General features: G+C 49.3%; 16 protein-coding genes, 1 non-coding gene and 2 pseudogenes across 24 annotated transcripts; 9 read left to right on the top strand and 10 right to left on the bottom strand.

Annotated features, from left to right (window-relative positions):
- Nucleotides 1–116,397: 116,397 nt before the first annotated feature.
- Nucleotides 116,398–125,954, bottom strand: AIPL1 (aryl hydrocarbon receptor interacting protein like 1). The gene is made up of 6 exons (XM_068978667.1): nt 125,859–125,954; nt 124,942–125,121; nt 119,669–119,857; nt 118,469–118,645; nt 118,227–118,368; nt 116,398–116,600 (listed from the first exon to the last, which is right to left on the bottom strand). Exons 1-6 carry the CDS (start codon nt 125,952–125,954, stop codon nt 116,398–116,400), a joined length of 987 nt encoding a protein of 328 aa, XP_068834768.1.
- Nucleotides 125,955–132,156: 6,202 nt separating this feature from the next.
- Nucleotides 132,157–135,820, top strand: PIMREG (PICALM interacting mitotic regulator). Its single transcript, XM_068978941.1, has 5 exons — nt 132,157–132,478; nt 133,582–133,877; nt 134,371–134,466; nt 135,087–135,136; nt 135,504–135,820. Exons 1-4 carry the CDS (start codon nt 132,185–132,187, stop codon nt 135,118–135,120), a joined length of 720 nt encoding a protein of 239 aa, XP_068835042.1. The 5' UTR covers nt 132,157–132,184; the 3' UTR covers nt 135,121–135,136; nt 135,504–135,820.
- A 4,408-nt stretch (nt 135,821–140,228) lies between these two features.
- Nucleotides 140,229–232,111, bottom strand: PITPNM3 (PITPNM family member 3). The gene is made up of 22 exons (XM_068977443.1): nt 232,003–232,111; nt 230,494–231,091; nt 229,686–229,822; nt 212,656–212,751; nt 202,819–202,926; nt 180,255–180,302; nt 163,435–163,511; nt 162,624–162,859; nt 159,433–159,622; nt 158,909–159,031; nt 158,096–158,280; nt 154,567–154,739; nt 153,172–153,342; nt 151,221–151,412; nt 150,517–150,665; nt 148,510–148,626; nt 145,689–145,805; nt 145,238–145,386; nt 144,805–144,954; nt 142,730–142,913; nt 142,171–142,299; nt 140,229–140,531 (listed from the first exon to the last, which is right to left on the bottom strand). Exons 1-22 carry the CDS (start codon nt 232,109–232,111, stop codon nt 140,229–140,231), a joined length of 3,741 nt encoding a protein of 1,246 aa, XP_068833544.1.
- On the bottom strand, nt 151,671–151,743 carry TRNAK-UUU (transfer RNA lysine (anticodon UUU)). Its single transcript has one exon. It is a non-coding gene; the product is annotated as a tRNA-Lys (tRNA).
- A 15,791-nt stretch (nt 232,112–247,902) lies between the features above and the next one.
- Nucleotides 247,903–305,019, bottom strand: KIAA0753 (KIAA0753 ortholog). Of its 2 annotated transcripts, XM_068976372.1 has the most exons (17): nt 304,551–305,019; nt 296,294–296,918; nt 294,377–294,483; nt 292,269–292,331; nt 291,643–291,858; nt 289,443–289,653; nt 281,193–281,428; nt 279,822–279,988; nt 278,047–278,166; nt 276,889–276,978; nt 273,664–273,742; nt 272,528–272,611; nt 266,944–267,129; nt 265,100–265,181; nt 260,053–260,173; nt 259,339–259,563; nt 247,903–249,305 (listed from the first exon to the last, which is right to left on the bottom strand). In XM_068976372.1, the coding sequence occupies exons 1-17, from the start codon at nt 304,641–304,643 to the stop codon at nt 249,188–249,190; spliced, it is 2,823 nt and encodes a 940-aa protein (XP_068832473.1). In that variant the 5' UTR covers nt 304,644–305,019; the 3' UTR covers nt 247,903–249,187. The 2 variants fall into 2 exon arrangements, with proteins under 2 accessions (XP_068832473.1, XP_068832474.1); XM_068976373.1 differs by lacking the exon at nt 247,903–249,305 and having other exon boundaries at nt 259,434–259,563; nt 260,046–260,173.
- Nucleotides 252,860–253,630, bottom strand: LOC138082756 (small ribosomal subunit protein eS1-like; annotated as a pseudogene).
- A 1,367-nt stretch (nt 305,020–306,386) lies between the features above and the next one.
- Nucleotides 306,387–309,743, bottom strand: LOC138083606 (collagen alpha-2(I) chain). Its single transcript, XM_068977442.1, has one exon. The coding sequence runs from the start codon at nt 309,741–309,743 to the stop codon at nt 306,387–306,389; it is 3,357 nt and encodes a 1,118-aa protein (XP_068833543.1).
- A 267-nt stretch (nt 309,744–310,010) lies between these two features.
- Nucleotides 310,011–312,915, top strand: TXNDC17 (thioredoxin domain containing 17). Its single transcript, XM_068976382.1, has 5 exons — nt 310,011–310,319; nt 310,443–310,633; nt 311,480–311,561; nt 311,987–312,062; nt 312,696–312,915. Exons 1-5 carry the CDS (start codon nt 310,234–310,236, stop codon nt 312,762–312,764), a joined length of 504 nt encoding a protein of 167 aa, XP_068832483.1. The 5' UTR covers nt 310,011–310,233; the 3' UTR covers nt 312,765–312,915.
- Nucleotides 311,735–320,535, bottom strand: MED31 (mediator complex subunit 31). Its single transcript, XM_068976383.1, has 4 exons — nt 320,421–320,535; nt 319,487–319,564; nt 318,923–319,019; nt 311,735–314,536 (listed from the first exon to the last, which is right to left on the bottom strand). The coding sequence occupies exons 1-4, from the start codon at nt 320,446–320,448 to the stop codon at nt 314,344–314,346; spliced, it is 396 nt and encodes a 131-aa protein (XP_068832484.1). The 5' UTR covers nt 320,449–320,535; the 3' UTR covers nt 311,735–314,343.
- Nucleotides 320,536–320,899: 364 nt separating this feature from the next.
- On the top strand, nt 320,900–389,254 carry C8H17orf100 (chromosome 8 C17orf100 homolog). Its single transcript, XM_068977441.1, has 3 exons — nt 320,900–321,598; nt 323,640–323,798; nt 389,199–389,254. The coding sequence occupies exon 1, from the start codon at nt 320,900–320,902 to the stop codon at nt 321,275–321,277; it is 378 nt and encodes a 125-aa protein (XP_068833542.1). The 3' UTR covers nt 321,278–321,598; nt 323,640–323,798; nt 389,199–389,254.
- On the bottom strand, nt 339,511–369,535 carry SLC13A5 (solute carrier family 13 member 5). Of its 5 annotated transcripts, XR_011145214.1 has the most exons (13): nt 369,417–369,535; nt 363,579–363,707; nt 363,179–363,315; nt 360,655–360,842; nt 359,492–359,657; nt 357,790–357,912; nt 353,957–354,166; nt 352,879–352,979; nt 351,724–351,842; nt 349,565–349,726; nt 346,385–346,522; nt 344,385–345,256; nt 339,511–342,090 (listed from the first exon to the last, which is right to left on the bottom strand). XR_011145214.1 is itself a non-coding variant. In XM_068978963.1 (12 exons), the coding sequence occupies exons 1-12, from the start codon at nt 369,516–369,518 to the stop codon at nt 345,131–345,133; spliced, it is 1,701 nt and encodes a 566-aa protein (XP_068835064.1). In that variant the 5' UTR covers nt 369,519–369,535; the 3' UTR covers nt 339,511–345,130. The 5 variants fall into 5 exon arrangements, 4 of the variants coding, with proteins under 4 accessions (XP_068835064.1, XP_068835065.1, XP_068835067.1 ...); XM_068978963.1 differs by having other exon boundaries at nt 339,511–345,256; XM_068978964.1 differs by having other exon boundaries at nt 339,511–345,256; nt 360,655–360,791.
- LOC138083604 (selenoprotein W-like) lies at nt 383,288–383,563 on the bottom strand (annotated as a pseudogene).
- An 8,197-nt stretch (nt 389,255–397,451) lies between the features above and the next one.
- On the top strand, nt 397,452–410,444 carry XAF1 (XIAP associated factor 1). Its single transcript, XM_068977627.1, has 9 exons — nt 397,452–397,522; nt 397,765–397,887; nt 399,917–400,052; nt 400,797–400,853; nt 401,216–401,411; nt 403,617–403,702; nt 406,679–407,020; nt 410,126–410,193; nt 410,329–410,444. Exons 2-8 carry the CDS (start codon nt 397,856–397,858, stop codon nt 410,180–410,182), a joined length of 906 nt encoding a protein of 301 aa, XP_068833728.1. The 5' UTR covers nt 397,452–397,522; nt 397,765–397,855; the 3' UTR covers nt 410,183–410,193; nt 410,329–410,444.
- Nucleotides 410,445–415,897: 5,453 nt separating this feature from the next.
- On the top strand, nt 415,898–419,217 carry FBXO39 (F-box protein 39). The gene is made up of 3 exons (XM_068975858.1): nt 415,898–416,923; nt 418,576–418,752; nt 419,089–419,217. The coding sequence occupies exons 1-3, from the start codon at nt 415,898–415,900 to the stop codon at nt 419,215–419,217; spliced, it is 1,332 nt and encodes a 443-aa protein (XP_068831959.1).
- Nucleotides 419,218–445,655: 26,438 nt separating this feature from the next.
- Nucleotides 445,656–467,003, top strand: SMTNL2 (smoothelin like 2). Of its 2 annotated transcripts, XM_068978651.1 has the most exons (8): nt 445,656–446,045; nt 453,931–454,021; nt 454,538–454,780; nt 455,425–455,500; nt 456,399–456,578; nt 457,581–457,698; nt 457,979–458,130; nt 466,314–467,003. In XM_068978651.1, the coding sequence occupies exons 1-8, from the start codon at nt 445,656–445,658 to the stop codon at nt 466,438–466,440; spliced, it is 1,377 nt and encodes a 458-aa protein (XP_068834752.1). In that variant the 3' UTR covers nt 466,441–467,003. The 2 variants fall into 2 exon arrangements, with proteins under 2 accessions (XP_068834752.1, XP_068834753.1); XM_068978652.1 differs by lacking the exon at nt 454,538–454,780.
- A 23,748-nt stretch (nt 467,004–490,751) lies between these two features.
- Nucleotides 490,752–503,856, top strand: TEKT1 (tektin 1). Its single transcript, XM_068979106.1, has 7 exons — nt 490,752–490,941; nt 492,457–492,622; nt 494,936–495,064; nt 495,601–495,744; nt 498,035–498,257; nt 502,659–502,855; nt 503,649–503,856. Exons 1-7 carry the CDS (start codon nt 490,752–490,754, stop codon nt 503,854–503,856), a joined length of 1,257 nt encoding a protein of 418 aa, XP_068835207.1.
- An 8,821-nt stretch (nt 503,857–512,677) lies between these two features.
- GGT6 (gamma-glutamyltransferase 6) lies at nt 512,678–515,123 on the top strand. Its single transcript, XM_068978994.1, has 4 exons — nt 512,678–512,811; nt 513,391–513,593; nt 513,683–513,796; nt 514,102–515,123. Exons 1-4 carry the CDS (start codon nt 512,678–512,680, stop codon nt 515,121–515,123), a joined length of 1,473 nt encoding a protein of 490 aa, XP_068835095.1.
- Nucleotides 515,124–517,075: 1,952 nt separating this feature from the next.
- MYBBP1A (MYB binding protein 1a) lies at nt 517,076–532,310 on the top strand. The gene is made up of 26 exons (XM_068977440.1): nt 517,076–517,282; nt 517,460–517,558; nt 518,271–518,354; nt 518,444–518,518; nt 518,619–518,726; nt 519,688–519,863; nt 520,016–520,183; nt 520,276–520,393; nt 521,414–521,709; nt 521,942–522,052; nt 522,587–522,712; nt 522,920–523,087; nt 523,212–523,311; nt 525,327–525,423; nt 525,606–525,757; nt 526,086–526,172; nt 526,251–526,406; nt 526,540–526,716; nt 526,972–527,132; nt 528,059–528,311; nt 528,540–528,665; nt 528,740–528,808; nt 529,350–529,463; nt 529,667–529,768; nt 530,885–531,033; nt 531,196–532,310. Exons 1-26 carry the CDS (start codon nt 517,076–517,078, stop codon nt 531,764–531,766), a joined length of 4,050 nt encoding a protein of 1,349 aa, XP_068833541.1. The 3' UTR covers nt 531,767–532,310.
- Nucleotides 532,208–569,784, bottom strand: SPNS2 (SPNS lysolipid transporter 2, sphingosine-1-phosphate). Of its 2 annotated transcripts, XM_068978799.1 has the most exons (13): nt 569,400–569,784; nt 554,206–554,271; nt 544,215–544,351; nt 540,064–540,215; nt 539,761–539,827; nt 538,093–538,235; nt 537,642–537,794; nt 537,323–537,512; nt 536,950–537,015; nt 535,024–535,122; nt 534,765–534,928; nt 534,291–534,337; nt 532,208–533,756 (listed from the first exon to the last, which is right to left on the bottom strand). In XM_068978799.1, the coding sequence occupies exons 1-12, from the start codon at nt 569,767–569,769 to the stop codon at nt 534,295–534,297; spliced, it is 1,650 nt and encodes a 549-aa protein (XP_068834900.1). In that variant the 5' UTR covers nt 569,770–569,784; the 3' UTR covers nt 532,208–533,756; nt 534,291–534,294. The 2 variants fall into 2 exon arrangements, with proteins under 2 accessions (XP_068834900.1, XP_068834898.1); XM_068978797.1 differs by lacking the exons at nt 532,208–533,756; nt 534,291–534,337 and adding an exon at nt 534,345–534,451 and having other exon boundaries at nt 569,400–569,422.
- Nucleotides 569,785–570,448: the final 664 nt, after the last annotated feature.

The raw sequence follows: 570,448 nt of genomic DNA, 5'->3' as shown, positions 1-570,448 counted from the left end.
AAACAAATACATTGCAAATGTGATGAGGAATATAACAATGACATAATTTCAAAATAGCATCCAGCAAAGCACTTACTTATTACAAAGAGGAAAAGAATAACTTTATAATGGAGAAGCCCGACAGACACCATCTTAATTAAGTCATCGAAATGATCACCTCCAGAAATGGGACAAATCGAAATCACACGCCACCCAGATAGGATGCAAGTCTAAGACTGCAGTGTCACTTCTGTGCTATTCTTGCCAACGACGCATAAACTGAATTTAATCATGAGAAAGCTCAGACAGACCCAAAATAACTGTCCTGTAATCTGCAAGACGTGTCAAGGTCTTGAAAGTCAGGGAAAAACTGAGGCCCTATTCCAGACTCAAGGGATGTAAGAACTAAATGCAGCACATGATTCTGAAATAGATCTTTCCACTTTGAAATACATTATTGGAGAAATTTGAATGGGCTTTCAGGATTAGATGTACCCAGTATCATTGCTCATCTCCTGATTTTGAAGGCTGCATTGTGACTGTGTGAAAGAGTGCCCTTATTTATAGAAAATACACGTTAAAGTTTTGAGGGTGATGGGGCAGCAGGTCAAGTTTGCTTTCAAGTGGTTCAAGAAAATGGCAACTTTGATGCTGTACTTTCAGCTTTTCTGTAAGTGTGATTAGTTGCTGCAAGGGGAAAAAAAAATAAGGTTTATCAAAAGCAGATTCCTGGACTCTGCCCCGAGGGGTTCTGTTTGAGCAGGTTTGGGATGGGATCAGGGCATTTGCATATTAACCATTTCTCAGGTGATGCTGATTCTACTGGTCCATGAAACTGCACTGGCCTTCTTCTGTTCCTGGAGTCACCAGCTCATCATCATTATTATCACAGGTCCTTCACTCCATACCTTTTACCTGCAAAGATTTTGTCTCAGCTCCTTCATGTCATTCAGGTCTGAATTTCAATGCCATGTTTTTGGGGGGTAAGGGGGTGGCTTTTCTTCTGGAAGCTCTAGGAGATTTTGTTTCCTTGTCCTTTCCAGATTCTAGAGGCTGTGAAATCTCCCCTGTGCATATCCCTTGGCTCATAGCCCCTTCCCTCTATCTTCAAAGCCGTCAATGATGCATCTCTGTGTGCTGATCTACACACCATCCTCTAACGGACCTTTCTACCTCCCTCCTCTTCTTTTAAGGATCCTCGTGGTTACATTGGGCCTGCTCAGCTATCCAGGATAATCACATATCTTCAGGCTAACTGATTAAGAACTTTAATTCCATCTGTAACCTTAAATCTCCCTTGATATGTAATCTATTATGTTCACAGATTCTGGGAATTATGATGTGGACATCTTTGCTGCTGCTAAGTCACTTCACTCGTGTCTGACTCTGTGCGACCCCATAGACGGCAGCTCACCAAGGTCCCCTGTGCCTGGGATTCTCCAGGCAAGAATACTGGAGTGGGTTGCCACTTCCTTCTCCAATGCATGAAAGTGAAAAGTGAAAGTGAAGTCACTAAGTCGTGTCCGACTCTTAGCAACCCCATGGACTGCAGCCTTCCAGGCTCCTCCATCCATGGGATTTTTCCAGGCAAGAGTACTGGAGTGGGGTGCCATTGGCTTCTCCGTGGACATCTTTAGAGGGCCCATTATTCTACCTACCATGCCATCTAAAGACCTATTACCACCTGAAACTATTACTTGCTGAAATTCTCTTAATCTGCTTACCTTTATGCTCACTTATCAAACAAGTCTCTAGATGAACTATCAAGTATCCCCATTCCCTGGGTTCAAATCCAGGCTTTCATGTAGGCCAAGGGTGTCATGTTGGATAGTCACCTGAGTCATCACTGAGGCTCAGCTTTCTCATTTATAGAATGAGAATAGTAATTATATCTTTCTTGTAGGGTTTCCTTGAGGAGTAAAGGAAAGAGTGTGTCTTTAGCAAAAGCTGGCTTAAAACTCAACATTCAAAAAAAAACTAAGATCATGGCATCTGGCCCCATCAGTTCATGGTAAATAGATGGGGAAAAAGTGGAAACAGTAACAGATTTTATTTCCTTGGGCTCCAAAATCATTGCAGACAGTGACTGCAGCCACAAAACTAAAAAACGCTTGCTCCTAGGAAGAAAAGTTATGACAAACCTAGACAGCGTATTAAAAAGCAGAGACATCACTTTACTGGCAAACGTCAGTATAATAAAAACTATGATTTTTCAAGTAGTCCTGTATTGATGTGAGAGTTGGACCATAAAGAATGTTGAGCACCAAAGAACTGATGCTTTTGAATTGTGATGCTGGAGAAGGCTCTTGAGACTCCCTTGGACAGCAAGGAGATCAAACCCATCAATCCTAAAGGAAATCATCCCTGACTATTCTTTGGAAGGACTGATGCTGAAGCTCCAATACTTTGGTCACCTTATGCAAATAGCTGACTCATTCGAAAAGTCTGACCTGAACACACACATGTGTTAGTCATATAGTCACGTCTGACTGTTTCCCCATGGACTGGGGCCCACCAGGCTCCTCTGTCCATGGAATTCTCCAGGCAAGAATACTGTAGTGGGTTGCCATTTCCTTCTCCAGGGGATATTACTGATCCAGGGATCAAACCTGGGTCTCCCGCATTGTAGGCATATTCTTTATTCTTTGAGCCACCAGGGAAATGCAAGCCAGGAACAATTCTAGGTTCTGGGCATAACAGCAGTTAATGTAAACAGTCTTTCCCCTCATATGGCTCACCGTGGAGCCTACCTCTTTGGCTTTTAAGGGGTAAAGTAGGGCAGGCTTATGCGTAGCAACTTTTGCCAGGGATGACTGAGTTCTCTCTGTTCTCCTCTCTCTATCCTGTAGCTCTTAGCTCATTTGGAAGAGTCTTAGGACTTTATAAGCCTCTGAAGGAAGTTATGCGCTTGCTCTTTTGAACAATGAACATGCACACTCACCCTTACACACACACACACACACACACACACACACACACACACACATTTGCAAATAATGTCAGAGCATCAAGGACCTATTGAAACCTCCTCATGAATCTCAGGTCAGAAACCTCTTTTCTCCACCAGTTCTATTCAACCCAGGCAAAACCCTAGCCCCTTCAAACCAGTCTCACTTTCCCAGAAGTCACTGGATTGATGACTTAAATAGTTTAGAGATTGCTGAATAATGGTTTAACTTCACACCCAGCCCTGTGGATGCCCACAGATGAAAAGGAAAATGACAAATGCTAACTCTGGCAGCCCAAGGGGAAAGAATGCCTCTTCGGATCTGCCAGAGAAAGAAGGGTCATAAAGCAAAGTCTATTGGAAATGGCTATTATTTCTACTTCATGTAAAAAAAAAAATTAATGTTCAAATGAATTGCAATCTCAGTGAGTTGAGAATTTTCAATTGTACTTTCTGACTTTTAGACTGTAATGAGCAACTTCCTTTTGTGAGGCCCCAAGCTCCAAGCTGAGACCAAGGACTCTGGCCTCTGAGTTGGTGCATATACCCAAAATGATAATTAAAGCACATCATGGAAGAGAACATTTTCATCCTATGATACAATAGGGGCCCAAGTTTTGGCTCTTCTGTGCTTCAGAAATAATGATGTCTTTACATTCAGGAACAAATGCCTGCTAATACCACCTAATTTTGAATCCCAGAGTCAACTTCTTAACAGCACCCTCATGCGCTAATCCGTGAATAATTGAACATGCACACGCACTTCATTATAACCAGATTCTGAACGTCAACTCTCCAGTCACTTTCCACTTTCTAGCCCTAAGTGCCTTGGAATCTCTGCTGCTGCTAAGTCACTTCAGTCGTGCCCGACTCTGTGTGACCCCACTGATGGCAGCCCACCAGGCTCCACCGTCCCTGGGATTCTCCAGGCAGAACACTGGAGTGGGTTGCCATTTCCTTCTCCAATGCATGAAACTGAAAAGTGAAATTGAAGTCGCTCAGTTGTGTCTGACTCTTAGCAACCCCATAGACTGCAGCCCACCAGGCTCCTCCATCCATGGGATTTGCCAGGCAAGAGTACTGGAGTGGGGTGCCATTGCCTTCTCCAGCCTTGGAATCTCAGTTCAGTTCAGTTCAGTCACTCAGTCATGTCCGACTCTTTGTGACCCATGGATCGCAGCACGCCAGACCTCCCTGCCCATCACCATCTCCCAGACTTCACTCAGACTCACATCCATCGAGTCAGTGATGCCATCCAGCCATCTCATCCTCGGTCGTCCCCTTCTCCTCTTGCCTCCAATCCCTCCCAGCATCACAGTCGTTTCCAATGAGTCAACTCTTCTCATGAGGTAACCAAAGTACTGGAGTTTCAGCTTTAGCATCATTCCTTCCAAAGAAATCCCAGGGCTGATCTCCTTCAGAATGGACTGGTTGGATCTCCTTGCAGTCCAAGGGACTCTCAAGAGTCTTCTCCAACACCACAGTTCAAAAGCATCAATTCTTTGGTGCTCAGCCTTCTTCACAGTCCAACTCTCACATCCATACATGACCACAGGAAAAACCATAGCCTTGACTAGACGGACCTTAGTCGGCAAAGTAATGTCTCTGCTTTTGAATATGCTGTCTAGGTTGGTCATAACTTTTCTCCCAAGGAGTAAGTGTCTTTTAATTTCATGGCTGCAATCACCATCTGCAGTGATTTTGGAGCCCCCAAAAATAAAGTCTGACACTGTTTCCACTGTTTCCCCATCTATTTCCCATGAAGTGATGGGACCAGATGCCATGATCTTCGTTTTCTGAATGTTGAGCTTTAAGCCAACTTTTTCACTCTCCTCTTTCACTTTCATCAAGAGGCTTTTTAGCTCCTCTTCACTTTCTGCCATAAGGGTGGTGTCATCTGCATATCTGAGGTTACTGATATTTCTCCTGGCAATCTTGATTCCAGCTTGTGCTTCTTCCAGTCAAGCGTTTCTCATGATGTACTCTGCATAGAAGTTAAATAAGTAGGGTGACAATATACAGCCTTGATGTACTCCTTTTCCTATTTGGAACCAGTCTGTTGTTCCATGTCCAGTCCTAACTGTTGCTTCCTGGCCTACATACAGATTTCTCAAGAGGCAGGTTAGGTGGTCTGGTATTCCCATCTCTTTCAGAATTTTCCACAGTTTATTGTGATCCACACAGTCAAAGGCTTTGGCATAGTCAATAAAGCAGAAATAGATGTTTTTCTGGAACTCTCTTGCTTTTTCCATGATCCAGCAGATGTTGGCAATTTGATCTCTGGTTCCTCTGCCTTTTCTAAAACCAGCTTGAACATCAGGGAGTTCACGGTTCACGTATTGCTAAAGCCTGGCTTGGAGAATTTTGAGCATTACTTTACTAGCATGTGAGATGAGTGCAATTGTGCGGTAGTTTGAGCATTCTTTTGCATTGCCTTTCTTTGGACTTGGAATAAAAACTGACCTTTTCCAGTCCTGTGGCCACTGCTCTCAGGCAACTCTAAACCAGAGAATCCGCCGGCTGCTGGCCATGGTGCTGAAATGAGACCTTTCTTCAGGGTTCCCAGTCTGCTTTTCTCACTTCCGAGTCTCCTTCACAGAATAACACTAGGTTGCACAAGGTGACTTATTCCCTGAAGGCAGATGTTTCCTAGAATACTCCTGTGGACACCTGATTTACCCAGGCCTCTTCTAACTCTCCAATCCCTTTTCTAGCCACTCTCCAACAAGAATCTTATGTTCCAGCCACACTGCACAACTTGTAGTTTCTCTCACACATCAAGCTATCTCATTAGTTCTCAGCCTCCACATATGCTATTTCTTTAAATATTATAAAAACACACACACTCCCTTCACTTTTCATAACTCCTACAGATTATTGATTTTACAAGACTCTGCCTAAGTGTAACCTTTAGGAAGACTTCACTGATTACCCATGAATTGAGTTTTTTACCTGCAAAATTCTTACCCTTTGGGAACTTCCCTGGTGGCCCAGTGGTTAAGAATTAACCTAGCAGTGCAGGGGGACACGGGTTGAATCCGTGCTCCAGGCACTAAGATCTCCCATGCCTCAGAGCAACTAAACCTGTGTGCCATAAGTACTGAGCCTGCACGCCATAACTAGAGAGTCTTTGCCTTAAAATGAAAGATCCCACATGACAAATCCCATGTACTGCAACTAAGACCCATGCAGACAAATAAATAAATAAATAAGAAAATCCTTACCCTCTACTACTTTAAATGAAATGAATCATCCTCAACTCTACATCCCAACAGTGTCCTGTGCTTCCCTCTATTATACTGTGTACCACTTTCAATTATGATTTTATTTTTCCACATTACTTTCTCCACTAGCCCCTGATTCTCTTGAAGTCATGAATCCTGTTGATATGGCTTCCACACAAGGGCAATGTCTGTCACATATCAAGAACTTAACTTCTTGAGAAAAGTGTGGGATAACTCTGTATCTCTCCCTAGAATTACAGAAATGAAAGCCTCTGAGTATAATTCTTCCAAGGCTATACATTATTTTCAGTAAGGATAGGAAGGAGGGGGAAGCAAAAGGATAAAATATTTGAGGGAAAGGAGATACATTTAAAAACATTTTTTAATTGAAAGCCTGAGTTGGAAATGGGGAGTGTTTGCTCAGATAAGGTAGAAAATAAAAGATGCTTAAAGAGCATAAATCCAAGATATTTACAGTTACAGGGTAAACTGTCTCCTGATTGCTAGGTAGAGGGTCTTGCTCTAAATGCACTCGGCCTCTTGAAAGTCCTAACTCTGCTCCTATGAAGGTAGAGGGAACTGTCTGGTGCCAGTATTCATGTTGCACTGTTTTTATTAAATAAATCAATTATGTTGAAGGAGGTTTAACTCCCTTTTCTCTTTGGTCCTCAATCCACACTAGCAGGGGATGGTCACTTGGTCTGAGGATTAGATTATTTTCTCTCAGTTGAGCAGTCCCAAGTTTGAAACTGAAAGTAAGGACTAAAGCCCCCTTGACTTTGCTAAGTTATAATCCTCTGCTGCTGCTGCTGCTGCGTCACTTTAGTCATGTCCGACTGGCCATTTTTAGTGATGAGTTGATTGTTCCAACCCTGTCCCTTCTCTTTTGGTTCTGAACTAAGCTGAGGGAGAGAGGTAATATTCAGCAGATGTACTCTCAAAAACTACCTGATACCAACAAGTTTAGCCATTCACCCCATGAATATGTATTGAGCATCTCTGTGCCAGGAACAGTGTTAAGCCCTGGACTGAGAGCGCCAGAATAAGACGTGATATGTTCACAGTCCCCAAGGAACCAGCAGACCAGTAAGAGACACAGAATAAAGGGCAAAATCCTGAAACCTGATGTGAAAATGTTATAATTCAGGATGAGCAAGGTATTATGAAAACACAGAGATGAGATGGATTTGATTCTACCTAGAGGAGTACAAGGCAGCTTTGACTGAGAGGGAATGTTTGTGTCAGGTCTTGAAGAATAATTAGGGAGTTTCCGTACAAATGAAAGCCTGGGGGCTATTCCAAACAGTGCAAAAGTTCAACTGTCTTAAAGTGCACAGCATTTTGAAAGCATAGCCAATATTTTGTGCAACTTCCTGGAATGTGGGGGAAAGGGAGAAATGGTTTGAGATAAACACAGACAAGAGGTTGTGACCTGATGAAAGGAATTTTCAGTGCCAGAGTAAGAGAGCTGGGATTTATCTTAACATCTACATGCAAAATGGGCAAAGCCCAGGGGCAAGGAAGTCACTGCAATGTATGAAGATGCTACCTTCTCAGCATCTGACCCACTGGTCCAGCACTCAACTCCTGCGGTCTCCCTGAGCTCCGCCTGTCACATAAAAGAAAGGGGTGGTGGGGAGAAAGGGCTGAGAAGGCTAATGACCTTGTACAATTATCCTTTTGACAGTGATTTTCTCAGAAGTGTTCCTTTAGCTATGGCATGATTAATCTTTCTGCAATCTTTCTGCAATTTCATCAAAGCTCAGATGGAGTGACAAGGGCCATGTACACCTCCTGGATCATAGGAACATGCTTAGGATGTTGAATACAGTCCCATTAGATTTGGAGAAGATAGCATAGAAATGAGAGAAAAGATAATCTAACTGGCTAGAGAATATAGTCTCTAAGTTATTAATTCATGCAGCTAAAACTCAAGTCCTTCCAACTCAAATGATCTGAAAGATGTATTGTCTGTGAGGTGCAGATACATAATCCTGGCCCCATCTTTTGGTGCTGGCATCAAGGCAGAGAGGATGATAAAGAGAAGGAACAAAGGGGTGCCCCAGGCATCACTCTGACCCCCTTCTTTATGTCCACAGGACCCAGGACCCCCTCCCAGAGCTAGTGCCCAGCAGGAAATGTCAGCACTAGACAAAGAATCACCTTCCCTTGACTTCAGTGAGGGCTGCCTGGGCTTGACCAAGATCACCCTCTCCATCAGTCATCCAAGTTCCCACATCCTTGAAGATAAAGTATACAGTGTGCCCTACATCAGGACCAGCTGTCAGAGGAAAGTCAGGGCAAAACTCCAAGCCCAGTCTCGGGGAATTAAGAACAGACATGAAGAGGTCATGGTGTTAAAGTACAATTAGCCTATAAGTGCTCAGGGTCAGAAGACAGAGCTCTTATCCCCAGGGAGCTCAGTCTAGGTGGTTAGGAAGGCTCAAAGGTGAGCCAATGAGCACAGGACTTCTTCTATTGGAGAGGGAGAGAACCACAGCAGACTTGCCTGCACCATGTAGCCAGTGGGAGTTGTTAAATGCCAGGGAGGAAAGCTGTTTGTTTAATTTTGTTATCTACTTTTCATTCCAAGAAACTGAAACTGGATACGCACAGTAGGAAGATATTTTTAAATATTCAGATCGAACAGTGGCATTTGAATGAAAACTTTCCCTTGGAGAATTTACCAATTCCATCTTGTGCCAAAAGAGACACATGAGTTTTATTTTTTCTTTAGCTGCTTTTATTCTTTAACTGCTGATTGGTTTGGATACCCCAAAAGTATTTGAGCTAGTCCTTTGGGCACCAGGAAGACCACTGTATGCACTTGCAGACACATCCCCAGGTCATTATCTCATTGTCATCATCACCATCATCCTTGAGGTCATTATCAACATCATCACCATCATCCTTGAGGTCATCATCACCATCAAGATCCACCACTTACCTAGGACTTCTGCAGGCCAGGCATTGTGATGGGTGACCTCTAACTTAACTAGGTTACCTCTAATTCCTACAACATCTCTACAGTCTAAGTATTGGCATCTCCATTTTGCAGGGGAGAACATGGGATCTGGGATATTCAATGACTTGCCCAGAGTCACATAGCTTGTAAGTGGTAACATTTGGGTTTGAATGACTGCTTCTCTGTATGACATGCATTGAGGACAATGCTGGTCTGCTTCACAGGGACCAGGCTTGTTTCGGGTGGGCTATTCTTCCTCCTCACCCCACCTCCTGACTTCTGATCATCGCCTTGAATTGCCATCTGGTACCCATCATTGCCTCAGCCTCCATTCCTGTGGTGGCTCAGCTCCAGTAATGATGTGTGATGGTGGCATGACCAATTGGAGCTTAAATTCCATGAAATTTCAGATGAGGCTTCTGTGAAGGAAAAAATGTCCCTTTGCCCCAAAATTTCAAGAGAAGAGGAAGTCTGTGCTACTTCCCTGGTCTTGCCGCCAAACTGTCCTGCTCATCCTCTCTCCCCCTCCATCCTCAAGTTCTGATTTCATGCCCTACATTGTTTCTTATTGCTGTTGTAACAAATTACCACTCTCAGTGGCTTAAAATGACACAAACTCATTTTTTTACAATTCTGGAAGCCAAAAGCCCTAAAACCAAGGAGTCAGCAGGGCTGAATTTCTTCCAGAGGCTGGAGGGGAAAATCCATGTTCTTGCCTTTCCAACGTCTGAAGGCCACTTGCATTCCTTGGCTCGCAGCCCCTTCCTCCATTTTCGAGCCCAGCAGCACAATATCTCCAAATCTCTGTCTCTGTCTTTCTTTCTCTCTCTCAAATACACACACACACACACACACACACACACACACACACACACACACACACACACACACAATCACTCACCTCTGCTTCCTTTGTCCCATCTCCCATTCTGACTTGGACCTCCTGCTCCCTCCCTCTTATAAGGACCCTTGTGATTACCTGGGGCCCATCTATATAATCCAGGGTTTCCCAGGTGGCATTATTGATAAAGAACCTGCCTGCCAATGTAGGAGATGCAGGTGACACGGGCTTGATCCCTGGGTCAGGAAGATCCCCTGGAGGAGGGCATGGCAACCCACTCCTGTATTCTTGCCTGGAGAATCCCATGGACAGAAGAGCCTGGTGGGCTATGGTCCATAGAGTCGCAAAGAGTCAGACATGTGAGCACACTCACACACATCTACATAATCCAGGAAAATCCCTATTTACTAAGATTTTTAGCTTTCCTGGTGGCTCAGATGGTAAAGAATCTGCCTGCAATGCAGGAGACCTGGTTTCAGTCCCTGGGTTGGGAAGATCCCCGGGAGAAGGGAACAGCTATCCACTCTAGTATTCTGGCTTGGAGAATTCCGTGGACAGAGGAGCCTGGCAGGCTATAGTCCAAGGAGTCACCCAGAGTAGAACATGACTGAGGGACTTAATTATATCTGCCAAGTCCCTTTTGCCATATGAGGTAACTTATTCACAGCTTTAGGGCATAAAGATATGGACATCTCTGGGAGGGCCATGATTCTGCCTACCCCATGCTCCAACCAGCACCTCAGAAGGGGGTTGCTCTTGAAGTCTCTTATGATGAGGTCTGTTTCTGGGCCTTGACATCCAGCCCTTTGCCCCTTAGAGTCCAAGCAGAGGTTCTCAGTTACTGGACCTCACACGTGTAAGGACAGGGCCCTAGAAGAGACCACAATCGTGGGGGTCATCAGCGCCTTCTGTGACCCTGAGCAGTTCGCTGCCCCCCTCTGGCCCTCAGTCTCCCGTTTGTTTCAGGAGGGTCATGAACTTTGGTGGTCTCAGGGACACGTCCAGTTCAGACCCCCTACCTCATAAGATCATTTAGCCAACAGGCCGACAAAGGAGGGTCCAGCCAGCCCCTCCTCTGTCAGTGGTGAGAACAGCACACGGATTCCAGAGACAGGTCGTGTGCCTGGGACCCAGCAGCTGGAACGATTAAGAAATCCCTCAGCTTCCTTCTTCTAATTAAATCAACACAAATTTAATTTGGATGTAATTTTTAAAACATGACCCATAAAAATATCCTCAAGTACTGCTCTACTGGACCTCCTGGAAGGAAAGACACCCTTGGGGGCAAAGAAGAAGCCCGTTTTGTGGTTTATCAGTAGGCTCTACCCGGAGACAACTGAAGGGCTTGCAGTGATATACATAGCTCAAGGAAGACTTTAGAAAGGTCATAGGGTAAGGCAAAGTTGTGAAAATGCCTTGCTTTCCTCCTTGACATTTCAAGGCAAAAGAAGGAAGAAGATCACAGTGGGAAAGGTCAGCCTGAAGTGGGCAAGGATGACAATTCAAGGGGCCAGAGGATCAAGAGGAAGTTGAGGGGCAGGGTGTCAAAGGAGCCAATTGTGTAGGGCAAGTCTCTCTCTTTATTTTAAGAGATAAATTGAAGCATAGTTCTTTTTGATCGATTGATTGAGTTTTGGTTGCCCTGGGTCTTTGTTGCTATGCTCGGGCTCTCTCTAGTTGCAGCGAGCAGGGGCTACTCTCCTTGTGGTGTGTGGGCTTCTCATTGCTGTGGCTTCTCTCATGGAGCACAGGTGCTAGGCACACAGGCTCAGTAGTTGTGGCTTGTGAGCTTAGTTGTTCAGAGGCATGAGGCATCTTTCCAGACTTGGGATCGAACACGTGTCCCCTGCTTTGGCAGGCAGATCCCTATCCACTGTACCACCAGGGAGGTCTTAGGGTAAACCCACGTAAGCCTCAGTTTTCTTGTCCCTAGAATGGGAATTTGGACACCAGCCTCACACACTCACAGAGCAGTTCTATAACGAGGTTGGATAAAAGACCACTTCACAGGTGAGACAGCATCAGGGCATCATCAGCCCTTTACTGGAGGGTCTTTTTTAAAGAGGGCATCATTCTGCCAGAAGCAGCCTCCTGCAGTGGTTCAGGGTTGACCTGGGGTGGAGACTGCTTGGGTCTAAAGCCTGGCTCTGCTGCTTACCAGCAGAGGGGCTAGAGGCTAGCTGCTTAACTTTGCTTTGCCTCAGTTCCCTCATCTGTAAACGGAGATGATAGAAATAATACCCGCCTCCTCGGGGTGTTGGGAGGACTTTACAGAGTGGCAGTGTAAAGCCCTGAGCTCTGTGCCTCACAGAGTGCCTGCGGCACGAGTGACGGCCACGGTCGTCCCTGAGCCCTGAGCCTCACAGAGCGCCTGTGAAACGAGTGATGGCCACGGTCAGCCCTGAGCCCTGAGCCCCACAGAGCGCCTACAACACACGTGACGGCCACTGTCATCCCTGAGCCCTGAGCCCCACAGAGCGCCTGTGAAACGAGTGATGGCTGCAGTCGTCCCTGAGCCCTGAGCCCCACAGAGCGCCTGCAACACAGGTGACGGCCACAGTCATCCCTGAGCCCTGAGCCTCGCAGAGCACCTGCGGCACAAGCGATGGCCACGGTCGTCCCTGAGCCCTGAGCCCCACAGAGCGCCTGTGAAACGAGTGATGGCCACGGTCGTCCCTGAGCCCTGAGCCCCACAGAGCGCCTGTGAAACGAGTGATGGCCACGGTCGTCCCTGAGCCCTGAGCCTCACAGAGCGCCTGTGGCACAAATGATGGCCACGGTTGTCCCTGAGCCCTGAGCCCCACAGAGCGCCTGTGAAACGAGTGATGGCTGTGGTCGTCCCTGAGCCCTGAGCCCCACAGAGCGCCTGCGGCACGAGTGTTGGCCACGGTCGCCATTGTTTCTGCTCGTGAGTTCTTTTCCTCTCTCCTGCTGGCACTGCCCCAGTTCAGGTGTGCTACACCCACAGATGCTCGTCTGGGCAAGAGCGACCTGCCCTGCTCCTCAGGCCTCCCCTCCAGCCTGTCTTCCCCTCCAGCTAAAAGGGGAATGCTTCTAAAGCCATCTGCTGCTCCCCTGGCCCCCAGCATGGATCCCACACTGGTGGGCGTGGCACTCACAGCCCTTTAATAATCCAGCCCATGCATGCATCTCCAACCTCCTTTCCTCTCCTGCCCATTCCACTTTCCAGGCACACCGAGCTTTCTCCTCCCTAAGCAGCATGATCTGCATACCCCAAGGCCCACAACTCCTGATGTCTCTCTCCATTGCCCTGAAAACCCCAGTGGGATCCTCCAAACTTGATTCCTCCAACTGCCACCTCGTTCTCCCATTGAGCTGCCCAAGCCTCATTTTCCTGCTTTCCACCGACCCTTCCTCTCCTGCTTGTGGATTATATCCTGGCAACACCAGCTGCTCACAGGTCTCCATGGCTTGGATAGATGGGCCAGAGCTGCTGGGTGTGGAGCTTCCAGGGGAGGAAAGAGACATGGACCCCTCAGTTCACCCCCCTCTTCAGCCCTAGAGACCTGGCAAATTGGAACCAAAAAATACTGAATTATCTTTTCCCTACCAAAGAGCCCTTCTTGGTTATTTCCACGCATAGGTTTTTAAAATTTTTTTGAAAAAAATTTAGAGATGCACGAAAAACATATAGCCAGTACGCACATACACTTACTTATCTGTCCATCACCAAGAACTGACAATTTGTTAATGTTACTTGCCTTGTCTCCCTTTATTTAAAAAACAGATATATTTACCTCTATCGCATACCTATGTGACAGTGTAGTTATGACGCGTCTCTCATTCCCAACTCTGCTTTCTTTCCTCCTGCTGTGGCAGCCACTATGAGGAACTGATGTGCCCCTTTCCAGCTCAATGGTTAATGTTTTGTGTAGACATAGGAATCCATGGGGATGTGTAGCATCACCGTGTGTGTGTTGATTTGCTTCAGGGGTAGAATATTCCACTTAACCATTCTTCAGTTATTTCTGCAGCTCACTTCTCATTCCATACGATGATCTTGAGATTTCCCCACACGGCTGCATGAATGTAGTTCATTGCTTTTAATTGCTTTTAATCTCGTTGTATGACTATATCATGCTGTACTCACTCTTTCCTCTCCTACTCTGAAAGCGAGGTTGTTTCCAATCATTTGTCATGACAGTTGATGCTGCGGTAGGTAAACAGCCTTGCATACACACACTTGGTGGCTCAGATGGTAAAGAATCTGCCTGCAATGCAGGAGTCCTGGGTTTGATCCCTGGATCAGGAAGATCCCCTGGAGAAGAGAATGGCAATCCACTCCAGTAATCTTGCCTGGAGATTCCCGTGGATAGAGGAGTCTGGGGGGGCCGGAGGGTGGGGGCTAGAAGCCATTGGGTTGCAAAGAATGGGACACCACTGAGCCACTAACACTTTCACTATCTCACACACACACACACACACACACACACACAAGGCTTTTCCCAGGTAGAAAGCACCAAGTGGAACTGCTGGTTCTGGTTAGGATGCACTTTCAGTTCTGTTGGATGTCACCAAGTTAGATGCTCTCCAAAATGGTCATTCTCACCATCACCAGCAATGTCTGGTTGTGCCCATTTCTGGGAGGGCTTCATTTCACAGGTAATGAAACTGAGACCCAAACCAGAAATGGAATGTCCAAGGCCCTGCCTTCAATTGTTGTTGTTTAATCACTAAGTCATGTCCGACTCTTTGCGACCCCACGGACGATAGCCTGCCAGGCTCCTCTGTCTATGGGATTTCCCAGGCAAGAATACTGGAGTGGGTTGCCATTTCCTTCTCCAGTGCTGGAGCTGAAATTAGGATTCAGGCTCTGGACACGCACCCATGTCCCTGGTGACCACACTAAGGAATGCACCCCCAGGAGTCCCCTGGCTTTGCTCAGCCAGGGACCAACTCTAGTGACAAATTTCCCCTTGACCTCTGTCTGATCAGTCTTTCCCCAGCTTTGAAAAACACTCATTGGTTTCTACTTTGCTAGGGGAAAAAAAATCCTTCATAATAAAAGTTACTGGCTAATAACGAGTGTCTTGTATCATGGAAATTTTGCATACATTTTTCAACAATAAAAATGAACACATGTTTTTCTTCACTAAGAGGATTTCTGTTCTACTGCACTTATCACCCCTGGGAAGAAAATCTGATGTACCTTGACTCAGTTTTATGGCCATCCTGGAGAACTGAGATGTTGTCAACAGAAGCATGAAGAAACGATAGGGATAAAAATTAGACAGAGATAGAGACAGTGATATTCAAATAAATGTTATTATTCGAAATTGGATTTTGTGGCACCAGCGAGAGCAGGCATCACTGAGAGTATGAAGGTCAGACCTTCAGATATTGAGGGTACATCAAGCCTGGTGCCAGAAAATTCAGCTTCCAAAGACCTAATCCTGCCCAGATCCTCCTCAAGGATGCTTTTATCTAATAATAGATCTGCCTATACATGTGCACCCTAGGACCCCCGGAGATTTGGAAGGTGGGAGAGGAAGGACAGGAAGTGCAGGGGAGTGGGGAGGGGAGGGGAGCAGGGGGGCGTGGGTCTTGCCTGGCTCTCCCCATGTCTCAGGCTGAAGAAATGATGTCAGGGGAGGAGGGCTAGGGCTTCTCAGCAACTCAACACTACTGATTACTGTTTATTGAGCACCTGCTATATTCCCTCGGTCCAAGACTCTGGGAATGAGTCTTTTTTGAAGATGATTTCTGAGCCCCCAGTCCCGACAGAGTGTCAAGTGGGGGTGGTGGGAATCCAGCAGGCTCCCCTAGTCATGATGCTGGAACCAGTGAAGAGATCTCCCTCTGGCCAGAGCTGGCAGGTCTGGGAAGGTTGCTGGTTGCTGACCAGAAGCCATGACTTCTCCCTGCCCTCAACAGCTCTGTTGGTCCAGCAAGCTGATCACTTTTGCAAGAGTCTATCACCTCAGGAATCAGCCAAAGTTTTCCCAGGAGCACCTTTTCTGTTCCTCTCTGCCGAGATTTTTCTAGCCCTGCCTCCTGCCTAGGAGAGGCTTTGAACAGCTGAGGATCTGAGGAAAGATGACTTCCTTGAGCAAAGACTCACACCCCATGCAGCGCAGAACGATGAAGCTGTTGCCAGCCTGCTGCTGCTGCTTTGAAGCCCTGACACCGAGGGGCTCCTCCCAGGGCCAGGTCTGGCAGCTGGTGGCCCCAGGTCAGAAGGTTCCCAGCTCACTCAGTCGCCACCCCCAGACAAGCAATCCTACCCACACAGCTTGTGAACTTGAACACAGTTCTCTCCTGATACTCAAGGCCCGCCCTCGTCACTCCACTGTTCGCTGCCTCACTAAGCTGACTGTCACTCTACAGGGGACAGGTCTGACCAGGGTGGCTTTATCTACAATCTCTGCATTTGTCCAGGGGCTGCACTCAGAAGGGGTGTACTTAATTGAACATCATCTCAAAAGTCTTAATAATCTGGGGGCACTTGTGTTTGTGGAAGGGAAGGGAAGAAAGTGGGGCTGGATGGGGCGGGGGGGGGAGAGTGGCAGAGCCAGCCTCAACAATGGCCTCAGTCAACCCCATAGCTAGGCAACCATTTACAGCTATGTCAAACTGGGGACAGAAGCCCAGGTCTTTTCACCCTGTGTTGATCACTGGGTGTGCACTGTTCTAGAAAGGGACATATAAGACATGGTAACAACCTAAATGTCCATCAGCAGATAAATGGATAAGAAGATGTGATATATACATATATGGATATATATATATCCATTGTGTATATATATATATATATATATATATACACACACATATATACACACACACATATATACACACATATATATACACTAGTCAACCATCAGAAAGAACAAAACAGTGCTATTTGTAGCGACACGGATAAAACTAGAGATTACCATGCTATATATATACCTACTGTGTATATATATATATATATATACACACACACACACATATATACACACACACATATATATACACTAGTCAACCATCAAAAGGAACAAAATAATGCTATTTGTAGCAACATGGATAAAACTAGAGATTATCATGCTAAGTGAAGTAAGTCAGAAAGAGAAAGACAAATATCATATGATATCATTTATATGTGGGATCTAAAATATGGCACAAATGAACATGTCTCTGAAGCAAAAACAGACTTTCAGACATAGAGATCAGACTTGCGGTTGCCGCAGGGGAGGGGAGGAGGGAGAGGGATGGACTGGAAGTTTGGGGTTGGTAGTTGCAGACTATTACATACAGAACGGATGAGCAACAAGGATCTACTGTATGGTTCAAGGAGCTATATCCACTCTCCTGGGATAAACCATAATGGAAAAGAATATTTTAAAAAGAATGTATATATGTATAAAACTGAGTCACTTTGCTGTAGAGCAGAAATTGACACAACATTGTAAATCAACTATACTTCAATTAAAAAAATGTTTAAATAATAAAAGTTTTAAAATTAACACAATATTTAAAACACAGAGGACTTCCCTAGTGCTACAGTAGATAGGAACCCACTTGCCAGTGCAGAGGACACAGCGTTGATCCCTGGTCTGGGAAGATTCCACATGCCTCAGAGCAACTAAGCGGGTGCATCATGACTACTGAGTCCGAGTACTGCAGTTACTGAAGCCCGTGTGCCTAGAGCCCTTGCTCTATGATGAGAAGAGCCACCGCAGTGAGAAGCCCGGGCAATGCAACGAAGAGTGACCCTCGCTTGCTGCTGCTAGAGAAAGCCCGTGCACAGCAGCAACCCCCCAAATAATTAATTAATCAGCCAAACATTAAATAAATAATTTATTTTAAAATAGGAAGTAAAATTAAAAAAAAAATTTTTTAACAGAAAGGGGCATAATCTTGGGTATAGTGTCTCTCTGCAGCTGTATAATCTCTGAATGCCAGGTCAGAGTTCTCGGCCTCAGAGGCTTTCAGCAGCCAGGACCTCTTCTTTCTTTTTTTTTTTTTTTCAATTTATTTATTTTTTATTGAAGGATAATTGCTTTGCAGAATTTTGCTGTTTTCTGTCAAACCTCAAAAATGAATCAGCCATAGGTATACATATATCCCCTCCCTCTTGAAACTCCCTCCCATCTCCCTCCCCATCCCATCCCTCTAGGTTGATACAGAGCCCCTGTTTAAGTTTCCTGAGCCATACAGCAAATTCCCGTTGGCTATCTATTTTACATATGGTAATGTAAGTTTCCATGTTACTCCTTCCATACATCTCACCCTCCCCTGCCTCTCCCCATGTCCATAAGTCTATTCTCTGTGTCTGTTTCTCCACTGTTTCCCTGTAAATAAATTCTTCAGTACCACTTTTCTAGATTCCGTATATATGTGTTGCTGCTGCTGCTAAGTCGCTTCAGTCATGTCCGACTGTGCAACCCCAGAGACAGCAGCCCACCAGGCTCCCCTGTCCCTGGGATTCTCCAGGCAAGAACACTGGAGTGGGTTGCCATTTCCTTCTCCAATGCATGAAAATGAAAAGTGAAAGTGAAGTCGCTCAGTCATGTCTAACTTCGTGACCCCATGGACTGCAGCCTACCAGGCTCCTACGTCCATGGGATTTTCCAGGCAAGAATACTGGAGTGGGGTGCCATTGCCTTATCCAATATATGTGTTAGAATACAGTATTTATCTTTCTCTTTCTGGCTCACTTCACTCTGTATAATAGGTTCTAGATTCATCCACCTCATTAGAACTGACTCAAATGTGTTCCTTCTTATGGCTGAGTAATATTCCATTGTGTATATATACCACAACTTCTTTATCCATTTCATCTATCAGCGGACATCTTCCTTCATTTCTGAAGGGAGCTCTGGGCAATGTGTCTCACACCCACCACAGGGCCCAGGAGAAGGCTGGGGGGTTGGTAGCAGTGGGAGATTTTAATCTTCCTAAGCTGTTCTTGGAGTATCTAGAGGGGCTGGAGGAGACCCCTGGGGGATCTCTCCCAACACCTCATTGTGGAAGAAGTGATACATACTGCATGTATAGTAACAACCACAGGAAAAGGTTTTGAACACACCCAAAGCAAAGCTATTCTAAGTAGTTATGACTGGTCAGTGACATTTCTAGACAGAAAGGTTCTAACCCACCTCTTGTCCAAACCATAAATCATTCCCAGGCTGGGGTGATATCAGTGACCCCACCAGTCATCTGACAGTGGCTCTGAGCTCAGCAGCCTTGGGGCACAGGACTCAAACAGACACTGCAAAGTGTCTCTCGGTCCACGAGAGGTTCGTGGGCTTTGAAGCCACAGTCTCAACTTTAAGTCCTGGCTCCACCGCTTGCTAGCTGTGTGATGTTGGGTAAGTTACTTGACCTCTACAAATTTCAATTTCCTCCCCCTGTAAAATGAGGGTCATAGTACCTGCTCATAGGACTGTTGGGAGGGTTAAATGAGATGTGCTTGGCCCGGGATGGGTACTCAGGCCATGTTAGTTGTCCTGCTGTTACATTTCATAACAAGGGTTAACTGTGGTTAGTTGAAAAGGATACATGCACACACACTTTCTCGCTCTCTTTCCTCTCATTTTGTTACGGTGTTTGCTGATGCTTACGGTATTCCTAGCCTGATCCTAATAGCTCTCCTGGGAAGCGAAGAGGGATGAGAATATTGAATCTCTCCTCAAAGAGCTTTCAGTGTAGTCAGTATAAAATCATAACCTGGTGAAATATAAATATAAATTTATATAATTTTTATAAATTTAAATAATTTTTTAAATTTAAATAATAACCTGGTGTCTCTGACCTCAAACTCTGTGACTTTCTCAGGGGATCGGGGGATACTGAAGCTCCTGGGCTTGTCAATTACCACTGAGTTCTCCTTGCAGAGTGAAGCTGTCATTGCCAAGAAAGAAACCTGAGTGGGTGAAGGAGGCAGATAGGGTAATCAGGGGCAGCTGCCTGAAGGAGGAACCAGCTCGGCTGAAGAAAGGAGGAGCCAAGGAGTGATCTATGGGAGCTGGGCACCGGCAAACTTGTGGGTGGCCTTGGATGGCATCCTTGCCATCCTCTGAGCCTGGGCATCCCCCTTCTACAGCAAGAAGATAGGAATAAGCCATGCTGGAGGCTCCTTCTGCTTTTCTGGGCTTCTGGGGTTCTGAAGGACCTCTGCTCTGAGAAGAGGGGTTCCCGAGCTCTCTTTGGGGTTGGCTGAGGAAGAGGGTACTGCAGCCATCTCTCTGCCTGGTCCTGCCTCCTTATCCTCCCTTCCCTAGACATAAATTCCCCCAAACTCTTTTTCTGGTTAACAGTGTGCATGCTCCATCCCCTTCCTGGGAAACTCAGCCTGCAACAGCCCCTCCCAGAAGCACCGTGTATTGCTGGAGCTGTCCCCTGAAGCAAACAGATGTCCCGCCTGCCGGGTAGCACCTGCCTGAGCTCAACTCTTGGCTCCCTGAAGCTGAGAAATGAGCACTGGGTTGGAGGCAGCTGCTCCGGCCTCCCCCACTCGCCAGTTGTGAGGCCCAGGCCAGTCGACACCCACCTTGCCTTGCCTATACTACAGCACCCTCCCTGCCTGCCTCCCAGGGCTCTCTCGCCAAGATCTACAGAGAAAGGCAACAGAACACCTTGCAGGCTGGAAAAGGCTGAGCCAACAGGAAAGCCTGTTAGAATGAATTAGCACTAGCTCTGCCGCCAAGCCAGTCCTGCACTTCCTCCTTTGCCTCCAATTTCTTTCCCCACCTTGTTGCCAAAAGCCCTGCATGCCTATTTCCCCCTCAAAACACCAGCTGCCTGGCAGAGCCCTATTCCTGACTGCAGGGGAAGTGGCCAGGATTCTCAAATGCAGCAAAAGTTTGGTTCCAGGTAGCCTGTGACTTGCGCTTCCCTGGTAGCTCAGCTGGTAAAGAATCCACCTGCAATGCAGGAGACCCTGGTTCAATTCCTGGGTCAGGAAGATCCCCTGCAGGAGGGCATGGCAACCCACTCCAGTATTCTTGGAGAATCCTCATGGACAGAGGAGCTTGGGGGGTTACAGTCCATGGGATCACAAAGAGTCGGACACAACTGAGGGACTAAACAGAGCACAGCACAGCCTGTGACTTAATGCTGGGCTCAGCTGACTCAGCAGAGCCTGCTCACCACCACCCCAGCTGCCCTGCACATTGTGACCCACAAGCCAGCTCCCCATCATTTCCAACAGACTCTGCCAATGGTCTGTCCCATAGAGACACGGCCCAGACTTGAGTTCTTATCTGGTGGCTGGAAAGCTCAGGTCTTAGATGCTGCAATTGGTTCTTGTAACAGATGACCACAAACTTGGTGGTTTAAAACTGGAAATATACTTTCTCATAACTCAAGTCTAAAACCAAGGCATCATCACTGCCACACTCTCTCTGTGGACTCTAGAAGCTGAACTGTTCCGGCCTCTTCCAATTTCCACTGGCTTCCCTGGCATTTCCGGGTCTGTGGCTACATTACTCCAATCTCTGCCTCCATCTTCACATCACCTTCTCTGCGTGTCTGGATAACATCTCTTTTTGCTAGGGACTTCCCTGGTGGTCCAGCGGCTAAGACTCTGCTCCCAGTGCAGGGTACCCAGGTCTGATCGCTGGTCAGGGAACTAGATCCCTCATGTTGCAACAAAGACCAAAGATCCCATGTTCTGTAAATAAGACCCAGCACAGCCAAATAAATAAATATTTTTTTAAAAATAAAATCTTTCTCTGCATCTCTTTTATACGCATCTTTGTGATGACATTTAGGGTTTCCCTAGTGGCTCAGCTGGGAAAGAATCTGCCTACAGTGTGGGAGACCTGGGTTTGATCTCCAGGTGGGAAGAGCCCCTGGAGAAGGGAAAAACTACCCACTGCAGTAATCTGGCCTGGAGAATTCCATGGACTGTATAGTCCACAGGGTCACAAAGAGTCAGACACGACTGAGTGACTTTCACTCATCTGTGATGGCATTTAGGGTCCTCCAGATTCCCAGGTGGCACTAGTGGTAAGGAACCCATCTGCCAATGCAGGAAACGAAAGAGATGCAGGTCTTATCCCTAGGTTGGGAAGATTCCCTGGAGGAGGGCATTGCAACCCATTCCAGTATTCTTGCCTGGACAATCCCATGGATAGAGGAGACTGGTGGGCTATAGTCCATAGAGTCGCAAAGAGTCGGACATGACTGAAGCGACTTAGCACACAGATAATGCAAGGTAAATTCCTCCTTTCAAGACCTTTAATTTTGCCTCATCAGGTGACATTCACAGATTCTTGGCATTAGGACACGGCTAGTCTCCTGCGGGGAGGGGCAACCATTCCATCTACTGCAGGTGCTGTTAGCAGATCCTGGAGGACTGAAAGGGAGAAGTCATGCAGGCAGCCGCTCTTTTAGGGAGGACTGTGGTCTGCCCTCTGTTCTGAGATCTGTAGATGGTTGGTTAGCAGCCCATGGAGATCACTGCACAGCAAGGGAGCAAGATACAGGATTAACCAACAGAAAGCTGCTGTATTTCTTTACACTAACCAGGAACTAACAGACAGGCAAAGTTAAAAAAAAAAAAAGTCCCTTTTAAAGTCACATTAAAAAAATAAAATACTTAGACACAAACCTGATCAAGGAGGTGAAAGACTTATATGCTGAGAACTATAAAATCCTGATAATGAAGATGATTCAAAGAAATGGAAAGATAGCCCATGCTCTTGGGTTGGAAGAATTAATATTATTTAAATGCCCATACTGGGACTTTCCTGGTGGTCCAGTGGTTAAGAATCTGCCTTCCAATGCAGGGGATGAGGGTTCAATCCTTGTTAGGGGAACTAAGATCCCACATGCTGCAGGGCAACGAAGCCTGGGTGCTGTGACTAGAGAAGCCTGCACGCCACAACAAAGAACCCATGCACTTAAACAAAAGATCTCTCAAGCCACAACTAAGACTCAATAAATACGTTTTAAAGGGCCATACTACCCAAAGCAATCTACAAATTCAATGCTATCTCTGTCAATTAATTGCCCATGACATTTTCCACAGAATTAGCACAAATAATCTTAAAATTTATATGGTACTATAAAAAGACACAGAATTGCTAAAGCAATCCTGAGGGAAAACAACAGAAACCGAAGCCATAACTCTCCCAGACTTCAGACAATATTGCAAAGCTACAGTAACCAAAACAACATGGTCGGGCTTCCCTGGTGGCTCAGTGATAAAGAATCCACCTGCCAATGCAGGAAACACAGATTCGATCCCTGATCCAGGAAGATCCCACATGCTGCGGAGCAACTAAGCCCACGTGCCACAACTATTGAGCCTGCGCTCGAGAACTCAGAAGCCACAACTACTGAGCCCACATGCTGCAGCTACTGAAGCCTGTGCACCCTAGAGCCCACGCCCTGCAACAAGAGAAACCCCCACAATGAGAAGCCTGTGCACTGCAAGTAGAGAGGGTCCCAGCTTGCCACAACTAGAGAAAAGCCTGCACAGCAATGAAGACTCAGCACAGCTGAAAATAAATAAATAAAAATTTAAAAGAGACAACACAATGGAATTGGCACAAAAACAGACACAGATCAATGGAACAGAAAAGAGAGCCCCAAATAAACCCACACACCTACTGTCTAATCTTTGACAAAGAAGGCAAGAATATGCAATGGAGAAATGACAGCCTCTTCAACAAATGGTGTTGGGAAAGCTGGACAATCGCATGTAAATCAATGAAGTTGGAATACTCCCTCACACTATACACAAAAATAAACTCAAAATGGTTTAAAGACTTAAATATAAGACACGACACTGTAAAACTCCTAGAAGAAACACAGGCAAAACATTCTTTGACATAAATCACACCAATGTTTTCTTAGGTCACTCTCCTAAGGCAATAGAAATTATAGCAAAAATAAACAATTGTGATCTAATCAAACTTATAAGCTTTTGCACAACAAAGGAAACCATAAATAAAATGAAAAGACAACCTAAGGACTGGAGAAAATATTTGCAAACTATGAGACCAACAAGGGTTTAATTTCCAAAATACACAAACAATTCAACGAAAAAATCCCCAAACAACCCAATCGAAAAATGAACAGAAGATCTAAATAAACACTTTCTCCTGTATGTTTTTTAGTGTTTGTCTTATTTGTAATCAAACACACATATGTATAATCATGTATAATTAAGCATATGACTTCCTCACTAGACTCTGAGGCTGATGAAGGCAGAGAGCATCCCCGTCTTATTCACCACTTTATCCTGAATAAATAAATAAAAGATGGTCTTCTTATATCTGCTTAAATCCTCCTAGGAATGAAGAACTCATTACCTCCTGGAAAAGCCCATCCATCTGTGCTCAACTCTGACTGTGGAGGTCACCCCAATTCCATTTTTCTAAGTTGTCCTAGTTTGACCATAGTCCCATCCTTCATCTGTATGTCTGAAATAGAACCAGATACTACCAGGAGCCCTCATGTGGCCTGGAGAATGATCTAGAAGACGCATCCAATCTTCTCCAAGCTGTTTGACCTTCTCGAAGGTCATCACCTTCTGTTTTTACGTGCAATTCCAACTCAAGTCGTCCACAAAGACAATGCATCAATGCAAAGACAATAGAGCACAATTGAAGACTAAAGGAAAAGCTCATTAGTTTTCAGGGAAGTGCAAATGAAAACAAAAATGTGATCCTATTTCTCAGCCTCCAAATTTACAAAGATTGATAACATCTAATGCTGGCAAGAATGTGAGGGAAGAGGCACTCATAAACTCTGTTGGAATTGTAAATTGTTTCAACCATTTTAGGAAGTAATCTAGCAGGATTTATTAAAGTTAAAGATATGGAGTCTCTCTGACCCAAGAGCAATGTGCTTCTGGGAATCTCTCCAACCGACAGAGAAGCACCCTTCCAAACACTGTATGAGCAAGAATATTTATTGTAGAATTGGTCATCATAGAAAAAGAGAACTGGAAACTTCATATTCTATGGAATACTACACAGCTATTACAAAGAATGAAGCAAGTCTCTGTGCATCGACTTGCAAAGAGATATACAAAATATTAAACGGGGAAAAACAATATAGAAAATAACATGTATAGTATGTTTCTGTCTTATTTTTAAAACACAATTATAAATGGAGCCACTAAGTCTGGCCGTCTCTGGAGGCAAGAGTAAGGCCAGGACCTTAGCACATCAGCACAAATTGGTTTTGTGGTACATAAGTGTATTAATCACTCAGTCATGTCCAACTCTTTGCGACCCTATGAACTGTAGCCCACTAGGCTCCTCTGTCCATGGGATTCTCCAGGCAAGTATACTGGAGTGGGTTGCCATTTCCTTCTCCAAGGGATCTTTTCGACCCAGGGATCTAACCTGGGTCACCTGAATTGCAGGCATATTCTTTACCATCTAAGCCACCGGGGAAACCCTTGTGGTACATAGTTGAGAGCTAGTCACAGAAAAGATTGACACTCACTGCTACCTGTGGGCAGGACTCACCCCTCTTAGCCTCCTATTAAGGCACATTCCACATTGGCTGAATTCAAAGCTCATCCCCCTCCCAAGAGCTCCCCCCAAAGGCATGGAGGTCTCTCTGCAGGGCAAGCTATTATTCTCTAGATTAAGGTGTTTAACCACCACAAAGATCAGAAAAACAAAAATAGTATATTAACATATATATGGAATCTAGAAAACGGTATTTATAAACCTATTTGCAGGGAAGGAATGGAGACATAGATGTAGGGAGTGGACTTGTGGACACAGTAGGGGAGGGAGAGAGTGGGACAAATATAGAAAATAGCATTAACATATAGATACTATCAGGTGTCAGATGGACAGCTGCTGAGAAGTTGCTGTGTAGCACAGGGAACCCAGTCTGGTGCTCTGTGATGACCAGGAGGGATGGGATGGGGTGAGGGGAGGGAGGTGTAAGAGGGAGGGGATGTATGTATAATTATGGCTGATTCACGTTGTTGTATGGCAGAAACCAACACAACATTGTAAAAAAAAATAATTAATAGGATAAAAAAAAAAAAAAAACCACAAGATCATTCCAGATTCTGTGGACGTGGGCCTTGGGCACCATCTTGGTTGAAAGCCAGTTTCAGTCCAAGAGAAACTGTTCTTTTCCAAAATTCTACCCCAGTTAATTGTGCCAGTACACACACACACACACACACACACACACACACACACACACACACACACACACACTCACTCACCAAAAACCTAAGTCAGCCAGTCACAGATCATGAGCAGGTAAAATGAGGTGAATTGACAGAATTTCTTTAGCAAACTGTGCAAGAGCCTGAGGCCAGGATGAAAAGATTTGAAGCTTAAAGAATTAACATGCAAATACAATTTCAAGCCTAATGGTTTGTAACTCACAATCAATGTCTTTGTGAAAGGGAATGTGACAGGCACTTCCTGGTGCCTCCCCTCAGCCCCGAGCCTTTGTCACTTGGGTCCCTAACAGCCCAGAAGCTCTAGGCTCACATCTGCATAGAACTGTAGAGACCAATCAGCAGCTTTCAAGTCTAAATTCAGGGTCAACTTAGTCTTCTAGTTTTTAAATCTTTGGGATTCCCAACTTTTTAAATGGAATTGTCATTCCCAAGCTGTTAATAGTTGTTGCCTCTGAGACACAGAAGCAGAGAAAATACTTCATATTCTGCATACTTTTGGGTCCATTGAATGTTTATAATAAGCATGTATTACTTGCATAATTTTAAAAATTATGAAAAGACTAGATGTTCTCTGGATGTGATAATTTGGGTGGCTTTTGTTTTACTGTATCTTGATTTTTAAAGAATCACAAACTAGTGAAAACAGGGAGCGGATGTAAAAACTCATCTGGCCTCATTTTGTAACCAAACAGGATCCTATGGGGGCTTCCCTGGTAACTCAGCAATAAAGAATCTGCCTGCAATTCAGGAGACGCAGGAGACGTGGATTTGGTCCCTGGGTCAGGAAGATCCCTTGGAGGAGGAAATGGCAACCCACTCCAGTATTATTGCCTGGAAAATTCTGTGGACAGAGGAGCCTGGTGGGCTACAGTCCATGGGGTCACAAAGAGTTGGACACAACTAAGTGTATGCAGGACTCCAGGGGGCCTTCCTAGGACAGGCCCTCCCCAATATCCTCTGCTTTAGCTTTTTTCTGTAGTACCTAGCTAATAGTATTTGATGCACTTTTCCTGAGTTGTTTTGCAGATGTAAAACCTCCCACCCTCTCCAACAAATTGAAGATGCTAACTACTTGATTTGACGACCATGAGCACATACCCCTAGGCTTCCTGGAGCCCAAGGACTGATAATGTTCCCCCCTGTGATACCATCCTGCTACCTCATCAGCTAAGCAGAGAACTGTGCAGAGCTGATCACAGACCCTGCAACTCCTCTCCCTCACCTGGCTTTTAAAAGTGCTTTGCCAAAACCCTTGTAGAAAATCAAGGCTTTTAAGGGCAGGAGCCACCTGACTCCTTAATGGCCCTACAATAAATCTTTTTCTGCTCCAGACTCTGATGTTTCAGTTTGGTCTCTCTGTGTGTTGAGCACATAGACTTGTGTTAACAATTTCCTCACAGTTCAAGGAAAGCCCAGGCATGGGAGAGCTGGGACGAAAGCAGTTTTGACAGTCTAAAAGCAAGTTACTATTAGCACCAGGGCTAACTGCCCTGATCTCCTGATACCCAGACACTGCTCTTTCCCTACAAAAACTGCAGGCCCTAGCTCTGGCTCTCTCAGCCACTGGCTCCTCTGCACATCTAGGAAATGTGGAAGGACCAATCCCAGCATGTATCATCCTGAAGATCAGCTCTGGTTCAGAAACTTGACCTACATCTCAACCACCTGTGCCTTTCAACCACCTGTGCCTTCCAGCCACCACCTAGACTCCTGTTATTATCCAGACACACCCTGACTTCTCTAGGACAAGAGTAATAATTACAGTGAGTGAGTTATTGTCACTCTCTCATCAGCTGTTCCCCGAGATATAGAAAAGATGTAGGATATAGGCCTCCCTGGTGGTCCAGTGGTTGAGAGTCCACCTGCCAGTGCAGAGGACACTGGATTGATCCCTGGTCCAGGAGGATACTATAAGCTGTGAGGCAACTGGGCCTATGCTTTCAAGCCCAAGAGCCGCAACTATTCAAGCCTAGAGTTTTAATAGTGTGCCCTAGAGCCTGAGCTCCACCAAAGAAGCCACGGCACTGAGAAGCCTGTGCAATGCAACTAGAGAGCAGCCACTACTCAAAATAACTAGAGATAGCCCGTGCACAGGAACAAAGACCCAGCACAGCCAAAAATGAATTTTAAAAACTTTTTTAAGAAATAAATTTAAAATATGTCTCTGGGTCTTGTTGCCTTAAAAAAAAAGATGTGGGATACAGAAGGATACCCTTTTGGAAACCATTGTAGCTGGGTCTGCAGAGTGCCAGCCCCACCATGACATGACCAGTGCCACTAGCATCAGCACTCACCCCTCCTTGCTTTGCACCCAGCATTTTAGACACAAGGCATAGCTAACAGAACAAACATCCATCCCATGGTACTAGCACAGTGCTTCTCAACTGGAATTTTTTGAAAATACCAAGGGTCTGAGCTCAGCCACCTGCATGTTTTAAACCTCCTCAACTGGCTCCGATGGGCATTTCATGCCTATGCATTCATTATGTGGATGTTGGGATTCTGCATTTGCCTGAACTATCTGATTTTCCTCAAACTATGATTCTTGAGGAGAACCTTGCCTGTAATTGACAACAGTGAATCATACTCAGGTGAAATTGTGTCAGATTGAGTTGCTCCAAGGTGGCTGGCTTGGGGATGGTGTGGGGGCTTCTGCTTCCTTTTGGCATCCTCCATAGTCTGGAGTTGGCTTGCCCAGACTAGTGTCCCAGGTGGTGCTAGTGGTAAAGTACCCTCTTGCCAATGCAGGAGACATAAGAGTCACGGGTTCAGTCCCTGAGTTGGGAAGATCCCATGGATGAGGGCATGACAACCCACTCCAGTATTTTTGTCTGGAGGATCCCCATGGACAGAGGAGCCTGACAGGCTACAGTACATAGGGTCAAAAAGAATTGGGTACAACTGAAGTCAGCAGTGGCCACTGGACTGGAAAAGGTCAGTTTTCATTCCAATCCCAAAGAAAGGCAATGCCAAAGAATACTCAAACTACCACACAATTGCACTCATCTCACATGCTAGTAAAGTAATGCTCAAAATTCTCCAAGCCAGGCTTCAGCAATACATGAACCGTGAACTTCCTGATGTCCAAGCTGGTTGTAGAAAAGGCAGAGGAACCAGAGATTAAATTGCCAACATGGATCATGGAAAAAGCAAGAGAGTTCCAGAAAAACATCTATTTCTGCTTTATTGACTATGCCAAAGCCTTTGACTGTGTGGATCACAATAAACTGTGGAAAATTCTGAAAGAGATGGGAATACCAGACCACCTGACCTGCCTCTTGAGAAACCTATATGCAGGTCAGGAAGCAACAGTTAGAACTGGACATGGAACAACAGACTGGTTCCAAATAGGAAAAGGAGTACATCAAGGCTGTATATTGTCACCCTGCTTATTTAACTTCTGTGCAGAGTACATCATGAGAAACACTGGGCTGGAAGAAGCACAAGCTGGAATCAGAATTGCCAGGAGAAATATCAATAACCTCAGATATGCAGATGACACCACCCTTATGGCAGAAAGTGAAGAGGAACTAAAAAGCCTCTTGATGAAAGTGAAAGAGGAGAGTGAAAAAGTTGGCTTAAAGCTCAACATTCAGAAAATGAAGATCATGGCATCTGGTCCCATCACTTCATGGCAAATAGATGGGGAAACAGTGGAAACTGCCGGGGTCCGGATCCAGGGTAATTCGAAGAGGAGACGGAGTAGGCATCCTGGGAAATAACTTGTTTAATTACAGATATAAAGAGAGATTAGAAAAGGATAGTGTAGTAGGAAATATTAGTGGAGAAAAAGATGCTGAATAACTTGGTTTACGTGGAATACCAATAAAACTCCAAGACAAGGAATTTGCACCATCTACGTAGCCCACCTGCCTGGAGAATCCCAGGGATGGGGGAGCCTGGTGGGCTGCCATCTATGGGGGCACACAGAGTCGGACACGACTGAAGTGACTTAGCAGCAGCAGCAGCACATAGGCCACCGGCACCCACTTGAATAGCAGAGGGTGCCCCGCCCTGGGCTCCCTCTCGCGTGCGTCTTAGAAGCCAGGGCAAGTAAATAGAGCATCCACGCTTCAGATGGGAATTCAGCCAGAAGAGGAAAGAAAGGACAACACGGGGGAATCAGTCTTTCCAGAAACTGATCCGTTTTCTTTATTTTCAGGTTTGCTTATATACTTTTTGTTATACATAGGGATGAATACAGAGTCACGCGGGGTCAGCAGACCTGACCTTTATCAAAATCAGGTGCTTCATATGAAAGTATACAAAGGTCTTAGGGGCTTTACATTATCTTATGGCCATGAGGCCTGCTGACATTTTATGGCGCTTTCTGATAATGGTCAGTCAACCAGAAAACTTATTTTTTCCAGGGGTGATTTTTTTTTAAACCAGGCGCCACCCTCTGAAGGTACCAGATAAATTGCATTCCTATAGGGTGAGGGTGTAGGGGGTTATAATCAAGAAAAAGAATTTACTTAGCCTAAGGTTTAACATGATTAATATCAAAGGTTAATACTTATTTCTCCCACATGCTAGTTATATTCATTATAAGGGCAGAGAATATGGAGATTTAGCAGCAAATATTGGCTCAACAAATGAAAAACCCTTCACCAATATAATTTCTAATCAACCCACTATACTATACTAATAATTTTCTAACTTCTCAAAAGAATCTGTATTTAAAAAGTTTACAGCATCTCAAGCCTCTCACAGTTGGGAGGCTGAAAACAATCACATGTGGCCGGATGAACCTGCTCAGGCAGGCTAGAGAACCTCCAGAGGAGTTTGTAAATTGAAACACTCTTGTCACACCCAGGAATTTTTATTGATTGGAGCTGCACGTTAACTCCTTCTTTGAGAGAGGTGATGGGGGGCAGCCCCCCGTAAAGTCAGAGGTGTAGGTGAGAGCATAAAACAGTAAAGTAGGCAGACTCTGGATTTGGGGGTAGATGCTCAGGAACAGGGGGTCTCCTGAGGCTCAATCCCACCTTTGTGTAATGCCAAGTCTCCTTCCTCATGACCTTTGCCATGGATGGAGTTCCTCACACTGGCTCCCGGCAGGAGACAGTGTCAGACTTTATTTTGGGGGGCTCCAAAATCACTGCAGATGGTGATTGCAGCCATGAAATTAAAAGACAGTTACTCCTTGGAAGGAAAGTTATGACCAACCTAGATAGCATATTCAAAAGCAGAGACATTACCTTGCCAACAAAGGTCCATCTAGTCAAGGCTATGGTTTTTCCAGTGGTCATGTATGGATGTGAGAGTTGGACTGTAAAGAAAGCTGAGTGCCGAAGAATTGATGCTTTTGAACTGTGGTGTTGGAGAAGACTCTTGAGAGTCCCTTGGACTGGAAGGAGATCCAACTAGTCCATTCTAAAGGAGATCAGTCTTGAGTGTTCATTGGAAGGACTGATGCTAAAGCTGAAACTCCAATACTTTGGCCACCTGATGCAAAGAGTTTACTCATTGGAAAAGACTCTGAGGCTGGGAGGGATTGGGGGCAGGAGGACAGGGGACGACAGAGGATGAGTTGGCTGGGTGGCATCACTGACTAGATGTACATGAGTTTGAGTGAACTCCAGGAGTTGGTGATGGACAGGGAAGCCTGGTGTGCTGCAATTCATGGGGTTGCAAAGAGTCGGACATGACTGAGTGACTGAACTGAACTGAACTGAAGTGACTTAGCACACATGCACGCATAGTCTTGGGTGAGAAGGCCCTGGTCTGCACTGGATGTAGAAGTGGGCTATGGGTTTTTGGCAGAAGGAACACACCACACATTGATTCAACTAAGTCACTCAAACCAACAGCTAATTCCAATTGTAAGCAGCTGACATTGCAAAATGATTGAAGGCAAGAAGTTCAAACTCTTTAACATTTCTCTGAGAATGTCAACTGGCCACATTCCAAAAGCCAGGCCACTCTGACCAGCCAGTTCCCCTTCTCTAGGCTGATCTCTAGTCTTTCCCATTCTGTTCTTTTCCTCTATTTCTTTGCATTGATCACCAAAGAAGGCTTTCTTATCTCTTCTTGCTAATCTCTGGAACTCTGCATTCAGATGCTTATATCTTTCCTTTTCTCCTTTGCTTTTCGCTTCTCTTCTTTTCACAGCTATTTGTAAGGCCTCCCCAGACAGCCATTTTGCTTTTTTGCATTTCTTTTCCATGGGGATGGTCTTGATCCCTGTCTCCTGTACAATGTCATGAACCTCATTCCATAGTTCATCAGGCACTCTATCTATCAGATCTAGGCCCTTAAATCTATTTCTCACTTCCACTGTATAATCATAAGGGATTTGACTTAGGTCATACCTGAATGGTCTAGCAGTTTTCCCTACTTTCCTCAATTTAAGTCTGAATTTGGTAATAAGGAGTTCATTATCTTAGCCACAGTCAGCTCCTGGTCTTGTTTTTGTTGACTGTATAGAGCTTCTCCATCTTTGGCTGCAAAGAATGTAATCAATCTGATTTCGGTGTTGACCTTCTGGTGATGTCCATGTGTAGAGTCTTCTCTTGTGTTATTGGAAGAGGGTGCTTGCTATGACCAGTGCATTTTCTTGGCAAAACTCTATTAGTCTTTGCCCTGCTTTATTCCGCATTCCAAGGCCAAATTTGCCTGTTACTCCAGGTGTTTCTTGACTTCCTACTTTTGCATTCCAGTCCCCTATAATGAAAAGGACATCTTTTTTAGGTGTTAGTTCTAAATTAGAGATACCAAGGGAACATTTCATGCAAACATTGGCTCAATAAAGGACAGAAATGGTATGGACCTAACAGAAGCAGAAGATATTAAGAAGAGGTGGCAAGAATACACAGAAGAACTGTACAAAAAAATTCTTCATGACCCAGATAATCACGATAGTGTGATCACTCATCTAGAGCGAGACATCCTGGAATGTGAAGTCAAGTGGGCCTTAGAAAGCATCACTGCAAACATAACTAGTGGAGGTGATGGAATTCCAGTTGAGCTATTTCAAATCCTGAAAGATGATGCTGTGAAAGTGCTGCACTCAATATGCCAGCACATTTGGAAAACTCAGCAGTGGCCACAGGACTGGAAAAGGTCAGTTTTCATCCCAATCCCAAAGAAAGGCAATGCCAAAGAAGGCTCAAACTACCACACAATTGCACTCATCTCACACGCTAGTAAAGTAATGCTCAAAATTCTCCAAGCCAGACTTCAGCAATACATGAACCGTGAACTTCCTGATGTCCAAGCTGGTTGTAGAAAAGGCAGAGGAACCAGAGATTAAATTGCCAACATCTGCTAGATCATGGAAAAAGCAAGAGAGTTCCAGAAAAACATCTATTTCTGCTCTATTGACTATGCCAAAGCCTTTGACTGTGTGGATCACAATAAACTGTGGAAAATTCTGAAAGAGATGGGAATACCAGACCACCTGACCTGCCTCTTGAGAAACCTATATGCAGGTCAGGAAGCAACAGTTAGAACTGGACATGGAACAACAGACTGGATCCAAATAGGAAAAGGAGTACATCAAGGCTGTATATTGTCACCCTGCTTATTTAACTTCTATGCAGAGCACATCATGAGAAACGCTTGACTGGAAGAAACACAAGCTGGAATCAAGATGGCTGGGAGAAATATCAATAACCTCAGATATGCAGATGACACCACCCTTATGGCAGAAAGTGAAGAGGAACTAAAAAGCCTCTTGATGAAAGTGAAAGAGGAGAGTGAAAAAGTTGGCTTAAAGCTCAACATTCAGAAAACGAAGATCATGGCATCTGGTCCTATCACTTCATGGGAAATCAATGGGGAAACAGTGGAAACAGTGTCAGACTTTATTTTTGCGGGGCTCCAAAATCACTGCAGATGGTGACTGTAGCCATGAAATTAATTACTACTTGGAAGAAAAGTTATGACCAACCTAGATAGCATATTCAAAAGCAGAGACATTACTCTGCCTACTAAGGTCCATCTAGTAAAGGCTATGGTTTTTCCAGTAGTCATGTATGGATGTGAGAGTTGGACCGTGAAGAAAGCTGAGTGCCGAAGAATTGATGCTTTTGAACTGTAGTGTTGGAGAAGACTCTTGAGAGTCCCTTGGACTGCAAGGAGATCCAACCAGTCCATTCTGAAGGAGATCAGCCCTGGGATTTCTTTGGAAGGAATGATGCTAAAGCTGAAACTCCAATACTTTGGCCACCTCATGTGAAGAGTTGCCTCATTGGAAAAGACTTTGATGCTGGGAGGGATTGGGGGAAGGAGGAAAAGGGGAGGACAGAGGATGAGATGGCTGGATGGCATCACTGACTCGATGAACGTGAATATGAGTGAACTCCGGGAGTTGGTAATGGACAGGGAGGCCTGGCGTGCTGCGATTCATGGGGTCGCAAAGAGTCAGACACGACTGAGCGACTGAACTTAACTGAGGCTGCTGGAATGGCTCCTCCCAGGTAAACCTTTAGTCAGAGTTCATAGTGAATTGAAACTTGGTCACAGTTGACTTTTCAGCACCCTGGACAGCGTCTAGCACTAGGTTTCCGTTGCTCAACGCGGTTTGCTGTGAGGTGGGACGACTTAGTTTTAGCACCTTTCAGCAATAGGGAGCTCAACCTTTGGCTTTTCCAGCTGCACACGGGAGAGCCACTAAACTTACCCAAACCCCAGAAACCAGGTCCAGGAATTGTGGAAGGAGATTCCTTTGGAACCACTTTTGGCCTTGGACATTTGTTTAGACTAGGGTGCTGTGCAGGAAGGGCCCTTAGTAATCAAAGTTGGCTCAAGTCAGTTTCCTCCAGACAGAATGGCCCCTCAATAGAGAACAGCATAAAATGAATATAGACCGACTTATGCTATGATGTCCCCATTGCCTGCAGATACAGGTAGCCAGATTCAAAATTAACACATTTTTCATACTATTCTTATCTACTGTATTGAATTTTCAAAGAAAAAAAAAATAAGGTACGCTAAAATCAAACCCTAAAGAAGTATAGAAAGAAAAAGCAAATATCCCTCCCTACCCCAAGAACACCTCCACAGCCAACATCATCATCCTTCAAGATGATCATCAACAACTTGATGTATATCCTTCACACCCTTCTCTAAACACAGAGACACAGATAAACATGTACACACATATGTGTTTCACACACATATGTAATCATGTACTTAGTAAAATTTGTTTCTAAATGAATATTTTTTCCACATCAAAATACACAGTTCTGAATTATTCTTTTTAAGAGTTGAATATTATTCCACTTGGATGAACCATACATTACTAAAACAGCCTCCTATGCATATGTGTTTTAGTCAGGATTCTTCAGAGAAACAGAGCCAACAGGATGTGTGTACGAATACATACATATACAGAGAGAGTGTGTGAAATTTATTTTAAGAAATAGGTATGTGCAACTGTGGAGGCTGGTGAGTCCAAAATCTGATAGGTTAGGTCAGCAAGTAGAAGACCCAGGAAAAGTTTAAGTCCAAAAGCAGTCTGTTAGCAGAATTCCTTCTTCTTCTGGGAAGGTCAGTTTTCTGGTCTGCTAAGGCCTTCAACTGATTGGATGAGGCCAACCCTCATCATGGAAGGTGATCAATCCATTTTACTTTAAGTCTATTAAATGTCAATATCTTCTACAAATTCCTTCACAGAAACATCTAGAACAATGTTTGACCAAATATCTGGGTGCCATGGCCAAGGTGACACATAAAATTAACCATCAATAGGTACTCAAAAAGCACTGAATCATTTCTAAATGGCAAACTCTAAACTGGTAGACTTGTTCACATACCATTTAATCTTCACAATCATCCTGTGAGGTACGTAGAATTACCCTACTTGACTCAGAATTCAGGGTTGCTGCTGTTCAGGTGCTCAGTCGTGTCCGACTCAGAGACCCCATGGACTGCAGCAAGCCAGGCTTCCCTGTCCTTCACCATCCTCAGAGCTTGCTCAAATTCATGTCCATTGAGTCGGTGATGCCATCCAACTATCTTGTCCTCTGTCGTCCCCTTCTGCTCCTGCCTTCAATCTTTCCCAGCATCAGGGTCTTTTCTAATAAGTCAGCTCTTCCCATCAAGTGGCCAAATATTGGAGCTTCAGCTTCAGCATCAGTCCTCCCAATGAATATTCAAGGTTGATTTCCTTTAGGATTGACTGGTTTGATACCTTGAATTCAGTGTTGGCTATCTATAAGCCTTGAGAGCTGACTTACTCTTACCAGCTATGTGAGGCTAAGCCACTTAGTTTACCTCTGCCCTTAGCATTCCCCTCTATAAAACGGGCTTAATAAGAGCAACTATGTACAAGGTTGTTAGAAAATTGAACAGGAATGCAGGGTAAAGCACCTGAGAGTGCATGGCACCTGGTGGATTATAAATATTCAATAAAGACATATTGCTACCATCATTCTAGGGACCCCCTCACACAGGGTGCAGGAGCATTCCCACAGCACGTGGACACAGCAGGTGCCCAAACTATTTACAAACCACTCCTGCCACCCACAAACTGGGGAGGCTCCTTAATTAAGAAGTAGCCTGTCCCACCACCTGGCGGTGTGTTTCCATTTCCTGGCCTGAGCTACAGTGTTGCCACAGTTGGCGCTTCACAGAGGAGATCTGAGAAACATTAGCACTCTCTAAAGCCTACGCTCCAGACCCACTGGGAAGTCCACCTCTCCATCTGTCACGGGCCCCAAACTGAGTATGCCCCGTGCATGAGCAATTAAGAGCTGTGTTTAGAACATGCTTTCAGTGACTGAGGTGAGGCTGTTCAGCTCCAAGCAGAGTGTATTCCCTGTGAACACCTCTTGGTTAGGGCCCCAGGCCTTCTGGGCAGCAGGATAGAGTCTTCACGGCAGACTGTGTGGTGGCCACTCCGACCCTGCTCTCCTTATGGCTAGACTCACCTCCGGGACCCAGGATGTTGGAAAGCCACAGCCATCTGTTCAAATCTGTTACTTGCAAGCCACCAAGGGCTGCAGGATGATGTCTGTGGAATAAGAGCCTGGCACATCAAATAGGACATACTGTCCTGGTGTCCTCCACCCCACATGCACACAGCATTGTAGATCAACTATACTCCCAATATAAAATAAAGATTAAATTAAAACAACAAAATATTGGGACTTCCCTGGTGGTCCAGTGGCTAAGATTCCATGCTCCCAATGGAGGGGGCCCCGGGTTCAATTCCTGGTTAGAGAACTAGATCTTGCATGCCGCAGCTAAGACCCAATGGAGCCAACTAAATAAATAAAACAATAAAATATTACTTTCCCCCTTTTTTAAAAAAAATTGCTGCTTTGCAGATGGAATAGGGAAGAAGCCAACAAAAACCACCGGAAGCTGGAAAAGACAAGGAACAGATTGTCCTCTGGAGCCTCCAGAAGCAACAAAGCTCTGCCGATCAACACCTGGATTTCAGCCCTTGAGACTCCTGCTCTCCAGGACTGAATGATAAATGGATGTTCTTATAATCCACTAGGTTTGTGGTCACTTTTTTGTAACTAGCAGCAATAGAAAACTGATCCGTCATGTTCACGGCAGTCTCTGATGGAGGTAAAGCCAATGGCTACACTTGTCCCCCTCTCTCCAACTATTCTCCTTTCCAAATGAAATACTGTTTTTTAACCAGCTCTCACAAGACATGACTTCTTGGCTTTTTCTGTCCTTGTCATTCTGCTCTGCAAGCTTTCCATATCTAGTATGTGTCTTTACATGGTGGCCCCAAGCAATGCATATATGACTCCCTCCATGTGAGACCAGCTCAAGTGCAGAAAGGACAAGGATTCCAGCCTCCCTGGACCTGCATCATTTGTCTCTCCATGACATCCAAGCGTCGACGGCTTTGTCATGCCAACGAGCAAAACCCTGAGTCTTCTTCATGTGAAATGCTTCAAACCTGTTCATCCTCATTATATGTATGCAGTTGAGTTTTAAGACTTAAGTCTTTCTTGCGCTTACCCCTTGAACTTCTACTTTTCCTCCTTAATTTCAACCCATTGTTCCCACTCATCTAAGTCATCTTGGAATCTAACTTGTAGTTGTTGTTGTTTAGCTGCTGAGTCATGAGGGACTCTTTGTGACGCCATGGACTATAGCTCACCAGGCTTTTCTGTCCATGGGATTTCCCAGGCAAGAATACTGGAGTGGGTTGCCATTTCCTCCTCCAAGGGATCGTTCCGACCCAGAGACGGAACCCATGTCTCCCACATTGGCAGGAGGGTTCTTTACCACTGAGCCACCAGAGAAGCCCGACTCCTAGTACAGGAGCCAGCACACAGCCCCCTGCAATAGCCCCACCCTGCTCCTTTCTTTCAGGCTCTTCCTCTGTCTGATGCAGCTGGAGAACCAGCCTTGACAGCCACCTCTTTTCTTGATATCCCCAAAGACAGGCATGGGTCCTTTGCATTTTTAAGAGTTTTACTAGTGATCACTGAGCAGAAACAGACAGGGAGAGAGAAAGCAATGAATATGGGAAAGTTAAAGTGCCTCCAGAATCCTATAAAGTCCTTCATCTTCTCAGAATTGTATTGAAATGACCAAAGAAAGAGAAAAATTAGAGTCTGTCTGAGCTCAGGGTGCTAAAACTAAAATACCATATATGGGGTGGCTAATAAACAGCAAGAATTTATTTCTCACAATTCTGGTGGCTGAGAAGTCCAAGATCAAGGCAGTGGCAGATTCGGAGTCTGATGAGAGCCTGCTTCCTGGTTCACTGTCAGCTGCTTTTTGTTGTGCCCTCACATGGCAGAAGGTTTGAGGGAGCACTTTGGGGTCTCTAAGGGCACTGATGCCATTCATGATGGCACTACCCTCATGACCTAAGCACCCCGCAAAGACCCCATCTCCAAATACTATCCCATTGATTAGATTTCAACAAGTGGATTGGTGAGGGGGGTGGGGTGGGGCAGACATAACACTCAGGCTTGAGCAGAGCTCTGCAACAGCCAGCAATGCCAGCTAGAGACAGAACAGTGGAAGAACGCCTGGGAGGCTGGAGCCTCTCCTTGGAATGGATGGAGGGAAAATGGTTAGTAAAAGAGTAATTCATGATCCCGATAAGAAAAAGATGGGCCCCTTTGAGAAGCAGGAGCCTAGGAAAATCTCTAAACTCAAGGCAACAGAGGCCTAGAGCAAGGAAGTGGTATGAGTGGTAGGTGACATACCAGCTGGGCAGCCAGGACAGTGCATGTATGAGCTGCAAGAAGAACAGGTGACCCGGGTTTTTCCAACAATCTCTTGACATGGTCTGAATTGGGTAGGAAGAGAGGAGGGCTTACTGAAAGAGGATGCTGGTGTGGCAATAAGAGTAGATAGTGGAGGACTGATTGTAGGTCAGCTCCCTGAGTGTGATCTCAAAAGTTAGAGCCCCAAACCTTTAGCCCAGTACCACAAGCATCAATTCACTGGATTCCAATTATTTTTATAAAAACCCAAAGTAAAAACAATATTTTCACAGCATGACCCAGCATATGCATATATGCATGTTTCATTTTTAAAAATTCTTATTCTTGGGACTTTCCTGTGGGCACAGTGGAGAAGAATCCACCTGCCAATGCAGGGGACATGGGTTCAGTCCCTGGTCCAGGAAGATGTCACATGTCAAGGAACAACTAAGCCTGTGTGAGCCACAACTACTGATAGAGCCTGTGTGCTACAGCTACTGAAGCCTGCACACTTAGAGTCTGTGCTCCACAACAAGAGAAGCCACGACAATGAGAAGCCTGCAACTGCAAAGAATAGCCCTCACTCGCCACAACTACAGAAGCCAGTGAGCAGCCACGAAGACCCAGCACAGCCAAAAATAAAGAAATAAACTTTTTTTTTTAATTCTTAAATGCTTGTTCTTATGACTTGTGTTACATTCTGATATTTTCTAATCTAGTCTAGTCTGCTTTATTTAAATTAAAAAAAAAAAAAAGATGCAGGCCACAATCCACTAATGTGATTTAATGTAGCTTAGGTCTCCATGGTAACTCCACCACTCTCCACACACAGATACCCCTAAGATCCTAAGATATCCCTAAGAGGCTAGAAGAGGCGGGTAGAGGCAGGGAAGAGTCAGAAAGAAGAAAATGTACAGGCTTCAGGGACTCTTCCAAGAAACAAGAATTCCCAGCAGCCCACAGTTGAGGATCCATGCCAAAGACATGGGGCTTTGTCTCGTACCTGCTGAAAGGGAGGCCCCTACATGATCTGGTCCCAGCAGATGTGTAAAGAGATTTGTGCAAATCAAAAAGAAAAACACAGGGACTTCCCTGGCAGTCCAGTGGTTAGGACTCAGAACTTCTACTGAAGGAGGAACAGGTTTCATCCCTGGTTGGGATCCTGCACACCATGTGATGCAGGCAAAAAATAACTTTAAAAAATCTTTTAAGAAAAACACAAATGCCACAATAGGAGAAAGATCCAGAGGCATGAACTAGCAATTTACAATAGAAGTGAAATGCGTATGACAAGGACACAGCTTATTAAGTTAAAGAATGTTCCCCCACCCCCAGCCCTCGAGAACCACTTCTGTCTGCAGGGGTGATAGAAGTGGAGAGGAAAGGGAATAGCTTTTGAGAAGAGTCCTTTTAAGCTATGAATTAGAGCCCCTTTAATGTTCTCTGAGAGATATCAGTAAAGCCTGATTCCCTTTTAATTACTTTGGGCTACTTGTCTGTGCTTCTTTGATGAAGCTCCCTCCTGCTGGGCCACAAGACCTTGGCCTTCACACAGGTTTCACAGATGAAGTGATGTTTAGGCTCCCCTGAGATCAAAGGGATGCAGAATAACATGGCATCGCCAAGCTGTCTGAAGCCACCAGATGGAAAAGGTTTATCATTATGCCAGGATTGGTGGTGTTGTAAACGGCACCAACTTTTCCCAAGTCTGACCTGTTGCTATACATCAAACTTTAAATTGCACATGTTCCCTGACTCAGCAGCTCCATGCATACAAATCTATTGAGGGAAATAGTTGGAAAAGTGTGAACATGTATTTACCAGAAGGTGGAAAGCTGAAAACCAGCTAAATGGCCACTCCTATCATTTGCCTGGGCTTCCCTCGTGGCTCAGTGATCAAGAATCTGCCTGTCAGATTCAGAGACTCAGGTTCAGTTCCTGGGTCAGGAAGATCTTCTGGGGAAGCAGATGACAACCCACTCCAGTTTTCTCACCTGGGAAATCCCATGGACAGAGGAGCCTGCCAGGTTACAGTCCATGAGGTCGCAAAGAGTCGGACACGACTTAGAGACTAAACAACAATACCAAGTACCAGACACCAACAGATCACTTAAGGCTTCATTTTAGTTCATCCTGGTCAGCTCCATAGGATATATGCTGTTACTGACATTGCAGAGCTGAAAAAAATTAAGACTCAAGGGAGTTTAAGCAACATGTCCAAACTCACAGCAAGACTACTGGACAAGCTTGCTTTTGTTACAGAGTATAACCCTACAATGGCATACTATAGAGATGTTTTAAAGCACTTATTTAAGCAACAAGTCTTTGTTGAGTTCCTACTATGTTCCAGGTGCTATTGTAGATGCTGATGACACAGATGGAAATCCTTGCCCTCAAGTTACTTCCATTCATCTAGGAAGATGACTACAAAACCATGATATATGGGAAAGCAGGTTATGCAGTAGCACTATTGTGCATACTATGACCTATTTATTCTTTCATTCAACCATTAATTTCTGAGCAGCTCCTCTTGCCCAGGCACTTGCTGGGCCCTTCTCTGGACCGTAAGACCCTGACAGCCAGGCGCTGGTTCTTTCAGTCTCCCTATTCATAATTGAGCCCAGGGCAGATGCAAAGTAAATGCATCGGTAATATTTGTTGATTGAATGAGTGAGTGAAAAATAAGGGACACAAAAGACACCAGGCTTTGGAACAAGATACACTGCTTTTGGAACAAGATACTTTACCTTCCCAAATGGAAGTATACTTTTAATTTTTATTACAAAAGCAACATTCTTGAGAGGAAAAACTGAAACAATTTAGGACTATAGAGAGTGAAACTCCCCTACTAAATAACCCCACTCCTCAGAACTAATTCTCAATCCTTTCATGCACAATTTTTAGACACCCAACCTCGCTTCCCCAAAAGGTTTCTCTCATTTTACTCAGTCACAGCACCCTATCTACTCATGTTATACACCCGTCAAATGGCACAATTTTTTTTTATTGGATTACTTGTTCACTGTCTGTATCACACCACACAAAAAATACATGAGAACAAAGAAATATAACCTTCACACTGAAACTAAAGAACAAAGAAAATGAGCTTTACTCCATAGAGTTAACGACTAAGTTTGGAGACTGAGCTATAGATTTTTTTCAACTAAGGAGTAACAAAAGATATTTCTAGTTCCATCCTTCTTCCCCCCTCTCCCAAGTCTGCTCCTTAGAAATCTCTGGATCTTTTGTGTCCTTGTTTTTTTTTAAGTTCTAGTCCAGGAAACGCCATTTTTATAAATATCTCAAGAGTCCATGGATCAGATTTCCTGTCCCTAGAATTGTAGAGGTGGGCTGAACATTAGCAAAAGGATTAATCAAAGGCTGGGGTCTTTGCCCTGCAGCATTCCTAAGACATTCCCCATAGTGCCAGTGTTGCAGATAATAGGTAACTGTGATTCTGGAAGATGAGAGGATATGTGTTTGCTAAAGATGTGAGAGCAAAAGCAATTAAAAAGGCATTAGTTGTGCTTGTGTGTCAACTTAGGTTCTTAAAACTAATTATTTCTTCATTCAGATTCCTGGTCTTCATCAAGGGTTTTGTCACACAGAAGTAGCTGACAAACTTGACTTGTGGGTATGAAATGAAAGGTTTAGCAGAGGCAAACTATGCTTTGGTTTCTGCGGTAACCAGGGCCAACCCTCTCATTGAGACCTGTAAACTCTGGGGTTAGAAAGGAAAACATACAAAATGTTTGTGATGTGAAAATCAGCCAGGAGTCTTATTATCTTGATTTTTGCATGAATCTTCTTCATATGCTTCCAATTTTAGACATTATACTATTCTATCAAGGTGGCACCAAAACTTGTAGATTAATCACAATCATTCATTTCTGTCTCACCTGAGATCCCATTAAAATCCATATCCATAAGGACAGTAGGAGACGAGCACATAAATAAATTTCTGGAAGCTGGAAAGTGGGCACATGTGGGTAACTTCACTGTGTGAAGCAGCGTGGAGGACCCCATACAGGGTGTACGTGAAAAAGGGCAGAGCCCAGGAAACAATCTGCCCTCCAGAACCCGGTAGTTGGGACTCAGAAATTTTGCATATAAATGAAAATGAGATATGGACCCAAAGTAGCATGGATTAGCTAACTATCTATATAGAGAACATCTGAACTCACTCCTGAAACAAAACTTACCAGCCAGGTACATATATCTAGGCAAAACACTAAAGAGTCAATCTCAAGGAAAAATGATGGCCACATATTGGTTGGCCACATAACTATTGTTGCATAACAAACTGCCCCAAAGTTTAGCCACTTACACCCACAAATATTTAATTACCTTTCGGCTTCTTCAGATTGGGAATTTAAGAGTAGCTTAGCAGTTCTGGCTTGGGGTATCTCATAAGGTTACAACTGAGGTGATACCAGGACTTACAGTCTATCTCAAGCCTTGACTCGGGCTGAAGGATCAGCTTTCAAGATGGCTCACTCCACTAGGCATTGGTTGGCCTCAGTTCCTCACCACCTGGACCTCTCTACCAGCTGCCTGAGTGTCCTCTTGACATAGCAGCCGGTTTCCTCCAACAGAGAGATCAAAGAGGAAACAGAAACGCCTGTTATGACCTAACATTAGAAGTCACAAGTAGTCATTTTGCCATATTCTGTTCATTAGAAACAATTCACTAAGCCCAACCTTCACTCAAAAAGAGCAGAATTAAGTTTGACTTCTTGAAGGATGGCATGCCAAAAAATCTGTGGATGTATTATAAAGCCACTACACTCTAGAAAAACAGACCTCCACATCTGGCAGTTAGGGATCAAGCAAATTCCACAATTCGACATGCCTTCCTCATATTTATAAAGCACCTGAACAACTGTATATAGTTTATTCTAAATATAAATTATCTAATTATAAATCTAAATTGTCAACAACAACACTAGATATTTTTTAAAAATTTGTATAAGAGAAGGAATCAACAATATTAAAGAGAAAACCCTATCCTTAGGGATCAAAAATAATTCAAGGGATAGAAGATAAATTAAAAAACAAAACTCTAGTACATTTGAGGATAATCCAGAAGATATTGCATCTTTTATAAAAATAAAATGCTTCTTCAAAATTTGAAAAATCAGAGAACAATAAGGAACACTTTGAAATTAAAAATATATTTCCAAAAGTATCTTTTAAATATATAAAAGGATTGTTCTTAAAAGTCAAATCCAATAGCCCAGAATGTACACCAAAAAAAAAAGAGAGAGAGAGAATAAAATAAGAAGCATACTAAAGAAATCTCAGAGAAGGCAACGGCACCCCACTCCAGTACTCTTGCCTGGAAAATCCCATGGACGAAGGAGCCTGGTAGGCTGCAGTCCACAGGGTTGCTAGGAGTTGGACACAACTGAGCAACTTCACTTTCATTTTTCACTTTCATGCATTGGAGAAGGAAATGGCAACCCACTCCAGTGTTCTTGCCTGGAGAATCCCAGGGACGGGGGAGCCTGGTGGGCTGCCGTCTGTGGGGTCGCACAGAGACGGACACGACTGAAGTGACTTAGCAGCAGCAATAGCAGCAAAGAAATCTAGTAGGTCCAATGGATATTGGATAATTAACAGAACTCCTAGAAAATGGAGAGAGAAATATGTTTTTTTAATAAAGCAAGAAAATTTATCAGTTTTGAAGGATATGAGTATCAGAACTGTTTACCAGGTGGTCAAGTATAATCAATGAAAAAAGAACAATCTATAGATAATTCATTAGGAAATTTCAAAATGTCAAGGATAAAAGGCATACTCTTCTAAAGCAGAAGTCAGCAAGCTACAGTTCATGTACCAAATGTGGCCTGCCATTTGTTTTTGTAAATAAAGTTTTATTGGAACATAACCATGCCCAGTCATTTGTATATTATCTTTGGCTACTTTTACAGTACAACAGTAGAACCGTTCTGCAGTGGCAGCGGAAACCATACAGCCCACAAAGTCTAAAATATTTACTATCTGGCCCTTAACAGAATTAAAAAAAAAAAATGCTGACCTTTGTTCCAGAAAAAGAGAGAGAAAGAAACAAAAGTTCACTCACAAAAGAACAAAATCAACCTGGCATCAAAAACTTTTTATCAGCATCATCAAATGCCAGAAGACAATGGGGGAAATGCCATCAAGGTGCTGGAGGGAAATAATTTTTATCCTAAAGTTCTACACTCAGCTAAAGCATCTATCAGATGCCAGAAGAGTGTAAAGGCCTCTTAAGATATTCAAGGACTCAGAAGATTTACCTCCCATGTATCCTTTCTTAGGAAGTTATTTGAGGATGTGCTTGGGGTAAATGAAAAAATAAATCATGAAACAGGAAGAGATCCAGGAGACAGTTCTCAGATGGCTGCTGTGCAGTATGCCTAGAAAGCATTTAGTCAAAGTTGGGGCAAGAAGCTGGAAATATAGGGAGGGAGACGAATTTGAGGGATTTTATTCTATCCTTGAGAATTTGGGAAAAAATTAAGGAGGTGATGTGATGGGGGATGGAGGTGGAAAAGGCAGAGGCAACTGACCCTAAATTTGTTTGCTGATGAGGGGACTTGAGAGCCCTTGAGTTATGAACCAAAGAATAAGTTCACTTCCCCAAGAGAGAAGACTCCTGAAAGAGACCGGAACGTCCTTTTACCAGGGTGATTTGGTGGTCCATCCACCAAAGGGACTCGCCTCTTGGCTGAAGTTCCACTAAAGGCGCTAGACTTGGCCTGTCTAAGGGCTGGAAGCTTGCCAAGGACTGTGGAGCTCACACTCAAGGCTTCTGTCTTTCTGGCAAAAGCCCAACCCAGAGTCCCCCTGCCTCTGCTTTTGAGAGAAAAGGACGTGCAAATATCATGAGAGCTACTGACCTGTAGGTTCTGGTTTTCTGAGTTCTGTGAGAGCAGCATTAGAAAAAGAAACCAGAAAAAGCTCTGCAGAAACCCCAGCTTGCCCCATCTTCTGTAGCGCCTCTCCTTGCTCCCATGAAGAGCATCCTCTCCCCTAAGCCCAGGCCTTCTAGAAACACTAATATCCTTAGCTCATGAAACAAGACAAAGCAATTCTCCTTCTCTTGGTCTGTGAATGTCCAGTCATATCATCAAGCCTATGTTTTCAAATCCTATGACTTCATCAACATCTACTTTTCCTAGAGACAAATTTCACAACCAGCAAGAGTGATTCTATGGCAGTTGCTGAAACAGCAATTTTTTTCTCTTTACCAAATTTCCATTTTCCAGACAAGGAAGCTGAAATCAGAGCGGTTAAGTCACACGCTCAAGTTCACGAGATCAGACCCAGGAGTCAGAGCCAGGATTCAAACCTAGAAATGTCTGGCTACAAAGCCTGCCTCCAGGTTTTCTCTTTTCCTCTTTTTATTCCTAAAAGGAGGAGCCTATCACTGGACTGTCCTCACCAAGTGCCATTCAAGTTCAAGGGCTCCTAATTTCTGAATACCTTGTTTCACAAGTACCAGTTTCTGGTAGAGAGAATCTGATTGGTCAGATCAATTGTGCCTTCTTGCACCAACCAACTCTGTCCAGGATTAGCAAAGGCTGCCAGCAACCACTGAGTCAGGAGGACAGCTTCTAGGGAATATGAAAGATGTGGGAGTTGGAAAGTCATCCCAATAGAAGCCCACTGCTGCTGCCGCTGCTGCTGCTGCTAAGTCCACTACTGATTAGCAAATTTTATTAGGCAGAACCGGTTGCTTTCATATCGCTGTGGATACTAACATCAATAGCCATATAGAATTGTCATAACTTTTCACCAAATGCACTCTGCTTCCCCACCCTGAACAAGCCCCCCTCTGGCTCAATAGCAGAAAATAGAAACACATTTCCTGTTTCCCTGGGCTCCAGCGTGGGGTGATTACTTGGCAAATAGCCCCGTCACTTTTGGTCATCTTGGACATTTTTCCTGCCCAGCAGCTCCCCTTCCCAAACAGACCCAGAGATACATTTCTCAAAATGTTCTGCTCAAACAAGCATGTGACAAAACAGCTTGTCAGTTTGTCTCTTTCTTGCCAAAATGAGACCACGATGTCAAAACCCAGTCCTTTATTCATTTAGAAACAATCAGATAATGGAGCCCTGGTTTAATTTCCCGGGGAAAATAAGATGCTTCTTGACTAGTAAAGCTCCCTCTAACCCTGGAAAGAGGCGTAATTATCTTCTTCAGAGTCAATCCCTTGTGGGTCTCCTAATTAATCGTAGAATATAGATGAAGGTTGTTCAGAAAGTAAGTTTACAGGATTAATTACGGGTGTATTACGCATGGTACGATCACTGTGTTAGCTGGACAATTTTGTTGGGCACATCTAATAGAATAACTGATGACAGTTTCCAAGTCCCTCCTCTGTCAAGTGCATGATTTGAGAGGAATGACTGGAAATTCCCTCTGCTTTTGACAGATGAGTTTTCGAGGTACATGGGCCTCTACACAGAAATTCAGCCCCTCTCTGGGGTCCTGCAGGCCCTTGGCTGAAAATGACTAATGATGTACTCCTATACCTACAAGGTCATGCACACACACACGATCACACCTGTGAGCACACAGGGCAAGTGTCTGTATACATACACATGTGCACTGACACAGACACACTTATGCACTCTGTCGTGTGCACACGCATGCATGCATGTGCATCACATACCCACACAGACACAAGAAGATGGTATGCAGAGAACAAAGCATTCAAGTCCGGAGAACAGTCCTGAATCTCTGACCTCATGCCTGGGGCATCTTCCTACTTGGAGATGGAGCCACCTGAGGACATTTTGCTTATTTACAGCCTCCTACTGGGGTCAGGAACATTAATACGAGCAGAGCTTAGATCCTTCATTGTTAATCTTTGTGGCAAAGACATACACACATATTTGGAAGTTGTCTTGTCTTCATGTGGGAGGAATGCATGTGGGGACATACAAGGATAGAGTCACTATTAACAGTCAGATGTTTTATTTCTAAAAATGCTGGGAGCCTATCAGAACACAAGAGCACTACATGAGATTCCAAAAGAAAATCTTACTTTTCTTTCCTTTCCTGATAAAGAGTCTAATGGTTTGGTGAGGAATGGGGGTTACTATGGGGATGAGCTGGGCTTCCCTGGTGGCTCAGACAGTAAAGAATCTGCCTGCAATGCAGGAGACCTGGGTTTGATCCCTGTGTTGGGAAGATCCCCTGGAGGAGGGCATGGCAACCCATTCCAGTATTCTTGCCTAGAGAATCATCATGGACAGAGGTGCCTGGCGAGCTACAGTCCATGGGGTTGCAAAGAGTTGGACACAACTGAGCCACTAAGCATAGCACATGTGGATGAGCTATAATCAAATCAGGTGGATAAAGGCAGCTCAGGAGAAAGGGGGAAAGCTTGTTTCTTGGCTTGGGCTTGAACTGTTAGGCTGGGCTTTCCTAGTGGCTCAGTGGTAAAGAACTCACTTGCCAATGCCGGAGATACAGGTTCAATCCCTGGGTTGGGAAGATCCCCTGGAGAAGGAAATGGCAGCCCACTCCAGTACTCTCGCTGGTCAAAACCCATGGACAGAGGGGCCTGGCAGGCCACAGTCTATGGAGCCATGAGTTAGACACGACTTCGCGACTAAACATTTGTTGCTCAGTCGCCAAGTCACTAAACAACATTAGACTACTGCAAAAAAGGAGGGACATTTTCACCTCTTTCCCCCAAATTCATGCCTCTGCATGCCCACTTCCTAGTCCATCCCAAGCATGCAGATATTGGCCTGGCTGATCAGAGCCCACGATTCACTAGCTGGCAGGGCTGCTGCACCTTAAGAGTAGAACAGAAAGCTCTCTGATCCCTCTTCCCCTTCCTGTCTCTGACTCTGGAATGAACAGCTGGACAACTACACCCCAAAGGGCGTGTCTGAACCACTGGGTATGGACTGGAGTCCATGAGAAGAACACAGGCGAGAGAGCCTGTGCCTCTGTCCATGGTGGTCCAGAAGGGCTCAGGTGGAGGACACACTCGAGCTGCTTCTTAAAAGAAGAGCTGCTATCCCAGAAAAAGAGAAAGTTGCAGACAGATCAGACCATGAGCAGATGTGGAAGCTTTAAAGACAGGGCATGTGGGGGACTGCTGAGTTATTTGACACTGCTGGGCAGCATTGGGGCAGGACAGGTATGAAGGAATTGAAGTGCCAAGGTGAAGAATCTGGATGTTATCCTGTAGGCAATGGGAGGTTTGAGAGCAGAGGAGCGACACAACTTGTGCTGTGGGTATTTCAGACCAGTCACAAGTGTGGGGTAAGACCAGGGCAGAGCATTCTACACAGAGACTGAGGCAGCAATCGCCGGTGGTGGTATCCTGTCTAAGGCAGTGACAGCGAGGGTAAAGAACGGGGGGTGTCGCAGGGAAAAGGAATGAGAGACAGAAATACTCCAGGGCTCCTTGGGAACTGACTGTTCACGAAAAGAGATGAAGAGAAAAGAAAGGTTGAGATGGCTCTGGGTTCAACTAGTGAGTTCTGGGTGCATAGTGATGCTTCCACAGGGGGGGACAAAGATAGGAGTGTGCAAGGGTGCATGCTCACACACACACACAGAGATGTACATACTCTTCAGCTAACGGTTATCAGACCCTCATTCTCCAGAATTCTCTTCCCTTACACCTGCCATCTATGACTTAACTAACAAAGTAATGAAAATATTAAGTAGGGTCACACATTATTTGTAAATAGCACTCTACACTTGATAAGAATGTCAATACCTAAACAGTTCCATGAGGTAGGCCAATGGAGGCTCAGAGAGGGCAAGCCACTAGCCTAATGTCACCCAGTCATAAAATGAGAAAGTGCAGTCTTAACCTCTGACTTGCGGTCTCACTTTCCTGTTATGGCCAGGTGAGGCTGGAAAGAAATTTGGAGATCAGCTTGTACAGCCTTCTCATTACCCTTCTTTATGACACTTCGTGCTGTAGTGAGGAAACTCCTTTTAATCGTTCTTTTTGCTGCCACCGTCCTATTTCTTTCCTCCAGAAAGGAGCATAGTCAGAGAGATTATTTTGACATATTTCCTGAAGACGCTGTTTCTAGAGCGCTTGCCTGATAAAAATGATATATTTATTTGGGCCCGCCAAGAGCTTGCTGAAATGAGGAATTTATCTGCATAGCTTTTGTTATTAAAGTGATTCTTCTTGTTTATTTCCTTCTAAGCTACTGATTCCATCTATAATACATGAGTTTCAGGTAATAGAAATTTTTCATGCAAGTAAATATTTTAATAACAACATTATGGTCTTGATTTGGAGTGTTCCAGGCAATTGTCTGGCGTATTGAACAGCCATTCCACTGGGAGCCCAGGGACCTGGGTTCTTGTCTCTGCTCGGCGCCTGCGACTTAGGATAAAATCCAGCCCTCTCTGGACCTCAGTCTCCCGATCTGCAAAAGGTGGTGCCTATCAGGTGCCCTCCCTGACTCATGGGGGCTACTGTTCAGATCAGATGAGAGGACTGCTCTGAAGATTCTTTGGGGGAAGGGATGCTGCCAGCTTCACCATACACTAACAGTGGAAACATGGGGTACTCCCTAGGGTACAGACTTGTCACCATAACAAAGACATTCAGCAATGCGATGTCTTAAATAACTTATTTCTCTCACAAAGGCAAGTGGGAGTCTAGAAAGGATAAATGGCTCCTCCCTCCAAGGTCATTTAGGAACTTAGGGTGTTCAGTGCCAGCGTCCTTGACAAGGGGCTTCCATCTCTACATCCAAGGTGTCTGCTGCCACTGTTGTCATTGGGGAATCCAAAGACAAAAGAGAATCTAGGTCACCTGGCTCTACCTTTAAGGCACGAGCTAGATGGTGTACCCTTCCACTCACCTCTAACTGGCCCAAATTTGTCACATGGGTCACTTGGCTTTCCCAGCCATAAGGAAGTCTGGGAAATGTAGTTTCTAGCTTGGTGGCTGTGTGCCCAGCTACTGCTTGGAAGGAGAGAATGGATGCTAGTGGACACTCAGCATTATGGAGCCTGTGACTACTTGGGATAATGAAAGAGCCCACAGGATCTTCAGGAAAAGCAAACAAATAAACAGGGCATGACAGATCTGCCTCATACATTCATATATGCGTATACTCACACATGCACGCCTGCAATCAGAGACAGGCTTAGCTAGGCAAAAGAATGAATGAAACTCAGCATATCTCCTGGCTTTCAAGATTGTGGTGATCCAAGAGAGAGGTCATGTAGTCACAGGTAAGGCAATGTGGTTGGAGACAGGTGATGAGTTCAATATCAGTTTTGCCTTCCCCACCCTGGAAGAGGAAGACCATGTTGAGGACTGTCTGAGGCTCACAAAGCAGGAGAACTCTAGTATCTTAGACTTGGGAGGGTCACAGTCTTGAGGACAGACCTCATATCAAACACAGTGCAGGTTTTTCCTGCTCCATCAAGCTGGCAGTCCTGCACTGGTCTTTCCCCAAACAAGGCTGTCTTCCCTTCCTTGACCCCCACCAACATATGCTAACACGTTCTTTGCCTGAAGCCTACACCCTCCAGCCATATGCATTCTGTCTGGGCTATGACTGATGTCCCAAACGAGCTGATCTTTGGTCCAGACTAAATCCCAAGCTCTGTCCCCAGCCCCAAGGTCTCCCAAATATTCTCTAGGCTCTCTGCTATGAACCCAAGTGCACACACATCACACGCTTGCCCTAGCCCCAGGCCCAGCTCCCAGCCCATGGCAGAGTCAGAAGACTCATCAGAGTAACAAGAAATGTCAAGACGGAAGTGATCACAGCAGGGAGAGTTCATGAGTGTGAGTGTCACAGTAGACCAGACAGGCTGAGCCTTCGACAGACAGGAGACACTCAGAAGAGCCTTCAGAGTTCCCTGTTTACCCTTCACATACTCCTCAATTTACAGCTTCTGTGTACTCCGACCAGTTCATTCATAATTATTTGTCAAAACCACTTTTCCCCTCATTATTTCCTGCTGAGAGTGTGAGATTATACAAATTTATGTTGTAGCTGTCACAGAACCTAACAGCACCACAAAGGAAGAGAAATTAACACCCTTATTAGAGAATTATTATCACTTATTAGAGAATTTTTAGTTTGACTCTCCAAGAGAAAGTAATTTATTAGATTAATTTTTTGAAGTTGCTTGAAGACATTGGTCTTGTGACACCAGAGTGGCATTATCTGCTGTTTTACTACAAAAGAGAGAATCTTTTTTCCAAGAGTTTCAGCAAAAATCCCAGAGAAGGATTTCAATTGCCAAGCTTAGTTCACATGGTCATGTCTGAACCAATCATTGGGGTACAGGACATGAAACACTCTGGTTGGCCAGCTTGGGTCACATGCTCGGTCTTGGATCTCAGGTAATGGCGTCAGTCAAACCATAAGGTCACCCAAAGCATTTACTGGAGGGGGTAGCTATTCCCTTCTCCAGTGGATCTTCCCAACCCAGGGGTTTAACCCAGGTCTCCCCAACTGCAGGGGGATTCTTTACCAGCTGAGCCACCAGAGAAGTCCAAGAATACTGGAGTGGGTAGCCTATCCCTTCTCTAGCGGATCTTCCCAACCCAGGAATCGAACCAGGGTCTCCTGCATTGCACGTGGATTCTTTACCAGCTGAGCTTCTAGGGAAGCCCTAGAGCAATGTTGAGCAGTCAAAAATCATGTATGTGTTTGGGACATCAATCCACTAGGAAGCACTATGTTGTACTACCTGGAAACATCAGCTTTATGGAGCCCTGAAGTAGGTATCTTAGACTTGACATTGTCAAGTTTTCTCTCTTTTTTCTTTCTTTCTTTCTTTCTTTTTTTTTTTTTTTGTGGCCCCAGGGCATATGGGCTATTAGTTACCCAACCAGGGATCAAACCCACACGTCCTGCAGTGGAAGCACAGAGTTTCAACCACTGCAACACCAGGGAAGTCCCTGTTGTCACTGTTTCTATGTGGCCATGAACAAGGCATTTTCCTTCACAGATCCCCAGATTTCTCAAGTGTGATAGGAGGATAAAGAGCCCTGCCAGACCCCAGAGAGTACTGTGGGGATGGAATGAGATCATGAAGGGTCTCACGCCAGAGAGGGTAAAGGTGTCCATCACTGAGGAGAAAACGGGAGCAGGCTTTCCATCTTTCTGAACCACATCTCCAAACTCCCACTGGATCTGTGCTGGAGTAAGGGTTTCTTTCCCACTTATCACTCAATGAAAAACAACTTCATTTCCCTTTAATTTGGCCTTTGGATGCTGCCTCTCAATCTCCCACCACCTCCACCCCATAGCCGAGAGGCACATTCTCTCAGCCCAAAGGAGGGGCGATTCATCACTCCCATACAGAGTTCATACCATGCAGCCGTGACCTGAACAACACAACCACAATTAGCTAATGTGGATCATTTTCAGCAGAAAATGAAGCATGAAATATGCAAAAATAATGAGCCCTTCACTGAAATTCCAGTAGCTGCTACAGGGGTAACCAATTTGAATAGCAGTTGCAATTCCTAGGGAGAAAACCCATTAATAAGGACAATGTTGAAATCATTATGTATGGACCCTGGAACTCACTTGATAATTAATTCAGTCAATAAACATGGTATTAATCCTCAATCCTCCCACAGTGTAACTTAAATGAGGCTTTCATTGAAATATTGGGTCCAGTTTGAGACTTTGAAGCTAAAGAAAGTGGGGACATTTGGTAAGTAACAAAAGAGTCAAAATAAATGGCAAGACAGAAGAAAGAGCCTGCCTTATGACCCAGAGAAGACGCCATATCAACAGGGATTTCAACAAGAGCCCCAGTATCAGACACTGGCTCGGATGGTCATGCCAAGCATGTGCCAAGCTTCCAGGTGGTTCTCCTTACAGATTACGGGCTAACTCATGACCTTCTCAAACTTCTCTGTGGGTGATGCCACCTACGCTTTCAGAGGCTCCTCTGTACTTTCCTTCCAGCTTGACTTAGACCTCCTAAAGGATGAGGCTCTTCCTCATTCTTTCATCATTGATGGAAAGCATCAGTCTTTGCAGTCAGACCCAGGTCCAAGTCTAGGCTCAGCCACTTACCAGCTCTTTGACTTTCAAATTATGGAGGTTCCTTTCCTAGACTGTAAATCATAAAAGTGCCTACCTTTTAGGGTTTTTGTGAAGAATAAAACATAATGGGTTATAGACATAAGAATTTATAAGAACAAATAACAGAGTGTGTCAGGATGTTAAGTACTCAACCATGTGTCTAGTTCAGGATAAGAGCTCACTAAATGGGACTTCTTAACGGTTTCTTCTATCAAGGATGGACCCCTTGGTTCTCAGAGACATGCCACCTGTACTGGTAACCAGTTGCTCTGCAGAGAAGTCAGTTTCACATGCACTTTTCAGCATTGAGGCTGGGATTTACTTCTGATACCAGGGGCCCCCTGGATCCCAGGAATTATTAAGCCTCCTGAGACCCCACACCCACTGCATTCAGGTTATACTTAAAGATCCATCTTATGAGATACTGCCCATGCATTGACTACCATTGAAGGGGAGTGATATGTACCTAGGGGTTTGTTCTATCATTCTCTCTAGTTTTGCATATGTTTTCATTGGTTTGGGTTGTTTTTTTTTTTTTTTTTTAAGACCTGCCTTAAATGGGTTGAACTGTACTTCTAAATTCCATGGCTAACAGCGATATTGTCAGGCTCACAAACTGGTATTCCTCTTTCCTTCTGCTGGGGAGACCACTTATCTTCTGGTTTAAGGCACCATAAAGAAGGCTGAGCACTGAAGAATTCATGCTTTCAAACTGTGGTGCGGGAGAAGACTCGAGTCCCTTGGACAGTAGGAGATCCAACCAGCCAATCCTAAGAGAAATCAACCTTAAATATTCATCGGAAGGACTGATGCTGAAGCTGAAGCTCCAATACTTTGGCCACTTGATGCAAAAACTGACTCATCGGAAAAGACCCTGAAGCTGGGAAAGATTGAGGGCAGGAGGAGAAGGGGGCAACAGAGGATGAGATGGTTGGCTGGCATCACTGACTCCATGGACATGAGTCTGAGCGAGCTCCAGAAGATAGTGAAGGAAGCGTAGGGAAACCTGGCGTGCTGTAGTCATGGGGTTGCTAAAAGTCAGACATAACTTAGCGACTGAACAATAAAAAGGTACCAAGACACTCTTGGTGAACCCTAGGTCCCTGTTGTGACTAGTAATAAGATAAAGGAGACTCAAGCACCCTTAATTTTTTAGTAGCACCAAGAATCATAAATAACCCAAGCAGAGCTCCTTAAATGAAAGAAACAAATTATTAACTATGACAGCTGAAATATAATAAGATTCTAATTGACACATTTCCTAATGGTTCCTTGCCCCAGATCATAGGCAGAGTAAGTGATATAATTAAGAATAGAACTCAAGTTTTCTTCTTCTAAATTTGGTACTTTTTCTATTAAAAGCACACATGACATCAGTAAAAACAATTACTGCAGCAAAAGAATAGTAGCTAATATTTATTAGGGGTCCCTTTCTGCCATGACTTCTACTAAGCTCTCTAATCTTTTGTAATTTGGAATTTGTAGCCTCATACACGTCAGTTTTTGTGAATATTTAATGTTTCATATGTGCTTGAAAATAATATCTATTCACTGACTAGAACTTCATATGTACGCATATATCCATGTACAAATATATATATGATCAGCTAATAGCCATGTTAATATAAGCTTCTATACACTTACTTATTTTTATCACCTTGATCTGTCGATTTCAGAGATAAAGAGCTCCATGCTGATTACAGATGTATCAGCTTGGTCCTGCATCTTCACCCATCAGTTTTTGTTTACTATATTCTGAAGCCATGGTGCTAGGCAACAGAAGGTTCATGATTGCTCTATCTTCTTCAGTTGATTGGACTTTCTATCAATACCGGCCACCCCGCTTTATCCTTTTAGTACCTTTTATCTTGAATTATGCGTTATCTAATGTCAACATAGAAACGTCTGCTTTTTGTTGTTGTTAGGGTTTTGCCAGTGTAGCTCTTCATAGCTCTTTATTTTCCACATCCCTGTGTCGTTTTTCTTCTGCATGTGCCTCTTGGAAATAGCATAGAGCTAAATTTTGGAACCCAACCTGATATTTCTCTCAGTGGGTATATCTGTGTCACTCACACATTTTCTTTTCTTTTCTTTTTTTCTTTTTGGCTGTGCTGTGTCTTCACTGGGGTGCTCGAGCTTCTCTAGTTGCAACTCTCAGGCTTATTTGCCCTGCAGCTTGTGGGATCTTAGTTCCCTGACCAGGGATCGAACTGATGTCCCCTAAACTGCAGGACAGATTCTTAAGCACGGGACCACAAGGGAAGTTCTGATGCTGGTCATTTTATTTTGTGTTTTCTATTTACTCTGTTTTCTTCTTCCTTCACCCACACCCGACCTCCTACCTGTTATCAAAGGAACCAAGTATCTCCCCTGTCCCTGCCTAAAGTGTATTATTTCCCTTTCTAACATTTTTTCCTACTCATCCATATTTAAACATACTATCTGTCAATGTCCAGAAGGAATGTCTCTTACACCTTCCCCTTAAACAGAAAAAAAACTGAGTATTCTTGCTTCCTTCTACCCTCTCCCTACCCTTCCTTATCCTTCTACCCTACCCTCCCTTCCCCTACCCTTCTCCTGTCTCTTCCCACATTTATACGCTCTGGGATTCTAATGTTAGATCGCCATTGTTTTTCACAATCAAAGATTATTTATCTTCCACTCTAAATCTCACTAGCTTTCTACCCGCCATTGCATCTTTCATCCCAACATCATCTTCACCTCGCCTTTCATTTCTCAATTAATGTTTTCAGGTGTATTATGAAAGGTACTCTTTCTGGACCCTCGCCTAACTGAAAATAGCTTTACCTTCTCGGGCATTTTATGCACGGTATGTCATTCTGCCTTTATTTTCTCCTGGGACTCGGAATGCGCGACTCTGTGTCCTCTTCTCTCCAGGTGGTCCATCCTTGTTATTTCAGAGACTCAGTTTCTCTCCTGATATTTTGTTCTTTCTGAAAGGGTTTATGATATTTTTCTCTTATCCTTGGTGTTAAGAAAATGTTTTATGCTTGTCTAGAGTTTTAAGCCTCTTTCATTCAACATCTTGGCCCTTTAACATCTTTCAATAATGATAAGAACAATTATAGTGTTAATAGCTGGCATGGAGGTTTACCATGTGGCTGACCTGGTAATACTTTCCACGACACTGTCCTAGATAGTATTGTTATACCCATTTTACAGAAGAGGAAACTGAGCCCCCACCACCACCACCACCACCACCACCACCACCACCCCCACACACACACACACAAAACTTTTCTCCAGCCCTGGAAATTATTTTACTATTACTTCTTTTAGAAGTTCCTCCATTTCATTCTCTTTGCCAGCTCTTGTTTGTCAGGTATTGGGGTCTGAAATCAACCTCAATGTCTGATTCTTTGTCCTGGGCACCATGTTTGAGGAGATTTCCTCAGCTTGATTGCTGGCCTCAGTGAACCCCCTTTTTGTGGTGCCCCTTCTGAGACTGAGCTCATCTATGGAGGCATCACCTCCCAAGTCCAAAGAACCTCAGCATCACTCTCCACCTGGAGACTGCTGATCAAGAAGGGCCACAGACTTCCCTGGTGATATCGTGGTAAAGAATCCACCTCCCAGTGCGGTGTACATGGGTTCAATCCCTGGTCCAGGAAGATTCCACATGCTTCAGATCAACTAAGCCCACGCACCACAACTACTGAGCTTGTACTCTAGAGCCCAGGAGCTGCAACCACTGAGCCCATGTGCTGCGATTACTGAAGCCCTCCTGCCTAGAGCCCATGCTCTGCGACAAGAGGAACCACTGCAATGAGAAGCCCATGCACGGCAATGAGGAGTAGCCCATGCTCACTGCACCTAGAGAAAGCCCGTGCAAAGCAGTAAAGACCTAGCATAGCCAAAAAGAGAGAGAGAAAGAAGGGGCCTCCCCACCTCCCCACTCCACACTCAATATTTACACTGAAGGTTGCCCCGCCCTCAGCTCTCTCCTGGCCCCCCACCCCCAGCCCTCTCTGAGCTTGACACACCCCTAGACACCACACTGCCTCTTTTTTTTTTTTTTTTGAGCAGTAGTGCTTGCTGTTAATTCTTTCCCATTTGCCTTCCATCTTCTAAAGACTTTTTAAAATAACGTCTGGCCCACCAAGGGGCATACTTCTTGTTGTCCAGTGCTATCATGAACTGTTTATTCCAATGACATGCAGGAACTTGGAGCAGAAAGATGTACACGTGCTTGGTTTACCATTTGACCCAGCCTCCTTCTCTGGGATGCAAAGAGCAGAGACTCCAGTCACCTTGAGAAATGAGGACTCGCTGAAGAGCATGTGTAGCCATGAGGTAGATAAGTGTCTCTGACTTGTGTTCAGGCTTCTCAGGATAATGGGCATCATGCCTGGCTGCATCCCTAAGGGTCTGAAAAGCTCTTTAAGAACTGGAAAGCCATTGAGGAATCAAGTTCCCCATCAAGCTTCAGCTGCAGAAACTGGAGGATGACAGCTCTGAGGCTTCACCATTCACTCGCTCTCTGCCTCTACTCCTGCTACCAAGCAATACGCCCCTTTGCATCTTGACCTTAAATTTCTCAGAGAAAAGATATGATTGATCTAGACAGTCACTGCTTTTTTGTAAGGCTTGTTTATTTATTTTTGGCTCTGCTGGGTCTTTGTCTTTGTTGCTGTGTGCGGGCTTTTTCTAGTTGCGGAGCAGGGGCTACTTTCTAGTTGCAATGCTCGGGTTTCTCATTGCAGTGGCTTCTCCTGTTGGGGAACACGGGCTCTACATGCACAAACTTCAGTAGCTGTGATGCTCGGGCTCAGAAATTGCGGCTCTCAGGCTCTAGGGTCCTGGCTCAGTACCTGTGGCACCCAGGCGAGTCGCCACATGGCACGTGGGATCTCCCTGGATCAGCAATCGATCCTCTGCACTGGCAAGAAGATTCTTAACCACCGGACGACCAGGGGAGTCCCAGACAGCCACTAGTATTCCTGTTGCTAGAATACCTCAGTGGAGAAGGCAATGGCACCCCACTCCAGTACCCTTGCCTGGAAAATCCATGGGCGGAGGAGCCTGGTGGGCTGCAGTCCATGGGGTCGCTAAGAGTCAGACACGACTGAGCGACTTCACTTTCTCTTTTCACCTTCACGCACTGGAGAAGGAAATGGCAACCCACTCCAGTGTTCTTGCCTGGAGAATCCCAGGGACGAGGGAGCCTGATGGGCTGCCATCTATGGGGTCGCAGAGTCGGACACGACTGAAGCAACTTAGCAGCAGCAGCAGCAGCAGAATACCTCAGTAATCATAACCAACCCACAGGCTGACCACTCTGGTCCAACCACATGGTCCACACACGGAATCCCTTGATGTGGACCACAGTTGATGCCAGCAACTCTGAGACCCATGATGTCTCCCGAAGGATGGTTCCAGATCTAAAGGCTTGGGGCCTGTGGGAGTGTCTGCATGCTTGTCAATAAGACCAACACTCTTTATATGAACCACCCAACTAGAAAGAAAAACACTCCTGCCTCCCATTGGATCCACATTCCCCAGAGAAAGCAGCTGGTCTACCAGCCTAGGCATCCTTCTCCATGGGGAGGAATGAGAGGATGAGAGGGAAGATTTAGGGTCAGAAATACCAGAGGAATCGCGCCAGGAAGGATATTATACTGCTTCTGAAAATACACACACATGGGGTGGCTCCCTGGTTCATAATGGTGCCCCCTTCTCTGGGAATTACCCCAGTACATGGTAGTGGGGTCCCCTTGGGCACAGATGGTCGACTGATAGAGGGCTGGGCACCTGACCCAAGCTGAACTAATCAAATTCACTCTCCCCTCCTGGGAATTTGAAACTGAAAAGAAAACCCGTAACCAACCCAGACCTGGCCGTGGACTAAGCCCTGATCTGGTCAGAGACTGCTCTGCATGAAAATCTAACCAGACACCACTGGTCAGAACCTCCTAAAAAAGACCTGATGGAGACTTCCCATGGTTAAGAATCCACCACATAATGTAGAGGACTGTGGTTCAATCCCTGGTCAGGGAACAAAGGTTCCCTGCACACCGAAACTACTGAGCCCGTGTGCCACAACTAGAGAATCCATGCACAGCAACGAAGGATCCCACATGATACAGCCAAGATCCCACGCGCCACAACTAAGACCCAACGCAGGCAAATAAAGAAATATTCCTGCTTATGACCCACCCCTTCCTGCTTATGACTCATCTGTGGCTTCCCATAACCCCCAGATAAGGCCCACCCACCTGACATGGTGTTCCAGGCCCTACCTGATCTCGCCTCAGACCATTTCCAGTCCCCTCATTGCACCAGGCTTCCCCAATGAAGAAAGAGAATTTCTTTCTCATGGAGCTGATTTCTCCCAAGTTCTCTTGGGCCTCCATTTAAACCCTTCTGTAGGGGAAATGATAGCTTTATTTCTTCAGAGTCTGTCATTTCATACAGTGGGGGGGGAGGGGGGGTTATAATTACATATTGCAAATTGAAGCTGTTATTAATCAAAGCATCCCTGAAAATATAAAAAAAATGTGTGACATCTCAGCGCTCCTCTCCCGCTGGCCCCCGTGAGCATCCAAAAGGAAGCTGACCTTTTTCGCCGCCGAATTATAAATGTCAGAATTGCATGGCGCCATCCCTCAATTACTGTCACCTTGAAAGGGAAGAACGCTGGAGGCCTCACACTTAAGTATTTTCAATCACAGATATATTTCAAACACTCTGTCTCCTTAGAGAGAAGTGCTGGGTTCTGAAAAGCTGGTGTCACCCCCACTGTGGTTTCTACACCATGTGCAGTGACCCAGAAAGTCAGCAACTTAAAAGATAATTTGGGGATTGATCAGAACTGCATATCTGATCTCCTCCTGTTCCAACAAACTAAAGATTTAATTTTTCTTCAAATGCTATTTCCGGAAGGACAAAGATGCCTATCTCCTAAAGGCAGATAATTGTAGTTTGTGTTTCTTTTTACTTAAATCATGTTTTATTCTGCAGCTTTAAATAAGAAATTGAAAAAAAAAAAAACTCTTTCTGATCATGTATCTATTCTTCATTCAAGGTCTCCATCCAATCAGAAGATGGAAAGGCCTGAGTCCAATAAGTAGAGAAGAGCAATTCCATGTTCTAGGCTGATGCGATGCTACAGTATTTATAGTACAAAATGTTGAATTAGCATCTTTACATATTACGATATAATTTCTTCCTCTGTTTCCTGTAACCTGTATTTACAGTGGGGAATTTTTTTCCTTCTGCACTAAATTAACTAGGTATATTATTGGATTTCAGTTATTACAAAACATGGGCCATCAATATCATTCTCTCTCTTTTTTTCACTGAACACCCTGGGTCTGATTCAAGTAGGGAAGTCTGGCCCCATCACAAATATGAGAGTTATGAATTCAGTGTGCTTTGCCAGGGAGCTTTGCTTCACTGAGTCTGTTCTCTGCAGACATCCTGTCTGCTTCCAGGTTCAATGGTGCCTTGTGGTCATTAGGGTGGTCAGAGCCAAGGACAGCCTGTCCCACGAGCCTCACCAGCTGGTGGCTGGCCTATATACTGGTCCATATACTGGCCCGTTACACTCAAACATGTGGCAGAACTTGTCCCCTCCTTGGGAACCCAGTGCCTCTGATTCTTCAGCCCCATGCCAGAAAGTGGAACACAGGTGTAGCTGGAGGGGAGGATTGTTTTTTAGGTGAAGCAGTCACTGATCCTAAACCAACATTTCAAAGGTAGTATGAAGGCACCAATTGTCCAGAGTGCAATGAAAAGACATGCTTGACAGGAAACAAGACTGTGAGGTGGGCAGAAGGTCGGGTGACCAACCATCCTGGTTTACCTAGGACTGGGGAATTTCTCAGGACTAAAACCAGGACTCTCCCAGGTGAACCAGGATGGTCAGTCACCTCAGCAGATGATGCCCTTTCTACGCACCTCTCTTTAGTCCCACTCACCTAGATGTTAGAACCTGGCCAAGCCTTTGAGTGGGGAGGCCAGCAGAATGCCCAGGACCTGCTGTGGGCACATCAGCGGCACCCCTGGGAAGACAGGTTTCTATGGGACACCCACATTGCCCCAAGAGGGGCTTTAGGATAGGATCACTAGGCACATTGTGCCTATAGAGGTTTCACCAGAGTCTGCTCCAAAACTCAGCTAGAAGCCAAGCCTGGGTCAGGCTCAGAGACCAGCAAAGCCAGAATTTGGAAGGCAGGGCTGGTTCTTGTGTCTCTTCTGGGGCTTGGCCCCAACATATGGCCTTGACTGTAACTGGCGGTTACTTTCATCCTCGCCCAACTCCGTGTGACTCTGGATCCCCAACTCTCTTTCTGATTATTCCACTATTTCACTCTTGTGCTCTAAAGCCCTCCAGCAGCTCCCTGTCTCTCTCTTAAAAAAAAAAAATTATTGGCTGCACCGGGCCTTAGTTGCAGCATGAAGTATCTTTAGTTGTAGCAAGTGAACTCTTAGTTGTGACATGTGGGATCTTGTTTCCCGACCAGGGATCTAACCTGGGCTGCTGCATAGGGAATGTGGAGTCCGATCCACTGGACCACCAGGGAAGTCCCTCCCCATCTCCCTTAGAATAGAAGCCAAGGTTCTCGTGGTACCTGTAGGGCCCAACTGCCTCTCCAGCCTCATCTTCCTCACTCCCTCTGTTGTAGACCAGCTGGCCTCCTGGTTCCTTGAGCATGCTGCACACCTGTCTAAGGACCTCTGCAGGTGCTATGCCCCCTCCATAATGGTCTCCCAGGTCCCCCCACAACCGGTTCCCTCACCAGCTCAGGCCTTCCTTATTTTAAATCACATTGCCTCCCACCCACCCCAGTATTCCCCACCCCATCCCCTGCTTTATTTATCTTTAAGGCATTCATTATCTTCACCATCTAATACTAGATACAGGTTTCCTCCTTCCACTCAACTGCAAACTCGGCTAGGGCAGAGATGACTTCAAACTTTTTGGTTTTCATGTTTAACTCATTTCTATTTTATTTTTCTGACATTTCAGTATGGAAATTTTCAGACAAGGCAAGTTGAAAAAAATCGCACAATAAGCTCTCATATACCCACCACCCAGATTTACAGCCGTTAACATTTTGCAACATTTGCTTTAGCACATGTCTAACCATCACTCCATCTTTCTCTTTATCCATCCATCATGCCATCTTGTTTTTTGTTTCACTTTAAAGTAACTTGGAGATGTTAGTACCCTTCACCCCTAAACATTCAGAATGCATGTCAGCAACCAGAATTCAGTATTTATGTGCAATCCTTTTGTATTTTTGGTAGCAAAGTTTACATAGAGTGACATGCATAAATGTCAAGGGTATCATTCAACAAGATTTTACAAACACATGTACCTCTATAACCCAAACTTTTACCAAGATACAGAATATTACCTCCCCCTAGAAAGTTCTCTCATGACCCTTTTTTTTTTTTTTCTCTGCTGATCTCCAGAGAGCAGGGGTTTTTGATCAGTTCTGTTCACTTGCTGTGGGTCCCTGGTCCTTAGAAAGGTCTCCGGCACATAACAGGTGCTCAATAAATATTCACAGGAAGAATAAATGAATGCAGGGGTGAGAGCCATAGGAACTGAGCTCTTGTTCCCTAAGTCCAGACAGGGAATGAAAAGTTGGTTTCACATGAGTTTAAAGAAAATTCCTGAAGGACTACCCAGCTCTGAGTATAGAAGCCAGATGAGACTGCATCTTTGGATGGCTCTGCAGGAACCTCCCCCTCCCCACCCACCCCCATGTGCCTGGGCAGCAGTTCAGCTTCCCAAGCAGCCCATTTCAGGGAATCTACAAATGCTGGAGCACATGACACACCCAACACGGTGTAAAGATGAGAAGGCATCTTTGGAGGGGGATTACCACCGTCTCCAGTGACCATCAGCCCTACCATCCACCGAAAATATACACCACCATCATTTTCATATTTTTGAGGTGGATAGATGATATTTTCTCAGTCTTACACAAAGTGTGAATTTAAAACATTTGAAAAATTATTTTTAATGATCTCAATTATATACTAATTATTTTAAGCATGTCTGTTCTGCAAAGAAACCCATAAGATCAGTTCCAGCATGACCTTCCCATCAAAGAGGCAGGAGGCACCACCAACAGCAGTGAACAGGATGTGGGTGAACAGCAAACATTCTTCCTCTACACACACACACACACACACACACACACACACACACACATGTTGCTCCCCTAGAAGAGTGAATTCACTGTGCTAAACAGGAGGAAACCGTGTCACATGTCTATGGATTCAATGAGAAACTGGAGGAGGACAAAGTCCCTTCGATCATAGCTGAAATCCAGGTCAGACAAACTCAGACCCAGAACAGAATCGAGGGATGTGCAGGCAGAGGCAGCGCAGACCGCTAAGGACCAGGAAAGTGAAGAGAAGCGGTCCAGGGGTAAAATGGGCAGCAGGGACTTTGCAAAGGGGAGGGCTTGAAAGGCAGAAGGACACCCCTGGGCTGCCCTGATGAAAGCAGAGATGCTGAACAGTGGAAACACAGTCGATGCAAACTGTGCCTGGAGCCTGAACTTGAAACCATCACTGACATACTAAGACTTTCAATTCAGTTCAATTCAGCAGACATTGATGGGGCATATACTCCATGCCAGGTGCTGGGGGCATCCCAGCAAGATAGAAATGACTGTCTCCAGCCTCCAGCAGCTCCTGGAGTGCAGTGGGGCTGGGCTCAGATGCACGCAGTACACAGGGGTGCCTGCTGCCTTCCCAGGGCAGCCTGGAGTGGGGCACGGGGAAGAGGATTAGCAAACCCGGTGGTACCTAGGTGCCTGTCATGGGACTGAAGAGCCCCCTTTCTCAGGAAGGTGTTCTCCTGACCCCTTAGTGACCATGGCAGACGTCATGCTCTATGACTTGTAGCCAAATCTATGGAAGAGGGATGCTAACTGTCAGGTAAACTGCTTCCTGGTGTGGATCTGGTGCTTCCATCCATCTCTAGTCACGCTTTTGTCCTCCAGGTCAGTGTCAGGCTGGGTGGGCAGGGTGGGCCCTTGAGACAGTAGGCTGCCGGACTGGGACAGGGAGCAGGTAGAACGTATCAGAATTTCTTGGAGGGAGGAGATATGATTAGGGTGGCAAAGAGTGACTGTAACAGGTATCCTTCAAGACCCCTCTCTTTGAAACCTCTTCGCAGGAGCAAGGTGAGGGGCATCTCCAGCCCCTGAGACCAGTGGAGGAAGTTCTTCTGCGTGCGTTCAAATCTGTGGACCAGCAACAAACAGGGGATGGGAAGCCATGGGTTGCAGTCCCCTCGTGTCCTTTCTGTCCACGCAGGGCTGCCCCCTTGGCCCACAGCCTTATCTCCTCTCTTAGACGGCAGTCCTCACCTCCTGCCCCTTCTCCTGCTGCCAGCTCACTGATCAGATGGGGTCAGTCCAGACCTGGAAATCAGAAGGGCTCTGCCTTGTTTGTCGGAGACACTCCCAGTCCCTCTGTTTGGCCATCACTGTCCTCCGTGGCACAACTCCACTACCAGTTCTAACGCTCCCGTGCCCTTCCACGCCTGGCCTTTCTCTCCTAAGCCAGACTCCAGCCCCTATGTTCTCAGGATTTCTTGCAGCCACCCCATCTAGACTCTCCTCTCTCATTTCCACCTTTCCAGATTCTACCCAGCCCTCAGAGGCCACCTTCTCTTAGAAGCCGGCCTAGATTCTGTCTCTATGCAAGCGGGACTAACTTCCCTCCTTCTTGCCAAGGACTCATCACGTTTTCCTCTTGTACTGCAGTGGTCTGTTCACAGGATTTCTCTTTCTCGTTGGATCCTTGATATTGCTCCACATTCAATACCTCATACAGGGACTTGGTACGTAAACGCTTGCTGTTTAAGTAAACCTTTATTGTCGTTGTTGTTGTTTGGGCTGATGCTACTGATGCTGGCTGAATTCTCCTGGCTTAATCTTCCTGGAGGAGCGACCTGGTCTGAAAGCCGCCCCATTGAGTGTCAGGGGAAGGACGCAGGGGTGAATGAAAGCAGCAGGCAGGAGTCCCACAGGGCAGACCACCTCTACCCCTGCAGGCAGCATCCTGGCCAAAGCCCCCACGGAAGGTGCCTCCTCCTGGACAGAGCCAGAGCCGGAGTTCCCCACCCCAGTGACACAGAGTCTACACCCCACAACACCGCCGCAGCCAGCTCTGTCCTCAGAGTCCCCACTGTTGGCTCCCTGATCGTCCGTGTCTATCTGACCTCTCCTTCTCAGGCACTTTGGTGCTGGGGCCCAGATCACATCACATGGTTGGCAGTTCTGTGTGGCTGATGCTTCCATGAGTAAGTCTGGTTTTCTCCACTGGCTCCATTAAGCCAGGATCAGTCTGTTTCTTAGTGTTCTTGAGTTCCTCCTGAGTGCTGAGGACAGGAGACGGGGCTTAAAAATAATTTTCCATCTTTTAGGTACCACGTTAGATTTTATTTTTGCTAATAGACAGCAGGCTAAGAAGAAAAGGGCAGAGGTGTGCATGCTCTGTGGATGATGCATTTGGGCCAAGGCAAGACCAAAGACATCCCTTCCATGGAGTTATAACTGAAGGGGGTGGAAAATAGCTCCTGCAAGCCTGCCAGGCTCTCGAGGGCTGCACCGCTCACTCAGCCCCTGCTCATGGGCAGCGTGGTGATTTAGGTTTGAGAAAATGACATCCCATTAAATTAATGCTGTTAATTTGAATTTTATTGATTTTGTAGTTTGCCATTCTATAATTTGTCCATTTGTTTTGCTTTTATAGTCATATGAGAGCCATAAGCAGAAGGCTTTTACTCTAGCCTTCATGTCGGTACGTACTTAAGTAACATTATAATAGAAATTACTTGACTCAACAAAAGTGGGGGAAGGGTTCTTTGAAAATATTTCCATTTTAAAAGAGGATTCAAGCATCGCTTGAATTTGAGAAATATTTTATTTGATGTCTCTAAATCCCTCCCAACTCCAGCAACTTCTTCATGTGAAATCTGGGGCGGGGGCAGATTTTCTCAAGAGGCACCTCTACGCCCACGTGCAAATTCAGAGATTACAAAAGAGCCTGTAGTGGGTTGTGGGAGGCAGGGAATGCTGCTGTCTGAATCCTCCAACCAGAAACATCCAGGCCCCAGCTTCTGCCCAGTGACAAATGGTTGGCACAACATCATCTGGAAACTTGAGAGAGAGAAACATTTTGAGGCCATCTTTGTGTCCAGCACTCTGGGAAAAGATGAGACATAAAATTTCACAGATAGACCCCTTCCTGCAGAGAAGTCGCCCCTAAAGGATTGATCCTGGAGGGGGCCCGATAGTAACAAAGGCAACCATGCCAAGAGATGGTTTTTTTCTTTCTTTCCCCCCCGCCATAAGATATGGAGACACTGTGAGGTTGTTAAATCTCTAAGCAGAGCAGCCAGTTCACAAGCAAATAGCCACATCTCTTTTATGTACACTTTGCTATATTTTTATATTCTAATTGGCATATAGGGCAGAGTGCAAAGCCAACAGGAAAATCACAGCAAATTATAAACACTATTGTAAGCTGCAAGCCTAGAAAGTCAGGTGAGGTCGAGTTACAAAGCCCACCCAAGAATCTGGTTCCCACACAGCCTCATCTCTGGCTGCTCCCAACTCACACCTGACATTCCCGCTCCAGTGTCTCGCTCACTGTGGGGCTTTTTTGCTGCTGCCTTTTAGGTGCAACACTTTTCCCCATGCCCTTTGGACTGGATGGATTGTTTGTTCTCTTGTACCCAGCTAAGATGTTGCCTCCTCCAGGAAGCCTTCCCTGATCCACCAAAACAGGGGTTAATTAACACGCCTTCTCCATGCCTTACTTCATCCTGCATGTGCCCCTACCCAGCAGCCACCACACAATGGCGCCATATGGTCTGAATATCTGCCTCCCCTCTAGACTGCAGGCTCCTGGGGGCAGGCCTCAGGCCCTTGATATTGCCAGGGCTGAGCAAAATGTCAGTCCACGGAAGTACTCCATTCAGGGTTTTGAATGGGGGGATGAATGAGGTATCAGAGGAAACCCTCTATCACTAGAGAAGGAGAGCAGCCATGACCCCGTGATGGCCACTGTCCCCTCCCTTCCCCACCTTGTCTCCCTGACTCCTGACTGCTGGGCCCTCTCAGCTTCCTGCTGTGGGTTTTGGTTCCTCATTCCATGAGCAAGCGGGAACCTCAGGCATCAGGCAGTAAAGCAGGTTCACTCTTCTGACCTGTTCAGATCTCCTGTCACAGACACCAGAGCCTCCCCATCAAAATAAGCCAAGATCCAGAGCCAACCACTGAGCCCCCACCTCCACCATGGGCTCTTGGTGGACCTGAATGGCAGCTGGAAGGGGGAAAGGAGGAGGCTCTGGGGCCCGAGTCCACTGCCATGTGCCTGTTTGTAGAGGTGGTCTTCTTGGATCCTTCTCTGATCACTACCCATTTATAACCCAGCTTCTCGGGGCCTAAACATGGTTTTGTCAGCCCCAGCTTTTCCAGGACCCCTCCTGAAGAACCTGGCAGATCTAGACAGGGTCAGCTGGGATGGCTGTACCCTGATACTACATCACCTCCCTACTCCACCTGCCACCTCCAGCATCTTGGAATCTTACCTGGTGAGATAATAAATTCCTCCATCCCTCTGTTACCAGGCCCTATGAGGCTAGCTGAACCCCAAAGATCAATCCTTAAGGCTATTGGTCAACAAAGCCCATTCCACCCAGGGGTCAGGTAGAAGGCAGATCCCTCTCCTCCCTGGTGTCATTCTGTGTGTGCCCAGTCCTGTTTCCCAGGTCCCAATCTATGACAGTGTAGCTAACCTTCAATTCAAACCATAAAAGTTGGTTTTTCTCTGCCTCTGCCATTCTACTAGAAAATGAACCATAATTTGAAACACACAGTAAAATGTAATCTTTCCTTTTCAGCACTCGAGCTCCTTCATTTTCAAAGAAAGCCAATGGCTGGCGGCGGATCGGATTTTGTTTTTTGCCAGTTATACATTTTGCCTCAAAAGCTGCCTAGAGTACAGAAAAGAAGTGAGGGCATTCACACTCTGAAGATGAATCATCTTCAAAGCTGGCAACAGAACAACCCCCTCCATGTTCATAACCCCAGTCTTGAGACAAACACTCTAGTCATTAACTGAGAGCGTATACGACAGGCTAAAGTTATGACTAGCGTTTGTTCACTGCAGTAAAGAATGTCCTCTATTAATGACAACAGCTGTCGGTTTAATAACCCCAGAAAAGATCATTAAATTCCTTCACATTTCCCAGAAACAGATGGAAGAATTTCAGAAAGGTTCAAACATATGGGAAAACATATTGGATTGCAGCAGCTCCAAAGAGTGGCCAGAAATCCGATATTCTGATGGGCTGTTCCGCACACAATCGCCTGTGGGCACCCAATGGGAGCAGGCGCACTCCATGTTTTGCAAACGACATGGGAACATGGTGAGGACTGCTGTCGAAACAGGCAAGCCATTGGGTGTGCTAGGCTGGACTGGAAAGATGGATGCCTGAGTTGGCAGGTTCCTATTGAAGCCGAAGAGGGTAGCTAGAGTCTGCAGCCCTTGACCCCACTTTGCAGCTTCAGTGATTGCTAGAAGTACCATCCACTGGCAGAGTATGACACATTCAGCCTCCCATCCATGCCCCCTCTGATCACTGCACACTTGCTCCAAAGTACACAGGTATATTTGGGTCAACAAGAGTCAGGCTAACGCACTTGCAGGTGAACTCCTGATACCTTGCATCAACAAACTGACTCTGTTGGGGGGGAGGGACTGCCCACATCAGAGCCCATCAGCTTGGTCTCAAAGCCATTCTCTGAGTTCAGGGTCAATACCTGTGCACCTTTTGTATATCTAGGTGCAGGAGTCATTTTTAGAGCTCTGAGTCTGGTGTTCTAATGACTCAGCTCTGAATATGTCTGCTTTGAGAAGGAGAAGGAGAAGGAGCCATGTAGGGATTGTAGAGCGGTCAAAATATTATCTGCCCAAAAAAGGCCAGAGGGTCTGGTGGTTTTACTGGTGAAGTCTTTCAGACTTTCCTGAAAGCATTAATTCCCATTCTATATAAACTATTCTCACCATGTAGACAAATATGGAAAACAAAGTTTTCTATGGAGGAAGCATGGTCTCGATAACACTTCACATAGCATAAAAAGGAGGAAAACTAAAGACTGAGCTTGCTTAGGAAGGTAGATATAAATTCCTATGAAAATAGTGGCAAGACAAATTTAAAATTATACCCATGAATATATAGGGATAAACTAGGTTTGCAAGGATGATTTGATGTTACAAAAATAATTAACATAGAACACATATATAATCTTGGATGGAAATAGTCAATGTTGAAAAGATATCTATTTCTAGTCTATTTGATGCTCCCTAGTGGTTGAGTGGTTAGATTTGGCACTCTCTATTTCTACTCTATTCAACTGGTACTCATCCCAAATTTATTTATTTATGTTATGGGTTGAATCGTATCCTGCCTAAAAAGATATGGTGACGTCTTAACTTCAGAACCTCAGAATATGACCTTATTTGGAAATAGGGATGTTGAAGATATAATCAGTCAAGATGAGGTTACACTGGAGTAAGGCGGGTTCCTAATCCAATAAGACTAGTGTCCTTATAAGAAGACAGCCCTGTGCAAACAGAGACACAATGGACGGACGCCACGTGACAACAGAGGCAGAGGCTGGAGTCCCGCAGCTGCAAGCTAAGAACACCAGAGATCGCCAGCAAACCACCCGGAGCCACGAAGAGGCAAAGAAGGACGGGTTCCCGTGCAGGTTTCAGAGGGAGCACAGCCCTGCTGATACACTGACTTCAGACTTCTAACATCTAGAACAGTAGGACAATAAATTTCTGTTGGTTTAAGCCACCCAGTTCCTGGTACTTTGTTACAGCAGCCCTAGAAAGACCATTCAATTGGTTTAAATTAGGACTCAGCAAACTACAGCTTGCAGGCCAAATCCAGCCCACAGCTTGTTTTTCTACAGCCCTTAAACTGTGGTTTTTATATTTTACATCTGTGAAAAAATGTAGAAAATAATAAAAAGGAGGAGGAAGAACTACAGACTACATGTAGCCCACAAAAACCTAAAATATTTTGTATTTGGCCCATTACCAAAAAGAAAAAAAAAAAAATGCTGACTCCTAGCTTAACACAACCCTAATAAAATTTCCCAATGAATAAATTTAAGCTTATCTGGAAGAAGAAACCAGTGAAATTCTTAGCTAAGAAAATTTTGGGTGAAAAAGAGGAAGGAGAGATTGCACTCGGATATTTAAATACGTAAAGTATATAAATCTGGGACTTCCCTGGGGGTCCAGTGGCTAAGACTCTGCATTCCCAATGCAGGCAGCCCAGGTTCCACCTCTGGTCAGGGAACTAGATCCTGCATCCCACAGCTAAAGACCCTACATGCCTCAACTAAGACCCAATGCAGCCAAATAAATAAATAACAAGTTAAATATATATTTTAAAAGCATGTAAGTCTATAATAACTAAAATAGGGAAAATACTGGCATACAGATTAGTGAAATAGGATATATAAACCTTAAATGGGCCTAATTGGTAACAAGAAGAGATTAATATATACTCTGGGAAATATGAGAAGCTTATTTACAGGAATACATACAATTTTTAAATATTGGGGATAACTGGGATATGGGAGAAATTATTAGATCATCATATCACACTAACCAACAGAATAAGTCCAAGACTAATTTTTAAAATGAGATATAAAAAAAGAAACTGACAAAGAATAAAAGTCTGGAAGAGAATATTCATAAATATTTAACCGATTACTGAACAGGGAAGAATTTTCCAAGCATAAAGCAATGGGGAAAACAGTAAAAGAAGAGAGCTTTAGATTTCATGACAACATTTCAAACTTCTGTACCTCAAAAGAATCATAAACAAAACTGAAAAGCAAATGACAAGCTGAGAAAAATATTTGACAACATCATGACAGAAAAAGGATTAATAACCTTCATATATAAAGAAAGATCAATAAGAAAAATACAAACACTCTGATAGAAAAACAGGCATCAGACAGGCCCTCACAATTCACAGAGGACATGTAATTGGCTAGGGAACACGTGAAAATAGTCCGTTTCTCCAGTAATTAAAAAATGCACATTTTAAAATGAGATTCCAAGTCTAATCTATCAAATTGGCAAAAACGTAAAAAGGTCCAAATACTCAGTGTTGTATAGACTACAATTAAGGACTTTTCCACACTAACAGTGGATGTCAATTGTGCAGCCTTTCTGGGCTGCAATTTCACAATCTAGACTGTTAGCTTCAGCCTATGCTTCTGTAATGAGAATGAGGTCAGAGGCAACTGGCAGAAAAAGTAAGGATGTGAATAGAAGCCAGAGGTTGCATTGATTCATATGCAGTTCCTCCCAAAAGGTTATGTTTTAAGCCACCAAGAACCAGCAGCTGAACCCAAAAGGATGCTCTCACAGCTGAGCTCAGGAAGCCCTAGTGGGATGCAGTTCATGGCCACTCAGCCGTGCTCTTCCTCATGGCTGGATCTGGCTGCTTGTTGTGCTTTGAAAATGCTTATTACATGGTGATTCTGCGTCTTTATACATTTTGTCCTTGTCACGGCAATTTATCATCCCCTATCCTTCCTTACACCCCTTTCCAGCCAGCAACTTTTCGAGCAATGCCATTGTAGCTCTATTTATTGGATACTTAATTAATTTTTAAATAGCATTTTTATTAGGATTGTTATTGTTTATTAGTGTTCCAGTTACAACGTAGCATAAATCTTGAGTGATCTGCCTTAACCACGGTTTTCCCAGAAGTCATGTCATTTTTAGTGCACAATTCTGCAGAACACAGTATTGCTTGGCATTTGATGTGACGTATGTACATATAAATATATATCATATGATTGTAGAACAACATTGTGTGATTATCAAAAGTCTCAAAAAAATTAAGTGGTAACTCCACTCACAGCAATATATGCACAGGGACAAAAATCAGAGCTACACGTAAAAATTTATGTACAAGGGGGCCCCTCAAGGAATTATTTGCAAGGCTGAAAAATTTAGAAAGCATTCAAATGCAGAATATTTGATTAATACCTGATATTCCATCTACACAAAGGAACCATTCGAAATACACATTCCATTTACACATGGGCCGTTCGAAATAATCTTTTCAAAGAACACTTGGAGAGATGCAATATTTCATAATAGATCAAGTGGGAAAAAAATAGTCTAAAATAATGCCATAGACTATCATCCAATTTTATAACATAAATTTAAATTTTACAATAGAAATTATTAAACTATGTATATATTATTTATATGTGGTAAGGATATAAATATATACAGCAAAATATAAATAATAGTTATAAATAATAGTTGCGGTAAACAGTAATTACTTCCTTGTACTTTTCTACATTTTCTAAGTCTTCTATAACGAGTGTATATCACTTTTATAAAAAAAAAGAAAAATGAGCATTGTTTTTAAGTAAGTAAAAACTTGATGTTTTAAGCTAAAGGAAGGTAGCAAGGGAAGGACAGAGAGAAAGGGAGAGAAGGAATGGGGATGGGGAGAATGAGACCACCCAAAGTTTGAATCCTGAGTCCACCTTCAAAGAGACCCAGAGAAGGATAGAAGGACCCTCCTCCCCTAGTCTATGAAGATCCTCAGTTACTGCAGGGTCTGCTGTGCTCACTTTCTGAACCAGCAACACCTGATGCTTCAGAACACGCCCCCTCCATTGCCCCAGGCCACAGGCTGGACTCTCTGACCCCCAGACTCACTCACTCACCAGGTTCCTGGGCCCTTACATCAAGCCCTAAGCTCCCAAAGCTTCAGCTCAGCTGCAGGCCCACAGCCAAGACTGTCCTCGTCCCTGCCATTCCCTAGAATCCTGGTGATCAGGGCCAGGCTCTGTATGAGTCACTAGACAAGGACCCCCAAACTGAACTCCTACTGTCCACCCTCTGCCCGGTGGGAACGAGTGCTTCTCTGTGACTGGCCCTGGTGGGGTGCTGATGCACCCCCTAAAGAAATACAACACTACGGACAAGAGTCACCAGACCTGAAACTGCCTTGTGACCTGAGGGATGGCTCCATGGCCATTCAGGTGGACTCTGTTCCCCTATGGAAAGGAGATCGGGACCAGGTATCCCCACCCCACACTCATGCATTGGCACTACCGAGCCCCTCCCTTCACCAAAGAGGGGGAAGAAATAGGACACCTGGATTGACAAAGCTCATGGTAGCTTCCCAAATGGCCCTGGTGGTAAACAATCTGCCTGCTGAAGCAGCAGACGCAAGAGACACGAGTTCAATCCCTGGGTCGGGAAGATCCTGGAGAAGGAAACAGCAACTCACTCCAGTATTCTTGCCTGGAAAATTCCAGGGACAGGAGCCTGGAGGGAATAGTTCCACGGGGTTGCAAATAGTCAGACAGGACTCACTGGGGGCACACACACACACACACACACACACACACGCACGCAGTGGTTTTAATCAGAAATTAACTTGAGTTGATAACGAATAACCTGATGGGTTTTTTCCAATGTCAGCACCGATCTGATTTCCATGAAGGACTCTCCCCAGTAGAAACTACTAAATGGCTGGATAAATTTTTTTTAATCTACTTAAACGCATTACTGAGCTGGCACAAAAGTAAGAAATCTACAAAGCCCTAAAACAAAGGGAAATAAGAAGTCTGGAAAGAAAATGAGTGTTAAAGTCGGCTTTCTCCCTGAGGGTTTCTGCTAAACCCCAGAGACTTTGAAGTTCTTCACTGAAGACCACAGGAGGTTGGAGGGCACGGGAGATAAAACCCAAGCACAGCCCAAGGCAGGAGTTCTGATTTGAAATCCCTACTTAAAGCTGAGATCCCAAAGGGCTACATACTCAGAAAGTGAATAAGAAATAAGGCAGGATTTCCACAAAGAGACAACAAGGAAACTCATCTCTCTTGACCCTGGCACTGGTTAAAGGGAAAAATTTTCTTGTAAACACAAGTTACCTCTTTCACAACTTTGAGATCCAAACATACACCACCTAAAAAATTAAAAAAAATTATACTACCTGTGAGGTCTCAAAAACCTCAAGGAATGATTTTAGGCACTGTCAAAGCAAATAGATAGCCTCTCTGGAGAAACTTATCAAATGAAGACTCAAGAATCCTCACAAATAAATGTTGATGGACAGTTGGTGTCCACTTGGATAGGACCTTTGCCTTGTGGAGCTCACGTTGTATCAGGGACCCCTGACATAGATATTAAACCTATATACAAAAAAATTACATTCAAGAACTGGAGAGTGTGGTAAGCACCAAAAAGGAACTAAATATTGGACAGAAAAATGTGGAGATCCAATTAGAGAAGGTGATATGGGAAGTCACATATAAACTCAAACTCTAAAAGAGAGACCCTACTGCCCCCAGTACCAGAGCAAATTCCACAGAAGTAAGGTGGCCAGACTTTTTTAAATTACAGAATGCCCAATGAATGAACTTCATATCAACAATAATCAGTTTTCTAGGATAAATGTGCCCCACGCACTATTAGTGACATACTTATTTTACAAGAATTATTTGTTTTTCGTGTGAAATTCAAAGTTCACTGGGCATCCTGTATTTTATCTGACCATCCCATATAGGAGAAATCTGATTGGTCCTGCTAGAGTCACATGCCCTCCCTCTGAACCAATCCCTGTGGGCGGAGTTGTACAGGAAACACTGGGATTGACAGTTCCACGAGAACTAAGCGGGAAGGAGGAAGAGAGTTCCCCAGAGAGGATAAGTCTCAGGCAAATTAAAAACAAGGCACACCTACTCCACTAAAGGATGATGGTAGTAGTGGGGGTGGCGTTATACATTTATCATGATTTTATTTGCCTCCCTCTTTTTCTGTCAGATTCCTCCCAGATACCTGGTGGTCCTGGTCATGGTAAGTCCATCCAGTACGACAAGTCTGAGAACGACACAAACAGGTGAGGTGTTGGTACCTAATAACCAGTATCTTTGATTGTGATTATCCACAGGTTTCTCATTTCCCAAGGCCCAGGTGTAGCCCACCCCCTCCAGGAAGCATTCCTTGACCATCCAGCCCAGCACATGGACTTCTCCCTCTCTTGGCTCTGACAGCCCTTGCTGTCCTTTCCCACCAATCTAACACCAAACTCCTTCACTCTCTCTTGAGGATACTGATTCCTCTCCGTGAGCTGCTACTGTCTCTGTTCATGCCCAGGAAATTCTCTGAGAGCAGAGGTACCTCCCCGCCTTCTCCTACCTCCCCTACAGAGCAGGGCTGGGCACACGGAAGGTGCTCCAGGAAGGCAGATACGATGGAGTCATCACTAAGAGCTGGAAGTTTGGCTTTTACGGCAAAGACAGTAGGGAGCCAGTGAAGGTTCCAGAGGAAGGGAGATGATAGAAAGCGTCATTGGGGTGAGGCACTGAGCAGCAGACCCACAATATTCCTGGTCTGTTTCCTTCCTTCTTTCCCAACTGAGGCCACTGGCAGAGTGATGAATGCGCCAGAAGCTGCACATTATTAATCACCTTAAAAGCAAACATTCATCTTGGTGCAGGATTTTAACTTTTCTCCTCTAATAACGGATTAAAGCACCCGGATATTAATGGGCCAGATAATTTACGTTTTGCTTAAGCAGAAAAAACAAACCATCAGGCCCTCGTGGCAACACCACTTTCCAACAGATTGAGAGATAGGATGAATAAATTGCTGTAACTAAACATGCACGTATGCACGCTCACCACCGATACATGACAGCTTGCAAACATGTTGTAACAAGCGCAATATGAGTTCTGTACACAAACAATTACCCGTTCCCCCAAAGGGTTTCCTGCTCATCCTCGCCTCCTCAATCACTCAGGGCAATTAAGCCACAAATCTCTGGGCAGCACTCCCCTCTGCTCCCATTCCCAAACTGTGACGTCAGCCCTGAATAAACCAGTCCCAAAAGGAAACAATTCATGGGGGTTCCAGCACAGCCAAGAGACAGCAAGAGTACCATAGCCATTCCCTTCTCCTCCGACCTGCTCTTCTCACAGGGATGTTGGGAAAAAAAGAGAGAAGGTTTCCTGAAATAAGAAGCCAAAGGAAAACTGCATCTGGATCCTCTCTGTTTAAATACCCTTAAGAAGTCAGCCATGGTGGACTCTCTCAGGTTCCAGCCCATGGCTGAAATAGTGTCATAGGCCATGCCCGGGAGAGGACACAAGAGACCCGAATACTTACTCCTGCACTGGCACCGATTTATGGTATGGCCTTCACCAACTCCCTGTCCTTCTGTGGTCTTCGGGTCCCCCATCTGAACCATGAATGCTTGGTGCTGATAATGCTAAACTCTGCCACTTTATGGCAACAGAATTTTAACAACTCCTAGACTCCAGCAATCACACAGAACATCAACTATTAGAGGTGAACAGATCACTGCCCACTGAGCATGCTCAGTCCCCAGGTGAACTGCCCACTGAGCATGCCCAGTGCCAAGGTAATCAAGTCCCTCATCTAAGCCGCTGGGGTGGACCCTGCCTCACTGAGCATGCTCAGCTCTAAAGGAAATGGGAGCTGCGCTTGCTTAATCACAGGGCAATAGGACAATACCTTGCCTCCTGATGAAAGCTTACCCTCTCTCCTTGAGCTCCCCTGAGATAGGATAGACATACAGTGGGTCTGTAGCAAGTAGGTGAATTAAACAAACCAAGCAATCTTAGCCAAGGCTCACTCTGTTCATCTGCTGGTTTAGATCAACTCTTATTGTGACATGTATGAATCTTGAATAAGAGTGTTTACACCAAAACTCAGTTCCCTGCAAATAAATCATCAGCGAATCCCACCAAAACAGAGCATGTCCTAATCTATCCTCGCACTTATCATACATGTAAGAATACAGATTTGATCAATACTATCCACTAACTTGAGGCTTCCCCAGTGGCTCAGTAGTAAAGAATCTACTGCAATGCAGGAAACCCCAGTTCAATTCCTAGGTCGGGAAGATCCCCTGGAGAAGAGATAAGATACCCACTCCAGTATTCTTGGGCTTCCTGGTGGCTCAGTCAGTAAAGAATCTGATTGCAATGAGGGAGACCTGGGTTCAATCCCTGGGTTGGGAAGATCCCCTGGAGGAAGGCATGGCAGCCACTCCAGTATTTTTGCCTGCAGAATCCCCAGGGACAGAGGATCCTGGCGGGCTATAGTCCATAGGGTCGCAAAGAGTCAGACACGACTGAGTGACTAAGTATAGCACAGCATCCACCAACTTGGGGCTTCCTCGGTGGCTCAGTGGTAGAGAATCCACCCGCAATGCAGGAGATGCAGAAGACACGGGTTGGATCCCTGGGTTGAGAAGATCACCTGAAAGAGGGTATGGCAAGCCCCTCCAGTATTCTTGCCTGGAAAATCCCATGGACAGAGGAGCTCAGCGGGCTACAGTCCGTGGAGTCACAAAGAATCAGACATGCCTGAAGTGACTGAGCACGCACGCACACATCCACCAACTTGACCTCACTGACTTTAGAGATCACTCTGTCTAACAAGAGAATTCACATTCTTTTCAAGTATACAAGAAATATCCATTGAGACAGGCCACATACGTGGTCATAAAGCACGTCTCAAATATTTTTTTTGAGATTGAAAGCCTAAGCTTATTCTCTGATGTGATGGAATTGAATTTAAAAGTAATAACAGTAAGCCATCTAGAAAATCACCAAATGTAAATTAAACAAAACACTTTTAAATAACCCAAAGGTCAATGAAAAAATAACAAGGGAAATTGGAAAATATTTTAAACTGAATGATAATGAAAGCGAAACTCATCAGAATTAGGGGGACAGAGTGAAAGCAGAGGTTAAAAGAAAAGTCAGACCTTTAAATGCCTATCCTAATAAAGAAAAAAGGCATAAAATCAATGATCTCAGCTTCTGTAGATGCAAGAAAAGAAGACCAAATGAAACTCAATGTAAGCGGAAAACAGGAAATAATAATAAGAAAGAAAACCAATTATATAAAAATTGGGCAAAACAATAGTAAAAATAAGCAGAGCCAAAGTTGTTTCTTGGAAAAGGTTAATAAAATTTATAGCCTCCCAGAGAAGACTAATAAAAAAAAAAAAAGAGGAGAGAAAACACATATTAACAATATCAAGAATTAAAGAAAGGACACAGAATCACCACAGATTCTATATGTATTAAAAGAGCAATAGGGAATATTATGAACAACATTCTGCCAATAAATTGGCAGGTGAAATAGACAAACTTCTTGAAAAATATACTCACCAAAAACTAACACAATATGAAAGCATAAGTCTACAAAACCTTTTACATACTAAATAAAGTTTGCTATATAAATAAAGTTTAAAATAAAATAAAGTTATAAATAAAGTATAACATATCAAAAGCTTTCCCACAAAGAAATTTCAAGTCCAAATTGATTTACCAATGAATTTTATCAAACATTTAAGAAAGAAATAATAACAATATTGAGCAAATTCCCAAAGCCAGAATAGTTCTAACACCAAAAATTGGCAAAGGTATTATTTTAAAAAAGAATTTCTACAGATTTCTATAGATCACCAAACATGAAAAATACTTTTTATGACTGGGAAGAATAAAATCCTTATAAAAATATTAAATATACTGGTAAAATATATATTATGTATAAAATATAAAAATACATAACAACCAAGTAGTGTTTATCATAGGAATGCCAGGTTAATTAACATTTGGAAAATATCTGGGGAAAAAAATCAAGTTAAAAATTTTGAAAAAAGTCAATGAAATTAATGAAAAAATCAACGAAATTCACAAAATTAACAGAATAAAGGAAAAAATGTAATTCACAATATTGATCATATACAAGGAAATCACATGCTATATGATTCACAAAGAGCATTAGACAAAATTCAACACCCATTATGTTTTCTAAAAGGAAATAATGAAAGAATGTCTTCAAGAAATTCCTTAATGACTTAAGATTAAATTTCCTTAAGCCTTAAGAAAGGCATTTTTTTTAATACCTAAGGATAACAACATTGTACCTAATAGCGAAGCATTGAATGTTTTTCCTAGAAGATCAATAGCAAAATTATTAGACAATTATCTTCAACATTGTACTGGAAACTTTAGATGCTGTAATAGGAAAGGAAAATAAATAAAAATAATAAATATTGAAAATTAAGAGGGAAAACTGACATTATTCAGAAAAACTGTGTTTATACATAGAATCTACCAAAAAAAAATAGTAGAATAACTGAGCTTCTTGGCTTTGCAGCATATAATATCACTATATAAGAAGTCAATTATTGTTATATGTACTAGCAACAAAAAATGGAAAATGAAAACTTTTACAATATCATTTGCAATAGAATTAATAGAAGCAAATACCTAGGAATGAATCTAATGATCAAGGTGCAACCACTACACAGAAAACCACAAAAGACTGCTGAGAGAAATTAAAAGTGAAAGTTGCTCAGTCATGTCCGACTCTTTGCAACCCCACGGACTTCTGCTCGGACTTCTCCAGGCCAGAATACTGGAGTGGGTAGCTGTTCTCTTCTCCAGGGGATCTTCGCAACCTAGGGATCGAACCCAGGTCTTGCACGTTGCAGGTGGATTCTTTACCAGCTGAGCCACCAGGGAGAGAAATTAAGGATCTAAATAAATGTAAAAATATACAGTGTTCATGGATTGGACAATTTGACGTTATTAAGATGTCAGCTCTCTGTAAATCGATCTATAGCTCACAATCCTAAATTCCAAGAGGAGTTTTGAAGAAACTGAAGAGTTGATTGTAAAACTTATATGACAATTCAAGATACCTAGCAGAACCAAAATAGTACTGAAAAAGAACAAAGTTGGGAGCTATAGACTAATTTCAAGACTTTCTATTAAGCAACAGTAATCAATTCAGTATGGTTTGGGTACAAGAATAAACTAATAGGTGAATAGAGCAAAACAGGACATTCAAAAAAAATAAACCCACATGTATGGTCAATTAATTTTTGAACAAGTCAATTCCATAGGAGAAAGTCTGAATATCCATATGAAAAAGAAAAGAATTCAACTCCTACCTCACTGTATATGACATCTTTGAGACTTGGGTAGACAAAATGTGAGACAATAAAAAATATACACTTATAAGTGTCTGCTTCCTGCTCAGAGTTCCTATATTCCTTGGAATTTCGTGGGCCATAGGAATGTCTTTTGTTCTAATGAGGTGACTCTTGGTGGACTGCTGGATGGGGGCTGGTCGCCCAAAAGACCAAGCCATGATCAGAAGCATAGAGCTTTCGGTCCAACCTGCATTCTCCAGAGAGGGTCTGGAAATTGAGTTAATGATTGGTCATGCCTACTTGATGAAACCTTTATAAGAATCCCCAAGGTACAAGACCCTGGGAGTTTTCTGGGTTGATGAACATTCAGAGGAGCTAGAGGAGTGATGCTGGAGGGAACATGGAAGCTTGCGCCCCTTCCCACATATCTTGCTCTGTGTATCTCTTCCATCTGGCTGTTCCTGAGTCGTATTTTTTTCATAACAAACCTGTAATCTAGTAAGTAAACTGTTTTCCTGAGCAGCTCTAGCAAATTAATTCATTAAAATTAATTAACAAAGGAGGTCATGGAAACTTCCAGCTGATAGAGTCATCAGAAGCACAGGGGACAACCTGGACTTCCGACTGGCATCTGAAGTTGGGCAGGGAAGTCCTGGAGTACTGAACTCTTACTCTGTAGGACCTGGCATTATGTCCAGGTAGACAGTGTCAGAACTGAGTTAAATTATAGGACACCAACTGATGTCACAGAGAATTACTTGGTGGGGGTGGGGGTGGGAGGTGGCTCACACGTTTGTTAACCAGAAGTGTCAGAAGTACAGCTTTCGCTGTGAGCATCATAAGAGAAAAATTAACAAGTCAAACGAACCAAAATTTCTGCTTATCAGAATATGCTATTAACCAAAGGAATAAACAGGTTACAAACTAAGAAAAATATTCATGATACATATCTCTAACCAGGGGCTCATGTGCAGAATCTATAAGGAATCCTACTAATCAATAACAAAAAGACAAGTAATGCAACTTTAAAAATGGGCCAAAGACTTGAAAAGACATTGCACAAAAGAAGACAGATGAATAGTCACTGACATGAAAAATGCTCAATATCAATATTCATTAGGAAATGCAAATTAAAACCACAATGAGATATATTTCATACCCACTAGAGTGTATTCTTTTTTAATGACAGCAAAAGGGCCCTAAGATTCTTTTTTGGAGGGAAGTATTCTAAAACGAGAGTGGTGATGGCTGCACAACTTTACAAATTTCCCCAAAAATCACTGAACCATACCATCACAAGAGGTGGATTTTAGGATATGTAAATTATTCCTCATTAAGCTCATACATTACTGATGAAAGTGTTAGCCATATATTACAATTTAAAGACACAAGCTGGGCTTTGCTGGCAGTCCAGTGGTTGATATTCCGCCTTCCAAAGCAGGGAGCACAGGTTCAATCCCTGGCCAAGCAACTAAGGTCCCACATGCTGTGAGGTGCAGCCAAAAATTATTTAAAATAAAGACACAAGTATGTGGAGAAATTGTAAACAAATGCTGGAGAATGATAAACATAAAGTTCAGGATAGTTATCACACCTAGGAGGGCAGGGAGAGGGATGGGAAGTGATAAGGGCAAAGAGGGAACTTCAAAGGTATTTGTAATCTTTTTTCCCTATATTGGGTGATGATACACAGTGTTCATTGTATCAGTAATTTTTATAGCTTACATATAGTCTATAGATTGTTATTTTGCTTCTGTCCTATAGTTAATAAATACAACTTCAAATGAATAAAGTAAAACATAGAAGAAGCTAAAGCAGACCTGATAAGAACACTTGGTACAATAACGCCCTATCCAATGGGGAGGAAGACTTGACCCAACCTAAAAGACTTGATAACAGCACAGAAGGCAGAGTTGGAAGACAGTCCCCAGAGATTAAAGGCAATGGGCATTCACAGAGACTCAGACGGCAAACCGATGGGAATGGGGGACCAGATAGTGAGGAAGAGGATAACAGGTTGACTGAAGGTCATAACTTCTCTACTTTGGGTTCACAAGGGGTTGGGGGAACACAGCACCCCATTTGTCCTCACCTCACTCAGCTCAGTGCAATTTAGGTACCACACCTTAACACTTCAGTGAAGATGTGTGCAAATCTTCCTCTGAGTTCACCGTCTGCTCTCTTTGGAGAAGGTCAATGGGGACATTTAGGAACAGAGAGGAGTGGTTAGTGGCGGTGGTCCTTTCATCATTGGCAGTAACTCTGTTGGGGATTACTAGGCTAAGAACTCTATCTGCACAACTGGAGAGATATAAGTTCCAGGCAGGCTGACCTACCATAACAAACAGACCCACAATGTTAGTGGTGTAAACACAGCAGGCATTCCTTTCTGCCTTCTGTGACCAGTCCCAGGAAGGTGGTCTTTCCTGGCTGGGGACTCTCCTTCATGCAGTGAATAGATCCCCAGCTGCTTTCATCTTACAGCCTCTCCATCCCCTTAGGTCCTTGTTTTTATCTGCTTCCAGCCAAAGGAAAAGGAAGAAGGAGGGAGGAAAGATACATCTATTTTTTTAGTTTTTCATCCAGTGACTTGGGACAAAGATTTCTTAAGCAAGATACTGAAAGAGCAAATCATCAAAAAATTGACAAATCAATTAATTGGTCTGCATTAAAATGAAAATTTTCTCCTTTCAAAAGATACTATTAACAAAATGAAAAGACAAGCCACAGAGAGATCATTTTTGTAATCCGTATATCTGATAAAGGGTTTGCATCCAGACTATATAAAGACCTTCTAGAACTCAATCACAAGAAGACAGTTTTAAATGAGGAAATGTTTTTAAAGCATTCACAAAAGGAGATATACAAACAACCAAGAAGGACATCAAAAGGATGCTTGATAGCTTTAGTCATCAAGGAAATGCAAATTAAAACTACTATGACACACCTGCCAGAATGCTTACAATTAATGGGACTGTGGCAGATTCATATAATGGAATCCTACTCAGCAAAAAGATAAAACAAAACAAAACAAAAAAAACTACTGCTACATACAACAACATAGATGGATTTCAAAACATTTTCTTAAGCAAAAGTAGCCGGCCAGATATTTCATGCTGTGTGATTTGCATTTATATGACATCTTAAACTATGCAAACCAGTCTAGGGTTGGTTGACATCATATAAATGGCACCTAAGATCTAAGAAAGCAGATCTGTGATATCTGTGTTTGGGGTGGGAGGAAGCTCTACTGCAAAGGCTCACGAGAAAACCCTTGGGATGATGGAACTGTCCTATAACTTGATTGTGGTGGTGGTGGTGGTCTACATCCGTCTGGTAGTGGGGACATCCCCCCGTCAAATGGCACACTTGTAAAGGGTGCATTTCACACTTGTAAAGGGTGTACATAAATTATACCTTTATAACATTAATTAAGAAAAGAAAGTCTTGGGACTTCCCAGATGGTCCCATGTTTAGGACTCAACACTCTCACTGCCAAGGACTTGGATTCAATCCATGGTCAGAGAACTCACCCCACAAGCCATGTGGTGTGGCCAAAAAGAAGAAAAGAAAGAAACGGAAAAAAAGAAAAAAACAATCTTAGTCCAGAAAGTGCAAGGGTATCTGCTGTCACATTCCAGTGGTTAGAACAATCAATCATAAGGGCAATGCCACTGCAAAGGAAGCTGGGGAATGTAGTCCATCTGTGTGGCCAGGAGAAAGAGGAAAGTGAGTTTGGGTGAACAGCACGGGAACCTGGCAGGCTACGGTCCAGGGTCGCAAAGAATCGGACATGACTGGCGCGACTTAGCACACAGGCACGCACAAAGAGCAGCACATCCCACTGTCTGTGGCCCAAAAGGTTCCTAGAGAGCTCTTCCCAGATAAGGCAGGACTGGCCAAAATTCAAACAAGACAGGAGATAAGGCCTGAGACAGAGGGCTGAGCGTGGAGTTATAGCGGCAAAGAGAAAAAGGATGTCTTGCCAGGGAAGGGGGCATGGTCAACAGCGGGATCCCGGACGAAAAAAGCAGGAGGGAAAGGGACAATCAGCACAGGGACAGGAAAGCAGGTGATGGAGAAGCGGTGAGAAGTTCTGCGCCCCTGGGCACAGAGTGCGGGGTGGTAGGGACTCCTGGGTCTGCGGTGAGGGGGTGAGCAGTGAGGGTGGCATCCTGCATACCCCCAAAAGCCAGGAAGGGTGTGTTCCCACCCTTCATCCCAGGGCTGCTGTGCTCAGAGTCCTCTCCCACAGACCCAGCACCTAGGAGGGGGAGGCAGGTCCCATGACAGGCTGGAGGAGGCGGGAGAAGTTCCAGCAGTGACTCAGGCTGCTTGCCTTGAATCAGGAGCCAGCATCACAGGCAGGAAGTCCTGGGGGGCTGGAGCCCACTCACAAAGCCCACATCCATCTGAGTCACAGCACAGAGCAGGCACCTGTTGCTCAGGCAACGGAGGCCCCAGTTTGGGGCTCAGATTCCAGCCTGATTAACCCCTCACCTGCCAAGTAGGAGGAATCTGGCCCCCCAGGTTCTGTATGCCAAAGTTCTAGACTCACCTGGATTGGCTCTACCTGCTATCCAGCCTATTCTCAAAAGGGCATCCTGGAACAGGGGATGCAGTGTCTGCTTCACTCTGCTCCTCAAAGACCCACCGAGGAAAAGAAGGCTCAGAAGGGGCCAGGCCCTCCTCCCCAAGGTGACTGGCTAACAAGGGGCAGAACTGAGAAGAGGTCATCTTATCCACTAGGTGTGACAGGGGAGAGCCTAGAGCCTGTGAAAATCCTTGAGGTCTGGAAAAGAATATTGGTTCCAAAACATGAAAAGAAAACTGAAAACACTAATTGAATGCTTGAAGTTTATAGGACAGAACTTGGAGATTGACTTCATTAATGGCTACATTTAGTATGTATAAAAGGAGGGACTTCCCTGGGGGGGTCCAGTGGCTAAAACTCCACGCTCCCAAAGAAGGGGGCCTGAGTTCAATCCCTGGTCAAGGAACTAGGTCCCACATGCTGCAACTAAGAGCTCATATGCCAAAACTAAAAGATCTGGCATGCCGAAAATAAATAAATAAATTTTTTGATGTGTAAAAGGTTTCCTTACATTTGAACACAACATGTAGATTAGTTTCAGTCACCTTGCAAGAATGCCCAGTATTCAGGAGAATGTCTGAGAAAGTTAGTGCACGCGTGCTCAGTTGCTTCAGTCCCATGGATCGTAGCCCACCAGGCTCCTCTGTCCATGGGATTTTTCCATAATCAATACTAAATTAGTTACTTGTGACCCAATCATTTCAAAAGCAAAATTGTAAATGTCCTTTAAAGTTATTTACAGTAAGAAAAAATCCACATTTAATATGCAATATAAATTATTTACGATGAGAGACACTTCCAGAAGTAGAGACAAAAGCCCAGTGGAATCTCTATATGGCTGAGTGTCCCCCCTTGCCTTCCTAAGGCTACAAGTGGGGAACAAATTGGGCCCAGCCTGGGGGGTTGCTGCTCCCTCCCTCACCTCCAGGGAGTGAACTAGGCTGGGAAGATGCCCTGCCTCAGTGTGAAACAGACCTGGAGGATTTTCCCCTTCTGAACAGCAAAGCTTCTCCTCTGCTGATAGGATTGGCAGCTAGCTGAGCCGCAGCCACGGTAACAGCATCCTCCCATCCACGCTGAGCGTTCACACCACAGTTCCCCACACCCCACTGACCTGACTGATCCTATTAGTGATAAGGTGCCAGAGAGAAGCCTTGATGTTCTCTTCCTAGCAGGTTATGCTGATGGAAACAAGACAAAGGCTGCGTGCTGGGTTCTTAGTTGTACTGGGAGTCCTGGGGAATGCTTTTCTCCAGTCAATGGTAGCACGTTGTTTGCTCTCTAGGTATTAAGTGAGTAACAGTCCGGCAGTCTCTCTTATGAGGATCCAAAGATGATTCTAGAGTGCCTGGCCAGGAGGTCAGCCCTCCCAGGAAGACCTGGAGAGGCTTAGGGAAGTAGCGTGGGGAAGAGAGCAGAGTTCAGGACCTGAAGACAAGGGTTCAAATCTTGAACACAGTTACTACCTAGCCAATCCTTCACAGAAAAGTGGTTCATCATTCCTGGCCTCAGGTTCTCCATCTGTAAGATGTAAGGAAGGGAGATTTTCATCTCAAAGTTTCCCTTTAGCTCTAAAAGTTCAAGAGTTTTAGCTCTTCTCTGTGCTCATGCAGAGAAAAGCTCATGCAGTCTTTTCATCTTAGTGACCCCAAATGTCTACCCTAAGCCCAAAGAACACCTCGGTCCTGAGCAGAACATTTGCTCTAGGGGCTTTCTGGCCCCCTGCCCTCGCTTCCATCTCCCCCTAGAGATGGGGCTGCCTGCCCTGTGCTTGTCCCCATCACTCAGACTGGGACACCAGCAAACCTGAGGTACCCAAAATATTTTTCAGTGTAAGCACCTTACAACAATAAAATTATATTTACCCGTCTCTTGCACCATTTTCATTTTTTTTCCATTTTCGCACATTACAAACCCCATGATATAATGCTAAACTTTTCCCTTGAAGCAGTCACTTGTCTTTTAAAAACAACAAAAAAGGAAAAAGTATTGCCTTTTTGTATTTACTGACATTTCGCCATCATCAGTGCTCTTCATCCTTTGTTTTGCATCTGAGTTTCCATCTGGTGCCATTTCCCTTCATTTGAAAACCTTCCTTTAACATCTTGTGAAGAGCAGGTCTGCTCGTGTGTGGTTTAGCTGAAAATGACTTTCTGTTGGCTTCATTTTTTTTTTTTTACATGAATAGGGTATTTTTCACTGAATCAAGAATTTCGAGTTGACTTTAAAGATGCATTCCATCGTCATATGCTCCCCATTGTTTTTGATGAGAAGTCTGCTCTCATTTGTATCATTGTTCCCCAGGATGTACAGAAGTTTTTGTCTCTGATTTCCAGTTTTTTTCCTTTCTTTGGTTCTCAGTAGTTTGACGATAATGTGCGTAGGTAGCAGTTTTCTTTATATTTATCCAGCTGTGGGGTTAGCTAAGTTTCCTGGATCTGTAAGTTTATGTTTCCACAAAATTTCCAACATTGTTTTTTCCATACATTTTTTTCCTGACTGATCTTCTCTCTTTCCTCCTTCTAGGACTCTAATTACACCTACAATAGGCCATTTGATATTGTCTCATAGGTCACTGAGATCATGTTCAATTTTATTTCAATTAATTTTTTTTCTATGTTCTTCAAATTGGGTAATTTCTTTTGATCCACCTTCTGTTTCACTCACTCTTTCTTCTGGCATCTCCAGTTTGTTATTAAACCCATGAATAAATTTTTCATTTCAGATATTTTAATTTTCAATTCTGGAATTTCCTTTTTTTTTTAACCTCCTTTCTCCTATCTGTTCATTATGATTAAATCTTTGTATATTTTCATAGTTTCTTTTCTAAAGACCTGTCAACTACTTCCAACATCGGGGTCATCTTGAAGTCTGTTTCTATTAACTGTTTTTTCTTTTGACTATTGGTCACATTTTATGTGTCTTTGCATCCAGCAAGTTTTAACTGTCTGCCGGTCATGGCATACTATGTTGTAGAGACTCTGGATTCTGAATTGTTTTCCATGACGGCTTTGTTCATCTCTGGCAGTTGTAGTAGCTGTCAGCTAGTGCACCTCAGTTGATACTGTGGAAAGCCACACCTGGCCTAGGGGTCTCTGGATGGTATTCCAAGAGGCTGACACCAGACAATGCAAAGCAACTTAAGATCTAGCCTTGCAAGTTATATAATATCCCTTCTACATAATCTGTTGATCCAAGCCAGTCTCAGGGCCACCCCAGATTCCAGAAGACGAGGAAACAGACTTCCTCTGTGAACTGGCAGAGTGGCAGAGTCCCACTGCAAAGGACATGCATACTTGGATGCAGGATTATGTGGCCATAAACTGTCTACCCATTACTATCTTTAGAATGAAAACAGATAAAACAGAACCACCCTCAAATTTTTTAAAACTCAAAATAATTCAGTACCCATAGTATTCTGGATGTGTGTGAAAGGAAATAAATTATAATAAAGCAATACGCATTTTGATATGTAACTGCTGGGCATAATTGCCCTAGAAGACATAATGAAGTAAGCAGCCTCGTATGTTTCCATGCACATATACACATGCAGAGGCACACAGGAGTGTTACATTGGTGACTCGGATATTATGAGCATCGTTACCATCAGTAATGATTTCCAAAATGATGAACAAAATTTCCAAAATGGTGACTGTTGGTAATGTTCATTACCAAAACAAGAAACAAAATTCCCTTATTTGACATTACAGTTGTATTCCTGGGCTATTCACTGCAGATTAAAAGTTCAGCAAAAAAGTCCTCATGTTCTAGATTCAGATACATGTGAACAAGTCTGGCACCTTCAGGAATGCCCAGCTGGAACTTGAAGTCCAACAGGACAGGAGACAATTACTGACAACATTGCAGGACAACTCTCTACCTCCTTCATCTTTTATCCAACCAAAACTGCACTCTAGACTTTGATGTGTCCCCTGGAGACTGTACAGCTGGTTGAGAACCATCAGACTGAGGGCTATCACAACAGGGCTATGGACCAGAAATGCACTCTATGGAGAGGCTCCTGGTGCATTGTCAGAGGCAAAGCAACACCCAGGAGGACCACTAGTGAGGTTCTGGAGAGAAAGGAAGAAAACAGAAAAGGTGCCTAAGATGAGGTGATCAAAGCAGGTGCAGCTTCCAGCAGATCTTGATGTAAATGTTTCTGTGTTTTCTGCCTACATCAGAATCAGGAAAGACCCAGGGATGCAGCCTCTTTGGGAGAAGGCAGTTGAGCAGCTCCTATACTCATGTGGCTTGTACCCGCCTTCCTGAGGGCTGGAAGGTGATGGACCAGCAGTTGATTGCCCAGATCCAATATCTAGAGCTGATACTGTGGAACTTACTTCTATTGGACTCCAAAGTGAAGTCGTTCAGTCATGTCCGAATCTTTGCAACCCCATGGACTGTAGCCTGCCAGGTTCCTCTGTCCATGGGATTTTCCAGGGAAGAAAACTGGAGTGGTTGCCATTTCCTTCTCCAGGGGATCTTCCCAACCCAGGGATCAAACCCGGGTCTCCTGCATTGTAGGCAGATGCTTTTATCATCTGAGCCACCAGGGAAATATCATATTGGACTCTAAGGGGGAACAATTTTGGTGCCTCAGGGGAGAGGGTCTGCAAGAAGGGGATAGTGCAAGATTTCATGTTCAAGGTTGGTCCCCCCATGCTGCCAAGGTTTCTCCTGAGAAACAAGGGAAGATCACAGCTTGATTTGATAGTGGTGGGTGACGTGACTGGGTCCCCAGAGGCAAGGGAGCCAGCCTAGAGCTTCCATGTGTCTGCATATAGCACATGCATTGAGAATGTGATCTATGGGTTATGGAGTCATTTCTGTTAATTAAACTCCTTAATGTAATTTTGAGGTAGGAGTGCTTGGCCTGTATTTCTGACAGCCGCTGGAGGACCAGGAAAGTGGGAGAATATGCCATCTGGCAAAGCACCATGAAACTTAATCACTGGGGGGAATTTGTGGGAAACTGTACTGCTGGGGCAGGGAGACAAAGATGGACAAATTGATACACAGAATCTGTACTCACTTTCCCAATGGTAAACGCTGACAAACCACCCCCATGCTTCTGTTCCCCACCCCCATGACCAACCCAGCCACTTGCCCAGCCTCCAGTAATCTCTGAATCCCCCAGAGATCAGCCTGCCCCCCTCCTCTGATGCCCAGTGATGGTGTTCTCACTCCAGTGTCATAACAGGCCCTCCCCTCCCCACCCCAGAGTCAAGATACTCTGACTTCCCCCCAAAATCAAACCCCTTTGCTCCTCAGATCATGTTTATGTAGGACGACAAAACTGCCGCGTTAACTCAAGGCCATTGCATCTTTGGAAGGAAATCAATACATAATTATGTGTTCTGTCTGGACAGCGTGGCCCAGAGCCAGGCTTACTGGGAATTAGATAAAGTAGAAACAGACTGGTCAAGGCTAGCCAGGCTGACCAGGGACGCACACTGGCCAGGAAGGACCTGGGCCTGGAAGTTATGGCCACCTCTCAGGCCTCATAGACTTTTCTCTTGAAAAAAAGCCACCATATCCTGGGATGTGTTCAGACTTGAAGGCGGGGGAGCTGGATCCCTGGCCCCTCCCTCAGGATTCGATGCTGCCTCTACAGAAGCCAGGACTCTGGGGCATCCTCCCAGCTTCCACACTCTCCCTCTCAAATCCACCCCACATGAGTGTCTGCAGCCCAGATGAGCTTCCAAACTGTAGATATGACTGCATCATTTCTCTTCTTGGGAAGCAGTGTGGGGATTAAATCATCCTCTGTAAAATCAGAAAGGCCTAAGTTTGCATCTTTCCTGGGCCACCATGAGTCACTGAACTCCTCTGTCAGACAAACAAGAGCATGGACCCTACAGAGTTGTTTGTATGAGTTCTATGAAATCACATCAGCAAAACAGGTAAACCAGTGCCTGGCATATAGTGAGTACTGGCCTTCATCACTATCATCATCAACATCACTTTTTTATGGCTCAGAAGCAGCGCCTGATGAACTAAGCCAAAAACAAAGAGCTTGCAGCCAAGAAGGGGTGAGGGAGTGATCTTAGTCTGCCATTTGGGTGGCTGTAACAAAAATGCCATAGAGACCAGTGGCTGAAATAACAAACATTTATTCCTCATGGCTCTGGAGGTTGGGAGGTCCCAAATCCAGGTGCCTATAGATTTTGTCTGGTAAGAGTCCTCTTCCTGGTTTGCAGATGGCTACTTATTTGCTGTGTACTCATGTGGTGATAGGAGAGAGAGCTCTGGTGTCTCTTCCTCCTCCTAGAATGGCACTAATCCCATCCTGGGGGGGGCCTACCCTTATGACCTCATCTAACTCTAATCACCTATAAAAGGTCCCACCTCCCAGGACTTCCCTGGTGGTCCAGTGGCTAGGACTCCACACCCCCGATGCAGGGGGTCCAGGTTCAAACCCTAAGAAGGGAACTAGATCGTGCATGCCACACCTAAGAGTTCATATGCCACAACTAGAGACCTCACATGCTGCAACAAGGACCCAGTATAGACAAATGAATAAATATTTTAAAGTACTAAAGTAAAGTCATTCAGTCATGTCCGACTCTTTGCAACCCCATGGACTGTAGCCTGTCAGGCTCCTCAGTCCATGGGATTTTCCAGGCAAGAGTGCTGGAGTGGATTGCCATTTCCTTCTCCAGGGGATCTTCCCAACCCAGGAATCAAACCCGGGTCTCCCAGATTGCAGGCAGACGCTTTACCATCTGAGCTACCAGGCAAGCCCATTTAAAAGTACTACTCTTTAAAAAAAAAAGAGGTTCCACCTCCAATATACATCACACTGGGGAGGAGAATTTCAACATCTGAATTTGGGGGGATACACATATTAGGCTCACAGCAAAGGGGAGGTTAGAGGAGGGTGGGCCATCTTCAAAGGGACAGTTGCTGGGCAAGTGGCAGTTCCAGCTGGTGTTTGGTAAAATGCTCACCTTCTTCATCTTCTCCAGGCCTCCTCTCATATGTTTGAGCCACAGCACGTATGCTTTGAAAGAGCTTCAATCATCTTTTCTCCACCTGTGAAACGTTCTGAGCCTTGTGAGTGCAAGACATGGACTCATGTCCTGACGGACTTCCCTGTGATGTCGGTGCATGCGTGTGATGATGGAGGGGCCAGGATTGGCTGCCACTGGCTCACAGCACTGACTGCACAAAGATCCAAGCCATTCTGGGACTAGTGTTCAGACCTCAGTCTTGGGCTGGTGCCAGAGCTCACTCTGGAATTGCGGTCAGAACTCAGCCCAGGGCTGGGATCAGCCCTCAGCCTGTAGCCAGAATCAGGGCTCACGCTGAACTACACTGGAGACTCAGCCTGAGGACAAGGAACAGAATTTCCTGCTGTGAAATTTAAAGATTTCTATGAACATAACCCATGGCCAAAGCTTTGTGGGCATCAGGTTCTAACCATGCCACGGATGCTCCGGGGGACTGAAATGCATCATTTCCGTCCATGGCTTTAATGCATCTTCCAGTCCCCATGCAACACTACTGCAGACAGTTTTAAAAACAAGAATATCAACATGAGTGATTTATCTTCTGCAGCCAGTACACCTGCCATAACCATTCTGCAGCTTGGCACAAAAAAGGACCCTCAACAGACATAGCCCTGGCACTCACGACTCCGAACAGGCAGAAGAAAAGCAAAAGTAAACCTCCCTTGAATATTTCCAAAGACCCATCTTCAAGTCCTCTGTAGCCAAAAACCCTTCCTGTGGCAAGAAGGGAGCCACTGGGCCAGAAGGACAGTGTGTGTGATGCTTGAGGTCGTGGTACACAGGTTCGAAAGCATCCACCAGGAGAAGAGTGGGAGTTGGATGGATGTGAACCAGAGAGCAGAGAAGAGGAGTCTGGGAACCCTGAGTGGGAACTGGCCTGAGGATGAGGTGATGGGAAGGAGCTCAGCAGGGTGGGAGGCAGTACCTGTGCCAAGAATTCCACACCGCTCTTCATCAACAACAGAGCACCTCAGGGGAGCCGGTCCCCTCTCCCTCAAGATAAGAAGCACGTGCTGCAGCACCCATGGTGCCCTCTCCATGTGGCCCCAGATGCCACGGTCTCCCTCCAGGCTCTTTCCTCCTGAGGACAGCACACCTGCCCACGTCCAGCCTTCTCCGTATCTCACCCTCCCTAGCCTTGACCCTCCCCAGTCCTCTGCAGACTCAGATCTCTATTTCAGCCCTCAATTCCTCAACCGAGATGGTTCCATAAGGCAAATTCTTTCCACAGCATTAAAAGACAGTTTATAGAAATAATGTTCCTTTAATTAAAAAAGAAAAAAGAAAGCCTAGAATGATACAGTTTTTATAGCACATGACAGAATAAGAAAGGTCCAAGCTCTCAGAGAAAAAGGAATCTCTCCCTCTGCAGTATATTCCATGTGATACAACCTCTTCGGGTGAATATAATATATTGACTTGGAAAGTTTAACTTGTAAGGTAATTGGGCCAAGCCAGCCACTCATTCTACTCCAGAGCCCTCCAAAGACAAGCTCTTTCGGCCCAACTCATAAATATGAAGACAGGAGGAGCGAACTCGCTTCTGCTGCTTCTTCGTCTCTTTCTTTTTTTAATATAATTAAACACTTAGTGGCTAAATTGCATTGTAATTGATTGCAAAATTGCTTTTTTAATGAGATTTAGATACTAGGAAATAGCTTTTTTTTTTTTTTTTCTTCAATATGCCCAAAGTGAACTTGGTCATTTGGACAACAAATTGTCTCCCTGACTGTCTCCTCAGCTTGTGGGACCCTGAGTCTTAGCAGAGAAGAAGGTACTGGGCCAGGCCAGCTGACCCTCTCGCCTCCAAGAGCGTGGTACTTCAGCAACACCCTCCCCCCAGGACCCCTGAAGTAATTTCATCCCCTTCCCAGCTCCACCCAAGGTACCTGGAATGTCAGAGCTGGGTCCGTAGATTATCCAGCCTGTCCTCCTCTTTTTCCAGTGCCCTTTTTTTTTCATGCTGCAAGTGGAAGGAACAGCATGTGCAAGGTCCCTGGGGAAGTTTAGGGGCGAGGTTACAGCAATCCCACAGAACTGAGGGGATTAGGAGGAGGAAGGCCGAGACCCAGAGTGAGGCAGAGCCGCTCTGGAAAGAAGCTTTGTCTCCATCAGGAAAGAGGTAAGAGTAATGTGAACAGGTCTGTGCCTGGGAAAGACTTCACTGTGGTTTTTGGTGTTTTGTTTGTTTCTTTGCTCATTTAGTTTGTTTTTGATGTGGACCACTTTTTTAAAGTCTTGCTAAATTTGTTACAATATTGCTTTTTTAATGGGTTTTCTGTTTGGGTTTTTGTGGGGGTTTTGCCTCAGGGCATGTGGGATCTTAGCTGCCCGACCAGGGATTAAACCTGCACTCCCTGCATTGGAAAGCAAAGTCTTACCCACTGGACCACCAGGGAAGCCCCCTCATTCTGGGTTTTGCCGAGAGAAGACATCTGAGGGAGGCCACAGGATGTCGTGAAGACAGGCAAGAAGGCTCACAGAGCACCCGGCAGGAAGGACAAGGTGGAGGTGAGGGAGGCAGGAGAGACAGACAGATTTAAGAGGCATTTGGGGGGCAAAATGGACAGGATGTGACGTGACTGGATCAGGCAGGTGGTGAACAGGAGGGAGTGCGGATAGTCCTGCCACGGGATGCTGGAGGAGCTGCGGCACCACTAGCCTGGGCAGTGATTCCCACCCCTCAACCCTGGGCTCCGTGTCTCCTTTGTGCAACCAGCACCCCACCTCCAAATTAGCCCTCCAACCAAGGTCCTTAGCAGTGGAAGTCATTTATTCCTCATAACAACTCCAGAAGGTAGGTCTGTTATTACCCCCATTTTAGAGATGGGGATACAGACTCAGAGGAAATGACGGAACTTACCTGAGATCACCCAGCAAGTGGCAGGTGTGGGGTTCAAACCCAGGCTGCCTGAGTCCACAGCCCACATTGTCACCCGCCTCACACAGGTCCTAGGTGCAGCTCCAAGTCCCAGGAGGCCTTGCTCTTCTGCCCTTCTTGTCCCCGAGTTGCTGTGTGACCCTCATCTCTCTCATGCCCTTGGGCATCCTCTCAATGGCCCTCCCCACAACACTGGAGGCAAGTTAGTTTTCTCTCTGTCCCTTGCCCCCTGTGGCTGAGACAGTGACTTTGGGAAACCCATTCTGCACAGATTCAAATAAAAATTCATCATGAAGTCTGGAGGCAGTTGCCCACCCACCACTCAACAGTATAAAGCCCCTGCATACTTCCTACATGGCATGGGGATCAGTTACGGTAATGCTACTTGCTGCTGGATAACACCAAGAATTTAAGGGCCTAACACAATGAAAGATCATCTCTCACTCACCTAAGAGTCCAGTGTGAGTGGGTGTTCCTGGCTGGCAGACAAATTTCCTCCACTTAAGGATTCAAGGATCCCAGCTCCCTCCATCTTGTGTCCCCACCATCCTACAGGGCAAGGTTCTGAAAAGATATTCTGTAAAGGGCCAGAAGGTAAATATTTTAGACTTTATGGGCAAGACTGCATCTGTTACAACTACTGAACTCTGCCATTGTAGGGAGAAAGTGGGTAATGAATAGATATGGCCATGTTCTAATAAAACTTTATTTATAAAACACATATACAAATGAGAATAACCATGTTTCAGTAAAACTTTATTTATAAGAACATGCAGCAGGGCATATTTGGCCCATGGGCTATAATTTGATTCCTACATCCAACTGGCAAAAGGGATAAGGAGCCAATAACGGAATGCCTACTTCCTAAGCTCTCTCAGCTAGAAATGTCACATATCAGTTCCATGTACATTCATGTGTCTGTGTGTGTGTGTGTGTGTGTGTGTGCTCAGTAGCTCAGCTGTGTCCAACTCTTTATGATCCCATGAACTATAGCCAGGATCCTCAGTCCATGGAAGTTTCCAGGCAAGAATATTGGAATGGGTTGCCATTTCCTCCTCCAGGGGATCTTCCTGACCCAGAGACCAAACCCACCTTTCTTTTATCTCCTGCATTGGCAGGCAGACTCTTTACCACTGAGCCACCTGGGAAACCCATTCATGTGTCCCTGCCTAGATGGAACTGTAGTCCCTGGCTGGGCAATCACTTCCCAGCAACAATGCTGCACTGTGGAAGGGAAAGCATGGGTCTTTGGCAATTGACTAGACAGCCATCTCTGGGAATTTAGTTACGTTCAACAAATACCAAGCCTCTACTATGTGACAGGTTCTGTGCTCCATCTGGGAACACAAGGGGCCATAAGACACTGCTCCCGCCCTGGAAGATTCAGAGTCTAGTTTAAATGGAAAATGCATCTGTTTTTAAGATAAGATTTCAGCTCTTTTTCTGAGGCTTCAAACAGGTGCTCCAAATGCCAGGCTGAAAACCATGGTCCTACCAGGGAGCTGATGGGAGAGGCAGAGAGCAAGTGGAGGCCTCACAAAGCAGGGACCATTGTATACATTTAGCACTGAATCCTGGAGCTCAGCACAGGGCCTGGCACACAGAGGAGCCCCAGTACTTATTGAATTAATGAATGATGAACCCCTGGCTCCTTTCTAGAGCTAGACCCTGCAAGTTTGGGTGGAGGGAACAGGCTACTTCTCATACCTCACTGGTTTATCATCTACACCAGAAAATCTTAGATTAGTGTAATGTCAAAACATCAAAGAAGAAATTTTCATCCAAATGAAAAAACTAAAAACTTAAATCCATCATGTAGACATTTGGTCTAGGAGAGAAATTCTAGTCTTGCTGAAACCAGCAACTCTAAGACTCTGTGACAATAACAGCCAGAATTCAGTACAATTCTTTACACCTGATAAAATGCATCTGTATCCATGAAGCCCTGGGAAACCTCATAAATGATGTGAGGTTGACAAGGCAAGCTCCATTCTCCCCATTTTACAGAAGATACAGAGGACCCAAGAGGTGAAGCAGACCCTCCAAGTTCACATAGCTAGAAGATCCCCAAGACCAGGTCTGGAGGCCAAGGCTGAGTTTGAAATCAATGAGGATCTATCCCATCCCCTTGCCTGTGGCTCTGGTTTGAGAACATAATATCAACAAAGTACCAATTTCCAGAATTAAACTCATTTTTTTTAAAAATGGTATTCCAACTTGTATCTGACCTAAGGAAAGTGGTCTTGAATATGTATGTATTTCAAATACAAAATAGTTTTAATTTAGGAAAGTTTATAGAATATAGTGCCCTGGGGCATGCCTCCCAAATGAGACTGGACTTACACAAAACCAAGAGACAGGAGCAGGGAGGCACTCTTTTACTATGTGACCTCTGGCAAGTCACTCCCTTGCTCAGGAGTTTGATCTCAGTTGTCCCAAGGGGGGCAGGATCAGATGCTCTCTGGAGTCTTTCCCTACTCAAAGAAAAGTGCTATAATCAATTCTCTTCAGGCCTTAGGCCAACACCTTCACATTCTCCTGATAATCCATTCTATAAGCACAGGAGAGAGACAGAGGCGTTGGGCACTCACTTGAAGGAGGCTGGAGTGATATCCCTTCAGGCAGCCTTTGGATCTGAGCATCCAGCCAGAGTCTGGAGGGTTGGGGGCAGCTAGTCTCCACGGGCACCCATGAGCCAGGACATGTCATAAACCTCTCAGGTGCTGGTGCAGGCAACCTGCTCTTCCTCACCCATCACTCTGCAAGGACTCTGACCCTGGATAGCATCCGTCTCTGTCTTCATCTTCAGAAAGTGGTAAGTAAGGTGATTATGAGCCATTGACATAATAATAACGAGCTTGGAATGGAGTGCCACCGGCAGCAGTGAGGGAAGCCGAGTGGCCAATTCCTCACCCAGACTCCTCCGGGCAGTGGCGGCTGGTCCCCTGCACACATCCTCTGCAGAGCCACCTGGCTGAGCAGGGCGGAAAGAAAGCAGGCCAGGAGCTGGGCTGCTGGGTATTTTCAAACCAGAGCCTGTGCTCCGGTGAAGGAAGCATTTGACAGAACTTCTCAGGGGTTTGCTCTGAATAGTAATGAGTGGCATGCTGAAGTCAGGATTTGTATTTCTTATTTTTCAAAAGCTGTATTGATGGGAGCGAGCTCACAATACAAACAGTGGTGATTGCAATCACTTGCCGTTCCCATGGCAACAGACAAGATTAAAAGGGCAAACAACGGAGCTGGAACTCTCTTCAGATTAAACTCTCCCGATTTTAATTGCCAGGCAGCACGCTAACACATGGAGTCCCTGGCTCACTGTTTAACAGAATGAAAACCTCCCCTCAGGAACTGACTGGGGACCCTCCAGGCCCATCACCCTGGCCCTCGCTGCTTCCAGCCAGGGCATAAAGCCCAACAGAAGCCAGCTGGTAGCTTTTGGATTACCTCCAGTGACGGGGAGCTCGTTCCACCACTAGCTGGATATGCCCTCCATTAGGCACTTTGCGTGCATGTGTGTGTGCTAAGTCACTTCAGTCATGTCTGACTCTTCGTGACCCTATGGACTGTAGCCCGCCAAGCTCCTCTGTCCATGAGATTCTCCAGGCAAGAATACTGGAGTGGGTTGCTATTTGCTCTTCCAGGGGATCTTCCTGATCCAGGGATTAAACCCGCATCTTCTGCAGCTCCTGCACTGTAGGCGGATTCTTTACTGCCAACCCACCGAGGAAGCCCCATTAGGCACCCTCATAGCAGCCAAAGCCCTGGGCTCAGGCTGCTGAAACAAGTATGAAGAAAACAGTTGACAACAGCGTCAATTTTAATCAAAGCTAACATTACACACTGCGCTAATCATGGTGTTATCTGTGACCTTCTCTAATCCTCACAACAGTCTGCAACAAGCATTATGATTCTTACTTTGAAGGTACGGAGACTGTGGCTTGGGGAGATGAAGGCCAGGGTCACACAACCAGAAGTAGCAAAGCCCAAACTGAAGCTCAGACACACCGGATCTCAGAGCCCATGCCTCTGCCCCTACTTCAGCGGAAGGAATCAGGTGGATTAGGAGATAGTCGCCTGCAGGGGCGGGCAGGAGTGAAGCTGTGAGGATCTGGGGACAGCTGGGATAAAGGCACCGGCCCCACCTGCACCATGGTCTCTGAGCCCTGCGCCTCCTGAGAGGGGAACGCAGTCCTGCCCTGTCTCTGGCTGTGCCGTCGTGTCTGCTGAGTCTTTGGGGTCTGGTCTGTGGTTTCCAGGGCTTCCCAGGTGGCACTAGTGGTAAAGAGCTGGCCTGCCGATGCAGGAGACATAAGAGAGGTGGGTTCAGTCCCTGGGTCGGGAAGATCCCCTGGAGGATGGCATGGCAACCCACGCTAAAATTTTTGCGGGCTACAGTTCATGGGGTCGCACAGGGTCAGACGTGGCAGAAGCAACTTAGCATGCACTCTGCGGTTTCCAGGGCCCCAGGCACAGCCTGCCTCCAGCCTCCCTCTCCTCTGAGGCTGTGTTTCCTCCTCATGCAGCTGCCCAGCATTTGATCAGCCTGGTTCAAAGCAATCTCCACGGGCCCTGGGAGAAGCAGATCTTTAGAAAAATAACACTGAAATAAAACAATCATGAATTCACAAAGAAAATGACAATTAAATATGCTGCCCCGGGGCATGTGGCCTTGAGCCACAGATATAAAAGGTCTGTTCCCAGACTCAGTCCTTCCATCATTGATTCACCTCTCAGTTATTTATTGTGCACCTACTATGTGCCAGGCACTGCTCAAAGCATTGGAGATTCAAAAAGGGTGTGACTTGGATCATCCAGAGTGAGGTCGGGGTGGGGAGAGCTGGCAGATGTGGCCACAAACCATGCAGAACAAGGTAAAAAGGGACAAAGGCTGCAAGAATGGCCTGGGTCTTGGCCACTGATGCTGAAAGAGGAAGAGGGAAGGTTTCTTGGAGGAAAGGGCCTTTTCAGTCATTCATTCACTCCCCCATTGAGCCATGTTTTCAGAGTCCCCACAGACTCTCTGCTAGGGGCTGGGGATAAGAGGACGGGCAGAAGACCCATCCCAGAAGATGGAATCATAGGCTAGTGGAGAAGATGGCCGTAAATGATTAAATGCACCAAAAGTGCCCCCAAAGAATAAAAAGAGGGTTCTACGAAAGAGTAGAATATTACACTGACCTTGTCTTGGTTATTCACATGAAGCCTCCTACAGGGAGTGACACTGTGGGGGAGACCAGAATGGTGAAGAGGTACTAGAAGGATTGGGAGCGGGGAGGGGAGGCTGGTCAGTGGGGTCTCAACTGCAAACACACAGTTCTCTCATGGGACAATGGAGGAGCCTGTGATGAGGGCCATTTACGAAGCGTGGGCAGGGTGAAGGGAAATGAAGAGGCAGATCGTGGTACCCAGGGCTGGTGACAGCAAGAGGCTCGGACCATCTTTGGACCTGAAGCGGGGAAAATGGTCACCAGGATCTGGAGAGAGGAAGTGCAGGGAGGCCTTCACGATGGGGGCTGTTACTTTCAGCCAAGACACAACCAACCCAAGGTCCCCCGACCTCACTCTTTTGCCACAATTTGAACTCCTGCCAAGGCCTCCCACTGGTCAAACCCAACAGAACCCAGGAAGCAAGGGATCCTCTTGACTTGGCCCCTGTGGTCAACCTCCCGGGGCATGAAGAGAAATAGACCAGAGCCAGGGTGGACCCAGAGGGACAATGGGAACATCTTATCTTCTAAGAGAATCACTCAAGGGCTTCCCCGCTGATGCAGTGGTAAAGAATCCGCCTGCCAAGGCAGGAGACACAGGTTCGACCCCTGGTCCCGGAAGATCCCACATGCCCCAGAGCAACTAAGCCCGTGTGCCACAACTACTGAGCGTGTGTGCTAGAGCCCCAGAGCCACAGCTACTGGACCCCACACGCCCTGGAGCCCATGCTCCGCAACAAGAGAAGCTTCTGCAATGAGAAGCCCACGGGCCACAATGAAGAGTAGCCCCCACTCGCCACAACCAGAGGAAAGCCCGTGCAGCAACGGAGACCCAGAACAGTCAAAAATAAACAAATAAATAAAACTTTAAAGCACAGATTTAAGAAATAAAAATAAAGGAACCACTCCAACTGCTGTGTTGAAATAGGCCATCAGAGAACAAGGGCAGAGTAGAGAGACCAATTATGAGACACACTGTAAAAATCCAAGTGGGAGGAGCTAATGATGGCCCAGACCAGGACGGTGGCAGAAGGGGTAAGGAGAAACAGATTCTCGGTGTATTTTGCAGGTACAGGTAACAGAATTTGCTGAGGCTGGATGTGGAGTATCCAGAGAAGGAAGAACATCAGAAGGACTCCAAAATTCTTAGCTGATAGCTTGGCTGTAGCTACCTTAGCTGTAGCTATCAGAAGGATGGGGTGGCTGCTCACCAAGCTAGGGAGGAATACAAGTGACTGTGGGGTGGAGGGGAGGGCAGAAGGTCAGAGAAGGGGTTGTGTTTTAGACACATTAGGACTGAGAGCTTATTGGATGTCCAAGTGGAGATGTTAAGAAGGTGACTGGATATGGAGGTCTAAAGTTCAAGGTGGAGGACAGGGCTAGAGACAGGAAGGCGACAGTCATCAGGATAGACCTGATGGCCAACGCTATGGAGACCAGGTGAGATTCCACGCTATACAGTGAAAGCAAAAAGTCAAACAAGGATGTGGAGGGAAGCAGCATTGTGTCACACCCCTGGCTTGGCAGTGACAACATTTATACAGTCACAATAACGCAAACACAAAATACTGATTTAGCTAAAACTATGATTGAACTGTGTTAAGAAGATGGACAAAGTATGGAAAGAGCCGGCAAGCGAGATCTACAAGTGCTTAAACCCAGGATCCCCAATAGGACAAAGATGACATTTGAAACCTAGAATGGCAGACTTGGTCATAAAAGATATTCCTGGTTCAGAGTAATCTGGAAGTTGCCCTAAGAGAAAGTGCCATTTTCCTTCCCCACAGCAGCCCTGTTCAGTCCCTTGTTTGGTCAGATCCCAGGAAAGGAAGGGCAGGAGAGTTCCAATTTAATAAGTGGCACATTTCTGGGAATGTGACTGTGTGTGCCCAGCAATCACTCAGCAAATGCAGCTTCAGCACCCATGTCAAGATGCTGTGTTTGTTCAATAGCCTGATATCACAGTTGGACACATAGCTTAAGTAATTAAACTGCAATGAATGTTTGAATATGTGTTCTAAAGAATACTTTTAATTTAAACATGCTCTTTCTTCCATTACATGCTGACTTCCAGGAAGTTCACTCTGGAAAGAAGCATGGTTTCTCCCCCCACCCCACTCCACCAGTAATTCTGTGCTTCTTCAAGGCTACAGTGCTTCAGCTAACAATTCTACAAGGGGAAGAAAAAAACTTCAGAACTGTCCGATACAAAATGCTGTTATGAATTGGACTCTCATTAAGATGAAAGTGGGATGTGTTATTTCAGGTTTTATTATCTTAAACCATTTGTTAAATGGATTCTTTTTTCCCTTGGAAGACATAAAGCTGTGACCCAGTGAGCCCACGGTGATAACGAACAGGCAACAGATAACTCGATTCTTTCACATCTGCTTTCCAGCGTCATGTGTCTCTTTAGACAGTTTGTGTTTTATTTAGTAATTTCACCTTTTCTTTACTCAAAACCGGGGTGGGTGTTTTCTTCCCCGAGAAGATTTTAATGCAGCGGCTGAGGGTTGAGGAGGAAAAAAAAAAAAACCCACTGGTGAAAGACGCTCCATTAAAGTAAGAGTGAAGCCAAAATTGAAAATTGAGAGCTAATCTTTTCATATCTTTGGAATGGAAGTATTTTTAAATTGGCAATTTAAAAAAGAATAAAATGGGCTGGAATAATACAGTGCACGTTGGGCAGTAGCATTACAATTCTAATTAGATGCATTCCCCTGTTTGAGATTTACTTACAGAACAATCTCAGTTTTAGCGGGAAGAAATTCTTATTGATGAATTTGATGACGACTATGGAATTGTACTTGCCTTGTGGTGGGCTCCAAGGGCAAGCCCTGTAAAATGTGGACTTGGAGATGAAGGCATAGCCCTTCTTCCTTGGTAGCAACCTGAACTCTTATGCCCAGAATGTAGTGGAATTTACTGAGAGATACTAAGTATCTGTGCTTCTGTTTCTTTATTTCAAAGATAACCAAGAGTTCATTTGTCACAATATTGAGGGACTATCTGAATTTTCCACTGGAGGCAATGTTGCCAGATCTCCCACAACTTCATCCTCATCCTAGGAGGATGCGTCCTCCATTAGGGACGTTACCAGCTCTGCTGATCTGATTCTTGGCAGTGTGGGTAGGTATATATGGATTCCCCAGAAAGTGTCAGTATATTGAATGGCTTGAAATTCAGGAATCTCATACATAATAGGTAAAAGTATTTTACAGGAGACAAGTAAGAAGTGAAAGGCCAAGGATAAAAATAAGAGGAAGGATGCAATGAAAAGACAAAAAGAGATGGCAAGTGGACTGAAGCATCCTGGTTACATGGTTCACGGAGTAAGTGGCTTCAGGGATACTTGGACATCATCATTCGGCAGACAGGAAGGTGACCGGGAGAGAGTTTTAGCGGCAAGCCCAGGGGCAGGGCACACTAACTCCACCCCCATTCCGCTGCCCAGGGCTCAGGCACCTGAGCCCATCTGACTGCAGGCGGAACTGGGATGCAGGCCAGCTATGTGCCCAGAGATAAAAGACTTTGGTGACCAGCCATCTGGTCCATCCCAAGGCTCCTTCTACCATAGTTCTAGGCTCCCAACCCGCTTCTAACTCTCCCCAGAAATAACCAAGTTACTCATCATGCCTGATGGGGGCTCCTCATGGAGGAGAGAAAGCATTGAAGTGGCACACTCTGACAATCACCAGCTCTAAATCCCCAGCTAACCTGCCCATCCTATGCCAGCAGCCTTCCTAGGAAGCTGGCTTCTGCACACCGCCAGAAATCAGTTCCCATCGAGGGCAGCTGTTCTTAAATTAACCAAAACAAGGCAGAGAGGGGAAGGAGCATTTGGAGAGACAGCTGATGGCTTCATTGAATCAGAGGAAGCCTCTTTGCTCCTGCTACCCTGCTGCCAAGCCTCTCCTCTTGGTGGGCAAAAGGATGTCTTTCAAGTTCCTTCTTCAGATCTGAACTCAGGGCTGTTCACCCAGAGATGGGGGCTTCTGATGCCAGCTCCAGGATCTGACAAGACAGCTTTGAGGGGCCAGCCGGAGATGCAAAGTACCAGGAAAAGAAAAGGCACTTCTAAAGAGATACAGGCAAAATTGTCAGCAGGATGAATACAAAGTTTTAAGATCAGTGTCGCTTTTCTTGCTAAGAATTCCCCCAAGGAGTCCTGAAAAGCAGCTGCAAAAGAACTGAAGATTCGGTGTTGGCCGTCTGCAACATTTATTACAAAAAAGATGTCCGGGCAAGGTCACACCATTCACGTTGGCACAAAATATGCAGCAGGCTCCCTGAGGCCACGAATCCCTCACTTCCACACTGACAGGAGCTGCCAGGACTACAGGACGGCTGTGAAAATTCACGCTCACCTAGAGCCAGGCAAGGGGAGGTGCTTCTGCCAGAATACAGGGCTTTCCAAAGGCAAACAGAAGGCTGAGGCTGCTGGGGTGTGGCCAGAGGGTGTGCCGCAGTGACCCTGAGGTGGCAGCATGGGTAATAATCAAAATAAGAAAAGCAGCCAGCGGCGTTGCTCACCGTCATGGCCAGGCTTTCTAAGCACTTCAGAACGTGTATTTACAAACGCGCTCCACCAACTACCTCAAAAGGCAGCAACAATCGTAACCTCCATTGTACAAATGAGGAAAGCGGCTCAGAGAGGTTAAGTAACTTGCCCAACATCACACAGCTGCTAAGTGGTCAAACTGGGTTAGGAATCCAAGCCTGTCCAGTTCCAGAGCCGTTGTTCTTGACCTTCATCCTACGCTGACCTCTACTGTGGCCCTAGAGGTAGCAGGAGGGATGATCACTAAGATGACCTCTGAAGGACCCCAGGAATGATTTTGGCCAATGGACAACACTCATAGTCAGCTCTAACTGGCCAACCAGACTGCCAGCAGCAATGTCCCAGTGTCACATACAAGAGGACTCCAAGGGACTTCCCCAGTGGTCCAGTGGGTAAGAATCCACCTGCCAGTGCAGGGCACACAGGTTCGATCCCTGGTCTGGGAACTAAGACCCCACGTGCCGCAGAGCAACAAAGCCGGAGTGCTACTGAGCCCAAGCGCCCTAGAGCCGGTGTTCCACAACAAGAAAAATCACCGCAGTGAGAAGCCCGTGCACCGCAACTACAGAGTAGCCGCGCTCACAGCAACTCGAGATAGCTCAGGGGCAGCAACGACCACCCGGAGCAGCCAAAAATAATACACATTTTAAAAAGAGGACAGCCAAGACGGCCGCTGAGGAGCAGTCCCCTGTGTTTTACGAAAATCACTACAATGCCACCATCCAGACAGTGAATGCCGAATGGATGGAAAAATTCCAGGCCAGGCTACAGGAGGCAGTAACTGCAGGCAGGAGAATTCTGCCCTGAGATCAGAGCTAGTTCTGGTTCAAACCCCAGCTCTTCCATGACCTCGCCAGGCAACCCTGGACAAGTTAGATAACCACTCCATCTCTCAAATTCCTCAAAGATAAAACGGGCATGGGCGGGGAAGGGAAGAGAGAAGAATCTACCTCAAAGATGGCTGAAAAGATTACATTAACTGAGCAGGTGTGTCAGTTAGGGTTTATCAGGGATACAATAGTGCCCTCGATTTGGGTAATTTGAGGAACGTTTATAAAGGGGACTTTATAAAAGTGAGGGCAGAATGTAGTGAAACCACATGTAACAATGCAGTATCCTAGACCAGTAACAGCCTCAGGCCATTCCTGCTCTGGGCTTCCCTGGTGACTCAATCAGTAAAGAATCCACCTGCAATGCGAGAGACCTGGGCTTGATCCCTGGGTTGGGAAGATCCCCTGGAGGTAGGCATGGAAACCCGCTCCAGCATTCTTGCCTGGAGATCCCATGGACAGAGAAGCCTGGTGGGCTGCAGTCCGTGGGGTCGCAAAGAGTCAGACACAACTGAGCGACTAAGCAAACTCCTGCTCTAGAAAGTGGGGGAGGATGTGATAGCTGGAACTCTGAGAAAAGTACGGTCCCCAAAAGACGTCCAGGTCCTAGTAAATCCCGAAACCTGTGAATGGATCGCCACGCGTGGAAAGGGGGACTTTTTGCAAATGTGATCTTGAGGTGGGGAAATATTGCAGAATTGTTGGGGCGGACCCAGTGTAATCACAAAAATCCTGGGATTTCCTGGTGGTCCAGTGGCTAAGACTCCACCTTCCCAATGCAGGGGGGCCTGGGTTCAATCCCTGGTCAGGAAACTAGATCCCATGTGCAGCAACTAAAGAGTTCGAATGCCACAATTAAAGATCCCATGTGCCGCAACGAAGACCAGGTGCAACCAAATAAATAAATAAAAATAAATATTTTTGTAAAAAGGTCCTTATAAGAGGGAGACAGAGAATCGAAGAAGATATTATAACACAAGCTGGGGTGGAGTCATGTGGAGCCACAAGCCAAGGAATGCAGGCAGCCTCTGAAGCTGGAACAGGGAAGGATGGAATTCTGCCCCAGACCCTTCGGAAGGAACACAACCCTGCCGATCCCTTGACTTTAGTTCCCTGAGACTCCGTTCAGGCTTCTGACTTCCAGAACTGTAAGATGGTACATTTGTGTAGTTTTAAGCCACCAACTGTACAGCAATTTCTTAAAGCAGCCATGGGCAACTGATCCAATTGGGGTTGGATGCAAGAGGGCTGCCCTGAAGAAGGTGCGGCCTTCAATCAGTCAGGCCAAGAAATTCCCCCAAGAAAGAAAGCGGAGGAAATAAAACTCTGATCTCTCTCCTCTGAAGAAGCTGGGAAGAAGTCAACTGAAGCCAGAGGGGGCTGTGTCCAAACAGATCAGCCTCTGGGGTTGAGCGCAGAGAATGAAGGTGGGGACCCATCTGATGAGATGAAGAGGTTCTCTAGCACCGCAGGGAGACATGGAGAAACTCCACATGGGCTCCTGAAAAAGAGCAGGGTGTCTGCACTCCAGCTGGTAAACAGACCCACCCAGAACAGAACCCCAGCAACACAGACTCAGAGCTGAGTTGTGGAGCATGGAACTTCTTCCAGAGCTTCCAAGGGGGTGGCAGGGAGCGGGGAATACCTTCTATCATCTAATAGGAGGCAGTCTGTAGGGGCAGTCAGTTCAGAGCCCACCCCCCCTACTCCCACCTTAACCACCCATCCCGGCCCTGGCTACCCCTCCCTCATGCTACACCTTTCAAGGGTGAGATTCTGCGGGATGGAGAGGAAAGCCCAGGATCCCAGGTACAGGCGGTCCCTCCTAGCCTGGCCCTGGCCAACTGCTACTGCCCACAGTACCAGCTGCAGACATCGTTAGGCCCTACCCTGGGAAACCAACATTTACGGGGCAGCTTAGCTGAAATATGCAGCCTGGCACTAGCCAATAAGGCAACTGTGCAGATGAGACACTTTACCGCCATCTTCTGGGATCTGTAATAACTGCATATATCCAAGAGGGCAATGAAGTAAATAGCCACCCCACTCCCCCACCCCCAAATTGTGCAGCATACAGCATGCACAATGGTAAGTGCTGGCCCTGTAGATTTTGATAGAGCTCTCAACACAACTGGATGACAGTGATTGTGGCCTTCTTCTGATTTGTTGTCTGTCCCCCCCCACAACCCCCACCAAAACTATCATTGTTGCTGTCCAGCAAAAACCTCCTAGAGCATCCCTCTAGATGAACACACTGGTCTATGCACTGTCGCAGTGAGAGAACACAGGGGAGAATATACTGTGGGTCATGTTTCTACAAGGCTTCTCAGGTGTCTCAACGGCAAAAACCTGCCTGCCAATGCAGGGCACACAGAAAATGCAGGTTCAATCCCTGGGTCAGGAAGATCCCCTGGAGATGGGAATGGCAACCCACTCCAGTATTCTTGCCTGGAAATCCCATGGACAGAGGAGCCTGGCAGGCTGCAGATTATGGAGTTGCAAAGAGTCAGACCCGACTGAGTGACTGAGCATGCATGTTTCTACCAAGCTCAAGAATGAGTAAAATTAATTTACAAGGTCCGGGGTCTGGACAGGAAGGCGGGTATATTCACTGTCAATACAGTAGCCGCTAGGGACTTCCCTGGCACTTCAGTGGCTAAGACTTCCCCTTCCAATGCAGGGTTGCAGGTTTGATCCCTGGTTAGAGAGCTAAGATCTAACATGTCTCACGGCCAAAGAACCAAACCATAAAACAGAAGCAATACTGTAACAAATTCAACTGAGACTCTATAAATGGCCCACATCAAAAAAAAAAAAGAATCTTAAAAACCAGTAGCCCTCACCCATGTAATGACTGAGCGCCTGGAGCTCAGCTGATCTGAACTGGGATGTGCTAGAAGCATCAAATATATGCTTCAAAGACTTAGTGAGAACCAGAGCGCAACGCATCTCATGAACGAGAATCTGAAAACATTCTTGACAGATTGGGTTAAGATGTTGCTGCTCAGTCGAGTCTGACTCTTTGCGACCCCATGGACTGCAGTTTCCTCTTTTATACTTTTAAGGCGGCTACTAGAAAGCCATAAGCTACCTTGGTGACCTGTACTATCTTTTGTTGTACCAAGCCCCTCTCAGCCCTTCATGCCTGTGCCTCAGACCTGGGCTGAAGGTCACTCCGCAGCAGATCTTTGTCAACTGGCATCTGCCTGCTGGCTGATCCCCTCCCGCCCTTTCTTCAGGAGGGTCTAGTGAGGCATTTTGAAGCATCTGCAGAAGGTCTGACATTATCAGGACACACGGGTGTCGCACACGGGGAATCAGATCTTAACAATTCTCTCTTCTTTCTTCTCCTTCTCTCTTCCTCTCCCTGTTATCGTCCTACTCTTCCTCACTCCCTCTCTCGCCTCCCTACACATCTTTCTCATTCCTCTCTCCCTTACCAACTTTCTTCCCTATTTCTCACGCCACCAAGTGGGAGACAAGCTGCCAACTCTACCCAGTGATGCTGCTCACCTGTCACCACCGGGACAGCGATCCCTCTGCCTCTGTTTCTGGGGGTCTCTCTCCCAACTCATCAAGGAGCTAGCAGCCTGGCTGTGGTCATGTCCTGCCCTGGGCAACCAGCCCTGCAGAACACAAGACTCCTTTCTTCCTTCCTAACACAGACTGAAAAGGTGAGACTCACTGGCAGCCCCAACTGGGGGGCAGGGAAGCTGAGCCCATCAGAGAGGAAGCAGGCAAAGCAGGGGCCTCGTAAGAAACTTGGGAGAACAGCAGAGTATGGGTGGCAGTTTAAAAAGAGAGGGGAATCCTAACATGCCACCCAAGAGTAGAGGGAAAAAATTAGTGAGGCAGAAAGAAAAATGTTGGGATGCAAATAAAGCTGCAAATTGTAAGCGGGCTGGTGGAAAAGAGGCTGCTTGCAAGTTGACACATTTCCTCCCAGCCCTGGGTCTGTCATAGACTCACTGTTGTGACCTTGGATGTGCCCCTTCTCATCTCTGGCCCTCAGTTTCTCCATCTGCCAAATAAGCTGTTCAATGATTTCGGAGGGTCCCTCCACATCCAAGAAGGGAGTTGTGTTTTTCCTAAGGAAATGGTATTTCTGAGCCAGTGGTACAGGGCAGGTGTTATTCTAACTACTGGGGCTGCAGCGTAGAACAAAGCAGACGAAATTCGCTGCCCTCCAGAAATTGTCACACTCAGTAAAAACTGCCAGCCTCAAGACTGCTGAGGAGAGACAAATGCTCCACTACATCTTCAGATGATATTTTTATTGGTGGCAGGAGGAAAGGCGAGATTCTTTGTTCATCAGATTCTCGCGCTAATGAGAATACCTGGAGTAATGGAGCAATTGTAATCAGGCCAGGAACTCTGCACACGCACGACGGCCATAAATAAGAGCGGGGCTGTGCCTAACCTTTCCTTGAAAGTCCTGGGAAATGGAAGGATGTGGGGGGAGAGGCTGAGCAGGGGGGCAGCCTCCCCCAAAACAACAGGTACTTGGAGGCGGTCAAGGTGATCCCTCATTCACAGGCTGATTGACCAACATGAAATTCAAGGCTGAGTCTCCAGTAGGAGACGTGGGAAGCCCAGGGAGGAAGAGTGAGAGTGGTTGTCAGAGGACTCAAACCCGGGCTGCCAGGCTGTCATCACATGGACAGCGGGCATGGGTGAACCCAGGGCTCTGGCACTTTCTATGAAGAGTCTATTATTTGAGGGGAATCAGGAGTCAGGGGAGGCCCTGGTGGCCTCTCACTTCCCAGCTCTCTCCACCCTCACCTGCTCCTGGACCCCATAGGAGCGCTCCTTGCAGGAAATCAAAAGAAATGTCAGCTCCGCTATTGAGTTTGGGTCAGCCTCACCAATGCCACTTACTGTGACCAGCTGCGAGGCCGGACAAGCCGAATCTCCCCATCCCCATGCCGCCGCCCGACCCTGAGCTGAGGTTCCTCAGCCAAGTGGCACCAATACTGTCCACCATGAAGCAGGGAAAAAGCACTCAGATAGGAGCACTGATTCATCTCCAGGGCTCATGCCACGCCTCCAGCACAGCCCACACTGTTGAAGGCTGAACTCTTGGCTAAATGCATATGACTCAGGGTGCCTAGACGAGGAGGTGGCTTGGCCTGTGACAAGCAGTAACTGGGCATGTGTTATAGCCCTTTGCCAGGCCATCAGCTTCAGGACACACAGCAAACCCTTAGATGCTCCTTTTAGCTGAGCCCATCTCATGGCAGAGGTTCTGCCACTGGAGGGGTCTTCACTCCTAAAAGGGGGCATGCCCAATGGGGCAGGAAAATGCTGCCTCTAGTCTCCATTCATCTGGGCTTGAATTCAAATTCCACCTTTGACTAGCTGGATCGTGGTGCACCTATTTCCCTACCTCTCAGCTTTCCTTCCCTCCCTCCAGTCTGGAGGAGACTTGATGCCCCATCAGCAGCATCTTGGCAGAAAACAGGGGGTCCAGTTGAAGGCACAGCCACAGAGAGTTAAATAAAGGTGCAGGTGGGATGAGGAAATCAGCAAAGAATGAGGGGCACCCAGGGAACAGCAGGGGAAGGACCAAGGGCGGCGCTGCTGCTCTGAGAAGTGGTGGGAGCTGTGGCCCAGAAGGGCTCCTGACCCCAACTGTGACCATAGGGTAAAAGGCACAGATGCTGCTAAACCACAGTCAAGCAGGGAGGGGTGGGAGAAACCAAGACCCAGCCTGACTCTCCTCCCACCACATCTCTTGCTGGTGCCTCCTGTTTGCCAAATCCAACCAGAGGCTGGAAGGCCAGGGTGCTGGGACACACCAGCATGGTGAGCTTCTCAAGGGACAGAGCAGACCAGAGAACAGGTGTGGGGACAAAAAGAGACCAGCTGACTGTGGAAGGCTCTATAACGACCCCCAAAGATGTCCACATCCTCATCTCCAGAACCAGTGAATAGGTTATCCTCATTGAAGAAAGATAAGTTATCTTAACATGCGATTAAGTTAAGCATCTGAAGGTGAGGAAATGACCTTGGATTATCCATTGTCATTGTTCACTCACTCAGTCATGTCCGACTCTTTGAGACCCCATGGACTGCAGCACACCAGGCTTCTTGTCCTTCACCATTGCCCAGAACTTGCTCCAACTGAGCCCAATGCATTCACAAGGGTGCTTGTAAGAGGGTATGTGATAATGGAAGTAGAGGGACATCGAGAGAGAGAAAGTAAAAGATGCTCACTGCTGGCTTTGGAGGCGGAGGGTGGGGCCACAAGCCAAGGCATACGGGGGGGCTCTAGAAGCTAGGAAACAGATTCTCCCCTGGAGCCTCCAGAAAGAAAACAACCCTGCTGACCCATTTTAGGACTTCTGACCTCCAGAACTGTAATAGAATAAATCTGTGCTGTTTTAGGTCATTGTTTGTGGTGATTAGCTACAGCAGCAATAGAAGCCTACTATACCTGCACAATACCCAAGGGTCCCTCTGCCCAGCCTGCAGCCCTCTGCCACCCTCTCGGATCACTCTCTGGTCTTGGATCCATGTCAACCCCAGGTAGACAGAGGTCAGGAGGGTGGTGCATGCCTGGGAGAGAATGCCTTGGTTAAGCAGTAATGATTCTCAGAGGGAGGGAGCAGCTCAGAGCGGGTGTAATAGAGAACAAATTTGACTCCACAATTGCTCCCAAACTACGCCTGAAGACATGCTCTGGGTTGCTCTGTAATAGAAGTGTCATATTTTTCTCCTTTCATTAAAAAAAAAAAAAATCAAACCCTCATATGGACTGTCTGGTGAGAAAAACAACATGATATAGAACAAAAAGGCCCAGCCCAGAGGCCGGGAAACTTGGATGCTAATCCCAAGTCTTCCCCAGCTTTGAAGTTGAATCTACGAAGGTTTCTGGCCTTCCCTGAGCTTCAGTTTCCCCATCAGTACAAGGGAGTGAGACTGAGGCCCGAGTCTATGGTTCTAGACACCTATTCCCTGTCGCCAGCCAGCCTGACCCTGTAGGAGTTGGGGTGGTCAGGGTCGGCAGAGAGCTGCCACCTCCAGAGCTCTAAACTTTCTCTGCAAAGTCCACTTGTTGGACCAGAAATTACAGTGTGTTCTCTGCTGCCCCCTGCTGGCTGCTCAAGAACAAAGCTTTCCAGGGAGATCCCTTAGAAACTGTCAAAAGGGACCCTCAGGAGATGCCCCTGCAATCTCCTGCATCCACTCCTACACTTGTCCACCTAGACCTGGCCAGCCAAGACCTCCTTGGAGGCACAAGGAAGCCAGTGCAAGGACCAAAGGCCTGGATGGGGAGGCTGCTTGCTGTGGGGCACAGAGTCAGTTCTCCCCATCTCTGCATTCCACCTCTCCAGCACTAGTAAGCTGAAGTATGAGATGCTGTGGATTCTGGAAAGTGGTAATGTTTTCCCATGTGCTGCCTTTGGATGATAGTAACAAGAAGATAATGTGTCCCTGTTCCTTCCCCCCACCACACACACACACACAAACACACACACACAAACACACACACACACACACACACACACACGTATTCACCCAAAAAAAGCATGCAAATAAGTGTGCTTTACAAGGTAGAAATTAGCAACAGGAAGTCTACTGAGCAGGTGCCAAGAGGGCTGGACCAGGAAAGAAGAGAGAGACAGTGCAAAAACCACAGTTAAGAGGCTGAGTAAACCAGAAGGTATGTCAAAGGCTGATTATGATTCGTGCCCCCAGTTTAAAAAGAGGCTGAGTGCAGATGAAGCTGGACAAAAACTGGCTTTGAAACTCATGAACCAAAATGTGGCCTGATTTTAATCCATTAGATGGCGTGTGAGAAGGAATTGCCTGGGCTTTTGTAACAGAAATGTCCCTAACAGCTGCTCCAGTCTTTCAGGCAGGGACTGGGGTCCCCAGTTGTTTGAGTTCAACACTCCCTCAAGTACTAATGCCAAGGTGTCTCCTACCACACTTCCTGGGGGTCCTATGCCTACGACTTTTTCTTGGACTTGCAAATGTCCTGGAGCATCAGGAGGGGAGACTTCCACCCAGGATGCTTCGGACCAGACCACACAAGGTCCTGCGACACATCCAGGCATCAGTCCAGCTGGGAGGACCATAGATGAATTGAGACCCTCACTGTCCCCAGGAAAAGGGGCCGCAATGGGGGCACTGCACACAGAAGATAGACAAGACAGGAGGCTAGGAAGCCTGCAGGCCACTGTGTGTCCTCAAATAATGCCTCTGCCAGGCTCTTCATCTGTTCTGAGCCCCCTCTGAGACTCTGCCCAGATCCCACCCAAGCCTTTCTTCCAGTGCAGTCCGGAGCTGCTGAAGGTCCCTTCTGCTCCCATCTCCCAGCCTCCACTCTACTCCTCCTTCTCTAGCCAGAGCCTTCTTTCCAGCCTAGGACGCTCCTTCCTTTCAGCTTCTGCAGGTCATAATGTCCCCTTCCTCTGACCGCCTCTAAAATCTCCACCTGGTTTTTGGACAGTATACCTGGCACCCCGTCAGACACTGAGCCTGAATCAACCAAAAATTGGTTGACCTTTTTCCTCCACAGTGGGAGGACTTAAACCTCAAATCTTCCCAGAGCCGCAAAAGGGCAGAAAAGGAAAAATTTTCCCATCATGTTAAAATAGACGCTGCCACCCCTGAAACCAGGAATATCCTCGTTTTACTGTCTGAGCCACCTGGGAAGCCCTCTGGTGGTCCAGGGGTCCTGAATTCAGAACCACAGAAAAACACAATCACACTGCACAGCCATATTCATGTACTTGATGTCTGTTGATTTTCAAAGTTTAGAGTCAACCAGTGGACAAAGCACAGAAGACTTAATTTGGTGACAAAACGGTGTTAACAGCCAAGATGATGGGAGAGTAAAAGGTACGTCAGATCGGTGAGGGAAGAAGTGGGGGATGGGAGCGGAGGTTGCAGCTCTGCCACCCTCATCCTACACACGGGAGAATCCCTGCAGCCCCGCAGAGAGCTCTAGACGAAGTGTACCAAGCTGCAAAAGCAACCAAAGAACCAGCAATATACTCCCCAAAATTAGAAGGGGAAGGAAAGAAGGGATCCAAGAGCATCAAAGCATTCAATTCTCACTTTTCACTAACATGGGGTAAAAAGGACATGTGGGGAAGCTGATTTCCACATATTATTTGGAGACAGAGAAAACTACCAAAATAGTAAAAACAAAAACAAAAAACAGGGTCCATTAAAACTGCTGGCTCTAGGGGATGGGGGCAGTTTGGGCAGGAAATTTCACTTTTATTCATAAGCTTTGGGTTTTTCTTTTTTGACCCAGGTCATGTGTCAGTAAAAAATGTTGTTTGCCATATCAGTCCACACAGGATGTTGCAGCCAGCAGACACTACAGCTACCTGAACAGTGAGCCCTGAGGAACTAAAGATGGAGACAAACAGACTGCTGGCTGCCAAGCCCTCAGCACTGCAGCCGACCCCAGTGTGCACCCACAGGGGATTCAGGATGGAGAAAAGCAGGATACTGCGCCGATGAATTAAGGTGCATCTCGAACGAATGATTTTAATGAGTCCAGACTCTTGCATCTTCCTATACATAGAAAAGCGCTAAACTTGTTAACTTGGGATATCTGGCTTTCTTTCGTTAACATCAGTCTTTGGAAATTCCCAGAACCTGGTCTTTGTTGCAGACGCTCATGTATCTTGGTTCCTCCTTTACCTCTTAGGAGCAGTCCCTCGAGCTGAGAGGCTGTCTTCTGGCGCCTGAGTCCTTAGAAAGTCCGCTGAACATAATTCTCACCTTCTAGGTTGTATATTTTTTTGTCCATTACTTTGATTTTATAAATTAATGTAAAAAGTTGAAAAACTGACACCAAAATCCTGACCAACTGCACCAGAAATACTCAGTACCCTGCTGTTGGAGTGCAGGGAGACAGTGAGATGGCGGGATGGGCAGGTTGGAGGGAGAGGCGGGTGGAGGTGTGGGGGACGGGTGGAGGTGGGGGGTGGGGGGCGGAGGCAGGAAGCTTGGCGCCTGCGCACTAGCCCAGCATGTTCCGGCAGCGCTCTCGCTCCTCCTCGCGTTTCTCCTCCAGGCGGTTTTCCAGCAGCCTCAGCTCCCTCTGCACCGCCTTCCGCATGGACGGCTCCAGCTCCAGCACTTTCTCCAGGTCCGCCTTGGCCTCCGCCTCATTCCACACCTCGGCGTGAGCCCGGGCCCGCACATAGTAGGCCTTCACGATGCCTGTGGGGAAGATCCTGCTGTATCCGCCGCCTGGCCCGGGAGGCAGCCCTCACCCGACAAGCGGCTGGGCTTCTCTAGCTAGCGCAACCTTTAACCTTGGCCATGATGACCCTTAACCTCTCTGTACCTCCGGAGCCCGGCCCCTCCACTATAAAATACGGATGACGATAATAATCGCAGTACCCACTCCCCTCCCGAGGACCCTTCCGAGATCCGATAACTAATCTTACATTCACAACTTTTTAAGTCTTTTGTTATAGAGGCTCCCCAAATGATGCAAGCTCCAGGTCCTATCCCTAAACCCGTCTCTCATGGTCATTACGAGAATTAAATGAAAGAAATGCAGAGAAGTGTATGGCGCAAGGTAAGTGATTCTGTAACGTTCTTCAAACATCGTCTTCACAAATATTGCCATATCCCCCCACCACAGATACTCAATTCAGTTCAGTTCAGTCGCTCAGTCACGTCTGACTCTTTGCAACCCCATGGACTGCAGCACCCAGGCTTCCCTGTCCATCACCAACTGCTGTAGTTTACTCAAACTCATGTCCATTAAGTCGATGTCATCCAACCATCTCATCCTCTGTCATTCCCTTCTCCTCCTGCCGTAAACCTTTACCAGCTTCAGGGTCTTTTCAAATGAGTCAGCTCTTCGCATCAGGTAGCCAAAGTATTGGAGTTTCAGCTTCAGCATTGTTAGGTGAAAGACCAGGACACCAGAAGAGTGTGTTACAGGCTTTTTAATGGCGAAGCGCTCCCGGGTGGGGTTCCCAGACCCGAATGAGGCAGGTCGAGGAAGTCTGCGCCCTGACCGTGTTGGGGCTGGTTTTTATATGTTCGTTGGGAGGGATGGTCAGGCTAGATGGATGGGGGTTCGGATAGGACGCCAGGCCAAGGCGTCGCGGGCTGACAGGTCCTTCTACGTGGCTGGGGCGGGGCGGCTTTAGCTGGTGAAGTGTGCTGTCATTGGTCCCCGGGATCTGGGAGGCTCCTTCCGTTAGGGACTTCCCCCGCCGGCGGGAGGGAGAGGAGGGGCGGCCCATCATGGCCCCCGGGGTCCGGCGTTACAAACATCAGTCCTTCCGATAAACAATCAGGACTGATTTCCTTTAGGATAGACAGGTTGGATCTCCTTGCAGTCCAAGGGACTCTCAAGAGTCTTCTCCAACACCACAGTTCAAAAGCATCAATTCTTTGGAGCTCATTCAGTTCAGTTCATTTCAGTCGCTCAGTCGTGTCCGACTCTGCGACCCCGTGAACCGCAGCACGCCAGGCCTCTCTGTCCATCACCAACTCCTGGAGTTTACTAGGATGTACTTAATATTGTTCTCTATACTGATTGTCTCCCCTTTTAAAACCCATTGACTGCTCCACACAGGTTTGGTGACTTTTATTTGTCCTAATTCACCGTAAAATAAAATAACTTCCCACAACACCACAAAGCACCGTTCATTCATCACCTGTGATACCGTTATAGGGAAACCCTGCTGGGTGGAAGATCTGATGTCCTGACCAGGTCAGGAGAGATAGCTACGAAGGTCTGTGCATGTGACTTCGGACCCGTGGGCGGGATTGGACCCCTGCCCCGCCCACGCTGCCCCGCCCATCTCACGCCGCCCCGCCCACCTGGGTGGTGCCGGAGGATGTCGCTAGTGTGTTCCAGCACCTCGTAGTACTCCTCCTTCTTCAGCAGACACTGGCAGTAGTTCAGGATCAGGGTGTTGATCATCTTCTCCAGCTTCAGCCACTGCACCTCCCAGGGTTTCTCCTGTCCGGTGGAGAAAGCTCTGCTTCTGCCGCGCCCCCGCCCTTCCCCAGCACGGCCACGGCACCCCACTTCCCATCCCCCCTGGCAGGCAGCCTCCCACCTTGGTCTGCAGGTTCCTCAGGCAGACGATGGCTTCCTGGTACTTGTTGGAGGCCTCCTCGTAGCGGCCCAGCTTGAAGAGCCGGTTTCCTTCTCCATGGAGGATGGGCACCGCCTGCATCTTCTCATGGTTATTCAGGTTCCAGGTCTCCCTCTGGTACTGGCTCGGGGCCTCGACCTGCTCCAAGAGCTGCAGGTCAGTGACGCAGGGACCCTGGGTGCCCGCAGCCCAGTAGGGCAGGCCCTTTCCCCTGCAAGGGACCAGAGACAGTGGACCCAGAACATCTGGCTAAAGTCAGCTTTGCATTTTCCACAGTGAGGATTGGTGGGCAGAACCATGCTTGCTAGCCAAACACAGGCAAACAGGGAAAGGAAGCGAGTGCCCCTCCCCACCGCCATGGCTTTACCCTAAATCAGAGCCTTTGTGCAAAGTAAGAAAAGGTAATTTGTCAACACACTTCACTGATAATATTCAGAAAATTGCCATGACACTCATTTTGTTAGAACAAGACACTTCATTGCCATCTACTGGGAAATTATCATTATAAAATCACAAGTATATATTGTCTCTAATGAGCACCTTGGAGGCGATGCTCTTGTGCTGTGCACAAGCTGTGCAACTGTTCAAGCAGACCCTGAAAAGGCCCCTTGTTGATGCAATTCTCTTATTAATTTGTACTCACCCATGTAACCCTCAGGCTGAACCTCAACCTTGGCCATTAGCTGAGTCCTGCTCTGGTCTGATGCTCTCCCACCACCCCACAGACAGGGACCATCAGTCACGCTGAGGTCCGAGGGAGACGCTATGGACGGTTCCATGCAGTTCTCCCGCTGTTGGAGAACCAGATCGGAACCCACAAACCACAGGGACTGGGACTGAGAATATAATTCTAAACTTTTGAGGGGAAAAGGAAGTAGATAACCAATAGAAATAAAATGCCTCCAAAAAGAAAAAGAACATTTTTTAAATGGGTCTCAAAGGGGCTTTTCCTTTGGAAAAGGCAAAGGATGTTTTTTTGGTGGAGTAGGAGGGTCCAATTCCAGTTCTCCCGTGGTTTAGGAACCCTTTCTGGTTTTCTAAATAGGATCTGGGTGATGTCCAGGGACCCGTGGGACTGGGCTCCCTTGATGCCCACTGGCCCCAGTTGTTCTCTGATGCAGGGACCATCCCTACCCCACCTCCCACACCCCAGGGTCACACCTGCAGCAACTCGATTATGAAGATCAGTGGCTGAGGCTCCTTCTGCAGCTCATCCAGATCCTCGTAGCCCAGCGTGTGGTAAGCAAACATGTTGGCCAAGCCACACGTGTGCACGTGCCACTCCGTGGGGTCCTTACCCTCCGCCATCTGCCGCAGGCTCCGGGACAGGATGGGGTAGACCCCTGTGTGCTGTGGGGAAAGGTGGGCAGATGGTATCAGGCTGTCTGCTCAGAGCCAGCTGGGCCACAAAGAGCCCCACTCTGGGCCCCTCCCAGAGCAGGACCTCTACCCCCCCACACACACTTGTCCCATGGCTGTTACTACTCATCTAATTACTGCAGCTACCTGTATGCAGAGTGCTCTACACCTGCCAGTACTTTTAATCCTTAAGATGACCCTATGAGAGGGGCACTATTATTCCCCCTGTTTTATAGATGTGGGAACTGGAGCCCAGAGAGTGTAGGTGATTTGTTTAAGGTCACACAGCTAGCAAATGACAGAGTCAGGATGGAAACCCAGCTCTGGGGTCCACGCTGTAGCCACAATGCTAGGCTGCCTCTTCCCAGCCCTTGTGGTCGACTCTAACAGGTTTCTCTCCCAAGAAGACCCTGAGTCCATGGAGCCTATGACTCACAGGGAGGGGAGCATGGAAAGTAGTGGAAGGACCAGGGTTCCAAGTTCTTGAGGGCCAGGTTGGTGTCCTGATGGCACTACTGATTGGCAGCGAGCCTGGATCACTGCAGCCCCCTGAGTTCCTGCCCCCTGGGTTGCACCAGTCCGGTAGTGGGGCTGTTGCAGGGGTTAAATGAGATGGTGCTGAGGTAAGGCCAGTTCATTACAACCTCACCCAGCACAGGAACTGGGGTGGCCACCCTCGGGGAGTGGAGATGGGCTAGGAAGATCAGCTGCTTGTCCTCAGTGAGCTAGGATGCCCCACAGACGAGCTCCAAGAACTTTTCTCCTGGGAACGGGTCCTCAGATGGCCCATCTCAGCCTCCTGCACGGCAACTCCAGGAAAGAGACATCCCAAAAGTGAAGGGGCAGGAATGGTTCAGCTTGGTCTCCAAGTCACCAGTAAGAAGATGAAGGTCACCCTGCCCTGCCCCCATCAGCCAGGATTAGCCCAGAGTAGCTTTGGCGTCCTCATGAGCAAGATGAACAGATGGCAGTTAAGCCTGTTGAGATTAAGCCTGGATGAAGGGAGTGTGGGGCCCCCAGGGAACAGCTTGCTGCAGGGAGAGCTCACTCCTGGCCCACACACAGAAGCTGGCAGTTCCCCAGTCAGAAAATCAATGGTTAGTGCCAACCCCGCAGCTATGCGGCTGGTTGGAATGACCTCAGACCAAGGCCCGGACCGCAGACCAGTACCACTCTAGCACTACCAGGATGCTAGTCAGCACACTCGGCTGTGGAATGCCACCAGGAGTGGGCAGAGATCCCAGGAAAAAGTATAGAGGCCAGAACTCCATGGCTCCACACCCATCTCCATAGCACCTCCACTGAGATTGTTCTGGGGACCCCAGGACCATGCCCCTCTCTGAGACTTCAAGGCCAGAACCTGGTCCTGTCTGATGGGCTCTATCTATTACTATCTGGAGATTACAAACTGGCACTCGGGAGGCCACATTCAACTCCCAGATTGATTTCGTTTCATCATTCATGTGGTGGAGGTTTTGTGTTAATGAGTCGTCAACACTTAAGCATTGAAAGAGTTCACAGACTAATGAAAATATCTGGTTTGTGTCCAAAACTCAGACTATCCGGCCACACCAGACCTGCCCCTTTCACACAGCAGCCATCCAGTTGGAGATAAGGAGAATCTGCCCCTGTGAATGGAGCAGATAACCTTCAGTCACCCAGGGTCCCTGGCCCCTGTGGAATTTGCATTTGTAACCCCTGGCCTTGGGTTTCCCAGGCAGCTCAGTGGTAAAAAATGTGCCTGCCAATGCAGGAGCCTCAAGAGACGTTAGTTCAAACCCTGGGTCAGGAAGATCTCCTGGAGTAGGGAATGGCAATGCTCCTGTATTCTTGCCTGGAAAATTCCATGGACAGAGGAGCCTGGTGGGTTACAGTCCATAGGGGTGCAAAGAGTTGGACACGACTGAGCAACTGAGTGCACACACGTGCACACACACACACACACACACACACACACACACACAACCTCTGGCCTCACTGGACTGGGCACCAGCAGAAAATTCAGCATAGAGACCAGTGTGCTCCCTGGGTGGAGGCAGAGGCACCACCATTCAGGGCAGAAGCTCCCAGAGCCCCTGACCGCCCCTGCCTCTTCATACTTCCTGGCCTGGATGCTACCTCACTCCCCACTTCTAAGCCTGGTGAACTCCTATTCATCCCTCAACACCCAGATAATGTCATTTTCTTAGAGAAGTTCCTGCTATGATCCTCAAGCAGTTAGTCACTCCCCTCCCATGGCTCTAAGTCCCTCTGTCCTCATTTATATTGTGGTGCCACCTCCCCTGCATTGTAATTACCAGGGTGTCTGCTCCTTGTCCAGAATTCAAGTTCCTTGAGAGATGGGGACTTTGCCTGTTTCATTCCTAACACCTAGCACAGGCCAAACCTGGTGCCCACTGAATGTTTTCAGATAGATAGGCATACAGATAGATGATGGCTGGATGCTTAGTGATGAAAGAATGGATTATGAATAACTGGTAGAAGGGAAGAATGGATGAATTGATGCCTGAATGAGTGAATGGATAGAAAAGTGGATAAAAGATGAATATGTAGGTGAGTACATAACTCTGGGCTGCCCCAGTGGCTCAGTGGTATGGAGAATCCACCTGCCAATGCAGGAGACACAGGTTCAATCCCCGGGTCGGGAAGATCTCCTGGAGAGGGAAATGGCAACCCACTCCAGGATTCTTGCCTGGGAAATCCCGTAGACAGAGGAGCCTGGAGGGCTACAGTCCACGGGGTCACAAAAGAGTCAGACACTTCCTAGTGAGTAAATAACAGTTACAACAAAATAGCTCTGGGAAGTGTGTGTGTGCACGTGCATGTGGACGTGCGAAATCATAGTGGCTGTGAACTGGGAAGAGAAGGGGGGCGGGGCTATTGGAAAAACCAGTAATCTTTGTGGCGTGAAAATGACCAGCCTGTGAGATAGGCAGGGCACTCATGTGCATGGTGTAGCCAAAAGAACACAGGCCCCACGGGGAATCAAGAACCAAGCCCACATTACAGGAATAACCGCAGTTTGTGGTTCTGCAAACAACAGATCAATCAACCAATCAAGAATTTATTGACAGCTCTCTGCACTCTACACTCCTACATTAGCAAACATGCATTCTATGGAGAAGGGGCCCTTGTTGGTGACCAAGCTTGTCTAACACATGGCCTAAATGACAAGCACATATGGGTCTAAAAAAAAGTACAGGAGCTTTGTAAGCAAAGTCAATAGATACCATTTTAAACTAACTGAAACCACAAAAATAGCCAATTTTCTGAAGACTTGTTAAAAATAAGCCATCTTTTAAAAATTAAAACATCAGGATAAAGATGTGAAAGTGAAAGTGTTAGTTGCTCAGTCCTGTCTGACTCTTCAGGCTCCTCTGTCCATGGGATTCTCCAGGCAAGAATACTGGAATGGGTTGCCATTTCCTCCTGCAAGGGATCTTCCCAACCCAGGGATCAAATCTGGGTCTCCTGTATCTCCTGAATTGGCAGGTGGTTTCTTATACCATCTGAGACCTGGAGTATTTGCTAATTGATGAAGTGAATAATTCCTTGGTTGGGACCTCTAGTGGTAGAGAACGGCATTGCAGCCTGTCTAATAACCATAGTAGCCAAAAAGAGATACTGTACAAAGAGGGAACCAGGGATCCATCCCTGATCCTGTTTCCGAGATGGTTTGACCCAGAGCAAGCTACTTTCCTTCTCTGAGTCTTATACTTCCTCATCAGTGAAACAAGGGAGTTAGTCTCTAAAATGCTTCTTAGTGAAAATAATAGCTCCCACTTCTCAATTGCCCTATACCGTTATTTGCCCTGCTGCTGCTGCTGCTGCTAAGTCGCTTCAGTCATGTCCAACTCTGTGCAACCCCATAGACGGCCTCCTACCAGGCTCCTCTGTCCCTGGGATTCTCCAGGCAAGAACACTGGAGTGGGTTGCCATTTCCTTCTCCAAATTTGCCCAAGTATACATAATATCATGTAATCCTTACAACCGCCCCCTAAAATGAGGATTTGTTCATTTCTACATGAGGAAATAGAGTGCTAGCAGGGCAAAGGGACTTTCCCAGGGTCACACAGTGTCTCTTGCATTGAAGGCGAATTCTTTACCATCTAAGCCACCAGAAAGCCCAAAATGTGAAGTTACTGGATATTAGATATCATTAAGAAATTGTTGAATTTTAAAAAAAATATGATAAGGATATTGAAGTTATATTTGTAATATCTTTCTTTTTAGAGAAGGATACAGATTATAGTATTTACAGATGAAACAATACGGTGTCTGAAATGTGCTCTAACCGTATGGGATAAGGAAGGAAAGTGGGTGGGCTTAGATGAAATAAGACTGGCCATGGATTGATGGTGCCCAGCATAGGATGATGCGTATTTGGAATCTGATTATACTTTTTGTCGACTTTAGTATAAGTTTGAAAGTTGCCACAAGAAATGTTTGTTTAAAGGTCAATCAGCTCTGCCATTTCCATTTGGGTCACAGGCCAAGAAGACTGCCTTCTCCAGGTGATTGTTGAGAGTGCCTACATGAGAAAATAAGTTTGTAATGTCAGTAGGAATGGAGACGAGGGCAGAAAAGTGACCTGTGGCCAAAAGTCTCCGGTATCCAATAATCCTGCACAAAAGTGAGGGCTGTGAGGCGGGCGCTGCTCCCATATCCTACCAGCCAGCCTTGACAGCGATTGTCATTTTAGCATCGCCTGTTCTTATGGGGAATCCATCTCCACCGCTGGACTTCCCTCGTGGCTCAGTGCTGAAGAACCCACCTGCCAATGCAGGAGACACGGGTTTGATCCCTGGGTCAAGAAGATCCCCTGGAGAAGGAAATGGCAACCCACACCAGTATTCTTGCCTGGAAATTCCATGGACAGAGGAGCCTGGCGGGCTCATGGAGTTCACAGGGCTGCAAAAGAGTCGGACACAACTGAGCAGCTAAACAACCTTCATCCTTACAGTGGCTGAGAAGGAGGAGGCAGAGGTCTCCCCGAAGAGCTTCATTTTACCCTCACTTTCCTGAAACACAGCCGGCATGCCAGAGCAGATGGCAAATGGGTGGGGCCTACTTACGATGGTGTCGCACCAGAACTCGGCCACCTCGCTGACCCGCATGGACGTCAGCAAGATCTCCCAGACCTCCAGCTTGAACATGTTCCCAATGATGATGTGCATGGGGTGGCCCACCTGCTTGCTGTCGTCTATCACCGTCCGCTCCTCGTCACATTTCATGGTTCGGAAATGAAAGGTCACCTGGTCACCAAGAGAGTGGACCCTGATCAAGACCCACCTCCCAAGACACCCCAGAAGTCGCCCATGTCTCCGACTCCCTGGGCCGTCCTCGCTCAACTCCCACCAGCACCCCCACCCAGCCAGTGCTCCCCCTCCTAAAGGACCCCATCCCACTCTAGACAGCTCTGCAGTTCAGCTCTGCTCTTCCTTCAATACACCCTAGATCTGAGGCCACTGACCCAGACACTCCATCATCCAGGAAGCCCACCAGAGACTCCCAGACAAACACCCTGACCCTGCTTGCCCTTCCTTCTCATTCAACATTTGGGACTTCAGAAAATTCCCAAAGCCCCACCCTCACTCCACACTGAAGTTTAATTTGAAAAATGTCAAAAATACCTGGGGGACTTCCCTAGCAGTCCTGGCTAAGACTCCACCCTCCCAGTGCAGGGAGCCTGGGTTCAATACCTGGTCAGAGAATTAGATCCCACATGCAAAAACTAAGACTTCACATGCTTCAACTAAGACCCAGTGCTGCCAAATAGATAAATAAACACACACACACACACACACACCCCAGGGAATGGGCATCAAGCCAGAGCTACAGAGATGCCCAGGGTGAGGATGGGGCTGATAATTCTAGGAAGGACCTCCTGGCCATTTGTTGGCAAAGCAGAAGAAGGGTGTTTGCAGTGCCCTGTGACCCAGCTAGAATGCAGAAGGATTTTTGTCTGGCCAAGGGGGTGGGCCCCACTCACTCGCGCTCCAGTAATGAAGTTGGGGAGATCCCCTGTGCCCCCGTGCAGAATGGTTTTCTTGATCCCTTCCACATTCAGGAGCAGAGTGGCGTCCATGGCTCCAGGTGCAGGGAGATGTCCAGCCTGGCCGAGATAATCTGCCAGCGGGAGGTACTTAGGGCCGAGAGGTGGGGATTTGCCCTGCTGGGCGGGGTGTGAACAAGAGCCTGGGTTCTGCCCCAGCCTCTGCTTCTAGCAGTGAGGCAGGGATCCTGCCTGACATCCACCAGTACCACCTCAGCTTCTGTTCTGTCCCCCCACCCCAAGAAGGAGGGAAGACAGCTGGAGCTTTCTTAAAGAAGACAGGGGGTCAAGAATGAGCAGGAGAGAGGCCACAGGCCAGGAGGAAAGGACAGGGGACCAGAAACCCCCTTTTCCCTGTCTGAACTTGGGACCCTGTCTCAGACTCTTGGTCGCTTTGGAGCCCAGGCCGGGGCCTTGCAGCCTTTACAGTCCTACTCCCCCTTTCCTACCACCCTCTCCTCCCCGAGATCTGCCCACCAGAGGATGGAACACAGTGGCCAGAGGGCAGGGCAGGCAGGCTTCTGGCTGGTGTGCTGTTCTTAGTAGCTCAGTCGTGTCTGACTCTTTGCAACCCTCTGGACTATAGCCCGCCAGGCTCCTCTGTCCATGGGGATTCTCCAGGCAAGAATACTGAAGTAGACTGCCATTTCCTCCTCCAGGGGATCTTCCCAACCCAGGAATCAAACCCAGGTCTCCCACATGGCAAGCAGATTCTTTACCTTCTGAGCCACCAGGATTGGGAGAGCCCTGAGAGAAGGGGGCCAGGTTTGGAGGAAGTTGAGGCACCCCCACCAGCCCTGCTCCTGTCCCCCCTACAAGGTCTGGCTGGAGGCAGTGGGCGCTCTCGTTCTCTTAGGAGGGTCTCAGCCTTGTGCCCTGGAACCCAGACAGAGCTTATTCCGAGAATTTAGGGTTTAAAAGTGAGAAAGGATGTGAAGATATGGTGTTTGGCGCCACCTTGTGGTCAACTTAGGTTCTCATGCCATGGCTCCCCCAGGCCTTGAGGGTGAGAGGACCCGGAGCAGCAAAAAGCTTTCTCTTCTTGACCAGGGCCTGACAGGCTACAGGAAGAAGAGACACGGGATCCTGCCACAGGGAGAGATGAGAACATGGCATTAGGAGCCCCAGAGCTGCGTTCAGAGGGTTGATCCCCCCTCTTATTCTCTGACCACGTGGCCTTGGGTATCATCCATCCTGTCTCCTTTTTTTCCCAAATGGAAAAATCAACCTCTCTATGAAATTGAGAAGCCTCCCCCTAGAGAGTGAGTGGGACCCCAAAAACCCGGCACCCCTAAAAGTTTTGACTGCCATGAGAAACCACTGGCATACAGGAGGCCAAACCTGGGCCAACTGGTCTGGGCCATGAACCCAGCCTGGGGCAGCCCAATCACCCCTCCAGGACCCATCCCTCAGTGCTCAGAGCCTCCCCCTCCTCTCGTGGGCCCAGCTTCATCCTTCTCTAGGGGCAGGAGTTAAGGTGGAGGGGGGTAAGGCAGTGGCCCTTCTTTTCCATTCCATCCTTTCTGCAGCTACACAGCAACCTAAAAGCGGTCCACCTGCAAAGGAGGTAAGATGGGTATTTAGATGGTAAAACTACAAAAGAAAATCAAAGAGATTTCCGTAAAAGCCAAGGGAGGGAGGCCAGAGAGCAGGGGCAGAGGTTGCTTCTGGGGCCTCAGCAGCGTTGTTTCCTCACCCAGCTGATGGCTACATGGGGGTGGGGTTCGTAAGTATTCGTGCTACTAGGCTTTACATTTTAGGCATTTTCTGTCCCTGATATCATTCACAGCAGAAGAAAAAGTTTTAACTGGGTCTTGCACTGCTCGCTCTCTTCCTCTGCTTCAGCTGTTTTGCAGAGAGTTGAAAGGCACACATGAGGATTTTCCCATTGTCCAGCGGTGGGAACTCTGCGCTTCCACTTCAGGGGACACAAAGTTTTATCCCTTGAGAAACTAAGAGCATGCATACCAAGCAACACAGTTGGGGGAAAAAAGCACACACACCTAGTGGTCCAACTCACAGATTTGGCCCATGGTTGGTCAGACTTGGGGATGCAAGGGGAAGGGGCTGTTGAAGCTGATGCCAGAGGTTTCCGTTTCACTGCTGAGAAGAAAGAGGTGCTCAGGCCATAGTCTCTAGATGGACCCCAGTCACTTCTTGGCCCCCAAACTAACCTCCAAATGGGCTTCATAAAAACAGAACTCTAATAATCCCAGTTCCCTCTGAAAATTCAGCAAAGGCTTCCTACTGCCATCAGGATAAATTCTAAGCTCCTTCCCCAGCCTATGGGATCCTGCCAGCCCTGCCTCCTGCCACCTAGCCCCTAGCCTCTCCATCTTGCTTGGCCTTCCTCTGCTCCTGGAACTTGGTGGTACTCTGGCCTCCCAAAATAGCCCCCTCTGTTGGAAAACCTCTTCTGTTTTGCCCCCTAACTCCTCAGCTAAAACACCGTATGCTAAGGGAAACCTGCTCTGACCCCCAGTTCCTTTTATACCCTCTCATCATCCCCTAACGTCTCACATTCATGACACTTCGCACAGTTTAACATCTGCTTCTTCCAACACACTGGCAGTTCTAGGAGGTCAAGTTTACTGGAGAAAGTTTTCTGTTGGACAGGGAGCCCTCAGGGCAGGGCAAGGCTGGACCTCCTTCTCTTCCTTCAACCTCCTCCCCAAGAGTCATAGATGGAGCTGGAGCTAGAAAACCTCAGCCTCAGACCACGGACTGGTTTTTACTTCCTGCAAGGAGGACCAAGATCCCCTGCACCCACCACTCCTTCCCTGGGAGCCTGCTCCCCTCCGTACATCCTCCTTCCCAGTCCTACACTCCACCCTCCTCGAAAGGCAATGAGAGAGGCTCCTCATTCAGAGGAAAATGTTTCTTCCTTCTGTCGTTGCCATGGAGACTGCTCTCCTTCACCTGCCCTGTCAGTCACGGAGCTGAGGGAGGGGGACCAAAAGCTCCAAGCAGGAAGGGCCTCTGGGGCATCACCGCCTCCATCCTGACCCTTGATGAGGCCATGGAATCCAAGGTTAGGAATTCAGGTTTCAGAGTCAAATCTCCAGGATTTAAGTTGCAGCTCCACTCTCTGTTCCATCTTGGGCGAGACACCTCACCTGTCTGAATCTCAATTTTGTCATGTGTAATGGGAATAAAAATAGCTCTGACTTCATAGTGTTGCTGTGAGGATTAAGGAAGATTAAGAAAAGGAAATGCACTTAGCACACACATGTAAGGGCTCGACATATATAAGCTATTGTATCAAGGCCTGTGATGTACGTGCCAGGCACTGGGACAGGCAGACAAGCGTGGATGGACGATGGTGAAAGACAATCCAATTTGAGAGGCTTTGTTTCCAAGTGCGTCATCTTCCCTGAGTCTTTCACACACGTTCAACTTAGTTTCCAGAAAAATAATAACCCTTTCTTTTCCCCTTCATCTTTCACTGGAAGAGAGCAATGAATGAAATTCCCTAATTACAATAACAAATGCAACAAGCATACCAGAAGTGTGGGAACAAACACTTCAGATGCTTAGGAAACAGCTCAGCTGGGGAAGAAGTTGGACATGTAAAACAGAGCAGGGTTTTTCAAACCACAGCTCAGAACTCTTAGTGAACCACTGGAAAACGTACGCAGCAAGTTGTCACCAGCATTTTCAAAAAATGAAGTACTGAACAGAAATTATGTCAAAGCACCCCACACATTGTCAAGTATTGTTTCAAGAAGATTTCGTTTCAGTTACACATACGTATGTGTGCTGGGGGGAGGGGGTGGTCTCACCTGGGTCCTGGGTCCCCCAAACATGATGTTCTTTGTGGAAGAAGATCCCCACCCCCAAATACACACATACACACACACACACGTTCTTTGCTTGGTGAACTCATTCTGTAGGTCTCAGCTTTAAGTGACATAATTTTTGAGTCATAATTCTCTTTGATGAATTGAGGACTTGTTATTTGACTCATCCATGTCCATCTCTCCCCCACACACCAGGTTTGAGCTAGTTCACCGTTAGTTCACCTGTTTGGTTCACCTTTGTGGATCATTGTCAGCACAGAGCTTCATCTATCAGACACAAGTAAATAATTGGAAGGATAGGTGAGGGGAATGAGGAAGGAGAAAAGGGGGGTTGAGAGACACCAGCGTGACCTTGTTGGAGCATGTTGGTTTAAGGTACCCACAGCACCCAGGAGGAGAAGGGGATCCAGGTGCTGGTTGAGTACAACTGTGGGGAGAGGTGCAGGCTGAGGAGAGGCCGTGTGCTATGCTGGAGAGGCTCATGGACCCTGGTCCCAGGGTGACAGAGTTTGAATCCTTGCTGCATATAAGCTGGAAAATTGAGGTCCCTCCCCACCTCCATTTCCTCATCTAGTCCTAGGCTGCAGCGAGGGGCTCTTGAGTCCCTCCTATAAAGTGCTTGGAAATTAGTACCTGGTGCATAGTGCATGCATGCGTGTGCTCAGCTGTGTCCAACTCTGTGCTGTGCTTAGCCGCTCAGTCGTGTCCCATAGACTTGCGACCCCATAGACTATAGCCTGCGAGGCTCTTCTGTCCATGGGATTCTCCAGGCAAGAACACTGGAGTGCATTGCCATTCCCTTCTCCAGGGGATCTTCCCAACCCAGAGATCGAACCCATGTCTCCCTCCTCTCCTGCATTGACAGGCAGATTCTTTAATCACTGCACCACGGCCAGGTGCCTAGTAAGTGACTCGTCTGAATCGGTCTCCTCCCATGGGGAGAGTCCCTTTACCAGGGTGTGGGGGAGATGACCCAGAGGTGAAGAACAGAGTTAATGACTGACCTTCAAGGGACCCATAAGTTGAAACTCGGGAATGGTGGGGGGGGGGGGGGTGCATGGGAGGAGGGGAGGTTCCAGGTGAGCAGGGCGGTGAGGAAACGGAGTAGGGACTGCTCTGAGGGCGAAGGGGAGGGGGCTTTCTAAATGGTGAATTTTTTAGCTTGGATGCTAAAGGGAAGGGGGAGGCACTCAGCTGCATAGAGGGGATGGTCAATGGGACAGGGTGAGGGGTCGTACTTGGAGTGGGGGTAGGGGGCTGGGGGAAGCACTCAATCTGTCCCCTCTCCCAAGATGGGTTTTCCTGGGGATCCGTGCGGGTGGCAAGTTTGGGGAACTGAAGGGCAGTCTCAGGAAGGCAGAGGGTCACGAGGGAAGTTTGAAACAAAGTTTCCACAGCAACCCAAGGCTCCGAGTTCCCAGCCCAGGCTCTTTCTGACAAAACCACTGAGACCTTCAGGCAGGATGGGAGGGACCCTTAGGAGCCGGGCACCCCGCCTAGCCCCGCCCAGTCAGGCCAGCCAGAACCCTTTATAAGTTAAGGATGGGGTCCAGTGGCCCGAGACCGAGGGTCAGTAGGTGGCGCCGGGGCTGAGCCGGCGCGGGCTACGGATTCTGCAGGAAACTCGGGCGGGACCCGTAGATACAAAGAGTCCTCTACGCCCGGCTCCCTGCCCAGCGGGCCTCCAGAGGATGAATGGGGATGGCTGGGCCAATCCGAGAGCAGGATTCACAGCCGCTGGCGCAGGGGCCAATCGGATCCCTGGCGTGGCCGCGAGGCGGGGACAGAGCCAATCAGCTGTGAGGACAGGACCAGGGGGGCGGATCCGCGCGGTGTTTCAAATCGACTGGACGGGCGAGGAGCAGCTATGTTCGTCGTCTGGTCAGCCTCGGGAGCTGTTGGGTGAGTGCGGGCCGGGGCGTGGTGGGGTTCTGTTCAGAAGGGACGGGAGCAGGTGGGGTGGGGGACCCCTAGTTAGGACGGGCACGGCATGTGGGGCTTCTGGGTATAGCCGGATGGAATCGGGGTGTCTGGTCAGCCCACCTCCGCGCATTGGGTCAGGGCGAGCTCGGGAAAGAGTCCCTAGCCCAGCCTTGGGCCAAGTGCTGAGGCTCAGCGACGGCCGGCGGGTCCTGACTGCCTCCCTCCCAGCCTGAGGCAGATAACGGAAAGTAGCCTGGGATGAAAAGACAGTTGATTCAGACACTCACAGCAAGGGACGCCTTGCTGGCCGGCCTTGTCCAGACTCTGCCCTCTCCCGGGCCTCACTGACCTCACTTCTAGGAAGAATTCCTCCCCACGGTTGACAAGCGCCCCACCCCATGGGCCCCAGGACGGGAATCTCTTCCTCTGGTACCCGGTGTCTCACTGGATCCTGGGAGTGGGGTGGGGGATACCCTGCTGATCTCCCATTGATCTCCTCCCCAGGGTCTGTGGGAACAGAACAGACTCTTGAACAGTCAGATGGCTTCTCGGTGGCCAGCTGTGGGGGCTTCCCTGCGTCGGAGGTCTCTCCAGAACCAGGAGCGGTTGGAGGAGAGCGAGGCCCTGCAGCCTGTAGCCGGCCACCTGGACACCTCCAGCGGGACCCTGGGCTCCCTGCGCAGACAGTTCCAGAGGCGACTGCCCCTGAGAGCAGTCAGCCTCAACCTCGGGGTGGGCCCCTCCTGGAAACGCCTGGAAACCCCAGAGCCAGGGCAGCAGGGCCTCCAGGCTGCAGCTCGCTCAGCTAAGAGCACCTTGGGTGCCATGTCCCAGGTAATGCCAACCATGTCCAAGTATGGATGTAGGGCTTCCTTGATGCTGAAAAATGGCTGCCCCCAAAGATCTCCCAAGAATATAGACTCTGTGAAGACAAGGTCCTTGATTTATTACTGTGTCCCCAGCTCTCCAAACAATTCCTGGTACACAGTAATGCGTGCATGCTAAGTCGCTTCAGTCATGTCTGACTCTTTGTTACCCTATGGACTGTAGGAGCCAGGCTCCTCTGACCATGGGATTCTCTAGGCAAGAATACCGGAGTGGGTTGCCATGCCCTCCTCCAGGGGACCTTCCCAATCCAGGGATCGAGCCCATGTCTCTTATCTCTTCTGCATTGGCAGGCGGTTTCTTTACCACTAGCGCCATCTGGGAAGCCCGTGGCACCCAGTAGATGCTCAACAAATAGCTGAATGAGTGAATGAAAACAGGGTTGTGGAGGAAAGAGAACATCATGAGACAAGATGAAAGAGCTACACTGCGATAGGAAGTTGCATGCAAAGGGCTAACGGTGGGGGAACACGAAAAACAAGCTTAGTCAGTGAAGGTGACTGGAGGAGGGGACTCCATGGAATTCGCCCAGGAAAGGGGAGGGATGAGGAGGTATGAGGAGTGTACAAGACAGGTGAACTAGTCCAGACCCAGGGTTAAAGGAGAGCAAGACGCTGAAGAGAACTGGCAGGAACTTAGTCTGGGTATGGCTGGAGGACAGAGAGCAAGGCAGGGCGTGAGAAGGTAGGGCATGTGCCAAACATGTTTAGAATTACTTCACTGTCTCCTGGGGGTAGGTGTGGTCTCCCCCAGGCCTCCCCTTTGAGTCTGGGTCAATCTGTCCAGAAAGAGGGTTTGGATTTAGACCAATGCAGGCTCCATGAGCCAGAGAGGTTATGCTGCCGCCCATGCACTTATCCCTGCGGGCCTGAGCTGGGTCCCTGCTATGGACCTGTGGCCTCATGGACTCATCTGCATCCCTCACCCTGAGCCTAAAGGCTTCCTGGGTCTGTAGGACCAGCTGGTGGGCCGAGGGGTTGGGGGATGCCCTGAGAAATCGGGTAGCTCACTCCTGGCTTGTCCACGCTGACTTTTCCATGCACCGGTCACAGAGGGTCCAGGAGTCCTGCCAAAGTGGCACCAAGTGGCTGGTGGAAACCCAGGTGAAAGCCAGGAGGAGGAAGAGAGGGGCCCAGAAGGGCAGTAGCCCCCCAGCTCGCAGCCTGAGCCAGAGGAGCACCCGGCTATCTGTGGCCGCCCCTGCCCACTCAACCCTGGACCCCCGGGAGAAAGAGTACCACCGCCTGTCTGTCCAGATGGGCCCCCATGCCCACCCTTGGCAACGGTCCAGAAGGGAGGCTGCCTTCCGGAGCCCCTACTCGTCGGCAGAACCCCTCTGCTCCCCTAGGTAAGTGGGGTAGTGCCTGCCCCTCAAATGCTAACTGGGCCCTGGGGGCTACTGAGCACCTTCAGGACACCCTGAGCTGAGCCACATCCATGGTCTGGCTCAGCTCTGCGCCCCACTATGGGGGACCTGGGGAGGTCCTTTTGGGCCTGAGTTTCCCCACCTGCCAAAGGAAGAGGCGAGCTTAACTCTAAGAGTATCACAGTCACCCAAGCTCCACCAAAAGTTTTTGAAGCCACCTGGCGGGGTCGGGGGGTGGAGGCTCACCTGTCTGTAGGATCATCTATCCTTGACAATGGCCTCCAGCTGTTCTCTGCCATCTGCTCCGAGCCTCTCTGACGACACTTCCTAGAATCGGGGTCTGGGATGACCAGTTCCCAGCCCACACTGGTCATCTCTGGGGCCTGTACACCAGGTCCCAGTGCTGGGTTAGAATAGGCTCCTGCCACAGGTTTCCAGCTAGTGACTGATATGCATGGCTTTTCCTTCTGTCCAGTGAGTCCGACAGTGACCTGGAGCCCGTGGGGGCAGGAATCCGGCATCTCCAAAAGGTGTCCCAAGAGCTAGATGAGGCCATCATAGCGGAGGACAGGTGAGCCAGCTTACCGTGCTTCGAAGGACATGGCCAGGAGAGTCCCCTATGAGCCAGGCCACTTTTTCAGGCAGGTCTCTTGTTCAGACTCTGCTGTGTGAATCTAACCATCTCTCTCCCTCTCTGAGCCTCTGCAACATGCCTTGGTCTCCTCCTTGATCAAATACTTAGGTTGGGGTGGTAGTTAAGGACACACCTGGATGGATGTGGCCCCCTGGGCCTTGGGCCCCAAAATGTGTCCATCACACGTGACCGGGTACCTGGTTCCTGAAAGATCCACCCTTCTCCCACCACTCACTCTCCATGGTTCCTCTCCACCGTGCCCACCCTGGAACTGGAGAAAGCCGCGTGGCTGCTGTGAAATGCCTGGCCTGTCTGCTTAGGACCCTGTCCTGGAGCAGCACCTGGGCCTGGAGCTGCCCTAACTGAGGTCATACGTACGTGGCTGTGATAGGCTCTGAGGCGGGGCCCCGCTAGCTCTGACTACATGCCAAGTGGGGCATGTACCCACCACACTGCCAGTTCTGGTCTTGTCTAGCCTGGGTGGGGAGGGTCCCTCAGAGCCTGCAGCACGCAGGACAGATCAGCAGCACCTGTCCCCACTGCTCTCCCATCTCTAGTGGCGACATGACTGTTTCTCTCATCCGAGACTGAGGACAGCGCCCTTCAGGTAATGCCCTCCTTCCAAGCCTCTTTCTCAGAGCTTTCTTCTCCCTCCCCCTCCTCCTCCTTCTCCTCTTCCTCCATGAGTTCGTAGGCATATCTGGAACTGAGTCTTTGCTGGAAAAAGATGTAGAGTTGATGGGCCCCACAGAGCCGAAAGCATGCAAATCCTCGGCAGCCAGGACTGTGGCTAACCTCACTGAGCCCATCACTGATGGAGCACACGTGGGGCACCCCCAACAGGCACAACCACTTTCCAGAACCTCATTTGGAGGTGGGGGGCAGTCTCTGGTGTTTCCACTTCCCCTGGGGTGTGAAGGAGCTCTGTCTTGCAGGAAGCAAGCCATAGCTGACCATCATGTCCTCACACTCAGGATGCACACCTCCCGGGAGTTCCTGGAGGACCCAGGAGCTGGCGATGCCCCTGAGCTGCCACAAACAAGGACCTGACTCACAAAGCCCCAGGTGGGGACTACTTGGGGTCCTCTGCTTTCCTGCTTCAGCCACCTCCCAGCCTGCCAGGGACCACCCACCACAGCCTGCAAGTGACTCAAGGAGATCTCAGAGGGGTGGGGGGAACCATTCATTCTACTTCAGTTTGGGGCTTAGGAACTCAACCCACGTATGAGCTTTACAGTTGCTTCGTTTGTAACATGAAGTGCAGATGGCAGGTGATATTTGAGAGCTCGAGCTATGTATCCAGGAGTGGGGTCTACAAAGAGTCAGACCATATTATCACCAGTATGGGGGCTCTTGAGAACCCAGATCTAGCCCTGCTTCCCACACAAGAACCCCAGAAGGAGGGGTGGGAGAGGTTTCCAGGCCCCAAGATCCTGGGTCCACAGGGACCTATTCTCATTCTCAGCACAGGGCACTGTGGGCATAGAGGGCACACACTATTCAGCAGTGATTTCTGCCCTTTGTAAATTATTTAAGAAATCTGCTTTGTTATTTTATTAGAAAGAAGCCAGTGTGTGACTTTCCTGGATAACACCGGTTTTTCATAATAAAGACTCTTTCTGTAGCTGGCATCTGTTTGTTGTCCTCGCTACCCCCACACCGCTCTGGGCAATAGGTTCTGGGACCTGACCCATCACCCACCCCAACTCTGAGCCAGCCTGCCCCCAGATCAGGGGGAACACGAGCAATGGGAAAGGTCTCTCGGCTTAGTTCAGAGCAAAGTACGTTTTAAAGGCAAATAAGGTTTTTATTTAAGTGACAACATTTGAGAGTTAAAAACCAGCTCACATCAAAATCAAGACCAGTTGTAAAAATCTTTTTAACTTCATAGTGCTGTTTTTGTCTTGTTAGAAATCTCATATTTTACATTTTCTTTTCTAACGGATTTTGTACAAGGCAGCCATGAGAAATAGAAGAAACCTTTTTCACCACAGAACCATCCACCACAAATAATACTGCGAGTTACACACTTAGGAACAGTCAGACAGACAAGATCAGACGGGCTGCCATCACCGAGTAAACAAACAGAAAAGGACAGTGGGGTCCAAGGGTAGGAGTCCCCACCAGCCAGCTGCCCTACTGTCCCACCCCTCCTTGATGTCACCTGCCTCTCCTTCTGTGCATGAGGGTGGGGGACAAACTCTTGAAATTTTTTTTTTTTCCCCCAATCATCCTGTTGGTTTCTCAGCCAGGAGTCAAGGACCCAGGCCATGCCTCACCGCTTAGACTGAACCCTACCTGGGATTTTTAAGAAAGTTCCCCCATGCCCGGGGTCGGGGGAAGGGGAGGGGACGTTTCTTTTGGCTAAGCCAAAAGAGAACAGGTTTCCAGAGCACTTGGCACCCCAACCCCCCGGGGATTCGGCAGGAAGGTTGGTCATTTAAGGCGGGGTCAAGTTGAGGCTCCGCAGGCAAAGCACCCCTCCCGGGCGGAGCTGCACCTGGGCTGGGTGGGTGAGTGTCCCCGCAAAACCGGCACCACCTCGGGACCCATTTCCACATGCCTCAGGGTCCAGCTTCCATTGAAACATTGGCGCCATGTTTTGTCTGCAGGGCACTTTCAGGGCGTGGGTCTGGGCTCCAAAGTGGTAAAAGTACAGTTTAAAAACCATGAGATCCAGCCTCCCCTCTTCCCTAGAGCCCACCCCCAGTAATGTCTGGAATACTGGGATTCAAAATTGTTTATTTTCTGTGGCCCCGCACCCAGACTGGAGGGCCATTTATCCAAATGCATGAAAGAGTCCGACTTTTCTTTTTTTTCTCCAGTGTATCTGTTGCGGAGCCTAAGAGAGGAGTTGAGATCTTTAGCAAAATGCCATGAGGCTGGAAGAGCAGGCCCTGGCTACAGATGCACCCTGAACCCCCAACAGGGCAAAGGTAGGGGAAGGGAGCAGGCAGGCCATCTATCAGGATAGCCCCCCGGACTCGGAAGAACAAACATGCCACGCAAGAAACAAGGAGCTTTGGTCAGGCGGGAAGATCTGTTTCCCAGCCCCTGGGAGCAGGCACACCAGGAGCTGGAAGGATTCTCTAGAAAACAGCCAGACTGGGGGTCACAGAACTACTCTGGGAGAGGCAGCGGCAACCCCTCCAGAGAACACAAGTTGGTTCTTTGTTTTTCTCCAGCTCAACTGGATGGACAAAAATCAAACAAACCACTAGCAGAGAAAGTGCATGTTGGTTACAGAGTTGCCATAAAAGCAGTACTGAAACAAGTCTGATCACGATACAGAACCCCACGTACACACATTTACACACACCAACTGCAGCTCCCAAAACACTGTGTTCAGAACACCCCATTCTACACCTTCCATATCAAGGTGCACGTCATCAGAGCCCCAAACCGGAGCTCTGGAAAGGAAGGGGTGTGGGCCCTCTGCTGGGGCTCACATCCCAGCTCTGACCCCCACAACCACAGAACCCTGCTCCCCTACACTCCATATTCTTCAGGGTCCCAGCCTCTCTTGCTCCCAGGCTGGGGTTCTCAGAAAAAAAGGGGTAGAGGTACTCTAGCTGGGGAAGAAGTATCTCACACTAATTATTTCATCACTTGAGAGTAATACATCAGTGGCTTTTGCAAAAAGAAGACGGAGTTCAGAGAAGCAGACTATGTCTGCCTGAGTTTAATTCAGGGTCTGTTTTGGAAAGGAGGGGAGAGATTGGCTTTGGGGTGACTGTGCCATAGGAGCTGGTGCCCAATGGAGACCCAAGAAGGATGAAATGTTAAAGGAGGGATGGGCCCGTCGTTAACCACCAGAAGGCAGGACCAGAGAAGAAGCTGGGGGAGGTCACCCTTCCCCGACAGACTTGCCAGCAGCTCTGGGTTTGGGTGCAGATGCAGCGCTGGAAGTGGAGCTGGAGAAGACACAGTTCTCGTAGAGCAGGGGTGGGAGCTGGGAGCCCGGCCCCCTCCAGCCCCAGAGGGGCGTCGAGTGTGCCGCGTGATTCACAACAGCAGGGCCAGTGGCCCCCACCAGCAGCCGCCACTGGGGAGGACCCTGGCCACGTGGGAGCTGCGAGAGGTAGACAGCAGAAGCAACACTGAGCCAAACAGGTGCCTGCTGAGCATACAGACGTCTGGGCCCTGGGGCAGCCCAGCCCCTGACACAGAGCCCGGCTGAGAGAGCTGGACTAGCCGAGCCTGGAAGGACTCAGAGGCGGCCCGGACAGCACCCCACACGGGCAGGCGTGGGTCTGGGCCAGGAAGCAGGAGAAGTGCAGGAGACCAATGCCCTGGCCAGGGGCTCAGCAGCAGGAAGGCCTGGGCAGAATTTGAGGGAACCCCAGGAGAGCCAAGCCCTGCCAACCTCAAGGGACGACCCAAGAGGAGATTATAGGCATCAAACCAAGCTGAGTGGCCGGGGGAAGGGCAGAGAACACAACAGTTTGAGCCAAAATTACATGAACCCCCGGAGCTCTGGGACCTCAGCTGTCTGCCTTCCAGGAGCCAAAGGGAGAAATCACTCTGAGCCGAGCTGGGGAGCAAGAGCCAGGCCAGGGCCTGCTGGGAGATGTCTCTGTTCCTGGGACGCCAGGTTTGGGCATCAGCACAAAGCAAACATCTCCGTGGAGCAGGGACCCCCCCTTCCCAGCAACCCCGGCAGAGGGGCTTCCTTGGAAGTGGTGGGGCAATGGGCCCCCAGAGCCCCTCTCTCAGTCTGCAGGGAGGGTATAGATCACCGGGCACTCTGAAGGGCTCTTAGGCCTGAAAAGCCACAGAGGGCAGAAGTGCAGGACAGCCTAGGAGTCAAAAACGCCCCATGATCTCAGCTGGGGAGACCCCTCCAATTTCAGAAGGAAGGCAGGGCCCAGCGAGGGCAAGCAACAGGCTCAAGGGTTCCCAGCCAGCCCAGCTAGGCCAGAGCCCAGGGCCGCAGCCTCACGGCGGAGGGCACCAGGGCAGGACTCCGGGAAGAGGCAGGACTGTCCTCCAGGGCCCCGGGAGAAAGGCGAGGATACGGAGGGCAAGAAAGGGGGGACAATAGACAGCGGCAGGAGGACAGACCGTCAGCACCAGACCCTGCCCCCAACCGTGTGTGGACAGACAACTCCAACACAGGATGAACCTACCGGACATCCTCTCACTCCCAGAAAGTGGCCACCTGGCCACAGGCGAGCCAGGCCCAGGATGGTGACCTGGGACATTGCCAGGGGGCGGGCACAAATGCCGCTTGCGCCCCCCTCCCCTCACCCCAGCGGGCAACCAAGAAGCTGCACTTGCCAGCGGCTGTTGGTCCCTGATTGGGGGGCGCCTCCCTTTAGGGCCTGCCAATCATCACTGACGAAGCCTCCGGAGCTCAGAGAGATGGTCGACTTTGTCAAACACTTGGGCTCCAGGCAAGCCTGCCCCCGGGGGTTACACAGACATCCACCCTGACTGGGGCTTGCCTTGCAGGCGTAGGGGAGCAGCAGCGACTGCATTGAGACCCCTGGATCTCACCCCTTTGCCGCCCAGGGAGCCTCCCCGCCAAGGCCAGGCAGGGTCCCTCCCGCCTCGCTGGTTGGACGCTTTGCTGGACAGACACGGGAGGGAAAAAGCAGGAAACAGCCTGTGTCTGCCGGGGACAAGGCAGCCCCTCCCGTCCCCGCAGGCAGCCCTGGTGGGCCCCCCATCCCCTGCTCTGCTGCACCGCCCGGCCCTCAGGGCACCGACTCGAACTTGGGGGGCCCACGCGCCCAGCTGAGCGCGGGCAGGGGCCGCTCGTGGTCCTTGTCGGACTCGGGCTGGCTCTGGGCCCGCTCGGGCTTGGGGTTGGCGGGCGGGTCGGGCTGCTGAACCGACATGGTCCGGCGCAGGTGGTTGCGCTTCCGCAGGAACTCGGGCTGCGCGTGGAGGCCGAAGCTGCCCTTGCGTAGGATCATGCGCGAGCTGTTCTTTTTCGGGCGCGAGCGGTGGCCGGCCTCCAGCGCTGCCAAGTGCGCCGCGTAGCCCTCGCTCAGGAACTGCAGAGGGGGCAGGAGTCAGGTCAGCCGGGGCGGGCGGTCTCCTCCCCCCGCCCCCACCAGCCCCAATATCGTCCCTTCCCTGGAGCATCCAGCTTCTCCCCAACCCGGGTTGCTCATTACTCTTCGAGGCTCCCTGCCTGGCTTGGCACAACTGAGTGCTTCGGTCTGACCCAAGGGTCACACCTGGGATTTCCTGGGTTCCTGAAGCTCTCTCATCCTTGTCAGTTTCACTAAGGTCCCCCAAAGGTAAGTCTCTTCCCTCCTCCAGCTTCTATCCCAGAGAACTTCATTGATGTTTTCCTGGGCCTGCAGAACCTTGCTACTCAAAGTGTGGGCCATGGACCACCAGCATCAGCAGGAGCTGGACCCTTGACAGGCAGACTGTCAGGCCCCTCCCCAGGCCTAGGAATCTGAATCTGCATTTAAACAAGCTCCCTCGGTCATCTGTGTGCAGGTTAGAGTTAAGAAGCCCTGCTCTAACGGTCCCCACTCTGAGGTCCCACCATCTCTGCCCTTCTGCCTGATGCTCACTCTCAAGCACCTCCACTCAACATGGTGCAAAGAGATCATTATCACCTTCCCATCAATCACCTGCTTCTCAATCCCAGTAATGGTACTACCTGCCTGGTTGCCCAGGGCTTCCCAGGTGGTGCTAGTGGTAAAGAACCTGCCTGCCAGTGCAGGAGATGTAAGAGACGGGGGTTCGATCCCTGGGTTGGGAAGATTCCCCTGGAGCAGGGCATAGCAACCCACTCCAGTATTCTTGGCTGGAGAATCCCATGAACAGAGGAGCCTGGCGGGCTACAGTCCATGGGGTTGCAAAGAGTCGGACACGACTGAAGCAACTTGGCACACGCGCACCTGGTCGCCCAGGTCAGAAACCAAGGGCCATCCTTAACATTCTGTTTCTCCCATCCTGAGAATCTGATCCCTTCGTTACCAAATTCAACCCATCCTGCTTTAGAAGTGCCTCTCAACCCATAGGCCTTCACTGCCCTGCTGCCACCCTGCCGTTGCTTCCCTCCCCTCTCCCCTTCCTCTGATGCGCCCTCCAACCACAGCCTGAGGGATCTCTCTGAATCATGAACCCACTCCAGAACCATTGAGTCCCAGCTTTGGCAAGACACACAGGCCTTCCGCCATGCGCCGCTCCAAGCCCTGCTCCGGCTCCCTCCCGCATCACCCTCAGCCAAGCCGAGTCACTTGCAGTCAGTTCCCAGAATTTACACTTGCTCTGCCACCTCCTGACCCTTCCTTTTGCTGCTGCCTCCGTCATAAAGGCTCGTCCAAGCTCAGGCCCTTCACGGACAACTTCCAACTTTCAAAAAATCAGCCTTGTCCCTGAGTCAGGCTTGGCTGCTCCTCTTTAGGGCCCACAGTCCTCTGCGCTCCCCTGTCATTCATTATGGCTGTTGCCGCACTGCACTGGCATTGTCGGCCAGTCTCTCCATCTCCCCGTCTAGACTAGATGACGGGCCATCCGAGTCCACCTGCACCCCGCACAGGCACCCAGTTGTGTGTGTTGAATGAATGAATGAGCAAATGAACGAACAGATGATGGACTGAACAAACAACGGAATAAACCGCCTTCTCCCCTCTCTGCTTTTACTGGCCCCACACCCCCACTTCCACCCACCTGGCACTGGGTTTGGTACTTCTTGGTGGGCCGGCCCACAATGAAGATCTGGGAGGGCGGCAGGCCCAGCACGCTGTAGACGGAGATGTCCTTCGTGGAGCCGTAGGCTGCGCTGATTTTGATGAAACACTGAAACACAGGGCAGCTGATGGGGGCGGGGCCAGTGCATCCGCCACGAAGGATTCCCAGATGTCCCCCCGGGGAGCACTGGTGGGGGACCCTTTTTCTGCACACAGACAGACTCCAGGTCACGGGTCCACCTTGCCTCAGGGGCCACCCCCTGCAGTGGCCTCCCCTTCCTAAACCTCACCGTTCTCATCCATCAGTGGAGACGGAGGAGATACACACCTCGCTGGGCAGTAAAAGGACCGATGAGATGCACATGAATGTGCTTTGCCAACTGGGCATCCGCTTGGACAATCAGAGCATGTGGGGTAAAGGAGGGGCTCCCCCCAGCTTGAGGGAGGAGGCGGGGCCGAGGAGGAGGGCGGCCGAGGACTCACCCCTCCCCGGTGGAAGCCCCTCCCCGGTGGAAGCCCCTCCCCTGCCGGACGCTCACCTCCTGCATCAGGTTGCGCAGGAAAATGGCCTTCTGCCGCAGCGGGTCGTGCACCAGCCCGTCGGAGAAGAAGATCATGCCCTGTGGGAAGTTGTGCTGAGACAGCCACGACACCACCCGCTGCTTCTGCATGTCCGGCCGCCCCGTGATGTAGAGGATCATGTATCCCAGGTCCTGCCAGTGCCTGGCGAGAGGATATTGCAGGGTCCAGCCCCCACCCCGTGCAAGCCACCCACTGCCCAGCAGCCCACACCCCCTGCGTTCCCCCCCTACCTGCAAGAAGCTGGAGGAGCTGTTCCAGGGCATGGTAGGGAAAAACAAGGGGGACCCAGAAATTCACACCCCGAGTTGAGCCCTGTGAGCCCTAGCCATCCCCCCCAGATGGCCACAAGTGCCAACCGCATGCCCACAGCCCAGCTGGTCCCCCTACCCCTGCCCTCTCTGCTTGGGTCCCCTCCTCCCTGATGCCACTGTCATCACTCAAGTGTCTGGAGCCAGAGACAGCCACTTGGATGTCTCCCTTTCCCTCCATCTCCCCGCCAGTCAACGAGCCTTTGATTCTACCAGGCAGCATCTTCACTCCACCCTCTCATGTTAACTCCACTCCTAAGCCTCAGCTCAGGAGTTCTGGTCCCCAAGAGCTCCCAGGACCGCTATCGGTCCACTTTTGGCATGCTGATGATTCCGAGTCCTGGAGGACAGTTTCTTGTGCCCATGATTTATTTTCTTCCGCTGGACCATGAGTTTCCTCCAACTAGGAGCTCTCTCTGCATCAGTACCAGAGCATAGAGCCTGGCCCAGAACCAGCCTCAGAAGCCTGGAGGGAGGCAGACAGGAAGGGAGGAACTCAAGTGGTACCTCTCTTGTTTTTCTCTTGGCAAAATCCTTTCGCACCTCTCTCCGCAGTTCAGCAGCCCTGGGAGGTTGTTTCCAGCCACACTTCCCACCCTGTCCTGAACTGGCCTCCAACACCCAATGGCCATGAACTTATCCCTACACATGATCTGTTCTTCTCTGTCCTTCTCACCTTCTCAGCCTATCAAACTCAGTCCTGTATTTTCTTCCTTTTGCCTTTCTGTTTGTGTTCATCTTTGTACAGTGGCATGGATTGAAATATATAGGCACCTGTCCTTCAAGGGCTGACTCAAATGCCACCTCTCCCAGGAAGCCTGCTCTGCTTTCTCCAATCAGCTATAAAAAGTCCAGTCTCTTGATTGGCACTGTGTGTAAGCTAGACTCGAAAGAAGGGCCCCCCAGTGAGCCACGTGTCCCAGTAGTCACACCTTTATGTGCTCCCTTCCTCTTCGAAACTGGGCTGATCCTGGGATTAGCTTGGAACTAATAGAACAAGTGTAGTGGAAAAGACTCTGAATCCCAAGGCTGGGTACTAAGAAGGCTTGTAGCTTCCAGCTGGGTATCTGGGAACCATAGTAGGCCAGTTACCAGCAGGGAAGCCCGTCACCAGGCACCAAGTCTGGCTAGTCTGAGACCACCCAGGCTGGCCACCTGGAGCAGCCACACGGAGAGAGAAAAAGACAGACCCCAGCCAAGGAACAAGATACATCAGCCATCTTGAACATCTTGAACAACCAGCCCTGAGATGACCCCCAGCCCAGACCACAATCTGACTGCCATTTCTGGAGAGGCCCCCTCTGAGGACCTCCCAGCAGAAACCAATCAATCCACGGAATGATGTCAAAGAATAATAAACTACTACCATAAGTCACTAACAATGGAGCCATTTGCTCCATGGCGATTGGTAATCAGCACATAACAATTTTATCCTGATTGAGATCTGAATGCAAATGACCCGTCCTGATTCACTGCCCAGAATGCTCTGACCGTGTTAGGATAAACGGAGAGAGGGAGGCGGGGAGGAACAGAAGGCTGGAAGGTGGTGGAGGTTCTCAAGAACCCTCAGTAAATTACTCCTGCAGGTGAAGCTAGGACTCCTGGCTCCCAACCCAGAGACTAGTGGAATTCCTAGAGGAAACTAGAAAAACACAGCCCACCTCCCACACAGCCACTGGTTCCTTCCCCAGAGGATATGTCCCCTGCAGGAAGGAAGCACTCACCGGACAACGTCCACTGCCCCCGGCCGGACCTTGGGGTCGCTTCCCATGATGGACACGCTGGCCGCAAAGGAGCCGTCGATGCTGAAGACCACGCACTCCATGCCCCGGGGCAGCACTGTGAGGTAGCTCATCGCGCAGGTCTGGTCGCCCCTGAAAGGTGCCCACCTGGGGGTTAGCTGTACACTCAGGGTCAGGTGTCAGCCTGAGGCCAACATCAGCCCTTGGCCAGGGTCAGAGCTCAATCGGGGCCAGGATGAGAGAGAAGCCGGGTGGCACCTCCTGATGCTAAAGCTGTGACCGCATCCATTTTCCTCTCTCCCAGCAGACAGGGATGGGGCCCAAGACAGCATCCCCAGGACCCCATCTTCTGGACAGACCTGAAAGGGCCGTGGAATTGGGTGAAACCACCGTGAGAATGTCCCCTGGGTCTGACCTGACGACCATCTTCACGGGGTAGACGCCGACCCCCAGGCGCCGGGGCCGTGGCACGCTGTACGTGATGCGCCCACTGCTGTTGGTGATCTCTGTGTCCAGGTGCACCCAGCGGCCGGAGGACGGCTCTGCCATCACCAGGATGTCCACCTGCAGGAGGCGAGGCGGCCAGGGGGCTCGCTGAAAGCCGGGGAGGGGGCTGGACTTGGGAGCTCTCTGCCAAGACCACAGGGCTCGGGGTCCCTGCTTGACGCTAGTTCCTGGCTCCCACCGTCCCTTCTCTTTCCACTGCAGCCACACCGGCTTCTCCAAAGCGCCCAGTCCACCCCTCGCTGCCACTCGCCCTCCCTGACCTGGGTGAGCATCTCCCACCTCGTCCAGCCGGCCCCTCCCCGCAGCCCTCGGCCCAGGTGCCGTGTGGTACCCAGGAAGGGAGGGCCCAGCTTCTGTACCTTCTCGCCGGTCAGGGCCACCATGTCGAGGGGCCCGTACATGAACCTCCCCACCAGGACCTGGGGGCCATCTTCGGCAGCAATCACGTCATTGGCCCGGTGGTTGGCAGTGACATTCTGGAAGGACAGAAACCAGCTCAACTTCTGCAAGGGGACTTGACCTTGCTTTTTATTTGCATTGTCCTCAGGATGGGTTGGAGGGATGGTCCCCTGTGAAATCTTGCCTTTCTTCCTTATTAACCCCATTAAAGTTTCCAAGACATGTGGAACAGGGGTTCTGTGGGGACAGAACCCCTGAAGAAAACAGACCCTTAAAACTTCACATCATCTCCAAGGAGTGCGGCTGCTGCTGCTAAGTCGCTTCAGTCGTGTCCGACTCTGTGCGACCCCATAGACGGCAGCCCACCAGGCTCCCCCGTCCCTGGGATTCTCCAGGCAAGAACACTGGAGTGGGTTGCCATTTCCTTCTCTAGACTCCCACAAATGAGCATCCTCTGCTCTTAACACTCCCCATAGCCTGGAGGTAACAGCCAGTCCTCGGAGCCTGGCATCCTTCTAGAAGGCCAGGCTGGAAACTTCGGGTCACCGTCGCTTCTTCCTTCCACATTACGGCTCATATCCAGCAGCCATTTACCGTCCGTCTTCGCTTAGTGGGCGATTTAAATGTGAAGAGTAGAGAGAACAGTGTAGGAAGCCTCGTGCGGCTGGAAACCAGTCACAGCCCTTCTGGCTCCCTTCTTCCTTTGCAGGATCCTCCACCCCACCCCTGCCCCACTCCAGATTATTCTGGAGCAATTCTGGACATCACATCATTTGTTTGTAACGATATCCCAGCATCCCCATCCTTCTTCATGTCTGGTTTCAATTCATTCCGCAGCTCCCAGCCATGACCACCTACCACTCCCCCCTTCAAGACCCCAGACCACTGAAGTTTTACAAAACTGCCTACATCAGTGTTTCCGCCCACACCCCAGGTACCTCTCACGTGGACTCTGCTAGTAGCATCTTAAAGGAGCCCCTTATTCAAAACACAGCCCCCATGGCAGATTCATCGTCTTTACAAAGCACAGAACTTTTAAGCTCCTGGCTCCAAATCCTGAGCCTGGCATCAGAACTTTGCTGGGAAACCGTTTCAGTCCCCTCTCGCACTGCTGCCCTTTGAAGCCCAGCTGGTTCTTTCAGGTCAGGCTCTGCAGAGAGGCCTCAGGGCCTTCGCTCACATTGATTCCCCATCCCCCCACCCCTTGACTCTCCACAGCATCCCTGGTCTTCTGTCTCCACATTCCAGCCCATCCGCTATGACCTGACTCAACTTCGTCCTCTCTAAGAAGCACTCAGGGACTCCCCAGACAGTCGGGGACTCTCCAGCAGGTGTCTCTGCTGCTGCTGCTAAGTCGCTTCAGTTGTGTCCGACCCTTCACAACACGAAGTCATGGACTGCAGCCTACCAGGCGCCTCCATCCATGGGATTTTCCAGGCAAGAGTACTGGAGTGGGCTGCCATTGCCTTGTCTGGACACAGTCTCTACCTTATCTCAATTCCCACAATATTTTAATTCAATAGTTCAATGAATATCTGCGGGTACCTCATCCCCGCTGGTCCCTGGGCTGGGCTCTGGGTATGTAGAGAGGGACCAGTCATGGACCCTGACCTGGAGACACTTAGTCAGGTGAGGAATGCAGGCTCCCTAACAAGAATTCTGATGACAGAAGATTCCATTCATGGAAATAAACACATGGAAAGATGCCATAAAACGAAATTAAGTACTGACACAAGCCACAATGTGAATGAACCTTGAAAACATTATGCTCACTGAAAGTAGCCAGACATAAAGGACCACATATTGTATGATTGCATTACGTGAAATGTCCAGAATAAGTAAACCTATAGACACAGAAAGTAGATTACTGGTTGCTCAGGGTTAGGGTGGGAGTAAGGGGCTGCGGAGGGGAACAGTGGCTAAAGGGTAAGGGGTTTCTTTTGGAGGTGATGAAAATGTTCTAAAAGTAACTGTGATAATAGTTGCACACAGTTGTGAATATACTAAGACACATTGAATTGCATACTTTAAGTGGGTGAATTGTGTAAACTGTGGTTATAGCTCAATAAAAATGTTTACAAAAGAAGAGCTGATTTATGGATCACCTTCTACCATTTAACACTATTCTTGGGGTTCATGTCTGAGATTCCCACAAGACTATAAGTGCCCACCATAGCAGTGGCTGTGTCTGTTTATTCTTGTGCCCCACTGCCTTGCAGAAGGCCAGGGACAAAGTGAATACGGATGATTGTTTGCTGAGTAAATGAATGTATGTGGACCAAACTCCTACTCATACTTCAATACCTTGCAGAGGTGACACTTCTTCAGGGAAGCCCTGCACAGCTTACCCTGACAATCCTTCTCTCCATCTTCTTCCTAATCCAGGCCTCCCTCTATGTCCTGGCAAATGCCACCCCAGGCTGTGAGCCCCATGGTTGTGGGGAGAACCCTTTCTGACTCACGTGCACATCTACAGAGGCCTGGCATACAGCTCTATATTTGGCATCTCATCTCCATCTTCAGTGCCCTGGACCTGCACCCAAGGTGCTCCTGGGGAGCCAGGCCCCAGGGAACCAGCTCCCCCGTCTCATCTGCTCCACACCCCTACCCCACCTCTACAGAAATCCTGGGGGCCTCGTCTAAGCATGAATCCCAGCATGTATCAGCATGGAGCTCTAACCCAAGCCCTTTCTGGCCACGTGGATGCCCCGTCCCCTGGGGACAGCCCCACCTCCCTGATGCCACAGCCCCAACCCACAGGCACCTCCAACAAGCGCATACCCGCAGCTTGACCTGGGTCCTCTTACGAAGCCACTTCTCGCGGGGGTTGGCGGGGCTCAGTGCCGCGGCGTCCAGACCAGCACTCTCCTTGACGTTCACACTCTCATAGCGCATCACCTGATCAACAGCCCAGCAGGACTCCGGGTTAGGCCGTCTAGACACCCCCACCTCCTCCCCCTGGTGTCAGGGCCCTCCAGCGTACAGCCAGGCCCTGCTCCAAGCCTCCCCGCCTCCCAGCCTGGGTCCCTCAGGGCAGCCTTTCTGCCCACCTGTCCTGACAGCTGGGGCAGACCACTGTCTCTCAAATGCTCTGCCCTGGGAGCAGCCCCTGCTCTCGACACCCCAGCCTAGGAACCACCTGGGTCTGTACCCATTCTCTGCCTTCCCCCCGCCCCCATCATCGTGGGTGACCATTATCGAAGGCCAGCTGGAGCCCTGGTCCCAGCTCCACCCACCTGCTCAAGAACATGATGGAGCAAGCTCCCCTGTTAATCCTGCATCACTGGTTAGCCCCTCACTACTGGCTCATTCTCCTTAGCATCTAAATTAGCATCCCGACTCCTTAGCATCTCATAGAGACTTTGCTGGCAGTCCACCGGTTAAGGTTCTGCACTTCCAATGTAGGGGCTGTGAGTTCGACCCCCAGTCAGGGACCTAACATCCCTCATGCCACACGGCCTGATCAAAAAAATAAAGAAACCAAGTAGTTTTTTGGTTTTTTGTTTTTTTGTTTTTTCAAAAATCTAATAAATAAATAGTCAACATGTGTTCTGGTGCCTCTTTCTAGGATCCCTCTGCAACAACCATCACATGTCCCTGATCTCCCTACACTATCATCTCCCCCTCCTCACTGCTGCCTCTCCTCCCCCAGCTCCAGGCAGGCTTCTGACCCCGTGGCTCACTGACGCTATTCCTGCCAAGGCCCGGTGACCTCCATCCTGCGCAGCTCAGAGGCCCCTCCTGTCTGTCCAGTCTGACCCACCTCTGACCTCTAGGGGTGCCCTCCTCTATTTCTTTCAGTGGCTCCTTCTGTCTCCCCAGAGGGGCTCCATGACTCCTCCCTGAACTTCCCTATCCACAGCAACTCTCTCAATCTGTGATATTGTGATTTATAATAAGAAGTAAGTGTTTCGTCTTTGCCCAGCTTCAGGCACAAAGCTCCGAAAATCCTTGGAATTTCCTAAGCGAGAGGTACAAAGGTGTCTTTTGTTATGTTAGTGAGGTGAGCGGCACCACGTCTTAGGATGGGGCTGGTTGCCAGGAGAACCCATGGCCATGATTTAATCAACTGAATCTACGTAACGAAGGCTTCATAACAACCCAAAAGGATGGGGTTCAGAGAGCTTCCAGGTTGGTAAGCCGTGGAGCTCTGGGGACAGTGGTGCCCTCTGAGAGGGCATGGCAAACCCAACTCCTTTCCCCATACCCTGTCCTTTGCATCCCTTCCATGTAGCTGTTCCTGAGTTAAATCTTTTATGTGCCCAGTCACTTCAGTCATGTCTGACTCTGCAGCCCCACAGACTATAGCCTGCCAGACTCCTCTGTCCATGGGACTCTCTGGGCGAGAAGAACACTGAAGTGGATCACCATGCCCTCCTCCAAGGGATCTTCCCAACCCCAGGGATCGAGCCCGCATCTCTTGTGTCTCCACCTCCTTGGCCGTGGAGGGTGCATGCAATCCAGCCCCCACCTCCCAGGCTCTCTCTCAGTCACTGGCCTCTCTGCTCCACCTATTTTACAGATGAGGACACTGAGACCCACAGGAGAACAGGCGTGATGACTCCAATCTCCAAGTTGAACATGGGCACGTTCTCCTACATGGCATCTATTTAATTTTCTAGAAAGTGCCATGACATTGACCAGAAGTCATATTCCTTATGCAAACGGTTGTCTGTCCAGGTCACTTCCCCCTCCACTTGCCATGCTCCAGTGTCCAATGTGACTGGCAAGGCAAGCCCAGCCTCCTTCTCCCTGGAGGCTGGGCCCTCCCAGGCAGGGGCGGTATACCTGTCTCAGGATGAAGGCCACCACGTCCGTGGACTCCCAGTAGCTGGCGTGGAAGAGGTGGGGCAGGGCCACGGTGGGGAAGGCTGTGAGGACGTCAGGGCAGTACAGGGCGTAGTCGATGCGCTTGGAGCCCCACCACTTGGCTGTGACTGTGGATCCAAGAGGGAGATGAGGACTGAGTGCCCTGCCCCAGGACCTTGACCCAGGAGGCAGTGTGTGTGGGACGCCCAGGGTGCAGATCCAGTGATGGACACGCCACTAGGGACATGAACTTGGAGCCAGAGCACTCAGCTCAAAATGAGCCCTAGGAAATGTGCCAGTCTTCCCCCAGCTTCAATGACCCCCCAGCCTCCTCGCCCACCCAACCAGCCTCCAGGTCACACGCTGCAAACTGATCCCCAGAAAGGGGGCCGGATCCACAGACATATAGAGTCTCACCCCAGGGCTGCTGGTCAGAGGGACTCCTGTGGGGAAACTGAACGATGGGATTAGGGCTCTGGCTGAGGTCAGAGCTCAGACCACCGTCAGAGGTCAGGACCCCTGTCCAGGTCAGAGGTCACAATTCTCTCTGAGATTAGAGCTCAGTCTAGACATCCTGTTCCCCTCCTCCGCCGTCCTCAACAGCCCTGGCAGGGAACCAGTGCCCACCTGGAGGAAGCCCCTCTCCCGCAAATCCAGGCGGGGCCCAGGAGACCCTCACTCACTGCGGGAGACACCCACGGGGGCCAAGCTGTCCGAGGACTCCGAGCTCTCACTGGAGCTGCCCTGGCTGATCCTCCGGGCCCGGCGCTGGGATCTCAGGGCCTGAGGGGGTGAGGCAGGGGCATCCAGAAGCGGCGGGCTGCCCCGGGAGCTGCCCTCCAGGAAGAGGGCACTGTGGGTGTGCAGGGCATCAGCTGGAGGGGGAATTTCACAGTCAAGTCCGCGTGGCGGTGGTTTAGTCGCTAAGTCGTGTCCAACTCTTGCGACTCCATGGACTGTAGCCTGCCAGGCTCCTCTATCCATGGGATTCTCTAGGCACGAATACTGGAGTGGGTTGCCATTTCCTTCTCCAGGGGATCTTCCCAGCCCAGGGATCGAACCCTGGTCTCCTGCATTGCAAACAGATTCTTTACCAACTGAGCTATGAGGGAAGCCCAAAACAGAGGACAGCACGCCTGAACAGGGACTTGAACCCTGGACCCTCAGATTAAAAGTCTAATGCTCTACCAACTGAGCTATTTAGCCCCGCCTCAAGGCCAAGTGGTGGGTCTCAAATGGAGCTGCCTGGGCAGTGCCAGCCCCATGCTGGGTGGGAGCCTGGGCACCTGGGGAGGAGCCCGCACCTCTCATCCTGGGGCCTGACCAGGACCCCTTCACCAGGCACCCGTTGGTTTCACATCCTCCAAGCCATGGGTTATGCAGGCACAAGTCAGGGTCCCAACCGTCACTCCAACTCCAACAGAGCTGCCGAGGGCGCCCCTCGGGGACTGCATCCAAAGGCCCAGCTGAGGCCACAGGTGACAACCACGCGCTTTGTAGCACACTCCTCTCTGAGCCTCGGAGGACTGTGGCTAAGCCTGGACATAAATGAGCCTGGGGGCAAGTGCGCCCTCTGGGGGCAGGAGACGTCACAGTTTAGGGTGCCCTTCTCCCTGGCGGCTCAGAAGGTAAAGAATCTGCCTGCAACGCGGGAGACCTGGGTTTGACCCCTGGATTGGGAAGATCCCCTGGAGAAGGGAATGGCTGCCTACTCCAGTATTCTTGCCTGGAGAATTCCATGGACAGAGGAGCCTGGCAGGGTACAGTCCACGGGGTCGCAAAGTTGGACACGACTGAGTGACTTTCATTTTTCTATCTATAGAACCCCTCTATCAATAAAAACTCCTGCCAAAACAGGACTTTGGAAATTAAGTTTCCTTTGAGATGGGGCAGGAAGGGGTAAGCTGGGTTTAAATCCTGAATGAGACACATGCAGGGCAGCACACCCCACCCCACCCCTGCCCCCCAACTCCAATCTGGCCCAAATCTCTGAACAGGGACGGGCTAAACTTTCAAGGCTCTGATCTCCAAGCCCTGACTGTCCATCCCAGGCCTCCCCTTGGCCTCACCCCAGTCCATGCACAGCTCACCCCATGTGAGCCCCGCAGGCCACTGGCCCTCCCCCAACCCACCTCCCTTGCTCCTGCTGTTCCTCCACCCAGAAGATCCCTCAAACCCCACCCTCTAGCTCTTCTCCACCTATACAAATGCCTTGGTTGAAGACCCCCTCTTCCAAGAAGACCACCAGGGTGACCCACTCCCTGACCTGCACTTCTAGAGTCCAGGCACTGGGAATAACCCTCAGGGTGGATCCCAGACTTGCAATCAGGTCTGACATCTCAGCATTACGCTGGCCCCAGACACAGGAGCTAATCAGGGGGCAGAGCCCAAAGATGCCTCGTGCAGAGCAGGAGCTCACACAGGTGGGCTGCTCCAAAGGCAAGTGAGTCAGCGGTCTTCCTGTCCACGCCATCCCCCACTCCCTCAAAAGTACACAGACTTTGTTCAGGTGAGTCTAGCCACTCTGACATCTGACAGCTTGGAGGGGCTGGACCAGAGAAGGTGGCCCTAGGGCGCCACCTGCAGGGAGCCCAGCCTCCAGCTCAGCACACTCTGACACCCCTGAGAGCCTACCAAGGAGGAGGGGCTGTCCGTCGCCCAGTGGGAACCTCTGATAGCGGGGCACGCTGACAGGTGGCACCAGGTGGAACTTGGGCTCCAGCAGTGGTTCAAGCCGGGAGGCGGAGGGGTCTGCGCAGTGGAAGAAGCTGTAGACCTGACTGCAGGCAGGACGTACCTGGAAACCTTGGGAGGTGGGGGGAGGACACAGGAAGCCCTTTGAACACCTGCTGCCTTGGTCCTAGGAGGCTCCCTCGACTGCAGATTTGAGAAACCTACTCCTCTGCTCAAGAACCTGCCATGGCTCCCTGCTACTGACAGGATCAAAGCCACTTGGTTCAGCTTAACCCTCAAGGCCTTGCCAACCTGCCCCACTCGGAAGCACCACTGTAGGCACCCAGCACTGGGGCCATGATGGACAGCTGCTTTCCCTTCTCTGTGGCTTTGCTCAAGCTCCCCCTGCTCTTAGCAGGACGTCCTCCACTATTTCCATTGATCAAACTCCTTTCAATTCTGGCTGTCACTTAGTTGCTACCTGATCTGTGAAGCAGACCTAGGGTCCTTCACTCAGGATCAGCCGCCTCTTCCTTCGGCCCAGCTCAATTCCCAGACCTGGGGTGGTAAGTAAACTGTCAGAGCCGGCCGAATACTTCTCCCATTGACCAGCAGGTGTCTCCACTGAGGCCGCATCGCATCATTTCGCCGCCCTGTCCGTCTCAGGGCACTGGACCGTCCAGCATCCCGGGAACCCTAGGTTTCCTTAGCAACGTTAAGCACAGCTGTGGGATTCTGCCTGTTTCCATTACTTCTATCAGAGCACCTCCACCCCCGACTTTGTATCTGCGATCAACAGTCGTAGTGCAATTTGTTGGTAAGCTTTGGGACAAAAGAATTTGGAGGATCCCTGATCCATTGTGCTCCCAGGGGCCTCCTCTTATATCCTCAGAGCCATTGTAAACCACCTTCTGGTGCAACTCACCTCTGGAAGTATTTCAGAGGAATAGGGGAAGGCATTCAAGGCTGTGGGGACCTTGCAAGCAGAGGCACTGAGGTGGAGGGGGGCTGATCTGCAGGGGGCAGTAAGACCGATCGGGCTGCAGGGGACCAACCCGGGCATTGGGGAAGGAGCGGGTGGGCACAGTACGGTTTCTCTTCCCAGAAAGCATGATAACCAGGCAATGGGGCCTCTGGTAGGGAGTGAAATCCACCTGGGGCTGCCTCGCCTTGGCCCCGTCAGGGAAGTTGCCCCACTCTCCCTCCTGCCCCCGCGCCTTTCTCCTTCCTCGCCTCTCTCTCCATCTACCCCTAATTCTCTGGTCCTCCCCACCCCTACTCTCCCCAGTTCCAGGCCCTGACACAGGGGCCCAGTGACTCAAAGGCATCTCAGGCCCCAGCCAGCATCACACCCACCGTCCAGTCCGGGCAGCACCGTCCTCCGCATGGCCAGGACCAGGCCCAGGGGCGAGCCGAAGAGGAAGAAGTCGGACACCTCAAAATCCAAGCGGCCCAGGCTGACCTCGGGGACCTGGGGGCCCCCGGCCGCCGGGGACTCGGCTTCATCCTTCAGCACGCCGGAGTGGATGCTGGCCCAGGGAGGAAGACAGGGGAGTGCAGGTTAGGGGGACGACTGAGCATACAGAGGGCTGAGAGCCGAAGAATCGATGCTTTCGAACTGCGGTGCTGGGGAAGGCTCTTGAGAGTTCCTTGGGCAGCAAGGAGATCAAACCAGTCAGTCCTAAAGGAAGTCAACCCTGAATATTCATTGGAAGGACTGAGGCTGACGCTCCAATACTTTGGGTACCTGATGTGGAAAAGACCCTGATGCTGGGCAAGACTGAGGGCAGGAGAAGGGGGTGAGAGGGTGAGATGGTTGGATGGCATTACCGACTCAATGGACATGAGTTTGAACAAACTCTGGGAGATGGTGAAGGACAGGGAAGCCTGGTGTGCTGCAGTCCATGGGGTCGCCAAGAGTCGGACTTGACTGAGTGACTGAACAACAACAAGCACGAAGGAGTGAGCACCGAGCAGGCAGCCTGAAGTCTGAGTTGCAGCACCCAGTGCTCGATCTCTGCGGCAGGGCTCGGCCTGGGACCGACTTGCCTGATCACCAGCACAAATTGGTGACCATCTCAGCATCTGCCACCAAGGCCTGGCCAACATTTGGCTAAGGCAGGAGTCAGCCAACTTTTCCTATAAAGGGCCAGATGGTAAATATTTCAGACTTTGGGGCCCATATCACCTCCATCACATCTACTTCACACTGCTACATGGCACGCGGGTGACACGTGAATAAACCCGTGTGACTGTGATCTAATAAAACTGTCTTCCTTAAAACGGACTGAGCACCTGAAACCTAAGCCTCCTGCCCCATCGTGCTGGTCTTGTGATGGCCACACTGTGAGTTCCTGCCCAACAGAGAAGCCCAGCCTGGCTGGACAGCTGGGCGACATCGGTCCTGCCAGGATGAGGGCTTTCGTGGTAACTCGTGTTCCAGGCAACCCGCAGACACAGATGCAAACAGCTTGGTCTCTCCTCCCCTCTAGCTCACAGAGGAAACCAAGCTTAAAGAGCAAAACCTGAGCCACACAGAATTCCAATGGTTCCCATCCCAGGCACCCATTGCCTCAAAGAGCTCAAGTTGATGTGCATATCCAGAGCAGGCTGCCAAAAATAGGCAGGAAAACTGGGCACCTCCCGAAACTTTCAGCTGCATTTAGGTACCGCTCAGGGTTTCAGAAAACCCAGTGGCATAAGATCTATGAATACATTTTTGTTATTGTAGTCACTAAGTCCCAGCTAACTCTTCTGCGACCCCGTGGACTGTAGCCCACCAGGCTGCTCTGTCCATGGGATTTCCCAGGCAAGAATACTGGAGTGGCTTGCCATTTCCTTCTCCAGAGGATCTTCCCAAATCAGAGACTGAACCTGCGTCTCCTGTATTGCAGGGGGATCCTTTACCACTGAGCCACCTGGGAAGCCCCATGAATCCACTAATGGAATGCAAATTCCACCAAAATACACAAGTTGGAGGGAAAAGGGAATTTTAGAAATAATCTTCGAAATGTGTGCCAGTCCCCCATCGCCTCTGGGCGAGGGTCTGGGCAGTTGAATCTGAATCCCCACACACCCTCTGCCTCTTGCAATGGGAGCATCTTGCAGTGAGAATGACGACCCTGCTGTTTAACAATTCATATTTCACGTACAGCATGGTCCCTAAACACATACCAACTACTTAATTGCCAGAGAAACAGCCATCTGTCCCTACACCAGAGGGAAGAGCTGGCTGCACTGGACCAGCCACTGACAGCCTCCAACTTCACATCACTCTCCAAATGTGGGGCTTTCTTAAAGGATTTTTCAAGGATGAACCAGAAATGTTATGATTTTACCCTGCAACCTGACTTGAAATGTAGCTTCTTCTCTCAAAAATAATCTTTCAGAGGGCTTTTGAATAGTCGGAGATTTAAATATGCAGAGCCTTTGACCTAATAATTCCTCCTCCAGGAACCCATCTGAATAAAATAGCCCTAATACATACCTAAACATTTATGCACAAAGATGTTTCCGGACTGTGTTTCTAATCATAAAGAATTGGAAAAAAGACAAAGTGTCCAGTTGCTGGGACTGTGCAAGATATCATCCATTCACTTAATAAAACATTATTAAGAATATTTATCAGAATATTTATATTAAGAATATTTTTCATTATATGGTGAAAGACCATAATATAAGAGTTTTTTTTTTTCTCTAGGTAAACCTACAGGCAAATCTTCCTTGGTGGCTCAGACAGTAAAGAAATTGCTGGGAGTGCAGGAGACCTGGGTTCAATCCCTGGGTCAGGAAAATCCCCTGCAGAAGGAAATGGCAACCCACCCCAATATTCTTGCCTGGAGAATCCCATGGACAGAGAAGCCTGGCAGGCTACAGTCCATGGGATCACAAACACATGACTGAGCGACTAACACTTTCACTTTCACAAGCAAAGCATGTAAAAAATGTACTGAAAGGAATTAATAACGCCAAAGTGTTAGCCCTGGTGAGAGGATACATTTTCCAAATGTTGTGATGACCTGGTGCTACTTATCATTTGGATAGAAAAGGAGGATGGGAGGAGAGAACTGAGGAGAAAGGGGAGAAGAAAAGAGGCATTTCTTCTCACTTGTACTTATATGTTCAATACTCATATGAATCCTGAATGAATGGTTGGATGGCATCACTCAATGGACATGAGTTTGGGCAAACTCCAGGAGATGATGAAAGACAGGGAAGCTTAGCACGCTGCACAGTCCTTAGGGTCAGAAAGAGCTGGAAAGACTGAACAGCAACAGGTTCATTTAACCAGTGTCCATTAACATGCTCCTTCTAGAAAGTTAGAGGGTGGGCAGTTCCACGGAGGGACCTGGCTGGTCTTTGAATAAAAGTGCATTGCTTACGGCAGAATGTAACACAACATTGTAAAGCAACTATACCTCAATTAAAAAAAAAGAGTACTGGTGCCAGGCGCTGGGAGACCCCGGCTCTTCAGTAACTGGTTGTGTGATCCATGGAAAGTTCCGGACCTACCTGGCCTTTGCTGGCCCATTTGAGAAATATCAAGAACACAATACTAAGAAATGCTAAGAAATGCAAAACCCACCTACTTCTGTTCTTTCACCAGATTCTTAAAACCATCAGTGAAGTAGGCTGGGCAGCATCTACCCTCTTGGTGAAACCAACTGTCCCATCTCTCTGCAAGTTGAGCGGGTGGGGTTGGCAGGCTCAGCATGCAGAGTCCCAGGCCTCTGTGCAGGGTCCATGGGGAGTGGCCTCAGTCTCAGCATTTCAGTGCTGGTCCCTTGGCCCCCCATAGCAGGCCTCCCAGATGACGCTGGGCTGAGGCTCTGTTCCCCTGGACGCTCTGCTGGAAGGCGGCGGGGCAGGCACAAGGAGCGGCTACCTTGATAGGAAGGCGTGATGCTGGGTGACGGCCTCGCAGTCATAGGTGGATGAGTCGCTCTGCTTCCGAGGCAACGGCCGCTTGGGCTCTTCATCCTCCAAGGTGCTGGAGACGTCGATGCTGCTCTTGCTGAGCCGCTTGCTGCCCGCAAGGCTGCACTCCTCCTCCACCACCACCGGGGCGTCCTTGGGGGCCGAGCAGAGGATAGGAGGGCACTGCGGTCACTCTGGGGCCCCAGGACAAATGAACCCCCTTCTCCTAAGATGCGAGAGGCAGTACTTCTTCCAAAAGGAGCATGGGAGCCGCAACACAAGCAAAAAAAACGACAGGATTTTAGGCACCGGGGTGTCCCCTAAGTCCAAAGGGCTCACTGGAGGAACTTCCCTGACCTTCCAGTGGTTAAGACTCTGCGCTTCCACTGCAGGGAGCACCGGTTCGATCCCTGGTTAGGGAACTAAGATCCTACTGCCACACAGCCAAAAAAAACCCAGCAAATTTCTTGAACTGAATTTTAAAAATGAAAATACAAAATATCAACTTTTTAAAATTATATTTTAAAAAAAAAAGGTCTCAGCGATCCAGCGGGACTCTGGAGAGCTCTCTGGGGACCTGCTGCTAAAAGAGCCTTCTCTGAGCTCCAGTTTCCTCACCTGTGATAGTAATCTCCCACCACTCTTGCAGGATTGTGAACACTTTGCAACCTGGATGTCACAGCACCAACCAGGGCTAACACTGCTCCCCCACAAGAGGCCCTGCTCCCCGGGGGGGCCTCCCAAGGACATCCCCTCTGCCACCCCACCATCTGGCCCGCACCTGGGTGCTGCTGAAGCTCCCCTTCCGGCTGCCGCTGCCAGGGCTGTCACCCGTAGGCCCCGCGCTGTAGCAGATGGCATCGAAGGCCAGGAGGCCCCCTACGCAGTCCCCGATGAGACTCACCTGCAGAAGGCAGAGCTGGGGCTGCAGGCCTGTCCGCCGCCAGCCCCTTGCCCCATGCCCAGCCAGGGTGCCGGCAGCCGGTCCACAGGGGAACAAGGAGCCTGTCCCGGGGAGGCACTGAGAGTCCAAACATGGGGATGGGAGGGTCCGCTTGAGGATGGGAACCAGGCTACAGTCAGGGTCAGACTTGGGTCACAGATCAGCATGGGCTGATAATCAGAGCTCAGGTGTTGGCCTCAGTTTTCCTATCTGTAAAGTGAGGACAGACCCAAAGATCTCAAAAGCCTCTTAGGATGTCAGAAGCTAGGGCTGCACAGCAGCCTGATCTAGATCCTTCCGGCAGGTCCCAGCATCTCTCCAGGCAGGGACCAGGTCAGGGAAGTGAGGGCAGGCTGTCCTACCTGCCCACTGAAGCCAATCCCATCGGGGGATTTGAGGAACTCCGCATACACCTGGTTGGCTCGCTCGATGACAGTGGCAACCGCATCCTGGTACTGTGGGGAGGAGATGGCCAACAGGGGCAGGGCGGCCAGAGGGACATGGTCCTGGCTGTTGCTGAGACAGCCCACGTCGTGGCTGAATGGGTTCAGGCTGCAGACAGGAGGCCAAGGTAAGTCCACCTGGGACCAGGCAGGAGGGTGGGTTTGGAGTTGTGGACGGGGCGAAAGAGAGCACACACTGACCAGAAATTGGGCCCTGGGGTCAGGGGCTGTTGAGGAGGACCCAGGCAGGAGACGAAGCACCAGCAATGTATCCCAGGGTGGGGGGAGTGGCTAGCCTGTGAGGACTCCCCTGTGTGTCCATCCCATGCCAGCCATCATGTGGCCCCTGGAGTCTCCACGACAGCAGGGCTCTCTGCCCTTTTCTTTGCAACCTCAAAAGACACACCAGTTATGGAGGAGGCCACTGGTGTGGGTCAGAATACGGGTATGTCAGGACTTCCCCAGTGGTCCATTGGTTAAGACTTCATGCTTCCACTGCAGAGTTTAATCCCAGATGGGGAACTAAGATCCCATATCCATGCATGCTAAGCTGGTTCAGTCGTGTCCGACTCTTTGCGACCCTATGGTCTGTAGCCTGCCAGGCTTCTCTGTCCATGGGATTCTCTGGGCAAGAATACTGGAGTGGGTTGCCATGCCCTCCTCTAGGGGATCTTCCCCAACGAGGAATCAAACCCACATCTCTTGTGTCTCCTGCATTGGCAGATGGGTTCTTTACCACTAGTGCCACTTGGCAGCCGAAAGGGGGTGGGAACATGTCATCATGGCAGACTTCCTGGAGGAGGTGAGGTTTGATCTAGACTCAAGAAAGTCTTCAAGGAAGCTAGAAAGAGGAGAGAGGGTGTGCCAGGCATAGGGCTCACACACCAGCCATGCGGCTGCATGTATGGTATCATGTCTGTCTTTCTGAGGAGGGGATCCAGAGCCTTCATGGGCTTTGCAGAAAGGTCTGTGACCTCAGAAAAGACTGAGAGAAACTGTCCTGCAGCATCCCCCAACAAGTGGACTGACTGTCGGCCCCTGCATGGGCTCCCTCACTTCTCTGCCCCCCTCTCTCTGAGCAGCTCAGCTTCCTCTGGGACCAGCTCCCAGTGGCCCGTGCCTGCCTGCACCCTCACCCATCCTGCCTCTGTCCCCAGGGGCATTGGGCCCAGTTGGCTGGGAGGTTCAGCAGAGGGGGGAACTGTACACCCCCTCCCCAGAGCCTGCCCTTCCCCCAGAGTCCAAGCTCAGGCTGACCCAGGACCCAACACTGATCCCAGTGGGAATCTGACGGAAACGGCGGAAGGTGACAGGGCTCAGGGCACCCTGGGCAGGTGACAGAGATCCCCTGCTGCACAAGGCCAGCCTGACAGCCATTCCTCATCTCCAAAAAAACACAAATTAGAGGAAACAGCCCTCAATTGCAGCCGGAGAGATTTTAATTATCTGAGAAAGAGCTCCCTCCCAGCAGTGATTAGGGCTGATTGATGGCCCAGGCAAGATGCTGCCTGGGGGAGCGCTGGGCTCCCACTTGCTGGCCCCTCCAGTGTCCATGGGCCATTTGTCTTCCTGGGGATCGAGCCTGGACTGGGTGACCCAGCTCTGGAGGTCAGATATCCTGAGGGCGAGGGGGTGGCTGGGGGACTGAGATCGGTTGTGAAGGAACACAATTAACTCCGACTGTTGGCGTGTGACAGACAGAGCCTTCATTCAGCTCAGCTTCCCAAACCCGCGGCCGAGCCAAAGCCCAGAGGGAGTCAGGATGCAGATTCCAGGGCTCCTCCCCTCCGGATTCAGCCGCCCCAGGGGGAGGCCTACCGCCTAGCAGTTTAACAAAAATCACACCCGGGATCTGGGCCATTAACCACGTTGGGGAAATACATTTTCCTTCCTGGGCTAATCTCCTTCCTTCCAGCTCTGATAGAGATCTGCCCAGCCCGTGTTCTGGGAACACAGATGAATCTCGAAGGCAGAGGAGACTTTCCTTTCTCTCTCAGAGGGGACATATGAGACCCCTGCACGTCCTCCCCGTGCTCCCACTCGCCAACCAGAGGAGCTGAGCCCCTCTCCTTACAGCCACACTTGACGCAGAGCCTCTTCTCCATCTCCCTAGGGAGACGGCACCAGGCTGGGGGGCCCTTTCTACCCTCCTCAAAGGGGCTCCTCTTTGCAGAGGCTGTGAAAGGAGGTAAAGGGCCCCCGGTTTCTCAGTCTGTCCTGCAGAGTTTCCAGGGCAGGTTTGGATGAGGGGCCTAGGCCCTGAGAGTACACTGCCTCACTTCCAGCCGGTGGGCTTCCCTTCTCCCGCCCCGGCCCACTGTCCACCAATGGACAGCACTCCAACGAGGATGGTGACGCAAGTCACAGCCAATCCCTGTGCCCTGCCATGTGCTTCACACATATCAGCACACAGAATTCTCACGAAAACTCCAAGACGTGGTTGATATACTGTGATCAACCCCACTTTACAGATGAGGAAACGGACAGGGAGAGGTTGAAAAACTTCCTGCCCTTCCCATCCCACTCCCCACCCCACCCCCAACCCCGGTCTCACAGCTGGAACTCAAGCTCAGGATGACTGAAGAGCCCATGCCCTCACCAGGTTACGCTACTCTCAAAGCACACTCAAAAATCACCTCCTCCAGGAAGCCTCCCTGGCCTTCTCTCTGAGTGTCCACAACGCCATGTGCCACCTCCGTCAGGGCATACATCTCTACTGGCTCTGACTGTGTGGCTCAAGAGTGGGGCTGTCCGGCTTTGACTCCTGGGTCCCTGTGTAACCCTGGAGGAAACTGCTTAACTTCTCAATGCCTCAGCTTCATTATCTGGGCCAACAAGACCAGGGCCTGCTGAGCACAGCAAGGGAGTCTGAGCTATCTATCGTGGGGCACCAGCGCCACCCAGCCCCAGGCAGAAGAGAATTCGGTGCGTGGTAATCCCATTAGATTCTTGCTGATCACTCTCCTCCAGTGATGCTAGTGGTCAGTCAGGATCTGACATCCCAGGGAGGCCTTGGCAGGCACCCACCTGCCCATGTGGCTGGGGCAGCCCCTCTGCTTAGGCACCCCCCACCCGGCCCAGCCAGCCAGAACAAGCAGAAAGGAACTCACTTGGAGACAAGCGAGAAAGCCTCCGAGCAGATGGCGGGACAGGGGACGAACTTGACGAGGATGTGGCCCAGGGCTGCGGGGAAGTGGGCGCGCGTGACCTTCTCCAGCACGGAGCTGAAGGTATGGATGTCAGCCACCTTGCAGGATGGGTCCCCCAAGCCCGTGTCCAGGACATTCCCCCCGTGCAGCACCAGCAGGAGGACGTGCGTCTTGCAGGAGCGCTGCGGGCAGCCTTCCTGAGGGGGACATCAATCAGGATAGAGAGAGAGACAGGCGGTGGGGTGGGGTGGGGTGGGGAGAGAAGGCAGGGGGCACACAGAGAATCACACACACAGGGGACTCTGATGGCACCTCCTGTGTGTTCAGAGAGAGGGGCATGGGCTGCCAGGAGGGCAAGCCCCTCCACGTCAGAGTGGGATGACTCCCAAAAAGCTCTTATACGTATGGGGGCTGGAGGCCCAAAGAAGCACAGTGTGTGTTTGGTCACTCAATCGTATCCGACTCTTTTGCGACCCCATGGACTGTACCCACCAGACTCCTCTGTCCATGGGATTCTCCAGGCAAGAATACTGACATGGATTGCCATTTCCTTCTCCAGGGGATCTTCCCAACCCAGAGATCAAAAACCTTTCTCCTGCACTGGCAGGTGGCTTCTTTACCAGGGAAGCCCAGAGAGGGACAGAGACCAGCACCAGGTCACACAGAAAGTCCAGTGAGGGGCTGGGTGAAGACCGGCTGGCCCGTCTACCGGCTAGGGACTCTTCCTAGCTTTCTGACCCCAGAGGCGGCCCAGACATCCCCAGAAACCCACCTCATTGTCTTCATGGATCTCAATGCTTCCTTGGGCTGGGAACCTCTGTCTTCTCAAGGAAACTCGGTACAATTCTCCTGTAGGGCGGGGAATGGAGGACTCAGCATCTCCAGGCCCCCCTCACAGAGCCTGGACACTCCCCTGGGCCCTGGCTGGCCCATGGCCTGGGCTCCCAGGAGAACTGGAATGATAGCATCCAGAGCTTGGGAGGGCCACGCCACCCAGTCCCCACTTCCTACATCAAAACAAGCTAAAACCTCTCTCCTTCTCGGAAAGGGAGGCCGGCAAGGAGGCAGGACATGATGAGGTCCCTGAGGCCAGGAGGGCTGTCCCAGAAGGGAATTCTCCCACTCTTTCTTCCTCCCCAGTAACTTCAGCAGCAGGATGAGTGTCATCTCGTGACTCCCAGATACGGATGGAAACTTGGACCAAGCATTGTCTGAAAATAACTGGGGATGCTAGATAAAATACTTTTTAAAAATCTGGTTGAAGCTCTCAAAGTGACTGCAAAGCCTTAAATGATGGGACCCTGGTCCCGGGGAGGTGGAGCCTCCGAGAGGCAAAGCCAGCGTCTAGGACCACACGAGCTGTCACCCACGAGCTTCGGGGCCACCACTGCCAAGAATCTTTCCTTGCTTCTCTCAGCAGCCACCTCCTCCTCCAGGAAGCACTTCTGAGCATCCAGCACTGCCTGAGCTCCTGTTCCTCTACGTACATGCAGGATTCTTTACACAAAAGCTGTGGACCAAATCTGGCCCACCGTCTGTTTTTGTAAATAAAGTTTTATTGGGACACAGCCAGCTCTTTCATTTATGTATTGTCTGTGGCTGCCTGTGCCACAGTGGCAGAGTTAACTGATCATCACAGAGTCCTTACAGTTGGCAGAGGATTATCTGACCCCTTACGGAACAGTTTGTCTGACCTAACACTCACATTTCTGAAAGCCACTGCCCTGGACGTTAAGGTATAGAGAGGCCTTTAATACATCCAATGGCCCCCTCACGGCCCACCCAGTGATGCCAGCCATGGAGAAATCCACACCACCTCTCCTTTCTCCCCATGAGAAGGGTACTGTTTCCTCTGTGTGGTTGAACCACACGGTTGGACTGTGAGCCACTTGTTTGCCTGCAATGACTGGGAACTCACTCACCGCTAAAGCAGCGGGTTTTAGACCGGATGGCCCTCTCTCCTTCCCACTCCACCCCCCCCCCCCGTTGTGAGACTTCAGCACCCACTAGGAGTCATGTCTGGAGAGCAGCCTTCCCAGGGGCTTTGCGGGCAACCCTCTGGTGGGTGGGGGTGAGAGCCCTGGCCAACACATTTCTGAGTCAACAACAGCTCAGCCGCTTCTGGCCCCAGGGGAGGGCGTTCTGCAAAGAATTCCAAGTGAGAAGTTTTGCTTAATCGGGAAGTGCATTTCTGAAATATTGTGTCCTCAAGGACACAACTCTGGTCTAAGGGTAACTGCTTTATGAGCTTGGAGCTGCTGCCCAAACAGACAGGAAATCGTTTCCCCGATGATGGAGGGGGTTGCCTTGAAGGAGGAAGGAAAAAAACTTGTTTTGAGGCTGGACTCTGCCCAGCACTTACTCAGGCTCCTTCAGTGGCTCAGGCTCTTCTGCCTTATTTCTAACATCCTGTAGACCTTGCCCTGGGCTTGGCTAAAAGAGGCCTGCACCCCGTCTTCAGGACAGGATCATAATAAAAGAAACCAGTACAGGGTGCATTTTTACTGAGCACTTATTATGTTCCAGGCATTATGAGCTTTACAGGTACCATCTCATATAGCCTCCACAGTTAGCCTCTGAGCTGTGGTCCTCTTCTTATTAGCCCCATTTTACAGATAAGAAGACTGAGGCTCCACCAACCAAGATCACTGGCCCCAAACCACACAACTAATTAAGACAGAGAGCTGCCCCACACTTAGTGGAAGACAATGCTTGACAAAGTGGTTCCCTTCTCATCCCCCTGACCTCCACAGGAACTTCCCAAGAGGCAGTATGACAATCTCCTTTCTCCAGGAGAAAAAAACAGGAGCACAAAATGATAAGTGACACCTTGAAGACCGATGTCCCCAAGACCTCTTCCCCCTGCACTTGAAACAGTCTGCTAGTGGGAAACCCCAAGAAGGGACGCTGACTGTCACTTCCCCGGGATGAAGCGACCATGCTTCGTAGTCCAGGCATCCTCGTGTGTGCAGCTCTGGGGCAGCTGGACCAGGAGGAATGAGCCTGACAGAGCTGAGGTCATGGGCGGGAAGCCTGGGAGACCCCTCACTTCTGGGGCTGGGAGAGACCTAGTTGGGACCGTGGACTTTGGAGCCAGAATGCCTGAATACTAATGTAGGCTCTTTTTTTTTTTTTCAATTTATTTATTTTTTTGGCTGCACCAGATCTTTGATGCAGCATGCAGGCCTCTCTTATGACATGTGGGCTCTGGAGCTCACAGGTTCAATAGTTGTTGTACTGGGGCCAAGTTGCCCCACAGTACATAGGATCTGGGTTCCTTGACCAGCGATTGAACCCATGTCCCAGTCATTGGAAGGTGGATTCTTAACCGTCGGACCACAAGGGAAGTCCCCAAATGTAGATTCTTACCAGGTGTGAGTTCTGTGCCTCAGTTTCCTCATCTGGAATATGGGCATAATAATAGAAGCTACCTTATAGAGTGGATGATGAGGATAAAGGAACCCGTATATACAAAGTGCCCAGGACAGGGCCTGGGACATGGTAAGAGCTATAAAAGTGTTAGTAGTTGTTTACTGTTATTATTACTGTGATCCAGGGTGCATCGGGGTGGGCAGGTGGGGCAAAGAGCCAGGGCCACAGCTGACACAATGTGGCCAGAAGCTGATGGGGACATCACCACCTCCACACTCCTGCCCTGCCCCCAAGTCCCTCCCTGAGACCTGGCAGGCTCCCCAGCCTCACTGGGCTGGATGCCTGCTTGCAGTGTGATTACAGAATTAAATACTGTGATTGCCACAAATTACCATGGCGAGGCTATAAATAAGTTGCAGGGAAGACGTGAGGGTCCTGCCATCTCCTGGGCACCATGCCCTGCGTTAGGTGGGGACCTCACCCTCTACCCTCACTGCTTACACAGACTCAGAGGACCTGCATCCTTGATCTTCCTGTGGTCAGCTCCCTTGGGGCCCACATGATGCTCTGGGTATTAAACCATGCTGAGTCCTGGATGCTAACAATGCTGAGGCAGTTCCTGGCTCAGAGGAGACAAGAGACCAGCAGGGTTGCCCTCACCATCCCTCAGCCCTTCTGTAGCTGAGGGGAAGAGTCTGACCCCCCAAGCTGTTCGAAGACAGAGACTTGCTTCCTTTTAATGCACAAAAGTCAGAGATACTTTGCTCTAGGAGAGGGGAGGAGGGTAGACTTCACCTGCCAGATCTGAATTTTGGCCCCTTGAGAGCTGACTAACAGAAGCAGAGTTTCCCCATCTCCAGTCTTAGAAGAGGCGTCTGTAGACAAATTGAAAGGCAGCTTAGTACCCGTCTGCTGGTATCTTGCCCACAAGGGTTCTGCTCCTCTAAGAACCAGACATTCCTACTATAATGAGTGAGGCCACTGGCTCTGAATCACCCAAAGACACAGCTCTCACTCTTCCATGCCTTTGCTCACCCTGAACCCTCTGCCTGGTAAGGCCTTCCTCCTCTGCAGACCAGCAAACTCCTACCTAACCTTCAAGACCCCACTCAATTGTCACCACCTCTGGAAAGCTTTCTGAGAGCTACTTACAGAGGGTTATCTCACAGTGTGCCTGGTGGGGCCTGGCTTGTTGCTGTGAGCTTATTTGTCTATTGCCTCATGAGACTGTGGACCACTTGAGAGCAGGGCTTATCAGTGGTCAGGACCTAGCATAGCATTTTTGTGAAAACGTATTGCAAGTGAAGATCCCAGGGTGCACATGACCTAGGAGACATCTCTATGCTATCAGCCCCCGAGGAGAAATCAGGATCAAAGGAGCACCATCCACTGGGAGGTACATTCCTTGGAAGTCCCCAGAGGATGCTGTCAGGGAACTTCTGGGAATTCTAGAGCAGTCTGGCCTGGGCCTTATCACTCAGCCCCTAATGGCTGCCCCAGAGCCTCCGGTGACAAGAGCTGGTGGCAGGGGTTCCTGGGTGGTGGGAAGCCACATGCCAGGGGCCCCAGGACTTCACTGTCAGGCTGCCTGTTTCTTCCTACTTCCTGTTCATTTCTGTTTGCAAGGCCTTACTCAGGCTGGGTCCCTGCCGTGCCCAGATTAGGGGCGGGGTGAGCCCACAGCTGTTTTTGTGACAACGCTTTGGGATGAGCTCTGAGGCAAGCCAGCTACTGCCATGCCTGTGCTCGGCACCCCTGCCAGCACTGGCACCCGGACCAGAGGCCCACCCAGCTCACCATGGCTCCTCCTCCCAGTTGAAGAATAGAGGCTATTTTTGCTTTAATCACAACCTTGGAAAGGCACAAATCGTGATCATCCCTTCTAATTACCAATGTGCCGCACTGCTCTCGAGACAAAAGCCAAGGTCATCACCCACACGCTCGGCACCCTAAGCAGAGTGTCACCCGGGTTGGCCGAAGACTCTGTCTCCATCTCTCTTGCCATCTGCCACTGGGGACCCACAAGGAGTAGATGCTGGCAGTGCCCCCAGGCTAAAGCTGATCATTGAATTTTACCCTCCTTCTACCAGTGACAGTCTCCCTATCTCCCTCTTAAGTCACGCCCCAGGGTCAATTGAACAGAACTAGACCCAGCTTGAGACCACATGGCACGTTATGAGACATGTCTGCAGAAACACCTAATCCTTTAGAGCACGTTGAAGCACACGCATGGGCAAACACACACACACACACGTTTTTCTGGATGAGCCCAATGGCTTGGCTGTCCCACTCTGATGTGGGAGATAGCAGCTAGATCCAGAAATGTCTGGGAATATCTAGAGCTTCATTCAGCAGCAAGCAGGGGGTTCAGACCAGAGCCCCAACCCGCCCTGCCCCCACCACAGAGAGACCCACATGGAGAAGGGCAAACACACAGGATATGGACACAGAGTTCTAGGATGGGAAATGTACGCCCTAGTCAGAGAGTGATCTTGACCACTCTCCCCACCATTGCCAAAGGAGAGGGTAGACAACATTCCCTCTTTTTTTTAAAGCTTTTTTTTTGTAATGTGGACCATTTAAAAAATCTTTATTGAATTTGTTACAATATTGCTTCTATTTTATGTTTTGGTTTTTGGCACATGAGGCATGTGGAGTCTCAGCTCCCCGAGCAAGGATCAAACCCACACCACCTGCACTGGAAGTGAAGTCTTAACCACTGGACCACCAGGGAAGTCCCCTGTGTTCCCTCCTAAGAGTCATGCAGTCGGAGATTCCATGAATCCAAGCGTGCTGTGTGAGCTCAAGCATCCATGCCCAGCAGAATAATACCCTTGGACCCTAATGGGACCTGCAGGCAGGATGGGTGAGTTGCTTTGAGGGGCCTCAGAGGAAGGAAGAGGAACCAGAACATGGCAGGTGGCAGATGTCACCTGGATTTTCAAAGTGGTTGATTGCACCTAGGGAGTGTCATGTCAAATTCCAGACAAGATCTATTGCAAATTAAAAAAAAAACAAGTGTTTGGGGGGCCATTAGAAAAGGAAGCAATGGCCCCCAGAGTGCTGATAGGCTCACTTGGACCTCCCTGGCCAACCCCATCTCATTGCTTGTTGGGTGGGGTCACTGGACTGGGAACCCAAGCAAGCACCAAGGGCTTAGGGCATCTTGGGGAGGAGGGACTCTGACAGATGACAAAGGTCGGAACCTTCAGCTCTCAAAGCAGCTCAAGGAGTGTGGGTTTGTGAACGGGGGCAGGACACGGATGGGACAACGTGAAGCAGGGAAAAGCAGGAGACTTTGTAGGATAGTTGTAAAGTTTTTTGAAACAGTGAAATCTTTTGTCCAGTGCAATTTTCTTTAGGAGCCCAGTTTGTAGAACATGTGAAAGTAGGCAGCTCTGGCTGAAGCAGGTTGGGGGGCCCAGAGCCCCACTTCCTTACTCCCCTCACCCTTGCCTTAGGCAACAACTGAGGGCTCCAGAGAACAATTAAAAAGCCACTGACCTTGTTCACCAGACAGACTTCAGACCACCCTCCTCCTTGGTGCCCCAGTCCTGGGCTTTATGCAAAATAGCAATCTAGGTGGAGGGGTGGGATGAAGGGTTAGAGGCCTGATAGTGGAAGAAAACAAAGAGTGTTTATAAGTGGTTTTCTGTGGATGGTGGGACAACGTGTGATTTTTTTTAACTTTCTACTTTTCTCTGTTTTCCAATTTTCCTCTAGCTAACTCAGTTCTTTTAGTTGAAAACTATTTATGAATACATCGAATGACTGCAGTACAAGTATGTGTCATATTTACAATAAGAACATTTTCAACACACTATCATACAACTCCTGATGCTACTAAATGCAAATACTACAGACAAAACAAAGTGAAGTGCTCTGCCCCCTGGAAGCTGAGAGTAAATGAGAGAACGCAAAAAAGGAAAAGAAATGTTATGGAAGGAAAGAACAAATGGGAAACCCGATGAGTGAGTCACCATCCTGCATTTGAGTTAAAAATTCAACTTGACATCAGTTGCCAATTCCTCTTCCATTGGTTATTGCCCAAACCTGTGTCAGGGCTGAAAGCACCAAGATGAATCAGATACACAGCAGGTGACTATGAGGGTCTCTTAGTACTTGAGGGTCACATGATCAAGGTCAGGTCACACAACAAAGATCTATGTCATGTGACCAAGCCCAGTCACATGATCAAAGGCTGCAAACAGTTGGAGCCAGGGTAATGGGACCCCCCAAAGATAGTCAGCCTCTGAGGCTGCACACACTAGAGACTTTGGAATGAGGAGGGGTCATCCCTGTTTTGTCCCTGCAGCTCAGGCCACTCTGAGGACATGTCTGGAACCCAATAACTGGGAAGGAAAGTTAAGGAATGAAGCCCGGCCTGGGGAAGAACAGGCTCCATAGGACACAGTCGCAGCCTGCAAATCCCAGCTGAGCTGCATTTGGGTCATGGAAGCAAAGGTGTGGGATGAATGGGGGTGGGGATAGTTTCTGGAGAGTTCCAAATCAGCACAACTAAGGACATGTTTAACAGTTCAAGAGTGACCCGTGCTGGCCCAAGGGCAGGATGCTCTCTGCTCTTCAGGAGGTTGTACAAGTAAGGGTGTAAGTGGTCACTCAGCAGGGGTGCTGGCAAGGACTGTTCATCTAGGAGTGGGGATCTAGAGGCTGGGTTCCCTCCTGTGACTCCTCAACCCTTTCAGGGTCAGAAACCCATCAAGTCAGCCTGGATTCATCTGGAGAATGAGGCCAAACCTCCAGGGATACTGGTCTCCACTAAGGCCTGACCCTCGCTAGGGTCTGGGTCCCAGATCCTAACTCTTGAAAACACACTTTTGGCCGAGGAGCTGCTCCCCTGGGGGAAACCAGTGTGGCCATCTTGAATCAGGCCCAGGGAAGGTTTCAGACATACAATCTAAGAACGCTTCCTGCCACTACACAGTGATGCTAGAAGGGCTTGGCATCTTCTCTCCTGGGGACTCTCCTATAACAAACACAGTCTTCTTCAAATGTGTCTTAAGTTTCTAGTCCTCATTCAGGCAAACTTCACATTCAGCCTGAGGTGTTCTGCCCATTTTACAGGTGAGAAAACTGAGGTTCGGAGAGGTTAAGTGAAAGGGTACGGATATGAACTCAGGTCACCCAGCAAGGGCTCTTTCATCCTCTTGAATCACCACCCCCAAAGGTGAGGGTAAGAAAGGGGTGTGCTTGTCAGTCTTTTCAGTGCCTCCACATGGACTTCCCTGGTTGGTGCAGTGGATAGGAATTCACCTGCCAGTGACGGGGACACAGGTACAATCCCCAATCCAGGAAGATTCCATATGCTGCTGAGCAATTAAGCCTGAAAGCCACAATTACTGAGCCTGTGCTCTAGAGCCCATGCTGCACGACAAGAGAAGCCATCATAAAGAGACACCTGTGCATCGCAATGAAGAATAGCCCCAGGACTTCCCTGCTGACCCAGCAGCTAAGACTCCATGCTCCCAATGCAGGAAGCCTGAGTTTGATCCCTGGTCAGGGGACTAGATCCCACATGCCGCAGCTAAAATTGGAACAGCCAAATAAATATATAAAAGAAGAGCCCTTGCTCACCACTACTAGAGAAAGCCCACATGCAGCAATGAAGACCCAGCACAATCAAAAATAATAAAAATAAATAAAATGCTTAAATGCCTCCACACCACAGCCTGCCTGCAGAGCAATCCCTGGGAGGGAGGGAAAGAGGAGTGAGGCTGTGATTAGGAGCAGAAGCCTGCCTGAACTTTGGGGTCCTACTCTCTAAGGGACCTCCGTCAAGCTAGCCCTGGCCCTGCTTGAAAGTCAGCACACAAAGGAACCCAACAGCACACTCCTCCACGGTAATCCCTGAATATAGAGTGAAGTCAGAAAGAGAAAAACCAATATCATTCATTAATGCCTATATGTGGAGTCTAGAAAAAATGGTGCAGATGAGATTATTTACAAAACAGAATAGAGACGCAGAAGTAGAGAACAAACATATGTATACCAAGGAGGGAAAGAAAGGGGCGGGATGAGTTATGAGATTGGGGTTGACATATACACACTATGGTGCATGCACGCGTGTTCAGTTGCTTCAGTCGTGTCTGACTCTTTGCGAAGCTGTGGACTGTAGCCCGTCAGGCTCCTCTGTTCATGGGGTTCTCCAGGCAAAAATACTGCACTGGGTAGCCATGCGCTCCTCCAAGGGATCTTCCTGACCCAGGGATCGAAACCATATCCCTTGCAACTCCTGCATTGCAGGCAGATTCTTTACCACTGAGCCACGGGGGAAGCCCCACACACTATTGGTTTATGTATAAAATAGATAACTGATGAGAGCCAACTGCATCACTCAGGGACCTCTACTCAGTTCTCTGTAGTTCCAAATGGGAAGGAAACCCAAAAGAGGATATATGTACGTAGAGCTGATTCACTTTGTTGCACAACAGAAACTAACACAACGTTGCAGAGCAACTGTACTCCAGTAAAAATTAATTTAAAAAGAACAGAAATTGCTCTAAAATGCCTCTTTCTCACTTCTCAGATGAACAGTTATCAACACCCAGCCACCCACCAGGGTGTGGTAAATCAGTCCCTCCTCATTCATTGCTGGTGAAATCGAAAACCAGATCAACCTCTGTGGAGGTCAGTGTGGCAAGATCATTCCAGACACAGAATGCCCTTGATCCAGCAATTCCAAGTCCATGTGCAAGATGACGTGAGTACAACACTAACCATCATCACAGTCTTTATGGTACGGACAAGAGACAGGAAGCAACCTCTGTGGAAATTCCCCGATGGTCCAGTAGGTTAGGGCTCCACACTTCCATTGCAGGGGGCGTGAGTTAAATCCCTAATCGGGAAACTAAGATCACACAAGCCACGTAGCTCAGCCAAAAAAAAAAAAAAAAAAAAAAGGAGAAACAAGAAAAGAAGGAAAGCAACCTGTGTGCCACCAACAGGGGCCTGGTTCAATAAAGCCGGCCACAGTGAAATATGCACCCTTTGCAAAGAAGGATGCTCCCTCGATGTATTCAGTAGTCAAATACTCCCAATACGTTATCATTTGAGAAAAGTAAGGTGCAGACTGGAAAGCACCGGATGCTACCATCTGTGTGGGGTATATATAAGGATATATATAAATGAATATTCATGGAGATGCCCATGTATGCAGAGAATATCTCTGGAATGTTCTAGAAGAACCTAGTCACAATCGTGGCTTCTGGAAAAAGGGAACCACCCTCATTACCTTCGTTCCTTTAGAATTTTCTATTTTATACCATGTCCGTGTGCTATCTACTCTAGAGACATATTAAAAATAAGAATTTTTTCAAAGGGCATGGAGCAGGGTATTTTTGTTTGTTTTTTTTATTCTGAGATACCAATTTGTATGTCCTCCCCATTTCAGCTCCTTTGCCTCTGGGGAGCTTTGTGGCAGAGCTTCCCGGCTCTTGTTTCCAAAAGCCCTTTTGTTCTCAGAAGAAAGGGATTTGAGGAGACAGAGGTTCCTCGAGACTAAAAAGAGGTCGCCAACCCCTGCCCCAGGCTGAGGGGAGAATGCAGACCTAGCAGGGGCGCCCCCCAACTCGGGGACTGTTGCAAGTCCAGGAAGGTAGAAGATGATCTGAGGGAGGTCTGACTGCCCTGTGCCCCAAGCAGCCTGGCCCCTAAGCCAGGAGCCACAGACCAGGACAGAGGGGGCTGGGGCTTGGAGCCCCCGGAGGCCGTGAGTGTGGACAGAGAGCTCCCGGCACACACGCGTGTGCCCACACAGTGTTCCCCTACTAGGGTGGTGGGTAAGAGCCCCGGGGGCCTTGGAACCAGGGCAGGAAGAGGAGGAAAAGGGAAACCCCTGGAATCACAGAGTAGGGCTGTCTCACCAGTCCAGCTGGGTGGGTCTGCAGAGTCAAAATTACAAAGTGGCTTCTAGAAAAAGAAAGAAACATCCCTGTCCCGATACTGAAACAGCTTTTTGAAAAAATAAAGGAAGGGGTGGTTCTTTCACAAGTAAGTCAGTGGACGGTGCAGTATGGGCTCCAAGTTCCCCTCCAGCTTCCCGCTCCCCACTCCCCATGAGGCTCCCTCCCGCCAGATCACCACAGGCCATCCCTCCACGGCCCCTCTCCTCAAGGCCAGGCTCTGCGGGGTTGGGGGTGAAGACTCTCCACACAGTGACCTTCAGGGCTGGGAGAGGCCCAGGGCATCGTCCTCTGCCCCGTGGGTTTCCTCAACCAGAGAATGAAGTCCCGCCCACTAGACTCTCCTCCAGTCACGCTGCTTGAGAGCCTTCCTTTTCCTGCTGGAAATCCCCAACAGAATCATGACTAGACTAGCTGCCCTACAGAAATCTTGTCGCGTCAGCCCCCACTGTCCTCTCCTGGCTTCCCCCGTCCTGACCATAGCCTGTGTGGTCCCCCTGCAGGCCCCAATCTCCACCCACCTCTCCGCCACTCATCTCAGCCTCTCTGAGCTCAACCAAGGCAGCCTTTTGACTGTTTTCGAGCATCTCCTGCCCCTCTCACCACAGGGCCTTTGCACATCCTGTTCTCTGTGTCTGGACTCGACTTCTCACCCTCTATGCCTAGATAACCCCTACAGAAACCTCAGTGTTCCCTCCTCCTAGGTGTCTTTCCTTCTCACTCTCTTCCTCCCAAAAGCACCACGGCTTTCTGTTTCCTGGGACTAATCCTTATACTTTCAGTTTTGTGGTTATTTCACTTGTCTTTCCCTCCTCCAACACCCAGCAGACTGTAAGGTCCTTCAAGGCTGGAACTGGGTTTGTTTCTGTGCCATTTTATCCCCAGAGACTATTAAGGTCCTGGCATATAAAAGAGGCTCATTAAATATTTTTCAAACAAGCAGATGAATGAACTAATCATTTGTTCCCGTTTTGTGCCCCTCTGTGTGTCAGAGGCTGCACACGTCCAGGCAAAGCAGACGCAGCACACGGACACTCGCGTAAATGACTGCACTGATGCTTTGACACACACAGTGGTGCACACTCACAAATGCACAGGCACACATTTCCCTGCGTGTGCACACACACACACACACAGAGGAATGGACCATGCCAAGCATCGGCTTACGCACACGCACGCAAGTGCTCCCAAGGCGGACGTCTGCCACCCTGAGCTCATTAAAGCTGGCTAAATATAGCCCGTCTGCAGCTGTGCTCAGCAAGCTGCCCACACAGGCCAGGAAAAGATACCAGTTACCAGGCAGAGAGTGGGGAGGCCAGCCGTGGGCCTGGGGCTTCATGCCCCACACCTATGTGGGGCTTCTGGGGGTGCCAAGGGGATGAGGGTACACAGGATGGGTAGCCCTTTGGTGACTGGTCTGGACATTCAGAGCTGCTCCTTTAGTCCCTGATCCCAGGCAGTGGGAGGTGAAGTCAAACCACATCCCCATGACAGTATGGTCATCTTCCCCCTCTCTCTTTCTGGGATAACCTATGGGCTCTTCTGACAGTTATTGGGGTCAAGAAGTCAAGGTCAGCCCAGAATCTGGGACTGGAGCCAGGACACCACCTGGGAGACACTGGGACTTTGTCGGTGCCTTGGGTAGAGGCTTGGTCAGGATGAAGATCAAGGGATGGTCTGGGACCAGGACTGGGACTCGGTCTGGGACCAGGACTGGGTCTCAGTCTGGACCACTGTTGCGGTCCACTGAGTTCAGAGGCCCACTACTCACCTCGCTCTGACAAGCAGGCATGGCCATGGGCAGACCCACCCCACGCCCTGGGCACTGCCTGCTGCGCTACCCTGGCCCCGGGAAAGCCATCTGACGACCACAAGTGCAGGTCACATGAGCAGGTCACACTGTATTCCACACAGACTGGGTCCAGCTCCAAGGGCACAGTAGGAGGTCCTCCTGTCCGCCTGGCCCCTCCTCCCACCCCCCACAGGTGCAGATGAGAGAGAGGAAGTCCCTCCAACTTGCGCTTTTCTGTGCATGTCCTGGACTGCAGTTTTGGGGGAACTGGCTCTTGGAGAGGGTGCCTGTGTGACACAGGGGACAGTGGGGCACTTCTCCCAGTACCTGGGGTGACCGGAAAGGGGAAAAATAGGAACACGGGAGCCCAGACCAGACATGAGACTAAGCTCTGGAGAGAGAGGAGTGAAGAGATCTGGGTTTGAGAACCTTCGGGGGAAGGTTGTCTACCCCTGAGCCTGGCAGGCTACAGTTCATAGGGTCACAAAGAGTTGGACACAGCTAAAGGGACTTAGCATGCATGCATTCCTCTTCTCAGTGTGACACAGTTGTGATGACTGCAGCCCTTCCCAGCATGCAGGTGTTCATGAAGATCCATGTAGAGTGCCCAGTGCCTTGTGAAGCTGCTGAGAGGGCAAGGGAGTGGGGATGGAGAGAGGGACGCGGCCATGGGTCTCCTGGGAGTCACACTCCCCCCTGGAGTGGGACCAGGTGGGCAGGGCAAGGAGAGTTACTACACCCACCAAACCAATAGCTGCACCCCCAGCCTCCTCTGTGGTGATGGTAGGTTCCGGCAGCAAGTGGGTAGACCCGCTCCCTGATCCAAACAGCTGTGAATGGAGTAGAAGGCAGAGGCCAAGAGGACTGGGTCCTGAGGGAATCACTCTGGAAGCCCAAGTCCTTCCTAGCATCTCTTGCTAGCATCTGCTACCACCCTCTCCAGGGGGCTGGATGCACTGCTCCAGCTTTCCTTCTAGCTTAAGAGAAAACTGTGCTTGGAGCTCCTTTTAGAAGTCAGTGTGGAAAGGAAGGGGAAAGCAATGTGGGAAAGGTGGGCAGCTAGGTCATGCCAAGGAAAGTCTCATCCTTTACTGGAGAGGAATCATGAAAGGGCGTCGGGGTATGAGGACAAGTCTGCCACCTGTGAAGGTCTCTCTGACACTCTGGAGGAAGAATCAAAGTGGGAGAGACCAGAGGCAGGGAGGCCAGCATGGGGGGCTGGATTTGTCCAGGAGAGAGATGACGGTGGCTTCAACTGGAGAAGGGATGGGGAGCAGAGCAGGCCCATTCCCCAAACTCCTCCCAGTCTCTATGGCCAGCTCAGGAGGGCTCCCTGGGGACTCAGACTGTGACAGTGACAGCGGCGCCGGCCACGGGACCAGTAGGGCATGGAAAACACCAAACTCCAAAAGAGGCTAAGATGCAGCTCCTACACCTGCACCAGGTGTCGTAACCTCATCCAAAAGCCAATAATAAGTGAGAAGCAGGAAACGCTCCCTATGTGTGGGGTGCAGACCCTGACAACCACGTGTATGACCGCTATGCCCGCGGTGACTCTAGAAGTAAAGTAGACATTATGATCACCTTTCCACAGCTGAGTAAACCGAGGCCCAGAAATGTTAGGTAACTTGCCCAAAGCAGCACAGAGAGCAAATGAAGCAACTGGGCTTCAAACCCACGTCTGATACCTTTAAAGCTCTGTCGCACGAGTCCCAGGATTTTCTGGGCAATTTGCACCACCTCCCACCTTGTTTTTAGTGACGTTTTGAAAAACCAAATGTAAAACTTAAATAAGATAATATACACAGAAGTATAACATAAATGATCAAGCGCGTTATAAACATCAGGCATCGCCACTGTTCTGTTTTTATTCAGGGTCACAGACATTTATTCTGCTGCAAATCACCATCAACCACCACCACTATTTCATAAAAGAAAAGGTGTCTGAAAGCCACAATGTGCAGACAGGATAAAATCATGGAATAAAAATCCTGTTCTCTCAACTGAATGGGTTCAACATCACAATAAACACATTACAGAACTGTCATTTTGTCTCATTGTCAAAAATGTTAGGTTTGTGCTTGGGAATTACTGCCCTCAATGACCATTTCAGCTCTGAAATTCTTCCATGCATCTATAGTTATTCTTTACTAAACAAGAATATGCTTTAGGAGCAGACGTGGATGACAACCTTCAGCAATATCATTCTGACTAAAATCTATAACTATGGTATAAAAAAAAAATGGCTTTGCTTCTCCTTAAATATACATTTTTCCAACCAAGTCCAGAAGACAGCAAACGTCTGATCAGTGTATTTGTGTCTGTGCAGAACAGAGCTGTGGTTGGCATCATGGAGACAGTCCCACGGCAGGTGGCCGTGTTTTTTCCCTTTGAGGATGCTGTGGTTTCTTCCTCCCAGAGGCCCAGAAGGAGTGATCTGGGCTCGGTTTCTCTCTCACATTCCTGATGAACATGATTAATCCTTTGCTTTTATTTTATGATATTTTGACATCTCCAGGGGAGTCTAGCTGGCCAAGGGGAGACTGCCCCACCTGGGCCATGCTAATTCCTAGAGATAATAAACAACTCACCCTAGAATGTGCCCTTCTATGCAAACCAACCAATTGTGGGTCCTTACTGCCAATCAACTCCTTTATCTAACGCCCACCCACCAGGCCAATATCCAACCCCCTGCCCAGGAGCCCTAGAACTAGAGACTGTCCTGTAGCCCAGAGCTTGCAACATTATTCAAACCAACCAGTCCGCAGCTGTTTCCTCTGCCCTGCCATGCCTTTCCTGTGGAGAACACAATCTGGGCTCTGGGCCATGTATTCCCCACGCTCCTTCTGCCTCCTGACCGACCTGGTGCTTCCCCCATGGTCCCTCCCCTGGAGAAGTGTAAATAACAAATCTTTCTGTCAAAAGCACTCATCTCTCTGGTCTTCACTCAGTCACCTCTATAAATCAAAATTCCATGGGTAAGGACTTCCCTGGCAGTCCAGTGGCTAAGAACCCCATGTTTCCACTGCAGGAGGCACAAGTTTGATCCCCGATCAGGGAACTAAGATCCCATATGCTGTATGGCGTGGTCAATAAAATAATAAGTGTACATATCGTAAAAAAGAAAAAAAAACAATCTTGGGGGGCTTCCCTGGTGGTACAGTGGATAAAAATCCTCCTGCCAATGCAGGGGATACAGGTTCGATCCCTGGTCCAGGAAGATCCCACATGCCATATGCCACAACCACTGATTCTGCACTCTACAGCCCGTGCTCCCCAAAATCAAAAGAAGCCACTGTAATGAGAATCCCGTGTACTGCAATAAAGAGTAGCCCCCACCCGCCACAACTAGGGAAAAGCCTATGGAGCAACAAAGACCCAGTGCAGCCACAAGTAAATAAATAAAGGAAGCTGTCTAAAAAAAAATCCTGTGGGTACATTTTAACAGAGATCCCCTCATACAGGGCTTGGTTCCTCACATCCTGTAAGGACACGAGAGAGAGAGAGAGAGAGAGAGAGAACTGCCCACTCTCTGCGCTGCCCCTCCCCTTGCCCCGTGAACTTTTTGGCCTGAGCCTTGGTGGGGTGGGGAGGGGGCGCCCCTCTCAGAGATACCCAAGCCTCCCAACCCCTGAGTGGCTTCATCTATGAACTGCCACTGGATGTTAGGTGCACAGAAACCTTCTCAGAGACCTATGCCCCTACTCGGGGCAGGCCGTGGGAAGCTGGTGCGTGTAGGTACCACGACCTGGAAGAACTGGGAGGAAGAAAGACTTCAGCCTGGGGGACGGGGTGGGCAGAATGGGCTGGGCCCCACAAAGCTGCAATCACAGGTCAAAGGGGAGCAGGAGAGAGAAGGAAGGGGAGTTCTGAGCCCAGACTCTTCCAGACACACACATACCCCCTCCTTGTGTAAAACTCAATACTGTCAACAGGAAAGACATCTGCCAGTCCACTCCAAACCTCCAAGAAAGATGCCCTGAGGTTGCGGTGTCAGAAACAGACATCTTTACCAAATCTCTCCTGGGTCTAACCTTGTGCTCGGCCTCTTGAGAAAACACAGGCAGAAGGAAACTTGGAGAAGCCTGCATCATTGGAAGGACCACAAGCACCTGGGCAGCCCCACTCTGCAGACACGGCCTCCGAGTGATGGGACCTAAGGGTCCTGAGCCCTGGCACAGCCTTGGTTACTGTGTCACCCACTGTGGTTCCTGGAAGTTGAGTCATCCAAAAGAATCGATCTCAAAGGTTCAGAGGGTGTGCTCCCCATTCCTGTTCCCCCACCCTCTCTGCCCACAAGCAGACCCCACACGAGGCTTCCCGTGGTTCCACCTGCTCTGCTGGCCTCCGTCTCCTGGCACCCCCAGCCTCAGGCCCCGGAGGCAGACAGTGGCCCCAGCCCTCTGGTCCCATGCAGTGGTGAAGACCCTACCACCCAAGTGGGTGAGGGAGTTTGGACCCTTCCAACAAAAAGAGACACCTGGGGGGTAGTGGGGGGCCACTCACGCTGTTTCTCCTGGAGGAGGCTGGAAGTGCACGGCGTGCTCCCTTCTCCTGCAGAAGAAGAACAGACAGGTGAGTGGACACCCCGTCACTGTTGGCCGGGCACAGGAGGCCACAGTGGCCAACTCAGCACCCCCGTCTGGCTGCTCCCTCCCCGAGCAGGGGGTGGGCGGAGGGATTCCCCCACCCCCTCATGCCCTGCTCCACCCCTGCCACTCCCAGATCTGAGTTCTTTATACCTTTATACACGACGAAGCAGAAGCCCTGATGCCACTGCCTGGGGAGGTGTGTCCTGGACACCTTTTCACCTTTGCCTGCTCACCTTCATAAAGCGGATGCTCACGTGGGTTTCTCTCTGCTCTTACTCTCCCATGAGGGTCACCACGGCACTGCAGACACCCGGAAAGCTCTGCCTCTAGTCCAGCCTCTCGGCTAAGTCCTGGATCCACATCACCTCCCGGACATCTGTTCAGCAGATTGCCCACATGCACCACGACCACAGAGTGGGTCCTGGAACTGCCCCTCTTCCCAAGTCTCCACGAAGGCACCGCCTTCTCACCACGCCTGGGAACCACCCATGACCCCCCCCACCCCGTCCCATCCCCACATTCAGTCAGTCACAGAATGCTGGGGGGTCAGGCTCCTTCTCTCCTCCTTGCCCTCTCCTAGTTCACCAGATTGGCACTCCCCAGTGGAAGGTGCTTCTGTACTGTGCCCTGGAGTGTCCCTGGGCCTAGAACTCTGTGTCTCAGTCAGCGTTCGTGGAATGACTAAATGAATGAAGCACACACGCGTGCGCGCGCGCGCACACACACACACACACACACTCCCTAAATATAGAAATCCATCCTGTCTCCTTAAGCTATTGCAATAGCTCCTGTCTTTTGATGAGAAGCTTTTTTCTATAATTATGAAAGTAATACAAGCTCCTTATGGAACATTTGGAAAACCCCAACCAACATAGAAAAGGGAAAAACTCCTTATAATCCCACAACTGAGGAAAAACTGGTTCCATTCTATGTCATTCTTTCCAGGCTTTTTTCCATACACATTTTTTGGGGCCAACTGAGATCAAACCAGCCCTCTGTGGGCAGGGATTATGTCATTTATCTCTGTATTCCCTACAAATAGATGAATGGTGGTTGGCTCTGAAAGGTATCATAGATAATAAAGAAGCACAAAACACACTTCGTGTACTTCAAGTGGAAGCATGAATAAATACATAAAGCTATGCTGCTGCTGCTTCAGTCGTGTCTGACTCTGTGCGACCCCAGAGATGACAGCCCCCCAGGCTCCCCCGTCCCTGGGATTCTCCAGGCAAGAACACTGGAGTGGGTTGCCACTTCCTTCTCCGATGCATGAAAGTGAAAAGTGAAAGTGAAGTCGCTCAGTTGTGTCCGACTCTTCGCGACCCCATGGACTGCAGCCCACCAGGCTCCTCTGTCCATGGGATTTTCCAGGCAAGAGTACTGGAGTGGGGTGCCATCGCCTTCTCCGATAAAGCTATGAAGCCTCTATGAATATCACTCCAGTGGCTTTGGAATCTCCTGTTGAGAGCCGACATCATTGTTGTTGCTGTTGAGTTGCTCAGTCGTGTCCGACCCTTTTGCGACCGTCCTCAGCATTGACAGGCAGATTCTTTGCCACTGAACCACTCGGGAAGCCCAAACTACATCATGGTTGCCTTTAAAATTATCCTGTTAGCAATCCATCATACCTTTCCTATGCAAATGGCACAATACCATTCCTTTTTTAAGTCTGGGTAATATTCCATTGTATAAATGTGCCGCACCTCCTTTTTCCATTCTTCTGCTGATGCTTCCATGTCCTGGCTATTGTAAATAGTGCTACAATAAATACTGGGCTGCACGGATCTTTTGGAATTACGGTTTTCTCCAGGTGAACGGGGAGATTGGGATTGACTTGTATACACTACTATGTACATGTGTGTGAAAGTCACTCAGTCATGTCCGACTCTTTGTGGCCCCTATACAGTTCATGGAATTCTCCTGGCCAGAATACTGGAGTGGGTAGCCTGTCCCTTCTCCAGCGGGTCTTCCTGACCCAGGAATTGAACCAGGGCCTTCTGCATTGCAGGCGGATTCTTTACAAGCTGAGCTACCAGGGAATCCCTATTGTAAATGTACAAAATAGATAACCAATGAGAACCTACTCTATAGCTCAGGGAACTACTCATTGCTCTGTGGTGACCCAAATGGGAAAGAAATCCAAAAAGTGAGGAGATACAGGTATACCTATGGCTGATTCACCTTGCAGAAAATAAAACAACATTGTAAAGCAACTATACCCCCAATAAAAATTTTAATTAAAAATAAAAATAAAAGTATCCTATTGGCAGAAACTTTCAGAATCTCACCATTATAATTACTGCTGTGAAGGACATCTTTGTGATTGAAGCTCTTTCTGCATGTTTTATGATTTCCTTAAAATACAGCCAAAGGAGGACAATTCTGGGTCAAAGGGCAGGGGCCTTTTTCAGACTCCTGAGGTTTATTGCCTCATTTCTCTCCAGAGAGGTGTATGTACGGATTCACACACCCAGGCGCAGCGGATGTAAGGGCGACTGTTAACAGACACTCACCTCTCTGGTATTTATATTGGTCTGTTGGATTTCTCTGCCTCTGACTTCACCAGATTAATCTTTTGAAATCTAGCCTTCCCAAGCCACTCTCTTGCCCTCCCATCACCGAACTCTGAGCCTGGCAAGAAAGCCTCTCCTTAAAGTGGCCGCCGCCCACATCGCCAACCTTTGCACGTCCTTTCCTGCTTTACCCCCACCAGCCAAGTAAGTCACTGGTACATCATTACGGTTCTTCCATCTTTCTCTTTCAAACCCTCTGTATCTTACCAGCTAGGTTGAAAATCAATCCCGGGGCCACGTCTTCCACGAAGGCTTTGATCTACATTACCTGCCCCTCAAAGGCTTCAATTCTCAGGACCTCTGTTCTCAAAGGTCATCTCTGCATCCCAAGGGCCTCACAGGGTCAGGTTCAGCAATGGTCAAATCCCTTCCTTCTGAAATGTCTACCTGGAGCCCACCCCACTTGACTGGAGGGCTCAGAAAGGGACCTGAGCTGAACCCCCAGGATCTAGAAAAACCCCTGTAGCCAGAGCAAGGCTGGACTCTGAGGAATGGAGTCCCAGGTCTTCAGCCTCAGCCCACAGGGAGACCCCACCCCACCCCCAAGGATCTTTAGCCAGGAGGAGCCCCTTGGCGTCAGGAGTCCTGGCCCTGGTTCTCTGGCACCACATTTTGGGGGCTCAATTATACACATCTGTCCAATGGAAGGCCTCACTCTGCCCTGCTGAAGGGTCCCCCAGCTCTGCCAGGACAAGGGTCCATGACCTGGGGGGCAGCACAGAAGTGGTCAGACTGGCATGTAGGGAGCGGGGCAGGCAACACAGAGGTCACACCTCCAGCTTGAAATCTCTAGCTAGAGGCAGAATCCTGCTGTCCAGGTAGGACCCTCTTTTCCGACCTTGATGGCAGAACCTACAGACACCAGGTCTGGTATCCCCAGCTTCCTGAGCAGGTCTGAGTTAGTTCTCTGAAAAAAAAAAAAATGTGTCCACAGCTTCCCCTAAAGACTCCAATTATCCAAGGAAGATTCTGGGACACAGAGAGAAGCTGCCTCCAGGCCTCTACTGGGGATCCTTCAAGCCCTTCCCCGGGGAAAGTTGCGGGTCCCTTCCCTGCAGACTCAAGGGTGGCTCCCATATAGGAACCTCTGCCACCTCCCCACCAATAATCCAGGAGCTGATGGGCGACTCCCTTCCACCATCCCAGCTGCGACGCACCAGAATCCATCACCCTGTTTCTGCAGCCCTCTGTCTGCCAGGGCTGCCTTCTCAGTTCATGTCACCTGAATCCCAATCTGTCTCCTTCCTCCATGGGATCAGAGCCCCTGGGTGCTCTCAAAGGCAGGAGTGGAGAGCGGAAAGAGCATAGAGGTGGAGTCAGGAGGTTGAGATTCCCTTCCAGGCTCCCATGGACTCACTGTGTGAACTGAGGCAAGTCCCTCTCCCTCACTGAGCCTCATTCCCACAATCTAGTGTGGGTCCTTTCCATACTGTTAATGCGGTTCTCAAGGCAAGAATTCTGAAGCGGTTTGCCATTCCCTTCACCAGTGGACCAGGTTTTGAATGCCGAAGAATTGATGCTTTTGAACAGTGGTGTTGAAGACTCTTGAGAGTCCCTTGAACTGCAAGGAAACCAAACCAGTCAATCCTAAAGGAAATCAGTCCTGAACATTCTTTGAAAGGACTGATGTTGAAGCTGAAGCTCCAATACTTCGGCCACCTGATGAGAAGAACTGACTCATTGGAAAAGAGCCTGATGCTGGGAAAGATTGAAGGCAGGAGGAGAAGGGGACGGCAGAGGATGAGATGGTTGGATGGCATCACCAACTCGACAGACATGGGTTTGAGCAAGCTCAGGGAGTTGGTGATGGACAGGGAAGCCTGGCGTGCTGCAGTCCATGGGGTCACAAAGAATCGGACACGACTGAGCAACTGAACTGACTGGCTGACTGAGTGTGGGCCAAGCGGTCTCTGAGGAGCGTACGAGTACTGAAAGCCCTTGGGTTGTACTGCATTATGGTTAAACACCTGGATTCAAATCCTGGACACGTACCCTTGGACAAGTTCACCTCTGCAAGCCTCAGTCTTCTAATCTATGAAATAGAGATAGTGGTGCTCCTACCTAGAGAGTTATTGTGAAGATCAAATGATTAATGACTGTAAAGTCCTTAGCACACAGCCTGGCACACAGCAGCCATTCAAGATGTGAAAGTAAAAGTATTAATCGCATCAGTCCTGTCTGAGACTTTGGTCTGTAGCCTGCCATGGATTGTAGCCCACCAGGCTCCTCTGTCCATGGAATTCTCCAGGCAAGAATACTGGAGTGGGTTCCCATTCCCTTCTCCAGGGGATCCTCCCAACCCAGGGATTGAACCAAGGTCTCCTGCATCTCAGGCAGATTCTTTACCATCTGAGCCACCAGGATCGGGCTTATTGTTGGTTCATTTGCTTATTTATCAACACTTTTAACAACTGGTTCCAGGCAGTGTCTCTTCTGTCACCGGCACGACTCCAGATGGAGTGGGGTGGAGAGAATCAGCGGTTAGTGCTGGGTGCCAGCTCACGGTGCTCCCCAGGCCAGGGGTCATGTGCTCTAGAGAGGAGACCCAGGTGGAAAAGAGGCCTGGGCACCCTCTCAGAGTAGCCCCCACCACCAGCATGATGAGGTGACTGCAGACCCCGCATCTGATGTCAGATGTATGGGTCAGAGCTGAACACGAGCATGCGGTCTGAGAACTAGCTGAGTCCACAGGGCAAGTCGGCTCCCTCCACCCAGCAGGACAGAAGCCTCACATGGAGATGAAGACACTCACTTACAAAACCCCGTCTATTCATCTCTCTGCCGAGCACTGTGCCGGGAGCCGTGGGGGATGTGGAGATGAGAAAGTCAAGGTGAGATGACCAAGAAGGAGGCAGAGACTCACTCTGACCCAGGGACCCCAGGGAGGGTGTGGCAGGCTCTCACAACTTGGGAGCCTCGGGGCAAAGAGAGCTTTGACAGGGAGAGAAAATAGGACTGTGTCTGCTGTACACTGAGCCCAAGGAAAGGCAGGAGTGGGGGAGCAGGCACGCAGCAGAGAAGAAAACTGTGCCTGGATAGGCAGAGGGAGTTGCTAACTCTTCCAAACTTGAGTCTCCTGACATTTCTACTGTGCCCCAAACCACCTACATCATTAGCAGGGCCCAGTGCAAAATGAAAATGCAGGGGCCCTCGTTCAGAAAGAAAGAAAAATGGAATTTCCTGGTGGTCCAGTGGTTAGAATTCCATGATTTCACTGCCAAGGGCGCTGGTTCAATCCCTGGTTGGGGAACTAAGATCCCATAAGCCCCGTGATGTGGCGAAAAAAAAAAAGAAAAAGAAAAAAGATTAAAAGGCACTAAAAAATACAGTTTTTCCTTTTGTCCTCTCTTGACCTGTCTGGGTGGCTTTTATTTGCTGTTTAATGTTATGCTCTCTCATGCACAGGGATACTCAAGAGGTGAGCGTAGACACTCACAGGTGCCTGGGGGCCCCACTCCTCAACTTGGCCCCCAAACCCAGCAGCCACATGCTACTAGCTTCCCCCTCCCACCAGCTGCCAGACCTGGGCACTGTGCCATGACTGAGAGCAAGAACGCTGGGCGCCATGCATCCGCCCTTCCCACTGCCTGCTGTCCCAACCCCCTGGGCAGGCAGGCGACTCCCAAGAGTACTGCAGCCTCCGCATCAAAATGCCTTAGGTCCCTGGATGGGTGGGTGAGAGGTCTGCTTGTCTGAGTCACCCACCGAATGCACTACAGCCCTGCCAGCCCCTGGCGGGGACACTTGCTCTGCCCTGAGACACTGGGATCTATGCCTCTGACCTCAACTCTCCCGGCACCCAGGCCCCTGCTTGGGGGAAGAGAGTAGCTCCCCGTGGGCACGTACACGTACAGGGAGGAGGAAGCTGGGTGGGGCCAGGGAGCCAGAGGGCAGGAGAGCGGAGGCCAAGAGCCCATCCTGGAAGGGAGGGAAAGGGAGCTTTCTAGGGCAGAGGCTTCCAGCGATGGCTCAGGCCATGTGGACAGCACCACGCGTAAACCAAGCTCCCAGGCCCCGGCACGTGCTCCACTGTCCATCAGGCGGCACTTACAAAGCACAGACACGAAGATGAAATCATTCAGAATTGAGATCATTCATCCCAAATCCAGGGACTGGTGCTAAAGATGAAGCTCCAATACTTTGGCCACCTGATGTAAACAGCCGACTGATTGGAAAAGACCCTGAGGCTGGGAAAGATTAACGGCGAAAGAAGAGGACAGCAGAGGATGAGATGGTTGGATAGCATCACTGTCTCAATGGACATGAACTTGGGCAAACTCCGGGAGGTAGTGAGGGACAGGGAGATCAGGTGTGCTGCAGTCCATGGGGTCACAAAGAGTTGGACACGATTTAGCAACTGAACACCACCACCACCACCCCAAACCCGGGGCTTTTCAGAGCACAGGTCGCAGCCCTGACCACAGCACATAGACCTCCAGTGTTTCTCCAGGACCTACTCTCCCTCTGCCAGACCGTAGGGAATGGGGAGGTGTCCAGCCGAGGGATGAGCTAGGTCTGGTCCACCACCTCCCTGTTCTCATGCCAGGCCCTGGAAGCGACTCACCTGGATGGTTTAAAAGATGCTGATATCAAGCAATATTTCATTACCAGAAAGGAAATAGGATTTGTAGCCTGGGCAAGATTTCAGTGGGCATAATGCCTGGTGGGGGAGTGGAGCTGGGGCATTAAGACTAGGGGCAGGGGTGGTGGAGCAGGGGTGCAGAGGTGGAAAGAAGCCAGGAGGGAGTGTCACTGAGATGCTGGTACAGATTCACACTGGTGTCACCTGGGCAGAAGGAAGACTGTTAGAAAGGGAGGTCAGAGCTCCCCTCACCATGTGGGCTCAGTGGTGGAAACCAGAAAGGCTGCCTCTGGGCTGCAGGGGCTTTGTGGTCTGCCCAGTGCTGACCCAATTGCTAGGTCACTGAGATCTCACACCTGGGCAGAAAAGGCCACCTTCACAGATAAAGAGACAGGCTCAGAAGGAGAAAGTCACTAACCCGATTTCAGATCTGGTCCCTTTCAATGCCCCACACCTAATGGAGGCTCTCCCATGACCTCTGCCTCCTACTGGGGGCAGGGGGGCTTTCTATTTTTTTTTAAATTTACTTATTTATTTGGCCGCATCAGGTCTTTGTTGCAGCAGGCACGATCTTTTTTTCTCTCTCTCCCTTAGTTGTGGCCTGCATTGGAAAAGATCCTGATGATGGGAAAGATTGAAGGCTGGAGGTGAAAGGGACGATGGAGGATGAGATGGTTGGATGGCATCACCGACTCAATGGACTTGAGCTTGAGCAAGCTCTGGGAGATGGTGATGGACAGGGAAGCCTGGCATGCTGCAGCCCATGGGACCGCAAAGAGTCAGACACAACTGAGCGACTGAACAACAACAAATGCAGGATCTTTAGTTGTGGCAGGTGAGATCTGGCTCCCCAACCAAGGATGGAACTCAGGTCCCCTGCACTGGGAGCGTGAAATCTTAGCTACTGGACCACCGGGGAAGTCCCAGAAAGGGGCTTTCTAGAGCAGAGGCTTCCGGCAATGCCTCAGGCCATGAGGACAGTGCTTCCTGAAGTGGGGTGTCAGGGGTTGAAGAGGGGGGAGCAGGGGGGCATGGAGAAGGGGCTGTCGGTAAGGAGCGCTGGGGAGAAGCACCCAGAAGCTGGAGCCGACCTTCAGGGTTACTGAAGCTTGCATGCCTGAGCCCGGTGTCTGAGGGGCCTGGTAAGGCCACGAACCTGGACAAGAAGGAGCTTGCTGTGTGACAAGGGAGGTGTGGAGCCCGAGCAGCGGGAAGCTGGCCTTCCCTGCCCAGCCGCTGACTCTTGGCTCGGCTCTGTCTTCCCTTGCAGCCGCCAGCAGGTGTGCAGAGGAGTTGGAGGCGGTGAAGCCGGCTTCCTGATTAGCGGGCTCCCAGGATGAGGGTGATTAACCAGATGTGCAGCTGTCTCTGCCACTGTCTAAATGAGACCCCACTTGGCCTAAGCTTTCCAGGGCCCCTGGGCCCAACAGCCTCGCCTTGGCTAGAGTTTTCTTCAAATGCAGAAGCTGCCAGTAACCCCTACGAACATGACAGGCTACACAGGGAGGGCTGGGTACCGGGAGGGCTGGTCCTCTGTCACCCACGAGCCCTGCCTGTCCCAACCTCACACACGCATCTCAGCTCTGTCATCTCCTCCAAGAAGATGCTGCTACAGGGTATTCTGCTCATGATTCCCGAGTGATTTTATATTTCCTCTTTCCAATCCCCCTCCATCAAACTGTGCGTTCCCCAAGAGCGAGAGGAGCAAAGTGGGCGGGCAAGAAAAGACACGCAATCACCAAATACCTGAATTGGGAGGATGGCTGCTGGGGAAGCCATTCAGGCAGATGGGCCTTGGGGAAGAAGAAATCAGGAATTCAGCTTCTGACATGTCAGAAAAGTATCTGGGAAGACCCCATGGAGCAGGAATATGAGCAGCTGAAGACCCGTGATCTGCCAAGACTTGGGGGTCTGAACTAGGTTCTGGCCAGCCTGGTAACTCAACTCATGAAGTAGGGCTGAGAAGGAAAGAAACCACACACCTCCCTCCCTGCTCAGGGTGCTCCCCAGACGCTGAGCCTCTGCTGAGCTGCAAGGTCAAGATTCGCCCTCCAGACTTCCCTGGTGGGCCAGTGGCTAAGAATCCACCTGCCAATTCAGGGGACACAGGTTCAATCCGGGTCCAGGAAGATCCTAGAGCAAGTAAGCCTGTGCACCGCACAGCCGCGGAGCCCACGTGCAGCAACTCCCGAAGCCCGCGATCCCTAGAACCTGTGCTCCACAACAAAAGAAGTCACCAAAATGAGAAGCCTACGCACCGCAGCTGGAGAGCAGGCCCTGCTCCCTGCAGCTGGAGAAAGCCCACCTGCAGCAGTGGAGACCCAGCGTAGCCAAAAAGAAATGTTTTTAAAGAAAAGATTCACTCTCATTACCTCTCATCTGGTCCATCACAATGCCCTCTACTCTCATTCCTGGTCCCTCCTGTTATCCTCTACACTACCTTTCTAAAATATGGCTTGTCACTCCCACTTAAACTACTCCATGGGTCCCCAGGGATACTCTTGAGAGGGCTGCAACTCCTCACCCTGATGTTCAGGGTTTCATCTTCAACATCCCCACGCCTACCTCTTCTCTCAGACCGCTTGACTCCTTTGGCCACCACTCAGCCCAGTATTTGGAGAAGGCAATGGCCCCTCACTCCAGTACTCTTGCCTGGAAAATCCCATGGACAGAGGAGCCTGGTGGGCTGCAGTCCATGGGGTTGCAAAGAGTCAGACACGACTGAGCGACTTCACTTTCACTTTTCACTTCCATGCATTGGAGAAGGAAGTGGCAACCCACTCTGGTGTTCTTACCTGGAGAATCCCAGGGACGGGGGAGCCTGGTGGGCTGCCATCTGTGGGGTCGCACAGAGTCGGACACGACTGAAGCGACTTAGCAGCAGCAGCCCAATATCTAGCATCCCAACTTTCATCAAGGTGAACTCTGTGCAGCTCCCCGAACTTCCCTGCCTTCTCGTGCCTCCCGCCGCATCTTCACACCTGCCGTCCCCTCCTCCTGCTGCAGCCTTATGGGTCTGTCCAGAGTCCCGAGAGGCCTCCTTCATGCCTCACGTCTCAGCTCTGGCTCTGTCCTTCTCTGATCCCTCTGGACCTTGTTCTCACTCTTGTTAGGGTAATTAGCTCACTGGCCTGTAACCGCCCCACCCCCAAGTCTGGGAGCCAGTCAATTCTGAGTCTATTTCTGAGTCATCACTGTGTCCCCAGCATTGACCGGCACAGGGTCCGACACAGAGTAAGTCACAGTACATGTGTTCTGAATGCATAAATGATGGAAGGAGGGCATGAATGCGTGATGAGGCCCTCACTGCTTCAGGTGCAGAAAGGCAGGCAGAGTACCCACCCAGAAAGGCACACAGGTCAGTACTACACGGGTGGCCCAAGCAAGCTATGCTGGGCAACTGGGAGGTGGTCTGGGAGAGACTGGACCATCAGGGAGGTTCACTGGGGAAGGGCACAGAATTACAAGAGCTGGAGAGGAAACGGGGGGAAAAACAGACAAGCTCAAGTGGGCTTGAGAGTCAGCAAGCAGCCGCTGGGCATTTGGCTGGAACTCAGTGTGAACAGAAGAGGGAGGTATGGCCTGGAAGTCATGGATACAAGAGTAGAGATGACCTTGAGATTGCCAGATCTAGCCATGACCTGACAGTCCCAGTGTATTCATGACATCCTTCATGATAGCCATTGCAGGGCTGTCTGACTCCAGCAGGGATCATGACAATAGACAACGATAATTGTTAGAAGAAAGGGTAGAATCAGGATGGGCTTACATGCCAGGCTGGGGGGACTTATACTTCCTTCTGTCTATTTTAGAAGCATCACAGTAGGATTGGCTAAAGTTGGTCAACTGGCAAACTGATCTAGCCTTTTTCTCCTGTCCCAAACCCCCAGAAAATGACATTAACCATTTTATGTGAGTTAATCTTTAGTAGCATCCCTAGCGGTTCAGATGGTAAAGAATCTGACTGCAGTGAAGGAGATCCAGGTTCCCTGGGTTGGGAAGATCCCCTGGAGAAGGGAATGGATACCCACTCCATTATTCTTGCCTGAAGAATTCCATGAACAGAGGAGTCTGGCAGGCTACAGTCCATAGGAGTTGCAAAGAGTCAGACATGACTGAGTGACTAACACTTTGACTTTTTCATTTTTCACAGCACTGTAAAATAGGAAAGGATGTCCTGGCACATCAGAGACTGTGAGGCACCCCCAAAAGGCAGGACATAGAGGGATTGGATGGAGGGCAGCAGAGCTAGCTACAGAATTTGCAAGACCCAGGCCAAATGAACATACAGGGTTTTTGTTTAAAATGATTAAGAATTTCAAGATGGCAACAGCAGAGCATAAACTCTAGTGTGAGACCCTTTTCTGTGTAGAGCCTTTGTGTGACTGTGAAGGTCAAATGTCCATAAAACCAAGCCATGTGAAAGGAAACCATAATCTCAATCCTGCAAAGGAAAGTCTGGAGCCAAAGGTGGAGGCAGCTCAGAGGGACTGGCAGGGTCACAGGTGGAAAACACAGAAGCAAAAGGAGGTTTTGCCACTGTCTGGGCTTCCATGGGAGAGAAGCCAGGTGATTGGAATGCCCCCTCACCCCATTCACCAGCCCCTGCTTTCATACGCAGAGGCATCTATGCCCAGGTGTGAGAAGGGCCGAGTTTGAGGGACAGGACAGCTTGGGAGGCTGAAAATACCCAAGAGGAGCAAAATACCCAGAAACTAATGGTTCAACTCACCCAGAAGCAGCTCCGACCCTCCCCAATAATAAGATGGTGGAAGCTTGCAGTAAACAGACATATCACACCACTCAGAGAGAGGCTAAGGGGGAACTGCAAACACAAAGCAGAGTATGTATCCAAATATGAACAAATATTAGAGGAAAACCAACAGTGTAGAAGAAAGATAGCAAACTCAATGACTGAAGGAAGTAGAGTACAGGAAAATGAATCTGTGGGTTCCTTCAACCAGCTTAATATCATCATCATAAATGGCTCTCAAATTTAGCAAGCACCAGAATCTCCCAAAGGGCTAGCAAACTGATTCTGAGCCCTACTGATCCTGATTCAATAAGTCCAAAGTTCATATTTCTGACAGCTTCCAAGTGATGCTAATTTCATGGGTCCAGGGACCACTCTTTAAGAACTACATATCTAGAAATAAGGTTATAAACTAGAGTCAGAAGGTAAGTAGTAGGGGAAAAAAATAGCTCTCTGGAAAGCTGGAGGCAGAGAAATTGATCAAGGACACCTAAACAACGACTGCTCCCTTTGTCTCAATGAGAATGTGGCCTTGATGACACTAAGTTTGTTTCAAAATAAGAAGGGCCCTGATTGTAAAGAGTCTCTTGAGTAACAGTTCATAGACTATTAGTATAAATTAATCTGGAAGAGATTTGTAAACCCTGAACATAAAAGATTAGTGACATGGCAAGATCCAAGTGGAATTTATCCCAGGAATGAAACATTGTTCAATATATGAAAATCAATCAATGTAATACACTGAAGGACAAAATATTGTATTATAATCATTATAATATAATAAAGAACAAAAACCACATGATCACTTCAATAGATGCAGAAAAAGCATTTGGCAAAATCTAACATCCTTTACAAAACCACTCAAGAAACCAGTAATTGGAGGGAATTTCTTCAACATAAAAGACTACTACTACAAAAAAAAACCCACAGCTAACATCATATTTAATGATGAAAGAATTAAAAGTTTTCCCCTATGATCAGAAACAAGGTAAGATGTTGGCGCTCATCACTTTATTTATTTTTGTTTCTGATTGTTGCTGGGTCTTTGTTGCTGCATGAGCTTTTCTCTAGTTGCTGCGAGAGGGGGCTACTCGCTAGTTGGTGCACAAGCTTCTTATTGTGGTGTCTTCTGTTGTTGCTATCAGCTCTAGGGCACTCGGGCCTCAGTAGTTGAAGCTGGTGGGCTCAGTAGTTGTGGTTCCCAGGCTCTAGGGCTTGGGGTCAGGAGATGTGGCACATGGGCTTTGTTGCTCCTTGGTATGTGGAATCTTCCCAGATCAGGGATAGAACCTATGTCTCCTGCATTGGCAGGCAGCTTCTTTACCACTGAGCCCATGAGAGAAGCCTGGTTCTTATTTATCATTTCTATTCAGTATTATACTGGAGAATCTAGTCAGGAAAATGAGACAAGGAAAGGGAATAAAAAGCATCCAGATTGGATAAGAAGAAGTGAAACTACCTCTATTTGGAGGCAGAATAAATAGAAAATCCTAAGGAATCCCCCCAAAATAAAACCAATAAATGAGTTCAGCAAAGAGGAAGGATACAATACCAGTTTACAAAAATAAATCATATGTCTATACACTTGCAATAAATAATCTATTTTGATTATAATAGCATCAAAAAGAATAAAACATTTAGGAATAAATTTAATAAATGTAAGACTTGTACACTGAAAACTATATGTAAAACATAATTAAAATAAATTAAAGAAGACCTAAATAAATGGAAAGACTTTCCACATTCATGCATTAAAGACTAATATTGTTAATCTAGCAATACTTCCAAAATTGATCTACAAGATTCAACAACAATCCCTATCAAAATTGCAGGTATATTTTTTGCAGAAATTGGTTCTAAAATTCATATGGAAATGTGAGGAACACAGAAGAACCAAACAAACTTGCAAGAAAAGAACTTGCAAAATAAAAAAAGTTGCTGGACTCCCACTATCTGATTTCAAACTTACTATAAGTGTGCAGTAATCAAGACTCTGTGATACTGGCATAAAGATAGACATATATATCAGTGGAATAGAAGTGAAAGTCAAAAATTAAATCCGTATGTTTATGATCAATTGATTTTTGACAAGGGTACCAAGATAATTAAATGGAGAAAAGAATAAATTTTTTTCAGTACTACCAGTACCACTACTGGTACTACCAGTGCTAGTACCACTGGTTACCCACATGCAAAAGAATGAAGTTGAATCCCTACCTCACACCATACACAAAAATTAACTCAAAGTGGATCAAAGGCCTAAATATAAAAGTTGAAACCATGAAACTCTTAAGAGAAAACATGGAATAAATTTTTCAGGATCTTGCATTAGCCAATAGCTTTTTAAATATGGCAACAAAAGCACAAACAATAAAATAAAAAATAAATAAATTGGACTTCCTAAAAATTTTAAAATTTGTGCTCCAAAGGACATTAACAAGAAAGTGAAAATACAATCCACAGAATGAGAAATATATGTAAATTATATAACTCATAAGGGTATAGCATCCAGAATATATAAAGAACTCTTACAGCTCTACAATAAAAAGACAACCCAATGTTTTTTCGGCCACACTGCACAGCATGTGAGATCTTAGTTCCTAAACCAGGGATCAAGCTGGTTTCCTCTGCAATGGAAAGATGATGCCCTAACCACTCAACTGCCAGGGATTTCTCAAGACAATCAAATTTTTAAATAAGCAAAAGATTTGAATATATATTTCTTTAAAGAAGATGAATAATGACCAATAAGCACATGAAAAGAAGCTCAACATCATTAGTTGTTAGGGAGATGCAAATCAAAACCACAAGTATGTGCCACTTCCCCCAACTAGGATGACGGTAACCCAAAAGACAGACAGTAACGAGTGTTGGCAAGAATGTAGAGAAATTCGAACTCTTGGTAGGAATGTGAAGTAGTGCAGCCACTTTGGAAAAGAGTTTGTCAGTTCTCCCAAAAGTTAAACAGTTACCACACGATACAGCAACTCTACTCATATATATATATATACTCAAAAGAAAATATGTTTGCACAAAAAGTTGTACACAAAAAATTTTACAGCATTATTTATAATAGCCAAGAAGTGGAAACAACCCAACATCCATTGACTGATGAATGGATAACCAATATGTGATATACCCACGTGTGTGTTAGCCGCTCAGTCATGTCTGACACTTTGCGACCCCATGGACTGTAGCCCACCAGGCTCCTCTGTCCATGGGATTTTCCAGGCAAGAATACTGGAGTGGGTTGCCATTTCCTTCTCCAGGGCATCTTCCTGACCAAGGAATTGAACTCAGGTCTCCGGCAGTGCAGGCAGGTGCTTTACTCTCTGAGCCACCGGGGAAGCCACCTGATATACCCATACTATAGAATATTATTCACCCTCAAAGTGGAATGAAGTACTGATTCAATGTACAACATGGAAGGATCTTAAAAACATTATGCTAGATAAGACATCAGACACACACAAAAACACATTGTCTGACTGCATGTATACGAAATTCCAGGGCCCTGGGGGTAGAAAAGTGGGGAGTGACTGCTCATGGATATGGCGTTTTTTTGTGGGAGAGGGAAGGGGGGTGACAAAAATATTCTGGAACCAGATAATAGTGATAATTGCATACCTTCAATACTATATTAAAAACCATAAAATTGTGCACTTTAAAGGGATGAATTTTATGATATGTGAATTGTGTCTCAGTTAAAAAAAGAACTTGGCAAGACTGCTTTACTTGGACAATGTTAATGACAGCTGTGTGCTTCCTTAGACAATTAGAACCAAACTCGCTCCTGCTCTGTGTTATAATCTCACTTATGGATCTTTGGCTAATTAATCCAGTCTGACGTGTGAGTGGTTTATTTCTATCCTCCTCTGACCTACCAGAAAACTCTGAAACTGAGAAGGACAAGGAGATAGATGCTCTAAACAGCACAGAATGAGTCCAAGGCATTCATATCAGATTATTATGAAAGAGAATCAACCAGAGTGCATGAAAATGAAAAGATGATTGCTTTAAAACACACACACACACACACACACACTACATAGAAGAGTTAATCAGAAGATAGGAAATAGCCAAAGAAGAGAAAAATTCGTGCACTGTTGGTTAGCTGGAACCAGACTGCTCCAGAACCCAGCAAAGACCAGAAAATAAGAATAGACAGGGAAAGTGGAGACATGGTTCCAGCATCTACCTAATAGAAGTTTTGGAAGGAAAAAATACAGAGACAGAAAGAGTTGAAGAGATAATCGAAAGAAGATGTCACAGTAATGAAAAAAGAGGACACCAAGTTCAGACACGGCAAAGAACAAAACCTCATCTGCAAACTTGGTTGTGAGTTTAGAATGCAAAGAATGAAGCTTTTAAAAACTGAGTTTCAACAAGAAGGAAAAACAGATTACTCACAAATTTGCCTCAGACGTCTCACCAACAACACTAAATTCAAGAAGGCCATGAGGAATGTCTTCAAAATAGTTTGGAATATGATTATGGATGCAGGCAAACTTGCCAAATGAATGCACGCTGAGAAATGCAAAGACTTAGAAAATGATTGTCAGCAGTTCCTACTTGAAAGAATGTCTTGAGATGTTTCAGTTAACAGATGAAGTAAATCCAAAAGGAAGTCGTGGAATTTAGGAAGCAGAAGTAAAAACTATACACTAAAAAGGATGAATTTACCTAATGTAAATCATCCCTCAGTACACTTAGCTGAGAAGAATGAGGAGGAAGGGGGAGGGAAAAGGATGAGAAGAGAAGAGGGGAGATCAAAGCCCGGATCACTCTCGCCACTCAGCATCTATCTGAAGATCCTGTGCAATGCAACTGAATAAGAAAAATAAGTAAGCTGGCTAAATATTGGCAAGGATATAACTGCTGAGATTTGTAAACAATCTGACACTCTCCCTAAAAAAAAAAAAAAAAAACCCGAGAGTCAACTGACAAATTATTAGAGCTAATATGAAAATTCAGCCAAGTGGCAGGAATTTAAGAGACAAATATTTCAAATCTATAGCAGATGAATTATTTATATTCATACAATAGGTAAAGAATTCCTAGAAACCAATAACCTGGGTTTAGTCCCTGGGTTGGGAAGATCCCCTGGAGAAAGGAATGGCTACCCACTGTAATATTCTGGCCTGGAGAATTGAATGGACTGTATAGTCCATGGGGTTGCAAAGAGCTGGACATCACTGAGCAACTTTCGCTTTCACTTTTAATAATAAAAAGACAATTCAATAGGAGATGAACAAAAGCCGTAATTAAGAAACAGAAAAAAGAAAATAGTCAACACACCTATGAAAAAATGACCACTCTCACTAGCCATCAGGTTAGGTCAGGTCAGTCGCTCAGTCGTGTCCGACTCTTTGCGTCCCCATGAATCGCAGCACACCAGGCCTCCCTGTTCATCACCATCTCCTGGAGTTCACTCAGACTCACATCCATCGAGTCCGTGATGCCATCCAGCCATCTCATCCTGGGTCATCCCCTTCTCCTCCTGCCCCCATCAGGTAAGTACAAATCAGAACAAGAAAATGTCTTCACCTGTCAATCAGGTACAATCTTAATGTTTGATAAGATTAAGTCTGGTGAGCTTGTGGGAGAAGTGGTTCACCTGATCCACAGTTGGAATGGATATACATTAACATGGCTCTTTTAGAAAACTGTTTAGCAGTATCTATTACAAGTTTCAGCTGCTTATACTCCACGCATGGATCATTGTTTTAATGGTGAAAAATCCCAATGTCTATCACTGCACAGTGGTTAAATAAATTATGGTACATCTACTGTAGAGAATACTATAATGTGGGTAAAAATAACAAGTCCCCCAAAAGAGTCAGTCTCAAAGACAGAAAGAACAACAAGGTCCTACTTTATAGCGCAGGAAACCATCTTCAGTATCCTGTGACAAGCCATAATGCGAAAGAATATATATATATACATAACTGAGTCACCTTTCTGAACAGAAGAAATTAACACATTTTAAATCAACTATACTTCAATAATTTTTTTAAAAAAAAAGCAAAATTCCTCTGGGGAAGCAGAAAAAAAAAAAAAAGGCCATCCACAGACAGTGGGAGAAAACACTCATACATGAGTAATTAAAACTCTAAGCCCTTGCTACCTATGAGTGTAGGGTCTAAATTTACACCACTCATGTAGAATGGAAACAAACCTGTAAATTCAGCATATAAATGTCCAAGATCAGTGAGACCCTCAGGTGCAGCAGAAACACAAGATCAATCTCTAGAAGGACATTTTCAAAAGCTGGGGGACACAAGAGTCCCATACAAAAGAAAAGGGTGGGGCGCTGAACAGGATGAGTTCACAGTCAAAAACGAAGAAGCAAAACTCATGGGAGACAGATAGCATGCATGCAGATACACACACACACACACACACACACACACACATACATGCACACACATGCACCAGAATTAGCACCCTCAAGAACTGGAGATAGCAGAGGAGTCTGAACGTGTCTATGCAACACAGGCTCTAAATGACTGAGAAGATCAAAGACGAGCTATAGAACATAATTAAGGTTCAGAAGGAAGAAGGTCCAAATTCCAAATTCCATTTGGAATTTGCAGTGCGAAGTGGTTTCGGGACATCCAGGTGGAGCAAGTAGGGGGCTCTTGAAAGTATGAGTCTGGAGCCCAAGGGGGAGGTCTTGACTGGAGATGGATTTGGGGGCTATCATCAAGGGTAGCTGTGATTGGCCAGGATGTGAACCATGAGCAGGGGGGTATCTCTGGAGTGAGTCCTGCGTTGAAGGGCAGCAACATTGAAGGAGGCAGGGTGAGAGCTTGATCTATACTACCACATTTTTTTTAAATTAGAGGATCATTACAATATTGTGATGGCTTTGCCATACGTCAGTGTGAATTGGCATTAGGTATGCATATGTTCCCTCCCTCTTGAACCTCCCTCCCACTTCCCTCACCATCCCACCCCTCCTGGTTGTCACAGACCGCTGCGTCATATATCGAACTCCCACTGGCTATCTATTTTGCATATGGTAATGGATATGTTTCAACACTATTCTCTCACATCATCCCACCCTCTCCTTCCCCCACTGTGTCCAAAATGTCTAAGTCTCCTTTGCTGCCCTGCAAGGAAGGATCATCAGTGCTATCTTTCTTGATTCCATATGTATGCGTTAATATGCGATATTTGTCTTTCTCTTTCCAACTTACTTCTTTCTGTATAGCAGGCTCTAGCTTCATCCACCTCATTAGAACTGACTCAGATTGGTTCCTTTTTATAGCTGAGTAATATTTCATTGTGTATATGTACCACAACTTCCTTATGCATTCATCTGTCGATGGACATCTAGGTTGCTTCCATGTCCTAGCTGTTGTAAACAGTGCTGCAATTAACACAGGGGTGCATGTGTCTTTTAAAATTCTGGTTACCTCAGGTGTACCACCAATTTTGACTGCAGCCTTTTCCAGAAACTTCCTCTCCCCAAAACAGTCTCCTGAGGCTCTCTCCTCAGGCCCCAGGCTCAGCCTGTCTTACTACACTGTTGCCTTGACCATGACCCTCCTCTGCTGTGAGCTCCTACAAGGACCACCAGCCTGCTTGTCTTTATTTCCCCACCATCCTATGTTGAGCCCATGTCTCAGCTCCAAAAGTGACTGTTGCAATGAATGAAATGGGTGTGTGTGCTCTGCCATGTTGTGGGAATTCACATTGTGAGTCCACAGAAGGATGGGACTCAGAAGGAATGAAACAGGTTTGGTTTCCTCTTCCTCATCCCCTCCTTCTCCCTCTCTCCTTCTTGCTCCCCGTTTCATACTGAGAGGAAACAGCATCAGTTCTCAGACTCAGGCAAACAACGGCCCTGAATGCAATCTCTCATGAGCTCCACAAAATGTTTGCTAGAACTATATTTGTGCAAGACCTTTCACTCTTCTTCCCCATCCCACATTATAATGACCTGTCACTGAACGCACTTTGCAAGTATCAGCTCATTTAATGCGTACAACTTGTGTGCCAGCCCCATTCTGCAGATAGAGAAACCGAGGCTCGGAGAGATGATGTGACTTTCCTGGCCACAAAGTCATGGAGCGGCAGGCAGGGCCAAGGTTCAAACCCAGACCTCTCAGCTTCCAGAGCTTCAGTTTCAGCCTCTCCCATCGACCTCCCTCGGCTTCCTCCTCCCGTGCCCTCCCAGCTCACACTGCTTCTCACTCACCACCTCCTTAGCTCACACTGCGTCTGAGTCACACATTCTTTGGCAGACAAGTACGGGCTGGGATGGGAGGGGATGGCCAGATGGGTGGTGAGTACAAGTCTGGGTTTGTCTTTTCATTGCTCCCAAACACCGTCCTGGGGAAGCACTTGGAGTCCATGACCCCTTCTGGGCTCCTGCCAGGTTGTGGGAATGGAGGAAAGAGCAGACCCAGTGTCTGTCTGCACATGTGTGGCTGGAGAGACAGGGAAATCATCTCTGGACTGGCCTTGGAGACCAGACTCAGAGCCCATCCTTTCTGGAAAGGTGACAGTGGTCCAGGAGAGCCCTGCCTTTAAGACTCTGGGTTGCTTGGACCTGACTTTGCAGGAACTCAGACCTGCCTTGTTGCTGTTGTTCAGTCAGTAAGTCATGTCCTGCTCTTTGCGATCTCATGAACTGCAGCATGCCAGGCTCCCCTGTCCTTCACTATCTCCCAGAGTTTGCTCAAACTCGTGTCCATTGAGTCGATGATGCCATCCAATCATCTCATCCTCTGTAGTCCCCTTCTTCTCCTGTCCTCAATCTTTCCCAGCATCAAGGTCTTTTCCAATGAGTCCGTTCTTTGCACCAGGTGACCAAAGTATTGGAGCTTCAGCTTCAGCACCAGCCCTTCCAATGAATAATCAGGGTTGATCTCCTTTAGGATTGACTGGTTCAATCTCCTTGCTCTCTAAGAACTGCCCAGCTTGGTCCAATTTGGGAGGTGAAGCCCTGGTCTTGGAATCAGGAGACTAGCAATCTGAGGGTGATGCTGCTACTAGCTTTGAAGGACCTTGGGCAAGATTCAGCTTCTCTGAGCCTTGGGTGCTTCATTTGTAAAATGGAACAGTTACACCAGGCCTGTGCATTTCTCAGGATGGGCCACCTGCTTTGGGGAGGGCTCTGAATGGGGGAAGCATGGACGAGGGGGTGGGTAAGAAAATGAACAGATGCTGGGGCAAGATGGCCAGCACCAAGATGGTCATCCTCCTGGGCTGAAGCAGGACCATTTCACTGAATACCTCCTGATTGGTAGCCCGGCGCAGACCATGACTGAGAAATAATGGGGTCAAGAGAGAAAGGAAAAGAGGAGATGGGGACGAGAGGAGTAGAAGGAGTGATAGACGGGGGTGCTGGAGGGATAGGAAAAGCTAACAGAAGCAGAGGCACCCTGGATCCCCGATAGGGCTCTAGCCCCAGCCCTGCTATTCACTGCTGTGTGACCATAATCAACTACAGCACCTCTCTGAGCCTCAGGTTCTCCTAAGTCATCCAAGATTTTATGAACTTCTTGGTTCCATCCTTCACTTGCCTTTCAAAGCCTGGCTCCATAGGTTCAGTGTCAAGAACACTTCCTTGAGCTTCCTCTCCTGCCTCCTTCTAAAATTCCACCTCTCCCCTCTGACCCAATAACCCTCAGATTAAGGGTTGACCCCCGCCCCCACGTTCTGACTTACATTGCATCACATATCACAACACAGAAGCCTCCGTTAAATCACCTTTGGTCCCTCCTGCATGTATGTGTGCTAAGTCGCTTCAGTCATGGCTGACTGCGCAACCCTATAGACTATAGCCCGCCAGGCTCCTCCGTCCATGGGATTCTCCAGGCAAGAATACTGGAGTGGGTTGCCATGCCCAGGGGATCTTCCCGACCCAGGGATCAAACCCATGTCTTTTATGTCTCCTGCACTGGCAGGCAGGCTCTTTACCACCTGGGAAGCCCTTGGTCCTTTCTACCAAGCACATATGCATGGTAGTTGCTCAACAAATATTCTGCTCATGGTGCTAAATAGTCAAATGGACAGGAGGGGTGGGTGCCTGGAAAGATATGCCTGCCTTGCCTGCTGATTAAGCTCCTGGTCAAAACTCCCCTCCATAAAAAGGCTCTGGACTTATCCTCAGCCCCCTCCTTCTTCAACAATTCAACCAAAGGAAGCGACAACTGCAACTGCTGCTCTTCTCCCGTGCCCATTCTCAAAGGCTCCTCCAGTGGTTACCCTACCTTACTGGAAGATTCCAACAACATAGGCCTGGCAGTCCTAGGAGCTGGGACCCCACCACCTGCCCTTAACTACCCACCCTCCTGAATGATCATTCGATGAACAAAGGAAGCCCTGTTGAAGTATCCTAGAGCTTTTCTGCCACAGAAAATCCTGCAGAAGTCCCCATGAGCATTCCTGCAGGTCACAGATTTCAAAGGTTGTAGGTGAAGTCCCAAGAGAGACAGATGACTCTTAACAGAAAACCCAGGTTCTAGCCCCAAATTGCCATCACTTCGACCCCCCACCACCACTCTCCAAAACACACATAGGTATACACCCAGACCTCAGAGGAGCAGAATCTCACCTTGATGCTCCTCCAGTTTCCCCATGGTCTCCATCTGCTCCACCAGGTCGTTTGAATTCCACTGGCTCATCCCGATAAGGATGGCATTCTTCCCTTCGGCCACCTCCTCTGTGGAAAGAAGCAGAGAGGGGCATGAACAGGCAAGGCTGTGTAGAGGCAGCCCTAACAAAAGCTTATATCTCAAAGGAGTGTTTATTTCTTCCTATGAGTTGAAGTAGATTTCAACTATTGAAGGTGTCTGTACTTACAGACAGGTATAAGACATGCAGAAATTTTTCCTTCCAAGAATGCATTGCTGTATCCTACAGGACCTCCATGTTACAGTCAAAGAAAGTAACAAAGAAACAGTCATGAGAGAGACTGAAAACTCACAGAAGGCTGCATTCCTAGCCCTAAGAGTGGTATTTCTTGAAAAGTAGTGTGTTTGGGAAGTAAAAGCAAAGCCCTGGAATTCCCCTGGTAGTCCAGGGGTTAAGAATCTGCCTTTCCATGCAGGGGACTCAGGTTTGATCCCTGGTCAGGGAACTAAGATCCCTCATGCTGAGGAGCAACTAAACCCATGCACCAAAACTACAGAGCCCACATGCTCTGGAGCCTGTATGCCACAGCCAGAGAGAAGACACTGTGCCACAATGAAGACCCCACACTGTGGAATGAAAGACCCTATGTGCCACAGGTAAGGCCCAATGCGGTAAAAAATAAATACGTCAATTTTTAAAAAGAAAAAGCAAAGCCTTGCCACTGGGTAGCAGTTTTTCTTTCAGTGAGTTACTTGACTTCTCTGAGCCTCAGTTTTCCCGTCAGTAAAATGGGACTGGCAACATCTAATCATAGAGTTGTTGTGAGGATTAAAGGAGATAATGAATATAAAGGTCTTGGTGCATAGGGGGCTGTTTATACATGGGAGATGTTAAGGACATTTCTTCACACAAGGAGGGAGTTGCCATCAGTATTTGAACATACCAAGATTTGGCTGAGGTCAGAGCAGCTTTGGAATACCTGGGAAAGCAGAGGACTTCGGCCTCTAAGCCGTGAGCTATATGGAAACTTTAACCCACATCTCAACTTTAAGAACCTCTTAATGTTTCCAGCCTCCCTTTAGTTTTTTCCTCAACCCTGTCTCCACTCTTGTCCTTTCTTGGTCTGAAAGGACAGGAATTGGTGAATTAGAAGTGATCAGGGGAATTGGTGAGGTCATATTCCCTGATCACACTGAACACCAGCCCCTGGGTCCTACACATCAACTACACACATCTGGCGCTGTCCCTCATCTCAAAAAGGGGCATTTCCTCAAGAATAAACTGCAGGAATGACCCCACCCTCTCTTTGAAAAGTCAAGCCTTCCTGGTAAAGAGCTTTGCGCTTTTTCTCATAGAACAGACATTAAAGGGTACTGGGAAGAATCCTCAAGCTCATCATAACCGAGAAAAAATGGGCCTGAGCCGACCCATTTCACTGCCAAAGAACTCCACAGAGCAGATGGAACCAATATGGTGGATCTGAAGCTTGGGGAGCTGTCCAGAGTTCTGAATCCATAATCGAGACCCCATTTCAGGCTAGAACACTCCCCCTTCCTGTCTTACTTGACATGTTTATTTGATCTATTTAATGACATTGATCAAATGTATTGAGATTGTTATGTGCTTTACAAATATTAATTCATTTCATTCTTATAACAATGCTAAAAGATAAAATTCTTATCATCTCCATTTTATAGACAAGGAGCATGCAATAGCTCAGTAACTTGCTGAAGATCACTGGCTAGAGCCAGGATTTAAACCCAGATATACTATTTCGAGAGTCCTGAAATCCTGCCTTCCTGATGGCTTGCCCTGGACATCCTGTATTGGCAGCCCAAGTGCCACACGCACCCAGACAATTTCCTGAGCCTGGGGTGTTCCATCTGGGCATGGTTTACACCTGTGGGCTGCATTGTGTTCTGGGCAGAACTCTGACTGAGTTTCAGTCCTGAGTTACTCCAAATGAACCTGTGCCTTTACAGATGGCCCTCAACTCTTTCTGTTTTCTTATCTCTTATGTGGGAATAACACCTTGGTTCCACAACTCTGTCTAGCAAGCTTTCATGAGAACAAATGACATAGTAAACTTGAAAAGCCTACACAAGTCAAAATGCTGTGAACAAATAGCAGGTAGCATTACTGTTGGAGAAGCAGGATCACTGGGGGTTTAAGAGTTCTGTTCTGGTGTTAGCGTGACTCTTTCCAGTCCTGGTTGCACCATCTGCTAGCGATCTGACCTTGGACGGTAACCTAGGCTTCATGAGCCTCATCCATAAAATGATATCATGGTAATGCCCACGTCATAGGATTGCTGTGAGGACTAAATGAGACAATGAAGCTAAAGAGTCAGTAAGCATCAGTAGCACACAGTAGGAGCACAGATGTGGATAAAAGCACAGGAGGATGAGGTTCCACCCTTCTCGCCACCAGAGCATGTGATGCTCTCCCCTAACACTTGTTCTGCTGCCGTCTGCCCCTATGTCGTTCTGCCCCAGTTCCACAGTGGAGACATCAGGGTCAGCCTGTAACCCACCTTGAGTGCCTATGTCTCCTGGCTCAGTGACCCAATCACGCAGCTCTCTGCTTGTTCATTTAATATTCATCCGACAATGAATGGATTCTTGAGCAGTGTTATATGCCATGTGAGACATGACCTCCATCCTGGAGGAAATCAATTTAGTGAAAAAAAAACCACACGTGGGAAATTGACCGTCAGATGAGCGAGCTGGGGCTCCTGGCCTAGTGCTGGGTATACAGCAGGTGCTAACACATCCTAGCTTCCAGTTCTTCTGCTGTGCATGATCCCTATCTCAGGCTGTCTGTGATGCTATCAGAACCCCGAGAGCTCCCAGCTTCTGAGGCTGAGCATGCACCATCCTTGGCATCTTTCCCCCTCTTCCTATTTTATCTACCTGACCCGCCTCCATCTTTCCCGCATGGTCTTCTGTCTGTCTTTCTAGGAAATGCATCTCCTTTCAAACTCTCCCCATGGTCCCCTCTGCTTGATGTCTGGCCCTTCCCCTGATCTCTGTCCCTCTGGGTCCTCATGTTTCTCTGTCTCAGGCTCTCTGTCACGTGTGTCCCTCCCTTTAGGCCTCCATCATGATGACTCTTGACACCTGATCTGTCTTTATCCCAGAACCTCTCTCCTCTCTCTGAGTGGCTGTGTCTCTCTCTTGTCCTTTCTCCCTCTCTGGGTTTCTCTTTCTCTCTCTGGGTGCCTGCCCCTCAGGATCTTTCTGGCTCTGCAGGTCTCTGACCTCACTCTCTCCTTCTGGGTCACTGTCTCTCTTTCAGCTCTCTCCTGTCCTCTCTTGGTGTGTCTGTTTGTGTATCTGTGTTCGTGTGTGTGTGTGTATGTGTGTGTGTGCGTGCGTGTGTGTCCTCTCCCATCCTGACTGAGTGTTGCTCTCTCTCCCTCTCTGCTTTCTCATATTTTCCCTGGCTCCCTTGCACTCTCTGCACGCTCCCCCCGCAACCCATCCCTGTCTCTCCAGCTGCTCCCCCAGCTTGCAGACAAGCTTTCTCTCCCTCTCTAGGCCAATCCTCTGCCCCTGCTCTCAATACTCAGCCTTAGATCTTCAGTCTAGCAACAATGGGCTTGTCCCCTGAGTGGAAGCAAGAAACACATACACACACACCAACACACACACCAGCACACACACACACACACACACACACACATGGAAAGAGCAGCAAAGAAAGCTCCTTTTACAGTCATTTAGACAAACCAGCGAGCCATGTGCCTCAGCCCTGAGCCTCCACTCTATTTCTCTTCATTGTAGTACAAGCCTCCCAACAGAGGCCATGAGGCCACAAAGGGCTTGTTCAGACAAAATCCTGGTTATTGATTTCGCTTTTCGACTACTGATGACTGCTCCTGGCATGCCAGTTCCCAGCCCCAGTGACCTCTTGTGTGGACACAGGTTTTGCATGTACTTCACCCCTAGTGAGCCCCAGCTCCTGCCCAGTCCAGGTGCCAGGCTCAGCTCAGCCCCCAGCACCATGACCCTGGCCTTGACCCCAGAATGACTCCTCCCCTGGCCAGAGCCTGGATACAGCAGAAGCCTTTCTTCCCACCCTGGGGTTTCTGTGTCTGCTGGACCCTCAGGATTTCAGAGCGGGGAATCTCCTTGCCCTGTGCCAGGCAGGCTTCACCTTCAGCTCATGGAGCCCAGGGCTCGGTCACCTCCCACCATCGGCTGGTCCAGTTCCCTCTGTCACTCCTTGCCACAGACCCACATTCCAGTCTTTCCAAGGACCTAGACACGCCCTGCTCTGAGGCCTCTGGGATACATGATCACTAACCTCCCCGACTGTTGAATGTTTGCCCCATTCCCCCACCTGCACCCATACCATCACCCTCTCTTCATCACATGGGGGTCCCCACTCAGCCCATTTCCAGAAGCCGTTGGGGCAGCTCCTTGGCATCTGCTTCTCTACTTCCACTCCTCCAAAGAAAGGGAGGGTCAGGGGTCAGCGACACACCTATGCTTTACATCTCCAGGGGCTCCTTGTCCAGCTTCCAACAGCAACATCCTCCACTCCACCCATGAGACAAACCCTGTACCCTTGCCGTGCTCCAGAGGAGGGACCTGGAGCCCCAAGACTCAAGACATGCCGGAGGTCAGACAGTGGCCAGTCAGTGCCCCAACCCTGGGGAGAACTTGGATGCTCTGAACCCAGACAACCTGTACCGCTTTCCTCTGCTCCCAGAGACTCTGAGTTCTGAGTCCCCCTCCTGGACCGGGAGCAGGGGTGCCCAAGGCCACCCCAGGAGCATATCCGGAAGGTAGCGGGCCAGTCTGTCCTCACACAGAGCACTAAGCCGGGCCCCCTTGCTGCACCCACCCTCCTACTCACCACTCCGGGGAGAGCCTTGCACTGTTGCTCCCCCTGGCCAGAACGCGGTCCCAGATGCCCACATGGCTCACTTCTTGTTATTCCGCTCTCAGCTCAAGGCTACATCCTCTGGGGACCTCCTACTCACTAGTCACTCTATCCCAGCCCCATATGTTATACTGGGGGGGTGCCTCCGTGTTTCTAACAGCATTTGACACTCAATAAAACACTCATATTTAAAATGTACAATCTGAGAATTCCCTGGCGGTCCAGTGGTTAGGACTTGGAGCTTTCACTGCCAAGGGCCCAGGTTTAATCCTTGGTCAGGGAACTAAGATCCTGTAAGTGGCACAGAATAACCAAAAAAAAAAAAAAAAAAGTACAATTTGACAAGTTTTGACATTTGTGCACAACCAAGAAGCCATCACCCCAATCAAGAGAGTGGGCATATATCCATCACGCTCAGAAGCTGTCTCCTATCCCTTTTGACCCCTCCTCCCCACCCCCAGGAGACCACAGATCCGCTCCTAATGCCATAGACTTGTTTCCATTTTTCTAGAGTTTTCTATAAATAGAACCACAGTATGCACTCTTTCTCGGCCTGACTCTTTTGCCTCCCCATGATTACTTTGAGATTCATCCACATCACTGGGTGTATCAGCTCGTTCCTTTCTTATTGCTGATACCAAATACATGGGTGTATTGCCATTTGTTTATTTGAACACCCATTGCTGTACATTTGGGTTGTTTTTACTTTGAGGCCATCATAAAGCTGCTATGAACATTCAGGGACACATCTTTAGGTGGGCATACGTTTGCTTTCCTTTTGGCTAAAAACCTAGGGGAGGAAAGGTAGTTAATGATGATCGACTTTTTAAGAAGCTGCAATCTGTTTTCTGAAATGGCTGTCCCATTGTACATCCCCCCCAGCAGAGTCTGAATGTCCCAATTCTCCACATTCTGGTCGGTTGTCATAATTAGCCATTTTAACAGGTATGAGGCAGTATCTCATTGTGGCTTTAGTTTGTATTTTCCTAATAACTAACGATGGTGAACATATTTTAATTTTTTCGCCTTTTGTTTTTCATTCATCTACCTTCTTTGCTGATATGTCTGTTCCTTTGTATTGTTTTATTTCTGGGACTTATCCATAGAACTCACTTGTATGTTGTCTTCCCAGCCATCATCACTAAACTGTACAGTCCAGGGAGCTTCTCTGGAGGCCTGTGGACTCCGTACTCCCTATGCAGAGGGCATGGGTTGGATCCTTGGTTGGGAAACTTATATCCTGTGTGTCATATAGCATGACCAAAATAAATCAATAAATCCATGGGGGTCAGGATGGGGTCTACTTGCCCTGTGTCCCATACAGGGAATACTTCCTGGCACTTGATGGACAGATGCTCAATAATTACTTGAGAGAGGGAATGAGTGACTCTGAATTCTAGCCCCTGCTCTGCCTGACTCTTTGTGTGACCCTGACCAAGTTTCCCAGTTCTCTGGCCTCAGTTTTCCAGCCTGTAAAATGGAGTGGGGGTGTTGAACTCAAAGACCTTGAGGACCCCCAGCCCTGACATGATCTGGGTTTGAGGCATGTCCCTTCTTGGCCACCGTGGGTTTCCCCTCACTCTGCACTCCAGCCTTGCCATGGCTCCCCAGCTCTGTTTGGACTCTATCAACAGGATGGGGTATGGAGCCTCTTAGGTCAGAGCACCTGGACCCCATCACCCACCCTGTAGCGTCCAGTGAGAGGTACCAGCCACCCTGAGGCCCCACACCTGTTGCCATAGACCAGGGAGTCAGCATCGTGCCCAGGGGTTGCTATAGACCCAGAGAGCTCCATAGTCCTGAGTGCCCCTCCCAGTCCCTACTCTTCCTTACATACACAACCAGAGTCCCCCAGAGCCTAAGAGTCTCTCTGTTACCAGACCATGATCCATGAGGATCTCCCGTCCCCCATGGTAAACCCTAGTGCTGGATCAATGGGCTGGAGCTTGAGGGAGAAAGGGAGGGAGGAGGGCGCCATCTTCATTAATAAGTCAAAGGAAAAAGGCCTGGCCTGGACACTAAGCCCCTGGCTCCAGCCCCTCTGTCCCACCATGATGTGTGATCTAGATGGACAGGCCCCTTCCATGCTCTGGCCTCTGTTCCTGACAGTGTGGCTCCACTTCAGGGGGAGGCGGAACCACGGAGGCAGGAGGATACAGGTGGGGACGGAGACCACGACCAGGTCAGGTCAGGCCTCAGCCCTGGACTGAGGAAAGAGGCAGGGAGGCGACCCTTCAGAGCACACCCAGAAAGCCGGCTGGACCCTTGCTGCTGAGAGAGCTGCCAGGTTGGCCTGAGTCAGCTCCTGGGAATGGAGAAGGAGGTTGGCTTTGCCTTTTACTGCCCCAAGCCAAGGAAACATGCAGAGGCCTGCCCGGGGACACCTCAGGGAACAGACAGGAGGCGGGGAGTTGGCAACTCAGAACTGAAGAAGGTTCCAGCAGCCTGTGGGCGGACCATGCAACTGAGAGCTCTGGATGCTCTGGGAGAGGTGACCTAGGAAGGGGCGAGCGGAGGCGTGAGGTTCAGAGTCTGGTAGGCAGTGCTGAGAGGTGGAAGTCAGGGAAAGAGGCAGGACAGTCTGCAATCTTGGGATGGTGGAGGGACAGAAAGATGGAGGAAGTGAGGACAGTGGGGAGGAGATGAGATGAAGGAAGAGGTGGGACCACTCATAAGAGAGGCTTTAGAAATGAGGCCAACTTGGGAACTGCAGACAGAGCAGTGAGATGATGGGAGCGGAGGACAGACTGCTGAGGGTCCACAGGGGAGGGCAGCAGGAGGGAGCCACAGCTGCTCAAAGGGAAGACAGGCGTGCGGGCCATTGGGATGGAGGTGGAGCTGACCGGCGCCTCCCGCAGACGCCTCCCGCCGTGAGCCATCCTCGTCATCTGGGAGTGCCGAGCCCTGATGAACTGCAAAAATATTTTAAATGAAAGTGTTCTAAGCATCAAAATATTGAAGCCGTTGTTGTCACACTGTGGGTTAGTTGCTATGGAGAAAGTCAGCCCCGGCTGCCACTCCAAGCAGACACCAATGGGAGACAGGCAAGAAGCCCAAAATGGGCTGGTGTGGGGCTGGCATCAGGAAGGGGACTTGGCACCCAGAGTCAAAAATGGGAGAGCCTCAGCTGGGACAGCATCCCACCGCCAACCCCACTGTGATTCCTCCCCAAATCATCTGAACTGGATATAGTCTCCATTTCTGGAGGCACAGAGCTGATAGGGAAACTGAGGCCCAGAGCAGATGACAGACTTGCCCGACATCACAGAACAAGTCAATGGCATGTTCTCTGATGCCAAGTTCCAACGGTCTGAGACCATGTTCCAACTGTCCTGCTCTGAGCCCAGAGGTCTTCCCAGCACATGCTCCATTTCTCTTTTCAAGACCCCGTTCAGCCAGGCATTTCAAAGCTGGTTCTATCTCAGGAGTAAGTTAATCTCCCAAATACGGTGACTACCCAGAGGGGAGCTGAGCCAGCCAAGCAAGACTTGAGGACCCTCCTAGACTGGAGACCCTCCTGGGCTTGTGGGTCTCACCCACCCCTGCACAGTTCAGGCGCATGGCTGGGAGGGTCCTCTCTCCTGAAGTCCAGGCAGACTCTGCCTCCCACTGGTCCCCACACCTGCCCTGCCCATCTCCATCTCTGAGACTGTGCTCAGGTCAATCTCTTAGTCTGAAATGCCCACCCCATTTAGTGCCCTTTTATCCAATCCTTATAAGGCTTTTTTACAAAGAGCTTTGTTGGAGGTAGACCTTTTTTTTTTTTTTTAAGTCTTGGTTGAATTCGTTACAGTATTGCTTCTGTTTTATGTTTCGGACTTTTTGCCAAGGCATGTGGGATCTTAGCTCCCTGACCAGGGATCAAACCTGCATGCCCTGCATTGGAAGGCAAAGTCTTAACCACTGGATCACCAGGAATGTCCCCTTTATAATGCTTCTTGTTTTTCCGTCCTCACTTACATAGTGCCCCTTGCTACATCTGGTGTACTGCCCAAGCACCCGGCACCGAAATGCAGAGCTGATCTATCCTCCCCTCCGTTGTCTCTCCCCTGAACGTCTGCTATGATCTAACTGGTCTCCATCTCCACTCCAGCTCCCCCTCCCATCTGTAAGCTGATCTTGCATGTTACCTACCAGGTCACACACAGTCTCATCTCTCCTCTCCCAGAGCACACAGGCTTCCTTCACTTCCTGGAAGGCCCCATCATTCCTGCTTCAGCACTGTCATACCTGCTATGTCCTCTGCCTAAGGCTCTTTCCTCTCGCTTTTCACCTAGCCAACTCCTACCCTTGGTTCTACAGAGAGGATGTTAAGGACCTCCACCCGAAATTAGATATCCCTATCATCACTCTATTAACATTTGATTCTTCTTATTCAGAGGTATTTTTCCCCACTTGGGGTTTTTGTTAGTATGTACATGTTTATTTGGTTTTTCCGGGTCTTAGTTGCAGCAGGCAAAATCTTCGATCTTTGTTGCCGCATGCAGGATCTTTGGTTGTGGCGTGTGGAATCAGGTTCTCTGACCAGGGATTGAACCCGAGCCCCCAGCATTGGCGGCACCAAGTCTGAGCCACTGCACCATCAGGGAAGTCCCTTATTCTCCATTTGTGATTGTATTTTCCTTCATGTCATTGTCTGACGTTTGCCTCTCCCACTAGACTAAGCTTGACCAGGGCAGTGACCATGTCTGTTGGTTTACTGCAGTACCGTGAGCACCTGAAATAGTTGAGCAACTCAGTAAATATCTCAAAGAATGCGTGACGGGGTGCTGAGCCTCAGCCCTGGGGGAACGTACAGATTGGGTGATTATGAAGCAAGGAACTGCAGAGTCTGAGTGGGGAGAGAGATCAGCTCCCAATAGCGCCCCTTCTTGGAGCTTCTAAAAAAAGTCACCCAGCTATTGATGGGAGGATGGGATTCACTCACCTCTAGCATCAAAGAATTCATCATCAGAGCTCTCCACTGAGTCACTGAGGACATTTCGAAGGTGCCAGGGGGCACCACCGCCCGGGGGAGGGCCACCTGCCAAAGAAAACACACCTGTTAACCAAGCTTGTGACTGTGTCTTGGCATGAAGGAGGTAGACACAGACCACCCCGGCCCAAGGTTTGGTCAGCATTCTGCACATCCCTGCCCTCTTGACTTCAAGTGCCCTGCCCCTCACAGAGCCATCCCACTGCTATGCTTTCATTTAAGCCCCAAACACTTCTCTGAGATGGCTCGGCTGGGCAGGAACAAGGGTGCCCATTTTGCACACACCCAAACCAAGACCAGAGGCGGTTAGAGACATTGCCAAGGTGACACATGTATCAGGAAGCATCAAGTAAGTTTCGCTGAGTTAATAAAAGATCTTAAAACAATAACAGGTTCTTCCCTGATGGTCCCATGGTTAAGAATCCACCTTCCAGTGCAGGGGACTCAGGTTGGATCCCTGGTTGGGGAACTAAGATTCCACCTGCCGTGGGGCAGCTAAGCCCACGTGCTACAACTACTAAGCCCAGGAACCCACGTGCCACAACTAGAGAGAAGCCCTCACACTTCAATGAAAGACCTAGCCAAAAAGAAATGAATGCGTAATTAAATATTAAAACAATATAGTTCATTTCTCACTCACACACAGGTAGGAAGGGGACTCTGGCCACGGCAGTCACTCATAGCTGCCACCATATGATGCCAGCATCTCAAAAAGGAACTTCAAGGCTTTCAGAAGCAGGGGAGGAGAGCACAGAAAGTCATGCCCAGTCATAAACACGTCTTCTCACATCGACACACTTCTGCGCAGGTGTCATTGGCCAAAGCAAGTCACGTGGTCATGGCCAGCTTCAAGAGGGTGGAGGAGAGGAGAAGCTGACATCCTCATGGACTAGAAGTGAGGTCTGCTGCACACGTGTGCAAGCCAGGCTGGGACTGCAGCCTCCCCTGGGGAAAAAAAGCCCCAAACTAAGAGAAGGGGGACCAGAGCTTGCGTTCTGCCCGTCTCTGCTACTTACAACCTGGCAGCCATTCCCACTCCATACTGCAGCCTCAGTTTCTCAGTCTATAAAATATCAGCAACAATCAATCCCGAGCAGGAAGGATCAGAAATAACGCATGCTCAGCACCAATATCTCGGGAGGCTCAGTGATGATGTCTGCCATTATTATTAATACCTGCAGAGGCCAAGACGTAGGCTGGGGGGTATTCCAGAGCAGACAGGAACAAGTGCCTGCAGAGAATGTGGCCCCAACCCACCTCCCGCCCCAGGACTAGGGGGAGGAAGGCCAGAGATACAGATGGGTCAGGAGCCTCTCTCTTCCACCCCACATTTTCAGAGCCTCTTTACTTGGCACTTTGGGACTCTCAGGAAGCCAGCTGATATCAGGCACATTCAGGAAGCCCTCCGATGGCTCCCAAGACACGTGAAATCCTGGATATTGTGGATGAATTCCAGTCTAATTGTAAACACTAAAACCATAAAAGTGTTAGGAGAAAATTGACCTGGTAATTTTCCTGAGGAAGTAATCAGAGAAGTAGACAAAGATGGCAATACACAGTTGATCAACTCAGTGTTCTGGTGATACCCACCAACCGGAAGAAATCCCAGTGTCCACCCACAGAGGACCAGATGCATATGCACAGTCAGCAAGGGAATTCTTTGCAGTTGGTAGAAAAATAAAGTAGCTCCTTCTGTATTAACATGGAAAGATACCCACAGAGTATGGTTAAGAGGGAAAAAAATGCACATGGGTCCCAGAACCATGTTTCTTTTGATTCCATTTTTGAAAAATATACTCCTGCTTGTACACTGAGGATGTGTACAGCATGTTAGTTAGGAACTCAGGGTCTGAGGTTGGAAGAGCCCTAGATTCAAGCTCAGGCCCTCACCTCTTAGAGGCTGTATGATGTCAGGTGAGTCCTGTCACCTGTCTGTGCCTCAGTTTCGCCAGCTATGAAGTGAGGAAAGTTCACACCTGCCCCCACGAGCGGGTTGGAAGAATGAAATAAAATACACTGAAGTACTTAGCACGGGGCCTAGCATATAGCAAGTGCTCACAACAATAATTATTATACAATTATACTTACAAATGCTCTAAAATGTCTGGAAGGACAAGCACTTTGGTGGGGATCCCACATCAATAGGGATTACCTCTACAGAGCAAAATTTAATAAGGAGAGGCTGGGAAAACTCCAGGTTTACAGTGCACATATAACTTCATATGACCATTAATTTTATAAATTCATCTTATCAGTGCTAAGATGTACATTTTTTCCCACACTTCAACAGCTTTAAAACTGGGGTGCATCTTATGTGGTGGCATGTCCTAATTTCGTTGGCATTGTTTATTCTTTCTTGAGGTATAGAAAATAGTGATGCATCTTACAATTCATTGCATCGTAATTCAGTGGAAAACAGTAAAACCACCCTGCACACAGGGTTTATCTTCCTCTGTTCAGCCCTGGCCATCTAGTACACATGGCTTCTTGCATCAGCAATGCCCCTACTTTGGTTCCCGCATCCGTGCAATAAGTAACCCAAAAGAGACTTTCCCCTGAAACTTTTCAACCCCGACTGATGCTTGAGGAGCTGATCTGGCAATAGTAGATGTAAATGAACCAGCAAGAGGTGGGCATTCCCCCAGCCTTGGCTAGAACACACCTCATGACGCATTCCCCAGAAAACCTGCTGCAGCCTCAGCTCACTGCACCCAGCTACGCTGCAGGATGCTGGCACAGTTTCCTGCCCTGAGCCCAGATCCCAGAACATAAACTGCTCCTGAAGGGAGAGGCCAGCACAAGTCAGCCCAGGGCCCCAGCCCTCCTGCCTATCCCTCCTGCCCCACCCACCACAAACTCCCAAACACACACCCAACTTGAGAAAGGAAAAATAAAACTGCTTTTATTCTCAGATGGCATGATTGTTTATCTAGAAAACAATAAGTCTACAAAATCTACCAAAAAAAAGAAACCAAAAACCCTACTGGAACTAATTATTGAGGATAGCAAGATGACAGGATAGAAAATCAAAATACAAAAGTCAGTTGCACTCCTGTATGTCAGAAATGAACAAGTGGAATTTGAAATTTGAAAAATAATACCATTTATAATAGCACCAAAATACAAAAAAAATAAAGAAGTGCATAGGTATACATTAAATGTATGCGAAGATTTCTGTGGTTCAAAAAATACAATCACTTAAAATCCTTCCTGATTTTACATTAATTTTATATGTTTTCTCAATCAACAGATATCAAGGATATAAAAACTATCAGACATATGATATGAATGTGCAAATATCCCTTGCTGTCCAAATCTATTCCATTTCTAAGAAAGCAAGAATCTGGACAGTCAGGACAGTCATATTAACCTCATCTATTTGGTCCCTGAGTTTTGTATGATGAGCAGCAAGAGTTTAATTAGTGGTGGGTTCATCTAAAGATATATCTGTGTCGACTTGTCTCCTGAATTTAAATAGTGAAATTTCAGTGAGAAGGGACTGGCTATGGTGGGTCTCCTACCCACACAGCGTATACTTCACTCACGAACAAAGAAGGGCAACTGCATTCCTGTCAACCTCCCCCTCCTAAAGAAAGCTTGTGTTAGAGCCTGAGGAAAAGAGGAGAGCTCTGGAATTTGTCCCTCCCTCGCCTCCCCCACCGCATCCATCCTTGCAGGCCACCATCACCTTAGGTCATCGCAACACCCGCACCATGTGATGGGCTGGACTTGGTGGGAGTCCCAGTGGGGAGAGCCCGGCAGCAGGGAAGCCTGCAAGGAGCCTGCTTCAGCTCCATTTGAAGGAGATGCTCTTCCAGCTAGAGATGGGCAGAAAGGGAGTGGGGCTTTGGGGGTGTCAAAGGGAGCTGCCCATCCTGCAAAGCACTGTATTAGGTGCTGGGGACATCGTGGTGAACAAGAGGGACAGAGTGGGGCCCTCCCAAAGCTTACACTCTACAGGAGGACCGAGGAGGCAGTCCTAAACCAAGGAAGCAGCAATAATCCTTTCAGCAGCAGCAAGTACTAGGAAGAATGTAAAACCGTCCCTTCCCACCTCCACAATGCCCTTTCTCCTCAAGTGTCTCTTACAGTGTCATCATAGCCTGGAGAACAGACAGGCGTGAACGCGTGGATCTCTACATCCACTGAGGGATGATGACAAGGGCATTTGGCTCCATCGTCAAAAGAACTCTGTCACCCGGTGAGTTATAAACACTGGACCAGTGCTGTTTCTCCTTCCACATGAACCCTTCACCTGAGTGTCGAGTCTCCTTTGTGGTCAGTATCTACAGTTGATTTTCTCTTTAAAAGCATCTTTTATCTGGTTTAGTGCCATCCTCTTTATTTTCAAAATGCATACCTTCACTGGTTTTTAAATGCACACTCTACGTTTGTTTAAACCTGCCACTGTCCTTCCCTCTTTGCAGACAGGCTGCTCAAAACAGCTTCTGGAAAGGTAGGTATTCAATACATAGGAGGATCTCAGTTATCTACCCTGGTGCAAAAAAGAACTTATAAGAATGGATCATGTGGGCTTCCCTGGTGGCTCGGTGGTAAAGAATCCGCCTGCCAATGCAGGAGACACAGGTTCAATCCCTGGTCTGGGAAGATCCCACATTGCCATGGTACAATCGAGCCCGTGTGCCACACCTACTGAGTCTGTGCTCTGGAGCCCAGGAACTGCAACTACTGAGCCCACGCGCCATAACTACTGAACCCCTGGGGCCCCTAAAGCCCATGCTCCGCAACAAGAGAAGCCACTGAAATGAGATGGACACGCATCGCAACTGGAGAGTAGCCCCCAATCTCCACAACTAGAGAAAAGCTTGGGCAGCAACAAAGACCCAGAGCAGCAAAATATAAAACAAATAAATAAAATTATTAAAAAAAAAAAAGGACAGATCATGTAAAGAAGCAGCCATCACCTGGTGTTTGGAGGAAGATGTTCCCTTCATCTCTTCCTCCGGCATGCAGGGTTTTTTTTTTTTTAGCAAACGGCAAAGGTCATATTTCAAAAAAGGAAAACACTGATATAGACTCTTGGGAGGGCATGAGAGGAAGACTTTTCTGAAAATGTGGAGGGTCAGTGGAGACTTGAATGGTGAGAAAGAGCCAGACATCCTAAGCGCTGGTATGTACATCCATGTGTGTCCATGCACGTTCCTGGCACACACGTGTGGCATGGACAGGCAGAGGATGAGAGTAAGCGCCTTCCTGGATGAAGGAAGTGCAGAGGCAAAGTTACCCACAAGGGGCAGAAAGAAACCCACGTGGCCGGAGCCAGTGAAAGAGGGGGAGACGGGTATAAGAAGAGGTGAGAGAGGAAATGGAGCCTGAACAGGTAGGGCTCACCTGCCTGTCATAGATGGGAGCTCAGGACAGGTGGGTTTTAAGGTTCTCACCTCTATCCAGAGTCTATCACCTGCTTACTTCCAGAAGAGTGGACCCAGATGCCCAAGAGGTTCAGAAATCTCCCAAGGGGTAGAGGGTCTCAGGTCAGGTCACTAAGGCCACATGTGGTCTTGAGAGTCAGAGAAGGTGGGTGCCTAGATCCCAGATCAGTGAGGGCAAAGGCCCAGAAGCACAACCTCCTTGAGGTAGGTCCCTGCCCTTCACCTCTCTGCATTCTGTGTCCAGTACAGGGGCCCAGGCGGAAGAGAGCCAAGAGGTGTTTGTTAAACAAGCAAATGAATAAAAAATGATCTGCTGGCAGCTTCACAGGTATTATCTAAACTCATCCTAACCAAGTCCCATGGAGCAGGTGTCATGAATTCCCATCTTACAGTTTAGGAAAAAAAGTTCAGAGGTGTGAGGTCATTCAACTGAAGTCATAACGCTCATAGGGGATGAAGCAAGATCCGAACCCAGGTCCATCTGACTCCAGGGCCTGTGCTCAGGACCACCAGACAGGGTGTGCTCTGCCGAAGAGCTCAGGGCAGGAGCCCGGGTCTCTTCCTCGCTTCTCTCCCCCAGGCTGCAGGGTCTCCAGGGCTCAGCCTACATCCTCCAACAGACTCTTCTGTCCCACCTTCTCCGTCACACCTATTCAAAACTTTAAATCAAGGGACTTCCCTGGCAGTCCAATGGTTCCAATGTAGGCGGGGTGTGTTCGATCCCTGGTTAGGGGACTAAGATCCCACAAGCCATCCAGCACAGACCAAAAAAAAAAAAAAAAAACACATTCTAAATCAGGATAAAAGAGAAAAGGGAATATCCCAATCCTTCCCTGGCAATCCAGAGAAATAAACGATCCTTCACACCCCCATGGTGCACTGGTTCCCCAGCAGAGCTCAGAGAAGCGGGGTGCAGGGGGAGCGGCTGTGGGGAGCCATTCCTGCCCCTCTCCTGGTCCATCTGCCCACCCCCATCAGGCCCAGTGCAGTCTCCCTGACCTCGTCACAGGCTTGGGTCTCCCCAGCATGAGTGCAGCCAGCAGTCACCCACTTCCTCACCTTAGCCCTGGTTCCCATGGACACAGGAATTGGAAGATGGACAGACAGACAGGAGCCAACAGTGGGTGCTCTGCCCCCTACCAGGGACTCCAGAGCAGCCCTGGCCTGAAGGTCAGCGCTCCCCACCCCAGAAGGGAGACACCACCCTGCTCTCGGGAGCCCAGTCTGAGGGGAAAGAGAGTCCACAGCGAGGAAAGCCCTGGCCCAGTAAAGTGAGGGAGGTAGGAGGCATTGGCCAACTCCTCCTGGGCCAGACCTTGAACCAGATGCTGTCTAGGAGGTATGAGCTCTGACAAAGCTGAATGGGCTCAATCCCTGGCCTCAGTGCCAGCCTCGGGGCCCAGCCTACGTGGCCCGGCATATGGCAAGGGACAAAGGAGGGGTGGGCAGCCTGGCCCCTGCATGAAATACATCAACCGAGCCCAGAGAGGTGTAGACAGCGCCTCCCAGAGGCAGGCAACCTGGAGGCCTTCCTGGAGGAGGAGGCAGAACTGAGCCTTACAGGAAGTCGGGGCAGAGTTGGCCAGGCTGGGGAATGGGAGAGGTAGGAGAGACAGGGGTCAAAGCAATCTCTTAGGCAATTTCCAAGAGATGCTCGACCCAGAAATTTCTCCTCACCTATAAGAGCGAGGGAGGGAACATGGGCGTCTGCTCTGACCGCCGTGGCCCTGCAGGGGTTCAAGTGACAATGTCCAGGCCTCCAGGGAGTCACAGCACCTCTGAGCTGGCCAAGATAGGTGCCCAGCACTGAGCCTGCCGCCTGTGACCGTGGCCACAGCTTCTGTGCCCGGTCCTGCCTGGGGATACATCTGAAACTGAGAGCTGGCCAGCCGGCTGGATCCCGGCAATCTGCGCCTTGGAAGAAAAAGGCTCAGGCAGGGCCCTTGTCTCCAGTCTCTGCCTCCTGTGTCCACATACACTCACACGGGCACGAGAATGGCAGGTTCTACAAGCACAAGCATCTGGGTCTAACTGCTGATCATCGATGCTGCTAAATCATCAGGCTGCCCTGAGGACAGTGGGAGCCCCGTGGACACAGATATGCAGGGAGCATGCACGCATGCTCAGTCACTTCAGTCGTGTCCAATTCTTTGTGACCCTGTAAACTGTAGCCTGCCAGGCCCCTCTGTCCATGGCTTTCTCCAGGCAAGACTACTGAAATGATTTGCCATGCCCTCCTCCAGGGGATCTTCCTGGCCCAGGGATCAAACCTATATCTCCTGCAGGTCTTGCATTGCAGGCAGATTCTTTACCACTGAGCCACCTGGGAAGTCAGGACATGTAGAGTCCAGAGCCCAAATGTGGCCCACACAGGCACACACACACACAGACACACACACACACAGAATCACACTTACTGCTTCTCAGCTCTGACCTGAGGTCCCAGGGGTCCTTCTACACGCTGGATACAGTGAGAGACGCACAGAATCTGGGAAAGGCTCCTGCAGACAGGCAAGGGTGCGAAGAAGGGGGACTAGGAGGGGTGGGAGTGGGAGGGAGGGATGTGCCCCACCTCCTCTCTGCCCCTCCTCCCAGACCCCTGCCTTCCTGATTCTCATTGTCCCCTCATGCTCCCAGTAGTGAAAAGACAGGCTCTTCTGTCCATGGAATCTTCCAGGCAAGAATACTGGAGTGGGTTGCCATTCCCTTCTCCAGCGGATCTTCTCGACCCAGGGACTGAACCTGGGTCTCCTGCATTGCAGGCAGATTCTTTACCGTCAGAACCACCAGGGAAGGGCTGGTTCATATCCCAGCTCTGCCACTTCTCATGTAAGTGATCTTAATAAATGTCACTACAGCACGCTGTGCCTCAGTCTCCTCCTCTGTAAAATGGGGATTATAACAGTCTTCCCCTAGAGCTGCTAGAAGGATCACATGAATGGATATTTGAAAAAGGTTTGGCATAGTGCCTGGCACTCAGACAGTGCTATAAAAGGGTTTGTTAAATAAAATAAATAAATCATGATATGCACAGGGCTTTCTTTGACCCTTTCACAGTGGACGCTCCCAAGGATGGGCCCCTCTCCTTCTCCAGCCCCTGGAACGGGAGCCCCGAGGGCAGGGCAGGAACTGCTCGCCTCACCCAGAGGCTAGAATAGCCTGAGCCCTGACACTCTTGGGGCTGCTTCTGTTGCATGGCTGGCCTCTCTCCTCTCTGCCAGCGCAGCTCCCTGGGGCTGTGTCTTGTTGGCCCCCCTCCCCCAGATCTTGAGCTGCCCAAAGCCAGGAACTGCAATCTCTCCGAGCCCCACCACCCATCATCAGTCTGGGTTCCAGTAACACGCCACCACTGGGAAGCACCCCCACTCCACCATGCCATGTTCTTTCCCTCCAAGACTTTGCTCCTGAAGCTCCTGGTACCTGAAATACCCTCCATCCCCAGCCCCCAGCCCCCAGCTGAAAGCCTTCCTTGACCCCCACGCTAGTCTGGGCACCTGCCTCTTCTTTGTTTCATAATATCCTCTACCAGAGCCCATCAGAGTGCCTGTCTGTAGAATAGGTCCAGGCCTGCCTGCTACAGTGGGCTGTGGGTTCCTCCAGGAAAACACCCAGTAGGTATCCTCCCCAGGCCTGTAGCCTCTCCTAGCCCAGGACCAGAGAAAGTTCTTGTTATGCTCAGCACGGCCCAGCACCAGGTAGATCTCAGGAGAGTCCTCTCTCACTGAAGTATCCCTTAGGGAATGTCCTCAGGCCCCCTCTCTGGGTCAGGATGAGCCTGACAAGATCAATCAGGGCCAACCAGCCCATGCTCAGCCTTCAAGGTGCTATGGGGCCACCAAGGGAGAAACAAGAGGCCAGGAGAAGCTGCTTCCAGAAAAAGGCATTATTGAAGGAAACCAGTGCTGGTTGGGGGTTGGTTGCTATAGAAACAGGTCCTAACTATCTCCCAAACTGCTATATGCACCACTGATGAGCTCGTGTGCTGGGCTATTTCAGGGGACATGCCAGGCACCCCAGAAGTGCCTGCATGCTGGGGTTCCCAGCACCTGAAGCCCAGATCTTGTAGGATCTGGAAGGAATACAGTCTCCAGGGCACCCAGGTAGCTCCATCAGTCCAGGGGTGGACTAAAGGATTGAGGCTGAGACTCCAGGCTGCAGAATTTTCCTCAGACTAACCACAGCCCATCCTTGACCTCAACCACAGCCTAACCTCAAGCTGCCCATAGATCAAGTCACAACCCCAATCACAGAATAACTGGGACCCCATCTCAAGCAGGCCATGAAGCTGACCACAGGCCACGCCACAAACTAAGCTTGACCCAACCACACATTCAGCAAGGACTCAAAAAAAAAAGCAATGCCTCTAGCCACCGACTGCGGCCTGACCCTGGCCATAAACAGCATTGGGCACCATCAAGGGGCTGTAGCATACAACTTCAAGGCTATTTTTGCAGCTAACATAAATTCTGTGCAGCATTTTCCACCACTGCCAGGGGTTTGCAGGCACTTCCTACGGTCCCCAGGGCAGCCCAGTGAGGTCAGTTCAGAGGAGCTCTGCTCCCCGTTTGTGATGACAAAGGGAGAAGCTCAGATGGGGTCACACTCCCTGCCCGGGGGTGTGGGTGGGGAGGTTGGCTGGCCTGAGGGTGGGATGACAACCCCAGTCTCCCAAGCAGGACACAGTTGGCCCAACTAGTTGCTCTGGGGGGGAAAAAATGTGGTTTTCGAAGACCTGCTGGTGTCTCATAAATATGCCACTTAAATACCCATTAATTACTTTATTTAGGAGATAATTAGTGATTAATAGCTTTGGCTATCTATTGTACTTTCGTTTTGCTCTGCCAATTCGGCTCCCAACAGTTTTGAGTTATTTGGAACAATTTTTTCCAGCCCCAGATGTCCCCCTCTGTCCCACCAGACTCTTGCTCCATACGGGAGAGGTTTTCTCCTGCCTCTAATGGGAGCTTCCAGTGCGCCTGCCAATTCACCGCTGATGGCTCTGCCACCTGCAGGCTCCTCAGAAGGGCGGGGGAGGGGGGAGGGGAGGCCCAAAAACCAGGATAGAGGGGCCCCTTCCAATCACCCCAGGACCTGCAGTGTGGACCAGGGAACAGAGACCAGGAGGGACTCAGGCATCCAACCAGGGCTTGGGGAGGCCAGATTCGGGGGTGGAGGTTGTCATAGACTCAACAAAGGATGCTGGGGGCTCCTTTAAAGCCCCCCCCCAACCTCAGTGACCTGGCCAGCTTCTCAGTAAGGTCACCAAAGGCTAGCATCAGTTTGAATGGGGCAGCAGCAGGGGAGTGGCCCCCACCAGCCAAGGCCGAGGTGACTCCACAGGAGCCTTGGTGACCCTGCTACTCTGGGATGACTATGGCACAGGGAGGGGGCCCAAGGTGGCCTCGGCCCCACTAGGCTTTGCATCTGGTGCCAAATCACAGCACCAGGGAATTGCCAGCCGGGACCCCGCAGGTGGGGCTGTGGAATGCTCTCCACACCGCTCCAGCTTACACTGTTCAAGAAGGAAACAAAACGGCAAGGGATAAACACCCCCCCCCCCCCACTGGGCAGTAATGGGAAGGCTGAAAATAGCTCTTTTTACCACAAGGGATGATTCCAGAGTCGGTCAGCTGAGACCAGCTTCACGGGAGGTGGGAAGTCGGGGGATGAGAAAGGAATGGGAGGCCAAAAGGAGCTCTGATCCAGACAGCAGTGAACTGAACCACTCGGGAGCCGTCCAGGGAAGGCCAGAGGTGTCTGAGGGATGGATGGGTGGCCACAGCCACTCCAAACCCCCTGAAGACAGGCTCACGGAAGAGCTGCAGCCCCTGGAGCCCGAGCCCAGAGCCCGCACACCTAGGTGCATCCCCGAGGAGGTCAGGAGCGCAGGAGTGACGTGCTCTGCAAACACTGAGCCAAGCAAACACAGCATCAGCGGCAGACGGCGCGGAAGAGGCCTCTCGGATCCACCAGAACTCGGTGCCCCTCCCAGACACAGAGCCCGACGTGTTTCTATTTTTGCTTTCAACCCTTGTTTAGCATCCCCGGCTAACAGAGGGCCACTTCCCTCCCTCCAGAATAACAGGTCATCTGGGAAGGGGGAACACCTCCTCCCTGGCCTCCCCAGCCCTAGGTCTGCAAATTAACAGGCTGACAATCCAAAAGGAAGACGATACTCCAGACAAGCACACACACCATGCCCCTGCCAGGATACCTGGAGAGAAGAGCTTAATGCCCCGGAACTCTGGTTTCCAGAGTCAGATTCATTACCACCTGCCCCCCCAACCAGCCCCCCACCTGCGGGGCCCCTGGCAGCCCCACAGCCACAAAACCTTCCCTGAAGGTCCTGAATTCACCCCACGGACAGGTCACAGCCCAAGGCCCTGCAGCCCCTCCCCTAGTCTCCAACCGAGCCCTGATGTGGCCACACCTGCATTCTGCCTGGCCCCAGTTTGAGCCGTGGTCCCACCCACAACTGAACCTCATAAAACGCCACCCTGGCGAGAGCCTGGAGGAGGCAGGGTCAGGGCTCCACTGCAGGCACCCAGTTCCCACCCCAAAGCCTCTGCCAGGCAGGGGGCACCCCACACGTGTACCCCCATGGGGGCTGTGCAGGCCTCCGCAGGCAGGCAGACGTGGGGCCCTGGGGGTGGCATTTACCTCCTGCGTGACTCACTAAGGCGCCCATTCGTTTGCAAAAGGGGTGCCGGGTAGCATTTTCCTTCTCTTCAGAAAACAAGAATTTTAAAAGAAGGAGTATAAAGAGGTTTGAGGGAGTGGGTGGGGAGCTCAGATCCTATTTGATTTCCAAGCTCATTTGTTATGCATTCTCTCCTCCCCACTCCCACCCCCAGCCCTTTCCCTGGGGGCCCTGGCCACCCTCTTCTACAAAGCCCCTAGCTGCAGATGTGGTGGTAGGCTGGGGTCCTGGGACCCCCAGAAGGCAGGTGCTCTCCAAATGCCTATCCTCAGTTCCCCATCTGTCCTCCCATCCCCACCAGCCTCTGGGAGGGTCCCCATGAGGAGGGAGATGGGAGGAGGTGAGGGCCAAAAGGCACAGTAAAGCCATGGGGAGAGAGGCTGAAGAGGAAGAGAGCAGTGTTTGAGCTAGAGCAAACTCAGAGCTGTCCTGTCCCCCCCAACTCTTTCCTTCTCATTCCCCTTTTACAGGTGAGAAAACTGAGGCCCAGAGGGGCAGTTCAAGAGCAACCAGTGACAGGGCCAGGTCTATTCTTTGTTACACAGTCAAATTCCTAGGAATGCTGAATCCAAGAGAAGAAGAGACCTAAGTTCTAATTCCAGCTCTGCTTCTAACTTCATGTGTGACCCTGGAATCAGATACTTAACCATTCTGGGCCTCAGTTTTCTCATCCATGAAATGGGAATGACATCAGCCCTACTTCAAAGAGACGTTGGCATGTTGTTGGATAGGAAAGCATGTTGACTGCTACCCAAAATGAGCCAGATTGTTCCTGGAATGCTAATCACTGACCCTCTCCCAGCCTGGAATCCCAGGGAATTTCTAGGAGGCACCCAGATTGAAAAGAAGCCCCCAGTCCTCAAGTCCTCACTGGTCTTGGGAGTTCACACCCTCTGTTCTTGAAGACACCAGAGCTCAGAGAAAAACCTTTTGCCTTTCTGGCCTTGGTCTTCCACCTGTGTAATTAACCGGTAGGACCGGAAGATCTCCAAAACTCTTCTAGCCACAAACTGTCACAGTCCACTAAGATATATATGAGAAAGCATCACACATTCTGGCCAGTCTGACACAGACAGGGCCCCAGAGAAGGGGGTCTAGCCATGTGTCCAGACTCTCTGTGCCACCACTGGACTCCCAAACACCAGCCAAGACTGCCACCAGGGTTCATGGGCCCAGGATCATGTGCTCGCTGTGGGACTGTTTTACGAACTGTGCTGTGTTGACTCACCGCCCCACACCTCATCACAGGCAGGGCTAAGAGGCACCAAAGGGTCTCAAGCTGAAGCCTGCTGGGGCCTGCCAGGTTGACTGCTATGACAGGTAACTGCAGAAGAACCAGAGACAGGCCCAAGCTCCAGCGCTTCTATGACTGCACAGAAGGCCGCTAAGGCTTCCTGGAGGCAGAGCTTTAGAAGGGCTTTGAGTTGGGGTGCTGGTGTCTGATTTGGCCCTAGCCATCTCCTTAGGGGCTTCCCAGGTGGCCTTAGTGTTAAAGAACCCACCTGCCAAAGCAGGAGATGTAAGAGAAATGGGATCGATCCCTGGGTCGGGAAGATCCCCTGGAGTAGAAAATGGCACCCCACTCCAGTATTCTCGCCTGGAGAATCGCACGGACAGTGGAGCCTGGAGGGCTACAGTCCATGGGGTCGCAGAGAGCCGGACATGACTGAAGTGACTGAGCATGTGCACATGGCTCCCTAGGAACCTGCAAAGGTGTGTTTGCCGTCGCCACATAGAATCATGAGGCCCTTCGGCAGATACACAGCAAAGCCATCCTGGTACCCCAGGCTCGGGAGTTTCTGAGTCGTGCCTCAAATCTCCTGGCTCTTCCCCAAAGTCCTGAGAATCTCAGAGCTGGTCCCTTTCCCAAGTTCCGAAACATTCTGTCCTCTGAGGGATCCAGCCACTTCCCTCACCCCCATCCCCCTGCCATACACACCACCCGGGGACCACGAAGCAGAGGCCCAGGAGGAGGTCTGACTTTGGGATGGTGAGAGGGCCGCTGACCCAGCAGAACCAGGTTCAAACCAAATCTCTGGAGACACAGGTTCTGGGCCCAATTCTGCCATCACCTTTTTCCACTGGGCCCCCCTCCCCAGGGCTCAGTGTCAGCTCCTGGCAAATGGTTTGAACATAAGTTTCTGAAGGCGTGCCCCCAGCTCTGCTCCTAAAGGATCAGTATTTTACTGACTCAAATTACTGGGTTTGATACACTCCAGCCTGCTGGCTCCTCCCCAACACCTGGGAGCAAATAAACTGGTTCCTCCAGCCTGGAAGAAGGCCCAGCCCTATAGCCCCCTCCCAGCCTCTCCAGACAGCGGTTCTGGCCCAGCCAGAGAGGTTCAAAAACTGTCCTGGCTTCTGCCTCGGCTCCTGCCCGGCAGGGCCTTCCACTTGTCCTGCCCCCAGGGTTGACCTGCCTGCCAACCTGCTGAGGCCAGAGGGGCGTAGGGAGGAAGGGAGGAGCCCAGTGGCTGGCAGGGACCAGCGCAAACCCTTCCCTACTGAGCCCTGCCCGGCTGGCCTCTCTCTCTACCCTCCTAGGAGGAATCTGTCAAAACACCCACACCTTAGGCGTCCCTCCCATCTTCCATATTCTCCAGAGTTTCTCGCAGCCCTCTGCACCCCTCCAGGAACCTTCTCCCCAGCCAGCCAACTTTCTCCACCCTTGGGCACCTCTCCCCACCCACCCCCTCTACAGGCACATTTTTCCCATTCCCAAGACTAGGAGGTCTTATCTGCACCTTTCTGTCCAAATTCTGCCACCCTTTAAAGGCCCAGCTTCTAGAGGAATTCAGCCTTCACTGTTTCAAGCCCCCATTGGCCTCCTCCCTGTCTGCAACACACTTGAGGCCTGCCACCCAGATAGCTCTGTATTGTAAGAGGTCATTTCCCAGACCCTCCCCACCATCCCCCTCTCCTCCCTCCTACAGACTTTCATCCCATAGGTAGTATCTCTCCTCCTTTGTCCAGTAGATCGAGCGCTCCCTCAGGCCAAGACCAAGGGCTCTCCTTGCCTAGCCTTTTCTGTCAAGACTGGACACAGGGCACCATAACCATCCTGGTCTGTGTGACTGAAACCTTCCCATTTGGGATCCACCCCCTGCCATTTACCCAATCCTTTCTAAGACTTGATTACATTTTCTCTTGTACCTGGGTTCTCCTGGCAACATGGAAGCTCCTTTCACTGCCTCCCTTCAGCTCCTGTGTGACTCTGTTGACACAGCCATGGCTGGTTGCTTAGGGTGTGCACTGCACAAGTCTGGGCTGCTCTCACAGGACTACAATGCAATGACCTTGGAGTCAGGCACTAGGGTGGCTCTGAGACCCAAACCTCTATCTCTAGTTAATGGCCCCCTTGGCCAGATTTAGACAGAACACCTCATAGGCCACAGAGCAGACTCTTTCATTCACAGGCCAGATTCTCACAGCCTTCACCCTTCCTCAGTTCTAATGTCACCCCCAGGGTGAAGGCCTGATCATTTCTGTCAGTCTGTCCATCCACAGTAGATGGTCCTGAATAGCCCCCCCTGTCTGTGTTACATCCCCTCCTTGGGTCTCAGTTTCTCTAGCTGTAAAGAGAAGGACCTGGGCCCCTGTCTCCAAGGACTCCCTCTGTTGTAAAGCTCCCCAGTCCATCCTCACAGACTTCGATCTCCATGCACACATTACTGCCTGCTGTCTTCAAGTCAGCAAGCTTAGAAGGCTTAGGAAGAGAAGAGACTTTTACAAAATGCAAAGGAGCCTGGAAGAGCTCAGAAGAGGAGGAGTAATCCGATCTTGCTAGGGTCGATCCCAAAGGCTCCTTGGGGTGGCAGCTGAGCGTGGGAGGGAGAAGCTTGGGCTGTTGGACCCACGGAGGAGAAAGGCGGGGGGCGGGGGGGGGGGGGTCCATGCTGCCCTGAGGGAAAGGGCTAAGCATGAAATTGCAGCAGGAAAGACAAGATGTTAGAATAGCACGAGGCACCGATGCTCAGGGCAGAGCAGTTCTTCACCTGTCACAGGAACAAATTCCCACGGACTCTCGGTCTAGAGACTAAACGACGCACGGACCAAGGTGGAAGGGCTGGAACCTCTGAGGGTAACAATGGAGAAAATCCATCGTTAGAAGTCCTTACAGTCTGGCCCGACATCCAGGCTCTGCCCAGACCCTCTGGGCCACCTGGATGGAGGTATTTCTTTGAGTTTCGGTTTGCAGATGTTTTCAAAAGGGAAGAGTAACACTTCCTGCCTCCCGGGATGGTGGTGCACATTGCCTGGTGCCTAGTAAAAGCAGCAATTGTTCATTGCTGTTGTGTTGACGGTGTTCGGGTAGGTGATGTGTGCAAGGGGTGTGCATGAACTTGCACACGCATGCACACAAGGAGCGAGGACAGTGTGGGGGACACACACCTGCCATGTGCTCTTGTGTGAGGAATGGGGGTGGGCAAGGACCCAAGGAGACCGCCTTTTCCAGCCCCATGGGTGTCATCTGGTGCCTCCCTTTGGAGAGGAAAAGGGAGGGAAGTGAGAAAGGGAGTGTTTAGATGTGTTCCTCACTGGCTGTGTCGCACACAACCAGCCCCACCCAGACAGGACTCCAGGGGACAGAATAGGAGTATATTCTCAGGCACCCAAAGCACACACCCAGCATATGTATAGGAGCATCGGGACCCGGTCCAAGATCAGGGCAGCATCCAAGGGGTGGCAGTGGCTTTACACACACACAGCCCAGCAGAATCCACTCCAAGTGTGTGCAGAAGTGAACTCACACTCATTCCATCTCTGCCACCACTGACGGAGAGAGGGTGGGGTTCGTGCCAAACCATTGCTGAGTCCGAGGGGGTGCCATGGCACCTGCCAACGTCACAGGCTGGGTGTGAGTTCACAGGAGATTTACACATGCCAGCCTCGAAAGCCGGCCCTGCTGCGACCAGGCTTGCTGCCACCCTCGTTGCAGCGCCCTCCCAAGTCACCCTCGGGCCCAGAGAGTGCGAACAGGGGCAGCGTCTGGTCCACCTCCTCATCCCAGTGCCCAGCTCTGGCCCTGGCACAAAGCAGATGTTGGTGAATGAACGTCTGGCTGAATGAATGAACAAATGACTAACGCCCACTCCCTCACACCCCGGACTACACGGCCTGGGTCTGGGGGAGGGCAGAGCCCTGGGGACCGCAGAAGAGCACCCCCCACCCTTCAGACTTCGGGCCCTGAGGCTCTGCTTCCCAGGGTCCGGGAGGGGGAGGGGGCGGGACGGCTCACAAGCCGGTGCGGAGCGGAGCACCCCTCCTTCCCCAGAAGAAATCTGGGTCTCCTGCCTGAGCTGGGGGCGGGGAGGCGGGGGGTAGTTGGTTGTCGCGCCCTGGATAGCGAGAGCGGCAGGACAAGGGGGCGCGTCCTGGTTGGCGCTGGGGCTGGGGCGGGGGGCGTGGGATAGAGCGGCAGCCGCGGGACCTCGCCTTCGTTCCCCGCGTCCGGGTCTGGCCAGGGTCTCGGGAGGGTGGCGATCGTTCCCCTCCGCCGGGCCGGGCAGGGGCGCCGCGGACCTAGCCCTTTCCAGAGGGGCGGTGGCGAGGGGACGCGGTGTCCCACGAGGTGACCGGGGGCGCAGGAAGGACGCGGGGCGCGCGGAGCCCCCTCTCCACGCTCCCATGGGGCCGGCCGCGCAGCCGCCCGCTCGGCCCGCCCAGAACCTCCGCCCACCTGCGCCGGGGGCTCACCTGGACCGGCGGCCCCCCCACCTCGAGCCGCGCGAGTCCCTCCCCCCGCTGGCGGCCCGGCCCTCCCGGCGCCCGCCCTCACCTGCACGGCCCGCCTTGGCCATGGCCCGGGCGGCGGGCTCCGGCGGCGCTGCGCGCGCTCCTCGCGGCTCCCAGCCCAGTCCCGGCCGCCCAGCCGCCTCCGGCCGCGAGCGGACTCCGAGCGCCGCGCCCCGCGCCCCCGCCCCGCTCGCCGCGGCCGCCGCCACCGCAGCCGCCGCCGCCTCGCCGCTCCCTCCCGCTCCCTTAAAGGCGCCGAGCGGCGGCCGCGCCGGCCCCCCCGCGCTGCCGGGGAGGGACTGACGGAGGAAGGCGCCCAACGCCGCCCCCGCGGGCCCGCACTCCCGCCCGGGGCCGCGGCCGCCGCTCCAACACGCTCCGCTCCGAGCCCCGGACGGGCGCGGAGACGCGGAGACACTGCGGTCCGGGCGGAGGTGGGCACGCGGACCGGGAGTCGGGGGCGAGAGCCACGGACACTGGGCACTAGAGACACCTCTGGGGCCGAAACCCCGACGGGAGAGGAGGAGAGAAATTCGGAGCAGACTCGCTTCCCTGGCACCTGGAGAGTGACGGAGCGCAGAGAGGAGAGACAGAGAGGAAGAAGGGAGCTGGGGAGGGCTCCCGGGAAGCCAAGAGGGAGGTGGCTCCAGGGATCGGAGGCGAGATGGACCCTCCATCAGCCCCCAGTCCATGGAATCGTTTTCTAGGATCCAGAACCTGGGTGTAAACTAGTCTCAGAGGGGAAGGGATTTCTGTGCCCTTAGCTCTAAAAGAAGCTGTAAAAACACATGCAGAGCCCCCCTGGGATTCCAGGCTGGAGCAGTTTGGGGAGGCCAGGAGCCTAGCGGTGAGCAATAGCCCACTTTCGCTTCCCAAACCTAGGGGGCAGACATCCTGGTGAACAGGCCCAGCAGAGGCTAGGAAGGTTGGTGTTGTGGCTTCTGCCTGGTGGTGGCCAGGGATTCACGGTCCAGCCCCAAAAGGGGATGAGAGAAGGCCAGTTGTCTCACTGGCACTTGGGGGGGTAGCCAGATGGGAGGCTCAGGGGAGAGAGCAGTCTTATCCCTAGCCCAGGGCTGGGCCAGATCCATGGGCCCAACAGATGGCTGACCAAGCTCTGGCAGCTCCCAACACCCCCATAGCTGGCTGCCTGGCTGTCTGCTGCTGGAGAGGGCTAGGGGGTATCTGTTCTCAGGTGACTTTTCAACCTCCCCCAAGCTAAGCTCCCTTGGGAAGATGCTCTCTGCTTCCTTCTGAGGAACTGGAAAGGGCTAAAACCCAGTTGCAACCTGTAGCCAAGCTCTCCACCCACCCTGTCCCACTCCGGCTGTTCAGGGAAAAGAATAATTCCATGCTCAGGCTAGCCACGGTCCCAGCTCCAGGGTCCCATTAACCTGTCTATAGAAACAGGGCACACATGGGGCTAAACGGGTCCTCAGTGGGCATTTGGCCCAGCATTGACCCCCTCACTCTGGGACTTTGTCTCCATCCACAGGATCCCCCTCAAGTGGCCCTTCGGCTGCTGGTTTATTGCATCCAAGGACCAGGAGCTCAGTATCTCAAACAAGAGTTTTTCCATCTTTGGACACTGCTGATCGTGGGAATGTTTCCCCTTGTTTTAGCTGAACTCTGCACACTGTATGACCCCACCCCCAGTGGGTCCTTCTGGGACCTCACTCAACCAAACCAAGGACAATCTGTCCAAATCCCCTAGTGTGGCTTCACCGAGAAGGACCAACCAGCCTGATTTGCCAGAGACCCCTGGTTTTAGCACTGAAAGTCACATATCCCAAGAAGTCTCTCAGACCCCAGAGTGCTGGTTCTTGGAACCAGACAGCAGTGCGGACCAATAGACAGAATTTCAGCAGCTCTGAGGTTGTAGCCAGAGCTCTTGGCCAGCATGCGCCATCCGTCAGCAGCTGAGAGCACGTGAGTGAATCCCTGCAGCCTTTCCCCATTACTCAGGCGTAGTGGGGGTAGACTTAGCCATGAGTGGGCAGGTGGTATGCTCAGGGCTTTACACATATATCATGTCATTTAACCCTCAGGCACTCCCTATATAATATCCTCGGATGTCTTGTATTATGCCCAGTTTACACATAAGGAAGGGCTTCCCTGGTGGCTCAGTGGTGAAGCATCTACCTGCAATACAGGAGACGTGGGTTTGATCCCCGGGTTGGGAAGATCCCCTGGAGAAGGAAATGGCAACCCACTCCAGTATTCTTGCTGGGAAAATGCCATGGGCAGGGGAGCCTGGAGGGCTACAGTCTATGAGGTCTCAAAGAGTCAGACACCACTTAGGGACTGAGCACGTAACACACACAAGGAAAGGGAGGCCGAGAAATTTCGGTGCCTGTGTTCCGTCCATTGGGCTTGACTGTCTTCACCCTTCCCTGCAGGTGGGGCACAGTCAGAAACCTGACTGCTCGGACCTGACTGCTCCAGGTTTGGCCACCTGCTCTGTGGGTGTGAGTTGTCACAGCGGAACAATAAAGTGGCCTCAGAGCGGACACACCTGGGCCCGAGCACCTCCCTGAGCCCCTGGCTAACAGCAGCAGCAGTGACCGCAGCCTGGCAGGGACCCAGCTTCCAGGCAGCACTTCACATGTGTGTGCGTGCGTGTGCATGTGTGTGTGTGTGTGTGTGTGTGTGTGTGTGTGAATGCATAGGCAAAGACATCATGCTTCCTGAGGTGGGCACTAAGACCCCTCCCACCAGTCCATGCAGTCACCACAAACTCTTGCAGAGGAGTGTGGTGGGTAAGGGGATGCGGCCAGTTGATGGGAATGACAGAAATCATCCAGCCAGACCCTCCTCCGTGTCCCCATTTCTCAGAGGGGAAGGCAGTAGACCAGAGGTGAAGGAGACTTGCCACATGACAACACACTTCCAGGCTCCATCCATGGCTTCCCCACTTCCAACCTCCGCCACAGTCCCAGCCCCCACGTGAAGATCAGTGTCGCTGTGTGGCTCTGGAGTCCAACAGGGAATGTGGGGCCCTGGCCCCCCGAATGTGCTGGCTGTGACCTGCTGGCCCTGCCTTCAGACAGCAAACACACCAGGACACAAGGCCATTAGATTAACTGGTGGGAGTTAACTTCCTGCGTCAGAAGAAGCGTCCTTAATTGAAGAAAGGAGCAACTAGCAATTTAGAGACGCTGACCTCGGCTGCCTGCAGGAGAGAGGAGCCAGAGTCAGCCAGGGCTCCCAGCTCTGCGACCAAGAGACGGTGTCAGAGTTCCAGACAGGATCCTTCCTCTGGGACCTGCTGCCCAGGCCCTTTCCCCTGCCCACCATCTGGTCAGCTGGGGCCTCTGGACTGCCAGGTGACCCCAGGCTCAGCCAAGCTTGCCAGCCCAGAGAATTAGGGGAAAGGTGCAGAGGCCAGTGCTGCCTGTCCCCAGGAGAACATGAACACAGATACGGACAGAGCAGAGGGCTTCAGGCGGGTGGGGAGTGGGAGATGGCTGGGGAGACTCCTCTACACTATAGACGGAAGACCTGGGTGTCCATCCTGGGGAGGGGTTGCCAAGGCACTTGGACAGGTAAGTGACCATCAACAACAGCCAGTGTGGCCCTATGGAGAGGTAGCCACACCAGGTTATAATTATTTCCTTTTTGGACACATGGCAGCTGGTGGACTTCAGTATTGCCATGCCTGCTGGGCCTGGCACGGCCACTGCCCAACTTTCTGATGGTGACTTGTGGACAGTATGGGGGTCAGCAGCAGGACAATGGGCTGCTTAAGTGACTTACTCCCGTCCACTGCCAATGGATGCCTGCAGAAGGAAGCTTGGAGCAGGACTAGGGCCAGTTCAAGCCCGGCAGCAACGGTGCCCACCACACTGAGTTCCCCAGCCTCTACCAGTTTCACGTGATCCTCTCTCAATGGAACCGCTGGAAATACCTTCCAGCTCTGTCTCCTGGCCTGGCTTTCCCCTTCTTGGCCCCCTCCTCACTGGTTCCATGCTTTTTTTCTTTTTAATTCAAAGTCTTTATTGAATTTGTTACAATATTGCTTCTGTTTAATGTTCTGACTTTTTGGCCAGGAGGCATGTGGGATCTTATCTCCCTGGCCAGGGACTGAAGCCGCAGCCCCTGCTTCGGAAGGCGAAATCTTAACTACTGGGCTGCTAGGGAAGTCCCTGGTTCCCACACTTTAAAGAACCTAAGTGGTTGTTCACTGCCATGAGGATCACCTCCAATCACAAAAGCAACCTTAGGAACAGATGCTCTTCTTTGGAACCTTCTAGAACAGCTGGGAGGGGCTGGTTTGTCCTCACTATTGCATTCTCTCACCTGGCTGCCCCCAATTCATCCAGGACACTGGAGAGAATATGCTTTTGTATCCAGAACTCTCCTTGCTGGGAGCTGTGGCTTATCTAGTCCGTGCTTCCTCCTCCAATCTCAGAAAGCATTAGGACTCTGCCTGTCCCCTTTCCTGCTACATCAGGAACTGCAGCCTCATGTTCACAGCAAATGCTGTAAAGGAAGCATTGGATCACCAAGGGTCTCATCTGCCTCTCCCTGCAGAGGCACAGAGGCAGGGAGATTCCCTTAAGATCAACACAAATGACCTTTTAGGTGAGTGCCAGACCCCAGGTATAAGAGCCTCTGGCTGGGACAGAACCTCAGCCAGTAGACCAAGGCAAATGCTCTTCCTTTACAGAGACCACGGTCCACCCCAGGCCCACAAGAGGGCAGGGGGCTGCAAAATTTAGATGACATTCACATTCCTGAGTCCTCACAGGCTTTGAGAGATGCTTGGAGACATCTTGCAGAACCTGTTGAACTGATACCTCACCTGATTTTTTGAGTGCTGAGATGAACTGAGGCTCCAGTCTAGATTTTATCTCATCAATTGCTGTTTCGCTGGCACCTCTCTTCTTCTGAGTGGGGCATGCTGGTAGATGGGATTTTGGAGAGAGTATCTGGAGAGGCTGAGGGTAGGTGTTTTAAGAAAAGAGGTAAGCTGTTTGGAGGCAGAAAGAGGTGGCTGCTGCTGTAAGGATTGAGCTGATTTAAGAGGCTGCCCAATAGGTTAGCAGCGATTTATCTCTGAGTCTCCCGTTTGCAGTTGGAGCTGCATTTTGTGTTTGTTTGATGTCAAGTCTGTTGAGATTGGCCCCAAGCAAACCCAGTTGTCTTCAAGTTATATTTAGACCAAATACAAATGAAGAACTGGGTGAAAATCGAAAACACACTGCAAGAGTGGTCCTTGGAGTCTGCGCTCCTACAAATATCCATCAGTACCTGGGCCTGAAACAAGCTCTTACTGATTCGCCCACCTCAGCCCTGTTGCTCTCCTGCCCTGGCCCTGCACGTGACACTGTTTATATATGACAGATTCCAGTACGCAGAGAACCAAACACAGGTATAGATGATAAGGCCCTAAGGGTGTTCTTTCCTGGAGAATCCCAGGGACGGGGGAGCCTGGTGGGCTGCTGTCTATGGGGTCGCACAGAGTCGGACACGACTGAAGTGACTTAGCAGCAGCAAGGAGACAATAGATCAGCCTGTGGGTCCTGATTACTAATGTAACTGTATTGACAAGACAGGAAATCGCAACCAGATTATGTAAATAGATTATGTAATAGACAGTGGCTTTATCCGCACCTAGGAGAAGGCAATGGTACCCCACTCTAGTACTCTTGCCTGGAAAATCCCATGGACAGAGGAGCCTGGTGGGCTGCAGTCCATGGAGTCGCTAAGAGTCAGACACAACTGAGCAACTTCACTTTCACTTTTCACTTTCATGCATTGGAGAAGGAAATGGCAACCCACTCCAGTGCTCTTGCCTGGAGAATCCCAGGGTCGGCGGAGCCTGGTGGGCTGCCATCTATGGGGTCGCACAGAGTCGGACCCGACTGAAGTGACAGCAGCAGCAGCAGCAGCATACCTCAGATATGACTTTCCTCTGGCTCCAGTACTCCATGAGGTCCTTGCTCTGAACTTCTACAAGGTCCTAGCTCTGGCCATGCTGATCGAGTACCTGGACGGCAGTGCTGGGAGGTCCTGAGGGAATCGTCTTGACCTGAACCATCTTTATCTGTTTTGTTTTCACCCAAGAGGCACCTAGTAGGTTATAATAAGATTGGTGTTTACGAGCTCATGGCATCTCCTAGCAGTCTGGGCAAAGTCTTTTTCTTTTTTGGTCTCTTTTTGTCTTCATTCCCAGTCCATTCCTCTCCTCCAAATGCTTATGTTTTTCCAGTCTAGCTTTAGAAGCTCTTTCTCCTGTCTGTTTAGCCTGAGCGTTCTATACCTGCATGTGTGCACGCTCAGGTGCTTCAGTCATGTCTGACTCTTTGCCACGCTATGGACTGTAGCCCACCAGGTCCTCTGTCCCTGGGATTCTCCAGGCAAGAATACTGGAGCGGGTTGCCATGCCCTCCTCCCGGGGACCTTCCCAGCCCAGGGATCAAACCCTCGGGCTTCTTGCGTCTCCTGCATTGGCAGGTGGGTTCTTTACCACTAGTGCCACCTGGGAAGCCCTATATACCTGCGTGGATGTATTTAAAACTTTCCATAAGGGCACCATGGCTAGCTGGTTCTACTTCTTACTCCCCCCCTTAACAGTGTTTTCAGATCTGTTCACACTGATATTGGTAGGTTTGGCCGGTTCCTTTCGATGCTAGTGTTTCATAGTGTGGTAAGACCTCACCTTGTATTCCCTCATCCCCTCTTGGGCCTTTAGTTTTCACATCTCCTCGCTGTTACAAATACTGCTCCAGCAAACATCCCCTTGCGCTTCTTGGGTTTCCACGTTGGAGATTCTCTGGGGCACATGCACAGCGCAGGAGCCATAGGGCCACTGGGGACACGTAGATTCCCCAAGTCATCGCAACAGCAAGCTACCCTGAGAGAGTGTGTTCTGTCAGTGCCCCATCCGATGATAGTAAAAGGGAGGCCAGAACAGGGAAAAGGACTTGTCCTAATTTAGAACCGGAGGCTCCATCCGCTCAGAACACTCCACAGAGCCAGCAGGACGGCCGCAGCCTCACTGAGCCGGAAGCTCAGCCTGTGATACCAGTTTTCTCACTCTCCTCCAGATCCAAGCAGGGTGGTACCCACCACACACCTCCCCAGGAGGTGATGGAGAAGGAGGTGGGTGGTCTGAGCTGAAGTCAGCACAGAAAGGCCTCCTGTTCAACAGGAATAAACGCTGGCAGCCCCTGTGGCCCGCGTGTGATTAAAGCTCCCACTGCAGACCACACCTCCCACCACTCTCTCTGCAGAGGCATCATCGGTATTTGTTGATACAGATATCAAAGTGTATTAGTCTTAACTCTCCAGAGAGGACCCCACACCACCAAGGCTCAGATAACTGCTGGATAGAAGCCAAGACACAGTCATTGTAGAGACTCGGAGAGAACTGCTAAGAAGGGGTCAATCTGTCCATCCTTCTGTCTCCAGACTTTGCTAAAACCTTCAGACCTCTCTGTTAGGCCAGCTGGAAGAAGGCTCTTTACATCCGCTCTGTTTCTCTCCAACAGTACAATAACAACAAGAGATACTTGCTGAGTGACTACTGTGTACCTGGAAGTATTTTAAGTCCTTTTCACGTGGCGCCTCATTTACTCCTTCCAGCAATATAATGAGGCAGGCATTATTATCAGTTCAGTTCAGTCACTCAGTCGTGTCCAACTCTTTGTGACCGCATGGACTGTAGCACGCCAGGCTTCCCTGTCCATCACCAACTCCTGGAGCTTGCTCAAACTCATGTCCATCAAGTCGGTGATGTCATTATTATAACCGTTCCCATTTCACAGATAAGGAACAGGCTCAGAGAGGCTAGGTATCTTTCTTTAGGTCACACAGCTAGTAAGTGGTGGGCCAAGTATTCCAAACCAAGCCCTCTGATGTCTACAATTCTCCCCCTTAACCTCTACAGAGAAGAAGATGAGAAATAAATAAGACAAAAGCAAGACACAGGAAGCTGAGAAGCTGAAATTCTGCCACTAAACTCCAGGTGCAGCCTCGGGCACCGTCCTTCTGTCTATGCTAGGTTCTTACCCAGCATCTTTGCCGCTGGGCCCTGACTCTGTGGTTTTCCAAAGCCCACACTGGAGATGCTCTGGCAGGTGGAAAAGCTGAGTCAGCAGGACTCTCCAGGGCACTGATGCTGCAGGCTTGGCCAGGGCAGAAGCCTACTGGGGCTATCAGTGCCTCCCTCCCCTGAGCTGCTGGCCTCACATCCCAGGGCAGATCTGTGGGTGGGCACTGCTGCAGCTATCTATTCCTATTGGCATCTGAATGCTTCTGGTCAGAATGACTCAAAGGCTGAATCTTACAAGGGCTCCAAAAGTGAATTGACTCCACTTATTAAAGATATACTAGATTACTTGCCTGGGTGAAAAGATGCTCGGGGGACTCTAGGCCTTTCTCGAAGACAGAAACATCCCTTTCAGAGCTAAATCGCTCCCCCTGCCCTTGTAAACCACGGGGGGAGATATTACACGGGGCAGGTGCCAATTAAATTACCGGCTGAAGGATCGCAGTCCATCAAGGAAACATTCAGGCCCAGAAGGACTTCGGGTGAATAAAGAGGCAGTTGTAGAAATTCCCTCTGGTTATTTTATGCAAATCCATTTCTAGAGGCAGGAAGGCAAATACGGCAAGGAAAGGATTCACGGGAATCCTTGACTTTCAGTCATGAAATGTGTAAGGAAGAGAGGGGGGGATGAGGGCACGTGGGATCCCAACTCCCCAACTAAGGATGGAACCTATATCCCCTACAGCGGAAGCACAGGGTCTTAACCACTGGACCGCCAGGGAAGTCCCCCCAATCACTGAGGAATTGGGGGCTGTGTCAGTTCACGGATGACATAAACTTTGCTGCTGCTGCTGTTTAATCACTTTACTCATGTCCAACTCTTTGCAACCCCGTGGACTGTAGCCCACCAGGCACCTCTGTCCATGGGGATTCTTTAGGTAAGAATACTGGAGTGGGTTGCCATACCCTCCTCCAGGGGATCTTCCCCACCCAGGAATTGAACCTGAGTCTCCTGCATCTCCTGCATTGCGGGAAGATTGTTTACTGCTGAGCCACCAGGGAAGACTGACAGAGCCCCTGCCACCCCACAAAAGCTCAGTCCTGAAGACTTGCTGAGGTTAAGGGTGCCAGAACCTTCAGGAGAGCACTGCTTCTGCTGCCTAGAGCCACCTGGGACTGGCGTCCTCAGAACACGAGAGTCCTGGCGCGTCCCCTGCAGGAAACTGCAGGGAAGGGGCCAGATGACCTCACAAACACAGGAACAGGCTGTCAGTCCTTCCATTGTGCTTCTTAGTCCAGGCTGCTGCAGGCTGTAACAGGATTTCAAATTTTTCAATGTTAAGATATTTCATACTTAGAAAAAAAGAACAACTATGATTTCCAGAGTTCATGTTATACTTCAGGCTCTAGAAAGTAAAATTTAGCCACCTGGCCTGAGATTTGGTGAACCTCAACTTAGAGAGGTAGATTTCTGCTCCCCTCCCTACCGTGAGTTATTAGAGATTCCTGGGGTGGGGAAATGAGATCTTTTCCCCCATGCATCGAAAGGAACACAGGGACGTCCCTGGCAGTCCAGCGGTTAAGATTTCGCCTTCCTCTGCAAGGTGTGCGGGTTCAATCCCTGGTCAGGGAGCTAAGATCCTGCATGTCTCCTGACAAACAGAAGCAATATTGTAACATATTCAATAAAGACTTTAAAAATGGTCCACATTAAAAAAAAAAAATCTTTTCAAAAAAGGAGGCATAGTCTTAAAAAGTTAGAGGAAACAGTAGTGGAGGTAAAGAGACCCAATTCCACTCCTGATTTTCTATAAGATCTGTGGTTCAGATGGTAAAGAATCCACTTGCAATGCGGGAGACCTGGATTCGATTCCTTGGTTAGGAAGATCCCCTGGAGGAGGGCATGGACAGAGGAGCCTGGCGGGCTACAGTCCATGAGGTTGCAAAGAGTCAGACACGACCGAGTGACTAAGCACAAAGGGGGTGATAAACCTCCTGTGTCTACCTCAGAGTAAGAGGTTAGGAAAAGCTTTGTGATGGGGACACTGCTTGTACACAGACAGCTTCAGGAGGATGGCAGGAGAGGTCAGACCTGACAATCATTCAATTCAGGGTTCAGGCCCCATCCGAGCCTGCCTGGATCCCCCTGACATGACACCATAGGTGTGTGTATGTGTGCATATATATTCAATATATGTATATATATGTATGTGTATGTGTGCATATGATATATATGTGTGTGTGTGTGTGTGTGTGTGTGTGTGTATGTACTTGTGTTTGTATGTGTGTTTTTTGAGGCAAGAGTCCGTGATTTTTTCCAGATTTTTGAATGGACTCTGACTCTTCAAAACAGCCAGAACTCCTATTTCAGTCAAGCCCTTTGTGCGGCTGAGAAAAGAGGCCCCCCGAGTTAGTGTGGAGAGACCAGGGTGTGTTGGTGTCTAAAGCTGTGAACGATTATATGAGTTAATTAAAAGCTTTGGCAGAGCTGAGCCAGCGTCCCTGTGCCCTCCCGCAGCAAGGTGGCCTTCTGCCATGCCCGCCACAGACAGGTCACAGGGCTGCAGCAGTGCCCGACCATGCATGCGTCTCAGGGCCCAGCATGGAGTGAGGAGCTGGGCCACCCAGCCGCCCTGCCTTCCCCAGGCAAGGACCACAGAATCAGCACCAACGGGAAAGCTACATCCCAGGGCCCGGCCCCGATTGTCCTCGAAAAGCCCCCACGGCTCAGCGGGCCCCGCATCTGTTCCAAACATGCCTGGGATTTCTTTTTGACACAAAAGTAAATGTTGGCTGGAGAGCCACCTCCGTGCCTGACGAGGCTGCCGGCTTCTCATTGGAGGGCCTAGAGGAGACTCTGCAGGTCTTGGGATTGCCAAGACGCCTCCGTCACACTGAGCAGATATAAAATCCATTACCAGGAGCTAATAAGGGCGAGGAGGCCAGGCGGAGGACGTGCTGAGGGCACAGCGGGGGCTCTGGGGGGGTGGGGCTCCCTGGGCGACTGCTTAGGCGTCAGCATTTGCCCCTCTTGCAGCATGTCCATCGGATCCCCATTGTTCCCGATTCAGTGGTTTGGGTAGCTGCTCTGTCTCTCATTCACTACAGAAGCCCGTCCCTGCAGACCTCTCGGCACATTTATTGCAAGGCTGGAATTTATGACGGATTGGATTTCAGAGGAGGGATTGATTAAATACAGATGGAGCGCTTGGCAGGGGCCTGGGGTTCCCAGTAGACTCCCCCATTTAGAAACAGAGTACAGATTAGTCGGCTTGAGCAGGGGCAATCTGGGGCAAACGCTGCTTTCAAGGGAAGGGAAGGTGAGGGAAACAGTTTGTTTCCGTTCAAGGCATCTTCTCGAAGCCGGACAAAAATTCCTTGTTGAGAGGAGTCATGAGCTGCCAAGGTCACTCCCCACTGGCTCACATGCACTCAGTCCCAGGTCACACAGGCTCTCCATGCAGGCATCTCGGCTCTGGCTAAACCCCTCTAGCACCTTACCCTAATCGCATTATATTCACCCATGCCCTCCCCCTTTGAGAGTTCAATCCTTGCCCTGCTGTTCCCTCTGCCTGGAGGATCCTTCCCCACTTCTATAATTACTAGAGTTTCAGTTATCTTTCAAGGGCGAATGCAAATACCAGCTCCTCCATGAAGACCACCAGGATCGCAACTGTCAATCAGTAAAAATGAATCACTCCTTTCAGTATATACTCTGTTACTTGCTGTTTCACCTTGGTTTTCATTCTGCCTTACGAGGGTCTGTGCTTTAACTATCTGAATTTCGGTACATGTAGTGAACTTTGAATGAATATTAATGCAAACGAAAATGACTCTTGTGATCTAGTCTTAAGACATATTTTTTTTTCTTTTTTGCCACACCATTTAGCTTGTGGGATCTTTGTTCCCTGACCAGCATTTGAACCAAGGTCCTTGGCAGTGAGAGTGTGGATGCCAGGGCCCAGGGAGAGCAATTGCGGTATGCTGGGAATAGCCCAAATTTGTCATCAGACCTGGAACCACTTTCTAGTTGGGAATATCTCCATCTCACTGGGCTTCAGTTTCCTCTGTAAAAGGGATTAATAATCTCTATTTCAGTTTAGTGTCAGTCGCTCAGTCCTGTCCGACTCTTTGTGACCCCATGGGCTGTAGCCCGCCTAACTCCTCTGTCCATGGAATTCTCCAGGCAAGAATAATGGAGTAGATTACCATTCCCTTCTCCAGGGGATCTTCCTGACCCAGGGATCAAACCCTGGTCTCTTGCAATGTGGGCAGATGCTTGAACACCTGAGCCACCAGGAAACCCATGAGAATCAAATGAGATCATGTAAATAAAGCCCCTAGTACCTGGTCAGCACTCAGTGGATTATTATCAAGGCTCTGTGGGTGGGGTTCTGGGCGGCTGGTTCAGGGCCCAGCTGGAGGGCAGGGAATGAGAGACACAGATGACGAAAACTGAGGCAACAGCTCAACTCGGAGCAGTGGTGCTGCTGTGCTGGGCTCTGTCAGGAGGGTGGGAAATACATCTTAATCATCTTTGTATGCCCAGAGCAAACTGAGTGCCTGGCAGAGAGCAGGACCATAACAAGTATTTTAAAATGGAGATTTCACTTACAATTATATCTACCAAGATTTTCTAGACTGTCTGAGAAACATCTGCTGGAGAGAAAGACCAAATGGTATCACAGGATGGAAAGGTTACTAGATTTGAAGTCGAAAGAGGCAGACTGAGTTCTGGTTCCGTCACTGGGCGCCCAGAAGACATCATCATTTCTGTAGACCTCAGTTTTTTCATCTGTGAAACAAGGCTGTTGAGACTTCCCTGGCAGTCCAGTGGTTAAGATTCCACGCTCCCAATGCAGGGGGTTGTGAGTTCAATCCCTGGTCGGGGAATAAAGATCCTGCATGCTGCCTGGTGCAGCCAAATAAAAGGAAAAAGAGGATAAAACAAGGCTATTCATACTTTATCTGCCTGCCCCATAAGGGTGTGGTCTCTTTCAGAAGGTTTTGGGATCCCTAGAGCAAGCGTGCAGGATCACTGTCCACGGTAATACAGTTAGTCCCATGGCCAAAGGGGACAACTCTCTGAGGGGACTAGGGGACCAGCTGGAGAGGAAACTAGATGTGGTTCAGGGCAGCCGTAGGCATGGCGAAGTGTTGCCGAGTGTTCAGCTTCGAGGGCAAGAAGAGACACAGAGCTGTGAGTAGGAAGAACAACAGGGGCAAGGAGGCAAAGAAAGTACTTCAGAAAAAAGGCCAGAAGTTCCCAACTTGTGATAAACCTGCGAGTGAACATTTGTTGAGCATTTACTATCTGCCGGGTGCTCTTTTCAATACTCTGCGTGGATTATTTCCCTTAACCTGCGTAGTAACCCTGGGTGGGCGCTACTCTTATCCCCATTTCACAGATTGGGAAACTAAGGCATGGAGGTCCCGGGAGATTTTAACTCATGGCTCACATTCTTAAGTATTCTGTGTTACCGGTGTTACACAAAGCAGGATGGCTGCAGTGACTGAAAGAGAACAGATGTACTGAAAGGCATTTTATGACTTGCAAAGTGCTGAGGAGATGTGGGATGGGGTCAAACCCCAGGTATTGACCTCTTGGGTCAGGTGTGTTGCACAGTCGTGGTTAAGGAGAACCACTGTTTCCTCCTGACCCTGGCCCTGGCCCTGGCCCTGGCCCTGGAGATTGGTCTTTAGGGGCTGTAAAGGCACGGGGTCTGGTAGCCAGCCTCATCTCCCCAGCTCTCTGGACTCCCAGCTTCCCAGGCCATCTTGAGGAATTGTCTGCTGGGGGCCTCCTAGAACTCAGCCCAGACTCAGGGAACCCTGGGGTTCACGGGATAGATGGCAGAGCTCAGGTGTCCAGGATCTGGTCACAGTGTGTTAGAGAAGGGCACTGCTGCAATTCTCCCATTCCCAAACGGGCTGCCAGGCAGGGACAGAGACAGAGCCGAGGTCTTCAGGGCCCCACCCAGTGAGTGCAGAAGTGTTGAAGGGGCTTCTCAGCACAGGCGTGTGACAAGTGGGAGGCCTTGGGCTGACCTCACCCACACCCAAGCGAAGACAGAGGAATGGTGTGTAGGTGGAAGATTCCAGGCAGCCAAGCAGAGCAGAAGGGCGAGGTCCCGGGAGGAGGCAGTGAGGAAGGCTGGGGATAGGGGAGGGCAGGGAATGAGCAAGGTGAGAAGGTACCCCCAGAGCGGGCGTGGAAGGCCCTGGGGGAGGGTTGCAATGGAAGCCAAAGTGCCTGGGAAGGCAAAGGCTGTGACAGAAGGGGCTCTGGGGGAGGGTGACTTCTGAATCCAGAGTGTAATGAGAGGGGAGGAGCCCCTCCAGCAGCTCCCAGGAGAACCAGGGCTCAGGGAAGGGTAGCGGGTGCAGGTGTGGTACCCATTTCATGGCAGTGGGACATGGAGGGGACTGGCCACACCCACTAGGGCATTGCTGGTGGGGGTGCCAGCAGGTTCATGGCAGGAATGCATGGATTCAGCCACAGGAAGAAGTTCAGTTGGGTGGATGGTAAGTCAGTCAGAAAAGTTGGTGAGAAGCAAGAGATTTGGTTAAAGAATAATTGATCAGGGTTACTAAGCAGATGGACCCAGAAACAGCTAAGAGGACCCCAGGAAGAAGAGCAGATATAGGGGGGTTATCAGAGAAGGTGGGGGCAATTTAGGGGCTCCCTGCTCCAGGCTGAGGGTCTGAGGCCACACTTGAGGTCCTGGGAAGACCGGCCAGGCCAGAGCAGGCCCAGTGTTACAGAACAGGGCCCCCGGAAGGCTGGCGAGCGGGACTGAGAGCTGGAGCCACAGCGCAAGGTGGGGCCTGGCCACAGAGCCAGCCAGCCTAGGGCCATTAGCAGAGCTACGCACCAGGGCGGGGTGAGACCTGCCCTGATGGACCAGTTGATAGAGATCTCTTGGGGTCAGGCCGCAGCCCAAACTGGGATTTCCTGGGAAGACTATAGGAAACCCTTGAAATGCCTGGCAGCAGCCCTTCCAGGCCAGCCTGCATTAGGGTCAATCAACTAATAAACCGTGTAGTCAAAGCTATGGTTTTTCCAGTTGTCATGTCTGGATGTGAGAGTTGGACCACAAAGCAGGCTGATGCTGAAAAACTGATGCTTTCGAACTGTGGTGCTGGAGAAGACTCTTGAGAGTCCCTTGGAAAGCAAGGAGATCAAACCAGTCCATCCTAAAGGAAATCAACCCTGAATATTCATTGGAAGGACTGAGGCTGAAGCTGAAGCTTCAATGCTTTGCTCACCTGATGCAAAGAGCTGACTCATGGGAAAAGATCCTGATCCTGGGAAAGACTGAGGACATAAGAAGCAGAGGATGAGATGGCTGAATGGCATCACCAACTCAATGGACTTGAGTTTGAGCAAACTCCTAGAGATAGTGAAGGACAGGGAATCCTGGCATGCTGTAGTCCATGGGGTCACAGACTCAGACACAACTGAAGCGACTTAGCACACACGCGGCACACTGCGCCAGAGAGGAAACTAGATTTCCCACCCGGCTTAGAGCTCCTTCCTCTCCTCTGGGCCCTGGAGGCTTCGCTCAGACCCTCACCCCTGCCTTCAGACCCACTGGTGCCCAGTTCATAGCTCCTCCAGGCCCTGCCTCCAGCTGCCCACTCCTTGTACACACACACACGGTCCCCACCCCTCAGTTTCAGGGAAGCAGGAACTGTGAGTGGAGGGAGGGAGGGGAGGCAGAGGGGGAAGGGACCCCAGCACCGAAGTAGTCATTTCTGCAGTTCCCATCCACTCCTCTGCCCTCTCCCCACGCCCATTCCACAGCAGTTCTGGAAGTTCTGAGTTGGAATCCCCAATGCCTCGGTGCCTCAGAAACGGAATCTACAGTTCCTCACAGGCAGCATCCTACAGCAGGTCACCAAGAGTTAACAGATTTTCCTGGACACTGCAGATATGTGATAGAGCCCCCATCCCAAACCAAAACCTATCTGAGGAAAAAGTATGCCTTGTTCTTTAACTCAAAACAATTTACAGAGCACTACCTACCTGTCCCCAGGCTTCCTTGGAGGTTCCGAGGTAAAGAATCCACCTGCCAATGCAGCTGACGTGGGTTTGATCCCTGGGTTGAGAGGATCTCCTGGAGAAGGAAATGGCAACCCACTCCAGCCTTCTTGCCTGGGAAATCCAGAGGAAACGGACAGAGGAGCCTGGCAAGAGTCGGACACGACTTAGTGACAACTACGTGGCTAGGCGGAGGCCTTGCCCTCAAGGAGCTGAACCGACAACAGGCAAACACGTTAACAGGTGGCCCCCAGTGGCCAGGGCTGAGAAGCTGGACAGATCAGGGCGAGGAACACAGGGATTTCAGCACGTCTGTCCATTGGGACAGCCTATGTAACACAGGACTACTACACACATGCATCTCTCTGTTTCTGAAAAGAACACCTGGATAGGTCAGGAGAAAACTGGAGGGGATTAGAGAATGACCTATACAGGACCAGCCTTTGCTCATGAACAAATGCTAGAGGTCTGGGATAACTGCAAGGCTGTACAAAGGAAAATTTATATTTGAAGGATTCAACTTCCATTTTCAGATGGAAGTTTTAATTTCTTGTGGTTATTTTTGCATCTTCAAAGAATAAGCTTTGGCTGAGGAGGTTCGCTGTGGGCCAGGGCGGCGGAGTGGTGAGCGGACCCAGAAGCAGGTGTAAGCCTCACCCCCAGGCAACAGAGACAGGGAGTAGGAGAGATGCTGGAAAGATCTGCAAACAAAGCAAAGGAGTCTGGACTTGACTCTGTAGCAGACAGGACTTAGCAAAGGACTGCTCCAGACCACAGCGTCTGGAGGGGTGGCGTCACACGCTGAGCGCAGACAGGAAGAGACAGGAGGATGCATTCCAGTGAACTCTTGAAACTTCGACAACTATCTTTATGGAGTAAGTAAATGAACCCATGCCCACGGCATTGCTGAACATAGGCTTGATCGATCAGATTATCTCCCCATCCTGGGCCTCATCTGATTCATCTATAAAATGGGAATAATAATGGTATCCACCTCACATGGATATTAGGATTAAATAAATTAATACAGGGAAAGCATTTAGACCTATGGCTGGTACATAGTATGTGCTCAATAAATGTTAGCTTTCATTATCATGTATTTCTTTCTGGGGGAGGATGAGAGGTGGCAAATAATCCACTATACTCATATTAAATATAAACGTATTCTCAGTGGGTCCTGTAAAACCCATTTCACTTTGCCTGAGAGGAAAAAGGATATGTAAATTATTTTAAAGCAACATGTAGATACTTTAAAATATCAACTTTATTTAAAAAATCAACAATAAAAACCACCACTCAAATTATCAATAACAGACGCTTCTATCAATTCAAGTGTACATTATGTAATTCCTCAAATTAAAGACCTATAATTTCCCTTGAGGCCTTTTAAATTCTGAGGTTATATAAAATTAAGCAGGAAAACATTAACATTAAATGAAAATCAATTTTGCACAAGTACGTGTGATCAAGCAGCTTAAATTATCACCTGAAATACTTGTACTTCAGAGGCAAATCCCAGATGACAACACTGTATGTGCTATAAAAAGATTCACATTATTCCGTGGGGTGTGTCTCACGTCACTCGTTCTCTACATTTCTTTCACCAAGGCCTCAGGCAAAAAAAAAAGTGAGGGGAACTTTTTCCAGGCAGTGGCCTTATTTTAGACACGTTCCTTTTCTTTTTCTGAACTCAGTTTCTGTAAGCACAAGAGGCTTTCCTCCTGGTAAAACAGGACTTATAAGACGTTCGAGGACTAAGCTGTTGTGGTTCTTAAGTTTATTCCTGTCTTGGGGGAGACCCTGTCATCTTCACACCATCCGGATCTATTCTGTCCTCCCACTCAGGCTCCCTTCCGGTGCGGAGACATAAGACACTCGTGACCTCAGCAGAGAGGAGACTGAGCTCGTACCTCCGCCCAAACCCCAGAGAAGGCCAGCCTCTCCTGAGGTCCATAAACTTCCTCTGAATTCAGAGTTCTGTGTATCAGAATACGTCAGCTCACAGCAACAGAAGACTTGAGGAACTAAAAATGTGAAGAAGCACCTAGCAACTGAGAATGAGAGGAGCGTGTGTTTGCTGTTACACGCGGATAACTGCTGGGTTCCTATTTTAATAAGAGAGCAGGGCTGGGCAGCATAACCAAGTCCTGTGCTGGACAAAAGTCTATAACCCAGCAGGACAGGTGTCCTGGTAGGAACTCTCAGAGCAGGGAACATGAGCCAGGTGATGGGACCAGAGAGTAACTGCTCTTGTGCGGGCATCAGGGCAGGTCAACAGCAACTTGAATCCCTGTGTGAAGCAGACTTAATCTATTACCTTTCAGAACCTTCTGATCACCAAATTGAGCCAGTGGAATGACCATGGTATTTCAATGGGAAAACTACACATTCAGAAAATATTATACTGTCATTGATTCATGTTTCCTGGGCACTCATAAATAGGACACATCCCGTCATAAGCTATCAGAACCATTCGCTCTGACAATGAGAGGATCAGAGTGAGGCGCGTCCTTCGTCCCAGTGGGCAGCTCTTCTGGGCCTGGAGGGACAGCTGAGGACAAAGCCTTCCTGTGGCTAAAACCAAGCGGGGGTGCCGCCCCTTGGCCAGTGAGCCGTCACGTAGCAGGTTCCAAGAACTCTGAGGTGAACACGGCTTCTGCATAATCTTCACACATGTCCTGCAGTTCAGCAGCCACAGCCCCCAGGGCTTCGTCAACCAGCTCTTCTGAAAAGCTGGAAGACAAACAACACAGCTAAAGGTACATACAGCCAAGTATGGGAGCCGTTCTGTTACTCAGTTGAGGGACTTACCGAGTCACTTTTAAGATTTAAACGGAAATTCAAAGGGCCAAGAATGGCTAAAGTATTTTGGAAGAAGAAAAACAAGGTGAGAGGTCTTGCTTCCTTAGACAGTAAGAAGGTAGTGCTTAGACTCCAAAGTCAGGCTTGAGGTAGGGGCCTGTAACACCTACTGGAGGGACCTCACCCTCGAGACAGCTGAAGCCAGAGATGGCCAGACACTAAATGGCTTGACAGAGGTGGCTGGACGCTAAGTAACTGGCCCAGCCCACTTCCCACGGCTTACCAACTGCCTGACAGAACAAAGGATGGGGGCCTTCTTTATGGGACGGGGGGCAGGAAATTGCAAGTTTCTCTACACACACACAAACACATGCAGTACTTCTGGATACATATCCTGAAAACAAAACATTCTCTTAAATAAGCCTGATACAATTATAAAAATCTTAACACTGACACTCACATAATACTACTATCTTGGAGAAGGAAATGGCAACCCACTCCAGTGTTCTTGCCTGGAGAATCCCACGGGCAGAAAAGCATGGCGGGCTACTGCTGATGGGGTCACAGAGAGCTGGACATGACTAAGTGACTAGGCACAAGCACAACACTGCTATCCAGTCTCACCGACAGACCTGTTCAATTTTTCTGCCAACTGTCCAAAAGAAGTCCTTTGAAAGAAAAGATTCTGTAGACTGTCCAGGACTCACTGGAGGACCGCGTGTGGCAGCCAATGGTCAGTCACACGTCTTCAGTTTCGTCTAGAATGGTTCTTCAGTCTTTGTGTGTTATGATCTTAACATTTTTTGAAGAGTAGAAGCTTTGTTTTTAAGACTGTCTCTCAGTGTGGATTTGTCTGACGCTTCCTCATGGTCAGGTTCACATTCTATGTTTTGGGAACAAATGCCCAGAAGGGATGCTGTGTCCCTTCAGTGCATTATTTGTCTCATTACGATGAGCGTTAATTTTTGTCACTTGGTCATGCTGATGTCTGCCAAGTCTCTAGCCTGTAGTTACTACCTCCCCTTTGAAATTAATACATATGTTGCAGGGAGATACTTTGAGACTGTGTAAATATTCTGCTTCTCATCGAACTTGCAGAATCAATTATTACAAGGTTGCCAACACCGATTTTCTAATTTCATCATTCCTTCTCTGTTCAATAGTTGGCATGCTACTGTACGGAAGAGCTTTCCCTTCTCTATTATTTATGAATTTATGTATCCATTCATTCATTCATATCAGCTTGGTCTTATGGATTCTTATTCAACAGTTTGCAATCTGTTTCTATTATTACTTATTTTGATATTCAGTGTCCCCCCGAATGGCCGGCAGGAGTCCCTTCAAGTCAGCTCCTACGTCCTCTTGACATGCCCCCGTCATTCTTTGAACACTTCCATTCTGGCACAAAGTGAAGTTTCAGGTTCATCTTACATTTTCCCAGCCCCAGTCTTGGAACTGGCCAATTCTCCAAGGAGCCCTGGTGCCTTGTCATGGAGAAGAGTATTTTAGAAACCACAATCTGGGTACCAAGTGTGCTCGTTGCTGCTAAGTGTGTCACGGCTTCCAGGCCCTCTCAGCAGACAGGCTCAGACAGAGAGGTGCAAGGATGCACCGCCCGCGTCTATCTCTGTACCTATCAAAAACCATGTCATAATACCTCCAAGCTCACTTCAAAACAGAGGATTCATTCTAGCTTCCCCCCGAAACCTGACTGTCATTATTCACAATATACTTATTCAATCAGTACTAAAATACAGAGAAAGTATTTTAGAATTGTTAACCCATGCTGCTGGGTAAAAGAAACTTACTTATTAGAATCTAACATGTGTTTACAGTCTTTGTCTTTAGCCAGAGGATAGTCAAAATACTACATTCAAAAGTGACTTAGACAAGTTCTTATCTGTGTGTATCCCTTTAGTGTGGCTATTTGTTAGATATACAGTCAGTTTCTTCCTGTATTCCAATTTAGGGTTGCTCAACATCCTTCAAACCTTGTTGATTTGGAGGGTTGTATAGGAAACATTAACAATTCTGAAGTATACAAGAGACGAAATGAAGCTAAGTGTCCCTCCCCTTTTCCTATCCCTTCTACCCCATTCCTGTTCCAGCTGTTTTGTGGTTTTGTTTTTTTTGAGGGGGGGGCAGCTGATCTGACCATCTTTAGTCTTCTAATGGGTGTGTAAAGTGCTCTTTCATTAATGTAATTGTGATACAGCTGACCTTCTGCTACTAAAATACTAAGTATTTTCTTTATGTCTATTTGTTCTCTCTTCTTTCTTAACTTTTTTAGGGTTCTGTGATTGTTTAAATTACTTTTTCACTTTTAATTTGGGTATTATACACTATTTTACTATTCTTTTAGGGGCCAACTCTAAATTACAATAAGCATCCTTGACTTAAATTATAACATTAATTGATATTCTTATCAGTTTCCCAGACAATGCAAGAACCTTAGGACACTAACTCTGTTTATCCTCTTCCCAATTTCTATGCTACTGTTATCATGTACTTCAGTATATATTCATACACCCCCATAAGATATCAGTTTATTGTTTTATACAGTCAATATTCACTTGCCGACTATTGATTTTTTCTTAATCCATGCCTTCTTGTATTTCTGACTTTTCATCTGTGACTGTTTTTGCTCTGCCTGAAAAATACCCTTTCGCTATTTCCTATAGTGACAGTCTACTGGTAATAAATTTTTGTGGCTCTGTTTAGAACCTTTCCTGCCTTCCTTCTTGAGGTACATTTCACTGGGCTTACATCCAGACTGGCAGCTTTCTCTTTTGGAGCTTTACACCAGGGCATCCAGCCTCCACTGTTTTTGTTTCTCCATCTTCCTTCTTCTGGCTGATTTTTAAGATTTTCTTCTCCTGGTCTTTCATTTTCCAACAATACTGTGATATATGCTACGTATGGATTTCTTCTGTTTTTCTTGCTTGGGACTTAGAGCTTCTTGAATCTGTGGCTTGATGTCTAGTGTTACTTTGGGGAAGTTATCGGCCATGATCTCTTTGGATGTCCTTCTGACCCATTCCCTCTCCTTCCTCTCCTGCGACCCCAGCCACATGTGTATTAGACCTTGACCTTTATCCTCCATGCCCCTCATCCTCTCTCTTCATTTTCATCTTTTTGTGTGTCTCCATGTATCACTCATGACTTCCCAGGTGGCACTAGTGGTAAAGAACCCACCTGCGAATGCAGGAGGCTTAAGAGACCCAGGTTTGAGCCCTCGGTAGGGAAGGTGCCCTGGAGAAGGAAATGGCAACCCACTCCACATTCTTGCCTGGAGAATCCCACGGACAGAGGAGCCTGGCAGGCTACAACATAGGGTTGCAGAGTTGGACACGACTGCGACAACTTAGCACAGCACATGCTTCACTCTAGACATTTTCTTCTATCCTATGTCCAAGTCTCTAACTTTTTTCTCCCCCCACCCCCAAACAAGATATATTTTATTTGTCACCATTGAAGTCTGAGTTTTAAGCAGATTCATGGACTGGTGGCTCGTATCCATCAGTTTGTCCAACTTTAGCACCTGTCTCCTCCCCAGTAGCTTTTCCAGAATGACTACCTTCACGTGCAGCTCCATGAGTTTTCCCCATTCAAACTTAGGCTTCCTCAGCATTTTTACTTTTCTAACAATAACATCATGGAGCAGATAAACAGATTGGCAAGCTTCTCTGCCTTTTCCAGTGCTGTCTGGAATCAGTTTACTGACTGCCTCTTTCATGTCACCTGTCTGCAGCTCTCAGGTCATGATTTCCACCATCTTGTGGATTTGGTGAAACTGATGGTGCTGGGCATAAGAGGTCTTCCAAATCTTTTTGTTGCCTTTTTTTAGTAAAACCCACACAGAACAGAGGAAACAAATAACTGTTGGTGGTCTTGACACCAACGCAAGCTTCAGTCATGGTCTGCCATTGTTTGACCATGGAGCACATTTTGTCAGATCACATCATGGAAATTAATCAGGCAGCGTTTGCCCTGAGCATCCCCAGTAATTAGCTTGAATTTTCTAAATGCAACTGTATCAGTCACAGATCAGCAAGGCTCACTTCAAAAACATGACCCTTGAGGCCATCATATGTGATTTGAGTTCTTGTGACTAGTGTTTTCCCAATATTTCTTATATTGAACATAGTTGGTCCTTTCACTTCATACCAATGTTTCTTAGAAAATAGGTCAACCACTTTCTTCTTGGCTCCCTTTTCACCTCCTTTCATAAGATGCTTACTCATGCTAACCACCATGGTGCTACGCAGAGAGCCAAAAGGCTCTAATTTTTTCTTTTCATGTGTCTAATTTGTTATTAAGCCCATTTGATGAGTCGCTTATCCCATGGATGGAGGAGCATGGTAGGTTATAGTCCATGGGATCGGTCAGACACGACTGAGTGACTTCACTTTCACTTTTCACTTTCATTTCAGAAATTGTACTTTTCAGTTCTTGAATGTCCACATGGATTTAGTTTTACTCCCAGTTCTCTGCCAAAATTCTACCTCTATGTACACAGTATGCACAGTTATTTTAATATCTGTATCTGATGGCTCTAATATGTGGAGCTGCCGTGGGTCTGTTCTTGTTATTGTCATGTCTCTCTGCTGCCAGGCTTTTTTACCATTTATCAGACACTAAGTTTGAAAACTGCAGGAATAATTTAAATCCTAAGATGGTGTTATAAATCTTCAGAAAAAAGTTAAGTTTGCTTCTGCTCAGTGGCTGTCAGGCAACAATCTAGAATGACTTCAGTTCAGTCTCAGGAAGTGAGACGAAGTGGAGCTGAGTGGAGTCCTGGGAGGGCCTGCTGGCATCCAGGTCACCCTTATTCCAGAGTGCCACCCTTCAGGGTCCCCATCAGAAGTGAGCAAAGTTCATCAGGTCAGCCCTCGGCAAGCCCTTAATCCCCTCCGCTATCCTCTGATCTGAAAAGACCACTGAAAGTGCCATTCACCTTCCCCCAGAACCGACAGTCCAGGGTCAGTCTTCTCCAGGATCCTGGCCCAGTTATTCCTTATTACCTAGTTAACTTCCTGGGGCCTTCAAGCATATATGTTTTATTTTGGATCTAGCTTTTCTATTAACAGTGATCCTCAGTAGGAGAGGCGGTCCAAATTACCAAGTACATCCTTACTAGAAGCAGAAGTGGTTACTTGTGCATTTTTTTGTTTTGTTTTGTTTTTATGCTTGCTTTGCTTTGCTTTCTATATTCCTATCACTAATTCATCCCCAAACTATGAGAGAAACACAAATACATGCAATGTGTGCTCCCAATACAAGCTCCAAAGCACATTAGGTAACGTGTTTGTTTTCTTCTTTTTTAACCTTTCTTACCCTGCCTTCCCTGTCTGGAAACTACTCCTCCTAGAGCCCTCTGTCCTCCTATTCTAGAGGACACTGAATTTATGCTCACTGAAAAATTCTCTTGGAGGGACTTCCTTGGTAGTCTTGGTTAAGACTCTGCACCTCCTCTGTAGGGGGCTCAGTTTCGATCCTTGGGTGGGGAACTAAAGATCCCACATGCTGCGTGGTGCAAAAAAAAATTCTCTTGAAAATAGCTTTTGCCATTTTCCTGGAAGTTCCATGCTCAGTTCAGTTCAATTCAGTCACTCAGTCGTGTCCGACTCTCTGCGACCCCATGAATCGCAGCACGCCAGGCCTCCCTGTGCATCACCAACTCCCGGAGTTCACTCAGGCTCATGTCCATCGAGTCCATAATGCCATCCAGCCATCTCATCCTCGGTTGTCCCCTTCTCCTCCTGCCCCCAATCCCTCCCACCATCAGAGTCTTTTCCAATGAGTCAACTCTTCGCGTGAGGTGGCCAAAGTATTGGAGTTTCAACTTTAGCATCATTCCTTCCAAAGAACACCCTCTAGAATGGACTGGTTGGATCTCCTTGCAGTCCAAGGGACTCTCAAGAGTCTTCTCCAACACCACAGTTCAAAAGCATCAATTCTTTGGCGATCAGCTTTCTTCACAGTCCAACTCTCACATCCATACATGACCACTGGAAAAACCATAGCCTTGACTAGATGGACCTTTGTTGGCAAAGTAATGTCTCTGCTTTTGAATATGCTATCTAGGTTGGTCATAACTTTTCTTCCAAGGAGTAAGCGTCTTTTAATTTCATGGCTGCAGTCACCATCTGCAGTGATTTTGGAGCCCCAAAATAAAATCTGACACTGTTTCCACTGTTTCCCCATCTATTTCCCATGAAGTGATAGGACCAGATGCCATGATCTTTGTTTTCTGAATGTTGAGCTTTAAACCAACTTTTTCACTCTCCTCTTTCACTTTCATCAAGAGGCTTTTTAGTTCCTCTTCACTTTCTGCTATAAGGGTGGTGTCATCTGCATATCTGAGGTTATTGATATTTCTCCTGGCAATCTTGATTCCAGCTTGTGCTTCTTCCAGTCCAGCATTTCTCATGAGGTACTCTGCATAGAAGTTAAATAAGCAGGGTGACAATATACAGCCTTGACCTACTCCTTTTCCTATTTGGAGCCAGTCTGTTGTTCCATGTCCAGTTCTAACAGTTGCTTCCTGACCTGCATATAGGTTTCTCAAGAGGCAGGTCAGGTGGTCTGGTATTCCCATCTCTTTCAGAATTTTCCACAGTTTATTGTGATCCACACAGTCAAAGGCTTTGGCATAGTCAATAAAGCAGAAATAGATGTTCTTCTGGAACTCTCTTACTTTTCTCCATGATCCAGCAGATGTTGACAATTTGATCTCTGGTTGCTCTGCCTTTTCTAAAACCAGCTTGAATATCTGGAAGTTCACGTGTTAGAGTTCCCAAATTTCCTAAATCCTGTCTTCCTCTTTCTCATGTTGATGGTAAACACCCTCTAGAAGCTTACTGAGAAACTACATTTTTCGATACTTTGCATACTTTAAACTGTCTTTATTCCATCCTTTTATTTGATAATTTAGCTGGGCACAGAATTCCAGGGTGAACTTTGGAAGCATGCTCTTATATCCTGTAGCAGGCTGCTACTGACAACACACCCTTCTCATTTCTGACTATTTGAATGTGCCCGGTTCTAACTCTGGAGCCTTGCATCATCTTCTCCTTACACGAGGATGCTCGCATTTCCTGTGCACAACATGTCATGATGTGTTCAGTTTCATTTATTCATGCATTTATTCACCCACGCACTCGCAGTGAACTGGTGAATCCTTTCAATCTAGAGACTAATGACCTTCTGGAGAGTCTTATAGAATTTCCTCGTTAGTTTTCCATTCCTCCTTTTACCCTCTTCTCACGTTCTGTAAATCTTGTTAGTTCAATGTTTTCTCTTATACTAGCCTCTGTAGCTTTCACGGTTTCCAGAAATGTTGGGATCTCTTAGTGATCCGCTCTATTCAAGAATGAGAATTTCAATTAAACCTCCTATGCTCTGACTCCCTTGCACCCATGCATCCCCAGTGCTTCTCCTTCCTGAGTCTTACCAAGATTCTTCTGCACAAATTAGCTTGATTCTTGGCTCCACCCTCATCAGGTTCTTGGCTCTCTCTGGTCTGGTAAGTCATTGCCTATTTGTCTAACTGCTCATGGCTTCCAAAATTTTCCTGCTGGTTCTTATTTGCTGTCATTTATGCTTTCATGCCTTTTATTCAGCCTTTCAGTGACATACAGTGAGATAGGGCTACAGGGAGTAGAGATAAATCGTATGTTCAGTCTGCTCTTTTCAACCAGAAGTCTCCTGATTTGTTTTTCCAACCAGGAATCCTTAAGAGTTTGCTTTCATTAAAAGCATCACGACCTTAAACCTTTCCTTTCAGAATCATGCTTTTATTTACATCCAGTTTATACTATCTGCCCCTTCTGATCACTGGAATAGTCCTTTTCTCCAGGTGAAGGAAGGAATGGAGACAGTAAAATAAAGAGGAAAAACTCAGCTGATTTCTCCCTCACCCAAGAGGCTATCAGATGAAGCCAACTATCCTTGGATATTTCTTCAAGATTAGATCAATACACTTCTCATCTTTGGGACACCCAAATAAGAACCAAGAGAGATCAAAAACAGAGCTAGAATATTTAGATATGCTGCCACTTGAGGGTCCAGGACAAGAGAGGAGATCATCTGTGAAGTTCAGGCATATTTTAACAACTCTAACCTCTATATCTTACCCTATTTGTCCTCACAGGAGGAGAGAGAGATTCCCCCTACATCTACAGAACTGTAACAAAATGTATCATTAATCACGTGTTAAGAATGTAATACCGGGAACAGTCTATCTTCTTTAGCTTATTTTAAATTTCCCAAGATGCCAGTTAGTCTAATCAATCCAGACAAGCTCTGTGCAAACCAGTGGGCATGCTACAGGGCTGCAGGTTAATGCATGGAAGCAAGTCAAGTTTACTCTACTCTCCTCCCCAGGAAATATATGTGGCATCTCAACCAGAACAAAGGGTCTTCATATGCTTCAAAGGGTATGTATATTATGAGAAGTCTTAGGACTTCAGGTTTGACTTAAGGGAGTGGACATGTGATTATCTCTGATCCCACCCAAATCCCCACTATAATAAAAGGAGATAAACGAACATATGAAACTACATGGAGAAGAAGACAAAAGTAGATGAGACAGGTAATCAAAACGACTCAGCAGTTCAGAGGAAATGCAGAGGAAGCAGAAACCTTAGGGTGTATAGCGGAAGACACCAAGGAAAAGCAAGCTGATCGGTCTCACCGAACATTACAAAGTCTCTGGAAGTAAGAGAACCAGGAACCATGAAAGTGGAAACAAGTATTGGGTAGGAGATGAGAACGCAGACTGAGACTGCAGGATGAGCTGGTAGACTGATGGGTCTCTACCCCTGCTCGTGGCAGCTACGTGACTAGCCCTCCTTCACCCCCACAAAGGAAGGGACGCATATTCTTTGGGAAAAATAAGCCAGGAATTTAAAACTCAACCAAATCATCAGTCAAATATGAAGATAAGACACTTTCAAACGTATAAGTCTCAGGAACTGTCCTGTGATACACAGAGCAGTATAGGCTCCATCAAAGTAAGGGAGTAAACCAGGAAGGAGAAAGACACGTGGGAACAGAACACAAGGACCCTAACGTGGGAGGGAGAACCTCATGCCCAGGGTGGTGATGAAGACATATGCCAGGACAAGAGCCACACCGCACATCTAGAAAGTGGTTGGGCCAGGCTGGGGTAGAAGGAAAGAGAGTCTCAGGAGAAAGAGTTGGGGTGGAGGTGAGATTAACCAACACATCAAATCATGAGGAAAATTATGTTGAGAGGTGTTGGCTAGAATGTGAAGAACTTGAATAATATATTAAAAAAATAAGCAACTTAAAAAGAGGCAATTATTAACTCCTGGAACATGTTTGAAACCTGTTAAAGAAAGATGTCATAACAGTATACTCTAGGTTCACTGATGAAAATTATCTGCTCGTATATAATAAAATGATACTCGTAAGGAATTTAAATTTGAGCATTATTTCTAAAGAATGAATTTGCACACATCTTTCAAATGAATATTTACATGAAAGAAGGCTACCCATTCTTCAAATATCTAGCAGCAGTGGGACTGCCAGAAGGAGAAGGTTAAGTGTAGTGAGGTCTATAGACCTGCTGTCCTGTTGCAAGTCTGACGTGACCATGAAGATTTCAAGATCGTAACTGCTTCCTGCCCGGTCATAATTCACGTTCTCTGATGACGCTGACCTCACTAACACCAACAGGAAGTCTGCCCTGAACAAAGTTTCTACTTCTGGTGGAAGGCTGCAGCATGCTCCTCGGGATGGCATCAGCCATGCTGTTTTCCCATCTCCTCTCCCTGAAGAAAGGCACTTGGCAGAGAAAGCCTGTTCCCCAGCCCCGGAGCAGCCACTGGAATTCCAGGGCCCAAAAGCTTGGCCTGAGACCTTGGCCAGGCCTTTCTGCAGTCAAGTTAACACATGGCACCCTGTTCCTCAACAGAGCGCAAGCCCTCCTCCTGACCTTTCAGCTATGAGCCATGGGTTGAAGGAGCCCACGGCCTCGTGCGCAATCACCCGCAGGTAGTGCTCGAAACGGCGGCAGTAGTCAACGATGCTACGACGCATGGCCAGCGGGACAAAGAGGGCAGCTCGGCCTTCTGTCTGTTGAGCATCTTCTGAAAGGGAAGGAAGGGGAGCTTCTCTTTTCTCCGATCTCTCCTCTGTTCCCACACTTTCATCCAGAGAACTGAGAGCAAATAAAAATGATGAGAGCATTCAAAATCATCTACAAGTGAGAGTAAACCGTTAATGCATCCTGATGGTTGGACAACCAAAGGCTGACCTTCATTTTCCTTCCTCACGCTGCATCAAACCCAACATCACCACTCACTGTTTCTCCTTTACATGAACCAACCATCCTCATGGGAGCAACATCTGGACAAAAGAATTCTTAAAGCAAATCTTGCCGTAATGACTTGCAAAAGTCACTGTGCCACTGTGCCACTGTGATGCTTTCAATCGTAAAAATCAGCTGTTACTAAAGGCTCCTTAAGATGCAACACACTCAATGCCCATCTTATAAACACACTGTTTGCTGGGCCATCTTGGAGTTTGGCAAGATCTTGGTCAAGAGAAGAATCTCTCTCTGTCTTGTGGTTATTGGAGGAATGCAAAATCCAACAAGGTCAAAGGTAACCAACTACAAATGAAATCAGACAGGCTCATTACCACTTACGCGCCATTGCAGGGCCCTTCTAACACGATGTTCACATCTGGGTCTTTTCGAGCTGCAGTCTTTGTGATCCTGATTGGATGAGGAGAAAGAGGCCTTTCACTTACTGCTGGAAATTTCTGGTCTAGAAAAGAAGAGGCATAAAATGACTATATGTAAAGAAATGCTGGAGTAGACATCACTGGAGTGGCCAGTAACCTGTGAGGAAGTTCACAGGCATGTCTCTTAAGCATAAGGGTTGAGCTGGCAGTGCAAAAGGCAGACAATGCCTCTGTTCTACCTGAAAAGGTGAATGTAAAAGTTATCAAGAAACAAACCAATGAGGAGTTAGTTTTAAGAAATAAGGAACTTGTTTCAAAGCTTCTGTCAGCTCTGAGGTAGACTCCCTGAAGAGGCCTGTGCAAAGCCAGGTTCCATTAGGATCCACCCCTCATTCAAGGAGTCTCGAGCAGTTGGGTTTGTTTTTAACCTTTAAATTATCTGATTACTGGAGAAGGGAAAAAAAAGAACACTCAACACCTGAACACCTGACTAGCTGACAATTTGTGTCTGAGCTTCGCTGGGAAAATCTGCATGATGACAGTCAAAACATTAACGTATTAACTATACATTGCGGCAGGCTTGACAGCTCCTTGGAGCTTTGGATTATTTATCATTTGAAACACATCTCAGATATAAAAAGAAAATTGCCCTTCTCTTAGGTAAAGAGCAAGTATAAGTCAAACACCTTTCTCTGACTCATGTATTTCTTTGTTTATGATTTTTTACGCACAGGAATACTGTATAGGTCCTTCCCTGGTGATCCAGAGGTTAAGACTCCACACTTCCAATGCAGGGGGTATGGGTTCAATCCCTGGTTGAGAAACTAAGATCCCACATGACATGCAACAGTGGCCAAAAATTTTTTTTTAATTTTCAAAAACTTTAAAAATATATTAATAAAAAGAAATACTGCATAAGTCAGTTTTTATAAAAATATTACTGAAAGTACAATCAATTTTCAATTGACTTCAGAAAAGAGAAAATAAGAGATACAGATTCGACACTGCACAATTCACAGATCACCTTAAATTTGGTTTTTGTGATGCAACTAAACATACAATCAGAATAATTAGAGACAGAGGGTTCTTATGAGGATTTCATGGTTCTGGATTTAAAGTATCCACAAATTCATTTCAGTTCTTGGTGTTCTTCAAAGCTCCTTTGAAATGCATACCTAGACTCCAGCAGAGTCAGAGATAGGGACTACTAATTTAAATTGCCCTTGAAAAAGAGAACACTGAGTCCTTGGTAAGGCTATCTTTTGCACGATGCAACCTGACTGTGGCCAATGGCCAAACCAACAGTGAAACAGTTGCCCTTCAGCACTCCCCTTTCCTCTGCTTCCAAACCGAAAGATGCCCACTGATTCACTAGGCGGTGATGAGAAGGCTCATCCCCGGGTCATGACCCTGCTAGATGCAGCTGGGATACTACTTAATATGATAAACCTCTCTGGCTTATTTGGGAGACATAAAGGACCCTCCCGGAGGCAATGGCAACCCACTCCAGTACTCTTGCCTGGGAAATCCCATGGGTGGAGGAGCCTGGTGGGCTGCAGTCCATGGGGTCGCTAAGAGTCAGACACGACTGAGCGACTTCACTTTCTCTTTTCACCTTCATGCACTGGAGAAGGAAATGGCAACCCACTCCAGTGTTCTTGCCTGGAGGGTCCCAGGGACAGGGGAGCCTGGTGGGTTGCCGTCTATGGGGTCGCACAGAGTCAGACACAACTGACGCAACTTAGCAGCAGCAGCAGCAAAGACCCTCCAGAAACATCTCTAACAGGGTAGGACATGGCAGAAGTCTATGGGAGTTCACAGGAAGGAGCAAACATAAGGTGGGCCTGGAAGAATGGTTCATCTGTCAAGTGAGGACAAACACAGAAGCCGGAGTAGGGCTAGGGGAGAGAGAGAGAATGAGAGGAACAAAGAACGGTGCGTGAAAAATTACCAGAACTGGGGCTTCCCTGGTGGCTCAGTGGTAAAGGATCCGCCTGCCAATGTAGGAGACACAGGTTCGGTCCCTGATCCAGAAGATTCCACATGCCGCAGAGCAACTAAGCCGGTACGCCACAACTATTGAGCCTGCACTCTAGAGTCTGAGAACCTCCACCACTGAGGCCACATGCTGCAACTCCTGAAGCAGGCATGCCCTGGAGCCCCGCGCTTTGCATCTACAGAAGTCACCACAATGAGAGAAGTTTACCCACAACCAGAGAGCAGCCCCTGCTTGCCACCCACACAGCATCGAAGACCCAGCACAGCCATAAATAAATAAATAACACTATGAATGGTACACTTAAAAAACAATTACCCAAACTGAAAGGAATGAATCTCAATTGTGTTTAGATGGCTCATTTTTCAGTCAAAATGTGACACAGAGAACACTTTTCCTAAGACAATACCCCAAACTCATACTCTTTTAAAGAAGTATATGTACATATACTGCTATTATAAATCTTCTATAGCCACAACTTCCTTTCCTTCTCTTAATACTCACAGTACCAAAAATCCTTTAGAGGTAATGTTTAACCACATTTTATTTTCCTTCTTTCATTGAGTAAAGTAGTAACTGATAAGCATAAGTCAAAGAGAACTTGAGCAACACACCCCAGCCCATTGCGACACTGGCCTAGCAACTGCAGCCAAAAGGCATACATATGAATTTTTAAAAGTGGAAGAGAAAAGAAAGTCTTTTCAACAAATGGTGTAAGAACAAATGAATATCCATTAGCAGAAGGAAAAAATGAACCTCAACCTCTACCTCAAACCAGAGCCAAGTTTTATTCAAGATGGATCACAGGCCTACACATACAAACTGAAACCATAAAGCTTCTAGAAGAAAACGAGAGCTTCTCTTCCCAACGTGGGAATAGGCAAAGGTTTATGAGATCAAAGAAAGCAAAATCTATACAAGAAACATTGGATAGCTTAGACTTTATCAAAATTTAAAATGTTTCCTCATAACAAAACACATTTGAGAAAATACATACGTGAGCTACAGATGGGAGAAAATATTTGCAAACACTCACCTGAGTAGATTAGTGGCTGCTGGGAAGAGATGGGGGAGAATGAGAAGTGATTGCTAATGGAAGCTGGGATTCTTGTTAGGGTGATGAAAATGTTCTGGAATTAGACAGCAATGACATTTGCAACATTCTGTAAATATACTAAAAACGACTCAACTTTAAAAGGATGAATTTTAGGGTACGTGAATTAGATCTCAATAGAACTGTTTTGAAAATAGTATATATATGGCAAAGAATTCACATCCAAATGCATGAAGAATTCCTATAACTCAAACATAAAAAGACAATCCAATTCAAGACTTGGACACTTCATAAAGAAAGATATACAAATGACTAATAATTACCTGAAAATGTTCTAAACATCATTATTACCAAGGAAATGAAATTAAAGCCACAAAGACATATTGCTACGGGTGTACCAGAATGGTTATAATGAAAAAGACTTTGACAATTCAAACGTCGGCAAGGATCTCTAGCAGTAGGAACTCACAATGCAGGGAGTGTAAAATGGTACAGTCACTTTGGGGAAATGTTTGACAGTTTTTATAAAGTTAGACATGTGCCTAGCCCATAATCTGGCAAATCTACTCAGGTTTTTAATCCAAGAGAAATGAAAACCTATGTCCATAAAAAGATTACACATGAATACACTCAGCAGATTTCTAATAGACCCAAATTAGAAACAATCAAATGCACATCTCCAGGCAAATGGCTCAACTAGATGTGGTGCCTGTGTACAATGGAATACTACTCAGCAATAAAAAGGAATGGACACTGACACCAAGTGTGGCAGGCTGAACAGTGGCTCCCCAAGATGTCCAGATTCTGACCCCTGAAACCTGTGAATGTCTCTTCTATAGCAGGAGGGACTTTAAGGATCTTGAGACGGGGAAAGTAACCTGGATCACTGGGATGGGCCCTAAAGGTAACCAACAAGTCACTGTAATAGGCAAGCAGAGGAAGATGTGACTCGGGAGGAGAAGGCAATGCGAAGGCAGAAGCAGTCTGGAGTAATACAGCCACAAGCCTGAGAACGCAGGCAGCCTCAGAAGCTGAAAGAAGGAACCAGCCCTGCCCATCTCTTGCTTTTTTAGCCCTTTGAGACAGTCAGACTTCGGACCTCCAGGAATTCATTTGAGAATAAATTTATTTTAAACCACTACATTTGTGCTATAACTTGTTACTAACTTAAGCTTGTTACCCTAGCAACAGGAAATGAGTAATAGATAAATTATAAGACATCTTGCAAAATGAAAGACAAAAGGTTAAATACATGTATGATTCCACTTATATGAAATTCCAGAATAGGAAAAATTAATCTAAAGTTAAAAATAACAGCACAGTGGTTGGCTGGGTAGGGGGGCACTGCCTGGGAAGGAGCACAGGGTGACGGAAGGAGTGTGGGTAACAAAGATGCACCCGTTTGTCAAAACTCATCAAATAATACAGTTAAGATCTGCGTATTTCATTGATGTAAATTTTATCTCAAAAGGAAAAAGAACTCTAAGTAAATATGAAGCTCCAGTTGCTGATACACAGGTTGAAATGTTTCGGGTAAGATGTACCAATGTCTGCAACTTACTCTAAAATGCATCCAAAAGTAACATGAATTGATGGGTGCTCATGTGTGCTCTTTGTGACCCCAGGGACTGTAGCCCACCTGGCTCCTCTATCCATGGGATTTCCCAGGGAAGAATACTGAATGGGTTCCATGCCCTCCTCCAGGGGATCTTCCCAACCCAGGGTTCAAACCTGCGTCTCTTGTGTCTCCTGCATTGGCACGCGGATTCTTTACCACTGAGCCACCTGGGAAGCCTAAGAGGCTAAGGAGATATATGATAAAGCAAATATAGCAAGATTTTAATTGTAGAATCTAGAAGAAGTATATATGAGTATCCACTGTACAACTTTTTTCAACTTTTCTGTATGTGTGAAATTTTTCACAGTACAATGTAGAGGGAAAAGTGGGGGAACACTCACCATTTTTTTCTTCCTGCATCCAAAAATGAGGGTCGGTATATACAATTTTATTATATCTTTGACGAACTGTCTCCTGGTATTTCTTTAAAAAAATAAAAAAAGATTAATTTATGCAGAAAAAAATTAGTTTCATTACAAACCAGGGACTAGGAAGGTTATAACAGTCCAGCAGACATTTGATAGACACTTCGCCAGAAAACAGGCACCTCCCAGGCCAGGAAGCGGTTAGCTCATGAGGGGAAGTGTAAAATAAAATGAGGCAATTAAACTATACTAACTAATGTAATCTGGACCAGCACTGCCCACTAGAATCTGAATTGATGATGGAAATGTTCTATTTTTCCCCTGTCCAATGTACTAGCCACTAACTACTGACCACTGGTAATGCAGTGATGTATTTAATTTTAACTGGTTTACATTAAATGGCCATGTGTGTAAATGGCAGTGTATGTAAATGGCCATGTGTGTGGCTATAGACTACCATTTGGTAGTTACCCCCAAGAAGGGGAAATCAGTTACAAGACCAGGATAAACTACACATTTTTAAATTGTCAAAAACCAACTAAATGTTGTCTTGCCTATGTTTTTGGTTTAGCAGCAAAGCCAAAATGAGATTTCATCCAGGTGGAGTTAAAATGAAAATTCTGAGCTAGGAGTCAGGGACCTGGATTCTCAGCCCAGCTCTGGTGGGAACTTTTGGGTAGCCTTGGCCATGTCACTCATTCCCTTACTGTGTCTCAATTTCCTCCTCAGAACCATCCAGGGCTTGGTTTGCATAATGTCTGAGGTCTAGAATTTTCTAAGAGTATTCTAAAGCAGTGTCACAGGAATTAAGAAAGATAAAGTTATCTGTGTTTTGCCAGGATCCAAAGGGAGGAGAGCAGAAGAGGCAACTGGGCAGCATTTACAAGCTGAGGAATGAAGACGTTGTTGGTCCCATTTGTAGGACTGGGCTCTGGCCCAGCGTTTTTGGTATCACATATCGATGATGAGTTGTGTGTCAGGTAGTATACAGACACTTCATACCTCATTTTGTCCTTAAAAACACCCTCACTTAATTAAAAAAGACACATGTACTCCAGTGTTCATTGCAGCACTATTTACAATAGCCAAGACATGGAAGCAACCTAGATGTCCATCGACAGATGAACGGATAAAGAAATTGTGGTGTGTATACACACACACACACACACACAATGGAATATCACTCAGCCATAAAAAGGAATGAATTTAAGTCAGTTTTAGTGAGAGGGATGAACCTAAAGCCTGTTATACAGAGTGAAGTCAGTCAGAAAGTGAAAAACAAATATCATATTAACACACATCTATATATATATAGGGAATCTAGAAAAACGGTGCTGACAGGAATGGGCACAGCGGGGGAAGGAGAGGGTGGGACGACTTGAGAGAGCGGTACTAACATATATACACTACCAACTATAAAAGAGACAGCTAGTGGGAAGCTGCTGCACAACACGGGAGCTCAACCCAGTGCTCTGTGATGACCGAGAGGGGTGGGATGGGATGGGGGGGCAGGGAGGTTCAAGAGGGAGAGGACATATGTATACTTATGATTCACTTTGTTGTATGGCAGAAACCAACACAACACTGTAAACCAATTATCCTCCAATTAAAAAACATATTAAAAAACAAGCAAAACCATCCCACTTATCAGAAAGGGTAAGTGACTTTATGAAAGCTGCACACGTGGCTGACAGTCGAGCTGGGATTTAAACTGAGGACCAGGTAACTCTGATGCTTAAAGCTACAAAACCATGAGGAGGAGCTGTGCTCAACAGAAGCCAGCCTCCAGCAGCCAACCGGAACTGGCACCTGCGACCTACTTCCATTTCCTCCATTCGGAGCATCATCGTCTCCAGGTACAGGCTGTCCTTGCTGTCCCCTAAGGTGGATAAGGCATCAGACTCCCAGATCTTAGAGTGAGTCACGGGCCAGTACTCGTGAGTGGTATTTTCCAAAGAACCATCCAGCTGATGAATGTTACTGGATTCGCCATCAACAGCTGTAGCCTGCAAAACAAGCGAAGGGGATGGAAAGGCAACATGAAGACTGCGTGAGACTTAAATATGAACATTGCTCATACACACCAACCGTGCGATGGTACAACAGGCAGTTGCTACACTGAATCCAGCCTCTCCTAAGTCAGTGAGCACTGACAGCAGGACATCAGGACAGTCAGGACAGTTTCTACCAGACATTTAAATAGTTGCGTCAACTGAGTAACACGATTAATATCCATGAAAATTATTGTTACTACCTGTTCTGCCAGCTGGTAAAGCAAGTTTCAGACTCAAATTGAAGAAAGCAGTGAAAACTGCTAGACCGCTAGACCATTCAGGTATGACCTAAATCAAATCCCTTATGATTATGCAGTGGAAGTGAGAAATAGATTTAAGGGCCTAGATCTGATAGATAGAGTGCCTGATGAACTATGGAATGAGGTTCGTGACATTGTACAGGAGACAGGGATCAAGACCATCCCCATGGAAAAGAAATGCAAAAAAGCAAAATGGCTGTCTGGGGAGGCCTTACAAATAGCTGTGAAAAGAAGAGAGGCGAAAAGCAAAGGAGAAAAGGAAAGATATAAGCATCTGAATGCAGAGTTCCAAAGAACAGCAAGAAGACATAAGAAAGCCTTCTTCAGTGATCAATGCAAAGAAATAGAGGAAAACAACAGAATGGGAAAGACTAGAGATCTCTTCAGGAAAATTAGAGATACCAAGGGAACATTTCATGCAAAGATGGGCTCGATAAAGGACAGAAATGGTATGGACCTAACAGAAGCAGAAGATATTAAGAAGAGGTGGCAAGAATACACGGAAGAACGGTACAAAAAAGATCTTCATGACCCAGACAATCATGATGGTGTGATCACTAATCTAGAGCCAGACATCCTGGAATGTGAAGTCAAGTGGGCCTTAGAAAGCATCACTATGAACAAAGCTAGTGGAGGTGATGGAATTCCAGTTGAGCTGTTTCAAATCCTGAAAGATGATGCTGTGAAAGTGCTACACTCAACAGGCCAGCAAATTTGGAAAACTCAGCAGTGGCCACAGGACTGGAAAAGGTCAGTTTTCATCCCAATCCCAAAGAAAGGCAATGCAAAAGAATGCTCAAACTACCGCACAATTGCACTCATCTCACATGCTAGTAAAGAAATGCTCAAAATTCTCCAAGCCAGGCTTCAGCAATATGTGAACCGTGAATTTCCTGATGTTCAAGCCAGTTTTAGAAAAGGCAGAAGAACCAGAGATCAAATGGCCAACATCCGCTGGATCATGGAAAAAGCAAGAGAGTTCCAGAAAAACATCTATTTCTGCTTGATTGACTATGCCAAAGCCTTTGACTGTGTGGATCACAATAAACTGTGGAAAATTCTGAGAGAGATGGGAATACCAGACCACGTGACCTGCCTCTTGAGAAATCTGTATGCAGGTCAAGAAGCAACAGTTAGAACTGGACATGGAACAACAGACTGGCTCCAAAGAGGAAAAGGAGTATGTCAAGGCTACGTGTATACTGTCACCCTGCTTATTTAACTTCTATGCAGAGTATCTCATGAGAAACGCTGGACTGGAAGAAGCACAAGCTGGAATCAAGACTGCCAGGAGAAATATCAATAACCTCAGATATGCAGATGACACCACCCTTATAGCAGAAAGTGTAGAGGAACTCAAAAGCCTCTTGATGAAAGTGAAAGAGGAGAGCGAAAAGTTGGTTTAAAGCTCAACATTCAGAAAACGAAGATCATGGCATCCGGTCCCATCACTCCATGGGAAATAGATGCGGAAACAGTGGAAACAGTGTCAGACTTTATTTTTGGGGCCTCCAAAATCACTGCAGATGGTGACTGCAGCCATGAAATTAAAACACGCTTACTCCTTTGAAGAAAAGTTATGACCAACCTAGATAGTATATTCAAAAGTAGAGATATTACTTTGCCGACTAAGATCCGTCTAGTCAAGGCTATGGTTTTTCCTGTGGTCATGTATGGATGTGAGAGTTGGACTGTGAAGAAAGCTGAGCGCCAAAGAATTGATGCTTTTGAACTGCGGTGTTGGAGAAGACTCTTGAGAGTCCATTGGACTGCAAGGAGATCCAACCAGTCCGTTCTAGAGGTGATCAGCCCTGGGTGTTCTTTGGAAGGAATGATGCTAAAGCTGAAACTCCAGTACTTTGGCCACCTCATGCAAAGAGTTGACTCATTGGAAAAGACTCTGATGCTGGGAGAGATTGGGGACAGGAGGAGAAGGGGACGACAGAGGATGAGATGGCTGGATGGCATCACGGACTTGATGAACGTGAGTCTGAGTGAACTCTGGGAGATGGTGATGGACAGGGAGGCCTGGCGTGCTGCGATTCATGGGGTCGCAAAGAGTCAGACACGACTGAGCAACTGAACTGAACTGAAAGTATCTGCTTTGTGCTAGACTCAGAAGAATGTTCAATACTGCACATGTCATGGGGCTTCCCTGGTAGCTCAGTTGGTAAAGAATCCACCTGCAACTCAGGAGACCCCGGTTCAATTCCTGGGTCGGGGAGATCTCCTAGAGGGCATAGCAACCCACTCCAGTATCTTTGCCTGGAGAATCCCCATGGACACAGGAGCCTGGCAGGCTATAGTCCATGGGGTTGCAAAGAGTCAGACACAACTGAGCAGCTAAGCATACAGCATATGTCATATTCTCCAGAGGACATACCTACACTATTCTCTTTCAGTTCAGTAAAACATCCGTTTGTAAAAACATCTGTTCACAACATCACAGTTGATGATTCTTGTCTCTGTTTGAGACTTTCTACCACTAACCTGGGGGCTTCTCTGGTTGCTCAGACAATAAAGAATCCGCCTGTAATGCGGGAGGCCTGGGTTCAATCCCTGGGTTGGGAAGATCCCCTGAAGGAGGGCATGGCCACCCACTCCAGTATTCTTGCCTGGAGAATCCCCACGGACAGAGGAGCCTGGTGGACTACAGCCCATGGGGTCACAAAGAGTCGGACATGACTGAGCGACTAAGCACAGCACAGCACCCCTAACCTGGAAGAGTTTCACCAGCCTTTCTTGACTTTGTATCCTTTACGTTGAAAAAGCACTTTACAGCTTGCAAAACATTTTTATATGTGTTGTATTTCTGTTGATTCTAATATGTGTCTATAATCTGCTCTAAAAGAGGCTTTTTAACATAGAATGTCTGCTGGGGAAATGATATCAGGCTCTGGAAGGAGACATTTCTGGGACCCAATCCTGGTTCTGCCACTGATATGCCTCAAAGTGGGGGCAAGTATGCTTAACCTCTCTGGGCCTCAATCCTCTGGTCTGTAATATAGAAACAATAACCCTACATTTCAGAGTTACAAGGATTATATGAGCACTTGTACACTGGAACACTTAAAAAATAGTGATTGGCACGAAGAACGGTTACTGCCATAGTAATTTTTAAAACCTTTTAACGGTTTACAGAAGAAAATACATTAATGACCAAGAAAGAAATGTTCAACCTTGACCAAAGTTAAAGAAATAAAAATCAGCTGAATAGCCAATACAATAAAATTACCAAGAAATCTAGAGCTAACTAAACCAGTAATGCAGGTCTAGTTAGTTAAGATGTGTGTATCTGTTATTTTCATTCTTAATGTTTGAAGAATCAAATATGAAGAATCCTGTGAGATAAGGAAGGACCCAATGAGCTGATATGAAAAAGACCACCAAAATATAAAGAAGCTGGATACAGATGAGCATACAGTACCCATTGGTGGGGAGATTTTACTTTTTACATGATACTTTTCCTGAATTGTTTGCCTTTTTATCCAGGTACAGCTTTTAATTAAGGGAAAAGCTTACACACTTTGGAAAAATGTATTTCATGCGCAAGTTCAGTTAATGACAATAGTAGCAGCAGGAGACAAATATGCCATGATGGCACCCTCCCAAAATCTATTTCCTGACACCAGAGATCATCCTGTCTGCAAGCAAATCTACTGAGAGCTATAGCTGATTTGCAAAGTGCAGCAAACGTCTCCTCCCTTTGAGAGATGAGAATTCTGGGTATCTGGGATCAAGGTCCCACAGCTCTTTTATAAGTGAACACAGCAAAATATCTCTTCTTTAACTTCATCATGCCAACTTCAACAAGTTTGCTTCTATTCAGTTATTTATAAACACTGACCCTCAATGGTGCTGCCTAGGAAATTCTTGTGTGGTGATGCTGAAGTTTAACAGCAGCTGAGAATGGTAAATACTGGACAGAATTACTTTTCCTTTTTAAGAAATTGTATTAAAGCCCATTTAATGCCTACAGCATGGTTCTCATGTACAAAGCATATTCAAACAGTCTACTGCACTGACAGCATATATGACCACTTCACTTCTCTTTCCTATGAAAATACCGCATGAATTGCCTCCCTAGATGAGAGGTGAATCTCGTTACTTTTCTGTACAAAAGACACAGCCATCACGCACTTGGTCTGTAAGAGCCAGATGCAGGGTTTCAGCTTCCAGTCTCAGATGCCTCACCTCGCATGAGATTCTGTCATAAAATACTGGTACAATAAAATTACAACTGTAAAAATTACAAAAATATGCTAAAGCTAAACGACTGCTTAATAATTAGAACTGGGATACATCCTTGGAATCTACCATCTTCCTGTTCCTCAGGTCGTTGGGCTGGTGGAGCAGCATTCCAATTTCCTTCTCACTCTGAGACCGTCACCCTTGCTCGGCCCTTCACTTGCTCTGAACACAGAAAGCAGTTAACTTCTCTCCGCCCTCCACGAACAGCCGCCGGAGGCAGCCTGCACCTTCTTGTTCCTTTGCAGAGGTGGAAGGGCAGGGAGGGCAACATCCCCACTAATGGTGAACACACGTCCAGAGGAAGAGCACAGGGGCGGACAACCACATGCTATGCTTTCATTTTTCTCAAACGTTATCATTTGTTCCTGGGCCACCTTTTGCCTCTGCCAGGCCAGATACTGGTCATTACTAGGCACTCAAAACATGCTTGCCTAACAATACTTATTAGGCCCTCAGTATAAAGGAAATTAGGCCAGTAATGAGCAAAACTAGGCTGAACAAGAGGAAATGAGGGCAGTCATTGTTCTGCCGTGGGCCATCAACATTCAGGCTCATGCAGCTACCCACACTCTGTCACTGGGAGGAAAGGAAAGAGCCGCTGACAAAAACCTGTGGCTCAAGAGCTTTCTGTGAGCTGTTCACAAGGCTCATCGATGTCATAATGCTAAAGATACACTGTAAGCATTAACATGCCAGATGTGAAAAACGACCTCCACCCTCTGGAGTAGGACAGTCTAGTGTCTGTAGGGTCATCTATGTATCATTTCTCCTTATACTCGAGGACATCATCATGTAATAATCCCAGTGTCAGTCCAGAACGCCAGCCCCACCACACGCACCTCCTCTGCAGGCTGGGCTGTTGTTGCGATTTCTGATGGCTGATCCTTCAAATGAGTATCTACTTCCAGAGAAGAATTGACTCTCTATTAAAACAGACAAGCACACTCATGAATTATGAAAATTTACAACCCATATTAGTACAAATGAATTCTACTCCCAGAATAACTTCTGTGTGGAACTGTTCATCAGTTTTAGCTATATTGGGCTTTCGGTGGAAATTTAAGCACTCTGTCTTCATGAAAATAAATGCCACGTGCTAGTCTTGGCTTTCTTCCCCTTTCCTTCCCTCAATTTTGAAAATGTTACCAGAGTAGCTATGTGTTTTTGTGCAATTACTCAACTTCTCTGTTCCAGTTTCCCCACTGATAAAATAAGGAGGTTGCATGGTTTGGCCTCTATGAACCCTCCCAGTTCTAGACTCCTGAGATTTTCATTGACTCTATAAATGATTTAACATGTCTCAGACCAAGAGATAGAGAAGTTCAGTGCCCTATTCAGAGACCCAGAATGTTGTTCACTCCATTTAAGATTCTAGCGCTCTTCCATGGCTTCATCTAGTCACACAAACAAGAGCGTTCCTATTTACAGGATGGATTTACAGGGTCTGGCCATAGCATTCAGCTCACTGCTCAGAAGAGGATGGCAAAACCTACTGGTGATGTGCTATACAATTTCATCTCGAAAAAAACACTAATTTGTGCACAGAAGCTGTCCTAACATTTCCCTCTTCTGGAAAAAACACAGCAAATCATTCCGGGCACTGAGTGAAAGAGCACAAAATTAAGAGTGGAAGCAGTGAGCTGAACACTAACGCCACCAGTAGTTTCATTTGATTAGGAACATAAATTGCAATAGAAACTCACTCCCCAAACAAAAATCTCACCTTTTACAAAAGTGATACTTTCTCTCTCCTCCCCCATCTTGACCCCTCACCCATAAAGGAAGACGCATCAGTAGTGTGGGTGCCCAAAAGGGGCCCTGGCAGCACTGTGCCCACACCATGAAGCACAAGAGCAATGCAGCTGCTGGCTGCCAGACAGACACACAGCCCTGCAAAGGGTCAGTGTGACCTCTGGGGCAACACTTTTTATTTGAGAGCTTCCAAAAGGCAAGCATATGGGATGAACTAGATTACCTGGGCCTTGGCCAGGAGAGGCTTCAAACGCTCCAGAACTGCCTTCTCTACCTTGTCTGCTAACTGGGTGGTGGAAACACTATTTAGAAATAAAACTGAAAATTAAAATCAAAAGCAATAAAATATCTTATTGTGCATATTTATTTACCACCCCAAGCGAAGGAAAATCGAATGATTATAAAACCACAGTGCTGTTCTAATTTTCATACAAGATCCCAGGGGATCTTGTTAAACGTAGATTCTGATGTGGCTGGCCTGAGGGAGGCCTGAGAGGAGCTTGTTTCTAACAAGCTCTCAGGTGATGTGATACTGCTGGTCCTGACCCCAACTTTGAGGACAAAGGCTGAGATAACATCTGAAGAAGTACATTAGGCTCTGAGTCCATTTTGAAAGAATAATGGCTGCTTTGAAACGACTAAAGAGGGCACAAGACTCAACAAATGAAACTAATTTTGTTCCCTCCCAAAGCCCACAATAACAGAATCAGACATAAACTCACAATGACAAGACACGGGAAATGGTGCTAGAAACTCAAGGACCAAAGTGGTAAGCAACGTACCAACCTGAGAAGGCTGGATTCTAGGGTTGTAATGGGGAAAGCCAACGACTCACACAATTTGCACTGCTGACTTAAGAGGCTCAAGACTTGGAGCACCAGGTACCCCGAGGCCTAGGGGTAACCTGGGAGGAGGTGGCTTAACTATAAAAGACAAGAGTCAGATGATGTTTGAGAAGTTAGGGTCATAGGTCTCTTCCCTCCTTCACACACTGGACCATGGCCTCTCAGCAACTCTGAGGGAAGATGGGTTGGTTGCTCATTCTCGGGAGGGGCCTCCTGACTCCTCAGGGAATGCCAACTGCATTGAGACTGTAGATGCCCTACTGAAAAGAGGGATGCATGGATGCAAGCTGAATGCCGAGGGGTAAGACTCACAGCCTCCTGACCACCTCAGCTCCAAGGACACACACGTCCTCACTCTCTAGGCAGCAGATCAAAAGACTCATCTCTGGAGAGCGTGGCACACCCCAAAGGAAAGACCTAAAGACCTGCATGATGGTCCTTAACCAACAGTTCACCCAGATGACCCTAGTGTAAAGCTCAAGGTCAATAATCCTTTCATCGGATGGTGCTTAGACTAGCCAGATATCCACAAGGAAAACAATCAATCCTGATAAGCATTTCATCTCACACACAGAAATTAATTAAAAATGGGATCACAGATATGAAAAATAAAACTGAAACTAAAAAGCATTTTAGAAGAAAATACAGAATATCCTTGAAACTTCAGCACTGGTCATGATTACTTAGTTCATAAAAAAGATTTAACTGTAAAATGAAAAAACTGCTAAGCTGATCTTAATCAAAATTTGAAACTTCTCGTATTCAAAAGATCCCATTAAGAAAATATATAGGCAAGCCACAGGACTGGGAGAAAATATTTGCTGCACATATTCTCAAAGAGGCCTCAAATCCAGAACATATTTTTTGAAACTCTTAAAAATCAGTAATTATAAAAACAATAAAAAATGGACAAAAAACTTGAATAAACACATCACAATAAGCACTACCAAGTGATCATCATTAGACTTCAAGGAAATGCAAAGTAAAATCCCAGCGAGATACCACCACGCTCTCACCAAAATAACTGAAATTTTAAAAATCGGACATTACCACATGTCAGGTGGGATACAGAAAAACTAGAAGGGAACTCCTATACTAACTAACAATGGAAAGCAACCCAGAGGTTAATTCACAAGAGGATGGATAAACAGACTGTGGATGTGTGTATGTGAACGGTCATACTATGGAATACTACTTGGTAACAAAATGGAAAGCTACACAAGGCAGCCCACTGTCCCCCTGACCAGGCCTCTTCCAGAGGTCCACTGCACCTCGTTCATCTCCAGATGCCCCAAATGTGGTAAGCCCTACATTTGCCAGGACTCATTCATGATCTATAAACTTTCCGGACGGGCACCTAAAAACTCCCAGGAAGTTTAGGAAGGACCCTGCACAGCCTACTTTCCCCGGGAATCCTCATCTAATCCCAGCAGCACTGCCTTTCCAGGTTTGGGCCTGCTTCTCAGCTGCCCGGATGAAATAATATGCTGTTAGGGACACACACAGGGTAACAGATTTATGAATACAAGAAATGAAAAGATGAAGACAGGAATCAGGACAGTGGTGAGCTGTGGGAAGAAAGAAAGAGATACAACTGAGGAGGGACCCACAGGGAATTTGAGAGTAGGGGTGCTGACCTATCTCTTGGTTTGGGGGTGGTAGTGGTTCATGACACTCACCCTCTAACAAAAGGGCCACAGCCCTTTTAACCTGGGAGTGGATGCTCTCTCATGACTGGTGATAGAATGCACAGCTGTGTCAATGAGGATTCTGTTCACGTGACTTCAGGGTGACTCATTATGAGAGCAAGACAGATGAGCCAACTGCAGCAGTAACAACTAAGCCCACTCATGAACTTCTTCGTGCCTGGATTTAGGTGGTGACACTCTTGGGGGCAAATGGGAAAAGCAACCTCACTCGAAAACCTTAGGCTGTGCTCAAGCTAACCTGTGAAGCCGAAGTATCCTAGCAGACTGCACACATACGCCCCACCTGGCCAGGAGACAAGCATCTCCAGCGGAAACACAAACAGACATAACACTGATCTTTCAGATAAAACTCCCCCTAAACTGTAGATATCATTCAAACTGCACACAAAAGAAATACTTCCTAGAAAAAATACTGTGCAAAATACATGCAGGCATGCAGACACTCATTCATTCATTCATTTGGTGAGGTCAGGCCCACACAGTCCAGGATGGTGGTGAAACTGTCCGGACCAATTTAAGAATAGGCAAGCATGCACCATCCTTCAGAAGCTAACACATATCTCAGTTTCTGACAACTATCCCTTTCTTCAGTTTTCAGCTCATTCAATTCCTTTGTTCTTCTGGAAGTTTCAGCATCAAGCTAATGGAGCCTAAAGGATACTATCACAGAGTCACCCCAACTCTCCCCAAACCAGCCAGGACTCCCAGGGGCTCCCGTCTGAGCTCCGTTGTTGGCTTCTTAGGTGACTTCAAAGAACTTTAAACAGTCTGACAGACAAGAGACATGAAAAGTGTGACTACACCAAAAAGCAATCCCAACAAGTTGTAAAAATAGCTAGATGATATAAAATAGGTCTGCTGTGTTTTTCTCTACCTCAGAAAACAGACAGTTACCTCTGTTTTTGCATTTTGTCCATTTGTTCGGCTTTTAATTCTTCTAATTCCTTCAGTCTTTTGGAAGTTTCAGCATCTAGCCAAGCGAGTCTAGCAGAGAATACAAAAGTCAGGCCAATTCTGCCTCAACCTGCAGGTGTCATTACCGCATAAACAGACCAGGAGTCAGGACCCCACAGAGCACCCATCTCGGCTCCACCAAAGACTCAGGAGGTAACTCAGGCTCTGGGCCAGTGGAGCTCTCGGTGTAATGTTCCATGTAAAAAGACATTTACCCGCAAGAGCATTCCTGGTTAGCGTGCAGTGCCACAAAAACCTGGCCACAAATATTCTCGAGAAAACCAGCCTTCGCTGCAATTAGAACTTCTTGCTCAACTGTAAAACAAAGCTGCTGCTCTATCTTCCAGCTCAGACAAAGAAATGGGCTCCCAGGAGAGCCCTCAAGGCAGAGTGAAGTCAAATAAACAAAGAAAGGAAAAGCTAACTCAGAACAACCTTATTGTATGTGTTAGGGCTTGATGCTTTCAGCCCAGGATAGTGAACAGTATCAAATTATCTAATGGTCCACTTTCACTCTGGCTTCCCCATAATTGCAAGAACAATTCCAGCCAAATGAATGCAGGCAACCTGTTTTCACTGCTCTCCTGTCATGGAATGGCCTCACCTCATCACTCCCTATTTAAAGCCTATTCTTCAAGTCCTAATTGATTTTCCATCTCCCTCCAGGAAGCCCAGATGTCTGCAGAGGTGTCCTGTCCCCCTTTTGAACTCTCTCAGCATTTAACACTTCAGGTCTCAGGGGACATACATCTTTCTATCTTATAGTCAGTAACATGTCCTCCCTGTTGACTATAAATAAGCAGGGGCTGGGAGTCTGTCTTTTTTGCCCACTCCCTTGCCCTCTGCAAAGATCTCCAAAGAGCTCACAACTGTACCAAAACAAGCAACTGGTAGACAACTGAAACGCATATAATTTTTGAATGAATTAGGCAAGGAATAAAAGAGGGGCTCACTGTCTAAGCTGCATAATTTGACAGGAAAGTTTAGTAATTTCCATTTTAAACAGCCAATGTTATACATGGGCAAGAGGAGAGCTCGCTTTAGAATTCCATTTGAAAGGGGGCTCATTTCAAAGACCTGACAAACGCCAGCACAAACCTCACTGCTTCGTGTTCAATAGCACCTCTCAACCGACTGTCCTCTTGCATATCTTCCTGCTGGAGAGACTGTTCTTTGATGGTATCTTTGGGGCTGGATTTCGCCTTGAGCCAGGCGGCACTGCAAAACAAGGAAAACTTACACCTTTGTAACCATTCCCTCCACACCCGATGACTCATAAAAGGTGCCAGCTCAGAAAAGACAAGAGTGTCACAGTACTGGTGGTCTAGGGGGGTGGGGGGTGGGGTGGGGTGGGGCTCTACATTGGAAGCTGAATGTGAAGCAGAGTGAGAGTATTCAGGATTCAGGTTCAGTGTCAAAGAGAAGGTCCTTTTTGCTTCACAGAAGCAATCACTATTTTAAATGAAAAACAATTGTCAATTACAGAATAATGGGTGAAATTCAACAAAACCCTGCTCTAATATACAGATTTGGGTCACAAATTATATTTCACATTACACAGCAACTCTGTGCCTTTTATCAGGTCTAATACAGCACTTTGAACCCAAAAGCCTTCCCCCTTACCTCCCCTATCTACCACATGTACACTCTACAAGACACTGCATTATATACTTGGTTTGCAATATAAACTCCAACCAACTTGTTTTCATGAGCTTACCAAGTGAATTCACATCTCTACACTAGTACATACATAAAAACAGAGAACTAAGAGCACAGAAATAAAGCAAAGAACCACATATATTATGAAATCAGAAGACCTGATTTTAGTCTCAGCTCTGCTACATAAGAAAGGCATTAGATTCTCTGGACAGTTTCTTCACCTTTAAAGTGAAAGCTGATGAATAAGCATAACCATCCACTGAGAATCACTCAGCCTTCAGGGGACCCCATCCCACCAAGCTTCTCATCACATCTCCTGCCAGCCTCTTAGAGGTGGGACCCTTCACGTCACCTGCCTTCTCACTCGCTCTCCTCCTCATGCGACTGCTTGTGCCTGCCTTCCTGTCACTGTCCTAGCTCCTGGTCCTTTCCACTGTGCTTCTGAGACCACTCTCCATGGTATACAAGCTCCCGTTTTTAACCACTTCCCTGAAGACTGTAATTTCTGCCTCACTGGACTCTGTGCCCTGAAGGACAATGCCTTCTCCCCAGCTCTGCAGAAGACTGGGCCCTCATTCTCTACATGCTGTGAGTAAGGGTGCTGCTGCTGAGGCTAAGCTGCTTCACAACCCCATGGACTGCAGCCTACCAGGCTCCTCTGTCCATGGGATATTCCAGACGAGGGTACTGGAGTGGGCTGCCATTGCCTTCTCCTGAATAAGGGTGACAAGGCAGTAATGTCAGCTCTATCCTAACTGTCCTCTGCGTCAGGACAGCATCTATGAGGTTTGTACGGTTTTATAATTCATGTTGTCATGACTTGGACTAGAAATTATTTTTAAGCATTCATTCAGCAAAGATTCACTAAATGCCTACTAAGACTGACTACATCAGGCACTGTGCATTCAGATATAAGGCACAGTTCCCGGCCTCAAGTCACCAGGATCTACTGGGCGTAGAGGCGAGTGAAGGGCAGCCCTCAAAGTCCACAGGGTCCTGGAGTGACCTGCGGGAGTTACTCTGCCCACAGTCAGGTAGGAAAAAGGAGCCAGTGGGCCTCCAGTCAAAAGCATTTCATGTATTACCCATCCAAATAAGCTTTTTTCCTTAAAGGGGGCTAAAGCCACTGCTTCACTTGCTCTAAGCAATAGGTCACCTTTGATCTGCGGAGGAAAAGTAAAATCACATACCTGAATGCTTGAATTTTCACATACCATTTAGGAGATGCTGGTGGGGATGTGGGGTTTGGAGGTATCCAAGGAGCCCTACTGTCCTTCACAGGCTGTTGGTTCATTTTTAATCTGGAGGAGACTGTTGTCCTTTGCAACCTGCTTTTGCTGTAAGAGGGGGTTGGTCTACTTTTTTCAGCTTTGTGGAGTCCCTGCAAGAGATAAATATGAATTATAAAGCCAAATGGATAGCAAAGAAACTGGTTTTAACCTCGGGCTTACTGAAGGTTCAAATGTCCCTATGCTGTTCATGTATTCATTCAGCAAAAACTTAAGTGGAAAGCACTGTGGCAGAAATTTGGGGAGGGCACAGATTACACTAAAACCACCCTGGCTGTGGGGAGAGGGGTACACGTGTAAAGGAATCCCTGGCTTGGCCATCTTTATATATATAATATATATATATTTCTTCCTAACTAAGCAAAAGAGGTTAAACTGTAAAACATTCTTGGTTAAAATACACCTCTCAGTCTTGTGGTTTCCTATCTGTAAAATGGGAGGTAATGTCTTCACAAATTTCTAGAAGATTAAAAGAACTAATAGAGGAAGAGTATGATGAAGGCAGGAAGGCATATGCCACCTAAACAGAACAACTACCATAAAATGCTAAGGAGAACAAGGCTGTTTCGGAGAAATAATCCAGGCTGAATTTGTACAAGCTCAACCCTGACTTCCCAACGACCTCCCTTGAGAGTCTGTTTGAAAAGGAATAGACTTGATCTTAATCCATGATTTATGAGCAACAGGTGATTATGTTACAGAAGCCTATGGAGAAGCCATCAAATTGGAGTAACCACGTTAAGCATATTCAGACTAGGAGGTGGTCTGCCAGCCAGTTCTCCACTGGTAGGGCCTGAAGTTAAACTTTAGATAGAAGCTTAAGAATATAATGTACTTTGAAGCCAGCTGACTCCCAAAGCCATGTTAGAAAGTACTCACCCTCAGATACCTTTCAATATCAAATGATATATTATGCATCAATATTTAGCAGGAAATCTTCATCTTAACCCCTCAAATTTCATACTTCCAAATCAGAAGCAGAAAAAAACTGTATTTTAAAATAGCCTGTCCAATGAAGACCATGGTATCAAATCAGAAAGGCTCTTACTAAACCTGGACAAGAAAGAATGCCCTGTCCTTAGTAACAATACTAAAACTTGTTTTTTGTTTAAAAAAAACAAAAATTGCGAAAACAACCTGGAGCCAAGCTATGTCAGCTTAGACAGCTGGGCTCAAGGGCTCTGGCATTCAAATGCCCAAGAACTCAAATCCTGGCTCCACCACTTACCAGCCTCTGTGACGCTGGACAATGTCAGATTAACACAAATGGGCCAAAAGAAAGGAGTGATTCCATACTTGCTGTGGTCTTGCTGGTGCCAGAGTATCTTTCTTCCTGGACGGTGGCACATTCTCAGTCACAAGCTTCTTTCTCCCTGCTTTTATTTTTGCCAGGGCTAATGCCTCTTCTTCGAAGCCTGCATTTTGGTCGAGGATAGATGGAGCATCTTCCTGAAGGATATCCGCCTCTAATCCGTCAAGCTCATTTTCCAGCCTCTGGGTCACTGGAAGCTCTGTGTCGGGTTGATACTTATCTACATGGAGATTTCAGAAGGAAAAGCGGAAGGAAATGCTATTCAAATCAAGTGAGAATGATTATCCAGAGGCAGATAAGCTCACAACACCCTCTTAAAAACTGAAGTGTCTTGCTGTCAAGAGTTGCTTCTGATCCTACGATTCCTACTGCAGTTCTATAGCAGGAACCTAAGTATCATGGCTGACTCCTAAATCTTACCTCCCACATGTACTTACTCACCCGGTCCCTCAAATCCTAATTCTATCAGTAAGATACCTCTTGCCCTTTTCTTCCCTCCTGCCACTCCCTAAGGTCAGGCGTGCAGTATCTTGTGACTGTAACAACAGCATCCTCTAACAGACCCCTTCTTTATCTTCAATCACACCTTCTCCTGACTACCATAATTATGTTTTTAATGTAAATATTTAAGTATCACTTCTCAAAACCTTCAATGGCTCCAAATTTGATACAGAATAAAGTCTGAACTCCATACATGACATACAACCTGCAATGGGAAAAAAAGTAAAACTGTATTTGAAGATGAGATATTTTGTAGATAGAAACAATCCAAAGAGAATCTACAGATAGGCAATTACAACTAAGAATAGAGTTCAGCAATGTTTCTGGATAGAAGAAGAAAATAAACAAAATTCAGTATCATTTGCACATACCAAAATAACTAATGAGAGAAAATATAAGAGAAAAGGTAGCCCATTAACAATAACAACTAAACTCTAAGGCACTAAGGAAGAAATCTTAGGAAACACGTATAAGACTTTTTACCAAACAAAAAAGTTCAAAGGTATTTCTGAAGGACAAGAAAGAAAGTCTGGATCAATTCTTTTCATGAATGAAAAAAATACTGTAAAGCGTCAGTTCTCCCCATGTTGCTGCTGCTGCTGCTAAGCTGCGTCAGTCGTGTCCAACTCTGTGCGACCCCATAGACGGCAGCCCATCAGGAGTTCTTCAGGCAAGAACACTGGAGTGGGTTGCCATTTCCATCTCCAATGCATGAAAGTGAAAAGTGAAAGTGAAGTCGCTCAGTCGTATCCAACTCTTTGCGACCCCATGGACTGCAGCCTACCAGGCTCCTCCGTCCATGGGATTTCCCAGGTAAGAGTACTGGAGTGGGGTGCCATTGCCTTCTCCAAATTCTCCCCATAGTGAGCCTCAATTTCGAATGCAAGTTCAATTAAAATCTCAACAGATTTCTTTTTTGTGGATATAAAATTTTAATGCTAAAATTTTTACGAGGTGTAAAATCCCAAGACAGCCCAAATAATCCTGAAGAACAACAAAGTGAGGAGTAGGGCAGGGGTGGGAGTCTTATCTCCCCAGAGACAGTGTTTGTGATAAAGCTGTAATCATTAAGGCAGTGTGGGAGTGATACAGGAACAGGCAGAAACCAATGAAGCAGGACGGGTATGACAAAGGCAGTATGACGAATCAGTGAGTATGAACTGGATCACTCAATAATATCCATAGGTAACTAAAGAAAAGTCCAAGTGTTCAGTGTGCGAATCCTCACGCTCACACTGAACACTTACATTCTAAATGTAAAGAAGACCTAAATGCAAAAGGAAAACTTTAAAGCTTTTAGAAGAAAATATGAGAACATGATTATGACATCAGGGCAGAAAATGCTTTCTTAAAGCTAAATATAATGTTAACATATGTAAACTTAATTACACTGAACTGCATCTTGCTTTTGACAAAGACACCAAAAAAGTCACACACAAGCCAGAGTCTGAAAGTAGATTTCTGTAAGGTATATAATTAATATAGGCTTAATATCCAGAATATATAGAGAACAACTATGAATCTATAAGAAAACAAACAATGCAATAGGGAAACAGGCAAAGGACAGAAAATGGCAGAGAGAAAACCTAAATTGTCAATAAAAACATGAAAAGATGAGCACTAGCAATCAGAAAAATTGAAATTAAAGCAATGAGGTACTGTTTCAAATTCATCAGATTGGGAGGAAAATGTTTAATGTGACAATACCAAGTATAAACAAAGATGCAGAAAAACAAGTACTCTCACAGCTATCAGTGCAGGAGTGAACTGGCACAGCTACCAGAAGATTCGCCCACACTGTCACCCAGAAGTTTCACTCCTAGGAACATACTCAGTCTTGAGGGACCCTCAAGCGTACACAGGAAGACATGAGCACACTTCATCAACGTTTATAATGGCAAAAAATCAGACACAACCCAAAGGTCCATCAGTTTTACTACATTTAGACTACTTTTAACAGCAGTGAGCGAAAGGCCAGATCCCCCTTGCATCACTTTTTTAATCTGGTACTTTTCAAGGCCATGGAGGTTACGCAGTAAGGATACATAAACTGAAAGGAAAGAATGCTTAGACAAACCCTAGTCTAAAATTTAATCATTAACCCTCAGGTTTACATACAGCAAGGTAACTCTGACCTCTAGGTCCCGATGCCTTTCCAGTAACGATCTGTATAAACCAACTGCAAATGTAGCACAAGCTCCAGGGGCAGCTGAGTTTGAGGACATTGCTGGTGGTGGGGAGGGACTGTCTTTACGTCTGATGAGTTGTACTAATGCAATCCACCACTTCAAGAACATTCCAGCAGCTGCTAAAGAAATGCATCAGTTACAGAAATCACAAGACCAAATCAGACTCACACATTTATTTCAAATGAAAATGGCAAAGATGTGATTTCCCAACTAACTGGCTCCCTATGACTTTTAGGGGCAGGAGGTCAGAATGGAGGAATTCTGTCGGTAGACCGACATCTAAAACAGAAACAGACACCAAAACCTTCTGAAATCCAGTTCATAAAGACAAGAAAAAACAAACGAATAAATAAAAACAAGAGGACCACCACAACCATCGCCATAAGCAACTGTACCAAATTTGCCAAGTGGCTAAGCATAATCACACCTCAAATTGTAATGATGATACCAATGATTTATCATCATCTCTTAGTACATTTCTTCCGTTTCTAACATCCTTCACATTCACATTTGAGGCTCAACGTGACACAGAGCAGGCGGGGCAATGATTAACTTTTCAAATGAGGAAATGACAGTCAAGTGTTTTACTCAAGGTCAAGGACAGCAAGCAGCAGAGTCACATCTTCTGACTCCCAGTCCAGGTGAGGCCCATTCACTCTGCCCTATCAGGAACTGCAGCGCTGTTCCAGACAACTGAAGCTTACATACTTCTGGATGAAATACCTAATTTGCTACTTTAAACAACTCAGTCAGTCACATAGGATAAGGACCACCAGCATACCTGAGAGAGACTGAAGGTCTGATTCCAGACCACCATAATAAAGCAAATATCATGATAAAGTGAGTCACACAAGTGTTTTGGTTTCCCAGTGCATACAAAAGTTATGCTTATATAATATGTAGTCTAGTAAGTGTGCAATAGTGCTATGTCTTGAAAAAATGTACACACCTTAATTAAAAAATACTTTATCACTAAAAAATGCTAACCATCACCTGACAACACAGGGTTGCCGCAAACCTTCAACTTGTAAAAACCACAGTATCTGCAAAGTGCAATAAAGTGAAGCACAATAATGTAAAGCATGTCTGTATTATCCGCATTCACAAATAGAAAATGAAGTTTCGGAGAGATGAAATCATCCACCCAGGACCACAAGCGGGCAGAGCTGGGACTAGCTGCTGCTGCTGCTGCTAAGTCGCTTCAGTCGTGTCCGACTCTGAGCGACCCCATAGACGGCAGCCCAACAGGCTCCCCCGTCCCTGGGATTCTCCAGGCAAGAACACTAGAGTGGGTTGCCATTTCCTTCTCCAATGCATGAAAGTGAAAAGTCAAAGTGAAGTCGCTCAGTCGTGTCCGACTCTTCCGCAACCCCATGGACTGCGGCCTACCAGGCTCCTCTGTCCGTGGGATTTTCCAGGCAAGAGTACTGGAGTGGGGTGCCATCGCCTTCTCCGAGCTGGGACTAGAGGGAGGTCTTTTTGGTCCTCGTTTTCCTCACAGTGGTCTGTCTTCCTGCTTTCCCTCACTGGTACCTGTGGTGAGTTTTAAATGAACAGGCTTCCCAACTTTTCTCTCTGAAGCTCGTCCCCACCTGTTAGTGCACTACACAGTTACAGGTCCCTCTCATCTTTTAACTCATTTGGGAAACACTTCTCTGTGGGCAGGCCTGGAAAGTTCTCTACATTTCCTCCAGAGCATCGTAAACGAGCCCCTAACACCCAGACCTGAAGTTACCATGATCTGTTGCTCAAAGGCCTCTCCTTGCTCTACTACACCCTCTTCACAGCTGGTTGTGTAAGCGCCTAATTACTGCCGGGCCCTGGGCTCCCACAGAGGATACGTCATCCAATAAGCACCACACTCATACTGAGCGGAAGGCGGCCCCTGGGTAGAAGGAAGGTGGCAGCATTGGTTCTACCTGCCTACCAATGCAGGGAACAGAATGCCACGGCACAGCAAGTAAATATCTAACAGTGACTAAGGACGTTAGGTTTTGTTACATTCATGATACAGGCAGGGCAGTACACGATGGAGGTGCCCAATAATTAGTGACAGATTGAGAAACTGAACTGATTTATAACTTCAGATCAGTAGAAGAAACAAAATGAAACAAGAACTCGATTAACATAGTAAATTACAACAAAGAAAAAGAAGTGGCAGATCAAAAATAAAAAGGGAGAAAGAAGTCCAAATGTGCCGTTAATCTCAGCAAATGTCAGTAGGTTAAATATAGAACTCTACAACAGGGTTAGAAACACTGACAATGAAGTATTTACAACAGGCATTCTCAAAACAGCAAAGTCGGACCGTACATACAGGGATGTGAAATGTTATTCTCGGTAAATGCCAAATGAGTTGGGTAGATGAAACAATATTTGTATCAAACAAAACAGAACCCAAAGTGAATAACATTAGCGAAACAAATATTTAATAATAATATATAAAATCCACCAAAAAAGATTTATCAGTAAGGAACGCTTATGCATCTAACAGCACGACTTCAAAATGCACTAAACAAAAATGAATACAAATACAATGAGAAATTTCAAAAGTCTTCAAGTCTTTACCATGCCTTTATATCAGTAGTCTAGCGGTCAAGTAAATAAAACCAGAAAACTATAGGAAAAACTATAAGAGAAATAAAGATTGGGAAGGAGAACATAAACCAATGGTTCTATTCATAGATGACATGACTGTATACATTGAAAAACACAAATAATCTGCAGATAATTTACAGAAATAAATTAGCAAGGTTGCTAGATACAAGATCAACACATAAAATCAACTGTGTGTATACCCATAATATATGCTAGAAATTAAATTTTTAAAAAGACATCCTTCACAAGAGCGCTGGAAATAGCAATACCAAAGAATAATTATAACTAAAGACGAACACACACACACATTGTAAGTTACTAAGAGTATTTAAAGACAACTTAAATGAATAGAGGGACATATATCCTGCCTGTGGACTGGGAAATATAATTCTGTAAAGATACCAATTCCCCACCAAAATTTCAATAGGTTGTTTGTTGGGAGTGTTGAGAGAGAGAGGGCAGCGCCGCAACAAATTCTGATCCTAAAATTTCTAAGGAAATACTGAGGGTCACTGCTGACAAAAGCTGACTTAGAGTAACTAAGATAGTATACACTAGCCTAAGAACCTACGATCAGATCAGTGGAAGAGAACAGAGGACCCAGGAAGTGACCCCGACACATGTGGACCCTTAACTTTTAACAAAAGTGACATCGCCACTGTGGGAAAAAGGACAATATTTTCAACGAAGAGTGCTACCTCAAATAGATATCCACCTGGAAGAAAATGAACCTTTTCTAGAAAATAATATACGGCAAAGGGAAAAGCTTTTTTTTTTTCTATTAAGTAATTCTTTATTTTTTTCCCCTGACCAGGGCATTATTGTTGTTCACTCGCTAAATCATGTCTGACTCTTTGTGACCCCATGGATTGTAGCCTGCCAGGCTCCTCTGTCCATGGGATTTCCTAGGCAAGAATACTGGAGTGGGCTGCTATTTCCTTTTCCAGGAAAAGCCTCTTAAACAAGACCCCAAAACAATCTTGAAAAAAAAAAAAAAAACCCTATATAGGAAAAGATTGCTACGTTGGAATTCAGTGAAATTAAGAATTCTGTCCATCAAAAGACACTACAGCAACATTTAAAAGCAAGCCACATCTTATTTCCAAAAGAATATTTACAACACAGGTAATTGGGAAAGGGCCCATATGCAGCATACTCCTACAAAGAACTCAACAAATCAATAAAGAAAAGTGAAAGGAAAAAAGGAACAGAAAATAAGAAAGAGAGAGGGGGAGGCAGAGGGAGGACTAGGAAAGAGACCCGAACTGGACTTCACAAAAGACATGTAGATGGCCAATAAATGTAGGAAATAGTACTCACCATAAATCATCCAGAAAATGTACACTAAGACCACAATGACAGCCTTACACACCAACCAGGTGGCTAGAATTTCTAAAACTAATAACAAGTGCTGACAAGGATGTACAGCAACCATTCTCACAGGCAACTGGTTGGAATATAAAAGATAAAACTACTTTGAAAAAAATCCGTTGAACAAATACATACCCTGATGACCTAATAATAATACTGCTGGGAATAAACCCAACAGAAATAGACACACACATGTACCAAGAGACATATAAAAACAATCACAGTAGTTCTCCTTATAACCACTCCAAACTGGAAAAAACCCAATGACTGTACAGTCCACTTCATTTTATAAAAGGAAAACTGTTGTTGCTTAGTTGCTCTGCTGTGTCCAACTCTTGGCAAACCTTTGGGATTTTTCAGGCAAGAATACTGGGCTGGGTTGCCATTTCCTCCTCGAGGGGATCTTCCCAAACCAAGGATCAAACCCCATCTCCTGTGTTTCCTGCATTACAGGCAGGCTCTTTACCCAATGAGCCATCATATATTCTACTTCAACTAAAATAAGGGAAACCAGCTGATATAATGGCACATTAAAATTTTCAACATTAAAATTTTAAAACTACTCTAAAGTCCTATCAGTATAGATGTGTCAGTTTAACTATGAAGAAAAAAAGAGGACAAGAAAATCTCTCAGCAAAACAGGAACAGAAGAAAATTTCCTTAACTTCATATGCAGATTTGCCAAAACTCAAGAGTCAGCATCATGTGTCAAAATGCATTCCCTTTATACTGGGAAAGGGGGGCGGGGCTGCAAAAGTTAAGCACCTTAAAAGAAAATATTTATGATGTATGTAAAACAGAAAAGGATGAAGATCCAAAATACATAAAGAACTTCTGAAGCAAAGACAGGACCCAGTAGGGAGATGGCAAAGGATATGAACAGACAAATCACAGAAGAGGAAGAAATAAACAAGGCCAAGGAACATGTGAAAGAAAAATCTTCCTCACCAGGAATCAGGGAAATATAAAACAATAAGATATTCAATAACATTTTCCACCAAGAGGCTGGAAATTTTTTATATTTCATTACATACGGTACTTGGTAAGGATATGGGGAAATATATACTGATGGTCAGTGCTAGTTGAAAACATAACTGTACACCCATTTTCAAGGGCAAGTTGGCAGTGTCTGTTTTAAATGAGCAAACCATTTAAGCTTATAATTCTACTTACCAGAATAACAAGAATTTATTTTTTACCTATGTAAAAAAAATCCATTCATATCAACCAAGTATGTGTTTGTGTGTATATGTATACACAGCTATCATTAAAATGTAAATAAACAAACTCAGAAGAGAAAGTTGGCTTTAACTGCCAGCTCTGTAGGAATTTACTTTGGTTAGCCCAGATGCAGGAAAAGGGCATCTTACGTTCTTCCCTCTGCCTCCTCTATGGAAATACTCCAGCCTCCAGCCGAAAGCGGCATCTTGGTTGCTGTTCACTTATCTTAGTTCCAGGGCACTTATTGTTGACCAGACTGAGAAATCCTGACTTCTCCCTCAATGTGGTAACTGTTACAGCCCAGACAATGTCAAGGAATAAAGTATCTTGCAGTAAACACTTTAGGACACATACCAGCGAGGAGCTTCTTTGCCACTGAAGGTCGTCTTGTTTCCTGTGGAAATATCTCCTTTGCTACAAAGGGCTTCCTCTCACTCTTTGGGGATGTGTTTCGCCATCTCTCTAAGGCCCTTCGGCTACCAATGGGAAATCTGCTCCGAATTTCACCAAAACATTTCTTTGCCTTTTTTGGAGACAGTTTCTTTTCCAGGAGAGATTCCAAAGCCTGCCATGAAACAGTCAATCATTCTTAGTTTGTCTCACAGAAGTCTGACTGTTGATCACAAAGCGGAAAATGGGGACCCTGGAAAAATGTGTTGTTAAATGGCCATCTCCAGTTGTTACTGAACCATCACTTACTTTTAAAACTTGGTTATTTAGGACATCCAGTTAATAAAAGGAATTTTGCATGTTCTTTTACATGTTTAGCTCGTGAAAACCAACGATCAAAAAGTAAAAAATATCGCTACTATTAAAGGTATTCAAATTCTAAAATTAAGGATCCCCGTTTAAAAACTAACCACAGTCTTCAGAATATAATCCAATATAATTTACTTCATTAATTTTCAATGAAAACCTCATAAACTTAGACAATCTTTTAAGTGGGCACACAAACTGTAACACACATCTTCATAAACTAAAGGAAACAGCACGTTAATGGCTCTGATCACTCGTCCACCACAGTGCGGGAGATCTGTCCCCGCCAGCCCCCTTTCCTGAGAGAGGCATGTGCTCTAACAAGCACCCACTCACTCATCACCAGGCAGCAAGGGCCCAGTCTCCCATGGTCAGTACATGTTAATGAAAACGGAACACAGCCAGGGACATTTAGTTCAGATGACAGTCAGGAATAAGAACATAAACTGTGGGATAGTGTAGTACACATCAATAAGAGTAAATTTCTTGTGCTACTGAATAGTTTCAAATGTAGGGGAGATGAAGGGTATGTTTAAGAAACATTATGTTAAGGTACTCTTGCCCAAACTTTGGGATAGACACTATATCTCTTGAGATCCTTTCTAGAATGATCAAGCTATGTTCTTCAAATAAAATTGCATTCCTGGGAGGTGGGAGGGGGGGTTCAGGATTGGGAACTCATGTACACCCGTGGCAGATTCATGTCAATGTATGGCAAAGCCAATACAGTATTGTAAAGCAAAATAAAGTAAAAATAAAAGTTAAAAAAAAAAATCAGGAAACAGGAAAAAAAAAATTGCATTCCTGATAGTGATTCCCTATATATAAATGTAAGCAATGTAAATCACAAATATATTTGCTGGATAATGATCAAGGTAGAAAGGGTCTTAAAGATCACCAAGGGGTAGCTAATGGTAGAAATGGTCTGTCACTTGGTCTAGAATTCTTCCCACTACAGCATGCCTGCCTATAGCTAAGTTTACCATTATATATCTCACACCAATATAAAGGCTTCTTTTTCTTTAATCTGTGGGTGAAAATGTGTGGTACAGTGGAAATGACAATGGCATGGGAGTTCGAAGACAGGTGTTTGATTCCCAGCCTTCAAGGGAAGTGTCTGTGTCATGTCCCTGAGCTTTGCTTTTTTTCATATGTAAAATAGTAATAAAACCAACTGCAAATCACAGCAATACAGTAAGGATGAATGGTAGCATTCTCTAAACTTCAGAGAACTATCAAGATTTAAGGACAGACTGTTTTTGCTGTCTTCATCACCAATAAGAACTAAGAACACTATCCATTCCTGACTAGTACACACCAGTTGGGATCTCCAGAAGTCTCTAGCCATAGCACAAGACTTTAGGCTTGCTTCCATATATTTCTGTGCTTCTTTTCAAAAATCTATCTAGATTGCACACTGATATGCTAACCTAACTACTAAACAGTTTTACTGTTTTCCTTTTATATGCTAATACATTCTTTATTAAATGGCATGGTCATGGAATGGAATATTCTGCTTAATTAATGGCCTGGTTATGAGCTGTTTTATGTTCTAGACTTAAGACACCATTTCTCAAAGAAGTAAGATACAATATTGACTAGACTGTAAAAACAATGAAATTAAAATGAAGTGCTCCTTCTGCTCTCTGCAAAGCTTGAATTTACTAGGTACCAGATGAGTCTTGTGTTCTCCATGAACCTCAATGAAATCAGGCAGTGGTGAACATAACCTCCCTGCACATAACCTCCCTGCTTAGAAATAATGCACTTTAAATACAAATCATGGTCAATTTCATACCTCGATCTGTTGCAGGATATCTATCACCACATCAGGGACAGAAGACTCGGCCTCCAGCTTGGCAGAACAGAGAGAGAGCTGGCGGATAAGACTGCCCAGCTCCTTGCACCAAGTAGGAACCGGGTACTCCCCTCCAGCAGTGAACTGAGCGACAAACGTCTGTAAGGCCCGAATTGCTCCTCGATGGGCAGCAGCCAGCCTGGACGCTGCCCATGACTGGCAGTAAACGAGATGCAAGAGTTACTTCAATACTCGGAACGTCTAAATGTTAACCTAACCCTTAACAAACATTTACAGTCAATCTTCCATGTAAGAACGACTTCCATTGTGAAAACTTTTCATAGTAAAGGGAACTATAAAATTTAAAGGTTTCCTAATAACAAAGTGTTTTCCCTCTCATGCTCAACTTCTTATACCAGCTGCAACAACAAACAATCTATTTTCAGAACCTGTTTCTTGGAAGGAGACCCTAGAAGTCAGGATATTTAAGACGCTCACTCCCTAACAAGTTTCTACAAGTGTTGATGATAAGTATCGGTGCAGAGAACCCACACGTGATACCATCAAAGCACTGGACGTGTAGTTTATAAATAATAAGAGTTAAGCATAATTAAATTGCATCCTACCTTCTTAGTGTGTTTAATCTTATGTGGACTCAATTTATCCAATTCTTCCTGGATTTCTTTAACCTGGTTCATAAAGGGGGGGAAAAAATGAAAATCTTTGTACCTTTCCACTGATCTTTTCTGTAGAAAAGGAGGCATCTTATCTTGTCCAAATATAACCATTATTGATTCGAGTCACTTGAAGATGAGAACAGACTCCTCATTCAAGCGCTCCCACAACAGCTACTGGTTCCCAGTCTGAGATGGTGGCTACAGCACAGGCTTCCCTTCCATCCCTTGATTCCCACTGTAAGAGGAATTTAACATAAAGGAAGTGACTCGGGAAAGGTAGGAGGCCACGTAAGGGAGTTTTCAGTGCCGTGCTGCCACAGAATTCAGCTGTTGGACTTTCCTGATGGTCCAGAGGTTGAGAATCCACCTGCTGATGCAGGGTTCGAGCCCTGGTCCTGGAAGATCCCACATGCTGTGGGGCAACAAAGCCCGTGCACCACAACTAGTGACCCTGTGCTCCAGGAGTCCGGGAGCTGCAACTACTGAAGCCCACGCGCCCTGGAGCCCATGCTCCGCAGCACGAGAAGTCACGGCACGAAGAAGCCTGTGCGCTTAGTGTACTCTCTCAGGGCCTAGAGAGCAGGCCCTGCTCACCGCATGGAGAAGCCTGTGTGCAGCAACGAAAAGCCAGCACAACCAAAAAGAAAATAATTAATCAATTATAAAGAAAGAAGTCAGCTTTCACCCTCTTAGTTACAGACAGCCAACCACACCTTTCAAGCAGAGCTCTGACAGGCTAAGATTCGTGTTTCACAACAATCCCTATGACAGCAGTGTAGAGTAAGGACCAAAACAGAAGCCAACAAGAATAAGAACAAAATCTCACTCAGGCATTATCTTTCAATCAAAGAGCCCAGTTTGGGGTTCAAGCAAGAAAGCTAAAATGTGACCTAAGTGACCAGAAATAAGTTTAATGCTTACTAACAAGTAAGACATTAAAATTGAAAAAGTGACGTCACGTAGTCATGTCCGACTCTGCAACCCCATGGACAGCTCCTCTGTCCACAGGATTTTCCAGGCAAGGATACTGGAATGGTTGCCATTTCCTTCTCCAATTAAAGCTGAAACAAACATTTTTAAAAATCTACCTATAATGTAAATAATATAAATGCCTATTCATCAGCCACTACATGTAGCCTGGACAGAGGAGATTGGCATGCTGCAGTCCACGGGGTCGCAAAGAGTTGGACACGACTGAGCAACTGAACAATGACAAAACGCATCCTGAGTGACATTTAACATATTCTTCATTCTTTACTATTTAGTAAAGACAACCAAACTACCTGCTATGTGGTGGTGGTGGTTTAGTTGCTAAGTCGTGTCCGACTCTTGCGACCCCATGGACTGTAGTCTACCAGGCTCCTCTGTCCATGGAATTTTCCAGGCAAGAATACTGGAGTAGATTGCTATTTCCTTCTCCAGGGGATCTTCCCAACCCAGGAATCAAACCCGGGTCTCCTGCATTGCAGGAAGATTCTTTGCCGACTAAGCTATGAGGGAAGCCCTTCTCCAGGGGATCTTCCCAACCCAGGGACTGAACCCAGGTCTCCCACACTGCAAGTAGATTCTTGACCAGCTGAGCCACCAGGGAAGCCCGTCTACTATGTACTAAGCTTCTAATATACAACAAACATGCAATGGATGGGAAACTAACAAAGTCTCTTTCCTCTAAGACTACAAGGTGCGTTACTGGGGACCAAGGATTTCAGGGTAACTGATCCACTTAAACTTGTCTACAAAAATATGTGCTGTATAATAGCACTTTTTTCCTGGGGAAAGGACACTTAGGTTTCAGTAGATCCTCAAGCGTCTGTGACCCCCGAAAAGCAGAAAAAAACAAACAAAACAGTATTTAAAGAGTTTGGCTGTACACACACAGACACATAAAGACGGAGGGCAGAAAGAGGAAGAATTGTTTGTCCACACATTCAGGAAACTTAGACGCACAAACATATCAGAATCCATGTAGGATACGCTGATGCTGATACTTCTGGCACAAAAGGAAAGCACGAATTCCCTGGGAAGGCCACCCCACCCTCATCCCTGGGCCTCCGCACCTGTTGCTGGAGGACATAGAGCATACGGGCAGAACGGACCGCCTGTTCCTGTCTCCTGACCCGGATCCTCCGCTCCTCATCAGGATCCAAAGCTTCTTCCACGCGATCTGAAAATATTTTTCCCCCCAAAGTGGATTATAAACCATACATAAAAGCTGATTAAAAACTTCAATGGCTCACAGAATAATGAGGTTAAAGATCTTTAGTTTTACTAAGAAAAAAAAAATGAGGTTGTCCTAACAAAAAATTTGTTTTCATCAGCCAAGAAACGAGCAAGGGGGCCTGTGTACTTGACTCCGAGATGGAAGAGACAGGAAGGTGTTAATCAAATCCGAATGCTCCGGACAGCCTAGCCCACTGTCATGCAGTTGTTGTTTTTAAGCTATTTATATTGAACCCAAATCTATAATGCTTTCCATTAAAAAAAATAATTTATTGACCTATTTTTATATATAGCAAGATTTCTTTTATACTTTCTTATCCTGAACCCAGAAGAGGAAACCTTTCTCAAACATATTAAGATAGCAAGGGCTAAAATTATTTGCCAAAGCCTTCATCTATTTGTCAGGAAGCAGACCCTTGTACACAATGCTGCTCCGTATTTTCAAACAATTAGTTCAAAGAAATTGTTTCTGGAAGACTACCTGAGCAGCTCTGCTCTAAGGCCCCCTATACAAGGCCCCCTCAGTAGGGTGGCATGCCTCATGGCTTTGCTTCCCCCCATCTCACCCCAGGAGCACGGTTTCTACCACACTGTTCCATGGGGTCATGCTACAGACCACCACTGAGCAAAGTCAGGAGAAATGAGCCAAAACACTTCCGTTACTGTGATGTAGGAATGTTTTTGACTTGTTCATATTACACAACATATTCTTTATGAAGACCCACCAGAGAAATCTTCCAACCTCTATACCTGGCATAATTTTCTCCTTGTGCAATTTTTTGTTTCTTTGTAAATTCTCTAACTGATCACATTTTCCTCTTTAGCAGACTCTGTGGAAGCTTAGAAACGAATCTTTTCCCCATTCCTAATAAGTCTTATTTTGTACTTTCCTTTTTTTTCCCCATGCCAAAATACCTTCATTTACATAGTTTTGTTCTATTTTGTTCAATCTGTTTCTGTACCGTACCTTAAAATTCATTATGTAACGTGCATATGCATACATTACTTGACTTTAAAACGCAAAAGATCATCATAGACTCTACTATCCTGGCACAGTAGCTCCTTTTGATGCCAACTCCCTATGCCTTGCAGTCTGAAAGCTAGGCTTGACTCCCCTGCTTCTCAGCTATGGTAACCCCAAATTTTCCATGTGCAACCAATCTTCTACTCTCCAGGAAAATGCAAGGGCGTAGAGAACAGTGAAAGATTGTAGAAAACAATATGAGAGAATTCTATACCTTCCTTTCTACCCTGCGGTCAGATATCTCATACATACATCTGTAGCTCCCTACCACTGCGGCATACTCATCTAAACATTGCCCAACTTAGAACTGTTTTTATCTAGAATATACATGTTTTATATAATGTTCTTTTCTGAACAAATTAAAAATAACTTTTCCAGAAGGACTTCTGGATTCAGAAGCAAAACATTATAGGATAATTGGCACTCAGGCGCCAGAAGACAGCAGGTACTATGATTACTAGGTGGGACCCTCAGTCATTCAACTCACCTAGCACAGCCTAAGGAAAAGGAGCTGTTCTAGGTGCCTCGGCTGGAAAGAGATGCTAGGGCAAACTCTTCAGAAAAAAAGACACTGGTCAAACTCAAAATTCATCTGTCTTGTCATGAATGCTCATTCCAGCGACAGAAGGACAGAAAGGGAAGTGATGAGGGGCAGGGGTCCTGAAGAATGTATTTGGCCTCTACCCTCTTGGAGCATTTTTTTCAAAGTCAAGAGTCCAATTTGTCTCACCTCTTTTAGCTACTTCTTCAATTTTACGGACACAACTGCTCAATTCTTTCTGGAGTCGCTGAACTTCCAGCAGGCATTTGTGTTCACATAGGCTTTTGTGGTCATCTATCCTGGAATGTGGCTGAAGCCCGGGATCATGCGTGGGTGGAGAATTTGGCGCAGGAAGACCTGATTGTCCTGGATGAGATGTGTACAGGTATACCTTGGCGCCTGAGCTGGAAATCTCTACTTTGGACGGCTGGTGGCTGCCATGACAGGCTTCCCGACTCCTTGATTCCTCTCTTTCCACCCCAAGGTCAGGCGTTTTATGCTGAGAGCGTCCACAGTTCCGAAAGACACGGGGTTGACTTCTGAGGTGATGCTCTTTTCTGTGTTCCTCTAACTGTCTTCGTTTTACATCTCTTTTGGCCAGATGAACTGCATAGCTAAGTCTCTCTTCTGATACAACAGAAAATGAAACAGAGCTGCTCAGGCCGGGACCATCTCTAAAACCCAAATCTCTACAGTGGTAAGACTCATTGTATGAGTGCTTCAGTTTCTCAATTTTAATTCCATGTGGGCAAGAGTATTGGGTTGCCAAGTTGCTTGAATGTGTAGGAACATTCCTATTAAACTGCAGCTGGTTCTTTAAAAAATAAATAAAGAAAAGCAAACACATGTTAGAAAAATACCATATTGCATAGCTGACATATGTCTACAATCAAGTTTCTAACATTTCACCCACACTATTATTAGTGCTTACGAGGTATTTATTTTCCTGTTGCACTGAAAGAACTGGCCACTCTCACACCCTTGAATTGATCACATACGCCTGGTTTTATCCTACAGTCATCTGCTGCTGCTGCTGCTAAGTCGCTTCAGTCGTGTCCAACTCTGTGCGACCCCATGGACTACAGCCCACCAGGCTCCTCTGTCCACGTGATTCTCCAGGAAAGAATACCACAGTAGGTTGCCATTTCCTACTCCAGCACATCTTCCCTACCCAGGGATCAAACCTGCACTTCCTACACCTACACCACCGTTCAAAAGAGGAGAAAGTTCATGAGAAAGTACAAATGCACCTGATCATCTGTGCAAAAAGAAACACAAGGAAGAAAAATCAAAGATCCCAACCCAAGGATCAAACCCGTGTCCCTTCTGTCTCCTGCACTGGCAGGTGGGTTCTTTACCACTGGTGCCACCTGGGAAGCTCTCAGAAATCACTGAGTCCCTTCTGGTTACTAGTAGCATACTATGATCCTCCTCACAAAGTCAACCCAGAAAGCTTCAAGCAAAACCAGTAAGTTCCTCAACTGCCCAGTGGTGGACTTCTGCCCTGTGTCAAAATGTCAGGTTCCAGTAAGTGAACAACACAGTTCATCACAAGTGTTCCTGAAAATTGTTCCACAGATGTACCACCCAGAATCTAAGCCAATGACAATACTTCTTCAGGTCTTCCTGAGACTTTTTATCTGGTGGTTGGACCACATCTTTTATCCTGCACCTAAGTGCATCTTGCTCTAAATAGTCCACTTACACCTTTCCATGCAGGTTTAAGATTTTGTAGGTTATTATCATGATAGATGGGGCTTCCCTGGTGGCTCAGTGGTAAAGAATCCACCTGCCACTGCAGGAGATGCAGGTTCAGTCCTTGGGTCAGGAAGATCCCCTGGAGAAGGAAAAGGCAGCCTACTCCACTATTCTTACCTGGGAAATCCATGCAGAGGAGCCTGGCAGGCTATAGTCCATGGGGTCGCAAAAGAGTCAGACACAGCTTAGCGACTAAACATCATCATCATCATCATAGACACAGGTTTTGTTTTTCACTTAATAAACATAGGCATGCTTCCATCCTCCCACAAGTTTTATTATTTTTCATAGTTGCATTTTTCAAAATCCAATGAATGGCCTTTTCATGCTTATCCTAACTATAATCTTATTATTAAAGATTGAGATTGTTTCAGGTTTTCCAATAATAGAAATATTAGTTCAATTAATATTCCCATGCATTTAGTTTTTTCCTCTTTGCAAAATATTTCCCGAGGATAAATTATCTGTTCTGGGATTACTATGTCAAAGGGAGCAAATCATTCTGTGGCTTTCGACCTGTCCATGTCTGTGGCAGGTCACCAGCCTTGGAAGATTCTGCCAGCAGGCTTGGCAAAGCCTGTATGAAGATGTCTTATTCGTGGAGATGGCCTCCCCAACTCTCACAGTACACACGATAATGTGTGTTTATATAATCATGTACATGAAGAGTCAGTTTAAAATAAACCCAGTGCAAGAAAACTGAAGGAAAGAATTTTAGGGAAAAGAAGTAGAGATTATGAGAGGGGGAAAAAAAAAGTTACCATCTGGAAAGTGCACAGAATGAGGAACAGCACTTGGAACTTGTGGGCTTATTAGAGAAATCCTTCCCCCCAGAGTAAAAAATGACCTAAAATACCTAGGGGATTTGATATATATACTAAAGTAAATAAACAAAGAGTGAATTGCTATTTAACCTGGGGGTAGAGAAAGGCTTTCCAACTATAACTCAAAATCTATGTGTAATGAAACAGTGATAAATTTTATTACTTCAAGTAAAAATTTTAAAAACAACTTGTTTTTTACGGTTAAAAAAGAACACCATCTGGAAAGAACTGGAAAAATATCTGCAAATACAAAGGGCTCCCATTTATAAAGAAATCTTAAAAACTGAGGTGAAAAAAAAGATCAAAACTCAGTAGAAAATGGTAAAAACACATGAACAATTAACAACAAAAAAAAAAGATAGAAATATGACCCTTAAATGCATGAAATGTTGGTCAGGCTCATAAAAATACTAAGTGAAAACACACTGAGACAGCAACAGAGCAGCAAAATCAAGAGACACAACACAAGCTGCTGGCAGGGCTGTGGGAAGACAGGCCTGCTCACAGGGTCCCCGTGGGAGTACAGGTCCCAGGGACGGGACTCTGGCAACAGTGAATAAAACCACACGTGCATTTGCCTTCTGACCTCGCAGTCTCACTTCCAGAAATATATTCTGAAGATATATCCCCAACAATACATACGCACAGGGTATACATGTGTTGTTTTCAACTGCAAAGCACTGAAACCGATCTAAATGCCCACGTAAAAGCATGTCTCAGTCTATGGTACACCCATGCAGAGAAGTACCATGAAGATGTAAAGAAGAATGAGGAAGATGTGCAAGAACCCATGGGTAGGGATTTCTCAGGCATGCTAGTCAGTGCAAAAAAGAGTATCTGTAATATGTGCGTGCATGTGTGCTCAGTCGTGTCCAGCTGCTTGCAACCCCATGGACTGTAGTGCACCAGGCTCCTCTGTCCATGGGATTCTCCAGGTAAGAACACTGGAGTGCGTTGCAATTTCCTTCTCCAGGGGATCTTCCTGACCCAGGGATCGAACCCATGCCTCCTGAACCTCTTGCATTGGCAGGCCACCCTTCAAAAGAGGGGAGAGATAGTTCATGAGAAAGTACACATGCAGCTGATTATTTGTGCAAAAGGAAACATAGGGAAGAAGAATCAAATAACAATAAGATAAAGTATCTACAGGGTATGGGGAGGAATTGGGTGGAAAGGACAGAGGGAATGGTTGGGGATGGGGGGGTAATATTTCACTGAATGTTCTTTTCTGCATAGATTTGTTTGGAATCACGTTAATGTTTCACATACACTGGAGAGAAAGGAAGGAAAAGAGAGGGGAGAAAGGGAAAGAGATAATAAACAAAATTCAAAAGGATGAAGGAAAACACTAAAAATGAATACTAACAGAAACCAATGAAGCAAATTGAAGTTCAAAAGACTAACACAACCACACTAAAAAGTGAGGGTTAAAAAAAAAAAAATCAACCCAATCAACTTTGGAACATAGCATTTGGACTATCTGCCCTCAGGCTAAAGACAACAAGTTCTCTAAACAAATACTGAACTCTAATCTGTAGTGTTATTTTCCTTTGCAGAGGCATGGGTCGAATTTTCAAACAGTTTTGTACATTCTAGGATTAAGCAAATGAGTACACACACTGTGGGTAACTGGGAACTGGTTTTATACTCTTGAATATGGGAGTTACATATGGGAAATGTTGGACTGGATTGGCGATACCTATGTGCATTCAGAGGGTTTTAATATAGACAGATAGGCAGACAGACAGGCAGGCAGACACAGAGAAAGGAGGGAAAGAAGGGAGTAAGAGAGAGGAGAGGGGAAGGAAGGAGGGGAGGATGCAGATATGAGTGCAGAGCTGCATATGAATTGTGTTCAGGCACACGAGTGTACACAGCTATTTCCCACCTCTGTCCTAGGGGACAGCACAGGACGAAACACTGACATCCAAGAACCAACGCGCATACCCAGTACCTAGACACTGACTCCTAAAACTCATTCACCACCAAAGGGATGAAGGCTCCCTTCAAGAGTGGCTGGGAAGGGGCAAAATACTCTGAGCCTGGCATTATCTCTTTATACCAAAAAGTGGTCAAAGGCTGACGGCAACGTGAAAAGGACACTGGAATCAACTTGAAGTGACTCTCACTTCACTGACCAAATCAGAGACCGTTTGAATATCATATTGAATTAAGTAAAATGCTAAAAGTATCCTCTGATATAAGTAAATCACCACTTGTCAATTGTCATAATAAAAAACTGATTCAGGCAAAAGTCATCAATGAATGCTAAAAGCAAATGAACTCTGGGAAGTAAATGGATATTAACATGGTCTCAAAGACAGAAACTTCCAATTACAAAAGGTAAAAGAATAACTTTACAATGGAAAACTTGGCAGACACCACCTTAATTAAACAATAAAAGGGAACATGGTCAGTAATGGGAATGAGTCGACCTATGTACCTCCTGAGGTGATGCACTAAGAAGAACTCAGCATCACTTCGGTGGTTTTCCCACCACGGGTGCACAACCTGAATGTAACTATGAGAAAATTTCAGACAAACCCAAATTGAGGGGAAATCCTCAAATAACAGGTCTGCATTTTTCAAAAATGTCAATGTCATGAAATACAGACTCAGAAATCATTCAGATTAAAGAAAACTAAAGCAATGTAACAAAAGTCATGATTTTGGATTTTCTTTCACTATTAAGGACATTATTGAAACAACTAACAAAATCTCAGTGAGATCTGTAGATGACACGATAGCATCATTTTAACGATAATTTCCTGATTTTGATCACTATACCATGAGCTATTTCAAATCCTGAAACATGATGCTGTGAAAGTGCTGCACTCAATAGGCCAGCAAATTTGGAAAACTCAGCAGTGGCCACAGGACTGGAAAAGGTCAGTTTTCATTCCAATCCCAAAGAAAGGCAATGCCAAAGAATGCTCAAACTACCACACAATTGCACTCATCTCACATGCTAGTAAAGTAATCCTCAAAATTCTCCAAGCCAGGCTTCAGCAATGTGAACTGGGAACTTCCTGATGTTAAAGCTGGCTTTAGAAAAGGCAGAGGAACCAGAGATCAAATTGCCAACATCTGCTGGATCATCGAAAAAGCAAGAGAGTTCCAGAAAAACATCTATTTCTGCTTTATTGACTATGCCAAACCCTTTGACTGTGTAGATCACAATAAACTGTGGAAAATTCTTCAAGAGACGGGAATTCCAGACCACCTGACCTGCCTCTTGAGAAACCTATATGCAGGTCAGGAGGGAACAGTTAGAACTGGACAAGAAACAACAGACTGGTTCCAAATAGGAAAAGGAGTACGTCAAGGCTGTATACTGTCACCCTGCTTATTTAACTTCTGTGCAGAGTACATCATGAGAAACACTGGGCTAGAAGAAGCACAAGCTGGAATCAAGACTGCCAGGAGAAATATCAATAACCTCAGATATGCAGATGACACCACCCTTATGGCATAAAGTGAAGAGGAACTGAAAAGCCTCTTGATGAAAGCGAAAGAGGAAAGTGAAAAAGTTGGCTTAAAGCTCAACATTCAGAAAATGAAGATCATGGCATCTGGTCCCATCACTTCATGGGAAATAGAAGGGGAAACAATGGAAACAGTGTCAGACTTTATTTTGGGGGGCTCCAAAATCACTGCAGATGGTGACTGCAGCCATGAAATTGAAAGATGCTTACTCCTTGGAAGGAAAGTTATGACCAACCTAGATAGCATATTCAAAAGCAGAGACATTACTTTGCCGACTAAGGTCCATCTAGTCAAGGCTATGGTTTTTCCAGTGGTCATGTATGGGTGTGAGAGTTGAACTGTGAAGAAAGTTGAGCGCCAAAGAATTGATACTTTTCAACTGTGGTGTTGGAGAAGACTCTTGAGAGTTTCTTGGATTGCAAGGAGATCCAACCAGTCCATTCTAAAGGAGATCAGCCCTGGGATTTCTTTGGAAGGAATGATGCTAAAGCTGAAGCTCCAGTACTTTGGCCACCTCATGCGAAGAGTTGACTCATTGGAAAAGACTCTGATGGTGGGAGGGATTGGGGGCAGGAGGAAAAGGGGACGACCGAGGATGAGATGGCTGGATGGCATCACTGACTCAATGGATGTGAGTCTGAGTGAACCCTAGGAGTTGGTGATGGACAGGGAGGCCTGGCGTGCTGCAATTCATGGGGTCACAAAGAGACATGACTGAGCGACTGAACTGAACCATGATTATACAAGCACAAGTACTTAGGGGCAAAAGGGTATCATGTCCTTAAATTAATCAGTTCAGAAAACAATTTGCATGTGTGTGTGTGTGCACGCACGCAGAAAACAACTGTATGCATTTGTGTATGTGTGTGTGTGTAAAGCTTCTGCTGCTGCTGCTAAGTCGCTTCAGTCATGTCTGACCCTGTGCAACCCCAGAGATGGCAGCCCACCATGCTTCGCCATCCCTGGGATTCTCCAGGCAAGAACACTGGAGTGGGTTGCCATTTCCTTCTCCAGTGCAGGAAAGTGAAAAGTGAAAGAAGTCACTCAACTGTGTCGGACTCTTTGCAACCCCATGGACTACAGCCTACCAGGCTCCTCTGTCCATGGGATTTTCCAGGCAAGAGTACTGGAGTGGGGTGCCATTGAAAGAAAAGAAAAAGGAAGGAGGGAGGGAGAAAGGGAGAGGGGACATGTAACAAAAAGTTAACATCTGGGAAATCTGGGAGAAGGGTATCCAGGAACACTGTGTAGCATTCTTACAACTTTTCGGTCAGTCTGAAATTAAGTCAAAATTTTATCTGACATATTACTACACACCCACGAAAATAGTTACAATTTTAAAACACCACCAAATGCTGGCAAAGATGTGGAGCAGCTGGAGCTCTCATTCATTACTGGTAGGAACATAAAATGATACAGACTGCTTTGGGAAAGTCTGTTGGTTTGCTAAAAAACTAAACAGACACCTACTCTATGAGCCAGTAATTTTACTCCCAGGTATTTACCCAAGAGAAATGAAAACATGTTTGCAAAAAGATTTGTATAAGAATGTAGCAGCTTCACTCACAATGGCTTAAAATAGAAATACCCCAGGTGTCCATCAATTAGGGAATGAGTAAACAGTGGTATGGAACAGGACTCAGTATTAAAAAAGTAACTACTGATACACGAAACAAAGTGGATCCAGCTCAGAAACATTAAACCCACGCTGAAGAGTACATAGTATATGATTCTGTGTACATGAAGTTCTAGAACACAGAAACTAATCTGTGGTGAAAAAAAATCAGAATAGTGGTGCCTGTTAAGGGTGGGCAGCACCACTGACTAGGAAGGGGCACAAGAGAACATTCTGAGGTAATGGAAATGATCAGTATCTGAGATATGACTTACACATGTGTGTACACACTGGTCAAAACTTAGCAAATATGACAAAATGTATACATTTCAATGTAGTTGCTGAAGATGCAAAATATACATCAAAAGAAACCAGTATACAAAGAAAGAATTCTAGTGTATGATATGCATGCACAAGGACTTAGGGTACACACATCTGCAATTTATTTTGATATGCATCCAAAAGTAAGATGGATTGATGAATGGATTCTGGAGGCATGGACTGAAGGACAGATATATTCACTGTAAAATGCAGCTTGCTGTATGTGTGAGGATTTTCATTAATACAAAAAGACATTTAGAGGACAAGTGGGTGAAGCTGAAAGAAGACATTATTAGAGAATATGAGGGAACTACTTTTTTCCATTTTCTTAGGTGTGATAATGCTTAAATCTAAGAGGTGACTTAAAATGTGTTCATTGTCCTTTTCTCTGTCTGAAAAGTTTCATAACAAAAACTGAAAGAGAGAAATGAAACGAAACTACCTGGGTCTGAAGTTTACTGGGGTCACTCCTCCCATCGAGTTGGACACCAGATGCCAGATGAACACACGCGGAGGCTGGTCTGCCTGGTCCCATGGAGTCAGACAGTGTAGACGGATAGTGAGAGCTCAGTCATTGGCCAAGTTTTCCCCTAAAATCACTGCCTGACATAAAAGAAAGCGCTTTTAGACCAACCTTTTCAAAGCGAAAGAATAAGTAAAACACAATGCTATGCTCATGTAAGAGTATTCTAGTAGTCCACGGCAACCTCACACTACAGAGCGAATGCTTGCGTTGATGGTTTCTTTCATATACTAAAGCAACTACACTGTTGAAAGTCTACGTTCCACGAGTACAGAGGACACACCAGCCTAATGACATGGGCATTCCTCGTGGCTCAGTGGTAAAGAATCTGCCTGCCAATGCAGAAGACGCAGGAACTGTACTTCAATTCCTGAGTCGAGAAGATCCAATGGAGAAGGAAATGGCAACCTACTCAGGTATTCTTGCCTGGGAAATCCCCACCAACAGAGGGACCTGGCAGGCTACAATCCACAGGGTCGCAGAGTCCCAGACATGACTGAGCAACTAAACAACAACTAGCCTAATGACTACTTCTTGAGTCCTTCTCATTCCAAATTTCACATCTCAGGGGTTGCCAATAAGATGTTATTCCAAAAACAGAGCTCTTCTATGGTAACAAGCACTTTCCAGCAGGAAGTTTTATGGATATACAGCCTACGTTAATAAATTCTAATCAAAAAGCAGTACACTTCACTCTTCTAGGTAGCTCAAAAGGATCTAACTCTGAATGACTCTAAATAAACCAGTGGCATCAGAATACCTAGACGGATGCCAGAAACGGCCAGGAACTAGCGGAATGACCTCTATACTTCTTCAGGTTCACCCTAACTCCCCCCCACCCTACAGCTGTCTAAAGATAGGAAAGTGTTTTGTAAGCCACATGGGAGGGGCTCTCCCTGTTCTGAATGCCTCCTTATAGACACCACGCCCCCTGTACTCACCCACTTGCTTGTGTTGTTATTTACCTATTTCACACGTATCTGTCTCAGCTTCCCAGCTAGACAAGGTTCTTTGAGGGGAAGGACCTTGTCATGTGCTTCTCTGAGATTTCCCCCAACACAGGTTTTGAGCACAGTAGACAATTCAACTCAACATTTGTCGAATTAAGCAGGTTTTCCATAAGTTGACCAGTGTTAAAGGTATGAGGAGAGCCTGTCCTCTTAAAGAATTCAATAAGAACTGGAAAACTCGGGATTTCCCAAACTTATGAATAAAGCCAAGGACTGCAGACTAGACTTGCTTAGAGCTGATACACGAGTAGGAATATAGAGATTCCTTGTTTCTAAGGCTGTAGAGATACGATCAAAAGCGAAGACGGGAGGAGGAACACGAGTGAGGCCATCCCAATGGCCTGACGTCAACACAGTTCAGGGGCTGGAGCCGCAGAAGGAAGGAGCCTGCAGAGGCGGGCTCTCGGCAGCTGGGACTTTTACGATGTCAATACTCCCTGGCTGGATGCCAAAGGCCTATGGGTCCATTCTCCAACAGGAAAAAACTAGGTGATCCCACAGTTCCAGAATACCTCAAGTGGTGCTACACATACACACAAACACATACACACACAAAGTCCAGGGACACCGACCCCAAGCCTCCCTTTCCCATGCGGGAAACCTCCCCATTTGCCATCCCATATGTGGTGAGGTGTCTCCACAAAGCCTCTCTCCTCCATCCCGAGACATCCCTACACCCCAGGACAAATCTTTCCCCAACCTGATCCCTCCCCAAGAGCCCCAGGATCCCCCAACGCCACCCTTACTAGTGGAACGCCCCCCTCAATCTGTCCTCCCCCTCAAAACTGTCTCCCAAATTGCCTTCCCCCACCCTGACGGCAGACTCTCCTCCAGCCTGTCTCCTCCCACCCTGCCGTGCGAGATCTCTGATGAAGCCGCTGCCTGTCTCCTCCTGTGAAATTGGGGGCACCTCCTCAGCTTCGTTCTCCCCCCCAGTCGCACCTGTTCTGGACACTCCTGGCATGTTCTCATAGTCCAGTTCTTCCCCCGCTGACAGGCACCTCCATAACCTGGTCCCGTGCCCACAGGTGTAAGACACCCCCACTGGCTGGCTCCTCCTGGCCAGCCCCAGGACATTTCTACCTCCGATCTCCCCTGTGGGGGGAGCCCTGGGGCCCTCTGTGAACTGTCTCCTCACCCCCGGGAGGTCAGAAACAGCTGCCCTGGGTTCTTCTCCTGCAGGCCCAGTCACCCACACCACCGCAGGCCTGGGCCCTGCCATGGGAACTCCTACAGCTGCAAGCACCCCCAAAGACAGAGGCACCCTCGCAGCCTCACGGACGGCTCCGTCAGGTCTCCTCCATGGGTCTGCAATGCCTTCAGAGCCAGTCTCCCCATCCACAAGTCCTGCAGCCCTGGCAGCCACAGGCACCTCAGTCAAGGGTCTCCTTCCCCATTCACCTGAGCCATCCCCAGAGATAACATCGCCCACTAGCGGTCCAGGGGCCCTGGCAGCTGTGGGCACCCCCACCGTCAGGGAAATGCTGGCAGCTGCCACCGGCACCTCAGCAGTCTGTCTACTTCCTGATAAGCTTGAGAAATGCCCAGAGAGCATCTCCTCCCCCACAGGCCCTGGCATCCCCATGGCTGTGTGCAGCCCCATGGCCACACATGCTCCCCGAGACTGTCTCCCTCCCGCCAAGCCTGAGATGCCCCCAGGCCCCATCTCTTCATTCATGGGCCCAGGCACTCTGGCAGTGGTGGGCATCCCCATTCTGGTGGGATCCACAGCAGCCATAGGTCCCCACATTGTCTCTCTCTCCCCGCACAAGCCTGGGACACCTCCAGAACCAGCTAACTCCTGCACAGGCCGAGGCGCCCTGAGGGCCACGGGCACTCCCGCATCTGCAAACACCCCTGCAGCCAGAGAGACTCCTGCCGTCTGTCTCCTCCCTGGCAAGTGCGAGAAATCTCCAGGGCCAGTCTCCACCCCCAGGGAACCACACACCCCAGGAGCCCGGGGCACCTCAGCAGCCATGGGCACCCTGGCACTCTGTCTCCTTCCCCACGAGCCAGCATCCTCCCCCGCCAACCACAGCTCCTGGGGAGCCATGGGTACCCCTGAAGCCGTGGGTCTCCCGGCAGGATGAACCCCTGCCCACAGGTTCCAGTCCTCCCTGGAGCTGCCTTCCTGACCCACAGAGTCAGACACCCACACAGCGGCAGGCACCCTGGCAGCTTCACTCCCGGAACTTGGAGCACACGGAGCTAGGGCACACCTGTAGCTGGACACCCCAGCTGTCTCTGGTACCCTCACAAGCTCAGACAGCCCTACAGCCTGTCTCCTCAGGCAGAGACAGGAAGAGTCCCCACAGCCAGTCTCCTGACACACAGATCCAGGACCCCCTACAGCGGCGGGCACTACAGCCTCCTGCTCCCCTAGAGCCTGCCTCCTTTCCAGGAGACCCAAGACATTCCCACCATAGGTCTCCTCTCTGACCACGGCCGGCACTGCCTCAGCCAGAGGCACCCCCAGAGCCTGCTGTCTAGCCCACAGGCCCAGGACACAGCAGCAGGGGGTCTGCACTCCTCTGGCCCCCGATAATCCCACAGCCTGGGACACCCCCAATGGCTGCTGTGTTCCCCACAGACCCAGGACACACCCACACCCTGTCTCTGTCCCGGGAGCCCAAGGTAGCCCTGTAGCCTGTCCTATACCCCAGTGGCCTGGAACACTGCCAGGGCCTGCCTCCTGCTCCTCGGGACCACACATTGCCCAGCCCGCAGTCTGGGCAGCTTCCCAGGACCCTGAGTTGCCCCCAGAACCTGTCTCTGCCCACCCGGCCGGTCCCCTTTCCCTGCAGCATGGGTCACCCCCACATCTCACTCCCTCTTCAATCGCACAAGGCACCTCTACAGGCTGTCTGGTGCCCCACAGGCCAGGAAGTGTCCCGGGGCCTGTCTCCCCAACAGCTCGTCTCCTCCACCACACAGCTGGGGCATCCACAGAGGGGGTGTCCCCTTGGGCCGCTCTGTGCACAGCTGCGGTCTGCCCTCTCCCCCAGAAGCCTGGCGTGTGCCCACAGATCACCTCCTGTGCCACAGCCCCGGGCACCTGTGCTGCCCGCTGTCTCCCCCAAGGATCCGCAGCCCCTCCACAGCAGAGCTCTCTCGCCACAGCTCTGGGTACCTCCACAGCCTCAGGCCACCCCGTGGCCCCGGGCACCCCCACAGTCAGTCCTTTCACTGAAGAGCTGGGGGCAACCCCATAGCCAATCCCCTCCAAGGGCCCAGGCACCCCCACAGCTTGTCCCCTCCCAGGCAGGTGTGGGGCAATCCCGGAACTTGCCTCCAGAGTTCCAGGCACAGCCACAGGTGGCATCCTCACAGCCTGGCCCTGCCCACAGCAGCCCATGGCCCTCTCACAGCCTGCCCCTGCGCCCGGAGGGATGGATAGTCCCCGGCCCCGGGGGGCTGCCCCAGCCTGTCCTTTCACCCAGGGTCCAGTGAGACCTTCACGGCTGGTCTCTACCCACGAAGCTCGGCCAGGAACCCCTCTTTCAACCGGCCCCTCTCCTGCGGGCACAGGATGAAGCTCGACTCTGCTTCGTTGCCCACCTCCTGAAGCTGCCCTCATGGCCTGCACCTTCAACCACAGTTCCAGAATGCTCCCATGCCCCATGGATCCCGGACGACCTTTTCTCTCACAGCCCGGGGGACTCCTGTAAACCGTCTCCTCCTCCCCAGTGCCAGTCACCCATACAGAGCCGACAGGCCCCACCACCTGCGGTTCCCCCACAGCCCCGTTTACCCACACGGTCCCACGGTCTCGTGCAGCCTCCATCGAGACTGCAGAGCCAGGTGTTCCCGCAGCCTCGTTTTCCCCCGAGGCCTGGGCTCTTCCCGCTGCTTGTCTTCTCCCCCATGGCCGCCGACGGTTCGGCAGCCTGTCCGCACTCACGCAGCGCGTCTCCCGCACGGAACACCTCGCCCGGCGCCTAGTTCCACGGCCTCGGAACAACCCTGCACCCCATCTCTTCCCCCAAGGCCGCCGGACTCCGCGTCCGGACCGGCTGGGTCCCACGCATAGGCCCGGTCTCTCTGCCGCGAGCTCACGCACGCTCGACCCGGGCAAGGCCCCTTGGCCAGCCGCCCCACTCATCGCTCCAGAATGACTCCCGCCTTCCCAACACAGCCCCGGGGCACTTTCTGTCTCAGCACCAGCTCCGAGGGCGGCTCCACACACGCTCTCACACACTCAGCTCTGGCCCTCGAAGCCTTCTTCCCTCCCAGCCCCCTACTCCCGCCCAGTCCCGGACGCCCGCCCCCAACTAACGTCTCGGCAGAAGAAAAGGTAACTAGTGCCGACAAGCGGCAGGATCCGCCCCGGGTCAAAGTCTCCTCTCCCTCAGATCCCTGACTCCTAACGCAGCTTCCCAGAATCCCCCCAGCTCCAGCTGGAGCCCACCTGGCCTGGGGAGCGTCGCGGCTACCATGAAGCCGGCAGGGGGTGGGTCGCGACTAGGCCCCGCTTCCGGCCGCTGGCCCAGTCGCCATGGCAACAGACCCAGGGCAACTTGGGAGCCGTTAAAGCTCCGGAGCCACCAAGGGGCTCAGGGACCGCGCCGCGGCAGGTTTTGCAGCCACTGCATATGGGGCTGGAACCGGGCCCAGACTGGGGCAGAAGCCGGGGTTTCGGGGTGCCACCGGCGCAGAAAGATCTGACAAACCAGAGCAGATAAGACTGTGCGGAGGCGTTTTGGCCCTCAGAGGCTCCTATAGCACCGCAGAGCCGGGCGGGCTCCCCCAGGCCCCGCCCCACGCCCCGCCCATTCAGAAGCTGCTTCGCCCCGCCCCGCAGTGGCGGAACCCGAGACATCGCTTGTGTTCCGAGGCACGCTTTCCCGATGGCCAGCTACGAAGAGGTGAGCGTGTCCGGCTACGAGGAGTTCATGCAGGTGGTGGAACAGCACAGTGGCAAGACCATTTTCGCCTACTTTTCTGGTTCTAAGGACGCCGAAGGGAAAAGCTGGTGCCCAGACTGCGTGCAGGGTGAGGCCAGGATTCGGGAGGCAGCAGCCCAGAGGAAGTGGCTGGAAGGCCGAGGTTATAGCCAGATAGCCGGGTGGAGAGGAAGCGGAGGGTCTTGCTCCCGGAGTCCCGCAGGGCGATTTGAGCTTTCCTCTTGCCTTTTCCTATCCTGTTGCGACTCTCCTCAATGTATTAAGACCTTCCCGCCCCACCAAAAGTGCTCTTCTAATCCTTCGATCCAAGTAATCTTGGAATCTAGACCTTTAGACGGAGAAGGCAAAGGCACCCCATTCCAGTACTCTTGCCTGGAAAATCCCATGGACGGAGAAGCCTGGAAGGCTACAGTCCATGGGGTCGCTGAGGGTCGGACACGACTGAGCGACTTCACTTTCACTTTTCACTTTCATGCATTGGAGAAGGACATGGCAACCCACTCCAGTGTTCTTGCCTGGAGAATCCCAGGGACGGGGGAGCCTGGTGGGCTGCCGTCTATGGGGTCGCACAGAGTTGGACACGACTGAAGCGACTTAGCAGCAGCAGTCCTTTAGAACTTTGTGTCTTGCAGGACACGTGAGGTGGTCTCCTTTCCGTAATTCAACAAAGATGTATGTCTTTCATTGTGCTGGGCGCTGTGGCCTGGGGACAAATCAGGACTGAGAGCCGGACCTTACCCTTAAAGGATTTCTGATTTCTCAAATCAGAAAAAAAAAAAAAAAAAACCCACCTAACTTGTGTTAATCTCAGTTAACTGCACGGTAGTCTAAGTACTTACCAAGACTGAGGGGAAAGGAGAGGGACGCCGTTTGTCAGCGCCTGATTGTAGAGTTGGTGTGTAATTACTTTCATTTTTATCAACTTTTTAAAAAGCTGAACCAGTCGTACGAGAGGGGCTGAAGCATGTTGGTGAAGGATGTGTGTTCATCTACTGCCAAGTAGGAGAAAAATCTTAGTAAGTGGCAATGGGTACTCTATTTCTCAGATATGCACTAGACTTTTGCAGACAGGCAAGAAGGGCCTTTGTGATTCAGCTTCTGAGTTCTAAGGTTCAATCATGGATAAGTCAAGCAAGTAAAAGATATTAAATACAAATTAAAATTTTGAATGTTCAGCCATTTGTATTAGGTAAGGGCAGTTCAATAATTTGGCCTGATATTAGTTCAGAACTTAATTGTCTTTACATTTATTTTATATCTTAGTATATATTCACTTAAATGAAATTTTGCACAGGAGAATAGGTCATAGACCTCAAGGTTTTTTAAATGTTTACAACAAAAATGATTACTAAAGGCTAAAAGTGGGCATGTATCAAATATCAAGCAGACTTTAAGAAACCAAGTAAATCTTTTTCATGATCACTTTCTCTTTTTGAAATAGTTGGAAAGATCCAAATAATGACTTCAGGAAAAACCTGAAATTAACTGCAGTGCCTACACTACTTAAGTATGGAACAGTGAGTATCCATTTTAACTGTTTTGGAGATGCAATTCACCCTATCAAAACTCTTCACTTGTTCTGGATTCAAATTTGAAAAGATCTTGACATTTCATCCCAAACATCATACTGCTCTCCACAATGCATTCAAAACAGACAACTTGGCCGTTCATCCCTATGGCCAATCCCAATAACGTACTAATAATGCAAATACTGGGGGGGTTTTCGTGCCTTTTAAAAGCCACTCTTATTTTAAAATTCTGTAAGCACTGCTGAAGAAAGCTGATTCACATATAATTCCTTAAAAGAGCGGCATCAATAGTTGTTTTCAACTTAATTCATAATCCTGGAGGAAATGAAAGGGTACCTCCTCTAGTCATGGCCCTGGGATTCTCAATTAGAGTTAAGGGGAAGGGGTAAAATTGGGCTTGCTGTCTCCTGTTTTTGTCCACAGAACCAAGTATTTTAATGATTCACCTTAAGGTAAATATCTTTAACTATTTCATAAAACTTGTTACAACTAGTTGATAGTTTCTGTATGGCCTAATTTCTCTGTTCCAAGACTTGTGTCATTCAAAGCATAACAACTTATTCCCTTCCTAATAACATTTTTGTAACTGTGGGTTAAGATATGACTGTTCTTCTCTTACAGCCTCAAAAACTGGTAGAATCTGAGTGTCTTCAGGCCAACCTTGTGGAGATGTTGTTTTCTGAAGATTAAGATGTGCTGATGGCAAATTGTGTCTATTTCCTGATTTGCTCTACTATAAAAGAAACTGCATACCTGCTTTGAATTCATGTTAACAAGTAAATTAATAAAGGATGATGTAAAAGAAATCGGTATATATCTAAACAATAGAGCACTATTAAAATACTCATGAACCCTCAAGTTTGCTTTAACCTAAGGGTATTTTGGGGCTTCTCCATTGGCTTAGAGGTAAAGAATCTGCCTGCAATGCAGGGGATGTTATGGATTCTATCCCTGGGATGGGAAGATCCCCTGGAGGAGGAAATGGCAACCCACTCCAGTGTTCCTGCCTGGAAAATTCCATGGACAGAGGAGCCTGGCAGGCTACAATCCACGTGGTCGCAAAGAGACGGACACGACTTAGTAACTAAACAACAAGGGTACTTTTAAGCTACTGTAGATAAAACGTAGTCTTTTAGGAGTGGCAGTAGTAGCACAAAGGTATTAGTGGAGATGACAAATACCTAAAAGACCCTAATAGTCCAGTAGACAGCTTCCAAATCTTAAAGGAATTAGGATCTTTTACCTTAAATTACATGAATTTAAAAAGAATCATCATTCCTAAAACACCTTTGGCTTTACAATGTAGAACTTAACCTAACCACTGAAGGAAAGTCCAGCGCCATCTGCTCCAGCGTCTGCCTAATGCTGGCAGTGTTGTTACAGCTCTCTGGATGTGCTTCACTGGGATGAGGTGGGTGGCCGAGAGATCAGAGACTATATAACCTGGTGGTGGGAAGGACTCCATTCTGTGAGTCAGTCTCACTGATTATGACTAACTGTAAACCTAGGCAAGTTATTTAACCCGTCTAAACCTGTTTCCTCCTTTATGAACATGGATCATTCTGAGGATAAAATGAGAATGCAGCTAAGCCTAGGGCCTGGGTTTGTGCTATCTACCAAATAAATGTCAGCTTTCTCAAATGAGTGCAAGTATCTGAGGCCCCTCACCTTTTCTAGTCCAAGGTCAAGAGTCCAATTAGTAGTTAACCACCAGTTTTCTCCCTGCCGTTACTAGGTCAGTGACATACCAATGATTCTTCCTTAGAGCTCTCTTGCAAAGCAACCCGCGACACAGGTATGTCTCCAGCCTGTAGAATTTAAGAATCTTAATGCAGTTCCTGGTGTCTGATGTCAAGAGGTCACTGACTATCACTCGGCAGAGGACAGGTCGGGTAGCTGATATGAGGGACAGCAAGGCTCCAGAAGACAGACCTGTCCCAGGCCCCACTGTACATGAGGAGCAGGGTTTGGCTTGGTGGCCCTCCCCTTACCTCATGCCCCACTGCCTTAAATAGGTCTGCAGTACCTAACATTTCTGTTCTTCAGACATTTCTGTGTTAAATACTTATAAAAGCTTACAAATCCACAGGAAAATCAAAACAATTCTGGTTTAACAGAAATAATCTAGTAACAATAAAAGTTCAATTAAATAAGCACACTAACAGTTCTGGCTGCTACCATAATAAAGGTACATAGGAACAGTTTTTTTGTCTTCACTGTACAAAAGCAATATATACATGTCTTAGGAGCCTGGTCAGGGTCCAGCTTTTTATTTTCCTGATGTGTTATTCTGCTGTTGCTGCTCCGCCAGGGCTTGCTGAAGGCGCATCCGCTTCCGGGAATAGTGCTGCCAGTGCAGAATTTGCTGCTCATCAATAAATTTCGCACACTGAGCATTCACCAGCTCCTTGCGGAAGTGTTCGTACTGGAGCAGTTCTAACATGTGTAAACACTGAGGGTACCTGGGGTTAAGTTTATAAGTTTAATGATTGACATAATAATACCACGCTCTAGTTAACTCACTTAAACATGCTTTTGCACTCTATCATCTCTGTAACATTAACTTGGTATACTTTGGTAATATTTTTTTTTTCCTGCATATACAGAAAAGCTAATCATCAAAAGTCAGCAAAATTTTCAAATGTGAGAAAATGTAAACTTAGAAAGATTAAATAATTTACCTAAGACCACACAGTAACTGGTAAACAGCGTTACTGTCAACTGGTAACACAATAACTGGTCAACATCTGGGCACAAATCACACTATTCTCTTCTGGTGATTTCCACGGTAAGGGATAGGAACACTTTATTTTCATAATTATGTGTTTAATACCTATTGGTTTTCCATAAACTATGATAAGACAGCTTTTAAAAGTGAGTCAACTTCAGAAAAAACTATGCAGATATTGTATTCCTGTTTTCCACAGGGATATAACAATTCTGAAATTATGTACATATACTCAGAGGTTGAGCACATACACTGTAAACAGAAAGCCAAACCTCTGGCTCTCAGAAAAGTGGTTTCAGATTAAGGAAGGGGGAAGGCTAGAATGAATCCTGTTATTAAGTTGGAACTGAAAACAGGATGAACTCATGGCTTTATACACGTGCGCACACACACAGATATAGAAATAGATACGCACAGACCCATTTCCAGCTTTATGTGTTGAGAGAGCCTAGAATCAATGACACTACAGGACCAATGAGCACACCGAGTACCCAGATCATGGGTTTTAAATAGTATTATCCAGGGTTGGTTGGAGACGTGGCTGATGCCTACGGCTAACACAGGGAAAGCAAAAGATGAGCCTGGACTATTACATAGTGGCAGAAAGAAAAATGCTCAAAAAATATAGGGATTTGTTGAAAGTACACAGGAGCCAGTTTGAAGGTGCTCCCATTGGCTGTATCCAGGATCACTAGTTCAAGAAGATACATAATTATAACCCACAAGATAAAGAATCCAGGAGTCCATACTGATGTAACTTTATAAAATGAATAAATAAATTAGGAACAAGGAAATATTCTGTCCTTACAACTGAATTTCAACTAACAAATGAATAAAGAATTATGGAATAAGAAAATCACAGAAAAAGCTTTCAAGCAAGTATTTTCCATAGATTGCCAAAGTTAGGTAAAAGACTGAAATATGAAACACTATATTTACCGTCTCAAAGCATTCCCCCACAAGATAGGTATTAAATACAAAGCGAAGAACAAGTAACTTGATACAGAGAAAACTAGCAGCCACCAGCTGAACCAGGTCATCAATCTGGGGTGGAGCCTGAGCTCTGCATTCAACACTGCTGGTTTGAGGACCACAGTAGGCCCCAACACAATGTTTCCTTATTGAACATTTGCTTCCTATACTCCAGAGATACATAGTTGCTTGTAATTGGCAGCAGCTTTGGCCACCTCACAGGAAGAGTTGACTCAATGGAAAAGACTCTGATGCTGAGAGGGATTGGGGGCAGGAGGAGAAGGGGACGATAGAGGATGAGATAGCTGGATGCCATCACTGACTTGATGGACGTGAGTCTGAGTGAACTCCAGGAGTTGGTGATGGACAGAGAGGCCTGGTGTGCTGCGATCCATGGGGTCACAAAGAGTCGGACACGACTGAGCGACTGAACTGAACTGAAGCCTGGAAAGCCCTACTCACACCTACTCGAGCTATTTCCTTCTCATGAGGATGTTCTATCAACAAAGACCTAGGTTTGAAACCAGCTCTGCCCATTCTACAGCTGGGTGTCCTTGAACAGGATACTTAACCTTTCTTAAGGATTAGTTTCTTCCTCCGTAAAATAAATTAATGTGATAACCAAGAGGACTGTCTTCAAGTAACAAATGCTACTTCTCAGTAACTGGAACTTAGACATACAGTGATCACTTATAAGACCTGGAGAAGACCATGCTCAAAATAAGGGACTATAAATATTTTAATAGGCTACAATTATAGCATCAACCAACAAGACGACATAGAGGAGATACAAAAGCAAAGTTTGCATTTATATTTTTTTTAAAAAACAAATGAGAAATAAATGGAGAACTCAACTAACAGCACTGATGAAAATGAGAACTGAAGGATTTTAGCTGACATAAGTGAAAGTGAAGTCGCTCAGTCGTGTCCAACTCTTTGCGATCCCATGGACTGTAGCCTACCAGGCTCCTCTGTCCATGGGATTTTCCAGGCAAGAGTACTGGAGTGGATTGCCATTTCCTTCTCTAGGGGATCTTCCCAACCCAGGGACTGAACCCGGGTCTCCCGCATTGTAGACAGATGCTTTACAGTCTGCTGCTATTGCTAAGTCACTTCAGTTGTGTCCGACTCTGTGCAATCCCGTAGATGGTAGCCCACCAGGCTCCCCTGTCCCTGGGATTCTCCAGGCAGGAACACTGGAGTGGGTTGCCATTTCCTTCTCCAATGCATGAAAGTGAAAAGTAAAAGTGAAGTCGCTCAGTCGTGTCCGACTCTTCGCGACCCCATGGACTGCAGCCTACCAGGCTCCTCCGCCCATGGGATTTCCCAGGCTGGAGTACTAGAGTGGGGTGCCATTGCTTTACAGTCTGAGCCACCAGCAAATCAACACTGTGAATCCTTGAATGTAAGAGATAAATTACAGCTGCAGGTCGTGGCTATTAGTGAAATGGTGGAGGACATTGTCTAGAAGAGGTAGCTGCTGCTCTGCTCTAGCCAATGACTGACCTGGGAGAACAAAGACCTGGGGTTATCAGATCTTCCAGAATTTTAAAGAGAAGCTTAGAAATCAGAATCAAAATATGAAACTCTCCAATCTTTAAATGTTGGCAACTAGTAAACAAAAACCTTGTGTAGAAATGAAATGGGAGTTAATTTGCACCCTCTCTTAAAAATTTAAATATCTGAATGGTTATTCTTCAAGAAGGCATAGATTCATTCTGGATTAATTCAGGGTCAAAACTCAGAACATGAGTTAAAGTTACATAGAGGTATATCATGTTATAGGACTTCCCTAGTGGCTCAGACGGTAAAGCATCTGTCTACAATGTGGGAGACCTGGGTTTAAGCCCTGGGTTGGGAAGATCCCCTGGAGAAGGAAATGGCAATCGATTCCAGTACTATTGCCTGGAAAATCCCATGGACAGAGGAGCCCGGTAGGCTACAATCTATGGGGTTGCAAAGAGTCGGACACAATAATACAAGGAGGAACTTTCTGGAATCTAGCTAACGACGGAATTGGCTGCCCCTGAATGAGTAGTATGTGTTCACTAGAAACTTCCAGCCAGTATACAGATGACCATCTCAGCAATGTTGTGGGTAAAATTGAACCTGACGGTGTCTAGGGCTCAGTGTCCAACACTGAGTCTCTAAGTCTATAATACATACATATAACATGTTGCAATCTAGTAAAGAAAAAAATATATATTTTCTCTGGATTATTAAATGAATAAGTGGTTCTTTTATAAAGGGCCAGTAAGGGTGGAAAGGGTCCCACAGGCAAAAGGAGGATGTGGACTTCATAAATCAGCTGTTATTAGACAGAGAAAAGTGGCTTGGCCAAAGTACAAGTCTGAAACATTCTCCTCTCAAACTTGCGTCTGTTTAGGGGAAAAAAAACGCTAGACGTTTCACCACTGCTTTTTGACTACCTATTTAAGACAAAGCAGAGGTGGGAGTTCAAGGCTTATTTTTTATCATTAAAAAGAAATGTTTGTGATTACAATATGCTCCTTGCATTTCAGTAAGCCTTAAAATGAGAGTATCTATTGCACAACCTGAATGATAAATTCATGTATTTATTATGTAAGATATATAAAATAAGAAAGCAGCTATTAAGACTCGGGTATGGTTACCTTCTCCAGAAACCCTTGCTTACAAGTAAGTACCCCTTTCTATGTTCTTTCATTTTCAGGCTATGGCTGTCATTGCATATATAGACTGTGGGTTCCTTGAGGTCAGAAACTCAGTGAGATGCAGGGAGTGGTACAAGATAAGGTCAGAGAAGACAGGGACAGATCACACAGGGCTAAGAGATGAGATTTTCTTCTGCATGCAATGGGAAGCGACCAAAGGGTTCTAATGGAATGTAATTTCTATTTTTAAGAGACCAAGTTGGCTTCTGTGTAGAAAATGGTTCTTCTTTGTTTGGCAGGGCAGGGAGAAAGGAGGAATACCAATGAGTAGATACTGCAGGAATCCCAGTTAAGTTAGAGATGATGTGTCTCGTATTAAAACGGAGGCAACTGAAAGGAGAGCAGAGATTCAACAGGTATTTTTTCCAACGTGAAAGTAAGAAGTCTATTAAATATCAGTGCTTTGGAGTATAATAAAGTACACACATGTTTAGGACTATAAAAATTAAACTTACTTTAGATACTTGGCATATTCTGGTTCTTTCCAGTAAAGCAAGTACTTAAGATAATTAACAAAAGCTTTATCTTTGAAGTAACCTCTTTGGGCAAGAACTGAAAGGCATAAAAAAAAAAAATACATCTGTAGAGCACACCAGTCCTTGGACTACTGATCTGTGACTAACATAATCGTAAAGAATTTACTTACATAACATTCCCACCACCAACACACACTGAATTCAAAACAGAAGTCCCAGTTTGCTCAATTATATATACCAGTATAAGTGCAACAGTCATTCCACTCAGTTAAGAATGTACAAAACTAGATACTAAAGTCATCTCTCAGAATCCACAGGGAGTTGGTTCTAAGAGACCCCGCAGACACGAGAATCCACAGGTGCTCCAATCTCCTGTACAAAACAACATAGTGCCATGACAGTATTGTCACCCTCAGGATGGGCAGATTCCACCAACTGAGGTTGCATCCAAGGATACAAAGGGCCGACAGTACTATGAATTTTGACTCTTCTATCAGAAATCGTAACTAGCTACTCACTTCAATGAGGTGCTCAACAACTTACAGTTAAGGTAATTTGGGTTGGCTAAACACTGTACAAATTCCAACTCCAACTGAAACCGCAGTCGATTTCCAGCATCATCTAGGAGAGAAGATAGCAAAATCATCCAAAATAAATGTCACTGTATATAGTACTGATTTTTAGACAGAAAACAGCAGTACAGACATCTGACTAATGCTGAGTTACATAAAGAAGAGCATGCAAAGGTTTTCCTAAACTGGGTGTAGGAGGAGAAAAACCTTCCTTAGAAGTCTAAGGAAAGCAAAGCCCTGATTAAACAAAAAAAAAAAAAAAAAAGGTTTATCTAAAGTTAAATTATCAAAGAAAACAAGATCATACATGGAGCAGAACATTAATCACTCGTGAGCCACTATGTTGGGACTTCACAGTGATCACCAGGATAAGCTGCAGCAATGTGCCTTGCCTTATTTTGATAACGCGTTACAAGCTGTTAAGTGATCAAGCTTAGCAAAAACAAAGTAAATGCTAAATCCATCAAGAGACGTTCAGAATGCAAGATGAAAGAGACCCTGGTGAGTATCAAGAAACGCGTGCTTACGTGAGACCCGTCAGTGGCACAGTAATACAAGAGTTCGCTGTCGATATTTTAAACTTAGGCAAGCTCATCTGAGATGCAAAAAAACAACTCGAGGAAGCGGTTTATGATCCAAAATCTCTCCTTTAGTCTTGCCAGAAGCCGGTGGGGCCAGTGTTTGAATAACTAACGGGGAGAAAGGATCGGCCAACAAAACAAACTCTGAAAAGGCCAAATTACCTTCGCCCTTCCAGTCGCTAAAAAAAAACCCTGGTCCCTCCCACTCCGATCACTGACTCTGCCGGGAGTTGAGCCTGGATTCTCAAAAAATCCCGGGAAGCAGGTGTCTGGGCCCGGGACTGTTTCTATTTGACAAAACGCGAGGCTCAGAGCGCTACTCACCTGTCTCCATAGCGACGGCCGCGGCCATCACCAGCAGACACTCTTAAGTCCCCAGCAGCCCCACACAGCCAGGATCGGAGAAACGGGGAAGGTCCGGAAGTCGCAGCGTCCCCTTCCTGCCGCGGGGCAGTGTGGGATGCGGGGGTGGGCACAGCTTCGCAAGGGGCCGGGTGGCTCCGCCCATCCAGGGCCCGCCCCGCCCCAACCCCGCCTCCACCCGGACAGGTTCTTGACAGGCTAAGGGGCGATGCGGGGGCAGACGGCGCTCTCGAGGGGATGAACCCAGCGTTCCCAAGGAATCTTAGGCCTCCCCGCCCCAAGATCACGGTGCCTCCACGTGGTTCGCGGGACCCTCGACCACCGCTCTGCCTGCATCACAATGGCATGTGACGTCGCTCCTCACCGTATAAAATAATCCTTCGGGGATTGTGGGGCTGTGGGGCCTCCAAAGGTCAGCTTGGCCCTGTTACCCCCGTAAGATGGCCTCACCCCTTCGGGGAAAGCCCTCTCCGGCCCGGGCGGAATCCATCCGCTCCGAGGAGACGGCGACGGTCAGCGTGGAGACCTCGTCCCACCGCGTGGAGACATCCTACCGTCACGTGAGGACATCTTCCCGGCAGGTGGAGACCACCCAGCGCAGCAGCGAGGGACCCTCCGTCTCCTCCTCTGGGAAGCGACTCCCTCGAGTCCTCGAGGTGTCCTCCCAGCACGTGGAAACCGCCTCGCAGCTCACAGAGACGGCTTCCCGCCACGTCAGGGCCTCGTCCCTGCGGGTAGAGACGTCTGTGCACCGCGTGGAGAGCACGCCGCGGCGGGAGAAGCCAGCCGCCCGCCATAACATCCAAAAGGCCCGATGAAATGCTGCCTTCCTCGGGGCCACGAGGGGGCCATGGCCCTTGGCCAGGGCAGAATCGCCTCCAGTTCGCAGCCTGCCTGCTGCCAGGTGGACCGATCATCTTTGGTTTCCTGGAAACAGTCCACAAATCAATTTAAGAAAGAGCCAAGCTGCGGTTTCGGGATTTAGCCAACATTCATTGACCCTCCTGCATCTTGGACCAAAGGCAAGCCTTTGACCCAGTGAACTATTTTAATTTGAAGCCAGCATAAAAAGTTTTTAGGCTCTAGATACTGTATGTGTTAAGCTGATGGAAAAGAGACTGTTTGAGCCTCCAAGGCAGGTGAGTTTTGAATTTGGGGCCCTTTAAATGACCTTGGCTGCTTCAAACCTGGAGAAGGAAATGGCAACCCACTCCAGTATTCTTGCCTGGAGAATTCCATGGACAGAGGAGCCTGGCAGGCTACAATCCATGGGGTCACAGAGACCTCGACACAACTCAGCAACTATCACTCACTCACTGAATGACCTTGGCTGCTTCAAACTTAGGGACAAGGAGCAAACAAATCATAATCAGTGGAATTATATGCCAGCTGCAAACCTGAGTTGCAAGCAACAGACTTTCCTTAATTAATTAGTTGGCCTGTGTTTATGTTTCAATATATTTCTCTTTATGCCAAGTCTTTGTGCCTGGTAGCCATACACCCAGGTTTTAGTAGAGGTCACATGTAGTTCAAAGGGAAAAGTGAAGGTCAACGTCAACAATCAAGAATAATCTTGGAAAGGAAACCTGACCTGTGATTTGAGGAGGTGCAGGGGAGGAATATTTATTGAGCATCTACTCTGTGCCGGGCGTGCATTTGGGCTATAGCAGTGAACAAGGCAAACAAGGTCCTAGCCCTCGGGGAGCTTACACTCTAGTGAAAAGGCAGACAACAGATGACAAACCAAGAGTTTTCTGTTGTGATGAGCACTTTGAAGGAAACAAACAGGTGATGTGATAGAGAATATGCTGACCAGTACCTAGTTTTTCTAAGTTAACCTGGTTAGCAGCAACTGAAGGCAGGTCAGGGCTACCCCCTAGATCAGCAAATCTTAACAGGTTAGTAAGTGGAGCCATTCAAGGCGGCCTTGGCTGGGAATGAAGGGACATCCCTGCTTTCAACAATATGTGCTATTTATCCCATTTAGCAGGATGTAAAGACCTGGATTCTATGGGACCTCATTGGGAGATAGAGTACTTGCTGTTGGCAGGCACTGTGATTCATTACTCACATTAATTCATTTAATTACAGGGTAGTGCACCAGAATAGGATTCAGGCCAGTGGAATGTCATAAAACCCCAGAGGCACCCCTGATGCTTCTGCTTCATCAAACGTCTGCTATAGATTAATATTTAGACTTTGGAATTTTAGTTTTTGGTGAACTTACTCTTTTTAATGTAACAGACCATGTGCATTAGATACACCCTCTTAATCAGTGTTTTTAAATGAGCAAAGTGGTTGCTTTTCTTTAACTGTTCTTTATTAATGTTTTCATTAAAAAAGTGATAATGTGCTTAATATAACAAGTGAAACAATTCAAGATGTGTAAAGAATCTGTCATCATTGCTTTCCATTTTCCTCCTCTGGTAATAATTCGTGTCAGTAACTTGGTGTATACCCTTCTAGACCTTTCTGCAATAAATGCTCCTGATCTGCTTATTAGTCGTACGTGGAAAACTGGTTGAAAGGTTACTGTGAAGAAGCCAAGAACTTGATTTCTAGATGATTGACTCTCTTGGAATCTAATCCCTTTGTTTTACTTAATAAGGAGACTGAAGCACAGAGTGGGAGCACCTTACCAGTCACATGGCACTTAGCCTACCTGCAGCACCACTGCCCCCACTGGACTCGCAGAACAGCAAAGATTTCACCACTGGAAACTCATCCATTTAGTTGTCAGTGGCCTGTCCACATTACCTGTTAAAGATACCAGGAGAAAGGGCTAGAATAATTAAATCGTTCTTTAGTGTGTCTCTGATGAGATTCTTTACCAGTCCCAGGGCCACTTTATCCATTAGGCATGGCAGGCTGTAATCCTAGGACCTGCCAAAAATTGTTGAAGCTTCAAAAATCCATTGGCTTCAAAATACAAGTAGAAGAAAATAGCAAAATTGAAATTAATAAGGGTCAGTGGGCACACCTTGTAATATATGTGATATGATATGGATCAGGACCTCCAAAGATAAGAATATCTAAGATCCAGGCTTAAAATGGCTCTGCCAAGGTAGCTCCACACTGATATCTGGGCTCCAATGAGATGACAGGGTAGGGCCTCTCTCCAAAAATGTTAAGACTGATAACACTGATTCCTTTATTTTCTCTTTTCTCTCCCCTGACCAGACTGACCTTCCCACTGACTGAGAAACTAGACCTCCAATAAATGAATTCATCCCTCTGGGCCTCACTGCCCCCACTGAAAATGAGATGTTTGGACCAATCTTTGAATATGTGATTCCCAAAGTGAGGAATGCAGACCCTGCTTCAGGATGATTTTAGGAGGTATGAGAACATTTTTTATTTTGATAATTAAATATTTATTTCAGTGTTTTTCTTTTGTTCAGTCACTAAATTGTGTCTCTTTGCAACCTCATGGACTGCAGCCCGCCAGGCTTCCTTGTCCTTCACCATCTCCCAGAGCTTGCTCAAACTCCATTGACTCGGTGATGCTATATAACCATCTCATCCTCTGTCGCTCCCTCTCCTCCTGCTCTCAGTCTTTCTCAGCATCAGGGTCTTTTCCAATGAGTTGGCTCTTTGCATCAGGTGGTCAAAGTATTGGAGCTTCAGCTTCAGCATCAGTCCTTCCAATGAATATTTAGGATTGATTTCCTTTAGGATTGACTGGTTTGATCTCCATGCTGTCCAAGGGACTCTCAAGAGTCTTCTCCAACACCACAGTTCAAAAGCATCAATTCTTTGGCGCTCAGCCTTCTTTATGGTCCAACTCTCACATCCATACACGACTACTGGAAAAGCCAGCTGGACCTTTGTCGGCAAAGTGATGTTTCTGCTTTTTAATGCTCTGTCTATGTTTGTCATAGCTTTTCTTCCAAAGAGCAAGTGTCTTTTAATTTTGTGGCTGCAGTTGCTATCCACAGAGATTTTGGAGCCCAACAAAATAAAATCTGTCACTGTTTCTACTCTTTTCCCCATCCATTTGCCATGAAATGATAGGACCAGATGCCATGATCTTCATTTTTTGAATGTTGAATTTTAATAGTGAATTATATATAATATAAATGTATTATATACATATATATAATATGTATATAACTAACATTCATACTTGTTATTTCACCAATATTTTACTTCAGCTATAGTGGGCATTTTTAAATGTTTAAATGAATTGATTTAAAGAAAAAATAGATTCCATAAAAAGTCGGCCTTCAGTGTGGCCAAAAATTTGAAAGTGATATGGAACACACTGATTAATGTTTGGGAAATGAGGCACTAATTTAGTTCCCTAAGTGAATGGTTTTTTAGATGCATGAGAAAGCCTGGGACTGTGAGGTCTATTTATTGTATTGTAATCAGCATTTTTCTTACTCATGAAATAAAAAATAGAAAATATAGAATATATTAGAGTGTTCACACATAGTAAAGGTAAGAATTGCTTTGTGAAATTTTTCTGTATTGTCACAGTGTGCTAAGTTTCCTCAGTCGTGTCCAACTCTTTGCAACCCTATGGACTCTGTCCATGGGATTCTCCAGGCAAGAACACTGGAGTGGGTTGCCACGTCCTTCTCCAGGGAGTCTTCCCAACCCAGGGATTGAACCCGGATCTCTCAACATCTCCTGCATTGGCAGGAGCATTCTTTACCACTAGCACCGCCTGGGAAGCCCTGTCACAGTGTAAAATATGTTAATATTGGGAGTCACTATCCAGAAAGCTGAAAAAAGAAAATGCATCCTCTGAGTCCATGACAGTGTCTGAGTTTGTGCCATGACAGACCGTGGACAGCAGAGGTCAGACCATCCCCACACAGCACGGCAGCAAAGGCTGATTCTTAGCTGAGCAGAAATCTCAGGGGCATGCCAGGCAGCAGAGAGGCCTGAGGCCAGGCCTGAGGTGACAGAAAATCACAGTTGTTAACAGACAATCCAGCTTGTTTGCCTGCGGCAGTGACCACTTCTGAGAGGGACCAGAGCACCAGGAGCTCCCTGGCCCTCCCCAGGAGCACTCCAGGCGGCACTGCCGCAGCCACTCCCAACCTCCACCCACAAGCTGGATTCTCATCTCTGAACTTTTCCCAACACCCTGGGGATGCTTCCATGTCTGGTGCTTCTCAGTCTAAGGCCCCGTGATTGAGGATTAGGCCCAGCCACATTCATCTTGAAAATCAAAGCATCTTCGTGTGATGCGCCCACACTGATTTAAGGGAGGACATTTGTGTTCCATTCCAAAAGGAGCCTTGAGTAGAGACCAGCCAGCGCATGGTGAGGACTCACTCTCCCCCAGGCACTGTTCAGAGCACCCCTGTATCCTTCACACCAGCATGAGGTGGATCAGAACACGGGAGCCCAGAGACATTAAGGCCGCTACCCTGAGTGACCAGCCAAGAAGAGGGGCTGAGACCCAAGCTGACTCCAGAGCTTGTGCTCTTTAACTGCTAGCTTCTGCTGACACGAGAGGCTGGAGAGCCTGAGAGCCTTCCCATGTCTCTTTCTTTTTTTCCTTAATTTCTTTTTTTTTTTTTCCAAGTCTCTTTCTGCTAGTCCCAGTGTCACGTCCAGCAGCCTCTTCGGTCCACATCCTCTCTGATGCTCCTGTAGCATTTGACCTCCTGTAGCATCCCCTCCTCGAAATGTTCTCCTCCATTGGTTTCCATGGAGGAGAAAATCCTGCTTGTCCTCAAAGCCCTGCTCGATTTCCACCCCCACCAAGGAGGCTGGTCTTCCACCCGACCCGGAGCCCACTTCCCGAATCTTCTCACTCCCCACTGCTGCTCCCTCTGTTTATAGCACCCATGTGATTGCTCTTTAAATTACTCCTCGTTGTTTACTCCTGTCTCTCCCATGAGACTGAAAGCACATCAAGGGCAGGGACTATCACAAAGCCTCTTTGTGCCCAGTAACTATGCCCGGGGCCGAATGAACAAGGTTTGGTTTGTCTGGACACAGGCATGGTCACTGAACGTTCTCAGCCCCCCTGTAAGGCAAGGGCATCCCCTGGCAGTAAGCAGGGAAAGCACAGAGGGTGTAGCTTCTCCAGAGCACAGTTAAGGACACATTTGCAAAGCCGGACGGGCTTTGAATAAAGACAGAATTGTTCAATGACACATGCTCACTCATACTACATGGTCTTTTTCCCTTCATTTTATTCACCCACAATTTACTGAATTCCTGCTCAGTGCCAACTTCTGAGATGGTCGCCAGGAGCTAGGGGAAGAGGGAAACTGGATGATTCAAGTCCAGAAGCACATCTGTGACTACTGTTGGGGTAAGCCAGGAAAGGTGACCCCATGAGCCCTCCTTCCCTTTGTCTTCTGTTATAAGTTGCCTTCACCTCATGATGCTTCAGCTGGGAGTCCAGACTACAGCTGGCTTAAACAGATTGCTGTGCTTGAAAATAGCAAGACACTTCAGAGCCTGCAAAATCAAACTTTATCCCTTTTCTTAAATAAGTATGCAACTCCAGTGTGTCAATTTGGGCTTGACTTCTTGGGGTATGACCTTGGAGTGACTCAGCGGGCATTACCCAGATTCTCTGGGGCCACCCAAGTGAGCTGGCCAGGTGGGCAGCCTCAGCTGAGACTGTCTCCCCACCAGTCTGAGGTCTGCGGATCAGGCTTCATGGTTGGAGAGCTCCAGACAGGGAGTGGCAGGGCAGGTCCCTTGGGAAGACAGGAGTGTGTGAGGAGCCAAGGACCACTGTTCCCCAGCAAGGGTGGGGCCGCCCAAACATCCAGATGGTGGGATCATGTATGTATTATTTTTTATGTACTGATAGTTTTATTTTCTGTTTATTTGCACATACCACGGTCTTCATATTCTCTATTTGTGTAAATATTTATAGCAGCCTTCCTATAGCGGGTGCGTGTTGGACAGAATGGAGAACACTGCACTCGTCATCTTTTTATGACTGTTATTTTTCTGTTGAATTATTTCCTCGCAACCCACTCCCAGGAGTTTAATTACCACAGGCAAGGGGATGAACATTTTAATAGCTCAAGAGCTGTATTGCCTAATTCCTTCCCTAGAAGACTGTGCTAATTTGCAGGGCCCCTAACAGTGTGTTTAAGCTGGCTTTACCACAGCCTCAGAGCATGAGATGTTATCATTTCCCTAATGAGTGCTAATTTAGTAGGTGTGGAGTGGCACATTCAGCTACTTTAACGTGCGTTTCCCCGACTACATAGAGGATGAGCATGTTGTAGGTACTGGTCCCTTCTTTCGATGGCCTTCCTGCTGCATTGTAGGCCCTATGTGTCTATCTCTCTCCGCCTCTCACTGACTGCGTGTTGGCCTCTCTCTTTCTAAGCCGGTCTCCATATTCCCACCTGTGAATCCTGTTTTTCTCTGGTTTCTAACTGGGCAGACACATGGCTGATTCGTGATGGTCCTGGACAAGCCCTGACAAGCTGCTGGCTGGACCCAGACACTGGGCCCTCCCCAGTGAACTCAGATGAGGTTCTTTCTTCCAGCGGGGGCTCCTCTGGGCTGACCTCCCAAGAAATGGCTGGGAATGGCCAGGCTGTCCCTCTTCAATGAGCCCCTCTAATGATTTGTTCCAGGCTCTCCATCCTCAGGACAACGCACCAAACAGACCTGCATGTCCTGGCAGTTGGGAATGTGGGGTCTGACAGAGCCAGTGAGCAGGGTCCCAAAGTCCAAATGGGTGACAGCAGAGGGGCCCACAGAGGCGAACGGCTCCAGCGAGCCCTTTACCCAAAGTGGCAGAAAGAGCTCGCTTCTCAGGCAGAAAAGCCCCTTGGCCCCAGGTAGATGGAGAGCACGCCGTACTCCATAGTGTGGCAGGAATGGGGGGGCTGGCACACTGCTCCACTTCCAATGGCCTTGAAGGTTCTTGGGCACTTGGGAAGATTCCAGAAAGACTTCAGAAAAGCAGCTGACCTCAAGGGGAACTCTGCACGTACACTCGGTGAACCCCCGTGCTTGGCGAGTTGCTGACTCCAGGCACCAGACCTGCCTGCCGCCACATGTCACTGAAGGTAGACGGGCCTTGGGGGGGTCTGGGCCTCTACAGTCACCTCTCAGACTCCATGGATGGTCCTAGAACATTAGAATCAGAGAGATTGTTAAAAGCCAGACAGGCACTCTAACATCAAGTGTTCTGCCCTTTCATTTAATGTTTCCAACATAACTCAGCTCTTTCTAAAACGATTATTATATAACAAATGCATGAAAAAAGTGAAAGTGTTAGTTGCTCACTTGCGTCTGACTCTTTGTGACCCCATGGACTATAGCCCACCAGGATTCTCTGTCCATGGAATTCTCCAGGCAAGAATACTGGAGTAGATAGCCATTCCCTTCTCCAGGGAATCGTCCTAACCCGGGGATCGAACCCGTGTCTCCGTAATTGCAGGCAGAATTCTTTACCAACTGAGCCACCAAGGAAGCCCATAAAAATGCATGCCCATTCTTAAATGTTTGGGAAATACAGAAAACAACAGAGAAGGGAATACAATACCATAGGTTCACCAAAGATAATTTTAATTATAAATAAAAATAATATTTTCATTATCACCAAGATCATACAATATACATTATACAATTTTATATGTACTTTATTCACTTTAAATTATACATGATAAGCATTTTCAGCATAGTGAAATATTCTTCATAAACACTTTTAATTCCTACATACAAGTTTTGAGTGAGACACACAAATAAATAGATACTAAGTTAGCCAAAAAGTTAATTTGTTCAGGGTTTACTATGGAAAACCCTGGATGAACTTTTTGGCTAACCCAATACTTACTGTTATCCCAATGTTTGTCATTATGTTTTTTTGTTTTTCAAGGATGTAAAAACACACCGGGGTGGCGGGGAAACACTGAGGTAAAAATCTTTTAAATATAAATCCTTGTCCACAATTTGAATTTTCCCTTAGATTATTCACACTGATAGGGTATAAACATGTTTTTAGTCTTTCGACTTTGCTTGCCAGAAAGGTTGAGCTAACAACATGTATTTGTCTCACCACATACAACTACGTGAAGAAATATCACTTTAAAAACATTTACTGATCCGAAAAGCAATGATTCTATTGCCTCCTTTTAATAGGTAATTTGAGACTCGGTGAGGAAAAGGGACATGCCTGCGGTTATCCCAGGAATGTGTTATCTCATGCCATCCTCTCAACAACCTACAGTATCAGGGAGCTAAAGCACGTGGATGGGATAACCTGTTCAGACTCTCACTCAGCTCATGAGACATGGAGCCTTTGAGTTTAATCCCACGTAGTCAGGAACCCCAGCCCCTTCACCTCAGTTCTATGGCTGCTTGTTGTTACCAGACATGATGCTGAAAGGTGGTTTGGGGCCGAGACCTGAAAGAACTAGGAGTTTGGATGGATTTATCCTATAGACAGAGGGGCGCCATTAATGGGTCTTAAGCCTCAAGACTGTGTTTTACCAAGTTATTTCTGGTGGACTAGCTGGGGGAGGCTGGAGGCAGGGAGGCTGGTGGGGGAGATGCCAGGCACAGATAACGTGGACGACAGAGGCCTGCGCGGACCTATGTGCACGTGTGCTTGTGGGTTACGGGCCGTGGGCAGTCAGGAACATTAGGGGTCTGGGGAGGCCTCCTGCCATGCCCTTTTCACTGGGTAAGGGCCATTTTTATCTGCTACACGTCAGGCAGAACCTGTGCCAACTGCCCAAGACTGCACCTCAAATCTAGCAAATAAGAGAGAGGACGGTGTGGATTACGTTATATTTAAAACAAGCCCACACAATGCCTGTAATTTTTTATTCTGACTCCGTAATTATAGCCCAAGACCGGTCAGATCATAGTTATCCCCACACCGACCCACTGTTGAGACACATTGAATTAAAGGCTTTGCTGCTCCTTCAGATTCTATTTTGGACGCCAAGCACTGGCAGGTAACTGGCCTTTCACGAGACCCGTCTCAATGGAGCCCCTCCCAGAGCAGCCTGCACGAAGGCCAGGTCAGCACTGGGCCCTTGAGAAGACCCCTGATGCTGTCATGCTCTGCCCGGCCTGAGCCTTGGGCTGGAGCCAGGGCCTGGAGAGCTATGGAGGTGCCATCCTTGGAGCAGGCCTGCCTCCCACTGTCAGACCCATCTTGGAGCTTCTGCACTCTGAAAGATTCCTGCCCCAGACCTTGACCAGGGTCCCACGGTCAGATAGGCCAAGCCCTGGCCGTCAGGCAGTTGTCACAGATAGGCTGGCATTGCCAAAAGGGGCCTGGTTTAGAAAAGAGGCGAGAAAAAGCACAAAGGGCACAAGCCAGCCAGGCTCACACAGGCAGCCCCTGTGACTAACCCAGTCTGGGATCCACCAAAGAACACCACCTCTCAGCCCCTGAGAGAGCAAGAGTGGGCTTGTCCCTGCCCACAGACCTGGAACCCCACTGCCCTTCCTCCCTGTGCCCCCTGCCCCCACACACAGGCCTGCCTCCAGGGGACCCTGGCAGGGAGATCAGCTAGCTCCCACTTTACATAAACTGCACGTCTGGGCTCTGTCGGAGGCCCTTCACTTGTATCATCCCATTTACTCATGTCACCCCTGCCAAGAAGATGTGACTAGTGTTATCTCAATCTCCAATTTAGGCTTGAGGACGTGGAGCTGAGCGGTCAAGCGTGGGGCTTCAGGCCACTAGTTCATGTGTGAAGGAGTGGGAACCAGAGTCCAGTGGTCAAACTTCTCCCCAGATCTCATGGCTCGTCCACAGGCAGCTGGCCTGAAACCACCAGGCTTGCACCCAGCTGCTGGATGGTAGTCTGACACCCCCCAGCAACTCGCTTAGTACTTGGGCCCAAAAAAGTCCAGTCGCAGTACCTGAGCACAGCTCTCCTGCTACACACGGCTTCTTGCCTCAGCCAGCTCCCTGCTCCGACCCTTGTTCTCACGTCCCGCTATAGAACGGACAGTTCCTTCCTCTGGCCTTTGATGCATCTTGCACACACTTCTGCACTTCTGTTTTTACGTCTAGGACATTATTGTCACTATTCACATGACCCTCCTACCAGACTTCTCAAAGGGAAGGGCCTGTGTCCTATCTCTCAGTTACTATTTTGACACCTGCGACATAGTGGCTGCCTACTCTTTGTTGTAAGAAAAAAGGAGAGTCTGAAAAACTATTCATCCTTCAAAACTATGGCTAGTTCAGTTCAGTTCAGTTCAGTCGCTCAGTCATGTCCAACTCTTTGCAACCTCATGAACCACAGCACGCCAGGCCTCCCTGTCCATCACCAACTCCTGGAGTCCACCCAAACCCATGTCCATCAAGTCAGTGATGCTATCCAACCATCTCATCCTCTGTCATGCCCTTCTCCTCCAGCCCTCAATCTTTCCCAGGATCAGAGTCTTTTCAAATGAGTCAGCTCTTCTCATCAGGTGGCCAAAGTATTGGAGTTTCAACTTCAACATCAGTCCTTCCAATGAACACCCAGGACTGATCTCCTTTAGGATGGACTGGTTGGATCTCCTTGCAGTCCAAGGGACTCTCAAAAGTCTTCTCCAATACCACAGTTCAAAAGCATCAATTCTTCAGAGCTCAGCTTTCTTTATTGTCCAACTCTCACATCCATACATGACCAGTGGAAAAACCATAGCCTTGACTAGACGGACTGAAATATGAACTCCCCAGGTCGGTAGGTGCCCAATATGCTACTGGAGATCAGTGGAGAAATAACTCCAGAAAGAATGAAGGGATGGAGCCAAAGCAAAGCCAACACCCAGTTTTGAATGGGACTGGTGATGGAAGCAGGGTCCAATGCTGTAAAGAGCACTATTGCACAGGAACCTGGAATGTTAGGTCCATAAATCAAGGCAAATCGGAAGTGGTCAAACAGGAGATGACAAGAGTGAACTATGGCTAGATGGGACCTAAATTAACTTAAAAGCTTTTGCATAGCAAAGGAAACCATAAACGAAAAGAAAAGACAGTCCTCAGAATGGGAGAAGATATTTGCAAAAGAAGCAGCTAAAAAAGGACTCATCTCCAAAATACACAAACAGCTCATGCAGCTCAGTACCAAGTAAACAAAGAACCCAATCAAAAGATGGTCTTCAAAAAATGGCAGAAGACCTAAATAGACATTTCTCCTAAGAAGACGTACAGATGGTCAACAAACACACGAAGAGATGCTCAGTATCACTAATTACTAAGAGAAGTGCAGATCAAAACTGTAGTTAGTTATCACCTCACACCAGTCAGAATGACCACCGTCAAAAAAATCTACAAATAATAAATGCTGGAGAGAGTGTGCAGAAAAGGGAATCCTCCTACTCTGTTGGCAGGAATGTCAATTGGTGCAGTCACCATGGAGAAGAGCATGCTGCTGCTGCTGCTGCTGCTGCTGCTAAGTCGCTTCAGTAGTGTCCGACTCTGTGCGACCCCATAGACGGCAGCCCACCAGGCTCCCCCGTCCCTGGGATTCTCCAGGCAAGAACACTGGAGTGGGTTGCCATGTCCTTCTCCAATGCATGAAAGTGAAAAGTGAAAGTCAAGTCGCTCAGTCGTGTCCCACTCCTCGCGACCCCATGGACTGCAGCTTACCAGGCTCCTCCGCCCATGGGATTTCCCAGGCAAGAGTACTGGAATGGGGTGCCATTGCAGCATGGAGGTTCCCTAAAAGACTAAGAATAGAACTGCCATATTATTCCACTCCTGGGCATGTACTCCAAGAAAACTGTAATTCAAAAAGATACATGCTCCCCAATGTTCATTGCAACACCCTTTACAATAGCCAGTACATGGAAGCAACTTGCATGTCCATCAACAGAGGAATGGATAAAGACGATGTGGTGCGTATATACGATGGAATATTACTCAGCCAGAAAGAGGAACGGAATTGTGCCATTTGTGGAGACGTGGATGGACCTAGAGACTGTCATACACAATGAAGTCAAAGGTGAAAAACAAATACCGTCTATTAACGCGTATGTGTGGAATCTAGAAAAAGTGGTATAGAGGAACATACTTGAAAAGCAGAAATAGAGACACAGATGAAGAACAAATGGACAGCTACCAAGGAGGGAAGGGGGTGGTGGATAGCATGATTTGGGAGATTGGGATTGCCGTATTTACACCACTATGTATACAATAGATAACTAATGAACACCTACTCTACAGCCTACAGAAATCTGCTCAGTGCTCTGTGGTGACCTAAATGGGAGAAGAGAAAGTGGGAGAAAAGAAAGGATATGTTTATAGGTATAGTTAATCCACTTTGCTATACAATAGAAAGCAACACAACATTGTAAAGCAACTATCCTCCAAGAAAAATAGTCAAATAATTTAAAAAAAAAACAATTATGCCTGGGGATAGATGCTGGGAATCCTTCCCTGATTCTGGCTGAACGTGTCTGCTCCAGTTCAACCAGGAGGAGGATTGTTTACCTGGGTATACCTTTGGGGGCCGAGGCAGAACCCCAGTATTCCCTGTGACCCCATCTCTCAGCGCAGAGCAGGCATCTCACAGGGGTCAGTGAACGTAGGACTGAATTGCTCTTTGCTTCAGAGACCCAGATCAAGGGCACCGTGACCCGAACCAGCCAGCTGCCCAAGTCACCAGGCTGAAACCAACGAGAACTGGCGCGCCAAGGATGTTTGCTGAGGAAGGGAACACAGAAATAAAACCTGACTTTGAAAAAGAAACATGCCCCATAGGTATTCTATTTATACGAAAATCAGCTGGGATTTTAGTAACTGCCCTCCTGCCTCACCTCTCCAAGGTGTGCCCTGCCTTCCCACAGGACGCCTCTGCACCCCACACACCCAGTAATCATGGCCCTACCTGCCCCATCCCCTCCTCTGTTTGCTCTCTGGGGTTTCCCTCGATCGCAGGGTGAGAGATTCCAGATGCCCCAGAGGCCTGTCCCCTGCCTGGCCCCAGACTCCCTCTCTCCCTCCCTGACCTGCCCTCGTCAGGGCCCACGGCCCGTGGGGTGGCAGAGGGGCAGGGCAGGGAGTCGGCCCCTTAACTGAGCCAGAGCAGGGCTCCAGAAGCCAGGCCCTGCTCCTCCCAAGTCTCTGTTGAGCCACAGGACCCTACTCCCTAGTTCAGACCAAACTCAAGGTCTGCATGGCACGGTAATAGGAATGGGGCTTTGGGGTCAGGCCTGGGGTCCTGTATCTCCTCCTGGGCTGCCAGCATCTAGCCAGCTCACCTACCTCCCACCCTCTCCCAGCCTCAGACCCCTCCCTAGCCAAACGGAGGCACACCTGCTGCACCAGTCTACTGAGGGCCACGCCACGAGGCACGGAAAGCACAGGGCTGGCCATTCTAGCACCGGAGCCGTGTGTGAAACCTGGCAGGGTGAGAAATTCCAACTGGAGAGCAGCCACTCCATGCTTCCTGTGCACCCATCAGGAATCAAGCTCCAGGCACTTCCCTGGGGGTCCAGTGGTTAAGACTGCACTCCCAATGCAGGGGCGTGGATTCGACTCCTGGGCAAGGAACTAAGATCCATCATGCCGCATGGTGTGGCCTAAAAAAAAGAATGAAAAATAACACATAATCTTTTTTAAAAGTTGTCTTTAAAAAAGAAGAGAGATTATGGGGAGGGAGGTGGGAGGGTGGGGTTCATGTTTGGGAACACATGTAAGAATTAAAGATTTTAAAAAAATAAATAAATAAAATTAAATTAAGTTAAAAAGGAGAGAAAATCAAGCCCAGGGCACCCCCGCCCTGGTTCTGTGAGCCTCTTCCTCTAGTCTCACCCTCCCCTCCTCCATCAGCTCCCTCATCCCAGAGTCCCATTGGGTCCTTAGGGAGCACCCCACTCTCCAGCAAGGTTCCTGCTCCTCACGGAGGGCCAACTGGGTGAGGGGTACCAGAGGGCCCTCGGTATCATGGCAGGTCCCTCCTGCTTCCAGCCATATTCTAAGAGAGACCAGGGCAAGCCTGAGGCAGGGGGCTGGGGCTGAGGCTCACCGTCCTGGGAAACTTCTGAGCCTCCCTCACAGCTCAGCACCCAGGCAGGCACCCAACAACCCACAGCTGCGGTTTCCAGAGAGCCCGGCCTCCCACCGCAGGGACAGTAAGCTGAGAAGCACTGGAGCTATAAATGTGAAGTGGTGAGCCACAGGACACTGCCGCAGCCCCACAGCGGCCAGGAGCCGGCCTCTCCCCTTCTCCCTGCCTCCCCGCCCCCTGCTAGCTCCAGGGCCCCCCGCCAAGCCTCTGAGACAGCCCAGGCCTGTCCACCAGCTCGGCTCCGGACTCCGAGCAGCTTTGCTGCCGCACCCCCACGTTGGGAGGTCCCAGGCCTGGCTGGCGGCAGGGCAGACAGGACAGCAAACAGCACTTTGTACTGTCAGGGCCTCTGGCCTCGCCCCCCCAAACATCATCTTATTTCATGTTGACTTACACAAGAGGAGAGAGAGAGAGAGAGAGAGTGTGTGTGTGTGTGTGTGTGTGTGTTCAGTCACATCCAACTCTGTGACCTGATGGACCATAGCCCACCAGGCTCCTCAGTCCATCGGATTCTCCAGGCGAGAATACTGGAGTGGGTTGCCATGCCCCCCTCCAGGGGATCTTCCCAACCCAGGAATCGAACCCTCGTCTCCTGCATTGCAGGCCTAGTCTTTATTGCTGATCTACCAGGGAAGCCCCACAGTAGAGGAGAAGGGACCATAATGTGTTGGAGCTTACTACTTCTAAAGGTCTTCCTCCAGCTGGGGTGGTACCCAGTCACAGCTTCAGATCCATCTGGAGGCCACCTTGACCTTGGGCTGGACCTGAGGCTCCTGTGGTCCTGACAGGCATTCTTATAGCCCCTGTCAGAAAGGAGACTCCAAGAGCATGGCTGATGATATAAGAGCACCCCCTTCACCAAGTGCCCGCTCCCCCGTGTGCCCAGCCCAGAGCTCTCAGACTGAGGGAGGGCCATTGTTCCACAGGCAAGAGACCACACCCAGAGGGGAGGTCCAGACCTCCGCTGTGCCTTGGGTCTCCCCGCTACTCCCACACTTCAGGCCTGGCCAGGAGTGCAGTGCGAGGTGGAGAGCAGGGCCCCATCTGGAAGGGTCTCAGGAAACAGAGAAAGGGGAGAGAGGCCCCTTAAGGCCCCTCTTTCCTTAAGGCCCCTCTTTCTCTCCTCTCAGACAGAGCCTGCCAAGGACAGGTCAACACCCAACACCCCTGCTCTGCTGGACAGTCTGTCCATTAGCGCAGGCCCCTCCTGTCAGGCTGACCAGGAAAGGTAAGGTCACCCTCTGTCACCTGCCCCACACGAGAGCTCAGAGACGAGCACTTGGGTCTCCGGGGAGGCTGCAGAAGTAGGATTTTCCTGAGCCACTATCTCTTCAGTGTCCCTTAGCTGTCCCCCTTTCAGGAAGGAGGACAGAGATTGATACCTAGGAAGTGCCACTATCCAAGGTGGAGGCCCCACCAGGTGCCTGTGAAGAAGCTCTCTGGTCTGGGTGATGGGGAAAATGGACAGCAAGGGGCCTCTAGACATGACCACAGGCCCAAGGGTCACCGACAAAGGAAATCTCCAGGCCTAGTTCCCAGCTGACAGCCTGTCCTCCCTCCCTGTGAGCCAAGGAGTTTAGCTTCCTAAGTACACAAATAGGGAAAAACAGCCTGGGCAAATGTTTAGTGCAAAAAGCATTTAGTATTTCTTATTTTTAAGTATCTCTTATTTATTTCTGGTCACACCTTGAGGCATGTGGGATCTTAATTCCCCGATCAGGGATCAAACCCTGTATACCCTGCAGTGGGAGCTCAGAGTCTTAACCACTGGACCGCCAGGGAAGTCCCTTATTTGTAACAAATTTTAAAACTTTACAGGGGGACAAAAAGTTGTAATGTGTGGGAAAATACCATTTTGTTGTATAGGATGGGTCAACATGGTGAAGATGGCATTTCTCATCTAACCTAATATATAAACCTGCTGTGATTCATTTATTCATCTAATATGTATGGAGTCATTACTGCGTATTCGGTGTGTTCTAGGCACAGGGGAACATAGGAACGAACAAAACAAAAATTCTTGCCTTTGTGCCGCTTACATTTTTAAAGATGGGAGAGAGAGAGACAAAGAGATGGAGAAGTAAATTATATAGTGTGTTAAATGAGAAATGCAAGAGAGAAAAATCAAGGACAGTATAGAGAGCGTGGGGTGGATGGGGAGTTGTCATTTAGAATAGGCTGAGTACTAGTAACACTTGAGCAGAGATTTGGGTTGGGGGGCACTGCCGTCGGATCTTAGTTGCATCGTTTGTTGTGGTGCACAGACTCCAGTTGTGGCTCTCAGGCCTAGTTGCTTCCTGGCATGTGGCATCTTAGTTCCCTCACCAGGGATCAAACCCATGTCCCCTGCATTGCAAGGCAGATTCTTAACCGCTGGACCACCAGGGAAGTTCCTTGAGCAGACATTTAAAGGAGGTGATGAGGCAGCCACGTACTTGGCGTGCTGTAGGAGCAGCAAGGAGGCCTGTGTAGCTAGATCAGAGCGTGTCAGTGGTTCTCAGATATTGGGGATGCCTGGAGGCATTTTTCATGGACACAACTTGGGGTGAGAGGTGTGGGTTGCTGCCGGCATCGGGTTAATAGATGCCAGGTTGCTGTTAAACACCCTGCAGTGCACAGACAGCTTCCTACAACAAAGATTTGTGTAGGAATCCCAGTCATGACAAGGTCAAGAAACCCTGGAGAGTGAGACAAAGTTGGAGAAGAGATAGCCAGAGAGGTAACTATGAACCAGGTTTTTGTTTTGTTTTGTTTGAGCTAGAAAAGCTGATTCAGAAATTCTTACGGAAAAATGTGTGAGAATAGCTGGAGGGGGCAGGAAGTGGGAAGGATTAAAAAGAAGAAATTTTTTTTACCAGATTATAACATACACTATAAATATTTGGGGGCTTCCCTGGTAGTTCAGCTTGTAAAGAGTATTTGGGGGCTTCCCTGGTAGTTCAGCTTGTAAAGAGTCCACTTGCAATGCAGGAGACCCCGGTTTGATTCCTGGGTTGGGAAGCTCCACTGGAGAAGGGATAGGCCACCCTCTCCAGTATCCTTGCCTGGAGAATCCCCATGGACAGAGGAGGCTGGCGGGCTTCAGTCCATGGGGTCACAAAGAGTCAGATGCAACTAAGCACAGCACATAAATACTTTTATGACAAATGACTAACTTCCTTAATATATAAAGAGGTGCTATATGTGAATAAGAAAAGGCCTTTTAAAAAAAATCTCTTAGAAAATAAGAAAAAGGGAGTTTACAAAAAAAAAAAGGATACACAAATGGATAATAAATATGTGAAAAAATAATAAGTGTTACTTGCAATTTAAATAAATAGGAGTGAAAATCATGAGAGCATTTTGCAACTATCAGAGTAGCAATGATTGAGAAATTTGATTACTTAGGATATGTGAGAATATGGCTTCTTGCACAGTTCTTGAAAATATAAATTGACAAACCCTTTCTAGAAAGCAAGTTGGCAATATGTGTCCCAGATTTTTTTTTTTCTTTTTTCTGAGGCTTGTGGGATCTTACTTCTCCAACCAGGGATGAAACCCTGGCCTTTGGCAATGAAAGCAGAGAGTCCTAATCGCTAGACCACCAGGAATTCCCCTCTGTTCCAGATTTAAAGGCATATACCTTTTCATCCAGCATGCCATTCTCAAAAAATATTCTACTTACATAGGTTTACAAAGGTTTAACTACAGCCATTTTCACTATAGTCTTAGCAAAAGATTGGAAATGACCCAAATGCCCAGCAACTGGGGTCTTGTTTATTATACAATATACAGGTGGCTTTGTGGTAAAGAATCCACCTGCCAATGTTTGATCCCTGGGTTGGAAAGATCCCCCAGAGTAGGAAATGGCAATCCACTCCAGTATTCTTGCCTGGAAAATCCCATGGACAGAGGAGCCTGATGGGCTACAGTCCATGGGGTTGCAAAGAGTCGGACACGACTTAGCAACTAAACACATACACACACTTACAATGGAATACTACGCAGCTTTTAAAAAGGCTGAGGCTTACTCCTAGGCACACAGCCAAGAGAAGTGAAAACACATGTCCCCAAAAAGATTTGTGCAGAGAATTTTACAACAGCTTTATTCAGATAGTCTTCAATTGGAGCAACACTAATGTCCATCAGAGAAAAATAAACAAATCGTGGCATAGTCATACAATGAGAAACCACTTGGCACAACAAAGAAAGGAAGGAATGCATACACACAACAGGAGTGAATTTCTAAAGTGGTGTTGCGCAAAATAACTCACACCAGAGTGTGTACTGTATGATTCCATTGATGTGAATTTCAACAGGCAGAACCACCCCAAGGTGATAGAAATCATACCAACGATTGCCTCAGGAAGGTGTGGATTCCTAGAAGGGGCAAGAGAAACTTCAGGGCATTAGGAAATGGGAATAAGGTACTGCTTACATGTTGTATACAGTGTGTACAATCACTGAATCGTACACTTCAGATCTATGCAATTCACATCTCATTTTACCTCGCTTTAACAAAACCGGGAATTCCCTGGTGGTCTAGTGGTTAGGACTCCGTGCTTTCTCTGCCAGGGTTCTGGATTTGATCCCTGGTCAGGGAACTAGGATTCCACAAGCTGCAAGGAGCGGCCAAATGATAATAATTTCAAAAAATAAAAGCAAAATTAACTATTGAATGAAGGAGGGGGACTCTAACTTCATACGTGCCGAATGGAATGATCTCCAAATAAATTAATGGGGAGGAATGGCATCAAGGACAGAAAATGTATATAGTATGCTCCCAGATGTAATAAGGAAGACAACCACCATGCCGGATCTTGAACATGGAGGGCTGACTGGACTAGGCCATTTAATATAAGGCACTTGGGCATCCACAGATTTTGGTACCCAGGGGATCCTGGAGCCAACCTTCGAGAGCTAACTATGTATGTAACATGTCTGGAAGGACATGTAAGAAACTGCTGGACAAGTGTTGCCTTTCTGAAAGGGCCAGGAGGCCCCAAGGTCTGAAGGGGAGGGGCATGTCTCAGTGCTTTTTTCACCTGTTGGAATTTCTTTCACTGTGTTCATGTTAACTTTTTAGATATAAAAACTAGTTAAAATTTCCTGATTGGATAACAGGCTCTCCGGAGGTTGGGCTGTCATATTTCTCTGCCCTTGGTAGCTGAAAAAGCATGTGTGTGTTAGTCGCTCAGTCATGTCCAGGTCTTTGCCAAGTCTAGGACTGCAGCCTGCCAGGCTCCTCTGTCCATGGGATTCTCCAGGCAAGAATATTGTAGTGGGTTGCCATGACCTCCTCCATGGGATCTTCTTGATCCAAGGATTGAACCCGGGTCTCCTGCATTACAGGCAGATTCTTCACCTCTGAGCCACCAGGGAAGCTTTCTCTGGTAGCTGGAAGCAGAAACAAGCCTGCTGCTCTAATACTGCCAGCAGTGGGAGGCCTGTGTCTCTGAGAATGGAAGTTGGCATGTGCACAAGCCTATCAGAGAAGCTCCTGGAAGGCATGCCCAGGGCAGGGAAGTGAGAACCTGAATCCTGGGTCAAGACACCACGGTAAATAAACCAAGTATCTATCTATCTGGGCACAAGGATTTCAGCCATAAATGGTAAGCTTTCTGTTGAAGAACATAAAAACCCATCCCATGACATGGAAGATTTATTGTGATGAAATTTTTTTTTTAATGTGAAAAAATGCTTCATTGGTGGAAAGAAAACAAGGCTTTTAAGTTGATATTGGACCAAGAGAGAGAGTACCATAGAAGGAGTTCTGAGCTAAGAATAGGACTGCCAGGTGTAGTTTTTAAACAGACAATCCAGTGTTTGACCTTTATTTCCACAGACAAGAATATGCCATCAAGGGTCCTACCTGGGAATATCTGTACTCTTTTTGAGAACTGGACTCTGTGCCAGTGTGCTGACTCCCTTCAGGGCAACAGCTTCATTATCCATGATTTTTTTGCATTAGCAATGGTAGGGAGGAGACTTCACCTGCCAGGGAGATGGCTCACTTTGCCAGAGGAGGCCCTAAGGAAGTTCTCAGCTCAGAGGGACAGGGAAGGATCCCAATTCCAGGATCCAATAAGGAACCCTGGAATGCACAGGATTCTTGTGGAGTCCTAAGTTCTTGGCAGAACAGTTCAGAGAGCAACACATATGGTCAGGATATGTGTTCGGCTCACCTTGGGCCCATATGTCTGATGTATGCTGAGAGAAATCAAGCGTCTTGGGTTGAACTTCTTGACAAGATGGAAGAGACAAAATATCAATGGGGAAAAGCTCTCAGAATTTTCAGCAAATGGCTGAGAGCCAGATGGGGGCAGGGAATGGGCCATGTAATAGACTTTAAGCTGAGACACCATGGAGCTGCACCTGGCCCAAGCAAGTGAAGGGTCAGTGGGCTAAGGGTTGAAATGACTCTGGGGAAAGGCCCTGACAGATGCTCTAGTCCAGCCCCTCCCTGATGGAAACTGAGGCCCAGAGGGTGGGCTTACTTCTTCACTGTCAGACATCAGGACTGAGCTTGGTCCACGACTCAGACTCTGGCCTCCTGAACCAGTGGTTCTCCTGGAAGTGGAGGCAGAGCTGAAACTCTTGACCAAACATGTACGGAATGTCTTTCTGCTGAATTCCATGGAAAGGGAGCCACTCAAGTAGCCTGGAGTGAAGGCAGCCCTCTGAAAGAGTCAAAATACCAGACCCTGGTTCATCACCTACCCGAGGGCTCCCAGCCTTTTTTTTTTTTTCCCTCCTGCCAGACTCATATTTCATAGTAGGTGGATATCTCTTGATTTCAGGAAACATAGGCCAATTTCCCAAGCCCAAAAGATGCATCCTAATTGGTCTCATGGTATTCCAGTTCTCCTTTGTCAGTGATTGGCCTCAGTGTGGGCATATGATTTAGTTCTGGCCCACAAGACATAAAAGGAGGATTGTAGGGGCTTTCTGAGAAAACTTTTGCTCTCCTACTAAAAGCAGAAAATGCAGTAGGCACCATCAGCCCCCATCCCGTACACCTGCCTTCAATGCAAGTGTATATAGTGTGAGAGTCAAGCCTGACAGTAAAGCCGCAGTATCCTTAAGATGGCAGAGTGGATGGTCAAGCCTGAGTCTTTGGTGGTCCAAGTGAGCTGCTGGTCCCATGCCAGCAACTGTCTAGCTCCAGACTTCTTGTTAAGTAGACATTAAATGCCCTTAATAGGATGGCATCATTGACTCAATGGACATGAGTTTGAGCAAACTCCAGGAGATGGTAAAAGACAGGGAGGCCTGGTACACTGCAGTCCACGGGGTCACAAAGAGTTGGACACGACTGAGCGACTGAACTACAAATGCCACTCTTATAATTTAAGTCACTGCTAGCTAGGGTTCCTCTTACTTGCAGCTGAAAGCAGTCCAGATCAGCACTGGCCACAAGTGTTAGTGCAACTCCAGCCAAGTTTAAGAGAAGCTGTTTAAAAACAGCCTTTGGTCAGCCTCCTCGACCTTGGAATCTGCTCTCCTGAAGCACCACCCAGCTTTCTTATCATTCCTCAATCAGATGGAATCTCCCCACCCTTTCCCCCACGCCACCACATCCTCCCCCATCAGCTCGGCCAGTCTTACTCATCCTTCACTGCCCACCTTGGATGACCTTCACTGGCCTTGCTCACTTACCACCAGGCATGCATCCAATTGACCATACTGATCATTTATTTACTAACCACACTTGCGGTGGCCTGCTGTAGTGGCGGCACTGGACCCAGCAGGCTGTGCAAGTCCTCGGAGCCCTCACTGCGGGGGCTGGGGGGAGGGCAGACATGTCAGCAGCAGCAGTGTAGGGAGTAGTGATAAAAGGGGTGGTGCGGTTTCACCTTGGTGGGAGAGCAGGTGGCCCATTCCACGCTGCTCTCTCCAACCAAAGGCTTTGTTTCTTCTAGGGCAAAGACCAGCCCTATCTGTTCCAGGACAGCTCTGAGCCCATCTCAGAGGAGGCAGCAGCAAGGGGCTCTTGTTGATGATCCCTGAGCAGGCAGGGCCTTGGGTAGACCTGCTCTTGGTCACCCACCTTTCCCTACAGGCCCTACAAGGCCAAGGCCCTTAATGGCTAGAGGAAGCAGCAGTGGACGTGGCGGTGGCAGGTCTGAATCAGAACCTCAGCCGCCACTAACTGGATGTGTGACTACTGGACACGATGTGGCCTCTCCGAGCCCCAGTACTAATGAAAGACAGAGGAGGCTACTAACACCTGCCTATCTCACAGGCTGCAGCAAAGGTTGAATGAGCTCATTAGCAGGGTGCAGGGAGGCCTGGCACACTGGAAGTGGGCAGTGTGTAAGTGTTCATTCATCCGCCTGCCTCTCACGGCAGAAAGCCAGAGGCAGCCTGCTGTACCTTCCACTGGAGACAGGACAGTCAGGACTCACCCCACTGCAAGGAACCAGCTGGTATACGCTTGGTCCCCGAGTAGAGACAGTGGGGGTCTTTAGGTTCCCAGACTTTCTCCTGCTCTGAAAAATACCATCAGTGGCGCAGCACGGGATGGAAAGAAAATTGGGTTGGTGGGCAAGAGGACAGGACTCTCTCACGCATCTCTCCCCGAGGTTCCGAGGGTTCTCAGGCCACTTTGGAGTCTTGGTCCCATAACTTCAGGTAGATTCACGCATGGGCAGGGGCTGTCTGCTCGGGAACCACTGGGTGCTGCTGGTTCTCAGCGATGCTCTGTCAGTACCAAGCTTGGCTGCCGAGGCCAATCAGCAAAGGGAGCTTTCCCCAGAGGAGCCCAAACTCTGGCCTGACAGACAGACTCTGAAGGAAACCTACTCTTGGTGGTTAACAGCTATCCATCCCCCTGTGCCTGCAGGTGAGGGTGGACCTAGGGCTCCAGCTATGGGCCCAAAGGAGCCTGTATGTAGTGCGACCACTGCCCATATATACTGTGACCCCAGCTGTCATGGGGCAAGAAAGCATCTTCTGGAAGAGACAAACTAACCTGCCGGGGAGGATCCCAATAAATGTCAGCCAGACCGTGAAGGGGTCTGAGGAGGTGTCCTGGAGAGCTGGGGAGGGGGTCCAAATCGTCAGTTACAGTCGAGCAGATTACAAGTGGGGTGCAGCAGGCGGTGTCATCCGGAAGTTAGCAACTCAAGTTCCTCATCCTTAAGTATGGTGGTGGCACCATACTCCCAGTGGTCCCAGGAGGCTCTCGTTCCCACTCTCACTCTAGCAGTGCGGAGCTGCCCAGGACCAGACGCTCCATCCCTCGGCTGTGGATTGACCCCTCCCAGTGCCAGGAGGAATCCAAGGCAGCCTAAGGGAAGCTGGGAGAGGCACGGGGCCTGGAAGGTGGTTTTCTCACCTCCCAAGCTGGGATCTGATTCCCATGTGGATGACAAGTGAACCCCAGAGCCCAGCCCCGGGGGGCCAGCTCGTGGCTGAGTAGGGATGGGACCCTGACCGTCTCAGAGGTGATGGCAGGCCCCCAGCAAAGATGGACACCAGCAGACTCACGGCAGGCTCCCTTCACTTTGGAGCCTGCCCTCTCAAAGCCCATCCCCAGCTGAGACCCCAGGTCTGGAGGAAGAGTTGGCCTGTTGGCTGGGTCTCCATAGGGTGTGGGCATCATGGGGTCACTCTGGGACATGAACCCAAAGGTCTGTGGCAAGTCATACTGGAAAGTTCAAGAGTCCTTGGGGGGGGTGGGGGCCGTGGGCGTGGTCTTGCAGCTCTTCCAAAGACTCAATGTGCTGTCACATTAGCCCAGTCCGGGAATTGGTCCAAGTCAAATATGACCCGTCCCCAGGTGTTGATGGCCAGAAATACACAGGTGATTCCAATGACGTTCATTATTAGTCCTGTTTTCATCTGCAAAAGAACAAGGTCAAAGTTAGCACCCTTGGGTCTGCCAGGCTGTCAGAACAAAGGTGAGTGGGACACGGGAGTCCGTGCTCTGGAGAAGGGAACCAAAGCTGTTGGTTGGGCCTCCCGTCCCCAGGCCAGGCTCTGTCCTCAATCCACCCCCAGGCAGAGTAACTTCACGTCCAGAACAAGTCATCACTGCTCAAAGCAGCCTGGGAAACAGGCAGGACAGGCAGACTCTCCAGGCCCACTGGGACGCCTGGAAAACTGGACCTCAGGGAGGCAAGCGAGTTACTGAGGAGCCCTGGTCCATGGCTCACCCCAGTGCCTTCGCCCTCCTGCAAATGCACACCAGCCTTTCCAGAGCCTGAGCTGCCTTCTTTGTGTAGTCACTAATCCCTGCCCTCAAACCCTGTGGCAGATTTTTCACTGGGAATCAGAATTGAGCCTGCAGTCCCTGGTTTCTGGGACTGCCCTCTGTGTGAGAATGCCCCATGGAGTCCCAAAGATACCCAGGGGTGGTGCTGAGAAGACTTGTCCCTCTTCACTGGCCGCCCCTGTTTGCACACTGGCCTCTGCCCATTCTGCAGCTGCAGACCTGCCCTCCTTCTGCCAGAAGAGTCCCTCCTTTGGCTACATTTGTTTCTAGGGCAGTATCTGCTCCTCCCAGGCAGTGGTGTCCCATCCCCAAGCCCCACCCCCTACCCACCCGTCGCCACCGCCTCCACCACCTCCATCTATAGCCTCTATCAGTCTCTTTGGCTGCCATTCGTCTTTCCCCTATTCTCAGCCTCGCCCCTCCTGACTCTCCTCTTGGGTTCTTGCTAATTTGTCAAGTCTACTTTGGCCATATGGGACCCCCACCCTCACCCCCTCCAAGTCCTCAGTCAAGGTTCCCCTGATAGCTGCTCGAGCACCTCCAAATGGGAGATTCTGTAACCCACCTCTCAGCTTTGGGAGACAGAACAGTCTATGAGATAAGAGATGGTGTTAGAAAAGAAGAAAAAGTTGCCTATAAGTGCAAAGAAGGAGTTAGGTCTGGACATTTGGTCCCAAACTGTTTAACATCACAGGGCATCCCTCAGGACCAAAGGGTCATAGCTGATGGGAGTGAACAAAAGCAGGTGGCGTTACCATGTCGGAAACCTTGAGGTGTCCATAGGAAAACACGATGGCATTAGGCGGGGTGGCCACGGGCAACATGAAGGCAAAGGATGAACTCAGCGTACAGGGGATCATGATGTACAGCGGGTTGAGGCCAATGGAACGTGACTGGGGAAAAACACAGCACCGCAGTGTCACAGAAGCAGAAAACAGAGCTCCCGGGACCATCAGTCTGAAAAGCATTTCCCTAACATACTAAGTGCGTTCCCACCTCTGTGCCTTTGTCCTGCTGGGTCCTCTGCCCTTTGCCATACGTGGATAGTAACTCTGCTGGACCCTGTAGGCTAAACTCCCCAGCACGCCTTTTTGAACCCCCTTGATTCATTCAACATGTATTTCTTAGGCACCTACTATATGCCAGAGGCTGTGCTGGATGCTCCTGCCGCCCGTGTGTGCACATCTGTCTGTCCTGATACAGACAGAGCGAGCCTGGAGGGCAGGGACCACGTCTCTCACCTGTGTGTGTGCCTCAGTATGTATGTGTTTCTATACACATTTGGGTTCATTTTGCATATGGAATTTGGTATCCATCTTTTTTACTCTAAAGCTTAAAATTCAGCCACACCTACTCTGTCTAGCACAGGGTAGAGAGATGCGCATAAATATTTGTTGAATAAATCAGTGATACAATTTGTAATGTCTGTCAATATCTACCAAAACGAGTAATCCTTCATGTGGATCCATATGCACTTGAGGGCAGACACACACGCAGCTGTTGGGTGCAACACTGTAGCAGCAAAACACACAGGAAGTGGTCTCAACAGCCATCAATAGCAGGATGGTCAAATAACATACATATACACAAACAATGGAATCGTTTGCAGCTGTAAAGAATTGAGTAGGCTTTACACTTTAACAATGGAATGATCTCTAACATGTATGATAAGATTTAATATATTAAGGTACAGAACAGGACTATGAAATGCCATTTTTTAAAAAGAGACTGTGTGTGCATGTGTGTGCATGCTTGCATGTATGTGTGTGTGCTACACATCCAGAAAGATATCTAAGAAATTAACAATAGGAGTTATCTCTAGGAAGGAGGCTAGAGAGTAAGGGTCTGTATGCTCTTTGTATTATTAGACATTTTCCAACCATGTGTATGTACACATTTGAAAAATTACATGTCCCCATTTTATGATGTATCCTTCAAGACTATGATTTTTTAATGACTTGATAGTATTCCATTGTATGAATATATAACTTATTTCACCAATCCCCTACTACTATGGAAGTATTTTCTATCACAGTTCTGTGATGTGCATCTTTATGGTATAAACTTGTAAGCATCTCTAATAATTTTCCTAAGATAAACTCCTGAACATAAAATTCCCAGAGTCAAGGGGTGTGAGAGAATTTCAGGTTACAGTTTCTATGAGTAAACAGGTCTCGAAAAAGGCCGTGCCAGTTTCATCCCTCTAGGATAACTAAGAGGAGTCAGTTTCCTTCCTGGTTTCCCTCATGATGTATGCACCCCACATGTCTCTGGACCCAGCTGGGAAGTCACCACCTTCCCCTTGCCCACATGTGGTGCTGAGCCAGGATTGTGAGGCTTGTGGGGAATCTAACTCAGGGCTCCTGATTCTAGAAAAGCTTGTTTCCAAAAGGCCTGACCACCCACTCCGATGAAGACCCTCATTTATCTGACTGGTCTGGGAGTGAAAGCCAGGCCTCTGTGAGTGGAGGGAGTCCTCACTACTGCATGATCGACATCAGAAGGGGCTCCTTGGCATCTTTACATTCTGGGCCACCTGCTGAGGGGTGGGGGAGATGGGCTCTTCCTAACTCTTCCATCTTCACTTGGAAAGAAAGGAGAAAGTCACTTGAGTTTACTTTGTACGCACATGGACACCCTGGCAACTGAATGAAAATTTACCAACTTCAGTCCTGTGCTGAGGCCTTTGTAAGTCTGTCCTCTGAACTCCAGAACATCAAAGGGTAGTGAGCCCCAGCTTCTCCCAGGCTCATTTCCCATCTACAGAGGGTTTTCACAGCCCTCACCCTACTTGACCCTCAGCACTCACATAGCATAGGAGAAAGAACTTGAGTGATGTGTTTGGAAGATCCTGAACTTGAACTCAGGTCTTCTGACTCGAAACCTAGGCCTTTTTCTGTGCCCCCTTGAGTTGGTACTGCCATGTGATGAGTGACAGAAGGAAATGCAAGAAAAAATGGCAGTCGAGCTGCCTATACACTCTGCTTTCTTCTCAGGCCCAACTCAAAACTACGCCCAGAGAACACAGTTCTGTAGCCTGACCCTCAGCACCCTCATTCACAAGCTCTCTAGGCTCAGTGCACACTGCTCCATGATACCTGAGCTTGCCAAGCAGGGCTTCTGGGAGTTTTCAGTCACGCAACCGTTTCCTTTTCATGGGCTCTGTCCAGCAGGGTCCTCTGTGCCTTTGTCCTGCTGGGTCCACTATCCTTTGCCACTACCTAGGCCTACCTTGGAGAAGGAGATGGCACCCCACTCCAGTACTCTTGCCTGGAAAATCTCATGGACGGAGGAGCCTGGTAGGCTGCAGTCCATGGGGTCACTAAGAGTCGGACACGTCTAAGCGACTTCACTTTCACTTTCATGCATTGGAGAAGGAAATGGCAACTCACTCCAGTGTTCTTGCCTGGAGAATCCCAGGGACGGGGGAGCCTGATGGGCTGCCATCTGTGGGGTCACACAGAGTCAGACACGACTGAAGCGACTTAGCAGCAGCAGCAGGCCTACCTAAGACGCCACTACTCCATCTTCGCAGAACGTCCTCTCCCCTCCCACCATCCCCAGGCCCCTGTTCCCCCAAGATCTCTTCCTGGTGAGTTCCAGCCAGTGGTGTCCCCTGTCCTGTAGGCCTCCTGCTCACCTGTGCTACATTCTGAGAGACACTCTATCATTCCCCCATGGTATCCTTGGTGCCAGCCCTGCCTCTCGAGCTTGAGAAATAATCAATTACATTTATAAACAAATTTAGAGCACTTGGTTCTTGCTGAGCACTTTGGGTCAGCATAGAGGATACCAAGAAGAACCAGCAAAGCACTGAGGGCAGGACCAGGGCCAGCAAGGGCTCAGGGACCTGGGTCTCCAAAGCCTAGCTAGGAGACCTCTCACCCAGTCAGCTTCCCATGAAGTGATGACTCTCCCCCAGCCGAGTTTCTTACCATGGAGGCGAAGATGGGCAGGAACAGGGTGGTGGTGGCCACGTTGCTTGTGCACTCAGTGAGCACAGCAATGAGTGAGGACATGATCAAGGTGATGGCTGTCGGGGACACAGTGTGCAAGGGCTCCATCTGCTTCCCCATCCATTCTGACAGCCCTGAAGCCTGGGAAGCACAGGGAGGGCGGTCACCCCAGGGCTACTGGCTCACAGTTCCTCCAGAGCCCGGAGGGACCTTCATCTCTCTCCGAGGAGCTCCAACCAGACTTCACTTCCAATTCTCTTTCTCTGAATACCTACTGCACCATAGGTGCTGTCATCCATGCCCGCAGTTTCAATCTCCAACCTCACTCTGCTGTCTCTGAAATCTGTATCTCCATCCCAGCTGGTCTACTGTCTGGATTTTCACCCAGATGTCCCAGGAGCATGTCAGGCTCAACACGACCCAACCTGAATTCACCCTCTCTAGCCCAGAATCTGCTCCCCCTGGGCTCCCCAGCTCAGTGACTAGACTCACCTAACCTAGAAGCCTGTCCAACCTAGAAGGCTAAGGAGTCATCTTGGGGTCTCTCTCCCCCTTATTCTTTATGCCTGGTGACCATGTCACCCAAAACATCTCAAGTCCATCATCTCCTCTCAGTCTCCCACAGTTCTTGAAGCTCAACAGAATGATTTGAGCCAGAAACTGGGGAATTTATATTTGGGGCTTTAGGCTGAGAATAGATTGTCCAGGGAGAGAATGAAAAGTGAACAGATAAGAGGCTAAAGATAGAACCTTCGGGAACACTCATATTTATCAGAGAATAGAGGAAAAGTCAGCGTAGCAGGCAGAGCAGGAACAGCTAGAGTTAAAAGTAGGAGAGAATGATGTCTTGGGGACGAAAAGAGGAAAGAGTTTCAAAGAGGAGAGAGTGGTCCATGGAGTCCAGTGTTCTGAGCCTGTGTTAGATGAAGGCTATACAGCATCTGCTGGGTCTCCCACAAGCCCCGCCCTTCTTAGGCCTCCATTCCAGACATCCCAAGAGATTTTTCCTAAGTGTAGATCTGACCAAGTCACTCTCTGGCTTCAACCCTTCAGTAGCTGCCACCACTTTCAGAATAAAGTCCACACTCCTTATCTTGATCCTCAGTGAAGCCGTTTCTGGAGGTAACACCAGCCTTATTATCTTCTGCTGTTCTTCAGCTAGATTATTTCACACTTACTTCTTTACTCGTGTGTCACTTCTTTCTGAAATGCTCTTCCAGATATGCCCCCCACCTAGGATGGGAAATCCTCAAAAACAGAGACTGCATCTCAGTCTCCTCTGTAATTCCTGTGCCTGACCTAGCATAGACTTAGTTAGAAGGTTTGATGACGAATGAATGAGAGATAAATAGATGGATGGATGAGTGGACGGAGAAGTGACTAAATGGATGGATATGTTCATAAAAAAAAAAAAAAAGAAACAGTTATGAACCCACTACTTGCCAGGCTGTCCTAGACACTGAGCAAACAGCAATAGTAAGATAGACCAAGTTTATCTATAACATTCTATTCCCAGATGGATGGACAGATGGATGAAGGACAGCAGCACCAAGGCAGCTCGTCCCCTCCCCCTCTAGCTCATTTCTCCCCTATTAGGGAAGGAGAGAGGGAAGAAAGTTGCATTTTGGAAGGTATTTTCTTCCAACTGCTGTTCTTTCCTCCCAATGTCACTCCATACCTAGCTAGAGAAAAAATTTCTAAATGGCAACTGTATCAACAAAAGAGGTCAGCAGGTAGATGAAGCAAAGGAAATGGTGAAACTATTCACAACGAGTTGAAAGAAAGATTTGCCTTGAATAAATCAAAGCAGAGATCATTATTCCCACAGCCCCCCAGGAGACTTCCCAGCGTCCCCCGCCTCTCTTGGCTAACCACGATTGTTCACTCATCTCTGAAATCAATCAGAGAGCACTCTCTCTGTTCCAGGTACTACGCATGATGCAGGGTTTGCAGATGACAAGACAGAGGCACTGTCCTCCTGAAATGTGCAATTACGCGGAGGAGACAAAGAAACACAGAGGCAGAGCCCTGGGTTGCTGGGAAGGAGGGGTGCAGAGGCTCTCAGCTGCCCTCCCGGTGAAGGAAGAGGCCCTAGGCAGCCCCCCACCCTGTCCCCGCCCCGGCAGTGGAGAAGTTACCTCGCATCCTTTAGCCACAGCGAAGCCGCCCCCCAGGAGAAGCACGATCCCCCAGGGCACTTTCTCCTGGGCCACCTTCCAATTCAGCAGTGGGGGTGGATAGAATGGAGTTTTCCTTTCTGAGAAGAGACAATAAAAACACACACATACATTAGGAATTCCAGTGGTGGTCCAGTGGTCAGGACCCTGCGCTTTCACTGCTGATGGCCATAGGTTCAATCCCTGGTCGGGAAACTAAGATTCCACAAGCCACATGGCACAGCCAAAAAAAAAAAAATCACACACAACCCAGAGCAGCATTAGCAAGCAAAAGAGATAAAAGTGATCTCATCAAGGGGGCATAAAAGCCGACAAGGACAATGAGTACCATCTCATAGCTGTAAATCAGCTAAAATTTACAGTAATCACTACATCGACTGCTGGTAAAGACATGATATATTAAAGCTATGCTCTGGTAGCGTTATAAATTGGTACAGCCTGTTTGAAAAGCAGTCTCCCAATACATTTTAAAAGCCTTTAAGACATATATACTCTTTTACCCCAGCAACATCACTGCTAGAAATTTTTCCTAAAGAAGAAACACCCTCAAAGAAAAAGCTATATATACAAAAGCATTCATTTATAATAATGAAACATTCAAAATAGCCAGAATGCTCCATAACAGGGGAATGGTTACAGCCCCCTGATACAATATAATGCCATAATTAAGAAAATAAATTTGAAGACTGCAACAGTAACAGGAAATGTTTATAGAATAACTACAAACAAAAACATGAAAACAAAATCCAACAGAGAAAAGAGATTGAAGTATGTTTTGATTATAGCTATATAATATCTATATGCATATTAACAAAGACTGGGAGGGAGAGAGAAACCCCCCAAATACTGATGGCATCATGGGAAATCCCTTTCTGTTCCTCTTATAAAATAAACAAGATTTCAAATGCTTAAAAAGCAAAAGAAGAGGTCTTGCACTAAACAATATCCAGGGAAGTCTTGGAAAACACCCCCCCGCCACCCCCAGACTCTGTAATCTAGCCAGGCCTTTGCTACAGGGTGAGGTTTTCTCCCTCCTGGGCCCAGAGAACCTCATGGAGACCCTTTGCTGCCAGGGCCCCAGCCCTGATGAGTGGGAGGCCAGGACAGGAGCCTTACCTTCCTCAGTCTGGCTGCAGAAGTTGAACTTGGGCCTCTGTGAAGGCATGACGAATAGCAAGATGGCCACAAAGATGGCCACAGTGGCATCGGAGGCGTACCTGGGCAGGGACAAGCACATAGGATTAGCCCAGCTTGGCTGGAGTACCAGTCACAGAGCGAAACTGCTCTGTGTCTGAATGTTCCTACGTGAGGAAGCTGGCTCCTCTGAGAAAGAAAACTGATACTTCGGGACTTTGCTGGTGGTCCAGTGGCTAAGACTCTGTGCTCCCAATGCAGGGGGCCTGGGTTCAATCCCTGGTTGGGGAACTAGATCCCACATGCTGCAACTAAAGCCAAATAAATAAATAATAAAAATGAGAAGAAAGAAGAAAGGAAAGAAAGAAAATTGATACTGCAAAGGCCAAGATCAGGGGTGCTGAGATAGACTGAATCCAGGCTGGAAACCAAGATGCCTACATTCTTGGCCTGGCTCTGCCACCATCTTTGAGTGACCCTGAGCAACTCATGTCCCTCTCAGCCTGTGTTGCTCTGTAGGTGAACTTTGTGCGCTCTTCTCAACCAGATTTTCTGGATTCTGGGGTCACCAGGGTGACCACAAGGACTCGGGCTACCCCAAGCAGACCTTCAGAATGAAATAAGGCACTAATAGGTGGCTATCTCTCAGACATCTTCCGCCTTTTCTAGGATATGCATGGTCTCAACTTTTCTTCCTTTCTGACCACATGACTTAGCCAGAAGAGAAACTCCATATCTCCCTCTTGCCAAGTCTCTTTCTAAAGAAGCTCCTGGACCCTGGATGTGTGTCTTCAGAGGGACTCATCCGAATCTGGAGAAAGATAAGAAAGGAAAGACGGCAGAACAGAGACTGGGAAACCGGAGCAATGGGAGCCCCAGCCCTCGCCCAGTGAACTTCTATCACAGCCTGGCTGCTCTGAGGGACCACAAGAACACATCTGTGAGCTTGTCGGGAAGACTGGTGAGACAAAAGCAAGTCTGGAAACCAACAGAGCATTCAAGAACTGGACGGCGGAAAAGGAGGAGAGCCACGGAAGGTGCTGCGGGAGGAGCCACTTACCTTGTCTTTCCCTCTGCCCAGGCGATCGACACCCAGCCGGGCATGAAGCCAGGGTCCCGGGTGAACCAGAGGCCAACCAGCAGAAAGAAGCAGAGCAGGACGTTGATCTCAGCGAAGGAAAGGGGCCCCAGCTTCCTGTACTCTGCCCACAGCACCTCGTGGGCAGACTTCTCCTCGTTCTTCTTTTCCAGGCTGCAGCCCCAGGACAGACTAGAGGAGGCAAAGATGACAGGGCGGGGGAGCGTGTTGGTTGGCCCGGGACCGTCACCAGGGGGCCCTGAGCAAGTCCCTCCCCACTCCACATCTCTGTCATCTGCCCACTCGACTTCACAGGACGTAGTGGCAAAGTCTGTTTTGTGTGCCCAGCATATGCCCCAGGATGCCCCCAGAACTGGAGGGTCCCTCCAGAGGAAGCCTGAGAAGGCACAAGTCGGATGGCCAGTCTAGATGGAGACTCAGGAAGAGAGGATGGCCAGGAGGGTGGGAGACTGAGCGAAATGAAGTGGGGATGGACAGGAGCAGAGGGGGCAGAAACAAGCAGAGTTGAAGCCACCACTGGCAAGGGCGTCCTGGCCGGTACCAGTCGCCTAGAGGCCAGCTGCTGCCATTATCTAGGGGACGCTGAGAAATATGGAACCAGCTCGCGGTGGAGCCAAGGCACCCTCACAAGCTCCCTGTCTTCCTTCTCCCACCGCGGCCTGGAGCTGCTTTCAATGGTACTGGCATGCCAGTCCTCATCATCAGGTGGCTCTGGAGGACACAAGGAACAAGGACAGGTCCCAGCAGCCTGGGTCAGGCAGGAGTAAGGTGGGTGCTTACATTCCAAGGAGCTGAGGCGTAGGATTAGGGACCCAGCAGACTCTGGGGGCTGGAAGTGAGTGTGACTAAGGCAGGGGGAGAAACCAGCCAGGTCCTGCTCTTGGATGGGCTCCCAAGGGACAAGGGCCCATTGGCTAACACACCTGCCCAGGGCACCCTGCAGCACATCTCCCTGGGGAGGATACCTAGCCTTGGGGAGAGCTGACTCACTGGAACAGACCCTGACGCTGGGAAATATTGAGGGCAGGAGGAGAAGGGGGCAGTAGAGGGTAAGATGGTTGGATGGCATCACTGACTCAATGGACATGAGTCTGAGCAAACTCCGGGAGATGGTGAAGGACGGGAAGCCTGGCGTGCTGCAGTCCATGGGGTCACAAAGAGTTAGATGCGCCTGAGCGACCAGCAACAGAAGTCTTGGGGAGGGACTGGCTGGGGCCCCTGGCACACAGAATGCCGACCCTGAGGAATCCATCAGCCTGAAGGTGGTGGCAAGGCCAAGCTGATTGTCCCTAGAGAGACGTCCCTTCTGGGAGTCCTTCCTGGACCCTGAGTCAGGCTTGCAGGGAGCACAGGAGTTGCGGGACAGGTGCCGAGGCGCCGAATCCTGGAGCCAGGGGAGAACGCAAACCGCCTTCAGGAGGGTGCGAGCCAGCCCGGGGATGCGGCGTGGCCTGGAGCAGGGGCCCAGGGATGTCTGGGCACATCCTCCTGGTGCTCAGGGGTAGGAAAGGGCACGACGAGGGCGGGGCTGGGAACCCAGGTCTATACAGCCCGCCAGGACCTCTGCTTTGGACAAGAGGCCAGGCCGTTTGTCCCCAGGGTCACCCACCAGGGACACCTTCTAGATCATCCAGCAGGGGGATGGCTCCGCTGGGGTGGGAGGGGGCCTCTCTGTCCTCGCCCCCGTGGCATGAGAGTCTGTGTTCTACCTGCCACCAGTCTATCGCCTCCTGTAGTTCCCAAGACTCTGGGGCAGGGCCGGAAGCTGCAGGCTTCCAGAACAGGAAAAGGGGGGACTCTGGTAGCTGCCCAGCTCTTTTCTGATGCTGGCGACACATCCTGACAACACAGCGGCTGCAGACTCTGGGGCAGCATCGTATATTCAGTTGTCCAGTGCTGGCCCTGCCATAGAGGTGCCGCCAGGCCTTCAGGTCCCTCTGAGGCTAAGCATTCCACGCTTATCTTTGGATTAATCCACCTGGTGACCTCTGGGCTGGCGTGAGAGAAAGGTGGATCCAGCCTTCCTGTGGGATTCCTGGGGGCTGGGTAGGTGCACAGTATTCTTCTGCAGTAGAATGGCCTTCCTCGAGATGCTGATGAACGGGGTAGACAGGCTGATGAAGAGGCCAAGGGGCCCCGAGCCCTGGAAGGGGTCCGGAGAACCCTCCTCCCTGACTCAGAGTTTAGCCTGATGAGGAGGGCTGGGTGTAAGCCAGCAATAATATCCCACGAGTCCTGAGGGGTCCTGGGGTGGACCTCCTTGGCTGGACGTGGCCTAGGAAGCTGCCCATAAACTCTGGAAGATCCATTTTATCTGAATCAGGCTGGAGGGAATGACCCCAACATTGCTCTCCATGACCAACCAGATAAGGATTCAAGCTGGGCAGCCAGGCGCCTAAGGGAGCAGCTTCCCTTTCACGAGGGGGTCGGAACACGGGGTGGGGTGGGGATGTGACGGAGGCCTGAGTGTACCTTTATCTTTTTATTACAGCTGCTCTGATTATGGATAGAATTTTTGTTTTGCTCTAATTTTCAAGACAATTCCTCCTTTGGAAGAAAACTTAACCAAAATGCCCCCCTTTCCCCATTAACTCACAGGTTTTCGTGGGCATCTTTGCCTTTCATCTCTGAAGTCTCCACTCTCCTGCCACAGAGGCCTGTTTTTCATCGGAGCTCAAGCTCCCTGTGAATCAAGGCACAGAGCACGCGGCTCACGGAGATAAGCCCGTGCCTTTAAAAATGACAGCAACAGGGACTTCCCTGGTGGTCCAGGGGCTGAGACTCTGCGCTCTCGATGCAGGGGGCCCTGGTTTCACCCCTGGTCAGGGAACTAGATTGCGCACACCCCTATGAAGATCCCATATGCCGCAGCAGAGATCGAACAATCCCAAGTGCCGTAACTAACACCGGGGGCAGTCAAATAAATAAAAATAAATTTTTAAAAAATTAAAAATGACAACAACATTTTGAGGTGTTTGTGAGCCATGCGTCATGGTTTCTGTGCACAGCCTGGCTGCTGTCAAGGTTGACCTTGGTGAACCATGCCTGTGTGCTGGGAACCAGAAGGTAAACTTTGCAGAAGTGCCGTGCTTCTGGGAACATTGTGAGCGTTCAGTAAATCTGGGCTTGGATTGATTGGGACACTCTCAGGCCGTCTGCCGTGACCTGTCCTAAAAGACACTTGCGGCCAAGTGGAAGTCCGTCCAGTTCTACACCAAGAACAAGCGCTCGTTAATTGCTTTGACTTGCTTTCAATGGCATACCTGTTCCTTCTCCCTGGGCTGGGCACTGGGCGGGTGCGGGGGTCAGAGAGGACTTACCCGCAGGCCACAGAGGAGCTTGCGGTGGGGGGAGGCACTGGAGCATGACTGCAGGTGCCAGGGGTTGGGGCAGAGCCTAGAGTGTCCAGGGAGGCCTGGAGCAGCGAGCAAGCTAGCAATCATCAGAATCGGAATGGCAGGGGGCAGGGTGGGGGGAAGCTGGGAAAGGAGTTGCCGAGGAAGAAAGGAGTTGCCGAGGAAGAAACGTTCTAACTGGCCTTGAAGATAGAGGAGGTTGGAAGGGAGGAAGGCAGGGAATGGCATTCCGGGGAGAGGGAACAGCACGTGCGAAGGCATGGGGAGCCACAGGAGTGGCAGGAAATGGAGGGCAAGCCAGCAGGAGATGGGGCTGCTGAGAAATGGTCAGAACCGGACAGGAAGCGCTCTCCAGACTCAGCTGCCGAGCCAGAGGGGTTTCCTGCAGGACCCAGCACACTACACAGACCCACTACGGTGTCACCATCTCAGACTTACTCGAATCTCATGTACATGAAGCGGAGCCACAACCAGGAGAGCAGGAGCATGATCAGCATGTTGGGGAAGGCGAATCCGAACCAGGAGGCGAAGTTCACGACGTCTTTGCTGTCCGGAAACAACCTGATGGGAGCAGCGCCAGTCCCATGGCCAGTCTCCACCAGATGCTGGCCCGGGAGAGTGGGCAGGCCGGGCCCTCTGGACAGAGGCTGAGCTACAGCTGGGCCCCGAGAGGTGGCCTGAAGCAGGGGCCCCAGAACATAGCCACGCACAAGACAAGCCTGAGGTGTGACCAACCGGCCCTCCTAGGGGTCCACACCTGGCTGAGAAGCGCGTGAAAAGCAAGGTCCTTCAGTCCAGAAGAATACACCTTTGTATACACATAACTGGCCAATAGCTCCAGGGGGTCCACAGATTCCTCAGAATCACCTAGTGGGTGTGGGCTTTCACAAGAGAAGGGTCCCCTTAAAAGATCAGATCTCAAAAGCTTCCCAGGGTGGAATCAGACAATGTTTCCTGGGGGCTGGAAGAGGGTCACTTCCACCCCCAGCCCCAGGCACTGATCCATTTAGCCCAAGAGTGAAGTGGCATAGAGCTTCCCTGCTGGCTCAGCAGTAAAGAATCCACCTGCCAATGCAGGAGGCATGGGTTCGATCCCTGGGTCAGGGAGATCCCCTGTAGGAGGAAATGGCAACCCACTCCAGTATTCTTGCCTGGGAAATCCTATGGCCTAAGGAGCCTGGTGGGCTACAGTCCATGGGGTTGCAAAGAGTCGGACACGACTGGTCAACTAAACAACAACATAGCCACAGAGTTTTTCTCACTCAGCGCAGACAGGCAGCTTTGCCCAGAGGAGCTCTGGGGAGAAGCATAAGGCTGTCATTACAGAAAACACTTGCAGAAGCAAAGCGGTCTGCTTGTTCCATCTCAAGTGTCCACCCTGCCAGGCTTCAGGCCTGCCCTTCCCACCTCCAAGCCGCCCTCCCCACCCCTGTCCAGGGTGCTTGTCTGCACAGGATGGGCACCACCATACTTCTGTTCCTTCTCTCTGACCCTACTGTGATTTGTACTTAAATTCATTAACACATTTACATGACCCATCAGAACTCTCCAGGCATCTGCTACCCTCAGTTGCCCTCGAGTATCCCACTGGCAGGCCCCAGGACCCTCTCACTTCTGTGACCCCAGCCTCACAAGACCAGGCACAGAACTGAGTGAGTGAGTGAGCCGGTGAGGCACCAGCTGACCTAACTGCTAACCTCCCCCAACGTCATAGGACCATCATCATTAAACAGCAAGGTCGTGAACCAGCTTTGAGGGGAGTATCTTTAGAGGTGTCTGTTTTCTCTAAGTTTTAACCAAGGACCCTGCTTGTTGGACTATGTTGTCGTTTCCCATGACTGGCTCTGGGTTCAATCCACATTCCCCTTCTGAGCAAGAATCCTGAGCCCGGGAAAGAAAGGTGGGACTTGGCCCAGAGCGAAAAGCAACCCTGTCTGTGGACATCAGCTCCCCCGCTGTGGGGTCCTGAGCGTGTGCAGGGAGGCTGGGCCACAGAGGCTGAAGGCAGCCCATCCTCCCTGCTCTGACATGTCCCCCAAGCCCCGGGGCCCAGCTGAAGCAGAGGCAGCGGTGGGTGGGCCCCTCCAGCCCCGTCCCTCTCACCCTGTTACTGTCCCCAGAGTCATGGCCGGCGACTCACTCTTGCATCTGGCCCAGGAGCACCACGTTGGGTCCCGTCCCAGTCAGGGTGGCGGTGCCTCCGATGCTGGCCGAGTAACATATGCACAGGGTCATGGCCTTGCACACGTTCTTCCTGTTGACCTCCTGCTGCTTCACAGAGGGACCTTCCAAAGTCGCTTGGTTGCCTGCGGTGGGCACACCGCCATGAGCTGAGCCAGCCCAGCTCCAGCTCCAGCTCCCGACCCAGCTGCTGACTTGAGGCTCTGGGCACACCAGCTCTGCTGGCTCTTCCCCCAGGTTTTCCTTCCTCAGCCTCAAGCCCCAGGCTGTGGTCTGACCCCACCTGCCACCCACGGTCACGTCCCACGGCTCCTCAATGACTTGTGCAAAAACTCAGCAGCTTCAGACACACTCCTTTCTTTCCTGCCTCCTTGCTCTCACTCAAGATGTTCCCTTCATCTGGAGGGAGTAGGGGCAGGGGGTAGTCCCAATCCATCTCAGATGTCCTCTCCTCCTAGCAAGGCCTCTCCCTTTTTGGCACTTCCTCCGTGTCTGGTTTATGGCATTCTGGGGCCTCTCTCAAGTCAGATGAACTGACCGAGGGGCCTCTTGAGCCCACCCCACCAGGCTCTGTGAATCCGTAGTACGAGGGTGTCTGCTTCATCTCTGCAGGCCAGGACCTGCCCCAGGGTCTGGCCATCAGCACAGGCCCTGAGAGGCCATGTGGGGCCTAGGGATGAACGATGCAGAGGAAAGACACTGGCACTCTGACTTCCTTGAGCTCAGTGTCCAGCAGGGAAGCCAAGGTGTGACTACCAACCCCAAAACCTGTGGGAATAGAGTGGCAGAGGGACTTGGCTCGTTCAGAGGAGGCCTCCCTAAGGATGAGTAGGGGTAGAAAGGATTCCAGGGCATCCAGTAGGTGCTCAAAAGTTACCCAAATGAATAATCACATCAACATGTATTGACTTCTGTGATGGAAGGAACAGATGTGGGGGGAACTTGCTGTAAGCTCCATGAAAAGATGGAACTTTTATACACTAATCACATTCCTAAAAGTTAGGAAAAAGGCATTTCAAAGTATTTCTCTATGTGCTTGTGAAAAAAGAGGGCTCCAGGAAGCAGGGAGGTGGCTCAAGTTTTTGGAAACAGAGGAGAGGACTGCCCTGGCCAGGGGCTCACCTGGCAGCTTGCCGGCCTTGCCCTTTTCTGCCAGCTCCAGGGTCCCCAGGCTGGCCTCGGTGGCTGCACTCGTGGCCTCCATCTGCTGCAGCACGGCCTCCACGATGGGCACCATCATGGCCGTGGTGGCCGTGTTGCTGATCCACATGGAGAGAAAGGCCGTGGCGCCCATAAAGCCCAGCATCAGCCTGCAGAGGAGGGGCAGAGAGGAAAGCCAAAGAATTCCCCACCCCCAGCCACCCCCAACCCCTAGGGAACTAGGTCCTGCCCCCTGCAGAGACTCCAGGGCCCAGCACCAGGGTGCAGAGGCCTGTTTGGGACTGGATAGTCTAGGAGTGATGCTGTGTTAATACCTCCCTCCCGACCTCCCTCCCTCTGCCACTCTCCACAAACATTACTGACGTCCACTCTGCTGGCTACTGGGTCACCACGGGGCCTCAGCTCCCATCGTGGCTCTAGGAAGCTCACGCTCCAGCAAGGGAAGCACAGGCATGCAGTTGGCGCCAGCACAGTGTGGAGTTGGCCCCAGCACAACCTAGGGGCGCACAAGGAACAGTCCCAGCTTCCCATTTCTACCTGGAGGATTCCCAGCCCCCCAGATCCTGCTCCTCCTGAGTTCAGAAGGCCTACATGGAGTCAGGCTTCCAGGAGGGGGAGAGCCACGAGGGGCCTGGGGAAACGGGACCTCCCTCATGGCTAACCCCTGCCCACCTTTCCACTCACACACTGTGCCCCCCTCCACTCTGCCGTGGATCAGAGCCCCAGAGAGTACTCAAAAAACATATTTCCTCCCCGTATGGCACCCCACTTTCCACCTCTGTCCCTGCTGAGTCATCTGCCTGGAAAACTCCCCTCATGGCCCTTCAGAGCCTTCAGGCAGCACCCCTTCTCTGTCGCCTCCCCACCAGTGCACACGGGGTAGGGCTGACCACACCCTCCTCCGTCTTCTCTAGGACGCTCCTCCCTGGCTGGAGCCGGAGCTGTGTCCACGTCTGCCCCATGAGCACAGAAGGTCTGATTCTTCTCCATGGGTCCCACACACTTGGCACTAGGCCAGGAGCAGAAGGCGTTCCGGGGTTGGGAAGCAGGAGGGGGTTGGCTGAATGGAACTCAACTTCTTGGTCCCCACACCCTTCTGCAGTCAGGCCCCTCCCCAGGGCCACTCATTTATTTGCCTGAAGAAGGGTCTGGGGGCTGCCCTGCACTGTGGTTTAGCCAATGTCCCTGCAGGTAGACCTCATGGCCTCATAAGTACAAAGGTTGGAAGCCAGGCTTAGAGGAGGGAGCAGTGACCGGGGGGAGCAGAGAAGCGTGAATGAACATCCTGGATGTGGTTTGGGAGCAAGACACTCCAGCACACTCCAGAATAAGGTCCCCCGCTGATGGAGAAAAGCCTCCCACTCAAAGGAGCCTCGGAACAAGAATTCGGGAGCCTGCAAGGCCTTATGTTTCTAGGCAATCAGTTCTGATGTGACCCTGAAAACCAATCACTGGAAGAGCTCGATGTCAAGAAGGGTCACAGGTCAAAGAATCACAAGCCCTTACTCAAGAGAGCTGGGGTGCCAAGGGTGCTCAGACACTGGCCTCCTGGAGGGCGGGCAGGTCTCTGCTTTCAGGGCCCAGCACTGTCCTTGACACAAGGACATTGAAGGACAGACTCACTGTGAACTAACCCACCCGCCTTCCCAGGGCTGGGCTGGGTCATGGCAGCATTTAGAAAGATGCATCCTGAGTTCCGGATTAGAGGGGACAGGGCGCCATCAGACAGGCCAGGTCCAATCCCCATGTGAAGTCAGCAGACCATTTAACCCCTCTCTGCCTCAAATTCCTCATCTACAGAACAGAACACGGGTAATGAGAATAAACCCCAACTCTCAGAAGTGTGGGAAGAGTTAGAAGCGGTGATGAATAAGTCCCTGGTATCATGCCCTGAGTACTACAGGCACCACAGGGTGTCTGCAAGATCAGCTCCATGACTTGGCGGGAATGGCCTGTGACTGGTGGGGAGACCTTGGAGAGGGGTGAGACAACTGAGTGGTGGGGGGAAGGTGAGGTGGGCAGCAGCTTTGCAGAGGGAACAGATGTGCCAGCTTTGGAGAGATGACTTTTCTACTTCCCCCTGAGCTAGGTAGTTCAGCCATCTCTTTCCTGCTTTCCCCACACAACTCCTAGGGGCATCAGGTACAGCTTGATCCAGCCTCCACCCACCTTGTCCCCTGGATCCTGCAGCCTTTCCCCCAAGGAAGTCTTCTGAACATGCAGGGACCCTTGATGAGCAGTCTCCTCTAGATTCAGAGAAACTTTACCCACTGCTGCTTACCATACACCTCCCCCCAGTTGCTCCCCTACGCCCACCATCCTTGCATCTGGCCTCCCTAGCTAAGATTGTAACATGACCCACCCAAGGGTCTGCCTGGCTGCCCTGCCCAGGTAAGACCATGGTCAGCCCTTGCCTGTGAGTCTGTGGCACACATTCCCCTCCCCAGCCCTGGGCCTAACTGCGAGAGAGAGGAGGCATAATTACTGTGCAGGCTTGGTCCCCACCCAGAGGAGCGTGCGCAGGGCAATCCTCTTGTGCAGCTTCCAGTGCTCCACGGCCACAGCCACGATGAGGCCGCCAAGGAACAGCATGTTGGTATCCTTCATGTACTGGATGCTCACCTGCAGGTGGGCACAGAGGCCGCATCAGACCCGCCCCCTGGCCACACACTACTTGGGCTCAGGGCCACCCAAGTCCCCAGAGACGGGCGAGCAGAACAGATGCTGACTTCAGGGCAGCTTGGAGTGGGGATGGAGGGTCAAGCGTACGTCCCTCTGCCAGAGGGAGCCCACAAACAGGGTATGATCTGGTCCCCCGGATCCTACACAGCTGAGAGCTGAGCTCAGAGGATGAGTCATAAGGAGAGATGCTCTGGGGCGCTCACCTGCTTAGAGTCCAAAATCTTGAAGAGTGGGAAAAGCAAGGCAGGCAGGAGGGCAGTGACAGCCAGAGGGATGACTTCTGTGCACCAGTAAACGGCCATGACGATGATGATGTAGGCACACCTGACAAACTGAAGAGACAGCCCTGAGCTCCTGCAAACTGCTGCCACCTCGCTCCCCGGCCCAGAGCACTCAGCGTGGCAGCGGGCACGCATGCCTGCGTGCTCACTCAGCATGGCAGCGGGCACACGCGCCTGCGTGCTCACTCAGCGTGGCAGCGGGCACACACGCCTGTGTGCACACTCAGCGTGGCAGCGGGCATGCGTGCCTGCATGCTCACTCAGCGTGGCAGCAGGCACACACGCCTGCGTGCTCAGTCACTCAGTCGTGTCTGACTCTTTGCAACCCCATGGACTGTAGCCCACCAGGCTCCTCCGCCCATGGGATTCTCCAGGCAAGAACACTGGAATGAGTTGCCATGTCATCTGATGTGAAAAGCCAGCTCATTGGAAAAGACCCTGAGGCTGGGAAAGATTGAGGGTAGGAGAAGAAGGCGATGACAGAGGATGAAATGGCTGGATGGTATCATCAACTCAGTGGACATGAGTTTAAGCAAGCTCTGGGAAATGGTGAAGGATAGAGAAGCCTGGCGTGCTGCAGTCCATGGGGTCATGGAGTTGGACAACCTCCAGGGGATCTTCCTGATCAAGGGATCTAACACGGGTCTCTTATGTCTCCTGCACTGGCAGCTGGGTTATTTACCACTAGCGCCACCCAGGTGCACAGCACAGCTATCTTCTAATTCGATCTTTCTACTGGCATCACTCCACACTGCTGCTTCCTTTCTTTTTTTGCAAATCAGATCGTATCACTCCTTTGTTTAAAAGCCTTTCTTTGCCTTCAGGACAGAAGCTAAATGCTCTAGCACTCTTTGGAGAACTTCTGCCCTGGAGCCGGCCCCTCCAGCCACATCTCCTTATGCCCACTTTGAGCTCCACGACCCCAGAACCATGGTGAGAACTGAGGCCGATGCCCCACCTCCTGTGGCTGCAAGACGCCCCCTTGGCCTGGAGACAGAGCTCAGGGCTCAGCTCACTGCTTCTCCTTGGGCATCTCCCCCTTCCTGCCCCTAGCCTGGGTCTGCGCCCTTCCTCTGTGCCCCTGCCTCCACCCCCAGCAAGCAGCACACTGAGTTGGCATTATTTGTTTCACCAGCACCACTCCTGACCCACCCACCCCCTCCCCCGAAGAGTGGAGTCAGCAGTGGAGGGCAAAATCCGTGTCACTCAGCATCCAACACAAGCCTGACACCCCAGGGACACTCAGCAAGTGCTGATTGGAGGAACGACTGGCACAGCATGGGCTGTGACAAACACACCTGCGCACAATCATGGTTTATCATCACCCGAGATAACGTGTGATATGCATGGAACATCGCACAAAGAGACATTCTCTGTCTGGATTGTCTTATCAGGGATAAAATACCCCAGGACACCAGCACCCCAGGACACCTCCCTACTCTGAGGCAGGGTTTCTCAACCTCAGCACTATCGATGTTTTGGGTTAGACGGTTCTCTGTTGAGGGGGAGAGGCCTGTCCTGTGCACGGCAGGGTGTGTGGGAGCACCCCAGCCTTCATCTCACTAGATGCCAGTGGCACTCTCCAGTTGTAACAACCACAAAAGGTCTCTAAACTTTGCCAGATATCCCCAAGTTGAGAAGGAGAGGGGAGTCAATGCTGGTGACACCACTGGGCTGAAGGCAGGACAACAATGTGGTTAGAAGCCCAGCCTATGACACCAGGCAGGCCTGATCAGTGATCAGTATCTGCCATTGTGTGGCCTACCTTGTCTTTGAGGTCGAGAAAGAGAGGTAGGAATGATCTGCTGCAGGGGTGGGCAGTGAGGAAGGGGTGGGCAGTGAGGGAGTGTGCTGTAAAGATTTCAAACACATTTGCTGAGTCACTAAGTCTTTTGCAACCCCGTGGTTGCAAAACCCCACCAGGCTCCTCTGCCCATGGGATTTTCCAGGCAAGAATACTGGAGTGGGTTGCCATTTCCTCCTCCAGGGATCTTCCAGACCCAGGGATCGAGCCCTTGTCGCCTGCATTGGCAGGCAGATTCTTTACCACTGAGCCACCAGGGAAGCCTCTTAAGCACAGTAATACTGTCTAAAACTCAGTCTCCTTCTTATCATCTGCTGCTGCTGCTAAGTCGCTTCAGTCGTGTCCGACTCTATGCGACCCCATAGACGGCAGCCCACCAGGCTTCCCCGTCCCTGGGATTCTCCAGGCAAGAACACTGGAGTGGGTTGCCATTTCCTTCTCCAGTGCATGAAAGTAAAAAGTGAAAGTGAAGTCGCTCAGTCGTGTCTGACTCTTAGCGACCCCACGGACTGCAGCCCACCAGGCTCCTCCGTCCATGGGATTTTCCAGGCAAGAGTGCTGGAGTGGGGTGCCATTGCCTTCTCCATACTGTTTCTCTACCTTTTTGTAAACCTACTGTTAACCTTATTATTTTACAACTCAAAATCTCTGCATAAAACCCACATGTGAAATGTCTTTTGCAATTTGGTGGGAGGAAAAGCTTTGTCTCCTACAGAGACTAATATGCTTCCTCTTTTTGAAAAGAAGAATTATGCAACTTATCCTGTGTTCTTTTTTGTCTTGGCTGCCAGGAAGCTCCGAGTCAAACTGTGTGCTCCATCATATGATAGCAATTCTCAATGTCTTTGATAAAATACTCCTCCCACTCCCAACCCTGGCCCCTCTCCCTGCTTGTTTCATGTCCTCACTTACAAATCAAGGCTTGAAGAGCACCCATTCTAAACATATGCCACATAGAAAGTGATGTTTTCATTATCTAAACGGCAGGTGACATGTGTAAGCAATTTTCCCAGACAGTTCCTGGAGGCTCCAAACGTAGCCAATAGAAAGCACACAAGACTAACTACCCACTCTTCTTCATGCTTTTATCAGAAGGCTCAGGAGATGCCCCTGAATAACGTGCTAAGTCACTTCAGTCTTCTCCGACGCTTTGTGACCCCCATGGACTGTAGCCCGCCAGGCTCCTCTGTCCATGGAATTCTCCAGGCAAGAATACTGGAGTGGGTTGCCATGCCCTCCCACAAAGTTGACCCTCCCTCTTCTAGAATGCTCCAGAGGGTAGTTGGAAGATCAGGAAAGGACAGGTGACCTTTGAGAAGCCTGAAGAGAGGCTGGCAACCGTGCAGAATGAGATGGGTTCTAATTGCAGATGGGAGCCTGAACCCCAGTGAGCTCAGAGGCTTCTCTGCAGCAGAGAGTATGACCAGAGGAGTACTTCAAGCTGAGCTCACCGTGGACAATGGGATTTAAAGGTCAGCACCCAGCACAGTACTGAGCACAAAGGGTAGCTCAATAAAAATGTTAAATGCACAACTGAAGAAAACTGTGGCTTATCATTAACCTAATTATTAAGAAGGGCATCCACGACATATTGTTTAATGGGAAAAGTATAGCTAAAAGAACATACTGTGTGTACGTTATGGGATTTGAATATATTTTCATTTTCACTTTATACTTTCCAGACATTAAAAAATTTTAATAACAATGAATGTATTGTTTATTTAATAAAAAGCAATTCAAAGAAAAAGAAAGAACCCAGAGAATGGGTAGAAAAGTGGAGGAGAGATGATGACTGGAAGGAAGCAAGGTGTAGGAGAATAAAAGAAGGAAGCCTGCAGCAGAGAGAGTTCAGGGCACCGATGGAGGGGGACTCACCCTAGGAGTCGCTACCGTCCCCTTGGATGGTGCTGCCCAGGCTGCTGAGCTCTCACAGCCTTCCCTGCCACTCTGCCCCTGACCCTGGGCTTCCTTGCAAACTTTGTGGCCCTGAGGGTGGGGGCAGGGAGCTCTTCCATGGTGACCAAAACAGAAGCTCAAAGGGAGAAAACAAGGAGACAGGGCTCCAGGCTCCCAGGCACCTGCCCCACCACCAGGCAAGAGAACGCAGGAAGACAGCCTTTGGAATGACTGTCACTGATGGCTCCCTTTCCCTTGCCTGATCCTCCCTCCCATCGTAACACACAGACACAGACACAACCTGAGCTGGGGGTCCTAGCTCAGGGTCTCCACTGTATGCTGGCGGGGTAGGGGGCGGGTGGTCTTGGTCACACTCTCCTGGAGCAGGAGGGTCAGCAAAGTGACTGTAATTAGTCCGGGGAACATTACTCGCACCAGCAGGACTCAAATCACAGCTGTCCTGCCTGATTCCCTCCCACAGCCAGTAACAGCCCCAAATCTCTTTCTGCAGAGGAAATACTGTGGATCACAGTTGATGTGGCAACTGAAGAGCCACCCTTGTTGGGCCTGCTGTCCTCAGCCCATCCAGGGTCTGTGATCAGCCTACCCAAGGGCTCCTCCCCCACCTAGGAACCAGCATGATCTCTTTTGGCCCCTACGGCCATAAAATGTCAAAACCAAGCCTCCTTGCTCCGTTGTACAGTTGAGAACATCAAGGCCCAGAGAACACAGGGGCTTGGCTAAAATCACAAGGATGGGTGAAAGGTAGAAGTCCAGTTCTCTTGAAGCCTGGCTTCCTGATACCCAGTACAATCCCACTCCTCCAGGACTGCCTTCAGAACGCCACCCAAAGAGATCCTCTGTTGCCCAAACCTGCCTGGGTTGTGGGGGGTAGGGGGAGCAGAGATTTCCTGTCTGGGCTGAGAGTGAAAGGCTGAAAGAGGGAATAAGTAAGGAGCAGCCAGCAGCCACAAAAGGTTTCAAAGGGCTCGGGCCTCTGCCAAACGGGCCTCTCACTGCCCAGCGGGGCCTGGGCCAGCGCTCCCGGCACCGCCCCCACCCTGCGGCCAAGGCCATTCATTCTCTGCTTCCTTCCCGGGAGCCCTCAGAGGCCAGGGCTCAGAACGCAGCTTCCCCGCAACCCTGGGTCGTGCCACCCAAGGCGTGAGTTCTGGGAACATGTTCTGCCTCCTGCCGCAGCCACAGCGGGCAGTGAGCAAAAGCAGGCCAACCTGACCTGCCTTTTCAGCTGGGAGCGGCAGCAGGACTCTGATTCAGCTGTGGCTTCCTAGGCTTCAGAGCTGGAAAGAAATGTGCATCATAGATAGGAAAACTGAGGCTCGAAGGAGGGCCAGAAGGGGACAAAGATAGGACTCAGGAGCCCCTGGTGGCTCCGACGGTAAAGAATCCGCCTGCAATACAGAAGACCTGGGTTCGATCCCTGGGTTGGGAAGATCCCCTGGAGGAGGGCATGACAACCTGCTCCAGTATGTTTGCCTGGAGAATCCCTATGGACCGGGGAGCCTGGCGGGCTACAGTCCAAAGGGTCACAAAGAATCGGACACGACTGAGCAACTAAGCACAGCACGGGGTCCACCAAGGTCGAGACTTTGTCCTGTCTGTCCCTGAGTGGCCTCAGAAGCCACCTACAGCTGGGAAGTCCCTAAGTGAAGAGACAGGATGCGAGAAGGAAAAGCCAAGTGCCCAAGCTCCCTGTTGGCACAGGTGGCATTTAGGGACCCTGGGGACCGGGTCATGCACCTGGGAAATTCTGAGCCTGTGGATGGGCTGTGTGGCCAAGATCTGTGCTATTTTCTAGGTTTGTGTGCTTTCCAAGACGGTTCTTGTTTCCAGGGATCTGTGAATCCCAAGATCCATGCCCCTCAGAATTCCTCGCAGGGCACCTCCCACAGCACCCGGAGCTCCAGAAGGTGCGTGCCCCCGGGGAAGTCGTGCCCGCCCGGGTATCCGTGCGCTCCACCTAATGGTCCCGGGTTTGGTGCCCCATAAGGGGCACCCGGCTCCCAGCAGCCACCATGCTGCCCAGAGACACAACTGACCTTGGCGGGCATCAGAATGATGAGTGGCAGCAGCAGGATCGGGGTGAGGAACAAGATCACGAAGGACTTGAACTTGGAGACATAGCTCAGTGCCGAGGCCATCGCGGAGAGGGAACCTGGCGGGAGAAGCGAGAGAAGGGCAGCCAGCCGTTGCACGGGCTTAAGAAGGGGCCGCGGTCCAGGGTGGGTTGGAGGGGGCGGCGGCAACTCCGCCTCCCACGACGGAGCCTCCCCTCGGCCCCGGGGGCGGGGCCATCCCCGCAAGGTCGGTGGGACAAGCCTGCCCCCAACTCTGCCTCCGGGCGGGGCCTGCGGGCTCCAGCGCTACGGGCAGGCTCTCCAGGAGGGGTCGGGTGCCCGGCACCTCCTGACTCTCCAAGCCTTTCCTGCAGTGCCTTAGACAGGCGTGCCCGAGGGCGTCCAAGCGGGAGGGATCTGTCATTCAGTCGGGGCTTAGACGTTCGGGTGGCCCCCCGACCCCCCTCTGCATCTTCGTCTGCCTTTCCTGGGCGCCGTCTGGGTCCCAGGTGAAGGTTCCCAGCGGTTTCTGAGTCTTTCAGATCCATCTCCCCAACCTCTCCCTCCTTTTCACCTGGTCACCTCTGCTCCTCACACGCCGGAGGGGTCTCCCGCAACGGCAATGACCCCCCGAGCAGCCAGCGCGGTCTGCTCCGGGGGCCTCTTCTCCTCGCCTCCCACCAACCCCACCACCCTCGTCCGGGTCACGCTCGGTTTCCCTGCCGGGAATGCGCTGCTCTGAGCACAGGACCCGTCCCCCGCGCCCACGCCCTCTCCCACCCAGCGCATCCCGGGCACTCTCCAGCGATCGCGCAGGAGGTGAGGCCCCTGTCCTCTGCTGTCCCAGCGGCTTTCGCCCTCCAGCGGATACCCGCTCAGCGGGTCCGACGCCCAGCTGGCGCTGCGTCCGCGGAAAGCCGACTGAGCCCGCCTGACCGAGCAGCTACTGTCCTTCTACAGGGAAAAGAGGGTCCAGAGAGGAAGTGACTTAACCAAGGCTGCAACGAGAATGTCGTTCATTCCCTCAGCCGCCGCCGCCTGCAGGGTACTGAGCAGCTCTTATGTTCTGAGCCCTGTTTTGTGTGCTGGAGGTACAAGGATGCAGACGCTGCCACCACCCCCAACTAGCACTTTTCTTCCTTCTCTGCCTCCCTGTCTTCTCATTCTTCAGTTCTCTTTGGAGGAGTCCTACCCCTGTTTGTGGTTTAACCATAGCCTGCTCCATAGAGATTACTATCCTCTGTCTTTAGAGGATAAGATGTCTGAAGAGGACAGAGAATGAGATGGTTGGATGGCATCACCGACTCAATGGACATAAGTTTGATCAAACTCTGGGAGACAGTGAAGAACAGGGAAGTCTAGTGTGCTGCAGCCAATGGGGTCGCAAAGACCTGGACACACTGATCCGCTGAAGAAGAGCAATCCTTGGTCTTCCACCTAGCTCTGAGGCCAGAGTCCCAGATTCTCCATACTCCCAACGTCTTCCAGTCTGGATGTGTCTCAAGCCCCTAAACTCATCACATCTTAATTCAGGTTCTCAAATCTCCTGCTGTGACCTCCACCTAAGGACAGGTATTCCCCCAAGTCCCTCCTGCCTCTATCTGCTTCTCATATACCTTCTGCTTTGTCACTCTCATTCATCTAACCCTGGCTTTCCTCCCACCCCACCCCCTGCCCCGTGCCAAGGCACTTAGCACTATTTGCACCTATTTATCTATTGGTGTGATTTTTTATTTGACGTCTATTTTATTCATCCACATATGTCCAACCAGCACCTTTCACAGTACCTGATGCAATGTGTGTTCGCAAAACTTTTTCTCTGGGATGTGTGAATGAGTCTAAGTTGTCAACAAAAAATGTCAATAGTCAACCTAAGAAAACAATGAAATTTTTATTCCAGCCAGCTGGAGGATTATGATTCAAGAAGGTCATTCAGAAAACTCTGAGCACTGCTCCATTAGAGGTCAAGTCACTTGAGTTTTTGAGACAAAGTATATTACATCAAAGTAACATGTTGATGGTTTATATAGTCCAACAAAGTAAGCTGGTTACTGTGACCACTTCCAGGATTGAAAGAGAAATGTTATCTCCTAAGGAATTATCTTGCTGGCGCCAGGAGAAAATCTCCCTCCTTCTCTTTTTTTTTGAAAGTAGGCCTTCCTCTGTCTTCTAGGGGATCTAGTTAACGTATAACAGGCTTCCCCAGTGGCTCAGTGGTAAAGAATCCACCTGCACTGGAGGAGAGGCAGATTTGATTCCTGGGTTGGGAAGATCCTCTGAAGGAGGAAATGGCAACTCACTCCAGTATTCTTGCCTGGGAAATCCCATGGACTGAGGAGTCTCGTGAGCTACAGTCCATGGGATGGCAAAACAAAAACAGTTAACGTATAATGCAGGTGTACAATGCACACTACAGGGAAGAAAGCAGTGGTTCAAATGGGCAGAGAGAGAATTTTATGTTCAAATTTTTTCCTGCCTTAAAAATAATTTTATTTCATCCAAGTAAACCACTTCCTTTCAGTGATACAACTGCTTTTGTTACCCAGCTGAACTTGAGTCCATTTGGCCAACTCTATTCTGGCCTGGAGAATTCCATGGGCTGTCTAGTCCATGGGGCTGCAAAGAGTCAGACATGACTGAGCGACCTTCACTTTTCACTTTCACCAAAGCCAATCTACTGACATTAGGTTGTGGGGAATTGTGATGTTTATTGCAGGTGCCAAGCAAGGTGATCAGGCAGCTCATGCTCAAAAAAATTCAAACTCTCCAATGACTTTCAGGGAAGAGCTTTTCAGGGCAACATTCGGGGTGAGAGTTGCAGGGGACATGACTTTCTTCTCATTGGTCGGTAATGGTGAGGCTACAGGGTGGTGTTTGGGACTCTTAATCATCAACCTTCTGGTTGTCTGTTCTAGCTGTCAGTTTTTAAAAAATGCACATTGTGAGAGTTGCAGGTTAAGTTTTATTGGGGGCAAAATGAAGACTGCAGCCTGGGGAGACAGCACCTCAAATAGCTCTGAGAAACTGCTCCAAAGAGCCAAGGGGGCAAGGTGAGTGTATATGTGGTTTTTGGTGAAGGGGAAATACATGCAGTCAAGCACATATTTTTCCAGAGAGTTTCTACTAGGCTCATGAAACCTTTGCTAGTCACAAGGAACAGTTGTCACCATGAAGGATTTTAGTGCTTTTCCAGATATGGGAAGATACAAGAATTGGGCTCATAAAATCAGTTCCTGAAAATATCTTTCTATCTGAAAATCTATCTTGCCAGTTTTGCCCCCAAGCACAGAGTGCCTCATTCTGGTCTCCACCCTCAACTCCTTTCAGGGAGTACTGAAGGCCAGCAGCTCCAGCAGCATACGACTTAATCCTTGTAGTGGTAGATAGGTAGACGGCAAGTGCCAATTTGTAGTTGACACAAACTAGACTGGGGTCTATGCTTGTGGTCAACATATATGCCCATCCTTCACCTGGTAAGAAGGGTCTTATTTCTTGCAGAACAATTCGAAGGTTTGTGTCGGACTGTATGTATATCCCTTGAAGAGGTACTAGTACTCCAGTGTTCTTGCCTGGAGCATCCCAGGGGCGGGGGAGCCTGGTGGGCTGCTGTCTACGGGGTCGCACAGAGTCGGACACGATTGAAGTGACTTAGCAGCAGCAGCAGCACTCTGTTTTGCTGCTGAGCTATTGTTTCTTGACCACTTTTCTTTTGTTTCATGTTCCCTCACTTTCCTCATTAGTATCTGCTCGAGTCTGCTCTGCGGAATTCAGGGAAGATCTAGGAGGCCAAAGCCTTTTTCTACAAATAAGAAATGGACACAAGGGGTGTGTGCGTGTGTGTGTGTGTTTTTAACCCAGGAGGGCCCCACTGGATCTTGTTTGGTTTCAATTCCCCTTTTCTTTGATTCTCCTCATATATCATGCTAAATGCCTGGCTGGATGACTCACAAACTGGAATCAAGATTGCTGGGAGAAATATTAATAACCACAGATATGCCACCCTATGCCACAGGGTGCCACAGATGATGCCATCCTAATGGCAGAAAGCAAAGATGGCCTAAAGAGCCTCTTGATGAAGGTGAAAGAAGAGAGTGAAAAAGTTGGTTTAAAACTCAGCATTCAAAATACTGAGATCGTGGCATCCAGTTCCATCACTTCATGGCAAATAGATCAGGAAAAAATGGAAACAGTGACAGATTTTTTTTTCTTGAGCTCCAAAATCGCTGTGGACACTGACTGCAGCCATAAAATTAAAAAACACTTGCTCTTTGGAAGAAAAGCTATGATAAACCTAGACAGCGCATTAAAAAGCAGAGACATCACTTTGCTGACAAAGGTCCATATATTCAAAGCTGTGGTTTTTTCAGTAGTCATGTAGGATGTGAGAGTTGGCTGAGCACCAAAGAATTGATGCTTTCCAACTGTGGTGCGGAGAAGACTCTTGAGAGTCCCTTGGACAGCAAGGAGATCAAACCAGTCAATCCTAAAGGAAATCTACCCTAAATATTCATTGGAAGGACTGATGCTGAAGCTGAAGCTCCAATATTTTGGCCACCTGAGGTGAACAGCCGACTCACTGGAAAAGACCTTGATGCTGGGAAAAATTGAAGGCAGGAGGAAAAGATGACAGAGGATGACATGGTTGTATGGCATCACTGATTCAATGGACATGAGCTTGAGCAAACTCTGGGAGATGGTTAAGCACAGGGAAGCTTAGCATGCTGGAGTCCATAGGGTCATAAAGAGTTGGACATTATTGGCAATGAAACAACGAAAGGGGATAGGAGCAGGACAAGAAAGAGAGCAAAGTTAATGATAGAGAGGTTAATCACAAACTCAGCAAGGGAACTTGGTTTTAGGGAGATTAGATTTTACTTTAAAGAGGGTATATGTGGTTGGGGCTCAGTGGTAAAGAATCTGCCTGCAATGCTGGAGACTTGGGTTCCATCCCTTGGTAGGGAAGATTCCCTGGGGAAGAAAATGGCAACCCACTCCAGAATTCTTGCCTGGAAAATCCCATGGACAGAAGAGCCTGGCAGGCTACAATCCATGGAGCCCCAAGAGCCAGACGTGACTTAGCAACTAAACAGCAACAAAGTGCAACTACAGCAACAACAACAAAGCTAATAAATGGAAAGATTATACCAAGTTCATGGATAGGAAGACTAAACATCATAAAGATAGTCATGCCTCTCAAATTAATCTATAAATTCATTTCAATCCCAATCAAAATCCCAATTGAATTTTTATTTGACAAGTTACATCTAAAGTTCTAATTTTTGCAAGAGTCAATTAAAAAAAAAATTGCACAGCACGAAAGTTGCAAGTTAAGTTTTATTGGGGGCAAAATAAGAACTGCAGACCAGGAGACAGCACCTGAGATAGCTCTGAGAAACTGTGCCAAAGGGCAGAGGGGAAGATAAATATACATGTGATTTTGGTGAAGGGGGCGTACATACAATCAAGCACATTATTCTTTCCAGAAAATCTCTGCTAGTCTCATGAAACTTTCCACAAGTCACGAGAAACAGTCGACACCATGAAGGATTTTAGTGCTTTTCTAGATATGAGGAGATACAAGAATTGGGCTCATAAAATAAGCTTCTGAAAATACCTAACTATCTGAAAACCTGTCTTGCCAGTTTTTTCCTGAGCACAGAGGGCCTCATGTCTGCCCTCCACCCTGAACTCCTTTCAGGGCGTGTTAGAAATCAACAATTGCATCAGCACAGATTTAATGCTTGCGGAGCTAGACGGCGAGACCCCGTGGCCAGTGCCAATTTGTGATTGACACAAGAAGCCAAGAATAGTTAAAACAGTTCTGGAGAAGAGGAGGGAAATTGCCTATCAGAATTCAAGACTCATGAAGTGATAGTGATTGATGCAAGCATTAGCTATTGACATGAAGATATTTGGGTTGGCCAACAAGGTCATTCGTGGTCAAGAGGCTGTGCTGCTCTACCCAAGCAGTAAAATTCTGTTGTTGTTTAGTCACTAAGTCATGTCTGACTCTTTTGTGACCCCATAGGCTATAGTCTGTCAGGCTCCTCTATCCATGGCATAGAGGATACAGGCAAGCATACTGGAGTGGGTTTCCATTTCCTTCTCCAGGGGATCGTCCCAACCCTGGGATCGAACTTGGGTCTTCCACACTGGCAGGCACATTCTTTTGCCACTTTCCTGGGAAGCCCAGTAAAATACAACTCAGTGGTTAAAAAACCAGAAAGAACATACCTGGATGGATCTTAAGGGCATTATGCTGAGTGTAAAAAGCCAGTCACAAAAGGTTACAGGGGGTATGATTCCATTTATATAACATTCTGCAAGTGAAAAATTAGAGGGGAGTGGAAAAGACCAGGAGTTGCCAGTGGTTAGGACTGGGGGAGAATGCGACTGTAACACTGTATCACTACAGTAGTGATAGACATACCAATGTAGAACTACACACACACACACACACACCACAACTAGGCATGTTGTTGTTCAGTCACTAAGTCGTGTCTGACTCTGAGACGCCTTGGACTGTCAAGCTCCTCTGTCCTCTGCTATCTCCCAGAGTTTGATCAGATTTGTGTCTGTGGAATCAGTGATGCTATCTAACCACCTTAGCCTCTGCCGCCCCTCACTCCTTTACTCTTCAATCTTTCGCAGCATCAGTGTCTTTTCCAAAGAGTCAGCTCTTCCCATCGGGTGGCCAAAGTACTGGAGCTTCAGCAACAGTCCTTCCAATAAATATTCAGCATTGATTTCCTTTAGGATTGACTGGTTTGATCTCCTTGCTGTCCAAGGGACTCTCAAGAGTCTTCTCCAGCCCCAGTTCAAAAGCATCTATTCTTCAGTGTTCAGCTTTCCTTATGGTCCAATTCTCAATTCATACATGACTACTGGGAATACCAGATCTTTGAATATATGGATCTTTGTCAGCAAAGTAATGTCTCTGTACGAATGTCAATTTTCTGCTTTTACTAGCACGGCCATGTGGAATGCTGTGTGGGGGCAATCTGGAGAATGGTATATAGGAATGATCTCTACTATTTTTGCAGCTCATAAGTCAAATTATGTTGAAGTTTAAAAACTCTTTTTAAATTGCAGGGCATTGACTAATGAATCCAATCGCCCCTTTTATACTTATTTGGCTGATATTGTAGCTAATGGTATTACTGATGAGATGATGACAGGCATAAGACACACCTAGGAATGCGGCTGGTAAATAGTTTTACTTAAGATACTTTACTTCAGATACTTTTATTTGAGACTATTTGCGAGTATTTGGGCAGGGTGTGTAAGTATTTCTATGGATTAGGGTTGCTGCAAGAACCGGTCACTGTAACTAAAAGCAGCCATGGTTTATTTCCAGGCTTTAACTTGGGAGCAGTGTTTTATTTGTAAACAAGTTTTGGTTGCTAAAAATTCAGAGCTTTATTTGCTCAGAATATAGGATGCTGCCATTAAAAGAAAGCATTGGTCAGCTTTCGCTAGGTTCGACTTGCAACAACAAATATTTACTCCAGAGCCGCAAATCGGCTGGGAGTCTGCGGTTTTCCAACTCTGCTCCCCTCTGTGGGTAGGTTGTGGGCAGCTCTATGCTCTCCTCATTCTGAACTGTGGGTCTGTTCGACTTGCTTTCTCATTCCGAGACCTAGACCGAGGCAGCGGGCACTCTCAGGACAGCACTGTTCTCCAGGTGGAGAGCAGGAGCAAGAGGGCTGGTGGGAAGCTTGCGGCACCTCTAGAGTCTCTGCTTAGATACAGCAGACTTCATCTCTCCCCTTCCACCAGCCAAGCAAGTGCCACGGCCAAGTCCAAAGTCAATGAGGTGGGGAATTGTACTGTCTGCGGGGCAGGATTGCAAAGCTGGGAAGGGAATGAATAACTGTGCACAAATAATACGACCTACCACACAGGATACATATTATTAGGTTCAGGGCATTACACTTACATTTTTTATAAGTGGTGTATGTGGAAACAGAATCAACTTATATGAGTTATATGAGCTCAGTTACTTGGGCCGCTCAGGTGGTGCTAGTGGTAAAGAACCCACCTGCCAATGCAGGAGATGTAAGAGACTTGGGTTTGATCCCTGGGTCAGGAAGATTCCCTGGAGGAGAGCGTGGCAACCCACTCCAGCATTCTTGCCTGGAGAACCCCATAGACCAAGGAGTCTGATGGGCTACAGTCCGGAGGATCGCAAAGAGTTGGACACGACAGAAATGACTTAACAAGGCCCTTGAGTTACAAGAATACAGAAGTGAGACGGTTGTTATGGGATATAAATTAACATAGCTCTTCAGATTGGAAAGTGAAATCCTGCTTTTTTTTTTTCCTCAGAAAGTAAGTCTAATTTGTATGATTGTGTGTGCTTAGACTCTCAGTCGCGTCCAACTCTTGGTGACCCCAAGGACTGTAGCATGTGAGACTCCTCTGTCTATGGGATTTTTCTGGGCAAGAATATTGGAGTGGGTTGCCATGCCCTCCTCCAGGGGATCTTCCCGACCCAGGGATCGAACCCAAGTCTCCTGCATTGGCAGGTGAAACACCAGGGAAGCCTAATTTGGATGATTACTTTGACAATAAATACTGATTTTGCCAATGAGGTTATACAGAGATGTATCCCATAAGCCAACTGAGCTAAATTTGTAGTATTAATATTTTGACACACCTATAGGTAAATCACATAACAGAAAATAACTTTCCTTTCTAAAAGGTGTATTTATATAGTAAAGCAACATAAACATTTTAAAATAAATAAAATAGAAACATAAGAAATTGAAAAAAATAAATTGTCAAATGTACTGAAATCAATAATATTTTCATTTTCCCATGTCTTTCTGAGTATATGAGTCTTAAAAGATGCTTCTACATGAAAGATATTTAGTTTTCATTTGAAAATTCTAATACAGAGTTTTTGGTGTAATTCTTGAAAGGTGAACAAGAAAATGGCACTTCAGGCTTGAGCAACAAATGTGTTTCTGAGCCAGGTAATTTCCAGTTCTTTTACCATCAGCAAAATTGAGTGAGAATCAAATCAGGCTGCCAACTGATACGACATTCAAAACAGTTTCCTAGGATGGCTCTTTGTGCAATTTTTGGTGAATTTGGTGAAACTTGGGAAAGTTCACAGAATTAAGAAACTCTGCTCTTAAAAATCCTTTATTCCTGTCTATTTACAGGAGCAAAGTTGCTCAGAGCCCACATCTATAACAGAAAATAAGGACAGAGTTGATGCTGAATCTTGCCTCTGCCAAGTAACATGTAACATTCATCCATGGCAAACGGATAACAAATTAAGCCCCATCAACCTTATGCAGCTGCCTTTACAATCAAATTTCACTTTTCAAAATTAATAATTATTTATTTTAAAATCTGTTATAATTATGTTGCTTTGCTTAAATGTATACTAATAATTGTTGCTGTAACTCAAAGCAGAAGAAAATTTGAACTCTTAGAGCCTTACTTTCATAAGAAATTTTAAAGCATGAGTATTTCAATCTATATACATATTTTTAGTGTGGAAAAATATCATCAGGAGAGCATTAGAAGACTTCAAATATATGTTAAGAGAAATTTTATTAACTAAATGGAATGGAAATATAAGATAAATGAGAAAAATAGCTATGTAAAATTTTGGACTGTCAAGGAAGAGTTTGAGTATTTTTAAAGTGGATAATAGCAAGTATCAGATTACTGTGATGTTTAGATTTCATTGGATACATGTTGAAAAGTGGAATAACAATTTTAGTTTTAAATGATATTTATATTAATAAGGCATGACATTCTTTGCAGCTATCAGTCTGAACTAAATGAAATTAATATTCAATCACTTTCAACAAACAAATATAGCAGATTCACATAGCTCACACTAGTATTTAAACTCATGACATAATAGCTTAAATGGGAAAAAACTTGAAAAAGGATAGATACATGCATATATATATATAACTGAGTCACTTTGCTGTACATCCGAAGCTAATGCAACATTGTTAATTAACTATACTCCAACATAAATTTTTTAATAAATATAAACTTATGATTTAAAAATTTATATGACAACTTAAAATTTGGAAAGAGATACATAATAATTTCAAAATTATCTTGGGGAGAACACGAGCCAAGTTCAAAGACCGTTGTCCTAGGGAAAAACTCCCGCATGTGTGTACAGGAGACACATACAGGAAAGATAAGGTAGCAGCGCTTGCAAGAAGGAAAAAATTTGAAAAATCCAACAGCGAGCAAATGAATAAATAAATTGGGGCATTTTCATGCTAGATTTTTATATAGCAGGAAAAATGAAGGAATTAGAGATATGCACATAAATATGAATGAAGCTTACAAGGATTTGGTGAAAGCTTTATAATATTTGGTGAAAGAATTAAGTTACGGAAGAACACTTACAGGATGATAACGCTTATAAAATTTTAAATATGCAATATAAGACTATATTTTGCTTAAGGATACAAACAAATAGCTAAAGTATAAAGAATAGAGGCATAAATAAACACCATATGCTGTCTGGTTTTAAGCTGATGGGGAGGAGGCCTGTGATTAGGTAGGAGAGCTCTAACCATAACTGAAATGTTTTATCATTTGAACTGGGTATAAATACAGATATGTTTATCATTTTTTCCTTTATAAAACAAAATAGATTAAAAACATATTTTAAATGTCGTAAAATAAATGCTTATAACATTTTTAAAGGGGCCTGTTTGGAGAAGGCAGTGGCACCCCACTCCAATACTCTTGCCTGGAAAATCCCATGGACGGAGGAGCCTGGTGGGCTGCAGTTCATGGGGTTGCTAAAAGTCAGATACGACTGAGCGGCTTCACTTTCACTTTTCACTTTCATGCATTGGAGAAGGAAATGGCAACCCACTCCAGTGTTCTTGCCTGGAAAATCCCAGGGACAGGGGAGCCTGGTGGGCTGCCGTCTATGGGGTCGCACAGAGTCAGACGCGACTGAAGTGACTTAGCAGTAGCAGCAGTGCATATATTTGACACTAGAAAAACATTCATGAGGTTCCAGGTATAAGATAAAGGGGGAAAAAATATTTCAGACAAAATAAGAACAGCTAATGTCCCACTTGCTGAAAATTTAGTTTCCAAAGGTAGGTCATCTTTGATGGGGGATGGAGGGTCATAGTCAGAGAGAGGAGCACAGGGATGAAAAAAGATGGCGTTTTTAAGTTAAGGATCTTTTTATCACTAAGTTATAAATGACATCTGAATGAAAATGTGAACTTTGATCCCTTCTCAAATGACATCTGGATGAAAATGTGAACTTTGCTCCCTTCTCCCCAAATTGATGCTGGGTCCAAAGTTTTTGTGCCCTGAAATAGTAATTCTGGCCTTGACTGATAAACATGAAAGCACAGCCTCTCTTTCAGATACGTCTATCAATAGAAAAGACAAAAATATTTGCTGGGGGAGGGCCTTCCCTTTACTAAAACGTGTACTTTTTTTTTTTAGATTTATTTATTTATTTATTTTTATTTTATTTTTATTTTATTTTTTTTTTAATTTTAAAATCTTTAATTTTTACATGTGTTCCCAAACATGAACCCCCCTCCCACCTCCCTCCCCATAACATCTCAGTGAGTCATCCCCATGCACCAACCCCAAGCATGCTGTATCCTGCGTCAGACATAGACTGGCAATTCAATTCTTACATGATAGTATACATGATAGAATGCCATTCTCCAAAATCATCCCACCCTCTCCCTCTCCCTCTGAGTCCAAAAGTCCGTTATACACAGCTGTGTCTTTTTTCCTGTCTTGCATACAGGGTCGTCATTGCCATCTTTCTAAATTCCATATATATGTGTTAGTATACTGTATTGGTGTTTTTCTTTCTGGCTTACTTCACTCTGTATAATCGGCTCCAGTTTCATCCATCTCAACAGAACTGATTCAAATGTATTCTTTTTAATGGCTGAGTAATACTCCATTGTGTATATGTACCACAGCTTTCTTATCCATTCATCTGCTGATGGACATCTAGGTTGTTTCCATGTCCTGGCTATTATAAACAGTGCTGCGATGAACATTGGGGTACATGTGTCTCTTTCAATTCTGGTTTCCTCGGTGTGTATGCCCAGCAGTGGGATTGCTGGGTCATAAGGTAGTTCTATTTGCAATTTTTTAAGGAATCTCCACACTGTTCTCCATAGTGGCTGTACTAGTTTGCATTCCCACCAACAGTGTAGGAGGGTTCCCTTTTCTCCACACCCTCTCCAGCATTTATTGCTTGCAGATTTTTGGATCGCAGCCATTCTGACTGGTGTGAAGTGGTACCTCATTGTGGTTTTGATTTGCATTTCTCTGATAATGAGTGATGTTGAGCATCTTTTCATGTGTTTGTTAGCCATCTGTATGTCTTCTTTGGAGAAATGTCTATTTAGTTCTTTGGCCCATTTTTTGATTGGGTCGTTTATTTTTCTGGAATTGAGCTGCATAAGTTGCTTGTATATTTTTGAGATTAGTTGTTTGTCAGTTGCTTCATTTGCTATTATTTTCTCCCATTCAGAAGGCTGTCTTTTCACCTTGCTTATAGTTTCCTTTGTTGTGCAGAAGCTTTTAATTTTAATTAGATCCCATTTGTTTATTTTTGCTTTTATTTCCAGAATTCTGGGAGGTGGATCATAGAGGATCCTGCTGTGATGTATGTCTGAGAGTGTTTTGCCTATGTTCTCCTCTAGGAGTTTTATAGTTTCTGGTCTTACATTTAGATCTTTAATCCATTTTGAGTTTATTTTTGTGTGCGGTGTTAGAAAGTGATCTAGTTTCATTCTTTTACAAGTGGTTGACCAGTTTTCCCAGCACCACTTGTTAAAGAGATTGTCTTTACTCCATTGTATATTCTTGCCTCCTTAGATTTATTTATTTATTTTAGGCTCCACTGGGATTTCATTGCTGCCCGCGGGCTTTCTCAGGTTGCGGCGAGCGGGAGCTACTCTGTAGTCGCTGTGCTCGGGCTTCTCATTGTGGTGGCTTCTCTTGTTGCGGAGCATGGGCTCTAGGGCTGGTGGGCTCAGTTGTTGTGACTCTCAGGTTTGGTTGCTCCGAGGCAGGTGGATCTTCCCAGACCAGAGATCAAACTCATATCCCCCGCATTGTCAGGGGGATTAAGGATAACCACTGGACCACCAGGGACGCCCAAAATGTGTACATTTTATGGCACGTTCCATTTTGTTGTTAAAGACGCCAGACAGAGTTCTATTCCTCTGAATTAAAATGAAGAAAGTGAAAGTCATTCAGTCGTGTCCGACTCTTCACGACCCCATGGACTACACAGTCCATGGAATTCTCCAGGCCAGAATACTGGAGGGGGTAGCCTTTCCCTTCTGCAGGGGATTTTCCCAACCCAGAGATCGAACCCAGGTATCTCACGTTGCAGGCGGATTCTTTACCAGCTGAGCCACAAAGGAAGCTATCTGAATTAAGTTATATAATTTGTTGTTGTTGTTGTTAACCTCATCACCATTTATTGAGCTGTGAACTGTTGCTATCGCTGCTGAAATCTGAGACTCACTCATCCTGATCCTGCTCTCTGCTTCCCCTTGAAAACGAAGCCTGGAGCAGGACCACCCCAAACACCAGAGGGTAGAAGGAAGACATGGCGGCAGGGAGATGCAGGGAGACAAGGGATAGGGGAGGGGAGCAGGACCAGTGAGCAACATTAGGCTTCTGGGGACACACACACACAGGCAAAGACCAGGGTGTCCATCCTGCTTCAACTGGCGGCCATGGGAACATCAGGGAAGGACCAGGCGTCTAAGAGACATTTCAGTCCTTCCTGTCATGAAGCGTCTGCTGAGAGGGGCTGGGCCAAGGTCCCTGGTCTCCATCTTTAGGGCACATCAAGCCAAAGCAGCTTTGATGGTGGCCACCAGCTTCAGAAACTTGCTCTCTGTGTCCACGTAGCCATCGCCTCCCTTCTTGGAGTCAATCAGCTTTCCTGCTACAAACACTTCAAAGAAACCAGTGACCTGGGGAGTCCCCTCGCGGCAGATGTCCAGGCAGCCAGGGCACTCTTCTCCTAACTTCTTCCTGAGCTGAAGATACTTGGGCTTGTAGCCTCGAGCGCCACAATAAACCACTCAGACAACAACCGCTATCGTTCCGGACTGCAGCATCCGCTACAGTGCGGACTCGCAATCTGAACCCAGGCGAGGAAAAGCGAGGTCTGCCAAGTTATATACTTTTTTTTAATAAAGTTGTTCAGAATCCCCACAGTGCAAATTGCCTGGTGGCTGAGGACTGGACAACACAGTCTTTGTAGATGGGGTGGGGTTCAGCGGAGACAGAAACCAGGCTGAAGTAAGGAAGAGAGAATGAGAGCTGACTCGTGGAAACAAGCAAGATGAGACTTCTCTTTACAGAAGTTCAGTTGTGAGAGAGAAAAAAAAGAGGTATACTGGAAAAGGCCAGAGGATCAAAGGAGTTCTTAATTTGTTTATTTGCATTATTATATACATTTTTCTTTGTATTAATTTAACTGCACCGGGTCTTCTTTGCAGCATGTAGGATCTAGTTCCCTGACCAGAGATCGAGCCCAGGTCCCCTGCATTGGGAGCTCAATGTCTTACCCATTGGACCCCCAGGGAAGTCTCTATTATATAAGTTTAACTCCATTTATTCGTGACATTGTACAGGAGACAGGGATCAAGACCATCCCCATGGAAAAGAAATGCAAAAACGCAAAATGGCTGTCTGGGGAGGCCTTACAAATAGCTGTGAAAAGAAGAGAGGTGAAAAGCAAAGGAGAAAAGGAAAGATATAAGCATCTGAATGCAGAGTTCCAAAGAATAGCAAGAAGAGATAAGAAAGCCTTCTTCAGCGATCAATGCAAAGAAATAGAGGAAAACAACAGAATGGGAAAGACTAGAGATCTCTTCAAGAAAATTAGAGATACCAAGGGAACATTTCATGCAAAGATGAGCTCGATAAAGAACAGAAATGGTATGGACCTAACAGAAGCAGAAGATATTAAGAAGAGGTGGCAAGAATACACGGAAGAACGGTACAAAAAAGATCTTCATGACCCAGACAATCATGATGATGTAATCACTAATCTAGAGCCAGACATCCTGGAATGTGAAGTCAAGTGGGCCTTAGAAAGCATCACCAAGAACAAAGCTAGTGGAGGTGATGGAATTCCAGTTGAGCTGTTTCAAATCCTGAAAGATGATGCTGTGAAAGTGCTGCACTCAATAGGCCAGCAATTTTGGAAAACTCAGCAGTGGCCACAGGACTGGAAAAGGTCACTTTTCATCCCAATCCCAAAGAAAGGCAATGCAAAAGAATGCTCAAACTACCGCACAATTGCACTCATCTCACATGCTAGTAAAGTAATGCTCAAAATTCTCCAAGCCAGGCTTCAGCAATATGTGAACTGTGAACTCCCTGATGTTCAAGCGGGTTTTAGAAAAGGCAGAGGAACCAGAGATCAAATTGCCAACATCTGCTGGATCATGGAAAAAGCAAGAGAGTTCCAGGAAAACATCTATTTCTGCTTTATTGACTATGCCAAAGCCTTTGACTGTGTGGATCACAATAAACTGTGGAAAATTCTTCAAGAGATGGGAATACCAGACCACCTGACCTGCCTCTTGAGAAATCTGTATGCAGGTCAGGAAGCAACAGTGAGAACTGGACATGGAACAACAGACTGGCTCCAAAGAGGAAAAGGAGTATGTCAAGACTGTATATTGTCACCCTGCTTATTTAACTTATATGCACAGTACATCATGAGAAACGCTGGACTGGAAGAAACACAAGTTGGAATCAAGATTGCTGGGAGAAATATCAATAACCTCAGATATGCAGATGACACCACTCTTATGGCAGAAAGTGAAGAGGAGCTAAAAAGCCTCTTGATGAAAGTGAAAGAGGAGAGTGAAAAGTTGGCTTAAAGCTCAACATTCAGAAAACAAAGATCATGGCATCCGGTCCTATCACTTCATGGGAAATAGATGGGGAAATAGTGGAAACAGTGTCAGACTTTATTTTTGGGGGCTCCAAAATCACTGCAGATGGTGACTGCAGCCATGAAATTAAAAGACGCTTACTCCTTGGAAGAAAAGTTATGACCAACCTAGATAATATATTCAAAAGCAGAGACATTACTTTGCCGAATAAGGTCCATCTAGTCAAGGCTATGGCTTTTCCTGTGGTCATGTATGGATGTGAGAGTTGGACTGTGAAGAAGGCTGAGTGCCGAAGAATTGATGCTCTTGACCTGTGGTGTTGGAGAAGACTCTTGAGAGTCCCTTGGACTGCAAGGAGATCCAACCAGTCCATTCTGAAGGAGATCAACCCTGGGATTTCTTTGGAAGGACTGATGCTAAAGCTGAAACTCCAGTACTTTGGCCACCTCATGCGAAGAGCTGACTCATTGGAAAAGACTCTGATGCTGGGAGGGATTGGGGGCAGGAGGAGAAGGGGACGACCGAGGATGAGATGGCTGGATGGCATCACGGTCTCGATGGACATGAGTCTGAGTGAACTCCGGGAGTTGGTGATGAACCGGGAGGCCTGGCGTGCTGCGATATATGGGGTCGCAAAAAGTCGGACAGGACTGAGCGACTGAACTGAACTGATACAAGGTTTAACAATATGCAGGGACTCGCCTGGTGGTCTAGGGTTAAGACTCCATGCTTCTATTGCAAGGGGCGCAGATTCCATCCTTAGTTGGGGTACAAAGATCCAGTAAGCCATGCAGTTTGGCCAAAAAAAAAAAAAAATCGATGTCATAGAGTGGGGCCCATTTTTAAAAATGAGAAAACACTGATTATTCTCTAAAATGAGTGGCTGTGTATCAGCATGATGTATACACAGCAAGTTTTTTCTGGTAGTAGAAAGATGCTCAGGGTCTAAATTTTTTCTCCCTGCTCCCCTCCCTCCTCCAAAAAAAGTGATAATGAAAGATTTAATGTTCATGGCCATTTGTCCTGAGGCACATGAGATTTGGCAGTAACTAAGGTGGCCCATTCCATGACTGAGACCTAGAAAATCACCAGACAAAGGTAGAAGTCGTCAGAACACTGACCCGGAGATGTCCCTTTGGGGAAGTGGAGCAGTGATCAGCGGGGGACAAAGAGGGGAGCTGAGATTGCTGGTTGGATGGGGAAGAACAGGGGGAGGGGGTGAGGGGGTGCCTTGATCAGGAACAGAGCTGAGGATGTGTGGAAACTGACCTCCAAAGGAAGGGAAGGGAAGAGTACTCGAGACCACAATTGCAGACAGAAGTCGTGGAGCTGCTGTTTCTTGCCCATCCGTTTAATGACAAGTTTCCTCCCCTCTGGATGCCAACTAAGCAGGAGCTGGCAGGGCATCCCCTGACTCTGCTGCCCAGGCTGACTTGGAGTCTGCCCCAAACACAATCACAGATATTCCCAGGCTTGAATTTCATCCAGAGAGACTAGTCATTTGATGCAATTGCCTGTGGTCTGAAAAACAAACTCCCACCCAAACACACTGTACTTGGGGAGACTGCAATCTCGACCATCATGTCTCCCAGGACTCAGGCCCTCTCTGACCGCAGGATCTTTCTAAAGGCATGACCGACAAAAGTGTGCACAACTGCACCGTGTAATTTTTGTCTGGTAAGTAACATACTTCTGTTGTTACATCATTTTCCTTAGCCTGCCCTCTGTGCTCAGTCACTCAGCTGTATTTGACGTTTTGCGACTCCATGGACTGTAGCCCGTCCTCTGTCCGTGGAATTTCCCAGGCAAGAACACTGGAGTGGGTTGCCATTTCCTACTCCAGGGGATCTTCCTGACCGAGGAATCGAATCCGAGTCTATTGCATCTCCTGCATTAGCAGGCAGGTTCTGCACTGCTGAGCCACAGGGAAAGCCCTTCCTAGGGTAGCAATCCCTTAAAAGAAGAAAGCCTGACCAAGATCCCTTCTTAAAGTCAACCGTGGAAATGACCTTTAATATTCTCTCCTGTCTTCCATGAGCTTGTGCAGCTTTCACATACAATTTCTCAGTTTATCCTCAAGACAACACGTTGAGGTATGGAGTATTATTCCTGCTTCCTGGGCCAGCCTAGAGTTCCTGGTCTCCCCCAACCCCCACCCCACCCAGTGAAGGGCAACACTGTGCAGCCCAGCCAAGTCACGGCTGAGGGATTGGTTCCCTGTGACAACCCAGACCCCCCCTGGCCTGACACAAAGGAGGCTACCGGAAACTCCTGACTGTTGCCAAGCCAGTAGCCAGAGTGTCCTGGAGAGGAATTCTAAGCTCACAACAGAGCATTTCTCATCTAGTTTTTTTATGGGTTTGGGATTGGGGAGGGGTTGGTGACTGGCCAAAAACGAGTGGCAGAATGATGAAATCATGAGAGCCCACAACACTGATTCATGTCATGGTGGGAATGGGGACAGGCTTTTGTGCCAGCCAGAATGTGCCTGGTTACACATGCTGGTTAAAAATAGTGATGGCTCCAGAGCGGGCATGGTGGTCAGAAAGAAATTTTCCTTCGTCTATAATATTCCAATTATTTTTAAAGAGAACTTATTTCTAGGTGGGAGGGAGGCTCAAGATGGGGGTGGGGAGGGATATATGTATACACATAGCTGATTCATGGTGGCGTACAGCAGAAACTCACACAGCATTGTAAAGTGCTAAGGGACCAGACCTGACCCATGACAGGCTCAATAAGCTATACTAGGCCTAAGATTCAGATTCTTGTAAAACCTGAGTCATGATTCTGGGGAACCACACCCTGGGAAAGTCCCTGATGGCACCAAACCTGAGCCAATCCGGATAGGGATGCGGGATTTGAAAATCGCGTGCGTGCGCGTGCCTATGGCTCAGCCAATCATTACCTGCCAGCTGTACTGAGAACTGCCTGTATAAAAGCAGCTGTGATTCAGAGCTCGGGGCTCTCATCAAGACTCCACTGCGCTGGATGAGACGGGAGCCCTAGCTCAAGCTAGCAATAAAACCCCTTTATGTTTTTGCATTGCTGTGGACGTCTATTCTCTCAGTTTTGGGGACTCAGACTTCGGGCATAACATTTGGGGGCTCGTCCAGGATCCCTTTAACTGGGAAGAATAACACTCCCCCGGTAGAAGGGGTTTCCTCACTTGGAGAAAAGATATCTGAACACCGGTGTTAAGTTTGGTCAGCCAGTATAAGACTGAGGCCCAGCATACACGCTGGAAGGCAGCTGGCTATGGTGAGAAGAGAGCTCTTGTCAGGCCTAATCAGGGGCAAATTAGTTGTCCTAGCCAGTGTAAGACCTAGGCCCAGCATACGCGCTGGAAGGCTGCTGGCTCTGCAGGGAAAAGAACTTCTGTCTCGATCCCGAATCTGGTGGGCAATATGGACGCCCTTCGGAAAGGTAACCTCAAGGGCTAGGAGGGTTCAGGGGGCCCAGGAAGACCTAGTGCTGTGTTCTCGGCCGAGGTTTGTCTCCTTTGTTCGTCGCATCTTTGTGTGTGCCGGCGTTGTCACTGCTCTGTGTTCGTCTTGCCTCCTGTGCTCTATTCTGTAATCATGGGGCAAGAGACTTCCACTCCGTTGTCCCTTATGACTGACCATTTTTCTGATTTTAAGTCCAGAGCACAGAATCTATCGGTGCTGGTGAAGAAGAACAAATTAGTAACATTTTGCTAGTCTGAATAAGCTACTTTTACCGCTAAATAGGCGCCGGCAGGGACCATCAACCGGTCCGCCGTTCGAGCGGTAAAATCTGTATAATTTTGTCCTCAGTGACCTTCTAGAGTCTATCCTTTTTCACCCATGATCCCACTTAGGATGACTGTCTTCACCACAGAGGAACATGAGTGGATTTTGTCGGAGGCTCGGAAAAACATTCCAGGGGTGGACGGAAGACCTACCATGCAGCCTAATCCAATTGATGAGGGATTCCTGCCGGGGTCCAGCCCCGGTGGATCCAGGGAATTCGAAGGTAGGGACGGAATCGGCGTCTTTGGAAAAATGCATATTTAATCACAGATATAGAGAGATTAGAAATGGATAGTGTAGTAGGAAGATTAGTGGAGAAAAAGAGGCTGAATAACTTGGATTACATGGAATAGCATCCATGCTCCAGTTGGGAATTCAGCCAGAAAAACGGGAGCAAGAAAGAAGCAATATGCGGGAATCAGTCTTTCTGGAAACTGATCCATTTTCTTTATTTTTAGGTTTGCTTATATACCTTTTGTTACACATAGGGATGAATACAGAGTCACACAGGGGTCGGCAGTCCTGACCTTTATCAAAATCAGGTGCTTCACATAAATGTATATAAAAAAAAGGTCTTAGGGATATTACATCATCTTCTGGCCATCAGTGAGACCTGCTGACATTTTATGACCCTTTCTTTCTGATAACCGAAAAACTTATTTCTTCCAAGGGTGTTTTTTCTTAAACCAGGCACCACCCTCCAAATAAAGTTACATTCCTATAGGGTGAGGGTGTAGTGAGTTACAATCAAGAAAGGAATTTATTTAACCCAAGGTTAACATGATTAGTCTTAAAGATTAATACTTATTTCTTCCTATATGCTAGTTATATTCATTATAAGGGTAGGGAACATGAAGATTTCGCAGCAAACATCAGCCCAACAAATGAAAATCCTTTCACCAATGCTCCCCTTAAGATCTATTTAGTCTTAAGATATGATAAAGTTACATTTTTACATAGCGAGGACACAGTGATTTATAACAAAGTAGAGTGATCTATTACAAAAGAGAAAATCCATTAACTCAAAAAGTCTAGTATTGCTAACATCAAACTACTATATTTCCTTTGCTATATTCCAAATACATTGATTAATATATTCCCAGGTGCCTAAGGCTATGGAGGCCTGGAGGCAATCATTGACTCAACAAGAAGAAAAACCCCTATGCTAATTAAGACTCTCAAAATACTCCAAAACTCTCTGTGCTGTTTATGGTTAAGAGGTAGTAAACAATCATATGGCAGGAGTATGGATAATCCTGTCACACAAGCTAGTCTGTCAGCAGAGAGGTTTGACCTGAGACATCTTGTCCCACCCAGAGCAGGGAATTAGCAGCAATTATTGACACAACAAATGAAAAAACCCTCCACCAATATAATTCCTAACCAACCCACTATACTAATAATTTCTAATTCCCCAAAAGAATTTGCCTTTAGTAAGTCTAAAACATCTCATGCCTCTCAGATTGGGAGGCTGTAAACAATCACATGTGGCCAGACGAACCTATACAGGTGGGCTAGATAACCTTCAGAGGAGTTCCGCATCCCTCCCATCCTTTAAGAATGAAGCTCATCCGCCGGTAGGTCCCAGACAAATCACTCTGACTCTCCTGTTGGTGGCCGTCTTCCTCGACCCTGGGACAGCCAGCGCTAACCCGCACCAACCCGCCAAATTCACCTGGAAGCTTCGGAACGGACTGACTCGGGAGGTACTCAATTCGACCACCAGAATTCACCCCCGCCCCCCAATACTTGGTGGCTGGATCTGTACTTTAACCTGGGGAAACTGATCAACAGTGGTTGGGAGGGACCATGGCTGAGGAACTACGGATTCTGGGCATGCCCTGGACACATAAAGAACCACAGGGGGACTTGCGGGGGCCTACAACATTATTTCTGTTGGGCCTGGAGCTGTGTGACCTCCAATGACGGGGCGAGGAAATGGGGGGTAGGGAACCGGGACTTGGTCAACTTCTCATTTGTCTATCCCCTGAGTCGAAGTCGGGAACACACCCAGCCACAAGTTTGATCAGGTGAAAGTAATGTTCAATCAGGAGTCGGCTAAGCAGGAGAGGTTCCGGGCTATCTTGGGGTTTCCAGCTCTACGTCAGGTGGCCCGGCCCATACCCTGGAGGAATTCTAGTTATTAGCCAGACAATAGAACCCATCCGGACCCAAGGTGTGGGCCCCAATCAGGTCGAGAATCCAGGCTCACAACAAGTAATGAAGGCAAACCCGACCCAGGGGGCTACAACGCTGAGCCCTACGCCCTTCGTTTCCCAGCTGGGGAACCAGCTCAATGAAACAGAGGCCCTCGGCCCCTTGACCCCCATCCCCGACTCAAAAACATCAGACCCATTATGGGATCTAGTTAAGGCAGCCTTTGCAGCCCTAAATCATTCCAACCCAAATGCAACCCAATCCTGTTGGCTCTGTTATACTCTTTACCCTCCCTTTTATGAAGCAATAGGCTTAAATGTTTCTTACAACCTGACCACCAACCCAAATCCACCTCAATGTCACTGGGGAGAACGCAGGGTCGGTCTCACAATGAGAGAAGTTTGGGGAAAGGGACTTTGCCTAGGTACAGTTCCACCTGAAAAGACCCCCTTGTGCGCCTGAACTGCTATTCTTACAGGACTAGATGAAACGAAATGGATTGTGCCTGAGGCAGGAGGTTGGTGGGTCTGTTCCCATACTGGGCTGACTCCTTGTTTACATGCATCAGTTTTTAATCAGAGTAGAGAATTTTGTGTTTTGGGGGCTGTAATACCAAGGATCCTATACCACTCTGAGGAAGTTATGTACACTCACTGGGATCAGGAAATAGCAAGCCAGCCAAGGGAAATGCCTAGAAATAAGAGAGAGCCCATCACGGCCATCACATTAGCAACCATGTTTAGTCTTGGGATCGCCGGAGCAGGAACCAGGATAGCTGCCTTGTCCCTCCAAGGCCAAGGGTTCACTTCCTTGCGGGCAGCTATAGATGAAGATATCGCCCACATAGAGGAATCAGTTAGTCACCTAGAGAAATCACTAACTTCCCTATCCAAGGTGGTCTTACAAAACCAAAGAGGGTTAGATCTGATGTTCCTGCAACAAGGGGGACTCTGCGCGGCTCTGAGGGAAGAATGTTGTTTTTATGCAGACCACACTGGAGTAGTAAGAGAATCTATGGCCAAAGTAAGGGAAGGGCTAGCCCAACGAAAAAGAGCGAGAAGCCCAACAGGGATGGTTTGAGTCCTGGTTCCAACAGTCCCCATGGTTAACAACGCTGATTTCCACCCTGGTGGGCCCTCTCATAGTGCTACCACTGATGCTCACTCTTGGCCCTGCATCCTAAATAGACTCATCACATGTGTTGAGGAGTACATCAGTACAGTCCAGGTACTAGTACTTAGGCAGCAATATCAGGCCCTGCCCCAAAATGCTGAGGAAGATTCCTCAGTATAACTAAAGACAGGGGGGAACGTTAAGGGACCAGACCTGAGCCATGACAGGCTCAAGCTATACTAGGCCTAGGATTCAGATTCTTGTAAAACCTGAGTCATGATTCCAGGAAACCACACCCTGGGAAAGTCCCCACTGGCGCTAAACCTGATTAAAACCTGAGTCATGATTCCGGGGAACCACACCCTGGGAAAGTCCCCGCTGGCGCCAAACCTGCGCCAATCCGGATAGGGATATGGGATTTGAAAATCGCGTGCGTGCGTGTGTCTATGGCTCAGCCAATCTTTACCCGCCAGCTGTACTAAGAACCACCTGTATAAAAGCAGCTGTGATTCAGAGCTAGGGGCTCTCCTCAAGACTCCACTGCAGCTGGATGAGACAGGAGCCCTGGCTCGAGCTAGCAATAAAACCCCTTTATGTTTTTGCATTGCTGTGGACCTCTTATTCTCAGTTTTGGGGACTCGGACTTCAGGCATAACATAAAGCAATTTTGCTCCAACTTAAAAAAAAATATGAAAGAAAACTTACTTATGGATTAGTTATAGAATTATAGGTTCTCTTTAAAATTCAGAAGAGAAGGAGAGTGTGGGATGAATTAAGAGAATAGCATGGAAACATATATATTACCATATGTAAAATAGCTTGCCAGTGGGAATTTACTATATGACACAAGGATCTCAGCCTAGTGCTCTGTGACAACCTGGGGCTGGAGCGGGGGGTTCGGGGGAGGATGGGGAGGGAGATTCAGGAGGAAGGGGACATATGTATGCTTGCGGCTGATTCATGTTGACGTATGGCAGAAACCAACACAATATAGCAAAGCAATTACCTTCCAAATAAAAATAAATTCAGAAGGAAATGGCATCCACCGTTGCTTTGAGAACCTCAGGTTCTGGGGTGGAATGGGGTGGAGATGGGAGTGGAGGGAGATTTCTAACTTCTACCCTAATTATCTCAGACCTGCATTGTTCACACCCATTCAGCTCAGCCAGCCTTTGCCTGCCCACTACATACAGCCCAAGGCTTCACAGTCTACTGGGCACAAGCACAGAGGGTCCTCTGGCAGAAGCTGATGAATTAGAAACAGCTTGAAGAAAGAGGTGGTGAGGACCTCCTGCATGGTCCAGGGGGTTAAGAATCCACCTGCCAATGCAGGAGACACTGGTTCGATCCCTGGTCTGGGAAGATTCTACATGCCAAAGGGCAGCTAAGCCCATGTGCCACAACAACTGAGCCCACGCGTCTAGAGCCTGTGCTCTGCAACAAGAGAAACCACCACAATGAGAAGCAACTAGAGAGTAGCCGCCGCAACTAGAGGAAGCCTGTGTAGCAACAAAGATCCAGTGTAGCCAAAATTTAAAAAAAAAAAAAAAAGTTTGGTGATGAATCTCCAATAGCCTACATCTGTGGTTGGATGAGCACAAGCTTGGGCTACAGACAGATAAGCAGCCAACCAGAGACAGAGCAAGTAGGTCCTGTATCAGTGGTGCTACCAGAGTTAGCTTTGAAGAATTGGTGGAATTTTGATAAGGTAAGGAAGGGGTGGTGCAGGGGTGTGCTGGTCTGGAAAGAGGAAACATCTTGGAAGACAGTTAGGACGTAGATTTTAAAAAGCTCAAGGTCATTTCCAGTTCCACCACCACGGCCGCCATCACCGATCCCTGTCCCCCGGGAGCCTCATCTTTGCACTCTCTTTGACATCTCACCACCCCCTCTGTTCTGGGCGATCTCAGCAGGAGACAACGTGTGTGAAATCTCATGGTTTTTTCCCCATTATTTTTGCTATGTGTAAAACTGCCTGGAGATAGACAGCAGTGGGAAGCAAAGGTCAGAGGAATTAAACTATTTTCCCAGGAGAGGAGGAAGGGAATCGGGACATTAACCTGGGCCTCTCCCATCCCCTCCAGCTGTCAAATAAGGTGGCTGGTGTCTGACTTATGTTCATAGACCCCTGAGTGAGATCAGCCTGGTTCAAATCCCAGTTCTGATATTCACTGTGTGACCGTCCTTTTCCCACCCCCCCACCCCACTGTGTGACCATGAGCAAAGTACTTAACCTCTCTGTGCCCCCATTTCCACAGATGTAAGTGGAGCTAAAATACATACATCAGAGCTGTTGGGCAGATTAAAAAAGATCTTGCCTGTAAGGTGCTTCATATAATGCCTGCAGCAGAGGAAATGTATAAGCAGTAATTTTTGCTGTTACTGATCATTACTGATCACTCCTATCACAGATCATTACTGTTACCATCCACTGTCTTTCATGAGTCTCCCTGAGAGCTCAGCTGGTAAAGAATCCACCTACAATGCAGGAGACCTAGGTTTGAGCCCTGGGTCAGAAAGACCCTTGGAGAAGGGACTGGTGACCCACTCCAGTATTCTTGCCTGGAGAATCCCACGGATGGAGGGCTACAGTCCGTGGGGTTGCAAAGAGTCAGACAAGACTTAGTGACTGAGCATGCAGGCACATCTCTCATTCAGAATCTGAACTTTAGAGTCTGCCAGTTGGCTGACAGAGAAGGCAATGGCACCCCACTCCAGTACTCTTGCCTGGAAAATCCCATGGATGGAGGAGCCTGGTAGGCTGCAGTCCATGGGGTCACTGAGTTGGACACGACTGAGCGACTTCACTTTCACTTTCCACTTTCATGCATTGGAGAAGGAAATGGCAACCCACTCCAGCGTTCTTGCCTGGAGAATCCCAGGGACAGGGGAGCCTGGTGGGCTGCCGTCTATGCGGTCGCACAGAGTCGAACACGACTGAAGTGACTTAGCAGCAGCAGCCAGTTGGCTGGAGACGACGTCTGAACCTCTTCCTTAATCCTATTCTCCTCCTAAGAAAAGCTGCTCTCCATTTGCAGGCGTCACAAGAATTCTCTCGGCAACCTTGTGCCACTGCTCAATGCTTGAAATTCTTCTATTAGCTCAGCTGTGACTGGGGTCTGGGAAAGCTCTGAGGACCCTCAGTTGTAGGGGTGGGGGCGTGCAGATACACATTAGAGAGGGTCTATCCAGTGGTGGAGGTGGGGGTTACGTAAGCAGCTTCCATACCCTGTTCCCCCTTCTCTTCCTGTGTGTAGCACAAAGAACTCCAGATAAAGAGCCTGTCTGCACCTTGGCTTAGGTGGGCTTTCTCGCGAGCTCACCCACGTGGGACATGAGAGCAGCGTGCTCACTGCATCCTAGACCTTCCCTGCCCTGCTCCTGGGGCCAGGTCCCCTCCATCGCTGACAGGTTCATCCAGGGACAGGGTGGTGACCAGGAGGAAGCTCGGGGCCACCCAGGACTTCCACCCACAAAGCCCAGCTCTCCTTCTGCAGTTACCCACCCTCGTCTTTCTTCCATGAGCACCAAGAGTTGATCCCCACACTTGTGGAATCTTGAGTGATGCTCATCTGCCCCATTCTCTTATTGTTCAGGTGGGAAAGTTCCTGGCATTCAGAACCAGCCCTTTCCTCCAACACTAAATTGTTTCCACGTTAGAATCACCTTTGGAGTTTCAAAAACTCCAAAGTCACAGCCACTTGCTGGACCAGGAAAATCACACTTTCTGGGGTTGGGCAGGCATCTGTGGCTTTTGGTTAGTTTCCCAAGAGGTTCCCAAGTGTGGGCAAGTTTGGAATCCACCATCCTTGCTGCCCCAAGAATCCCAATAAATGGCCACACGTCAGGCTAAGTGCCTAAGTGTGGTGTACCCATCATGCCTCAGTGGTCCCTTTTCAATTTCTGACTTGACCATCAGAAGGGACTTACTCATGTAATAGTGAAAAACTGTCACATATTGATCAAGTATAGTAAGGTTATGTAGATGACATGCTCACTAAAGTTTAAATAAATTAACATGCTTAGACAAATGTGCAAAGCCACGATCATTCCAATAACACATTAATGTCTTAGTTGTGTTTATGAATAATAAAGGTAAATATTGAAGCTAATTAAAGACAGGCATGGTTTTTTTTTTTTTACAAATAAGATTCTGGGAAATAGAAATACACATTAAACCCCCTTAAAAATGTCAACATAAAGTATATAATATCCAAACATTTCTGATGGAATTGCAATTACCTGCAAATTTTTCAATTTCTACTGAGCAATTAGATACACTGTTCTGTCATTTTTATCTAATTAATTACATCCTGCTCTCTGTGAAAAGAACACAAACAACTGTTCCATATTTATTTGATCCAATTATGCATATATAATTTTGGACACATGTTGCCTTTAGCAGAACTTGATTTCTTTGAATCTCAAATTCTGGGGTCAATTCATCCAGTCATTTATAACAGTCTGGGTCCCAGACTCCTTTCAAGTCCATGTACTCAAATGAAAGCAATTTTTCACACAGTTTCTGGGAGCACCTGGACTCCCCAAGTTCCCTAGGTCCCCTGTAGAGTCCGGGGGCAGGGGCAGTGGAAATGAGGAAACAAGCCCAGAAGCTAAAGTGACTCTTGTTGTCAGTTGGGTCCACTACCAAGATTCAAATTCCCGTCTCTTGACCCTCTGGCCATTCTAGGAGAGACAAGCCCTGGGCCTCTTGGCCTGGGGTTCAAAGCCTGATTCTGCTTCCTGTTGGCTGGCAATGTGTGCAAGTTACATCAGCCCTCACTGCAGCAGTTTCTGGGTCTGAAGACTTCCCCATTCGCTTGCCCCCTCGTTAGCATTACAGCCATGTTTAACGTGATTATTTACAAGTGAGGGCAGAGATGAACAGGGGGGATTAGGTGAGTGCCCTAGGTCACCAGGCTGCTACAGGATGTGGCTCCAAACCCTGTAGTCCCCACCCTGCATCCCCAGTTCCTCCTGCTCCTGACGGGGACCAGAGTAGAATACAGGAAGTCAGGAGCCAGTCTCAAGGAGGAGCGACCTTCAAGTTCAAGTTCAACACGGCCAACCAGCTCTCTCCTACAGCGGAAGGATCAGTGAGAGGACCAGGAGGGACAAGGAGGTCAGTGTTTTGTGGAAGAGGATGGAGTGACCCAGATGCAGTGAGGCCAGCCTGGGGGAGGGGAGGGGCTGCTGCCAGGGCGGCCTGGCCTCTGGCTCCCACCCAAGGGGTCGCAGAAACAGCTGGCGGTGGCGGCAGCGCAGGCTGAGGGAGGAGGCAGGGGCCGGGCTTCCTGGATGTCCAGGCACAGGTACTGGGCAGCAGCCCCGGGCTGAGGAATCTGAAAACGCCTCCCTTCCTAGGCTGTGGGCCCCGTTGCCAGAACACTTTCAGTTTCGTTTCTCTGCCTGCAAGAACTGAAACTTGAAACCGACAGACTCCGGAGACCAGAACATGGAGGGAGCCTTCCAGGTGTGCAGGAACTGGTAAGAAGTCGCTTTCCCTGGTGGCCGACCTGAGGCTGGCTGGTGAGAGGGGCAGAGAGGATAAGTCTGTTTCTAAAGTGAAGAGGAAAGGGTCTGTGTGCCCAGGAAGGCCAGGGTGGGCCCCTGCAGTAGGAAGGGGTAAACTGTGGAGATGCCAGTGAGGGAGGCTCAGGGTTGGCAGACATCCCTGAACCCTGCCCCACCTCCAGGTACTGAAGACTTTCTGGGACAGTTCTACAGCCAAACAGCCAGGCTAACCATCCCTGCTGGGCTACTCCTATTTTTCAGACCTTGGGTCCTAATTTGTATGCTCTTCATACCAGTCTTTGAAAGAAAGAGGCTCAGGCAGATTGTCTGGGATCATTCCCACTCCCACCTTTAGAGGGAGCTGTGGAGCAGGGTGAGGGGATAGAGCAGAGGTCCCAGACCACACCTCTAAATCGTGGGGACCCAACCCCTTGAGGCACCTCACTCTCGAAGCTCCCTACCTGTGACAGGAACCAGGGGGATCCTTCCCCAAGGTCTTTCTCCAGCCAAACCCTCCTGGCTGTCTGGTGTTTGCACCAGCTCAGGAAAAAAGCTGAGGTGCCAGGCCAGGCAGAGGAGTACAAAGAGAGGAAGGGAGACTTTCCTGGTGGTCCAGTGATTAAGGGTCCATGCTTCCCAGAGTAGAAAAGTTTTGTATACATATATATAAGTAATATAATATATATTATGTATTATTTATATAATTATATTTATTATGTATTTATAAATAAATATATATTTATATTTATTATATAATATTAAGTATGATTTATATGCATTAGATATGTATAATATATGTATTAGTATAATATAGTATATATAGTATATAGGGTATATATGTATTAGAAAACTTACAAGTTTTTGCCTAACTAAAATATGACATTTTGATTCCACTTGCTTGACTTAGTATAAATAGAATGCTATTTCTAATTTTTAAAAATAGATAAGCAACAAAGGTTTACTGTATAGCACAGGGAACTATAGTCAATATCTTGTAATAATCTATAATGGAAAATAATCTGAAAATAATATATATATTGGGTTTCCCTGGTGTCTCAGGCAGTAAAGAATCTGCCTGGCCATGCAGAAGACACGGGTTTCATCCCTGAGTTGGGAAGATCCCCTGGAGAAGGGAATGGCAACCCACTCCAATATTCTTGCCTGAGAAATCCCATGGGCAGAGGAACCTGGGGGGCTACTGTCCATGGGGTCGCAAAGAGTCGGACACAAGAGCAACTAAACTTCAGTCTTCCACATTGCAGGCAGATTCTTTACCATCTGAGCCACCAGGGAAGCCCAGGTTAGAAGTCAAAAACACAGTCATATGCTTTTGAGACAAAGGATCATAAGTCAGAATGACATACTGGCATTTTACAAAAAGTTCACCAAGGATACCTGCCTAGTCCAGGTGAGCACGCAGAGTACTGAGCGAGCAGTGAGTCCCTGTGACTGAGCACAGAGCTGAGAAAAAACACTATTCTTTTCATTTATATTCCTGGCATCAGAAGAAAGAAAAAAAGAAACGGTTGAGCAGGCTCTTCCATCAGTGAGGGGCTCTGGTTAATGTGTAGGACAAATGCACAATGTACATGAGGGAGGGAGGAGCCCCAAACACACCAAGAGTTTTATCTTTAAATTGTTCTTGTCCTGCCTTAAAATATAAATTTTATTTCATCAGTCACAGTCAAGACAATGAAACTATTCATCACCTCCCAAAGGTTTCCCTTGTCCCTTTGTGATTGCTCCCTCCTGCTCCTTCTTACCCACCGCGCTCACCCTGGGCAACATAAGAGCTTTGCAGAGCATCCTCACCATTACGTCATGATTCAGCATTGTTCTGATTTGAGATCAACATGGGGAAGGCGAGGCAGGTGGTCTCATCATCATATTTTCAGTGCTTGAGGCCTTGGAAGATCTTCATCCAGGAGCCCCGGGCATAAAATATGGCTCCATACTTTACACCATGAAATAAACCTGCTTTTCCTCCTTCTTGATCCTGCAGCAAAAGAAAGGTGGCCTCCAACCACCTGGCCCTCCATGAGGCCCACTGTCTGATGTTTCTGGTCCTCTGCCCGGAGTGCAAGGAACCCGTCTTGCAGCACGAGATGGAAGAACACCGCCAGGGCGGGCACCAGCAGGTGGGGAGGCAGATTGGGGGATGGAGGTGGAGGGGCAGGGTCCTCTCTGCAGCCCGTCTCATGGCTGCCTGCCGTGGGCAAGTCCCTCAGCCCCAGCGCCCAGCCCCCTATGCAAAGTGGAAAGGGTAGGTAATCCTGCCCTTCCTGCACTGCCACCTGGGCTTCCCTGGTGGCTCAGATGGTAAAGAAACTGCCTGCAATGCAGGAGACCTGGGTTCCATCCCTGGGTCAGGAAGACTCAAGGGAATGGCAACTCACTCCAGTATTCTGGCCTGGAGAATCCCACGGACAGAGGAGCCTGGTGGATTACAGTCCATGGGGTCGCAAAGAGTCGGACACGACTGAGCTACTAACACTTCTTTCCTGTACTGCATTGAGTAGACCCTGGTTTCCCATTCCCAATCCTTTCCCTACAGGTGTATGAGGTTGGCCAAGACTAGGGGTCCCTGTTTTGGGAAAAGTAAAATGTTCTTTTGAGATGTGTCAAGAGGAGAGACAGGAAAGGGGAGCTTGGAAGGCAGTCACGGCCAAGGTTGGTCAGGCCAACCTTTCTCTCCAGCTGTTTCTGGAGCTCCTCAAGCTCAGGCATTCATCTCAGCTCAGAGGGTCCCACAAATGCGTCCCTGAGCTCAGGGTTGGTGATGCAGGCAGATGAGGGTGCCTGATTCCTGCCCCCACGTGCTCACAGACCCACCCCTGACACACAGGCCAGGGTGGGACTCAAGCACCTCCCTCCGCATTTAGGTGGGATGCGCCATGTGTCAGCAGAGCCTGCCGAAGCACTCGCTGGAGAGTCACGAGGTAAGGGGCAGGTGTGATTTCTTCTACCAAGCCCAGGAGGAGGGGAGGGGGCCGGTCATAAAGCTCTCCCCTCCCGCCCCCAGCTCTCTCTTCTCTCCCAAGCAGGCCTGGAACTAGCTTATCCCAGTGACACAGGGCCTCCTGCCCCGGCCCCTCTTGCCAGGGTCCAAGAGAGCTCATGTTCCCCTCGTGAGGAGAGGCCCCCCTCCCACAACTCTCTCCCACCCCCCACCCCTCAGTCTTTCCCACCTGCTTTCTCTTACTGGCTTCAGTCCCCGCCAAGGGAAATAAGCTCCTAGCCCCAAGGCAACTGCAGTCACTGCAGGCCAGTGACTATGCCCGTCCCGCCGGCCTCCCCACAGGCCGAGGAATGCCAGGAGCGCCCGGTTGAGTGCCAGTTCTGCCAGCTGGCCGTGCGCCTGAACAAGGTGGGCCTCCACGAGCACCACTGCGGCCGGCAGACGGAGCTCTGCCCAGACTGCGGCCAGCACGTCATGCTCCGCGTGCTGGCTCGGCACAGAGAAGTGTGTCGGCGTGAGCAGCCCCGGCTCCAGAAAGGTGAGGATCGTGAGCTCTCGGCGGGACGGGTGACGAGGGATGACAGATGTGTGTGTCTCTAAGTCACCTGGCTAGTCTAGTTCCAGAGTGGCCTTCTTGTGCACCTGCTGTGTCTTGAAATGACTGGTCCAGAGAAAAGCAAATACCATATATTAATACATAAATATGGAATCTAAAAAATAGTACTAATGAACCTATTTACAGAGAAGGGAGACTCCGGCATAGAGTCGGACTGGTGGACACAGCAGGGGAAGGAGAGCGTAGGACAAACTGAGAAAGTAGCATCAACATATATACACTGTGTGCGTGCGTGCTAAGTCGCCTCAGTCATGTCCGACTCTTTGCAACCCCATGGACTGTAGCTCACCAGGCTCCTCTGTCCATGGGATTCTCCAGGCAAGAATACTGGAGTGGGTTGCCATGCCCTCTGTTCTAGGGGATCTTCCCAACCCAGGGAATCGAACCCACATCTCTTATGTCTCCTGCCTTGGCAGGCAGGTTCTTTACCCCAAGGGCCACCTGGGAAGCCCCATATATACGCTAAGGGAAATTGTTCAGTCATGTCCGACTCTTGGCGACCCCATAGGCTACAGCCTACCAGGCTCCTCCGTCCTGGAATTTTCCAGGCAAGAGTACTGGAGTGGGTTGCCATTTCCTTCTCCAAGGGATCTTCCTGACCCAGGGATCAAACCTGGGTCTTCCGCATTGCAGGCAGACGCTTTTACCATCTGAGCCACCTTAACACCCTCATATATACACTACCAAGTATCAAATAGATAACTATAAGGAAGCTGCTGTATTATGCAGGGGGCCCAGCCTAGTGCTCTGTGACAACCTAGAGGGTTGGAATGGGGTGTGGAGGGAGGTTCAAGAAGGAGGGGATGAACATATAATTATGACTGATTTGAGTTGTTGTGTGGCAGAGGCCAACACAATATTGTAAAGCAATTTTCTTCCAATAAAAAGAATTTTTTTTTTAATTTATAAAAATAAATGACAGATCCAGGGAGCCAAGAAGCCAGGGGTTGGGGAGCTGGGAGCTACACAGATGAGTGCAGAGGCAATGGGGTCCTACCAGATGGGAGGCTTCCTTTGAACTCCTCCAGCGTGGCTCCAGCCTGGCAGAGACCTACCTGAATCCTTGTAGAGATGAGAAACCTATGCAGAGTGAAACAGGGGCTTGCTAGAGGCAGAAACCAGACAGGATCCCCAAGTTCCCTGACACAAAATCAGAAACTTTCCCAAAAGATCCAGGTGTAACTCCTGATCTTTGGGCCTATGTGTTGGCCACCTGGTGCCATAGCGTGCTCTCTTTACCCAGTTACCTCTTCAGGAAGTGTTTACAGAGAACATGAGCCAAACACATCTTCTCACTGGTTGTGACAACAGTAGCATGGGGACAGAGCTGAAAATTCCCTGGGTGGTAAGTCTCTCTAGGTAAACAATTTTATCAAAATCGGCAAATGAAAAACTGGGGTGCTTAAGATTCAAGTACATTTCCAGCATGTCTGGGTTTCAACATAGCCAACAAACAACTCTTCAGCACAACTTTGTCAACACAACACAACTTCAACAAGATAGCACTACTGCAACAAGACAATACAACTTCATCAACACAACAGAACTTCATCAACACAACTTTGACAACACAACTTCAACAAGACTGCACAGCTTCAACAACACAACACAACTTCATCAACACAACTTCAAAAAGATAGCACTACTGCAACAAGACAATACAACTTCAACAAGACTGCACAGCTTCAACAACATCACAACTTCAACAAGACAATGCAAGTTTATCAACACAACACGACTTCAACAAGACAGCATAACACAGCTTCAACACAATCAACAAAGATGTGTGCAATTAACTCCTCATCTGATCACAGAACTCGGAAATGGCTAAACTGAAAGAGCAGTCAGGTTGAACAGGACTGGCATCTGTGGTAACAGCTCCTTCCATCGCCTTGGAAACCAGTCCTGCTCCAGGAAAACATCTCTTCATCAGTGCTGTGTGTTGCCCCAAGGGCACTTTTACGGTTTAATGGAAATTATGTGGGCAATTCCTGTTGTGGGTGGTCCATGTGGCCAAGGACCCTGGCAGTGCAGGACGCTCATGGCAGACTCGGGGCAGTTGTGGGGCAGCCGGGCTGGCCATTGTCAAGGGCAATCATTTGTGCTGTTGCTTCTGTGCTTTTTCAGGGAAGAGCATTCCAGCTCCTGAAAGCAACATCTGCTGTCATTATTGCAATCAAATGATTCCAGGAAATAAGTATTTCCACCATCTGGTGAGTAGAAATTTGTCATTGTCTAATGATGCCAATAGCCAGTCCATATTCCAAAAAGTATGATATGAACTGTGGATTCTTTCTGAAATTCATTCATTTTATTTATTTACTTATTGGGTGCACTGGATCTTCATCGTAGCCTCCATCCCAGGCTTCTCATTGCTGTGATATCTCTTGTTGCCAAACACGGGCTCTAGATGTGTGGGCTTCGGTAGCTGTGGCGCCGGGGCTTAATTGCTCCCTGACATGTGGGGTCTTCCTGGACCAGGGATTGAACCTGTGTCCTCTGCATTGGCAGGTGGATTCTTAACCACTGGACCACCTGGGAAGACTTGAATGGTAGATTCTGGGTCCAGTTTTACACAGCATGAATATTAAGAGTTTCCCATATTTCGTTTTGCTTTGTTCAAAAAAGGACATCGTGAACTGCTTTAGGCTCATTTAGCACACGTAATTGGATTCCAATCATGCCAGCCCTTCAGGGAGCCTCCCTGACCAATCCAGCTATCACTGATCACCTCTGAGGGCCTGGAAATTGCAATTTAGGTCTAAATAGGCTCTGCTTTATTATTCTCTATCCCATGTCCCTGGTGGCTCAGATGGTAAAGAATCCACCTGCAATGCCAGAGACCTCGGTTTGATCCCTGGGTTGGGAAGATCTCCTGGAGGAGGGTATGGCGACTCACTCCAGTATTTTTGCCTGGAGAATCCCCATGGACAGAGGAGCCTGGTTGTATAGAGTTACAAAGAGTCAGACATGACTGAGCAACTAAGCACAGCACAGCACATCCCATATGGAAGTCTTCTCTATTAGGCTGTGAGCTTCCACAAAAAAGTTAATAACTTTCTCCATCTTCCCACAGTGAAGCTGATATCAGGGCTGGGTACCAAAAGGAGGACTCTGAACGGATGTAATGATGTGATGGATTGATTGATTGCTTTTGCCTGGGAAAATTCACAGGCTCCTCCCTCCATCACTCTAAGAATTTTTTAGCGCATTAGTCAGGCCAAGCTGCTCCCTTCTTCTACAGGATGGAGCATTTTCTTTGGGGGAATCTCCCCAAAGCATCTCTCCAAAGAACTCACTTCCTTCTTCATGGATGGCAAACTGTTTGTCCTTTCTTTACCCTTCAATCCAGAGAACAACGAATATGAGAACTAAAGAAATCCTAGAGATGATCTAGGTCTTTTTGTTTATTGTGGACCATACATATAAAATTTACTATTGGTGACATTTAGTGCATTTTAATATGAATACTTGACTTAAAATCTAAATCACAGTCCCTACCCTCCACAAAAACAATATATGGATTTGAAAACATGTTGAGTGATTCTCTATTTCCACCTTTTACATATTAATAAATGCTGTGGAATTTAGTTTCACCTGGTTTTTGTACTATCCTCTTTAGTCATTATTATTACTGTCACTTTATTAAATTCATGCCTGCTTGGAAATACTCACACGTTTACCTTTCTCTTTGCTGACGTTCTTTCTTTTTAAAATGTTTCACGGATTTATTTTGGCTGCACTGGGTCTTAGTTGCGGCATGTGGAATCTTTATTGCAGTGTGAGGGCTTCTCTCTAGTGGGCTCCAGAGCATGCGAGGTCAGTAGCTGAAGTGCACTGTGGCATGTGGGATCTTAGCTCTCTGATCAGGGATCAAACTTGAGTCCCCTGCATTGCAAGGCAGATTCTTACACTGTACCACCAGGGAAGCCATGAATCCCAAGCTTTCTTGAATCCCAAGCTTTCCTTCTGGGCAAGATTTCTGTCATCCTGAAATACATGTCTAGGTATCTTTAGTTGTCTGCACAGTTACTTCCTTTATTCTGCATCCTTGAATGTTAGTTTAATTGGATTTCAAATTCTACATTAACCTTTATTTTCTCTTAGCATTTTGAAGCATTTCCACCGTCTTCCCACCTCTGTGATTGCTGTTGATAAGTCTGCTCTCAGGGTAGCTGCTGGTCCTTCGCCAATAACCATTTTCTCTGCTGGATTTCAAGACCCTCTTTGCTTTGGATCTTCTGTGGTTTCACTGCAATGTATCCAAGAGAAGATTTATCTTTATTCATCCTGCTTTGGACAATAGGCTCAGATGTGTTTTTTGTTTGTTTCCTCTCTCTTCTTCAGAATTTATCACCTCATGATCAATTTCTAGTCCAAGGTAGACAAGCTTTGTCATTTTTTTGTGACCCCATGGACTATACAGTCCATGGAATCTTCCAGGCCAGAATACTGGAGTGGGTAGCCATTCCCTTCTCCAGGGGATCTTCCCGACCCAGGGATCAAACTCAGGTCTCCCACATTGCAGGCAAATTCTTTACCAGCTGAGACACAAGGGAAGCCCAAGAATACTGGAGTGGGTAACCTATCCCTTCTCCAGGGGATCTTCCCAACCCAGCAATGGAACATGGTCTCCTGCACTGCAGGTGGATTCTTTACCAGCTGAGCTACCAGGGAAGCCCCTAAGGGCAATAGGCTCATATGTGTTTGCTTTTTTTCCCCTCTCTCTCTATTCTTCAGAATTTATCACCTCATGCTCAATTTCCAGTCCAAGATAGACAAGCTTTCTTGTCATTTCTCGTTTCCGGTTAGTCAATTTTTGTCTCTTAGCCACCATAGTTCAGACTTCAAGGTTCCCAGCTTCGTGCAGGGAAAGGGGACTCTTCCAATTTCACACATCATGAAATGTGTGGATGGGACTTTTCTCTCATCCAAGCTCTTAGTCATGAGATTGACCCCACAGTCTCCTCCTAAAGGCTTACTTCATGTGCTTAACAGGTAGGTCTTCTTTCCTGGAACATGAGTTTGCTTGCTTCCTTGCAAAGTCAGCTCAGTGAATGTTTGTCATATTATATCCAGCATTTCTAAAGTGCTTGGAGTGGGAAATTTTCAAGTTAGCTCGCCTACTGTATTGTCCAGCATTAAAGCTGAGGTCATTTTTAAATCTGATCCTTGACTCACCCTTGCAGGATAGATGCTGTCGAGTCTCAGGTGCTATGACACCTTCTCCAGCGGGGAAATCAGAAATTCCTCCTTCATCCCCTTCGAGTCGGGCTGCTGAAGACCAGACTTCCAAGGCAGAGAAAGATGTCCGTCCAAAGCTGAAAAATAGACACAGAGCTCCCTTTCTTTCTGAAAAGTCAACAAGGCAAGCGCCACGAGGCACAAACAAAACCACGAACCTGTCTTTGAAGTCCAATGGCAAGCTCAGAGCCTCCTCTCCTGTAGAAGATGAGACAGCCTATGACATTCTGAGGAGATGTTCTCAGTGTGGTATCCTACTTCCCCTGCCAACCCTAAACCACCACCAGGTACCCAGCCTCTGTTCTCTCCATAACCCGGCTGTGAGCCATTGGGACAGTGTTTAAAGGAATGCAAGTCCTGCGAGATGTCCTCAGACAACACTATCTCCCCTTTCTCTGTGTGTCCGGATCTACTCCCAGCACTTATCGCCTGTTTATATATGTTCATCACCTCCCATTTCTGATGGCAGAGCCAATCTCTCATCTCTGTCTCCAGTTCCCAGCCCAGTTACTGACCACAGCAAATGCTCCCCAACCATGGAAGAATCAAATGAACAGAGGCACCCAGTCTAGCTCTCTCATGGTGTAGATGAGGCAACTGCAGTCCAGAGACCAGAGCCTTGGTCAAGCGCTTAAGTCAGTTGGTATCTTGTCTCTAGCAGATTAAAGTTTACCTCTAGTAGCTCAGGATTTGCAGCCTCAGTAACCTGATTTTTCACATCCTAGATTATTTTCCAATAAAGAAGAATTAGCACTAGAGGTAGTTAACCATTATGCACCAGTTACAATGCAAAGCAGGGCTTCCCCGGTGGCTCAGCTGGTAAAGAACCTGCCTGCCAATGCAGGAGATGCAAGAGCCATGGGTTTGATCCCTCAGTCAGGAAGATCCCCTGGAGAAGGAAATGGTCAACCACTCCAGTATTCTTGCCTGGAAAATTCCATGGACCAGGGAGCCTGAGGGGCTACAGTCCAGGGGGTGGCAAAGCTCTTTACAAATGGTTAATTATTATAAACATCAGGAAGGTATTTTACCCCTACCTTATAGATAAGGAAACTAAACAGAAAGGTCGAGCAGCTTCCCCAGGATTTCACAATTAGAGAGTGGCAGAATCCAGCCAGGTATACATGTGGGTATAGTTCCAAAGCTTATGCTCTCAAGCCCCATAAAGGATGTCTCACTTTAAAATATTTTCATTATTTGTTGTTGTTCAGTAGCTAAGTCGTGTCCAACTCGTTGCAGCCCCTTGAAAGGCAGCACACCAGGCTCCCCTGTCCTTCACTGTCTCCCGGAATTTGCTAGTACTAGATGCTAGATTTTGTTGTAACCATTTGACATGATACCATACAAACAAACATAAAGATAAAGCTAACCCTCCCCCACACCCACGCCACCTCCCAAGTCCCATGCCATGAGGTACCAGTTTCAGCCTCCAGGTGGGTGTCCTTCCAAGACTTCACCTCTGTTCACAAAAACCTGACAAGCCTCCATGGGGTTTGAATTGGTTTTCTTCCCCCATATATCATCTTCCTAGACTCATGACTCCACCATTTGCCTTTTTTGCTGAATATATGACGCACACTCCTTACAAAGAAGTAGACCTAAATCTTGTTCCTTCTAACTTCTTTAAGCATCTCTATATGCACACAAGCACACAATTTTACCAAGCTGAGTGAATTTCATACTTGCTGAGGGTGTTATTAGTGCCATATTCCCTTGCCTCCTACAACTGAGATTTCCTTTCATACTTCTCTCTATCCTTAATGATGGGCTTGCTGAATTTGGCAAAGAAAAATTCATTACTTGGGACAAAAATAACTACAAAATAATTTAATGGGACATACTCATACTAAGAAAAATTCTTTGTCTCTCTGAAATTAAAATCTAACTGGACAGCCTGTATTTTATCTGGCAACTCTGTTATATAACTGTATACACACACACACACACACACACACACACACACACACACACACACACATTTGGAGTCCAATTGTACACACTGCTTGTATAGGATTCATCAATAACCAATAATTAGAAGGGCATCCCTCCAAGTCAAATGATGTTGCCCCTCCTTTTTCTTTTTTAATGTTGTAAGAGTCCATGAGGACCTCCTAGTGGCTCAGATGGTAAAGTCTGCCTGCAATGTGGGAGAGTTGGTTTTAATCCCTGGGTTGGGAAGATCCCCTGGAGAATGGAATGGCAACCCACTCCAGTATTCTTGCCTGGAAAATCCCGTGGACAGAGGAGCCTGGCAGGCTACCATCCATGGGGTTGCAAAGGGTTGGACACGACTGAGCAACTCTCACTCACACACACGAGTCCATGGTGTGCTGTGTTGTGCTTAGCAGCTCAGTCGAGTCCGACTCTGTGACCCCATGGATCGTAGCCCACCAGGTTCCTCTGTCCATGGAGCTTCTCCAGGCAAGAATACTGGAATGGATTGCCGTTCTCTTCTCCAGGTGATCTTCCCAATCCAGGGACTGAACCCAGGTCTCCCGCATTAGAGGAGGATTCTTTACCATCTGAGCCCCCAGAGAAGCCATAGCGTGGGTACCCTCTAATCTGTTCGTTCACCCTCCTGATGACGACAGTCCTCTATTAAATATTGTCCCAAACCTCCCATAGACCCCTCCCAGTTCACTGGCCTCCGTTTCCTTCTCTTTTTTCTTTTCTTTTTTTAAGTTCTTATTGGAGTACAGTTGCCTTACAACATTGTGTTAATTTCTGCTGTACAGCAAAGTGAATCAGTTATGCATATACATGTTTACTCTTTTTTAGGTTCTTTTCCCATATAGGTCATTACAGAGTACTGAGTAGAGTTCTCTGTGCTATACAGTAAGTTATCATTAGTCGTCTCTTTTATACATTGTTGTTGTTTTTTAGTCACTAAAAGAAATGTGGAAGTGTTAGTCACTCAGTTGTGTCCAACTCTTTGAGACCCCATGGACTGTAGCCCCCCAGGCTCCTCTGTCCATGGGATTCTCCAGGCAAGAATACTGGAGTGGGTTGCTATCTCCTTCTCCAGGGGATCTTCCCCACCCAGGATCGAACCCATATCTCGTGCATTGCAGGCAGAATCTTTACCACTGAACCACCTGGGAAGCCCTCTTTTACCCATAGTAGTGTACATAAGTCAATCCCAGCCTCTCAGTTCATCCTCCCCTCCTCTCCCCACACCCCAACCCCATTTGGTATCCATAAATTTCTTCTCTACATCTGGGTCTCTATTTTTGCTTTGCAAATACATTCATCTCTACCTATGACTTTTCTATGCCATCTACAGCTCAGGGTCCCTGCTCCAGGAACTGGGGATAGGTTTAACCAGCGATATCCCAGGAACTAACACTTCTCACTTTATACACCTTGAACTTTTAAAATATCCGTTTCTTTAGGAGAAATGCCGGCGGTTAGCTTCATCAAAAGGAGAACAAGTGAGAAGTTCCAGCTAGCTTTGGGAAAGGTACAACAGATTTTGAAGATTTTGTTTTTACACTGCTTTCTCTGCTTGCTTTCTGTGCTAGAGGTTTTATTCACTGGGTTTCTTTCTTGTTGAAGAAAAGGTTTGGATTTTAACTATTTTCCTCCTTTTGAACAGAGATGGTTGGTCTGCCTAAGAGCTACAGCTAAACCAGGAGGAAAAGAGAATGCCAACTCTTCTGCCTGAGAATTCTGATCAAGCGTCTAGGCCCAACCCAGCCTGGACACCTTGGGAAATCCAGCTTTATCTCTGAAGAATAAAAAAGATCTTCCTGAAAGCCTGTCCTCCACCTTTCTTTAGATTTTTGACAGGTTTTCCAGGGCCAGGGGCGGGTGGGTGGGGAAGCAGCAGCTAGGACATGGGAAGGGGAGTGGCAGAAAATGAGAGAGAAAGGAAGAGAAAAATGAGGTTGGGTGATGGGGGCAGCCAGGTAGTGCACGAAGAGGTGCCAGTGGAGGCTGCTGGCAGGAGCAGCAGCTGGGAGACACCCAGAGAAGCAGCCCCCTCCCCACAAGTAGCACAGCCCTAACTGTCTGCCCGGCCTGTGGGGAGACCCGTTAGGGTACCAGCTCCCACCAGGAAGGACAAAGCTCAGGACAGTGGGTGCTTGGGTGCACACCCACCCACCCAAAACTGCAGAAGGGTGACCTTTCTCAAGCTTTGTCGGGTTGGCTGAGTCAGGTTTGCTTAAGGCCTTCTTTGGGTCCTGGCGGCTCAGAAGGTAACGAATCCGCCTGCAGGGCAGGAGACTGAGGTTCCATCCCTGGGTTGGGAAGATGCCCTGGAGACGGCCATGCAACCCACTCCAGGATTCTTGCCTCGAGAATCCCATGGACAGAGGAGTCTGGCGGGCTACAGTCCACAGTCGCAAAGAGTCAGAAGCGACTGAGAGACCAACACTAAGGCTGGGTTGGCAGTGGCTTAGGCTTCCCAGAGAGGGTCCCCGACAATGGACAGGAACCGGGGCTGGATCCGGACAGGAAAGGTGGCGAACGATCGGGCCTGCACAACCCAAGTCCTGGGCAGAACCACTTCCCGGCGTGCAGAGGGGCCGGGCAGGGGGCAGGGGCTGTGGGGCCCAGCCTCCTGCCTCCCGCCCAGGCCAGGGCGCCTCCCCGGCCGTCTGCGGGGTGGGGGCACCTAGTCTGGCCCCTCGACCTGCGCAATCACCCCGGGTTTGGGCCCCGCGGCCGTGGGCATGAGCAAACCCCCGCAGGTGGCGGCGCGTCACAGAGGCGGCAGGCCGCTGGGCCTCTAGCCTCGGCCGGGCCGCGGGCGGCGGAGTTGGTGTCGGAGCGGAGGCGGCGCGGGCGGAGCAGGCCTGGCGCTCGCGGTCCCTGCAGCCGGAAAAGCGGGGCCCGCGAACGGTAACGCGCACGACGGGGTGGGAGCCCCTCCTCACCAGCCCCCGGGAGGCTCCTGGGCCCTCTCCGCACCCCGGGTGATGGAACACCCAAGTGTCCTCCCAGGCTTGGCAGCTGTGTGACGTTGTGAACCCAGCCTACGCTCCCGCGTCTGGGTTCGAATCCTGCTCCCCACTTACCCATCTCATTTTCCTAACCTTCCAACACCTGTTTCCCCATTCGTAAATACCTTCCTTATAGGGATGTTATTTAGAAGCACGTTGGCACCAACTTTCTGATGGCAGCAAACACTTGTGTAACATTTACTATATGCCAGCCACTGTTCTAATGTTTTCCATCTCAGTCCATTTAATCCCCCCAACACTAGGAGAAAGGAACAGTTATCCATATCAACAGATGTGGAGGGGATTCCCAGGTGATGCTAGTAATAAAGAATCCACCTGCCCGTACCGGAGACACAAAAGAGGCAGATTCGATCCCTTGGTGGGGAAGATCGCCTGGAGTAGGAAATGGCAACCCACTCCAGTATTCTTGCCTGGAATATCCCATGGACAGAGGAGCCTGATAGGCTACAGTCCATGGCGCCACAGAGAGTCTGGACTCAACAGAGAACACACACACAAAGTTACATAGTGCAGGTAACAACCAGAATTTAACCCACTAATCTACACTGCCTCTTGAGGGGTAGCATAGGATCCAGGTAATGACATGACTTTTGGAAGGCTTGCAACATCATTCCCAACTCACCAAAGTTCTTCCAGGCCCACCCTATGGTTTAAAGTGTCTGATAACTATTCTGACCCCATTCACTTTCACTTTTCACTTTCATGCATTGGAGAAGGAAATGGCAACCCACTTCAGTGTTCTTGCCTAGAGAATCCTAAGGACGGGGAAGCCTGGTGAGCTGCCGTCTATGGGGTTGCACAGAGTCAGACACGACTGAGGTGACTTAGCAGCAGCAGCAGCTTTTTTCTTTTCTTTTCTTTCCTTGGCAGCACTGTGAGGTTTCTGGGATCTTAGTTCCCTGTCCAGGGGTGGAAACTGTGCCCCCTGCAGTGGAAACCAGGAGTCAACCACTGGACCACCATGGAATTCCCTGGTTTTAGCTTTTCTTGGAGAAGCAAGAGAAGGCAATGGAGAAGGAAATGGCAACCCACTCCAGCGTTCTTGCCTGGAGAATCCCAGGGACGGGGGAGCTTGGTGGGCTGCCGTCTATGGGGTCGCACAGAGTTGGACACGACTGAAGCGACTTAGCAGCAGCAGTAGCAGCAGCTATTCTTGTGCACCTCTTAGGGCTTCCCTGGTAGCTCAGCTGATAAAGAATCATCTCCAATACAGGAGACCCCAGTCCGATTCCTGGGGTGGGAAGATCCACTGGAGAAGGGACAGGCTACCCACTCCAGTCTTGTTGGGCTTCCCTGATGGCTCAGATGGTAAAGAACCTGCCTGCGATGCAGGAGACCTGGGTTCGATCCCTGGGTTATAGGTTCCTTGCTCTATGCTAAGTGCTCTGGGGTCCCCTAGCCCCAGACAGTTTATATGTGAAGAAAGACACACTCTTTTTTCTTCATTAGTTAAAATACTTCCTCAAAAGAAGAATGAGGCTGTTCCTCATCCCAAAGAGTGTGTGGGCTTCATAAAAGAAAAAGGCTTTGACACTGAAAGGGGAAAAAGAAGGGGGCGGGCTGAACCCACCAGAGCCCTGTATCCTGGGTGGGGATGGGCTGCTACCAGTTTCCACGCAGAGGCCTATCTGGGTGGGAGATGGGAGGGCCAGCTGGAGGAAGGGACCAAATTGTTCAGTAGGTGATGATGGGGTAGTGAGGATAAAGGCATGGAGGAAACCTACAGGATCTCATTTGAGGATGCTTTTCACCGCTGTGGTGTTGGGGAGAGCTGGAAGAGGCCCGGGGGCCCCTCCTGCGAGAATGAATAGGAGACTATCAACCACTGGGTCTACTCAGGTGACAGGCGCAGTGTGAGATGTACACAGGGCAACATGAAGGGTGCTTACAGACATGGAACACACATTTGGCAAGCACACGCACAAACAAAATGAAGCACATCAAACACACTGGAATAGTTGCCTCTGGTGGGGAACGGTGAAGTGGGACATTGAGTTAAAAGGGAATAAATGGGCTTCCCTCGTGGTGCAGACAGTAAAGAATCTGCCTGCAATGCAGGAGACGCAGGTTCAATCCCTAGGTGAGGAAGATTCCCTGGAGAAGGGAATGGCTACTCACTCCAGCATTCTTGCCTGGAGAATCCCATGGACAGAGGAGCTTGGCAGGCTATAGTCCATGGGGGGTCACACAGAGTCATAAAATCAAAGAGAGTTCTTGCACAGACAAATGTCTGTCCTGAACTGAAAATTATGATTAACTTGTCCCTCTGCATCCAAGGCCTGAAAAGTAGAGGCAGGAAAACAGTACAAGAGAAAGTAAGAAAGCCCAGGTCTAGCCTGGGGCTTATTACTAACTTGCCTGTGACCACAGGCAGGCCCCTTCACCTCTCTGTTCCTAGTTTCCATCTGTTAAAAAAAAAAAATTCAATTCTCAGGCCTCTTCCAGCTCTGAGTTTTTATGAGCCACAATGAATGAAAAAGTCAATAAAAGCTTTGTGAGCCATAGGGCTTAAACCTTAAAAACGGAGAGTTGGGGAGAAGCAGAGAAAAGGAGGGTAGTTTTCAGGCAGGGGAAACTTTGAAAGCAAAGCCATGAAGATTACAGCACGTGACTGAAAAGCCTGACCGAGGGCTCAGTGTATCTGGTAGGGCCTTGGCCCAGTTCTTCCCTGGGGCTCCCTAGCTTGACGGGGGTACCACCTGCAATTCAATCAAGTCAGAGACCTTCCAGTCTTCCCATTTCTCTGTTCACCAGTTGCCAAATCATGTCCACTAAAAAACTCACAATTCACCCCAATTCCCACTATCATGCTGCCCTAGTCCCAGGCTTCAAGCCTGGACTCCGCTCTAGAACATCCTTCCTCCACTCCCCCAGAGTATTCTTTCTTTACCTCAAGACTGCCCACAGCACTTCTGGGCATGCGATCCTTAGACCTGCCCTGATGTCAGCGAGGTTCTCCACCTTTGTTCTGCGGCTGTGCCTTTTGAATAGAGACATATGTGTACACGACTAGTTGCTTCAGTCGTGTCCGACTCTTTGCGACCCCATGGACTGTAGCCCGCCAGGCTCCTCTGTCCATGGGATTCTCCAGGCAAGAGTACTGGAGTGGGTTGCCATGCCTTCCTCCAGGGGATCTTCCTGACCCAGGGATCAAACCCATGTCTCTTATGTCCCTGCAATGGCAGGAGAGTTCTTTACCACTGGCATCACCTGGGAAGCCCCGAATAGAGACACAGCCATCAGCAGTGTCACTCAACACAGTGATTCATCCAGAGAAGATGTCAGAATTCCTCTAAGACACAGTCTTTATCACATCATTCAGAGCATCTTGAATGATGCCCTTGAGCCTGCACCTCCCACTGCCCCAGATCCAGGTTCATCACTCCTTGCCTGTCACAAATTAAGCTTCAAACAACTGTTAATTCCCTGAATATGAACACATCACATATGCTCACATCCTGTGGCTTCGCCCATCTTGTTCCCTCTTCCTGGAGTATACCAGATCCTCCACCACCAACCTATCTGCTTTACACACACATATCCACCCTGCAAACCTCAGCTCAGATGCCACCTCCTCCAAGCAGCCCTCTCTGCTACTTCTTACCCAGAAAGAATTAATCATGCTTTGTTTGTGCTACCCTGCACTGTGAATGGGCTTCCCAGGTGGCTCAGTGGGTGAAGAATCCTTCTGCCAATGCAGGAGATGCAAGAGGTGCAGATTCGATTCCTGGGTCAGGAAGATCCCCTGGAGGAGGAAGCGGCAATCCACCCCAGTTTTCTTGCCTGGAGAATCCCATGGACAGAGGAGCCTGGTGGGCTACAGTCCATGGAGTCGCAAAGAGTCAGACACGACTGAGCGACTGAGCAGAGGCAGAGGCACCACGAATATACCTGAGCCTTTTCTCATCTCCCACAGTGTTGTAACTGAGTCCTGGTCTGTGTCCCCACTAGACCCCTGCTGGGCTGTGAATCCTTGCGGGTGTACACTGTACGGTTTATTTATCTTTGTCCCCCATGCACCAGCCCAGTACTGACACATGGGGCCACAGAGCAAGTTCATTGCATTAGGTTTAATATGTGTTTGGCAGGTAATGGTCTTCCTTTTTACTCCCCACAGAAATCAAGTGATTGCTTTTCTTTCCTCATTTTTGGAAGCCCTGCCCACCACGCAGCTGCAGTGGACATCCTGATTCCCCGATGGACGAAGAAGACCAACTGATCCAGCCTCAAGACCAGAGCTGCTGGGCCACCCTGCCCGATGTGTGCCTGCGTCGTGTCTTCTGGTGGCTGGGAGACAGGGACAGGTCCAGAGCGGCCCTTGTCTGCAGGAAGTGGAACCAGACGATGTATTCAGCTGACCTCTGGCGATACAGGACCATCACGTTCAGTGGGAGACCTTCCAGGGTACATGCATCCGAATTCGAGTCAGCCCTTTGGTATGTTAAGAAATTTGGTCGTTACCTGGAGCACCTGGAGATCAAATTCCTGAATCCTTACAATGCTGTCCTGACCAAGAAGTTCCAGGTCACCATGCGAGGCCTCCTCTCATGTCTGGGCAAGAGTAACAACCGTCTGAAATCTTTCTCCATCCAGCATCTCGAGTTGGACCGCCTGGTCTGGAGGAACAGCATCAGGAGCTCATTCATGAGAAGCTTGAGTTTCTTCTTGAAGAAGATGGGCAAACACCTGAACTATCTCAGCCTGAAGGGGGCCAGGCTCACCACGGAACAAGGCTGCCACATCCTCAACGCCCTGAGCTACTTAAGGAATGAGAGCACGGTGACGGAGCTCAACATCGAGGACTATTTCAGCCACCACCTCGCCGTCTACAGCAGTCCCCAGTTCAACAAGACCATGGCCACGTTCCGCAGCCTGGTGTCCCTGACCCTCAACTACAACTGCATCTCTGATGAGCTGCTGGAAAACCTGTGCGACAACAACCCCGGCACCCTCCGGACCATAAACATCAAGTGCCACATTCACGACCCCCATGGGCAGGTCATCTGGGGCATGTCTTGGGCCAAGCTGGTGAGGCACGCCACCAGCCTGAAGGTCAACTTCTTCTTTGAGCGGGTCATGAAGTACGAGCACCTGGCCCGGATCCTCTTGCAGGAGATCCCCATCAGGAGCATCAGTCTGAGAAGCTGCTATTTCAGCGACCCCGACTGGTCCATGAGACCCACCCTGACGGACCTCCTGCCCACCTTTCGGCACACTCTGCAGGTAGGTACAACCCGAGGGCCAGGAGGCCTGGGAGGAGTGGCCGCCCCTCTGGTTCCTCCTGCCTGCTCTCAAAAGGTGAAAGACCCTGTGGACTGTAGCCTCCCACGCTCCTCTGTCCATGGGATTCTCCAGGCAAGAATACTAGAGTGAGTTGCCATTTCCTTCTCCGGGGAATCTTCCCAACCCAGGGATCGAACCCAGGTCTCCTGCAATGCAAGCAGCTTCTTTACCATCTGAGCCACCAGGGAAGCCTTAAGTTGAGATTCTGAGAAAGGTCACCAAACTACGCCTCTCCTGGTCCCCAAGACCACAGCAGAGGACAAAAGCTACTGCTCGCTTCTGGTACATGAAACCCACTCTTGGCTGACTGTCCACCAGGGAAAGCGCCTATATCCCTGGCTCAGAACTCTGAAGTCCGAGCATGCAGGTGCCTCCCCTGGTGACCAGAAGGTCGGCAGCCCCTTCCACTCATCCACCTGACACAGCAGCACACAGGACACAGTGAGACTCCAAACCAGACAAAAAAACAGACTTGACCCAAGTTACCGAGGAGCTCAGAGGCGTGGGCTATTCTCTAATCTGGCAGCTCCCCATCTATAAAATCAGCATCATTTTGTCCCCTTAGCAGGGACCTCACAGTCTTCTCAAGTGGCTCAGCGGTAAAGAATCCATGACTGCCAATGGAGGAGATGCAGGTTCGATTCCTGGGTTGGGAAGATCCCCTGCAGAAGGGCATGACAACCCACTCTGGTATTCTTGTCTGGAGAACCCCATGGACAGAGGAGCCTGGAGGGCTACAGTCCAGGGGATCACAAAGAGTCAAACACAACTGAGCGACTGAATAACAAGGACCTCACACAAGGCTGTGAGCATGGATATACAGGGGTATATATACCACCACTGGGACTTTCCTGGTGGTCCTGTCACTAAGCCTCCACAATCCCAGTGCAGGGAACGCAGCTTCGATCCATGGTCAGGGAACTAGGTCCCATATGATGCAACTAAGGGTTTGCATGCCACAACTAAGACCCAGTGCAGTCAGGTAAATTAATTAATTTATACCACTTAATAAACTTATAATTACATAACAAATAAATTAATAAGCTTATTAATAAACTTATAAATTAAGAAACACCAATACTTACAGTGAGGGATGACAAAGTGTGAAGAGGTCATTTATGCTCACACAGCCCTGAAGTGGGCAGGCAGACATCATACTACCTTTTGGTGTTGCCCATAGTCACCTGGCCAGTCCACTGCAGGGCCAGGAAGACGACTTTGGTCTCCAGATTCTAGGTACATTTCCTCAAAACTCCAAGTTTTGGAAACTTGGATGAGATCACTTGCATTCCCAAATCCCTTCCTCTGACAACTGCGTGTCCAGTGTCCCTTATCTAAGGCACTGGAGGGGACTTCCCCAGTGGGCCAGTGGCTGAGACTCTGCTTCCACTGCAGGAAGCATGGGTTCCAGCCCTGGTCCTGATCAGGGAAACTAGGCTCCCGTGTGCCGCATGGCATGGACAATAAATAAGTAAAACACTTGGACTACCATGGCCACCAGGCCAGTGTTGGATCATGAAAGTGCTGTGAAATGATCCAGCTAAGTCCCAGCATCTCTGTTCACGTCATCTGCCCCATTGGTGCTTTTCCAGAAACTAAGTTTTGAATTCAACAACAACCATGAGTCTCTGGATGAAGAGCTGCACCTCCTCATCTTATCCTGCAGGAAGTTGTTTTATTTCAAAATCTGGGCTTTCCTGGATGTTAAGTTTGTGGAGAGGATCCTAAAGAGCCGGAAGGAAGGGCAGTGTGCCCTGCGCACACTCAAGGTAAGAGCACCCCGGGGGTGGGTTCCACTGAGGGCAGGGGCACAGGGGCTTCTGGGGGGCAGGTGTCCAGTCCTGGGATAAAGGTCAGGGATGAGGCAGGGCATGGGGGTTGGATGTCTCACAAGTCTGTCCCTTCTGTGAAATTGCTAATTTCCAAGGGAATCTGGAGCTTAGGATTAATAATTAGTAGTAATCATCCTCAGCATTGATAGTTGGGGTTGGGCTTTTCCTGATTCTGCCAACAATTGTATGGGTTCCTCATTTGGATGGTCTTTGGGGCCTGGGTGATGTAGTCACAGGGTGCGTGTGTGCAAATGTGTTTCTCTGTCGGCACAGGTGAGAATTTATACAAACAGATATGAGACAAATGAAGAGGACAGGACACTGCGGGAAATTTACAGGAAGTACAGAAAGCTGATCGATTCAGAGCTTAACTATTTTGTCATCGCTTACCCCATGATGTAACCAGCGCTCTCCAGAGAAAGAAAACCAGGAGCACTTTGAACCTGACAATCCGGTCCTCATAGAATGACACTTGGGGCATCCCCTACTCCACCCCTTTTCCTCCTCTCCCTCCTTTTTTGCTGGTTTTACACCAACGTGACACCCCAGCAATGCCTAGGACGTCATGCGAAGACCCAAGGTGACTTTAAAGTGCTATCTTTGCCAGCTATCCAGGGGTGATTTCTCTTTTTCGTGGTTTGGTTTTGCTTTTTGAGTCTCAGTCAGCCATGGAGCTGAAAGCCCAAAGCCACTCAGAGCAGGTTCTTACTTAGGGACCCTGGCTCTTGCTGACCTTGCTCCCGAAAAGGTGCCAGGGAGGAAACAGAGCCAAGATTTCCATCGACTATCAGTGTCAGCTCAGAAAGGCTTTTGTTGTTGTTGTTGTTAAACAAGATTTGTTCATTTATTTTTAATCTTTGGTCACACCCTGCAGCAAGTGAGATCTTATTTCTCTGACCAGGCATCGAACCCGTACTCCTTGCATTAGAAGGCAGAGTCTTAACCATTGGACCGCCAGGGAGGTCCCCCAGAAACGCTTTCTATCCTGGCTGACCTTCATGTCAGAGCCTCCTGCCACTGAAGCTGGCCAGGCCTGATCTCAGATGAATGAAATCAGCCAGCAAGTCCTCCAGCGAAGCAGGGAGATTCCCACGTGTAGACAGAGCCGCTCAGAGCCAGAACTCCTTCCCACAGGAGCTCAGCTCCTAATCTGTTGGTGTTATGGACTCAGATCTCCCATATCTGCTTTTCTGGTTTCCCTTTGTTTTCCCCATCCAGACAGCATGGTGCTCAGCCTGCTACGAAAGCTCGGTTCTCATGTGGGGCTGAACTAGAAGTGACCATGACCTTCATAGTCCCAAAGCATCTGTAATGTCCTGGAGAAATGTCCCTGACACAATGCTAAGTGAAAAAGGCATGACACAAAACTGTGTTTAGTGTTAATACCAATCACAATAAAATACAAGTACAGGTTTTTTTTAAGCATAGGAGAGATATACCAAAATGTTAATAGTGATCTCTGAGTGGTGGGATTATGGGTGATTTTTATTTTCCTTTTTATGTTGTCCCCTATTTCTCAGATTTTCTACAAAGACAATGTGCTATTTTTATAGTCACAGGGAAACATGATGTGTTTTAAACGGGGAGTATGGATAAACTCCTGAGCCCATGCTGTTGACATGGATTGCTTCTGATCTTTTGAGATTTTGTGCATATAGTTCTACCTAGAGTTTTTTTTCCCAGTCAGTTCAGTTCAGTTCAGTCGCTCAGTCATGTCCCACTCTTTGCAACCCCATGAACAGCAACACACCCGGCCTCCCTGTCCATCACCAACTCCCGGAGTCCACCCAAACCCATGTTCATTGAGTTGGTGATGCCATCTAACCATCTCATCTTCTGTCGTCCCCTTCTCCTCCTGCCCTCAATCTTTCCCAGCATCAGGGTCTTTTCACATGAGTCAGTTCTTCAAATCAGGTGGCCAGGCTATTGGAGTTTCAGCTTCAACATCAGTCCTTCCAATGAACACCCAGGACGGATCTCCTTTAGAACGGACTGGCTGGATCTCCTTGCAGTCCAAAGGACTCTCAAAAGTCTTCTCCAACACCAAGTTCAAAAGCATCAATTCTTCAGCACTCAGTTTTCTTTATAGTCCACCTCTCACAACCATACATGACCACTGAAAAACCATAGCCTTGACTAGATGGACCTTTGTTGGCAAAGTAATGTCTCTGCTTTTTAATATGCTGTCTAGGTTGGTCATCGGAGAAGGCAATGGCAATCCACTCCAGTACTCTTGCCTGGAAAATCCCATGGACAGAGGAGCATGGTAGGCTGCAGTCCATGGGGTCGCTGAGGGTCGGACACAACTGAGCGACTTCACTTTCACTTTTCACTTTCATGCATTGGAGAAGGAAATGGCAACCCACTCCAGTGTTCTTGCCTAGAGAATCCCAGGGACGGGGAAGCCTGGTGGGCTGCCGTCTGTGGGGTAGCACAGAGTCAGACATGACTGAAGCGACTTAGCAGGTTGGTCATAACTTTCTTTCCAAGGAGTAAGCGTCTTTTAATTTCATAGCTGCAGTCACCATCTGCAGTGATTTTTTGAGTCCAGAAAAATAAAGTCAGCCAGCCACTGTTTCCACTGTTTCCACTGTTTCCCCATCTATTTGCCATGAAGTGATGGGACCAGCTGCCATGATCTTAGTTTTCTGAATGTTGAGCTTTAAGCCAACTGTTTCACTCTTCTCTTTCACTTTCATCAGGAGTCTCTTTAGTTCTCCTTCACTTTCTGCCATAAATTAATAACATCTCAGGACTTTTGACAAGTGTCTCACTTCAGATTTTATCTCATTTTTGTATGTTGTATCCATATTTATGCTAAGCTTTTCAGGTCTTTATTAAAGCTCATTCTTTCTAGTGCTTTTCAATTTTCACAGCATTTCCACAATCACTGTCTGATCTGAATGTCCCTGCAATGCTGTTGGGTGCCTATGGTTCCTGTTTCATGAACATTCAGAAGAAAATCAGCACTGGCAAGGGGTGCAGGGTCCCTACCTGGTTATCAAACTCAGGTTCAACTGTTTGTTGCTCAAGAAATCAATATTGAGAGACAAGTGTTGGGTAAAAGGAAAGATAGCTTTCTTGAGGAAGCCAGCAATTCTAAGAAGAAGGTAGACTCATGTCCCAAAGAACCAACTCACCATTGGTGATCAGGGAGCAAGAGCTTTTAAAGAGGAGTTTTAGGGGTGCACAGGCAGGTGAGGGGCCACATGCAGAACAGCACAATCAACTCAGACAATCGTTTTGAGATTCATCTTGCTGTGTTTTGATCAGCCTCATTATTTTTGAAAGAAAACTTTATTTATTTTTGCCTTCATAGGGTCTTAGTTGCAGCATGGGGGATCTTTTGTTATGGCACACAGACTTCTCTCTAGTTGTGGTACACGAGCTCTGTAGTTTGCAGCTAACGGGCTCTTGAGTTGAGGCACTGGTTCAGCGGTTGTGGCACACAGGCTTAGTTACTCGGTGGCCTGTGTGATCTTAGTTCCCCAACCAGAGATCAAACCCACATCCCCTACATTGGAAGGTGGATTCTTTACCACTGTGCCACCTGGATTTTTTTTTTAAGTAAATAGCATTGCCAACTAATTATACAGCAGTGAGGAATAAAATACAGTGGTGAGGAAAAAACAGACACACAGAACAGTGGTTATAGTAACAATATGCACGTTATTATAATCTAAGGGGGACCCATATCGTCCAGCATAGAAGCTGCTTTTCTTCCTCCCCAAGATCTTCCACTCCATATTGTCCAGCCCACTGAACAAATGTGACCTGGGCCACCCTTGATGACAGCTCTAGAGGTGGTCTAACTGTTCCATTTCAAAAGGTCATTTCCAAAAGATATTTCTCTCGTATGACTTTTTAAACCCTTCTAAGTCACAATCTAACCTTGTCACTCACCCATGTAATGAGTGACGTAATGAGTGATAGGATGACCTGCCTGTGACTGAATAATTAAGCAACTTTAGAGAAACCCAGGTCCAAGAAGAATGACATACGTTTACTGAAGTAACAGCTAATAGCAGAAAAGTATGCTGCTAAGTCGCTTCGGTCATGTCCGACTCTGTGCGACCCCAGAGACGGCAGCCCACCAGGCTCCCCCATCCCTGGGACTCTCCAGGCAAGAACACTGGAGTGGGTTGCCATTTCTTTCTCCAATGCAGGAAAGTGAAAAGTGAAAGGGAAGTCGCTGGGTCGTGTCCGACTCTTCGCGACCCCATGAACTGCAGCCTACCAGGCTCCTCCGTCCATGGGATTTTCCAGGCAAGAGTACTGGAGTGGGGTGCCATTGCCTTCTCCAAGCAGAAAAGTATAATCAACCATAAATTTCACCAGCTTGGGAATCGGCGACCTGAAAGTGGAAGTGATGCTTGCTCAGTCGTGTCGGCCTCTTTGTGACCCGTGGACTGTAGCCCAGCAGGCTCCTCCGTCCATGGGATTCTCCAGGCAAAGTAACTGGAGTGGGTAGCCATGCCCTTCTCCATCTGCCTCACCCAGGGATCGAACCCAGGTCTCCTACGTTACGAGCAGATTCTTTACCATGTGAGTCACCTGGAAAACCTAAGTGCTGGTAATTCTGCATCATGCAGCAATTTAAAGACAGAGGTGGGTCTTCATGTCTTGACATGGACACCCTTCAAGATGTGCTAAGTGAAAAAAGCAAGCTGCAAAATAAAAAAGAAAGCTGCAGGGCTCTCCTGCAGACAGGCTTCTGACTTGGGCCCCTGAGGCCCCTCTGATTCTGGGGCTCATCAACCTCCCTGCTGCGCCCCCTGGTGGCCTCCTGGCCACCATCCTGACCCCAGCCCCATCCAAGACCAGCCACCCAGATAAGCGACCCCAGCAGGCAGGAGCCAGTGTCTGCCTGCTTCCTTCAGGGTCCCAGATGCTGAAGACCAGAGTTTCCTTTCATGGTGGTCAAGGAAATCAGAGAACAGCCAATCCCCATTTGGACTTGTTCTCTGGGGCTGGTTCATCATCACCCTTTTGAATCGAATACTGGGAAGGCCCATGTCTTTTCTGGACACTGCACTGGCAAAATTTCCAGGGTCACTTCAAGTTATCAAAGTCTCATTTCAGTAATCACAGTTTTGAGACCCATACAGAGTGGTCAGATTCACAGAGACGGAGGGTAGAATGGTGCTTCCTGGGGGCAGGGGCAGGGGGCAGGGGTAGGGGGCGGGGTAATGGGGAGTTCTTGTTCAGCAGACATGGGATTTCAGTTGGGCTTGATGAAAGGGTTCTGGAGATGAGTAAACGCCAATACCCAACTGGGTACACAACAGTTCGGTCCTGCTGAATCCTACATTTTAAAATGGTTAAAATGAGAAATTGGATGTTATGTGTATTTTACCACAATAAAAGATGTACAAAGGGGAGGAGAGGGCGAGATGTATGGAAAGAGTAACATGGAAACTTACACTATCATATGTAAAATAGATAGCCAATGGGAATTTGCTGTATGGCTAAGGAAACTCAAACAGGGGCTCTGTATCAACCTAGAGGGGTAAGATGGGGAGGGAGATGGGAGGGAGGTTCAAAAGGGAGGGGATATATGTATACCTGTGGCTGATTCATGATGAGATTTGACAGAAAACAACAAAATTCTGTAAAGCAATTATCCTTCAATAAAAAATAAATTAATTTTTTAAAAAGATGTACAAAGAGTACAAGCCAAAAAACAACAACAAAAAAGAAAAGTTTATTTAAGGTTAAAAACATCCCCGCCATCTATTTTGGATAGACAGCACACAGCAGGGGGTGGGGGTGGGGGTGGGATGTGCAGGGGAGGGCGGGGGAGGGGGGACGCATGTGCGTCTGTGCGTCTGTATGTGGGAGGGACTCTGTGTGGGGGATGAATGTTGCTTCCCCTCCCCCTCTGCTCACACATCCTGAGATCCTCTTCCTTACTCACTGGGCTGCTTTTGCTTCCTCCGGGGTTGAAATAGGGGAGAGAGAGGAGCAAGCCTGTCACGCGTTCTACTCTAAAAATCAGCTTTGGGGACCTCCCTGGCAGACCAGTGGTTAAGATTCCCAGGGCCGGGGGCTCAGTTTTTATCCCTGGTCAGGGAACTCTGGAACTCTGGTGGGGTTCTATCCCTAGCTCGGGATCCATGCCTGGTCATGCCGTATGCCCTGTGGTACAGCCAAAAAGAATACTAATGAAAATTTTTAAAAATCAAATTCTAACTAGTTCTGCGTGACCTGCCACACATCTCCCCAGGCTTGCTATGTGTAGAAAGCTGACTCTTCATCTAGTGACTCTTGAAAGTTCTTCCCAACCCTGCAGCCCACATCATTACCGGGGTCTCTCACCCACAAGTCTCACCCTTGGTCTGTAAGGGCCCCTTACCCTAGGCCCACAGGTAGCCTTAGGCTTCAGCTTCTTGCTGCTAAATCTCAGCTGCCCTCCAGGTGGCGCTCCTGGACAGATTTTTATTAATATTACCGCTCCATGCAAGTTTTCCCTCTGCATAGAGGTGCCCTCTGTGTGTGCGTGCTAAGTCGCTTCAGTCATGTCTGACTCTTTACGACCCACTGGACTGCAGCCCACCAGGCTGCTCTGTCCATGGGATTCTCCAGGCAAGAATACTGGAGTGGGTCGCCGTGCGCTCCTCCAGCCGCTCTCCCCATTCAGTTCAGTCGCTCAGTCGTGTCGGAATCTTTGCGACCCCATGGACTGCAACACGGCAGGTTTCCCTGTCCATCACCAACTCCGGGAGCGTGCTCAAACTCCTATCCATCCAGTCGGTGATGCCATTTGGATCTCGTCCTCTGTCGTCCCCTTCTCCTCCTGCCTTCAGTCTTTCCCAGCATCAGGGTCTTGCCCAATGAGTTAGTTCTTCTCAATAGGTAGTCAAAGTATTGGAGCTTCAGCTTCAGCAACAGTCCTTCCAATGAATATTCAGGACTGATTTCCTTTAGGATTGACTGGTTTGATCTTCATGCTGTCCAAGGGTCTTTCAAGAGTCTTCTCCAACACCGCAGTTCAAAAACATCAATTCCTCTCCCATGGCTCACGTCTAACCCACAGGAAAGTCTCACATCCTTTTCTCTCAGCAGGTCTTAGGAGAGCCAGTTTCTAGTGCAGCAAACTATCTTCCCTTCACCATCAAAATCAGTGGTGGCCGACAAGTTTGTCATGCATTCTATTCGAAAAATCAGATTCATTGGGGGTAAAATTTACATAAAGTAAAGTTCACCAGTTTTACTGTATATCATCATCTAGCAACACCATGATCAGGATAAAGAACATTTCCGTCGACTGAAAAGGTTTGTTGTGCCCTTGCCTCACCCCTTACTTCTGGCCCTTAGCAACTACCAGTCTGATTTCTATCCCTGGACGTTTGCCTCCACCAAAGGAATCATGTTTTGAGGATTTACAGATTATAAACGGAATCACACAAGTAATCACTCATATTTGGTTTCTTTCACGTAGCATAAAACTTGGGACAAGCACTCATATTGTTGCCTGTATTGCTAGTTATTTCTTTCTATAGTTGAGCAGTGTCCATTGTATCCATATACTACAATTTATTTATTCATTGATGGAATTGGCTTGTTTTCAAATTTTTATCATTATGAATATAGCAGCTGTGAACATTTATGTACAAGTCTTTGTGTGGATACATGCTTTTGTTCCTGTTAATATCTAAGGTGGGATTTCTGGGTCTCATGATAAGTATACAGTTAACTGGATACATATATACACATATAAACATACTACCAAATTATTTTCCAGAGTAACTGCACCATTTTGCATTCCCGACAGCAATGAACGAAAGTTCCAGTTGCTCTGCTTTTTTGACAACTCTTAGTATTGCCAGTTATTAAAATTTTATCCACTCTGGGGTATGTGTATGTGGGGTTTCCCCCATGTGTCAGTACTTTTAATGTTGCGCACATCAAATTACAGTAAATAGACAGCTACTGTAAGTGAGATGCAGCTCCTCTGTTCTCATGAACAGCACACACTGTATCACAGGAAATCAAGTTTATATTCCATCATCAAGGGTAGTTTTCCCATTAGCTCCCTTTGTGATATGTCATTAAAAATATCTTCAAATCCAATAGCCTCATCATTATTCCTCAAATATCCACTGAAAGGTTTGAGCTTGGAAGAAGCGGAAGGTGCAGAACCTGCTGCATTGCTTTGAATTCCATGTGCAATTTTAGTGGAGCAAACAGATCCCAGATGTTTCTCGGTGTGAAAAAGCTCATTTTATCTTGGTTGAACTGGAAGTTTTCTTCCTGGTAATTCAAGAGAATGACTAGGCAAAAGTTCATTTTTCACACAAGGGAAAAACATTTTTTTGAAGAAGGTGCACTTACTGAAAGTTCAGTAACTGGAATATTGTCCTTTAGCTGAGATCCGAGTCCAACTTGCTCTGCACACAGCCTCTCAGCACCTTTATTGTCAGCTGGCCCCACCACTCACTTCTATTCCGTGTGGTTTTAATTTGTATTTCCCTAAGGTCTAATATTGTTGAGCATCATTTCATTTGCTTATTATCCACTCATGTATCTTCATTAGTCTAGTGTCTGTTCAAACCTTTTGTCCATGAAAAAACAGTAAGCTGCTTTTATTGAGCTTTAAGAATTCCTTGTACATTCTACACATAAGTCCTTTACTGAATACTATGTTTTGCAAATATGACTTGCCTTTTCATTTTTCTTAATGACATCTTTTGTAGATCAGAATTTTTCATTTTTCACAAAATTCCATTTATCATTTTGCTTTTGTTTGCCGTCTAAATAGTCCGTGCCAAGGGAGTCATCCTTATTTCAGTAAGAGTAAATCCAATTCTTATTATTCTATCTTGGTTAGAAGTTGAATTTCTTCGGCAACATTTAAGATCTTCTTTTTGTTATTGATATTAACAAATCTGATTGTGATCAGCCTTGGTGTGGTTTTCTTTGTTTCTTTGCTTGGGTTTTGTTGAGATTCTATGCATTTATAGTCTAAGCTTTTACAGTCTCCATCTAATTTGGAAAACTTTAAGCCACGATTTATTCAAATATTTTTTCTGTTTAATTTTTGCCTCTTCTGGGATTCCAGTTTATAATTGGAATATGTTACATTGCTTGATATTGTCCTACAGCCCACCATGACTCTGCTCATTTCTTTTTCAGTGTCTTTTCCTGTAATGCTTTATCTTGGGTAGCTTATAATTGCAATTTCTTCAAACGATCACAGTCAAATGATCTTTTCTTCTGTAGTATCTCATCTGCTCTTAAGCCCATCCAGTGTATGTTTCATTTTGGATACTATGTATTTCAACTTTAGAAGTTCCATTTTGGTCTCTTTTGTATATCTTTCATTTTTCTCCTTCAGTTCAGTTCAGTGCAGTTCAGTCGCTCAGTAGTGACCGACTCTTTGCAACCCGATGAATTGCAGCACGCCAGGCATCCCTGTCCATCACCAACTCCCGAAGTTTATCCAAACTCATGTCCATTGAGTCGGTGATGTCATCCAGCCATCTCATCCTCGGTCGTCCCCTTCTCCTCCTGCCCCCAATCCCTCCCAGCATCAGAGTCTTTTCCAATGAGTCAACTCTTCTCATGAGGTGGCCAAAGTACTGGAGTTTCAGCTTTAGCATCATTCCTTCCAAAGAACACCCAGGACTGATCTCCTTTAGAATGGACTGGTTGGATCTCCTTGCAGTCCAAGGGACTCTCAAGAGTCTTCCCCAACACCACAGTTCAAAAGCATCAATTCTTCGGTGCTCAGCTTTCTTCACAGTCCAACTCTCACATCCATACATGACCACTGGAAAAACCATAGCCTTGACTAGACGGACCTCTGTTGGCAAAGTAATGTCTCTGCTTTTGAATATACTCTCTAGGTTGGTCATAACTTTTCTTCCAAGGAGTAAGTGTCTTTTAATTTCATGGCTGCAATCACCATCTGCAGTGATTTTGGAGCCCCAAAAAATAAAGTCTGACACTGTTTCCACTGTTTCCCTATCTATTTCCCATGAAGTGATGGGACTGGATGCCATGATCTTCGTTTTCTGAATGTTGAGCTTTAAGCCAACTTTTTCACTCTCCTCTTTCACTTTCATCAAGAGGCTTTTTAGCTCCTCTTCACTTTCTGCCATAAGGGTGGTGTCATCTGCATACCTGAGGTTATTGATATTTCTCCTGGCAATCTTGATTCCAACTTGTGTTTCTTCCAGTCCAGCGTTTCTCATGATGTACTCTGCATAGAAGTTAAATAAGCAGGGTGACAATATACAGCCTTGACGTACTCCTTTTCCTCTTTGGAGCCAGTCTGCTGTTCCATGTCCAGTTCTAACTATTGTTTCCTGACCTGCATATAGGTTTCTCAAGAGGCAGGTCAGGTGGTCTCGTATCACATCTCTTTCAGAATTTTCCACAGTTTATTGTGATCCACACAGTCAAAGGCTTTGGCATAGTCAATAAAGCAGAAATAGATGTTTTTCTGGAACTCTCTTGCTTTTTCCATGATCCAACGGATGTTGGCAATTTGATCTCTGGTTCCTCTGCCTTTTCTAAAACCAGCTTGAACATCAGGGAGTTCACAGTTCACGTATTGCTGAAGCCTGGCTTGGAGAATTTTGAGCATTACTTTAGTAGTGTGAGATGAGTGCAATTGTGCGGTAGTTTGAGCATTCTTTGGCATTGCCTTTCTTTGGGATTGGAATGAAAACTGACCTTTTCCAGTCCTGTGGCCACTGCTGAGTTTTCCAAATTTGCTGGCATATTGAGTGCAGCACTTTTACAGCATCATCTTTCAGGATTTGAAACAGCTCAACTGGAATTTCATCACCTCCACTAGCTTTGTTCTTGGTGATGCTTTCTAAGGCCCACTTGACTTCACATTCCAGGATGTCTGGCTCTAGGTGAGTGATCACACCATCATGATTATCTCAGTCGTGAAGATCTTTTTTGTACAGTTCTTCTGTGTATTCTTGCCACCTCTTCTTAATATCTTCTGCTTCTGTTAGGTCCATACCATTTCTGTCCTTTATTGAGCCCATCTTTCCATGAAATGTTCCCTTAGTATCTCTAATTTTCTTGAAGAAATCTCTAGTCTTTCCCATTCTGTTGTTTTCCTCTATTTCTTTGCATTTATTGCTGAGGAAGGCTTTCTTATGTCTTCTTGCTGTTCTTTGGAACTCTGCATTCAGATGCTTATATCTTTCCTTTTCTCCTTTGCTTTTCACCTCTCTTCTTTTCACAGCTATTTGTAAGGCCTCCCCAGACAGCCATTTTGCTTTTTTGCATTTCTTTTCCATGGGGATGGTCTTGATCCCTGTCTCCTGTACAATGTCACGAACCTCATTCCATAGTTCATCAGGCCCAAAATTTCCTTGATTATAGTCTTAACATTTAAAATAATGGTTTTAAAGTCCTTAACTACTAATCCCATCATCTCTGTCATTTCTAGGTCTGTCCCTGGCTTGGTGGTTCTAAGTATGTGTCCGATCTTTGTGTTTTGTTACATGTCCTGTGATTTTCTAATGGGTGCTGCTGCTGCTGCTGCTAAGTCACTTCAGTCGTGTCCGACTCTGTGCGACCCCAGAGACGGCAGCCCACCAGGCTCCCCCATCCCTGGGATTCTCCAGGCAAGAACACTGGAGTGGGTTGCCATTTCCTTCTCCAATGCAGGAAAGTGAGAAGTGAAAGTGAAGTCGCTCAGTCGTGTCTGACTCTTAGCGACCCCATGGACTGCAGCCCACCAGGCTCCTCCGTCCATGGGATTTTCCAGGCAAGAGTACTGGAGTGGGGTGCCATTGCCTTCTCCAATGGGTGCTAAATATGGTGAATTTTATGTTGTTGAATTTTATGTGCTGCGTTGTATTGTATTCCTTGAAAAAGTGTTGGATTTTGTTCTGGCATGCAGTTAACTAATTTGTGACTCTGTTTATCCTTTCAGATATTTTTTTTATGCTTTGTTAGGACAGGCAGACTTGACTCTATGATGAATTAGCTCTGCCTCTATTCCCTTCCTCACCAGCTTCACAGAGCATCTTTTCATGTTGGCCATTTGTATGTCTTCCTTGGAAAAAATTCTATTCAGGTCCTTTGCCCATTTTACAGTTGGGTTATTTGGGTTTTTTGCTACTGAGTTGCATACATCCCTTATCTTTTTTTGGATATTAACTCCTTATCAGATACATGGTTTGCGAATATTTTCTCCTATTCTATGGGTCGCATTTCATTTTGTTGCAATACACGCGTGACCCATCTGAAGACGCTACCCAATGCTTGGTGTATTAGGAGTTCTCTCCATTTTGACAGGTGGAAACAGGGGCTATTCCTACTCCTGCGTGAGCCTCAGAAACATTTGGCTCCTGTGTGGTGGTCCTTTCCCTCGCCTTGAGTAGCTTCCTGTTACACATGAGCACATCAGTTCTTAACGAAGTCCTCTGGGATCCCAGTCCCCTGGCCTTACAGAAGGCAAATGTGGAGCATTGGGGGAAATGGCAGGGATGCAAGGGGAAATGGGGGTGGAGCAGAGACTAGGAAACCCTGTGGAAGATTGGAGGGACTGGGAGGATCGGTTCAGTTCAGTCACTCAGTCGTGTCCAACTCTGCGACCCCATGGACTGCAGCACACCAGGCCTCCCTGTCCATCACCAACTCCCAGAGCTTATTCAAACTCTTCTCCATCGAGTTGGTGATGCCATCCAACCATCTTATCCTCTGTTGTCCCCTTCTCCTCCCACCTTCAATCTTTCCCAGCACCAGGGTCTTTTCAAATGAGTCAGTTCTTCAAATCAGGTGGCCAAAGTATTGGAGTTTCTGCTTCAGCATCAGTCCTTCCAATGAATATTCAGGACTCATTTCCTTTAGGATTGACTGGTTGGATCTCCTTGCAGTCCAAGGGACTCTCAAGAGTCTTCTCTAACACCACAGTTCAAAAGCATCAGTTCTTCAGTGCTCAGCTTTCTTTATGGTCCAACTCTCACATCCAAACATGACTACTGGAAAAACCATAGCTTTGACTAGGTGGACCTTAGTCAGCAAAGTAATGTCTCTGCTTTTGAATATACTGTCTAGGTTGTTCATAGTTTTTCCTCCAAGAAGCAAGTGTCTTTTAATTTCATGGCTGAAGTCACAATCTGCAGTGATTTTGGAGCCCCCAAAAATAAAGTCTGTCACTTTTTCCACTGTTTACCCATCTATTTCCCATGAAGTGATGGGACCAGATGCCATGATCTTCGTTTTCTGAATGTTGAGTTTTAAGCCAACTTTTTCACTCTCCTCTTTCACTTTCATCAAGAGGCTTTTTAGTTCCTCTTCACTTTCTGCCATAAGGGTGGTGTCATCTGCGTATCTGAGGTTATTGATATTTCTCCTGGCAATCTTGACTCCAGTTTGTGCTTCATCCAGCCCAGCATTTCATATGACATACTCTGCAAATAAGTTAAATAAGCAAGGTGAGTGACAATATACAGCCTTTATGTACTCCTTTCCCGATTTGCAACCAGTCTGTTGTTCCACAGTTCTAACTGTTGCTTCTTGACCTGCACACAGGTTTCTCAGGAGGTGGTAAACAGAGAGGATGGGTGGGGCTGAGAAGGCCTGGAGGTCTGAGAAGAGATGGATATGCTGGGAGGAGTTCGCAGGAGGTGAGAGATAGGAGACATGGGAAAGGGGCGTGGCCAGGGCTGGTCATCTTCACAAATCACAGCCCTACCAAAACCAGATCCCGCTGGACTCCCTCCATAACCACCTGCTGCAGCAGGCCCCAAGCTCTGGCTGGGTCCGTGCCATGACAGCTGCTGGGACCCACCCCTGGCTGGACTGGGAGCTCCCTGACTGCCAGGGTGGGCCTTGCCCCCACCCTGTGGTCAGCAGGCTCTCATCCTGCTTGTGATGGGAAATGAAAGGTAACCTGGGGGATCTTGCATTTCCTCCTCTCTGGGTCCAGGGGTCGCTGAAGGTGGCATGAAAAGATGTGGGTGTTTTACTAATATCTGGTCAACTGAGTCTCCATGAAAAGGCCTCTGTGTGTGTTTGTGTGTGACTGTGCACACTCAGTTGTGTCTGATTCTTTGCAATCCCATGGATTGCAGTGTGCCAGGTTCCTCAGTCCATGGGATTTCCCAGGACAAGAATACTGGAGTGGGTTGCCATTTCCTCCTCCAAGGGGGGGATATTCCTGACCCAGGGATCGAACCAGCACCTCCTGCATCTCCTACATTGCAGGCTGATTGTTTACCACTGCACCACCTAGGAAGCCCCAAGGGCCCCTCTCAGTTCAGTTCAGTCACTCAGTCATGTCCGACCCTTTGCCACCCCATGGACTGCAGCAGGCCAGGCCTCCCTGTCCATCACCAACTTCCGGAATTTGAGTCACTGTTGCCATCCAGCCATCTCATCCTCTGTTGTCCCCTACTCCTCCTGCCTTCAATCTTTCCCAGCACCAGGGTCTTTTCAAATGAGTCAGTTCTTCAAATCAGGTGGCCAGAGTATTGGAGTTTCTGCTTCAACATCAGTCCTTGCAATATTCATTCATCCATGCAGGATTGATTTCCTTTAGGGTGAACTGGTTGGATCTCCTTGCAGTCCAATGGACTCTCAAGAGTCTTCTCCAACACCACAGTTCTAAAGCATCAGTGCTTTGGTGCTCAGCCTCTTTACAGTCCAGCTCTCACATCCAAACATGACTACTGGAAAAACCATAGCTTCGACTAGATGGACCTTTGTTGGCAAAATAATGTCTCTGCTTTTTGATATGCTGTCTACCTAGACAACATACTTCCAAGGACTAAGTGTCTTTTAATTTCATGGCTGCAGTCACCATCTGCAGTGATTTTGGAGCCCCCCAAAATAAAGTCTGTCACTGTTTCCCCATCTGTTTGCCATGAAGTGATGGGACCAGATGCCATGATCTTAGTTTTCTGAATGTTTAGTTTTAAGTCAACTTTTTCACTCTCCTCTTTCATTTTCATCGAAAAGCTCTTTAGTTCTTTGCTTCACTCTCCTCTTTCACTTTCATCAAGAGGCTCTTTAGTTCTTCTTTGCTTTCTGCCATAAAGGTGGTGTCACTGCGTATCTGAGGTTACTGACATTTCTCCTGGCAATCTTGATTCCAGCTTGTGCTTCATCTAGCCCAGGGTTTCTCATGATGTACTCTGCAAATAAGTTAAATAAGCAGGGGCCTTGAGGGCCCCTCTAGGAAGTGGGAAATAATGGGAAATAAATAAAGATGCACCTAGCCCCACACAAAGAACTAGACAATGAGTCTCCAACCAGACTGGACCAAAGCAGGAGACCCAGAGGGACTCAGGAAATGGGAGGAAGTTGGTGGGGCTCTGGGCCATGCTAAAACAACTGAGAGTCTGGGAGGTGAGGCAGGGACTTGGCGAGCTATGAAGCAGAACTGGGGATGGTCTGGGGATTTGAGTTGCCAGAGAGAGACAGGAAGTGGAAGAAACCAGGGGGATGGGAGGGGCTGAGATTCCAAACGAGGGTGGGGGAATGTAGGAGGAAAGAGGTGAATTAGGAGGGCCCTGGAGAAGCCAGGAAAGCTGGAGGGGGGCGGGAGTCATTGGACCGATGTTAGGACCTGAGAGAACCAGCAAGGACATTCGGGGACACAGAGGGGCTGGAAGATTGGGAAGAAAAGGGAGGCGACATGAAGACGTGGCGTAAGGCGTGTGAGGGATGGCCGCGGAGGGCTGGGGAGAAAGTGGGAGCCACGGAGCAACACGGGCAGGGCCGAGAGACGCTCCTTCACTCCGAGTTTAAAACCGCCGGCCGTGATTAATAGATTTCTTAACTTCTCCTTGTAGTTCTTCCAGTTTTGGCGTTCCCCGCTTCAGGGTTGAATTAGGTACACACCTAACTGCAATCCCCACCTCCACGCTGGCCCTGTTAAAATCCACCTTCCACGTGGCAGTAAAGTAAACCCGGTCCTCCCCCTGCTTGAAACCTCCCAGAGCTCTCACACCTGCACCTCTGCACCCGGAGCCACGCTTCACCTGGCCCCGCCCCTCGTTGGCCCCGCCCCCTCACCGCGCCCTCTTGGTCTGACTGCTCTAGCCTGCGCCCATCTCTGCGCTCTTCTCCAGCCTCCCTGGCCTATCAGCTCTTCAACACTCCAGACTGGATCCAGGCTCACGCTGTTTTGCTCGTGCTGCTTCTTCTGCCTGGAATGTTCTTTCCCACACAGCTCTTAGCTACCGTCTTACTTTATAGGTCTCAACACGAATTTCACCTTTGGACAGGCCTTCTTGACCTTGCTGCATAAAGTAACCCCACCACACCACAGTCACTGTGAACTGCAAGGCCTGCGTGTAACTCCTGACGCCACCACTGCCCCACCAGCTTTCCTGTTTCTTTTGTTCTTGCTTGGGAAGGATGTTTTTTTCCCCCATCCTTCCTATGTCAGCAATTCCATGCCGTAGTTGCTTCTTCAGGCTCATGCTCAGTCACTCAGTCGTGTCTGTCCCCTTTGCAACCCTTTGGACTGTAGCCTGACAGGCTCTTCTGTCCATGGGATTTTTCATGCAAGCATCTTAGAGTGGGTTGCCATATCCTCCTCCAGGGGATCTTCCTGACCCAGGGATTGAACCCACCTCCTGTACTTCCTGCATTGTAGGTGGATTCTTTACCCTCGGCGACTTTGGGGAAGCCCCAGTTGTTTCTTAGGTGTGTTCATAGAAGACGATTGGATTTTATTAATAGAATAAGATTGGATTTTATCCATTCTGAAAGGCTTGGTTTTCTTAACAGGTAATTTAAAGCCATTTAAATGTACTGTGATGGATATATCTGGACTTATTTTTATATCTTATTTTGTATTTTCTACTTATCATGCTTTTTTCCTTATTTTAGTTTTTATTTCCATTTGTTATATATGCGCGTAAAGAATGAGATAGTTCCCTTCGAGTCTTGTTTAGAAAAAGATCTGTATGTTGTTCCTTTTTTTCTGTTTCCTCTTCTCCATGGACAATCACTTTCTTACTTGCTCTGAAGCTGATTTTTAAAATATTTACTTCCATATTTCTAAATGACATGCTTTTGTTACTACTGATTATCAAACTATCTTGCAGCTCAGACCTGCTCTTCTTATTTTGCTCTGCCATATGACGGAATATCATTCAGCCATAAAAAGGAGTGAAGGGCCACAATGCATGTCGCGTGGAGGAACCTTGGAAACATGCCAATGGAAGAAACCAGTCACATAAGAGCACGTGTTGTATCATTCTATGTACGGGACAGAAAAACGTAAATGAACTTTTTGGCCAACCGAATATATTAATGGTGAAGGACAGGGAAGCCTGGCATGCTTCAGTCCATGGGGTCGCAAAGAGTTGGACATGACTGAGCAATTGAAAAACAACAAATATATTAAATGTACAGAATGGAAAAATTCATACAGACAGAAAGTAGATTAGTGATAAAATTGGGGAATGGCTGCTAATGGGTATAGGATTTCTGCTTGAAGTGATGAATATGTTCTAGAATTAGATAGTGGTGGTGGTTGCACACCATTGTGTTGTATTAAAACCACTGATTTTACATCTGCAGAATGTATTTAATGAATATAAACTTTTTCTCAATTAAAAAAACCATCTATATCTCTATGATCCTTCTGAAGAAGACAAGAAACTTAGTGTCTTAGCTGCTGCTGCTGCTGCTAAGTCGCTTCAGTCATGTCCGACTCTGTGCGACCCCATAGACATAGAATCCTCTTAAAAGCAAAGCTTGATATAAGGACTCTTGTTTTAGAAGGTCAGTCTGGGAAATCCTGGCAGGAAGCTGGAGAGAGACACCAGGGATAGTGAGGGATGAAGACCAAACCACGATGGGTGTGATGCTGAGGTCTCTGCTGTGGGCAGTTCGGGCTCAGTTCCAGGGGAACCTTCTGAGGTTATCTGGAGATTCTCAAAAACCCAAGGCCATATGCTAGTGACCTCAGCTTGGTCTGGGTCTGGCTGGGCTCCACACCAGGGTTTTCTCAGAAGTGTCCACTTGTGGGCCCTCAACCTCATGAGGATGACACATTTCTAGGACAATCCTTTTGAGCCTAGTGGCTCTGCTGCAGGCTGAACCATAGGCATGTCACTTCGGTTTTTGCCGCCACCTTGAAGGATGGACAGAGCTGCTCTGCTTTATCATCACAATTGGCAACCCAGTTCCTGACACCAGCCAGGCTGAGATCCCAGCCTGGTTTAGCATTTACACCGTGGCCCACACCGTCCACCTTCAGCCCTGCTCTCTTCCCAGCCCCTGGGAACAGCCTCGACCCCTTCTTTCCCTGCAGGCCCCTGTCTTCTTTCTTTTATGGAGTAGTTTCCGTTTCTTGTCTACAAACACGTCCTCATGTCTACGTGTGTGGACCAGAGGGAGATGGTTTCAGTTGTCTTTAACCAGAAGCAAAGTGACTTCTCCACGTGTGATTCTGGTAATGACATGTGGTTCCACAAGCAGATCTGGAGAAATGCACACGCCCAGAGCTGTATGTTCTTCCTAGACTTGAATTACAACTACTCACATCAGGCTTGTTTGGACCTGCTGGTGACCAGGGTCCGGCTCAACTCAGGGTAACAGGATAAAGGTGAAAGCAACTTGTAATTTTTATTGAGAGTCAAGTGTGAAGCATGTAATCATGCATATTTGTTAATTTTATTTAACTAATAAATAGATAAATAGAGTGCTTACTATGAGCCAGACATAAGGTGTTTGTTTTTAAGGACCTTGCAAACATGAATAAATTTAATGTGTATTAACAATTCCGCCTAGAGTAGGAAATGGCAACCCACTCCAGTATTCTTGCCTGGAAAAGCCCATAGATAGAGAAGCTTGACGGACTACAGTCCATAGGGTCACAAAGAGTTGGACAGGACTGAGTGACTGAGCATAACAATTCTAGGTGGGCCACCCTGGTGGCTTAGCGGTAATGAATCTGCCTGCAGTGCAGGAGATGTAGGTTTGATCCTGGGTCAGATTTTCCATGGGAAATCCTTTAGAGGAGCCTGGCGGGCTACAGTCCATAGGGTCACAATGAGCCGGACATGACCCAGGCAACTTCGCACACATGCACAACAATTCTAGGACACAGATACCATAATATTATTATTAAAATCCTCATTTACAGATAAGGAAACTGAGGTCCAAAGATGAGTGAGCCATGACATTACTGAGACACAGAGTCCTAAGCTCTGAGCCACTCCCCTATGCTGTGTGTGTGTGTGTGTGTGTGTGTGTGTGTGTGTGTGTGTGTGACCTGTGACTCCAGTTTGCACATGGGAGTGGGGGCCATGAAGTCAAACTCTGGCTGTGGTGTGACTTTCCACAGCTAGGAGTGGAATGAGGAAGAAGGCCAGAGGAGAGGCAGACTCAGGGATCTGGCCCACTGACATGGGCCTCCTGCCGCAGACCAGCTCTGCCCACTTCCTGTCTGTCTGCTCACGTGGCAGTGGGGCTGAGTTCGGTCTGGCTCAGACGCAGCAGCCGAGGGTACCAGTGAGGGCTGGCTGCAGCAGGGGCACTGGGTTCGGTCCTCTCTCATCCTCTCCCAGCCCAGACCCAGCAGCAGGAAAAACCTACTTACTGCAGACTGAAGGGCTAACACACCACTCTATAGTCATTCTTCATGTCCAGGGAGACAGAGATGGAAAAAGAAACAGGAATTAGGACTGAAGGAAGAACAAAATATACAGAGAGGGACTTCCCTGGTTGTCCAGTGGCTAAGACTGTGCTCCCAATGCAGGGGGCCCGGGTTTGAACCCTGGTCAGGGAACTAGATCCCATATGCTACAACTGAGACCCAGCACAGCCAAATAAATAAATATTTTTTAAAAATACAGAGAATTATGATGAGTCTAGACAGAAAGGTACAGAAACAGACACAGATGCTGGGACACAGACCATACACCTGGAACATGTCTGAGATGGAAGTTGCTGGAGGATGGGATGGGGGTAAGACAGAACTGATAGGAGGACAGTGCAGGGAGCCACTACGGCCCTGAGGGGCTTGGTGTCCTTGGAGAGTCTGGACAAGGGCCTAAGCCAGGGGTTCCCATCCTACTGATGTGGCCCTTCATCTGAGGGCGAGGCTGCAGCTGGAGTCGGTGTGTGAAAGTGTGTCCAGCCCCCTTCCGGGGCTGTTGGCCTGGTGACCCCGGAGCTGGGGACAGGTGCCCTCCCTCCCTGTGCCCTCCTCCTGAATAGCACCAGCCAGTCCCCTCCACGCTGGGCCAGCGTCAGGTTCCAGGCTGTTCCCTGGGGGAACTTTGATCTGGAAAGAATGAGAGTGACCGAGCTGACTGCGGCCCAGGGCAGCACAGCATCCCTAAAACCTGGCCTGGGCTGCCCCTGCCACCTTCCTGCCCACTGGCACACTGGGCAGTCCCTCCAGGGCTCAGGAGACACAGACGGGGTCTTTTCTGCTTTCCTTCCCCGCTGGTTCTCTTCATCTCCATTTGCTGTTCAATCACCAGTTCCTGCCCTCATTCATCCAGGGCCTGGGGCTGGGCGATGGATGAAGTTGAGGTCTGCGCGGCTCTGGACTCTGCCCTCTCGGGAGCTCCAAACTGAGATCACTGAGATCACTGCTCCAGAGAAGCACAAATCCCGCACTGGAGCAGGGAACCAGGACAGGAGCGGACCTCGCAGTGGACACAGTGGGGCAGAGAGTGGAAGCCAGGCGGGCTGACAGGCTTCACCAAGGATGACTTCTCAGAGAAGGTGGCATTTAAACCGGGCTCTGGACTTCCTTGGTGAGCCAGTGGTTAAGACTCCACACTTCCCATGTAGGGGGCATGGGTTTGATCCCTGGTCAGGGAACTAAGATTCCACATGCCAGCCTGCATGGCCAAAAAAAATAAAACAACTTCCTCCAAAAACTGGGCTCTGAAGATCTGAAAAAGGAGCAGGAGTTTGTCAGACAGGATGGCAAGTGGAAAGGATGCTTTGGGCAGGGCGACCTGAGCAGCCACAATGGCAGATATGTGAGAGTTTGTGCCTTGTGCTGGACGGGCCTTGAATGGCAGCCTCAGCTATTCGCCTGCTGCTGGAGCAGAAAGGAGACTCTGGGGGCTTGCAAGGGAGGTGGCCGCCTGGTGGGTCCGGATGCTGGCCTCGGCTCTCCAGGCCTTCCCAAGGATGGTCTCATGCCCTCGGAGACTTCCCATGCCTACCCCAGCCCCAAGGAGCCTCAGGAATGCTTCTGGGGGAGCCTGGCTTGTCTACAGACTGCAAGAGGCTCCAGAGAGCCCCTTGCCCAGACCCTAGCCCAGGCCCTTGCCTCAGCCTGGCCTCCCCACCCCCACTGCTCGCTCTGAGTGACACGGCCTTTTGCTGGGCTGAAAGTGGACACTGCCCAGCCTCTGGGGCCCCTGGGGAAGGCCCGTGAGCTCTCCAGCCCTGCAGTTCTGGCTCCTCAAGTCCTGGAGGCCATTGAGCCAGGCCCTATAAATAGCCCGGGAAGGGGGAGGAGAGGCTGGCCAGGCAGGGTTAGAGGGAACAGGCTCTGGGTAGGATGTTGTGGAGAGGTGGGGAGAAGGAGAAGAAGTCCAGAGTTCGAGGCCAGTTCTGTCCCTGACCAGGACTGCTCACTCCTCCGGATCTCGGGGTTTCCCTGGGCAGCGGGTGGCCAGGCCGATGGAGCAGACAGACAGGAACCGCTGTTCTAAAGGGACAAGAGACCCCTCCTCCTTACTGGGTGGTTTTCAGAGGCAAAAGTGTCAGGATATTAGCTGTGAGGGTCCCAGGCTGGGCCAGTCCTGCCACAGACACCACCTCCCCAGTCCCCAGGGGCCTGGGACAAGCTCTGGTGGGGTGCTGACTCTTCCAGCACCTCAGTTTCCCCTCTTGGCACGGCAGCTCCCAGAGTGGTGGGGATGGGGAAGGCACTGGGTCAGCCAGAGACCTCTCCAGGCCATGGGGCCAGAGCTTAGGGGATGGGACCTGCCGGGGAGGCTCCTGGAAATGGAAAATGTGAGCCCCATGGCCTTATCTGGGCTGGAAGCAGCTGTCTCCATTCCACACCCTCCACAGCCCCTGCCTTGGCTGGGAGGAGTAGGCAGCCCCTCCACACGGGGATGATTGCTGTTTGTTCTCTGGGCAGCCAGTCTCTCAGCAGAGGCTCGTGGGAAATTCCTCCTCCACTGGGACCAAAAGGGCCCGGTGCTGGTCCAGGTGGACAGCAAGCTCCACTCTCTTACCCCCTCCCCAGGTCAGGGCCACCCTTAGAATTGTGTATGCGAGTCTCTGCAGAGCACTCAGGATCTGTACCTTCTAGAGACACACTTCCAGGTATGGTGAAAGAGACAGCGGAAAATGTGGCATGTGATGTGTGATCAAACTCACACAACGAGACACACACAAATATCTGATATACGTGAGCATGTGTAGGCAACGCACATATACACACAGGCATGCGCACGTCCTCTGTTGACACACGTACTGCAGGCATGCACCCTTGCGTGTCTAGAAACACATTCACCATTTATGAGCAAAGGCATAAAAATCCCCCTTCCAACCACAAGGGCTTGAACATGTGCCCATATATGTGCATATGTGTACAGCTGTGTGTGCAAGTACTATAGACTCTGTACCTCCATATCTTCCCTCTACACCAACACACGTACACAGGTATATGCAAGCATGATACATGCACAGACATGTCCCCAGATACACCGGAGAAAGAGGAACATCCCAAATATACACATGTGTCCCTGGGATGGAGTTTAAAGGAGGGTTTGGTAGAGGGAGTTGGAGTGACCCAGGGGGCAGGAGTCTCTTCTGTCCTCCCTCCCGGGGGCCTCAGGATTCCAGGTTCCGCCCCGGTGGCTCCGCTTCAGGCAGGCAGAGCCGTGGGGCAGAGCCCAGAGCTCCTGGTGCCCTCCTCTGGGGTCCTAGTTAGAGATGAGGCCTAGGAGCTCCAAGACTGGCCCACTCCAGGCTCCTGTGCAGCTTCCACATGCCCCTGCCGCCCCGCTCGGCACCCCTTTTGGCTTCTAAACCCAGCAACCTGGCAGGAAAAGATAAACGCAAGTTCTGCGTCCACGCCCCTGTGGATCTCATAACAAGGCAATGGTTTCCAGGGCAGAGGCTGGATTTCAAGATTCAAGGGGGAGGAGCCGGGGATGGTATGTTTGCCAGGAGGGTCCAGTCCTAAAGTGTATTTCTCCATCGAGTCCTTATTAGCCTGCTCCCCGTTGGTGTCTGCATCTGGGGACCCTGAGGCGTGGGGTGTGGCTCCCTTTCCACACCTTCCCCAGTTACAAAGCTGGACTGCCCGGCCTGTTAGCCATCCCAGCGACCTGAAGGCTTCATAGAGGGCCAACTGGGGCCTGCCTGGCAGATAACAGGTCTGGCCTGACCCATGATCTTCTGACCTGAGCATTCCTGGCAGAGGGGCTTGAAGGGCTGAGGTGACCAGTGAGGCCGGCAGCTGTCTTTGCCTCAGTGCAAAGGCTGATGTGACCTTGGAGTCAGCCCCCGTGCGGCACCTATGAGCCTCATGGTTCACCACGCCTTCTAACGTATCCTCTCTGACCCCGCTCATGGGGTCCATCCATCCACTCATTCTATTGGTTCCACTCCCTCTCCAATGAGCCCCCTTTCCCTGGCATTCACTACCACATTTTCACGGAGCACTTTCTAAAGCCAGCTGCCTCTTCAGCTGTAGGGATAGATGAACAGCTGAGACAGCTCTCTGCTCTCCGAGGATGGGCTCCAACACATGTACGCAAGTGTGTGAGGGCCCCACGCCCATGCGCGGGGACCCAGGTGCAGAGGGTAAGGGCCAGTCCCAGGCAGGTGGGCCCACGACTGCAGAGGACTGACCCACCCCTTAAGTGCTGAACCTCAGGAGTCTGGGGACTGGGTGGGAGCTTCAGGACAGGAGCTGGAGGCAGGTGGGTACAAGAAGAGGGACTGGGCTGGAGGTGGAGGAGTGGGAGTCACCAGTGCGGGGTGGGGGTGGATGACACCATGCAGAAAGGGTCTGTTAATAAAAGGGGGACCTTCCCAGCTCAGAGCCCTGGGGACCATGGTTAAGGGATGAGTGAAAACAGAGCCACTCAGGAAGGTCACTGGGGAGAAGAAGGGGACTCAAGAGGGCTGGGAGGAGGGATGGTCATCAGGGGCTCCTGCTGGAGGGCCACAGGGATGGTCTGGAGAGCTCAAAGCACAATTCCGGGGGATTGGAGCCTCTGGGTGATCTGGAAGTAGGGGGGCCTGCCCAGACTTGGCTGGATTTGACTGTTGCCCCCAAGGGGCCCTGGGACCGCAGCCAAGACCCTGGGTTCCAGCCCTGTCTCTGCATATCTTGCTCTGTGACCTGGAGCCTGTTCCTGTCCCTCCCCAGACCTCACTTCCCCCACCTCAGTTCCCTGACTTTGAGGTTTGGGCTTGGCCGGGATTTGATTTCATGAGGTGATTGGCAGGGGGTACAGGAAGGCTTGTCCCACATCCTGCTCCCAGCCCAGCACCAGAGCAGACCAAGGGGCCAGGAAGCAGGGTCGGAGCCAGGGGAGGGAGAGCTGGGAGGGCAAGTGCCAGAGCCCCTGGGACTCAGTGGGAGGTCGGCCTCGCTAGCCCGCTGACATCAGGGCTGGTGAATGTGCAGGGAGTTCAGCAGGGTCCATCACCCTCACCTCCCCCACAGTCTGGTACTGGGCAGGAGCTGAGCCCCGGGAGGGCGGGAGGAGGGGCCTTGAGGGGGCGGTCAGGAGGAGCCCGTGGGGCCTGGGGTGAGAAGCAGCCTCCCCCAAACTGGCAAGGAGCCAGCTCTTGGATGGCATTGGTCTTCAGTGCCTCCCTCCCCACTCCAGAATCACCCCCTCCTCCCTCCCCCCCCCCACGCTCAGCCCCTCTTCCTCCCCTCCTGGTTCATCTCTCCTCTCCTTGGCTCATCTCCAGCTATTGACTCAGTGGTCTGACTGCCGTGGGAGAGGAACCAAGGGGGATGGTCTCATTCTTGTACTGTCTGCCCAGAACCTACCATGAGCCCCATCTCTGCCCTTGGCAGATAGAGCCCTCCTTAGGCCCCAAGCAGCCCCTCCCAGATGTTGTCATGGTGGATGGGGACAGACCATATAACCCACCTAAGGTGGAAGAGTGAGGCTGGATCCTGGGCAGCGAGTCTCTAGAATCTTATCTATCTCCCATTGGGGTCCCACCCTAGGGACCTGGCCAGCCTTCCTTCTCCTGGATGCTGCGAGAGAAGCCTGGACCCCCACCCTCATTTATGTTGTCCATCCAGGCACAGACTCTGCTGTACATCAGCTATAGGACCAGGGACCCAGCTGTCCAGCCCCTCCCAGACTTTCCTGCCTGGTCCTTCCTTGGGTCCTGCAAAGGAAGAGGCTGGGCTTTTCTGGCTGAGACTGGGGTCCCTGCACTCCAGGCTCTGTGCTCGGATCCAGAGGGGCTCTGAGTGCTACTAGAGACAAGCTGTAGCAGTTGCCTCTCTCCTAGTGTCTATCAAAGATTCTACCCGGAGAAGAATGCAGGGAGCAATTTGGCTCACCCTGTCCCACACAGCTACTTGGAACACACACATATACACACCATGCATGCCTTTTGGCACTTGACTTTCTCATGAAATAATTGCTGGAAGGATCCTTGGATTAGGTAACCCAGTGTTTCTTCCTGTCCCCATGGTGGGGGTTGGGGGGAGTCAGCATTTAGTATCTGTTGGGCTGATCCAACTCCTTTGGGGCAGAGCAGGCCAATTCAGGAGGTCTGTGGCCACAAACAACTTTGGAAGTGTGATGGGAACAAGCCTTACAGACCTCTCATTCTTAGGCACCGGAGTTAGGCCGAGGAAGGAGAAGGCTAGTCAGGAAAGATCTTTTTTTGCACAAAGAAGGATGGGATGTTTCCATTTTTATTTTAACCTAATTTTACTATAGACATGAGAACATACAGCATCTTTCCGCATCATTCTGAAGCAACAGCTGTTTTTACTCCTTGTTTTCTTGGGATGCTTGGGGGGTGGGGAATGGAAGGAAGGAATATCTGAGTTCAGGCACGAAAGGAGTGTTGAGAGGATGTCGAGGTGGGAGCCCTGGGCTGTGGCTAGAAGCCAGGGACTGAGGCTCTGATGGAGGGAGGGGGGGTTCTTAGTCCTAGGGTCGCTGATCCTAGGATTTGGAGACTCAGCCCTAAGCACACCCTCTTCTCTCTGTCTGACCTCAGCCACTCATGGATCCCCTAGCAGGGACCTCTCTGTGAACCCCCAGGCCCTGTGACCGTTGACAGTTGGATGAAATGACCTTACTATCCAGAGTGGGTTGGGAGGGGAGAAGGCACAATGGTAGAGTCAGGGAGGGACCTCACCACCTGTCTCCTTCTCCCTTAGGTCTTATAACAGGTGCAAGAAATTCCAGACAAAGACTCCATAGGTGAATATGTGCTTGTGAGGGCCGTGTGCATGGCATGGAGGGGACAGTGACAGGCCCAGGGTGAGGGTTGGGGGTCTGGAAATTATTGCCGAGGTTTTCAGGTCTCTTTGAGCAGAGTGTGGGAGTGTGTGTGTGTGTGTGTGTGTGTGTGTGTGTGTGTGTGTGTGTGTGTGGCTCGGGGAGTGGGGTCGGGTGGGGATGTCTCCACTCCCAGTAGGATTTGCCCCCAGGACCTCCCTCACCTCGAGGCATCCCACGGGACACCGGGGCGGGGGCGGTCTCCGGAGCCGCTGACCACGCCCCTGAGGGCCCGCCCTCGTGTGGCGCCCAGTCCCGGGGCTCACTGGGCCCGCCCCGCCTTCCGCCCGCCCCTCCCACCGCCCCTCCGGATGAACCCAGCCGAGGGTGGCCAGTTGCCGTCCAGAGCTGCCGGAGCTCGACTATTCTCTCCGGGTCAGGCCCGATCTCCCCTACAAACAAGCGCCAGGCCGGGCCATGGAGCCGGCCCCCGACGCCGAGGAGGCGCGCACAGTGCGCGAGGCGCTGGGCCGCTACGAGGCGGCGCTGGAGGGCGCGGTGCGCGCGCTTCACGAGGACATGCAGGGGTTGCAGCGCGGTGTGGAGCAGCGCGTGGCCGAGGCGCTGCGCCTGGCGGGGCCGCTGGCGCGCACCGTGGCCGATTTGCAGCGCGACAACCAGCGGCTGCAGACGCAGCTCGAACGCTTGACGCGCCAGGTGGAGTCGCTGGGCTTGACGACCGGGCTGGCGCCCGCTCCCGACACTCCCAGCCCTCCGCCCGTGCCCGGCGTCCCGAACCGCGCGCCGCGTCTGGGCACCGCGCGGTTCGCCAGCCACGCCACCTTCTCGCTGTCCGGCCGCAGCCAGGTGAGCCTAGGGGAGCGCGGGCGCCTGTTCGCGTGCGCCGGGGGAGAGGGGCTCCGCGACCCCTGCCGCCCCTAGGTCCCGAGTGCGTGCGCCTGCCGCTGCGACCCGGTCGTGGGGGTCCGGCTACGGTCGGGGAAACCACCGGCTTAGGCTGCCCGCCGCACCTGTCTCGGACCCCGTCCCTTCTTTGCAGCCAGGTCCCATTTTCCCCGAGCTCTGTCCCGCTGTCTCCACTGTCCTTGGCACTCGGGCGCTATAACACCAACCCTGGCCTGGCCGAAGTATTGGAATGGTCAGCAACACCCCCCACCCCCTACTTCCCCACCTCCGTTGACTCGCCCCTGTGATGCCACTTCACTGAGGCCTGACGGCTCGGGTTATTGATTAACCCAGGTGGAGAACTCCAGCGCGGTGTGAGTGTTGGGGGCAGGACACAGTCTGTTGGGGCGCAGCCGGGCACAGTCTTTGGGAACTCACCGGAGGCGGGGAATCCTTCCCGTGATGGGAGAGACGAGGTTGGGGTAGAGGCCAGGGGAACCAGTCCTGAGCAGTCTAGATTTCTGGGGTCAGTGACTGGCCAGCGACCTATACTGCGGGGGGGCGGGGCGGAGACCCGTGTGGACCAGTCACTGCGAGCCTCCTGGAGTGGCTCGTCAGAATGCTCTCCGGTGCGCACAGCGGCCCTGCCCCCGGCACGTGGTCCAGGGCTAGGTTTCCAGGGTCTGGGTAGTCTGCACCTGCCGTCCCCCTCAGTTCAGTCCATCACTCATTCAGATCTCTTGTGCGGGCTGTGCTGCACCTCAAGGGGCTGGAAGCGGAGGGGGGAGGTTATCAGATTAACCTTTGCCCCTAGAGGTCCCAGCCTGGATGGGAGATGGCCCCACATGGAGCAGTCCCAGCAGCGCTGGCAGCCAGAGCGGGCGTTCTCATCTTAGGATTGTCTCATCCTAGCGGGTTTTGTGCTGGGGGCCTAGGACCTGCTGCTGCAGGGAGTGTGTGTGAGGCTGTACTGACCACCTCAGAGAGGCTCAGAGGACTCAGTGGCCAGAGGGGAGCCTGGTGGGGTGTGAGAGGAGAGGGGTGAGTTGAGAAGGCCCCCAGATGATGGGCCAGGGAGTTGGGCTTTGTCTTGGGGGGTGGGGTGAGAGGTTCTTAAACATGCTGGTGTCAGAGCCCCGGAGTGTCCCAATGTCAAGGAACATGTGCATGCGTGCGTGCTAAGTCACTTCAGTCGTGTCCAACTCTTTGCAACCCTAGGGACCATAGCCTGCCAGCTCCTCTGTCCATGGGATTCTCCTGGCAAGAATACTGGCGACGGTTGCTATGACCTCCTCCAGGGGATCTTCCTGATCCAGGGATGAAACCTGTGTCTCTTAAATCTCCTGCATTGGCGGGCAGGCTCTTTCCCCCTAGCGCCACTTGGGAAGCCCATCTAGAAATATGGATATGCTTAATTCTGCCCTTTGAGCATGACCACTACTTGGCCAAGATATAATATCATCACTGTGAGATCACACGCACCTAATAAACTGTGTCATCGACTGTTTCTGAGCTTTTATTTTAACATACATTTGCTACTTGTCTATTCACAGAAGCAGCTGTCTAAGGTTTAAAAAAATACTCTGAGTCATGTATGCATATGTACATGAATTCACACACATATGTAGAAGTGTCTCCAGTCTTCTATTTTAAGTGGGAATTGGCCTTCAGTCACATGGGGCTTCCCTGGTGTCTCAAATGGTAAAGAATCTACCTACAACGTGGAGTAGACCCGGGGTCAATCCCTGGGTCAGGAAAATCCCCTGGAGAACGGAATGGTAACCCACTCCAATATTCTTGCCTGAAGAATCCTATAAACAAAGCAGCCTGGCAGGCTGCAGCCCATGGGTGGCAAAGAGCAGCTAACACTCACTTTCATGTGGGGTGAGCTAGTCCTCTCGGCTGTTGGGTGGTGGTGAGGGGCACTGGCCAGGGAAGGAATAGGCTCCTCCTTGTATCCAGCAAGCTCCCTCATGGATGGATGGGGGTTGGAGGGCAGTTGCAGGCAGGGTAACTTAAATGCGATGGTCCAAGGAGAGGACAGCCAAGGGTGGGTGGAGGGAGCATCGGGAGTGCCTTGCAGTGCTGTCTTGGAGGTGCAGTCATCAGGGTGAGACGGTCTTTGGATGTGAGCAGGGAGGCAGGGAGCACAGCCCTGCTGGGGGACTCCTGGGTCACAGATCTGTGGAGAGGCCAGTTCCCTTTGGGTTGTCCTGAGGGTGAGGGACATCCTGGTGAAGCTGATCCAGAGCAGGTGGAGTCACAGATCTGGTCGAGACCAGAGGTGAGGAAGACAGCAGGGCAGAGCTGGTGGGTGAAGCCCTAGAATGGGTGGGGTCTCCAGGGGAGCAGAGGGAGAAGGTGAGGCTGGAGCCCTCTGCAGAGGTCGAGGAGCTGCCAGGGAGCACGGAGGTCCCGGAAAGCCCATTCTTAGACTTGGAGAGAAGGGGGGGGGCTTCTGGAAGAAGGGGTTGGGGGTCGTCAGGGATGCCGTAGCCTCTTGGAGCCTCTTGTGGGATTAGGATGGAGACACAGTTGGGGAGTAGGTTCTGGGCTTCAGAAAAGCCTGGAGTGGGTGGGGCAGTGGGCAGAGTTCAGTACTGTGGGTGGAGGATGGTCGAGGTCTCCCATTGGGTCAGAGGCTCTCTGGGTCCCAGGCAGCTTCCCCCTGCCCCAAGGCACTGGCCTCCACTTCTCGTGCGGCCCGCCTCTCAGGAGCACCCACCCAGACTCCGAGCCAGTTTCGGGCAGGGAGGGGCGCTGTGTGGAGTCATCCACACGTTGTCACTCTCCAGCTGTGACCAGCAGCTTGTGATCAGGCGCTTGGTCATGAACAGGGAATCGGGTCTCTAGAGCGAGAGTGGAAAGAGTCATAGCTGGGTGCCAGGGCTGTCTGGCCTCTCAGACTTGTGTCTGAGTGTGTGTGTGTTGCTGGATGGGGAGTCTAGGTGTGAGGATCTTATCCACACATGAAAGCCAGTGGTGGCAGTGGTCAGGCAGTGTGGAGGCTGGGCTGTCCACTGCCCCTCTGTGATAAGCAATGAGATTTAGAGACCCTCAGTTGAGACCCTTTCACTTCCTGCTCTTTCAAAGTGGGAACCGCCAGGGTTGGAGGAGGGTTGAATTCAGCATGTACATATGCTCTGAACTCGATGCAGAGTTGATTTAGTAATCCACTTGTGAGTGCACAAACCTTGACCTTGCTAGGTAGTGAGCAGCCAGGGAGGCTCAGGGAGGAGGGAGAGGGCAGGGCAGTAGGGTGGGAGTAATCAGGGAGGACTCCCTGTAGGAGGCCTGAGACCCTGCAGCAAACAGGAGCTGCTTAGGGCTCATTTGCTGTGAGGCTGTGGGGACATCTCTTAGCTGAACCTCAGGTCCCTTGTATCTCAGGAGGACCGGCCCAGCCCTGTATGGACCCTGAGCTGAGCCGGCTGAGTAGTTATGACAGTGACATCCACCCAGTGGGTTCATAAGAGTGTCCACGGAGCCACAGTTGTGATCTGGCCAGTGGAGGGAGCTGGCTGGGGGCAGCCTGAGGCCAGGCCAGGCCCGGCTCAGGAGGCTGCGCCAGAGTTGGTCCCTGGAAATGTCCTCAGCTGAGCTGGAGCCACCGGGTCCCCATGTCAGAGGCAGTGGAGCCCCTCCCGAGTGGCTGCCAGGAGCAGAGATCGGACGTGAAAGAAACCAGACTTGCCTTATCTGCCTTCCTTTCCCAGACACACTGTGTGATAAGAGAGTTAAATGCTTGGGGGAGAAGTTTGAATTGAGTCTTTAAAACCGGTGGTGTGAGTGAGTGAGGAGGAGGAGGAGGCTGGGGCAGCCTTGCTAGGGGCTCAGGATGGGGGTTGTGCTGGGCGTGCTGACATGTGCCCCGTCCACACGCACAAGCCCGCGTGGAGTCAGGCAGCCCCAAGGATGCCTGAACTATTATTCCTGCCCTCTCAACAATGTTTAAAAACTTCCCCAGGAAGAGTGTCTCTGACTTACCTCCCCTCCCCCTAACCTCTCCGCCTTCTGCCTCTCTCCCTAACATTCCTGGGCCTGGACTCCCTGACCAGGAGCCTCCCCCTTCTTCAGACAAAGCCCAGGTCTTGGGGCTGTGACAGTTGGCTCCCCAGGACCCGTTTGGTCCCCAGGGCTCTCCGGTGACTTGACTTCTACTCTGGCCCCAGCATGCAGAGGGCCCCCTCCCCAGTCCCTTCTCTGTGGCTGAAGCAGGCTGCCCCCACCAAAGGAACACCACTGCAGGAGTGTGCTGGGGGCCTGTGGCTGGGCTTGGGGACTCAGATCCCACTGGGGCAGTTACCCCACCCTTCCCCTCATCGGTGAGACAGCTGGGGCCTGATTGCACAAATTTGTCTCGAGTGGTCCTTCCTGCTCCTGGAAAGCACGAGCGCTTTGTGGAAAGAGCCTGGGGTTGGGGTAGGAGACCCCAGCCTTGACTCTGCTGCTGCCTTTAGTCATGGGGTGAGGTTAGGGGTGAGCCCGACCCCCAGGCTTCTGTGATGATGAGTTGGAGGGTGGCCTCCGAGGAGCCCCTTGGTCTGAGGTGTGGGTTGAGCCCTTTGCTTGCATGAGCAGTGGTTTCCATCTCAGGCATGGGGGAGTGAGGGGCAGGGGGAACCTGGGAGTCTGGCCTCCCAGCATGAGTCAGTCCAGCCGCTTTCCTCTTGCTTTGCTGGAGACCCCTTGATGGGAATTCGGAACCTGGCTCCTGTCTGATGGTGGTGTCTGGTCTCCTGGGCCATCCCGGGGAGCACGGGGCCTGCATCATGCAGGAGCAGGTGTCTGTGGGGCCCCGCAGAGAGACCCACATTCCTGAGAAGATGGTTTCACCATCAGCTGGGCCCTCCAGGCTCCTGCCTAGACCTGCAGAACCTGTGGGACCAGGGTAGGGTGTGTGTGGGGGGTCAGGGAGCCCCCAGAGCTGCGCACCCTGCTGACAGGCGAGGCTGGAGTTCGGGAGGGACTGGCTGTCTCCCCTCCATCTGCTGAGTTGGCTTCAGGTTAGGCTCTAGGGGTGCCCCCCACCCTGAGAGGCCAGGAGAGGCCCCCTTTTCTCCACTGTGTCTATGAGTGGTTGGGGAACCTCTCTCTCCATCCTTCTGAACCGGAAGTTGGATGGGGCCACCTCTTTTCCAAACCCTGGCTTGATCCTATGCTCTTCCACTTCCCCAGGGTCCCCACCCCACAGAGGGTCCCATCACCCTGCTAGAGTCTTTCTCACAGCCTCTAAGCATCGTCCCCCTCTTCCACCTGGGTGAGCCCTTCCAACCCCTTTCCCCGCCCCCACCCCGCCACGGTTGCAGTTCCTGTGTCTCCATCTCAATCCGAGGCTGTCTCCTGCCTTCACCTCCACCTCTGATTCAGCTCCTAAACTGTCACCCAGCACCTCTTTTTGGGTTAACCCCAATGGACCCTTTTAGATCTTGCCTTGACCTTTTCCTTGACCTGAGGCCACCTTGGGAGCCGCCGACGCGCCAGCCTTCTTGTTACACTTCCACCTGCCTCTCTTAGTGTTCTTTCGGTTTTCTCCCTCCTCCCTCTGGCTGCTGCTCCTTATTCTCCTCTGCAGATGCCTCCTCTGCCCCCGAACATGGTGCCCATCCCAGGCCTCTTCAGCCCCGAGCCAGCTCTTCTGCTGGGCTCTGGACATGAGACCCCTGCTTCTCTATTGTTTGTCCATCCTCCCTCTGAAACTTCAGACTCAAATATCCAGCTACTTCCTGACCTCAACTCCCTGATGCCTCAGGGGCTCCTTACACTCACGTCCCAAATTGAAGTCCTTATTTTCCCACCAGTACCCGCTTCTCTCTCCGTAGTCACATTCCCCAGGCCCAAAGCCCAGGCTTGGAAGACGTGTGACTCCCCCCACCTCCACATCCACTTACTCTTCCCAAACCGCTGAGTCCTTTCTGTCCTCCACTGTTTCGCTGCCCCATCTCTGCTTCCCAGATCCCCACCGAAGACTAGGGAGGTGACTGGCCATCTGGTCACCCATTTCCATGCCACTCTCTCATTGGTCTTTGAAGGATGTTTCTAAAACAGAGCTGACAGCCTTGGGTTCCTTCTTGTCCAAGGAGTCAAGTCCAAGCTCTCCAGGATGGCACCTTGAGCTGCTTAGTGCCTCCCCGCCCACCAGATCAGAACACTTTGTGCCTTGATGTCTATGTGCGTTGGCAGCTATCAGTCGCTCTACTGGGAATGGCTTCCACTCCTGGTCCACCTGGCTTACTCTCGCCGGGCTCAGCCACCCCTGCTTCCCTGACCCGCTGGTCTGGATGAAGTCTGTCCTAGGCACGCACCTTCAGGCTGGATTGACGTCATCTGCTCACAGTCCTGGCTCCCACACCACACTGATCCCCTTGTGGCAGGGTGGATACCTCTTGTACTCGTTACAGTCATAGCTGAGCCACTGGGGCCCAGGGATAGGCCGTTGTCATCTGGAAACCTGGTAGACAAGGGGGCCAGTCTGGCGGTGTCTAAGAAGAGTTACGGCCAACCTCTCAAGCTGCTCATCGTGGGCTCTGAGTAGAGCCCCTGATCAGGGTCTGCCTCTGTGTCCCTCTCTTGCCAAGCAGACCCCATCAGGCTCACAGATACTCTGTACTCTCCATCCTCCCTCCATGTAGGAAGGGCAGGGCCAAGGCTGAAGAGAACATCTGTCCTGACCACGAATCTTAGTTGTTTCTTACTGGGTAACCTTGGACAGTGCATGTCCTTTTTCTGAGCCCTTGGATCCCATCTGTAAAATGGGTGTGCTAACATCGACCTGGGACAACAGAAGCAAAGTGGTATAAGTGGCATGCACAGGCAAAGGGCCTGATGGCCTGGCAGGCGCCAGAATGATGGAGGTTTGCGTAGCCTACCCCCCCCCCATCTCCAGCAGGGAGACTGACCCAGAGGGGGCACAACCATCTGACCTGGGTCACCTGGCCCTTGGTCTTGGCTCTCTCTCTCCACATGACACCCCCAACTGCTGCAGGCCAGAGGGAATGGAGGGGTCAATGGAACCAATAAGGCCTCTGTACTCTGGACATCCAGGCAAATCTTGTGACCCTGCAGCCAATGAAAAGACATCAGCATGAGGGCTTCAGGGCCGATTGTTGGCCCAGAAGGACCTTACTTAGGTCACTGGGTTTGGGCTCCCGACACGGCCCCAGGCCAGGTTCTCCTGACCCCAGTCATCTGGTCCAGCCTGAGCAAAGGGGTTGGGTGCCTTGCGTATTCCTTCGGACTGCCAGCCTCTTTTTTTTCCCTTAAGATGTATTTATTTTGGCTGTGCTGGGTCTTGGTTGCTACACACAGGCTTTCTCTGGTTGTGCGAGCAGGGGCTACTCTCTAGTTGCTATGTGTGGGCTTCTCATTGCAGTGGTTTCTCTTGTTGCAGCAGGCTCTGGGGGCTTCAGCAGTTACTGCTCAGGGGCTCCGGAGCACGGGCTGAATACTTGTGGTGTAATGGGTTTAGCTGCTCCGTGGCTCGTGGGATCTCCCCTGACCAGGGATTGAACCTGTGTCCTGCATTGGCAGGTGGATTCTTTACCACTGAGCCACCAAGGAAGCCCTGGAACTCCCAGTCAGGACCTTTACTCGAGCATTTTCATGGTCTGGGATAAGCCCAGTGGAGGCTTTTGCCTCCAGGATCCTGGGGGCTCAGTTGGTGACGCTGAGTCCATGTCAGCTTCTTATATGATAGGGGCCCATCACCGAACACCCTCCCTACCCCAGAACTGTCTCTCTCAAAATGTTTGTCCTGCCAGAATCAGGGAGGGTCTCTGGCAATGATTTGGGGGAGGGGCAGCTGGCCCCAGCTGACTGGGTCTTGGCGGGGTTTGTCTCTCTATAGAGCGTGGACCACCATGATGAGGCCAGTGAGTTGGAGATGAGAAGGACCTCAAACTCCTGCATCATTGAGAACGGGCACCAGCCCGGGGCAGGTAGGGGCTGACGGCAAAGGAGGGCGAGCTGGGTAGCTTCAGGGTCAGTGCTTTGGCCGTGCCTCTGTGCCAGGCCAGCTCTTGCCTGGGACAGAGGACTTGCACATAAACCCTGGTGGGTAGAGAGGCTGACAGGAGAGCAGCCTCATTCAGGGTGAAGTAGAGCTTTGTAAACACAGGAAAAAAAATAAGAGCTCTTGAAAGGTGGTGAGCTTCCTCACTTCTGGAGGAAAGCAAGCAGGGGCTAAGGAATCATCCAACTGCTGAACTGGGTAGAAAGAGAGGCAACTATTTATTGAACTGTCTGTTTAGTAAACAGGCAGTTTATTGAAAGTTGCAGCAGATGCCAGCTCTGGTTGGAGCGACAGAGAGAGGTCAGGGAGACTGGAGTGATCGGGGAGACCTTCCTGGAGGAGGTGGGAAGAGGGTTCAGAGACTAAAGTCCTCTGGGGAGGGTCTGAAGCCCCTGTGGATGCCACAGCTGACGGCTCCACCCCTGCTGGTCACGTGTTCCAGATCCAGGTGATGGACCCCCCGAGACCACTCAAACCATCCCAGGACCAGAGCCCCCCAAGCCTCGCCCTGTGAGCCTCTCCTTGCGGCTGCCTCACCAGCCAGTCACAGCCGTCACGCGAGTCTCCGAGAGATTCTCTGGGGAGACCTCAGCCACAGCTCTGTCTCCCACATCTGCTGCCATCCTGGGGGGTCTCAGCTCGAGCCCCAGCGAGGCTACCGCCCCCTGGACTCCCAGTCCCAGTGGTAGGAGCAGGAGGGGATGCATGGCCTCAGCGTGGGAGGGAGGGCAGGGGCTGGGGTGGGGTGGGGGTGTTGGCCAACCCCTAGCCTCCTCCCCAGCCTGTCACCGTGACCCCTTTCCCTAGTTCTTCAGCTCCATCATATGAGGCCCCTCCTTCTGACTCCTCCGCTAGAGATGCTGTGAAATAGCATCAACCCTGTAGGACACCACCGTGGTTTTTCCTACAGGTCAAGGCTGTGACTGGAAGGCGGCCTCTCACCCTGCACACTTTGGTGTGGCCCCTGGGGCCTGGGGTCAGGCCTCAGTGGCAAGTCCTGGGGTTGGGCTGTGTAGGTTTCCAGAATGAAGACTCGGGATCAAAGTGTTTATGGGCTGCAGCCCAGGAGGCCCTGGGCTCTGTACTCTCAAAAGCAGGAGGGAACACTGTAAAAGGCCTCTTTTATGTTACTGCTCTATGTCCCCAGCATCGTTTGTCCTCAACTGCTGGCCGAGGCAGGGCCAGCTTAGCCCAGGGATCCCGCCCATGCCCTGGAGTGACGCTGGGTAAAGGGCACAGGGCCAGGTCAGCGGAAGGGAGGCAGGCAGTGGTACCCCCCACACCCTGAGGCCAGGGTTTGTTATTTATCTCTCTTGCCTTGTCCCTCAGAGAAGAAGTCTTCCGCCCCACGGTCTCTGTCCAGCTCTGGCTTCGGGGCAATGACGGCCAGCAGGAGCAATGGCAGGTGAGTCTGAGTCAGGGCCCCAGTCCCCGGTGGGGAGGGGTTGTCCCTCCCCAGGAAGCGTCTGGGCTTCGCCTTGGACCCAGGCTGCCTGGGCCCCTGCAGGGAGCTCCCTGTGCTGACCTCCAGGGAAATAATGCAGTGAGGCTAGGAGGCAGAGGCTTTTATGGCCGCAGACTGGTGTCACTTAGGATTCTTGAAAGCAAGTCTGTGCACAGACTGGAGGGGTGTCTCAGTCCACCCAGGAAGAAGGAGCGTGAGACCATCTCCTGCTTTCTCTTCATCCATCCTGGCTGGGCCCCTCCTTTCCAGCCTGGTGCTTCCTGTCCCTGGCCAAGGAGGTCCCTGGAGGGACTGACCCCCAGGCTGGGGCAGGTCTGCCGCCTCCTGGCCTACAGTGGTCCCCAGGCTCCCCCAGGCCCACTGGATTGTGATCAGAGCTGGGGGCGGGGCTGGCTTGACCTCCCCAACCCCCCACCTCCTTTTAATAATGAAAGGAGGATTGTGACTTTCTGGCGGACTGTTCTGGGGGAGACAAAGGGGAGCTTTTCAGTGGTGGCATAGAGGGGGCCTGGCCCTGGGAGTGGCTCTGGGTTCACCTCCTGCAAGGAGGATGCCCCCCAACCCCAGGCACTGACACCTGCCAAGGGGTGATTACTCCCAGAGAGGGGCCCCACGGCCTGTCTGGCCTGCCTCAGAGAACAGTTCAGCTCAGAAAACCTGCAGAACCGGTTGGGGACTAGAGCCAGTGATGTTTCCTTTCTCCCTGGAGCCCGGTTGCTGCCTCATTTCACACTCAGTGGGGCAGGGGACCTGGGGTGGGAGGCCGGGGGCCTCTGGTGAGCTAGCAAGGGGCGGGTGTGTGTTCCTGACTCAGTGGTTCTCTCCCTCCCTGACTCAGCCCTCCGCTGGTGACGCCACCCCAGTCACCGCCATCCCCGCACCCACCAGCCACGACTCAGGCCCATCGGCCGGGGGAGCGTCGCCGGGAGTTGGTGAGGTCACAGACTCTGCCCCGCACCTCGGGAGCACAGGCCCGGAAGGCGTTGTTTGAGAAATGGGAGCAGGATACAGCCGGCAAGTACGGATGCTATCCAGATCAGTCAGGCCCCAGAGGAGGCCAGGACTCAGACCAGGGTCAGGCAGGCACAGCACAGCAAAGCTGAGCCTTTCTGTTCCCCAGTATGTGACCTCTTGGGCAAAACACAAGGTCAGGGCCGACGACGGGGTGGGGTGGGCTGAGGGGTAGGCAGCCCCAATGGAGGGAGGAGAGGAGGGGGCAGACGGGCCAGGCAAGGCCTGGTGAGAGCCCAGCCCCTCTCCCTGCATTCCAGAGGGGCCCCTGCCCACCCTCACACCCACATTCCTCACCCAACTGGAGCAGTTGGTTTCAGGGCGTGACAGGGGAGACCAGAGGGCAGTCCCTGGGGTTCCTGGTAGGAGCTGGGAGGTGACACAGCGAGATCCAAGGGCCCACCAGCCCCTCCTCACACCCCAACACCACCCCCTTAGAGATCGAGTCCAACTTTGCAAATTTATCCAGCCTGCCTTCCTCTGGTGATACTAACGCCTATGCTTGAATGGTAGGCCCAGGCCTGTGTGATGATAACCGCATCCCGAGTCCCAGCTCTCAAGGCTCTGTCTCTAGTGAGAGGGACAGACCCAGGAAGTATCCCACTGACCCTGACAACCTGATCTTGGCCATCAAGGAGTGTCCATAGGACCCAGAGGAGAAAACTATCCCTCTGGGCTAGGAAAGAGCCGTCAAGGAGGGCAGCCCAAGAAGGAGCCTCAGAGGAGGGTGGGATGAAGGGAAGTGGAGCGCATGCTCCAGGCAGAGGGGAGGAGCACGGGCCGGTGGGCTCAGGCCCTCTGCCCCCAGACCACCAGTGTGGTGAGTAAAAGCTGGTCCGTCAGACCCCATCAAGGCAGGCTGTGCTCTGGGATCCATGGCTCCTGCCTGGACGAGGGTGTGGGGTCGGGAGGGTGCGTGCTACCTGAGTGAGCAGGTGGAGCATGGTCTCCGAGGAGATGGCAGCTGAGGGGCAGCCCCCGACCCAGCCCGCCTGCCCTCTGTCCGCAGGGGGAAGGGCGAGACCCGGGCGAAGCTGAAGCGCTCGCAGAGCTTCGGCGTGGCCAGCGCCAGCAGCATCAAGCAGATCCTGCTCGAGTGGTGCCGCAGCAAAACGCTCGGCTACCAGGTGAGCCCGGCTGGGCCACTGGGACCCCAACCAGAGGGTGGAGTGGGCATCGCCCCCGGCTGTCGTTCCAGGAACCCCAGGCTGGGACGGAGGGGTAGGAGCTGGAGAAACCATGCCCTTCCGATGGGTCCCCAGCTGGGAGTCCAGCAAGCACGGGCACTTGTTACCGAGCTGGGTGGATGGTTGCCTGGGAAGTGGCTGGGAGGACCTCAGAGTCGGGTCGGGTGGGGGAGCTGAGGCCGGCCCCTCTCCACCTCATCCCCTTGCCTTGGCCTCACAGCACGTGGACCTGCAGAACTTCTCCTCCAGCTGGAGCGATGGGATGGCCTTCTGCGCCCTAGTGCACTCCTTCTTCCCTGACGCCTTTGACTACAATGCGCTGAGCCCCACACAGCGGCGGCAGAACTTCGAGCTGGCCTTCACCATGGCCGAGTGAGTCTGGGGGGTCGGAAGGCGCGGTTGCTTTGGAAGCCCCAGCTGCTGAACAGCAGGAAATTGAGTAATATCTGCCTGGGGGACATTTCAGACTTCTCCAGTGGGTCCATTTTGCTCCCCTAAATGTGATCAAAAGCGTTGATTATAAAATTGCCTACCTTCTTAAGACATGCTCATAGAGAGAGGAGGGGCTTCCCTGGTGGCTGAGATGGTAAAGAATCTGGCTGTAGTGTAGGAGACCTGGGCTTAATCCCTGGGTCGGGAGGATCCCCTGGAGAAGAGAATGACGACCCACTTCAGTATTCTTGCCTGGAGAATTCCATGGATAGAGGAGCGTGGTAGGCTACAGTCCATGGGGTTGCAAAAGAGTTGGACATGACTGAGGGACTTTCACATAGGGAGAGGAGGGGGTGAGGGGTGATTCTGGTGTCGGGAGGTGCTGGGGAGCTTGGGATTTGGTTATAGGTTGAAGGCTACCCCAGGGTATCAGGAGAGTGGCAAAGAGGGGTGTACCAGTCAGGGCTCTGGTGGGGGGTGGGCGGGGGTGCGTTCAAATTGAGTAGGCAAGAGAGTTTAACAAAGGGATTCCTTGTAAATGAGTGGGCTGGAGTGAGGAAAGGAGCCAGGTGTCCTGCAATACCCTCGGGCTGGGGAGAGCAGCTCTACGCAGAGGGCTGGCTAGCAGAGCCGTGCTTTGGGGCAGTGGGTGGGTGTGACCAGCTCACAATGACTGGGCAGGAAGGGTTAGGGAATAAATACCCTGCCTTCCCCCTCCTCCTGCCCTCACCCCAGGGCCTCCTGTGCATTGAACACAGAGGCAGAGGGCGGGGGAGCTGCTGCCGCAGTTCATCGAGTCCCCCACCCCAATCCAGGGCAGGCACGGGGGTAGAGATGAGGGTATTGAGGGCTGCCTGATGTTGGAAATTAAGGGGAGGAGGGTTGGAGAGCAGTAAGGCCTCCCCAGAGCCCGAGTTTCCTGGAGGGAACATTTATCATTCTCTCCTACCCGCCCTCCTTTGTGCCATCCGGGTGTGCCTGGCCCCTTTCGTGTCTTGTCTGCAGCCCTGGTGCCTGTGTCCAGGAGGTGCCCTCCCTACTGCCTTGCCTGCCCCCCTCAGTCTGTTCCAGCCCCCACGCCCTGGCCCTGAGCCTGGCTGGAGAGGGAGTCACAGCTCACAGGTTACATCCCGGAGCCCGGTACCGAGGGTCTCGCCCTGGGGGACAGATCGGAGAACCTGAGTCTGATCGCTCGGCCCCCGGTGTTGCCCCGTTGTGTTGTCCCAGATGACGTGCATGGCTCCTCGGTCCCCTTGGGGTCACAAGAACCTCTTGTATACTTTGAAAGTCATTCCTTTCTTGGCTGCTTGGGATTTGCTGTCATCCTAATTGCAGAAACAGCTCTGGATGGAGTGTGTTACACAACTGAGCCCAGACGATGCTGAAGGAAAGCCAAGTGTAACAGCTCCATGTTGGGAAGGGGGCGTCTCCCCAGGAGGAGATCCAGCTGTTTGCAAGCCTAGAAAGGGTGGCTGTCAAAACAGCACATGGTCAGAGGGTGCAGGGCCTGGAGCTCTGATGTGGGCACCCCAAGTCCCACCCACACAGTGTGAGGCTACCCTTGGCTGATCCGTCGAGTTCAGGGGGCCAGGCCATGCCAGCTCAGGCCCTGGCTGCCTTGGTCACCCTAAGCCCTGGACCAGGCTGGGCTTGTGCAGGAAAGGGGGGTGGGGCTGGGATGGTGGCCCTGCACCCCAGCTTGCAGGGAGCACAGCTTCCCTTGGCAGCCGGAGCCAGAGAGATTCGTGGCTCAGCACGAGGTTTGAGCTCACAGCGCCTGCAGACTCCAACCAGATGTTTCTTCTATTCCCAAATCAGGGGTGGGAGTGGGGGGAGCCTGCTCCAGGTTTTGCCTCTCTCCTACCCAGAGCAAACAACGAGGTAAAAATTGGCCTTGCCTCCCTGTGGCCTGAGCCTGCTCCTGGCTGGCTGGGGAGGGGAGGATGGTCTGTGGGCCCCTGAGATGAGTTCTTGCTTTTCTGCTGACTCGAGAGGTATGGGAGGGGCGACTACAGCAGGCCTGAGCGGGAGGAAGGTGCCTCCCCCTGTGAGTCATCTGGTATATCACCTCCCAGGTACCTGGGGGAGCAAGCTGGGGGGTGGGCCTGCCCGCCCGAGGCCTCCTGGCTTGGCTCACATAGTTTCCTGGACAATAAGTTGGTTAGAAAAGCTGGAAAGGGGGACTTCCCTGGTGGTCCAGAGGTTAAGAAATCCGCCCGACAGTGTCGGGAACGGGGGTTCAATCCCTGGTCGGGGAAGATTCCACATTCTGTGGAGCAGCTAAGCCTGTGGGCCAGAACTACTGAGCCTGCACTCTAGAGCCCACAAGCCACAACTACTGAAGCCCACGGGCTGAAACGACTGAAGCTCGGGCGCCTAGAGCCTGTGCCCGGCAGCAAGAGAAGACACACAGTGGGAAGCCCGTGCACCACAGTGAGAGAGTAGCCCCCTCTCGCCGCAGCCAGAGAAAGCCCGCACAGCAATGAAGACCCGGCACAGCCATAAATAAATATTTTTTTAAGCTGAGAAAAATAAACTAAAAAAATAATAATGAGGCAAAAGAAAAAAGCTGAAAAGAAAACACAGGGAGACCTCCAGGAGAATACTGATTATCAGCATCTTAACAGGCACTGGGGTTAGACGGCAAAAGCCAGGCAGACCCACAGGGCTATGAGAAGCCATCAGAGACCACAGGGGCAGCAGGACAGACCTGGGGCGGCAGGGCGGACCTGGGGCTACAGGACGGACCTGGGGCGGCAGGACGGACCTGGGGCAGGCAGTCTTCGGCGGGCACTGGGGAGCGACCGGAGGAGGGAAGGCGGCAGGGTCAGGGCTCCCTGACATCAGGAAGGAGACGTTTCCAGACCCTTCAGTGAGCAAGGGGTCTTAAAAGCACACACCTTTAGGGGTTTGTGTGCCCCTCTCCCAATAATTTGCCTCCCCAGAGATTCCGGGGGCCTAATCTGTGTGAGTGATGCGGTGCTGACAGCTCAGTGAGCTCCCCTGATTGGACAGGTGCTCAGGGCTTGGGAAGCGGGAGCACTGGCCCATAGTATGGGTGTATGGCCCTCCGCGCTCTTCTCCCCGTATCTCCAGGCATTGTGCAAAGCCCGGCCCGGGCCCTGTGCCTGAGGCTCCCCCTTGCCCTGCGGAGAATGTGTCCTGCTCTCAGGTTACGGCCCAGCTGAGGAGCTTCCAGGCTATTTGTAGTGCCCATGTGTCTGAAAAACCAGATAGGGGCTGTAGTCAAGCCCTGGCATCCCAGGCTGCATTTAGAAAAGGCTTAAACAAATAAAAATAGCCCCTCACACACCTCCTCCATTTCCCTGACAGCCCTGTAGGTACTGAAGATCACAATAGAAAGTAATAGGAGAAAACCCTCTGACCCTTTCTTAACCCCAAACAAGGTGGGGATGAGTAAATCCATCTAAAATTGGTAGAAGGCAGAGGGTAACTCTGGTTCTTGCTGTGCAGTGACATTTGAAATGATCTGTACTTTCTCCTTGGGACTATTATTCCATGCTGCTCCAACTGTTTAAAACAAGCTTGTATTATTTTCACAAAAGCAGTCAGGTTTTCACTTAAAAAGCAATCAGGGCCCCTAATATTTTGAGACTGTAATGTTTTTATAAAAGTCAGTGCGCATCATCGTTTTCCTTTGCTCACATCCCATCCCAAGGAGCTATGGCCACAGCTAGAATAGGAATCTTGCCGTTATTGTCATGGCTGGTGGGGTGGGGACAAGATGGATGTGGCTCAGTCCCCTGGTTCTTTGCTGGGGAAGCCAGCATCTTGCCCATGGCTTCCTGTCTGGGGGGGTAGAGGGTGATGCCAGGTTCAGACTTTAGTGCACATCCTGAGGGCCACGCTGGGCAGGGACAGGGATGTCCTTACTGGGAGGCCCAGCGCAGCCTCTAGAATGAAGCACAGGTTGGACAAAACTCAGAACATGCCAGCGATTCTGGGCGCTCTTCCATGAAGAGGGCTAGAGAGAAACCACCAGCTCAGGGCAGAGGTCCTAGGTACCCACTGTGGGCACAGTGAAGGAAGCAGACATGTTTAGTTTTAGGGAAAGATGTGGATGTTAAGATTTTCTCCTGGGACTTTGCTGGTGATCCAGTGGCTAAGAGCCCGTCTTCCAACGTGGGGACATGGTTTTGACCCCTATTTGGGGAACTGGAATCCCATGTGCCACAGGGCGAGTAAGCGTGGCACTGCAACTGGAGAAAGCCCATGAGCTGCAATGAAGACGCAGAGCAACCAAAAAAGAAAAGAGATTTTCCTCCAACATGCGAAAGGCTCTTCTGTGGGGAAGAAAGTTAGACTGAGAATAGCCTTATAGGGACAATAGGCAGAAAGGACTTAGAGGCAAAATAGCATAAGAAATGCTGGGAGGAACTTCCTCATGGTCAGAGCCTGCCATGGTCAGGGCAGGGCGATTGGAACCATCCTTGAAGGAAGTTAGGGCCCCTTCTCTGGACCTGGAGGTGAGCACAGCCGAGGCAGGGCCTCCACCAGGGGGTTGGTGTTTGGATGATGGGATTTCAGTTCTCTTCCAATGTTGAGGTTTAGGGTTTGAATGGTACCCGCATTCCCTGGAGGGACTGACTACTGAGGTCACTGCTGTCAGAGGTGATAATCTGGGCACACACTTGGCATCCTCTGACTGCAGCCGTGGGAGGGAGGGGGGTAGAGAATCTCTCCTTGTGCTGCAGGTGAGGAAGAGGCTTCAGATGCTCCCTGATAGTTCAGGGAGGTGGACTCAGGTTGAAGGCCTCCCCAGGAACTCAGATTTTCAACAAAGCACCTTTGCATGCACACTCTTGTCAGAGCGCCAACCCCCTTGACACTGAGCCCCACCCTGGCCCATCCTGGAGGGCAAGGGTGCCCGCTCATCGGTCCAGAAGCACTCGCCACCCCATGAACCCATCAGATTTCTTTACTAGCTGCTCGCTCCAAACCCAGGGGGAGGCAGCAGTGGGATCCAGAACAGGTATCTCTGTTTCACCCTGACGTTTGGTTTCTGATCTGAGGCCTGGTATCAGGCCAGCACCAAAGAATGGCCCGTGCTGCTATTGCACAGCTTGTCTTGGAGCAAGCAAGCCGGGGAGCCAGTAGGGACTGGTAGAAAGCTCTCGGGGTACTGGGCATGAACAAGCCCGCCTGGAAGGGGAGCAGCAGTGGGAAGCTGATTTCTACCCTGCCCCCAGGAATTGGCACAGAAGGGTGGAGCAATGAGCAGAGCTGAACCCAGCTCTTTAGAGTTCCAGTTCGGGCCACTTTCCCCTGATGACCCACTCTGATGTTTAGAGAGAACCATGATGATACAAACAGCAACGGTGATCACCACTCACAGTTACTGAACTCTCCATGCCAGACTCCACTCGAACTGCTTTGCATGATTTGCTCATTAATCCCTCCCACCGCCCTGTGAAGTGGCTGTTATTCCAGATGGGGAAACTGAGGCCCCAAGAAGTTGTGTTCTGCTCAAATCATGTAGCTAGGAAGGGTGCAGCTGGAGTGTGAATGCTGACACTCATATCAGTTCAGTTCAGTCACTCCATTGTGTCTGACTCTTAGGGACCCCCATGGACTGCAGCACGCCAGGCTTCCCTGTCCTTCACCAACTCCCAGAGCTTGCACAAACTCTTGCCCATCAAGTCTGTGCTGCCATCCAACCATCTCAACCTTTGTCATCCCCTTCTCTTCCCGCCTTCAATCTTTCCCAGCATCAGGGTCTTTTCTAATGAATCAGTTCTTCAAATCAGGTGGCCAAAGTATTGGAGTTTCAGCTTCAGCAACAGTCTTTCCAATGAATATTCAGGACTGATTTCCTCTAGGATTGACTGGTTGGATCTCCTTGCAGTCCAAGAGACTCTCAAGAGTCTTCTCCAACTCCACAGTTCAAAAGCATCAATTCTTCAGTGCTCAGCTTCCTTTATGGTCCAACTCTCACATTCATACATAACTACTGGAAAAACCATAGCTTTGACTAGACAGACCTTTTTGGCAAAGTAATGTCTCTGCTTTTTAACATGCTGTCTCGGTTGGCCACAGCTTTTCTTCCAAGGGACAACCATCTTTTAGTTTCATGGCTGCAGTCACCATCTGCAGTGATTTTGGAGCCCCGAAAAATAGCCTGTCACTGTTTCCCCATCTATTTGTCATGAAGTGATGGGACCAGATGCCGTGATCTTAGTTTTCTGAATGTTGAATTTTAAGCCAACTTTTTCACCCTCCTCTCACTTTCATCAAGAGGCTCTTTAGTTCTTCGCTTTCTGCCATATGGGTGGTGTCATCAGCATATCTGAGGTTATTAATAGTTCTCCCAGCAGTCTTGATTCCAGCTTGTGCTTCATCCAGCCCCTCGTATATGGGGGCAAAAAGACCAGGGACCCTGGAACAAGAGGGCACACAGTTGCTGAAGGAAGGACACTGCTGACTGGACCAAGTGCAGTTGCTTTTGGGCCTTCTGGGTCTGGCCACATCTGGTGCAGGGTGGGAAAGGGGCTGTGCTGGGCATCACAGAGGACCCTTGCCATTACTCCTGGGTGCATGCTCATCCCCACGAGACCCTGAAGCCCGTACCTTTGGTTCCCACTCTAGCTGGGAACAATGGAGTGAACAGCTCTTTTTCCAGCCCAGTGAAAGGCCCCAGTTTCCACATTCTTCTACCCCAGTGGGCCAGAAGTTAAATCAGTATTTCCCAGAGCATGAGGCCTAGGGCAGAGTTGAGGGAGGCTCTCAAGATGATTTTAAGCAATTTTTAAACCTTTGAGTTGCTGTGACCCTTGTGTTCCATGCATGCTTAGTTGTGTCTGACTCTGCAACCCCATGGACTGTAGCCCACCAGGCTCCTCTGTCCATGGGATTTTCCAGGCAAGAATACTTGAGTGGGTTGCCGCTTCCTCCTCCAGGAAATCTTCCAGACTCAGGGACCCGCATCTCCTGCATTGGCAGGTGGATTCTTTACCACTGAGCCACCTGGGAAGCCCCTTAGTGGGTCATGACCAGCATTTAAAAAATTGAAAAAAGAAGTGGGGAGTGAAATAAAGATGAAATCTAGAGAAAATATGAATAGTAGAAAGGGTCAATATTTTTGTGAAGCTTTATTTCCGCATACAGGTATGTGTATGCTGAATCATGAAAGATCTCTAACTATGGGTTATGGTTTAAAAAAAAAGGTTAAAGACTGTTTTAGGAGGCATATGGGTAGATTTATTTTTTACCTGATTCATTTTACATTTATTTTCATAGTCTGTGCTGATTCTCCTTACACTGCTGATACACATTGGATTTTTTTAGTGAAATTTAATTTCAGAGCTAGATGTTTATCAATAAAGCTAACCATTTTGATTCATATAAATTTGACTAAATTAATAAAAACTGAAATTGTTTTTAGCAGAACTTAATATTTAGTGAAACCTGAAAGGGAAATTGAATTTCATTGAAAATTTAAAGTAAGTCTAGTTGGGTTTCCCCGGTGGCTCAGATGGTAAAGAATCTGCCTGCAATGCAGGAGATCCCAGTTCAATCCCTGGGTTGGGAAGATCCCCTGGAGAAAGGAGTGGCAACCCACTCCAATATTCTTGCCAGGAGAATCCCATGGACAGAGGAGCCTGGTGGGCTACAGTCCGTGGGGTCGAAAAGAGTCGGACACGACTGAGCGACTTTCACTCGCTCACTAGTTAGCTAAAGGGCTTCTCTGGTAGCTCCGTGGTAAAGAACCTACCTGCCAGTGCAGGAGATGCAGGTCCAATCCCTGGTTCGGGAAGATGCCCTGGAGAAGGAAATGGCAAGCCACTCCAGTGTTCTTGCCTGGAGAATCCCATGGACTCAGGAGCCTGGTCGGCCACAGTCCATGGGGTCACAGAGCTGGACAGGACTGAGAGACTGAAAGACAACAGTTAAGTCAGAACATGAGCTGGAAGGGTGCTTCCTCCACATGGGAGTTCCGGAAACACTGCATTAGAGAGAGTAACTCCACCAACTCTTGTGGGGTAATGTGAATTCCCTACTGGGGGGCACTCAGGAGCCTCCAGCTCTGGGCTGAGCTGTGTTCCCCAGCAGTGATGCTGGCTGGTGGCTGAGGCCGACATTCTGATGGGGCTTCTGTGTTTCAGGAACCTGGCCAACTGTGAGCGCCTCATTGAGGTGGAGGACATGATGGTGATGGGCCGCAAGCCAGACCCCATGTGCGTCTTCACCTACGTCCAGTCTCTGTACAACCACCTGCGTCGCTTTGAGTGAAGCCCCTTGGGGCTGGAAAGCCAGCCCCCAGAGAAGACGGTGAGGCCGCCGGTGTCCCCAAGTCAGGAGGCCCCCTTGAGCAGAGCTGCATACTGGTGTGAGAGCGCTGTTTGTGCCAAGTGACCGTGCCCCCCACCTGCCCGGCTTCATTACTGATGGAAAGTACCACTGAACTGCGCTCCGACTCATTACAGCCAAGGGCTCCGAGGAAAAGGAAATATTACTGGAGAGAGAGAGAGAAATTGGTGCTAAGTAATTCTCTTCCTTAAAAAAAAAAATGCTTGTCTGTAGATTCCGGAAGTCTGAATCACAGTGTTCCTTCTACTGAACTGGATCCATTGGCTTTACAGCGTTGCCTTGATTACAAAGTGTTGTTTGTTTTTTTTTTAATCAGAATAGCCAGAGTTTTCTACTTCCCCCCACTATTGTAGGTTCCTTTCCTCCCTTGCTCTGGGCCCCTGTCAGGAAACAGAGAGACGTATAATCAGCAGCTTGACAAGGATGACTGAAGTCTTGGGAAGAAACGGTTAATCACTCCGGGGTCCTGGGCAGCAGATGACCTACACGTCACCTCGGCTCTCTGGGGAGAGGGGAAGGCTCTCGCCTGGTCCTGTCCTTCCCAGGAGGGCCCCACAAGTGTTTGGCTAAGAATAGGCTCTTGGGAAGTTAACACTTTTAGGGAAGGACAGGCCCTTGGTGCTGTGAGGTGGTTTTTATTCACAGCTTTTTTGTTTTTTTTTTTTAGGGGATTTGCTGCAGATATTTATAAAAAGTAACTCCATCTGTACCATTGACTGTTTGTACATAAAATGATGTGTCTCACCTTGCTTGGGATTTGTTATTTCATCTGGGAATAAGAACTTTCACATACATGCCAAAAGAAAATCTACTTAAATCTGCACCCCCCCGCCCCAGCTTAATTGTTTCTGTACCAAAATCACAACCCAGAAAGTTGAAAATCACATTTGCTTTTTTTGCATTTGCCTGTTGGTCACTCGTCTACATATCATCGAAGGAGCGTGGACAGAAAGTAACTCCCCTTGCAGTTCTGTGTCCTGGAAGTTGACTGACAGATCCATGATCAGCGGTGGGGTGGTCCCACACATGGGGGAGTCCACTGAAGGGCACTGGTTTATTTTCACAGCTGTTTGTAAAAAAAAAAAAACTGTTAGGTTTTTAGTAAGACATCTTTAGATTCTATAAAGCCGCAGACATTAGCTTATTCTTATTCAAGAAGCATTTTCTAACTGGGTTGGATTTTAGCCATGAACTTGGAGAATTTCCCTGTAAAGAGCTAGTATGTGTCTCCAGCTTATACAGAGGGTTCAAACCACCAGTATCTGGGTACCTTCTCAGAGTCCCCTGTGGTCCCCTGTGTTGGGGGTCAGAGCTCTTTGAGGGTGTCAAGAGGAACATGATCAAGCTTGCCAGCTGGGTGATAAATAGTCTCAGCAGATTTGTTTTTTAAGAGCTGCCCCACTCAATCACTCAGTTGTGTCCGACTCTTTGCAACCCCATGGACTGTAGCCCAGCAGGCTCTTCTGTCCATAGGATGGATTTTCCAGGCAAGAACACTGGAGTGGGTAGCCATTGCTTTCTCCAGGGGATCTTCCCAACCCAGGGATCAAACCTGGGTCTCCTGCATTGCAGGTGGATTCTTTACCATCTGAGCGGCCAGGGAAGCCCCTGTTTGTTTGTTCAGGCTGAAGGCTTATTCCATCCTCTGAGTTCTCCGTCAGTGGGAACCACCCCCTGTCCAGCTCCAAAAGGTGAGCCCTATTATTAGCAAAGACACTGTGCCTGGTCTTTTTTCATACTGAAGCTTAGGGTTTCAAACCTAAAGCCAATCTGGGATCACAGGGGCTCTATAAAAAGCATGCCTATACCATACTGAGTCCTTGCACATGTTAAATGGAACTCTCCTGATTTGCAGACGTGGCCTTGCACCTCTGCACATAAAACAGAGCAGATCCTGCTGGAGAAAGGAAGACTGCCTCTTAAACTGAGCAATGGTGTTTCTCACGTCTCACATTCAGTCACAGAGACTAGGTGTTTTTAAAGTGGGTTCTGTGACGTTCTTTGTGGTTTGCGGGGAGGGGCAAATGAGGGCTCATAAGCTTTAATGGGTTTTAAACTTGATTACCTCCAAGACAAAGCCTGAGGATTCCCAGGGAGGACAGAAGGGGATGGTGGCTGGTGGGGGATGGAGGGGGGGGATGAAGGGGCATGCAAGCAGGCCACACAATCTCAAGACATTTGGAAACCATCGTTTTGCATCAGGGTTACACGGAAAATTCCCATTTGTGAAATTGGATTTCAAATCACCTTCTGCCATGATACAAATGGTTTCACATGTTTTCTCCCCCCTATCTCTCCTGAGAGAATTATTTCTCAGAGCTGCCTGTGAGATTCTTCTGCTTTTCCAGATAGATCCCTTCACCTGGATTTTGTTAAAACTTATTAAGTCTAAACCAAATTGGCTTGTGTGCATTTCCCTGAAGGGGATGTGTCACCAGAGCCAAGACGGGTTTTAGCTTTTCTGACAGCTGATGGAGGTTTTTTTTTTTTTTTCCCAAGGCAAGTGAGAGCTTTATAAGCACTTTCTGAACATGATCCTGCACAGGCTGGTTAGAGGAGAACGTTCAGGCCAGGTGTTCAGGGGAACAGTCTGTGAAGGCCAGTGAATTTCGCAAATGTGTTCAGTGACTAAGTTCTCAGCTTTCCTGACTGCACTGGCCAGCACTCTGTCACTGGAGAAAACACGCACATAGAGGCTGCTTTCTGCCATCCCAGGTCTGTGTGACTCCAGACAATGGGATGATGGTTTAGTCGCTCAGTCATGTCCGGACCCTTGCGACCTCATGGACTGTAGCCCGCCAGGCTCCTCTGTCCGTGGGATTCTCCTCCCGGGCAAGAATACTGGAGTGAGTTGCCACTTCCTTCTCCAGGGGATCTTCCTGACCCAGGTGTTGAACTGGGGTCTCCTGCATTGCAAGCAGATGCTTTACCGAGTGACCTACCAGGGAAGCCCCAGACAGTGGGATGGCAGACTAATTGTGCTGAGTGAGTTGGTCAGTTTTAGGCAGAACATTGAGCCACCCAGCAGAACCAGCTCTGGACTGGGTTTCTCCAACTGATGACTGGTGAACAGCTCATTCTGATGAATGGATCACACCAGTTGAGATAGACGTGTTTCCCCTTTGCTCCGCTCCCTGAGCCATGCTTTCACACCCACACGTCATCCCCGTCAGCTGAATGATAAATGTTCTCAGGAGGGTTATTACCCATCTTATCTCTCTCTCTTTTAAGATTTGGTTTGGGCTTGCTTTTAGAGCCTTTGATCTCTTATCACTTGGTTCTTGGACTTGATTTGACATCAAGCAGCCCTCATTGTCCTTAGTCAGAGCACATTAAATGTGCCTGGGCCTGCCCCTTCCCTAGAAAGCACCAAACAACAACAAAAAAAAAACACACCTGGGAAGGATGGGTCCAAGAACGCTGTGCTCCCTGGGGTACCCAAGCAGCCCCAGTGAGAGAGAGACTGTGCAACCTGATGTGATAAAGAACTGATGGAGGCCTGGAATTAGCAGGGGCCTCAATATGGATGGTGACACCCCAGAGATGCCAAACAATGTTTGGGTCCAACTTGACTCTCTACCTGGGTCCCTTGAGTTGATCTCATGGTGTCACATAGACAAGAGGCAAAATCTATATTTTTCACAAGCCAAATTTTTCATCACTCTCAGTTACAAGTGTCTTTCATGTGTTTTGTATCTCAGTTTGGCATGTGTGTTATTGGACCCCTCTTCCTGGCATCCATGGCCTTACCCATACTCACAGGTCCCCCCCACTGCGCTAGCTGTTTCTTCCCAGTCTCCACCATGACCTCCTTTCCCTCTGTCCACTACTCCCCTGTGCTGTGTCTTATACCCTGTGCCCCATGTTCTACATCAAGGGCTCATAACCCAGGACCGGCATGGGCTTTGGGAGTCTAGATGTCCAAATTGAATGTTTTCCCCTCTTTTTTCCTCTAAAACAGGCTCCTTCTCCTGTATTTATTCAAATATAGCAAACAGCAGCATGATCACTCCCCACTGTCCATGCCAGGGAACTGAAAGCCACCTTGTCCCTGAGCATCGTGGACCAACTGCCCAAGCGACTCTCCTACTTCCTTTCACATATTGTAAACCAGGCATTTGCAAAACTCTTACTGGTGGAGCCCCATGATTTCTACCCAAGTGTCTTGAAGCATCAGAGCTATTAGTTTTCCCCAAGGGTTTATTTTGCTAATCCTCAAATTTACAGAAAACTTGAAAGAAGAGTTCAGTGAACATTGTTTTCCTTTGCTTTGTAAACATTCTCCCTTGTTTGTGGTCTGTCTCCATTTTTCTGAGCCATTTGGAAGTAAGATTCAGACATCATGACACTCAGCCCTAAATGCTTTAGTGAATGTCTCCCTAGAGTAAGGGCATTCTCCTACATGAGCAAGATAATGTTAGCACACCTGAAGAATGGAACATGTACTCATCTAATCTACACTCGACATTCAAATTTCCCTAATTGTTTCCACATGCCTTTTATGGCTGTTAAAAATTCTTGAAAATCCAGGATCCAGTGAAAGTTCACACACTGTATTCGGCGGTTATGTCTCTTTAATTGCTTTTCATCTAAAACAGTCCCTCCACTTTTTGTTTACTGTCAATTTTTCACTCAATTCTTTTTTTATTGGAGTATAATTGCTTTACAATGTTGTGTTAGTTCTGCGGCACAACAAAGTGAGTCAGCTATCCACATACATATATCCTCTCCCTCTTGAGCCTCTCCGCCAAACCACCACTGCCCTAGGGCTTCTCAGGTGGTTCAGTGGTAAAGAATCTGCCTGACAATGCAGGAGCCGCAAGAGATGCGAGTTCAATCCCTGAGTCGGGAAGATCCCCTGGAGGAAGAAATGACAACCCACTCCAGTATTCTTGCCTGGGACATTTCATGGACAAAGGAGCCTGGCGGGCTGCAGTCCATTGGGGTTGCAAAGAGTCAGACGTGACCATGCACGCATGCATGCACGCCATCCCACTCTTTTGAAGAGCCCAGGCCCGTTGCCTTGTTCCCCACTCTGCTGGTGTTTGTTTTCTCCCAAGTAGACTCAGGTGAAGCATGTTTGGCACAAATGCAGCCCAGGTGGTGGATATTTCTATAGCCCCATGTCAGAAGCATGTGCTGTGGTTTGTCTGCTCTTGGCTATGGGAAGGTTGATGCTGTGGGGAAGGGCATTCACCAGACCTTTCCACTGTCCTCTCTCCCTCTAAAACTAGTTAGAAGTCTGTGGGTGATGCTTTTGAGGTCATGTGAGTATCCTGCTTTGCAATGCCTTGAGAATCTTAAGATTGTCTGTTGAGATTATCAACTGATGATCTTTGCCTGACTCTACGATTATACTGGGAGCTGAAAAGCGTGTATTTTTTTTTTTTTTTCAATTATAGTTGATTTGGGCTTCCCTGATGGCACAGTGGTAAAGAAACCACCTGCAATGCAGGAGACCCAGGTTTGATCCTTGGGTTGGGAAGATCCCTTGGAGAAGGGAATAGCTACACACTCCAGTATTCTTGCTGGAGAATTCCATAGACGGAAGAGCCTGGCGGGCTATAGTCCACGGGGTCGCAAAGAGTTGGACACGACTTAGTGACTGAACAACAATAAGCAAATTCATAGCTGACACAACTGAGTGACTAACACTTTCATATGTTGAAGGTTCTGTATCTTTTTCTTTAAATTTGTATTTTATTTTAAAACAGTTTAAATGTTATGTTTTTAATACAATTTTGAAAGGTCACTTTCCATTTACAGTCATTATAAAATATTGGCCATATTCCCTGTGTCATACAATACCACTTATTGTGCGCCTAATAATTTGTGCTCTTACTCTGCTACCGTTGTATTTCCCCTCCTCCCCTCCCTCTCCCCACTGGCAACCACTAGTTTGTTCCCCAAATCTGTGAATCTGCTGCTTTTTTGTTATATTCGCTAGTTGGTTGTGTCTTTTAGATTCCACATGTAAGTGATATCATACAGTATTTCTCTTTTTCTGACTTATTTAGCATAACACCCTCCAAATCCATCCATGTTACAGCAGGTGGCAAAATTTTGTTCTTTTTATGGCTGAGTGGTATTCCATTGTATATGGAGACCGCATATTCTTGATCCATTCATCTGTTGATGGACATTTAGGTTGCTTCCCTATCTTGGCTATTGTAAATAGTGCTGCTATGGACGGGGGCTTCCCTGAGGGTTCGGTGGTAAAGAACCCGCTTGCCAAGCAGGAGACGTGGGTTCGGTCCCTGGGCGGGGAAGTTCCCCTGGAGAAGGAAATGGCAACCCACCCTAGTATTCTTGCCCAGGAAATCCTATAGGCAGAGGAGCCTGGCAGGCTACAGTCCATGGGGTCGCAAAAGAGTAGGATACAACTTCGCGACTAAACAATTTTCAACAGCTTCTGTGAACATTGGGGTTCTGTATTCTTGACCCCCAATTTCCTCCATCCACTCTTACATAACGCATATCTTACAGTAACCTTACATAACGCATATCTCTTGTCACTTAGATTAAAACAATTACCTTCTAGAACTAGCTTCCAGGCCTCCATTCTTGGCCTTTTCTAACCCATTTTCTACCCTCGGGCACCAGAGTGATCGTCCAGGGCAAGTATGATCGTATCACCTCCTCTATTGAATGAATTCCCAACAACCCAAAGATAAACAGTTCCTTACCAGGGCATTCGGGGTAGCTCCCCCCGGGCGCCACTGACCTCGGACGCGGGGTAGCTCCTCTTGGCTGCCGCCCCTGACCTCGGACACAGGGTAGCTCCTCTCGGCCGTTCCTGCGCCATCGCAGCCTGGCACTCTAGGCTGCTGCCCCTGCCCTCGGACGTGGGGTAGCTCCTCTCGGCCACGCTTCGCGCGCCGGCTCTCACAGCCGCCTGCACTTCGTGCACTGGTCATAGCGAACACCCTCTTCCAACAACACAAGAGAAGACTCTACACATGGACATCACCAGATGGTCAACACCGAAATCAGATTGATTATATTCTATGCAGCCAAAGATGGAGAAGCTCTATACAGTCAACAAAAACAAGACCAGGAGCTGACTGTGGCTCAGATCATGAACTCCTTATTACCAAATTCAGACTTAAATTGAAGAAAGTAGGGAAAACCGCTAGACCATTCAGGTATGACCTAAATCAAATCCCTTATGATTATGCAGTGGAAGTGAGAAATAGATTTAAGGGCCTAGATCTGATAGATAGAGTGCCTGATGAACTATGGAATGAGGTTCGTGACATTGTACAGGAGACAGGGATCAAGACCATCCCCATGGAAAAGAAATGCAAAAAAGCAAAATGGCCGTCTGGGGAGGCCTTACAAATAGCTGTGAAAAGAAGAGAGGTGAAAAGCAAAGGAGAAAAGGAAAGATATAAGCATCTGAATGCAGAGTTCCAAAGAATAGCAAGAAGAGATAAGAAAGCCTTCCTCAGCGATCAATGCAAAGAAATAGAGGAAAACAACAGAATGGGAAAGACTAGAGATCTCTTCAGGAAAATTAGAGATACCAAGGGAACATTTCATGCAAAGATGGGCTTGATAAAGGACAGAAATGGTATGGACCTAACAGAAGCAGAAGATATTAAGAAGAGGTGGCAAGAATACACGGAAGAACTGTACAAAAAAGATCTTCACGACCCAGATAATCATGATGATGTGATCACTAATCTAGAGCCAGACATCTTGGAAAGTGAAGTCAAGTGGGCCTTAGAAAGCATCACTACGAACAAAGCTAGTGGAGGTGATGGAATTCCAGTTGAGCTGTTTCAAATCCTGAAAGATGATGCTGTGAAAGTGCTGCACTCAATATGCCAGCAAATTTGGAAAACTCTGCAGTGGCCACAGGACTGGAAAAGGTCAGTTTTCATCCCAATCCCAAAGAAAGGCAATGCAAAAGAATGCTCAAACTACCGCACAATTGCACTCATCTCACATGCTAGTAAAGTAATGCTCAAAATTCTCCAAGCCAGGCTTCAGCAGTGTGTGAACCGTGAACTCCCTGATGTTGAAGCTGGTTTTGGAAAAGGCAGAGCAACCAGAGATCAAATTGCCAACATCCGCTGGATCATGGAATAAGCAGGAGAGTTCCAGAAAAACATCTATTTCTGCTTTATTGACTATGCCAAAGCCTTTGACTGTGTGGATCACAATAAACTGTGGAAAATTCTGAAAGAGATGGGAATACCAGACCACCTGACCTGCCTCTTGAGAAACCTATATGCAGGTCAGGAAGAACAGTTAGAACTGGACATAGAACAACAGACTGGTTCCAAATAGGAAAAGGAGTACGTCAAGGCTGTTTATTGTCACCCTGCTTATTTAACTTCTATGCAGAGTACATCATAAGAAATGCTGGGCTGGAAGAAACACAAGTTGGAATCAAGATTGCCAGGAGAAATATCAATAACCTCAGATATGCAGATGACACCACCCTTATGGCAGAAAGTGAAGAGGAACTAAAAATCCTCTTGATGAAAGTGAAAGAAGAGAGTGAAAAAGTTGGCTTAAAGCTCAACATTCAGAAAACGAAGATCATGGCATCCAGTCCCATCACTTCATGGGAAATCAATGGGGAAACAGTGGAAACAGTGTCAGACTTTATTTTTGGGGGCTCCAAAATCACTGCAGATGGTGATTGCAGCCATGAAATTAAAAGACGCCTTCTCCTTGGAAGAAAAGTTATGACCAACCTAGATAGTATATTCAAAAGCAGAGACATTACTTTGCCAACAGAGGTCCGTCTAGTCAAGGCTATGGTTTTTCCTGTGGTCATGTATGGATGTGAGAGTTGGACTGTGAAGAAGGCTGAGCGCCGAAGAATTGATGCTTTTGAACTGTGGTGTTGGAGAAGACTCTTGAGAGTCCCTTGGACTGCAAGGAGATCCAACCAGTCCATTCTGAAGGAGATCAGCCCTGGGATTTCTTTGGAAGGAATGATGCTAAAGCTGAAACTCCAGTACTTTGGCCACCTCATGAGAAGAGTTGACTCATTGGAAAAGACTCTGATGCTGGGAGGGATTGGGGGCAGGAGGAGAAGGGGACGACCAAGGATGAGATGGCTGGATGGCATCACGGACTTGATGGACATGAGTCTTAGTGAACTCCGGGAGATGGTGATGAACAGGGACGACGGGTGTGCTGCGATTCATGGAGTCGCAAAGAGTCGGAAGTGACTGAACTGAACTACCAGGGCATTGAAGACCACCAACCTGGCTCCAGCACTCATCTTTACCCATGTCCCCAACTTGTCCCTTCAGCCTGTTCACCTGACTCTCTCCTACTACTTGCCCAGAGCTGTCTAAACCTCACTTCCTCCGGGAGGCCCTCATTGACAGTTCTGTCCACAGAGCACCAGAAACTCACTTTGTCCTCTCACCCAGCACTCTTGTTTTATCACTAGACCATAAACGCCAGGAGGGCAGAGGGCCGGCCTGGCTTCCTACTGGGCGCCCATGGCCTAACAACAGCCTGGTGCACAGTAGGTACTCCATGAGTACTCCCTGAACAGATGGGCAGTGCTGCCACGCGGGCAGGTCGTTCTTTGCCAGATGAGCATGGGAGGAATGGACCAAATGAATCAGTTGTTCTGGGCCCCCAGGACCCGGCCCAAGTTTCTGAAGGTTAAGAGCCTCCTTTCAGAATTTATCAGGTGCCGCTCTCTCTCCTTCCAGCAGGACATTCTAATCCAACAGTGCTTCAGTTCCAATCGCCAGAGCCTCTGGGAGGCCAGTAGGAAGAGCAGAGTTAGGTGTTTGTTTATTGAACAGATGTTGATAAATGAAGCCGAAGATGACAAGTGGTAACTGAGCTTCTCCAGACTCAGCTAGAACCACCATCAGTGAAAAGGTTCAGGTTTCAGTGCCCAGAGTGCATCGTCACCGCCTTGGATGAGGGTAGTGACACTTGGTGATTAGTGTCACGGGGTGTCCACCAAAGGCCTCCTGCCCTTCAGTCCTCATCATGAGACAGGAAAGAAAGAAAATCAAATTCGATTACAACAGAGACATGCTGAGAACACTGCAGAGCCTGTGCTGTGCTCGGTCAGAAAGCAAAGCCAGGGAGGGGAAAGCAGGCCACAGCCCCTCCCCTGGCTCTGGGAGCTCCCCCCCAATACAGGACCCACAGTCTGGCACCTTCCAACGACTAAAACCCTGCACACAGCAGAGTACAGAAATTGCTAAGTCCTAGAGTAGTTAGTGAAAGTCATTCAGTTGCGTCTATTTGCAACTCCATGGACTATACAACCTAAGGAATTCTCCAGGCCAGAATACTGGAGTGGGTAACCTTTCCCTTCTTCAGGGGATCTTCCCAACCCAGGGACTGAACCCAAGTCTCCCACATTGCAGGCAGATTCTTTACCAGCTGAGCCACAAGGGAAGTCCAATACTGGTGTGAGTAGCCTATCCCTTCTCCAGCGGATCCTCTCGACCCAGGAATCAAACCGGGGTCTCCTGCATTGCAGGCGGATTCTTTACCAAAGGAGCTATCAGGGTAATTAACTGTGTAATTACACAATGTAATCAGTGTCGTTAAGCTAATGGCATCAACCACATGTCACGTGGCAGAATCTCAGAGTTGGTCCACTGAGCCTCCGGGGACAGAGGCGGAGCTGTGTGCTCATCCATTCCCACCACCATCCTGGCCCCAGACAGAGTCTGGACACGGTAGGTGCTCCGTGGGCCCTGTTGACCCGACTGGGACACACCAGCTGCCCACCTGTTGACACCACTCCACTGTCATGGCAAAAATCGCATTGCACGTTGGCAAGTTTGGGGCACACCCACACCCAGCCGCTTTGTGCCTCTGATAAAGGCTTTGATGAAACTGAACAGAGCGGGTTCAGCGCATAACTAAGCACAGATCAGGGGTGAGTGAGCCCTTCTGGTGGTCCCTGGTCTGCGATGGAGCAGCTGATTTACAAGGGTCTGGTCTCCCACTGGTGACTTTCCCTCTGCCCCCCCAGGGCAGGGCTGGGCTCTGGCACACCAGACCCACCCTCTGAGAGGGACAGATTCCCCAAGGGAAAACCCAGGGTTCTGCCCCAAACTATGCGCCCCCCTCCCCCTGGCAGTCTTCCTCTGCCTAGGAATTTCATCCCAAAGGAGCTCTGTTTCTTTCTGTTACTTTATCCAGCAAGCTTACGCTGACCCAAGGAGGGTGACTAAGGGGAAATGGAGTATTTTCAGCCAGGGGCCATCACAGTCACTGTATCAAGTATCTTTTGGGGGCAGTGAATTTCACGACAGGTGTGTTTTTATTCAGGAGAAATAATGCACTTAATTTAGAGGGATGAACTTTCCTTCCAAGAACTGTTCCCTCTCTCTCTCCCCTACCCTCACCCACGCTGCCAGGAGAACCCACAGCGATGGCAACCATGACATTTAAGCCTGGAGAGACCATTGCAGCATGAGCCACAACACCTGACTTCAAGTCTTGTCTTTTAGTGACTTTTAATGGGGTGAGCTCACCAAGCCATACTTCTCTCTTCTTTCAAATGGATGTCAGCCCGTCTCTACAGGCTTGGAAGGGGTGAAAGTGAATGTGTGAATCACTCAGTCGTGTCCGACTCTCTGCAACCCCATGGACTGCAGCCCACCAGGCTCCTCTGTCCATGGAATTCTCCAGGCACAAATACTGGAGTGTGTTGCCATTCCCTTCTCCAGGGGATCTTCCTGACCTAGGGATCAAACCCGGTCTCCCGCCTTGCAGGCAGATTCTTTACCATCTGGGCTACCAGGGAAGCCTTTGAAAGGGGTAGGGAGAGGGTGTTAGTGAGATGATCCAATACCTGGGAAGCTGCAGTGGTCCTCACTGGGACAGCACAAGCGTGAATGGGTTGGTCTCAGTCCTCTTTCAGGCCAGAGACATGAAGGAGAAGGTTCGGAGTGGAGAGGTGGCTGGGTTGGGGTATTTTCTAAAATTTGCCCTTGCCCTATGGATTGGGTATTTTTCCTATACCTTAAAAAAAAATTATTTTAGTGAAAAAATTTACAGCCTCTTAAAAATTCTTTGATCAGAGTAACACAAGTACATAGGTTAGAAAGTCAAACAGGGGCCTTCCCTGTTGGCCCAGGGTGTGTCCCGCTCCGTCTTGGGACACACCCTGTGGAGTTCTGGTGACCGTGTAAGAAGTCTGGTTCTCCTGAAGCCACCATGCTGGAGAGATTTTGGGGTGAGGCCATGAGAGAGAGACAGAGATGGATGTCTGAGGAGCCGCAGCTGGTCCATCCTCTAGCTATTCTATCTTGTAGTAACCCTGGTCCTAACCAGCAAGTGAGACATGCCCAGCTGAGCCCAGCTAACACTAATAAATGATGGGCAGCTCCTTGGCGGTCCACTGGTTAAGAATCCACTTTCCAATGCAGCAGATGCGGATCCGACCTCCCCTCTGGGAACTGAGATGCCCCCACGGCGTGGGTCAGTTAAGCCCGTGCCCCACAGCTACAGAAGAACTGCAACTAAGATCTGATGCATCCAAATAAAAATACATTTAAAACAATAATAAGTGATGGTTGTTGTTTATGCCACTGAAGTCTGGTTTAGTTCAGCAGTGGATAACAGGGTCATTGCTCCAGCTTCTGTCTCCCCATCTCACTTGATGGCAGCTTCATCTTCCCAGTCGCTCAGACCCAAAATCTTGGAGCTACTTTTGTCCTTTCTCTTTCACACCTCACATCTATTATGTCAAGAAATACTCCGGCTCTGCCCTCAATGTTTGCCCAGAGTCCACTCGCTTCTTATCACCTCCAGTGCTCACACCCGGCTCCAAGCCACCGTCATCCTCTTGGGCACCGTGATCATCTTTCACCTGCATCATAGCAATAGCCTTCTAATTGCAATCACATCTTGCTTCTGCCTTTCTTCCCGCTACGGTTTATTCTCAACGCATCAGGCAGAATCATCCTGCTGACATATGAGTCAGCCCTCTTCTAAAGTTTTCTTCTACCTATTCCTGTCCATACATGTCTTTTTCAACACAAAGTCACTCTTTAATTTGTAACAAAGAGACCTGCATTCTAGTTCTGTCTTAGCCCCTAATAGACTAGGAGATGGAAACAGCTCGGATGAGGGATCTAGATTCAATCTGCCTGGATCTGAATCGCAGCTCTGCCGCTGGTTTGCGGTGTCCCATGGCCCAGCACTCAGTCTTCCATGGGCTTAGTCTCCTCATCTGTCTGATGGAGCTGATAATAATAGAACCTAACTCAACGCTGCTGTGGGGATTAAAGAGATGAGCCACGCGAATCGCCCAGCCTAGCACTCAGTGTTCAAAACAAGCTAGCTGTCACTCTTACTATCGTTCCCAATTTAAACCCTCGGGCAAACTTTGTTGCTTCAGGCACAACTGGGGATGAAGACTCTTAGGGGTATGAAGCTTTTCAAGTGGCTGAGGCAGAGGAAATGTGATCGCCTTGATTATGTTTGTAGGTTCTATTAGACCCCATAGCAACAGAACAACATAGCAACTGAAGAAAGCAGTTCAGTCAACTTGCCTTTTCTTTTCCTGTGGTCCCGACTTAAAAAGAAAAAACAACCACGTGAGTAGTTTTCGTGCCACCCCCTGTGGTGAAAGTGGTACTTGGATTTTGTTTCTGCTCAAAGCTGTTGTCACAAATTTACAAACCAATCGCGAACTCCCTCTGTTCTTACAAGCCTATTTCATGAATGTTTTACTAGATTGCTACCACAGTGCCCTCTGGTGGAACATAATGATTTCCTTGATATAGGTGGCTTAGATTTTTTTTTTCTTTTTTTATTGAATTCACAGTGTTTCAACTGCACTGTAAAGTAATTCAGTTATACATATATATGTATTCTTTTTCAGATCATTTTCCGTTATAGGTTTTTACAAGATATTGCATATAGTTCCCTGTGCCATAGAGTAGATCCCTGTTTTTTGTTGTTGTTTTAATATTTATCTATTTTTCATTGCACTGGCTCTTTGTTGCTGTGCGCAGGCCTTCTCTACTTGCAGCAAGTGGGGGCTGTTCTCCAGTTGCAACGCATGGGCTTCTCATTGCGGTCACCCCTCTTGTTGCCGAGCACAGGCTCTAGGCTCCTGGGCTTCAGTAGTTGTGGCGCAGGGGCTCAGTAGTTGAGTGCAGCAGGTTCAGTAGCCGTGGTGGACGGACGGGCTTAGTTCCTGTGCGGCATGTGGCATCTCCCTGGAGCAGGGATCAAGCCCATGTCCCCTGCATTGGCAGGCAGATTCCTATTGACTGTGCCACCAGGAAAGTCCCAGGAGGTCCTTGTTGTTTATCTACTTTATACGTAGTAGTATGTATCCCATTTATTATTATTCATAGTATTAGGCTCATATGAAGATATGGCTTATCCACATATTTTAGAAAACTTTAAAAAATTAACTTGTGATTTACTTTTCAATCCATTGAACTAATGAGGCTTGGTTTTCACTAAGAATCTACCTTTCCGCAGAGTGGTTCTGCCTGGTGGGCGCCTCAATCCCACGCCTATGGCCCCTCTGGGTTTAGAGGGCTGCTCTCAAACTAGGACATAGCAAATCTGATAGAGCGAGAGGGCAGGCCTCGCAGGACCCAGGCCGATTGTTCTGCACAGGAGATGCAGCTAGAACTCAAAGAAACTGCCTGAAGTCAGCCTTCTGTGCCAGCTCCTGTCCAGCTTCTCCCCAGCTGGGTGTGCTAATGATCCTGAAGGGGGCCGGGTATGCCACCCCAAAATATGCCACGTTGGCATAAGGATTATTTTCGAGCTGAAGGTAACTGAAAAGTGACAGATGCAGGAAAAGTTCTCTGCCCTCCCTTATCTGCCTAAATCTAGATGTTCCTTGGAGGAAGGTCTGTACCAGGAAAAAGAGATGAACTCTGATCACCAGAGACTGGAGTCACACTGAGATGAATCTGCATAAACAGACCTTATAAAAATAACCCTTATCTTTCATTGGTTTCCCATACATTCCCTAGTCACTTTCCTAGAATTTATCACCCCAGAAACCCAAATCTTCTTTCCTTTTTCTAGCCAACTGTCCACAATTTACTGCCCTTTGTTAAAATGTTATAAAAGCCCCAAGTCTAGCTGCTCTTTCAAAAAAATTTTTAATTGGATTTTTTAAACTGTTTATTTGGGCTTTTTGTTTTGCTTTGTCGTGTTTGGTCATACCACATGGCCTGTGGGATGTCAGTTCCCCAACCAGGGATTGAACCCGTGGCCCCTGAATTGGAAGTGCAGAGCCCTAACCACTGGGATGCCAGAGAAGTCCCTCTAGCTGCTTCTTAAGAGTTTTCACTTCTTTTTTGTGTGTGTGACAATCCCATGCACACAAAAATACTAACATAAATAAAAATCATATGCCTTTCCTTCTGCTAAGCTTTGCCAGTTTAATTTGCGTATCCCTATATACTGAACGTAAAAGAGGGGACCATTTTTTCTTTCCTACAGTCATCTCCCAGGTGTGGAGATCATTGCAAGAAGGACAGGAGGTGAGTTAGTAGCCTTTGCTCCACCCTCCAGGGAGCACCTGGCACCTGGTTTGAGTCTCGAATGTTGCTACCTCATCCAATTCAGCACCTTCAGCTGCCGTGCCTGACAAATGGCTAAAGACAAGAAACAAACCACACAAAGAACCCAGCACACTCTCTGCCCTGTCTCATCTTGACTTTCAAGGGGTTTTGTGTGCTCTCTGAAATGTTAATCCTCCAGGGTGAAACCCAAGCTGGTTTATCCTTAGAGCTACCAGGGCCAGTAGAGATGGTGAGCAATGAAGCACTAAATTTCTTCTCCTAAAAATACAAGGGGTCTATTCAACAAACTCACTGTTGCTCCACAAAAAGCTATTCTTGTATCAGATCAACAAAGGGAACAGGGCCAAGTACAAAGACAATTTGAGGTTTATGTTCTGTTTCCTGTGGAAAAGTGAAACCCAAGGGAAGACCACTGGTAGGACAGAGCAGGTCCCACGAAGGTGCAGCGTTATCTTAGACCTAAATTCTGATCCAGCATATTTGTGGTGGGTCCTGAGAATCCACACTTTAACAAGCACCCCAGGGGGTTCTGATGCAGATTATTGGAGGGTTGCCCACATTCTGAGAAATACTCAGTGGTGTCTGCCAAGATTCAATAGCAGATAGCATCAAAGCTCTCAGGAGCACAAGGCCATGCCAGCATAGTAAAAGAATAATTACATTTTCCAGGGTTTGGCTCAGTCAGCCCTTGCTTGGCCCTCATAAATGCTAGTAGATAGATATTCATAAACAATAAACATATGTTTAGCATCCTGAACTAGACTTTTAAATAGAACATTAAGAAACTGTCACACGTAGAGAACAGACTAGTGATTGCTAAGGGGGAGGGGGTTGGGGGAGGGATGGAGTGGGAGGTTGGAGTTAGCAGATATAAACTTTTATATGTAGAATGAACAACGAGGTCCTACTGTATATCACAGAGAACTGTATTTAATATCCTATGATAAGCCATAATGGAAAAGAATATTAAAAGAGAATGCTTCTGTATAGCAGAAACCAATATAACATTGTAAAGCAATTATACTCCAATAAAAATAAATAATAAAAATAGAAGAAAATGGCAACCCACTCCAGGATTCTTACCTGAGAAATCCCCCGGACAGAGGAGCCTACTGGGCTACAAACAGTCCACGGAGTCTCAAAGAATCAGACACAACTTAGCAACTAAACAACAACAGAAAATAGACCTCCTATATGATCCAACAATTTTATTTCTGGTTATTTATCCAAAGAAAACAAAAACACTAATTCAAAAAGATATATCACCCCCTATATTCATTGCAGCATTGTTTACAATAGTTAAGACACGGGAGCAACCTAAGTGTCCACTGATGAATGGATGAATGGATAAAGAAAATGTGATATATATATAAACTTCTCTTTATTCTGTATGGCCCAAGATAGAAACTAGTACTCATGGATGAAAACCATCGGAAGGCCTTCCCTGCAGAATATCCCAAAGAAGGACTGACTGGAGAGGTGATGAGTTCCCCATCACTAGGAGAGTTCAAGCACTGGGCAACCATTTGGCAGGAATGCTGTAGAGACTATAGCATTTCAGCATCAGATCGGATTAGATAACCTTTCAAGTTCCTTGCAATTCTAAGAGTCAGATTCTCTTAAAGGATAACTCAAAAGTTCAAAAGTAAACCTATAGGTTTAAAAACTACCAAAATTTCTTTCTAATGTTCTTTCAGACACAGGGAAATCAAGATGAGTAGAAACTCTAGTACCATGTACACTGAATGCTTTGAAAGTTTGAAGGACTAGAACTCAAAGATGTACCTAAGTTCTCTGAAATGTCCATCAAAATAAGAGGAGTATTGGCGTGAAGCACATTCAATAGCATCCTTTGCTGATTTTCACAAGCCCCAAATAGGTAATCCAAGGGGCAATTTTTCAAAATCACACTCAAATTTTATGCTTTCTAAGGTCTTGAAGTATTTTAGTTTTTTGATTGTGTTCATGAATGTATAATAATCTTTTTTAAAACCTTTATAATTAAATTGACTCTTGGTAGGAGAACAAAAGCAAGCATAAAACAGAATCTATTTTCCATAGCTTTTCCTGGATGGAATAAAATGGTACTCAACAAAAAGTAAGTAAATAGTGATTGGGTAACATAAATAAGAAAGAGCTAAGCACATTGATTTCTTTACTGAGCAGTTTGTTTCCTAACATTAATTTAGGCGATAACGCAGTCTCAGACATCCCCTTCCCACTTAACAGAATTGCATTCTTATGTCAATGCTGCTCACTTTCATAAAGCCTGGACAGCTCAATTGATTAGAGCACACCCGTTCAATACACATTTATTGGGGGACTTCCCTGGTGGTCCAATAGCTAGGACTTCGCTCTCAATGCAAGGGGCGCAGGTTTGATCCCTGGTCAGGGAACTAGATCCCATATGCCTACAACTAAGAGTTTGCATGCCAGAACGAAGATCAAGGATCCCTTGTGCCACAACCAAGACCCAGCACAGCCAAGACTCAGCACAGCCAAATAAATAATTAAAAATAAAATATTTTAGGACTTCCCTGGTTAAGAATCTGCCTGCCAATACAGGGGACATGGGTTTGACCCCTGGTCCTGGAAGATTCCACGTGGAGCAGCTAAGCCCATGCACCACAACTACTGAGCCTGCGCTCTGTAGCCCAGGAGCCACAGCAAGAGAAGCCACTGCAATGAGAAGCCCACGCAGCCAAACTAGAGAGTAGCCCCTGCTCACCGCAACTAGAGAAAGCCTGGGTGCAGCAAGACCCAGCACAGCCAAAAGCTGATAAACAAATAAATAGTACACATATTTTTACATTTTAAAATACATTTATTGGGCACAACAAATGTACCCTAGTCCTCCAGGAACACACACTTTAGTGCAGAGAATCTGCTAGGTCCTGGGTTCAATCCCCGGGAAGTCCAGTTAGCTTCACGGCCAGCCACCTTACAGACGCTGCTATGAATCACAGCCAGAACTGGTGGAGGTGACTATGCACTGTAGACACGGCAAAAAGACTACTGGAGTTGCGGATGTGCGGTGACCACAAGAAAGAAAGATGGCTGAAAACATCTCCCAAGCCTACTGGCAGTGGAAATAGGCTATTTAGATAGAGAAACGTACGCTTGACATCCTCCTTATCTCGGAAGGATCTCTTAGAAACACACAGAAGTCATCTGGTAGTTAGTCAAAGTTTAAAATGCCAATAAGAAGCTTTTAAATGATCACGTTTCTCGACTGCTGATTTTCCAATAGCACTGTGCAACACAGGAGTAAGCTCCTGATACAGACCCAGGACACTGGGGTCTTGAAGAATCAGCTTCAACACAATGGCCTATGATATTGAGACAATTGAAGAATGCTGAGAATAAAAAACTGATTTCTTCTCAATGAACTCACTGTTCCACAGTGATGCCTAAGATAGAAAACAATTCATATCTTAACAATACCCTTGTATGGAGGAAGAGATTTTTTTCCTCATCCAGGTGCAGCTGGGTAGAGAAACCAACACGGATCTGAACACCACTGGCAATGCTATGAAAACAGAGTTCCAGGGTCATGGTAGCACTGTAGGAAATTAAACAAGAAGTTAATAACATCTGACATTTTGGTAGCATTTTTGCATCCATAAAACTCTCCTATGGCTGTCATAAGCCAAGCAGAACAAAAATAACTATTTTTTAATTGAAATACAGTTGCTATACAATATTATATGTTACAATCTATTACAGCAATTCATGATTTTTAAAGGGTATAGTCTGTTTATAATTTATTATAAAATATTGGCTATATTTCCCATGTTGTACCATATATCCCTGTAGCTTATTTTATATCTAGAAGTGTGTACCTCCTAATTCCCTTCCCCCATATTGCCCATCCCATCTTCCCACAGATATCTCCCCACTGATAACCACTAGCTTATTCTCTGTATCTGTGAGTCTGTTTCTGTTTTATTTAGTTTTGTTTCTTAAGATTCCACATGAGTGATATTATATAGAATTTGTCTTTCTCTGTGTGAGTTATTTCACTTAGCATAACGCCCTCCACATCCATGCATATTGCTGCAGATGGCAAAATTTTATTCTTTTTTATAACTGATATCTTCTCATATATGTGTGTGTATATATATATGTGTACACATATGTATGCCACATTTTCTGTATCCATTCATCTGGTGATAGAAACTTAGGTTGCTTTCATATCTTGGCTGTTTTAAATAATGCTGCTATGGACATTGGGGTGTATCTTCTCAAATTAGGGTTTTGGGTGTTTTCTTGGATATATGCCCAGAAATGGGATTGCTGGATCTCGTGGTAGTTCCTCTTTTTGAGAAACCTCCATGCTGTTTTCCAGGACAGGTATTATTAATGTGGATGAGAACACTGAGACAGCTAAGTGGTAGGTAGGAACCAGGCTGGAAGCCAGACCTCAGGCTCATGGCTAAGTGTGTTTTCCACTATACCATGCTGCCTCCATAAGCTTCCTGCAGAATTCTATTAGTTTCAAAATGACAGTTTAATGCTGTCCCCACTTTCTGTTTGTCTTTCTTGTTTGATATATAATTTCGGCTCACCAAGAGCATGAAGTTATACTTCTGGGTTACGAATCATATAATTTGCGTAACTCTTCTTAAATTCTTCAAGAACTCTTCTGACTTTCAGTTATAATTTGAACTGATAGCTTTCTGGAACTGATACAGCTATCATATCTTTTCTTTATGGTTCCTCTATTTGTTATGGTCAATATCTTCCTCTTTCTCGATTTTTCACTTTTATTCCAGTAATTTTTTTTCCAAAAGAGTATATGTTCAAGTTTCAGAGCTGTCCAAAAATATCTTTATTTTTCTCTGTGAGGTGTTTTGGCTGGTTATAGAATTTGAGATTTGAAATCATTTCCTCTAGAATTTTGAAGACATTATTCTAGCATCATTTCTAGGAGTCTATGTTACAGACAAAAAGCTATATGCATATTCATTTCTTTCTTCCTTTACTCTTTGAATAATGACGTTTCCCCAGTGGTCCAGTGGTTAAGACTCTGCACTTCCACTACAAGGCGTGTGGGTTCAATTCCTGGTCAGGGAACTAAGACCACACAGTAAGGCAAAAGAAAAAGAAAAAGAAATTTCACTAGAATAGGATGTATATAGATAGAGAATAGGTGCATATATAATGTGTATATATGTGTGACTATGTATGTGTGTGGAGATAATCATTTCAGGTGGGTCTTTCAATAAAGACTTGAGTCTTAAATTCCGTATATCACTTACATGTGGAATTTTTTTAAAAATACAACAAACTAGTGAGTATAGCAACAACAAAAAAGCAGACTCACAGAGACACAACTTGTGGTTACCAGTTGGAGAAATAATATAGGTGTCGGAGGCAAAAACTATTGGGTGTAAGACAGGCTCAAGGATGTACTGCATTAATACAACATGGAGAATAGAGCCACCATTTTGCAATAACAAAATGTAAATAGAAAGTAGCCTTTCAAAATTATGTAAAATTTTAATTAATTAAGAGAAATAAAGACTTGCGTCTTTAGCGCAGGACATTTTCTCTCTCTTTCCTTCATCTGTTCTCTATTTTTCCCCTTCTGGACGTCCACTTGGACAAATATTAAACCTCCTGAGTCTATCCTCTCAGACTTAATTTTTCCCCTGTATTTTCCATCTCCCGGTGGACACAGTGACCTGGGTTGGTTTGCCAAAGGTATCCTTCCCGTACCTTCACTCAGAGCTGCCTATTCAGGCCTCCAACACGAGAAGAGCCTGGTTGCAGAAACAGAGCTACGCCAGCTCCAGAAGAAACTCATTGTATTTGGGAAACATGGTTTTATTCCAACTAACAAAAATCTCAAAATCACTTAAAACTTCAGTGTGCTTTGCCTGAGTATTCCTACTTTGAATATAAGTGTTGGTTGTACACTTAATTTAGCAAATTCTAAGCCTTGAGCTGCATATCTGCTTTATATTCTCTTCCCTACCCATATATTCTCCTCCCTCCCCATATACTGATGCCAGATACACACTGAGTAAGTATTGATAATAAGCTGTTCCATACTTTCTCTATTGGACTCATTCCTTTGCTGGCCTGTGTGGGTGCAAAACAAGGTTTTTCTTTTGAAAATATTTTACTTAAACTCCAGAATAAATAGTTGGAGAGCTCTTTTTTTCTTCTTCTTCTATTTTTGTTAATACATCAACAGAAGCAACAGCATCCGAGTTTAGGCCTTTCAGGGGGCAAAACCAGCAGAGCAGAGGCCAGCTGGCTGGCCTCAACTACAAGGATCAGTTCTTCCGTGAGGGTCTCAGGGGTTTTTTTTTAATCCCCTCCTCCAACCCTAGGAGTGCTTTAACAGCACTACAATCATAAAGCACATATTCCGAACGCTGTTTGGGAGTTTCAAGCCACTCATTTTCTAGATAGAGAAACCACTCCTGACTCCTAGCCCTCGGTCTGGCCACTGCCACTGACTGGAGGCTGAGGGACCGGCCCGGGGTGCCCCTCCTCATCCCTCCTCCTCTTAACCCCCCACCCCTCACCCCCGCGGCCTCGGCAACCCCAGGAATCTCTCCATGCAGCGTCAGGTGTGTGGTTTAAGTGGCCCCAGGCCGGCCTGCGGCTGCGAGGACCTAGAGGCATCGTCCAGCCCAACTTCGCGGTACATCTGGGGAGTCCGAGACCCAGTGAGTGCTGTGCGGCCCGAGGTGGCCCAGCCGGCAGCAGGACCAGTAGCAGGCCTCCTGACCCCCAGCTTGGTGTCCCGCATCTTCGCGGTAGATTGAGATATCTGGCCAGAGCCCTCCCAAGCCACATCGCCAAGTCACTAGCGCAGGCGAAAAGACAACACTCGCGCCTGCGCAAAGCCTTCCGGAGTAAACGCCCCTTCGCAGCAGACCCCACCCCCCTTTGCCCTGGTAACGCGTTACCGGTTTCCATAGAGCCTGAGCTGTTTACGTCCCATTTCTGCTAAGGCCCAGAGCTCCCGCTGGAGTAAGGAGGCTCCCATCCCCAAGTTGTGAAGTAGTTCTTTGTGGCGCTGAGGTAAGTAAGCCTCGGCCCCACCCCACCAACTCTTAACTGAAGTCCATAGACCTATCCAATGCCTTGTGCCCATTGGAATCAGCCAAAATTTAGGTTTAATTTCGACCTCATTTAGCCCTAATTTCGATTTCTCTGGGAGCTGCTCAGACTTATCCAGAAATCTGGGGTTAAATGTTGAGCCCCACACTCAGACAAAATTGGCAGAGGCCATTGGATGGACTGGATTAGGAGACCCATGTTGTCAGAGAGGGCCCGAGGCCTGAGACTCAGCCTGGTCAAGATCTGACTTCAGTTCCAACCTTCAGAGATTCCGAAGTCTTTAAGGGCAGGCACTCGTATGTTTTGGATGAGGATGAGGCTTCCCGGGTGGCACTAGTGATGAAGAACCCACTTGCCAATGGAGAAGACATAGCTCGTGGGTTCGGGTTCAATCCCTGGATTGGGAAGATCCCCTAGAGGACAGCATATAACCCACTCCAGTATTCCTGCCTGGAGAATCCCATGGATAGAGGAGCCTGGTGGGCAGTTTAGCACACATGCACGTGGGTGGGGCAGATTTCAGCCCCGTCTGAGGAAGACAGGGCTCACAGTCAGAGCTGTGTGCAGATGCGTGTGTGTGTTAGTTGCTCAGTCGTGTCCGACTCCTTGCGACCCCATGGACTGCAGCCCGCCAGGCTCCTCTGTCCATGGGATTCTCCAGGCAAGAATACTGGAGTGGGTTGCCATGCCCTTCTCCAGGGGATCTTCCCAACCCAGGAATCGAACCGAGGTCTCCTGCTTTGCGGGTGGATTCTTTATCACCTGAGCCATCAGGGAAGCCCGCTGTGTGCAGAGGAGGAAGAGACATGCTCGTCTTTCTGTTGCTGCTGGCCTCTGCCTGCTACCTCTTACATGGGTTCCTCTTCTTGTTCTCTCCTGTTCTCTGTCCCGGGAAACTTTTGTCTCTGTTATCTGCTGAATAGGCTCAGTACCTAGTTGTCAGTTTACAGATGTCACATTTGCTCTTTTTGTTTTTAGAAAACACACCTGGATTCATCTGTTAAGCAATATCTACTAAAATAGAACAACTGCCCTATGAGCTAGCAATTCAAATGAGTTCTAAAAATGCATTCATGTGTTCACCAATATACACATTCTCTCTAAATGCGAACATTCATAGCATTTTCATAATAACCCCAAACCGAAAACTCAAATATCCATAAACAGTAAAAAAAGAGAGAGAGAGAGAGAGATAAATTGTGGTATAATGATATACTACACAGCAATGAGAATGAACAAACTACAACTATATGAACAATCCTGATAAATCTTACAAACATAATCCTGTTTATTAAGAAGTCAGATAAAAGAGTGTATAGGAAAAAAGAGTACTTAAGGATTCTATGTTAAGTTCAAAAATATCAAAACTAATGTATAGTGTAAAAATTGGGGCTGTGTGGGCCTGGGGTGAAGAATAGTGGCCAGAACAAGGCACAAGCTGTTAGTAATGTTTATTTCTTGGTCTGGGTGCTGGATATACTGAGTTTTTCATTTTGTGTACAGATTATGGTTTGTGCACTCTGTAGTATGAATGTCACACTTTAATAAAAACTGACATTAAAAACAAGACAACTTGCTTTCAGTGAATCTAAAAAAAAAAAAATCTACTTTTGAGCAGGACTTTGGAAAGTTCAAATGGCCAAACTACTACAACAGCCACCCAAGTTCTTGCGTGCAGAGTGGGAAATTGCTAACAAAAACCAGTACCACAGAGCAGAAGCCCAAAGGTCCCGGTCTGAACGCCTGGTAGCAGAAAGCCAGAGACTTGTGGATGAAATTGAAAAGACCACAAGAAAATCTCAAAGCGATGTGAATAAGAAACTAGGTAAGATAACACACTTGCTATGTTTGTAAACATGTTTGCATGATACTGTATTGTCATTAGCATTTCTTATTCAGGAATGCCAGTGTATTATCTTGAAATATTAGAGAGAAACATGTATTCTCCAGATTCTGTCTTTAAGTTCATTGCCTTAAGAGACAAGCTTTTGATGCTTTTGAACTGTGGTGTTAGAGAAGACTCGTAAGAGTCCCTTGGACTGCAAGATCAAACCAGTCAATCCCTAAAGAAATCAACCATGACTATTCATTGGAAGGGCTGATGCTGAAGCTGAAGCTCTAGTACTTTGGCCAGCTGATGAGGAGAGCTGACTCATTAGAAAAGACCCTGATGCTGGGAAAGACCGAAGGCAGGAGGAGAAGGGGATGACAGAGGACAAGAGGGTTGGATGGCATCACTGACTCAATGGACATGAGTTTGAGCAAGCTCCAGGAGATGGTGAAGGACAGGGAAGCCTGGTGTGCTGCAGTCCCTGGTGTTGCAAAGAGTCAGACACTACTCATCGACTGAACAACAGCAAGAGACATGGTAACCCAGTCTGATTTGCAGTCATCCATCAGTCATTCTTTTATTGACTTGATATATATATCTGTTGAGCATCTAAGGGCATCCATAGACTAAGCACTATGGATATTACAGGGATATCAGAGCCTCTGTTTTTAAGGGGCTCTCAGATTGAGGAGGAGAAAGATATAAAAATTGTTAATCAGAATATAACTAGATAGGTGCTGTGGGAAGGGGTACAGAAGTGAAGGTGGAGTAGACACTGGAGAGTTGGAAAAGACATCCTAAAGAGGAATATTTGTGCTGAATCTTTTTTTTATATTTATTAATTTTTATTTTTGGCTGTGCTGGGTCTTCATTGCTATGCTGTAGCTTTCTCTAGTTGCAGTGAGTAGGGGCAACTCTTTGTTGTGACGTGCAGACTTCTCATTATGATGGCTTCTCTTGTTGTGGAGCCCGGGCTCTAGGGTGCAGGCTCAGTAGTTGTGGCACATGGGCTTAGCTGCTCCAAAGCATATGGAATCTTCCCAGTCCAGGGATCGAACTCATGTCCCCTGCATTGGAAGGCAGATTCTTTACCACTGGACCAGCAGGGAAGTCCTAAGCTGAGTCTTAAAGAAAGAATAATCCTGTCTTGACAATCCCATTCCTATGAATACAATTTCAAAGCGGTGCCCAGGGACTTTTCAAACAATATACTTTCGTGTCTTTGACAAAATTAAAACTTATTTAAAACAGGGCGCCTTGAGGAATTAGAGTCAATAAGTGTAGAATGATCTTTGGATTACTTTGATGTTGAATATAAGAAGAAACAATGTTCTTTTTCCTTCCTTCCGTTCTAATAAACACAAAGATGTATAGATACCCCAAGTAGCACCATTCTGAGAAGGAAAGAAAGTATCTCGGTAGCTTCTCAATAGTCTTCTAGTTTCTAATCTAAGAGCTGCCTGCGCTGGGAACAGAGTCATCCTGGAGTGACTTCTCTGTGTGCTTCAGAGCAGAGACTTGAGGAAGTCAGGTTCTGGAAGAAGGAGTTAGATGACAAACTTGAGCAGCTGGTGTACGCAACTGAAGACCTACTCCTCTATCAGACCAGATTGGAGAAAGCCCTCGAGAGCTTTAAGGAGCCGTTGCGCATCACAGAGAAATGCTTGGAATACAGGTAGGAGGGATGGTTCCTCTAATGAATCTTCTGGGAAATGAAATGCTGCGTAGTAAAAACCAACTGTGCTTGGTGGTGGGTTAGAATGAAACCAATAAGCATGTGTTCTTTTAGAGGCTGAAATTATCTCAGCATACTCATGGTGCTGGGCAGGAGCAGGAGCACCGGACTTGGTTCATGTCTAAACTCTGCTCTTAATTAACCAGTATAAGTTAGGACTGGGTTTGGCTGTGGATATCAGAAAGGGACAAAATAACATTGACCTTTTTCCTCTCACATTTAAGGAATCTGGAGCTAGTTCGGGGTTGGCATAGTACGCCACAGTGTCAGGCTTCCAGGCCTTTGTAATCTTGTTGCTCCACTATCTGGTTGATCCCTGTGCTTGGTTTCACTCCCAAGGTTACCTCATGATACAAGATGGCAACTAGAGTGCCAGCCATTATGTCTGCATTCCAACAAGTAGGAATAATTAGGGTTTAGACTTAGCAGCAGCAGCAGCAGCAGCATTCACCGTTTCTACTTGCGTCTCATTGACCAGAGCTTAGTCACGTGGCCACCCCAACAGAAACTGGGAAATGGTGGTCTTTATTTTGGGCAGACAAAGCAGATACAGTTGCTAGAGGACAAGCCTGCTCCCATACACAGAGCACATGGGAGCAGTTCACAATCCAGAGAGCACTGTGCTAATGTACCTTTTTACTATAATTTCCCTCATGTAAGTACTATGAGCAGGATGCTCCTCTCTGCTTTGGGGTGATTCTGATTCACAGAGCTGATCCCCATAAATCTTCTGGAGCACCCTAGCAAGTCTTGTTGCTGCCAGCATAGCCCCCTCCAATCCAGTGCTTCGTCTACACTGGCTATTATGTGAACTTTCCCCAATGCAGATCTTTCCAGGTCACTCCCCGGCTTTCAAATCCCTTCATTACCACCCTATGCCCTAACACCTTCCAAATCAAATTCAAACTTCTTCGCTTCGTAAACGAGGTCCATGATGGTTGGGCCCCCAGTGAGCCCCTCCATCCGGTCCTGCATCTCATCCCCAACAGTGGGATGCACTTGGCGCATTGAGCTGCTTGCACTGTGGCTCTGTCCACTCTGTTCCTCCTCCTCAGAAAGCCCTGTTGCCTCAGTGAGCTTCACCAGGACCCTCGGCAGCAACCAGGCAGCAACTCAACCAGATTTAGAGAGGTGGTAAAGCAAAGGAAAGTGGCAGGTGCTCAAAGAAGCCAACATCCCGTTGGCTCAATTCCACACCTAAGGGTGATTAGGATGCAGATGCTGCTAAGTGGGTTGAGTACCTGCTACTCTGTGCCAGGTCCCATGCTGTCTGCTTTCATACCTCTTTTGTTCCTTGCCACAACCCTAGGAAGTACTGATAAGTATACCCATTTCACAGAAGAAGAAACCAAGGCACAGATAAATTATACAATGTGCCTGAGCCCACACAGCTGGTGAGTGATGGAGCCTTCCCCGAAGACAAGCACTATCAGGCAGGTGGAAAAGAACAAACTATCAGATGGTGACCGACCAGTTTTGGGAGGAAATGGTTAAAAGCATGTGTAATGCCCAATTCTGTGACACAGGATCTCTAACCTCTCTGAAACTCGGTTTCCTCACCTGTAATTGAAAGGTTAAATGAAAATGAATTTTCACATGAAAAGCTCAGTACAGTGCGTGTCTCATTGTAAGTGTTCAGTAATGGAGTACTATTTATTTTGACATTATTATTATTACTATTATTATACAGCATCTTTTACAATTCAACCCTTGTTAAAAAATAAGACTGGGCTCAAGGAAGAAAACCTATGTCTTTAAAGTTCTAAGTCAAAAGATAGTCTTTCCAATAAATAGGTAAGAAGGAAAAGCCTTCTGAGTTGATGGCGAAATTAAGGGAAAAAAGTCCAGCTGGCATTTTTCAGACCAAGTGACCAATCACTGATTCATTTTTCTTCTTTGTGTTTTGGATATTTTGAAGTCAAATAGACACCAACTAATGTATATCCCAGTGGCTCAGATGGTAAAGAATCCGCCTGCAATGCAGAAAACCCAGGTTCCCTGAGTTAGGAAGATTCCCCTGGAGAAGGGAATGGCTATCCACTCCAGGATCAGAGGAGCCTGGCAGGCTACAGTCTATGGGGTCACAAAGAGTTAGACATGTCTAAGGGACTAACACTTTCACTTTCAATGTACATCCCCTGTCACATTGTCCAGATGGATTGGGTTCAGCTGTCTTGATAGTTTTAAAAATCAGCAAGTTTTGAGTTGTCTCCCTCCATGCGTGGGATGACTGTCCACTTTTCTCCTGACCAGGGAGAAGCGGGTTGGCATTGACCTGGTCCATGATGAGGTGGAACAGGAGCTGATCAAGGAAGAGGAGATCATCCGGGGAGTAATGACCCTGCTGACCCGCACCCTGGAGGAGATATGCGAGCAAATCAGGTACTGCCCCCACATCTCCACTGGGCATATCTAGGAAAAGCTGTGCCCAGCAAGACCATGCTCCCCGGCACAGGAATAATGGGTTTTAAGATCCTACAAGCACTCTCCATGCCCCAAAGTGGCCAGGGAACACTCAGAATGAGACCTGAACAGCCTCTCATGCCTGACAGTTGTTCTCTGGTGGTGGGCTGGGATGTGGCAGAATTTCACCCCTGATTAGAAACTGGAGGACACTGGAGCCATTTCCTCCCCGGGCTGACCTCTCACAAACAGGATGCCACAGTGGTGACTCAGAAAAGGCCACAGTTGAAAGGAGGATTTCGAAGTCCAGGCCTGGATACGTTAATTGGTCACCAAGCGTTAATGGGGTGTGTGTGTGTCTGTGTGTGTGTGTGTGTTGAGTGGATGAGAGGGTGGGAGGAAGTGCCGCCGTGTTGCACTCGGCTAGCTTCGTTTTCCAGGGTCTCCCAAGAACCTGATGTAGCTGCCACTTGGGCATTCAAGAGGAAGAAACCCAGTTTACCTTCTCCCTTCAGGTTAAACCGCTCTGCCAAGTACAATCTTGAAAAGGATTTGAGGGACAAGTTTACAGCCATAACTATTGATGATATCTGCTTCTCACTCAACAACAACTCACCAAACATCAAGTATTCTGAGAACGTCGTGAGGGTTGAACCAAAGTGAGTGAGTCCCTGCTGGCCTGGCCACACTGTCCTTCTCCCCACTGTGTGATGCCCCATTGTTTCTTGGAGAGGCCAGCAGGACCTAGGACATCATCCTGACCTGAGGCTGGGAGCTAGGAAGAGGCAGGTTTTAGGCAAAGACAGGCGCTGAGCAGTGACTACCCTATGGGGCCCAGTGGTGCCCCAGTCCTCCAGGCTAGGCCCTACTTTAAGAAAGTCTGATGTAAAAACTATATGTATTTTTTGGCTGTACTTTGTGGGGTGCAGGATTTTAGTTCCCCAACCAGGGCTGGAACCCGTGCCCCCTGCAGTGGAAACATGGAGTCTTAATCACTGGACTACCAGGGAAGACCCTGAAATAAAATCTTAAAACCTCTCAAATTTATTCATTTACCTATTTGCATTTTTAACAACTAGAAGAATTTGAAAATGTATAAAGAGCAAGTTAATCGTTTCCCTGAGATAGCCAGTGTTTCCTGTATGTTCATACAAACATACATATACACTCATGTACACAAATAGTTTTGTTACAAAAATGAGATTATACTCTTTACCTTTTCTATAACATCTGATTTACATTTTTCAAGTAATATTACATCACAGGCCTAACTCATTCTAATTTTTAAAACATTCTTTTTGAAGTAAAACATACATACAGAAAACTGCACCAGAATTCCTTTTTTAAGGTAAATCATACATATAGAAAACTGCATAGGAATTTCCTGGTCCAGTGATTGGGATTCAGTGCTTTCATTACCCGGGCCCAGGTTCAGCCTCTCTTTTGGGAACTAGGATCCCACAAGCCAAAAAAAAAAACAAAAACAAAACAAAAACAAAAACAGAAAAGAAAGAAAATCGCGCAAATAATAATCAATTGTTGAATGAATTATCATCATTTTAGTTATCTTTTGCTGTTACCAAGTTACCCCCAAACTTAGCAGCTTTAAAACAAGTGTGTTATCTCCCAGCTTCTGTGGGTCAGGAGCCCAGGCATCACTCAGCTGGGCGCCTCTGGCTCACCTTTCTTCAGTTTGTAGTCAACCTGTCAACTGGGACTGTGGTCTCATCTGAAGGCTAGACATGGCAGCTGATCCAAGAGGAAGAAAACAGAGAAGGCATCCAAGAGAGAAGCCATAGTCTTCCTCTTTCAACCTCATATCAGACATGGCCTCTCATCACATCTATTCATGAGAAATGAGTTCATCACACAACTCAAGGGGAAGGCACTGTACAAAGGTGTGGACACCAGCAGACATGAGGGGTCATCAGGGGCCATCCCAGATGGCAAACAGTCTCCACATAACCACCAGCCAGGCCAAGAAGTAAAACGTTACCACCGACGCCAAAACCTCCACCCCGGCCCCTCTTGATCAGTGCCCCCTCTCTCCTCCCCCAAAAAGAACCACATTCCCGGCTTCTAATAGGTTTGTTCTGCCTGGTTCTGCATTTATTAAATAGCATCATATTTTGAATATTGTATATTTTGTCATATATGTAGTATATATAAGTATATGACAAAATATACAACATTCCATAATGTTGAATCTTCCAATTAACATTATTTTGAGATTCCTCAGTGCTATATAAAGCAATTCCTTGTCAAACTAGCAATTCTTTTATTTATAGCATTTCAGGATACACTCATGATTATCCTATTTTTTTCGGTAATCTGTGGGCTTCCCAGGTATCTCAATGGTAAAGAATCTGCCTACCAATGCAGGATAATGGGTTCGATCCCTGGTCTGGGAAGGTCCCCTGGAGAAGGAAATGGCAAGCCACTCCGGTATTCTTGCCTGGGAAAACCCACATGGACAGAGGAGCCTGGCAGGCTACAGTCCATGGGGTCACAAAGAGCTGGACACAATTTAGCAACTGAACACACACTCACATTATAATCTGTGATGACTATAATTTATTTTGATACCTACCTTGTCCCTACCTGTGTGATGTTGACCAGGTTACTCCATCTTTATGAACTTGTTTTCCACATCTTTCAAATGGGGGTATGAAAGCCACTTCACTAGGCCAGCATGAGGATTAAATGAGAGAGTGTCTGTAAAGTGCCAGCCCAGTACCTGGCAGAGAGTAAGTAGATTTCCCTAGAGTGCCAGCTATTGCCACTGACAGACCAGTGTTCACTCTGCCTAGAGATGGGGAAGTGTTCTAGGTGCTTCCATTGGTGGAGGGAGGCCTAACTTCCCACTGGTTTCCAGTCACTGGTCCCTCTCCCCACACCCCCACGCCAAGTCCAGATATGCTATGAATGAGTGCCTGGGTCCCGTTTCAGCTCCGTGAGTCTGGAAGACTGGCTAGACTTCTCCAACACCAACGTGGAGAAGGCTGACAAGCAGAGAAACAACTCCCTGATGCTGAAGGCCCTGGTGGACCGAATCCTGTCCCAGACGGCCAATGACCTGCGCAGGCAGTGTGATGTGGTGGACACCGCCTTCAAGAATGGGCTGAAGGAGACCAAGGACGCCAGGGACAAACTGGCTCTTCATCTGGACAAGGTGAGCTTCCTGGAGGGACTATGGATGAACTCGCTCAGAAGGTTTCACTCTGGAGACCTAGAATGGCCTTTAGGGCTTGTGATCCTGGGTGCTAAGGAGTAAATGTCATTCACCTCCTCCGTCTTAGCAGCAGGCTTTGGACTTTGGAGGACTGGAGAGGGTCTTGGCGCTGCTCTGGGCCTCCTTTGTCACTGATTGTTGCAAAGAACAGGCTATCTCCCTGCTTCAGGCCTTAGTTCCTCCTTTGTGGAGCATGGAGAGGCACTGTATGCTCTTAGATATTCTTTATGACTCTGAAGTTCTGTGCATGCACGTGCACGCGTGTGTAAGTTGCTCAGCCGTGTCCGACTCTTTGCAACCCCACGGACTATAGCCCACCAGGCTCCTCTGTCCATGGGATTCTCCAGGCAAGAATACTGGCGTGGGTTGCCGTGCCCTCCTCCAGGTGGTCTTCCCGACCGAAGGATCGAACCCGCATCTCTAATGTCACTTGCACTGGCAGGCGGGTTCTTTACGCTGCTGGGACTTCTGTGGTGATCCAGTGGCTAAGACTCTGTGCTCCCAAAGTAGGGGATGCAGGTTCAATCCCTGGTCAGGGAAACCAGATCCCAAGATCCCACATGTATCAACGAAGACCTGGTGCAGCAAAATAAACTTTTTTTTTTTAATGGCTGCTGCTACTAATAATAGTAACAACAACAACAATAATAGTAACGATGATAAACATAGCCAAATATAGTCAAGAGGCTTCCTAGTGGAGTAAGAACTTAGTCCAGGCCTCAAAAGATGGATCTGAGATAGGAAGGCAGAAGTTGGAAGGATCCTCTGTAAGGAAAAAGGCAAGAGGCTGGTCTTTGCAGAGGCCTGTGAGAAGCCCTGTCCTACCAGAGGAGATCCCTGCAGGAGCTGGGGGCTGTGGGGCTGAGGCCTTGGAAGCCACATCTAAAATGAGCACCTGGGACTTCCCTGGTGGTCCAGTGGCTAAGACTCTGCACTCCCAATGCAGAGGGCCCGGGTTCCATCCCTGGTCAATGAACTAGATGCTGCCACAATTAAGAGTTCATGTGCCACAACTAAAGATCCCACATGCTGCAACTAAGATCCAGCACAGCCCAGTGAAAATGAAATAAAAGTGAAAAGTAATAACTAGCTTTTTAAAAAAGGGTCTGGGCAGGCCGGAATGATGGACTAGAACAACTCAGGTGAGGTTCCCTGCCCTCATCTGGAGATAGGGACCTAGCTCTATGACAGAAGTCTCCACCTGCTTATCGTCTGGTCAGAAGCCTCCGTGGTCACGAGGAGACTTGACAAACTGAGGAGGCGACCTTCAAATTAAAGGGTAGGGTGGCCCCCATTTTTATTTCAGTGACACAATTATTTCCTTATTGAACAAAATGTATTTTAACTCCAGCTATACTTAGAATTTAGTATGAGAATGTTTAATCTAACCCAGGGCTTCAGTTACCTTAATGAGTCAGCAACATTTTTCTATAAAGGGTCAGAGGGTAAATATTTTTGTTTTTGTGGACCAAGATGCAAGATCAAGGATATTACATAGATATTAATATAAGAAAACAAATTTCCACAAATTCTTTATTGGTAAAATTAAAAGTATAAATAATTATAACTGGGTGTTGTTTTTACAGGTCTTCTGGTGAGAAGAAGGGGATTGATTCTTTTGGGGGGAAGAAAACAATTGCTTTGGTGGGGTTCAAAGTTAGTATTTTCTACCAAAACTATTGCAGAGGTTCACCTGTTAATGCTGACCTGTAATGAGATTTTGTATATTTCATCTTTGAAAGCAACCATTCATTCGGATAGGCACTGCCATAGACATAGCCACCTATAAGCATATGATTTTAATTGAACACGCTCACTGCTTGGAAGACCTTTATAGAATCCTGTTAAATTGTTCTCCTGGTACAGTATTTGCCTTTTAGTACCTCATTACATATCAGATTAATCACTCCCAGTCGAAGGGTAGTTAGAAGTTCTTAACTGCACAGTTAAGTGAATTTTGAAGTATGGAAATTTCCTTTGCATGTGCTTTGATGTCCAAAAAAAAAATTTCCAGAACTTGGAAGAATACTTCTTTGGCAAATGTGTGGGGGAATGGAGGTCTTACTTCATGTTTTAACTTTTGGCAGCACAAGAAGCAAAGAAAGCAACTTGATTCTACTTGTGACGCAAATCATGTCAGTTGTTGAAATGACTTTATCGCAGCCAGTATATGAAAGGGCTGTCTTGCCTTGCGATTTTAGGTTGACTCACTTAGAAATATTTTTAAGTGTGCAGCAAAAGTGAACTTCCAAAGCCACTCCATGTTTGATAACAGAGGTTGTTCTTGCTCAGAAAAATTTTAATCTTGGCCCCAAGCTAAAATAAACCACAAGAACATTTCACCACTGCTAAACCATTTTACTGCTGAGTAGTATGACAAGTGAGGATAACCAACTTCTATTTCTGACAAAAATGCACAGAAATGAAGACAGTCAAGTCCACGGAAGCCAGTCCAAGTGAACTTCATGGTTCACTGTTGACGTTATTGGTTCGATAACACATGATAGATCCACATCTCTTCTGCAAAGCACTTTCTAATGAATAAACCAGCCACAGTCCTTAAAACGCTTACATTTCCACGAGCTCTGTAAAAATGCTCAGCTAAGCCTTTTTGTGCTCAACATATTTCCAGAGCATCATCAGCTCTAACACTTAGTAGATTCCACTTCAGGTTGTACTGAGTTCCTGTTTTCTTAACTTTTTGAAAACATCCTCACCTATAATTATTTCATGCAGTCATTCATAGAGGCTAATTCTTTATTTACTTCAAACTCAGCGTTGACTCCTTCAATAAACGACATTGAACAGGATCAGAACACCCGCCAACTCACGAAGAGCAGAAGAAAACCTTCCAAACTCATGTGCTTTGTGTGCTTTTAATTAACTATAGTTGTTCCTTGTGTCCATAACTCTTCGAGCAACTATCCTTGCAGACTAACAGTCTTAAAAATAATTTATATTCCCTGGACACTCTTTCTCAGCTGCTGCAATCAAACGTGATTTAATTAGCTCACCATCAAGTAAATGGCTTTCCTTACTTGGCTAACACATGAGCCGCTTAGAATCTTATTGTGATAGAAGCCTCATTTTCCTTTGTGTGAAGAAATTCTGCAGTGATGAGATACTGTTTTATATTTCCAGTTTTTCTGATCATTGCTCTCCTGTGTGTTGGGAATGTTGTGGTGAATGCTTAGTCTGGTACCGTTGATGTTGAGTGTATTCTTTCAGTACGGTTGTTGTGTCCTTGCATAATAAACACAGTGCTTTGCTCTCCAATGGATGGGCAAAACCTGCACTTCACTCTGCCTTACAAGTGCAACCCACAAAGCCCACTTTTCTTGTATTAACATGATGGACATACACTGATAATAAAAAATAAAGTAAGATGCCACAGTATGATGATACATGTAGCATTTGGAAAGCTGTCAAGTTATTACCATGTCTTTGGGATTCACAGTCTGGACAGAAGCACAAAACAGTGAGAGCATAATGTATATCCTCTGTTGTAACTTCTTAACTCTGCTGCTATAGTTCAAAAGCAGCCATTATCAATGAATGATCATCACTTAAATTGATGATGAGTCCATGAGGTTATTTTACTATCACTTTCATGTACGTTTAGAAATTCCCATGATGCAAAGTTTAAAAAGAAAAAACAAGGAAGAAATAAAATCTTAAACTAGTTAAATATTAATCTAAAAACCCAAGTACCTTTGAAGGCATCTTTTGTTGGCACAAAGCCACCATCAAAGAAATTAACAAAACTCAGATTAAACTGCTTACTCCTTTAGTGGGCAGAACTGGTCCTAGTGGGTGGATTGGTAAGGAAGCAGGCAGAGGCAGCTTTCATGGTCCAAAAGTACAGGATATGTAAGAGACACAGGTTCAGTCTCTGGGTGGGGAAGAGCCCCTGGCAGAGGACACAGAAACCCGCTCCAGTATTCTTGCCTGGAGAATCCCATGGACAGAGGAGCCTGGCGGGCTGTAGTTCATAGGGTTGCAAAGGGTCAGACACAACTGGAGCGACTTAGCACACACACACCGAGGTACATGGGCAGTCTCCAGCCTTTGCTGGGGGCCTTCCCCAGGAAATCCACATATTTGAGAAGGAGATGAGGCAACAATGGCCATCCGTATCCATTCCATGCTTGAGATTCTAAGGCTGGGTGACTTACCTTACCTCCCAGCAGTCACTGCTCTAGGGAAAAGAGATCAGGCCGATTCAGGTGGCCTGCGTGGGTAGATAATCCGAGGTCCCCTCTTCCTAACTCCCTAAGAGCGTCTGCTGTCGAGTTTTGAGGAACACAGCCTGGCCTCACCTACTCTAACCCTTTTTGTAAGGTCATGGAAGAGATCGCCTCCCAGGAGAAAAACATTGTGGTTCTTGAAAAAGCCATCCTCGACCAAGAAGGGCCTGCCAAGGTGGCTCACACACGCCTGGAGACCAGAACACACCGGCCTAATGTGGAGCTGTGTCGAGATGTTGCACAGTACAGGCTGATCAAGGAGGTCGGCGAGATCACCCACAATGTTGCAAGGTAAGCAAAGAGCTCCTAGAGGAGGGCACGGCAACCTACACCAGTATTCTTGCCTGGAGAATCCCATGGACAGAGGAGCCTAACAGACTACAGTCCCTAGGGTCGCAGAGAGTCAGACACAACTGAAGCGACTTAACCACTCAGGCAAAGGGCTACTGGGGCTCCATTTAAACCTGGACTGTGAGGACTTCCCTGGTGGTCCAATGGCTAAAAATCTGCCTTCCAGTGCAGGGGACAAGGGTTCGATCCCTGTTCGGGGGGCTAAGATCCCACATGCTACAGGGAAACTAAGCCCATGAACCGCAACTACTGAGCCTGAGCATTCTAGAGCCTAAAGCCTTCTCACTCTAGAGCCCACACATAGCAAGGAAGACCTGACACACACACACAAAACCCTGAACTGTGAGCAGGGCTAGGCAATGTCATCATGGGTGAAGCCAGCTGGGCATAAGGACCTTTGCCCTTTGCATCTATCATGTTTAGGGGTTCCTTTCTAGAGGAACCTACTCCAACCAACTGCTGCCATGCAGGGCACGGACCCAACGTTGACATTTTTCTAAAGGCCAAATCCAGATGTTTAGGTAACTTCTAGTTCTAACTGTCGGAAGTTCACAGGTTTGTCTGCTTGTGAATCTGGTCCAGGGCCACCGATTGGAAATTTCTGTCTTAAAGAGGAGAGCGGAAGCAGACACATCAATTTGAGTCCAGCACCTAATAGACGAATACACTTTTCCCCCTGAAGCAGTGACAGGAAGCCATTCATTGTTCCCTCACATTCTTCCTCCTCTTCTAGACTGAAGGAAACACTGGCCCAAGCTCAAGCAGAGTTGAAAGGCCTGAATCGCAGGCAGCTGGCCCTGCAGGAGGAGATCCAGATCAAGGAGAACACCATCTACATCGACGAGGTGCTGTGTATGCCCATGAGAAAGTCCATCCCGCCTCGGGACGGGGATGACCACGGGGAGTGGGCCGGGGGCTCCCATCCCGAGGCTGTCTGCTGAATGGAGAATTCTCATTATGCGGTTTCTCATTAAACCATGTCCTAAAACAGGAGCACAGAACTCTCCTTCCAGATCGGCAGAACTTCCATGCAGCCCACCCAAAACTCTCAGCTGGGTACCAGGCCTGCTCAGGGCCTCAGGTCTGGCTCTATTCTGCTGCCAGTGGCGGTGCTGTGGTTGTTCAAGGGTTAAATTCTGTGACGTAGGCTCTTCTTATACTATCACAGAACTTCAGGCCTGGGGGAAGGGTCCGAGGCATCTTAGTTCTGATTTATATCAGTTGAGGAGCTGGGCTGGCTCGCCTGTTCAGACCATGCCCGTCTTACCCAGGAGAAGGTGAATATTTCTCCTGGCTCTCAAGATTCCTTTTCCCTGGAAAATAAGATGGTGATTGCTGACTGAGGTCCCTGGTTGGTCCGCAGGATGCACGTTCAGGTCACACAGAACTGAGAGGAGAGGGGAGTGGCGCGGCCCTGGGTCAGGAGTCCCCTTCAGACTCACCGGCACCTGTGGACGTCTCTCTGGGCCTCTTCCTCCAGGTGGCTCAGTGGTTAAGAATCTGCCTTCCAATGCAGGAGACAAGGGTTCAATCCCTGGTCAAGGAACTAAGATTCCCATATGCTGAGGGGCAACTAAGCCCGAGCTCAGTTGAAACTGAGATCAGCTGATAGGCTAGGACCTGAGACCCTCTAGTGGAATGCTTGCACCTGGACAAGCATCTCCCCAAGCAACAGAATACAAAGAAACTAGAAGGCCCCAGACCAACTGCCATTCCTGAGGTGCTGGGAACAAAAGCGTGATCCTTGCACAGGGGCACCACCGAGTGGCCTGGGCAGACCCTCTGAGTCGCCCCTCTGACCCAGCCCACAGACCTGCCCCTGTTGTTAGCCCATTTAAGGAACTAGCTCCTGCACGCCCCCTCAGGGAGGAGCAAGGACACCTGGGGCTTGTTTTCACTCCCTGCTTCCGCAGTTCGAGCCAGAATCCCGGTGAAGCCTTGCCTGAATATCTTGTCTGGCTCCTTATTGATTTCTCTCAGTTAAAGAGTCCAAGAACCTGTGTCAGTAACAAAATGAAGAGGAAGGCTAGGATCCAAGGGGCCCTTCTGCTCTTAGGAAGTTAGGGGTTGAGGAGTGGGTGAGCCAGGTGGCTGCTTTCTGGGCTCATGGTCTTACCAACTCGGGTCCTTGGGCTCTTTAGTCAATAGAAATTGATGAAGATCTAATGAGAAATTCAAGCAAGGCTTATTGGGATTTGTGCTGTGGCACAAGGCAGCAAAAACAAGTCCCAGGTGCTCTTGCCTTCCTCGAGCAAGGGTGAGCTGGTTTCAGCTAGAGGGCGCTAGGCAGGTGTTCAGATCCCAGGAAACTAGTCTCAAGATTGTCAGTCTGGGAAGGAGGGAGAGAAGTAAAGAGGTAAGCTTTTCCAGCAGGCCTTTCTGAAGGCGCACAGTTACCTAACTGACCTAACAAGACCAGGGTTCTTGACCTTCCCCAATCAATCCCCAGTGGCTCAGCTGGTAAACAACCCGCCTGCCAATGCAGGAGTAGGTGCAAAGAGACGTGGGTTCAATCCCTGGGTAAGGAAGATCCCCTGGAGAAGGAAATGGCAGCCCACTCCAGGTTTCTTGCCTGGGAAATCCCATCGACAGAGGAGCCTAGCGGCTCACAGTCCATGGAGTCACAAGGAGTTGGATAGGACTGAGCACGCATACACAGCAATCAATAGAAATTGACCCCAGAGGCCAAACAAGAAATTCAGGCAAGGCCTTATTGGGGTCTCTGCTGCAGCAGGGGGAGCGAAGACAAACAAGCTCGCTTCCAAAGGTGGAGGGGACAGCAAACTGTTCCTCATGTGGGGTGAGGGTAGGGGTGTGCCCAGGGTGGGCTGGAGGGGTTGCTCAGGCGTTTTGCCAACCCCTTAGGAGGTGATGTGTGCAGTGGAAATGTTCAGTATCCTGCTTTTGCTCCAGGCTCTTTAAAAGTGGCAGTTGGGTTTGGGTTTCCTTTTTCTGGTCTCTTTTTATCTTTTGTCCAGAATTTGTCCCAGCTGCACATGCACACTGTTATTTTTAGTCCCATATAGTTTCTTTGTATCTTGTTGCTCCAGAAGAGGCGTGTCCAGGTGCAAGCACTGAAGCAAAGGATCCCAGGTCCCAGTCTGTCCCAGCACCGCCACATGAAAAGTGTTTCTGGCTTTTATTTTCTCTGATGAATGTGAATAGAGTGTGAGTTTGCTGTTGGTTTTCTGACTAGTTAGTAATCATCTGTAGTATTGTTAATGCTCACGTAACAGTAAAAGAAAAAAAATTACGTTCTTACCACAGATTCAAATCAGTGGCTAAGGGTTTGTGTTCCGGAGCCACACAGATGTCAGCTCAAGGTCTCCAAGTATACCTGCCTCCCAGGGCCCATGGGAGATTGGGTGAGATAATCCTTGGGCAGGGGCTTCATACAGAGCCTGTCCCGGGAGAAGTAGGCAGAGAAGGGACGGAGTCCAGGCAGTCTGGGAGCTCTGGGGCTTGATGGCTGCTTTGGATATACGGAACGGGGTAGGGGGCGGGGGGAAGGAGCCGAGGATGGCTCTCTGGTTTCTGGCGTGAGTAGCAGGGTGAATCCTGGCACCTTCTGCTGAGAGGGAATGTGGGAGGAGGAGGGTGGGGGTGGGAGAGGGAAGGTGATGAGTTCACACGTTGAGAATGAGGAACTTGTGGTCGAGAGAAAAGTCCAGCTGTGGCCGGAAGCTGGGAGACACCTGGAGAAAGGTGGTGGTGGTGGATACCAAGGAAGGCATCAGAGCTGGAAGAGCTCAAAGAAGTGGTCCGGGCCGGAGCCCCAGCAAACCCCTGCACTTCCCAGTTCAGTGAAGAACCAGGCCAACAAGGAGACCTCTTATAGAACATCTGAGGGGCTGAAGGAAGCCAGGAAAGCATAGCATCACGGATGCTAAAGTGGGAGAAATAGAATGTTTCAAGGTGGTCAGTGGGTCAAACACTCCAGGGTCAGCTAAGAAAGGAAAAGCGTCATCCAGATTTGGCAATTAGGCAACCACCAATAACACTTTGCCAAAGGTAATTTCAACAGGATATTGGAGAAAGAAGTCAAGAAGTGTAGATGCTGAGTTTTCAAAGATGCTTATCTCAGAATGTGCTGAGAAAAGAAAATTGGGATTTCCCTGGTGATCCAGTGGTTGGGACTGCTTGCTTCCCCTGCAGGGGGCATGGGTTCGATTCCTGATCAGGGAACTAAGATCCCATAAGCTGAATGGTGCAACTTTAAAGAAAAAAAAAAAAGTTTTAAAATCACTGTTAACCACTGTTCTCTGCTGGTATATATTCTGCCTCAAGGACCAAGAAGCTGAGAGGTGGGACAGAAATAAGGAAGCCTACAGTCAACATCGTAAGATGCCATGTTAATCTCTCTCATCTTGGCCCATGTCCTTGAAAAATCAGCATGTCCTGGAAGTCATAAACCCTGCAGCCGCGAATGCAGACTTTGAAAAGTGTCTAGTCCAACTCAGTCATTGTGCATCCAGGAAAGCTGAAGCCCAGGAAGGAAGGGACAGAGTGCTAGACCCAAATAATGAACTCCCATCCATGCCTACGGTTGTGTTTACCTTTACACATAAATTACATCATTACGTAATTATCACGGAGCACCAGATACTGGCCTCGTTTGAGCCTCGTTGAACTGTGGCCTCCGCATGTTCTGAAAATCCCAGAAGCAGCCAATGTCTTTATGAACTATTTATTTCTCATTGCATTCCTTAAATCATGATTGGCACTGAAGTGGACCATCTCAGTTAGGTACGAAGCCTCATTAATGGAGGGAGTTAAGTGTCTCTCCAATTTATTGAGAGAATTAAAATTAAGGAAAGGATGGCATTACATCAACAGAGAGGTTAGCCCATCAGTTACAAGCCAAATCAAGGAGCATTTGTTTCTCAAGCAGGGCACGCACCCTGTCCTCTTTCAGTCTACCGATACCATAGTAAAATCCTCTGTATTTGAGGCCTTGCGGTCTATTATTTTATGAGCAGCATAGGGTGAAACATGCTAGGTCTCTGAGAGCTAAGTCCTTGGCAGAGGTAAATCACTCTGTCTGAAAATTTCCTTATGTTTCTCAGAACCTTCTGGGGAAATCTCAAAGGTTTAGCTACTGGGTGGTGTTGTCATTGTTCGTCGCTAAGTCGTGTGTGACTCTTTGCGACCCCATGAATACCAGGCTTTCCTGTCCTTCACTATCTCCAAGACCTTGCTCAAACTCATGTCCATTGAGTCAATGATACTACCATCCAACCATCTCATCCTTTGTCGCCCCCTTCTCCTGCCCCCAAACTTTCCCAGCGTCAGGGTCTTTTCCAACAAGTCAACTCTTTTCATCAGGTGGCCAAAGTATTGGAGCTTCAGCATCAGCCCTTCCAAGGAATATTCTGGGTTAATTTCCTTTAGAATTGACTGGTTTGATCTCCTTGCTGTCCGAGGGACTCTCAAGAGTCTCCTCTAGCACCACAATTCGAAAGCATCAACTCTTTGGCGCTCAGCCTTCTTTATGGTCCAACTCTAACAATCCATACATGGCTGCTGGAAAAACCATGGCTTTGATTATATGGTTCATCTGGAACCACCGTATTTACACCACCCAGCCCATTTGGGTGGGTCAGGAGTGAGCCCTGCTCCCCTGAGGAATTTGCACTTGGCACTGGGAGATTTCAGTTCCATCGGGCTGCTCTCTCGAATAGAGACAATGTAGGCTTTGGAGGGTGAGTGACAGCTGCTGTCTCTCACATGGATGGGAAACAGCCAGTTTACAATGAGAGGGAAAACAGAAGCTGCTGCACCAAGAGAAAGAAGAGAGGGCTCCCCGCAGCACTCCCACACTTGGCTCCAGGCAGTTTCAGCTAGTACAGGGTTTTAGTTTCTCTCTGTGTGCGTCTCTCTCAACTGTTAACCCCAGAAAATATAGCCTTGACTATATTACCAGCAGGGTGGGTTGAGGAAAGATCTGCTTGCTCCCCTCCTAGAGTGAGAGAGAGACGGGGGAGGCAGTCACTTGATATTATTAGGCTGTCATATAAAAGGGCTACGGCGGTTTGGCCACTAAGTTGTGACCGACTCTTGAGGCCCCGTGGACTGTAGCCCGCCAGGTTCCTCTGCCCATGGGATTCTCCAGGCGAGAACACTGGAGGGGATTGCCATTTCCTTCTCCAGGGGATCTTCCCAACCCAGGGATTGGACCCAGGTCTCCAGCACTGCAGGGAGTCTCCTGCTTTGCGGTAGATTCTTTATGCTATAGATGCCCTTGTGTTGTGTTTTGGCCTCTATGGTGTTGACTTCACAGCAGGCTGGGATCTGTTAGCTCGAAAGCTACCACTCCCATCCAGCCTGGAGCCAGACTCAAATTTATACACACTCAGGTGCTTTAGATATAACCCTAATCATATTTTCAAGCCCCTTAGCACCTGCCTGATTTACACACCCTGTAAAACTGCACCCAACATCTACCGGCCATAGGTAAGACAAACCCCAGAGCTGTAAAAGGCCCCAACGCCACTGCTGCTCTCCGGAATTCTCTGATCCAGGGACTCATCTAGACATGTAAACACCCTCTCATAGTCCCTTCTCCCTGGGGAAGCCCCTTGCCCTCTTCCTTTCCAGGGGGCGGCCCCAGGAGGGCTCCCACTGTGGGGAGCCTGCCCTGACTGCAAGCCCGTCCTGGAGTCACTCTCATACAGCTCGTTGTGTGCTACTACCATCTAGTGGTCCTGGGTTTTTTCCTCGATCACACACATCCACACATCATGGGGGTGAGGAGGAATAATTCTCCAGTAGAAAAAATCTGGGTGCCGTTAGGAAGAAGCAGTAGAGAGAGAAGGCAGTCTAACACTTGACAGACCCACTACCGGAAGTAACATCAAAGATGAATGAGGCTCTCAGCAGCAGAAGACTGGCACCCACAGGCAACTGGAACACTTTACAGAGATTAAAGCAGTTTAATCTAGTTAATTACAGAACTAGATGCTGCCAGGAAGGGGACAACAGAGGTGCTTCCTGACTCAGGCCTTCTGATTAGAAATATTCAGAAAAGACACTGACCACGTAATGACTTCTTACTGGAGCTGAAGTTCCCCAATTCGATTTCTGGCTCTAAGACGAACTTTTCCTCTATGGAAAGGGGCACACAAGTGGGCTAGGCTCACCCATTCTAATATTGCCTCCTCTGGGGGGCCCAGTGGTAAAGAATCCATCTGACGATGCAGGAGACGCAGGACACGCAGGTTTGATCCCTGGGTCGGGAAGATCCCCTGGAGTAGGAAATGACAACCCACTCCAGTATTCTTGCCCGGAGGATCCCATGGACAGAGGAGCCGGGGGCTGCAGTCCACGGGTCACAGAGGGGGATGTGACGGGGCACATGCACACTGTCTATTGAGGCTGTTCCCGACTTGCTCAAAAGCCCTTTCTGGTGCTATCTGCAGCTAGAATCACTTGGGCTGATTTTTTTAATTTTTTAAATACCAATACTCTGATTATATCACAGTCATTTTGCAAGGAAAAGCCAATTCTTTCCCCCCTACCATACTTCATTGCCTCCAAGTTCATAATTAGAGTCGAATCTCAGTATGTCCCAGGGTCCAATTATAAGGTCATGGATGGGTGAGTATGCACACTCACAGCAGATCTGAGCCAGAGATGGTAAGCAGGAAAGTCAGCTAGAGGGGACTGGAAAAAAGCTGGCTGTTGGGCCCATATCCTTCCTTGCCCCTTTTGTAGGAGCAGCCAGGAGTGCTGGAGGACAACCCACCTTTGGCTGTTTGCAGGCTCCTCACTGCCCGCCCTCAGCGGAAGAGGCACCCAGTGAGTGCCTGATAAATGCACCTATCAGTAGAGGAAGCAGTTCTCAAATCTGACCACCCATTAGACTCTACTAGGGAGCTTTTTTTTGAAGAATCTCTTAAAATTCTTGTTCATTTAGCCAGGTTCCGTCTGCACTGGGTTTTTGTTGCCGCGTGCAGGCTTTCCCTAGCTCCGGCCAGCTGGGGCTGCACTCTGGTTGCAGTGCTCAGGCTTCTCGTTGAGGCGGCTTTTGTCGCAAGAGCTCTAGGCGCACAGGCTTCAGGGCTTCAGTAGTAGCGGCTCGCGGGCCGGAGAGCATGCAGGCTTCAGTGGTTTTGACACTCAGGCCTAGTTGCTCCACGGCATGTGGGATCTTCCCAAAACAGGAAGGGAACCGCAGTCCCCATCATTGCAAGGTGGACATGCAACCACTGGACCACCAGGAAAGCCCACCTGGGGAGCCTGAAAAACTATCCTGATGACGAGCTCACTTCCAGGGATGCTGACTGGGGACGGGAAGGGATTGCACATTGGTATATATATTTCTTTTAATCACTGGACATTTTTCCAGTTGCAGAAATCCCTGAACTAGATCTCACCACTGCAGAGTACTCCCCATGTGACCACACCACTCACTCTCCTGATAATGGATGTGTGAGCTTTCAAATATGGGACTGTTCCAATTCGTGCACTTATGAACATTCTAGTACGTGACTGTTGGGCACATATCTAGCAAAGGGAATTTCTGGAGACTGGACCCTGTTTAAATGCTGAGAAGGAACCCGTAGAGAAGATGTGAAACTACAGGAGAGAAGGGGTCAGTGAGAGAGTGAGCTCTCGGGGGAAGCAAGAGGCAGCAAGTGGGAGGGCTCGGGGCCAGAACCAGAGGCAGACATCGGCTTTTCGACTGGAGCCATGTGAAGGTGGGTTTGTAGTTGGGGGTTGATATGGGGGGTGGGGGCTGTCTTTGTGTGTCAGCTTTGATTTGTTATGTGAAGAAGGACAGGTAGTCTGCTGAGAATGTATGGCAGATGGTTTGGGGTTTGAGGCCCTCGTAGTAGAGCGTGGTTAGGAGAGAGATGACTGGGAAAGGAATGAGACTGTAGCACTCTCTGGAGTTACAGATTTGCCAGAAAACAGCTCCTTAACGTGAACCCCAGAGTGAAGGAGTCTGGGACACCTGGTTTCCAGACAGGGGCTCCCCAAGAGGTCTATGGCGCCATCTGCTGGACAAGATGTTCATGACAGGCCCAGAGAGGTATTGATACCTTCACCACCCAAGTTGCTTCCCCAAATACGGAAGCCCAGATCCCTGGAGTGGCCTCAGGCTGAGCCTTGACCCCAGACAGAGACCAGACACCCCCCCATACTGGAACCTAGTCACATGCTGAGCCCTGATCCAAGTCAATGTACTGCCGTCCTCTTTCTCCCCTGTCCCTAGATTAGAGCCTGAACAGGAGAGATTTAGAGGCTGTACCCCCTAAAGGGGGGTTTCCCCGGTGGCTCAGCTGGTAAAGAATCTACCTGCAATGCAGGAAGCCTGGGGTCAATCCCTGGGTCAAGAAGATCCCCTGGAGAAGGGAACAGCTACCCAGTCCGGTATTCTCTGGCCTGGAGAATTCCATGGACTGTATAGTCCATGAGGTCACAGAGTCGGACATGACTGAGTGACTTTCACTTTCTTTCCTCCTAAAGGGAGGGGCCCACAGATGTCCTGGGTCTCAGGGCCTGTGGCCCCAGGACCAGGCACCTCCTCCGCTGCATCCCCTAAACCAGGTCCCCTGCCACGAGAGCCCCTCAGGCCCTGTGCCTTAATGGGGCGGGTTCACGCACAGCCTCCCTGGCCCCGTGCCCTGCCCAGACCTGTTCTAGATTCCACACCACCCTTCCCCAGGGCTCCTCCACCTCCCACCCACCAGCCCGGACAGAGCCTCCTGAGACTCAGCCTGGAAGACTGGCAGGCAGGAGGGCAGGCACCGTGGAACCATGGAACCCGAAGCAGGGCCTGTGCTCTACCAGAAGCTGCAGGTCTGGGAGCCGAGCTTGGAGTCCGAGGAGGAAGAGGAGGAGATTTCGGAGCAGCTCATTCCAGATGCCTCCAGGCCCCACGGCTCCTCTGGGTGAGTCAGGGAGGGGTCTGGGCACCCAGTGACTCAGGCCTGAGGCTGGCAAGTCCCTCCCTCCAGAGCCTCTAAGGAGGGCCAGCCCCAGGAACCTTCTGGTTGAAGGCAGGGACCACCCCCCCCAGCTTCAGCCCCAGGCCTGGCCAGTGCCAGGCAATCCAAGGTCTGTGCGACCGAAGGGACATTTGTACTAAGTCAGCCCCGCCAGCTACTCTGCCAAAGGCTCCCAGCCCCCACCCCCTGGTGCAGGAGGCACCTGCTGGGCAGGTTGGTTCTGCCTACACCTGGCCGGGCCCGGCTCCTGGAGCCTGCCAAGCCCCGCTCAGGCATCCCTCCGGACTGGCTGGACCCTACCTGTGCAGCCCCCTCTTCTCCAGAGACCCTCCCCAAGCTCCTTCCCATCTCCATGTCTCCATTCACAAGACTGTGTCTTCTGCCAGGAGACCCTTTCTCCTTGGCAAACTTCTCCTCCTCCTGCAAGCATGACCAAACCTTTTGGGAATTAGTCCCTGGGTTCTCCAGGGGTTCGTGGATGTCCTCCTGCCTGGCCCTGGCTTAGGACATCGCTCTCTGCAGGAACAAGGCTGGCCATCTGCCCGGGGCCTGGGCCCAACTGGTGGCTGCCCTGCTGTTGCTGGCCGTTGGCTTCTCCCTGGCCGTGAGGCAGCTCTGCAGCAGTGGTGCCTCTCCGGGAGCCTTGGGCTCTGGGGCCACTCCAGCCAGCAGGCACTCCCACAGGCCTGGCATGTACCACCACGGCGCCATCATCAGCCCAGCAGGTCAGTGCTAGGAGTAGCTCAGGGGAAGAAGGGGGCGGGGTTACTGGTCCCAGCTCCCCACCTCAAGACAGTCCCCTCTCTCACTGCAGCTGAGTGCTCCCGCCTGGGTCGAGAGCTGTTTGTTGCCGGGGGCAACATCGTGGATGCTGGAGTTGGAGCAGCCCTGTGTCTGGCAGTGGTCCATCCTCACGCCACAGGGCTAGGTCAGTAACCCACAACCCCAGACAGCGACCCCAACCCTGGGCCTCAGCAGTGACCTGGAACTCGGGCAGTCAGCAGCCCTGACCTCAGGGCTGGCTGGTGAGCAGGACCTAGGACTTGGGCATAGCCCCACCCCTAGGCTATGACCTTTGATCCCAGATCAGTGTGATCTTGACCCCAGGCCTGGTTATTGATCCCCGTCTCCAGGCCTGGTCAGTAACCACTAACCCCAGACTAAGTCATTGACCCTTCACCTGGGACTACCGAGTGCCCCTGACCCCTGTGTGACCCCTTTGTCTCCTCCCAGGTGCCATGTACTGGGGCCTCTTGCACAATAGCTCCTCGGGTAACTCCACTGCCTTGACATCGGGCCCAGCCCAGACCCTGGCCCCCGGCCTGGGGCTGCCCTCGGCTCTACCCGCCCTGCACACGCTGCACTCTCACTTCGGCCGCCTGCCCTGGCCACACCTGCTGGTGGGCCCCATCTCACTGGCTCAAAAGGGCTTTCTGGTGGACACATCCCTGGCCAGCGCCCTGGCAGCCCAGGACACCAAGGGCCTCTGTCCACTACTTTGCCATGCTAACGGGACACCCCTGGGCCCCGGGACCCGAGTCACCAACACCAAGCTGGCAGCTGTGCTCCACAAGGCCTCACTGGCCCCCACCCCAGACCTCTCCGGGGATGCCCTGCTGAGTCTGCTGGCCGAAGACCTGGGGTTGGAGGGCCCCTCAGTCGGGCCCAGGCCCACCTTGGAGCCAGCCCTGCAGCTACCTGTGCCCCAGGGCATCCTGTTCACCACCCCCAGCCCCTCAGCTGGCCCAGAACTGCTGGAGCTGCTGGAAGCATCTCTACAGTCCGCAGGGCCCAGCCCTGCACCCTGCCCAGCACTCCTGCAAGCTGCTGCAGCCCCCAGGAGCAGTGTCCTGGCCACCGTGGACAGCGGCGGCTCCGTCCTCCTTCTCACCTCCTCGCTCAACAGCTCCTTTGGCTCTGGACACCTGTCCCCAAGCACCGGGGTTCTACTCAGCAACCTGGTGGCTGAGTCTGCAGCTGGCACCTGGGCCTGTCCCCTCATCTTTCGTGGCATCTCAGATGACACAGAGGTCGATGTGTTGGGGCTGGTGGCTTCAGGGACCCCTGCAGCTGCCACAGTCATGACTCACGCTCTGCTCAGCCACCTGGCCAGGCCCCAAACCCCAGACCAGCAAGGACCAACAGAGAGCCCCAGAGCTTGTGGCCAGGGGACCCTGCTCCAGGTGGCAGCCCACACAGAGCACGCCCATGTCTCCAGTGTCCCCAGTGGCTGCTGCCCCTTCCAGGGGTTTTAAGGTGGGGCAGTGTCTGGCAAGGGTGGACAGGAGTAGGGGGTCTCAGGGGTCTGCCCCATGGAGGCAGGGGCAGAGAGCCCAGCAGCAATGGTGTGCATAAAGAGCATGCGTCCATTATGTGCCCAACGCTGGCTCACTTCTGGCCTGATCTGTTGTCTGGACTTGAGTTCGGCTCTTTCTTTAGCTAAAGAATCTGAGGATAATGAGGAAAGAACACCAGGAACCTGGGGACAGCCTTGAGTTCAGATCCAGCTCTGGGAAGCACAGATGGAAGAAAGCCATACCCCTGCCGAGGCTCTGGGCAGAGCAGGCAGATCCTGGGGGCATGCTGGAACCTCCATGCTCCCCTCCAGGCCACACTCCACTGATCTCCCTCAACCAGGCTGGAAACAAAATAAAGATCAAGTCTCCTGGATGCCATGTGCTACTCTCGCTTCTTGGTTAATTTCACATCAGCCTTTGAGGCGTCTGGGCTCCGGCCACAGGGAACACAGGAGACTGCCACCCAGGGATGCAGAGCCGGGCTAGTGTCTTTCTGCTCCTTCTCGCTCTACTCCCCTGCCTCCTGGGGCAGCACACATACAAGGTAAACCAGCTCTCACTTTCTGAAACTGATAGAGCAAGGAAGCGGTTTGAGATGGTGAGGAGGAGGTGTCCCAAGGGGAACAAAGCGGGCTGGAGCTGGATGTGCGGTTTCAAGGCCGGGTTGGCCCTCACCTCCCCACCTCCAAGAGGGCTGGGTTCTCTCTGAACTACAATCCTCCACAGGTTAGTTCTCAAACCAAGAAACGGGTGGCCATTAGCACTTCTGCCCCACACTGTAAAATGAATGTATCTCTGACTTACTAGAACTCAGTGCCGCCACCTCCCTCTCGCTGCTCACCCCCCAACTCCCGGACAAAGAATTCTTCCCCTCCAGCCCAAACGGTACCACAGTCTACAGCTTATGTTAGCCCCAAGCCTAGCATCGGAGAAGGCAATGGCAACCCACTCCAGTACTCTTGCCTGGAAAATCCCATGGACGGAGGAGCCTGGTAGGCTGCAGTCCCTGGGGTCGCTAAGGGTCAGACACGACTGAGCGACTTCACTTTCACTTTTCACTTTCACTTTTCACTTTCACGCATTGGAGAAGGACATGGCAACCCACTCCAGTGTTCTTGCCTGGAGAATCCCAGGGACGAGGGAGCCTGGTGGGCTGCCATCTATGGGGTCGCACAGAGTCGGACGCGACTGCAGTGACTTAGCAGCAGCAGCAGCAAGCCTAGCATCCCTCTCGCTTCTGTCACCTCCACCTGTTCCAGATTAGCTGGAATTTTCTCAGCAATTGGTTCAATCCAGCTGGTATTCCTGCTTCTACCTCTGCTCTCCTTCAATTCATCCTCCACACAGCAGCAGAATAATCTATTAAATGTGTAAATGGGGGGATTCCCTGGGGCTTCCCTGATGGTTCAGTCGGTAAAGCATCTGCCCGCGATGTTCAGTCCCCTGGTCGGGAAGATCCCCTGGAGAAGGAAATGGCAACCCACTCGAGTATTATTCTTGCCTGGATAATCCCGTGGACAAGAGGAGCCTGGCGAGCTACAGTCCATGGGGGCGCTAACACTTCACTTCACTAGAGGTACCGTGGTTAGGACTCGGCTCTCTCCCTGCGGAGGGCCGAGGTTCCATCCCTGACCCATCCCTGGTCTGGAAAATAAAATCTGACAAGGCGGGGGGCGTCGGGGCAGTTAAACAGGACCAAGGCTTGTGCCTGCATAAAACCCCCCGGTGATTTCCTATCACAATCGGAATGAACTCCGAACTCTTGAGCGCCCAGAGAGGAGGAGCCACACCTCCCCGTCCGCCCCGCCCCCGTGCCAGTCGGCTCCGCCCCCAGCCGGCCCAATTCATTGCGCATGCGCCCCGACCTGACCTGGAAGAGGCTGTCTTCCGAGCCCACGTGTTCGACGAGCATGGCGGAGCCGGCGAGTGTGGAAGTCACTGAGCCCCTGGCTCCGGGAGAGGCCCAGAAGAGCGGCGCCCGGCCTGCCGACCGTCATGGCCTGCTCAAGCACAGCCGCGAGTTTTTGGACTTCTTCTGGGACATTGCGAAGCCGCAGCAGGAGACGCGGCTTGAGGCTACAGAGAAGCTGCTGGAATATCTGCGCGCAAAGCCGAAGGTATGGCGGCGGGGTCTGGGGCAGGAGCGCCAGAGATCCTGGCTGGTAGCGGCGAGCTTGGGGCCACATGGTCGCGAACCTGGACGCCCCAAGTGAGCGCGCGCCGAGGAGCGGGCATGGGCGGGTGCCAGACGACTCTTCTCACTGGTCCACCTGGGGATGTGCTTGGTTCCTTAGGGATCTTCCGAGATGAAGTACGCCCTGAAGCGCCTAATCACTGGGCTCGGGGGTGGACGAGAAGCAGCCCGGCCCTGCTACAGTTTGGCCCTGGCACAGGTGAGGTGGTGGCCCCTGGAAGGGGTCCACCTGTGCTGGTCAGGTGGGGGAGTGAGTGAGCAGAGCAGATGTCCCAGCTGCAAGGGACGTGAGAACTGACAAGTAGGGGTAGCATCTCAGGCGAGCCGATGGGAGGTGTGCCCACGTGGATGTGGAGGAAATTGTGTAAGCAAGGCCTTTGTGCAGAGAAGCCCAGGAAGGTGGAGAGAGGGAGGTTGAGGCTGCTTTTGGGTACCTGGGTTGACCAGCCTCCGAGGTACATGTACTGGGGGTGGTAAGCTCTGGGATGAGTTCTCTTACCTCTGCAGGGTTTAGGACCCTCTTCTCCCAAGGGGCACACAGCTAATTATAAGCCGTATTTAAGGAGCTTGGACAAATGGAAGGCCTCTAGAGACCCAGTCCTTGAAGACCAGTCTAGGGAGAGCTCAGAGCTGGCTGTGGGGACAGCGTGTTTGGGAAACACAGTCTAGTGGCCAAAGCACCCCAGGTATGCATGGGACAGGGAGAGAGGGGTCAGCTCCATTCACAGCTATGTTCCATCATCAGCACTGCTCAGAGGCAGGTAGGCAGCTTCAGAGGCATCCTTGGGGTGGGAGCAGGGGCCCAAGGCCTGCTCCCAAGGGCAGAAGTTGAAGGAGAAGTAGGAAGAGATTAATGTCTGTTGGGATGTGGCAGGGCCACTCCCGCTGAGCCCCTCTCTTCCTCCTGGCAGCTGTTACAGTCTTTCGAAGACATCCCTTTGGGCAGCATCCTGCAGCAAATACAGGAGAGACATGACCTGCAGAAGGTTAAGAAGGTGAGAGTTAGCAGCCCCAGGAATATCAGCAGTCCCCAGGGTGGGAAATGCTTGGGTCCTTCTCACGGGTGCCTGGAATCCTTTTCTAGGGGATGATGAGACCTGCCCTCTTTGGAAACCTGTTTGGGGTGCTAGCCCTCTTTCAGTCAGGCAGGCTAGTGAAGGTAAGAGCTTTGAGGGTTCTGGGGGTATGTGGACTGGCTTGGAGTGGTGGGGGAGAGTGGCACGCCCCACTCATACCCTCTCTGCCTCTGGGACCACCAGGACTCAGAAGCACTGATGAAGTCAGTGAAGCTGCTGCAGGCCCTGGGCCAGCATTACAACCACCTTCAGGAACAGCCCCAGAAGGCCCTGGTGGACATCCTCTCTCAGGTATGGGCTCACCAGCTGTGGAGCCTTGGGTAACTAACGCCACCTGTCATAGAAGAGCACGGAGAAGACACAGGTTAATGCATGGAAATGCAGTACCGTCCCACGGAAGCATAAGTGTGGAACATGGATGTTTTGTAGTAACTTCCCTTAAAAAATAAGGAAAAGGGATGTGCTTTAATAACATGGTTTAGTTTAATATCTAAAGTATTTTCATGTGCAGTCAGTATCAGAAAATCTATGGAGGTTTTTTACACTCTTTATCATGGTAAGTCTCCAAAATCCAGTGTATTTTATACTCACCGGCATATCTCTGTTCAGATTAGCACATTTTACATACTCAGTGTCCACATGTGACCAGTGGCTTCCATATTGGACCATGCATTTGTAGAACAGCGCCTGACATGTGCCCAGTGGGTTAAACATGTTTGCCATTGTTGTTTTGGGCAGAGCTGGGGTCCCCACTGCCCTACTTGGGAAGTGGAGGTGGGCTAGTACCTAGAATCCTTCCTATGGTGAAAAAGCCAGGGACTGGCACATCCCAGGCCAAGGCTTTCTGCATAACCCTGGCCACAGAGCTGGAAGGACCTGAATTCAAGTCCCAGATCTTCACTGGGGACTCCTTGTAAAAAAAAAAAAAAAGAAAAGAAAAGGCTAGTCGTGCAAAACCCAAAAGAGGAATAATTAAAAGGGTGGTCCTAGGCTAGTTAGCATCAGTGGGGTGCTTATTTAAACCCAGTTTCCAAGGATTTGGGAATTTGCGATTTTTAAGAAACCCTCTCTGGTGATTCTGTTGCCTGACAAGGTGGATTGTGACTGTCCCGTCTCAGGCTGTTGGTGTGCCGGGGCCTTGGGGGAGCCTGGGAGGTAGAATGGGGCCCAGAAAGCTCAGCTCACAGCAGGAGAGACAAAGGATGCTGTGAGGGCGCCCTCCGCACCCCCAACCTGTCTCCCCCACCGCCAGGTCCCGGAGACCGCGCTGCAGGAAATCCTGCCCAAAGTCCTCAAGCCTGACATGAATTCAGTTCTCGGCTCCCCTGAGCACCTGGAGCTCTTCCTCTTGGCCCAGCAGAAGGTGCCCAAGAAGCTGGAGAAGCTGATGGGACCGGTCAACCTGTTCTCGGACGAGAACATCCCCAGGTGTGAGGGAGGTGGGCAGGTGGGCCCTCCATCCACAGGTTTGCACCATGACCCGAGGTTGGGGGTCCATGTGGCCCCAGGCGCCTGGCCCTTGTTTGCTGGGGACTGCCCCCTGAGTCTTCTTCACCCCCACCCACCCCCGACCTCTGCAGGCTGGTGACTGTGCTAAAGACGGTGGCCAACTCTGTGAAGAAGGAACGCAAGCTGCCCACCGTGGCTCTGGACCTGCTCCGCCTGGCGCTCCAGGAGGACAAGTTCCCATGGTTCTGGAAGGAGGTTGTGGAGCAGGGGCTCCTGAAGAAGCAGTTCTGGCCGTCCAGGTGCGTGGGCGCTTGACCTCTCCCTATTTGATGAGCAGGGGTGGCTCAGGGGACCGAGGGCTCTGACCAGGCCCTGTCATGCACCCCCTCAGCTACCTGTGCTTCCGCCTGCTGGGCGCAGCCCTGCCCCTGCTGTCCAAGGAGCAGCTGCAGCTGGTGATGCAAGGGGACCTGATCCGACATTACGGGGAGCACATGGTCACCGCTAAGGTGAGCGCCGCCCCTGCGGCCCAACCCTGCTGGAAAGGGCCAGGTGACTGGGCTGCTTCCTGCCAAGAGGAGGGAAGGGATCAGCCAGCTTCCGGAAAAGAGGGTGGTTCTTGGTGTCAGTGGCCCTGCCTAGGATGGGCAAACACAGCTGCCCCTGGGAGGAGGGGCTGGGGACCTGGGTGTCCCCCACCCCTGCATCTTCCCCTACGAGCTGAGAGTGGCAGGGTCAGCCCTTCTGCCCCCAGGCCGCTCAGCCCAGGCTTGTACAGCCAGCAATCTGTCCAGACCTCCCTCCACCCCCAGCTGGTGTTACAGGAATGCTACCCACCGATGCTATTTTGAGTACTGTCCACATGCCGCACACTAAGCTAAGTGCTCGACAGGGGACTCGAGTAGTGGTTAAGAGCAGGGAACCTGGGACCAGACTGCTGGGTTCCCGTCCTGACTCTGCTGCCGCTAGCTGTGTGACCTCCCGCAGGTCGCTTCCCTTCTCTGTGCCTGCCCCTTCTTGTCCATGAGCCGAGGAGCAGGACCTTCCTTAGAGTCGTTGTGAGGATAATCAGGCTAATATCCACAGGTGCTTAAAGTAGTGCCTGGTGTGCAGGAAGTGCTGCTGGGTTTGCTTCTAGCTCATTCCATCTTTACCGCCACCTTTGGAGAGCTGCCATTCCCCTCTTCCGAGTGAAGGACAGGCTCAGAGTTCAGCACGGGGGTTAAGAGCTCCATGGGCTGGGGGACCAGACGGACAGGGGCCGAGTCCCAGCTCCACCACTTTTAGTCCTGTGATCCTCGGAAGTTGCTTCCAGGCTTTCTTATGCTTCATTTTCCTTCATCTGCAAGACAATTAGAGGTGCCAGGACGAAAGTTGTCCCAAAGACTAAACGTGGGGGCACCTGAGCGACCCAGCTGGGTACAAGGGAGGGGACTTCCTAGGCCCCAGGGAACCTGTTGTGGAAGAGGCTGGGGGTGTGTTGGACCCCTCCTGGCTGATGACCGCAGCGCTGTGCCCGACTCTCGCAGCTCCCGAAGCAGTTCAAGTTTGCCCCGGAGATGAACGAGTACGTGGGGGCCTTCCTGGAAGGCTGCAAGGACGACCCCGAGCGGCAGCTGGCCCTGGTAGTGGCCTTCACGTCCATCACCAACCAGGGCCTCCCTGTGGTGCCCACCTTCTGGCGGGTCGTGCAGTTCCTGAGTCCCACCGCCCTCAAGGGGTACGTGGCCTGGCTGCGGGACATGTTCCTCCAGCCTGACCTGGACTCCTTGGTGGACTTCAGCACCTACAACCAGAAGAAAACCCAAGATGCTTCGTTCCATGGGTGAGTGGGCCTGTGGGGCCCAAAGGCCTAGACCCTCCCTCCCAAATACCTTGGTTCCTTGGGCCAGAGAGGAGCCACACCTTTGCTCTTAAAGGCCTCAGTTTCCTCACACGTGGCCCTGTGCTGAGGATCAGGGCGTTGGGGAGCCTTGGTTGATTTTCCTGTCTCAAGGATGGGAGACACCCATTTCACCACTTCTAAGCAGTTTCCGGGACTTGTCTCCTGCCCACAGGCCTGAGCGAGCTGTGTTCCGGCTGCGGAAGTGGATCATCCTTCGCCTGGTCAGCATCGTGGACAACCTGCACGTGGAGAAGGAGGAGGCGCTGATCGAGGAGGTGGCCAGGTATGGTCCCGAGATGTGCCTGAACCCTGACTTCCCACGGATGCAGCGGCCTCATGTCTGACCTGCTTTGGGTCCCTCCTGGAGCCAAAAGCCTGAGGGTCAAGTCATCCTTGCCCCTTGGGCAAGAGGAGATTGGGGGAAATTCCCCAGGGAGTCTGGGTATGGCAGTGGGGAGCTCCAAGGTTCAGGCTGGCTTAGCATTCCCCCCGCTGCCTTTGCGTGTCGACGATGTCGGGGGTCCTTAATGACGACACTGCCACTGCTACTCACCCTCACGGCGGCCCTGAGCGGGGCAGGAGTGGCGGTGACCTGGGCCGAGGCCACGCAGCTTCGCGTCTTTGGTTCCAAGGGAGGGATGCTGGTCCTCTCCCGGTTCAGGCTGGGCTCTGTTCTGCTGGGGGTCCAGGCCTGGGAAACGTCCCCTCTGGCGTCATCGCCTCCTGGCACCAGGCCCTCGGTGAGGCCACCTGAGAGTGGCTGGTGAGGAGGGTGGCACTGACTGAGGGAACACGGGTACCCTCCCACCCTCCCCAGGTTTTGCTTTTTCCACTCGTTCTTCGAGACAAAGAAGCCCACGTCAGAGATCCCTGAGTCCGAGCAGCACTTCACCCTCGCCTTGGATGGCCGGACCCGGGAGGTGGTGTGCAGTGCCTTCTTCAGGTGGGCACCGGGAAGCCCGGGAGAGGCCTGAGGGTGGGCGAGTAGGCGGGGAGGTGGCCTCGGGCAGGGTGGGCGCCACTCTCTCCAGCTCTTCATCTGAGGCCCGGTGAGTTCCAGGGGCTCAAAGCCTGGGGATGGAGTAGGGTGGCCGTGTCTACCAGCCCAGCCCGTGACCCTGACCACCCCCGCCTACCCCACCACCACCAGTCTGCTTCAGACCCTCAGCACGCAGTTCAGGCTGGCGCCGGAGCAGACGGCAGACGGGCGGCCCTGGACCTACCACTTGGTGCAGTTTGCAGACATACTGCTGAATCACAGCCGCAATGTGGCTCCACTGACAGCCTTCACCGCGCAGCAGCGCCAAGCCTGGGACCGGTGAGAGGGTGTGGTTGTCACCCGTGGGTAGAACCTCCTGGGGTCTGACACTGGACACATGGGTGGGATCCCCTGGGGTCTGATGCTGGCTGCGGTGGGCTGAGAGCATGCTCATCTTGCCCAGGATGCTGAAGACGCTGAAGGAACTGGACACCCTCTCTTCAGAGGCCAAGGCCACTGCCTTCCAGCACCTGCTACTCTTGGTGGGCATCCACCTCTTCAAGGTATGGCGGCCTGAAGTGGAGGGGGCTACAGACCTAGGGTCTGCGGAGGCCAGGAACAGCTCTGTGGAGCTGAACGTGACAGGTTTCCTAGGCTGACTGCTCCTGGTTGGAAGTACAGCCCAAGGGAAAAACACTCCATCCACTTACTGGACACCGGCTCTACCCTGGGCTTCCCAGGTGGCTCAGACAGTAAAGAATCTGCCTTCAGTGTGAAAGATCCGGGTTCAATCCCTGGGTCGGGAAGATCCCCTGGAGAAGGAAATGCCAACCCACTCCAGTATTCTTGCCTGGAGAATTCCATGGACAGAGGAGTTTAGCAGGCTACAGTCCATGGGGTTGCAAAGTTAGACACAACTGAGCAGCTAACACACACGCTCTATCCTGAGCTTTCTGAGCAGTTTCCCTTGTTGGTATTACCCACAAATTGGAGACAGGCACATTTCTGACAGGTGGGATAATAGACTCACAGAGGTCAAGTAACTTACCCCAGGCCACACAGCTCTTGGCTGGGATTCAAACATGGGGCTCTGACTCCGCTATCTCATAGGACCTCCCTAAACTACCTTACTGGCCAGGGGTGGTGGATGTCGAGGAGGGCGGGGCCTGGCTCTGGGCAGACCCGTCGACCACGGGGACACTTCTGTCTGTCTGTCTGTGGTCTGTTCGGAGTGGAGCCGCGATTCTTCTGTTTAGCTCTTGCACATTTGAAATCTAGAGTGGTGAGTTGAGGGTAGTGGGTGTTTTTCCGGCACCGCCCTCCCGTGGGGTCCTGTGTCCTGTCAACTATCTTTCTCATGTCATGGGTACCTCTTCTCATAACCGGTTCTGTAAAACCCACTCCGTCTCCTTTTCTGTTCTCTCCACAAAGAAATTTTGGCCGTGTGCGGAGCGTACTGCTGACAGCGCTTTTGACCCTTGTGGTTTCCTCTGACTGTGAACCCAGGTCTCTGGAGGTTTTCCCCTCAAGTTGTACAAGGCTCTTGTGGGTTGCTCCAGGTCTTCAGTAGCCTCAGGAGACAGGACTCCCTTCTGGCCTCTCGGCTGAGGTTTTTGCTTCCAAGCCTTGGGCACTCAGCCCAGCTCATGGACAAGCAGTGTGGGGAACAGTTGGTCACCATGCCCCTTCCAGTCCTTGGCCCTGGACATCCAATAGGGGCTGCCCAGACCCTGGACATCTGAGCTTGACATGGATGAAAGCTACCCAGCCACAGCCAGGCCGCTAGAGGCAAAGATGCCCGAGGCTTTTGAGCTCCTGTTCTGGCCTTCCTTCCACCGCCCCCACCCCAAACATTGAAGCTGCCCTGCAACATTAAGGAGGGAAAGTCTGCCTTTTTGGTACCAGCGGTCAAACAGGTTAATTTCAACTCACTGGCTAGTAGCTGGAGTCTGGTCTTATCCTTCAGCAAAATAGACTTGAAAGGACTGTGAAAGTTGCTCAGTTGTGTTCGACTCTTTGTGATCCCATGGACTATACAGTGCATGGAATTCTCCAGGCCAGAATACTGGAGTGGGTAGCCTTTCCCTTCTCCAGGGCTTTCCAACCCAGAGATCAAACCCAGGTCTCCCACATTGCAGGCAGATTCTTTACCAGCTGAGCCACAAAGGAAGCCCAAGATAGACTTAAGTTAGTTGAAATTAAATTTTAAATTTGTTGAAATCGGTCATTTCCAGTTCTTTTTGTAACAATGTCGAGCCAGGTGTCGTGGCGGAATCTAGAACTGCAGATCAGGAGTCTAGGACCTGCTGGTGCCCTGTGATCCTGATCCAGCCTGGGCATCGGTGGGGAGGTTGGGCTTCATCTGTGAGGCTCATAGACTGTGCGTCTGGATGTTAGGTCATCAGCTCCTGGGGTCTGGCTGTAGCCCTCTGCTCTAGATTGTGAGGGGGACTGGCCAGGACAGTCTGGAGTCTTTTGGGCCTTGATACCAGCTCCGCCCCCTTGGTCACTCCCTCTCCCAGCTGAGCAAAGGCTGAGCATGGGGCCTGGCCTCTGATTTCTGTCCTGTCCCACACAGTCCCCCGCAGAAAGCTGTGACCTCCTGGGCGACATCCAGACCTGCATCAAGAAGAGCCTGGGAGAGAAGACCCGCCGGACCCGTTCCAAGGCCACCAGTGGGTTGTCGTCCCTGGGGCGGGGGGCGGGGGGCGGGTGATGGGCAGACAGTAGGACCCAGCATGGGGTGCTCAGACCTGCTCCAAGGCCACCAGTGGGTCGTCGTCCCTGGTTGGGGGTGATGGGCAAACAGCATGGGTCACTGGCCCCCTGCCCAGGCTCACCCCTTCCCTGCTTGCAGACCCCCAGGAGCCGCCGTGGGTGGAGGTGCTGGTGGAGATCCTGCTCTCCCTCTTGGCCCAGCCCAGCCACCTGATGCGCCAGGTAGCCCGCAGCGTGTTCGGCCACATCTGCTCCCATCTGACCCTACGTGCCCTGCAGCTCATCCTGGATGTAAGTGGGGGCCTCTGGGGACGTGGGTCCCAGGATGGGGCTCTCCAAGCCCAGGGCTGCTGTGTCCTTGCTGTGACCTGCATGGTTGGGGGATGGGGGCCTCCTTCAGAGTCTCCTGCTGTGCACCCCTGACTCGGGGTCAGGTCTCTCAAGGACACTGGAGGGAATGGCTTTCTCTCCCAGACTCCATCTTCCTCCCTGAAATGGGGACTTTTGGCCAAGACTGGATGGGAGGGGGAAGGAAGGCAGTTGAGAAGGTCCCGGGGCCTGAGGGGGTGGTGAGGGAGCAGGGACAGCACACGCGACGGCCACCTGGGACTCCCCGCAGGTGCTGAACCCGGAGGAGAGCCAGGACGAGGACGACAACGTGGTGGTGACAGACGACTCCGAGGAGCAGCCGCTGGGGGGTGCGGAGGTACTTGTCAGCAAAGGGCAGGGGGCGGGCGGACACCCGGTGGGCCACGGGGAGGCGTGACACACGGCCCACCCACAGGACAAGAGCTCAGACGGCGAGGACAGCAAGGGCAGCAAAGGCTCAGAGAGTGAGGCGGAGAGCGACGACGACAGCGACGAGGAGGACCGAGACGGGGACGTGGACCAGGGCTTCCGGGCGCAGCTGATGGCGGTGCTGCAGGCCGGGAAGGCGCTGGTGAGTGGGGGCCGCGCCAAGCCGCCCCGCCCCCCCGCCCCTTCCCCCCACCCCCCCCACCCCGTCCCTCTGCTCCTTCTGCATGAGGAAGGGCTGCTCACCAGGCCTCTGTCCCCCCGCCCACAACCCCCAGGGTGGAGCGGACAGTGAGGATGACGACGACGAGGAGCTAGGGGACGAGGCCATGATGGCCCTGGACAAGAGCCTGGCCAGCCTCTTTGCTGAGCAGAAGTTGCGCATCCAGGCCCGGAAGGACGAGAAGAACAAGCTGCAGAAGGAGAAGGCGCTGCGGCGGGACTTCCAGATCCGGGTGAGCCCCGGCCCTGCCCTCCCGCTCACCACGCCCCTGCCCTCCCGCTCACCACGCCCCTCCCGCTCACCACGCCCCTCCCGCTCACCACGCCCCTCCCGCTCACCACGCCCCTCCCGCTCACCACGCCCCTCCCGCTCACCACGCCCCTCCCGCTCACCACGCCCCTCCCGCTCACCACGCCCCTCCCGCTCACCACGCCCCTCCCGCTCACCTCGCCCCCACGCCTGGCTGAGCTCACCCTTCCCACTGCAGGTCCTAGACCTGATCGAGGTGCTGGTGACCAAGCAGCCCGAGAACCCCCTGGTCCTGGAGCTGCTCGAGCCGCTGCTGCTCGTCATCCGGCGGAGCATGCGCAGCAACAGCAGCGCCAAGCAGGAGCAGGACCTGCTGCACAAGACTGCCCGCATCTTCACGTGAGGGCGGGAGGGTGGGCCCGGACAGCCGGGCCAGGGGCTACCGGAGGGAAGGGGTGGGAGCCAGGGCCCACATCACTCAGGAGCCTTCACCCATCTGTTCCTGCAGTGCTTAGCACAGGGCCCCCAGTCCCACCGACACCCTCAGGGCCCCTGTAGTTGGCAAAGCAGACTCTTCGGTGCCCAATTGGCCGGGGCTGTGGCAGCGAGTGGGCGGGAGACGGGACACCTAACCCAGGCTTGAGGGACTGGGAAGGCTTCCTGGGAGAGGTGTCAGCAGTGCTGGGAGCTGTGGAGCTCGCTTATCCTCCCAGAGGCCACAGGCAGAACAGGAAGGCGTGTCTGACACAGTCAGAACATAAGCAGCTTGTGGCCTGGCCCACCTCAGTGTTGAGGAGCCACAGAGGCCTTTGCAGTAACAGCAGAGGTGGGGTGAGGTGGGGTGGGCGCTCCTGGAGCAGGGAGCCCAGCATTGGAGACATAGATAGCAGGTAGAGCCCTGCTTCCTGGGCAAGGGTGGGGGGGGGGCAGTGTGGAGACAAAGGCCTAATAAGAACTTGAGATGGGGCCCCCAGTGCCCCCACCTCACCGGCCCAGGTCACACTTTCTCAGCTAGTTCTCTGCCCAGACACACAGTGTCCTGAGCACATAGACCCTGGTTTTGCTTTACAAAGGGCCCGGAAGCCACTGTCCCCTGAGAGACAGGTGCTCATGGAGCTGAGGACCACATCGGGGTGTTGGGGTGTCACTCAGGGAGCCAGTTTCCCTCTGGCTTTTCCTGGGTAGATCTGTATGTGGCCCTGGGCCTCCCCCCGCAGCCTCAGTCAGACCCCTGTCTTTAGGGGTCTGTTTCCGCCTGTGAAGTGGGGCTCGGGTCTGCTGGGGCGGGGGGACGTTGCGACCAGCTCTGCCCCCGCCCCCCGCAGGCATCACCTGTGCCGCTCTCGGCATTACTGCCGCACGGCGGGCGACCGCGTGGAGACTCTGTACGCCCGGCTGGAGCAGCTGGTGCAGCAGGCCAGCCAGCAGGCTGACTCCTCTGTCGCCCTCTACCACTTCAACGCCTCCCTCTACCTGCTCCGCGTCCTGAGGGGCAGCACCGTGGACAAGCCCGCCCGCAAGGCCCAGAAGAAGGAGAAAGCCAGCAAAGATGCCAGCTCCCAGCCCCAGGGCCCGGAGGTGAGCGGAGCTGGCCTGGGGAGGCTCGGCCTGGAAACCCAGCTCCGCTAGATGGGAGCGCGTCCTGGGAGGCAGTGGGGCAGCCAGCTTACCCGTTTCACAGACGGGGAGGCGAGGCCACACCTTCCCTGGGACCCGGCCTTCAACCGCCTGAAGGCGTCCCAGGCTGGGCTCCCGTGCCAGGTCCCCCCAGCCCCGGCATCACAGCAGCTTTCTCCCTTGGCGCAGGCTGCCAGCTGCCTGGACTTGAGCCTTGTGACCCCGATCTACTCGTCAGCGCTGAGCTCCTTCCTGACCAAGCGCAACAGCCCCCTCACGGTCCCCATGTTCCTCAGCCTCTTCGCCCGGCACCCGGTGAGTATCGCGCGAGGCCGCCCCCTCGGGCCCCTGCTGGGCCCCATCCTCACTGCCCACCATTTCCTCCACAGATGCTCTGTAAGAACCTACTCCCCATCGTGGTCGAGCACGTGACAAGCCACACGCGGCCCCGCCATCAGGTAAGGCCTTCCCAGATCCCAGCCCCAGGTTTGTGTGAATTACCCGCTTGACTTACGTCTGTGTTGGCTGTTTGAGAGACTCAGGAATGGTGCCCTGGGGGCCAGGGTGGGGTGAGCCTGCCCCTCCAATCTGGCCAGTCCCCCCCAACCCCACCACTGTAGGCCCAGAGTAAGTGGAGATGGGGGGACACTTCCCACATGGCCTGAGTCGTCCGGCTCCTCAGAGGTCACGCCCTGGCCTGACGGGTATGCCTGGGGGTCAGGGTAGGAAGAGGGGGCCTGAGTTAGTAGGGGGCCAGGAACCGTGTCCAGCTGACAGCCCTGCTGCCCCCCTTGGCCTCAGGTCTCCCCACTACTGAGAAGAGCGGGTGGGAGCGGGTGATGGTGACAGCTGAGCCCAGAGCTTCGGTGATGACAGCGCAGGCGGGCTGTGCTGGGCACAGCAGGCAGCCCCACCTGCAGCCCCTCTTCAGGCTTCTGGAGCTCGTGGGGGTCGCCCAGCATGCCAAGGCTCCTGGTGACCACATTGCCCCCACCCCAGGTCCAGGCCTGCTTGCTGCTCCAGAAGACCCTGCCCACACGGGAGCTACGCGTGTGCTTTAAGGACCCAGAGTGGAAGCAGCTGCTGGGCCAGACCCTGGGGAAGGTCACCGAGGTAACAGCCCTGGGCTCTCCTCCCCTACCGGCCAGTTGTGGTCCTTAGGAACCCAGGGGCAAGGGTTGCTGGACCCTGTGCCTCGGGGTGGGTTTGGGGTTCCCCCAGAAGACGTTTCTTCCCTGGGGACCCTAGTCTCTCACATGGGAGACAAGCTGCAAGCAGCTCTCCAGAGTGCTCAGCCCAGCCGCCTTTTCCCCCAGATCCTGCGGACGCTGGGCGAGGCTGAGACCAAGTCGGGGCACCAGAAGGATCTGGCGGCCTTGGAGCTGCTCAACACTCTGTTCAGGAATTTCCATCACGAGGTGAGCACTGGGCACAGCAGGAGGTTGCCAGGCGGGCAGAGCACAGTCTGAGCAGAGGCTGGGGGGCAGGTGGGAAGCCATCTGGGGAAGGGTCTGGATGCCAGGGTGAGGAAACTGGGCTTTATTTATTTGAGGCGGGCTAGTGCTATACGGAGAAGGCAACGGCACCCACTCCAGTACTTCTGCCTGGAAAATCCCATGGACAGAGGAGCCTGGTAGGCTGCAGTCCATGGGGTCGCGAAGAGTCGGACACGACTGAGCGACTTCACTTTCACTTTTCACTTTCACGCATTGGAGAAGGAAATGGCAACCCACTCCAGTGTTCTTGCCTGGAGAATCCCAGGGACGGGGGAGCCTGGTGGGCTGCCATCTGTGGGGCCGCACAGAGTCGGACGCGACTGAAGTGACTTAGCAGCAGCAGCAGTGCTGTGTCCTGTGCTTGGCCAGGGTGGGGTGAGCTGGTGTGCTGTTGCCGTGCTCCAGTGAGAAAGCTGAGAAGGGGCTGGGAGGGCTGGCGACCACGGGAAGACGGCTGTTGTGTGGGAACCCAGGCTCCTAGACTGGCGGAGACGGAGCAGGGATATGGCGTGTGAGATGCGTGAGGGCCACGGGGCGGCTGTGGGCAAGTCTCTGGTTCCCCCAGTCTGGCCCAGAGGGAAAGGTGTGGGGGTCCATGGCGTAGACACTGATCAAAGCCCCAGTGCTTTAGCTTCCAGGAAGGTGCCGCGGGGGCAGGTGCTGAGCGGCAGGCAAACCCCAAGAAGCCACACCCAGAGTGATAGCAGAAAGCCAGGAGAGGGACTGTTCTGGAAGCCAGTGGCTTTCAAAAACACCCCACTCAGTGCGTGACAGGGACGGAGAGATGAGAAAAGGGCCTTTGGCGATCCGAAGGTCACTGCGTGGTGCCCCCTGGGGTGGGTGGGCTTTGGGCCCTGGGAAGAGAACAGACTTGGCCCCTGGGGCCCGTATTTTCTCCCCGAGGTGAGAGAGGCTAGGGAGGCACAGGCTGAGGGGCCACAAAGGGGTGGGTGAGGGTGGGAGGGATGGGGACCGGGAGCTGGGGAGAGGCCGTGCCTCTGGTCCCCACTGCAGCCACAGCCTTGCCCGCCTCTGCAGAAGCTGACCGTGGACCTGACCGCCGTCCTGGGCGTGCTGCAGAGCCAGCAGCCGAGGCTGCAGCAGAGGCTACAGCAGGGCGGGCACTCGGCCGGGTCCAGCCGCCTCCACGACCTCTACTGGCAGGCCATGAAGTTCCTCGGAGTCCAGTACGTTTCAGGGAGGGCGGGCGCTGGAAAGACCCTCATGTTGCGTGCGTTCTGATGTCCTCTGTCCCCAGTGTGGGAGCTTCAGGCAGCTTGAGGATGACAGAGGCGCAGGTCACTCTTGCCCTGGCCACAGGTTTCCTTACTCTGCTCACTTCCCCCCAGGCGCCCCAAGCCAGAGAAGGATACCAAGGAGGCCCCTCAGGCCACACAGCAGAGCCCCGTTAGCATGAAGCGGAAGAAAAAGGGCTTCTTGCCAGAGACCAAGAAGCGCAAGAAACGTAAGCCTGAGGCCACCACACAGGAGGCGGCGGCGGCCAAGCCTGAAGCCGCCAGTGGGGACCAGCCCCCCAGCGCCGGCAAGAAGAAGAAGAAGAAGATGAAGAAGACCAAGTCCCCAGCACAGTCCCAGGTGAATGGGACACCTGCTGCCAAGAGTCCGACCCCAGAGCCCCCTGCTGTGAGCCCCAGCACCCCCGCCAAGACCCCAAAGCCACAGAAGAAAAGCCAGAAGCTGTCCCAGATGAACGAAGCCACTCCTCTGCCTTGTCAATCCCCCGAGGAGCCGGCTGCCAAAAAGCGTCAGAAGAAGCTGCCCCAAAAGGGAGTTTCAGGCAAGTCGCCACAGTCCGCGCTGCCTCGGAAAAAGGCCAGGTTGTCCTTGGCCAGCAGGAGCCCCAGCCTCCTCCAGAGTGGGGCCAAGAAGGTGCAGCTGAGGAAGGCAAAAAAGCTCTGAGTGACCCCCGTCTCCCTGTTGTGCTCAGTCCTGACTTGCAACCCCGTGGACTGTAGCCTACCAGGCTGCTTCTATCCATGGGATTTTACAGGCTAGAATACTGGAGTGGGTTGCAGTCATTCCCTTCTCCAGGACATCTTCCAGACCCAGGGATCGAACCGCAGCTCCTGCCTTGCAGGCAGATTCTTTACCCACTGCACCACCCTAGAGACTTTTTTTCACCATGATTTTAATAAACCAGCTACTGTCTAAGGTTTTACCTTCTATGCTGGGGGTAGTGGGTCTGCTGCAGCAGGCATGGCCTGAGAGACCCCAGCTCTAAGCTGGGCCCTGCTGCTGGTGTCTGTCTGGGTTGAGTACAAGTGTGACCACACCTCGTGCCCCTCACCCCCACCCCCCAGGCTGCTTTGCTGCGGGAGCCACCAGGGCATGACTTAAATAGCTTTATTTCTTCATTTACAAGAGGAATATATTTGGCTTCTCTCTTAAGACTCTGAGATTCACAATCAGCAGCTCTAAAAAATAAAGGAGCAGTTTGGCTTCCGGAAGGAAGAGGAAGCAGCACTTGGACCTGGTTCTTGCACAACAAGAAAACATTGCTGGGGCCCCGGGCTGAGGCTGGGGTGGGAGTGGAGGCCAGGCTGGTCTTCGGGGGAATCCCACCCCCTGGTTAAGCCCCCCTCCTCGGGTACCCCAGAGCTTGGTAGGGAGTGGGTACTCCACCAACTTACCCACCCCTGAAGCCAAGCCAACCAGTAACTGAGTAGGGAGCACTAAGCTGGCTGGCTCTTAGGGTCTCCTGCCAGCCCCACGGGGCCCACCAGACCAGAACCACCTTGATGTGGTGGGGAGGGAGTGTGTGGAGCAGAGGGGACAAGCGTCAGTGGGGTGGGGGGTCTGATGTGAAGTTGGCAGCTGTACCCTGGTGTGTGGCTGTGGGGGTGGGGGTCTCGGCCACATGGAAACGTGTGAACTGAACGGCTGACATGCGCAGGGAGGTGACTCTTGAGTGCTGGCCTCTCCTGATGCACCTTAGCCTCCTCCACCAGGCTCTTCCCAGGGACAGGAAGCTTGGAGGATGGCTGTTTCCTCTGCAGCCAGAGCCCTGGCTCCTGCCCTACGGATTCTGGGAATACTCCCCTGGGCGCTGCCCCTGGAAGGGGTCCAGCCTGGGGGCAAGAGTCAGTTCCTGGCATCTGTGGGGATGGTCAGGCAGGGGATGGACAGTGGGGGTGCTTCGGTGGATCCGAGGAGCCCTGTAGGGATGGGGAACCCCCAAAGGTCTCAAGCATGGGGCACAGGTGGTGTGCCACTGCCACCAGGGCCTTGTCAGCACAGTCCCCCACCTGGGAGACCGCCAAGCTGACAGCCAGCCCAAGGTAGAAACCAGTGTCCTCCAGAGTGGCCAGCCAGGCTGGGAAGCGCCTGCAGCTTGGGTGCCCAGCTCTTGCCAGGTTGAGTCCAGTGTCCTCAAGGTCAGAGGTCCTCACCCACCCGGCCCTTGGGGAGCCAGAAGTGCCGCCCTGAGGCCTGGACCCCCTCCTTTCTGTGTAATCCAGGGGCTGTTGGGTCTTCAAAGCTGCAGCCAGCACCTTGCCCAGCAAGCTGTATGGGAAAGTCCAGCCTCCTGGCCCCAGGGTCTGGGGAGGGCAGAGACTGCCCCAGGATCACATAAGCTGGGGACAGGCCAGCCTCGCCCCACACACCCATGGAGGGCTGTCTTCCTCCAGGACCCCAGGGCCCCTGTGGCCCAGACCGGGGCCTGGGGGTGGCCTGTCCCAGGGCATGGCTCCAGCAGACACAGCCTTCCAGGTTAGTTGAGGACACAGCTTCTTGGAGCCACTGCCACTCAGCAGTCCCAGACCAGAGCTGGTGGGAGCGCCGCTGTGGGTCACAAGGAAAGCTTCGGGACAGCCTGGCAGGGCCAGGGTGCCGGGGGACACCTCCCAGACTAGGCAGGAGTCCGGGTCCTTCGTTATCCCAGCAGCACCTGGAGGGAGGGGGTCAGAAGTCAGGTGCAACACCCAATCCAGGGATCCTCCCTCTGGGGCCCACTGGAAGGGAAAGAGCAGATCTGCCACGGCCAAGGCGTGGGGGCAGTGACCTTGGATTTTCCTCTGCTGGGAAGCTGAGGCTCCCAGAGGCCAGGCCCCGAGGAAGGTCCAAGTAGGAGTTGGGCTCTGGCACCTCCAGGAGGATTTGGGAGGATGGAACCCAGAAAACAGCAGGGAGTTCCTGGCCAGTCCCTACCCTGACCTGTGCCCCCAGCCCTTCCGAGGAAAGAAGGGGGAGCTGATTTACTGGAAGAGGGAGCCTGTCCACCCCCCCATCCCGTGGGTCTACCGGTCAATCCAGGCAACATTACTGGAGGAAGAGGACCAGTCCCAGGGCTGGGATGTGCTCAGGCAGGAGGTGACTCACAGGGAGTCTAGAACATCCCTCTGCACAGCTCCCTGTTCCAAGATCCCCACCCCTTCCCTCCCACAAGAAGCTCCCCCCACCCACCCACCCAGCCCACACTCACTGTCTCAGGCTTTCATGGATGTAGGAGGCATCACCAGCTGGTTCACCCTGGGGGAGAGACGGGCGGGGGTCAAGGTGGCACATCAGCGGGGGCCGGGCCCGGGCACTGCTCTGGAGCATCGCATCGCGGGAGCCGGCGGGCCGGACGTACTGGGCAGGGACCTCGTCAGCCCCAGGGGGAGGTGGGAGAGCCCAGGAGTGGGGAGAGGGGAGAGAGAGAGGGGGGAGTAAAGAGGAGAGGAGAAAGAAGTCAGACGATGAGAGGAAAATGAAGGAGCAGAGCCCAGCCCCAAAAACCATTCATTCCAGAGAAACTGTCTAGACCCACCACACAAACCCCGGTGCCGCTGTGGGCTCCCACTAGTGATGCAGGCCGCACCTCTTGGAGGCGGGGACCTCGTCAGCCAGGTGCACCCATCCACTTCACCCTGTCACAGCCGCAGCAGGCCCACCCCCACCCACGCCACCAACTCACTGCTGCTCAGCCTTGGCACGGTCGCTGAGGAAGAAGAGTGCGGTGGCCAGGAAGAACATGCCACCCAGGACCACGACGAAGGGGCAGAGCATGAGGGCATAGCCCAGGCTCAGGAACTCCCAGAGTGGGGAGTCCTTGGTGCTCTGGCGGATCAGGTCGGAGATCTGGGGGGTGGGGGAGCCGGTGGATGTCAGGGCGGGGCCACCTCCCGAAGCCCCCACACCCGCCCACTCCCTCCCCTCCAGTCCCTGGTACTCACAAAGCCAATGAGGTAGGGGCTTCCAGCATCCCCCAGCAGGTGGGAGGTGAAGCTCTGCAGGGCCACAGCAGTAGCCCGCCTGGTGGGGATGACCACATACTGTGCAAGAGGTGGCAGGTCAGAGCCCAGGGGAGCCAGGTGCACCCACCTGGCCTCATCAGGGGGCCCAACACTTCTGATGTTCCCATGGCCTCACACAAAGTCCTCCTGTCTTCCCCACTCCCTCCTCCAGCTCTTAAGTCCACACTGCCTTAGCACCTGCACTTGGCCCTTGCCAGGGAGCCAAGCGCACCAGTCATGGGCAGACCGAGGCCCAAAGGCACAGAGATGGCACATGGCCGCCCTGGGACCAGAACCCCAGCCTCAGTCTTGCCCTCACCTCCCCCACAGGGGAAAGACCCATCCTGGTTGCCCCGCCGAGCCCCAGGCTGGCTGAGAAGGGCAATGCTGGTGAAGAGGACCCTGCCTGGAAGAACCTCCATTTTCACTCCCAGCACCGACTGCCAGAGCCCCTGGGCCCCCAAAACCCACCCTCCTGCCTAGACCAAGCAGGTCCAGACACACAAGGGGCCACAGCTCTAAAGCCGGGTAGGCCAAGGCCAGACAGAAGGGCTGGTGGCAGAGGCGCAGAGGGTGGGCAGCAGCCACCTCAGCGGGTGCCCTGGGCAGCCTCCTGCCCCAGAAGCCCACCCTTTGTGGACAGACTATGACAGCAGCTAGTGCCCGCCAGGCACCCAGTTACTGGGGGCAGGGGGAGGGGAGACCTCGATTGCATGGCCCCGTTTCCAGGAATAATTAGTCACTTAGCTGTGACACTTAATAAAATGGGACACAATTTCCCTGGGACCCAAACCCTGTCAGCAGCTGGGGCTGCCCCTGGGGGTAGAGGCAGAGCAGGGGTCCTGCCTACCGCCAAGGGCACTTGATTCAGTCTCACTCTGACCGTCACTCCCACGTGCGCAGTGACCCCGCCCCACCCCTGCCACCCATGCCTGGCACCATGCTGAGGTGCAGAGCTGAGTCAGATCTCCCACCCTTCTAGCCATGGGCCGGTCAGGGGTTAGTCAGGAGAGACAACCCTGGGTGAAGCAGATTTGCAGGGAAGCTCGGGTGAGGCAAGGCAGGCTTCCTGGAGGAGGAGAGATGGCAGGGGCCCAACACCCAGGCAGAATCTGACCTCCTAGGCTGACCCGTACTCTGACAGCAAACACCAGGTGCCCTGAAGGTGGCCCCTGAGGAGTCCTTCCTCCTCCCTGCCCCCCAGGGTCCCACCCCCAGCACCTCCCAGACACTCGCCCCACCACCAGTCAGTCCCCCACGTACCCTCCTCTCAACCCTCTCCTGGCCCCGACTTGGAGGATCCCTGAGGTCAGGATCACATGTCACCCTGTCTCCAACCACCACCCCCAGACTGATGCCTGTTATCAAGGCTACAGGCCCCTCTGGGTCCCTCCTAGACTGCTTCTGTCCCTGCTCAAGGACACAAACCCCTGCCACCACTCAGACAGCCCTTTGTCCCTGGCTGGCTGGTCTGGAGCCCATTGTTGGCCCTGTGAAGACAGCTTCTGTCCACCCAGCCCAGCCACAGGCATCAGGCAGGCACGCCCGGGACCCAGGCTGAGCCAGAGAGGGCAGAGTCCACAGGAGCTCAGACCCTGGGGGCGGAGCGCTGGCAGACAGCACCACGTCGGTGCCAGCCTGGCACTGCCAGCCTCCCGGCCACAAACCTAGGCCTCCAGACATTACCCTTCTGCACCCAGTCCCCACATCCCTCCCTTCTGCCTGCTCAACCCTCTGATTCCAGGCCCTGGCCCAATGCAGACCCCCAAAATCCCCGCTGTCTCCCTTCACAAGTCCTGCCAGCTCTCTCACCCCTTCACCCGCCCTCCCCAGCTGCCCTGAGTGGTCAGCCATGGCCTGCCTTACCATGAGGATGTCCGCAGTGATAGCCCAGTTAGAAAACAGCAGTGTCTCCCCTACGAAGATGCAAATCTGTCCGGGGTCGGGGAAGACCAGAACAACCATCAGAGGGCGCTCTACCCACTATAGGTCCCAGGCTGCTCCCTGCACCCTGGCTGCTGGCAGGGAGCCCCCCACAAGCCTCCCCGCCGCCAGCTCCTGGCAGTGAGGCTCCTGAGAAATCTGTGGATAACCTACAGGCTTCAAGCCAGGCCCACAGCCCTGAAGGGCACCCAAGCCCTGGTCAGAGCAAGGACAGAAGCCTGGAGCCTCCAGTTGTGGGGACCCCCACCCCCACATTTCCTGTTCCAGAGCCCCTGCACCCACCCCCTGCACTCACATAGGCGCCCACGATGCTGCTCTTGGCGGCCACAAAGATGAGGCAGATGAAGATGGCGGAGCCCAGCATGCCCACAGCACACACCAGCGGGTCAGCCCTCTGGGTCCGCAGGCGGCACCAGCGCGTGGCTCCTGCCCCCGTGACCACACCCAGAAAACCCGTGAAGCAGGTAATGGCCCCAAAGATGAGGCTGCAGAGACAGAGGACAGTGGGGCGTGGGTTAGGGGGCAGAGCTGGGGTACGGGGGCTGACTGCATCCCTCTCCACCCACCCCTCCCCGCCCCTGGCCCCTGGCACCGACCCCCAGGCCTGGTCCCACCTGTCCTTGGCCCCACAGGGCGGGCTGCTGCAGGTTTCCGCCGTCTTCTGCACGACTTGGGCACGGTGCAGGTAGAGCGGAATCCACATGCCCAGGGCCCCTGTGGCGAAGGACACGGCCGACGTGGCCAGGGAGGAGAAGACGTAGCTGCGGCTGAAGAGAGGACGGGGCAGCGACACTGAGCGGGGGGGCTGGCACCCCTGCGGATGGCAGGGCCCAGGAGGCAGACTCTCCTCCCTCACACCCTCCCCCCAAGGGCAGAAGGCCTCAGATGCCTTCCCTGAGGCCTCCGGGGCCAAGGGCTCTGGCTTCAGGAATTATAAACACTAGTGGTCTCAGCACTGTCGACAGTGGAGATGCCAGGGAGTCCGGCCAAGCAGGCAAGGGGGGGATGTCCTCCCACCTCGGAACCCCTCCCTCTTCCCACTGGACCCCTCCCAGCAGCACTCACTTGCGGATCAGGGCCTTCATGTCTCGGAGCCATGACGTCCGTGCCTTGAGCTGCCCCCCGAGCTGGTCGGCATGGCCCCTCTTCGTGGCCGGGACCAGGACAAGGATGAGCGTTCCTGTGATCATGCCCAGGATGGGGGACACCTGGCGGGGCAGGGTGCACCAAGTTAGGACACCAGGCCCCCAGAGTCTTTGTCTCTCTTTGGCACTGGGAAGGGGTACCAGGCCAGCCATGCCTTCTCTGGGCCCCAGGCTCCTCCTCTGGGCTCATTATCTTCCCAGCCTTCCAGACTGGGCAAAGCCACCAGAGGTGATGCCAGCACAAAGGGCTGGTGGGCTCCAAATGGGCTGTCCAGATGAGGGGTAGGACGGGAGAGGGGACTGAAAGTGAAAGGGAAGGAGGGAGGGATGGTCAGAATGGAGGAAGGAAGGAGGATAGATTGCTAAATAGACAGACAGATGGATGAATCCTTGGATGGATGGATTGCTGGGTGGATGAATTAACACATGGAAACAGGAGGATGGATAAATGGATGGGTGATAGATGGAACAAAAGGAAGACAGGTAGGTGGGCGGATGAGAACTAGGAAAGGAGAGTTCCTGGGGTCAGGGGCCAGATACCAGGTCTTACTCACCTCCCTGGGTCTGGGAAAGTTTCTCAGGCCAGCTCCTCTCCCTGGGGAGGGTGGACACTGAGAAGGGACTGGCTGGGCATGAAACTTCCAGCTAATATATCAAGTAGGTGATCATTTGGGAGGGGCCCATGTGGGTGGCTTGGCAGTAAAGAATCTGCCTGCAATGCAGGCAGCCGGGATTTGATCCCCGGGTTGCAAAGATCCCCTGGAGGAGGGCATGGCAAGCCACTCTAGTACTCTTGCCTAGAGAATCCCACGGACAGAGGCGCAGGCTGCAGTCCTCGGGGTCACACAGAGTTGGACACAACTGAAGCAACTAAGCAACTGCAGCAGCATGGGGGTCCCTGGAGAACAGAGGCGCAGGGGCCCCTTTGGGTCTTCCTTGGATCCTGCCCAGTGTCAAGAACAGAATCTCCAAGGCCCCAGGCCTCTCTCCGGATGGAAGGAGCACATCGTGGGAGCCTGGATTCCAATCCGCCGGCTCCTCCACCCGCTCATGAGAACCGGGAAATCTGTACCCACCCCCACCGGGCCTGGGAGCCCGTGGGCTGGGGAGTTCCTGTCCATTTGCTGTCTCCCCCACCCCCATCAAAAAATTCCACGGAGGCTGCTTCCTTCCTGCTTTTGAGGAAAAAACACTTTGTCTTAAGCTTCCTCTCCTTCGCGAGACTGGGGATCTCTGTTTCCTCTGATTGCACCGTCCTGGGGCCTTGGCACACTTGTGCTGAATCCTCCTGCAGGACAGGAAGCGGCCCCACAACAGAGGTCTTGTCTCAGTCCCACCCTGGCACAGTGCCCCCCAACCCCCGGCTTGAACCAGGAAGTGCCACCATGAACCTGGAATTTCCTTTGTCCTCGCAGACTGCGGCCCCTGAGAGTGGCAGGGGCAAGTCTGGCTCCCCGACACCTCAAAGTGGGCTCATGGAGAAGAGCCCAGGTCCGTGAGGTGGGAAGCTAGGGAGCCAGGCCTGGGCTTTGTCCCTGAACCTCTGGGTGACCCTGGGCAAGAGCTGGTCTGGGGGAGGGGTCCTTACCCGCAAGGCCCAGTGCCAGTCTCCGGCCGCCTGCTTCACGCTGGAGCCGGTGATGTAGCCCAGGCCGCTGCAGAGAAAACAACATCGTCAGGCAAGGACGGGCAGGAGTGTGGGGGTCAGGGGATGCTCACCAGTCCAGGAGGCCGCCAGTCCTGTCCCACCCCAACACCCCCCTCAGCCAGCCAGGGAGCTGGTCCCGGCAGCTTTCAATGCTGACCGCCCGCATGTTTAGGTCAGAGAGAGCCGGACGTCAAGGAGAGGGGATGGTCAGAAATCCAAGGGGACCCCGCCCGGATCCCTCACCTGCCCAGCGGGATGGCGAAGTAGAAGACAGACAGCATGAGCGTGCGCGTGTTCTTGGTGAAGAGGTCGCCAATGATGGTGGGCGCGATGGTGGAGTAGCTGGCCTCGCCGATGCCCACCAGCCCGCGGGAGAGGACCAGCAGCCAGAAGTGCTGTGGGGGAGGGGCGCAGGCTGCTGGGAGACTGTCCTGCTCCTCTGCCTGCTCATGCTTGGTCCCTGCTTTGCTCCCCACCCCCTGTGGGGCCTCGGAGCCAGGATGGAGCCCTACCACTGCCTGAGCAACAGCTACAGCCTGGGCGGCTCCAGGCCTCAGTTCCCACCTCCGAATAGTGGGTCGGACTGGGCCCAGGACTGGGATGGAGCTGGACTTTCACGGGCTGAGAGCTGTAGGTGTGGCAGGAGCAACAGCCTGTGTCTCCACTGCCAGCCCCACCGATTAGGAGCCTTCCTCCCTGGGTTCTGGCCCCACCTCGGGAGCCTCAAGCCAGCCCCACTCTGAGTCCCATCCCTGACAGGGCCGCTGGGCTGACCCTGGCGGCACTGAGGACCCAGTGTACACGGAGAATGGGCAGGGCAAGCCCAGTGGGCTTTTCTCCCCTCCCCCATCACACATCAAAGAGCAGAGCCCAGCTGAGCCGGGAAGGGTGGGGCCCTGCCAGCTGCCAGTGGTCCTACCCGCTTTGATGTGAACCCAGCCCCTCAATACCCCCAGCTGCCCAGGGCCTGAGAACCAAGCCTGGTCATTTTCCCCTGGCCTCACCCTGCCCACCCATCCGGCCCAGCATCGCCCACATGCAACCCTCCTCCGGGTCTCCCTGTTTCTCGCCCTCCATCTCCATCTGTTTCCCAGACCTCTCTCCGCATCGCTGGTCCTGCCCACCCCTCTCTGTGCCTCTCGTTTCCATAGTTCGTTCACCCTCTCACTCTCCATCTTCCTTCCCCTGGCCCCTGCCTGTGCTTCTTTCCCTGGGAATCAGCTGCCCATAGCCTTTGCCTAGTTTTCTGTTGGATTCTTTGTCTGTCTTGCATTGGTTTCTGTTAGCTTCTTATATGTCATGGGAATTGATGTTTATTAGATAGGTCACAAACATTTTCCATCATCATCTTTCTTTCCACTTTTTTACGGGGAGTTTCATCACACAGAAGCTTTATTTTGTGTTATTCAATTCAGTGCTGTCCCAGCTGCTGATTTTCCCTTAATGGTTTCTGAATTTCACATCTTGCTCAGGAAGGGCTAGTCCGTCCCAGAACAATATATATATATATATATATATATATATATTCTCTTATCTTTTGCGTTTATTTTAGAAAGAGAAGGAAAATGGGAATGATGTCCTGTTCTCCTGGGCTCCAAGAGCAGGCAGATAAGACCTCTTTGACAAAGGATCCCATTGATCCACACTCCTGCCCCTGGAACTGGATATCTTGTATATTTGCCATGACTTCTGCCTTTGCCTGTATGTACACATACCAGGCGACAACATTTAGTGTCCTCTGTGTGCTTTCAAAAAAAAAAAATCAAATGACCATGTTTTTCTCCATGCATCTTGTCCCACAACTTGCTTTTTTTCCCTTCATCTTTTGGAAACCCATTTCCGCTGGTTAATGTAGACCTAGTTCATTCATTTGCTGCTGAGAATCTCATAGCGTGAATACACCCCATTCTATCTGGGCATCCCCCTAGTCATGATCACTTAGACTATTTGTCTTCTCTCTCCCTGTCTCTCTTTTTTTCTATTACAAAACTACGACAAACGTCCTTGCATGCACCCGTCACTTCGTGTCCATGAGGTGGAGTTTCTCTCTTCGGCATATACTTCGAAGTAGAAGGCAGGGCTCTGGGGGGTACACAAAATTTTATAAAATCCTGCCACTTTGCTCTCCAAAGAGGCTCTCCCAATTTACACTCCCACCAGCAGCTTTAATAACACTTGGTATTGTCAGCCTTTTTAATTGCTGCCAATCTGATGGGTGTGAAATGGCATCTCATTGTTGTTTCAATTTGCAGTGCTTTCATTACTCTCGAAGAAGAGAACCATCTCTTCCTACATACATTGCCCTTTGGGGATCTTCCTCAGGAACTGCCTCTCACTATCCTTTGCCTATTTTTTTTCCTGAGCTCCTTGTCTTTTTCTTGTTGATTTTTACAGTTTGCTTTTAACTTTACTTTCATCTATCTGGGATTTATTTTGAAGCGTGGTTAGAAATACAGACCATACTTTATCTTCCATCCAGATGGACAGCCAGTCCTCCCAACACCGTTTACCTGAGACGCAACTTTCATCCTCCCATGAAAAGGAGGACTCTGCCTCCCCAGTCTCTTAGTTTATCCCTCTGCTGTTTTAGTTGGAATAGCCATGTTGGGATAACTAATGGGGCAAAGCCCCTTTCCCTGTTACTCTCACTGCTCTTGGCTGTTCCTGGGCATTTTCTCTGCCAGATTAACCAGAATCACATTGCCAAGGTCCACCAAAACCCCCCACGGGACTCAGAACATGGCAGCAGTGAATTTAGAGATGAATTGGGAGTGACCCGTCTGTTTCTGCCTCTGCCTCTGTTCATCTTCTCTCCCCAGCTCTCCTTTCCATCCACACACCGGGAACGGTGCCCAGACTGGACATCACGGTCCTAGACTCACTGGTCAATCCCAGAAGCAGCCCCGTGGGCAGGACAAGACCCAGCGGGGGCCCAGGAGCTTCTTCTGGTCCAGTCCCCATTGTTGACCGTGGCCATGAGACTCTGCCTGATGCCCTAGGTCTGGGGCTTAGCTGACCTGACCCTCCTCCTTGAAGTTGCCCCATGAAGCAAAGCTGGAACCCCCAAATCTACCAGTTCTCTCTGCCCTCACCTCCAACCTCCTCTCCATAAATGTAAATCTGACTCACCCTTCCCTTCTTCAGACTCTCCCAGGATCCCAGAAAGAAGTTCAGGCCTCCCAAATTGGCAGTCAGGGCTCTCCATGACCTGGTCCCTGCCTTCCTCTCCAGTCAAAGCACTCTCCTCCTTGATCTGTCAATACTCTACACCATTTATGCCTCCATAGGGCTGCTCCCTCAGCCCGTGCTATCTTCGCCAAAAGGCCAAACCTGCCTGGCTTGTCTGCCCAGCTCAAGTGCCACCTCCTCCAGGAAGTCTTCCCTGACTATATGGATGTCAAAGACTGTTGTCTGTCTTCAGTGAGGACTTTCAGCACTTTGCATATCTTGAAAGTCTGAATGTGGGAGCTCCTGTCACACCCACCAGCCTGGATGGTCCCAAGGCTAGGGTCTCCTCTTTTGTCCCCTAGGCTGAAAAGTCCCTGAGGATAAGACCTGATTTTCCCCCTTCTTCCTCTATCTCCATCTACAATAGCCATCATGTGATTGTCCTTTCTCTGCTTGAACACCCCTAGTGATGGGACACTCACTACCTATCAGAGCAACATATCTCCTCTTTGGAAGAAAGAACAGAAATAAAAATGTGTTGAACACCTTCCATGTATGTATCAGGGTGTGGACATCCACCAGTGCAGTTTTTTCTCACAACCGCCCTTCAAGCTGAGAAGTGTTATCCTTTTATTACAGATGAAGAAACTGAGGCTCAGAGAAGTAAAGCAAGTTTCTCCAGATCACAAAGCTGAATGGGCCACAGAACTGGGATCTTCAAACCCTGAACTGTGGGGGCCAAGTCAGAAACATCTTCCTTAGGTTAAACTGATGTTTATTTCCAGAGGACTTTGATGCAGGGAACCGGCTGGTCATTGGACAAAGAGCAAACTGTGCGAGGCCCAGAGAAAGGGAGCAACGTATCTCGAGTCACGCAGCAAGATGACAGCAGAGCCAAGACTAGGACCCAAGGCCCTGACTCCTTGGCCCGACTGGCTTCCCCGTTTCTCACATTCTCTGCAAATCAGAAGCAGCTCAGGGAGAATTAAGATGTCCCACTGGGCTACAAGCCCTTCAGCTCAAGGCCAGCACAGGGAAAGCCCATCAGCAAGGCCAGAATATCGAAGCACCCAAAGACCCCCTCATCACAGTACACTTGAACCCAACAGGCTGGAGCCCCAGTCTAGGCTAGGACAGGTCAATCAGACTAGCCACCCCCTGGAGGAACCAGGACACGTGGACAGGATGCACAGGAATGCCGGGTGGGAAGCCCGGGCAGGCCTCACCTGCTGGGGGATGAAGGAGCTGGAGAACGTGACCACCGACCAGAAGAAAATCCCGCAGCTGAGGATCACCTTCCTGTTGAAGCGGTCACCCAGGTAGCCGAAGATGGGGGCGGCCACCATGAAGCTGCAGATGAAAACTGCGCGGGAGAGGAGAGTTTCAGGGGTGGGGCAGGGGTGTGGGAGGGTCCCATGGCAGAGCCCACCTGCTCAGATCACCCAGCAAGAGACCAAGTGCCTTTTGAGGAAGCAGCCCCCACCCAAGAGGGGCAGCCTCAGCCAGACCCCGGGCCCAGGGGAGCCAGCACAGCCCCGTTGGGTTAGGAGACCGCACGACTACATCCTCTTCAATGCCCAGCGGAAGGTGGGCCCTTTGGGTACTTGAAAGGGGCTAAGCTATCCACTCCAGTGTTCTTGGGCTTCCCTGGTGGCTCAGCTGGTAAAGAATCCGCCTGCAATGCGGGAGACCTGGGTTCAATCCTTGGAGAAGGGAACAGCTACCCACTCCAGTATTCTGGCCTGGAGAATTCCATGGACTATAGTCCATGGGGTGGCAGAGAGTCAGACACAACTGAGTGACTTTCACTTTTCAAAAGTTAAGATTTATTCATTGGACACTTTCATGCACCAGGGTCTGTTCTAGGGGTTCACCGCATCCCATCTTGTGTGTCCTTCTGACCCCTGTCCCATCTTACTTCTCTCTCTCACACACTCAGAGAGAAGTGACTTGCCCAGAGCCCCTCTGGCAGTAAATGTCCCAGTGGGGATTTGACCTCCTATCTGCCTGACTCGAGCCAGTCTTCCTTATACTTTGCCACACCACTCTCCTTATTATATTCGAAAAAAGAGGTTCAGAGAGGGAAAGGAACATGCCCAAGGCCACACAGCAAAAGAGGGCAGAACTGAACCTGGAAACCCAGGTTTCATGCTGGCCTGACCACACAGCCACCCTAACTCCCAGTAAGCCACAGAGGCTTTCCTAACAGTTAGGAACATTGCCATTTCATTCATTCATTCAATAACTCGCTCAATCATCCATCCTTTCATCCGTTCAACAAAGCCAAAACTTCCTGGCCTCTTGAAGTTTTCAATCTAGTGAGAAACAGAAAATAAAATTAAAAATATAGTATGTCAGGTGGTGACAAGTGCTAAGGAGGGGGAAAGGGCAGAAAAGGGAGGTAGGAAAAGCATGTAAGAGAAAGAAGCGTAAACATTTTAAAAAGAAAGGCCAGAGAAGGTGACATTTCAACAAAGACCTGGAGGAGATGAGGAGATGAATGATGCAGATATTAGACTGAGAACAAACCCAAAGGTCCTGGGGCAGAAGTGGGCTTAGCGTATTTGTGGAACAACAGAGAGACCAGAGTAGCTGATGTAGAGGGACCTGGAGGAAAGGCCAGAAGGGGCAGGGCCTTGTGGCCCACTGAGGTGACTGTGGCTTCTGGCGAGAGAGGAACACACCAGAGGATGCTGAGCAGAGGCATGAGGTGACCTGGTTTTGCTCTTCCAGAACAAGAGCACAGCAGTCTTAGAGGACCCCATGGGGATGGCTCTAGCGGGCTGGGAGGGGCCTTGGGGGTCCCAGGTGGGATGAAGAGGCCAGCAAGGCAGGGGAGGCACCAGGTCATGCGGAGAGGCAGCCCCTGATTCCTCCTCCTGGAAGGCAGACCCGCAGCTGACGGGCAGATGGCCAGACAAAGCCCGGGTGAGCAGACAGGGTGGCCTCTGACCGCCACGCTGGACGTTCACAGGGGCTGGCTGGTCCCTCACAGGCCTGCGCCCCTAGGAGAAGAGACAGACGGAGGGAGGAGGGCAGGCTGGGGCCGCGTGACTGTCTCTTATCCTCCAGAGGAAGACAGAGAGTGTGTATGGGTGTGAGGATACTTTGTAATCCCAACTGGGTGATGGGGGCCTGCTGCAGAATCAGCACAGCAGAGAGGTGCAAGAATCTGGACTCCAGACACACTGCCCAGGCTCGAATTCAGCTGGGTTCCTTGCCAGCGGGGTGACCTTGGACAGGTCACAACCTCTCTGTTCCTCGTTCCGTGGTATGCCGATAAATGTTTAGCAACTGTCTCTCTAAAAGGCAGGGGGAGGCGGGCCCTGATGAGCAGTGTTGCCAGTTTGCATGGTGCAAATACTCCCAATGTGGCCTGATTTCAAGCTCCCAACATGATGTCACTAATCAGAATTGAGAAGAGATACACAAGCATGGAGAGCTGTATATGAGTCTACCATCCAGATTCAACAGACATAAATAACTTAAAGAACATAGATAATAAGTACAAGGCAGTAAAATAATTAGGAAGTGATGAATCTTGAGTGTTTATTACCTTTGTTTTTAATATGCTGTTTAATTGTAAGTTGATGTAATTTAGTTTTTAACAACGGTCTGTGCTTAACAACTAGATCACACAATTCCTGAAAATTTAACAATCAACTCTCAGGAGTCTAAGCCACCTCCGGCGTGCCAACTTCCTCATCTGTGAAATTAAGATAAAAATAGCAACTCCCGGCTTGCTTTGGGCACTACTGAGATAGTGCTTGTAAAGTGCTTAGTGCCACGCCCTGCCCAGAGTGGGTCAACCTTGGTCAACAAAGGGCCCTTGTTTAGATCGGTCAAGGTAGAAGTTATTTCCTTGTATCCAGAAAAAGAATTGTTCCTGCTGGGTCTGTCTCCCAGGATCTGCCTGAGATCAGGGCAGAATACAGGTAGGAAAGAGACTGCAGTCTCCTGAGGACTCCACATGTTAGGGAAAAAGGAAGAATCGTTCCCTCTATGCCTGTCTCTGCAAGGTGGGGTGTGGGCAGAAGAAAAATCAGAGTAGGAGTTGCCCCCGCTGTCCAACCAGGGAGTAGACCTCATCTGTGGGTTGACCAGCTTAAAGAGTTAAAATGCCAAGGAACCAGCAAGTAGGGCTAAATTCTGCCAAGACAGTGAAGGGAGGCTTCCTGGAGGCAGTGATGCCAGAGTTGGTCATTGAAGGCTCCATATGAATTTACTGTGGTGATGATAACACTTAAAATCAGGAATATTAGAAGATCAGTTACAAATCGTATGACTGAGCCATAATGCTGACCATTAATAATAACTGCAGTTACCATTTATTGAGCATTTATTCTAGGCAAGGCCCAGGGATGTACTCTGGACATAAGCACAGATCCTCTCAATCTGATTTTATTATCTTCATCTCACAAAAGACACAATAGAGGCTTAAAGGAGTGACATCACACAGCTAGTGTGTGGCTGAGCCAGAATTTATACTCCAACTTGACTCCAAAGTCCTTGCTCTAAATCACACTACAGACTGCCAGGCCGGGAAGGCAGAAGATCCCAGCTGATGTTCCAAAGGTCAGAGAAAGTTCAGGGTGTGTCAGGGACAGCAGGAAGATGCAAGAGGCTGCAGGCGGGGAAGGTGATGGAGGGAGCAGCAGGGGATGGGGACGGGGACCAGGCCGTAACCCCTAGGACCGGGTCTGGCGGTTAGTGAGTGGGCAGTGGGAGATCCGCAGCACTAGACAAGCCCCCACTGGATGGGTGCAGAGAGGCTGAAGGAGGTGGGTCAGGCCTCAGCCCAACATCCAGCCGTCCTGGTCCAACCCTACCCTCCTGTCCACAGCGGAACCGGAAGGCAGCCCCTCTGGCACTTTCCCCACTGGTTTCGTGCATGCTCGTCTGGGCGGCCAGAGGCACCCAGGACTGCAGGTGGACTCCTGTTGGAGCAGCCACGCCCTTTCCCCACCCTCATCCTGCCAAAGGGCACCGAGTCCCATTTTACAGCTGGAGCCACTGGAAGGTGGAGAAAATTGCTCAAGATGACACAGCAACCCTCTTGACCTTGGCCTCCCTTGTTCCTCAGGGCCTTCCCCTTGGGGACAGGGGAGTCCAAGGTCAGCAGGAAGACTCAATCCATCTTGAGAGCCCTCCCCTTCTGCTCAGGGCAGACAAGAGAAAGGACCTCTCCTGGCCCTCGGGGATGGCACAGGCCAGCAGAGAGGCCTGAACACAACCAGGTAGGGACCAGAGGAAAACAAATTCCCGATGGGAGGAACAGCATGGGCAAAGGCCTGGACAGGTGACCCATGTCCCAGGAAAGGGCCAGGGCCTTCTCTGGCCAGCAGGAAGCTCTGATGAAAATAAAGACCAGCCCAGGCTAGAAGCTTCCCGGGCCCACCACCGCCAACCCCATAGTCTTTGTTTATTCGAGGAGAGCTTTCTGGGCAGAGTGGCTGCCCCACCCCTGGTCTCGGTAGGGATGGCTTTCCCAGCACGAGGACATCCTGTGGTCAGGGCGTGGGGAAGCCCTCCATCAGCTCACATGTGCTGAGCCCACAGGTCCCAGACAATGGAGCCACAGGCAGAGAGCCAGGGCAGGGGGCAGGGCCTCGGAGGGCGGTGTGGGAGGAGTTGGAGCCCCTGGCTCACCAGAAGAAGCTGGGTCGGAGCCTCGCTGCTTCCTCTGCAAGATGGGTGATGCCCCCTTCCCACTTTTTAATTTTTTTGCCTCCCAGCACTGGCTTCCTGAATAGCACAGTGGTAAAGAATCCACCTGCCAATGCAAGAGACGCAGGTTCGACTCCTGGATTGGGAAGATCCCCTGGAGGAGGAAAGAGCAACCCGCTCTAGTATTCTTGCCTGGAGAATCCCATGGACAGATGAGCCTGGCAGGCTACAGTCCATGGGGTCACAGAGTTGGACACAGTTGAGCACGCACGCACGCATGCTTGTGGGATCTAGGTCCCTGGGGACAGAACCTGCATCTTCTGCAGTGGAAGCGCAGTCTTCACCACTGGACTGCCAGGAAGTCCCACCTCCTCCTCGCAGGGCCAACAGGAAGTCATCAGGGCTTGAGAGTGTCCCTAAGGCGCCCTCCACCTCTCGTGGTGCTGGCTGAAAGCCTTCTCCCGGTGGGCCTGCTGAGGAAGCCAGCACCCATAGCTCGGAGCAACCCCCGCTGAGAGCTCTGAGCCCTGGCAGACAGCCCCAGGAACCCCTCTACCACCACCACCCCCGCACCCCACCCCCTGGGGCTGCTGAGAAGGTAGTCCTGGAGCAGGAGTGGGTGAGGTCTGCACTGGGGGGAGCCCTGGGCTCCCACACCGTGGCCTTGGAGCACGTGTCCAGCCCCACCTCAGCCTGGGCTGGACCAGGGTTATTTTTACAAAATCCGGATCCGACCAACTTATTATTGGAAGGAGACTCGCCATCCTCCACATCCTGTGGGCAGGGAAGGAGCTCGGGCAGGCACGGAGCTGCGGGAGTCAGGCTATGCCTGCCCATGGGATATGGAGGATGGAGGCCCAGGCCGGCTAAGATGACCAGGAGGACCCAGATCAGCGCCCACCACCCCACATCGGTGCCTGGACACCCACCACACTCGAGGAAGGAAGGAGGGGAACTACACCTCTTTCAGACTTTGCTCAGTCTCAGACCCTAGGCTGGCCACTGAGGCCTCGGGAAGAGAGGTTCTCCAGCATCCCCTCAGACAGGAGGGCCGTGGGGGGACAGCCACGGGGGCTGCCCAACTTTGCCTGCAGAACCTGAGTCTTTGCCAAAGCTGGAGGATATTGCCGGGCTGGCTGAAGTGGGGAGGGAACAAAGTGGGGAGGGAGACTCAGTCCCAAAGCAAAGGCGCCGTCTGGTTTCAGTCTGAGCTGGCCCTTCCTCTGTCCCTGCACCCCTGCCCCCGAATCCTAGCCCTTCCGCGTGATGCCACAAACCCCAGCGCTGAGTTGCCTCCCAGCTTCCCCCGCCATCCGCTCCCACACTCAGCCCCAGCGTGACCCTCCTGATGCACATACCTTGCAGGGACCAGCCCTGCTCTGCTATCTTCTCTGGCTCCCCGCTGCCTCCAGACAAAACCCAGATGCTCCACACCATCAGACCCCGCCTGCTGTCCCCAGCCCCTCACCTTAGCTCTCCCCACGACAAAATTCACACCAGAGCCAGCAACAGCACAGCCCTCACTCTCACTCCCCGCTCCCCTGAGTTGCATTTATGCCAGTGTCCTCAGATCCAGCTTCTCGTTCACTTATTTTCTCTTCAACTGGGTCTAGTCTACTTGCTAACTCATCTAATTATTTTTCATTTTAATACTTATATTTTTCACTCCAGAATTTTGAATTTAGGGCTTTTAAACATCTCCTTACTCTTTTTTTTTTTTTAAATAATGTGCTATTCCAGTCCTATAAATTCTACTCTTTCTTTAGAGCTTTGAGTGTTCAACATACCTAACGTAAAGTCCTTTCAAATGAGTCTGTTCTAATTCTTTAGGAGTGGGTTTCCCCATTTTCGGAGCTGGTGGACTCTCTCCCACAAATGTGGGTTTCCCTGTATGCTCTGTTTCATTTTGAATTTGGGTTTGTCTTCAGTGGGAATTGTCACCTGTGTCCTGTGCAAGTCCTGGGTCATGACAGCTTCCCTAAGGAGCAGTTTGGAATTTATTTCTTCTGGGATTCCTGAAAACAGATGCTTGTCTGTGGAGGTGGGTGGAATTCCCAGGCCTGTACAAAGCATGAGCTAGACTTGGCTCCCTGCTAAAATGCTGAACCAAGGAAGCGATGTCTTTTCACGGATGGAAAAACTGTCCATCAGCCTGGGTATATAGCTTGAAATCAGGGAAACCCCGGGCAGAAACTGAATCACCCATATATTGGTGATCAACTAAAAACTCAGGGACCCAAATCTGCTCTGCACAATCTTCAAAGTAAAGAATACCCCCAAGTCTGGAAACTGGTCCAGACTAGTCATCCTTTGATGAATCTGGGTGATAGATCTATGGAAACCTGTTACATTATTCTATGATTTGTGTATATCTGAAAGTCTTTGTGATAAAAATGTTTACATTAAAAATACTGTAACAAGCTTCTAAGACATATGCTGGTCCCCGCTTGGCTTTGGTACCAGCTCCCTCTCCTGTTTCTGAGTTCAACTCTTTGTTTCTATCACCTGGAAATGTCCCTGCTAGCTTTAGCTTTCAAACTCAGCTATGTCATTTAAATATGTTTTCCTGACATATTTTATCCAGCTGGGAAGGGGGAAACTCTGACAGATCACCAAGCTAACTGAAGTCCTTTCCCCTGTGTGTGTGTGTGCACTCAGTCACGTCCTACTCTTTAAAGGCCCCACAGACTATAACCAGCCAGGCTTCTCTGCCCATGGAATTCTCCAGGCAAGAATACTGGAGTGGGTTGTATCCCTCCTCCAGGGGATCTTCCTGACCCAGGGATCAAACCCAAGTCTCCTACATCTCCTGCATGGGCAGGCAGATTCTTTACCACTGCGCCACCTGGGAAGCCCTGCTTTCCCCTGAGCAAACTCCAATTCATCCTTCAAAGCCTCACTCAAATGTCCCCTCCTCAGGGAAGTCTTGACCTGCCACCAGACACAGCTAGGTCCACGCTCTCTGCTACAACCACCACCACCCCAGGCTCCCACAGTCTCCGCTGGGTGGGGACTAAATACGTCTTCTGTTCCCATCAATACAAGGAATCTTCCTGCATGCAAGGACTGAGTCCAAGGCAGAGCCTAGCGCAGGGTCTGCTGAGCAGTAGGTTTAGCAACAGCTGCCCCTTTAGGTATAGGCTATGGGAACTCTTGACTTCCCAAGACAGCAAGACTCAAGAGCTGTACTTCTGCTGTGGGCTTTCCCAGAGGCTGAGCTATGGCTGCTGCAGCTGAGGGGCCGGCTCAGAGCTGGCAGCAATATGCAAGGGGGCTGCCAAAACCAGCCTTCATGCTCTGGTCCCCAGGGGAAACAGCACGGGCAGGCCCAGGCCGAACTCTCTGCCCCTGCCCCCCAACCCTGTCTCCTGGCCCAGAAGCCCCTGGTGCCCACAAATAAGCAGGCAACCCAGCCCTCAATCCTGGCCCTTTGATCTGGGCAAGCACCAACACCTGGCTGGCGCCCTCCACCTGGCTCCGACCTTATCAGTGCTTGGGGAAGAGACAGGTGCCTGGAGCCCAGGCCAATTAGATGATTTGCCTGGTAGCCCACTGAGTCACGTTCTGGTCCAGCCCACCTGGCTTCTTGGCCAGAAGGGCAAGGACACTCTGGGGAGCCCTCCCAGCTGGTGCCCAGGGCGGGGAGTGGGATGAGGACCACAGGGCGAAAACTAGAGGGTCTTGGAGAGTACTGGAAATGCTCAGCATGGCCCAGAGGCACTCACCCCAAGAATGTTGAAATGCCAGACACTCTGACGCCTGGGACAAGCCTCACCAATCCAGTGAGTGTCTGTGTCCCCTCCCAAGCCAAGAGGACCCCATACGAAGAAGTCCCAATGCCAGGCCTGCTACTCTCTCACCATGAGACCTTAAGCAAGTCACTTCCCCTCTCTTGACCTCTATGCTTCCATCCTGAAAGTGAAGGCGACCAAGGGGAGCTTGGCGGAGGACGAATCAAAGACGACGATGCTGTGGATGGTCTGTCCACCTCCAGCCAGGTGACCAGGGATAAGTAGGGGCTGCCGTGACTTCTCTCTTAACCAAGAAAGGCACAGCCCAGGGCATAACTGTGGCAAAGCCACGACCCTTGCAGCCCTCGCACCCTCTCCCTGGGTGGATGCCCTGGCCCTGACCTCCATCAATGGGGGGTTGAATGGAGGAGGCGGGAGCGGGGGAAGATCAGTCAGCAACCTGGAAGGGGATGAGGCTTGGGCTGAGTCCCCAGTGACTCAGGGGCTCTGGAGGGAGGAGGATGAGCGACGAGGCTCCCTCCTGCCCTTCCCTCACCAGCTTGGCAGCCTGCTCCCTCCCACACTCCCATCGGGCTTGACCTCAGTCTCCCCCATTTCCCAGGCTGTAAGTGCTGGTCAGTGCATTGCCCGGAGCCCAGGAAGCTGGAGGAACCTGTCCCAGGCTCCAGGGCAGGATGACTTGCTCTGACCCAGCCAAAGGAGGCCAAGCAAGGGCAGGGAGGGGGCAAGGAGCCCACAGAGGGGCTTGGGAGGTGATGTCTGCAGAGGCAGGGGGGATCTGGATGCCCTTAGGAGAAGCTGGGCCCCACAGACTTGCCCCAGTCCCAGCTCTGTCCATTCTCACCTATTAGGACTGAACCCTGGAGCTATTCATCTGCCTTTTCTCTAAGCACAGAAGACCCCACCTGGCAAGTGAGAAATGGAGCCTGGCTGAGTGGCTGTGGCTCAAGGAGGCCTGGCACTGGGCATGCTGGAATGCCACCCAGACAGGTCAGGCAGGTTCCTGGATGGAGCCAGCTCGCTCCACCCCTGCCTCCCCAGAGAGCCCGGGAGGGGACGGGGTTCCCAGACTGGAATGCAGACCACAGACCTTCTCCCCCACATCTAACTGGGCCTCACAGCCCGAGGAAACCAGAGCCAAGGGAACCGGCCACACAGCAAGGTCAGGGCCGGGTCAGGACCAGCCCTAGGATGTAACATTGCTCCGAGTCTCTGTCCCGGCCTGGGGGTCCTGCTGAGGGCGCGGCCAGCAGGGCCACAGCCCATGGGAGGGCCAGGAGCTCAGGTCCAACAGGGCCACTGGGCAGGTGCAAGGTTGACATGGACCCTGGAGGGAGGGGCAGAGAGGCTGGAATAACTGCATAATCACCTGCCAGGCTGCCCTGGCCCAGGGAGGATGGGCCCTGCCTCCCCATCAGTCCCAAGGCCAGGATCCCAGGCGAGAGGGGCAGAGAACCTCAGACCCAGGTCTCGTCTGGGACCCAGGTTTCTCAGGCTTCTGCCCTAGGTCTGCAAACTGCTCCGAGGCTGACCAGCTAGAATTTCCTCCTTTGGCATCTGAGAGGTGATTCCCAGGTGCCTACATTCTTACCCACAGCCCTGAGGGCAGGTGCTGTTTGTTTTACAAGAATAGAAGCAGAGGCTGGGAGAAGTGGTGCCTTATGTGAGTGACAAGGTGGGATGTTGGACACGAAGCTCACGTTCTTTTCAGCAAGTCAGGACCGCGGAAGAGATGGGCAGGGAATCCCCGCCGGGTAGAAAGCCAGGTGGGGGGACCAGGATGGGAGATGGGCCTCACCTGACTGCAGCAAACCGGCGCCACGGTCCTTGACCCCAAAGTGTTGCTGGATATCCAGAAGAACACCTGGGAGGAGAAGACAGAGGGTGATAATTGGAGACGCCTGAGCCCAGGGCACCCACACCTCTCTGCCCCAGCCAGGTGACCCTCAGCCTCTGCCCAGTCCTCTTTCCACCCCTCCGGGCCCAGCCTGGCCCCAACTAGAGAACTCCACCCTGCCCAGTTTAGCCAGGCCACTGGGGGCCATGGAGGCCAAGCGTCCATCCTGCGGTGTTTAACCCTGCACTCAGCCAGTGTGGGGTCCGAGAAGCAGACAAGCGAGGCCCCTCCATGATCACTCAGCCCACCTAGGGCAGCCAAGCCTCCTACTGCCAGCCTGGGCCTCTTGCCCACCTGCGGCCCAGCCCCAGACTAGGTGCTGGAACCCCAGAGGTGAACCCTGCCCTCAGGGGAGACCCCGAAGCCCACACCCCAGAGAGTGGATAGGCAGCCTCTGAAAGCTGCAGGGAAAGCCCTCTGACCAAGGAGAGGGTGGTGAGAGCACGCAGGCAATGCTTATACTTGCTCACCTGCCCATGTGCACAAACACGTCCCCTCAGCTGTCCTCAGGAGTATAATAGGACCCCCAATTTTCCAATGAGGAGCCAAGATGCAGAGGGAACCACGCGGGGCTCCGGGCCTGCTTTCTTGGGGGAATGGGAGCCCTTGAGGCCATGTCTGCCCTTCACCCAACTTCCAGCCACCTCTGCACTCCCACTAGGAGTGTCAACGGGGTTGGTAGCTAGGCCAATTAGAAACAATCAACAGCTGTGGATGGACAGGGCCTTGGATGTATGGAGGCCAGCAATGTCCTGGCCCCCTCTGACCTCACCTAGCCCTCTACCAGGGCTCCTGGGTAACCACAACCCTCCGCCCTGACAGGCCCCAGGGCCTCTGCCTCAGCTTATCTCAGGACAACAGGAGGCCGGACCACAGGCCAGAGCCCCCTAACCACTGCACATCTGCACTGGGAAGGCAGAGGGGAGACAGGGCCTCTCTCTGGAGCTCCCCACTCAGGGGACAGAGGAAGGGACCAGAGCCTGCCTTCCGGGAACTCCTAGAACAATTCAACACGATGACACTGATGCCGGCATCTAAAATGATGGCGGTTCGTACTGTCGTTTTGTTGTTGTTGAGTCGCTCAGTTCTGCCCGACACTGCGACCCCACAGACTGTAGCCCACCTACAGGCTCCTCTGTCCATGGGATTCTGCAGGCAAGAAAACTGGAGTGCGTTTCCATTCCTTCTCCAGTGGTTCCGATTACTGAGCGTTAAGTGCTTTATCAGTTTAGCCCTCCCACAGCCCTGGATGGTTGGTACTATCGTCCCACTGGATAGATGAGGAAACAGAGGCACAGAAGGTTAAGCCACAAGTTCAAAGTCACAGGGAAATGGTTGAAAGGGGAATCTCCAAACACAGAATGAAGGTCCCGTCCAGTGGCCGGTGCTGCAGAAGATGCCACTGTCCCCCCGACCCAAAACCCAGGGCTGGGATGCCCTGTGATTTCCTGTTCTAGCAGCCTGTCAGTCAAGAGCAGCTGGGCTCCTCCTTGTTAATACCCAGAGAGGATTCACCATAATTACCCATAATGAAGAGGCTGTGTGAGACCCAGCTAACGACTTAATAACCGGGGCGGGCTGCGACTTTACCTCGAAGGCGGAAACCAGGGGCCAATCCTGGGTCTGTGGATGGCAGAGCCATCAAGTGGGACCTCCGAGGTGCCCCTAACTCAGACTCAGAGGCCTCAAGTTCCATCAGAGGCTATGGGTGGCATGGCTGAGTTTGGGGAGCCACCCACACTCACTTCTCCACCTCACAGCCCATTCCCAGTCCTGAGCCCGGGCCTGTAGCTTTTTGATCTGATCACAGCCCTCTCTCACATAATCACCATCACTGGTGCCTCCCCTGGCTTCATCAGGCCACGGGGCTGTAGCTTCAGCCCTGCCAACATCACCCTCCAGCCTCACTTCTCAGGGCATCAACCCCTACCCCCCTTTCTCTAGCCACCCCAATCTACCTATGGCCCCCCTAACTAAACCTGCTGCCTCTTCTTACCCTGGTGCAATTTTGTTGACTGAATTAATTCTTGCCATTCCTTCAAAACTAGTTTAGATGCCTCCTCTTCTGGGAAGTCTCCCTTGATTTCTCCCCCTCCCAAAAGGGGGAAAGTGCGTGGCCCCCACTCTCCCAAGTCCATTCTTGTTTTAGCGCTTGTCACACTAGGATCAACTTATTCTACAGAGAAGACACAGGGACATAGATATGAACTCCTTGGACTCCCTGTGGCCAGGAGCAAAAAGCCCCTAGTTGCTGGTTCCTGCTGAGTTCCAGGCACTGTGTGCGATTCTACAAGGGGTATTTCTAGCCCTCCTACCCATGATGATCCAGGGTTATCATCCCCAGCTTACATATGAGGAAACCGAGGCGCCGGGAAATCACGTAGCTTGTCAGACAGCACACCTTGTCAGGGGCAAGTCTGAAACCAGGTCTATTACCAAAAACCCAAGCTCATTCTTTTGTCCCATGGCTTCTGCACGGTTCGCTCTTGCCCAGCCCCCTCCCCAGCCCAGGGCTGGGCACACAGCCAACCCCCAGGACTGTCTGTCGGGGAGAAGCTCAGACAGATGGACAGGTGCCTGCCTCCCCGCCACCCCTGCACCGAATGGACCATGAGCCCCTTGAGAGCTGGGACCATAGCAAGTCATTTCTAGAACCCAGGACAGAGACTGTCACAATCTAGGCACTGGGCAAACAGAAGGATGGGGAGAACCAAGAGACAGTAGGAGAAGAAGAAGGGGATATATATGACTGACGTACAGCGGAAACCAAAACAACACCGTGAAGCAGTTTTCTTCCAATTAAAAATTTTTTAAAAAGAGAGAGATGGTAGGGGGGTACCACTCCCTCAGGATCCTGTACTGGGTCCCCACCCACAGCCCAGAGGAGGGCATGGTTCTGCAGTAACCCCAGGCCCACTTTCTGGTAGGGAGCCCATATCAAACTGGTCACAACGAAGGCGGCACGTGTCCACAGCAAATCTAAACACTCTTGGACTTCCCTAGTGGTCCAGTGGTTGGGAGTCTGCCTGCCAATGCAGGGGACATGGGTTCAATCCCTGGTCTGGGAAGAGTCCACAAACCTCAGGGCAACTAAGCCTGTGCACCACATCTACTGAGCCCATATGCCACAAGTACTGAAGCCCTTGCACCTGAGAGCTCTGCTGCAAGAGAAGCCACTGCAATGAGAAGTCCGTGCACGACAACTAGAGAGTAGGCCCCACTCACGGCAACTAGAGAAAGCCCTCACGCAGCAATGAAGACCTAGCACAGCCCTAAACAAACAAAATTATTTTAAGAAACAAAACATTCTTGCTTCCTCCCCAAGGCACATCCCAGCCATCTGACTGGATGCACTCCCCTACCCATGACTTTAAGGTCCAGCATTTGCCTCCACTTCCAGGAAGGCTTCCTTGACTTCCTCCACTGCAGAGTGCTTCATAAGGGGGAGGAATATTTCACTGCATCCAGATGGGCATCCAGGGCCCCCGAGAACTCCTGAGCAGTCTAGACCCCAAGGCATAGGAAGCTTTGAATGCCCCTGTCCCAGCAGCCCCCTGCAATCCAGCCTTGGACCCAAGGCCTGAATTCCAGGCAGAAAGTCAGAGAAACCGCCCCAGGGAACAAGGCCTCGGGTGGGCTGTAAGACTCCAGGTCAGGCCCTGCCCAAGACTTTCTGGGTTGTTTTCCCTCTTCCAGGCCTGCAAAGGGCCACTGCCGCAGGCGGATGAGATCCTACTGGCTGCTGGCACGGGAAGCGTGTGTCACAGCAGCCCGGACGGTCGTCTCAGATTTTCCTCTGGGCTCCAGGCTGGCTTGGACCCACACAACCCCCCTCCCTTCTTCACCACAGCCTTATTTTTAGCCTCTTTCCTGGAGGCTGAGGTTTAGTGGGTCACAGGACGGGCCTCACGCCTAGGAGCAGCCTCCTACAGCTCAGACCCAGCCCATTCCACCAAGCCCAGGGTGTGCAAGGTGGGGCTTCCATCCCACAGGCAGCTCCCCCGACCCATGGCCACAGCTCCCGATCCAGGCTTCTCCAGGCAGTCACCCCAAATCCACAGCCACGACTGTCCTCTGTCCACAGGGTCCTTGTCCCTGAGCCAAGAAAACACATTCTGGTGAAGCAGGAGCACCTGAATTTCTTACCCATTGACCCTAATTACACCTCTCAAGCCTCCAAGGGGCTCGCCTCTTGTCCAAGGCCAGCTGCCCATTCTGCCTCCCGGGAGCTGGCCCTGGGTTAGCCACTGGCTTGCCTTGGGCTGTCAGCACCTCCCTCACTCCTGCCTCCTGCAGAGTCCACAAACGCACTCACCTCTCGCTGATCCTGGTGGTAAAAACAGTCCTGCCTCATCCCCACTACCAGCGGGTCTTTTTCTCTCCCTCCTTCACAGGGTGCCTTAGATGGCAAACAATCTATCTGCCTGCAATGCAGAATACCCAGGTTCAATCCCTGGGTGGGGAAGATCCCCTGGAGAAAGGAACGGCTATCCACTCCAGCATCCTTGCCTGCAGAATTCTATGGACAGAGGAGTCTGGTGGGCTACAATCCATGGGGTCGCAAAGAGTTGGACACAACTGAGCGACTAACACTTCACAGATGAAGTTCTTTTTTTCTTTTTTTTTTAGTTCCCCAACCAGGGACTGAACTCAGGCCACATCAGTGAAAGTGCTGAGTCCTAACCTCTAGACTGCCAGGGAATTTCCATAGCTAAAGTTCTTAGAAGAATTTTCATCCCTCCCAACTCAATGTCCTCACTTCCATCCTCGGTTGAAGCCAACCACCTCCTGGTGGCCCAGTCCCACAGGCTTTCTCATCCCTCAGCATCACAGTCACCTTGACCCCAACTCCACGACTCCACCACCTGGTCCACTCCCCAGGCCAGACACTGGGAGTCGGCCATGACACCCCCTCACCTCCCATGAATGGGTCCCAAGGATTCTCTCTCTTCGTCTCCAACCGATCTCCTCCCTGGACTCCCTGCCTCTAGCCTCTCCCATCCACCCAGCACCCCTCAGGCAGCCTGATCACACAAGCACTTATCAGCTTCTTATTAAGTCCTGGGCCGGGGTTTCAGAGATCACAGTCTCTGGACTCAAGGAGCGAAGGCTGTGGCCCAGCAGTTTCAGCTCTGGCCAGGGCTCAGAGTCATCTAAGTTGTTGTTGGTCAGTTGCTCAGTCGTGTCCAACTCCTCACGATTTCATGGACTGCAGCACACCAGGCTTCCCTGTCCTTCACTATCTCCTGGAGACCTAGGGGTCTTCAAAATACACGGCCCAGGACCCTTGTGAATAATACTACTGCTGATGACAACAGTAATATGGGTGTTAATGTGCACTGAGGGCTCACTACATGCCAGACACTGTTCTGAGAGTGGAAGCAAATTATTAGCTCATTGAGCGTGTCTGCCACACTAGGGTTTAGCGGCTTTGCATTACCACCCAAATTCAGCCCAGACTTCGTCTCACATTTGAGGCCTCCATGCTCCAGATCTGCACAATCACCCTGTCTAGAAGCGAGAGCCAGGAATCTATTAACACACTGTCCAGCTAACTGGAAACCACTGGCCTGGGTGGTCTGAACCCCTGTGGCTTGCACATCATGGTCCACAGGCCTCCAAACCCTTGACACAGCCATGCCCTCTTCCTGGGCTGTCCATCTCCACCTGTTAATCTCCACCTCATCCAGGGCCCAGATCCAAGCTCATGCCTACCAAGGTTCTTCCACACCCCAGCTCCTTCCTTTGGGGCTCTTAGTGAAGAGATGCCTGTAACCTTGAGGTACCCCCAGAGCTGGATGACTCATCCATCTGGCTGGTCACAGATATTCACAGTGACTCCTCATCACTGCTGGCCCCTCAATCACCCCCAGAGGAGCCAGGTCCAGAACCCAACCTGCTGACATCACTGAGTCCTCCAAAAGGCTGCGGTGTAAGAGGAAATCCACACCGACGTCAGGAGCCCCCAGTTCAGACCAGCCTCAGATGCAAGGTTGGGACGCGATCCCAAGGTCTCTTTCTGCCTCGTCATCCAGTGCAGTCCCCCTTGCCTCTCTCAGAGTAGCAGGCAGCATAGCTGAATTCCTAGGCGCATGGGCTCTGGGTTCAAATCCTGACTTCTCCAGCTTCCCTGCTATGTGGTCTCAGGCTACTAATTTAACTTCTCTGCGCCAGTTTCCTCCTCTGTAACAAGGATTAATTTTTTAAAATTAATTTTTATTGCAGTATACTTGATTTACAATATTGTGTTAGTTCTAAGTGATACCAAAGTGAATCAGTTATATATATACATATATCTCCACTCATTTTTAGATTATTTTCCCATATAGGTCACTATAGAGTATTGAATAGAGTCTTCTGTGCTATACAGTAGGTTCTTTTTAGTTACCTATTTTATATATACTAAAATCCCATGGACGGAGGAGCCTGGTAGGCTGCAGTCCCCGAGGTCGCACAGAGTCAGACACGACTGAAACGACTTAGCAGCAGCAGCAGCAGAGTATAGAAGGCAGTGGCACCCCACTCCAGTACTCTTGCCTGGAAAATCCCATGGACGGAGGAGCCTGGAAGGCTGCAGTCCATGAGGTCGCTGAGGGTTGGACATGACTGCGCGACTTCACTTTCACTTTTCACTTTCATGCATTGGAGAAGGAAATGGCAACCTACTCCAGTGTTCTTGCCTGGAGAATCCCAGGGACGGGGAAGCCTGGTGGGCTGCCGTCTATGGGGTCGCACAGAGTCGGACACGACTGAAGTGACTTAGCAGCAGCAGCAGCAGAGTATACATGTCAATCCCAATCTCCAAATTTTTCCCTCCCCTTGCCTTTCCCCCTTGGTAACAAACCATAAGTTTGTTTTCTTTATCTGTAACTCTATTTTGTAAATAAGTTCATTTGTACCATTTTTTTTAGATTCCACATATAAGCGATATCATATGATGGTTGTCTTTCTCTGTCTGATGCATTTCTCTCAGCATAACAATCTTTAGGCCCATCCATGTCGCTGTAAATGGTATTGTTTTGTTCTTTTCTGTGGCTGAGTAATATTCATATATATATATATGTATATCTATATACCATAACAAGAATAAATTTTAACATCTGCTTTATATAGTTGTTGTGAAGTTTAAATGGGTTAATCCTGTAAAATGCTTGGAATGGTGCCTGGCACATAGTAGGTAGTCAATAAGTGTTATAAACCTTATAAACCTGATCACAGATCATTAACTCATGGGGCAAGAGCCCCGCCCTGTGATCAGTTTCTGGAGAATGGGAACCCTCACCTCAGTGTTCTTTTCTCCAAAATGGGGGCAGATGGTGGGTGCTGCTTGCCATTGGCTGGTCCCTCTCAGAGGGACCCTGGTCCCCTTTGGAAGCCTCACAGCTGGCTCAGTCTGGAAGTCTCACCCCTGCTACCATACTGGGCCGTAGCTCCCGCCCCGGTAATTATAGGGGCCTGAGGGCCTGGCTCTGCTGACCTGGCTCTGAATGGCTCAGGCTAAGAAACCACAGCTTGGCCCCACCAGCACCCACCCCCTCCTTCCTGAGCCGAAAGGGACTGACCAAGGCAGTTCCTCAGCCAGGGACCCGGGCTGTCAAGCACACTCACTTCTACCTGCCCCAGAGTGTCCACAGGGCAAGATCCTCCCCCAATCCCCCAGGGACAAGCTGAGTGACCTCCGGGAGCATCTGGCCTCTATTCTGGGGCCCAGGTTGCCCATCTGAGAGTGACCCAGAATCCCTAGACATCCCTGCTGTGTCCATCCTAAATCTTAACTGAGTTTGTTCTATATACACCCTCCCTCCTACCCCCCACGTCTGCCTACAAATCTGGATCATCAATGTCAGGACAGCCTAGTGGTCATCTCTGCAGGGACCGTGAGGATAGGACCGCAGCCCCACAGTCTCAGCCTCTCCCTAGAAGACCTAGACTCCATACTTGGCCCCTTAAAGAGCACCCATAGCACCCCTCCCTACCCAGAGCCCTGCCTGCAGACCCTGCCAGCCTGAGGAGAGCAGAGAGCCTTCCCTCAACACCCCACCCCATCCCCTACTCCCCACCAAGCCTCTCTGCCCAGAGTGGGCGGAGACAGGCAGCTGGGCCTCTGGCCTGTGGTTCTGGTCTATCATTTGGGGCCGGCTTTCCTGGAACCGGACTCAGCCTTAGCAATTTGGGGGCTTTGCAGGGCCACTCCTTTCCCATCTCAGCCTCTCCGGCCCTGTTCTGGCTCAAGGACTCCCAAGACCACCAGAGGCCAGGGACAAGGTGGTCACACCCTTATTGTGACCCATGGAGGGTGTGGCCTGTGTGGACACAGACCCAGGATAAGGCCAAGAAGGTATCGGGGGAGAGAGGGTGGGGAGAGATAAGAGACCTCGGAACGGCGTGGCTCAAGCCCACGAACCCTCAGCCATCTCCCTGTATGCTGTGCGAGCAGGGTAAGGTTGACCAGCGACACCCACTCCCACTTCTCAGATGGAAAACTGAGATTCAGAAGATGAAGGAAACAGACCACAGAAGACTAGGCGGGAGGTAGGCTGAGCTGGCCTCCAAGCTTCCCGATCTGGCCTGTGCTCCCCATTTCACCCCCAAAAACACCAGAAAAGAGGCTGCAGCCAGCCCCCTCTCAACATCCACACCAGCCACTCTCAACTGGGTGCTCCAAACAGTGAGTGACTAAGTAACAACATCCCACCCCAGGCACAGCCCTCTACAGTTTACAAAGCATAACTGTGCTCCTTGCAGTCAGAGATCCCATTTGGCAAGTCCATGCTGGGTAGGGAAGGGATCATGAAGACTCCATGACGGAGGGGTGGGGGAGAGGAGAAGACCCCAGCAAGGTCACCATGGAGGCAGAGAACTGAGGGCAAGGCAGGAGATGGGGCCCACACCGCTAACCTCCAAACTGGCTAGTGCATCATTCTTGCTTCTTTCTCACTCTAAAAGAAATGCTTCTGCCCTCAGCCACATCTTCACCTAGGGCTCCTTCCACCCACCCCTCAACCACCAAGAGAGGGCCAGAACCAGTGTCCTGCTTCATCCCACCTGGCAGTGTGACCTGGGACCAGCCCTTCACCTCCAGCGCCCCACCTGCAGAAGAGGCAGGACCACCCCAGTGCTCTCCTGCATGTACAGGAGCCATTCTGCCCAGCACGGAGCCAGGGAGCCCATTGTCAGGTCTGCGGGCGGGGCAGACAGGGACCACACTGACCACTGCCCCCAGTTCCTTCCTGGAGACGCGAGGCTTGTAGCTCATTGTGAGCCCTGGTCAGCACAAAAGGGCAGCACCGGCCACCACAAGAGAAGCCCCAGCCTTGGCCACAGGGGCCTATCCTGGTCCAGGGTCATCCAAACCTACCAGTGCCCCTTCAACCCAGAAGGATGGGCTTTGGGGTCAGGCCAGGCTCGGGCAACTCAATTCTGTCACATAGTCGGCCAACAAGCGCCAAGCCTATGCCCATCCCTCACATGTACTGGGGTCACAGAGGTGACCAGGCTCAGCAATCCTTGAGGCTGGAGGGAAACAGCTAGCCTATAACAGGGGTAGGGGCCATGGTGGATGTGGGACAGAGTGGAGGGGACATAGGGAAGACTTCCAGGAAGGAGGGCAGAGGCACCACTGAGGCCCATAAGCAAAAACTACGTTTGGCCCCTGCAGCAACAGGGAAACAGACCTGGCTATCTTGGGAAAGGGAGATATAGGCAGAGCTGAAGTCTAGCAGGCGAGAGTCCCTGAGACCAAGTCACGTGCCCCATACTACCCTTGGGAGCAAGACCCTGACCACAGAAAAAGAGGAACAAAATCTTCTACTGTGGATTCAAGGCTCAGAGAGGGTCAGGATCTGCCTCATGTCACACAGCAACTCTGACAAAGCCAGGAGCAGCCCAGGAGATCGTCAGGGCCCATGGGGAGCCCAGCACCACAGGCCTGGGGATCAAGACAGTGTCTTCTTTGACTCCTGTGCTCTCAACCCCCATCTACCCTCAGGATTTCAGGTCCCCACACCCAGGGCTTCCCTGGTGGCCCAGACGGTAAAGCGCCTGCCTGCAATGCAGGAGACTTGTGTTCAATCCCTGGGTCGGGAAGATCCCCTGGAGAAGGAAATGGCAACCCACTCCCGTACTCTTGCCTGGAAAATTCCATGGACAGAGAAGCCTGGTAAACTACAGTCCACAGGATTGCAAAGGGTCGAACATGACCGAGCAACTTCACTTCACACCCAGGCAGAAACAAAAGCCTCTTCCTGTCAGGGAAGGGACACGAAACTCCTCTCTGAGCAGCTCAAGCCCCGCAATCTCCCTCTCAGCCCAGGCTATACTCTGCAGCCTTCCTGCCCCATTCACAAAGGGGAAACAAAGGCACAGGCTGGGCCGGTCACTGGCCCTGAGTTCCAAACCAAGGTAGTAAGTTTCAAGGCACTTCTCGGACAGGACAATGGCACAAAGGAGGTGCCAACAGATCCAACCGGAAGGTGCCTAAGGAGGAAAAAGGAGCTGGAAAATGGGCTGCTAGTGGTTAGTCACTGGGGTGCTGGCATTCCAGGCTGGCCCAGCAATGCACCTGGACACTGACCTATTAGACAGCCATTCTGGAATGTGGCCCTGGGACACCCTGCCCTGCAGACCTGACGTAGTGCTGACTTGGTGGTGACCAAGGCAGGGCCCACTCAAGGGATCAAACAAAGCCACCTGAGGGGGCAGGGCAGGAGTGGCGTTGATAATCCTTATCCACAGAGATAGCCACGGAGCATGGGGACTGACCTGGCTTCTACACACTCAGGTGACACTGCAGAAGGCCTGGAGCCTCCGTTCCCCTAAGTGTTAGCTCTGGACAGATTCAACCAAGCAGACAAAAAAAAAAGAAAAAGAGCCAAGAGCCCATGCTTGGCAGCCCTTCCTGCACCCAGCTCAGGTGTTTGGGGAAGCCCCCATTCCCTGCCAGGCCTGCATTCCAGGCTGGGTCCCTGTACTCCTCTCTCCTTCTGGGTTTGTGTTAGTGAGCAGTTGCCATGGATACCGGTCTCAGCTTCTTTGGCAGAAAAGACTCCCCCAGGGCAGGGCTCTGCCTCTCCTCCTCACCAGCCCCTGCTCCACCCAATTTCAAGTGCCTGGTCTGCCAAGGGGCTGGATCAAAGGGAAGGAAACTGGGTCTCAGGAAGGGAACAGGTGCCCCCAGAGAAGTTAGGGGAGAATCTCAGCTCTCAAATAGTCATTCAGCAACCATGAACAGGGCCATGCCAACTCCTTCTTGCTGGGCCTGGTTCCAGGGAAAGAATGCTGCCTCCTACACCCTCAGCTCTGCTTCTCTTCTACAGATGGAAGAATGGAAGCTTGGGCAGAGCAAGGGGCACAGGCTTCTCAGGCACCATGGTGCTGCGTTGGTAAGGTGAGACTCAGGACCCTCAAATGAGAGGCTCCACCCCTTCTCCTGACCTGGCAGCCACAAGTGGGCTCAGAATGGAGAGTGAGTGGCTGCCAGGCTGACAGGGGCCTTGGGAGTGGGAGCAGTGTGCCCTAGGGGAGCTCAAACTGCTGCTGTTAAACTAAGCTGAAATTCATCTGCCCAGAGGGCTTCCGCTCTGGCCAGCGGAATCTCCAGTTTTCCAGGTCAGAAGCAGGGGGACATGCTCTGTCCTGCCCTGGAGAGAAGACCACACTGGAGGGTTCTGATCCTGCTCCACCCTACCATGTGACCTTGGATAAATGCCAGCTCTCTCCCAGCATCTGCGTCCCCATCCACCCAGGGAGGTGGAAGGCAGGGTTAAGAGGTGGTTTCTGGGCTACTTCAGTTCCATCCAGCTGAAGCAATGCTCAGTAAGAAAAGCCAGAGTGGGAGCCTGGCCCTTCTCACCTGCTTCTGAGGCCTGCTGCCCTCAGGGGGTTCTCATGGGGAGGAGGAGAAAAAGAAGCCGTAATTAGCTCGATCACCCTGTGGCGGTGGCGCTGGGAATGCTAGGATGGAGGCAGAACCTACCGGAGTTCCCAGGATGGAGAACAGCCCTGGTGAAGAAGGGGGGGATTTGCCAAGGAATCCTAAAAGGAACTGTGAGAAAGCGAGAAATAGGAGGGCACAATGATCAGGCCACAGCTTGGGCAGAGCAAGGAAAAGTGAAGATCTCCTAGGAGTCTGGCCTTGTCCCTGGCATAAGAGACATTCTCAGTTACGCCAGAACCCTGGGAGGTAGAGGGGAGGAAGTAATCACCCGGAAGGCCCAGGCGACATCCTCAAGGTCACACAGCTGGGAATTTGAAGAGCCTGGACATGAACTCTGGCATCAAAGACTCTAGACCTTCGTTATCCATCGTGGTGGCCCCAAGCTACTATGACTATTGGGAACCTGAAATACAGCTAGTCTAAACTGACATGTGCTATAAATGCAAAATACACTGAGTTTTGAAACTCAGTATGAAAAGTAGGCAAACTATCCCATCAAGAGCTTCTATGTTGATGATGTTGGATACAGTGAGTGGAATAAAATGTTGTTCACTCATTTCATCTATTCTTTTTACTTTTTTAAATGTGGCTCCTAGAACATGTTAAATTATATTCATGGTTTGCCTTATATTTCTTTTGGACCAGTGGTCTATACCATGAAAACAGAAATGCACAGGATGGATTGAAAGGAAGAGTGTGGGAACTCTCCCCATTTTTTTTTATGGGGGAGCCAGGGCCAGATGGTGAGGTTCTCAGGGATCAGGTGAGTGCAAATATCCAAGATGACTAAGCCATGGACTGTCAGCATCGCCTCATCTGTCCCAGCTGGACAGTCAGCAACAGGTGGACTGAAGCCTGAGATGACCACTTCCCTGCGATCCCCCCAAACCGCCCCCTGCCTCCCAAGACACATCAAGCCATAGTAGTTGCCATAGAGACAGTAAATCTTCCTGAAAACTGAACTTGGCAACAAGGGGGTGGTGGTAGGAGAATTGACAGTAAAGAGAGAGGGAGGGAGCCAGGCTTATCCGGAGAGGAAATCTGTGTGTGCTGTGTGCTGGGGGCAGGGTGGAGCAGGAGCTCCCGGCCCTCCCTGGCGGGACAGAAGGGGAATACACAGCTCAGGCAGTGTTTGCACAGAGCTTTCAGGACCTTCCTCCCTACTGCTCCACCCCCTGTTACCAATTTACCAAAAATTTCCTATCTTATTCTCCCATTCTGACTCTGGGACCCCCGTCGGGGTGGGGGCAGATAAGTTCCAGCCCTCCTTGATTCCACCCTCCCACCTCAGCCACTAAGCAGAGTTGGTTTCCCTAAGAATGTCAGAGTGTGGGTCGGTGGGGCCGGGGGTTGGGGGGGTGGTCTGGGGCCTGAAAAGACAAGTTGGTGTGACAGAGCCAGAAGCAGGCCATTCATTGCCCAGCTGAGAGGGTGGGAACCAAGTAGATGGATTTAGATGGAACGCCAGTTTTATCGTGCCCTCTCTGAGCCATTGTGGACAAAGGCCTTGGTTGGCTCATCTGTGGACAGAAGTTGATGTTGCACTACCCGCAGGTCCGCCCCCCGCCCCCCACCCGTGTTCTCTGACTTCTCCCCTCTTTTGGGTGGCACCTAAGCTCCCAGGTCCCAGACAGGATGGCACATGCATGAGATGGGCTGGTGTGCTTGGATGGTGCTGACTACTCCAGCTCACCAGACCAAAGTAAGAGTCCCCTGGGGACAGCTCGCCCCAGAAACTTGTGCCAGGGGTACCCCCTTGCAACTTCCCCCAGAGAGCAACAGAGAGATAAAAGATTTTGAAAGTGGGAGTCGGGGAAAGCAGAAGCCTCTGCTCTCCCAGCAGAGTTCTCCCTTCCACTTGACACAAAACCCCATTCAACAGACAGGGAGACTGAGTCCCAGAAAGGGGGGCCCAGGTGGCGTCATGCTTTATGGTTTAGGCCAGGAAGTGCCCCTCGTCATGGGCACAAAGTTCTCTGGAGAGTCTGTCCAAAATTTCTCCCTGTTTTTTTTTTTCATTTTTGTAGTTGCAGATTTTACTAAGCTGTGGTGAGGCAGGTTCTGGGGCCAGCGGGCCAGGATGTCAGGGATTCAGTCATTAGTCTCCTATGGCAGAGAGCCCCCACATGCAAGTCTGGCCCAAGTCCTTTTCTCTTAAGGCTGCACCATTCCCACCCAGGAGCGGCTCAATTTAGGGAAAAGTCCCTGCTCACAGACCCCTGAGAACTGGGGGAGGGGAGCCAGCAGACTAGAATTTCCAGAAGGCTGTTTCATCCCGAGGGTCTGAGGATCAACCACCTCAGAACGGAGAAGAGACCTAAACACCAGCTAAGACCGGCCCAAGGTCACACACCAAGCACAGAGGAGCAGATTCCCGGCGAGAACTCAGTTGTTCTATCGACCCCTACCCCCTCCCTGAGGAGGCTGGCTCGCGGAGACGCTCACAGAGGACTAGGCAGTCCCTCTCCTGCCCCAGTGGCCTGCGCCCTACCCCAGGCCCCAAGCGACAGAGAAGAGGGGGAAGAGTCTTCAGGCCTCTAGCCAGGGCCAGCTGCAAACCGCATCCTGGGTCCCCAGGCGCCGCGGACCCGCCCCGCCCCTCCCTCCACTCCCCGCAGCCCCAAGCCTTTGTCAGCCACGCGCTCACACGCTCACACACACATCCGCGCCGCCCGCGAGCACACACTTGGTCTCCTCTGGCGCACACCCGCAAGGGGCGCGCGCACTCGCGGCACGCACGTAGAGGAGTGGAGGCGGCGGAGGAAGGAAGGAACTGACCGGCTACCGACGGACAGACAGCCTGGGCTGGGGGAAGGGGAGGAGAGGCCCAGGAATCTGAGGCTGGGGCGGGAGGGGTCGCGAAGGCCAGAAAGCAGAGACGCAAAGGAGACTCTCGGAGAAGAGGACAACGGATGGGACGTCAAGGGCTGGCGAGGATGCGCGGGCTACTCCAGGGGTGGGGACTCCCCATACCCCTGGCCCGGGGGGTGCGGAGGCGGTCCCAGGATTGGACCAGTAGGTCTTGGGGGCATCACTTGCCCAGTGGTACCTGAGGCGAAGGCCTTTGGGACCCCACGAAAGGCTTGGATATAGGGGTCTGCCCCGGGGTACCTCCAGGCAGAGGGTCCTGGTTCTCGGACTGGGTGGGGCACTCGCTCACCTGCTACGGTGTACCTGTCCAGGTAGTTGAGCACGTTGCCCAAGCTGAGGATGGCGGCGGCTGCCCCCCGCCCGCGGCCCAAGCTGGCTGGTTTGGGCTGCTGCGCGCCCGGGCCCTTGACAGCCGCTGCGCAGCCGGGAGTGCTGGGGGTGCTGGGGGGTCCGGAAGGGGCCCGTCTCACGCTGCCCGACAGCGTCTGCACCTCATCGTCGGCGGTCGCGACTCCAGCGGCGCCCGCTGCCCCCGCCCCGCAGCAACCGCCACCGCCGGCCCCTCGCTGCGCCCCCCGGCGCCGGCGCCGCCGCTCCGCGTCTGCCTCCTCCTCCTCCGCGCCGCCCGCCGCCGCCGAGGCGCATTCCAGGCACATCATGCCGGCCGGGATCGGGGCGGCGGGGGGCGCGGGGGGCGCGGGGCCCAGCTTGGGCCCACTCAGTGCGTGTGTGCGCCGAGGAGCCGCCGCTGCACCATCCCGGCCGGGCCCCGTTGGCTCCTGCGCTCCGGCCCCGGCTGCAGCACTGCCACCGTTTCAGCCCGATGCGCCGCGGTCGCCGCCGCCGCCGCTCTGACAGCTGCGGACCGGCCCCGCCCACCAGGCCCTCGCCCAATCAGCCCCGGGCTCGGACCACAGCCCCGCCCCACACGTGCTGCCCCCGGGGGGCGGAGAGGGGGCAGGGCCGCAGAGCCCCTCCCGCCCGACGGGGGCGCAGTCATGCCGGAGCCGCGCGGCCGCCGAGGCTGGCAAGGACCCGGAGGGGGTTTGTGGGGAACCACGGAGCTAGGGCCCGCGTGCGGGAAGTAGAACTCCCTGGCGCCCATTCAGTGCCGTCCCTCTCCACCCCCTACCGCAGGGGAGAGTCTGGGCGATAGTTGCGGGTGCTGGAGCTCAGGGCATGTGGACATCTTGGAGAGAGGGTCTCAGATGGTTAAGTCAGGAGCGCGGGTGGGAGAGCCCGTGACCGCTCCAGCAGCTACGCACCCGCCATGATTTAATCAGTTCAGGGAGGGCTACTGTAAGAACCGAGAAGCATGATCAGTGGGGGTTTTGGTCC

The sequence above is a fragment of the Capricornis sumatraensis genome, chromosome 8 (genome assembly GCF_032405125.1).
Source record: "Capricornis sumatraensis isolate serow.1 chromosome 8, serow.2, whole genome shotgun sequence".
Taxonomy (NCBI): Eukaryota; Metazoa; Chordata; class Mammalia; order Artiodactyla; family Bovidae; genus Capricornis; species Capricornis sumatraensis.
Note: the sequence above shows the minus strand (reverse complement) of the source record. Positions and strands in the feature narration are given on the sequence as shown.

Excerpts from the sequence above, each read along its gene's own strand:
- AIPL1 (XM_068978667.1), bottom strand. The coding sequence starts at position 125,954 with ATGGACGCCACTCTGCTCCTGAATGTGGAAGGGATCAAGAAAACCATT. Across the intron at positions 125,122-125,858 it reads ACTTCATTACTGGAGCGCGA|GTGACCTTTCATTTCCGAAC; the intron begins GTGAGTGGGGCC and ends CTTGGTGACCAG. Across the intron at positions 119,858-124,941 it reads AGTTCTGGTGCGACACCATC|CACACAGGGGTCTACCCCAT; the intron begins GTAAGTAGGCCC and ends CTTTCCCCACAG.
- TXNDC17 (XM_068976382.1), top strand. The coding sequence starts at position 310,234 with ATGGGGCTGGAACCGGGCCCAGACTGGGGCAGAAGCCGGGGTTTCGGG. Across the intron at positions 310,634-311,479 it reads GTGCCCAGACTGCGTGCAGG|CTGAACCAGTCGTACGAGAG; the intron begins GTGAGGCCAGGA and ends CTTTTTAAAAAG. Across the intron at positions 312,063-312,695 it reads CACTACTTAAGTATGGAACA|CCTCAAAAACTGGTAGAATC; the intron begins GTGAGTATCCAT and ends CTTCTCTTACAG.
- TEKT1 (XM_068979106.1), top strand. The coding sequence starts at position 490,752 with ATGGCCAAACTACTACAACAGCCACCCAAGTTCTTGCGTGCAGAGTGG. Across the intron at positions 498,258-502,658 it reads TGGCTCTTCATCTGGACAAG|GTCATGGAAGAGATCGCCTC; the intron begins GTGAGCTTCCTG and ends CCTTTTTGTAAG. Across the intron at positions 502,856-503,648 it reads ATCACCCACAATGTTGCAAG|ACTGAAGGAAACACTGGCCC; the intron begins GTAAGCAAAGAG and ends CTCCTCTTCTAG.
- PITPNM3 (XM_068977443.1), bottom strand. The coding sequence starts at position 232,111 with ATGGAAAAACTCTTGTTTGAGATACTGAGCTCCTGGTCCTTGGATGCA. Across the intron at positions 180,303-202,818 it reads GAAACTGGAGGAGCATCAAG|GAGAAGGGAGCACGCCGTGC; the intron begins GTGAGATTCTGC and ends CTTCTTCTGCAG. Across the intron at positions 142,914-144,804 it reads GGGGCAGTGGACGTTGTCCG|GCACTGGCAGGACCTGGGAT; the intron begins GTGAGTGCTTCC and ends TCCTCTCGCCAG.
- MED31 (XM_068976383.1), bottom strand. The coding sequence starts at position 320,448 with ATGGCCGCGGCCGTCGCTATGGAGACAG. Across the intron at positions 319,020-319,486 it reads CAACCCAAATTACCTTAACT|TTCTTGCCCAAAGAGGTTAC; the intron begins GTAAGTTGTTGA and ends TATGCCTTTCAG. Across the intron at positions 314,537-318,922 it reads GAATATGCCAAGTATCTAAA|GTACCCTCAGTGTTTACACA; the intron begins GTAAGTTTAATT and ends ACTTAACCCCAG.
- SMTNL2 (XM_068978651.1), top strand. The coding sequence starts at position 445,656 with ATGGAGCCGGCCCCCGACGCCGAGGAGGCGCGCACAGTGCGCGAGGCG. Across the intron at positions 456,579-457,580 it reads GAGCAGGATACAGCCGGCAA|GGGGAAGGGCGAGACCCGGG; the intron begins GTACGGATGCTA and ends CTCTGTCCGCAG. Across the intron at positions 457,699-457,978 it reads GCAAAACGCTCGGCTACCAG|CACGTGGACCTGCAGAACTT; the intron begins GTGAGCCCGGCT and ends TTGGCCTCACAG.
- GGT6 (XM_068978994.1), top strand. The coding sequence starts at position 512,678 with ATGGAACCCGAAGCAGGGCCTGTGCTCTACCAGAAGCTGCAGGTCTGG. Across the intron at positions 512,812-513,390 it reads AGGCCCCACGGCTCCTCTGG|GAACAAGGCTGGCCATCTGC; the intron begins GTGAGTCAGGGA and ends CGCTCTCTGCAG. Across the intron at positions 513,797-514,101 it reads TCCTCACGCCACAGGGCTAG|GTGCCATGTACTGGGGCCTC; the intron begins GTCAGTAACCCA and ends GTCTCCTCCCAG.
- PIMREG (XM_068978941.1), top strand. The coding sequence starts at position 132,185 with ATGGCTTCTCGGTGGCCAGCTGTGGGGGCTTCCCTGCGTCGGAGGTCT. Across the intron at positions 133,878-134,370 it reads GAACCCCTCTGCTCCCCTAG|TGAGTCCGACAGTGACCTGG; the intron begins GTAAGTGGGGTA and ends CCTTCTGTCCAG. Across the intron at positions 134,467-135,086 it reads GCCATCATAGCGGAGGACAG|TGGCGACATGACTGTTTCTC; the intron begins GTGAGCCAGCTT and ends TCCCATCTCTAG.
- FBXO39 (XM_068975858.1), top strand. The coding sequence starts at position 415,898 with ATGGACGAAGAAGACCAACTGATCCAGCCTCAAGACCAGAGCTGCTGG. Across the intron at positions 416,924-418,575 it reads CCTTTCGGCACACTCTGCAG|AAACTAAGTTTTGAATTCAA; the intron begins GTAGGTACAACC and ends GTGCTTTTCCAG. Across the intron at positions 418,753-419,088 it reads GTGCCCTGCGCACACTCAAG|GTGAGAATTTATACAAACAG; the intron begins GTAAGAGCACCC and ends CTGTCGGCACAG.
- MYBBP1A (XM_068977440.1), top strand. The coding sequence starts at position 517,076 with ATGGCGGAGCCGGCGAGTGTGGAAGTCACTGAGCCCCTGGCTCCGGGA. Across the intron at positions 522,713-522,919 it reads GTGTGCAGTGCCTTCTTCAG|TCTGCTTCAGACCCTCAGCA; the intron begins GTGGGCACCGGG and ends CACCACCACCAG. Across the intron at positions 523,088-523,211 it reads CAGCGCCAAGCCTGGGACCG|GATGCTGAAGACGCTGAAGG; the intron begins GTGAGAGGGTGT and ends CATCTTGCCCAG.
- C8H17orf100 (XM_068977441.1), top strand. The coding sequence starts at position 320,900 with ATGGCCTCACCCCTTCGGGGAAAGCCCTCTCCGGCCCGGGCGGAATCC.
- XAF1 (XM_068977627.1), top strand. The coding sequence starts at position 397,856 with ATGGAGGGAGCCTTCCAGGTGTGCAGGAACTG. Across the intron at positions 400,854-401,215 it reads ACTCGCTGGAGAGTCACGAG|GCCGAGGAATGCCAGGAGCG; the intron begins GTAAGGGGCAGG and ends GCCTCCCCACAG. Across the intron at positions 407,021-410,125 it reads CAACCCTAAACCACCACCAG|GAGAAATGCCGGCGGTTAGC; the intron begins GTACCCAGCCTC and ends CCGTTTCTTTAG.
- SPNS2 (XM_068978799.1), bottom strand. The coding sequence starts at position 569,769 with ATGATGTGCCTGGAATGCGCCTCGGCGGCGGCGGGCGGCGCGGAGGAG. Across the intron at positions 537,016-537,322 it reads GCAGCATCGTGGGCGCCTAT|ATTTGCATCTTCGTAGGGGA; the intron begins GTGAGTGCAGGG and ends GACCCCGGACAG. Across the intron at positions 535,123-536,949 it reads TCACTGCGGACATCCTCATG|TATGTGGTCATCCCCACCAG; the intron begins GTAAGGCAGGCC and ends CCTCTTGCACAG.
- KIAA0753 (XM_068976372.1), bottom strand. The coding sequence starts at position 304,643 with ATGGGACCAGGCAGACCAGCCTCCGCGTGTGTTCATCTGGCATCTGGT. Across the intron at positions 294,484-296,293 it reads TGAAGAAGTAGCTAAAAGAG|ATCGCGTGGAAGAAGCTTTG; the intron begins GTGAGACAAATT and ends AAATATTTTCAG. Across the intron at positions 272,612-273,663 it reads CTCTCCTGGCCAAGGCCCAG|AGAGTCAATTCTTCTCTGGA; the intron begins GTAATCTAGTTC and ends CTGTTTTAATAG.
- SLC13A5 (XM_068978963.1), bottom strand. The coding sequence starts at position 369,518 with ATGGCCTCGGCACTGAGCTATGTCTCCAAGTTCAAGTCCTTCGTGATC. Across the intron at positions 360,843-363,178 it reads GTGGGGACCAAGCCTGCACA|GCTGATGCTGGGCTTTATGG; the intron begins GTAATTATGCCT and ends CCTCCTCTGCAG. Across the intron at positions 359,658-360,654 it reads CAAGGCCGGCAAGCTGCCAG|GCAACCAAGCGACTTTGGAA; the intron begins GTGAGCCCCTGG and ends TGCCCACCGCAG.
- LOC138083606 (XM_068977442.1), bottom strand. The coding sequence starts at position 309,743 with ATGAGTGGGGCGGCTGGCCAAGGGGCCTTGCCCGGGTCGAGCGTGCGT.